The sequence below is a fragment of the Takifugu flavidus genome, chromosome 21, assembly GCF_003711565.1.
Source record: "Takifugu flavidus isolate HTHZ2018 chromosome 21, ASM371156v2, whole genome shotgun sequence".
NCBI classification, from domain to species: Eukaryota; Metazoa; Chordata; class Actinopteri; order Tetraodontiformes; family Tetraodontidae; genus Takifugu; species Takifugu flavidus.
The window spans coordinates 595,023-1,053,292 of record NC_079540.1 but is presented as its reverse complement, the minus strand read 5'-3'; the positions used below and the strand labels follow the sequence as shown (position 1 = coordinate 1,053,292).

The window sequence follows — 458,270 nt, the reverse complement described above, 5'->3', positions numbered from 1 at the left end:
TAGCAGAGGTCAAAACAATCTTTTAATGCAGCTTTAATGATGTGATTTATTCAACCTTCTTCCGCCCATCCGATCTCAGGACCCGGCCTCATCTTTTCATCTCCCTGTCTCTGAGTCATCACACACGCGCGTGGAGAGGAGGAGGAGGGTGGTGGGGGGGGGGGGAGGAGGAAAAACAAGCTGCCAAACTTGGACATGCCTTAACAATGCAGCACCTGTCAGGATGCGTGTGCCTGTGCGTGTACCTGTGCGTATAGAGGAGCAGGCAGCTGTCTCCCGGCGTCTGTCATCGGGAGGTGGGGAGGGTGGGGGGGGGGGGGGGGGGACATTTCCAAGTGTTACTGTAAATACAAAGGCACCGTGTGCGGTCACCGCGCCGGAGCGCGCCCGCGCAAGCTGCGCCGCCGTTTAATTGATCGCTTGTCACACTCTGTGGCAGGAAGTAAGATGGCAGGTCTCAGCACCTGTGTGACCTCCACCCCGACCCCCACCACACACACACACACACACACACACACACACCACACACACACACACACACACACACACACACACACACAGCTGCGGAGGAGCTACTTTAATGATCTGCCCGGGACTGGTGCTGCAGACGACTCGGACCAGATCAATCGCGCCCCAATCACAGCCTCCCGCGGGGATTGGGGGGGGAGATGCAGCTCCTGATCACGCAAAAAGCTTCCGCGTGTTTGAAACGCCGTCAGTTACCAAAATAAAATAAAAACACCCACCCCAGCTCATGTGGTATTTTAATGGGGGGCTATTTGATGCTGCCCGTTGACCGGTGAAACGGTGATTTTGGCGCTGCGATGACGTCATCTTGTCTGTAATTTAGGGGTATGTCTGCGCCATTTGCAACAGGGAGGGCGATCATTCTGAATTAATTAGGCTACGGTACACAGGAGGAAGGCGCAGCCCATAATAAGACATTTAAAGCAGGATGAGATCTGGTATCCAAGTGGGGTATCCATAGAGACTGTTGCTATGGCGGAAAGAAAATCTCACCTCATTAGGAACAAATATAAATAGCCTCGCGACTCAACTTATGGTCATGATGCCCACGGCTGAGAGAACAGGCTCAAAGGCTCCCGGGTCAGTGATAACGGCGTCCGAGAGCGGAGAAAGACGCAAATGACAAATGGTGCGAAATGGTGAAGAGGATTAGATGGAGGGAAGGTTTAAGGAGGAAGAAAAGAAACACTGTGTTCCTGAGGATGCGAGAATCATGCGGAGGAAGCAGACAGAGGAGGGAGAAATAGCCAGAAAGTCCACCAAGAAAGTAACAACTGAAATCAGAGTTGTTGTTTTTTTTTAAAAAGATAATTTTACTGAAGACAAACAGAAATGTGGTTCAAATAAGACAATGGAGACCCAGTGAATAAAGACATGTCCGTTTGGGTCTCAAGTCGGGTTCGTAAGGAATACTGACCGTATTCTTGGAGGGAAAACATCAACATTTTGATGGGAAAGAGAAATTTTAACAATTCTCTCCATCTTTTTAAAACAGCAGACAAACAATGGACCACGACAGACAACAGAGGAATCTGTGTCTAGTTCGGAAAACAAAGCTGCATGGGTGTTCTAAAAATGACACCGTTGTCTCGTGCTAATCGTGCAGATCCATTGTTTTGCAGTGCATCTAATGTGTTGGTAAACTGAAGTTACCACTGGGACCCAATGTCGCCGCGACGGGGCTGCGCGTCCGTGGAGGACGGTGGGCACCGCCGTGAGCACATGCGGGGCAGCTGCGAGAGAGGTTGCGGGGAGAAGGAAGGGAGGAAAGTGGAGAGATACGACACTGATTGCATCAACAGGTCCCCTCCGCCCCCGCATGCTGCAGTGCACCACTGTTACTACAGTATTGACTCATTCCATCGGTGGACGTCTGAAGGTCCTGTTTGTGTCTCGCCCTTTGCTTCCCGCGGTTCACTTTCTCCTTGTGTCGTGACGTCTCTCTGTGCGTGCGTGTGCGCCGCACCTCTACTTTATTAATCCATCAATCAGCAAGCCCTGAAGGGTTGCATTCGCGCGTTTCTTTGTTTATTGCCAGTTCCGGTAAAGTTAACATGAGTCTGGAAGGCGAGGAGAAGTTCTTCTGGCCGGGACCCCTCGTTAGGATGACTGCGGTCAGCTCCTATAATAAAATCTTGATTTGTCTGCATTGGAAATGCCCTCACATCACATGCGCGCAGGCTTTCTGCAAATTTCAGGCGAACCGGTGGGTCAATTAAAGCGGGAGAAGCCGAGACTCCCTCCTCTCGATGCAAATATACCTTAAAAGCTCGTCGCGCTTTTCTGTTCTTCAAAGCTAAATGGGCTTTTTTCCACCTCCCTATTTCTCCTCCACCTTTGTTGCAAACGGAATGTTTTCAACTTCGGAACAAAGGTTTCCGCGACGGAAGGTGGGGGAAAAATGGAAAAAGCGCGACAGCTGATGAAGATGGTATAGAGTTCAGACGCGCGTTTGTGTGGGCTGTCTAATTGAAGGGATTGTTTGATTCCTCTCCCTCTACGTTTCTCTCTCTCTGAAGACCTGTCAAGCTCGCAAATCGCAGAGTGGCGATGGAAAAACGGCGTTTAGGAAGAGAGGGGGGGGGGCGTTTACGCCCACCGCCCGAAGAGATGAGAAGACAGGCAGAAAGGATGGGAGAGCGTGTGGAGGAAGCAGCGTGTGAATGCCAGAGCTCGTGAGTTTGTCAAACATCCGTTAAAGACCACAAACCCACACTGCCACCTCTCCGCTGAGCTCCGTCGCCCTGCAGGTGCGCGCTCTTTCACCTTTACGCGTAAAACACACTCATCGACGATCGTGGCCACGCTGACGCACACCGCGGCTGAGCCCCTCACCAGCTGATTCACTGGTGGTGATTAGGAAAATCGAGCCATGTTTAAAGTTGCTGTTTTAGCTCCGTCCTGATCCCCGGGGGCGCGTTCTCGGCCCAGCCTACGTTTGAACCCGCGTTTGGGTTTTTTTCTCCCCCCCGAAATGCGCTCGGTTCTGTAACACTCACCGCTGACGCACGCTGTCTAAATTCAACATCCACTTTCCCTAAGGGGTTACATCAGGGCTGTTACCTCAGACGCCCGGTGATAACTGCACCGTTTAGCCCAGAGGACACTGGGCTGGATGCTGGGATGGGTCGCGATGGGGCGCTTGACACGTGATATCACTCAACGTCGGCGCTGGAATCTGCTTAGGGTCCCTCCTGTATTCCGGTCCCTGCATTTCCTTACACCACACCCCTCCTCCTGCTCGACAATGACTTGGTAATCAGATTTAACAGTTTCAGACTCATTGGCGAGCGAGTTCTTTATTTATGACATAAAAACGGAGCCTGCACGCACCCAGTGAGAACAGCGACGCCTGCGCTGCAAATGTAAACGCTGTTGTGATGCAGAAAAATGGGAGTACACTATTTTAAGCTCTTTTCAGATGATGGTTCAGGAGCTCCTTATCACACAACAACAACCAAAGAAATGTGCCAGACGAGGAGAAGTTGATGAGGGTGATATAGAAAATGTGACTGGTGCAGCAGGGATATTGGTAATGCACCTGTGCATTCATTATTAATAACAACATACCTAATAATAGCATGGAATTCTGCACAAGCAGGGTATGTATGTTAAAGAAAATCAGTTTTCAAGCCAGTGGACCTCATCCCAGCAGCAGCACGTTTCATTTTGTTTAGATATTTGCATGTTTTCTCATTATGAATACATTTTCTACAGTAATTCTTCAACAGTGTGAGCCTCTCCACTCAGCAGGTTCGCCTCATTTGAATAGGAATCATTTTAAAATCCTCATGAAGCCAATTCTTAGAGCTCACAAAAACCAACCAAAACACACACCAAAAAGCATATATTTTTAATTAGAATTAATGCAGCATATGAGAAAAGCTGCACTGCTGCCTGCAGAGGTTGCGAAGCAAAGGAGGTCTATTTGTCTGTTTCCTGTCTGTGGCTGTCTGGTCACCCAGCCGCATGCTCCATCATAGTTTAAATATTCATGCCCCTTTCTCTGAATATTCATGAGGACCTCATTAATATTTATAGTCCTCACTTGTTGAGGTGTCACTCGATCTCTGTACTCGCACGCACGCACAAGCACTTACACACTTTGATGATCAGACAGCCCGGCTATGTCGCACCAGCCGATGATTCAAAGGCGATGGTGTAAGTGATTGCTGTGATATCATGGTGAAAAAACCTACTTTGGCTTTCTGTTGGCAAGCAGGCGACATTCATGCGCTGTAAGTCATCAGTGATTATCCAGGGGATCTAATCTGACATGTCGGCCTGGTCACGTCTGGCAAAATCTGCTCCCAGCGCGGCGAAAAAGACACACACAAGCACTGACATCCGCCCAACAGGTCAACACATGTTGACTCTCTCTTCACATATTGATCGAACAAAAGCTTTAGAGCTGCTTTTTTTTATTGCCTTTTCAGCTTTGTGCCCCCCCCCCTCCTCGTCAGCCTCCAGCTTCAGATTTACCGTGCAGATTATGGTGGCGTTCTAGTTAATTTGTGGCACACGATAGCGCACTGAAGGTTGGGCTGTGGTTGAAATGGGGTAACAATTACACAGGTGTCATATTTCTGACCGGGTTTTAACGTGTAAGCATGACAACAAAAATGTATTAGTGCTACTGCAGCAGTGCAACACAAATGGTTATGCAGATAAATATTTGATGGAGTATAGATTATAAAGACAGCTGCATGGAATTAATGGACATGTCTACCAGAAGAGATGAGCGGCTTTATACCTTTCCTAGGAGGGGGCCGCTCTCAGCTCAGTTCCAGTAAGGTCGAGAGGTTCCCTCACCAAGGCACTGGAACTGACGTAACAGCGAGGCATGCACGGGCGTACAAACACACAGTCAGCTGTGCACTTCCTAACCAAGTGTGTTTTATATAACACGCCACAGCCGCGGTGGTATTTTTGTGCACAGGCGAGCGCCATTGAGTCTCAGTCCTGTGCGCGCACATGCCAGCCATACTTCCCCAATCAGCAGAGAGCAGTTGTCTGTGTGTGTTGTCTCAGGTCAAAGTTAAGATCAAATACACACACCAGTCGCCTGTGGATAACTTCCTTTTAGAGAAACAAAAAGTCCCCCCCCCATGTTGCTTTGAGAACAAATGTTCCTTGTAGACCAATAAAGTTTCATTAAAAAGTGATAAACTGTGTGGAGCTGGAGAGCATGCACACACACACACACACACACCCCCACACACACACACACAGACACACACACACCCTATTTGCTGCTTTTTTTTTAATGACGCACATCTGAAGACTTGTGCTGAGCCACCTCTGTCATCTGTGGTTACAGCGCTTTAGTTTATGTAGAAACTGTTGCCCTTTGCACGCTGTGCACACAAAAGTGAAACTGATACACTCAAGTCAATTTTTAATTTCTCTTTAAATACAGTTCAATTTGCTTTGGTGTCGGTCTGTGCACGAAGCCTTCTGTTGGCCAGTCGCACAAATCTTGACAAGAGATCTCAAGTGTGTGAGTGTTTGTTGTGACCATAAAGGATGAGCCCCCTCGCACCTGCAGCACATCCTGTTCAATGCCGATATTGGTGCCTTGTCTTTGCAGTAACTCTCCACCTTGAGACCGAGGCAAAGTATACTTCCATTCCCCAGGCTACATTTATCGGTGGAGGTTCTGAGGTTATATGTGTAATTTTTCCGCCCCTTGCCTATCAATAATGTATTCTATGAATGACTTTGAGCTGAATGAGACTACGAAATTAATGGAACACGAATAAAAATAGATTTATCGGTCTGTTTCTTCCAGATCTACTAGCAGTATTCATTCTGCTTCAGAAAGGGCGGCGGTAAAGGAACATTTCGGTCGGAAAAGTGCAGAAGCTCTTTCAAACGTAACCTCGTGGGTGCAAAAGCAGTTTCAGAATTGCAGAAAGCTGTGTTGCATTGATGAGAGGGCTTTTATTTCCTCTGCTTCTCCTGTGAAGGAGTGCAGTGTACAATCACATTAGAATAACCTCTCAGCCCTCTATAAAGAGGCAATGTGGCCTCAGGGCTCATCATCATCACCACATAAAATATAGATCTATCATGAGCATCTTAACATTTTCACCACCAACCGACAGTTTGTTTCAGTCCCGTACAGATACTGACGCGCAGCAACTTGCGTGTAAGACCATAACCACTAAATCAGGTGAGTTAATTGGCTAATTATGGTTTCATCGAGGCCGGTCATGTTTATTTAAAAGGGTAAATAAAGTTCCAAATATCTGTCGGGACACGTGACAGCTACTGTAGCGCCATCCGAGCGCGTGCCGCAACATTCATTTTAATTAAACTGCCTGGAGCGGATTAAACAAGTCCCGCACGAGACACGGATCCACGTTACAACGACTCGCGTAAATTCCTGGGCGCGTGTGGGCGCGTGGCCCCTGCGTTCAGAGCCGGCGCCCCCCCCTTCTCCTCCCCTCGCCCCCCCTCTTCTCCTCCCCCTTCCCCTCCCTCCCTGCTCCGCCAGGCTCAGGCAAAAGGCGGAGGAGGAGCGGAGGAGCCCTCAGTCAACCGGCAGTGTTCGGCGGCGGGTCTTCGGCAGGGTGCACCGGCAGAAAGAGCCCCCGGAAGGAGGACGAGACCTGCGGCATCTTCCGGTAAGAACACGGAGCTCCCGAGCTTCCTTGACGGCTGATCTTGGTTCCCCCTGGGCGGGTGTCACGCTGTTGCTTAAATCGATTTGGAGCGATCAGAATAAAAACAACCGATTTTAGCATCAACGTCGCCGCAGGTTGAATGACAGCGGCCGAATCTCGCCTGTGGGCTTTTACGCGTAAATTTGATTTGATTTAATTCTCTATTTTTGTGAGGGTGGGGGGGGGGGGGTGAAGCCGGTGTGCCGTTGAGCCGTATTTAATTGGTCCGTGGTTTGGTTCCCTCTGCTGCCTCCTGGATCCTGCGGTTCATGCAGCTGACAGCACATTGAAGTCCGAGAGCAGGAGGTCCACTCCCTGTCTCGGTGTAAAAATAGCACGGTGTGTCAGCTTAGCCTGGGTCAGGGTAATGCGACACACACACACGCACACACAGAAAGTGGATCTTTCAAACCTGACCGTGCTCTGTTATTGCTCCTGTCCCGTTATGTGGGTCATCAGGGCTGCCACAAAGTTGAGTCTGAAGATGATACCTGTTTATTTTCCTCCGTCTGAACCCGAGACCAGCGTGCTGTAAACGGCCCTAATGGTGTCCTCAGCCCTGTCTGTCTGCTGTTGTTACACGAAGGCATTCGGTCTCAGTTTGATGTCAGCTGCAGAGGGACACAGCTGTCTACCCACTAAGACACCGGGGGCAGCGGGGTTGCTGTGGCCGCCCAGGTGGCGATGACTCAAAGGACGGTGTAACCTAAATTTCACAGCCTACTTTCCTGCTTTGAGTGCACTGGGAAATAATTGTGGGTTTCAGTGACGTGGAGGTGCAGGTTGAGTCAGCGGCGCATCAGGTGCATGATGCACAAGGGGGACAAAAGCCTTCACGATTTCTGCGAAATTCCACCTTCTTCTTCTAAGAGCTGCCCAGATCCCCCCCGAATCCTTTCCTAATGAGCCCAGAGCTCAAGGAGAAAACATGAAATCCCTCCTTCATTCTGGTGAAAGCGCGACTGTTTACACTGTGGCGGCTTCTCTGTCGTTCCTTTAGATTTCCAAGACACTGGAGTTTGCACATGGTGGAGAAATCAGAGCAGAATTTCTTTCTGGACAGCCAAACCCGAGACCACCGCAGAGGAAATGCGAGCCTCTGAGGATTTTAGCCCCGCAATTCAAAGATGTCTCAATGGTCTTAATTACAAGCACTTAAAATAACTCGGTTTAACTGACAATGGCGAGCTAAAGTAGCGTTTGGATCTTTTCCCTCTGGCCTGCCTGTGAGCCCGTGTGGATGAGCCAGGCAGCATTTGGCTGCTGAATAAAGGTGTCCTGGTGTGTAGGTGGCTTCGAGGCTGCGGGCTTCGGCGAGAGCAGCAGATGGATGGAGATGTAGCGGGTACTGGCGCTCCCTGCCTCCCCACTGCCATCCGTCACGCACTAATGATCATGTCACACCTTCTCCCCGGGCGGCGGGCCGCTTCTGCAGCGCTCAGCTCAAAAACTGGTGGCGCCGCTCAAATCCCCCTTTTCACGGCCGTCTCCCAAAACGCCTGTGGACAGGCTGTGCCGCAATCCTTTCACCCACCCATTCTTCACTCCCCTCTTTCCCCGGAGCCTTCCTTCACCCCGCTTCACCTCTAAAGTTCCCTTCGGACCGTTTCCTGGTCCCTCTTCATCCTCCGCTTGCATTCATCTTGTATTCCCTCTCACGCCTCTTGCTTCACGCCATTCTTTTGCCTCGATGTGCACTTGTCTTCCCATGACCCGGTTTGATGGGCTCTGCTATTTCACAGTCACACACATTTATTCCTCCAAATTGTCAGGGCTAAAACCTGCTACGCCACGCTTTGTTGAAAGCCAATCGTGAGCCTGTCAAGTAATTATGTCCAGGCATTAGGCAGAAGTCCATTAAGCTCAGGCGCTCGTGAGCATAAGCTGCAGTAGCCAGTAAACTGCAGCGTTTCTGCTCTAATAAACTGCTGATTATTTTCTTGATTAATCAATTATTCATCACCTATCAATAAAAAAACATTGCTGTTTAATGCAGCGCTGCAGAGATGCTTCACATCCAGCGTGTAATCCGTTGTGGAGGTATCACAATTTAAAAAACAACAAACCAAAATCAAAAATCAAAATTTCGCAGCGTTTGTAATATTGTAACAACGCCTGCATTCATGTCTTTGCCTTACTAAGAATATCTCGTCTCTGTGGAACTGCTCTTGTCATGTAGTGGAATTCACCACCATGGGAAGAAACACCATTTTGATCGCTGTCAGGGTGACAGAAAAAAAACTGCTGTTATCTCCAGTCGGGTGTTAAATAACCATGTTTTGGGACCCCCGCATCCTCTGAGCTAATTATTGTGGCCCAGTGTTACAGGAATAAGTGTCCCCTTGAGCTTTGCGAGGAGCAGAACGCGTCCCCACTGAACACTTTTGGCCCTTTTGGTGAAATATGGCACAATGCCACTTCCTCGCACGTTTGTGTGTGCGTGGGTTTGTGCGTGCATGCATGTCTCTTTGGTACCGCAATATTCCCACTGCTGGGATCAGTGGTTGGGCTCGGCATTCTGGGAATATCAATGCCAGCTGAGTAGATAATACTCTCTCTGCAGCTGCTGTTTCTAAGAAAAGATTGAGAAGTGCATACACACCAACACACCCACGCATGCATACACACATGCACACGCACATGCTCTAGACATGTGTTGACATGAGCTGCAGAGATGTAAAGTGAACCCGTCCTGTATGTTGCTGTCACACAAGCACAGCCACAGTTTCAGTAATAAGCTTTAAGCAGCAATTAACTGTCAAGCCTGGACATAGTGTGAGATGCCTGGACATAGGTTAACACACACACACACACACACACACACACACACACACACACACACATGCGGATTAGCTTCTTGATGTCAATTCTAGCAGCTATGCTTTTATGTTTTGGCTACTATTTGATAAGAGTGTGTGTGTGTGTGTGTGTGTGTGTGTGTGTGTGTGTGTGTGTGTGTGTGTGTTGCACAACGGCCACTGACGCTGTTTTTCTTCCCTGGCGCTCAGTCACTTCAGGCTGCTTTCCATCGGCCAGTAAAGAGGAAGCAACGAGAGGGACCGCGGGGAAGGAGAGCACAGGCAAAGAGGATAATTGTGTTTCTTGTTGCCCCACGGGATCATGGGATATATATGACCTCATCATTCACCTGTGAGGCTCTTCAGTAAACAACTCCAGAAAGGTAGGGGCTGCGTCCTCCGTTCCCAACGCACACGTGCAAGAGAAGTGCAGTTATTCCACGTGACAGACGTCGTTTCACCTCCTTTAGAAGGATGAACGAAGCGGCTGCAGAAAGTGCAGACGCCCCCTCAACGCCCTGTGACGCGACAGCGTGCGATCTAATCATCTGCCCCTCCCCATCGCCACCTCCGTCCTTTTGCAAACAGAAGGATGAGTGTAGCAACAACAATAAGAAGCTGGAGCAGCAGGTAAACCTCCCCCATGCATGGCGTCAGCGATAAACCATTGTTGAAACTATGCCTCCCAATTAATCCTGTTAATGATTCATTGCGCCCTCTCCTGCAGCAACCCTGTAACCAGGCGCAACCAAAGAAAAAAGTTAAGGTATGCTAAAATGACCACGCTTCTCATTACTCATTCCGGCTGGAGTCATTGATTGCAACGCACATTATGAATTTGTAATATTGTTTACTTGTCTCGCAGGCCAAAGGAAAGTTAGTACGGAGCATGGCCGTGTGTGAGGAGTCCTCGCCATTTGAAGAACCCCAGGTAAGGCACGGGCTTACATCATCGCCGCTTCATCCTCGTCATCACGCCTCTTATGCTCTCAAATGGTCGCCCCCCCTCAGGCGGCTCCAGGCCCCGACGTCTCCTCCAGTTGCAATGTCAATGAAAGAACCTCGTGTAAGGAGGAGGAAGGGGACGGGAGTGCCGATCCAAAGAAGCATCCACTCTCCAAAGGTGTGTGTGCGTGTGTGTGAGTGTGTATGATCAATGTCTTATAAATGAAAGGCAACCTGAAGTGCAAGAAAATGGATACAGAAGTGTTTGGGTGCAGTTTTTTGGGAGTTGTCTATACCGTACAGTATTGTACGAGCTTATTTTGGTTGTGATTGCCAGAGTCCAGCCTGGAGTACACCGACTCCACCGGCATAGACCTGCACCAGTTTATGGTCGACACCCTCAACAGCAACCCCAGGGACCGCATGACGCTGCTAAAACTGGAGCAGGACATGATCGACTTCATCACAAGCAATAGGTGCGTGAGCTTTAGGTGCACAATAAAGACACATTCGTTTTGCCACCCAGCCCAGGCTCACACGCTTCCTTCTTCTCAGTCCCTTTAAGAAGTTCCCACAAATGTCGTCCTACCACCGCATGCTGGTCCACCGGGTGGCGGCCTACTTCGGCATGGAGCACAATGTAGATCAGACGGGGAAGTCCGTCATCATCAACCGGACCAGCAGCACACGCATGTATGTCAGCATGACACGCCCCCGTCTGCGCCTCTTTCCCGTCTGTCATCTGGATTAACAGCAGGTGTCTTTCAGACCAGAGCAGCGTTTCTTAGATGAGGTGCACAAGGATAAGACGGAAGAAATCACACACTGGAAAAGTATTCTGAAGAGGGACAACAGCTCCGATGACCAGGTCTGTCTGTCCTCTGTGTCCTCGCCGCGCGTCTCCCTGGGGTTTTCTCTGTAATTAAAATTGATCGGAATTCTGTCAGCATTTTTGACCCGTTAATTCCCCGCAGTCCCGACTTCACCCCTTGCGGGAGAAGCAGAGCAAGTCAGTGGAGGAGAGGGAGGAGGAGTATAAACGGGCGCGAGACCGAATCTTCAGCCAAGAGGTGAGACGGGGAGGAAGGGACAGGCAGATAAAGAGAAAGATCCGCCGTTTTAACAGTTCTCCGGTGTTTTTCCAGCCTCAGGATGGCGCCCATGCAGAGACCAGGTAATCCGACTTCTTTTCTCCGCCCCATGTGACTTCCCCCCCAGTGTATTCTATTTAAAGGGGAACATTAATAAATGTGTGCGTGTGTGTGCGTGACATTTCTAGGGCTGAGGAATACAATCCATATGCTGAGACCCAGAGGAGAAGGCAGCTGTTCAGGTAGAGTTCTGTCACCAGGGATATGTAGTAATTTATCATCTTAATCCGCTTACCAAGGCGCGGCAGAAGAAACAGAATGTGGAGCTAGATATTTTCCATCGGGCTTTATGATTTTCATCAAGCCATTCCTATGTTCTTGCAACAATCCCTCCATCTGTTAATTATGTGGCGCTCACCGGCATAAACTGCGTGACGCTCACGCGCTGAAGAACAAGTCCAAGGGACAGAAATAAGTCGACGCCGCGAGAATAATTGTGGCTGCGTCTCACAGGGGCAGCCGCGACAGCTCGGGCTCCAGCTGGACAGGCAGCAGCAGGCAGAGCAGCACTGAAGTGGACTGTCGCTATAGCAACGACCCCCAACCTTGGAGCAGCACGGACTCGGATTCCTCCTACCAGTGGGCGAGTCCCGCGCCCAAACCCCGCCAGCCTGCCACCCACAGCTGGGACGCGCGCGCGCACAGGTGCGTCTTTGCGGAATAACACTCGGCAGCGGCGCCGCTGTTCGTCGCACCTTCAAAAAGGTGCCGCTCCGCTCTCTAACGCACCCATTTCTTCAGCACACAGTGGAAATCTCGCCGCTTTCTGACGCATCTAATTAACTTAATAATCGGTGGAAGTTCTTGGTGTGAAAACTCAACTCGCTGCTCAAATCTTCACACCAGAGCTGTAAATTTTCTCACGACACCTCCAGTTTTTTCTCACACGATCAGGCAGCAAAATCCAGCGATGGGGGGGCCCAGCGATGGGGGGGCCCAGCGATGGGGGGGCCCCGCGCTCGGGGACGGCTCTCACTTTGTCTTCGCTTCAGGCGGACCTGACGTGTATTTGGATGTTGAAACGTGATCATTTGCCGCGTCCATAATGTCCTTGTCGTCTCCCGCCCGTCTTCCAGCATCCATCTCGCTCTTCAGACTGCCCCCCACCTGCCCTCTCCCGTCTTCTCCTGCCATCGCGGACGAGCCCGGTTCATCCTACATCATGGAGAACGGGATCCCGCCGGGAAGCATATTAGTGAACCCGCATACAGGTAGCGAAACTACATTTGATAGGAAATGTCTCGTTATATCCATTCATCAACCGTTTACCCTCTTAGGGAAGCCTTTCCTTAACCCTGATGGAACCCCCGCGGTGTACAACCCCCCGGACACACAGCAGCCAATCAGGAGCCAGGCGCCGCAGCACGGCTCTTCCTCGCAGCACCAACAGCAGCAACAGCAGCAGGTACTCACCCCCCTACACACACACACACACAGGAAGAGGTTTTCAACACAATGTGCATTCTGTCCCACGTTTGTGTCTTTATCTGTGTATCCGTGTGTGTGTGTGTGTGTGTGTCTCAGGTGGTTCAGTACTCGTCTGTATCTTACACTGCCCCACAGATGCCCGTTGCCCCCTCGCAGCCGTACGCCCCAGTAGGTATCGCTCTGATAAATTCCGCCCCAGCGTGTGTGTGCGGCTTACGTGCACCCGTTTGTGTCTGCGTGTGTGACGTGGTTTTTTTTTTTTTCTTCTTTTTTATTGAAAACCGCCAGATTGAAGAGCTCTCTGCACAGTTCGCGCACGTGAGCTGTCAGCCGACAGGCGAGGCCACACCTGTTTACCCTCCCAGTCAGGGCTTCATCTATGCAGCTCCTCCTCCCCCCCCACAACCCCAGAGCTACTGCCAACCCTCGCCTCAGGTGCACACGCCGTCCTTCAGATTCACCAGGCCAACGTGCACTCTTGCGATGCTTTTTTATGATGCTATATGTGTAGGAAAATATCAAGAATGAATACAAATGTGATCCTTCTATAGGTGCCTCTATATTACTACAGCCAGTACCCTACCTCAGCCCAGCACCCCTGTAGACCCGTCTCACCAAGCCAGCACATCCACAGCCAAGCGGTGCAACCAGCCGGTAAAGCTCACCCACGTGCGCGTGTGTGTCGTGTGTGTGTGTGAGATGAGGGAGGGGTCGGATGAAGATTAGGGCTGGACGACAAGCGAAAGTCAGCGATCTGCAAGCGGCTGAGACGGAAGCTGTGGCGGTAGAAGAGGGGGCCGTTACACTGTCAGAGATGTAGTCTGAGGGTCTCACAGTGAACCGGTCTCTTTTCCTGCTGCTTCTGCTCAACGCACTTGTCAGTGTTTCCTCAAGCCCGTCGTTCATCTGCGTATAGTTTCTCCCCACGCACCTGTAGTAGCTGACCTACATTGGCTGTCTGATAGAAACGCGGTCATAAAATCCCCCTAACGGTGTACACGTGCTGTGTTTGCAGCTGGTTACAGCCCAGCTTTGGGTGTGCAGCAGCCGCCTTCACACGCCCAGGCCCAGACTGTCCTCGGGACCTACTCCCATATGGCCTCCCATCAGTGCGGCCTGGTTCAGGTAAAGCAGCGCAGCCGAACATCTGGAGACTGAGTCTTCTCTCAAACTTCACTTTTCTTTTTGGCTTTTTTTATAGGGAGGTGTTTCGGTATCCTATCCCCAGAATAAAGGTGTGAACCAGATAGGTGGCGAGGGAGGATACTGCTGCGTGGTCGCTCCGCCCTCCCACCACGGCAGCTGCCACCCGCCCAGCTGTGCCAACCTCAGCGGCCCAGCCTGGAACTCGCAGTATTGATGATGCCTCGACAGATGGAGTGATAATACTGAAGTTCCTGTGTGAACACACGTAGTTAACAGCAACGCCATTCTTCACACTCCCTCACCACCTCACCGACACTCGACTTCCTCTCCATGATGCCAACAGGGCACATCAAGCATGTGCACACATGTACACCCATGCACTCACATGCATACAGTAAATGTACTGCTGTACCAAAGCTTAATAGTATATATATATAGATATCGCCTATCAGAGCTGCTGTATTGAATGCATAATTTATATACACAAATCGAGTTTTATATTGATAGTAAATTATACATTGTTTTAAGGAAATGCACTGTGTGAATAGAATAAATTGCTGTGACTGAATTGATGTGTCACATTTGACTGAATGCAGCAGAAAAATACACACACCAGGAAATGAAGCGCGTTACATGAATGTGTTATTATTGTTTGTTCCCACAATCTTTTCACTGTGGGTGAGCAACTGAATAAGCTGGGTGTGTGCGAGGCGAGAGGAATAACAAGCATATTTCATGCAACGACTTGATCATTGTCCCTATAGTCTATACAAACCAGACCCATATAGCGTTTACCTTATTTAATCTGCGCGCCTATACTGCCCCCTTGTGTTCGAGTACGCTCATCACACCGTCTTGACGTTCAAACAGGCCATTTAAATCAGATTATTAATTTTTTTTCCGGTTTGTAGCAATCTTTATATCTATAGATGCGAATTCTATTTTTAACTTTTGTATTTATTTAATCATATCGATTATTATTTTACAACTATATTTCTATGACTAAGAAGTTAAGACAAATACAGATTTTCTTTTTTTTGTTTTAGATCCACAGCCGGCAATTTCCCTGCACTATTGAATTTCCTGCAGACATGATAAAATAGCTGCTGTGACCTGAAGCCAAAGCACTGAAACATTTGTAATACTATTAATCAAGCAGTAGAATGTGATTAATAGATGTTGTTGCATACCAACATCTAGAACAGTGATCAGTGGCCAAAAAGACTCAGTTTGTATTTGCACACGGTCGAGTGCATCTGCACTCTTTCTTTCTTTTTGATAAGTGGTTGGTTGATGTGCATCATTACGTTCACAAGAAAATGTATCAATTACCACTTTAAATTAAATCTGGCTTTTACAACTGTGGTACTCGTCTTTTACCGATTTGGTTGCATTTCTGTATTTCCATATACACCGCAGACCCTCCAACCCCCAACACACACACACACACACACACCACACACACACACAGCAGTTCCACGATCTTTAATAAAAGGCACATGTACAGCCGTAGTGAGATGAGTGAGTCCACTGGCATAGAGACAAAGCATTAAAACACAGAAATACAGGAAGTAGAGGTCAGGAGGAGAGAGATCTATCTGCCTTCCAGCAGAATCTACATAAGTAACATCTCGTCGTTCAAGTAAGTCTAATGCTAGAATCTCACTGTGGTAAACACACACGGCCCCGCCCTCGCCACACACTTACACTTTCTTTTAAAAACCTAAATGATGTATTTTTTTAGATCAGGCAGCAAAATCATTCTCTGTGGGGCTGTTAAAAATGAAGTGGTGGCTCTGGATTCTCTGACAACCTCATTTGAGTGGCTGACTGGGAGATTTGGAGACCCCTGAAGGTCTGGAGGAATTTGATTTAAATGTCTAAGATTGTAGTTTTTTTACACAGACACACACACATACACACGCAATCCCCCCCCCCAAAAAAGTTCACAGGTACTTAAATATTTAAGGATAAAAGAAATAAAAATCGCATATGTTAAAGGTTAAATATAGGAAGTAAATCAAACTAAAATATACATGCAGCCGGGCCATCTCGCCTTGTCGGGAGGCAAACGAGGGTCACCGGGTGAGGGTGGTGCCTTGTTATTCATCTGTTCTGGATTCACAACTTTACCACTGCCTTGCTCCCATGAATTCAGTCAATAACAGAAAAAGAACCGGCTGATTAGACGAAGCAAAAAGAAGGAGAACACACACGCGCGCACGCACGCACACACACGCACATTCACATGTCCAAAGAACAGCTCAGTAGAGTCAAACATTTCACACTGTTGTATCTTTGGACATTTCAACATTAAAGAATTAAGGCTGCCCTCTAAAAGCCTGTCCAATAACCTTCTTTGTTGTTCAGTCTCTCTCTTACACACACACACACAGACGTGGGTACCAGGTGTGAAAGGTCAGACCTGACCTCCTGAGTGTCTCCGCAGATACACTTTAACCTGACCAGAACATACACACACACTGACATGTGCGCACACACACACACACACACACACACTAACGACCCCATCCCTGTGTCACCCTATAACTCCATCCCATAAGCATGTCCACCCATCTCAATAGTAACTCACAGCTCCCCATGAAAAGGGGTGTCATATCTTGAAAAAGGAGGTAAGTGTGATTAGTGGTGTATTATCTGTGTGTGTGTGTTAATGTGTGCACTGTGTGTCGAAGAGTGTGTGTGTGTGCATCCTTGTGAGTGGAGACGTGTGTATGTGTACAGAGGTATCAGTGGTTCAGTGGTGTCTCTTTAATTCCACCATTTCTCTCTCTGCCCTTCACCCTCCATCACTCCTTTCCTTCCACCTCTTTCCTGTTTCTCCTCTTCCTCATTGTTAACATCGTTCTCTTCCTCCGGTTCCTCTCCTCCCGATCTCTATTTTTGGACTTGGAAGATAAACAGGCGCAGGTTGATGTTCTTGGCGGCCAAGAGTTTGTTGCACTCCACCGAATCGGAGATGGGTAAAGGGACGTAGTCGGTCTCGTTGGTGTCGTTGCTGAAGAAGTGGTGGTAGATGACCGGCGTGATCCGCACGTCTTCGTACGGCCCCTTCAGCAGCAGGAAGGAGCACTCCAGAGTAGAGTTCACCTGCACACACACACGCATGCACGTGTTGCACGTGCTGGATTAGTTCAGGTTTTGATCCGAGGCGCGATCGATCTTTGGAGAGACGATCTGGTGAATGTGGCTCACAAACAGGGATGAACGCCATCCAAATCTGTGTGAGCGTGCATTTTATTACCGAGGACCTGAACATCCACGAGTGAGGACGTCAAACACACGTTTCTTGGTTAAAATGTGCTTTTCTGGTTAAGGTTAGGGTTAGCCTTCGTTGTGATGGCTCAATACTGAGCTGTGTAATGCATTATGTCAGAGGTGTGTGTGTGTGTGTGTGTACCTTGCTTTTGAGTATGAGCTGGAAGGAAAGGGTGCGCTTGCATGAGAGGTTTGGGTTGCGTTCAGAGTCGTTGACGCGGGCCTTCAGCACCCAGGTCTGGTTGAGAACAGTAAAGCGCGGCGTCTCGTAGTAAAGGCGAGTGATGAAGTCGTCGGTGCGGTACGGCCGGAACTGCACCTCTGCGAGGAGGCGGAGGGAGGAGAAGGTGCTCGGGAACCGTGGAAACCTTCACACATCAATGGGGATGACGCAAGTTCCACTCACCTGTAAAGCCAATCTTTTCGTAACAAAGCAGGCTGAAGATGCTGTTGTAGAGCTGCATGTCCCTGCGGTGGTCCTGATCCATCTCTCCCAGCATCCCCATCAGCTCTGTCCCAGTCTTGGTGGGATGGCAGCACTCCAACTCATGCGCTGGCAGCTCATGGAATGGACCTTGCCAGGGGCAACCGATTCTCTTGTACTTGCACTGGGTCACCCTGGCAACCAGACGTCAGATGTGAGTTAAATGACATAAGCGGGGACACAAAGACCTGGTTTAACAGGTAATAATTAATCAGATCATTTTGTGTGTGTGCCATCGCTAATTACACATGTGCTAATTACACGTGTGCTGACATCCAGTCTTTTTCTACTGACAATCTGAAAGCTGCCCCAGACTGACCAGGGGTAATTAAATCCTCATGGCAACTTTAGATAAATGACGTGGATTTAACGTTAGCCCGGTTATCACCTTTAGATAGCACACGCCGCTTGACCGGCCTGACACTTTACCATGGCGGTTGTCATGGAGACAATGACCTCTGTCCCACCTTGGGCCAGCCATTACTATGGCAACAACCTCATAGGATTTCAGACATGCAAATTCAATAAAACTGAGGATCTCTCCATTACACACACATTCTTGTAGTTCTATCTTTGTGAGGACTTTAATGGGCATAAGGGGTTATCCAGCTCCTTAAGAAGCCATCCCTACCTATACCCTAACCTATACCCTACCTATACCCTAACCTATACTCTACCTATACCCTAACCTATACCCAAAAGACATGTCTTAACCCTCAGACAGCCAAAATGTCCCTGCTTTGCTAGTAAAAGGAGTATTTTGGTAATGTGCTGCAAGAACAAGTAACACCCCCACCCTCAGTGACCACATCAGCTGATCTCCTCAGATCACATGCTGGTGTGTCCTCAGTAGAAAAAGCCTCATGTAAAACCTTTGCTTCTAACACACACGCACACACCGACACCCATGACCCTCATTTATTACATTTTTCAGTTCCGCTTAATTAGTGTTCCGGTTCTTTATATTCCATTACTCCTCTCGGAACATTCAACATGCGACACACAGGCAGAAGGAAGCGACCTTTCCGTGGTGAATACCTGTCTTGACACTCCTCTGTTTGGTGTCTTTCTAAGCTGGAGCGGGGGAACTGTTTTAGGCAGAACGTACATTCTGTCGGCAGCTCGCTGACAGCCTTCTCCACCGCGAGGTTCCTACAGCACAGGTTCTTGCTGATTTCACACCTACACACACACAAAGCGCAGACGCACGAGTGACAATTGTCGGGCCTGTCGAAAGAATGTTAAAGGCCACAAAACACCATCTCGTTAAGAAAAGGTTTGATACGTTTGTTCAATTGACGAGGGGCATTTTAACATACAGTGTCCATTAATTGGAGACATCATTATCATCCAGGCTCTCTGGCACCTGAAAACTCGAGGTTCAATGAAAAACAGGAAACTGGATGCAACTTCCCATCGCCCTCGTGGTGACTAGCCAGTGAGTCTCATTTTGATTTGGGGAGGTTGCTCATGGTGGTTTTTCAGAAATAAAGACAGAGTACATAAGGATGCTGCGTATTGCTGGTGTACCTGCAGGTTGGACATGTGGCCTGTTCCTCCTTTAGACGAGAATCAGCCAGCAGATGGATAAAACAGCCAGCACACATCAAATGTCCATTGGTACACTATGGTTAAAAAGGGCAACTATTAACCAGAGAGCATGTGGAAAGTGACAGACACATGCAATTAATATTCATGTAGATGCAGAAGAAATGTGTTCTACTAAGAATAACTGAATTCATTTTGTTTTAAATCTCTAAAAACAGATTTCAAGGGTTTAGACGTGCTTCCACAACATTAATTTGGCATTTTGACAGGGATTATTTAGTAATATATTTTGTGCTATTATTGAACTTTCTGGGTTTGGAGATGATCTGAGAGACACATTAACTGGGTTAATGCAATTAACATGAAATGCATATTTTAATCAAGATGGGTTTTTTTTAAACAATTGTATCATCAGGGCGGTGGAAAGTGAGGAGATTTAACAGTTAAATGTGGTTTAAACCATGTGTGTTGCACTTTGTAGGAAATCCTGCCAATATTTAAGATTCTTCTCCTGAAACTAAAATAGAGCATTTTAGGCCATTGAAACAGTTACAGAAGGGAAGGACAAAGGAAGGAAACATTAAAATTAAAGGTGTTGACTGATTTCATATGTTGAATGTCGTGCGGTGGGCTTGGGGGTGGAGGGGGGGCTTTTTTGTAGAATTCCCAGTATAAATCGGCGTCTATTCTAGGTGTCACTGTTCAAATGGTACGTAAGTGGACGGTGAGGAGGCTTGTCGCATGTAGAATAAATAAGAACATCTGTAAAAGTGCAGTATTCACCACAATGATGGTGGGGGTGGGGGGGTTGGGACACACGATGGGCTTTTAGTTGGAGGCCCAGCAGATCTGCTGAGTTTGTTCTATGGAGGGGAGGCTGACACCGTGTTTACCTGGTACACAGACGCCTTGGGCAAGTCTAGGCATACGGTACAGCAGAGCACTGAGTACAGTCTTTCCTCCAGCTTTCCTGACTCTCCCTCAGGAATTTTCAACCTCTTCTTTGGTGGTTCGTCTGTGTCAGACTCGGGCCCTTCTCGTCGTATCCCGACCTCGTCCTGCATGGCTGCGACCCCAGCGACAGCCTCCGCCGCTGCCCCCACGGCTCCGACCCCCAGGCCGGCCGAGGAGGAGCCAGGGGCGGCCGCAACGCCCACGTCTCTCTCTTCCAGTGAAGACATGGCGATGACTGCCCGGAGATTTATGTGATATACCTGACGCGACCAGGCTGAGGCTGAAATATTAGCAGATTAGCTCACAGCTAGCTTTCAAACTGTCAAGCTAATGGTCAGTTGAGAGCTACCGTTTGCTAATAGGCTAAGCTAACGCTGAAGCGGCAGACTGTCAGACTAAAGGAAATCAGGCTAACTTATATCTACAAACGCCACCCCCACTTATCAACTCCAAATATCACAAGCTAATAACTGTGTAATAGCGAGATCATGAGTACAACACAATATCATCGTGACTTAAATAAACGTCGGCTAGTTTTGTGACTTACAGTTAGGCTAGCACCCTATGCGGCTAGCTACGTTGACAAAAACACAGCAGTCCGCTCCCTTTGCCCAGGCAGAACAAAAACAACTGGCGTCTCTCAGCTGTTCTTGTGCTCTCGACGCCGTTATTCGCAATGACAGCAGATTGCAGCGGGGTGCACCAGCTGCCCAGCTCGACTGCTCGTCTAAGGTCTCTGCTCCGGTACCGTCTGACTGTGTCCACGGGGCAAACGGAAACTGTCGCTGGCTTAAAACAGCGTTTAGAGACAGTTCTCGTCTCTTTGGCTACACAGCCATCTTTGTTTTCTTTTTTTTCCCCTCGTCCGTCTCCTCCGACCGCACTCAGCCAGTACGACTCCGGCTCAAATTCGGTATGACACAGACAAGTCCTGGAGTTTGGCTGAAAACACCAATTGCGTTCTCAGCCGTATATATTTTGCGTGTATCTGTGTACCAGGAAGTTCTTGAACGCACCACCGACCTGTCTGACAGTGGAATGTTTATTGTGGTAGGTGACCTGGGGTATTTAAAGACTCTGGCTCCGCGCATGCGCACTTGCTGCTCAGCGTATGGCACAACTTGGAAGGGTAGCTAAAACATGTATTGAGTCGCCACGCATATCTTTAAGATAGTTACAACATTCACAACGATGTGTGGCGAATCCAAACAAATAAACTGCTTTGGTGTGGTGGTAAAGGGGCAAAAAGGTGGCCCTAAAGTTGCTGATGTTTGTGGATGTTAAAGACCCATTACTCCGCCGGAAAAAACAGGGTGTTCACCGAGAGCTTCAACTGCCCTTGACTGCAGACCTTGCAAGGCTATTCTTCCCTTTACTCACCCAGATCTGTAGTATTCGAGAGCGGGACTGGGGGGGGCAGCAAGTTATGGATTATGATTCTGGTCAGAGAATCAAGGGCACTTCTGAAGGAAGGCGCATATGGAGCCATCAGGGTTTTATTTCTTTTATTCCGAGTTGAGATCGGGAAGGAAGCTTCAGCGTTGCAGGTTACAAAGATGATGAACTTATAGCTGCTAAGGTTGCTCACATACAGGCGTGTACACGAGTTCCCTCGTAGGCTGATATTGTAAGTATCTGCATCTGCAGGTTAAGCATAGGGCCCCTGGCTTTCATGCTTTGATCCTCCTAAAATAAGAATATCTGTGAACGTGCAGATATTCTGCCCAGCTGTCTGCAACCAGCAGCTATAGAAGGCTGGTGTTATCTGGCCCTCCTTCATTAGGACGTTCATGACCAAAACCTTCGTTTATTTTGTCCACTTTAGTTGTTCTTGTGCAACCGTTTGCTAATTTCAAATAAAAAGTGTGTGGGATTATTAGGTTACAGTGAGGGCAACACCATAAATAACATAAAATTACGTAATTAACATGAAAACCACAACTAACAAGGTTTAATATTTTAGCACATTGGATGGGAAACACACATTTTAATAAGTGATCCAAAATGAGCTGTCAAGTGGTTTTGAGGCATCATTAAATCAAGTAAGGCAACGTAAAATAGCGACCACTAGCCTGCAAGTACTCATCTAACCACAAGTACCATAAGACAAAAATAAGTACAATAAATTAGCCAGCAACGCATGGACTTTACATAGTATGCAGTTCTTTATTTGTCTTCCTCTTTGTCTTGTGCACGCCTCTATTATTACACGTATCATGATGCATTTGTGGTGTCATTTAAAATGCATTCAATAACATCATTTGCAGGTCGTTCAAGGACTAAACCAGCAGTTATTATCTGGGACAATCACAGTGACTGGCATGAGACGTGGTTAGGGAGCAGGTTCACAGTGAGGCGATTGTGTATTGGCGCCGTGAGCGACATGCTCCATGCAGTCCTGCGACGAGGGGTTTGGAGAGGTGGATGAGTTCCCGTTATAATGGGAGCAACTGGAATTCTGCTGATGGAGAGACTGGGATGAAGAAGCTGTTGCTGGGTTGGAGGACGGCCGTGTTGACGCTATGTGACCCAACACAGTTTGTCTCTGATTGGTTGAAGCTGACGTGTGTTGTAGAGTCGAGCACTGTTGGCTGTTTTGTTGTGACTGCGACTTAATCTGCGGTAGGGGGTGCATCTGGGTGACGGGGCCACTAAAATAATTGCGCAAGCTCATTCGGTTCTCAGGACTACAGTGTGTGTTTGACAATTCGGGAGCCAGATCCTGTATTTCTTGCAAGTTGACCTCCCTGCTGGATGAGCAGGTTAGGCGGCAGTTAGTAGTGTGGACCTCAGGCATGCCAAAAGGACTGATGGGCTCCTTCTTTGTGAATTCAGATTTTTCGGAAGTTAGTTCTGAGGCATTGTTTTGGTGCCGTTGCTGGGCTTGGTCTTGTTCTGCTTTCATTTTTACCGTGTTTCTTTTAGCCTTGTCGTTGGGCGCCCCCTGCCGGCAGTCCGCAGCCATAGCCTTCACCCATGGGTGTAGTAAGGTCTGGCCTGCGGTCAGCCTCACTGTGGGCTCAGGCTGCAGCAGAGCTCTAACAAGGCCTCTGGCCTCTGCGTGCAAACACACAAACAAGAAGAATATTGCTTATTTCCAGTTTATGCAAAAAACACTGTAAAAAATGTATTGTTTTGGAAGTTACCTTCTGAGATATGATCCCAAAACGGGGACAGGAAGTGGAGGTGCCCCTGTTTTATTAACTTGAATAGCTCCTCTTGGTTCCGATCCCGACTGCGAAATGGGGGGAATCCACACAGCAGAATGTATAGAATAACACCCAGTGCCCATACGTCCACTGCAACGCCATATCCTGTCAGATCAATGAATGCAATTTTAAATAATCAGACCAGTCTCTTATTACAAATACCAAGTATTGATCAGACAGCAGAGTTTAATTGTCATTAGACAGGAATAACTAGTAATGCTAAATAGGTTTCAGTCTTAAGAGTCAACAGCATTAACCTGTCTCGTTGAGAATCTCTGGGGCTACATATGTGGGTGTGCCACAAATGGTGAAGACCGGTTCAGTCACGACCATAGCAAGTCCAAAGTCACCCAATTTCAGTCGACTCACTCCAGCAGTGACACGTTCTATCTGAGAGACATGAAAAAAGAAGCCATGAAAGCAATTATACTGTGCAATTTAACTGCAGGAACTGTTACTTTCTATGGGAGACCTAGTTTGGAACCCTGCTCAGCACTCACCAGCAGGTTTTCTGGTTTGATGTCTCGGTGCACTATACTTTTGCAGTGGATGTAGTTCAGGGCTTCGCCCACATCTGACACCATCAGTCCTGCCTCCAGCTCTGAAAAAGTTCCCCTTTCGCTGATGGCCTCAAACAGGTCCCCTCCGGTCACCAGCTCCATCACCAGGTAGGAATGGGTCCGAGTGTGGCGGTGTGCGAACAGCCTCACTATGCGGGGGTGGCAGAGGCTGCCGAGGAGGCTCAGCTCGTTCTGCATCATGTGCTCTCGACCAGCTAGCTTGGATCGTTCCACGATTTTGACCGCCAGGGTCTGTCCGTTGTCGCGGCGGCGGCATTCTCGGACCACAGCAAAGTTTCCATCTCCAACAACGCGGCCGATGTCATAGCAACGCTCAATGTCCTCCTCGGTGACGTCGCTGTGGTCTGAAGGAACATCAGAGGTGTTTTTCTCTTGTCGGATTTGCTCATCACCCTGAGCTTGTGACTTTCCATTCCTTTTTTCCTCTCTGCTGATGAGCTGAGATGATGGGGGGCCAGTCGGAACATACGATTTCTTCACTTCCTGTTCAGCGTAGGCACTTCCTTTCTGTTTTCTTGACACAGGCGGAAGGGGGGTCTTCCCTGGTAACTGATTGATACGCTCTGGCCTCTGTTTAGATCTTGCTAAGCACTTTTCACAGAGTGCGGGAGAAACCACCTCGGCCTCTCTAAATATTTCACCACTTCTAAATGGAACAATGAGCGAGGGCTGTCGCTCTCTGACCCCGCCCCTCGCCCGCAGCCTCTGCAGGTGGTTGGGTAGTTGAGCAGGTCTCCTGTATGAGTTCTTTTTCTGACAGTTCTGAGCTTCGGATTTATTCTCACCTCGTGCGTCCATGTGGTGATGCTGTTGTGCATTTGTGTGATGTTTCAGGGTCTTGGTGTTGTCAGGGTCAGGGGGTGTGTTGTTGCTGTCCATCCCTTCACTGTAGCCACTGTCCGCTTTTGCCGTTTTATCTGGCGCCGGTCGGAGCTTTCTCTCCCAGGCCCGCAGTGCGGCATCCCGGTAATGGGAATGTTCTGGAAACAGCTCCTCCAGAGCTTCCTGCACGTTGCTCAGGACAGGGCGAGACTTCCCCAGAGCCAGAAAGGCCGGCTCGCCTCGGAAGAAATCGCAAACACCTTTAATCTGATTAAAAAGAAGAATTTAATATTTAATGCCTTGTGTTTTTGTATCTATGATCATAAACTGTCTGCTGGTTTGTTTTGTTCTTAAATTAGCCAAGTCAGGCACAGTGGTGGATTGCTGAATACGCAAACAAGGATAAAATGGAAACAAACCTCCAGAGCTTTTTAATTTCAGCTCAGGTGTTTCAGTTCTACCGTATGTTAATTTGATTGAGCCCCGCTCATGAAGAACCCCATCAGCTGTAACTGATGTGAAAAGTAGCGTATTATATCGAAGCTTGCAGCCCAGAGGACTACCCTTTTTACAAAAACCTGTCCCTAATTATTTTACACCGTAGCTACCATGAGGCATTTCAGAGCATAAAATCACACAGGGCAGATAAAAAAGAGCCCGGAAAGCAACTTGGAAGGTTAAAGGCTTCACCTCTTGTGCGTGGGTTGTGAACAAGCGTGTGACGCGGGCTCTGTGCCAGCGCGGAAAGCCCAAGGCCTCTGAAATATCCAAGAGCAGCTGCTCAAAGGACACCACACCCCTGCGGTTCAACAGCACTGTTATCTTGAAAAATAGAAATATGACAATGTAACACTGAATTATTACGAGTTCTCTGTAATGGGATAAAGGAGGCGCGTAGGGGGATTAGCATGTTTAACTATTGTTAAAACTGATTGCTGTGCAAAAAAAGAAAAAGTAATTAAAATAACATTTTACACAACCTTGAAACATCTATCAGAATTCACCAGGGCTGCAAGGGTCATTAGAGTAAAGCTATTCATTCTCCCGTGGTCACATGGGTGGGACATTAAGGCCAACAATTTACATGTTAATGTAGTTATGAAAAAACTTTCTATAACTACATTAGGAAAGTTTTGTTCAGAACCAAAATAGGAGCTATTCAAACTTAAAACCAAGTAATAATAGCTTAAAAGGTAGAGATGCTGGTTTCCTAATAAAAAAATACAATAGTTGCTGACCAATTTAAGACATTAATGGTTGCAATTATTAAGAGTGACTGTTGGATGTTTTATAAATATATAGTACTACCATAAAAAGCTCACCTTGCGTAGCATGTTTTGACCAGAGGGGTAGACTACTGTGACCAGATGGGGTCTTTCTGCACTCTCCTCTGCATACCGGGTATGTAAGAGAGGAAGGTGAGGAAGAGGGGGAGGGAAGTGGGAGCTCTGGATCGGGTCTTTTGCGTAGGGGTGCCTGGGCCATGTCTGATATGCTCCACCAGCATTCTTCAGGTGCTTCAACAAAGGAGCTGGAGGAGCTGAAGCAGGACAAATTAATCCAGGAGACAGAGATGAGAGACAGAAAGTGATAGCGGCGTTACTGGAAGTGCGCTGTGCTGAGGCCACAGCCTCATTGTGTTCTTCAGGAATCACATACAAAGGAAACCTTACAAGTAACTGTACACCATTCTGTGTGTGTGTGTGTGTGTGTGTGTGTGTGTGTGTGTGTGTGTGTGTGTGTGTGTGTGTGTGTGTGTGTGTGTGAAAACAAATCCGACTGATCAGATTTGAGTGTTTTCCATCGCAGGGAGTGCAAGAGCCATTCGAGATTCTTCAAGCACCTTGCCACTGTGGTTGAATTATTTAGGATTGCTTAGAAGTCTCATGAGTTTCTTGAGTTTCTAGGATGCATCTGGACCCGCATGATTGGTGACTGGCCGCATGACATCTTTGACGTTTCACTTTCTGGCACCAGGGGAGACACAAAGATACTCTCTCCAGTCGCGGGGGGGGGGGGGGGTGTTTGTGGTTTTGTTTCCACATGCAGAACAACTCAAAGAAACAGGTTTGTGGATAAGAACCGGGCCCCCAATCACTTAACAGGACACCTCTGCCCCCTAGAGAGTGGCTCACACACGCACAACAATCTTTTTACTTCTATACATTAATACATTCTCTGGAAACAGTTCAAGCAGGAATGTCTCACTTTGTGGCTGTGATTGCCATTTCATAAATATTCACTTTTTAAAGATCTTGCTGTTTGATGGGATTTCAGGTAAAATCTCATGTTTTGATCATGTTTTATGCCATGATCGGATTTTCATGTCTGGTCTCTCACATTCAACATGCAGGGAATTAATGCAACGTTTATTTTATACATTTAGTGGCTTGTTTCTGGGGGTTCTTTATATCCGTTTTGGCTGCAATTTAAAAAAAATGGCTATAATATATAGGAATTTAGAAAGAAAGTAAATTAAACTTTTTAAAAAATGGAATCACCATTGCACCAGTCTTTTCTGGTTTGTTTGTTTTTAAAATACATATGTACATATATGAATATGTTTGTGTTTGTTTTGAATGTAATTTGAATCGCTCACCTGCCGCTCGCCGTTTAGCCTCACGTGCCGCCTCGCGTCCCTGCCGGGCTCTTTGTGCTGGCGTCATCACCAGATGAGGTATAACATCAAAAGAGGCAACAGAGCTGAGCCATCGTAGACTTTTATTCCTCTTTAAAGACCCGCTGTCGTAGCTTGTGTTCACCAAGAAAGTAACGGGATGCGCTGCGAGACCGGCACTGACGTAACTACATTTGTCGCCATGGTTACGCGTCACGCAGCAACACCGGAAGCTGGATGATTTTATTTTTGTATTTAAGACCACAAACCAAAATAACAAGCTCAATTATGTCTGTTGCTGGCTTCACTTAAAAAGTAGAATACTTTATACATTTAATATGTGGATGATAAACGGTTGAGACGTGAACTAAAATGTTATCTTTTGGTTGTTTTTTTTTTAACTTTTGTGTAATAATTAACAACACGATTGGCGTCAAGTAGTTGACAATCTGCCGAACACATGTTATAATTAATGGGGCTTTTTGTACTCGTTGAGAAGTATACTGACATTATTCAAATAAAACAAATATCTACTTTTAATGACAAATTAGTTCATGAAGCCTAAATGTCTGCTAGACTATCTCAACAGACATAATCGATAGAATATTGTCTATGAGGCTAAAACGATGAGTAACAGGCAATGTCAAGATTTAGGCTTGGCATGATCTAGAAAATCAGGCTGTTCAATGACAGTAGAGCAGAAGGTTTCAGGGCTTGCATGTTCTCACACGCCAACCTTTCCTGTTTTCATGACTGAATGAATGCTGGATGTTAAGAGTAAAATCACACAGGCGACAGGGACTCCTAATCTTAAAAACAGTTACCATAGTTTTACTCGTGGAATTCAACACTCTCTACCCCCCCCCCCCCCCTCTCTCTCACACACACACGCACACACACACACACACACACACACACACACACACACACACACACACACACACACACACTTGTATGAATCCAGGATTAAAAGCCGGAATAGTAATTCTTACATCCTGATCTCATGTTAACAGTATCCATGGTGATAAAGCGTGCTCGAACGGCATTTAAATGTGTGTTTACATTCCTTTTGGTATTTAAGAACACTCATTGTTGCGGTATAATATGAATACGGTGTACTCTGTTTTTAACTTTCTCCATGTCCGTAATTTTGGTTTTTGAGTGGTTTCAATCGTGCACGGAATTTGCAGTACTGGTGTCTAACCAGCGGGTGGCGCAGCTCTACCCAAAGTAAATCCAAGCCACAGAATAGAAAACAAACAAAGAGAGAAGAAGCGTGACGGGGGGTTCTAGATAAATGAGCAATCCAGCTGGCAATTAATCAAGTTTTCATGGATTTGAGCTTAGAAATCCCTTGGAGGCATACATAGCAATTATGCTGTACGTTTGATCTGTGAACTGAAAATATAAAATAGTGGGAAAACACCTCAGGTCTTTTAGTTCCACCAAGGAATTCAATGGAATGCAGGAATTTTATCTGAGGGTCTCTTTCATCTAGTTAATTTGGCCACTCTTCTGGGCTCAGTAATTTGAACACTTTTTTGTTTAACATCTGCAAATCATCTTGACTATTTAACACTGGGTACTTAAGGACAAGCTTTATCTGCTTGCTAACATTTTAATCTGCCATTTCAGTGAGTTGACTTAATGGTTGCTTCGACAATTGTTTGTTTGTTTGTTTGTTTGTTGGTTTAAAAAACAGTGTCAGAATAGATGCATCAAGTTTATCTTTGTTGCCAAACCCAAGCTTCTGTGATAACTTCAAAGCTCGATGAGGGAGATTATTCACTCATCAAGCTTATTCCAGAGAAGCAGATGAGCAGTTGCGCTGCAGAACAGGGAGTGGCCGTTCACACATGTTTTCACCATTTTCCCCAAAGCCTTTGGGATGAGAGTCTTAAAGAATGCCAAAAGAAAAAGCAGCTTTCCCTGGTTCACAGTGTTCTTTTTTTAGCTACACTGGAATTGATCCACATTCATACCTCCTCAGAACAACAGACAACTTGAATAAGGTTGCATGTTAAGGTGCAACACAGGTTGTGCGGTGTATTTAAAAGATTGAAGTGTCAAAAGCAGGTTATGAAGAAAGAGAAACACCAGCCTGAATATTTATTATTATTTACAAAATCCAGCAATCTCCACTCAGGATCTCCACTCAGGAGACCACCTGCAGGACGTTCACATTATATTATTTAGAACACTGAATTTATCCCAGCCTTAAGGGTGTGTGCATTACAGTAAATAGCCTGACATTCAGTTTTATGGTTAACCTCAGTGACATCTCACAGCACTATGTCAGAAGGTTGCGCAAGACTAAACAAATAAATGGTATTGGGAACAGATTGCCAACACATTCAGAGTTCAATCCCTATGACCTTTCACCTCCTCTTTCCTCATCCCACCTCTGTTATTTTCCATGTCTCCCACTCACACCTGTTTATGTCAAATGTCAGAGATTTACAAACCACAAATGTGTTCCGTCTGACACACACACGTGTGAGAGTTTAGACACACTCCCTGAACAAATGGTGGTCAAGGGCAGTGGGACAGGGTGTCTGACCTGCTGCACAACAGCACCGTCCGGTGCAGTAACGTGCTGTTATGTAGATTACAAAACTCTCCCATAGATGCAGACTAGATGATATCATTAAATCATTAGGCAGAAAGGTTGATTCTGAGAATAACGAATGCCACTTCTTGTGTGGGTGTGTCGGTGCACAGGTTTGCGTGTGTGTGTGTGTGTGGGCCTGTCCACCCCCAAGCTAGATGAACCACATGATTATTTTTTTCAAGTAAAGACATGTTTGCGCTTAAAGTTCGACAAAAGTCTGTTTCTCACAAATACAACGTTCACATCGTTGTCCCACAACACAGGAGGAATCGGCTCCCTCCTCCCATTAGTACGACATTTTAGTCATTTAGCAGCAATCCAAAGCAACTTACAGTGTTAAAATGGGTTTGTTTACAGGGTTTTTTAGCTGTAGGCTAATGCTAATCTCTATCAGGTTAACCAAAGGACTTGAAGGGACTTGAAAATGGGTGGGTGGGTGGTTGGATGGACGGACGGACGGATGACTGGATACACTAATTATCAATTCCTGGTGAAGACACTAGATGCTGCAATTAGCATAAGAACAAAAAATGCAATCATCACACTTCAGAAAACAATCTAAAGACTTGCAAACTCATTGTGGAAATATTGAAGTACTAAACAATTCATGAAAAATCTTTTTTTAAATGATCATTTGTAAATTGTATGGGGCTAAATGCAACGACCTCGCCACAGGTGATATACAAACTTTTAAGCTAAATGCAATTGAGATTTTTGGGACAACTGTGCACAGAGTGTGCGTGCATGTGTATGTGCAAAACACTCCTGGAGTAACACACTAACCATGCAATGCCCTGATCAGTAGATGTGCAATATACACACAATATTTTCCACATTGTGAGCTGGAAAAGACTAAGGTCAGGAACACTGGTTGATTAGGACACAGCACCAGACGCTTAAAAAAAGATCAATCAGTCACACCAGCACCCTCACCATCCCCCCAGGCTCAATCTTTTCTGTCACTGACTCCGTGACCCTCCCTCCTTCACCTCTGTACCTCATTTCAACGCATCGCACAGTTTTAGATGTCTTTTCAAATCTGTGATCATGCTAAAAGGCTTTTTTTTTTAAAAAAAAAATCCATTAGCCAGTCATGCAGGCTGCAGATTCTCAATTGCCCCCAAATCAAAAGTAGACTTGGAGTATCAAATCTGAAATTCCCCTTCATCTGTCCCTAAAGTCTCTCATCTAAATCCCCCTTAATAGCTACTTCTCCTTCCTCTGTGCTGCTATTCTTGCACACCAAACTGTCCACCATTCGGAAAGCCTGTGAACGCAGTGGGAGTGATTGTGCAACAAAAACCCCCCAACTCTGGAACTCAAAAGGCTAAATGTGATAACCTTGGTCAAGGGGGGAGAGAGGGGCGGGCGGAGAGATTTCATTGGACTAGCCCGCTGTCCTTCAGGAAAATCAACCAATGGGCTGTGTTTATGTCACGCATTTATGATATATTTATGATTTAAATGATGACCGCCTTAAATGTAAAGTGAAAACACAATTTGTCTTTGTAGTCATCTCCTCATTTGCAACATGCAAATGAAAGTGATAACATTTTGGCACCAAAGCCCAACCGGAGAGATTGATTTGAAATACTATAACCGAGGGAAAGAAGCTAGTTTCTGCAGCCAGGGATCAGACCACCAAGGTCCCTGCCTTCAGCCGCCACCCAACACACAATGCAACCGACCCCCTTGGCCCCACCTGCAGGTGGTGAGCCCACGGGAAGGGGGTCCCATGTTGAACACACAATCAGTAAACTCAATCGGTCGTTGTAATCATGTCCTCATCTGCAACATGCAAACGAAGGTGATAACATTTTTGCACCAAAGCCCAACCGGGGTTTAAATATTATCACCGAGAGGAAAGAAGTTGCTCGGATTTATGCAGAACATTTTCCTGCAACTGCATTTGCTTCATGTTTCGATGATGAACTCGGAATAAAAATGCAGAGACTAAACAAATCGCAAGCAAATCCTTCGAAAAACACGATTTTCGTTCGTTTTAACTGCACGCGCTCGGTCGGGCTAACGCTGGCCCCGCCCACTGTTCTGTAGGTGACGTCACGAACAGCCGGTATAAATCAGCCAGTGGGCGCGCGGCATCGTTCTGAGGCGCTGGTTCACCGACTCGTCAGTCCTGTTCATTCCTCGTTTTGTTGCCGCTCACTGCAGATATGGCCGAAGCTTTTGTCGGAACATGGAACCTCATTTCAAGCGAGAAATTCGACGACTACATGAAGGAGCTGGGTGAGTGTGCAGTCTTCGGTGTCCACTTAGGGGAGCATGCGTGCGCGCGTGTCAAAGGGAGGTGGATGCTGCCGACGCTGCACGCAGCCGCATGTGGAAATGGAGCAAAGGGGAGCTTCTAGGTGTGTTTAAAATGCACAGCAGTGGGGAGGAAGAGGGCCGAGATGCTGAATTGAGGTGAAAGAGCAACGTGGACCGAATGCACGGGGGAAGGGAGGGATGGGGGTGGACGAGGGTAGAGCGGTTGACCACATGGCAGAAATGCTGGAGAGGAGGGAGGGGCCCGCTTAGAGTGGGGATATAAAAGCAGCAACCCAGTGTGGGTTAAGCATGAATGGCCCCCTTTTACACTCGCATTGGAGATGACCTCTTGTGAAGGCTGCTCTTTGTCTGAAGTCATGGGAGGAATTGAAGACGGGCCCATGTGAAACGGTAAACGGGACAAGAATTTGATTTACTGATTTCTGTCCGTGACCTTGAGTGGTATTAAATTGGACTCGAATGTCATAGTCGATATAGAAACTGTAGAATCATTAACCAACCTCAATCCTTCTGCCCAATGAGGCAACACACACACCTCCGATGACTGATGTGGTTCTCTAGCCCTGTTGAAGTTGGGGTACATCCAAAATGTCCCCACTAAAATGAAGTTATTTCTGATTCTTGTGCAGCAAGCAGGACAAACAGAACCTGTGTGTGCAGGAGCTAAAGGTGAAGCAACAATGTGCAGACCCACACACTTAATCATGTATAAACATGAACCTGCCCAGACAGGCCTTCAGGTCAGGGACCCTGCAGTGTTTAAAGAACATGCTGCAGGCAAAGATAAGGGTGTAAAGGTTAAATGAGGTGGGCCAATTGATCCCAGCCTCCTAAAGTTGTCAATTTCAATCAAATCCTGTACTTTGATTGGCCAAGGTTCGCACTGGTGAATGGACAGCCATAATCTTTGCTCCATGTCCTCTTGACTTCCAAAGTTTGTCACTGTGGGGTTTTCTCCTTTTCCTGAATATCCTGAAGTTTTCTTGAAATGAAATCCCCATTATCCAAATTCCTGAGTGGCTCATTGGCTCTTCAAGGTCGAATGCAAACCATTCGTTCATGTATTGCACCTTTTCTGCTGCCTCGGCACGCTCGGAGGTTCATGTGTCGTGGTCTCTACAGGTGTGGGCATGGGTCTGCGCAAGATGGGGGGCCTGGCCAAACCGAGCACCATTATCTCCATAGACGGCGACAAGGTGGTGCTGAAGACCTCAAGCACCTTCAAGAACACAGAAATCTCCTTCAAGCTGGGAGAGGAGTTTGATGAGTCCACCGCAGATGGCAGGAATGTTAAGGTGAGAGGTTTTATTATAACAATGGCTTTCTAGATTTATTGTTGCAAGCGTAAACTGTAAACAGTTTTCCAGTTGGCTACTTTAATTATTTGGAATTCCAGGTGGAAACATCTGTTTTACTCGTAACATTTTTAGTTATGAAGTATAATGGTGTTTCCAGATGTCTGACATGTCCCCATTGTTTTCCTTTGCTTCCTGCAGTCCACCGTTAATATCGTAGATGGAAAGATGGTGCACGTACAGAAGTGGAATGATAAAGAGACCACTCTGGTCAGGGAGGTCAACGACAAGAGCCTCACTCTGGTCAGTGCCCCTGTCTGATGTTTCACCATCTGCAGGCATGTCCCCGGTTGTATAGTCTCTCACTCTAACTCTCTCTGCAGACACTCACACTTGGAAAAGTCGTTTGCACGCGCCATTATGAAAAGGCAGAGTAAAAACCCAAACCTCTGGCCAGCGCCTACCTGAGTCCGCCGATGGTCTTGACCCTACAAAGACCTCGCATCAAGACAAACTGTCCATTGATTGCTGCTCATTCACTGTCATGACCACTATTGACATCGCCGTTGACTGTAAAACCCCTTTCTAATGTTTCTGTCACTGAAGAACCCTCCCCTTCAAATTCTTGGCCTTTGTATTTTTGTTTAAAGATTATGTTGTGCAAGGTGCCTCCAAACTGGAAAATAAATGCATTTGTTTGAAGTTTGCCTGCTGATTGAATAAAATCTTTTGGACAAAGTAGTTAAATTGTCTTGGAAAGTTTATGATCATTTGACTTTAAAGGGGTCAAGGAACAAGAAAAGGCAACTGTTCCTTTAAGATCTAACGTTAAGAGTTGCTGTGATCAAATTCAAGTTATGTTAATGTTTCCATCACAGCTGGTCATCTTAAAGTCTGGGAAGTTCTGTCCATGACTGAGGCGACGGTGTTGTACCAGCCTGCTTGGTGCGAGGGGGGGCTTTAGAAGTGCTAAAGGCGACAGGGACGTTTGCATGCTTTCTAAATTGGGATCATTCCCTCACACGGAAGATTGATGTCATGTTACTGTCAGACTGCCAACTATGGAAAAAGTGAAGAGGTGAAAGGGTGCTGGATTATCCCACATCTAATCATGAGCCAACAACGATTCACATCATTCCGACCTGAAATAAAAGCTGCTCACTTAGTTTTGATTGAAAACCTGATCTTAGGATGAATAATGACCTTGGTGAGCAAGGTAGCTCCTTCTGGCAACAAGTTTAAAGTCAATGTTTTTAAGGCAAACAGACCTGGACAAGTCTGCTTTATCCTTTCGGTTCACTGGAACAGGTGTGGGTGTGCAATGTTCGCGCTAAAATCCCCTATTCATCTCACAATTTAGAGTCTCCAGGCAACGCAGTGGGACTGTTTTTGGACTAAGGGGGCGACACCGGACGATCCACTGAGCAATTTCACATTGTCCAAACTGTCAGAAAACAAGGGATATTTACTAGGAATAAACTTTGTCAAAGGAAATGTTTACATGTATTTGGCAAAGGTGTGTGTAAACGTTCAACTGTACGTTATTTACTTGCTTGTTCTATTTAAATGACATGGATCTGGTTGCACATTGAAGAACAAGTTGACATAAATACAGATGCACCAACTTGCTAATCCTGCATGTTTATCAATGATTAAATGAGCCATAATGAATCTTAAGAACCCCCTCAATAAAGTTAAACTCTGTATCTCAGTATAGCAGCTATTTGTGATGCACGATACATATTAGGACATACTGTTTTTTTTAACCATACCATAAAATAAGGTAGTACTCTTAAGAAATGTTCTGGTTGTCATTTACCAGCCATTGCACTAACAAGACATGATTTGTGCAGCTCAGAATTCTTATCTTGCAATACTACCTCTCACTGCACGAGAGCCACTTATCTAACCCACTTACGACACATCTGATCACTTTGATCACATGGGACAGATGATGCAAGTCTGAGGTGAGACCTTTTATTCAAAAATGAGGGTCTAAATAAAATTGTCAATCAGGTTCTTTCATGTGATTTAGAACAAAAGCATCAAAACGCATGTATTTGAAAAAACATATTTAATGAAGGCCAAGAGTCACCATGCCGGATGGGGATTGTGTGTACTGTGAGCAGTTCACCAGAGGATAAGTACACAAACACACCTTTGTGGCGTCTAACACACAATAAGCAGTGGACCACCTCAGGATATCATGAAAGCTGGAGGTTCCTGTCACACTCATTTAGGATGTGTTAAACATCCTGTTTGTGTTTTACTACTTCTTGTGTGCTCTTGTTCTTGTACTGCGGATTATTTAAATGTTTTGTATGTTAAACCCCTCACATTCATTTAACAGACACCCTAGAATAAAATAAACTGAGAGATGTAAACTAATATGTGAGTTTCTGGAGGGAGAGCAACCAGCTGCCATATTGGTTACACTTATCTGGTTACATACATAAAAACTGGGGGCGGGTCTGAGGCTACTGCAGGGCACTCAATGTCATTTTATTTGATTATTAAAGGATTGGAGCTTTATGTGCGCTTTAAATAAATAAAGGCAGGATCATTTAAACCTTTCCTTAAATTAACCTGGATGGTGAATTCATTCTAATACAAGCGTTTCTTGATTAAATACCGCTAGAAACTGGTTTTTGCCCCAACCACATCCTCTCTGTCTCACAGCAGCAGTGGAACATGCGCGTCAGCTCCCTCAGCTGTGCTTGTGTGATTTATGTTTCTTGTGCTTCTTCTTCTTTTTGTCCTGTCTGTCGGCAGAGTGGTCACGGTGCCTCCTCTTCGACTGGCACTCACTACTGCTGCCGTCACTCTCTGAATCCTTCCTGTTCCTCTTTCTCTTCTTTTTCTTCTCCTGCAAGATTAAGCACGTGATTGAAGTGATGACGCAGCAATATGGTAATGCTGTCAGCAGTCTCAATCACAAGTTACATTGCAGAATGCAGCTGGCAGGAAAAATGAATTACTCATCAAGAAAGAAAAATGAAGTGGAGCTAAATCTAGCCTGACATCAACAGTGACATGGTCACCTTCTTTTTCTTCTTCTTTTTGTCCGAGTCTGGCTGTGGTTTTACTGTGGAGGTCTGCTGTTCTGGCACTTCATCGCCCCCTTCAGGTAAAAGAGCGTACTGCAGGCCCGGAGCTGAGAAACAGTCTTTTGTAAAGTGACCTGGAAAAAAGTCTTAGTTTATTAAAACAGCTCCAAAACTCTCTGTAACGAGGAGCCATAAAGAAATTCCAAGCCTCTTTTATGGCATCTCACCTTTGCAGCCACACTTGGAGCACGTCGTGTTGAGTACGGCTTCCAGTGTGATCCTGTTGCCTGTGTGATCTCGAAACTGCTGACGTCTTCTCGCGTCCTGCCTGCAATGAAGCAGAGAAGATTTCTACTTCAAAATAAAACCATAGATTAAAATCAAATTCTCCAATCGCCTTTTCATGCTAGCAAGATTATAAAGGGCTTGAAGCAAGGTCATATTTGCCACTTTGTTGCATCAGCTCTTCATTACATCCCCAAACAGACTTAAAAACATTATTTTATCTATTTAATGTAACACTCACAGTCTCACCAGTAGGAAACCATTAGTGGAATCAACGTTACCTTTTGGATGTATTTTGCATTCTGTAACAGTCTGTTAACCTTTTCACAATATTACACAATGTAGATAATGAAATCCCAAAAGTGCTACATCAAATGTTTCACTCCTTACCAAAGCGGAAGTAAGTCTCTGCATGTCTGGGATGCTTTACTTCTCGTTTTTTTTCCATTAGGCTGTTGCAAAACTGCTATTAAAGACTTTTATTTCCACTGTTTCAGCTTCTATTTAATGTGTTTAACCAACTAAAATAAGATAATATTCTGTGAGGGTTTGCTGTTTTTGACGTCTGTAGAGTTCAAGTGTTTTGATTTTACAAGCACACATGAAGATGGATTACTTACTCTGCCATAACATTGTTTGGGTCTAAGTCACGCCCTGTTCCCTGATTGACAGCTTTCATTGAAAAGGACAATTTCACCTTGTCACCACGAATCTGTGAACAGAAACACAGTCAACCAACCTGCAGACTTCTAAGACAAAAGCTTTCTGTAGGGGAATGTGCGTGTTTACCTCCCTTCCAATGACTTTAATCCACACTTTTTCTCCCACATCAACAATCTCAGAGGCACTCTCAACTCGTGAGGCTGACATCTCACTCACATGCACTAGACCTGTTATGTGTCATGAAAATTAAAAAATAAAATAAAAATCACACAAAGGAATTCAGCAGAATTGTGTGGACAGATGTATACTGTGCATGACTGAATATTAAATGTTTTTGTTTCCTTTACTTTTACTATAAAAGGACTTTTTTTTAAAAAAATCACATAATTTGCAAAAATTAAAATTACTACTTGTTGTCAAAGTTATTTTAGGACATAGAGCCAGAATTTAAACTCACACATATAATAGGATGTGTAAGTTCACCATCTAGTGGTAGAAACTAACAATTACAAGCCACTTACGGTTCTATTCAAATGGCTATTGATTTAATTATTTTACAAACTCTTCATCTCAATATTATGTTAAATAATGTTATTGAGTACTGTAGATAATCCACATAGATAGGCTTCAGGGTTTCTAACCTTCCTTCTTGTATCCAGGTAAACGAACAAATGCTCCATAGGTCTGCACGGAGACCACTTCACCCTTAGCGATGCTGTACATGGGTGGAAGACCTTCCAGCCCAGCAGGCTCTTGTCCTTGGCCATCGCTGTCAGACATGGCCACAATGCAAGTGCTCCACTGGTATTACAACGAAAATCTACAAGATTCAAAATGAAGCATATTTTGTGTTTGATCTCTAAGCAGAGTCACCATGTCGCTGTCAAATGTAAATGTTGCTTCTGTTCAAAATCAAAAATTGTGGTACGAGAAAAGAAACAACTTTCGTTTTACACAAATCTTGTCAACAGTTTTCACTTACTGCAAGTGCCATTACCTTTGGTATAAAAGTAAATCGAGACACCGTGCAGCGACTTTGTTATTTCTCAAATAACGGTGAATATTAGCTATTGTAATTGTTTTTAATGTATGTGCCATATATTTATCTATTTTAATATAATTAACAAAAATTCTCTCCAGTGTACATTTGAATTAAGCATTAACCGATTAGCTTTTAGCAGTTAGCCGTTACGGTACATGAATGATTGGCGTCAAGCTAACGTTAGCTACCTTTCTTAAACCATCTTAAAGACTCACCCAATTAAATAGTCTCTGCGATTAAATGTTAGAAATGATGAATGCGTGGTTATTCAATCCCACACGAGCAGATATCGCGCAAATAAACGCGTGAAAATCTAAATTATAGTTCAGATATCTGACGCAGAATTCGCTCTTCATTTTTACTTCCGGTTCACGTTTCTTTGACAACAAGTGAAGTAACCAATCGTCGTCGTCCGTGAGCGCATCCACCAATCATACGCCTCCTCGCTAGCGGAAGTACTTCTTTTTCTTCTTTTTTGGTGTTTCATCGGTCGACGTCCCTACACGATAAGCGTCCATTGATTTTCTAGGTTTCAACAATTATACCTCAACTACTCCTTCGTTATCGCCGGTAGCTCGAAATGATTGAACCTATTAAGAGGGTAGCGGACATGGCGGTGGTTCCTACTGCCGTGAAGCGGCCTCGGATGGAGCTGGTGGCGGCGGCTCAGTCTCAACAACTCGTGGCCACGGTACGGTGTCTACTTTATAATACATTATCGAAAATGTGTCTGCTCTAACTACAAATAAACCAAGTATCCGCCATAGTCTCATCTAAATAGACTGTGAATCATTTTAGATGATTAAGCAGCTCTATATTGCCACCCAAAGGAACAACAACAAATACAGGAAATCATTTTAATCGAGTTTTACGCTACGGGTTTTAGGAAAACGAGGTTTCAATAAAACTGATAAATGAAATTCGTCAGTCAGTTATGAAAGTTTTCTTTTCACTGTTTATTTTCAAGTAGATCCTAAAGTTACAACCATGTATTACTTCATAGAAAACCCCGTTCTTGTTGTAATACACCCTCATATCTAAAGCAATGTTATGGAATAGTAGTAATACCCAATGCTTGCTCTAAAGTGGCTTGTATTAGAAATCAGTAGGTAATAAGCTGTATATACTATTGTATTTCACAATGGCATTTTATCCTGTTATTGTTTATCCAAGAACAAGCATTGTAATGCTGGCACATTTGTAAACAAACTAAACTATATATAGAAAGTGATCCAGACACTATATTTTGTCCATTTATATGTTGTGTACAGGGTCCTCCACGCACTTCCAGCTTGCAGGCTCCCATTATGCTGATGTCCGGTCATGAGGGAGAGGTTTACTGCTGCAAGTTCCACCCCAATGGAGCCACACTGGCCTCATCAGGATTTGACAGGCTGATTTGTAAGATATTAATCACTGCACTGGTGAAAGTAATGTGGACAATGTAGCTGTCCAGTATCATTGTTTATGATGTCTTCCATTTTTGTTTGCGGCAGTGCTGTGGAATGTTTATGGAGATTGTGAAAACTATGCCACTCTGAAGGGCCACAGCGGAGCAGTGATGGAGCTGCACTACAACACTGACGGCAGGTGAGAGCGACTGCTTTGTTAAATGCTTAATTCTGTCTTAAATGTTTTCAGGATTTCTATAACCCACTTTTTATCTTGGCTTTGTCCTTCAGCCTGCTTTTTTCAGCGAGCACAGACAAGACTGTGGGTGTGTGGGACAGTGAAACGGGTGAGAGGATCAAGCGTCTGAAGGGACACACTTCCTTTGTTAACACCTGCTACCCGGCCCGCCGTGGTCCCCAGCTAATCTGCACAGGCAGTGATGATGGTACAGTGAAGGTAAGATCTTTATTTACTGTGGAATCTTTAATTGCGCTGTTTCGCTAGTGGATGTTGGAGTTTAGTTTTGCAATAAATGTTTGGAAAATACTCCATTGCAGTTCTCTGATTAAATTAATGTTGTCTTTCTTTACCTGTGAATGACAGCTGTGGGACATTCGTAAGAAAGGTGCCATCCACACGTTCCAGAACACCTACCAAGTTCTGGCTGTCACGTTCAATGACACCAGTGACCAGATTATGTCTGGAGGGATTGACAACGACATCAAGGTACTCATTCTGGGATTACATGGAACAATAACCATCAGAATGTCTCAGGTTTTAGGAGTAGTTGATAAGGTATAATTAGTGATATATTTTTTTAAACATTAAAAAAGTGAAAAAAAAGTGTTTGCAAGTGTCAAGGTTGTAAAATTGCATCAATGTTTCTAATATGGATAATCCATTTTAGTCCAATGCATTTTAACTTAAAAGCAGTACTTTTTTTTTAAATTGATGAATATAGATGAATATAAAAAAACAGCAGACGTAATAGCAGCAGCTCTCATGATAGTTTGTGTATGCGTAATATAATAAAACATCACATTTATCTGTTGAGCTACTTAAATTACAAGCTTTAAGTAAAATGATCAGGACCATGTAGTTCATGTATTTTGTTTAAATTAATTGTTATCAAGGTACAATTTCTTTGTGTAGGAAAAAAATTGTAATGTTTTTATATGCTTTGTTATGTTTTTATTGCTCTTTATGACAATTTTTGTAAATTAATCTTTGCCTGTTAGTGTCACTGCATATTTGTCTTTGCCTCCAAATAAACCCAGTCTTTGGTTTATGATAAACACCTTTGTATTGCAGGTGTGGGACTTGAGGCAGAACAAGCTGATTTACAACATGCAAGGCCACGGTGACTCAGTAACTGGCCTCAGCTTGAGCTCTGAAGGATCGTACCTTCTCTCAAACTCCATGGACAACACAGGTAAGGGTTCTTTTTAGGTATGTTGACGGCTTTTGAATGTTTTTTCCTTAACACTATGACTTTCTTGCCTGTGAATAGTGCGTATTTGGGATGTTCGGCCATTTGCACCAAAGGAGAGATGTGTGAAGATTTTCCAGGGTAACGTTCATAACTTTGAAAAGGTAACAATTCTATCTTGTGTATGAACAGTTATATATTTTTTATACTGTAGCAGTAAGACTATTGTCTACTGTTGCCACTATAGACTAGCTGCACTTCTGCTGGTGATATTTATGCCATTTGATCCTGTATTTTAGAATTTGCTGAGGTGCTCCTGGTCTACTGACGGCAGTAAGATTGCTGCAGGATCTGCTGACAGGTGAGAAACAGGAAAGCACACACATGAATATGTTCTGTGTTTTTATTTATGTAGTTTTTGGTTGAAATTAGAAATAGAATATAAAAATAATGCAACTGAATTGGGGAAAATGACTTGGATTGACGTCATCCAAAAGACCATACGAATACAAGACATTTCCAGTTCAGATACATGTTTTCTATTTTGCTGAGTTCCCTCAGGACCATTTACCAGTTGTCTTTCTAAACCATTTCTGGCTGTGTGCTTTGGGTCATTTCCTGTAGGATAAATGAGGCTTTTTCTGCCTTCACGATCCTGCAAATTTTGCATCCAACAAACACATCAAATCTAATAGTTTAAAAAAAATCCCCATTTTAGTCTTTTTAATCTTGGAATTTCCCATTTGTTTGAGTGAACTCTGGTTCTGAAGTCTTCCATCTTCCACATTTGACATTGTGCAAATCCATGTAGTGTTAACTAACGATAAATTGTGTTATAAAAGAGGAAATAGATGATACATTACTGTTAAATAAAAATACTCAATGTCTGACAACAGGCATCACCTACATTGTTGCCCTGATCTGTTTTGATAGATTCGTATATATCTGGGACACCACATCACGTCGGATCCTCTACAAGCTGCCCGGCCACGCCGGCTCCGTCAATGAAGTTGCCTTTCATCCAGAGGAGCCTGTAGGTGAGTCATATAGCTGCTTTAGTTTCCAAAGCGTTGAAGAGGTTAGTATAATTTTAGAGTTTTAGTTAGGAAAAAAGAGAGATTCAATGAGCTACACAATACAAAAATAAGAATAATCTATTTCTCATTGTCCCTCTGCGCAGTGCTGTCTGGTTCCAGTGATAAACGACTCTACATGGGAGAGATTCAGTAGGGTGTGTGTTTGAACGTGTGTGTCCTGCTTTAGAAGTAAGTGGGTGGCGTTTAATGGTTGAGAGTCTCTGTAATTTTCAAATGTACAGCTTGTCAGAGCACAACCTCAGGATGTATGTTTGAAGTATATAATGTTCAGTCACCACCTCCTCAGCAATTTTTTTTTTTTTAATTTTGATTTGTTTCTTTTTAATAAACGTCATTTTACAAATAAGTTGGATTGTTTTATTATACGTCCTTGAATTTGCTAACATTTATCTATGAACAGATAAGAGATTCATTTACTTCCATTTTCTGTTGCTCTGAATATTAAATAATAATGTGAAAAATTGGGTTATGAAAGAAAGAAATCGATTGTAACTATGTTGATTATTTCAACTTATTCAAATTATTACAAGAATTGACCTTGTGAAGATTTTTTTAACAACTTCCGCATAATGCTTGCGGGTTGTAAAATTTCGCCCGATGCGTAAATTCAGTTTAAAAGCTTAAAAAATGTGTCTTAATACCTTTACACAAGAACACATGTAAAAAATAAAAACCCTAGCGGCTCTGAAGACTGGATCCACTTGAATTGTCGGTATAAATAAGCAGTGATTATTTCCCAGTGGGCGCTCGTCTGCGCGCTCTTAAACCAACGCGTCTCACTTTATCAAGCTTCGACTTCATTAGCAGGTCATTAGCTGACATTAGACACGGATGTTAATTGTGTTGGTTTCCGCAATAACCGCGGGTGAAGAGCGGAGCCGCGTGCCCGCGCTGCCTGCTCGCGGAGGCGCTTCCACAATTGATTATTCTCGGCTGTCTGAATCACCAGCGCGAGCCCCCGCCGGTTCTTTTGTGCTCCTCCAGACCACCTCGCGCCCGCGCACGCGGGGCTGCAGAATCCACGCGGCTCCTCCTCGAGGGGAACACGGTGAGAGCCCCCACCCCCCGTCTCTCTCTCTCTCTCGCTGCCTCCCTACCTCCCTCTCTCTTTTCTCCGCGGCTCCTTCTGCGACTGCCCCACCACCGACTGTTGACAAAGACGGCGGGAGACGGAGCGAAGGAGCCCAAAACCCAGACTGAGGAGGACAGAACGGGTGAGCCAGCCCACTCCCGGGCCGATTATTTAAAGGGGAATAAGATTCGGGCGCGGAGAGAAGGGGAACTCTCTTGTGTTCCTCAAAATTGGTGAGTCACAACGGTCTGCTTTGTCCATAACAGAGTGCATGTAGCCCTACATTAGTCGTAGTAACACTGCGGGCTCGCTCCTCCGCCCTTTCTCCACCGTGTGATTAGGCATCATATGATACTCATTTTGGTTCATAGCCGGAGGCTCTTCGTGACAGCTTTCTGTCTTTCTTTGTGCCTTTGTGTGCCCCCTCTCTGGAAGGTGTGGCCGAGGTGGTCGGGTCTTCGGTGTTGGTTGGACCGCAGCAGGCCCGTGAGAAGTGGACCCCCCCCTCCCAATAAAACGCACGGGAATTCACCAATAACCCCCAGCGGCCACGATGGGTTCGACGCTGTAACTGAGACGCCAGAGCGACAGGGTGTCAGGAGGCCTTGGTCGGGTCATTTCTGAAGGGAATGGTGTGAACCGAGACGTTTCGCCAGTCTGGATCTAAACGGGGACTCGTCTTTCCCCCGGAGCCTGCGCGGCTCCAAGCCGCGTCCAGAGCCCTCCAAGATGGGAAAGTGTGACGGAAGATGCACGCTGTTAGTGATATGTTCACTGCAGTTGGTAAGTATGCACATGCAAAGATCATGTTTGTTTTTGTATGTTTCCGAGCCCCCCCTGCTTACTAATCACATGTATATAATTACGTGCGATGTATAGTTGAAATCAGACGTTTTGTTCCGCCCCCCCATTTGCAGTCAAACCAAAAAAATGCTTTGAGCTGCAGCTGCTGGGGTGCCATACCACATTACAGACCAGGGTGTGTGCCTGTCCCTTTGAAGCACAGGGAACAAGCCAGTGGAGGCACATGGAGGCTGGGGTGGTCTGTGAGGCAGGGAGAGGGGTGATCGCCCCTTCTGGCAAATCTATGTGAATGTTAAGCAGGACGAGGAGGCCCTGCTCACCATCTGGTCTCCATTCTGGAGTTAAAGTTAGCTATTCCCTGAGTCCACAAATAGCTTTAGAGTATCTGTCTAAAATGTAATAAGAGTGTAATATGAGACAGTATCTGTTACAGTCGTGAGTGTGATGCGGGCCGCGGGGAGGGCTTGTTGTCCTGGCTTTTGTTCACCGGGCTGATGAGTTGTTTTGTCAGGGGGATCCAGGCCGTAGGATTCTCATTAGTTTGGGGAGCTTTTAGGGGGTGCTCCTTTTTTCCAGTCACTGGACTGGCTGGTGCTCCAGGCGGTTACCATGGAAACAACTGCGGCAGACCTATGTGTGTGTCCCTGTCAAGAGATTTTATGTGTGTGTGTGTGTAGAAAGATGTATATATCTTTGTGTGTGTGTGTGTGTTTGCCTCCTATAACGCTAAAATAAAGCTTCAGCCAGTCTATCCAGATGCTCAAAGAAAACAGTATATAATATACATAGTGCACATGCACAAGAATGCTGTAAATATATAAATAGTAAGCCCAATTAAGATTTCATTGACTAGTTTAGAGCTCTGCAAAATGTCGAACGCAGCTGTGAACACGTGTCCGTGTGCTTATACACACACGCGGTGCCTAACATTCGCTTGAAGTTATGTAGCGCACGAGTTAAATGCCAATTTATTGCGCTCCTTACAGATGCCAGGGTTTGGAGCACACACAGCCAAACATGCTTAAAGAGTCAAAAATCTACTTACTGCAGCTGTTGACAGCAGGTGGCCCCTGAGATCCTTTGCCTCATGTTTATGAGGACTGTTGTCGCCCATCTTTTTCACACACTGACGGATGACATGTGACCTTTTCCTCCTGTCCTCTAGGTGGCAGCCCTTCAAAGACAGGTCTTTGACTTTCTAGGCTACCAGTGGGCCCCCATCTTAGCCAACTTCCTGCACATTATGGCTGTCATCCTGGGCATGTTTGGCACGGTACAGTTTCGTTTCAGATACCTCATATTTGTAAGTACATCATCAGTTCCTCCTTGATTTCAACAGCCAGCAGTTGAGATGGTGGCTACGGAATCTGATGACCATCTGTGTTTTTCAGTATGCAGTATGGTTGGTCCTCTGGGTGGGCTGGAACGCATTTATTATCTGCTTCTATCTGGAGGTTGGAAACCTGTCACAGGTAGTGTGTATTTTTAGATTTGTTGCACACAATCCTCAATGTGCACATACACTCTTGTTTTTCGGCTCATGTTAAATCGTTACTTCCGTAATAAGGCATTTCATATTCTGGCATTAATACTTTATTTATACTTTACTTGATTTAGAATACAGATTTAGAGCATGTTGTGTGCATGTTCTGCTTTAGAATAAGTTAACATTTAGCATTCTGACCTGATTTTACTGGGTTTGAGCCCCATAAATCTGCGAATTATCCTTATTGAATTGTGTCCCAGTTTTAGATCATGGATTTCAACTCATCCCTGTGAAGTCAACTGAGGACTTTGTGATGTGGTTTATTCTTCTTTTTTTTCTCTCCAGGAGAGGGACTTTCTCATGACATTCAACACATCCCTCCATCGCTCATGGTGGATGGAGCATGGCCCTGGTTGCCTAGTAACACCAGTGCGAGACTCGCTCATTGCCCCTGATGGCCACCATGTCATCACTGTCTCTAGTTGTCTTCTGGACTACCAGTACATAGAGGTGTTGAGTTCAGCTGTGCAGATCCTGCTGGCTGTACGTATCATAACACACACAGAATCTGTCCTGTGCATGCTGATCTTCAATCTTCTGCTAACACACGCCTCAAACAATAAACAGGCACTCACCATCAGCAGTTACTCAGCCTACAGCAACAGTAACTTTGTTATTTCTGTCCAACAGCTCTTTGGCTTCGTGTACGCCTGCTACGTGAGCAAAGTCTTCCAGGATGACGAGGACAGCTGTGAGTGCTTCTGTCTCCTCTTAAGAGCTTGTCCATCCTCCTCGACTGCTTTGTTGATGCTTTCAGTTTTGCCTGTGTCATAATGACATGCACCTTTTGCATAAGCGGGTTTGGATTCGGGGTGTAAACACTCATGCTCATTGGTTTTTCCGCGTCGGTCCAGATGGATCCCATCTGTGGGACGCCTGAAGTGTATCTGCTTCCTACCAGAGTGTCAGTCTGTCACCTACAGTGTTGCTGTGACTGTTTCGCTCGCACCAGTCGGGCTTGTTAAGTCCTGTGGTTAGAATATGACGCATATATAACTTAATTCCTGTCTTGGTGTTTTAATGATCCTTCAGTTTGTATGTTGCACAAACGTCTATGTTGTAGCATGATGGTGGAAAAATGCCTAAATGTAAAGCAGTTATTTTCCATCGTTGCGTATCAGCCTGAATGGTGCATAGCACATTTAACAGGCAGCCAGTTTGGATGATATTTCAACGTGAGATCTATAGTATGCATCTTTACTGATGTAACTGGGTTTCGTTCCTTGACTGGCACCACGAGTTTGGATCAAGGGGGAAAGATAATACAGTCCGTATCAGTGACATATGGAAACACCGAGAAAGATGATGCATCTGCGCATCTTCTACAAATTCTGCACACGGCGATAACATCTGATCCTTTAATAGGTTGAAAATTAGATCTAAAATTAGAATACGAGCTTTTTATAACACTCTTCGAAGTGCATTTAAGAATAGGGTAATGTTGCCTCCTCCTTTCTGTCTCCCACAGTTGATTTTATTGGTGGCTTTGACTCCTATGGCTACCAGCCCCCACAGAAGTCTTCTCACCTGCAACTGCAGCCTCTTTACACGTGAGTCACAAAGTTATCAAGCATTTCTCCCTGCTTTTGAACCTGCGTTTCAGAGAGTAATGCGTCAACGATCAAAAAAGTTCCTGATTTAATAGTACCACTGTCTTACAAACCCTTATAATACTAAATACAAAATGTATTTTGCATGGAAATACGCAAAGCCATGCATGTTAACTGTAATATTGGTGAGTAATTTGTCTTTACTTGTATCTAAAATATTATCCTAGCAGCTAGCAAGGATATAATCTCAAAAATACACTAGTTTTCCTTTATCAGAAATGTGAGGTTAAACCTGTTTAGGTATGTAACATTGTGTAATATGTAACCTTTCCCACAGTGCAACTTGTCTAATTATAATTCTTCTTCTATCATGCCTTAAAATCTCAAGTCATTGTCTGCCTCTTTTCTCTGGCCCAAAATAGCACAGATGATGTCATTAGGTTGATCTCAGCTCTCAGTTGTTGTTTTATTTTATTTTTTTCAAATGTTTTTGTGTGAATACATCAGAGTGCAGTACACAGTAAATTGATTTCTTCTGTGAAGTTCACTGATATGGATCCTATCTGATTCACAGGGCTGGTTAACTCTCGCTAGCACCCCCTACAGGTCAAGTCTTGATAGTGTCACTGTGGATGGAAAGCAGTGGTTGCCTTGATTACGCTCACTGTGTGTGTCAGTTTACCCGAAGAATGGACTCACTCTCCCAGAGGGAGGTGTGCGTGCGTGTGTTTGAGTGCGTGTGTGCTCTGGTGTGCTTCGATCTGACAGAGATGCATCCCTGAAGAGAATGTAACAAGCTCAGGGAAGAACCAGCACGCCAGATGGTGCGAGCAAATGGTGAAGGAAGATGAGGAGGAAAGGTACGAAGAAGCTGGGGAATCCTTTATCAACTCACCGAAGACACAGAACTGCCAGCCCTCAACACTCTTACAAGCGTGTGTGCATCGTGTGCTCGAGATGTAACTCCTTGGGGACATTCAGAGTGACTGGTGGTCTGTGGTCGCACCCTGGACTCTTACCATTTGGTGTCCTTGTGATTTTTTAACATTTTTTTTATGTTGGGGGTATGTTTATCTCGGGTCGTGGGTGGGAACGCATAAAAAAGGCGTAGCTCGTACCTGTTGTTGTTTTAGAATGTGGTGACGTCAAACTAGAGCAGTCTTTTGATTCCTTTTCCCTCAGCCATCTTTTCCCATTCAAAGTTCCTATTCAGCCTGTTTACAACCACAATCTGAACTATTTAAAGGATGAGGTTGGATATATTTTGTAGATTTAAATATTAGCCAAAAGCGGCAATTATGTGGACCACAACAGTTTAGTTTCTGGACATATGAATATTGAATGAATCCAGAAATTAGGATGAAAAAGAAAAACAGCTAAAACATGTTTTCTCATACAACTGCAAACATATTAAAGTGCCACTTGAGGGGGTAAATTTGCATTTGCTTGAGAGTTAGCATTGGATGAGAGCACAGTGCATCAAGAAGGAGCATCTCAACCGGTGCTGCAGTTAAAGCACAATTTACTATTTACTGATGTTTGTTGATGCCAAAAAAATACATCTCTAGTTTTCATAACCGTAAATTCTATTGGGCATGTGATGTGGTAGAACTGGGGAATCAGATGGCTTTGGGTTCAGGTAATAGTGCACTCTATAGGGGAGGGCAGTGGGCATACTCTGCATGTAAATAACCAGGCAATGATTATTTTGTTGGTTCCACTTAGTAAAGGGAAGATGTTTTGGGGGTGCTGACCTATATGGAGAAGGGTAAAAATCCCACTTTTTATTTCTACCTGTTCTTCTTGTTCTCCATTTGGTAGCAAACTCCCCCCCAAATCTTTTCTTGCAGCTCATCAGCTAATCTCCACATGGAGCACAGCAATATAGAACACCTAAAGTGATGAAGACACAAGCGCTGAGTTGTTTTTGTAGTTTAACACCTGAAGAAATGAGGGCGGCAGGTATGAGATGAAGTCCTTGAAGTGAAGTTTGAAATAACAATAAAAAAAATACACTTTCTACATTAAAATGGCTTCTGTTGTCATATCCAGCTAGTTCTGATTGCTTTTTATTCATTTCTGGATAACAGAACGTGTCATAGATGCATTTGGACCCAGTGTCCTTCACGTCCTCAAGGGTGAACTGAACAGACAAATTATCATTGTTCAATGAAATTGAATGTAACAAACTAATTGGTGCATAAATGAATAATAAAAAATAGAGTAAATGATAAAATTAAATAGGTACTGGACTAAATTTGAACAGAGGGTGACTGGGATCAGATGAGTCCCTACTATCTTCCTGGCTTTTGTGGGGCAGAGGGAACTTTACATTTTTTAACTGAGGCCAGAGGACACCCAATGGTCTTCTGAGCGGCGGTGATGTCTCCCTGGAACACTCTCCTATCTGCGGCTGTGCAGCTGGCAAACCCATCACACATTTTTCTTTATAGAGCACCAGCAGCTTCCCCAAGAGTTGGTTTCTGAGTTAAATACAGTGTCTGCTGGGCCTTAGTCACAAGCGCGATGGTCTTTGCACTCCATGCAGGGAAGGTCCTCTTCGATTGTGAGACCCAGGAACTTGAAGTCAGCCGCCATCTCCCCAACGATGAACAGGCGCTGGGCATGTTTTCTTCCTCCTGTAGTCCACTACTGTCAGACTGATGCTTCAATTTGAAAGCATTCATGGATTTTTCTAGTCATTTATTTTTATTAATGGTTCAGACATCTGCTTTAATTCCAGATTTACATTGGATTATTTATTATATTTTATTTACAACCTTATATCTCAAAAAGAGTTGGTTTTTATCAGTTAACAGGGCCTGCTATCTGTTGGGCAATAATAAAAAAAATACAAGCACAAAAACATCTAACTCTAAATTCTTGGGGCAAAAACTCACCAGGTGATAGAAGCTAAAATGATTTTTACACAACATCCATTTGGCAGTGATCATGATCATTTATGAGTAGGATTTAATTTGATTTTAAAAAAAAGCAACTCATGTAATTTATAATGCTGCCTTGTCTCCACTATTCATCATATTGTTTATTTTTTTCTGTGAATGAATGAGTTACAATGTATAAAAACTAAGAATATTAAAAACAGAAGTTATATTTGGATATATAGCTGGATATCCTTAACATTTGGTAAAGATCTCAGAACCATCGGGGGCATCATTTCCTCTGAATTGCTTCCCTCCATTATATTTTTTGTTGTAATTACCGAGAATATCAACAACACGTTGGTTTCTTATTTGTAAGGACGCTTTATGACTGGGTTGTTTTTGCATCTATGAGGTCGCGATAAAAAGACATAAACGGACATTTTAAAAAAGGCTTTTCAACAAACGACCTGAATAACACGCCGTTTTTGAAAACGCACCCAACGGTCGCGTCACGACAAAGGGACCGCTCCGGTGCGGCCCTCCCTCCCTCCTCTCCCGGTTGGCGCAATGAACCGCACGCTCTCTCTCATCCCTTCCCGTCATGCAGCGCGCCCGCCTGCTCCTCCACCGAGCCGCCATGTTGTCGGAGTGAAATCCTGGGGTGTCGGAGAGAAATTGGGGCTGAAATCCGCGACCATCCATCCTCTCCGCCGGTGAGTATTGCCTCCTTCCCCGTCGCGACAGTACAGGGGAGCCTTAACTCGCGCACCGGCTCATTATTGTTCTCATGGCGGGCCCAAAAGGGTAAAGATGGGTGTTTTATGTGGCTTGAGCGACTGGCTCTCGTTCTCGCCTCCTTCCTCCCGTTGTGTCGGTCTTCCGCTCCAGACAGCGTACGGGCCTTTGTTAGCATCCGCATCACGGGACCTGTGGGGTTGCGAGGTCGGGAGACAGGTAGGCACCCGCAGGTATGTCATAAATTGTAAATTTACCGTTATAGAAGCCGCTAGCGTTGGTAAAGCTGAACTGGGGAGCTTCGTTTTAGCCACCGGCTCGCCCGGGCTAAGCTTGTGTCAGGAGGCCGTGTTATTGTTGGTAGATACGGGCAGTGAACGCACCACAGCAGATCCGAGACTGGAGCGAGTTGCATGGATGCATGGAAATGAACCTTGTCCCAACATAACGGCGACTACTTGTGTCAGGAAGCTTCTACACCCCACAGCCCTCTTCGTTTTGATGTGTCATGTCTGTTTGGATAAAAATGTTTGGTCGGTCTCCGAGACACCTAACGTTATCTCATGCTAGCTGTAGATTTCTGGACGTATTGTCACACCCCGGTTTGTGCCCGATGTGCACCGTACATATCCCCGGTGCTGAATAATGATTAACCCCGTTCGATTATGGAACCCAGATCGCGTTTCCGTGCGCAATAAGGGAAACTTATAGCATAACAAGTCGTGTGCGCGTCGCCTGGGGGATCGGCCACCGTTGTGGATTTCCGGGTCGTGCAGCAACTGATCTCAGAGCTGCAGAGAGCGCACGAAGAGCCAAAATATGGTGTAGAGCGTCAAGTGAAGGAAAACAAGCATGAGAAAAATGTGAGTGATCACTTGGCAGGCTGCTTTGTTTGTACCTTTTGGGATTGTTTGGCTAGTCGGCTGTTGGTTTTTGCCTTTATGGAGGTGGTGTTGCACAATGGTTCCAGCAGACTTGAGATTAAGCTGAATGTGTTGATTTCACAGTGTCAGCCAGACAGTGACAAAGTTAATTACTTTATAGAGCTCAGTGTAGGATGGTGTGTGTGCAATTTCCTCCGAGCCTGTAGGGACACTAATGTGAAACTGGTAATTTTGAGAGAGATTACAGCTTGTGGTAAGGACAGGTTGTGAAATACAAATTATATCCCTTTGTAGTTGAAAAGTACTGGGGGCTGTTGTGTTGATGATCGGGACAACCAAACAGATTTAGTCACCGACACATAACAGTAATTTTTACATTATCCTTTTAACATGGATAAACAGGGACTCTGGTCTTTCAATTTCTTCACAGAGGAATATGCAGCCAAAATATTCGACAATGTTCAGTTATTTAAGCAACAGCTCTGTGATTTAGCTTTAAAGTGACGCAGAAGGTTTCTAAAACAGAAACCTGAGATCAAGGCCTTTTTTAACAAACCTGCATTTGCCTGGGCTTCCTTTACCTGTTGTGGTGAGAAATGAATGAAAGCTCTAGCCAGACAGCAGGCTGTTGACTTTGTTGCATTGTGGTTTAACATACATCTCTATGCAATAATTGCAGTCTGTAGTAGGTCAGAATGTATTATGTTTTATTTCAATTTGAGGCAAAACATGACCGTTTTCTTTCAAAGCAGTCGGAACAGTAACCCTGCTGATTTCATGAATCATTATGGAAGTTTTTGATTTACTTAGGTCGAAATATTGCAGGAATTCTGTACCAACATAACTAACTAGATGTCAAAGTAAGTTCCAGGCTAAAGGTGTACTGTAGTCCAGAAATAAGTGGAAAATTAAATGTTTTTAGAAGTTCAGCCATGTTGTTATGTCTAAAAAGCCAGTGTATCATTTCTGATAGATTGTGTCACCAAGGTTAAAAAAACTACACGTACAACTTTCTAGTTTCCCGAAACTTTATTAAAACACTGTGGGTGGATTACAAAACTTCGCAGGAAAATTTCTTGAGAGGAAAATGACGTTTGTTAGGTTCTGCTTACATTTAAAAAAGCTAACTTTTGGGAGCCACCGTGTGAGCAGAGTAAATGCCACCTTCTCCATCGTAAACCAGTTTCTCTAACCCGTCCGACGAGCTTTGCTCCTGGGTTTATGAGCAGCTGCTGCCAGAACAGGTAGTTGTCAGACGCATCAGTAAAGTTGTCAGTTAACATATTACATTTGAAAAGAATTGCAGAGACTTAAATGTTAGCATTGGGTCACATCAGTGTCACGTGACCTCTGCGCCATAATTCCTGTAATTCTGTTAACTAATTACAGCAGGATGATTGTGAAGCCTTAATCTTGGCACGGTATAACAAATGTTGTAAAACTACTGATGTGACACAATAATATCCTTCAAAGTGCGAGCACGCTAATTTCTTGAATACAGTAATTGTGATTATTGTCTATTGTTTTTGGTCCTGATTATTGTTCACTGGTAAAGAATGTTGTAAAGGAAGTCGGTGAGGTGCAGTTACAAAACATTTTAACGAGTAGTTTGATAAGCTGCTGTTAAACCTTTTTTTCCAATTACTTGGAGCCCAGGGGGAAAATGTTTGATTTTCTTCATTTGTCTAATCAAGATACCGAAACACAAAGATTTTGGTAACTATCAAAAATGGCACAGAAAACGCAGATGCTTTTAACTACAAGATAGAGCAAATTCATGCATTTAAGAAGCTTCCCTTAACACATACTGTCTGATCCAAGTCATTAAACTTTGTACCTGTTTAAAAATTGGCCAGCAAGAGTTTCAGGATGGTGAAGTGAAACTTGCCACCGTAGCCCAGTTTCACACTCTTTTATTTTTTTTTTCTATTAACACTTGTGTGTGTCTTTGTATTTTTCTCTTTAAAAAGGCTGTGGTGGAATGAGCAGTGTGTGTGTGTTGAAGAGGAAAGCAGTGCTCTGGCAGGATTCATTCAGCCCCCACCATAGAACTACATCTCCCAGCATGCCGGTGGTGCTCAGCAGCGGAGGGCATGCCCCTCCAACCGGGCAGACCTCTCAGGCCACGCCACCTAGTCAACAGGTAAATCTGATAACTTTGACACTTTAAAATATAGTCCCTTCATTTATACACAGGTGGATGTAAATATTGTGTTTATCACTGCAGACCAAAGTTTCAGTAATGCCACAACTTTCATTTTCTGTGACTATTGGGAAATGTGCTTTTTACAGAATAACTGAAACTTGCATCTGTGAATCTACTCGGGGATTTCTGAAATATAGGACATTTGCTTCCTCTGGATGTGTGTAAATCAATCTAGATGATCTACAATAGTGCTATAGAACAATAACTCTGAAGAAGGGTTGCCTAAAAGCAGGTCACTCCAAGTTCATCTGACACGCCTCTGATACACAAACACTACAGTGGGGGGAGGCTGGAGCGCTGGTGCCAAGAGAAAATCAGTGCTGGTCATCAAGATTTAAATAAAGTACCCAGTTAAATGGAAGCTGCTAAAATTAAGTTCAGTATGTTTAGTCTAGCCTGGACCCACGGGGTTCCTTGGAGAAGAAGGTTCTGGGACCACAGCCAAAACTGTGGGAGATTGAGGTTATTGATGATTGGAATATATGGTTTACATTGTTCTTAACAGAGCTAAAATAAGGTGCTGCTTGGTGTTCATGGTTTGTCAGTATTGAGTTTATTAATAATCTGTCATTAATTATCACGTGTGTGTGTGTGGGCGGGGGGGGTGGGGGGGGGGGGTAAACTAACTATAAGCATTAAAACAGACTGTAGTTTAACAGTTACCAGACTTTATGATGTCAGCCTTTAGAGATATAATATTTTATGACGTGATAAATGTTATCTTCAGTTTGGACATATGTGCAGTTCTCACCTGTTCATATAATTTACAATAGTCATTATTGTCCAATTGAATGCCATTTTGTCAATATATTATCCCATTTAGTTCTTTCTTCAGTTGGCTCGTTGTTGTTGACACAACTATTTACAAGATAATATGTATATTTGTGTTTTGTTTTTTCAAGGGTGTGGCGGGTGCTGGACGTTCTCAAGATGATGCCATGGTAGATTATTTCTTTCAGCGACAGCATGGTGAACAGCCTGGGAAGCATCGTTGGCCAACTGGAGATAATATTCATGACAGTCAGGTGTGTGCAAACAGGTTTTTATAGAGGATTTATATCAAAAATGTCATGCTGTAAATCTGTTGTTTAACTTGATACTGGTTGGCTGGTATATTTTCAGTCATGCCTGACTTGTCTATCCACAGGTGAGGTCAATGGATGAACTGAACCATGATTTTCAGGCCCTGGCTCTAGAGGGCCGTGCCATGGGAGAGGTAAGAGTTCAGGCTCTTGTCTAGCTCCAGAAAATGTGTCTTGTGTGACCACACACTAAATATGTATGTATTAAGTTAAGGGCAATAAGCCCAGAGTTCATTAGATTACAAGAAAACATGTTGGAAAACTCGACTTAACTCAATGTCCGTGTGTTACACGTTATTTGAATTTTCATTGTCACAGTTTGGGGAGAGCATCACAATCTCAGATCTGTGTAACTCTTTTTGACTCCCTTCTGCTCAGGTTCAAGAAGTTTTATAGTGTGAAACGTTGTTCCTAGATCAACGATAGTCTGTGGGGCAATGACATTAAATCCATTCATGCACCAGCAGGCCTTGAAGGTGGCTAACTTAAACGTGCGCTATGCAACCTTGCAGGATGTTACTACCATTGACGTTCTAAGTAACTACAAAAAAAGGAGCAAGCTCTCCCCACCCACAATTATTCCATAACTGGCATTAGTGCGCATCAAAATTGGAATTGGGGCTGTGCTACACTAATGTTGCTATAATGGCAGAGCCAAATCCAAATTATACCTGCAAACGCACCCCCCCCCCCCCCCCCAACCCTCTTGTTGGTGATTGACTGGAGGGTTGTTGTGTATTTTGGTGCACAGCCTGTCCCTTTAGTGTTTTCTGACCATTACGTCCCCTGTGTTGTCTCTAGAGAGCGTGTTTTTTCAGGCGGCAGGAAAGCAACCATTCAGAATCACAGCGTGCACCTTACTTTACTTTACACCTTACTGCTATTTAAGTGTTTCCCATTTGTTAACACTTGTGTAAACGTGCATTGCAGTTGTTAACTTTGTCCCACATTTCTTCATTAAATTCTTTGGCAAGCTGCATTGTTGTGTTTGTTTATTTGTTTGTTTTAAACACAACTATTCACCACCACATGGGAATGTATCTTTATAAATCTTTTTGAGTAAATGCAGGAGCTCAGCTTGGACTTGAAGACCAAATCTAAATATCACTTTCTTTGGGTTTAAACTGCTCCTCTTTGTTCTGTCCCTTATGTAGCAGCTACTAACTGGTAAGAAATTCTGGGAGACGGATGACTCTGGGAAGGATGGACCAAAAGGAATCTTTTTGGACCAGTGGAGGGACAGTGCATGGGGTGCCTCTGGTAATAACAGAATACAATTTCTTATATAGAAATGGAATTCATAGGATTTTTCAATTGAATGATTCCAATGTCATTGTAAACAGTGTCTAATATCTCTTTAAAACTGTCCTTTTAGATCACTCAGTGTCTCAGCCCATTATGGTGTCCCGTCGGCCAGGGCAGGGTTTCCATGGTGGTGAGGTTGGGGTGGGCTCTGTGATGTCGCCACGTTCTGAGAGTGGAGGGCTGGGAGTCAGCATGGTCGAGTATGTCCTCTCCTCCTCACCAGCGGATAAACTGGATTCCTGCCTCCGAAAAGGACCCTACGTAAGTTTGGGAGGTTTGATTTAAACCTTTAAAGATCTTATCGATCTGTTTCTTCAGATAGTCCTCATTCAGTCACTTGAAAAGTAATTACACATGACTTTTGTCCTTAACGATTATCTTAAGTGGTTATCAATATCCGACAGGTAATGCCTGCTTCATTCTATTCTTTTACTCATTTTTCCCTGTTCTCTACATTTCCTAGGGGCAGAGAGATGGAGAGGTGGAGGAGGAGAAGAGGGAGAAGCCAAAAGCAACTTTTGAAGGAGAAAAACTGAAAGAACTTACAGAAAGTGAAGTCGATGTCATAGTTGACGCCATTAATCCCAACGGGCTGCCTGTACAGAATGGTCTTGATGTTGATGTCAAAGATTTTGGGTAGGACACCGTCTCAATAGGCGTAATGTTTGTAACATACACATATACTTTAACTCTTCATCCTTTGTCAATTTCAGTCGTCCTCAAGGCAGCATTCCACCCTCTGGCCCTGAGAGTGACTTGCTTGGTGGTCCCGGGGGTGTAGGGGCAGAAGGCCTGACGCCCCTGGGAGGTGGTGGAGGTCCAAAACCCCCTGAGGACTTCTCTGGTGTAGAACAAGGTGGTGTCACAATGGATCACATGGAGTCTGTAATGGAACCACTGCAGTTCGACTACAATTCTCAGATGCAGATGGACTCGGCGCCCACAGTGGGCTTGTTCGATTACACCAACCAGCAGCAGGTAAGAGTAACATCAAATTCTTGGTCTTTTGCCATTAGCTGCCTCTAAGAAGTTGTCTTCAAAATGCAGTTTATCCATGAATGTGCTTTGTGCAGCTGTTTCAGAGAAACAATGCCCTCGCAGTGCAGCAGTTAACAGCCGCCCAGCAACAACAGTATGCTCTGGCAGCAGCACAGCAGCCTCACATTGGTAGGAAAAAGATTTCAATGTATTCATGCATGGCTAGTCATCAAATATTTCAACCATTTTGGCCTTTCATTTAACCAGTTTTGTCCCTGCCATGGTGATTTCATATTTTTTTGATATTTCTATTTTGACATTGGTAAACTTGGTTCGTTAATTACAATACATTTATAAATGGCAATGAAATATAATGCTGTGGGAGAGTGGCTGCTCATAACTCAGGCATATTTAAAAAAAAATCCAGTCACATGCCTATATTTTTAATTGAAGAACTAGTATTTGTTGTGCCCTATACAACTGTATCGTAGTTAATTTCCATCCTGTTGCTGTACTTGTGTTTGTGGGCTTTCCATTGTTAGATTTCAGCACGTATAAGGAATGTTTAGTAAGCTGACAGGTTGCTAAAGTAGTAGCAGGCTGTGGTATTTTACCTAATGTATATTCTATGCATTTCAATGAGCCTGTCAATGGTTCTGTTGCTTTTAGGTCAGTAATTACTCGGTGGGTTTATAATCATTCTTTTAAGACTGAGGATTAAATGTTTTTTAAGGTAGTTCTAACGTTAATCTGAGTTGTTTCGTCACTGGCTCCCCTTTAGGTCTGGCCCCAGCATTTGTGCCCAATCCTTACATCATAAGTGCTGCGCCACCCGGGACAGACCCCTATGCTGCTGGACTCGCTGCAGCCGCCACATTAGGTGAGACATGATTTGAGCTTGGACCCATTTCAGAAAGTAGGTTACCAAAACTTTGAGCCACAATCTGAACTCTAGCTTGAGCAAATCAGACCTGTCAAGTTTTCAGTTTCAGAACAGGTGTTAAGATGGGTTAATTCAATCAACTCTGAGTTAAAGCGATGAGGATCTAACAAGCCTTATAAATGGAAGGTAGATGACATGATTCACCACGGCTACAGGTGTAAACAAGCCTTGATCCTCCCACTTCTTCCCAGTAAGGTTGGAAGTATTGATGACCAAAAGCAGTAAGGAAGCATATGGGGGGGGGAAGCAAAGCCGCAGCAGAAGTGCGAGAGCTTGTGTGGCAGAAAATTGCTGATTGAATCATTTAATTGAGGAAATGAGTATTGGATTTTCATTATGAGAGGGGGCAGTTCTGACTGCCATCTCTGACTGGAACGAGCCTCTCGCTGTGAGACACCGTTATGTTGCTATGATGCACCAGCGACGCTACGCAAAAGCGATCGCAGGAGTGTAGAAAAGAAAGAAGATCAACAGGAATAGCAGGAAAATGTGAGATAATTCATACAAAGCCAGCTGCACATCTGCCAAAGAATCACTGTCCACTGAATCATTGAGGTTTAGCAGCCTGGGTCTGGGGACAACCACAGAGGGAATGAGAACCTTCAGAGGAGTCGGAGTTCTACAGTTTGTTGTCCCCCAGGTGTCGCCACAGGAATATGATGCACCATATATTAGTAATCAAGTTAATTTGCTTAAACTCGGATCTGGTCGATAGGCTATCAGTGACAGTGGAAACAATCCCCAATCATAAACTTATTGTATGTAGGCTGCTATAGAAATAAAGGTTTATCACATTGAAGGTTTACTGTGACAGCAATGTCCTAAAATACCAAAACCATAACTCTTTATCTTGAGCTAGAATAAAATAATAATCGAGGTCTGATAATCTTTTTCTGATGGAGATTTCTGTGGCGTATCCGCGGTTCAACATCTGCTGGCTCGATAAAAAGGTCAGGTCACATCTGTCACTGCCTTCAGTCGGTTGGCTGCAGCTTAAGAGCAGAGGGCAGGTTAGTTTCACGGAGAAATGTTGCCCCGGGTGATTGACTCCGAGTTGAGCTGAGCTGGCTTTGTGAAACCAAAAAAACACTTTCCCTCATCTCAGGGCTGACTAACTCAGGATTTTCACCAAACCTGCCTTCTGAAATCGGCCCCTGGGATCTTACTTGCAAAACAAGACAGGAAGAAAATGTATTGGCACAACCAGTTGTTTGATCACACCTGTATTATTTCTGTCTTTGTTTGCATCTAGGTCCGGCAGTGATGCCTCCCCAGTACTATGGTGTGACCCCCTGGGGTGTTTACCCAGCCAATCTCTTCCAGCAACAGGCGGCTGCAGCCAACAACTCGGCTAACCAGCAGGCTGCAAATCAGGGCCAGCAGAACCAACAGCAGGTCAGAAAACTGACAGTTGATCATTCTCCTCTCCTCTCCTCTCCTCTCCTCTCCTCTCCTCTCCTCTCCTCTCCTCTCCTCTCCTCTCCTCCTCCTCCCTCTCCTCTCCTCTCCTGTTAAAGGGGAGTTTTTTCTGCTTGTCTGGGGTCAGGCCCTGGGATTCTGGAAAGCGCCTTGAAACAATTTTGATTGTAAAAGATGCTATATAAATAAAGATTGATTTGATTTTGATACATTCAACTTGGGTTTTTTTCTACGTGCTACTATGTGTGTAAGAACCTACAAGAGCATTATAGGATCTGCAGGTGCACCACAGGGTTTCTGAATTGAAATGCAGACATTAGCATGTTAAGAGTGGAAGGAAAATTAAATCTTCTTTGTTGTGCAGGTGATGCGTGCTGGTGGCAACCAGCGGCCTTTAACACCAAGCCAAGGTCAGCAGGGGCAACAGAATGACCAGCTGGTTGCAGCAGCAGCAGTTAACTCAGCCCTTGCCTTTGGACAGGGGCTGGCAGCAGGAGTCCCTGGTGAGTGGGGCTTTGCATTTTTATTTGCTTTAAAGCAAAATCTCTATTCAGAACTCGAGTTGATTAGCTTATTGTTGTTATTTTTTTACAGGCTACCCAGTTTTGGCCCCAGCAGCCTACTATGATCAAACAGGGGCCCTGGTGGTCAACACTGGAGCCAGAAGTGGCCCTGTCCGCCTCATGGCCCCGGCGTCTGTCATCATATCCCCTTCTGCAGCGCAAGCAGGTAAGGTGGTACTCGCCTACACGTTTAGACTAATAGCTGAATATCTTCTGGTCTTTGTGTAAACAAAACCAGCTCTACTTACACAAGAGTTAAGACACTGCAAACTTTATTTTTGTAACCACTTGTATTTGATTTTTACTTATTACGTGTCTCTCTTTCATCAGTTGCAGCAGCAGCTGCATCTGCTGGTGGTGCCAATGGTGGTTTGGGTGGTGGGGCAAATGGTCCATTTCGTGCCATGACATCCCAGCAGCCTCAGCAACAGGGTGGGCCAGGAGGTGCTCTGGGAGGAAGCTCTTTCTATGGATCATCTTCCCTCAACAGCTCTTCCCAGAGTTCCTCACTTTTTTCACAAGGATCTGGCCAGCCTGGACCAGGTTCTGCCTCCTTGGGTTTCAGCCAACCCACATCCTCCTCCCTTGGTGCCACACTGGGAGCCACATTGGGAGGATTTGGAACTGCAGGTGAAATTTATTAATCCTCACACTTGCATGAAACCCAAAAGCAGCATTCTTTTGTCCTGTCTCCAGTTGGTTCATTACTGGCGTGTGTCTCCCTCTAGTGGCGAATTCGAGTGGTGGCAGCGGTTCCAGACGAGACTCTCTGACCGGCAACAATGAGCTATACAAACGCACACCGTCTAGCCTCACCCCTATCGGCCACGGAGGCTTCTATAATGGCACATTAGGCTTCAGTCCTTCCCCAGGCCCTGTGGGAATGCCCTTGCCTAATCAGGGCCCCTCTCATTCTCTCACGCCCCCACCTTCCTTGTCCAATCACAGTTCTTCATCCAACCTCAATCTTGGTGTGTATTTCACATCTTCAATGGGTTTAGTTGTAGAGCATTGACTTTTTTAAAGCCCATATTTATTTAGCTTTATTTAGAACAATCCTTGTTTGGTAAATTTTACAATAGACGTCTCACATTGAAACTGGATAGTTTCATGAAGGTTTAATGAATTTAATGGACTGAAATGCAGGATGGGGTCAAATACTCTACTTCATGACAATGCACATTTCTGGATAAACTAGCTCTTGCCTTTAAAAAAAAAAGTTCTTCGTTAGGCTGCAGAACTTAATGTTTTGTATGCTAGCACTAGTGTCATTAATCATAATTGCTGTTTCTCACCCTGCAGGAGGTCTGACCAACGGCAGCGGACGGTTCATCTCTGCAGCCCCAGGAGCAGAGGCGAAATACCGCAGCGCTGCTAGCTCAGGCTCGTCCCTATTTTCCCCCAGCAGCCAACTTTTCCCTTCATCGCGGCTACGCTATGGAATGTCAGATGTGATGCCATCAGGACGAAGCCGCCTTCTGGAGGACTTCAGAAATAATCGCTACCCCAACCTGCAGCTCAGAGACATTGCTGGACACATTATGGAGTTCAGCCAGGATCAGCATGGCAGCAGGTATGCAAAGATCTCCTGGGTTATTCATGTCACGCAGTGCAGCACCCTTGATGAGTGTGTCAACTTCTTTTTAAATGTGCAGTGTTGTTGACTCCAAATCAAAAGCCATGAGACATTCACTTGTTGTAATGACAGTCACATTTTGAGAACTAACTGGATTTGGATGTAGTTAGTGGCAGTAACTTGCATGGTGTTTTCTGGCCAAATGCTGTAGCAAATCATCTCACTGTATAACTTTCTATTATTGGCTCAAACTTCACAGAGATCCAAGAACAAATGTTCTGTGCAAACAGAACATTTGGTCCCTCCCCTGTTTTTACTTGAGGTCGTTGTGAATCTCTGTGTTTGGATCTCGAGGCAGTGCTAGAAAAACAGGTGGTCAAGTTCATAGGTTGGTGCTGGATCAAAGTTCAGCACCGACTGTGGGAAGGCAAATGTTTTTCCATTATTGAAGTGTTAAATCCCTGCATGTGCTCCTTATTCATACTTGGAGGTATTGTTAAACAATTATCCATTAGATTCTATTTCAGTATTTTGTCTTTTCCCCTTAATTGGATAGAAATTGGCAGCCCTCCATAGGATAATTTCCCCAGTAAAATCTTATAACCTTGTCTTTGCTGAAGAACGTTAGTCACTTTGTCCCTTTACCTTTGTTACACTCATTCATGCACAATCACTTTTGGAGCACACTGAATAGCAGAACCCCCTTATTTAGTAGAAATCTAAGGCACATTTTTCTAGGATCTGTGTTTTTACAGCCTGTCGCTGTCTTTGAGTTACTTTCAGATGGTCAAGGCTTTAATCATTTTGTAGTGACTAACGCGAGAAGAAAAAAACAATGGCAAATGCCCACCGGGAAGGGTATTTTTAAACTTGGGGAAAAAATAACCTCACCGCTAAAACATTTATTTGGGTTTGTGTTTGAGGGGGAGCCTGGGTGGAAGAATTGCTGGTCTAGGTGACAGATAATGGACGATGACTGTTAGATGTTAGAGAAGTGAGGTGGTTAGAGAGATGTCCCAGTTTGATTAACAGGATCTGGAAACGAAACGGATTACAGCAAGAGATGTAGAGGAGCGAGAACAGACCCTGGTTGTGCTCCATGATATTGTTCTGTTGTTGGATGTAATTGATGGCCAAGTTCCCTTTGGGAAGCATTCAGCATAAGCTGCCTCACACCTGTGTAGCAACTCATCTGGTAATGAATATGGATCTTGCTTTCTCATGTATACTGTACAGCCCTAATGTCCTGGATACGAATTCCAGACATTCTGTCCTTACTCTGTAAGCTTCGCTGTTCTTCGTCTGGGTTTGTCCTGGCATTCGCCACCTCACTTCACAGGCTATGCAGTTTGTTCTTGTCTTTACTCTGCTTGGAATTTAATCTCATTTGGTCTGTGTTCCCTCGGGTCAGGAAAAGAGTTTTCACTCATTCTTTGAACATCTTTTTCTGTTTTACTCTGTCACTGTCGGATATTGTAAAATCCCCTCAGTATATGAAATTAGTTTTAGACGAGCAGACTATATACAGTTCTTTCTCCTAGGACCTTGATATATATATATATTGTAGAATTTAATAAAAGCGATCAAATAAAGCAGAAAAACAGCAATTGAGCTTGATAGAGTTTGTGGTTAATATGTTTGTTTTGTCTCTGTCAAAGGTTTATTCAGCTGAAATTGGAGCGAGCCAGTTCAGCAGAGCGCCAGCTTGTCTTCAGTGAGATACTGCAGGCCGCATACCAGCTCATGGTCGATGTGTTTGGAAATTACGTTATTCAGAAGTTCTTTGAGGTATGTCCTCATTCATTAATATAGAAATAAATATTGATTTTTGCAGATTGATCATTCATGGTAAAATCCTGTTTGTGGATGTGAGTGTTCACGGGCTGTTTTATGTGCTTCAGTTTGGCAGCCTGGACCAGAAGCTGGCTCTGGCGGAGAGGATCAGAGGACATGTTTTGTCCCTTGCCCTGCAGATGTATGGCTGCAGGGTCATACAGAAGGCTCTGGAGTTCATTCCCTCGGATCAGCAGGTCATTGTAAGTGCACCAGATTCATTGCATCCATGCTAATCCAGTTACTTGCTGAGGTCCATATGATGGGTTCAAAGTGGTTAAAAAAATAAAGTGGCTGAGATGGTTATGGTGAAGAAGGAGCTGAGCTGGAAGGCGAAGCTCTCGATTTACCGGTCGATCTACGTCCCAGTCCTCACCTATGGCCATCGACGTTGGGTGATGACCGAAAGAACGAGCTCGCGGATACAAGCGGCCGAAATGAGTTTCCTCCGCAGGGTGGCCAAACTCAGCCTTAGAGATGGGGAGAGAAGCTCAGATATCCGGGAGGGGCTCGGAGTAGAGCCGCTGCTTCTCCACATCGAGAGGAGTCAGCTGGGGAGGCTCGGGCATCTGGCTAGGACATGTCCCACCGGGAGGCGGCCTCGTGGTCGGCCCAGGACTAGGTGGAGAGATTACATCTCTCGCCTGGCTTGGGAGCGGCTGGGGGTTCCCCCGGAAGAGCTGATGGAAGTGGCCGGGGAGAGGGCTGCCTGGGCACCCCTCCCGAAGCTGCTGCCTCCGCGACCCGGATCTGGATAAGCGGCAGAAAACGAGACAAGACGAGAAAATGGCTGAGATATCAGCACTGCAGTAATAGGTTTGGTTTAAAAGTCACATAAGAACTTTAAAAGCTCATTCTAGTTTATTAAATAGTCTAAATCAAAATATCAATTTCTTCCTGATTAAACTGCAGAATAACAGAAACTGTTGTCTGGTAACATTTTCCAACTTGCCATTGAAGTAAATCATTATGATCATTAATTTGACACCATTTTATTTATGTTTTCAATATTTTTAGCACCCGTTTTAGCACTTAAATGAGTCATAGATTTCAGTGAATAATTAGCGGTTATTTAAATGCCCGCAGTGTCGAACTAATGCGATCCTGTTTTAATCTCTAAATTGAAGTGAAGGAGAACAGAAGAGACTTATTCATTGTTTAATTTCTAGGTTTTAACAGACCCTCAACATGGGGGCCAATTCCCTTTGTAGCAACAGTGTGGTATAAAAACGCTCTGGACACACCTTTCTCCCGTTGAGTCAAGTTTTGAAGTAATTATCGAGCATAACGGGAACTTTATCAACCCCGTCTCTCACACACACACACACTCGCCCACTCCCTCCACAGTCTCTCACTAACACACACACTGTGCAGAGCCCTATTCACAGAAGGGATACGCCACTCACAGCTGTACCTTTTTCTCACAGTTTCCCTAACCCCCAGTCCTCTGCTGTCTGTTGCCTGCACAGACCATGCACAAATAAGAATTGCTCGTTTACATTAGCTCACTATTGCTCTTTTGACCCCATCTCTAAGAAATGGGAAGAGTGCTAAATGCTACTCTGTCAACTTGTTTAGACTTAAACAAACTGCTTGACTCAATTGCTGTGTTGCACATATTGGCCCAACATTGTCGTAATTCAGATCCCCATTTTTAAGGCACAAATATTTTCTTCCAGCCCAGGATGGGAAATGCGTTGCTCTGGTTCAGTAATTTCTGTTTACCAGGAAGCATCATCCATAAAGTACTTCCCTGAAATATTTTCATCTGCATATTAGCTTTGTGTATGCAGCTGCCTCTTCTCGCAGCAGGGTCCTCACAGGCACTCTGTCATCAGCCTTGAATGAAGCTAATGGTACCACTGTTTATATGCAAATGCTGCACTGCAGGTAGTAAGAAGAAAAATCTAGCTGAACATCCACAGGAAATGGTCTTGGGGGGGAGGGTAAAGAGTGAGCGAGTCTGTGAAAGAAAAGAATTCATCTCCCTGTAATGGACTTCAGCAGATTTCTCCAGGGCAGCTGTTCAAAGACGGCTCCTGTTTGTTGGGCCTGGAGCCATTGTGAAAAACGTGGGAGAGGTTTGAAAATGCTTTCAAGCAGGGTCCTACCACAAACGGTCACGTGAGCCTCTGTTGTCCAACTGTCGTCCAGAGCGAGATGGTGAGGGAGCTGGACGGCCACGTGTTGAAGTGTGTGAAGGACCAAAACGGGAACCATGTGGTACAGAAGTGTATCGAGTGCGTCCAGCCCCACGCGTTGCACTTCATCATAGACGCCTTCAAGGGACAGGTGGGTCTGCACGTGGACACACATGACAACCACAAACAGGCAAACAGATTTGTTATTGTTCTTTAGGGATAGTTCAGATTTGCACTCTCCTTTCTAGAGGCTCGTTTGTTACCATGAGAGCAGTAGCCATCTTGTAATCACCAGCTAAATGTTACATTAGCATAAAGTATTCATTAAAATTGAAGGATTTCCGCATCCTTTAAAGGCATCTCCCTGGCAGAAGAGCTCACGGACACGTGACTGTTTTTTATCCTAGTCGTGTGTTAGGTATTACAAGCTTTCCTGCTGTCATTGTGCCAGAAATGTGTCGTCTCTGAAAAAGAATGTGAATGCGCAACATCTGCGAGGGTGTCGCTCATCTTACCTCTCGGGCAACTTTTAAGGGTGTACATTCTGTGCTTCTCAGGTCTTTGCCCTCTCCACTCACCCTTACGGCTGCAGAGTCATCCAACGCATTCTCGAACACTGCCTTCCTGAACAGACGCTGCCTATACTGGAAGAGCTCCATCAACACACAGAGCAGCTTGTGCAGGTAAGCAGCCACACACACACACAACCACCTCTTTTTGTCTCCCGCCAGTTGTTTTGCAGGATAAAGACACCTCACATTGGCCTAGATAAAGCCTCTCTCATTCCAGGTTTTTTAACTTGGCTGCATGTTTGATGTGACTTGAGAAGCACCAGCTGGTGTTTTAACATTTTAATTGATACCAGTGTGGTTTTATTTAGGACCAGTATGGCAACTACGTCATCCAGCACGTTTTGGAGCACGGGCGAGCTGAAGATAAGAGCAAGATAGTGGCTGAAATCAGAGGAAACGTGCTAGGCCTGAGCCAGCACAAGTTTGCAAGGTTAATGCCAAAAAAGTACATTCTTACATCGACATGCGTCATATGCGTCTTCATGAATTTCCCATCTTTGCCTGTGCAGTAATGTGGTGGAGAAGTGTGTGACCCATGCATCCCGGGCAGAACGAGCGCTGCTGATAGATGAGGTGTGCAGCCTGACTGAGGGTCCCCACAGTGCCTTATACACCATGATGAAGGACCAGTACGCCAACTACGTGGTGCAGAAAATGATCGACGTGGCAGAGCCCACCCAGCGGAAGATCGTAATGCACAAGGTAAGTGGAGAGGGAAGGGTGGTAATTTTGGAGCACCAGCGGATAGTTTCCAACCTATTTTAATTACTTTTAAACTGGTTTGCATGGAAAACCTGCCCGCGGCAACACAGGCATCAAATGAAGCCCGTTCATATGAACCACAAGTATTTTTCTATTCAGAGAAGTGGCTAATTACATAGAAGTTAAGAAAATAAAGTCAGGGGGGCTTTATTCTCTCTGTTCTGTCTCTCTTTCTCTCTGTAAAACAAGTTTCCGCATTATACCGTATTGGCCCGAATATAAGACGGTGTTTTTTGCGTTGAAATAAGACTGAAAAAGAGGGGGTCGTCTTATAATCAGGGTCGTCTTATATTCGGGCCAATACGGTAGTTAATTTAAATGGTGAAGGCTGCACCCATGTAAATGACTGTTGTAAAATGTATTGGGGGAAAAAATCTATGAGGAAAGTTTTTTCAGGATGTGGACCATTTAGTGCAGAGTTGTCCAAACCCAGTCCTGGAGGGCTACACAATCTGGGTTTTCTGCCCTACTGGGTAGAGCACGCTTCCTCTGGTTTCCTGCCTATTTCTGCCTGGGAGGACAGAAAACCCGGCTGGCCTGAGACCTTTGAGGACTGGGTCCGATTCTAGTGCACCCTGTTCACATCTGTTGGTGTCCGTACAGATCCGGCCTCACATTTCCACCCTGAGGAAGTACACGTATGGAAAACACATCCTGGCCAAGCTGGAAAAGTACTATATGAAGAATGGTGTTGACCTGGGTCCCCTCTGCGGCCCTCCGAATGGCATCATGTAAACGACCAACCCCCACGCCTGGATATTGTCGACAACCTGTCCCACCCCTCCCCCTCCCAATCCCCATGTCTCCCAGGCTTACCCTCATGCCCCATCTGACCCCAGAGCAGGTCTTGTGCCCACTGTCCTTTAAATCCTCCTCTGGGAGGAAATCGTGTTTCCTTGCTTCAATGGTGGCTGTTGGAGAGGAGCCTTTTGCAGTCAGCCTTAGATTTTTGTTTTTCCTCCTTCAATTTGTTCCCCTCCCCCCATTTGACCCCTCACCTTTTAAACCGGGGAGGAAGGGAATAGTGGGCAGGAATGAAGAGAGTAAACTCATGCCTCTCCATCCCGTATTTGTCTTTTTTCTTTTTTTTTTTTCTTTTTTTTTACTGGATTCAGAAAATATTTTACTTTTTTGCTACTGCTGAACACACAATCCTCTTGTCCCCGACCCAATACTAGTTACTATTATGAGATGAACAAGTATTTAATTTTTTTTCTTACACAACAGAATCGTAGATGAAAACACGCCATCAGCTAACCAGCAGACAGATCATTTAGCATGGGAGAATCGTTTTTTCTGGTCTTGCTTCTATAAATATAACGTGTATACTTGGTGTAGACCTTTGCATATATATATAAATATATATATAAAACTTTGTAGTTTTTCTGGGTTTTGATGTTGAATCTGTATCTATAATGTATCCTAGTAGTGACCACATACTTCTGACTGTATAATTGTACATTTGTAAACCCTTGTAATGTAAAAGTGCTTTACCACCCTTTTTGGTATGAGAAGAAAAAAAGAAAAAAATCTCACTGAAAAAAATCCTAGGAAAAAAAAAAACTGTGCATTTCAGTGTATATTCTCACCTCCTTGGTTGTGACATATGAGTTGTTGTATATTGTAAATTGTAATATCAAAATTTTTTTTGTTTTGGAAAGCCCTTTCTATACAGCGTAGTACTTGTACAAAGATTCACCACGCTCGGTTTTATCTCGTCACTGCTTAACTTAAGACGTCGATCTCCCACTGATCCCCAATTGGACACGTTATGTTAGATTTAGTGGTGTCTTCTGGGTTATATTGAATGTTGTTTTGTTTTTTGCTTCTTTTTTTTTGGGACTTTTTTTCTTAAAGATCTTTTTATATGAATGCTTTACCTGCTGAAATGTGTCATGTGTATGGGTATTGGATGGAACATTTGACTCATTTGGCCCTCCCTTGTTACCATGACTATTTTCACAGTGGTAAACAGATGGATTGTACAGAGGAGAATCTTGTGTTGTTTGGCATTTTCTCTAGTGCTGTAAGTGCTGTATCATACTATCAATGTCCTTTTGGGTGAGAGAGGCAGTCCGCCCCTGCGCGGTGTATATTTGGAGCAGCCTTGTGTATATTTACTACGAGCACACCTGTAACCATATGTGTATAGTTAACAGAACCTGTGTATGCTTATTGCCTGGGCAACTATTTTTTGTAACTCCTGTTGTAGATTGTCTCTAAACAATTGTGTGATCTTTATTTTGAAAACCAAACAGAACAAAAAAAGTTCGAAAATTTAACCGTCTTGTGTGCTTTATTGCGTGAGAAACCCGACTCCTAACTGTTGCAGGTCAGAACCTGCTAATCCGCTTAATTTGAATACGGCCGCACAACAATCTGTTAGTTTGAAAAAACAATTGACGGCTAAAATATATTCATTTCCTGTTAATAAAATTTAATTTTGTGGTGTAACTTTTTTTTAAAAGTACATTAAGTTTGAACATCAGTTCTAAGATTAAGATCGTTTGGGTTAAGGTCAAAGTCCAGCGAGACACATGGGGACAGTTTGAAACTGTTCCGGCTCACATTTATTCCCGAATTAATGACACCCACGGACCCGTTTGTCATCCGGGATATTGTTTTAAACCACTCCCACGCAGGTGTGGCCCGCAAACAAACGGAACCACCTGAGCACCGAACGACCCGTTCCTCCATGGGCGTGTCTTGTGCGCATGCGTGGCTCCGTATTAAAACCCTTTCAAGGGTGGTGGGTGTCCAAGCGAGCTGCAGGGGGCATTCTCGGCCTCTATCGCAGAGACCTTCGCTCTCTCTCCCAGACACGCACCACTACGCGGCTCCTCTCGCCAGACTCGCAGGCCGAGTCGCGTCGCCATACGGAACATCCAACTCTCGACGGAGGGGGGAGGAGAGAGAGAGAGGGTGGTAGAGAGAGGATCTCTGAGACTTGGGAGAGGGAACGAGAAAGAGACGAGCGGTGGCGTCTCGCGGTGGTAAAGCTATCAGATCTCTCGCGCAAAAACTCAACCGGTCTCGAGGCAGACCGGACGTTTACTGGTGGTCGGAAAGGGCAGCAGCGCGTGAAGCGTTGGATTTATTTAAAAAAAAAAAAAAAAAAAAAAGCCCCACGAGAAGGACGGATGGTCGCGCGGACGGGCGGCGCGCTCTGAAGTTGGACACACTATCCGAGGGAAGACGGAGCAGACGCGGCGGCAGCAGCTTTTTTTAACCATTCTCCCCACCTCTACCTCCCGACCCCCCCGTGAAGGCAGCGGCGGCGGCGCCAGGAGACCGTGTCCGCGCTCCATGACCATGAAGCTGCCTCGTCTACTGGCGCTCGCGGCGCTGCTTGCGCACGCAGCCACGGTAAGCACGAGCGTCTTTGTTACCGGTGAGCTCTTGGGCAAACAGGGCCAAGGGTATTTGTGACCGCGGCGTGCGGGACGTGTATGCGGTACCGTAGCTGTGACACTCCGCGGTGGCTTTAGGGAATTCTTTACTCGACCCACTTATCGACCCTTAGTTCCCCGACCATGACTCCCAGTGGGGGGCTGGCGACTCCTGTGCACCCCCTTCATCTCCTTTAAACACACGCGCGCACGCGGGCGCGCACTGGAGCCTTTTGTGTCTAGTCTCAGGTTTATTGTGGCCCCTCTCTCCCCAAGACAGGGATTTATGTGCGTGAATTGACAAGTGTCGGTAATTAGCGGGTTATCTCTAATTGAGCTTAATTACCGGTCTTTGTACTGTGAATCGGTATGTGGTTTCCGCGACCCGGCTCGCATCCTGCCGTCAATTTGATAGGACACCACTAATGCTGCGGTTTTAATCACTTTATCGCGCTGCGGGACGTGCGTGCACGTGTATTAAAGGAAGGGGGGGTGGTCTCCAACCTGTGAGATGCGCGACTTATTTCATTCCCAGAGGTCTCGCAGCAAGGATGCCAGTCTAGTGAGGGCATCCCCCTGTTATAACCGCCGTGCGTGTGTCTGCGTGTGGATGTGTGGCAAAAAGTGGGTGGGGTAAAAGAGGGGAAGTTAACGGCGATGCGGTGCGGGACTGCTCGGATAGATGGGATGATGTCATCGCGGCGAAGGGAGAAGCTGGTTTGGAATGCTCGACCACCTCCCTCCCCTCATCTCTCGCACCTCACACGCACATGCACACATACGCACGCTGGCACGCACCGAAGCCTCTGTCTCCACACACCTCCGCTCCGGAAGCATCCGCGCCGAGCTTCACGCGCCCCCTTATAAACACGCCCACATCTTCCGATGAATCCAGATTTGTCCTGTTAGGAGGAGGAAGCTGATTGAATCATTGATAGGGAAGGAAACGCGCACCAAAAATAGTCAAAATGGAGATGGATTCAAGCAAAGCCAAAGCTTGGCCTACATCCTGTAGAAACTTTGTTCTAAATTTGCACTTTTAGTTACCGAAAGTGCTCTGAGTATGGGCTGGTATGGAGCATTCTAGGATGCTGCTTTCACGGGGAAGAAAGATGGTTTTCTCTGTAAGTGTTCCTCTCATCCTCCCAGAATCATGCTCAGACCTGCAGATAAATGTATAAATGGACTTCAGCGTCAGGATACACATCATTAACACATCAGCACACAAAATGCACTAAAAGTCTCAATTCCCCTGCAATTATGGAAAGGAAGTGGCAGGGTTATTATGCTGTCAGAACCAGTTGACCCTTGGTCACGCTCACTGCTTGAGTCCTACAGCCTGGAGACTCTTTATCTGTTATGCCTTGCCGAGTTCAGCCTCGAGTTCAGTCGCGTTTCTATTGTAAACTTCATTTGGCCGCCTGTGGCCACAAGAGTTTTGACATTAGTTTTCAGCACCTCGCGCAGACACACTGAGTCGGTGATAAAGGTCGTTCAGAGATCCTTCACCTGCATCTCATCAGTGCACAGATAGTGACGTGTATATATTTGTGTGTGTGCGCACGTGTACACACGCCTAAATATACACCCTGTCATGGATGGACGAACCAAGAAGTAACACACGGACACACACAGGGAGCTGAATAATTGCAAGGCTCACCTCAAACAACCCAGGCCCACACAGCCCCCGTGCAGTCTCATGACTTTGCTGACCAGATCTTTCTTTAAATGTCATCTGGCCTGAAACCAACTGGCTCTTCTTTGTGAGTAGGATCCCTGTTTCTGTTGCCGGAGTTCTGACATAATATCCGGGTTACTATATTTTACACAGGAGACCAATTTTCCCACAGACATCTGTTGTGTCCCACAGATTGCCAGCATGTGTGTGTGTGTGCATCCGTCATCCGTTCATGAGAGCGCTCGCTGTCCATCTGCCTGTGTGTGGGCTCAAAAATAGGGATTCGTCACTGCCAAAATCTTGCTCTCACCAGGCACGGGCCTTCGCAACGCACGTGTGTGTGGAGGAAAGGCGTTGTGTTCTTGAGGGTCACGTTTAACTCCTCAAATGAATCGGGGTTTTGTACCTCGGATCGCTGACAAAGCCCCTCACAGTGAGGAGAAAAAGAGTAGGGGCAAGAATTTGTTTAAAAAAATAGGTCCAAAGCAGACGGATTGAGGGAGAGTGTGAAATGTGAGAGGTGGTTTGACGCAGACAGTGGGTCTCTGTCATACACACACACACTCGGAGTCAAAGAACACTTCTGATTTCAGATTAGTGCGTGAAACGGTGGGTGGGGGTAGGGGGGTCACCTTGCAGTGCATGGAGGAATTGAAACACACCCACAACTACAGAAGGCCGGCGCCTGGATTTGAGCACACGCAGCGGGAGAGAATAATAAGCACCTTCAATGAGAAAAACACCCCCACCCACCACCACCACCACCTCATCTCCCCCCTTTGGCTGTTTGTTTGTGTGCTAGATGTGCACTGGTGCCGCTCGCTCATATCAGAAAGCAATTTCTTATCACATGGGAGGGATGGGTTTGGCAGATGTGCCACATTTGACTAAAATGACTTTTACTGTCTCATGGAACGAGTTGCAGATTCGATTCTGCTTCTCTGGGATGGAATTTCCCCTTTTGCCATAAGAGGGCTAACAACTGAGAGAAACATGTCAACACAAAGTCTGCTGGTTTGTGGTCCGTTGGAAAGAATTGTTAGGCTCTCAATACAAAACTGGCTATTTACTAATGCCGAAAACACAATGTCACATTTATGTCTAGAAAATTGCCTTTGGCTACAAGTGTAGATGCATTCTAATCCAAGGAATTGATCCAAATGGAAGAGCGCAGTATGGGAGTGTTTGTTCTTAACTCCACCATGCATCTCTCACCAATATTGGAATAGAACAAAAACAACGAAGCAAGTTTGCTTGGTATTGCTTTTTAGTCTTTTCTGGGTATAGATGAGAAACAAATTTCCTCTTTCATCAAAAAACAGCCATTTATCTTTTGTAAAATAGATATCTTTTTGGCTGTCGATGGACATCAATGGATCCCTTGCAAAAACTAGTGATAGCAGTTGTTTAGTTGCATTACTCTGGAAGGGAATCTAGATATTTATGCACTGTGGTGTCCAGGCGTCACGTTTTTACTATATTTGTGTTGATCACTTCCTCTTTCGTGTCTAAACGAGCAGTAAAATGCTAGGAATCATTAACAGTTTATATCACGCGACGCCCTTCCTGAAACCCAGGGCCAAGCGGCCATGCTGTTACTTTTTGAGCATCTCTGAGTCACTTTTAGAAGCGTGTTCTTCAGCTGGCAGCTGCCAAAAAGGTTGTGAAAGAGGCAGCTTCACCTGCAGAATGCGGCCGCCTCACCCAGCCATCGGGAAGAATGCAGCCGTAGCCTGAAGTCCTTCAGCTGCAATGTTCCTCATCGAGGCCAACCACAGACACGCAAGCGTCGGCTTGTTTGCCTGCATGCTCGGATGTGCATTAACACTGAATTCCTGATTATACATGGAGGCCACACAGCCACAGACTTTGGTTATTAAGCAGCTATGGTGGTGTTCATCTGTGTTGTTTCAGAGCGAGAAGGAGAAAGCTCGAGGTGGTTTAGGTAGGTCAAAATGGGCTGGAAACACAGCATCTGTACATAAGCACAGTCAGTAATTGGGCAGCACTGCACAGACATACGTACATAGTCCCAAGGGAGGTTAGATGAATATCGAGAAGAAAAGGAGGAGTGGAAAAAGGGGAAGCACACAAACCACAGCGTAATGAGATAGAGGGATGGAGCGAGTAAAATGGACAGCGTTGGAAGAAAAGTGCAAAAATAAGGCAAAGAGAAGCAGGAACAGGGAAACTTAGCAGGGGAGGAAGGATGGAAAAAAGGATGGACCCCTGAAGCACGTAGAGGACTGAAGGCCGTGCAGGGGACAAAAGCAGGATGTGAGGAGGGGGTTAAAAAGGAGACCTGGATTAAGGGGAGACGTGCTGACGGGGTGGAGGGAGGCAAGAAGGATGCAGGCTGTGTCGGTCGGGATGGAGGGAGCAACTGAGAGAGGACCAGAGTGGGGGTGGGGGAGGGAGGCATGCACTGCTCATTCCCAGGAGACCGCGCTCTACCTGCTCTCCCCGGCCGTCGCCATGACAACTAGCATGGCTGCTGCTGTCACAGCTTTATCGCCCTGCTCTCCATGACTTCCTTCCCCCTTCTTTTCTGCGACGTTCTCTCTGTTCTTTTTCTCATTATTTGGTAGATTTTTGCTGCTCGTTTGTGTTCTGCATTTTATTATCTTTCCATGTCTTTATACCCTTTTTTTTCCAGGGTTCTTTTCGCCCATCTGTCCCATCAAGGGAGTGCATTCAAGTTAGAGCGCGCGCGTGTGTGTGTGTGTCCACTTTCATGTGCTTATGGGTTCTAAATTAGAGAGAGCAGATTTAGCAGCAGCCCCCAAACCCACCAAAAATCTTTTTTTTTTTTGCCACATGAATTTGCACGTGCATGAACATGCACATGAAATGGCTCTCATCATTCGCCAGCATATGTATGTATATATATATCTGTCTAGTACATCTCTTTTTCCCCATCTCATTTCCGTAGTGATGGGGTAATTGGGTTAATGAGGGGCTGAAAGCATAGGATGGGCGGGGCCACACAGAACTGAAACTCAATATGGTCCAATGGGATGGTTGGAATGTATATTTCCTGGCAGGAGCTGATAAGAGTGTCTCAGCGTGGCCGTGATAAGTCGCCAGCCCCACCCATCCCTGGCCTTGATCTGACCCCACACTTCACTGCCTCCATCCCTGGGCAGTTTGGTTTGTCTGCTGTTGGTTTGCTTGATTCACATTGTTTCCTTACAAGTTGTGGGGCCCGGTTACCAGGATTTTCAGCATCATTTATTCTGCTGCCTTTTTATTTTATTGTCTGCGCTATCGGATCCAGTATCTTGTTCCTTTCACCTTACACCAGAGGAGGAGGGTGTCGCACAACAACCAGCCTCCAATTGATTATGCTGTCAACGGAGCCCTTATTCAGACACATTTATTTTATAATGGGATCACGGTATCAGTTGTCGCTCCTTCCTCTATGCTAGTTTACTCATTATGATATCGTTTAGGCTGGATTAAGATTTGTACAAGTGTGCCGGAGCCTCTTATGTTTAAAACTGATATACATTTTTCCCAGGAACACAAATCAACACAAATGGCAGAATTAAAAATGTCCCAGCCATGCTGTGATCTCCATGTGTCGTCACTTTAAAGCTTTGATCAAATGGTCAACAAAGACTTCAGAAACGCCTCTTGCCTGTTGGAAAATTGTGGACTTTTTTGCTGAAAATCTCTCTTGTCAGAATCGCTTTCGCTCTCTGGGAGAACAAATTTAGGCGAGGGTTGCTTTTACACCTCACAACGTGGTCGCTCTGAGCTGTGGCGGGGAGTGTTGGTAGATAAAGACACAGTGGGATTGAGAGTGATCATCTATAGAAGACCCGAGGCTAAAGAGCTACAGATCAAGTATTTTAAGTGCACATTTTGGATGGCTTGATGTGCAGTGATGCAGTGAGTTACACATATTTTGCTTCTCCCAGGCCAACGCCCGAAGCACAAATTGCCAACGTTTACCGTAGATGATGCATGTACATGACTGGACTCCTCCGTTCCCTTGTCATCCGGTTCCCGCTCGTTCCGCTTCTTCTGGTCTTTGATCTGCCGGCGTGACTGGTTTCTGTTTTCAACTGACTTTCATGGAAGTGCTTCGTCTGATAAGACAGATCTTATCGCGTCGGCTTTTACGCATTTTTCTTGAATTTATGAGACACATGTTTCATCACAGCAGGCTGTGTTTTTAACACTGAGTTCATTTTCAGTAACATTGAGTCAGGATTTCATTAAAATTCACATCGTGAGAGGGATCTGATTATCCAAACGCCAATCTGTGCCCTGTGTCTTTGCTTAATGGCTCCTCGTGCAGTTCCTTCCAAGTCCACGTTTCAAGATCTGGGCCTTCATGCTTCAAAACAGGTTTGAGGGGTCAGAGACTTCCTGCTGTGCAAAGACAGGGTTTTATATCGTTGTGTGTTTTTGCACGACCCTGTTTACATGTGAAACAGTGGCACGGGAGGCGACGGAGGTGCACACTACTGTGTGCAGCGGGCACGTGACTGTAAGTGTGTGTTTGAATTATTTAGCCCAGCGTCCCGACAGAGGAGTGAACCAGGTCAGAAGCTCATTGCTGCAATGTTTTTCTTCACTTCAACCACACATCTCTACATCCACCCGTTGTGCTCTGATGTTCCGGAGCTCCTCCGATAGTCTGTCTGTCTTAATAAACAGGAAGTTAGTAACAAAAGGCTCCCCACATGTTACGGATGTCCTCTCAATTATGGGCAGGCTAAGAAAAGAAAAACATCAATCCAATTAAATACAGACGTTGAAGCCCCCCTTCTGTGTGTGTGTGTGTGTGTGTGCGCGCGCGTGTTCTTTCACATGCTACATAGTGAGGACCAGAATACAAATTTAATCTGTAGGGCCATTTTAGGGAAGCATGTTGGCAGGTCTTCACAACTTCAAAGAACTGTTTGAGGGTTAAGACTCGGTTTTACGCTCCAGGTTAGAACTGGGTTTGGGTTAGAGAGGGGTATGGAGAGGCATCTAATTGGGATGGTTAGGGTTAGGTTAGGGACTAAACCTATGAAAGCCCTTCACAGAGAGAGAAGTTCAATCGTTGGACAATTAAACCTTTGAACCCTTAAAGCACACTTTTCAAAGGCGTTTGTTTCTGCAAGAGCCACTGATGCTAATGAGTTCTGTGTGGGTGTGTTGATGGGGTGGGTGTATTGATATTACTCTGTGGTTGCAGCGCTGCTTTCTCCCTTCCTTCAGGCCTTATAAACACCCACATACCACTACGCAACACGCACGCTCGCGCGCACATACAGGTTTGTGGCAGCAGGAGGTTCATTCTTAATCTTTCATTCCAACAGTTGTGGATTAGCCCTAATCTTTACAAACAGAGGCCCAGGTCTGAAAGACTGACTGACAATGACTGTGTGCGTGTCTGTGTGTGTGAGCATCCTTGAAGGTGTCCCCGCATCAGATGTGTGACATGATAATTGTTCCCCTCGTTGTGATCATTTGAACAGCTGAGACACGTAATGACAGGTTACTGAATCTGGAAGCAGGAAAAAACACGTATTATCACAATAATGCCTTATGTAATGTTATTTTTTTAGATGTATTTAATTACAGTCCATGTGTAGGTTATTTGCTTCCACTTTAGTACTCATATAATATCCTGTGACCAAAGGAAAGCCCGATAATGTAATCTTTCCAAGTCCAATTTTTGGATTTCTTTCTGGAATTCAGGCACCGGTTTGTGATTGTTTGTTTCTCATTTTGGTACCTTTGTTCTCCAGAAGGCTGCACCATACCTTGAAAATTAAAAACAGCTGGTCCAAGATGAATGTGCCGTGTCATGGCTGAATGTGAGTTAAACACGCTGCAGTTCTTGTGGACACATTCCTCAAACAATGAACAAAGGAGAAAGGTGGCTAAGTAATTAGATATTGTATGGAGAGGAGAGGGGGGATTTGAAGGGAATGAAAGGGGGAATGAGGTCAGAGGCAATCACAGACCAAAGTGATATTAAAACAGGGGTGGCGGCTGTAGCGCCACCAGAGGAGGAGGAAGCGGATTGGGAGATGAGAATTCTGCAACTTCAATAAGGAGGGCAAAAAGGGGGGAAGTAGACAGAAAAAAATGTGTTAATATATAAAAACTAGCTAAAGGAAATGCGGCTCATTGCCTGAGATGGACGGGAAGGGATCGGCTTTGGGAGGAGTGAGCCCATGAAAGAGCAGAGGAGGAAGAATGAAAAGAGAAAATGAAAAGGGAGATGATGGGCTGGACGGGTGATCTGGCAGCGGCGGAGCCTGGTGGTTAGCACGGAGTTCTGTAAAGAGCTTAGAGCAGCTGAGGCGGATTGAATGGAGGGAACAACCTGGACGGGATTACACTGAGACAGAGGGACGAGGACGGTTGTAGAGCAAGATGCTATCGCAGTCCCAGTATGATCTACGCTATCAGGATATTAACCACCAGTACCTGGACTCGTTGCAGTTTCCCCCAAATCAAAGCGGATTGCGTTGGTTTTACGTCTTTCCCTTGAAGGGCGATGTCGTGTAAATGCGGAAAAAACTGTCCGCTAAAAGCCTTTGAGCAATATGTGAGAAGTTTTTCGAGATTCACGTGTTTCCATTACCAGTTTTTTATTGCGCTATTTAGGTTTTGCTCATTTCTAAGGGGAATGGAAACCCAGCTATTGATCGTTAAGCCAAATACTCTGGAGATAAACTATGAGCCAAACATCCCTCTCCAAACACCACCGTCTCATATATTAATCACAGCAGTCGGGGGACGAATCTGCCCTTATCGAGAGAACGGACGGAATAGACGTTTACACCTGAGACATCCTCTAAATATGAGGTGAAGATAACCGTGTACTCATGTGATGTTCCGTTAACAGTGACCCTTTATTACTGACGTGTGTGTGAGGGGACACACCCTGGGGTCGGGAGATATCGTCGGTTATCATCTAATTATTACAGCCACGTCAAATGATTTACCCACGAGATGTTTGTCGGAAGAAAATCTGAACGAATCAACCCCCCCGCAGTCATCTGACATTCATTTATCGCAGCTTACCAGTGTCATGTGACTTATTACATAGATCTGTCAGCTGATATTGCGATCATATACACACATCACGCAGTTTCAACCTGCGCAATTAGCACGTCTCGTCAAATATATCAAATCTGGCAGCCGGGAGTCGCTTGGCCTTCAGGCTGGGAACGGCAGCCAGTTGGCCGACGCCGTTGAGCCGAAGAAGAGAGAAGAAGCCACGAGAGAGTAGCAAGGCCGGCGACTCGCAACGGCCCTGCGGCGGTGCATTTCTTTACCTTGACTGTGCTTCTGAGAGTCAAAAAAAGGGGCATGGCATGATAATGAGTACACACACACACACACACACACACACACACACACACACACACACACACACACACAAGCAGGCAAAGGTGCATTTTTCCATTTCAGATTGAATTACTAAGACCTGATTGGATTTTTCTCCTCTGCATCAGAGACAAAAAGGCTCATTCTCCGCCCCTCCCACCAGCCCTTTCTTTCCTTCCTTCTGTTTCCATCCATCATCCACTCCTTGATTTCTGTTTCCTCTCCACATCTCCGTACGCTGATGTGTCGCCTCCTGGTCATTCGTTCCTCGGGGTCTGCGCGGCCGCATGACGAGCATTAGCCTGATTACAGGAGTGGTAATTATACACAGACACAGCAGACAACTTGTGATTCACATCAGCGGAAATGTGATTTCCATCATCGTCTCTGATATTTTGGAGTTTTTATTGCTCGTCTGTTCGGGGTTTTATTTCCCGACCTGAAAAGATTGCATTGATTAGCATGTCGGAGCCTATGCTGAGTGCCCCTCTCTCTCGCTCTCTGCAGCACAAAGGCATCACGGTCCGCGGGGCACTTGCTCTCACACGCACCCGCATTTCTGAGCCCTTCAGAAAAGTTCCTTAGAAACACGAGAAAAGTTCCAGCCACAGGCGCCACGCCCTCCCACCGGCCTTGCTGAATCGGGCCCATTGAGCCAGGCTGTAATCACACACACGAGCGTGCACAAATCCGCATTCAGCCCCGCTTCTTCTCCTCTGTCTCCGTCACTTCATGGAAGCAATCGCTATAAAAACCAAACATTGACCCGTCAGCCAACCAGCAGCTTTCACCATTTCCCCAACCGAACGTCGACGCACCCACCAACACGCACGGGCACTCCCAGCACGCCACAGACAAACCGTCGAACACACAGCCTCCCCGGTAAACTCGCAGATACACGGTGGCGTATTGTGTAGTGTGGGAGCCGCAGTCGTGAAGGAATCTCAAGACGTTTCTGGCAGCAGGACAGTCTCCCTCACACACACACACACACATGCTCACTCAGGGATGCATGTTTCATAAGGTCATGTATAATAGAGGAGAATTTCTTGCAGTGGGGCCTTGTGTCTGTGTGTTTGTCTGTGTGTTTGAGTGTGCAGAGCTGGCTTTGAAATGTGGTCTTAATCCTGTTGGATTGTCAGATTAATGTAACAGCTGGGCCCTACATACGTGTCTACACATTTGGGTATCTGTAAACCCCCCCTCCCGTCATACTCTCATTTATATTCTACCAGCAGAGGAATTAATCTATGCATTAGTGTTTCTTTGTGTGTGTGTGTGTGTGTGTGTGCGTAGGGGGGGTCACAGCTCCTTTACTCAGTTGCAGATCAGCTGATGTGTCAGAGCAGGGTCACATGACCCGCGCTGTTTCCGTGACCATCAGCTGCTCCTTTTTTCCTCCTTTTTACATACTGACACTTTTTAAACACTTTCTCTCCCTCTGACCGTCCAACTCGAGTGTTTCCTGTAGAATCTTCGTCATCGCCCACTCATTGATGCTTGGGAAGATGTTAGAAATTATCGAGTAAATAGTTCATTTGGTCAACTATAGCATGCACGATACTTTAAATATGGACTCCGGCTTAACGTATGGTTTAGTGTCTGTACATTTAACCTAACTGCGTACTGGTCTGGTAGAAAGTTGAAATGAGAACGCGACTCTATCACAGTTCTAAACTGCAGAAAACGATGTCATCTTTTGAATGTCGGCCGCAGCGGCGTTAGCGCTATAACATGATTTACCTCAGCGTCTCCGTTTAAAGCTACGCGCTGACCTCAAGGAGTGGGAGAGCGTCTGCAGGCAGCCTTCATTTGATGGGGATTAATGTCCCGGCTAACAACAAAGCCAGTGTTAGCAGTCCACTGATATGAATTCACCCTGCGCGCTGATGCCTTAAATGGATTTGGATCTGTTTTTCGCAACCGATAAGATAGATGTTAAAAGAAGTTCTGCATGAAAATGGACTCAGACGTGAACTGGATGCTCCATCCTCGCCCGTGTATCTCTAATGTCCCCATAACCCTTCGATTATTTACACAAATCCATCACTCAGATTAGATTTGCCCTTGTAGCATAATGGAGAAACATAATATTGGTGGTTTTTTTCCAGCTGCCTCAGATGGCTTTAGGTTCCAGACGAGCAGGAACAACACGGTGAAACCATCCTCCCACAGGTTCTGTACGCGAGGTGCGTGGCTGTGGTCCGGACCAGCCTTCAGCAGCGTATCGCTCATCTGCTGGCTGCTCTTCACAAGCATGTTTGCAGCTTTTTGCTCGGCGGTTCACATTCATCAGCCACAGAGTGCGCTCGGGTGTGAAAAAACCAAAACAAACAAGCAAAAACTATAAAAAATGCAGCGCACAAACACATTCTGGGCTCTCTCGGTACTAGATTCCATATGAGAGAATTTATACACGCATGTCCACATACATATCTGTTTTATAACTTGTAAATTGTATATAATTAGAAAGAATCCCAATTGTGCTAAGTGAGTGTAGCTGAGACTGTTTAATCTCCCAAAAGCACCAAGTCATGACGGCCCCTGACCTTCTGCTGCAGCTGCTAAAGCTGCAATCCCCTGACACAAAATGATAATTTCTCTCTAAAATTGGGGATTTTACTCAACTAACGCCTCCAAAGAAGGCCCAGTGTGATGGGGGGGGGCATTCTTTGCATATATTAAAGACGGTAAATGTGAGCGGCGCTTTGAGGCTCATAGTGATGGCTTTTATGAACCCTTTGTTGTGTCACAAATGTTGCCATGGAGTTTATTTAGAATATTCCTAGTACATTTGGCTTCAGATTTAACGTTTGTGTTATTGTTATTGGACCCTCAGGAACAGTTTCTCATTAGTGAGTTTCACCAGTAGATTTAATAAAACAACAGCCTTTTTAAAAAAATCAATTTTCTTATGTTTATTTCACGCGTCACCAACAAGGTAAACATTCCTTTCAATGCAGCCTTTTCCTCAGAAGGAGATTAAAATGGTTGCGACCTAGTGAGGCCATTCTCCAGTCCGGTGTCCTTCCCCGGCAGACTGAGGCAGGATCTCAATGACCCCCTTGGCTGCAGCGTTCGGATCTTGTAAAGTTCACACGAGCCGACCTGACATCACCGCAATAAGATACTGTCTGGAGGTCTGAGGTGTCGGTCAGCGTGTGAGCAGCGGGAGCGCTTTCTGTGCTAATCTCAGCTGAAGGTGGCAGGTGTCTGGAGCAGGCTGTCACCTGGTAACCTACTCACACACAAGCGCGCGCCTGGCCTGCGCACGAGCTGGCCGCTGCCCTCCTTCTTCTGTCCCCGCATCTGATTCTTAGCAACTGGGCTGGCTGCCATCAAACCTGGTAAGAGGAGGATGAGTGAGGCGAGATGAGATGAGTGGAGTTAGAAGTCGCTGCTCTGCAGACAAAGACGGGCGTGGGACCCTTTCTATGCTGCCAGTGTGCGATGAGTGGGAGGCCGTGTGCCGAGTGCGCTGACCCTTTCCAGCCGGCGCTATCAACCGTCTGCTCCTGTCATCGTCCAACTGTGTGCCCAACTCTTATCACTCCGGGTCAGGATCTTTGGGCGCTGGGGATGAGGCTCTTCACCTGCAGTGAAGGGGAGAGACAAATGTGGTCAATAACAGCCTATTTACCTCATTTTGAGTTTGATCATGGCTGTCAGGTTGAATTGAAGCTCCCGACTGACGCCGTCGTCTGTCTGTCTGCAGGTCCGCACACGGCCAATCTGAAATAAAAGCCATTCATTACAGCAATAATATATAATAAAGTTGAGGGAGCGGCTTTGCGCACAAAAAGCCTTGGAAGAAATTTGACTCACTATTTGTCTTTGAGTTCAGGGTCAGACGCTGTTTTCTTCTCTCCACTAAAATCATCGAGCCTCTATCTTTCTGTCGTTTAGTCTGCGTTCTGTAATTGGTTTATTTTAGAATATACATACACCCCTTGAGGTCAGAAAGTGTATTCTGTCTATTTTTTTGTCTCCCTCCACCATGTAGGCAGTGGAAGGAGCGCCAGAGGAGTGGGACTCACAGATGGCGCCCGACACAGTGTTCAAATTATTCTTCACAGTTTGAGAACATTCGCTCTGATAATATCTTCCATATTAAAGAGCACAATTAACAGTTTTTTTTGTTCCCCGAGCAGAGCAACATTGCGCGTGCGTGTGGTTGTGGGTGCATGCTCGTGCGTGCGCTGCAGCCTCTCGGGTTACTGAGGAATCTATTTGAAGTCAACCACAATGAAGCTTTCTATCCAGCCTAAAGGCAAATTTTCAAACTCAAGAAGCCAGAAAATCAACCCCCCAAAATATATTTCCACCATTTAACCTTTAATATGTTGTGTGTACGTGTGTGTGTGTGAGAGAGTGGTGTTTCGGTGTGTTTGTATCTGCTTCGGGCTCCTATCATTATATCTGACTTGCTGTATCTTGATCTTTTCCCTCTCCCACTAACGCTGCTACATGAATGTCATTTATAGTCATGCATCGATTTTACCCCAGTTTAAAAATTGGAATTCAACAGATTTGCTGTGAAACTGCAGTCTTACAGCTCTCTGTCATGCACACACGTTTGTCATGTAACTGTAAATGGAAGTGATTGGCAATACTGCTTCATAACAGCGTCTCCCTGAGTACCAAATGTTGCAGCACTCATTCACTTTGTCAGGACTTGAACTTTCTGGTACACGCACACTGTTTCTTTGTCTGCCTCATTTATTTTGCTCTCCAGTTTTATGTTTCCTCCTTCTCTTATAACCCAAGTATATATAATTGCATATTCCACGCTCCCAGACTGCCTCAAAAGGTCTCCAACTGGCACTCTGTTTCTTGCAATAGCACCGCTTCACAGACTGCCAAAAACCAGGATTGCATTGGGTTTGTTGTGTTACAGTTTCCTTTTATAAGAAACGGGAGTGAAATGCAGCGGCGGAAGGGAAATGGAGGGCAACATAAAGCTGATTTTGGCCCTGGGACATGCATGCGGTGGAGTGAAGCTCATTGCGTCACTTTGCGGTTAGCTAGCTTTGTGGCACAGGCAGAAATCACAGCTGTTTATAGCTTCTGAACCAGGCAAAATGCAGAGCTGGCCATATTTGACTCCGCCAAAATCACATAAAAACACACACCCACAACAGTTCTGTAGGTCTGAAGGGCATTCGGGAGCCCGTGTACACAGACGCCACAAGCCAAACTGGTGATTACAGCCTTTCAGATGGTCTTACTCACTTGTAATTACATACAGTGACGCACCGCTTGCCACCATACACTCAGTTCACACTTATAATATGGGCCCCAAAAATGAAACATTTGCAGGCACAGCAGGTCTGGGATAAACATAGATGATGCCGTTTTAAACACATACTGCCAGAAAAACTGGAAATGGACAGGGAGAAGACCAGCCTCTGCGGAGGATCTGTGTCCTGGAAGCTGCTGCGTGTACAGGGGGAAGTCTCCCTGAGACCCTGGTGCCGCCCTAGGGTGGGGTATGTGTTTAGTTAACTATGTATACATGTGTGGGGGGTTTTTGAGCCGCGCCAAATTTGGGGGACCTGCTCTGAGATAAGAAATGGAGTTTAAGATGAAAGGAAAATGGGGCGAGGACATTGTTACACTGGCACAGAGCGTGTGAAGAGGGGGTGGTGGGTAAAGGTACGCGCGAAAGGAGGGGGCAGATGGAAATGAGGGCTTGAGGAGCGGGGTGTTTTGATGTTGTTTATTTGCCGTTGCATAACAGCGTCACTCATGGAGTTCGTTTGTGTGTGTGTCTGCTAGTGTCTCACTGGGAGACAGGAATGTCTGTGAAAGCAGGAGTTTGCCCTTAGCAACGGTCTTCATTGTAAAACACAGAATATAGCCCAGAAACACACACATTTGGGTGCACCCAAAGCCTCATCCTTCCTCTGTGTGAGGCCTCCAGCCTCGGCACCATCTGTGTGTTGAGGCCGTGAACTACTTGACGACGGGTTTGTGTCCGGGAGAGTACGTATAGCGTTTCAGCTCCCCCTCATGCTGAGTTGTGATGGACCGAGATGCTAGGGTTTCTAGATTCCATTATGCTTTTATTGGCTTTTAAAGGCATCGGGTTTCCTCTGTCTGGAGCCGGGGAGGGGCCTTAACTGTTTGTGCGTGTGTGTGTGCACAATTAGTAGAACAGCAGGGCCGCAAAGGACCTTAGGATGGGCTTAAGATTGCAGAGGAGATAAGGTAGTTTTGGGTACAGCTTCAGCAGCGGACTGTTCTTAGCCGTTTGTTTCTGGCAACACCACAGTGGTCTATTTAGCACATTCTGAGCTGTCTTTGGTTTCAGGCAGTGGCTTTGTTTCCTAAATAGACAGAAGAAGAAGTAGTGTGCTTGCCAGATTTTACTCCCGTTGTTGTCTCTAATCAATACTGCTAGACGAACGGTTGATGATTTGGGCCCGAGCTGTGTCAACTGCTGTCAGCCCACAGAAAAACTCCCAACTGAACCAAACCTACAATTCTGTTGTGTTTCCAGCCATGGGAGGCGAATGGTTTCACTGGAAACACTCTGAAAATCCATCGTGCCCGACCTCGTCAGCAGCAAACTGCTCATAACATAATCAAAGTCAAATCAATCCCTCGGGAGCTGTTGAGTCCAGAAACAAAGAGTTTCAGATGAACTCTACCAGCTTTCCAGAAATCAAGCGTTGAAGGTATTCGTAGTCAGCCATTGTCTGTATGTCAGGACTAGGATGGCCCCCTTTGATGGTTGAGCCCTTGAGTGTGAGGTTAAACATCACAGGGACGTGGCATTGAGGTTGAGAGCGCCGAGATGAATGAAGAGAGGAGGGCTTAGCCTCAAAGCGGCGGACGCTGATGTCATTCGCTTCAGAGGTTTAACCCCCACGCAACTAATCTCCAAGCTGACCCCGACAGAGGTCACCGGGCAAGATCACGCGTTTCCATTCGCAGGGGGCGTAGGAATCGTCTGGAAGTGAGTGATGGGCTGCAGCGAAATGTTGCCCGAGAGACACTTAGTCCCCACGATGCAGCTGTAAAACTCTAATACACAGATTATCAGCAAGATGTCTGAATTGCACACGCAGATCTCTGAACGCCATCTATTTTCTTACCCCGGTCAATGAGAAATAAAGGTATTAAACTCAAGGATTTTACGAGCATTGAATTGAACAGTGATTCTGCCATGAGCGAGAGGATGCTGTGCAGTTGACTGATGAATAATAAATAGATTTTTAATCACAGGAACACTTTCTTCCCCTTGTTTCCATGTATTTTGGCCAGTAACTCAGACTACGTTACTCATGAAACTGAGACGTCAGCTTAGGCTGAATGAAAACCCATTTGCTGATTCTCTGCCAAAAAAAATCCCAGCTTTAGATCGACTCATTTTCAAGGCTCCTCCTCAGACTCGGGTGGACAGATGTTCCCCCGCCCACCCTAATGTGTGTGTGTTTGTAATCTGACAACATGATGCCTCCTCTGTTGAGGGAATATCATCCCTGGTGGTTAACGCTCATCTCGGTGTCTTTCAGGGACAGACTTGGTCTGTTGACGACGAAGGCTCTACGAGAGACGACTTCTATGACGACGAGGACCTCTACTCGGGCTCCGGCTCTGGCTGTAAGTGTGTGGCGGTCGGCGCGGAGGTTACGCACGCATGCCCTGATTCTTTTAAATGCGACAGCTGCTGGATTTCAATCTCTTGACCCCCAAGACCCCCTCCACCTTATCCTCCCCCCTGTCCTCGAGATATGGCTGCTTTGTTCACCAGAAAGGCCGTGCACACGCTGGCCCACATCACAGACGCACACATTAACCCCCAGGCTTTTTTTTCTCTCCGAAAGCGAAAAAAAAAAAAAAAAAAACGCGTTAAACTAACACCACAAGCTGCAAACAGGTCTCGATTCCCGCAGATCTTATTTGCTCTAATCAGATTACAGCACACACAGATTAGGCGATTGCACGCGCGGCACCTCTCCGCAATGGCCGGTCTGCGTTTGAGGGAACAGTGTGTTTGCGTCTGTAAGAATTACCTACTTAACGTAATTCGCACGGCTGTAATTCAGGCTGATTTCCTCATCTGGCTGTCGAAGCTCAAGGTCTCCACATTGAGTGTGACTCACGGAGGGGCGCCCTGGTGGAGTGCGCACTCAAAATAAATTACAATTCCGAGCAGGGGACGGCGGCTGGGGCACCCCCTGTTGTTGCGACGGCACCCCGGCACACTGCTGTATCTCAGCCCGTTGATACGGAGCCGCCTGATGCCAAAGGAGCAGGGCAGACGTGGATTTTGCGCCCGCTGCCGCCGTAACTGAATTTATTCTGTCCACGCTACGATTGCCTCTCCAGCGCCTCCGCCCGTACTCGTGGCTGTAATTTCAATCTGTTCCTCTCTCAGCCGAGCAAGATTCAGCAGAAAGAAAATGAAAATGAAAGGTGAAACAACAAAACAATGTTCTCTTCTCATTACCTGCCCGGGTATGTGTGGGTTCCAGAGTGGCTCCGACCTGTCAGTCAATAGACAAGGGACCTTTGGGGGGATGGGGGGGGCATGTGTGTATGTGTGGGGGGGTACCAGGTACCAGCACATTGTCAGTGGATCCTTCAAACCTGTGAGGATTAGAGACTCTGTCCGGTCCACAGTTGTATTGCATCTCACAAATGCTCAATTGGATTGGGACCTGGGGAGTTTTGGGGGGCAAGTCAAAGCCTTTGTTAGGGTTTTTCAGTTCATGAATAGTATTTATAGTGTGTCGAAGTGCATTATCCTGCTGTGGAGGATTGCTGTTGCATTGCTTTGAGGAAAAGAAGTGCTTCTGCGTCAATTCCATCCCATACCTGCAACATGGCAGAGTTTCAGGCTGCAGCTGCAGTGATGGGTCCATCCATTAGATGCAGGTTTCCTCTCGCCTCTCTTCACTTCCTGCTACTTCTGGGCGTGATTGTTCTAATACGTCTGCAGATATGGACATTTGTATGACGGAGATAGCGGCAAACATTGATCGGGTGTCACCCGATGCTGGGAGTGAATGAAGGGCGGCAAATATACACCAGAGTAAAAGTATAATTCACCACCAGCCGGGGGGCTGCACATCTCATTTCATATTTAAACTTTTAAAGCCGTCATTAAAACAAAGGCAAATTTTGGTCTCGTTTTTTTTAAACCTTCTGTCTCATCCTCCTGCCGAGCTCATCGTTTATTGTAATTTCCCCTCATTTACATATTTCTTCTGTTTTTGTATTCAAGTGAACTGATGAAATACGATCTGCATTACCGCTGTGGCTAACGAGCTTTGTTGACATCAAAATCTTTAAATCAAAGCAATTTGACTAAACAAACGTAGCTGTAACACAATCAGCCTTTGGGGCATAAAGACTATGTGATCATGGAGAATGAGCTTGGTGAGAGAGGAGGAGAAAATGAAGGCGGTATTTATAAACCGGGGCTATTGTCAAGCAATCATCGACTTTTTTCTGAATGTTTATCATTTCTCACTGCCAAATAAAAGCGAATGTGCTCAACAACCTTCGGTTGAGTAAAAAACCTCCTTTCCTGTTCAGTTCCAGACGTCAGAATAAAGCCAACATCAGTGGGCGTGGCCTTTGCCACAGAGGAGCCCCTCCTCCTCTCTACCACCCAGGCAACTAGCCCCGCCCCTTCTGCCTCACCTGCCGCTGAACCGAGCCCCAGCCCCGGCGAACCCCTGTTCACCCCCCTGCCCACCGAGGCCGACGGAGAGAGCGGTGTGTTCTGGGAAAGAGACCGAGAGCTGGAGAGAGAGAGGGAGGAGGAGAGAGAGAGGGAGCAAGAAAGGCTAAGAGAACTGGAGAGAGAGAGGGAGGAGGAGAGAGAGCGGGAGCAAGAAAGGCTAAGAGAACTGGAGAGAGAGCGGGAGAGACAGTTGGAGAGAGAGCGGGAGAGGGAACGAGAGAGGGAGAGGGTCCGAGAGCTGGAGAGAGAGAGGGAAAGGGAGAAAGAGCGAGAGAAGGAACGTGAGAGAGAGCGAGAGAGGCAGCGAGAGCTTGAAAGGGAGAGAGAGCTGGAGCGGATCAGAGCGGCGGCCAGAACCACCGCTGCCCCTCCGTCTCCCACCACCGTTGCCGTGGCCACCTCCAACCCCGCATTCAGCACAGCGGAAAGCGCAGCACCCTCTGGTGGCGCGGATGACTCGATCACCAACGAAGAAGAGGACGTCTACCTGTCGACCAAACCCACATCCATCTTCCCGGGATTTGACGTGGAAACCACCACAGAGGAAGAGGAAGAGGCCGCCGCCACAGCTGAGACCACCCCCGGGGCTACGACAGCTGTTCAGACCACCACCACTCAGAGGACCCGCGTCCCTTTCAAGCCCAGGGTTCCCGTGACAACAGGCACCAAGGCAGCGCCGACAGAGAAGACGACCCGTGCGCAGACGCCCGCGTCCACACAGGTGAGTTTGGAGCCTTAGTCTAGTTCTTACAAGTGTTTTTGACCCTTTAAAAGCTCAGAATCCCGCCTCACATTTCCTCCCGCGTTTCAGGAGGCGAACAACGATGTGGGAGCTGCAGGGCCGAGCGGCGATTTTGAGATCCGCGAGGATCGAAGGAACGACCTGGGCCACGGTGTGGCGCCCGGGGAGCCCGACCTGACCGGCAACACGGTGGAAGGAGGAAGTTCTGCTGCACAGCTGCCACAGAAGAACATCCTGGAAAGAAAAGAGGTCTTGATAGGTGCGTCCCTGCTCTTAACGCGGCGTTCCCAAGGTGCCTCTCATGTAGGCCCCTCCCACCTCAGTAGACGCGGTCTTCCTGTTGCCTCCTGTGATCTTTCCCTGCTTATTTGAAACCAGCCTCCCGTGTAGTTCAAATTCATCGCGATAAGAAAACCCACTGCTCTGCCTTTTTGACCCGCAGAACAAGCAATCCCCTTCTCAGAGTTATGCAATCCCTGCTTTCAGTCCCTATTTTAATATTTTCCCTCTCGGCAAATCCAATTTCCTTTCACCCCCCCTCCCCCATTCCCATCCCAAAAGCTACTGTTGTAGTAAAAGCGAGCGGCCGACCTGTCTAATCTCACTGGCTCTCTGTGTCTCCTTCAGCTGTTCTGATTGGCGGACTGCTGGCGGTGGTTTTCGCCGATTTCCTGGTCATTGGTAAAGAGCAGGAGGCAACAGAATTTAGAGTTTAGCCGTAGATGCCAGCAGTGACCGATTTATTGCCGTTTCATGGTTTTGTGTGTGCAGCAAAAGTTAAAACCTTTAAGACAAATGTTAGCGCCTCTTTCCCATAGTAACAATGCTAACTTGCCGGCGTTTGTATGTGGCGATTTAGCCCCGCCCAAAGGTGCATCGCTGGCCATGCTGGTGAATTAGAGCTCGTCCGTACGCGTTCTTTGATGTGCCGCTGTTTAAGCCCCGCCCTCTTCTCCCCGTCTGTCCTCAGCGGTGATCGTCGGAGGAGTGGTGGGCGCCTTGTTCGCTGCCTTCCTCGTGATGCTGCTGGTCTACAGGATGAAGAAAAAGGACGAGGGCAGCTACACGCTGGAGGAGCCCAAACAGGCCACCGTCACCTACCAGAAACCAGACAAGCAGGAGGAGTTTTACGCATAACGCTCCCGTGACAGAGACGCATCACGCCGAGGGAGCGAGAAAGAGCGAGAGCGGGAGACGAGAGAAAGATACTCTGAACCCCGTCCCTCCTCTTCCTCCCTACACTCATCTGCTCGCTTCTCCGTGTCCCTCTCTCCTCTCCCAACACGAGAGCGCCGTTCTCTCTGCGGACCTGCAGACTTTCTTTTCAATAAAAACAAACAAAAAAAAGAGGACAAAAAAGAAAAAAAATCCAAATATATTCAAAAAAAATTACACATACACATAAGATGTTTTTAAAGTAAATGTTGTTATTAATATTCTACAGATTCTCTTGTTCTGTATGTAACGATATAATTATTTTGTAAAAAAAAGAAAAAAAGGAAAACAAAACAAGGCGGCGACGAAAAGGCACAAAAAGGTTCCTCCTCTGTTTTATAGAGCAAACAAAAAGGCCTAAGAGAAAGAGGAGAAAGGTGGAGCTGAAGGAGGCCCAAAAGAATAAAGAGTGGGGGGTTCCAGTCCCCCCCCCCCTTCAAAAACCACACAGGACATTCTGGTTGGCCGCCCAGAGCCCAGGGTCAAAGGTGAGAGGAAAGGTCTCTTCCGTGCCTTCCGTCCTTTCGGTGCTCAAATGCGCATCCAGACAGCCACATAGACACATGGATGCACGTACGCACGCACGCTAGTACACACGGACTGGTTTTCCTGAAGGTGGCTCTGACCTCTGGCTCTGCTCGGCCAACCAGAGAACGGCGAGGAGCCTCGGGAGAACTGCTGCGGAACCCGGGGCTGGTCCGACCCTCCTCAAAGCTGTACAAAGACTAGTTACGGATAGTCGTAATAACCAATAATATATCAATGTTTTTGGGTTGGATGGTGATAATAACAGTACCATGGTAATAATAATAATAGTAATAACACTTCTTGAACAGGATGGTGTGTATTTAGCGGTTTTGAAAAGTGTTTTATGTAAATATCAGCGTATTCTTTCTGGCGTCACTAATCATCTGCATGACCATGAATTTTTATTGCTCACCTACGTCATGACTTCAGACGAGCTGTGCTCCCATCACGCGCACGTTCCACGCCACACACACACACACTGCGACCATAGCGTCCTGCCCCCACCGCCACGCCTCTCATCACTGTGATGGTCATCAGGTCGTTCTATATGTCATTGCTTAGTTACGGCTCGGTTGCCGGCTGGTTTCCACTTTGCTCTGTTGACAGCACAACCGTGCGTCTCATCATTACTTCATCCGATGTCTGCCCTTCGACCCTCCGAGCAGGCACGTTTTGCACGCCTTTCTTTTCACATCAACAACCCGGTTGTGGGTGGGCTTAAAGAAGTGGGCGGGGCTTCGTTTAAACATTATGAATTCATCTTTTATTTCGCAGAAGTTCATGAGAAAACTTTAACTCTGCGCCATGGGAGCCTAACTTGAGCCTGCCGACGAGCTCTCTTTTTGTGCGGTGGGTGGGATTGGGGGTGGGGGTGGGGGGCAAAGAGGTCAGATTTTGGTTTCGGAACAGGAATGTGAGGAGACGGAAGTGCTGTGCTTCTATCTAAGAGATTGTAACAATAACCACACCAGTGCGACTGGGCTAGTAGCTTCTGTAATACTCAGTACTGTAGAACAAAAAAATGCATGGGAGTCAAGAAATATACTAGTCTGGAAGTGTGTGTGAGCCGGACTGCGTGTGTGTGTGAGTGATATCGTATGGTTCAAACATAAGGGGGGTGAATCAAGCCGGAATGTACCGTGGCTGAGTGTGTGTTTACCTTCTCCAGCAGTTCTCACGCTCTTCCACAGACAGGTAACACACCTCCTCCACCCGTGTGTGTGTGTATGTCGCCTGGCCCCTCAGAATATGTTTGCATGCACGCTTCCTGTCCGTATGAGTGTGTGTGTGTGTCTGAGAGCTTCACCTTGGTATTTCACAGCAGACTTGTGTACACTGACCAGCCTGTGTGTGTCTGTGTTTGGTCTGTCCGCTGCTGGTCCCTCGCAGCAGCTTTCACACACACACACACAGTCTTTTCACCCTCTGTCTGTCTGTCTGTCTGTCTGTCTGTCTGTCTGTCTGAGGGCAGTCAGACAGGCTGTGCACCACCTTCTCACAGGCAGGAATGATCTAAGCATGGTACTGTCTTTTCTACAGTGTCAGAAGTGTAAATGTGTTTGTACCCATTTAAGCCTGTGTAGCCAAATAAGTGTGTGTGTGAGTGTGAGTACATGCGTCTGTGCGTGTATAAGAGAGGTTAAATTTGTGTGTGCGTGTGTGTATGAGGCCCGATTGAGGCAATCTTCTACGTTTGCTGTTCCCATTCCTGTTTTTATACATTTGCATTTTTTAAGGCTGAGTTTCTGTCATTGGCTGAGTGTGCGCGGGGGGGCGGACCCCCTGCACCACTGCCCTGTCACTAATCTGCCACTCTGTTCAAAAAAATAAAAACCTGACTGGGTAAATGTCTTGGTTTGGCTGTTTTTCTTTGATCGGTGCTACTGTTCGTTTGAGCACATGCTGTTGTCTCATCGTCAACCTCAGCGACCGCTTAGCTTAGCATATCTTAGCATAGTTTAGGACAATCACTGGGAACACGTTTACATGTTAATGAGCTAAGATGAAACTAACTCAAGTGTTTTATTTAGGAAAATATTACACTCAGAGTCCTTTTCAACCTCCATCCATTCATTCCAAACGCATATATTCCGTTTTCTTGCTAATAGCATCAGCACAGACCTTTCTAAAATGACATCTCAGGCATAACGTGACAACAAAGCACCTGGATGAATAACTCTTTAATAGAGCTGTGAAATGCACAGTCTGCTCAGCTGAACAGTTTAATAAACTAGTGATGCGTCTTTTCATATATTAAAATCGTTTGTGGTGTTAATTTAACAGCTGCTGTGCGTTCATTAATGCAGAGCCCAGACTGTTGTTCACAGCACCCCAAATATTCTGGACATTGTTGGCGGAAAGACAACAACTGTTGAATTATTTCAATTTGCTTCTTTTGTTTCTGTTTTTATAAACCAAGACAAAAACAGTCTTGCACCAGCAGACACCCTGGGCGTTAGTGACGTGTGTATGATAGCGTATATTTAAAAAATCCTCAAGCGGACTTGAAATCTCGCCCTGGTGGTATCACACCCCAGCTTTAGCTTGGCCTTCATACCATTTCTGACCCAGTGACATTATGCTGAACCTTGCATGCTCAGCCTCTGTATATCTATAATCGCAGATCCTTTACAAACTATTTAAATCACACCCTCCAGGGAAAGAGCTAAGATTATTCTCAAGCTATCAAGTAAAAAATGCACTTGTGAAGTGATTAGATAAACTGTCCCCGAGGATATGTGAGCAGGGAGGGTGGGAAACTCTGTGAAATGGGATGTCAGCTTACATTCTTAGCATCAAAACAGACGAATTCAAGGTCACCTGACTTTGAGTTTGGAGAACACGTTGAGCTTGTCCACAGCTTTGAAGAGGAGAATGTTGCTTCCTAAATTGGTGGGGTTGATATTCTATACATGATCTATATGTGGTCAGTGATGCAAACCTTCCTCAGCTCAGTCTCAGCGGGCTGAGGTCTAACTAGTGCTCCCCCTGGTGTTTACCAGAGGAACAACAACCACAAAACAGCTAACGAGTGATAATCTGGATTAGTTTAATGAGCACAAAGATAGGTGTTTGCTCTGTTTATGTATTTGTAGGATAACTTTTTTCACGTTCCTGGTTACACCACGCACTAGTTAGACCTCCATTTATACAAACAATATAGTGCCTGTTCCTATAGTTTACTGTCTGCCTGAGATAGAACTAGATATGACCAGACAGACATAAAAAAGAACATTATTATTCAACTAAATGGATGTATACACACAGCAATTATGAATTCGCTTACACACACACGCACAAACACATACGCACGCGCGCCCCCCGTATTGATCCACACCTGCTCTGGACGCTGATTGGCTGCACCCGTTTTACCTTCACGTGATATTTTCTCCCTCACCTAGAGGTTGGGTAATCAATCAATCAATCTACCTCATTAGGCCCCAAACAACGAGAGCAATTCTCCACGACCCTACGGCGACTTAATTGATTATTAGTGGAGGTTTATTGGCTTCGACTGATGAGAGTCGCCATGGATGAGTGTTGTGACTTAACCGAAGAGTTTGGTAAGGACGTTTAATTGTTTCATTGGCCCGCACCGGGAATATTCCAGCACGGGCGGCCTGAGTCAGGTGTGTGAACTCTGGGAGACTTTTTAAAAACTTTGGACGTATTTAAAGCTCATAATCCTGCGCTGCGAGCCGCAGCTCCCCGGGGTCACATTAAGATTTTAAAGTTGTTATTAACATCGACGACCCGTGTTTGTAGATGGCGACGGGTTAGCTAGTTTAGCTGCTGCTAGCCGGTGACAGTTAATTAATGGTCAGGTGAGGTGGCACGAGGAGCCACGCGGCTGGGATACTAATTAAGTCACTGCAGACAGAAGTCCTCGTGAGGATGACGTTAAACCCAGCCATGGGTCCACGCGACTGATTAAATTGGCCAGAAAATCTACATCTGCATAATATTTTATTGCTTTCAGGAGAGGTTTTAAACGCGAAATGATCCATATTCATAAGTGAAATTCACTTAAAATGTCAAGAGGAGCCCGAATATTTTTTTTTAATTATTATTATTATTGTGGGTGTAAATTATGAATAATGAGTCAGTACCAATGAATTCGTTAACAGGAAATAAATGTGCAAAGAAGAGATGAAGTCAGTGTAAAATCGGAAATGTATTCCTCTGTAATGTAAAGGTAGTGACAGTGGTGTGACCTGAATGACAGATTGTATAAGCCTATATATTGTTTCATTTGGTTTAATGACGGTTGCTCTAATCGACTGCTTGCTTTCCTTCATCCTGCAGTTAGTCATCCTTTTAAAACTACGATTTGTGCATTGGGGAAAATCTTATTCACTATATTATTCAAATCTTATTCAATTCTTATTCATTTAGTAGCTTTGCATACTTACAACAAAGGTAGTAGAGTTGTTATTCTGGACTGTCACGTATGTAACATTCATGAGCTCATGTCATTCAAAACATATACAAGCAAAGTCAGCTGTGTAGGAGGTGAAATCTGCACACAAGAAAAAACCAAAATAAATTCTTAGCAGGCTTTTCACGCTGTGCACTCTCTATTTTCCATATTAATGCGTTTGCATTTAATGTTCTCCATGGGGGTTGAATGTTGCTTTCAGTAAAACGTACAGCAAGATTAAATTACCATTATTGGTGAATAATGCTTATGAGCACCTTTTTTAATGTATCCACCCCAAAAAGCTGATAAACTAGCTCTTGCAGTACCATTTCCCACCACAAGATGGTGCTAAACCTCACTTTTAGTATAGTTATCGCGCGAAGAATCTGAGAACATCAGGGACAGAAAACATGATTGTTCACTTTAATCCGTCCTAATATCAAAAACCTAAAAGTCTATTCTAGTCTCAGGAGTTCCACAAGATAATTTGAAGTAATTCTCAGAAGAAAATAAAAACAGGAATATTTTGGCAGGCTTGTTTTTGCAGAAGATGACTAGATGTCAGGTTACCGACCCTGGACAGAAAACTTTCACTCTATTCTGTTACAGATTGTCCAAGTCTTCTTTGTGAGGAGCTGGAGGCTGTGGAATCCAAGAATGACCAGAGTCAAAGAAATAGGAGGATGGAAGAAGAGGTGCAGGTATTACAACAGAGGGATGGTGAAGAGGCAGCGCACGAGGTGGTTCGAGAAGAGGAGCAGGAGGTGAAAGGAATGAAAGCTGAGTCAAACATGCCGGCACCTGAGGCAGAAGACACGGTGGTGAGGCAGGAAGTGGGGGAGGCGCAGGTAGACGAGGGGTTTGAAAACAACCAGGGAACAGAAACCCGTGAAGAAGAAAAGGACAGGAAGAGTTCGGATGAGAGGGATGAGAAAAAAAGGAGCAGAAAGAGGAAAGGAAGGAAGCTGAGTGAACGAGGGAGAAACAGAAAATGTTTCAAAAGGGTTAGTGAGCAACAGGAGGAGAAAAACACCGTTCAAACACGGGAGATGTTGGCAGTGAGCTCCGAGGACAGCCCGGCTTTGTCAGAGCCTCCAGTTGGAGTGCTGAACAGCTGTGACCTTTCTGATCCTCTCGACATGGGCTCGGGGGTCACAGGCCCTCCTGTTCCCACGTTGTGCTCCTCACAACCGCCGGTCTCCATCCAGCCTGCGCTTCCTCAGCTCCATGGGACCAAAAGGCCTCTGAGCCCTCTGCTGCCCCACACCCTCCCACAGCCACGCCCTCAGCCTCTTGAGGTGGGAACAGTCTGTTTGCTCACATTTAGAACCATAATTACATTAAACACAAGGACTGTTCGTCATCCTTAAGCACTCTTCTACAGTAAAATATACCGCAGTAGAAAAGCATGCAAACTCTGCTCCTGTGTCAAGGAAACACACTAAATATTTGACTCTTATTAATTTTTGTGCAGATGGAGATAACCCAGGTTTACTCCACTCGCCGCTCCATCCGCTACAGCACTCGGGGCCGGGGCCGGGCCCTCAACTTCTCTTTATTACCTGGATTGGATGTGATGGACTGCCTACAGCCTCTTGCACCAAAGAAGAAGTCGCGAACACTCTACAGCACCGGTAACAGGAACTGTCAGCCCCTTCACGTTGTTCTCAGGGTTATTCTGGAATAATCTGGATGTCTGTGTCCGTGTGTTTGTTCCTGCAGATCAGCTGGAACATTTAGAGGGCCTGTTCCAGGAGGATCATTATCCCGATGCAGAGAAGAGGAAAGCAATCGCTGCTTCAGTCGGTGTCACGCCTCAAAGAATCATGGTTAGACCACCATCATCAGATGTTTGCAACAGAGAGAGAGAGGGACAGTTCCTCCTGTGACTATTTCAATTTACTTTATGGGGCTCCGTGTCCCAGGTCTGGTTCCAGAATCGTAGGGCCAAGTGGAGGAAAGCGGAGCGCTCCCAAACAGCGAAGGCTGACGTCAAACAGACCCAAGTTGGCTGCAGCAGCGGCTCCCCGCACCAACAGCGCGGTAAATCGCTGCCCAAAGTGAGGTACCCCAGCAGTGTCGTCCCAGATTATCCAGCCAAAGCTGTATCTTAGTGTAATTTGAGGTGTTGCCTAACGATCCTTTTGGTTTTCAGTAAGGCAGTGCCCTCATTTTCTGGGCATTATGGCAACAAGCCGCCTCAGCTGTCCTCCGCAGTGCCTTCATTCCCGACTCTGTCCAGCCAGACTTTTCCTTCATATAGTAATTTGCTGCCAACCATCACCAGTCCAGGTGTCCACATTCACACACAGCTCTTTTTTAAGACAGACCTTCACAGTCTGCACACCAGCAAGGGCAGGTTTCAGTGCTTAACCTCTATTTGTCATCCCTCAGCCCAATCCCAAGTGCGAGATGGGGGCCAGAACCAGATTTCCTCTCAGGGGGTGTTAGCGGAATACCAGCCGCGCCCCATGCACAGCCCCCCACCCCTTCGCCGAGCCAGTCTCCCACTTTTCCAGACGAATTACAATCCCGCTAACCCCACGCCGCCTCTCCACAACGCCCTGGCTCACACCCCACCTTTGTTTCTGGACGCTTCGGAGGGCGGTTCGTCGCTGCACCACCGCGACAGCCTGCTGTCTCTGCAGACAGACACCAGGTCAGAGCCGCTCCCAGCCAGCAGTGACACAAATACCGGTACTAGACGATGATTTGAACAGAGACAACGAGTACAAGCGCTGACAGGAGGACAGGGGGCTGGCGGGACGGAGACACGAGCACGACATCCTGTGAAATACTGATATAATGATGCCTCAGATGGCGCCTGTAATGGCGGGGAGTCGGCTTCTGCCGGCACTCGGGGATATTTCTGAAAACATGGCTGGAGATGACTCACATGCTGTACTAAACTCCATCTGCCTGTTGGGCAGTCGCTACGATCCACATGACTAAAGTTCCATTAGTTTGTCTTTGGATGGGGACCATTTTAATTGTTGAGCAAATGTTAAGAGTTGACAAAATAACCGCCTGCTTCATGTGTCCAGAACCTGCCTGAGTGTCTTTATGTTCTGTCCTCAGTTCACTATTTGATTTTGGGGAGAAGTTCGACTATCTGACCTCCAGCCAGCAGAACAACAGCCTCCAGTACCAGTTCCAGTCTGCTTACCCCACCAGCCAGCCCCAGCCCCAGCACCAACCTCAGCCGTCCATCTCCCGAATGACTTACCTCACCCCGTCTCCATATCTCACCCCCAACGCTCCAGAATCCAACCCGACATCTTATCTGACCTTTGGACCCGGCGGGAACTCAGCCAGCCTGATGACCTACTCCACCGGAGGCCACGCCTACTTCCAGTCCCAGAACACGGGACAAATCCTGCTGCAGTCAGCTGGTCATCACGGTGAGTCTCTGAAATCAGAATGATGATGAGGAGGGGGGAGGTTGAGGAGGAGGTGGTCTGAAACTGATTTTATAAGTTAGAATCAGTTCCAGCTGAAGACAGAGGAACATTTTTTTAAAGATATGGTGCCAGCGGAATGTCCTGTGAGCCGGCGTTGTGTTCACATCAAGGTTTGTCTAAAAATCACAAAATAAATGTTAAAATTCCTTCCATAAATCTTCATAAACCGGGGCCCCTCTGGGGCTTTTCAGGACGAAAATAAAGAACACCTGGCTGCGTTATTTATTGAGGCAGCATGAATGACCATGGACTGGCCTCGCCTCGTGGGGGGCACGATGGAGCAAGATTAATGATTTAGCAAGCTATGTCTGACTGGGTCACCATGGTAACATGTTGGACACAGTGCAGTTGCAGTTGATGCTCGTTTCTAAAGTAACTTTATGATCCCCATGTTGATGCGCACGCTAGGTTGTGAACAGCTAATGCAGCTTACGAGGTTTAAATAAAACAGTATATAAATATTTATATAGAACAGCCATGCATTTAATTATTGGTGAAGGGGATAAAAATGTACGTTGATTCACTCACTGATGTGACAGATGTATTCAAATGTGTGTTTAAGGTGGAATGGCAGCGTACCAGTCATATCCCTGGGGCAACATGTACAGTCAGACAGCCATCCAGCAGCATGCTCCGTGCCCCCCCACTTTCACGGCCAATTTAGGAGGTGCCCGAGAACACCAGCCACCTGCCTCCACCACCCTGCCTCCCCTTTCATTCTTCCCGCTGGGCGACCCTGTGCCGTCACTCGCCAACCCTCAGGGTCCATCACACGCTCAGACTCACACCAGTAGTTGCACCACCACCACTTCTAGTGCCGCCCTCCCTCCTGTGTCAACGCTGCGGCCCCCTCGCCTCCGTGCGGAGATCACCCCCACCACAGCTGCTTCTCTGCTGCCTTCCCAGACCAGCCCCGCTTCTCCAGAAAGCCCTCCAGTTCCCCCTTGTGTCAAGATCGAGTATGACAGCCCTCAAGAGATTCATAGCCACTTCCACTGCGATTTCTCCTCTATTCATTTTTGACTGCACATGTGTCTACGTGACCGTGTCTTTAATATGGCTGTAAATACAAGGATATTTCCCATTTATGTCAGTGAAGATGTTCTCAGTCAGCAGGTGTGGCAGGATGCCGGTCGCTTGGCAGCAGTAAATACTGCCGTTAATCCATTATTTAAGTTGATTTGCACCACTTGAAATCAGCAGTTGAACATATTGTTGCTTCAGGGACTGTTTTTATTGAAGCAGCTTGACTTTGGAGCATCTAATTGCTGTGTAATTCTCCATCTACCTTTGAGTGAAAAATTAGAAAATAACACGGAGGAAAAGGAATTGGGGAAATGTATAATTTTCCCACGGCCATTAAGAATTTTGTTTATGAACATTTAATAAATGGCGTGTAATACACTAGTATAAATGTAAGCCGATGCGAGTGTTAATTTATTTGTAAATATCTGTAACTATTCCATAAGTGAAAATTGTGATGATTCTGCCTGGTTTGACGTTTATAGGCCCGAAATTAGAAATGCATAAACACACAAGCACCTCACACAGAGCTCCATGTGTTGTTTAAAAGCGTCGTGTTACAAATAAAAGACTCATAGACTCTGTGTGTTTAGGCCACAGGGGGGCGCTGTTTCGTCGTTCCTGAAGCCCTTTCATGCCGGGATTTTATTTTTTAGCCGGATTTTCAGACAAAAGTACGATGTCTAAACAGTCAGTGCAGAAAAAGTTGTAGTTGTGAAGTGGAAGAATCTGATATAATCACTGAAACGTCAGAAATCCTTAATCTGCATTGCCATCTGTTGTGTTCACACACTGCACTTTCTGCACTGTTTGGTCTTTGGAAGTCTGTTTGAACCTAAATCCCACCTCTGAAAGAGCTCCAGGCATTTCCTAAGACTCTGGGACTAGCATGATAATTTTTGTTGCCCCCTCACTAAAATAAATGCAAAAGTTTTCTGGCTCTGACTCTAGTTGGTATTCCGGGATCGCACTCCTGCCACACGAGAAGTCTGAGGCGAAGCTCGGCTGATGACGTGGGAGTTTTGATGAGAGCGGAGAGGAGGCGGCGGGGACCAGGGGAGCACATAAAGAAGTGTGTGTGGGGGGTGGGGGGTGGGGGGGGTGGAGATATGAAGCAGAATGTTGGCCTGGGAACAAGGGAGGAGAGCTGAGATGAGCTGTTGCTATGGGAGGAGAAGAGGATGATGGGTGGGCTCTGCCAGCAGGCGTGGGAGGGGGAAGAAGATGGGGATGAGGGTTCTGGGACGAACAGAACTGTTGGTTATGTAACGGCTATGTTTGGGTTTTTTAATGAACCTCTTTCTTCCTGCTCACTGGCTACTGAGCTGTTACTGTTGGCAAGAGAAGTGCAGCATAAACACATACAAATGACTCTCCCGCTGCAGAATATCTCCCCTATTCACGGACAGAGGCATGAGATCTAGAGCCTCTTTTTCTGAGTTGCGTTAATTTTTCCTGGACATTGCTGCAGTGAACAGAGGGCGTCTCAGAACACAGCTGCAGGACGCTCTGCGTGTGCGTGCGTGCGTGTTTCTGTGAGTATATCTCTATGTGTGAGCACAAGGATGGGATGTTTCGGTTCAGTCCGATTCCACCGTGTCAATATTTGCACAGTATTCCAAGACTTAAAGAAAGAGAACTTGTTTGAATATTTATGGATGTGGTCAAACACAAATTTTCAGTCTTTCTAAAACATGTGACTGCTCTCTCTCTCTCTCTCTCTCTCCTCTCTCTCTCTCTCTCCTCTCTCTCTCTCTCTCACACACGCACGCACACGCACGCACGCACATGCACGGAGACTGGACTGCTGAGACCCTCCATTGATATCAGTTGATAAAGTTTATTGATATAGCCAAAGGGATCCAAGCAGAAACATGGTTTGGACATCCTCCAGTCTTTTGGGTTTTCTGGTTCTGGACTCTTTCGGTTGTTGGTTTTTGGTTTGATACAACAAATAGATCAGCGGGCTCAGGGGAGTTAGGGTGAATGTCGGTGGAAACCAAATGATTTGATAAAAATTAATAGGTGGTTAACCTTCAAAATGTGAAAATAAAAACAGAGCCGATCTGAGCAAATATATCTGGCCTAAGCATGTTGATAGTAAATACACTTTTCCATAAGTAGCATCACCGAATATGGAACACTACCACAGATCCAGGACTTGGTTTCCATTTCTATCTTGGTTCTGGGAATATCGTTGCCAAGGCGATGTGCAAGCGGTGAAACAGTATTTACGGGAAGATTTCCTTTTTCTGGTAAAAACAAACATTCTGTGTTGTTTTCTTCTGTCTCATTTTCTGCTGAATGAGAAAACAGACTAAGAAGGAAATAAATACTGTTCATAAACAAACCTATTGTTTCACAACTTTACCTGCACGTTTAGTTACAGTAACAGGAATTAGGAAAAAACTAGGATTTAAATTAAACCTCAAACATTGGTGTAAACTGATCATTTAAAAGATAAATGTGAAATAAATGCGATGAGATCGATGATGAATGACAGATGGAAATGCCTTCATGTTGTGGAGTTAAAAATGTTACAAAATGTTACATAACTTGTTTGTTTGTGAAGAATCTTTGTGTATGCCTGTTGATACTAGTGTGTGTGTGTGTGTGACATACATACACACACACAGAGTCATCAGTAGGAAATGTGTCCAGCTAGTTACCGTACAGCCTTCGTGCAGCTCCTCTTTCATTCTTGACAACCTCCTCAATTGCGGCTTGTTCGGATCGTAAGTGTGTGTGGATGTGGAAGAGGAGGAAGGGGGTGTTTGCAGGAATGTGGGGTTGGGTTGGGCGGAACAGGCCGCCAGAGGATAAAGACGGCCCTCTATGCTGGTCTCTGGAGAGATTAAAGCTGTATATGAGCGCATTGATGAAAGTGTGTTTTCCTACTGTGTTTACTCCTCTGGGGCCCTCTGCCTACCAGACGCTGAAGACGAGAGTGATGGAAACGAGACGCAAGCGTCCGCAATGAATTTTTGCCTGTTTGTGCCGCTGCATTCAGAATCTCTGTTGAAATTTATGCGTCAAATCAAGCTTGCAGCTTTAGAATTGTACATTGACTCAAAGTGTGCGGACAGAGGCAGACGGATCGATCTGGAATATTCAGATGGAAAAAACAAACCTTGGAATATGCTCACATTATCAAGTTGTACAAAAACACACACACACACACACACGTACATCCCAGAATGCATTGCGGGAACAGTGCTGGCTGTGTGTGACGGCTCTCCTTCACTTCCGCACCGTAAATGTGTGTTTGCTATACGATGGAACACGCAGAGAAAAGAGGAATTCATGTCGGTGTTTATTTGAGCTTTGGCCAAATCCGACCTCGAGTGGTCATGTTGGCGCACCCTCTGCACCAAACCCCAGCAGCTCCTGTACCCCCAGCCAGACACACACACGCACACACACACGTACTGTACACCCTCACATATTTGAGCACCACTCTCCCTCACACACACAACTACCTGTCCATCTTAGCCATATCAAGGTGTGTTTGTGTTTCCACCATTTTAGGTCCTCCCAGGGCAGGTATTTCCCTCTCTTTCCCACACACACACACCTTCGGGAGGGGCGGGGGGGCGTCTGTGAGACTGCGTGAACCACTTGCATTGATAACCTGCAGCTCAGAGTCCCTCAGTCTCACTTTGTGACTGTCCCCCTCGCCTGGCGCTCCCTTCACCCTGCTCCGTCTGCTTTCTGCCCTCCTGCGCTCCGGGCTGAGACCGCCGCCGCCGCCTGTATCCCTCGCTCCTCTGTCACCATGACGCTTAACACACCGTTGTTTCTTCTGCTGCTCGGCCTTTTAGGGGCTCAAGCCGCCACCACTGCCATGGACCTCCGCACTGCTGCAGCCATGGGTGAGTGATGACCTTTAACCCTTAAACATTCCCAATTACATTTTTTTATTCATGTAAACTTTTGTTGTAAACACACAACAAAATAGAATTTACACATGAACAAATCCTCTAAATGAGCATTTATTTCAATGATAATCTGAGGTCACATGAGTAAAGTTTCAGCAGCAAATTGTTTTAATACTGTGGTTTATGCAGAGAGGGAAAATATTCTTACCCATATTTTTAAATTTTATTATCTACTCATTTGTATTTTGGGGGATTCTTTCATGCAGTTACAAATGACAGAAGGGATAGAGAGAGAGGTGAAGGGTCAGAAGGGAGAAACTGGACATCAACTAAACAAGGACACTAATTATGGCCCCCAAAACTTCAACCCTTTTTTAAAACAAACCTTGAACACACACAGTTATGGAGCTAAAAAGCAGCTTGTATATTCAAAATAACCATCCAACTTTTCACCTCACGTACCCTCCACGATCTCCACCCTGTCACCTCGCTGCGTCCTGTTTTTCCTCCATCCCCTCCACCCTCTGCTCCTCTCTCAATACCCCCTTTCTCCTCCTGCTCCTCACAAACACATATTCACATTAATACATTTTTAAATAATATTCTACTCAGGCTGTGGCTCTATAAAGTCCCTTCTGTGTGGCTCCAGGATTGTGTAAAACCCGTCCCACGGACATCGTCTTCATCATTGACAGCAGTCGGAGTGTCCGTCCTTCAGAGTTTGAGCAGGTCAAAGTCTTCCTGGCAAAGGTCATCGAGGGGCTGGATGTTGGACCCAATGCCACTCGCGTCGGTGTCGTCAATTACGCCAGTCGTGTCAAAAACGAGGTATGGTTGAGATCTTTTTGCATCTTTTCACTCATACATTCTCAGCTAATTTGCCATCATACGACTTTAGGTGTCGCTCAAGACGCACCGCACTAAGACCGGACTGATCAAGGCTGTGACCAAAATTGAGCCACTGTCCACTGGGACAATGACCGGGCTCGCCATACAGTTCGCCCTGAACGTGGCCTTCAGTGAGGCGGAGGGCGCCCGCGTCAGATCTCCTGATATCAGCAAGGTCAGCTGGATTTTCCCTGCATTCACGCATTCCCGTTTTTTGCATCTGACTGCTCCCTTTTTTTTGGTCTTCACAGGTTGCCATCATTGTCACAGACGGGCGTCCTCAGGACAACGTTAAGGAAGTGGCCCAGCGAGCGCGGGATGCCGGCATCGAGATTTTCGCCATCGGTGTGGGACGCGTGGACATGAGCACCCTGAGGCAGATGGCCAGCGATCCCCTGGATGACCACGTGGACTACGTGGAGAGCTACAGCGTGATCGAGAAGCTCACCAAGAAGTTCCAGGAGGCCTTCTGCGGTAAGCAGGGGAGGGGGGACATGGCGTGTGAGAGAGCAAAGATGCAGGATTATGATATAGACGAAAGAAAATTACTGTCAGGGTGAGAAAACAGGCAAATACCCCCCAATCCTCATGAGGCTGGTAGCCCATCCCCATGTTGAGGGTAAGATGTCAGAAGGCATCGTCATCTTCTTGTTCCAACTTGTTGCTCCGTCCGTTTTGCCCTCTCCTCCCCCTCAATAACCCTACACTCTTTAGCCAAAGAAGAGGGCATTAGGAGCGGAACAACAGCTGCTAAATTCACCTGTTCTTCACTCATGCCTCGCACCCCTGAGAGGCAGGACTGATCTCTGTTGCCAATCGTTGCACTTCTAATCAGAAGCGACCTTTGGCCCCTCCGCTCTGCAGCGGTTTTCGGCCCCTCGGTCTGATCTTGCTGCAGAGGCAGAGCCGCATGGTAGCGGTGTTGGATTGTTTCTGGACGAGCCTCACGCGTCAAAACAGACTTGTTTTTGAGGCTTCTGCAATCTTTCCCACCCGCACGTTTTAAGGATCCACTGGATTTATGCCCCATCCACACCGTTCAGATCAGCTGCAGGTCACAGTGGATCATTTAAAACAGCGGTGGGGGCTAGATTTTTTTTTTTTTTTAAACTGACATAGTTTTGTTCTCTCCTCCTAACCCCAACCACACACCCCTCCCTCTACTGTGTGCGTGCGTGTGTTCCGCACGCACACAGTGTCGGACCTGTGTGCTACCGGGGATCACGACTGCGAACAGGTATGCGTCAGCAGTCCTGGATCATACAAGTGTGCCTGCAAAGCGGGCTTTACCCTCATGGACGATGGTCGCAGCTGCAGGGGTGAGTGTGCGCGTGTGTGAATATGTCCAGGTCTCACTCTGTTCCCACAGTAACAAACGGGTGTCTCTGACATCACCAGGTTGCAGCAACGCGCCGACCGATGTGGTGTTTTTGATTGATGGCTCTAAAAGCGTCCGTCCTGAGAACTTTGAGCTGGTCAAGAAGTGGATCAACCAGATCATTGATAAATTGGATGTCTCTGACAACAAGGCTCATGTCGGACTGGTCCAGTACTCCAGCTCGGTCAAACAGGTGTGGCTCCGCAGGTGACATCTTAAACTTCAGCTCTGTTCCATGTATCACAGAGTTGGTTCTCTTTTGCCGTAGGAGTTCCCTCTGGGCCGTTACAACAACAAAAAAGATCTGAAGGACGCAGTAAAGAAGATGGCCTACATGGAGAGGGGGACCATGACAGGTCAGGCTCTCCGCTATCTCACAGACAACAGCTTCGGCCCTGGCCAGGGTGCCCGGCCTGGGGTCACCAAGGTGGGCATCGTGTTCACTGATGGACGCAGTCAAGACTACATCGGAGACGCTGCCAAAAAGGCCAAGGATCAAGGTAGGAAGGGGAGATAACATCAGAACCAGGTTCTACGAAATCATTCACTGCATTCTTATGCCGCAGGCTTTAAGATGTACGCTGTGGGAGTGGGCAACGCCGTGGAGGAGGAGCTGAAAGAGATCGCATCCGAGCCGACGGCGGAGCATTACTTCTACACCGCTGACTTCAAGACTATCACCCAGATCGCCAAGAAGCTGCAAATTAACATTTGCAATGGTCAACCAGTGTTACTGGCACTGCACACCAGAAATTATTCCTGTGATTATTCTTTTTCATGAACTCATTTGTTCTGTTCCCACAGACGAGGACCCTTGTGAATGCGACACCCTTGTAAAGTTCCAAAAGAAAGTAGAAGATGCCATCCAGGCACTGACCAAAAAACATATCCTTTACAATGTTGTTGATCATATGTGCTGTCCCAGTGCTCTCCCATTTGTAGTTATGCCGTCCTTAACTCGGTTTTACTAGAGAGCATGTCAAAGAGGATCGCCTTGCTGGAGAACAAAATCGTCTGAGGACGCAGCCCCACAATCCACCCCCCCCATCCACACACAGTTTTTGCTCCCTGGAAAGTACTGAAGTGGAACATGTGTGTGATCTCCCACCTCTGTGGTCCCGACCTCTCTCCCAACCATCTCTGCACCCTCCACTCTCTTCCACCTTTGCGCTGGTTGCCACGGGGACCTGACCTTCGTGTCTGCGGGCGTGCGCTCCGAAGGTCGTCCTCTGCAGGCACCCTGTGTGTTTGTTAATAAAAGTCTTCCCTCATAGGGAAACGCTTGACTGAAAATGCTTTCTTTGTCATTTCAACAGTGTTGAACTTCCTTATGTTTAGATGCTTGATTTTTCTCTTCTTTGCACCAAACAAAGGTGACTAATAATATTGTTCTGATGATAAAAAAGAAAAAAACACCAGTGATTTTATTTTCCAAAATAAATGTAATAGAGAATATATAAATTCTATAACAATAAAATTGGACTGTTTTTCTTTGGCTCCATGTAGATTCTGCAGTCCAGGTAAATTGGATAAAATTATTTCCAGGTTTAAGTAATCCTTAACTAAGTTTTTATCCATGTAAAAAAAGCCAGGTCCTGGCAGTAATGATTATATTTTAGATTCTATAACTGTTAACTTTAATAATAAGTAAAACCTTTGTTTTTAAGAAATCCTTGATACAATGGAATATACAGAAGTTTAGAAACGATAAATAAGAGGCATAGAAACTGCAGAATTAAAGAATGTTTCTGACAGTTTCATACTAAAACCGATTTTTAAAAAGTAAACTATTACCGCTTCCTGGTTGGGTAACGTCACTGTGACGTCACGCATAAGAGGAAAACATACGCAGTTGAAGCGGCACCAGAATGACATGTCTCTGCCTGTCCTGCGCCACTAAATAAAAGTCTCTTGAAATTAATTCCGACTCTTCCGCTCCAGTCAACACACATCAGACTGTAATTCGAGTCCAGCCAACAGAGAAATTAGTGACTCGCTGCACTTTACCGGTGCGTTTTTCTTTTCTTACAAGGCGCAGTTAAGAAGTAGTTTGCATCATCTGCTTCCAGCTGCTAGGCTAGCTTGGAGAGCTAACCGGTAGTCGGGTCCGGCCGCCGCCAAAAACCTTTTAAATTTGGCCCCGGTGTTGTTAATGATTTGCGCGACAGGTTATTGCAGAGTGGACGAGGATAGGCGACACATATCTTTGAAAACTTGCGTCAAGTTAACTCGAACAGCGGGGCTGATAGTTTAGCTAGCCAATCAGTGACGTTGCGTTTGCCGCTTTATGTTATAGCTCGAGGTGCTCGGAAGCTGCAGCGACACAAGAGATGGGGAGTAATCCCGCGACAGGCCTCACCTGCCGGCCTAAAGGGCCACCGGAGAGAGTTTCCGGGTCTGAACGCTTTCGTTACCAGTCCGAATCGGATATCGGCCCTACGATGAAAAGCTTATCACGGCTGTGCAGCAGGAACGAGGACGAGCGAGCGGCGGCTCTGGAGGAGCTGAGCCAAGGGGTTCAGCTGCGTCTCGGACTGGACGGCACCAGTTCAGCCCGACTGGGTAAAGAAACGCTTCTGCATCTGCTCCGGTTGTCCTGCTCGTGTCCGCTGCAGGAGGTGCGGGAGAGAGCAGCCGAGTTGCTGCGAACTGCGCAGGTGAGGCGAGGCTTGAAAAACACGCGAATCTGGTACTTTTGATGACTTTGATGGATTATTAGATCCATACAAACTGTTCGGCCTTGATAACCACATTCGTGATCGGCTTGCATCAGCCGATGAGCACTTTAAACACCGATTTCTAGATGTTTCATCAGACGTCCGGCCGCAAGAGGTGACGCAAGACCCGCGGAGGACACGCCCCCTCTCGGTCTCCTGAAAAACAACCCAGACACACCCCCCTTCCCGCTGTATCCGTCCGCTGCCTGCTATAGTTTCAGAAAATCGCTCTGCCTTTGAGGAGAATAGTCCTTTTATGCTCGGCGTCCGTCGGGAAAAAGCAATTCAGGCGTTTTGGTGGCCGCCCCCCGGTGATGAGTGTAAGTTGGATGCATGGTTTGGTGGCTCTCATCAGAGGGCAGCTGCCCCAGCTGGATTATGTCTGGTCCGTTTCTGGGGGAGGAAAGAAGCATATCTTTATATTCAAGTCCTTTTTATTTTTATTCAAGTCAGGAATGCTTCTGTGAAATATTGACGAGAGACATGGTGAAATGACCGATGATGTAATCCTTTAATGTTTCGTGTAAACAAGTGTTTAAATGTCACTCCAGAAAGAGTTTTGTGTTATATTTAAAGCCTTACTCTAAAACCGAAACTTCCTTTTTGTCCTTTATTAGAATTCCCCACTTTTAATTAATATGAATGTGTGTGCTTAATTATGAGCTTCACGATTATAAAAATGATTAATTTTGGGCAGCATGCTATTAAGAAAAACTCGTCAAACAATTAAATATTAACATAATTGCAAGAATTAACCACTATTGACATTTACTGGAACTTTTGTTTGCCCAGGTTTGTTAAGGTTTTTCTTTTTAATGACAGATTAAGCCCCACTTAATGTAAAAATATACAGAAGAGAAAGTGGATATGGCACAATTAAGAGGATAAAGCAGAGCAAAATGAAAGAAAAACTAGGAAATGGCAGATTACAGCCAGAATGGCTGATGTAGGTCAGTGGGGTAAAATGGGATACCCGGTTAATATGAGCCTAAATTATGTTCCTAAATGGAGAGAGAGCCAACAAAAAGAGGCCCGAGCTGGAGTGACTTCTGCTGGTTTTATGCTGCTGGTTCTGGACCGTGTTTGATAGGACGGGGCGACGCCAGAGAAAACCCAATAAGACGAATTGAAAGCATCGGATGATTAACTCATGCTGCTCCTGAAAGTCTTATCTCAGTGTGCCATTTCTCTTCCTATTTATAGGAGCGAGGCATCGAGGTTCCTCAAGCTCTGGCGTCCGGTCCGAGTGCCTTCATCCATGTAGAAGAGGTTTGTTTCACTTCTGTGTAAAAGTGCTCCCCTCTCAGATCGTCTGGTTCAGCTTGATTTGACTTTTGTTCTCTTTCCAGATGTTGAAAGAAGGGCCAGATCAGGACATCCTGATTGAATCTTTTCTTTCGCTGGGTCGTGTGGACCACCTCACCATGGTGATGGCCCTGCACCCTTCTTACCTCAGCTGTTTTCTGAAAGCCCAGCATGCCTTGTTAGAGCTGGACGGCCCTTTGCCGCGCCACTGGAGGCATTACATTGGTGTTATGGTGAGTGGCCCTGAAGTCAGATGATTGGGCAATCTAGACAGGATTACTGGCTGTACTGAATCTGATTCTTGGTAGTTTTTTTTTTTAATCCGCTGGTGAATTTTATTTCGCTTATTTAATGTTGATCCTCTTGTGACAAAGTCCACACTTTAGGCAAGATGTTGGTTGATGAGTAAACAGGACAGGAGCCATATTTATTTTCTTTTATTTGCTTTGTTATGATAGGACACATGCCTCTTGTGCCTGGACTTGCATTTTGCATGCAGTGCATTTGCATCCCTGCAATGGTGTTGCCACATTTACAAAAACATTTGAAACTGTTGGAAAGTGTGCTGACTGGCTGAACTGGCTCTCAGAGTAACCTGATACCACCTCCGCTCTTCCTGTGGATATGAAATATGACCATTAACGAGGTGGCATTTGATCAATTGCAATCAAATGAGGAATTGACTTTGATGTTATTGTTAATTTACCGGGAGGAGACAAATCCAGTTCCGGGTTTTCGGCCCTGCTCGGGTTTTAATCATCGCGTCCTACAGTCGATGGACTTAGGTGTGACCTTTCCGTTTGTCCCCTTTTTTACAGGCGGCGGCTCGACATCAGTGCCTGTACCTGGTGCAGCAGCACAGCGCAGGATTCCTGGAGGCTGGAGGGGAGGAGAGCTGGCTAAGCGGCCTCGAACACGCGCCCACCAAACTCCGCAGCCTGCAGACGCTCAACAAGCTGCTGGCACACAGGCCCTGGCTCATCACACAGCAGCACATCCAGGTCAGCCGTGTGCTCGGACTCCTTCATCACGGGATAAGATTGCAGCAGATGGAAATAACCGGATTGAATAATAATGTTGGTCTGGCATATTTATAGGAAATACACGCTTGATAATAAATGCAGGCTGTATTGCACTATATTTTGACATAGTCGTTTAGATCTAGCCTCGGTAGAGCTGCTGCTCCTCGGGGGGGGGGGGGGGTGCATTTGTGGTGGTTCTGACATCTGGTTACATGCATCTTAAATGGCTCTCTAGTGAGCTCCTCGCCCAGCTTGGAGAACCTGGGCCAGACCCAGGGCACTCTGGGAATTTGAGTCTCCCTCTGTAGATGAGGAATCCCCCAGATAGTCTGATTGTCCTGGTGAGACTGCTGCATCCTGGGAACATTGTCTCTTCACATTTAGCATGCTAGCCAGCTGATATATGCTGGGATACAGACGCATCTATCGCCGCTCAATTAAAGGAGAATTTCGGTGAAATCTGACACCCGAGTCTCAAACACTATGCGAACCACTTAGCTCTTTCTCACTACTTCCTACAGGAGCTGGTGTTTCCTGGAGCAGACCCACGCTGGTCACTGGCTGAACTCATCCACGCCGTCATCCTAATGGCCCATGCTCACTCTCTCTGCTCCTTTGTGTGGGGCTGTGGCTTAAACCCTGAACCTGATCACACCGGAGGCTACACATTCCAGCCTCCATCTCCCAGTCACTTCACTCATAGCCCTGCCCACGAAGACGGCAGACAAGAGGTGAGTCGGTTTTTACTTCCCAGGTGTGAATGTAGACACTGAACATCCAACTTGAGAATGACAAAACGTAAGAACTGGGTTCATTCTCCTTTCAGTGGTCACACCTGTTTAGTTTGGGGTAGAAGATACTTCACATTGTTCTTTTTAGAGTTAAGCATCCTGGAATTTGTTCTTAAGCAGCCCTGTGGAATCTTCTCTAGTTGGTGGATGGTGCAATGGAGGTGGAGGTTCTGATGAAGAGGATGGTGGAACTTCAGCAGCAGGAGGAAGAGGAGTGCACGCAAGAAGAGATGGTCACTCGTTTTGAGAGGCAGAGGAGCGAGAGCATCCCAACAGGTACGACCATGGACATGGTTGTGAGCTAATTGCATATCATATTAATGACCTTCCAGCCGTCTGACTAGCTCACACGGTGAGGTGCTCTTGTTTCTTTTTTAGGGGGAAAAAGTGAGCCAAGTCTCATCTTTTCTTTAAACAAAGACATCTAAAAAATATAGAACTTATCTGCCAATCCAAACGTTTATAGGTTACTTTTGTCATTTGCCTGTTTTGTTTTTTCCCTGCCAGCGGTGGTGCGGGCGGTACCCCCGGACATGGTGTTGCATCTGGTGGAGGATCCAGACTTCAGATACGAGGACTTTGCCCCCAGAGGAGAGCAGGCACCCCCCACCATGAGGGCCCAAGTATGGAGAAAATGTGTTCAAATTCACATTGATGTTTATAATGGTTAATTCCCTCGTGGTTTCGTTGTACTCTTTACAGGCTACAACGCCTGTAGTTGAGCCAAGTGTTCCAGTTTCCTTTATTGATGCTGTTGCCTGATGTGTGCAGGACTATTCCTGGGAGGACCATGGCTTCTCTCTGGTCAACAGACTACTGCCAGACATGGGCCAGTTCCTGGATGAAAAATTCCAGGTATAGACTTATTTTAACCAATATAATCTAACAGAAACCTTGGAGACAACTGTACGAAACTGGTTTAGGGTGGGTAGCTTAGGTTTCAGCCAGTGATAACCCTCTATTTGCCAAACATAGTATTTTATAAATGGCAAATCTTTAAAAGTACAAAACTTGTCATAGTAAGTGGATTTCCTGGGGCTTTAAAATCATTAAGAACAATGTTAAAATGCCAGAAACAATTTAGTCGTTTTTATCTCTGGATGGGGTAAAATTACTAGCTTTAGAAGTACTTGACATTGGTCTGGATAGTGAGATTTTAGGTTGAATGCAGTTACCTTGACAACCAGGTGATTAGGTGACATTTTTAAACTGTGAAGAATTAAACCAGCCCCCCTAAATACTGATGAAAATGGGTTTTATTATAGGTGGTGAGCAACTTGACCTACCACAGGATGGCCATGCACGAAGGTGTGGATACACACACGTTAAGAAAAGCTCTGTGGAACTACATCCACTGTCTGTACGGCATACGGTCAGTCTCACACACACACACACACACACACACACGCACCAGAGATCGTATTGAATACTTTTGTACTTTGCTTTAGTTCCCGTTCGGCCACTAATGCTCTGTCCCCTCCACATTTGCAGCTATGACGATTACGACTACGGCAGCGTCAACGTGCTGCTGGAACGTTCTCTGAAGGTGTTTGTCAAAACCATGGCCTGCCATCCTGAGCAGACCACTGCTCGCATCTACGGTGCCTTCTGGAGGCACTTCAGACACTCTGAAAAGGTACTTCCGCCTTTTAGCTGAGTGGCTTGTGGTATATCAGCAGAACCTGTTTATGTGACCCGCTAACCTGAAAGTATTGACCTGTTGTTGTTTTGCACCATTTTGCAGGTTCATGCCAATCTGATAGTGATGGAGTCTCGACTGCAAGCAGCCCTTCTTTATACCTTGCGAGCCATTACTCATTACATGAGATGACTCCTTTCTGACTCTTTCATGCGTTTTTGCTGATGCTGAGCCAGCTGTACCGCAGCTAACACACACTACGATGAATGTATATTATCTTGTTACAGTGTTAATAGTTTGATGCTACCTTGTTGATGCAATGTTTAGTATTTAAATGTTACTCATTTTGCACTGAGGTCTTTTGCTGTTTACACACTTGAGCATCAGGTGTTGTTCTTGATTAAATTGCACACATTTGTCTGTCTCTCGCATCAATATACTGCTATCATTCATATCTGACTCAAATTATTGTGTCTCCGACGTCTTACGGTTCAGTGGTCGGGTCATCAACTCATTAAACTATGAAATATTAACATAACTTGCAATAATTAACAAATGCTGACATTCATGAACACTTGCTTACACAGGAATGCAGAAGTTCAGTTACTTTTCTTTGAAGTTTATGACAGATTAAGCAGCAATTTGCAAGTGTAAGAAATAAAACGTAACAATATACAAAAGAGGTTGTGTAGACACCAAAATTAAGAGGATAAAGCAGAGCATTAAAAAACAAAATGACACCAGATGAACCCTTTTGGACAGTTGGTCCACATCCTGCTTGTGTACGGTGTGGCAACAGAAGCCGCAATGAAGCTCAAAGGACCAATATATTTGAGAGTGCGACTCCACTGAAGGATTGCTGGTTGAGGCAGTCGTTTATGGACTGATTCTGGATGGATCTGGCTGATGGGATACGTTCAGGACGGATCGATGACGCAAAAAAAAAATAAATAAAAAAATATATATACAGTATATATATATATATATATATATATATATATATATATATATATTTGTTCACAATTTGAGGTTGGACAGGAAGCTTAAAGTGTTACAGGATACAGAGGTTTGAGGTTAATATTTTGATGCTACCTTGTTGATGCAATGTTTAGTATTTAAATGTTACTCATTTTGCACTGAGGTCTTTCGCTGTTTACACACTTGAGCATCAGGTGTTGTTCTTGATTAAATTGCACACATTTGTCTGTCTCTCGCATCAATATACTGCTATCATTCATATCTGACTCAAATTATTGTGTCTCCGACGTCTTACGGTTCAGTGGTCGGGCCATCAACTCATTAAACTATGAAATATTAACATAACTTGCAATAATTAACAAATGCTGACATTTATGAACACTTGCTTACACAGGAATGCAGCAAGTTCGGTTACTTTTCTTTGAAGTTTATGACAGATTAAGATCACATTTACAGGATACAGAGGTTTGCGGTTAATATTTTGATGCTACCTTGTTGGTGCAATTTTTAGTATTTAAATGTTACTCATTTGGCACTGGCATTGACCTTTTGCTGTTTACACACTTGAGCATCAGGTGTTGTTCTTGCTTTAACAGAACCCATTTGTCTGGCACCAGTTCAAGGGTTTTACAGGGTTTCACATCCATTTTTACTATTGACATGACTCAATCATCCGGGGGCAGGACCCTATAGATATTTGCTTCTTCTTTTTCAACATGTATATTACGTACAAACATGGAAAAAGTTGTTATTATCTGTCACTTTTATTTAATTTTCTTTGTCTGCACTTGCATTTTCAAAATGCAATCAATACTGCTATCATTTGTATATGGCTTAAATGATCATGTCTTTGATGTCTTCAGCTGGATAAAACCCAATAAAGCCAAAAGTTTTGTATTTTGAATACAATAAAAATATTTTCTTTACAAAATAATTTTTTGTTAGAGTTTATTCAAATATCATTTAAAGAAAACCTTGAAGAATATCCTGACACCCCTTGAATAGTTGCGCCTCTTGGCCGTTAGGTGGCGACAGAGTTACAGGGAAGTGTAAAACGGGCTCAAAATGCCTCACACTGCTCCTCGTTGAGCATCCTGGCAGCGTCCTTTGATGTTAATTATTGTCACGAAGGGAGACGCCGTCAGGGAGTAGTAAAAAGTAAAGCCTTTTCCCTACTTGTATGGAAAAGGAAACCATGCCACGCATCTCAGTGTCTCTTATTCCTGTGACATGACGGTTGCGTTTCCCCGCCATATAAAAAGATTAGATCATCCTTTATTCGTCTCACAATCGCGACAGTGTGCAGCAGCCAAGCATAGTTACAGGTTAAACGGAAAGCAAAGCAAAGCAATATTTTTAAAAAATGATACACATTAGTAAAAAAGAAAGTGTTTCTCGCGTGACAGTTTCAAAACGGTCAACAACCTCGGAGCTTCCTGGTATTTCACTTGATCGACGCGCATTATTAAAGGAAATGCGCTCTTTTTCAAGCGCCTGCTTCGCGCGCACCCCTGCTGTCGCGCGCCCGTCAGGTTAGGTCGCTGGTCTTCCGGGCGAGGCGCGCGCGCTTCATCTTGCCCGGCGCGGCCCCGCGCGCGGTCTTTCTCTCTGCGCCCCAAAGTGACCGGTTACCGTGACATTCGACCTCCGTCCATCTGCGGGATTCTGCGGGACAACGGCGCGTTTCGTGTCAGGTATTTGTCCGTTTTCGCCGCGATACGTCACAGATGCTCATTAATTCACATTTGAGTCTTTAAAAAACGAACTCCGAATGTCAATGAAGTTAAGTTTAAAACCAAAAGACAGGCTTTAGATGACAAACTCTCACTAAAAATCTCAAAAGCTTACTTGGATGTGGCTTGTTTTTAGAGTTTGTGAAATTCAACAAGCGTTGATCAGCTAATAATTACACAAAAAAGGAGGTTTGTGGAGTATTGAAGTATACAAGTATTGGCAATATCCTTGTTAAAAAAACAAAAGCACGCTGTTTAGAAATCAGCCATCTCTTCTCTGTTGAAACACGAAGTTGAAGTTTAGTCAAAACACTTTCTCAGTTTCTGAGATTAACTTGTATAGATACCCCCCAAACCCCAATTTCAAAATGTTAAGTAGTTGCACTCCTGTCAGATATTCGATCTTTTTACACCATATGTATCAGATTCTCTGTATGTTCTGGTGATCTTCTGTTCCATTAATGTGTGTTCCTGCAGTCAAATGTGATCAATCTGGTAATGCTGACATGGCCTTGAGGAAAAGGCAGAACTGGATGTTTCCTCCCCTAAGGGTATATGCGTTAATTCCTGTATCATGTGGGGAAGTTGTAGATTCACACCTCCCCTTTCCTTTGTATAATCAACATTAATAATGTTTGAGGTTTTAAGAAGGATTAGAAGTTGTGTGTCCTGGAATTTTGGGGTGTCCAATGTGGGGTCACTTGACTGGGCTGTTCAAGGCCGCGCTTCATCACTTCCTGTTACTCTGCGAGGTCAGTTCCTGTCCTTAGCCTGAGGGCTACGTGCAGGAAGGAAGGGGGTGTGGAGACATTTTCTGAGCTGGAAGTTTGGCAGGTTGGAAATGGTGGTTACCTCCAGCACAACTTTAACAGGAATCTTTGAATGCTGTACGTGTACGGGATGAGCTCTAAAACTCTCCTGAGTTCTACCTTGTCATTGATTAGCAATTGTGTTTTAGGCCGCATTATTATGTTAGCAATCACATGTGAATTAATCACAGTGCAGAAACAGCACTTGCTAAGTTTATTAATGACCCACTCACAGCTCCAGACTTATTTCTGTACTAGTTCTGTCAGACCTCGGTGTTGCCGATTATTTATTTATGAAATAAATTCTAGGCTCCGTTTACGCAACATTTTTAGAATCTGTAGCAAAATGACCGATACAAGGTAGTGCACGTGCCAGACCATTGGTGGTGATAATGAACCAGGCATGCGTACGACGGAGAACTTGATCACAGTGATTTCATGTCAACAACAAAGTCTTCCAGTGGACCGATGACAAGCTGGCTTTAAAAAACTTAAAAAACTCGTGGCTCTACGACAACTCGCACAAACTCAGTCGCCTGCAGCTGTAGCGCGCATGACGCTGGGAAGGGCTCCATTTCGCATTGACACCACAACTGAAGTGGTGGCGTTTTTGAACGCGCTCTGCTGAGGGCCCCCTTTAAAGTGCTGGGACAGGCCTCCCTGCATGGACCAAAAAGTTCTTCTGTCTTTCTGTCTCCTCTCCTCTCCTCTCCTCTCCTCTCTCCTCTCCTCTCTCCTCTCCTCTCCTCTCCTCTCCTCTCTCTCCTCCTCCTCTCCTCTCCTCTCCTCCTCTCCTCTCCTCCCCTCTCCCTCCTCTCCTCTCTCCTCTCCTCTCCTCTCCTCTCCTCCTCTCCTCTCCTCTCTCTCCTCTCCTCTCTCCTCTCCTCCCCTCTCCTCTCCTCCCCTCTCCCTCTCCCTCTCCTCTCCTCTCCTCTCCTCTCCTCTCCTCTCCTCTCCTCTCCTCCCCTCTCCTCTCCCCTCCCCTCCCCTCCCCTCCCCTCTCCCTCTCCTCTCCTCTCCTCTTCTCTCCTCTCCTCTCCTCTCCTCTCCTCTCCTCTCCTCTCCTCTCCTCCTCTCCTCCTCTCTCTCCTCCTCTCCTCTCCTCTCCTCTCCTCTCCTCTCCCCTGAAAATGGTCGCTGTGTCTTCCACACTCCTCTATGAATAGGATGTGATGACTTAATGTGAAAACAGGACGTCCCGGTGACCAATACGCCTCACTTTTCCATGGCCCCTTCCCCCTCCAACTCCTTTTCTGTGGGTGTGCGTGTGCATTGTATGTGTGTATGTGTAAGTTCTGGTGACAGCCCGCTTCCCATTGTCCTATCATTCCCGCTCCACGCACACTCTCCATCCTGTGGGGCTTCCTGCCAGGGAGGGAGAGAGAGAAAAAATGAGTGCAAAGATGAAGGAATGTGGAAAATATAAGGAACAAACCAAGGGAGATTTTGTAAAAGTAGAGGAATCTCATATGTGTGTTTGAGTGTGTGTTTGCTGATCCCACAGTCAATTCCCTGTTGGGAGCAGCTTATCGGCAGTCCTCTGTGCAGGAAAGGGTGTGTCATTTAAATGTTTAGGAATCCAAGATTTTTCTCATTTTTGTTTCTCTTTAAACATGTCTGACAACACTCTCCACACTGGATTGTTATGTCTTTTTATCAATTAGAACTTTTCACAGACGTTTCTCCTTTCTGTCACCCCCATGTCTCTAACTTTGTTTCACTACCCATAAACACTTTGCATGTGCTCCAAAAGTGTGAATGTTTTTTTTCTGGTTTCCTCCTACAGTCCAAAATCAAACAAATAAATTGCCCCTCATTGTGTGTGTGTGTGTGTGTGTGTGTGTGTGTGTGTGTTTGACCTAGGTATACTTTTCTCTCCTCAAAGGTGCAGATATTTTTGCCCAGCGATGTGGCATTTAAGATCAAACGACACCGAATAACTCGCTTTTTTACTTCTGTCTGAGAGGAAATGCTATATCTGTAAATGGCCGTGCAAGTGTAATGCTGCAAGTGTAAAATATTTTTAAACGTGCGCTTCTCTTGACACGAGCAGATGCAGCTAATTGAACAGGGATCAACTGCTGCAAATGCTGGGCGAGCGTTTATTGCATTACAGAGTTTTGGGAGTCAAAGAGGAACTCAGTCTGCATGAAGTGCTCTTGTGCGAGCAGTTCTTTAGCAAGTCTTTTTAACGAGCTCACAAAAGGCAAAAACAAGTATAATGTGAGCCAATTATGAACAAATCATAAACAGTGGCAGCAAAGATTCCCGTTTGCGATGAGACGGGGAGGAGAGGGCTTTTGGAAATACACAAATATATGAATTTGTTCCCTGCAAAAGGATTATTGCTGCATTCACGTGTGCTTTTGACTGTGCAGACCTTACCTGTTGCCATTTATACACTTTAACGATTCTGCTCTGCTCATCAGCCGGGTTTGATGAATTATGGCGACCGGCAGGAAGACAGGGAACGTTTGGTCAACAGGAACCTGGTGGAACAATGATTGGTGTGGATGATCGCATATCCACGTTCCCGGGCCGATCCCGTCTGCCGCGGCCTGCCTCTCTGAGAGAAGCAGAATGAAGGATGTGAGGAAAAGGGTCCAACAGAGATAAACTGCGAAGCCCCTCCGTCATGTCTCCTCTGTGGTGTTTACCAGAGGGAGAAGGTTACTGTTGGAGGGGTGTTGCCCAGCAGGCAGCTTGGTGTGTGTGGACTCTGTCCTCCATTTCCAGGAAAAGGGGGGAGCCATCAGAGGGCTGCAACGGGAAACTCTAACAGGGCTAACTTCCTGTAGCTCTCCTGATGGCCGGCCTGATAGCGAGTGAGCGTGTGTGCACATGCTGGATTTTGCACCCGTGAAGTTTTTCGCATATTTGTTCCTGGACGCCCCGAGACGTTTCCTACTATAGCTCGTGATGCTTTCGACTGGAATGTCGGGGAATTTCTGACAATTTGCGTGATTTCCGTCGATGTTGGCCGCTGCTTCAGCTTTGTCAGCTCAAGATCTGCTCAAGCGCTGTGTTTCGCTCCAAAGTGGCAGAAATGAAACTTTTTCTTTCGGTTCATTGACCATAAACTTCTACCACAAGCGTGCCACTAACTTTCTACGCCCTTCACAGTGACTCCCATTTATTTATTTATATATTCTACCCCCTAACCTTCTACAGGGTAGAAACCCAGTCCCCAAGGGCTGGAATCCAGCCGGGTTTTCTGACCTGCCCTGTAGAGAACTCCCTGAAAGCTGTTTTCTGCCTGAGAAACCATCTAGAAAAAGGAAGGAAATGCGTGTTGCTTTACCTAACTGTTGACATCGTTCTAAATGAGGACCCCCTCAATGCTCAGGACCGCAGAAGCCAATGATGTGGTCCCCATAAGAATTGCTAGTTCTGACAGGCTCCATATGAACAGTAAGTGCCTCCCCAACAGAGCCACAGCTGGTGTCCGGAGAGTTTTTGAACGCTCTCACAACAAACAGCCAAGTACAAAAAAGGAAGTGGGTAACCTCACATATATCTTCCCCTCCCTGTCTCAATTGGTCTTCTTCTCTGTCTGTTGTTTTTTTCTCTCACACCTCTTTAGTCACACATCAGTGTGTCCTTCTTTGTCATTCTTCATCACGCTGTAGCCTCCCTTACTTCCTTCTTTCTTCTCTTTACAGCGGCCGATTGACAGATGATCTGACACAAGAAGACCTCAGGTGAAGAAATGTAAACTTCTCCACTTCTCTGCCTCTTCTCCTATTCCTCTTGCCCCAACTTCCACTTCCTTGTAAAGTGATGTTATGTGTAATGAGTGAAAGGTTCTTGCCTTTCACTTCGCTGCAGCATGTTTCAGACTGTGGTCTTCTTTAGGTTACAGGACACGATTAGTTTCTCTCTCTTTCTCTCAATACAGCAGAAACGCACTTACCTGATTACCAAATAAAATGTTCACTTTGAATTTATATTCCTTGTGTTATTTTCATGCATCTTTCTTATTGCTTGTGTACTGACCGCATATGAACGTATGTACACCTTGGAAACATCTTCGATTATTAGTGTAAAACAGTCAAAATGAAGGGAAACTGAGTTTGCTGAACAAGTGCTGTGTCATTAGCTCTCTTTGCTTTCACAGACGCCGTCTCTGTGCTGGTATTATGGGGTGTGCCTGTTGCAAGCAGAAAAAGCCTGCCAAAGCAGCAGCAGCAACATCAGCAACAGTAGACATTACAGATCTGTCTCCTAGCAACCCAGACGGAGGATTGTCTGCGGCCTTGACTCAGGGCCGTTATTGTCCCGACCCCATTCAAACCATCCCAGACTTTAACAAGGGCTTCTCATCCAGCATCGTCTTCCCCAGCATCAACACACACCAGAGGCCTGGATGCTTAACAAGTACGACTGTGTGTGTGTGTGTGGGTGGGTGGGTGTGCATCTACAGGATATGCACGTGATTTTTCCTTTTACATGTGAACTTTTTCCAGTGCTTTTGATGTTGTTTGACTGATATGCACTAAAGAATAGTAATCATAAAAGTTTACATTTACGCACTCTGTTAAACAATATGAGCTAAAGTCTAAACCAACACCCTTTGTGTATTTGTGCCTGTGTACGTGTGTGTGCGCGTCCGGTGTGAACATGAATGCAGGTGGAGGAGTGACTCTCTTCATCGCTCTGTATGAGTACGACGCACGCACTGAAGATGATCTCTCTTTCAAGAAAGGAGAGAAATTCCACATCATCAACAACACGTAAGCACACAGGAACATTTAGCTGTGTGATGAAATATAAGCGTTAAAAAAGAAGTTCATCGCAAGTAAAACGAGCCACATCATCACTGGCTAAATGTGATCCAGTGACTGCATAAATCAAATGTCATTCAATTGAGAAATCCGCTCAGTGCTATATAAACATAATGCCTTTGAAAGCTGTGGATCGTGACCATGTTCAAACTGAATTATGCACTTGATACCACCGAGCATGGATTTAAAAACTTTACGCCTCCAAAGTTAAAAGAACTTCTCTCTTTTTTTGTTTTGCAGGGAGGGTGACTGGTGGGAGGCTCGCTCTCTGGACACAGGCAACTCAGGTTACATCCCCTCCAATTACGTAGCCCCCGTCGACTCAATACAGGCGGAGGAGTGAGTATAAATACCCACGGACGCAGCACAGAAGCCTTTCTGATTATATATAAGCACGGAGAGAGATTTTACCAGTGATTAACATGCGGTCTGAGGGCAAAGGTCACATGATGCGTGATGCTGTTGAGTTGACCTGTGTGCTGTTGTCATGGTGACAGGTGGTATTTTGGGAAGATGGGGAGGAAGGATGCGGAGCGACAGCTGCTGGCCGATAGCAACCAGAGAGGAACTTTCCTCATCCGAGAGAGCGAGACCACCAAGGGTGAACACAAACACACACACGTTCACAGCTGTCTTCGCGGGGCCTTCACGCCAGCCTCCATTTGTTTTCTAGTCACGTGTGCATCCTATGATACGCCATCATTTTAAACAGTTACTGCATTATTGTCCAATTGTGGGTTCAAAGGCTCCAAAAAGATGTTTGGGTCCCTCAAGATCAGCAAATTACCCAAATTAGGACACCTATAGGTGTAGGAACTCACTTGGCGGCACCAACAGGACCACGTCACTCTCTTCTCCCAGGTGCCTACTCTCTGTCCATCCGTGACTGGGACGACAACAAAGGGGACCACGTCAAGCATTATAAAGTCCGCAAGCTCGACAACGGTGGCTACTACATCACCACGAGGTCTCAGTTTGACACCGTACAGGAGCTGGTGGAGCACTATACAGGTACCGGCACCGACACACACAAAACTAATCTGCGGGCTTCCCATCTGCTTCTGCTTCGATGCACACCTTCTGTCAAAGACATTTAGTGCTTCATTTTATTTGACTTCTTTCAGCAAATGACCACTGTTTGTGTTTCGGTACGCCTGAGCTGCTGTGAGTGGCGTCGGCACCAGCGTTCCACCCTGAGCCTGCCCTGTTATTTCAGTGTTAATCTGCCCTCTGGTGACCAGAATGGCAAAAGCAGACACTCTGCAGGCCTTCGCAGATGTTCTGATTTTCTTGGTTTTGCATAATGTCGCTGCCTGCTGTGACTGTTTTTTTTTGGGGGGGGATTTTTCTTTATTTTTAACTCCTTTGCTCCGTGCTGTATTTTAAAGTTGTAAGCATTTAAGCAACGTTTTTCTTTATCTTTGCTGTTGCTCCTCTCCTTTACTCCTCACCTGTCTGCGTACCACCGCTCTCTGTCAGAGAGAGCAGCGGGGCTGTGTTGCCGCTTGATTGGCAGCTGTAAGCGGGGCATGCCTAAGCTGGCCGACTTATCAGTGAAGACCAAGGATATGTGGGAGATTCCACGTGAATCCCTCCAGCTGATTAAGAAACTGGGCAACGGCCAGTTTGGAGAAGTCTGGATGGGTAGGAACAGTTGGACTGTGTTGCAGGGGCAGGGAGGGGGACAACTGGAGCACACCTGAATACAAAATCAAGTTTCCAGCAAGCATCAACTCCAGCTTGTGCTTACTCCTCCTGACTATGAGCCCTGCGTGCGGGTCTTACATTCAGGCGTGCCGAGGTGCTCCCCTCCTCCTCTGCTTTTACACGTGCATGTTTCATCATCTCACCATACCTCTTTGTCACCCCTCACCCCTATTTCCACCCACCACTACATCCCTTCCTCTCATTCTTCCTCACCCACTCCTTCCCCTTTTCCACGTGAACTCGTCACCTCCCACCTCCTCCCACTAACAGGCAGCAATGACGGACTGTGTTATTACCTGACCAAGCCCTGTCCCAACTCTACTCCCCTCACCATGGGCCTTGGGCGGGATGCTTGGGAAGTGTCCAGGGAAACTCTCTTTCTGCAAAGGAAGCTGGGACAGGGCTGCTTTGGGGACGTTTGGATGGGTGAGAACATCAGCGCCACCTTCTGGCACGCTCCCGAGAGGAGCGCATCCGTTCAGTGTTGTCCTCCGCAGCGTCTGTTGCTGTACATGTTTGTGTACACTCTTGTTTCCTATTGCCTTCACCAAAGGACAAGTTCATTCTAAGAATTGTCATACAGGTTATTTTAAACGTTCTATTGGATTTTCGTGAGATTTTTGTGAATCCAGTTGGAGTTGATGTAAGGCCGATCAAAACTGCCCCACCTCTCCACTAACATCCACCCTGTCACGCATGCTCTCTAAAGAAATAATTACTTGCATGCATGAGAGGTTTAATGTGTGTTTGTGTGCAATTCTCTTTGTGTTTTATGTGTGTTTTTGATGTTATACCTTTATGTGTAGGCGTTTGTGCCCCTATGCATGACATCTGCACGTGTATCCTGCCTCCCGTGTTAGCTTCCCCATAAGTTGGTGTGCCTGTGCAGGAAGTGTGTGTGCATGAACAGCTTCTCTTTTTGTAATGCTAGTTTTTGTAATGCTAGGCATGTGGAACGGCACCACCAAGGTGGCGGTGAAGACTCTAAAGCCAGGGACCATGTCCCCTGAGGCTTTCCTGGAGGAGGCTCAGATCATGAAAAGGCTGCGGCATGACAAGCTGGTGCAGCTCTACGCCGTTGTGTCCGAAGAGCCCATCTACATCATCACTGAGTTCATGAGCCAAGGTAACACATTTGCATTAGCCAGCTGTTTTTTTAACGCCCACGATGAACAGTATGAATGGCTACAGGTTTGACTCAGAAAACTGTGATTTTCATTTTTCAAACCTTTTGAAATTCCATTTAAAGTAATTGTGCAGTGAATTATGAATAACCCAGAAGAATACTTAGAATCTAAGAATAATTCTGGAAAAGGCTAATTTAGCATTGATCTTTCTCTGCCAGCTGCACATTTAACTAAATGCATCTCTGCATAATTGTCCTGGTCTAGACATTGAATGTACCTATTTTATACCTGTCTGAACTGGTGAAATAACCGAGCGCAACAGACACTTTTAGAGTTTAAGAGAGGTGAACCAAACTTCAGCCACATATAATCTAGTTTGCAGCTTGCAAAATTTAGATTTTCCTTGAAGCTACATCTGGTTTGAGTATAAAAATGCAGTGCTTGCTTCAGCTTGCTGACCCAGCCTGTTTACTGCTGAAAACGGAAGCAGTAAAATACACAGCAAAAAGCGATACAGAATGAACAAATTATATTTTTTGAGGTTATTAATTCTTAACTGTCTGTTCCAGGAAGTTTATTGGACTTCTTAAAAGATGGTGAAGGCCAGAATCTGAAGCTGCCTCAGCTGGTCGATATAGCAGCACAGGTGGGGCGACCACAACATTGGTGGACCTGAACGCCGTCACCATCCTGATGAGCTCTTTCTGTCTCTGGGTGCAGATTGCGTCTGGAATGGCATACATTGAGAGGATGAACTACATCCACCGTGACCTGCGAGCAGCTAACATTCTGGTCGGAGACAATCTGGTGTGCAAGATCGCTGACTTCGGCCTGGCTCGGCTCATCGAGGATAACGAGTACACAGCCAGACAAGGTCAGCACTCAAACGTGCGCGGATGCATGTGAGAGGACAAACACAAAGGAATGGAGTTGTGCTTTCAGACAGTAAAAAGCATGCATTACTTTACATATAACCTATAATAAGTCTATGATCATGAATCGTCACTCTGTTGCCATGGTTTAAGGAGCAAAGTTCCCCATCAAGTGGACGGCTCCAGAAGCTGCATTGTATGGACGCTTTACCATTAAGTCTGATGTCTGGAGTTTTGGCATCATGCTTACCGAACTCATCACTAAAGGACGGGTGCCGTACCCAGGTACCGGATCACACCTCACTAGGTGTTTCTTTCCTAATCGGGAATACGGAAATAAAAAAAACAGCTTATTTCAGAGTTTATTTTCATTTATATGCTAGCTGATTTCAGTGACAGCTTATTTTTATTTATACTGGAATAAATTAAGGCGTTTAAACTACAATGTGTGATTTTCCAGAACGTAGGAGTGGCAAGAAGTTGGATTGTTCATTAAACACAGATATTTAAATGACTAATATGAATTTGTTCTCTAGCACTATGTTTTCGATTTATTATCTGTTTCGAGGATTCCTATTTTCATATTTCATGTATTTTTAAAATAAAATATCCTGTCCCGCTCCTGTTCAAACACCCCTGCCTGTCTCCTCCACCCCTTTAGGCATGAACAACCGTGAAGTGCTGGAGCAGGTGGAGAGGGGCTACAGGATGCCCTGCGCTCCAGGCTGCCCTAGCTCGCTCCATGAACTGATGCTGCAGTGCTGGAGGCGGGAGCCCGATGAAAGGCACACTTTTGAGTACCTTCAGTCCTTCCTGGAGGATTACTTCACCGCCACAGAGCCGCAGTACCAGCCCGGAGAAAACCTGTGACCTCACATGTGTAGGACAGAGAGAGCGCTACCAATAAACAAAACATAAGCAAAATAAGTTAAAAAAAAGGTAAAAAGATACTTAGACGTTTATTGGATATATACATGTGGGTTCACTGATCAGCATGTCATAGCACATTTATATGCTTTGTTTCTAATTGTCCTACATACATATCAATACATATCATTACTTTGTTAAGCGGTTTAAAGGTTTAAAATTTCCTCCTTAATTATTGATCACTGCAGCCTGGTTAAGACAGATCATTCAACCATGTTGAAGAGCAGTCTGAGCACTGCTGGTCAGTCCTTGTAGTAATGTTGCTTCACTCTGTCACCATGACAACAAGGAACTAAGAGAACATGGAGCTGGTTGTGTTAGGGTGGTGTGACGACTATGAGTTGGTACATGATTTGCTCAGCTGACGTATATGGTTAGGCTGAGTATGTACGTATAAAGTCTGGGATGAAAGAAAAGGTGGATTGAAGGATGACGACAGGTCTCAGACAACAGAAAAACGCTGTGCAACAGCGTCTACGTGAACCTGTGTGACAGCTGAGTACATGACGTGTGCGGACCTCACACACTCCTGAGAAACATGCCTGTTCTTACAGTGATCTTACAGTTATGATGGACAATGCTGCTGCACGGGGCATCACCTGACAGGAGGAATTTCATTTCCACTATGCACCAATTTGTGCCTTTAAATGATCAGTGAAGGGCATTAGATTTATTTAATGCATGTGATAATTTTCTATGAGCTTTTGTTCTAATTTAACTTTGGCATATCTGATGCTTCACAAACGACTCGTGTATGTAGTTAACATGAATACGGTTGTCATTAATTGGGAGGTCAGGGTGAAATGTCGCGCATAAATGAAAAAGAGAGGTGTGATTTTATCTGACAAATGCCACATTTATGTTGGGATTACCCTGTCATGTTACTGTAATAAATATCAACCGTCTTTGTTTAGGAATATTTTATATTTTGTTCTGAATTGTTTGTTATCACAGATATGCAACATGCACCATTTCCAGTTCTGCTTATGGTTTCTTTTGAAAATGTGCAAACAGGGGTATTGAGATCAGAATGCATATGTATTGTTATCTGCAATATCTATTATAGCCTATAAATAAAGGTTGGAGCACTGAACCATTTCACAAGTGTATATTATTGTGGTATTTCAGCAGAAACAGGATGCAAAAATAACCAAAAAAAAAAGTTTCAGGTCATCATTTCAGCTGAAAAAGAAGTGTTCTTAATAAGTGTTTATAATATGTTGCTGTGTTGATATTTTAGTGCGTGTCCCCAAAGTCCATTAAAGAAAAGCTTCATTCATCCTTTTTAAAAAAAACAGAATTAAAGTGGTTCCAGATCGAGATAAACTTCGAAGCTAAATTATGTTACTATCGATGCGAATGGTCCCACATTATAGGAATGTATTGTTCGTTCTTGTCAGAATATGCGCACGTCGTCCTTAAGTCTAGTGTAAACTACTGTTCCCATAGTTCCAGAGGTGCGGCAAAAGGCCAGCTACGGATACCCGGATGGTTTTGACAGTCAGGCACGTTGGAGACAGGGGCGCACGAGAGACAGAGCGCTGGAATTGCAGAGGCAGAGACGCACGGACGGTTTTCGCCTCCCGCATACCGGGGAGTCCCAAACCTGTCACCGAAGCAACGCACGGGGCGCGAGCGCGCTCGTGACAGCGACGTAATTGGAGCCCAAACTGTGAAACAACATCGCCTCTTGTCATTTTCCGATTTTCCGTGCTGCTTTAGCGCTGTGGCGTTCACATCCTTGTGGGTGCGGAGAATGATGTGAGCCAGAGGAGCGGTTTTTCTGAGACGGTGGCACGCGACGGCGGGAGGAGACAACGTTAAATTCACGCGGAATGACCGTCTCCTTCCGACGCGGGGAGCCCAGATGAAGGGGAACGGCTGCCTGCTGATGGCTGCAGCAGTCCTGGCTACAGCTCCTTGACCCGGGCGGGGAGAGTGAGTGAAACACCGCCAACGACAGTCGCGAACCCCGCCAGGCACCGCGAGCAGCAGCCCCCCCCCCCCTCTCAACTCCACACAGACTCTCTTCCACGGTAAGTGCGTGTGTGTCCACAACGGCGAATAATGTTCTTTAATTTTGTGCTGCGCACCACTGGATGCGTCCGTCTGAGTTTTTACTCGAGCCCCGCATTCCTGCTGCGGGGTCACCAGGGCTTTACCGCCGCGGGTCCGCAGCGTGTGTGGCGAGGAATTAAATTCTGATCTGCAAACACAAACACGCGTGATGTGGCTGAATGTGCAGGCGCTGGACCATGTGTAGTCCGTTGCCCACCTTATCCCTGTATATTGTGGGCAGTGCTACACTATAATATCTCCCCAGGTACCGCCACACTACTGGCACGCGCACTCTTATTATTTATTTAGTTTCCCTACCGAGTTTTTTTTTAATGTTAGTTTTCCGACACAGGGTCCGCCTAAATCACATACCAGAGGTTTGGCTGCGAGCCCACGTTGATGGACAGATGTTTGATTTCCACGTAAACAGGAGCCACATGAGAGTTGAAGTGAGCATCAGCCCAGCTCCAGGGGTTTCCATCCCAGTGAGCCCCCTCCCTCCCCCCCGAGTTGTCAGGGCAGTGAGGCAGGACACAGCAGCAGCAGAACATCCTGCAGTGGCAAGAGAACCGGCGTGCTGGAGAGACACAGCGTACTGATGGTTGTGATTATCAGTTCTTGTCTCCTAGTGCTTAGGGGAGAAAAAAAGGGGGGGGGGGGGGTGCAGGCAAAATGGGAAAAAAAGTGCACGAGAAACTGAGGCGGAGGAGGAGAGAGAAGTCAATGTCAATGTCTGGGCAGTGACAGTTCGTTATTTAAGGGTCCCTCAGAGACGTGCACAGTCTGCCCTAGTGCAGGTTCTCTTAGTATTCACAGTGATGCTCTGACTGTCTGTCTGCTTGTCCGTCTGTCTGACAGTCTCACTCTCGGTCGCTGCTTGACGAGTGAGTTCTCTTATTGGTGGGCCCACTTGGACACAATGAATAATTTCAGCCGTCTGAATGGTGGAATGAAAAGGAAATGGCCTTACCTTGGCACGCAGCCGCTGTCTGTCAGACTTTTCTTGAGTGCATGGCCCACTGTGTGCGCGTGTGTGTGCATGTGTGTGTCTGCGCGAGACAGGGAATGTATAACAGGTTAGGCCTATTGTGCTTTCTACCTATGTGAGTGGGGCTAGTTGTCATAGCAACGGCCTTGTAGCTCCGTTGATGTTCCTCCTGTCCTCATTGACAGGGTCAATGCACCTAACACACATTGTCTCGTTTTTAAGGCTTCGCGAGTGCGTATTTGTGCACACGTATACATCGAAATGTTTTTCTACTAGCTTCCAGATTGTGCTAGCAAAGTGAGAACATTTTTGGAAAATGAGGACATTTTGGCTGATCCTCACAATTAAAGGACCGTTTGAGGGCTAAGACGTGGTTTTAGGGTTGGGGTTAGAATGTGCGTGCGTGTGTGTTGAAAGACATGAGACCGGCCCAGTGGTGGACCTTTTGTTTATGCTGTGCATAGTCACAGGCAAGTGCGAGCGTGCGAGTGGGTTACACCTGTCCGATATGACAGCTAACAGCTCCACCAGTCAGGCCTTCCCCCACTTTCTCCCTGTCAGCACAGAGGGTGCCTTAGTCCAGATGTGAAGCTCATCATGCAGCCGGCGAAGGCCTGCAAGACTGATCATTACGTCATTGCCTTCTTTTCTTTGTTTACTTGCGCTTTTAGAAGTTTAAGACGGCCCAACCTGTTGAATAATTGAATAGAGGTTTACCAGAGTGACGTTTTGTCAAGTCTAAACTGGAACTGCGCACACACAAAATTCAAATTTCATGGAGCCACCAGGCAGTGTTTCACTATCTCCATATGCATCCAGACAGTGACCCTGGTGAAACCTGAAGGCCACAAAGCTTTTGATGGCTTCTAGATGTGCAGTTTACACAACACAGAGTCGTGGGAAAGTCAGCTGAAGATCACCATGGACGCACGCTGTACGTATGTTCAGAAGAAGGGGATTTACAGCAGTGTTGGGAATGAATCAGCTTACATTACTCAGCACTTGGGATTCCTCCAGAATATGAACTGATTGATTTTATTGCGCGCATTTGAAATTACTTTTTTATTATTTAGTATTTTTGCTATCTGTAATCTGCCTCTGCCACATGCAGGTAAATGTAGTTCAGTTCCCACACACAAGCAGGTGTGCCCAAACATGCGCACACACACACACCCACACACAGAAACCATTTAGCATTAGTATAAGCAGTGTTTGTAGGTTTCCATCCATCACCTCCCACACTATACATTCATAAAATGCTGCTCCACGCAGCAGACACTGACTCAAATACTTTCCTCTTTTAACCCCTCTGCCCCCCATCACGGGGGTATCTGTTGTTCTTTCGCACCCTTTCTTCATCTCTCTTGTGTCTTTTCCTGACCAATCTCCCCAACTGCCTTGTCTCCTTCAAAATACCCCCCCAACACTTCCCAACAGGGCTGGTTGCAGCCGGTTTTAGTCTGACAGTGGAGAGGAAGCTTCGACCTCTCACCTCTGGAGGATAGAGGGAGGGAGGAGAGGGATGATGGAGGGCAGAGGGAGGTGGAGGTGGTGGGGGTGAAACTCTGAGAGGCGAGGGAGGTGGGGGGGGGTCAAAGAACAGGAGGGATTTGCAAAGAAAGTGGGAGAGGAGTGCTGGGGGAAGGGACAGACGAAAGAGCGAGAGATAGAGAGAACGGACAGAGGGGTCAGAATGGAAGGAGAGTGATAAATGAAGGTAGAGTGCAAGATGGATGGATGAGGGGGGAGAGAGAAAGAGAGCGAGAAGGAGTGTGAAGCTGCTGTGTACCTCCCTAACAAGCTGGACAGAATCAGCTCAATTATTAAAGAGAGAGATGGGGAAAACACAGATACACACACACACACACACACACACAGATGCACAAAACAACAACACACACCCATCTTCTCTCACACACCTGCAAATCAACATGCTTACATACGATTCTGAGGTTCTGAACCCGCGTCTGTCACGCGTCAGGTATCACCGCGCTCTGCGAGCTGGCGACGTGTGTTAAGGCACCAAATCGCCGCGTAGATCTGCGACTTGTTAGCGATTCTCCTCAACCTCTCGGGCGCGCACGCCACCTAATTTGACTTCACTGCCATCTCAAATATTTACCGGCGCGACTTCAGCATTATCCCATCGCCATGAGCAGAAACTCAACACCCCGGAGGCTGTGTGGGTACGGACCTGCCGCTTTCCCCTCTTTTCGGACCCCTCCGCCTTCTCATCCCTTCTTCCCATTCCCATTTCTTCATTCCCCCCGTTCCCTCATTCTCTGAGGAAGTGTAACACCCCCAAGGGAGGATGAGATTCACTACCTTCCAAGACAGAAAGTGTGCACCTCCCTCTCAGTGTGAATGTCTGTGCTCCGTGATTGTTTGTACCAGGATGATTTTGTGTGCGCCTGTGTTTTTGTGAGACAGAAGACACATTTCCGGAGACAGAAAAGGAGAGGGGGCGAGGCAGGGATAAGCAAGTGAGGAATGGGTGAGAAAGTAGAATGGGGGGGGGTGAGGAAGGAGAAAGAAATAATAGAGAAAAAGAGTAGTGAGAGAGGTGGTGAGATGGAGACAAAGACACGATGGTTTTGTTTCCTATTAATGGAAATCCTAATTCCATTGTGTTTCTCGTATGTGTGTGACCGTCACCTCCGGACCACAGCTCAGGTTGTTTGGCTTCGGCGGACGCTCCGGGCAGCTTGTGTGGCTGCCCGCGCTTGTTGAGCGGCCTGTTGAAACTGCGGCTGAAGAGCTGTCAGTATACCTACAGTTCCAACGCTCACAAGGCGGCCATTGTTGCTCAAACAGCCAGCAGCCTTCTCCTTGGCAACGGGTGCTGCGGCAGCGTCTCCCACAGCAACTGTGCAGCAGGAGTGTGGAGGGAGAAGTCAGAAAGTCAGGGCTGCAGCGCAGAGGCCCCCGCTCTCCAAATCACAGGCCTGAAGGTCTGAGTGTGTGTCCCGGTCCAAGCATCTGGTTTGTGTGTGCCTGTGGTTTTTGAGTGCCCCTGAGTCTAAAGCCGTCTGACTTTTTAGAGTGATTAAATACCAAAAAAAGAAAATCTGAAATGCTCATTATTTGTGCTTTATTAAGTCGGCAAATAACTGATTAACCAATCATCAAATGGGTCAAATTACTCATTTTATTAATTATTTCACAATTAAGATTTAAAGGCTATAATTGTCCTTGAAAACTTTTAACTTTTAACAAAATGGTTGTTTGGGCTAAAAACGAAAATGTCAGAAAATATACTGAGAAAACATCTGCCAGTGTCTTATTTTATCCACTCAACTAAAGACACATTATTGAGATATTGTGTGTGTGTGTGTGTGTGTGTCTTAAGTGGCAGTATTTTTTTGCCATACCTACAATGGTAAGTGGTGGGTTTAATCTTCCCATGTTCCTGTGTTTAATCCCGTTTGTGCTTGTGTGTCTACACAGAAGTGCACGCTGTCTTGCTGTTCCCAGCTGGCATGGTTGGTCACATGACTTGACTAAGGGGCGGCCGTCAACACCGCCAGGAAGCTGCCTGCAGGAGAGGGAGAGGGAGAGGGAGAGAGAAGAGTCAGGCGAAGTTGAAGATGAGGGAGGGTTGTTGGGGACTGGGAGAAAAAAATCAGGGTGGGATGTGTGTGTGTGTGTGTGTGGGGGGGGGGGTGTTAGAGAGATGAGAAAGGGAATAGTGAGGGAAATAAATGAGGAAGGGGGAGGAATGGGGTAATAGAGTCCTCCATGTCTTAAAAATAACTCCAGCATATACAGGTTTGTGGAGAAACAGACACAGACAGTGAGACAGACACAGAGACAGTCGGATGGTGTGTGTGTGTGTGTGTGTGCGTGTGTGTCTTTTCCACAGTTTGAAGATAGTTCTCTGCTCTCCTGTGTGCATCCTTGGCTGCCCACTGCTCTGGACTGTGTGAAGTCTGTACGTTAGACGCGTCGGTCTGTCCGTCCGCCTGTCTTTTCGGTTGTCTGAACATATGGTTTACGTGCCGTTTACTTACGCACTTTGTGCGCAGTGTTTGCTGTGCGCGCGCTTGGACGCGCTGACTCTCTTGGCAAGAGACGGAGCCCGGCACGCTGATGATGGAGATCATTAGGAATTTCCTGAAGCTGGGGGGGTTCGTTCAGGAGGAAGGGATCAGGATGGGTGGGATATGAGTGGGTGAAAGAGAAGAGGTCAGTGTGAGGGGAGTGTGAGTGGGTGGTGGTGGGTTTGAGGGTCCGCGTTGTTCGACTGCTGTGGAACGCGCTAAGCTACAGCCCATCAAAGGCCAACATCGGTCACTGTTGTGGAGAGTCGCTGCGGTTTTGTGGAAGCGGCAACACTGACGCATTAGTCCTGAGCGCCTGTGGCACCTGGAACTTCCTAAAAGCCCAGCCTATAAGGACTGTGCTGAAATTGGACTTGTTGTTTTTGCGCCTGTTGGGCGACACTGCAGACGTTTCGCCTTTTAATTTGCACAGTTTGACTGTCTTAGTGAATATTAAACAGGACGCCTCTCTCCATCTTATTTCTCTACCCAGCATGTTTGTCAAGTGCATAACATCAAACTTTTAAGCATTTAAGTTGAATATTATGACTCTTATTTCCACTTTCCCCCCGGTAATTGATTGGACTCATAAATCATAGAATCTTAATTTCCTTAATTTCTTAGGTTATCCTCTCAGTGTGATGTGGACTGATGTTTGTAGGACATCATAGATGCAGTAACACGCTTCATGCGTGGCGAAAACAGCACAGTCATCATGTGGCCTTGTAGTGTTTTAGGATGGGTGTTTTTGTAAGGGATGTTTTATTGTGTACGTGTGGATTGGACATGTTACAGCAGCAGTCTGAAGTTGTATCTGGGTTAAGGTGCTGTGGAGGTAGGAGAGGCCAGTGGTCGTTGAGCTCCCGTCTTTCAGTCTCTGCAGACCCCCCTCCCCCACCCCCTCATGGCCTCAGATACACTTTCTCCATCTCTCTATCTCTTTTTTTCACTCTGTTCCCCCCCCTCTTCTTATCTGTCTAAACCTCTCTATGGAGCATCCCCCGCCTCCCCTCACCACCTCACTCTCTCACTACAGTACCTCCCTCTCCCCTCCATGTCCCCTACATTACACCCCCCCCCCCCCCCACCACCACCACCACCACCACCATGCTGTTTCAGTGCTGCTGCCTGTCTCTTAGCAACAACTGCACACCCGCTAGAGCTCAGTGAGTGCTTTTACAAACACACCCAGGAAGACACACTTCTATTCATGCACACGCGCAGGCACACATTCACACGCATACTAACGCATCCACCCTCTTACATGCACAGGGTCTAGTTCCTCATAGAGGGTTGCTGTTGGTAGCCCTCTGAGAGATGGATGGGGACAGAAGAGATATAGTCCACAGTTGCCAGAATAATTGTTCCTATGCACATCTGTCCAAACTAAAAAAAAAAAAGACACGTTCCTCTGTCTCATTTGCTACCGGCATGCGGGCATGTTGTATTGTTGCCTTTCCTGTGAGCACACAGACGGCAGCCCCGAAAACTTGTCTAGATTCAACAGATCATCCCGTCGGACCGGCGATCACCACGGGCTGTTTTCACAAAGACAATACGACGCCCCTCTTTCAAAGCCTCTGGGCCATTCATAGTAAAATGCACCAAAATGCATTTTGACTCCAGCTATATTGGAATGGCAGCTGATGGATGGGCTGTTTGCTTAGACAATGAATCTTAGCGGAAGCATTTGATTGGCTGGCATGTAAGCCTTGTCAGAATGCCCCCCCACAGAGCACAGTAGCAGGATATTTGCACATGTGTCTTTGTTTTGTGCATGGCTGTATGTGTGCGTGTGTCACATGCATGTCTTTAAGTCCAAATCAGTGTGTGAGTGTGTGGGAGGATAAAGCTGTAAGGGTATGTTTGAATGTGCTGTTGTGTACTGGTATGTGTTGATGTGTTGCTCTGCGCATGTGTCTGCGTGCATGAGAGAGAAAGGATAGAAATTTGTGTGTTTGTGTGTGTACTGTGCATAAATGTGCGTTCACATGCGCACATGTTTAATTAAAGCATGTGTTATTCTCCTTCTCTCACATGCCGGTCAGACACAGCTTTAATTAATGAATGCTGTTAATTAAAGGAAAAGGGAAAGTGAGAAGGAGTGAGAGAGGCAGAGGCAGAGGGAGGGCAGCTAACAGCTAAGGAAAGCATGTACTGTGCACGTTTGTGTGTGTCTGTGTGTATCTCTATAGATGTTGAGCTTTGTCTGCTTCTTGTCAAGCTAAAGCTACAACAAAAATCCTACCGCTCTTTTCCTTCTTTTACGATTTCCCTTTTTTAATCCGCCCATCTTTCCACTTGCCTTACTAAATTATTTTGCCCATTTTCTCGACTTCTGACTACCCTTTCCTCATACTTTCTCACCCTCAATCTCGTGCGTTTCACTTCCTCCCTCCGCTGTCCTTTTCCCTCCCTCTTAATCATAGCCATATGTTTGGAAGTACAGCAGGGAAGTTTGCAAATGGAGAGGGTTATGCATTTGCAGACTTGTGCGAGGTTGGAGCGAGTCTTGAATATGCATGCTTGTAGTTTGTTTGACGGTGCACACATGGAGTTTAAGAGCACATTATCCACTTCTTAACAGACTGCTCTGACTCTTCAGTGCTGGGGCTGTTCTAATCCCTCCATCATACTTGTCTTTCTCTCAGATTCTCTCCATCCTCTTATCATCTTTGCTAATAATCACCTCTCTGCTTCCCCCTGGTGGCTGCGATTATTTAGGCATCATCATTATCGTTGCACCCTTCCAGAGCTTTCTAATTTATTTCAGTATGGTAGTTAGTTTCAGTGTATGTGTAGTGTCTAGACATGAGTTTTATTTGCCTGCTATGATTTATAATTCATCCACTCTCACATCTTGGTAGACATATCATTATGAAAATCCGGTTGAATGGATCGGTTAACACTTTTTGGCATCTCCTAAAATCTACATTCCTCTTTTCCATTAGTTGGATTTCGGAAATCAGTTATATTTCAAAATTAATTGCAATTTGGTATGAAATGGTGCGACCATCTCCAGAATACTAATTCAAGTCTGGTCTGGCGTGCGCTGTGACATAATGTACTAATCATTTATTATCTTTTGCTTTCTACTCCACCCTTCTCCATGCTCCTATCTCTGTCTCGTACCTCCTACAACTCTCAAATCCCTTCCTGTCTATATGTCTGTCTCTCTATCGCTCCCTCTAGCAACCATGGGCAAAAGACAGAAGCAGAGGCGAGGGAGAGAGAAGTATGCAAGCGCTCCACTGCAGTATTGATGACCCAATGAGCCCCTGCAGAACAGAGTCAGTCAGGCAGACAGAGTGAAGATCAACTTGGAATCAAAATCAAAACCAACCCGTATACCATTCGGTAAGTAACAGCCCATTGAGAAGGATATGAATAGCAAATCTAATCTGAATATTGTAATTCTGTTGCGGTGTTGTTAGCAGACTGGACTGAAATGCTTAAGTACATGGCTTAATGCCAAATAGGTTGACAACGCAACAAAACGGCTGCAATTTTATAACAGTTTACAAAGTAAGAATTGTATATTGTAAATCTCAAACAAGATTTGTATATTGTGATCAGAATTACTTTTTATGTCTGTCTCCAGGTCCTGGATTTTGTTTCTCTTGCCTGCTGTTAAAGGAAGAGAGCAGCCGGGAGGTTTTTCATCCATACAGCGCAAAGCATCACCCTCATTTCCTTGTGTAGCACCATCTATAATATCCACTGAATGAGTGGCTTTTCAGAACACATACATTCAGGCCAAACTGGGGCCCCAGTGGGCTGTGGGGGGAATCAGGCAAACAGAAATGCATGTGTTGCAGGGTTGGAGGGACTAACGGCGGCTGACCTCTGGACCACGGAGCTCAGGCTCCAGGAAGGGTCGCAGGAGCCTTCTAAGGACATTCTTGCACTGGTTACTTCTGACCACTTTCCCCCCTCCTCTAATTCTCCCCTGGCTAATGGCCTCCATTTACAGAGGAGGCTGGTGCCCAGTAACTGCCGCCGCAGGCAAACAGAGACTCATGGTGCTGCCGATGGGCATAAATTTTTACAGACAATTAGAAACATGCAAACACATCCAGAATCAGAGTCTCGTGCACAGGCTATTTCACAATTAGGGACAGATAATTGTGGACACATCGATATCAATCCACAAGCAGCTTCTGTAACACCAGGCAGCTCCAATTCAATCTTCACAGAGGCCATACACGGAAATTCACCTCAACACTCGCCTTTGGCCCCTGGCAGTCATCAGATGGCAGCTCCACGCTCAGAAACAGACTTGCCCTCAACCTTCTGTTCGCTCACTGTTGATCAGACCCCCAACCCAGCCTCCCCTCCTCTTCCTGTGGAAGCAGAGAAGAAATATGCACTGCGCAGCTCTGGGCGTCCCCGCTTTCCCTGTCACGTGCGCAAGTCATCCCGTCTGCGACGAGGTCTGGACAATGGAGAGAAGAGGTTGGAGAAGGACAGGGGAGGAGAGGAGGAAGACAAAGTATTGGAGGAGAAGATCTGGGGGGTTAAGGAAGAGGAGGTGGCTTTTGTCAGTAAGAAAGAACAGCCGTCATCTATCGAAGCTGTTCTTCCCATCGCCCCTTCTCCGACTGAAATCACTCTTGCTCTCACTGTACCCAAACCTGTTCCAAAAGCTGTGACTAAAACCGGGCCCAGAATTGGACATAGACCTGGGCCTAAATCTAGATCTAGGCCCGCGCTGAAATCTGTCCACAAAGCAGCACCTAAAAGTGTCATGAGGAAGCGTCAGGCAGCCCAGGCCTTGGCTCACCGCGCTGCCCCTCAACTTTCTTTTTCGAACACATCTACCATCACTGCAGCTCTACTAAATGTGAGGCAAGAACCTTTTGCAGAATTAGAGACACCGTCGTCTAGCAGTCAGAGGCGTGGACGATTTGTGGGTGTAAGTTGACGCGATTAAAAAGAACTATACTTGTACTTTGCATACCACACAATAGGGGCTTTGGTTTCATGTCTGTCTCTCTGGTCCACAGGTGAGGAAGATTGTTGTCAAGGTGGCCCGCATACCAGTTAGTCTAAGCCGCCGTCAGAAGAGCTACAAGATTTCTAATTTGGAAACAATTACAGGACAAGAGAGAGGCCCTGATGGTGGGCTTGAGGGTGCAGAGGGAGTTAAAGAGCCGACCGCACTTCTCCGCATGAAGAACAATGGAAAGAGTGTCATGGTCATGTTCCCTCCTGGGGAACTACCAGTTATTCTTAAACGCAGGCGTGGACGACCACCTAAACAGCCTCTGCCTGGAATACCGGGGGAGCCTCAGAATGCTGGTAATGTTGGTGGGAATGGGGACGCTGCCAAGAAGCCCCAGAGGCGACGTCGGACTAAACTCCCCTCCCCTTATCCATCCTATGTGAATGATACGAATGATGTAAAAACAGAGTATGGGGATGTTCTGTCCAAACTGGCCTTTTTAAATCGCCAGCCTCTGGCTACTGGACGCTGCTCCCCACCGCGCTGCTGGACTCCCAGTGAACCAGACAGCTTTCATACGGAGTTGGAAAATCCCGGAATATCCACGCTGCTTCATCGGCTCACTGGTTTTAGACGCCCACGGGGTGGCAGAGGAGGCGGCGCTGGAAGAGGTGGAGGAATATCAAGGGGGATTGGTGATATGCGCAACCGGAGCACCTTCAGTGACTTCTTTGAATCAATTGGAAAAAAGCGCAAACCAAGTCTCCTTTCTGAGCACGGACTACCCAGGAAAAGGGGAAAGGGTGTAGGTGGGGTTGGCAGAGGAGGAGGAATCATAGGAACAGAGCCTGGGGAAAAAGTCAGAAAGAAGCGTGTCAGAAAAAATGGTGCCTATAAAGGGGACGGAATGCCCATTGGACAAGACTGGCCCAATGGGGCAGGCAGCTGGGGCGAGGAGATGGAAATAAGTAAAGAGAAATGTTTTAGTGGATATCAACTCTGTGGGTCTCCAAGGGGGAGCTTTTCCTCATGTGAACTTGGACGAGGAGGTGCCTACAGTAACCCTGGCGCCATCAGACTGGTTGGACCTGGCGGGGAGGACGCACAGGGATTGTTTGCTGGATATTTCCGGTCACTCCTTGATTCAGACGATTCATCTGACCTATTGGACATGTCTTCTACGCGGTCAGATCCACGCAAACCTCCTTCAACCATTGGTTATGAGCCATCAAGTCCAGCTGCCAGGCACAGCTGGTCACCTGCATTCCCAAAATGGAGCAACAAGGTTGCGAGTGCTAGTCTGGATTGTTCTGGCCAGCTGGATGGCTCTTCAGCAAGGCCTTCATTCAGCTACGGGAACCCTCCTCAATCATCACCTACTACTTCATCTTATCCCAAAACTACTCCTCCAACACTTTCACATTCTCCTAGTTCCTCCCACCCAACGTCCTACGGTCCCTATTGCTCCTCTTATTCCTCCTCTTCTCCTGCAGTACCGCAGAGATCCTCTGATTGCAGCTTTGCCTATGGATCAGGACCCAGCAGCGGCAAGGGCGCCGCCGTTGGTCATATGGGTTTCTCTAGTTATCAGACAGCATTCAAGCGAGGCTACAGTGGATTTGCTGCAGTTGGTCATTCCTCTATGGCGAGGGGAGAGTCTCCAGGAGCGACATCAGCAGGAGGAGGGTTCATGTCTGTAACTAAAAGTAACCCCTTCATCTCTTCAACTTCAGATGCTTATAAACACTATAACGCCAGTCAGTGGAGCTGCAGGTAAATCCTATTTTTGGCAGCATTTTACTGAAAATGTATTCAATATTTTCTTAAGCATCAAAAGGGTAAAGCTACAAATCACTGACTGTTCATTTCTTTGCAACAGTAACCACTTTGAATGTGTCCATTTTGTTTGTCAGTGTCACACATAATTCATCCACTATTTATGTGTGAAAAACATTCATACATTGTATTTCTTTTGGAAAAGCAAGGGTAAAAACATGGTATTACAACTTTCTCCATTTTCTGCCATTATTATTATTATTATTTAATTAATATGATGCTGAGCATTATTTGTGTATTTAAGTTTTAATGTTGGTTATTTCCTCCATTTCTTTTTTAGACAAGGATTTGGTGGGTGGCCCACAGATAGCTTTGGGCACCAGTACCACGGCTACGGTGAACATGGCTCTAATGAGTCAAAAGATATCTTGGACATCTCTAACTACACCCCCCAGAAGGCCAAACGACAACCTTTTCCTGAAAGTCTATCAGAATCCTCTTCTGATTCTATACATCTTGGCTCTACTGCCACCACTGGTGGACCTAGTTCGACAGGAGGTACCTACAAGCAGAATGAGGACATACCTGTCGGAGGAGAAGGTGGCCAGTCAAGTCTGTCTAGCTTGGAGAAGTTGATGATGGATTGGCACGACAGTGCTTCGGCACCCTCTTATAACTGGAGCCAAAATGTCTTGTTCCAGAGTGGGGGATCCGCAAAACCTGGCCGTGGTCGCAGGAAACGGATTGAACCACAATCTGAAAAGGAAGGGAGCTCCAACTTACTGTCTGATTCCCCATCCAGTCCTTCCCCAACACCTACTCCTGGAGCTAAGCGTGGAGGGATGGGAGGTAGGGGCCGTGGGTCCAGGGGAGGGAGGGGAGGTTTGTCTCCATGTCAGAGAGAGCGACTGTCCGCCGCCAAAGGCAGGGGCAAGGCTGTCTCTGCATCTGGACTAGGAGGAGCAGCATCTGCTGGAGGTCCAGAAGGGTCTGGGCCATTCCAGGATGGGTTGGACTATTTCAGCGGAGACAGTAGTAGCCTCTCTCCCCTGGCCACTCCCAACCCTGCACCACCATCTAACTACCTCCAGGAGCCCTGTGAGTACCTTTCCCCTTATTCCGCCCACCCGTCCACCCCTTCATCTGAAGAGCGATATCCAGCCTTATATCCTGGCGAGTCCTCCTCTTCCCTCTCTCCCAGTGTCTCTTCACCCCCTTACCCTCCCAAGCCCACTCCTCCTCCACCCCAGTCCTACCATCCAGTCCCGTCCAAGGCTTTCTCCCCTTCCTGTTCTCCCTCGCCACGGTTAACACCCCACTGTGGGACTTCCCTGAGTCCTCCGCATCGCCCCCCTCCAAAAGACCAACAGTTCCTTCAGTATGATTCTCCCAACTACTGCAGCTCCCCCTACTGGTATGGACAGACATCCCATAGCAGCAGTCCCAGCCCCCATTCACACAGCACTCACGCAAACACGGTCTTGCAGCCGCAGAATAACCCACACGCCAGTCCTCATGGAACTACACATGGCAATCCTCTCAATAGCCCAAATGCAAACGCACACAGCCATATGACCCCGAGCCTTCATGATACTCATCAGCAAAACACACATCCCAACCTGAGCTCTCACAACAACACGCTTTCCATCTCACAACTCCAGAGCAACCCACTCTCCCACTCGACCCCTCACACCAGCAGCCAGCCTCACCACAACACACACCCCAACCCTCACCTCTCCTCCCATACGCAGTCACACCCAAGCCCCGGCCTCCACTCCCACTCGACGCCTGTGCTTTACGAGGAGTGCACCCCGTCGTCAACCTTGCTCCAACACAAGCGGGAATTAACACCGCACGCTATGACCACAGGCCATCGCCAGGGCGCCTTGCCTCACTCGCCATACCCCAAACCTTCCCTGGACTCCTCGCCCCATCAGGAGGACACTAGCAGTTACTCCCACCAAACCTATCAGGGTATAGGACACCGCTACCCTTCACAATCATCTCAGGGAGTTGGTGTATTGTGCCAGCTCCTGGACCCAGCCAGTGATGACAGCTTCAGCGTTACCAGCCTGTAACAGCAGGTGAGCTTGTTGAACTTTGACACAGGCAGGAAGCTGCAGCAGCATTAGTCTGAATGTAAATTTTAAAAGGGGTGTTTGGTTAAATTGTATAATTCAAGCTTAAAGTCCTTCTCATTTGACTTTTAAAAGGATGCTGCATGGACAATGTTAGGGTTTTGCAATATTGGCAAATGAAAAGTTCACATTAATGATCAGGTTTCTGTGTCATTTAGCCAAAAGAGTCTCCACGTAATTAGTGACGGAAGATGTGATTACTAATTATATAGCTCTTTTAGGGGTCTCCAGGTCAAGTTGGGCATATTCATTAGCCAACTGGGTGTGTTACTTTTGTCTCAAACCCATTAGAACCCCTCAAAATCTCCTTCGTACAAATGTGAATCCATAAATTCAGACTACAGCAGTGATTACGCTAAGTAGTTAAGGTGTCACTCACTGTGCAGTCCAATTTGTATCAGTCCCACATTACAGTATCTCTCTTCTTCTTGCTCCTTCTGTTTTCTTTCAGGTGCATTCAATTCAAGCTTTTGCAAATTTGCAGACATTTTTTGGTAAGAAGACTTTTTGTGAGACTGTGAAACGAAGGGTGAGAATTTAGCTGCCGGTTTTGGACAGTAAAGCTTTAATTCTCCAGCACTGACAATCAAGATCAAATGCAGTTTTACGCCCAAGCATGCATGCAAGCACGCACGCACAGACACACACTAACACAGGCATGTGCAGATTATTGTACTACCTACACATGAATGCAAACTCATACACGTGTACCCTCTGACATCCTGTGCTGGAAAGAGGGAACAGTCAAGAGGAGCTGACATCTAAATACCAGACACTGAAGGACAGAGGCAACCCTTTTTCTGACTATTTTAGGTCGTACTCAGACTTCTAGTTTCTCAGAAGTCAGCTTCTAAACGCACCCAGTCTTGTACATCTGCAATGTGGAAAAGCTAAAATCACTCTGCTCTCTCTCTCTCTCTCTCTCTCTTTCGGTGTTGTTTCTCTGTTCTCTCTTCTGCTAAACCAGCAACTCTGGTCTGCACTTGACTAATACAAACCCCGCATTTTTGTTTTGTGTCCTAAACGCATCTGAGCCTAAGTCAACTTTTTAAATGCTATGAGCCTAGCGAGCGCCCTGTGCTGTGCACTCCACACATTGTGTACCATAAGAGAAATGCCGACTAAAACCAGTTTCAGCTCTTGAAACACCAGCATCTGTACATATGAGTCCAGCTCAAAGCTAGGAACCCCCCCCACTCCGAAAAGTCTGACATCAACATGCTCTCCAGCGTTGCTGCTGTGGTGTCTCTGCTCTGGGGGGAGATAACTGCAGCATGGAGACCCAACATCCTGTGTTTTGCTGTTTTAACTACAAGGGAAAGAGACATCACACAACTGCCCCAAAGTGAACATCGTTTTCTGTGTGTGAGTGTGAGAACATTCTGATCGCGTGACTTCTGGAACACAGCAACATATTTTTATGTCTGCATTTATGTACGACTGTGTGTCTGTGTGTGTGCGTGCCTGTGGGGTCAAACGGAGTGAATCCCCAGATACCAGTGTATTGGTGGGGCCTCATTCTTTCTTTCACTCTCTCCCTTTTTTCTGTGGTTTCTGTGTTGTTTAGTGGTTTTGTGATGACAAAAATGTATATCTGTCTGTTACATATCATGTATGTATCTGAGGTGCAAAATATTTAAATACACATTCTGTTCTTGCCATTGGTAAACTTGTATGTAGCATACTGGTTTTTTTTAAGGAGTGTGTGTGCAAGAGCGTGCGCGTCTGTGTGTTTAAGAGCCTCCAAGAGTATTGGGCTTTGCCCAGGCTGTCTGGGACTGTGAGCACGAGTTCAGTCAAGGACACAATTCGACAGGGAGTGAAAGGGAGGGGAGGAGAGGAATGGATGGTTGGGAGTGGAGGATTGTGTTGGAGGGGAAGGAAAGCGACCAGACTGAGGAAATCAGAAAAGAGTGCCATGGAGGTTTTAGATACTGAAACAAAAAGCACAGAAATGCATTGGATCCAGAAATTCCTCTTCTAAATAAGGAAATGGGCTGAAGGGTGATGATGGAACCAGTGGCAGAGAGGGCTCACTCTCATTTCATATCCTCGCTTGCACATATGGAGCTTAAACACAGATGTGTGCTTGTCAGGGAGTTAAAAAAAAAGAAAAGAAAAGAAAACAGATGGGGGGAGTTTACTGGCTGTCTACTGCGTGCAGTTTGTCAACAGGCTGACTAAATAGACTGCAACATGTCTGGAGGAATTGTGTTTGCGCTGACATTCCGCTGTATTGTGGAACAGGACACACACACACTGTCAACACCACTACAAGGGGGGGGGGGGGGGGGGGCGTACGACATCTCTGTCTTCAGACATTTATTTTTATATTTATCCAACAATGTCTTTTTATTAGACTATTTCTCTTCCCATCATGCACCAGTGTACAACAGTTACATTCATTGGTTCAGGACAGCGTAGATTATAAAATCTGCTGTGCACCTGAAAATCTCCGTCAGTTTCTTTACATTAATACATCAAGAACCATTTTGATGTAAAAACAAACAAACCAGCAACCACTAAATGCACAATAGGCTTTAAATGTTCAAGAAAAATATTCAAAAGTGAGAGTAATATCAAAGCAAAGGAAAATTCAGGACAGGCTAGAATGATAATGGGTTTTAATTCATTATAATTGTTACTTTTAATAGTGGCCTATGTTGATGTAGGGTAGACTAGTGTGTTTTCCTTTAGCAAGTCACCATATTATCAGGTTAGTATTTAAGTTTCATTTTCGGTGTATTTGGTGCAGTATCAGAACAACACTTATATTGATATACTTATATACGTATATTGATCTAATAACTGATAAATCTAAAACAAAAGGTTATATTTATGGCTTCCTGACGTACACATTTGATGTGTTACGCGTTTCTATTAACATAAAAAAGAGATCATATAAGGCCACCATCGGACAGAGGAATGTGCTTCGTCATCACTGAATTCTCCCCGGGGGTAGAAAGAAACACTCAAGGGGTCAGAGAGGAAAGGGGAGGAGGGCTTTTCTCAGCTGGACTTTCTTCCGTGCCAAGCAACAAAAGTTCGGTCTCGGCGGGTTTTAGGAGATGTAGGCGACACGGGTGCCCCCACGGAGGAGGCATGCGTACCTGTGCGCGGTGGTGGCGCCGCGATGCTCTCCCGCTCCGCTCCTTGGTGCTCCTGGTCCCGCCGTTTCTCCTCACGCTCCAGCTCCTTGTCATCGGGCCGCGCTTACCTCGGACTTCAAGGCCGGGTTCGGAAGGACGGGAGGGCGCCATCGCCTTTTCCGTTATTAACATCGACCCGGGGAGAAACGTACGCCATTGGAAACCAACGAGCCGCCGACCTCTTATAGAGGCGGTGGAGGGGCACGCGGTGGCACGAGCCTACGAGGACGAGAACGAGATGCTCTCGCGCAAGGTAAACCGGAACATGAAAAAACTTGTTTTTGAGTTTTTCTTTAACCTTAGAAGTGATATTTAACATTATCCAAAGGATTTTTATGCTGTTCTACTGGTTAAAAAAAGCCACAACAAACACTTCCTCTATACCCTCACATGTTTATTTATCAGACTGTTTCTCTGGATTGTGGGGAGCCTAGATTTTAAACTTGTTTCCTCTTGGGTAACACTTTAACAAGTGCCCTCTAAAGTTAAGTCAAAACTTACTAAATCTACAGTGGAAAGTCTGATAAAGAATGTATAAATCCTGTTTTTATGCTGTCCAGTGTATCAATGTATTTACTATAGGATTTGTTCCGAATCTAAGTGTATCTATACAGTACTTTCCCAATACAACCTTAAATTTGGTGTGGCTGAATCTTTAAGGTGTATAATCAAATCTAACCTTTCAGCTTTGTTCATTGTGCTGGCTCAGTGTTGAGCTGCTCTGTAAATTATTACAGACATGGAACAGGTGAGGTCAGGAGAGGAGCGCTGCACAGAACCCACATCAGAGACAGGTGACAGCTGTTCTGTCTTTGCTCTTCAGTTCCAGAAAGCTTCACCCTTCACCTGTGCTCATGGCGTGGGCGCATTGTTTCTCTCCTTACCCTCCCCACCGCTCACTCTTTTTTCCCCATTCTTTTTCTCACACTGTCTCTCTTTCGGCCCAAGGCTAAATTCTCTGACTCATTTTTGTGAATCATCACCCCCACTTCGACAGGGTTGCCATGGTGACCATAGTGTTCAGAGCTGGGTGGGGGTTTGCTTTGAGAGAGCATGTGTTGGTTACAGTGCCTTGGGCAAATTAGGACTGAGGTCAGTGCCTGTGACCTCACTCCTTATCACTCATACCTGGGGCAGGAGATGGACAGTACCCCACATACGTCTCATTCCTATATATGATTCAGACGCCACAGAATTATCCATAGATCGGTGTTTGTTCTTTATACTTTTGGTATTCTTACATTAATACGTATGCTCTCAGACAGTTAAGGCATTGAAGGTGATGCCATGGGCTGCGGACAAGCCGTCTTTCTCAGCAGAGCTCTCTCGTATCCTCGCCTACATCACCAGACCACAGGTATGATGACCCAAGACACCACTCAAAACTATCATTTAAGAACAAACTGTTGTGATTCTGTCAACATAAAAACAAATTATTGTCTACATTTTTGGTGTAATATCTGAATCTATCACTGTGCAATTTTAAACAATACCTTATATATGTGGTACGTTATTGTCGTAAGTCTGACTATATATGACCTGTGCAAAATAATACAGACGTATAGTGACAAAAAGATAAACAATTACAAACTCTGCAAAGTTCTAAAATGCAAGAATCCGTACACTGCCGCTACAAGGAAACACAGGGTTAAAGTTTAAATTAAAGTTTCCTCTTTCCAACAAAAGCAAATAACTTGAAGAAAAGAATTAAATGTAAGAGGAAATTGTAACAGCAACTGAGATCAGGACAGGGATGTTTTGCCATTTCCTAACAACACAAGTGTAACACCACGTTTCACAATTGGGCATGGGAAATAGTCTCTTCCTAGACCCAAAGGATCTTGTGTGATCACTCCTGTCATATTCTCTCTACCTCCAGCTAAACTGCTCCAGGGTTTTGTCTCCAGGTCAGGCTCAGGCGTCACAGCCCCCTTCCAACCCTCCCCACTGGCTGTTGTGTGCCGAGGACTGGCTCTTTCTAGTTGAAAATAGGCCGTGTGTTGCATACTCCTTTAGGTGTGTCTCTGATATTGTCCCTGCCTCTCATTGTCTTATTACCACTGACGGAAACAATGCAATGCATATTTAATCATGTGTGCAATAATCTGTAAACCCCTTCTCTCTATTAATAGCATGGATAGAGGAGATGCCGAGTTTCTCAGGACAGTGTCCTTGCTGGAATGCGAAGTCCACAGGTTTGATCCCAGCAACTCCAATGCATCTGGTGGTCACCCTGGCAACAGTTTGGCCAGTAACCATGGTGATGGAGGCGCGGTCAGCAGGCACAAGACGTGGTTAGAGTGGCGTGCTCCAAAGAATCGCAGGCACAGGAAGCGAAGCACCATGGACGGCATTTCTCAAACGCTGGCAGACATCATAGCAGCTCTGGGACATCGCACAGTAAGACACACAGACATTTGGAGAAACGGCGCCAAGCTAACATACCTTTGAGTCTTTTTGACCCAACATACCCGGGAAGCTCTCCTACTTGTATGTTCCCATAGCAACAGGGCTCTGCGCCATCCCTGGCTGCCATGGCAACAGTTTAAGTGTGTGAATCACACATGGGCTGAGTTGCATCCTGCAACCACAAGAGGGAACTACTGTGCATTCCAAAAGTTTGTGATGCTTATAGAAAGTATATTGAACCTCTGGTGATGAGGAGTTATTGTTTATATAGTGATCCTCACTCCTGTTGGAGGCAGGAGGATGGTGCGTAGAAGGTACTGTCACCTGAGAGTAGCCAGGGCTCTGTATGTGGAGATTTCTCTATATGTTATTACTGTAGAAAAAGAGCCAGTGTCTCGCTCATTTATGCTCGGTATTCAGATTCAGATGAGTAATGGAGTTGGTATGAATGAATGTTAATGAACAACAGTGAGGCCACTATGGACAAACAGATTTGTGTTTTCTTATCGTTTCAGGTTGACTTCCTATACGTAGACTTGCTCAGTGCCGAATGGCGGGTTTTCCAGAACTGGATAGAATCTGGAACTCTGCAGAGCGTTCATCATCTGGTTGCCACGATCCACCTGCAGTGGGCAGGATTTGAGGTGGGCGGAACCGATGAGGAAGTGCTCCGCTATTGGTTTAGTGTTTTACAGGGTCTCCAAGCTTCTGGACTCAAGCTGGTCCACAGCTCAGCAGGAGAGGGTCACAACGTCCTAAAACGGACAACAGCGACTGCTCACAGCTCCTACACGCTCAGCTGGGTCAACACAAGGCGCTGAGCGGAAGCAGGTGCATGTATAGAACACACCATTGTGGATGACCTCAAAGAAGTTCGGCTGGGTTCAACCTCACAAGCCTTCCAGTGATTTGGTGGGCTTTTCTTTTATTTCGGGCAGGTTCCTTTTATAACAAGGCGTCTCCCTCTAGTGGAGATGAGAGGATCTGTCTTTTTATGACTTAAAACTGAGCTCATTCATTTATACAATCTGCCCTGAAGCTTGGAAAACTCACAGAAAGGCAGCGAGAATTATTTTGCTACTCTTTAGGGACTGCAAAGACGGCTATAGGAAGAATGCATTGCATAAGTTAGCCGTTCCTTTTTACCTTTAAAACCCTTTACCTTTTCAGTGTTTTACCACTCCTGCTGTGTTGTTGTTTCCAGTCAATTAGCATCTTATTTATTGTATGTTTAGTCATATTTACAGGCCTTTGACTGCTTCTATGTGCAATCATTTTTTATAATAAAGTGAAGCAAATTCTGTTAAGGCCACTGCCGTCTGCCTGCTGTAATAAAACATGTTTTCATCCAATTGATGCTTTAAAACCTTTAAACATTTCGTCTTGAAGTTTCAGTTGATATTCTAAAATAATGTTTTGCATATACGTCTCATCTCATCGCGTCTTCTTGATGAGATGAGATTAGATTTGTCCCTTCCGGGGCCACAGGGAGGGCGCACATATGGGCGAAGGCAGGGAACATCCTTAGATGGGCTGTCAGTCCATCGCAAGTTCCTATGTGAGCAATTGTGGGTTTGGTACATTGCTCAAGGGCACCTCGGCAGTCCTCTGAAGGTGTTCTGACACCATCCCCTACTACCAGAGCACCTTCCGTGTTTTGTCTGCACTGGGGCCCAAGCCATACAGCATATGTACTTTTGTTGTTGCATTTTTTGGATTTTGTTTAGAGTTACTTGGCAATAAATGTGATTCTGATTAAGGAGCTGAACAAGCCAACAAAAACAATCAGTTTTAAAATACAATGATGGAAGTGAGGAGATTCAGAGACTGACTGGGCTCTACTTGAACAAAGCATTAAATGAAAATGGTTCTACCTCTTAATAGGAGCTGTTAAAGTAAGAAATTGCCAAACATCTTAAAAAGTAGAAGCAGAATAATGTAATTTTATTCTGTAATTTTATTTCCCCACAAAATTTAAAATCTTTCTCTTAACATTCAGGGCCTCCTTCGGGCCTCCTTTTACAATGCTCTATTTGCAAAGAGCTGTTGGCGAATGGCCCTTTTAGACGCTGAAAACTGGGCGTCATAACTCTAAGCCCCCAGTCCGGGGGCCCAGCCTGTTGAGGCTTTCCTATGGGAACTGCAGTCAAAGAAAAAAAATCATATAGAGAGCAATGATGGGAGAAAGTCTTATAGGAGTGGCAATATGTTCCAAAACTACGGAAAAATACGTTAACAGGTCATGCTGAATTCATGGAATTCACAATTTCCATGTTTTTGTATTGATGTTAGTGCAGGATTACATTACAAACAACATGCAAACCGCTGATTAGCGGTATAATGACGTTAGAAGCAGTTACGACTGTAGATAATACATTTTTTGGTGCCAGTTTGCCAGTATTTATATGCATAAGTGCTTCTCTCCACTTTGACGCATAATTCTAGTCATTCCTCGGACGCGTTGCAACTCGCTGGAGCCTATGTTGGAATGCGCCTCTGCCTCCACCCTGTCATACGCTAATTGCGCAGAGATGTTCGTTGCCGCTCAGGGCGGAGTTGCGCAGTTTACGTAGGAATTTTCATATCCTGTTCTCAGAAAACAGCAAGTGACAGGCCAAACAGCCAATCATCTTCGACCGAGCCAATCGACCAACCAATCAGAAGTTCACAATTCCGGGACCTCGGCGATCTACGCGACTAGCCCGTAAACTGAACTGGTCAACATTTCTTGTGTAAATCTTGAGAGGGTTACGACCATATTCACTGAGAAAGACTACAACTGCCAGTTTTGACGGTGAGTAAAAGGTTGTTATCACGCATATCGTGTATATGAAGTGGAGGGCACAAATATACCTTTGTTTGGCTGTTTCTTCGCGATAAGAGACGCCTTCAAGTCACTTCCTGCTCTGACAAGGCCGAAATCCCAAGTTACATTTTAGCTTGTTTCGCTAATATTTTGTGTAAAAGAAGTTTAAAATGTAATTATTCAGCAGTTATTCCGGTTTTCCAAAAAGGGTAATAGATTTACAACCATATTTAAGTTGTTTCGCTAACTTAATTTCCATCAGTCCTTTACTGTCGAACTAATCACACAACGCTGCATGGTGACTACACAACTACAGTCCTTTTCCACCCTTTTCTTGTCAATATTTAACGGAAAGTTCACAGTCATGACCCACTAGAACCGATTTTTAAAAACATGCCCCAGACGGTTCATTTTTCTCATGCCCCATCGTCAACTTGGAAAAGCCTGTAATTAGGCAACCCCTGTGGGGAATCAGCCGCTTCTCCAGTGCACTAAACTAAATTCTGCAAGATTACAGCCACTACAGATGTGTGATCTTCTATAGAAGATGGTATTTATTGAATAAATAACATGGCGAGAGCTGCAGACTCTTGTGTAGACGTTTTACTGAACTCTGACAGACTAAAGCAAAGCTTTGACTTTTGCTTCTGCTTTAGCTGGTGTATTTATACTTGCACGTCTGGGTGTCACATGATCATGTGACCGATTTAAGAATGCAGTGAAATAATCTATTTTCAATAATATTTTCAATGGCAAAGAGACTTGATTTAGTTTAAAATGTAGCTGATTATATCTGTTTAATTCCCTTAGTTTAATGACAAATCTCGACATATGATATTACAGCTTTATGTACACAGCTTCGCAACAGCGTATGTTTCATTCTTGTATTTCACAGATTGTTCTATATATGTATTTTCTATGATTGACTCATATCACTCTTTCCTCCTCAGGGTTGGGCCCCCCTGCCCACAGTACCCCATCATGCCGTTGGTAACAAGAAATATCGAACCGCGGCACGTGTGTCGCCAGACCGTCCCTTCCAATATCCGCAGTGAGCTGGAATGTGTGACCAACATCAGCCTTGCAAATGTTATCCGTCAGCTCGGCAGCCTCAGTGAGTGTTAGCGCCTTGATTTGATAGAGATCATCATTAATGTGTTCTTATTATTATTAATAATGATGTTGATGTATAATCATTGCCTCTTAAATGTTAGACAGTGTAAATTGCAACTTTGCTAGTAGTTGCAGTTGTGATTGTGTGTGTGTGGGGGCTTTTATTACCAGTGTGTGATACATTCTTAAAGTCATGAATCCCTTCTTTTTGTTCAGGCAAGTATGCAGAGGATGTGTTCGGGGAGCTGTTTGTTCAGGCTGGAGCATTTGCGGTCCGAGTTAACACGCTGGGTGAGCGGGTGGATCGTCTGCAGGTGAAAGTCACCCAGCTGGACCCAAAAGAAGAGGAGGGTAGGTGACACGTTGCAGCAGGCATGAGCTTGAATATGGCTCCATTTGACAAAATCTTAGAGCACCCATTACAGTTGCCTTCCTGAAAAATATCTTCTCTTTCCTTTTCAATGCAGTTCCTAAGCAAATGTTTGTTCTTCAGTCTCTCTTCAGGGCATCACGACCCGTAAAGCTTTCCGTAGCAGTCTGACTCAGGACCAGCAGTTGTTCACCAGGCCGTCTCTGCCAATGCCCGTTCAGGATACCTATTCAACATGCAACCCACCCCCACCTCTCAACCAACTCAGCCAATACCGGTAGAGTTTGCTTTTGAAAAAAACCCACATTTTGAACCCAAAATGGAGCTAAGAGCAATAAAATAGATCTTTCTGCACAGGGTAACTGTATATTATCAAGAATGTACATTCTTCTGAGTCTTCTCTAAATGGCTTTGGCCATGACTCAGTAGTGTTTGAAGCTGTTTACCACTTCCCCTTTTTCTGTGTTCTGCATTCATTAAAAGACAGATTGTCATCTAAAATGTGACCCACCCTTGAAACACTAACAGTCTGCAGTATTGCGGCCCTTCTCTCAAGGCAATGACTATTTATAATTTACTATTTGGGTGGAAAAGAACCAGAAAAATGAAATGTCAAAACACTTGAGAACACAATTGAGATAAGGCAAAGACATTTAAAAAAAACACAAAAACAAAACAAATGAAAAAGGTTACACTGGAATGTGTCTTCAGTAGTTTTCAAAGCTGCCACAAGGTGTCGCTCACGACTTAGCCTTTCCTGCCTTCCTTTCTCAAACTACCTTGAATGTTCAACATAAAATAAATAAGGCTAGAAAGACCTTTCTTATGAGCGGGGTAGTATTACCCAGTATGTGCAGCCTACTGCAGGAATGCAAAAAATCAAAATAGTTTAACTCTAGTTAGCATCCTGTAGCGCTGAGACTCATTATCTTCTGGTTTTCTTGCCAGCACACTGCAAAGCATCTTGTCTTTTATACAACTGATACTGAGATGCAATGATAATATTTTGAATAACTGTCTAAAGGGATGATGGGAGGGAAGCCCTGAAGTTTTACACCGATCCCTCCTACTTCTTTGACTTGTGGAAGGAGAAGATGTTGCAGGACACGAAGGACATCATGAAGGAGAAACGCAAGCACCGAGTGAGACACAACTCAAACTGCACTAAATTACATCCACGAGAGGTTTAATGTCCCGCAATAAAACCTGTTTGATTTCTTTCCATGAGCAGAAGGAGAAGAAAGACCATCTGAACCCACGGACACTCAATCCTCGCAAGGTCAAGACCAGGAAAGAGGAATGGGAACGCCTTAAAATGGGAAAGGAATTTGTGGTGCCAAAGAACGATTTGATGTAGGTTGAGAGAACGTACAAACCTTCATTTTTGTAAATTCTAGTCTCCCACATTGTATTGACCAATCGGTACACACTTTGCTGTGAGTGGTACATCCTGTCTGGAGTGTTCTCCGGGGATGTGTGTAGCACTGGCTGTTCTTTGGCAAACTGCACCAACACATTTGTGAGTCAAAAAGCCCCAGTTATTCAGTTCCTTCAAAGCTTTACTGTGTCGTGAGAGAGGTAAAATCGGCTAATTGGTGCAACAAGTGTTGTTGCATTGGAGTAAGCAAACTGGGGTCATATACAGTATATGTTTTCTAACATGTAATTTAGATGCTATTTATTATTGATTTTAATGATTCTCTTGGCCTCAAGGGAAACCTTACACGTTTTATTTCCTACTTCTGTGGGCGCCATTCTAATGTGAGGTTCAGAAACGTGCTCTAGTTGGCCCAAACCAACATGCCTCTATAACTGCATTCCACTAACGGAGCTATGTCTTCTTCTAGGAATTCTTCTGAGGCTTTAAATGGTAGCATTGGATCTGGAGACGGTTTCAGTTCAGAAGGTTTTGATCAGAGCACCAGCTCCTATGCATATGAGCCCGGCACCCCTATGTCTCCTCCTGGTACCGATGACTTCCTGCCTCCTCCACCTCCAGACATGACGTAAGTGGCATCATTCCTGGGAGCCCCCCCCGTACAGGTTTAGTTTAATCTGAGCACTTGTCCCACATGATGGGGAGAATATGACCGTGAGGGGTTTTATCTGCGTAGGGGTTGTTGTTTGATGGTGGTGGGGGTGTTGGAACCCTCACCTCTCTAACATCCGCTCTTTCCCCCACAGATACAGCGATGGACAGTACGGAGCTCCGACTCAAAAGCGCGTCAGTGTGCTGAGTCCAAACCACCCACCCCCTGCTCCCCCCATGTCCTCACCCCCGCCCATCTCTCGTCCCCACCTGTCGCCTCCCCCTGCACCTCCTCCACCTCCCCCGCCCTCTGGCATGGGAGTCCTTCCACCTCCCCCTGACTTTGAAGGCCCCCCGCCTCCTCCGCCACTTTCCAACTCTGGTGCCTCCTACCCCTCCCCACCCGCTCCTCCGTCTCCCCCCTCGATGTCCGCTGTTTCTCCTCCTCCACCTCCTCCAATGTTTGGAGGCGGTGGCCCACCACCACCTCCTCCCCCTCCTCCTCCGCCTGGCCCTCCTCCTGCCGCTCACGCTTCTGTTCCCCCGCCTCCCCCCGGTGGTTTGGCACCCAGTTCTGCTCCCAAACCTCCACCTGAGCCTGTTAGTGATGCCCGCAGCGATCTATTGCAGGCTATTCGACAAGGTAACAGGAATTTCTGACGTTTGTGACACATATTTAATTCGTTATATACATCAATATTGTTACTACAGTGGATTTCTAATGCAAAGATCCCTTTTTAAGTTTTGGATGGATTTGAATTTTGATGCTGTGCAGAAATCTCACTATAACTGTCGCCTCAGGATTCAACCTGCGTAAGGTCGAGGCCCAGCGTGAGCAGGAAAAGAGGGATCTCTTTGGCAACGACGTGGCCGCCATCTTGTCCCGCCGCATCGCCGTGGAGTGCAGCGACAGCGAGGACGATTCTTCGGAGTTTGACGACGACGAGTGGTCTGAATAATTCCCATCACTTTCATTTCCACTTGTTAGTTGTCCTTTCCGGAGGCTGCGTCACATGATATGGTAGTTAATTGCTAAGTCTTAGTTCCAGGCTGTCAAAAACGGACGCTGGAATCGACACGGCCTAGTAAGGAGGGTTAAAAATGACTCATTCAAATGTAGGCATAATGTTCTGTGTACACTCACATAGTCCAGTATGTGCAGATCACCTGTTATGAATAACATTCCTGGTAGTTCGGTTCAAACTCATGGTTGACGTGCCTGTTTCAGTCCCACCCATTCCTCCGCTGGATAATAGTGTTACATCAAAGCTCTAAATAAGGTGCACATCTCTATTCGAGATAGAATTTCTTTGTCTTTAATGTTCTAATATTTCCAAGATTCCCACCTTTGGATTTAACCAGAGAGCTCACAAACACGGTGGCAACGAGTGTGTGACCTCACATCCTCTCCTGCGTTTGTACGCGCTCTCTGGAATGAGGGAAGATGCCGACATCAGGAGGTTTTTGGTGATTCTGATGTATATGTTTATGTTATGTATAGTAAATATCTGCTAAATTAATGAATATTCCCTTAATTATTTTTTCCTAAATTTTGTGGGTGTGGTGGATTCAGTCGGCATGAAGGGGTGATTGCAGCTTATAAACATTCGTGAAAGATTTGCTATGTCCAGTGTGACAGGTCACCAAGTGAAATCTTCACATCACAATCATGATTTTGTAATGCTTTTCAGCTCTCTTAAGTCTTTCCTCCTGCTCTTTTTATGCTCGATGCTCAGGCAAACACTTGTTTTCCCATGGTGCCCTTTTGTAAAGGCTGAATTTGTGTCGGTGCAGGTTGTTTTTGGGTTTATACACCGATCACTCACTTCCAAAAGCTACAACACGTCACCTTTGTGTTACAGGTAGAACTGACTAATATTGTGGACCGCATATTCTCACTCAAGTGCCTTTTTATTTGTATGTTTTTAAGCACAACTGTACGAGATGCACAGCGACAGCTTTGCTTATTTTGCCTTAATTTCCAAAGTGATTATAGTCATTCCAATAAAGATATCTAAAATTGCATTATGGTGTTGGCCATCTTTTCTTGGCGAGTGAATAATGTCCGTTTTTGTGCATTGAATAACAATTTCCTGGGAGGATAGTGTAGGAGAACACGGCGTTATTTATGACTCATCCTGTAGGTTGGTGTAGGGGACTCCTGAGGCCGAGGGTTTAAGAAATGTGGAAATAAATCCAAAGTTGTAAAGGTCAGAAAATGAGTAGGAAGAGAGAGCGACCTATTGCACAAGCGCTTCTGCTTGTGCAATAGGATGCATGTAAAATGAAAAGGCTTCTCAGACCGTCGAATAACTCCAGCCTCGTTAGCTTAAAAAGTGAAAGATAACTCTGTAAAAGCTCTGGCAGAAGAAAAGGCGAGTTCCGACATCACACGGTAGAAAAAAAGCAGATTTATTATTCATCCGTATAAAATATTCATTGATTTCAAAAAAAGACTGTGCGGCACCAACATATGGTCAGTACCTCTCAAAGTGCCTTGGAAAGCATGTGCAAAATAGAATCTCAGAGAACTGGAACTATGTGTGTGTTTGTGTGTGTGTGTGTTTTTTAGAACTTCAAGTAAGAAACAAATACAAGCTTTGGATCACACATGTCAAAACACTGTGAAAGGCTTACATTAAACAAACCATTATGTCCCGCTCGTCTTTAAAGTGCCAAGGAGTCAAATTTTTAATGGAGTCTCTGATTGTATCAGTCTGCAGATTCAGTCGACAAAGTACTGAGAAAGAGGCACAAGTACAAACAAGACGGTACGTTCAGTCTTGAATCATCCACCGGCGGCTCCCCATCTCGGCAGTGTTCTAAGAACACTCTGTTTTGCAGAAGAACATCATCTCTCGTGCCGCTTGGATACGTGGGAGTGTGTATGTGTCCAACATGTGAGTCTGCGGCTATGTGTTTGTCTTGGCACACAACAGTGATATGTTTGGCACGCACACACACGTGCGGTCAGCTTGGCCGTTTACACGTCGACGGGGTAGTGTATGTGTGTGTTTGGTGTGTGTCTGTGGGGACAGCATGCTTGGAGCAGCACCTTCCGGATGTCTTTGTTTCTGAGACTGTAGAGGATCGGGTTCAGCAGGGAGCTGCCGGCTGCCGGAACCAAGGTGGCATAGGTGTAGAGGGGAGGACTGGACGCGTCTCCCAGCAGCCCCCAGAGAGAGAACGGCATCCAGCAGCCCACGAAGACGCTGAGCACCAGGATCAACCGAGAGAAGCCCCTCCCACTTCCGTTTTTGCTTGCATATGATTGGTCAGCGGGGAGGAAGTGTCTCTGGGTTGCGATGGCATGAGCGTGGCGACGTGCCACTCGGCAGATTCCAGCGTACAGCTGCAAGGTTACCATAACGACCAACAGAAAGCCGCCGCACAACAGTGACAAATAAGTCCGGGTCAGAGGTCGCGCTACAGAACAAGATTTTGGCTGGTTCAGACAGTGCCATCCCATTGCAGGCCCCGCCCCGATGATACTCGCACCGATCCAGACAAGCAGCAGGAGGACGGCCGCCCTGTGGCGAGACTCGCTGGAACCGTAGGTGAGGGCGTGGCTTAGAGACAGGTAACGATCCAGAGCCACGCCCATCAGGCTACAGAGCGAGGCGATGAGGGACGTCACCAGAAGTCCAGAGGTCAACAGTTGGGACCAGTCACTGGGTTCCATGCAGAACACGAAGAGGAAGTGCAGGACCAAAGCAACACCTGCCAGGAGATCAGCCAGTCCCAGACTCGCCAGCAGCAGGAACACGGGTGCCCGAAAGGACGGGGTGGCCAAAATGGCGGTGACCACTATTGCATTTTCGGTCGCGATGACGGTCCCCGATACACAGAGAGCGATGCCCCACACTGTGAGGGGTGGCACTTTGTGCGGAGGTGCGCTGTCTGCCTGGTCCATGGGGAAAAAGGGTTCTGCACCTGAGGACTCATCCCAGCCCAGGTCAGAGGCATTGAGGATCATGGCCATTCAGCAGCCTCACAGCCTGAAACAGACAGAAGAAAACATGTTAAATCAGGCCTGAGCAGCTGATCGAGACCGGAGGTGGCACCTAAATGACTCTATGATATTTTATACCCATTTTTTAAGAAATGTGTTGTATTTTAAAGTCTCATCTGGCTTTAACATAACAATTTGAGACTTCTAGAACTAAAAATTATGGAAATACATGGAAATTTCAATGCTGCATTAATAAAAAACATTCATTTTCAGCCCATAAATCGGTTCACATTTTTCCGCCATTTAGCTTCCAAAAATAATTCAGCTTTTTACAGGATCTGTGACATCAGAAATTGTCTCAGCAGCACGCAGGCTACCGTGACAGTTACAAACCTATGAATGGATCACGGGGTAACGACTAAACCATAATTACTTTTTGCAGCAATCAGTCTTTCGCTATAGTTTTATAGACATCTTGAATATAACTGCTCGTGCGTCTTTTGACGAGCATAAACGCAGAACTCTGGGATGTAGTTCAGAAATAATTGTAACGAGAGTCTGTGCACAGTAGGGAGGATTCGCTGAACGTTCTTTCATCCTGGTCACGTCTCAGTGTGGAGGTATATCCCACCCCCACGGTGTGGAGCTCCCTGTTGTGTAACTCAGCTGCGGCTCCATTGCACCATGCAGAGGACGCGCCCCCGAACACACACGCACGCACATTGCATCCATGCACACATCACACAGTCGCACCAATCTTACCTTTAAAACGTTTTTGGGGAATTTGTCGCTGCAGCCTTGTCGCCTCTTCTCCGTAATCCAGCTGATGGAGATAGTCGTGTCCGGCGTGGTGCTGCTAAATTCCTGGTCAGACGAGCAGAAAAGTCCTGGCTGTCCAACATCAAAGCTGCACCGGACTCGAACTTGGCACCGCGCACATTTCTTCTCCTCCTGTGTGTCTTCGAGCCGCCTAAGGGAGGCAGAATGGATGCTCTCGCGCGCGGACTCGTCCACAAGAGCGCTCGTCTGACGTCAGCGATGGCACGGCTCGACCAATCAGGAGTCAGAACGGAGTGAAGGTGTGTGTGTGTGTGTGTGTGTGTGTGTGTTGGTGGTGGGGATGGTGGGGGAGTATATGGAGTAATTCCATTCAGAAAAATGCGGCATATCTGTCGCCCCTCCCACTGCGGCTCATTCTTTCTTCTCATTTCTGGTAAATAAGAACCACCTCAGGCAGACCGACAATGCAGCCTATAAACACTTTAATACTCAATGACATCCTGGACACGTAGGTCCTTCTGGGTGGGGGGTGGGGGGGTTGGAGGGGGAAATCTGCGTGATGGTGCTGTCCAAGGTGCTGAAACGCACCAGGATGACTCATGGGGGCTCCGTAATGCAGACAAACTGTTCACTTCTACTCGCTTGGAATACTAATGCTGATAAACATACTAATACTAGACAAACACAATACTAATCTTATTACTAATACAGAGTAATACTAACGATAATAGTAATAAGGACAGTACTACTAACAGTAGTAGTAATAATGATAAAAGAAAATTAAGAGAAGCATATAAGAAACAATAAGAAAAATAATAGAAAAAACACCAGACATGATTCTATTTGCTGTGCATGTTTGTTGTCTTTGCTTACATTTGAAATTATTATTATATTTGTTACGCAACACTTATTTCTACAGCACCATAACAGCAGCAGGGATTTCATGGCTTCCCCGGTTTGATAGTATGCGTGGGTGCTGCAGGACACCGCGGAGGACGTGGTCGCGCATATCGATGCGTGTGAAGGGGGGGGCTGGGGGTCTCGTCTGGCTCTGGCCATATTAGGAGATGCTTCCTGCCAATGCTCTATACGTCACTTCGAGCATCTGAATCACAGTTCTTGTCAAATTCAAATTACAGCTGTTTTGTGGCTCCAACTGGAGAACTACAGCTCCAATATCCTGATATTTACAGTATTACCTTTCTCTGTGTCAAGAGTAAATTTATTTTTTAGCTGATATTTAGCATTTTACAGGAAGTGGCATTCTTGTAAAATAGACAGCTATCATGTAGCCTGGAAAGACTGTCTATTGGTTTACAAAAAGGCCCTCCGTAAGGCTTTCTTTTCAGCACTGTGGCCAAATTAACTAAGAGTCACAGTGTTTTAGATCCACGTATCCCTTCTTCCCTTAGAGGTGAAGACTTCATGAGCTTCTTCACTGATAAAGTTCTGGCTATCAGAGAAAAAGCTAACCAGGCCATCCCAACAACTGGACCATCACCAGATGTGCTGACTGTGGGAACATACAGGTTCTCCAACGAGCCCTTAAACTCCTTCACCCCTATATATTTTTTCTGAGGCGTCATCGCTAATTCAGAATCCAAGACCACCACGTGTCTTTTAGATCCCATCCCAACACACCTGTTGAAGGATGTTTTACCAGTGATAGGCAGTTCTATCCTGGAGCAGATCAATGGTTCTTTAGTGTCAGGTTATGTACCCTGGTCCTACAAGGTGACAGTGATTAAGCCGTTGCTTAAAAAAACATCACTGGGTCCTGACGTATTAGCAAATTATAGGCCAATATCCAACCTTCCTTTTATCTCTAAAGTTCTTGAGAAGGTTGTGGTGACTCAGTTACTGCAGCACCTGCAGAGGAACAGCCTGTTTGAGATGTTTCAGTCAGGCTTTAGAGCTCATCACAGCACAGAAACAGCACTTCTTAAAGTTACTAATGATCTTCTCATAGCTTCCGATCATGGACTGGTCTCTATGCTGGTTCTGCTGGACCTCAGTGCTGCTTTTGATACAGTTGATCACAGCATCCTGTTACAGAGACTGGAACATGTGATTGGGATTAAAGGGACAGCACTAGACTGGATTAGATCATATTTATCTGATAGATACCAGTTTGCTCATGTCCATGGCGTTCCCTCTTCATACGGTAGGGTTAGTCATGGGGTTCCTCAAGGTTCTGTACTTGGACCAGTCCTCTTCACCTTGTACATGCTTCCCTTGGGGAACATTATTCGGCAGCATGGGATAAATTTTCATTGTTATGCTGATGACACTCAGCTATATTTATCCATGAAACCAGAGGAGGCAGAGCAGTTAGTGAAGCTTCAGACCTGTCTTAAAGACATAAAGTCCTGGATGTCTTCAAATTTCCTCCTCCTTAACTCAGGAAAAACTGAGGTCATGGTGTTTGGTCCTGAACCTCTCAGGGATAGATTAGATCACATGATCACTCTAGATGGTATCTCATTAACATCTAGTCTCTCTGTGAGGAATCTAGGAGTAACTTTTGACCAAACACATTAAAACAGTCTCTAGAAGTGCCTGTTTTCACCTGAGGAACATCTCAAAGATCAGGAAGCTACTGACGCGGCATAATGCTGAAAAGTTAGTCCAGTATTTGTTACTTCCAGGCTGGACTATTGTAATTCTTTATTATCAGGGTGTCCAAACAACTCTTTAAGAGGCCTCCAGTTGATCCAAAATGCTGCAGCCAGAGTTCTGACAGGTATTGACAAAAGAGATCACATAACTCCTGTAATGGCATCTCTTCATTGGCTGCCCGTTAAATTTAGAATAATTTTTAAAACCCTTCTTTTGACCTACAAGGTCCTCAGAGGCCTAGCTCCATCCTACCTGGAGGAGCTAGTGATACCTTATCAGCCCAATAGACTGCTCTGCTCTCAGAATGCTGGTCTACTTGTGGTCCCCAGAGTCTCTAGGAGTGGAATGGGGGGCCGAGCATTTAGCTACCAGGCCCCCCTGCTATGGAACCAGCTCCCTGTCCAGGTACGGGAGGCTGACTCCATCTCTACTTTTAAGATCAAACTTAAAACCTACCTCTTTGAAAAAGCTTATTGTTACTAATTCTGTAGTTCCAGTTATTATCATAGATGGACAAATTATCATTCTTAGGGGGTCGTCTAATTATTAGGTTAACATCTTAGCTGTGCTGCTATAGGCCGAGGCTGCCGGGGTCCAGAAACATGATCACCTGACAGGCCTCTGTCACCCCACTGGGTCATGGTTTCCTCTCCTCTCCTCTCCTCTCCTCTCCTCTCCTCTCCTCTCCTCTCCTCTCCTCTCCTCTCCTCCCCTTCCTTTCCCCAGTCGCCCCCCCCTAGATGAGCCTGGTCCTGCTCAAGGTTTCTTCCTGTTAAAGTGGAGTTTTTCCTTGCCACTGTTGCTTGTCTGGGGTTAGACCCTGGGATTCTGAAAAGTGCCTTGAAACAATTTTGATTGTAAAAGACGCTATATAAATAAAGATTGATTTGATTTGATTTGATTTGCAAACAGGAGAGGACAATCCCTCCAGTCCAAGCATCAATATTTTATATATTGCTGTGCATGTGACCTAGTTTTAGTGTAGCAGTGGCAATAAATTGTGGCATTAATGGCAGATCTTGTGTCTCTTCATTGATTTTGGAAGCGTTGATTAAGGAAGAAATTGGATTGGAGAAGTCTAAAAATATAACTTTGTATAGCTACAAATCAGGGCGACCTGCTGAGAGATGTACCGTGTGTGTTTGTGTGTGTGAAGAAGAGGAAGGCTGAGAACATGTGAGATGTAGGAGTGTTTCAGTCAGGTCGGTGTGAGTGTGGGAGGTGTTGGTGGGACAGAAGGATGAATCGTGAGTCGTGATTCCGGGGTCGCTGTGAATTTCAGGGCTTTGCCCGGAGCCAGTCTGTGACGCAGCTTCATTAGTAAGCAACACTTTGAAGGTCGAAGCTCGTGTGCTGCTGCTGCTGAATGGCACGGAGGAAATCTAAAGGACGTGGAGGTTTCCTCACATCTTTTGGATTACGGATCAAAAACTGGAGGCAATTTGGCAGCGTTTGGTGACATATAACCCCCCTGTGTGCTGTCACATGGCTCCTGACACATTTTGGTATCGACATCAGTGTCACACCTACGATATTCTCCTGATCTCTCCGTCTCTGGACACGACTCAGAGGTTTTTGATGGATGAATCCCTCCAACAAAACAGCTGCTTTTAACACCAGAGTGACACTGTTCAGTAACCGGGCACTCAAAGACAAAGTTATTTTGTTAAAATGAGTTGTTGTTACAACCAGAGGACAAAATTTCCAAAATACTGTTGCCGAATCTCCAGATTGTACCTTCTGCATGATGGAACGTGCACCATCCTGGGGTCGCAGGAAGTACCTGCTCCCTACAGCCGCCTGTGTATCGCCTGTGTATCGGCCGATGGTGAACACTCAGGGTTCACGCACCGTTCTCTAAACTGTTGTTCTTACCACAGAGGGAACGCGTCAACACGTCCCATCCCAACGGGTGTAAATTTCAGGAGGGTTGAGCTGGACCAGCTGGTTGCCAGGTAACCAAGTTTGGGTTTCGCTCATGTTACACACTTCTTCTCTCTGTGTTTCTGTCACTCTGTGTCCCAGCCAGGAGCAACATTGCTGTCTGCCCCAGCCGGATACTTTAATACAGGCAGTTTTGGCTGTTGCGGTATATTTTTCTCTGATTGTTAGGATGCAGCAGCTGGTGTTGAACCTCGTCTTCTCAGCCCTTCTGCTTTTTGCAGCGATGCCATCTGTGTATTTGCAGTCAGGTATGAGTCCGGCGTCATCTCCTTTGCTTGATTCCTTTTTCAACGTTTAACATTTGGACAATGTTTTTCTCTGTATTTTGGCATATCCTAATATATGTGAGACATAATGTCTCTTTCCTTGACAGCTTCAACCCTCTGCTGTCATGAGGACATGTCCTCAAGCTGTCCCCTTGATTGACACACACCTATGTCATGACCTGATATCATATGTCCACAAATACAATAAATATGTTTTTATGAGCGAGGCTTTATGTTGACTGCCACTGTAATCCCTCCCCAAGATTGTTCTCAGGCCGAGTCATGTGACCTTTGTGTCGGAGATTCTATGCTCAACCTGACAGGCTGCGTCTGGAGGCTTTGCCCTGATGGTACACACACACACACACACACACACACACACACACACACACACACACACCACTGACCACTCATAGTAATTCTACCCTCATAGCTGCGGTAACACAATCTTGCCTATGTGGTTTTTACAAGATAACTAATTATTCAGTGTGCCGGGAATGCACGTAATACAAGCACGCTAAAAGAGCCTTCGGTCTGACACAGGAAATGACGCAGGTGCATGTGTGACGGATGATGGTGACCCTATAGACAAATCCAGGAACTGCAGCTGGACCAGAGTGTCTGAACTGTGCACTGGTAGGAAGCAAAAGACGGTGACTTGACCACAAAGGATGTGGAGAATTAAAACGTGCATGTTTTATTTCCCAGTTGTGGAGACTGTAGCTGTGGGAGGAGCTGAAGGAGAAGCAGGTACAGCTTAGTGCCAGCAGCCCCTTCTGATTTCCTCTCCTGTAAAGTTTATGCCTAACCGCAACCCTAACCCTCTCTAGGTGATGGAGGTAAAACCAACTCATCCCCTGAGTTCTCCCAGGCCAAGTTTGACATGTCCAGCTTCATTGGAGGCATCATTCTGGTGCTGTGTGTGCAGGCGGGAGGACTCCTTGCCATGCGGTTTCTTAAATCCAAAGAGCAAAGCAACTATGACCCCATGTGAGTGTGTACACGAAGGGTTTTTGATGCAATAGCACCCCCTGTTGGCAGGTGGTATCAACAGCACCCTGCGAGGCATACTGTCTGTTGGCTCGCTTCCTTCTTGCTTGTTTGACTTTTACTGCACAATACCCTGTCGATCCCCATCAGCCCCACCAACCAAAAAAGATGAATAACGTGGGCATTTTACTTCCAAACAAAGATTTATTGTAGTGCTGATATAATGATCACTGGGCCTTCATTAGCACACGAAAGCTTTCCTTTTTAGCGGCTGATCTGCTCTAAAATCCTGTTTATCTCTATGCAGAGACCAGCCTCAGTGAAGAGAGGATGTTAAAGGACAAACAGACGAAGTGCAGCAGAACTGTGACTCATCGAGCTGTGACAACAAGAGTTTGTTTTCCTCTTATCCTTTGACAACGTTTGGATTGTTCCCCCTGTGTTATCCCTGCAGCATGGGTGTGTTTTCAAGAGCACTTCTGGTTTAGAATACAGAAAACACTGTGTGACTATGAACATTTCTATGTAATATCTGCCTGTATTTTTCAAACAACCAATGCGTCATGTGAACAGTTTTTTACAGAGCAGTGCAGACTGTGTAATTCTGGTGTTGAACTCAAATTGCGGATTGAAGTATTTTTCAAAATACTTAAAGTAACGATGATTTGTAGTTTTTCATGGAGGCCTGTTCTAAAAAATGTGAATTATATAAGTTGGGTTTTTTTGCAGTTTGCATGTGTTTGGTCATTTATCAGTGGCACAATTCTTTATAGAAATATATAGTGATGCCTTTTGAGAATAAAAACAGCCTGGATAGAAATAAAAAAAACAATTGTGGTGATTTCTCGCTTTACATAGATATTATACGGAGACACATTTCCAGCTTCTGTAAATAGCACACATATCATTGCTGACATTTATGGGCGTCGACCTGGATTTCCTGCGTGCAGCGGCAGTGCGGGCGAGTGCTGGCGGAGGCCTTCGGGGGAGCAGCGGGACGGCTGGTTGGACGCAGTTGCCGCTGTCCGAGCCAGAATCCTGCAGGCTTGAATGAGCCCACACATAAATGTTCCCAAGAGTGCAGACTGAGGCTGTCATCCAAGGTTTGGGACAAAGGACGGGGCTGAATAGCATCTCTTTGACCCAGATTACCCCCCCACACACACACACACCAATGGCCCAGCATGTTCTATGTTGGGACATAAACCTTGTTTTGTAATTAGCAATAAATAACTGTTTGTGGGAAAGTGCGTTTGTATATGGAAAACATGGATTGTTTTAAATTGTGGAAAATCAATTAATGTGAGCTAATCACGTAATGTGACTCAACAAAATGAAATTGATTAGTGTCTCCCTTCCTGTCACATCTATATCTGTCTGTCTGTCTGTCTGTCTGTCTGTCTGTCTGTCTGTCTGTCTGTCTGTCTGTCCACCCCACCAGTCAAGGCAGGCGAGGACCTGGATTTCTGCAGAAATTATGCCACTGTGTCGCTCTTGCTAAAGCTTTGCATATATAGCCATAATTGTGGGTTCTGCATGCCTGACTCTTATACATTACAGTAACTATACATTTTATACAATTGTGTAAGATGCAGTGACACCACAGAGGTGAGAATTGCAAACTGTGTCCATCCCCAGCCTCCTACAGGGACGTTTTAGTTGTCACTGGGAAACAAAATGGATGGATTTCAGTCAAAATGTTTGTTATTGTTGGTATATTAAGAAATGTTATTAGTGTTAGTATAAATTTAATGTAGTTTTCATACCATAAAACTGGTTAGAGTGACAAAAAAGTACTGCAAAATACAGTCTTGATTATAGTTGATATAACGTGATAAATGTGAGTAAAATAAATGAATGCATGATGTTAAAATTCTTACACAGTGACACTTTAGGTACAGTAATTGATAAAAACTTAAGACACCTAAAACCGTAACACGATTTAAATCATCACCTGGAACTGCATTCTTAAAGTTCGAGGGCCACATTTTTGGACCCCGCAGCACGAGTGAAAAGCCCACGTTAGTATATAGAAACACGCATACTATCACGCAAGTGTTTCTTCTGTGTGCGGGTGTGTGCACATCATCCCAGTATCAGAGCAGGTGTGTGTTTAGCAGGTGTGGACGGAGCGAAAAGGAAAGTTACATCCCCTCTTGCTAAATGGTAAAACATCCGTGTGTGTGTTTGAGTCATGTTATATCACTCACAGACACACACACCTCCTCGGCGCGCGGCCCCCGTGCGGTCTGGAGGGCGTGGCCACTGCGCCGCACCAGCACACTACACACAACTTTCACACACACAACTTGTCACAGAACCAACGGAAGCAGAAAAGTAAGGTAACTCACTTTAACGGATTTATTATCCCCTTTTATATTGTTTTTATTGAGGTTTTTTTTAACCTTTGCTCCAGTTGCTGGAAAAGTGGCGACAGGTGTCAGTTCTCTCGCGGAGTTCATAATGAAGAAAAGCGCAGCGCTGCAGCCTTCAATCGGATTCATTTCGTACCACACTGCAAAGTGACAGTTAGACAAAATCCACGATTACAATCACCACCGCTATCATTGGTCGTGCATGAGAAAATATTGTTTTTAGTGTTTTTAGTTGGTGTCTCGGGCGGTAAAAGTTGCGGTATTCTGATCGTATTACATCCTGTTTGTTCCGAAGTACTCGGAGTCGGTTTGCGCATGCGATAATTACTCCAAGGTAAGTAGCCTCTGGGCAGTGCGCACACATGCAAGCACACGTATGCACGCGCACACACGTGCATGTAAGCACGCATTTAATTGAAGCATTATCTGTAATTATTAAGAAAGGCAGCTTTTAATGAAAACCATTAATCCGTTCGTTCATAAAACCGAATTCAATGGATAATAATCATAGAAAGGGACCGAAATAAAAACGTGGCTCAGGGATTAAGGGACGCACAACACAAGCTCTACAGAAAACACGCATTTTAGAGGGTTTTAAGGTATTCCGGTTAAACACTTTTGACAGGCAAATTTATGCAAAATAACCTGCAGCACACGGGCAGGTTTGAGTGGACTTTTTGAAGGGTTGACGACAAAAAAGAATTGACAGTTGATCAATGCCGAAAGGTTTATTTAGCTGTGCTGCATGGGATTTTAAGACTTACCAGCTGGATTTTAAATCATATATTGTTATGGTTTGCTTCAAATCTGCCATTTTCTATATACTGGCCAGCTTTGGCCCCCCTCAGCTGACCTGCAACATTCTTTAGGCATGCTCTAAGCCGCTCTTAACGTGCACAAAAATTAACGCGTCGGTTCTAGACTATAGCAGAGGAGCGTTGTTTTCTTTGCGCTGCCAAAGGGCCCAAGTGCTTCTGTTTAGAATGGAAATGATCCCTACAAATTGTAAAATAATCTGGTCAACAAACTGCGACAGAGAATTTGTCAATTTGATGTTGATGGTGTTTATGTATCATGTGACAGCCAAACACCATCTTTCTGTATTTGTATCTCCAGTATTTGAGCATTTCAAGGGATTTTCTTCAGATTTGGTTTCATTTGACTAGATTTTGCTTCTGAAAGGTCAAAGGTCATGTTGTCCCTTGGCTTTGGACTGTAGTAGCTTAGACATGCTTTGAGACCTTTTTAGAATTTTCTTTTGTTATAAACCTTAACTGCGTTCTGAGTGGTCTCTGCAACCTACACGTCTCAGGACTTTTCCAGCTAACAGCACTGTAAGCCAGAGAGAACAGAAACATGCATTAAAACCTTAATATAAAATACATGTCCAGGAATCCCACTTCTCTTTGATTGTCGTTTATGACGCCGTTAATTGGTATGCCTCTCATCATCTTTTACTTTTTCACAATCCTGTTATCTGAGTTTTCTTACAGGTGGTGTTTATAACGCTCATCCATTTACCTTATGTAAACACGGAGCCATAGTCTCTCTGTGAGAGGAGTCACCATAGGTGTTTGTTCATCTGTGAGACTGGTCTGGGGGAGGGATTATCAGTTTCCATCACATGGGATAGCAGGAAAAAGTCAAATTCCTGGTCAGAAATCATTCAATTCTGATTTCAAGGCACCTGTTCTTACTTAAATGGAGGATGAAAACTTGTTTACTGAGCTGTTATTTGGATCATATACCGGTAAATAAAGCTCTCTGCTAAAATGTCTTGGTTTTGTGCTCCAGTGAGGGATGGAGGGAGAGCCAGGGGATTCTCCTCTTGACCTGAGCCATCTGACGGAGGCAGAGCAGTCCAAAATCCTGCAGGTCCTGCAGCGCGACCTGGATTTGCGTCTACGCGACGAAGGACGTGTGAGGTCAGAGGTGACGGCTAATGGTGCCGGTTGTGCGTGCACATCAGATCCTCCATGATCCTCCATCAGATCCGCCAGAGGGTTTGATCATTTCTGGACAATGTGCAGGGTCCTCCAGGAGACAGAGGCGGATCAGAGACGTTTGCGCTCCATGTCGGGGGCGTGGTTTATGGAAGAGCGCAACAAACGCCATCACACCTGGTCGAGCAGCGCCCTCGTGCATGCCACCATACGCCACAAGCGAACAAAGAATAGAGGTCTGTGAGTGCGTGTTCCTGCTGGAATAAGGGTATCAAGCTGACACGTTTCTGTGGTTGTTGCTATAGTAACCGACTTACCCCTGATCGAGCTGTTCAACAGTGAGGGAGAGAAAGTCTCGCACGGTGGCTGCTCCTCTTCCGAGGCAGAGAGGAGGCTGAAGGACACTAAGGAGGGGTTAGTGCACCACACAGGTCATAGGGAAATAATTTCGCTGCGTTTAACGTCGTAACCTTCTTTATTTCCAGGAGCCAGGTGGGCTTGAAAGCTTCACCCATACTCAGAACAAAAAGCCCCACTGCCCAGGTCGGTAGCTGCCCCTGAACCAGTGGTCAAAATTTTAAAAATGAGTAGTAATAATAATAATAACAAAAACTTTCATTTCAGGGTCTCCAACATAAACATAGTTCCGCCTCATCATCAAAAGGTAAGAAAGCCACACCTCCACCTCTGGATGTCATCCTGTAGGGTTGCAGGTGCATCTTCTTTTCTCCTGTCTCTCTTTCTCCTTCTCCTGAATCCCCATCAAGGAAGAGGGGGCCCCTATTTGAGCCTGGGGCTGCTCGAGGTTTCTTCCTGTTACATGGCAGTTTTCAACAGTCACTTTAACCTCTGGCTTTGGGTTACACCTCGAAAGAAATCTTGATTGTAAAAGATGCTATATGAATAAAATTGAATTGGAAATCGTGATCAGATCATTTGTTCACCTTTTCTTCTCATAGGATCTGACTGCAGAAGTAATGGCTACTCAGATGACCTTGAGGTAACACACACAGACCCCACCACACACATTTGCAGGTTACTACAGTTTGTATTGGCTATCAGCCACATTTTGTCAGAATCATTGAAAAGCTGGAGTGACGCAGGTCCTCCAAACTCTGTCTTTAGGAGGACATGGACGCTCACAAATGGGACAGCGACTCTATGAGCAGCAACCTGACAGAGCCAGATCCATCTTTATTGAGAACAAGCTCCATCGGCAGCCTGCATTCAAGCACCTCGGTACACACACACACACACACACATGCAGACACAACTGACAACCCATAGTCATTCTCATAGCTGCGGTAACACAATCTTGCCAACGTCATTTTTACAAGATAAAAAAAAATCATTAATTTGTGGGGAATATCATAGACGTATTGCTTTACATTACATAAACCTCTCCTTACCCTGACCTAAACCCAACCCGAACAGCCCTTTTAAGTTGTAGAGACCACTTTGCAGTCATGTCCCCACTTTGCTAGGAGAATGAGGATTTTGCTACCCAACATGTATTGTGAGGACATATACACACACACACACACAAACTCACTCATTATCCAATGACGCAAGATGACTCAACGTCCAGACAATGACGCAGGAGCTGATCTGTGTGATGCCTGTGTGTGGTACAGCTTGGTGGAAGCATGATGAGCCTGTTCAGCTCGGGGGATTTTGGCACCGTGGAGGTGAGAGGCCGCATCCAGTTCTCATTGGGTTACGACACCAGGAGGGAGGAGCTGATCGTCAAAGTGTGCTGCTGCGAGGATATCGCTCCGGCACGCAAGAGCCATTCATATCCGTGAGTGACGATGCAGGATGGCGCTGGTGCTGCCGCTGCAGGGTGTCGCGTCAAATTGGTCCAAGAATGCCTGCGTTTTTCCACAGATACGTGAAAACGTACCTCCTGCCAGACAAATCAACGCAGAGTAAGAGGAAAACGACAGTGAAGAAGAAGACTCTAAACCCAGTCTATGATGAGACGTTCAGAGTGAGACATGCTCTCGGTTACACATTTACATGCTTGATTCATTTGGCCTTGAAATCTGCAAATGATTAAGCAAATCTGGAGGTTCTGATCGATCCTGCTTTGGCCTCCTCCTCCTTCAGTATCAGGTCCCAATGGGAGACCTGCAGAGCCGCACATTAAACCTGTCTGTATGGCATGCTGAGGCCATGCGGAGGAATGTGTTTCTGGGTGAAGTGGAGGTCTCTCTGGGCCTCTGGGACTGGACCAACACTCAGTCGGTGTGGCAGGCCCTGCAACCAAGGGTAGGGGAATAATTCAGTCTCATTAAATAATCCCCCATGTCTGTGTCTATATTTGTATGGTGACTGCAGGCAGAGAGGAGGATCTCCCGTGTCTGGGAGAGCCGAAAGGAAAGGAAGACATGCTCAGCATTTCAACTAATGGCTTATATAACCATCTTTCCTCACTCCTCTGCTGCTGTCTCTCCTTCCTTTTCATTCTCCTTCCCTTTGTCTGTCCCCCCCACCCCCTCTTTTTCTTTTCCTCCATCTTGTTACCCTCTCTCTCAGGTCAATTTGAATCCAGAGTCCATAACCAATCGCGGAACCCTCACGCTCTCTATTAAATTCATCCCGGACGGATCTGAAGGTTAGCTGAGTACCCACATCATAAATGCACGTCATGGCCCACCTTACTCATATGCACCCTGTGTGTGTTTGAAGGTGGCGGTCTGCCTCTAACGGGAGAGCTTCACATCTGGCTTCGAGAGGCACACGGTCTCTTGTCCTATAAAGAAGGCTCAGTGGACTCTTTTGTCAAAAGGTGCAATTTTACGGACTTATTTACGGTCATCTTCAGCTTCATACAGGCTGCCACCAGGCCAAGACATTAGCCCGCTGCCACTGTAGTGGCTCGTTCTGTGTTTGACTATGTTTAAAAAAACAGTGCAGCCACGTCTGCTTGTTAACTTATTTGAAGTGGTGTTTGTGTGCCTCACCTCAGGCAGTGTTTTTGCATAACAAGTTAAGTCACTCGATTTACCGGTCGATCTTCGTTCTTACCCTCACTTATGGTCATGAGCTTTGGGTAATGACCGAAAGAACAAGATCACGGGTACAAGCGGCCGAAATGAGCTTCCTCCGTAGGGTGGCTGGGCTCTCCCTTAGAGATAGGGTGAGAAGCTCTGCCATCCGGGAGGAGCTCGGAGTAGAGCCACTGCTCCTCCGCGTTGAGAGGAGCCAGATGAGGTGGCTTGGGCATCTAGTTAGGATGCCCCCTGGACGCCTCCCTGGTGAGGTGTTCAGGGCATGTCCCTCTGGTAGGAGGCCCCCGGGAAGACCCAGGACACGTTGGAGAGACTATGTCTCTCGACTGGTCTGGGAACGCCTGGGGATCCCCCCGGATGAGCTGGAAGAGGTAGCTGGGGAGAGGGAAGTCTGGGCTTCTCTTCTTAGGCTGCTGCCCCCGCGACCCGACCCCGGATAAGCGGTAGAGGATAGATGGATGGATGGATGGAAGTTAAGTCACTGTTATTTTGGCATGCGTGGAGAGAATTGAATTGATCGAATGTGGTCTTGACCTACCAACATACAGGATGCAGAACAAAACATACACTGTAATTTATTGTAAATTCCATCCTATAAGCCGCTACTTCCAAGTGAATGGATATTTACGGCAGAGCGGCCACCAGAGGGCGCTCAGGCAGCGCGATAACAGGACAGGTTGAAAAGATACGGTAAAGCGCTGAGGATGACGCTTGTTTAATGGTGTTTTATATAGTGTTTTTGCACTTCGTGCATGCATGAATAACACACGAAGAAATGCTGACGATGCAGTTTTTAAGTTAAAGGCTAACGATTCATAATCCCCTAGCTACATCCTCCCAGATGCTAGTCACGAGAGTGGTCAAAAGACGCGGCTGGTCAAGCACTCCATCAGCCCGACCTACAACCACACCATGGTGTACGATGGCTTCCACACCAGTGACCTGAGGGAGGCCTGCGCCGAGCTGACGGTCTGGCAGAGAGACGGGATGAAAACCCACATCCTGGGAGGGGTTCGTCTGAGCAGTGGAACTGGTGAGGGTGCCTCTTCCCATAATCGGGTGTCTTCACAAGTCTTCAGAAGGCAGAGGGCTTCTGTTGCTTGTCTGGGGTCAGGCCCTGGGATTCTGGAAAGCGCCTTGAAACAATTCTGATTGTAAAAGACGCTATATAAATAAAGATTGATTGATTGTTATTATATTCACTTTGGATTTCCATTATGTTATAATCAGGTATCTCAGGTGTCTTTGCATACTGACGATACATAAAGTCTAAGCGGTGCCTTTTGGGACGCCCCTTCAACTGTAACTGTAATAGTGATTGATTACACAGGCGGTACTGCTTTTGATTGCAGGTCAGAGTTATGGAGAGAGTGTCAGCTGGATGGACTCCACAGAGGAGGAGGTCGCTGTGTGGGCCTCCATGATCAAAAATCCCAACTGCTGGATTGACACAACCCTACCAGTCAGAAGCAACCTCGCACGCCGGTGACACTTTAATTCACATGCACATATTATGTGTGGAGCAAAGGGTCACGCTCAGGACTTTTAACCTCTGTCACAATAACTCAAGAATGACTTGTTTATTTCTTTATGACACATGCACATAGAAATCTAATATGACTCAATCACAGATTAAAAAATGTAAGATGTCTTTCATTTCATATAATTGTATTATAATGCACATGGAATCCATTGTTGATGATCAATGATCCCCTCCCCTCCCCTCCCCTCCCCTCTCCTCTCCTCTCCTCTCCTCTCCTCTCCTCTCCTCTCCTCTCCTCTCCTCTCCTCTCCTCTCCTCTCCTCTCTCTCCTCTCTCTCCTCTCCTCTCTCTCTCTCCTCTCCTCTCCTCCTCTCCTCTCCTCCCCTCCCCTCCCTTTCCCCAGCCGCCCCCCCTACATGAGCCTGGTCCTGCTCAAGGTTTCTTCCTGTTAAAAGGGAGTTTTTCCTTGCCACTGTTGTTTGTCTGGGGTCAGGCCCTGGGATTCTGGAAAGCGCCTTGAAACAATTTTGATCGTAAAAGACGCTATATAAATAAAGATTGATTTGATTTGATATTATTCCTTGTTGCGTTGTTGGATATTTATCCATATTTTGTGTCAGTAAACCCAACTGTATTAAGAGAACATGAGTTGTGGGGTCTTTTTTATGAATTCCTTGACTACCATCTGGTGGCCAGATTTTTCAACTTGTTACTATTTCGAAATTGCATTGGGACAGTTGAGAATGTTATCAATTTTCTGTGGCATCAGTCTAAATCAGCTGAAATATACGGCTGCATAACAAAATCAACTGGTGACAAGTTACTCATCAGGGTGGGAAAGTTTTAACAAGCCAACAGCTGATCACATAGAACAGCTTTTTCCTTCTGCCATGGTGGGAACGCAACAGAAATCCAACACATGTATTTTGAGCAATAAATGAAGATAATCTTGATGATGATGTGTAAGTTACAGTATATGAAAATGCTTAGATGCCGTGAATTCAATCGGATTTCTTGGAAGATTTAAAAACATAAAATGTAATATACAATAGAGAATTCTATTGTATATTACATTACTACATTCTTGACCTGTAGAAGCAACGTGTCAGATTGTTAATTATTCTATACACACTAAAAAACACAAAAACAAACGTTTTTCCGCGTAATTATACCGCGCTGACGCTGAACGCTAAACAAACTGGTTGCCAGGACGACCGCGTACCGCGAGACTGTCGCGAGTCTGTGTGGCCTTTGAATAGTTAACGATGTCGGAAATTTCAGCTGTAAACAGAAAAGCGATTCAAACACAGGTTGAATTAATCTCCAAACACGCGGATCACTGTAAGTATTGATTTTATTCTGACAAGTAATCCAATTTTAAATCAGTATCTGAGTAAATAAATTAAAATTAAAAAAACAAAAACAAGATTCCCAACACCGGAAACGTGACTTCTTTTTTCGGACAAAAATGTCTCACGGCTAATACACCGATATGAAACGTCCCCAGTCAATAAGACGGAAATTTGGTGCCTCATTCGGGAGTTCAACGTTCTTCTGGAGGAGCAGACCAGCCGTGGAAAAGCAGCTACGGGCTTGGATAGAGCAAAGTTCCGCAGCATTCTGCACAACTTCGGGGTGACCAGCGACGTGTTAATGCACGGAGGTACTCAAAGTTCAGCCTCCATAAGCTTTAAAAAGGAAACACTGCATATTTTAAGGGGTGGCTTTTTCAGGTCATCGCTACTGTGAATGCAGAATACTTTAGTTATCAGGGACGTTGCCTAAAAATGCTACATTTGTATCCACCAGTCTTCCGGACCTTTGACAAAGACAACGATGGTTTCGTCAGCGTTAAAGAATGGATCGAAGGTCTTTCTGTTTTTCTTCGAGGGACACTGGATGAACAGATAAAATGTACATTCACCTGACATCCAGAGTGAACACTTATCAGTTTCCAATAACCCTCCCTTTGCATTGCTCAGACTGTTTTCAAGTGTACGATTTGAATGGCGATGGCTACATCTCAGCAGAGGAGATGCTCTACCTTCTAAAAGACTGCCTCAAGGAGCAGCCCACAGAGGAGGACCCTGATGAAGGAATCAGGGACCTGGTGGAGATCACACTCAGCAACATGGTGAGGAGATGGCTGATGCATTTCCCAGCTGTTTGAATGTCAAACACTGATTCACTGTCTGTCTGTAACACCTCCTCCAATGTTGAAGATTGTCTATTTCAGAATATGCAAAGAAGGTTGTTTGCTTTTGCAGGATCACGACCACGATGGCAGAATATCTTTTGCCGACTTTAAAAAGTCAGTGATGGGGGAGAATCTGCTACTGAATGCTTTTGGAGTCTGCCTACCAGACACCATGGTAATTACCAAACAGCAGCTGTTAAACACAACAATTTCTGAGAACAGAAGTATGTAATTTTGTATTCTTCTCTCTTCAGAACATCAAGGTATTTGAACAGCACGTGTTCCGGGAACAACAGTGAAGATGTTGTTTTCATCTACATTTTCTGAATTTAGAATAAATGTTCTTTAACACACAAGAAGGAGTTTTTTTTACATCCCAATAAAATGCATCATCTGAATAAAATCCACATCCATTCAAATCCGTCTACGTGGTTTGACCTTTTTCTCCACTGGTTTGGGACAAGAGACAGATTCCACCTGCAGGAAAACCAAACTTTTTTATTCACAAAGGAATTAAAATATTAGATATAGCTATTACACACACGTGTAATTATGTTACCTTTTTCATAGTGTTCCTAATCATGTTCATCGTTGTGTTCAGTGACTCGTCCTCCATGTCGATTTTAGGTGGTTCCGGAAGCTTTGGTCCAATAAGGGGCTCATTGTTACTTTGAGGATCAGCCGACAAATGTTCCACATCTTCCTCCATCTTGCGTTTCCTGTTCTCCAGCTGTGTGGTCCGAGGGACAAATCTGACTGCAGCAGACTGTTCTGAGTTCACCTTTTGTCTGGTGCTTCTGTCCCTGTCTGAAGAAGGTTGGCTGGAGCCTGAAATTGGCTGTGGGTTTGTCTCTGTAACAGCAGTGTATAATGTCCCCATTTTGTCCTCTTTTGGCATGCCTCTGTGTGGGTTGTAAGGACTTTCTTGTGGAGGTAATGGCAGCAGAGGAAAGCCATAATAATGGCCAATGTTTGACGTCTCCGGCTTTTCTGTGTCGGGCCTGGTAATAATGGTCTCCGATGTGGTGGCAAGGTCTGCTGACACTGTGTCCTCCTTTAAAATCCTCCTCTTTTCCTCTTCCCTAGCTATACAAGCATAATAGAAAAGAAAAAAAATCAGCCTATCAGTGGCTTGATTAGTCATGATCTTCTTATTATAATTTGAAGTATAAAAACTTCAAGAAAGTTAAATCCAAAAGACATCTGACTGGGGAAAAAAGCAAACATAGCACACAGTTGTTCAAAGGATACTTTAATTTACCGTAGTATGGGTAAGTGTCTAGGGAACCCCTGTATTGGATGTTAGGGAAGTATACCTTTGTTTTGAACAGTTCTGACCACATATCTCTTCCTGTCTTGCAGCTTTAGTCTGGTGTCTTCCACAGTCTCATATTCTGGGACGTAGCACACATGCAGCACTCCACCATAGAAACTCTTCTCATCCATGTAGCGTTTGGCTGCTCTGAAACAACAAATGAATCCAAAAATCCTCACTGAGCGGCTTCTTTCTCTCAATGCAGTAAAAAGCCTAAACAAGATGAGTGTGATCATGAACCTGGCACTGGTGAGTTTCTGGAACTTGACAAGATAGACCTCTGTGAACTCCTCGGCTGGATACTCATCCAGGGGCCTGTACTCCTCTACAACCCCATAAAGGGCACACAGCTGGATTAACTCTGACATCACTCCAATGGCTGGAACCCCCTGGATCATAACGTACCGAGATTCTAGGTTGATGGTGTAAACCTGATAAAACATAAAACAAAAGTGATTTAAGACCAGCGATGTTTACATTTTCGCATACAGAAATGTCCTCTACCTTGAAGTTGGCTGTGTTTCTGACTTTAAATCAAAATATTCATACCTTCACCGCTTTTGCTTTTCTGCCTTCCCTATATTTTGGTCGAGAAATGCAAACTCGGCGCTGTTCGTGGTGTCTATAAACCTCCGGAGCGCTCCAGCAGCCCGAACTATTACCGACGGGCGCCGCCATGTTTTTGGAAATGTTGCCCAACTGATGCCCTTCAAAATAAGAGTCTTCTCCTTATAGAACAAACCAGAATCCTTTGCAGTTTGACGTGTGATGTTTTATTTTGAAAAAAGTATCCGTTTATCTATAATCGGTTAGTTTGGTCTAGCCGAGTAGACCATCGCACCCTCAGATCACATCGATCGAGTATTAACATTAGCAGGAGAGTTTACTTTGCACTAGCAGAGCTAAGTTAGATAATGTAAAAAAATGTTTAGTAATCAGGGCATTCAACCTGTCACTCTTGTTTTTAACAACAAGAAAAACTGCTTTCTTAGGCTTCCTTCGAAATTGGTGACACATCTTTCTCTGACTGAGGTAACAACATAGCTAGCTCTTCTGCTATCCATAGGACTGATTGGGTTTGCGCATCGTGTGTCTTTTTGTATATGGAATAAATTTTAATATTATTTAAAGAATGGCAAGGTAGAGTCATCGTTACCTTGTTCTATATAAATATATACTTAAGGCTCGAGTTGTGTCGGTCTTAACACTGTCATAGGAACAGTTTTAAAAAAAATAAATATGCCAGTGGGAATGATGCACAACTCTTTTAATGGCTGTATTTTAGCAGTCATTAAACATCCTTTCTTGAAATGTGATCTAAGACTAGTTCTATCTTTTCCTCCTGTCAGGTTTGGCGTGCTTTAAGGATATGCCAGTTAAATTCGGCATGTTTCTGTCTAACTGCTATAAATAATTGCATCAATCTTTATTCATTTGCCTGAAAACATTTTTCCTTCTGTTGAGTCGGTTTAACCTGTGATAGTTACTTTATAATTATTTTAATAAAGGTTATTAGCAATAACTGGTAATTCCTAAATACTGAGCAAAGTTACTTGTTGTTTCACAAGCCAAGAGGATAGTTAATCAAAGAGTAAAACAACTATAATATCGGTTGCTTATTTTAGAACCAGGCTCTGGAGTTGTCCTGGGGTGCTGGATCTACAGTTTTCCTCAGTTGGACTTTTGGTAGAACATCCTCCAGCCAGGACAGCCATGAAGTGGAGTTGTGTCAACAGTTAGGGGAGAAGCTGGGCCTGAAAGATGGACAGCAGGTACAGTGAGATGTTTGCTTTATGCCTTGAATCTGAATGAAACAAAATATTCAGAAATGATTAATTTGGAATGTAAATTATTCAGCAGGCTGATTAGATCTTTGTATTGCATGTATGCTTTCCCTCAGGGATTTTTGAGACCATGTCAACGGGTTTCATCAGTGCACCAAGTGTTTGTGGAACCATTAGCCAGTGATGACTGGGAAATTTTGGTAGGTGGGCCTCGTGACTAGTGTGGAATACTTTCTCTGCTTAGGATCTCAATCATCCAGGTTATTGCTGTTAAAACATATAGATTCAAACCACATCACTGTTTTACCTTTTGTTTTCTGTGTGTTTTTCCATCAGGAGCTTCACAGCGCAACGCTGGAAGAGAAGCTCCTGGATCAAATCCGAGTGGTTTTCAAAGATGCTGTATTTCCTGTGTGGGTGGACAACCACACAGTCATCTACATACTAATAGGTCTGAGTTAATATGATTTTTAATATAATTTGTCTATTGTTAAACTACTGTCTGCTTGTGTGTTTTTATTGAAGGACAATATTCCTTCATTCATTCATATCTTCTTAATTTCATGCAGCGTCACTTTCACCATCTGTGCCCTACGGTCGCCTGGAGCAGTCCACTGAACTAATTGTCTCCCCAAAGAACCGGGATGGAATTGGCAACTTTGAAAGTTCTCTGCAGAAAAAAAGCAAGAAAAAGCATTTTACAGAAAACCAAGCTGTGGAACCCTCATCTTCCTCCTCCTCCTCCTTAGGACCATCATTAGAAAGCACACACCCCACTTCTCACCAGTGGGGAGCATTAGGTGACTTGAAGAGCCTGTTACGTTATATGATAAAGGGACCTGAATCAGTTAAAGAACTCCCACCTGTACCCGATATTCCCGCTCTCTTCACTGACTCCCTGCACAGAGTCTGTGGTAAACCTCCAGGCTCTCTTTGCACGATCAGCCAAATTGTACCTGGTGTTATTCACTTATTTCCTGTAACCCATGAGTCAACATTTATGCTAGCTGGTAGTCAACCCTCATTGACTTACGGCCTGCTGTCCAGAGTTTTCTCACCTAAAGAAGCGAGAGACAAAGCCAAGCAGGTCACAGAGAAAAAGAAGAACTCAGACAGTCTTGGAGCCGCTTCTGTTGAAGACAGAAATGAGAAGAAAGGCCAGGAGGTGGTGGTGGTCAGGGTGGTGTGTCATGATATGGATAGCTATTGGAATGGACGGAAAATCAAAAGTGGACAAGTGTGGGTAAGTATGGTGCAGAAACAAATTAGTTTAAGTTAACTTCTCAGTTCTGTTCAATGCAATTTTTGTAAAAAAAATAAATAAATGTGGCTTTCAGATCCCTTCACCTCTGGCCGTTGGGTGGAATGTCGCTCCACATTCAAAAGTTAGAATCAAACCAGTAAAGTCAGCTGTAAAGGTGGCCTCCTTTGTTCGCCTCCAACCAATAAACCCACTGGTGAGTGCTGGAATAGCTGGACGTGGTGAGAGAGTGTGTGCAGGCATAATGACAATTATTTTCCAATTTCAATCTAATCATATTTGTACATTTGTATCGAAATCCCTAAATGCTCAAGTCCAGTTCCTCTCCTCAGCCTTTGCAGAGTGAAGAGGAAATCCAGGCAGCCTTCCTTGATTGGTTACACACTCAGAGTCACGAACCGCTGGCCTGTCTGACTCCACGGTCTGGAAAAATCCTCTTTCACGCAGATGACGGTGATCCTTCCTCTCATTTTACACTTCGTCCCATGGCTGTATGTTTTTAGAGCGCTCTGAAGCACCAAAGTGGTGATGCACAAACTGTCCTCTCTATTTCCTCTGTAGCCAAATTAGAGTTTGTTTTAAGTGTGTTGAAACCAGAAGCTGAGAACGACCCTCCAGACCAGCTTTTTTTACTCTCGCCTGCTGTCATCCAGAAGAACATACAGGTAAATAACCAGCCTCTGTTAAGATTCAGCCTCGTCATTCAGCGTATTATTGCAGGTCCAAACAATAATGACTGAGTCTGCGTGTCACTGATAGTTAGAGAGAGAAACAGCGGCCCCGTCGGCAACCAACTCAGCCACTGAAGCCCCCAAACCGGACCTGCCCTCACTCAGTGTTTTAGGGTGAGTCTCTTCTTTTGACTCTGTGAAGACCCTGTTCCAGCATTTCTTTGACATTAAAGTCCTCTCCCCTTTCTTCCCAGGGGGATCAAGGACCTTAGTGAGACTGGTTACGAATTCATCTCCAACAGCCTTCTGGGTAGTCCCCTCTCACAGGTTCTCTGTCAGAATGGGCGTGGTCTCAAAGGAGGCGCTTTGCTAATCACGGGCGCTAAGGTATCTGGATAAAACCCACAGTAACAATTGCGAATTATCATGATTTTATCCTCTAATATAAGGCTTGCGTGTTCTTGCATCCATGGGCTTCCTTATGATCGTAGGGAAGTGGGAAGAGTTCACTTTCTAAAGCTCTTTGTGGAGAAGCGAGAGAACAGCTGGATGCACACGTGGAGATAGTGGACTGCAAAAATCTGCAAGGTCAACAGATATGCATGGGAGGTGTTTGTCAAAATAAAAAACATGGTTCGACTTATCATAGAAAACCTTTTTAGGCAAAAGATTGGAAGCAGTGAGGCAGATTTTCCAGGATGTTTTTGAAGAGGCAGAGTGGAGGCAGCCCTCGGTGGTTCTTCTGGATGACTTGGACCAGATTGCTGGGTCGCCAACCTCGCCGGAGCACGAGCACAGCCCGGAGGCAGTGCAACAGCTCCACGTTGCCCAGAGTAAATCTGCTTTCACCTGTGCTAAACGTCGTATGTCTGGATGCTGATTCCTCCCGTCTGTGGCTCCAGGCCTGATGGACGTGGTGGACGAGATGGTGCTGCGCTCCAGTCTAGTGTGCTTGATCATCACCAGCTTGAGCGAGCGTTCCCTCCACCCCTCCCTGACCGAGGCTCGGGGATCCCACGTGATCCAGGGCTTCGTTCGACTTCAGTTACCGGACCAGGTCATGTTTACAACCGTGTGCCGGTTTGAGGAGCCCAACAGTGGAATGCTAACAGCGGATTTGTTTTCCTTGGTTTTGTTTGTAGGCTCAAAGAGCCGAAATGCTACGATGTCTGATCCTCAGAAAAAACTGCATATCAGAGGAAACCTTACAGGTGTTAGACCTGGCAGCTCTGGCGAAGGAGACGGAGGGATATACACCCCAAGATTTGGCGGTGCTGTTAGAGCGCGCTGTGCACGCAAACGTTGTACGGAGAGGCAGCAGTGACGACGGTAGAGCGCACAGTAGTTATTAAAGGTTAGACAACAGAATCCCATGATGATTGTAATGGCATTGCTTTGGTGTGTGCCCACCCCCCAGGCTTGTGTCTGTCACAGAGGGACTTTATGCAGGCTCTCAAGGGGTTCACACCACCATCGCTCTGGGGTGTTGACCTCTGCACACCGAGTGGAGTCGGGCTGGACAGGGTGGGGGGACTGAAGGAGGTGCGGCAGCAGCTGATGGACACTATTCTGCTCCCTGCAAAGGTGAGTGTGGGTGCAGCGAATGGCAGCGAAGCAACAGGAACAAAAGAATCAACGCACATTTAAAAAAATATATTTTTGACCTTATGGCAGTGTTTCCATCGCTGGAATGCAGGTTCATGAGAACCTTTACCACTTCTTTGAAGCAGGCATTTCTGCTGTTTTACAGTATCCTGTCTTGTTCTCCAAACTGCCGATCCGCCTCCCTTCTGGAATACTGCTTTTCGGAGCTCCCGGGACAGGAAAGACCCTGCTGGCCAGAGCCGTGGCCAAGGAAAGTGGTATGAACTTCATTAGCATCAAGGTAGGCTCTGACATTTGACAGGCACCATTTTACTTTATCCAGGCATCAGTGATGCATGTTATTTATCTCTTTAGGGACCTGAGCTTCTTAGTAAGTACATCGGTGCAAGCGAGCAGGCAGTCCGTGATGTCTTCCAGAGGTTAGGGGGCCGTTGCCTGTAGTCGTGGCTCAAGCTAGTAGCAGACTGCGGAGGGTAATGTGCTCTTCTCGGATCGCTTCAGGGCTCAAGCTGCCAAGCCGTGCATCCTGTTCTTTGATGAGTTTGACTCTCTGGCGCCCAGGAGGGGTCACGACAGCACGGGTGTCACGGATCGCGTGGTCAATCAGCTTCTCACCCAGATGGATGGAGTGGAGGGACTGCAAGGTCGGTCTCACAGCGCTGTACAACTTATCCTGCAGCCATAAGTTTGATTATTTACTACATTTTTTGGGGTGTAGTCTAAGTTGGGAAGTCCTGGGATGGTCTATTGGTACATAGTCGATATGAATCTGTCCACACTTATTTCCAAACGTGTGTTGTTGTAGGCGTGTACGTCATCGCTGCCACCAGCCGCCCTGATCTGATCGACCCCGCTCTGTTGAGACCTGGACGACTGGACAAGTCTCTCCACTGTCCCCCTCCTGACCTGGTGTGTCCAGCTGAGCTCACTTCTGTTTTAAGTTACATCCTGAGATATTTTCAAGCGGCTGCAGTCAAAATGGGCCCTTGTGGTTAAATCCGTCGTCCCGTCGGGCGCCTGTAGGAGGCTCGTGTGGAGATCCTGAAGGCTCTGAGTGCTGGTGTTCCCATGGCGACTGACGTGGAGCTAGAAAAGCTGGCAGCTGCGACGGAGCAGTTCACCGGCGCGGATCTGAAGGCCCTCCTCTACAACGCCCAGCTGGAGGCCATGCACAGCAGCATGTGCGCCAACTCACCACACGTAAGTCTGCTATAGAAAAAGTCAAATTACCTCCCGGCAGGGGTTTTTAACTCTAAATTGTTGGTATATTGTAGCAGAAGCTGAAAGAATTCATCTTAACCTCTACATAGCAGTTGTGTTTTTATTTCTGTGTCTGGGTGACAACCAGGAGCTGAGCTCTGGTTCTGAAGGCGACATGAGCCTGTCCTCAATGATCTTCCCGAACAACAGCAGCGGCTCCGATGATTCGGTAGGGGAGGGAGATCCAGGCGCGGGGCTTGACCCATCAACGGCACTCATGGAACCTCACGAGCTGCAAGTGGAGGAGCACCGTGAGAATGTCTGGAGGCTCTACTATGGAAGCTCCTGTGCATCGGAGCTGGGGAATTCACCAGTATCTGGAATGGTGAGCTGCCATTTTTTCTAATTCAGTGCTGTCAGAATTCCTTGATTTGTTACTTGGAGAAACATACCCAGTGTCTGTGCATATTCTAACAGAACTCCCCGTGCCTCGTGCAAGCTTCGGGCTGCCATCCCAGCAGCTCCATCCCACCCGTCTGCGTGCCCTTCCTCCAGAGCGGGTTTGCAGAATTGAATGCAGAGCAGCTGGAGCTACAGCAAGACATCGCCACCATTAAGAAGAACTACAGGAGAGCCACCAACCATCAGAACAATGTACCAGAAAACATCAGAATGCTGTTTTCCAAACTATCAGTGCTGTCATATGTCTACATTCTCTTTCATGTTAATGCTTGTCTAATCGTGCAGATACGCCAGTGTTGCATGAATCATTGTTAGCTCTGTGTGTGTGTGTGTGTGTGTGTGTGTGTGTAGGAGGACTGCCTCCAGGTGCCATCCAGCCGGCCGGGGCTGTTGCTGAGTGCAGCTCATTTAAATGCTGCCCTGGCAGTGACCAGACCATCGCTCAGCAGAGACGACTGGAACCGATACACAAACCTGTGAGTACGAGGAAACATCTGAAGCCTCTCACATTTTGTTTTTGAGGCATTTGTAGTACAGAATGCACCCGTATAGATTTTTATTCAAAAGATGAGCTGAGGCTGACAGAACTGTGCAGTCATCTGTATAAAGCTACTGACTCAGCTTGTGCTTCAAATGTTGTCAATACTGTGGAAAAGAAGACGCTGCCTTTGACTCGGTTCAGTCTAATTGTCTGTTTGAACTCTGATATTAATATGCTGTTTAAATCTGTTTTGTTTTAGATATGAAGCTTTTGGCACCAAAAGAGTTGGAAAATCGAATTCATTCGCTTTAAAACCCGGACAACGTGTGAGCTTAGCCTGATGCTTCATGTTGGCATGAGACACCAGGGGATAATTTAAAAAAATAATCAAGTTCAGACTTTGGAAAATGATGTAAATCAATGTTTATATGTTTACTAGAGACTTAATTTTTGCAGAAATAATTTATATGGTTTAAATATAATTGCTTTATGTGCAGTTGTTAATGATCAAATGCATTTAAATAAAAAAACCAAATCTTTTAAATCTCCGACTTTCATTTCCGGTTCGCCACCACCAGGGGGAGCCAGATTTATTTGAATATTTTGACCTGTCGAACCGCAGGAATGACAGAGCAGCAGACTCTGTCGATGTCGCTTATAAATGATCCAAACTTTAGTGCTCAGAAACTCTGAAAACACAAGTTTGATCACAGCTCAGGGATTTCTGCCGCAAAGAGTCCGAATGACAGCTCAGTCCTCTGGTGCAGCCTTTGACAGAAAGCTTGTCAGTTTGATGATGACGCCTCAGGAAAAGCACAGCTCTGCGACACCACGACAGTCCTCACACAGCCGCCCTTTTCATTTCGTGAAGCTGCGGCTCGGGCTGAAATCTGAAAGATTTATTGGGATGTCAGACAGACGTTCCTCCACGGTCCACATCTCATCCCTCCCCACGTCGCTCTAAACATATGGTGACACACGAAAACTCAATTATTGGAGGAAAATGTGTTGCCACGCGCTGAAAAGCTCCCTGCATCTCCTCAGAGGTGCAGATGCTCTTCAAAGTCATCCAGAGTGAGTCACGTCTGCCGCTTTATTAGAAAGAAAGAGGAGTCAGCCATCACCAGAATCGGATGATAACAGCAGAACAGAAGGCTCACTTGCTGAAATTGCTTCTTCCCAATGGTTTGGGGACATAAAGGGAATGTTTAAAATGAGAAAAAAGCACTGGGAGCTCAAGGTTTCCAATAAATAAAGGAGGAAGATGTTGATGACAGATGATTGCGAGGCCATTTTAGCTCTGTGAGGTGTTTTTCTTCTTGACAGAACTCCCCTAGTGTGGAAGAATATGATGTAAGAGGCATGAAAGAGCAGAGAAGTGCAGATATTAGGTCTGGGAAAAGAACAAGCCGCGAATTCTGGAGATCTGGAGAAACAATATATACAAGCTACAAACTCTTAATAAATATTAATATTATCATGTAACACAGCAGGGAGTTACAGCCAGACCTACAGAGGGTAACAACACTGGCCTCTGATGAGGTCAAAGGTCAGCTTTTGAAACGGGAGAGAAACCCCCCCAAAAAACCACAAGGCTAAGCCGATATTATCGACAGAGAGAAATGTTTGTAGCAGCTTACATCATCTCGCACTCTTAAGCTTCTCGTTTGCCGCCGTTAGATTTACTTGTGTCGGACAACGTTTCGTCAATAAAACCCCCGAAGAGCAACTCGGCTCTGGTGTCAGGATGTGGTCTCTGCTCTCGCTTTCTCGCTTAGTTGTGGCATAAAACCTTTAAATGCTCGCAAGATTCTTCTTTATTCTTGATTATAGATCTGATGCTGCTGCAACACACACACACACACACACACACACACACACACACACACACACACGCACACACACAGTATAAATAACCTGTTGACACTGACCTAAACCTAGTTCTAACCTCAAGCTTGTGTCAAACAGCCCTTTGAAATTGTGATGACCATCAAGATGTCCTCACTTCCCAAAAATGTCCTGACTTTACTAGTAGAATGCAGATTTTGCTACTCAGTAGCTACTATATAGCAAGTACAAGAACACACATGAATACACTCACCAAAAGAATCAAAGCAACCCAAACCAAACCAAAACCAGAAGGGATTAACGATTTTTCCTCGTTCCTCCTCACCTTGACAACACAGACTTTAAACCATCAGGTGTGGAATGCAAAAACTCATGAGCTGTTCAGTCCCATTTTAGAACTTTTTAGGTGATTAATGTAAATAGTAGAATTGTGTATCAAATCCAAGAGAATCTTTGTCTGATGGGCCTGAAGAACTCACCCTGTACCGTGACAAAAAGAAATAATTTATTTAAAAAACGACCCTGTCAATCAGAGCAAGACAGCAAGAAAAAACAACCTAGAAAAATACGAAATAGAGAACAGAAGAAGAAAAATAAAGGTAGTGAGAAAAGTCATTCGTACAGATCAACAATACATATTTCCACATCCAAATACTGTATAAGCTCATACACACGTATAGCTATGCCCCTCTGGAGCTATAATCACGTGTCTTCACACTCCTGATACACTGATACTTGAGAACATAGTTCAACAGCACGCGATGGTGATAATGAACAGATCCAAACCACAGCAACAGTGAAAACGAGCAGACACAATCAGCAAACTCTGCCTTCTCTCCACCCAGGGAGCTTTCACAAGTGAGACACGGCAGCCAAAGTTTGCCACTTGTGTTAAAAGCAGATCTGTAGCTATAGATCTGATGTGTTAAGAATGTGTGTCTGTGTAATGTGTGTATGTTTAAGCCACTGTAGCCCCCCCCCCCCTCATGTTGAACACGGCAACAGGCCACAAGCAGCACAGACAGAACACCCCTGCTGGGTAGAACAGACGTCAGGGCCAGTCGGTGAGAGGCAGCACGCTCCCCTTGCCCCCAGAAGCCCAACACCCCAGGGGCTCAATTCCTGATCCAAGCGTAGACTTCCAGCTTCTGTTTAGTCAAATCAAATCAAATCAAATTAAATCAATCTTTATTTATATAGCATCTTTTACAATCAAAGCTTTCCAGAATCCCAGGGTCTAACCCCAGACAAGCAACAGTGGCAAGGAAAAACTCCCCTTTAACAGGAAGAAACCTTGAGCAGGACCAGGCTCATGTAGGGGGACCCTCCTGCTGATGGGGGGGTGGGTAGAGAGAGAGGAGAGGAGAGAAAACCATGACCCAGTGGGGTGACAGAGGCCTGTCAGCCTCCCGTACCTGGACAGGGAGCTGGTTCCATAGCAGGGGGGCCTGGTAGCTAAATGCTCGGCCCCCCAGTCCTCAGCTTCATGATCAGGTGACAAAAAAACAGAGAAAACGCTGGACAAATGTTGCAAATCGATCCAATTCAGGAGATCAAAATTGATTTTAGTGTTAAAACCTGCACATAAACTGTTGGTATTACCTTACTGAAAGTTTTGCCTGGTATTTATCCACACTTGTATCTTCCCCCAGCGCTGTCTCAGAGCGCCGTGAGGGATCCTGTGAGACAGGACAGACTGGATGGGAGACAGACCCCGTTAGACCGGCAGACGGGTCTCAGCCACGGAGGACTGGAAAGCGTCACACGTGGAGGATTAAGGTCTCTCAGCAGAGAAACAGACTCTGTTACAGTCAGACGTGTAACAAAACCTCCTCCTTCTCCTCCGTTCTGTGGAAATTCAACATGTTTCCGTGCGTCCACGTCCCAACCTGGATGCATTAATTATTCATTGTTGCAGCAGCGGTTGTTTAGACCTTAAAGTTTGGGTTGGCAGAACGTGCACAAACACATTCACCAAATCTTCTACAGACCCAGATTTAGATGAATTCTGATTTATTTTTTCAAATATGTTCATTTTTTAACCTTCAAAATACTGATCTGTGTGTAGAGAGGGAAAGAAAACAAGACGAGGACGTGGTTCTTGTATCTTTAATGTAAACAGCAGTTTTGAGGGGTTCGAAAAATCCTACAAAACCAAAATAATAACAACAATCTGGAGTTATTAAATAGGAAGGGCAAAATATATAAATCATGTGAAAAATAACAGCTGCGATTTGCTTTTTTAAATAATTAAAAAAAAAGACAATCTCTGAATTTGTGGCCGCAAAATCTCGCACGAGAGACAAATTTACCAACATCCTGCAGCTGAGAAGCTGAATTCTGGATTTTCAACTCGCTCAAATATGATCCGCTCACAAATGACCAACAAAGAAGCTCAAATATTGCTTTGGAATGTCATGTACAGCAGAGTAAGGGACTGAAACCCGTGAGGAAGTTTCACAATGGCATTTGTTTTCGGCAAAGCCACCGTTGTTCCTATAATTTAGCATTTTTTAACGCCTTAAAAAATACTCAGATTTTTGAGGATCCACCTGCTCCAACAGTGATCAGGGTGTGTCATAGGGAATATAATTCAACTATTTCATCCAGTATTGAGTTAAAACTTTCCTTTTTACACTGGAATTTGCAAGGAAACTGACAACAAACCCAAAGTTTCTCTGCCCCTCCGCTCATTGAAAAGCCCTGAGGAAAACAAAACACCATCTACGGAAGGTAAACGTAAGAAAAGGAGGAGGAAGCAGAATCAAACAGCGTTCAGAAGCATCAGGCTGCCACCGCCGGCACCTTGGGCCAAGAAGGTGGCGTGGAATAAGCAGAGACCGCCACAAGGACCAGGACAGGATTCCAGGATCCTCCAAAAGGCGGCGTGACGTCCACGGCGGCGTCGGTACTGATATGCATCGTTTACTCCCGAACGAAGGTCTACGAGGAAAATATTTGACTAAATCGTTTTTCCCTTTTAAACTGTTCATCTTTTTTAAACATCATATGGTTTATTCCAGTCTGTAAGAAAAGTAGGTGGGAGGGGTGAAGGGGCTGGGTGGGGGTGGGGGGTCCAGTGAGCATGGGTGGGTTCTAGTTACAGTCATAAACAAAGTCATAGTTGCTGGGTTCTTTGGGAATCGGGGGCGGGGCCTCGGGAATCTGGATGTTTTCTAGATCCAAGAGGCGGAGCTTCATCTCCATGGAGAGGAGGGTGTCCATGTCAGATTTGGTGTAGTCGCTGGTCATCTCCTTCCCCAGGAGGGCGTTTAGACCGTCCGTCCACACGCAGTACTGCAGGGACACACGCAGGAGACGTCCGCCTTTACAATCTTAAAACGGTTTTCACATTAAAACAACTCGTCTGTCTTCTCCGGTTACCTCGTGCTTGTCCGGAGCGATGAAGTTTAAGTACTCATCGGACTCGTAGAGGACCGAGAAGGCCAGCTCCAGCACCTCCTGGAGGAAGAGGAAGGAGGAGGAGACGAGAAAGCAGCCACATCAATAGAGTCATTTTCATCAAGTAATGGCTGATTTCTTAAGATGGCCTAATTATAATTCCATACAAGGCCTTTCAAATGGGCCAGACAAACCTCCTGAGATGCTTGTAAATCAACAACGTGAGTGGTTAAACTGTCAAGGACTGTTTATTTAGAGAAAGTCGCCGCTTTAAAGACTTTCTTTATGCATTTTTTATTCTGTTAGAATTTAGATTTACTTTATGACGGATCAGGATGGACCCCGCCTGGAGAAGTGAATGGTATGACCCAAATCTTGATCAATACATACAAGGAATGTGAGAATTATATATAAAAAATGATAAATAAGCACTCAATACACGAGTGAAAAATGGCAACCAGAATTTAAAATAAGATGGTTTTGGAAAATATTATAGGATACCTTGTTGAAAATACTCATCTTGTATTTGAGAAGAAAAGGTTTTACCAAGAGTGTCTAAAAAAGCAACTAGGAGGGAGCGGGGGAAGGAAGACATCCCAACACAGCTCAGTGGACACACATCGTAGAGGAAATCTGGGGGCTTCGGCCCGACTCTGAGCAGCCTGAGTAATGAAATGTGTTCTTCCACCCCCCCGCGTTATTGACAAGGCAATAAGGCAGCCAGAGCAGGGGGAGGTGTGCTTCTTTGTCTTCTTTGAGGCTATTTATCCAAGATCCAATATGGCTGGTGTGTACACAGCTGTAGCAGAGATCGGGGCACCGGTGCTGGGTAAGGGCGGCGGCGGAGGGCGCGCCCGTGCCTGGCTCTCAAACTAAATGAGCAGAGGGAGGACGTTGGCCCGTTTTTGGTGCCTGTGTTGCTACCTGGCTGCGGCTAAAGGGCCATTCTGTGGTTTAGCTCTGCCCAACGGAGGTTGTTGTTGCCGTTGTTTCCCGAAGCAAATTTATGTAACCTCAGATTACGCAACAGTCGTGCATAGAAAAACATCCTCCCGCCTGTTTACACACCCACTGTTACATCCACGCACGCAAACGCACCTTGTTCTGCTTCAGGGCTCCTTTCTCCTTCATGTGAGGGCAGTCTTTGCCCGTGATAACAGCTTTGATATCAGCCACAGGCACTGCAGGACACACAGGAGTGAGAACAACAACAACAACAACAAGGTTCACGCATTTAAATGTTTTAATCACTCACGTTTGTCCTGCAGGGAGTCGTGGGGCACCTCCCCCTGGGGGCTCTCCTCCAGATCTCCATAGTGCAGGACTTTATGGTTGGGAGACAGGCGGCAGTACCAGAACTTGTCTTCAAGAAAGGAAACACATCGAGAGTCAGAGCAGATCTGAAGAAGCCACGACGCCAGTAATGAGGGAGAAACACTGACAAGACAATCTAGGAAAACAGCCGCAAGGAAAATCTACAGATGGTCCGCGATGCTCGGCATTAGGGGGGGGATCTCGACGGGCAACAAAACAGGCTGTTGGCCTGCATCCTTTTCCTACTTTTTCCTTTCGCAGCAACAACAGATGCCGTCAGTGAAGTTCATGAGAAGAATTCCGGTTTTTTTTCTCCCGTAAATGCATTTTGGGGGCTTGAAACCTGCTCTGTTTTCCTCAAACGCCGGCGAGCGTCCAGGAAATGTGAAATACAGCAGCTAATTCAATCACTCGGCCGTTGGTTTTGAGCCCCCAATTCTGCCTTTGTGACATTTAACTGGAAAAGCTGATCCGAGAGGACCCGACGGCTCATAAAGCCGAGCCATTCTTCTCTTGGCTGATACGGAACACTCGGTTCACCTGCGGCGTAGGCGTACGCGGAGCGTCCCGCTGCCAGCCTTTGGCAGAGAGCGCGCTCAGACCGGGGAGGCCGGTGCGGCGCCGTCCAAATCCTAATTGCTGAAAATAGACATCTGGTCGTACCTGGCGTGCAGGAAGCAGTCAGGTCCACGGGGGAGGCTGTGACAGGAGACTTTTCCGAGACGCCACCAGCCTCACGGCTCAACTGAGCGAGGCTGATTCACGTGGACGTGTGCGGGCGCATATGTTCTTCAGCTGGCATTTAATAGATGCGTGCATCTCCCTCTAGGATCAGACTCTTCAGCTATAATTATCTAAATAAGAATCTGTAGCCAGGACGTGGGCAGTGGAGTGAGATCCAAGAGGATGGGGCCAAATTTGACAAATTTGGGCTCCTGCTTTTTCTTCGGAACACGTCCGATGTGAGGGGAAGGCGGGGGGAAGAGCCCAGTCATCCGGGCTGAAGTCGGCGAAATGAATCTTTGATGCAGGTACTAAAATGGGAGGGTGGAGGAGGGGGGTAACAAGACAATGGAGGGGGGCAGTTAAACGACGTTTGAGAACGTTTGCCACGGCCTCTTAAACCAGGAGGGAATTTAACTCGCGCCCTTTTATTCTTGCAGTTTCTGCCTGACAGAAGAGCCTTTCAGGGGAGGAGGGAGGAGAAGATGAGGAGCAAAGACCCCCAGCGGAGGAGATGAGAGCATCTCCATGAGTGTAGAAGGAAAAGTGGAAACTGGTGTAACCCTGCGGGCCTTCACTCTGTGCACGGGAGCGCGCACGCGTCACAATTTCTTAAAAGCCAGCCCAGCATAAATCAGCCCGTCCGCCCCTTCGCTCTCCTTAGGCTCTCTCTATTTCCATCAGGCAGCTCTGGCAACATCTGGGCGACAGCTGTCAAGACGAATCCTTGTCAGACATTTAAAATCTATCGATGAACCTGGGGGGGTAAAGAGGAGTAGAGCGACGTCCGGTTCTCTTCGGTCTGACTGAAGCTTCAGGGAAACCAACAGTGGCCGTTTGATTTTGTGTGTGTTGTTGGGACGGACGGACAGACGGACCTCAGCTCCTGTTCTTATCTTGGATGTGAAACATCTGGCTGAGCTGCTCCCAAATCTGCCCGTCTTTGACTGCTGATCCTTTGCACCTGTTGTTGGGATCGGACCCCGACCGCGTTCTCTTCTGCTGCCCACAGCTGCTCCTCCTGCACGCTTTTAATGTCACCTTACTCTTGCCAGCATTTTACCGCAATGACCGTATTAAAATATGCCGCTTGCTGCTACCGGATCGTTGTCATGGATACAATCAGACATCCAGCAAGAGGATGGGGAAAATTAATATTTGCTGATTCGCTTAAAAAACAAAGCATGTTCTGGTGTGATCTTTATCAGCACATGTGATAAATCAGACAAATTTAATGACCCTAATCATTTCCCCTGGATACAATGAGTTGCTTTATCATGCCAGATTGTAGATTTCAAAAAGATGCGAGTTGTGTTGAGCGAGGTGCTGTGCTGCAGGACATCCTGGCCTCAAAGGCTGATGGGAAATATTGGCGGGAGCCGCCATGACGGCAGCTCTGCAGCTTGTCCAAAGGCCTCATCTTCAGTGGGGTTTTAATGCCGTGAAAGCAGGAGTGAACGGACGCTCAGAGTGAGACGTCGTGGTTTCTCTCTACCATCTTCCTGCCATTAAAGCTCAGCCAAAGACCAAAACGTGCAGAAAGACGTTTGGGTCGTGCGGGGGAGGCTGGATCATGCCGTGACCGCGGGCCTCACCTTGCCGTCTGCGACTGCTGATCTTCCTGAAGCAGGTGCCCTCGCACAGACGGTTGAGCCGCTGCTGTTTGATCAGCTCCATGATCTCCGGCTGGATCTTCTCTCTCAGCTCTCTTCAGAAAAACAAGACAACACACCAGAGAATTATGTCAGTCACATCTGATGCACCATGTAGGTGGTTTTTTCCCCCTTATAGGCGGAGTTCCAACAGCATCACTGTTGCAATGATGTGCTGCCAGACACGACCATGTTGTTGACGTTCCCCGATGAGTCTCAAGCACCTGCATGCATTCGTGTTGCTGTTGGATGTGTGAGGTCAGAGTGAATAATACATGTGATGCTGCCCCCCCCCAAACCATGTTGCATTCTAGAATAACGCCGCCCTTCTGATGGGATTTCAGGTCCCTTCCTCGGGGCTCATCTGTCTCCTCGCTCACACTCGGCGTGTACGTGTTTACCTTATCAGAGTCTCGTTATATCGATCCGTCCGGGGGGGCTCGGCCCGTGAGGGGACGGCCGCTGACTCATCTTGGAAACCTCGAACGCAAACGGATTCTTTTCCAGCTCAGGTGTGTTAACAGAACCCCACTTTGCAGCTTTATAGAAACGTAACAAAGGCCGGCTGAGCCACAAAGGGAATTATTGATGAGTAAAGTTTTTGCTTTTGCGTTAAAAAAGCGCGCATTTACCGATGGGTCCAAACATTTTCCCACCTCAGCGAATCTCTGCTGTGGCGCTCCATGAATTATGCACCACACGTCGGCTTTATATTTCGACACGGGCAGCATTCACGGGGAAAATAAAAACACGAGTTAAAACTCCTCAGATATTGCAAAAAACGAAATTTCCATTGCAAAACACTTTTAAGTTTTGTGTGGGAGGACGGAAACTCGGCAGGAAATAAACCTTTTAAAGTGACGCCGTCACGATTTTTGATGCCTAAAGTCACTTGGAGAACGTGAGAGCAGAAGAATGATGGATGATAATGAGGTGCTTTAAATCTGCTCTGGGGATGACGTTTACAGGGCGGCACGGATGGACCCGAGGACAGTGGAGGACGGTGGAGGACGGTGGAGGACAGTTCAACCTTCAGGCTCCAGACGTTCGCTGAAATAACCCTGAAACATTCAGCCGTCTGTCCTTCGTTAAAAACCACATTTTGTGACTAATTTTCTATTTTTACCCGAACCTGAGGGGTCGGTTGTTCGGCTACATGCTAAAGTCCATGAACGTGCCTTCAAAATAAAAGCATCAGGTTCTGAGGGAACCTTCAGCTCCAGACTACAGATTATTCCTTCTTAATGGGAACCTTCTGCAGGTCAGCATTTTCCACCCAACCCTGCAGTAAAAATGAGAACAAAACAAAAACCTTAAGTTTTCATGGCAATTTATTTGCCTTTGTTCTATTTTCCAACTATAATTGGCTGCTAAACTTTGGTCTCTGCCCTACCAATACTGATCCAATAAGCCCCCGGCTCAGCATTGATTACTGTTCAGAGGGACACGCGGTCACGGTGAAAATGATTTCCAATACTGCCGGCCACTTCATAAAAAATAGCCCTGACAAAACAATGTTCTCCATTACGGGCCCGCACCCATGATCAGTCAGCGAATGATCTATTACTGACGAGCTCTCCGCCTCGTGAGCCGCAGGGTCGTTAACGGCGACTTCTCTGCGAATGATTTGCACACAATTTTAATTCGGTGCGTATTTTCAATCATGATGAGTAACAGGGTGCAGCCCGCCTTAATCCGGCTGACTAATGAAGAGAAGAAGAAAGACGCAATTATGAGTTTATTAACGACAACGCCTCTTTTTTTTATGGCTGGGGAAGAGCAGCGACCAGCCGTTTGGGCCTGGTTCAGATATGATCCAGGCATTAAATGTATTTCTCCACAGATCCCAAAGGACTCCTCTCAGTCCTTAACAGCAACACAGAATGTCACATGTGCTTGTTCTAAATCGAAAAGTGTTGTAATCTGGTTGAAAGGATCAGATTCAAGATGGGATTTTTGTGCGTTTGGCCAAACCACAATGTCTCAAATCCTTTTACTTCCCCACACGGAAGAGTCTTTGATCTGGTTGAAAATTGGACTTGTGTCTTCAGGATGAGCGTCGCGTTTGTATGGACGTCCTGAACGGGACCTTTGGAAGTTATTCAAATCAAATCAATCTTTATAGCATCTTATACAATCAAAATTGTTTCTAGGCGCTTTCCAGAATCCCAGGGCCTGACCCCAGACAAGCAATAGTGGCAAGGAAAAACTCCCCTTTAACAGGAAGAAACCTTGAGCAGGACCAGGCTCATGTAGGGGGACCCTCCTGCTGATGGCCATACGTGGAGCACAGAAGGGAAACAGCAGCTGCTAACAAACCTGCGAAATAAAATCTAACTCCAGGTTCCTATCGATCGAGGGCACGTCCGATCACAGTGAACACGTGACCGGATGTTGAGGACATCTCCGGGCGGGAAACACCCACCCCTGAATGTGTTTTTACACCAGCAACGAAAACCACCAGCGGGTTGACTCACAGGATAGGGCGGGACTGGAAATCTTCCTGATTCATCCTTTCAGACTGGCGTATTTTCAGGATCTCCGTGTAACTCAGGTTCTGTAGGCGACTCTTGAACTGATCCAGAGAATTAGGCTTGAGAGTCAGCGCTCGCATGATCTGCTCCCTCACCACCTGCATTACCTGCAGAGGACAGGAACAACAGCGTTAATTCACCGTGGATGCATGTGGAGGGTGTTATCAAAAACATGTGTTCACTTCCCAACAGGATTAAAGAAACTGGAGCCGCTAATCCAGTCTGGTGTGGCGCGCACAGAGAGTGAAGAAGCTGAGCGTTAGCCCCCAGTGTCACACTAGAGAAATGCGTGACGGCATTAGTCTGGCTGCGGCTCCAGAGGCGAGACACGAGCGGCGTTCCAAACCATCAATCCGCCTGGAGGAGGCGTTTTGATCAGCTGAGGTAACGGCGCAAAATGAAAGCGCCGCGCAGCAACAAAGGCGAGACATCACGCGCGTCTCCGTCAATTAGCGCGGCGGCTCTGTTCCACTGTCAGGAGGTAATCAGGCCGCATGCAGGAGCCGCGCACGCTCTCTTACAAGTCACGTTCTGACAGTCAGGAGCACTTTGTTGAATTGGTTATGAAAAATCTTTCTGTAATACACATGGAAGACTTTTTTGGGGGGTCTGTTACTAAATGGATCAATTCATTTTCAGACTGGAAGAAGCTAATAAAACGAATGCCAGTTGGAAATCATTTCATTAAAAGCACTCCGCCGGATTCAGAACACAGTTAATAAAGTGCTGCTTCTTAAATACATCTCCTCAGTCTTCGGCACATATGCTCAAACACCAGGAAAAATAGAGGCTTCAAATGTCATTTTCACTCTCGGTGGCTGAAAACTCCCATTAATTGTTCAAACACGATGCCTGAAAACCTGCAAAAAGCTTTGCCCTGACAGAGCAGAGCTGGCAAAGCCCGCCAGTTTGAGTTTTTCAGGCCAAAAATGCAAAGTTCTTCCATCAGCTTTGTTCCCTGGGTTGCAAATGCGACGACAGACGTGACGAGTAGCGCTAATTATGTATCAGCCTCGTTATCGGCCACCTCAGAGCCTGCAGATGCCGCTTCACTGGATCAGATCGTACAGAGTTGACGGCAAGAAACAGGCTGTTTTTGCGCCTGTTATGGTCGACTAGGCTCTGATCACTGCTCATTCTGCAGAAGCAGCGCGTCAGGATTTAAAGTCTCATTTCAACATTCTTCACTGATATTTCAACCAGCCAGGAGACAAAAACTCTTCTTCTGAAAGGAAATGCAGTGAAGCATTACAATTTTGAATGCATCAGTGTTTGACAAGGGCACCACAAATCCCACCACAAAAGGGCATTTTTGGAATTAATTGGTTTATCCAGGATATAATCGCTCCTGGAGGAAATTCAGGGGAGGCAACAGTGGATAAAAAAAAAGGAAAAAAAGGCAATTTGAACCATAAACTGCAATGGAAAAGGTAAAAAAAATAAAGCAGAGGCCAGCTGAGCTTAAATTTAGGTAAGAATTGTCCCTTCAGTCATCCCACTGCATATCAATAACCAACCACTAGAGGGCGAGGGTCAGCATTGCCTCCAGGCCCAAGTCACCATCAATGGAAACATTCTGCTTTTATCTTTAATTGTTGCCGTTGTCGCTTTTCTCTTCCGCTATTCCTCATCCGAATAATAAAATATTCATGTTCACTTCGCCTACATTCAGTCCCTGATGCTCTAACGATCGCAAAATGCACCACAGTCCCTTTCTTCTGTGCTCACGTGAGGCCTGCACGGATTCAGCTGCCTGTTTACAGTTAACCACAACTTTCCAGAGAACTGGATCCCCACCACCGACCCCATCCCGGTCTCTGCAGACTCCCAGCCGGCCCCGCTGCTCGTGCAGAAGCGTCCCAGGCGGGTGGGCGCTCATATGGCGCGCTTGCAGAAATGTCTCTGGCAGGGAGAAAAGTGCCGGTGGCCAACGTGGCTGCAGCCGCACTAATTAATGCTGCGGATATTCATCAGCTTTAGCACTGACACATGGTCCTTTCACTACCGGGCAGACGGCGGGTATGAATATTTAATCTTCATTCCACCTCTTCAGCGCGTCAGAGCTGGAACTTTGCACGCGAACTCGCTCCGCAGGCAGTTTCAACTGCAGCCTCTGCGCCCATGTTGGCCCCTGAGTCATGTGGCCCTTGCACGGTGACTCATCTGTCACACGCCTCCATCCACATTGTCTCGGGACAGGAAGTTGCTGGTTACTGGAGTTGCTGACAAAATGTTCGCTGCAAATGCCCCAAAAGATAAAAACGGATCTATTCCAGAGTTTGGTCCGGCTGGCCAATGAGAGGCAGGCAAGGGGGCGTGGTCAATGATGTCATTTGTGCTCTCCATGACTGATGAAGATGAAACCTCCACCCTGGTCCCTCGGACCAATGGACTAGTGGCGCAGCTATAACCGGATGCTAATGACATCATTTACCAGCTGTCCGTCAAACACGCACCCCGAAATCTGGTGATTGCGCAAGAAAGGCCTTTTTGTGGGCAAATTATAATGAGGTAATCACAGAATAAAGGCTTTGCTGATGGCAATCACAGCGTCAATCTCACGTGGTGATAACGGGAGCGCCAGTGTGTGTGTGTGTGTGTGTGTGTGGGGGGGGGGGGCTCTGGACTTAAAGCCCGGGGGAAGACAAAAAGCCGCACGTTGGTGCGCAATGGACTCATTCAACGAGCGCGAGAAAAGGTGCGGCGCCGCTTCAGTCAGTCATTTTTCTTTCATAACGAGCAGCAGAAACAAATGAAATCCATTTCCCCCTCCGCCAAAATGGTAATTGCCTTCTTCCTCCCAGCAACTCTGCCCTATGTTCAATTAATAATTATCATTCACAATAAAACAATGTCTGCGAGGAGAACGTGAGCGAGGGGCGACGCTGCCACGCAGGCCCGCTTCTGGATTCGCATCCATCGCTCATCTGGCACATCTGGGCCTCCCTTTATCCAGGCAGCAGCATCAATCAACTCATTTACAATCCCCAAATTTATTTTGATACCAGGCAAGAAAGGGGAATTTTCTTACTCCACAATGTGCAAAGAAAAAGAGGAAGACTATTTGGGTCTGGTCGGGGCCGTCACGGCTCAGCGTGGAGCATCTAAGTGGAAGGTCGGCGCTTTTCTCCATTAAAATTTCAATTATGCATCCCTGGCCGGCGGCTTGAGTGTGAGGACTGGCTCGATGGGGATCTCAATAAAATAACGCAGAGTGGTGGTGGTGTGTGGGGCTGAATGAAACGCTACAGCGCAGTGAAGAGCAGCTCTTCTCGCTCTCGGTAGAAGCCTCAGGGGCCCTTCTGACAGCGTGAGCGAGCCACAGGGAGCGCCCTGCTCCGACACCTCCCCGCTCACTGCAGACAAAATCAGCCTAGAAGAACTGAACTAAACACCAACAGGCCGACGTTCCCGACGTTCTCAGCGAGAGACATGCAGGGACCTTCTGGGCTCCTCCTCCCAGCACAGGGGCGCAAACCATCAATCCCGTTATTTGGAAACGGGAAATGACACTAAACTAGAATTTATAATCATTTGATCTTTTTTTTGCTGCATTAAGAAAAGGAAACCCCTCTGAGAAATGTTGAGCTACGACACGACGCATAAACTGTTAGCGCTGTACAGGGATGGCCCCAGGGGCCAGGGTGGGGTGGGTCATTAATTAGATATCTATTCATGGACACAGGAATCAGCATTATTTAGAGAAAATGCTATTAATGGATGCATTGCCTTCCAAGAATCTACCCATAATGCATCAGTGCTGAGGAGAATATTTGGAAAAAAGGGTTCCAACCACCTGGAGGTTCGAATTCCAATAACAAACTGCAAGAGAGCACCAATTTAGGCCGACTCCAGACTGCAGAGACTTCCTGCTGTCTTCAAGGACCAGTGAAGTTGACTGAACGCCACCGCCGTGTCTCATGGCCTTTGATGCGCACGGCTGATATTTGCTTTGGTCTCATTTGTGAGTCGCGGGCCAGCGATCGCGGAACATCCCAGAATCCCCTGAGGCAGGTGCACGCAGGAGAGCGGTTCGTATTCAGATCGAGTAGGAGGACTTTGATTTCAGCGCTGGCTACACCTAAAGTCACTCAATTCCTGCTGTATCATCTATTTAAAGCCTCAAGCCCCCTCCCGAAAAAACGCACGATGCAGCATTGCATTCACACACACACACACACACACACACACACACACACACACACACACACACACACACACACACACACACACACACACACACACACACGCCAAAACAATAAAGCCAACCTTCTCAGGGGAGTGGGAGGTGAGGAAGCCAAGCAGAAGGATATAAATAGCCTGGCTGCATCTGACAATAGAGGTGGGGGCGGGGGGTCAAGAATAAAGGGGGGAAGGTGCGAGGGAGGGCTATAAAGGGAGAGAGAAGGAAAGAGGCATCGACGAACGCAGCTTGAGAGGCTAATAAAGCCATATTTATTACAAACGAGCCGTCGGGAGGAAGGAGGTGTGGTCGCTGTCTGGAGTACAAACATGTCCCACGCTGGCGCAGAGCCGCACGGTTCTGCCTTCTGTCACGGGACACGAGTCACGTGCACTCGTTTGCCTCCCCGGTTGTTTGCGAGCGAGCGGACGGGCCTGCGATGGCCGACGGAGGGGTGTCCGTCCCACTGCTTCTTTGGAGGGCCGCCACGTGCATAATCCAACGGTGGGCAGGGTCGGCCCTCCGGCGTGGTCGAACAAAGCGGATTAGCTCCTCTCCACCGTGTCCCCCCCGCCGACACAAGAGACACGTCAAACACCAGTGAGGGTTCAGCTGGTCAGAGTGCTCCCACGGATTAGATCAAGAATACAGGAGCAGAGCTCCGTCTTCTTTAACAGGCTTCTGATCTGGCTAACTACGATGCTAATTAAAGTCATCGTGCAAACACACATTTTAAAGGTGTCTGGTGTAATCCAGGATGGGGGGGGGGCTTCTTCCAGGGGGTGTGGATGATGTGGAGCAATCCCATTCACAATACACCCCCCCCAAAAAACTGCACAGCCCTTCCACTGGAATTCAGATGATGCCCGGAAGCGTAAAGAAGCAGGGTTTGGGAATGTGTGTGTGTGTGTGTGTGTGTGTGTGTGTGGGGGGGGGGGGGGGTATCTGAAGTGCAAATGTACATCCGCACGCTTGTGTAAATGATAATCTAGCAGATTATATTTGTGTGTGTAGCTGCCATCTGGGACCTTCTCTTTACTGAGTTCACCCCCCCCCACCTGCTCGTTATCTTCCGCCGAGTCCCCGTCCCGGCTTCTACGTCTCTCCTGCCCCCCCCTTCTCCCCATGCAGCCAGGCAACAGCACAAACAGTCGCTCCTCCTGCTCCACCACCACCTCCCAGCGCTCCATCCATCCGCGCTAATTGAGACCTCTGCTCTCGCCCTCCCGTCCGTCCCTACTTACATGTCACCTCCATTTTCCCCCCCTGAGCACGGCGCGATCCTCTCCGCAGCGACCGTTGAATCCTCGCACTTCTGGCGTGGAGGGAGGGCGGGGGGGGCTGTCGGAAGCGGTCAGCGGACCCCGGCGGGAAACAAAGGGGGGCAGATGGAAGGATGGAGGACTGCTGCTCGGAAGAACGGGTGTGGAGAATTGAGGAGCGCCGGATCTGTCAGCACGGGAAGACTCCTCCGGATCTCCTGCGCCGCCTCCTCCAGTCTCTCCTTTCCAGTCGGGACTCCTGCTTTCTTCTTTTGCAGCCGATTCCGAGAAAATCAAAGACAGCAACCTCTTCCTGGGGGCTCTTTAATTCCTATATTTCCGTACACCTGCCTCCCTCCTCCTGTGCCACTAAGAGCATCAACCAGGCTGCACTGCTTCGCTTATGTTGATCTCTGGGCTTATGCCCTGATTGGACACACGCCACGATCACAGGCACCAATGGCAGAGTAGCAAGTGGATCACATGACGCGTGTGTGTGATGGGGGGGCAAAAAGAGGGTGGTGGCAGGGAGAGATGAGAGGAGAAGGCGAGGGAGGAGGAGGGGTATCGTGAGTGGATGCAAGCCTCTACATCAGTGAGAGCTTTTTTTTCATCCTCAAGCCTGAGCAGAAAGAGACAGAGATGTGTTTCTCCTGTGTGTGTGTGTGTGTGTGTGTGTGTGTGTGGCTCAGACGGTCGGGGGGAGACAGGCAAGGCTGGGAGCTGAAGCCTCTGATAGCTGCACAAAAGCGGCGACGTGGGCAAACACGCGCACCGGAGAAGTGGCTCCATCTTACCGATACAGAGCAGCGGCGGTAATTGGACGAGGTTGCTATGGAAACAGGAAACGGCTGTCTGATGGTCGCGGCTGTGCCCTCGGAGCATCAGACTCGTCTCCGCGGCATTCAGGCAGCGCACGTTCAAGCGTTACTATCATATATATATATATGTATAGTTTTAATTACTGTAAAATTTGGCCTCAAATTGACCGATTTTGATGGGATTTGAAGTGAAATTAAGTGAAATTATTCAGTCAAACCCAAACGGGCAATGGCTGACGGAGCCCTGAGCATTTGAGAGGCGCTCGCACGCGCACGGGCAGCACAGATTAGAGCAAGTGTCTTGGTTTTGCACACATCAGAGGAGGTGCGCTGATGCTCTGCATTTGTGTTCTGAAGTTAACAACCTCAGAAGTCCCCCGAAATGCATCATTACCCCCCCGACACACACACACACACACACACACACACACACACACACACACACACACACCACACACACACACACACAGTAGTTTCTTTCAGTATCGCTGAGAAACTTTAAGTCATCTTTGGTTGTCGTTTAAATGGTGTAAACGCGAAGGATGGGGGGGGGGTGGTGTCAAGGGGGTCAAGGTCGGATCGGGAGGGTTGCGAGGGAAGTGTCAGCTGGCCCGGCTGAATCAGAACAGACATCTTGCTTCGAGGTGAAGGCACGGAGGATCGGACTGGTCGATGGTTTCCCTTCCTCGGGGGGTGGGGGGGCAATACGTGCAGTGAATTTTCCACCAGGATAAACGCAGGTGATGATCATTTGTAACTAGAGGCTGTGTTTGTGTTTGCTTCTCTCTCTGCCCCGAGTCTTCCCAGCTTTACGACACCGGCGCCGCTGCCTCCCCCCCTCCCTTAGGATTCCGTGATGCGCAGCAGGGCTCCGACGCTCAGGCAAGCTGTCGGTTCAAATCCCACATGGACGTGGTGCGGTCCGGCTTCTGTCCATCTATTTGTCTCCGATTTAATCCCAATTTGTCGCGCAAACGAAAGAACGGAGCTGCGGCGGCGTCGCTGGACGGACCGGACCTTCTGTCTGTCATCGATGGCGTATTTACTACCGTCGTCTGGCGGCACACGTGCGAATGCATTTCCTGTGTGAGCTGATTCAGCACTGGCCCGCCGACAGGAAGTGTTTTCATTAGCCTCCGAATGCTGATGAGCTCCAAACGGAGTCGTAGACGCTGGAGTTTAATAGGGAGGAAATTGGGAGTATTTCAAGCCTCTTCATATCTGATGGATCAGCGGTGTCGTTTCCAGGCCGAAGCATAAGCAGGAAGTGCCACATGTATCCTAACGAGCCCTGACGTTCTGATGGGAATCACGTCAGTCCGGCTAACAGGGGTTTGACATTTTGGCAACCGGATCTGGGAATTGCCTTTCTGCCTGTCCCGCCGATGTTCTCATCCATATTCTGGCTAACATACGTCATTCCGTAACGTCTGCTGCATCCCGAGTGGCACCAACTCAGGACTGTCCTCTGGACGGACCGTTTGTCCACATGGACGTTAGCAACAGCTACGCAGCTGCTCGCGTCTAGTCAGACTCAAAAAATAGTGGATTTTGATGCTTCCAATACTCATTACTGTTACCTACATCCAGGATTTAGACCATTTTGGTGTCGAAACCAGTTGCCACAGTCAGAACCGCACCGAGACCTACACGCCCGTCTCAACGGAACCTCCTGTCGCGCGCGTACCTTGTTGAAGTCTTCGCTTGTGGCTCTCATCTCCTTCCAGGTTTTGTTCAGCAGCTGGATGCAGATGCAGAAGAATTCCTCGAAGGAGCGATCGTGCGTGAAGAACATGGGATGGAAGTCGTGGCAGTTTTCACTGGCTGTGGGAAGAGGAAGGAGCGTCATGTTATTATGTTATTATGTGTAAAAAGGCTCCTGCTTATGCTACGGATCGCCGACCCCTCGGGGCAGATTCTGACTTCCGTCCACCCGGCGTTCACGTAGGGAGGCGTTGGTTAAAGGACCCCCCCGTTCGGTCCATTTACTTTTTGCTTTTCTCCCTCCTGAAGGCCTCACACCATTTAACAGCCTTCAATTTTCCTATAATTGAGCTCCGTGCAGGCCCGCATGCCTGAGTAATGCACGGCGACAGCCTGGCGGTCGGCGACGGCGGGTGCACCCCAGAAAAGCTCCAGAGACGCTCGCCGCTTCATAAATAATCTCAGCGTACAGAGGAACACTGCATGTGACAGCTTGTTCTAACTGGCAGAAAGCTGATTAATTCATGACTTCAGTGACGGTGGCAACGCTAAGCTAGTTAACGTTCATCCCTGCAGTCAGCCGCAGTTTCAACTGGTTGAAGTTATGGTTTTTCACTTTCCGCAGCCAGAGGTGGCTCATTTCCTCTATTAGCCGAGCACCGACGTGTGTCGGCAACGCCACCGCCTCCAACACGAGACGTGAGCGGAGAACGAACAAGCCTGGACATTCATTCCCACCACATTCCTCGGCCTTGTGACGGGCGGCACCCTCGAGCCAGACGCGTGTGGAATTGAGCGCGAGAGGTCGGCCGCTATTGAAACTTCACGGCGTAATGAGTGATGCCCACGCGCCCCGAGCGCAGCGACCTGGGCTTTGATTGGGAGCGATGGATAGAAGATTAAAGGGAGGGGAGACCAGGGGCGGCGCGGCGACGTCGGTGCCAGTAGTCGATTGGGACGCTAATGGAGGCTAATCAAAACAGATGGCGACTTGCTGCTCAAAAATATAAACGAGTCAACTCTGACCTGAGCCAATATCCAGTCTGGCTGGCAAAACGGCGTTTTTCATGCGGCGCTTGTATACACTCGTACTGGCTCTCTCATGGAGCAGAAAGGCCAAAATCAACACCGTAGCGCCCGGATGCTGGAAGTAGCACGCTAACGGTGCGCTAAATATATTTAAAAAAAAACAAAACACAATTTATAGGTGGTTTGGAGGGGGGATGGGCGGTCTGGATGCAGCCGGTCTGAATTTTAGATACAAGACTAAAGACGGTGGAGCAGAGCAGATCAGGCTTTGATTTTAAAGGAAGTTCACGACCTCTGCAGTGGATAATCAAGCAGCCATTTACATTAAATGGAAAAGTCAGCGGTTTAAAGTCTTTTTATGCTCTGTGCGGCGTGCTGAGCCTCCACAACTGCTGATTTTGTTAATATTTTTATAACCAGTCCTCGGGACGTAAAGCTAATCCCTTAAGTGATATCGGCATTTAAATATTTCCCTTTTTTCTTAGAGTAAAAAGTCAAGTAGCCCTCATTTATGGGGTTTTTCCTGCTGGCCTCTTATTGAATTAGTGCCGCCGCTGCGTGCACAGATGGAAACAACACCGAGCAAGTGCAAAGTCATGTTACTGTGATAAGACTACTGCTGCTTCGGGCCTCTCCGGCCTAAAGATGGCAAAGCTTTATGTTTTCCTCTGACTCACGGCGATGCTGGTGTGATTAAAAGGTGGAGTCGGCTTCACCGAGGACCTGCAGGCTGTTTGCTGTGCTGAAAGTAGCCTCAATCTGAGTCAGGAATAAAACCGGCAGCTCACCCCTGTACCTAAAAATATCTAAAAAATCCGGAGAATTAAGCCCAATGATGGTTGGGCCTCTTTAAATCTGTGATAAACAGGTTACATAAAGGCTCTTGTTTCTTCCCCCTCTCCCACGGGCTGCTAACGCGGCCACAGAGACGCGGTGGGCGACTGGACACGCCGAGCCGGGTGACACATTCTGATGGATGAGTCACGCAACCAAGGGGACAGACATGAACACGCAGCACTCCGCACACAGCTGGATGGATGGCTGCTTCATTGTGTCCTCCGTCCTGCATGCATTCCAGCCAGATGTGTGGCCAGATGTTGAGCGGACCAGGGGAGGTTCAGGCCGCACCACACGCTCACAGGCTGCTGCAGAAATCAACTCTTTGGGGTTGCTTGAAACAGGTCAGTCTATAGGAGTGATGTCTCTGTTGTTAAATAACATCTTTGATACTTGATTAAACATTAACTTAATTTTCTCCAGCAGCTGTCGAAAATTCAACTTTAATGTTGATTAAATGGACACAAAGGGAAGGATTTAAGTGTGGCCGGTTAAGACGGAATATTTCGGTCGGGAACTGATCACAAGGATCATGTAGGGAAGTAGATTAAAGCTGTGAGCTAACAGCCGCCGCGTTGGTCACGACACACCGATGAAAGGAGATTCTACAGGGAGGCGGCATTTCAAAGTCGGAGAAAACAAACTGAATTAAACATAAAGTGGAGATGAAGAAGGGCTCGCAACGAAGCATGGAGTATTTTCCTTCACAGGAACCATGCCACAGTTCCAAGTAGTAACCTCCTCTCATGAAGCGTGCGTGCACGCTAGGAACGACGACGACTGCAGATTCTCCTCTCGGGGCTACTTTAGGTTGGCCGATTGTTTTTAGAAGGGAAGAAAAGTCACGCAAACAAGGTGGAAACGGAGAGAAGTCAAGCGGACCCTTTTACTTTAGATCGTTTGTGCGAGATGCCACTCTGAGATCTGCCAAGGTCACGTGTGCACATGCTTGACGTCACAACGAAGTGAAAAATAAAACTCTCCAAATGTCACCTTGTAGCTCAGACACGCTAAAAGTATCACCCCCGCTTTAATTACAATAGCAGCATGCCCCTGTGTCCCACTGTGACAACGGGACTCTGTGTGTGTGTGTGTGTGTGTGTGTGTGTATGTGTGTGTGTGTGGGATGCCGAGGCAGCAGATAAACAGAGACACAGATCCATTAGAATGACTTTACATCTACCTTACTTATCAGCTATTTTGTGAGAAAAGGCTGTCATGTTTTGAACATTATGACTCATCCGAGATGCTAAAACTAGCATGAAATACGCCGTTTTCTGCAGATAATGAGCGAAAACCTCTGAGCGACTCTCCCTTGAATGCGAGAGTTCTGACTCCTCATCAGCGGTATGCTAATGTCTGTTGCGCGATGGCCTTTTAATGCTGGGAAGGATTTTTTCCCGGAAGGACGACATCACCTGCTAAAGCTAAAACATCATCTGTTAAGTTGCGGCTGATCAGAAATCGTCATTAAATCGTTAAAAGGAGACGTGGAACAAACACGCAGCTTCTCTGGGGTTGCAGAGAAAGCTCAGGCTTCTCCCTCTGCCGTCTCCCAGAGCTTCTGCTAATGCATCCCCGTGATTAAAGGATAATGTGACGACGCCTACGTGCGACAAAAATCTCTGGAAGTGGGTCAAAAATGCAGCTAATCCAATTAAAGTGATATTGGCACTATCCATTATCCTGTTTATGCTCGGAAGACAGATGCATTTAGATATTAGCTTGCGCAGCCACACGTGCGTGTCCTATTCAATGTTAAATTCTTTGTCACCTCTTTTGTTTTGTGGCTTTTATTTCATATTTTAAGGCTAGTAGTTTAGAGCAAATACTCGGACCACCACTGCTTGTGTATTTGAAGTGCATGGCTGTGTCCGAAAACACCCCTATACCCTACATAGTGCACTCAATGTATCCCACAATGCACTGTGAAAAGTAGTGTACAAGCGAGCACCCCAACTCGGAAAATGTATCCCATCAGCCTTTATGGTATTTTTAACAGAATTTCTACTGTGCGGTTTGATATATGACATTTTTGGAAATAAGAATTTTTTTTTTCAGTAGGGGTCCAATATGATCATCTTAAAATATTGCAACATAAATGTGTTAAAAAAAAAAGCAATCAGTCTTCACTGATCCCCCGCCCCTCACTTAAAATTGTTCTTCAGAATCGTCTGTTCCTCCCCAGGCGACAGAATCTCAGTAAAAGAATATTTACAAAGATGAAAAGTAGCTCTGGATCCATTTGTTGATGAAAAATTGCTTTATTAAATGTTTTCACTACAGCGGAATCTGACTTGAGGATGTGTCATCACGTCTTGGCTTGAAAATGTCAAGGGACACTAATTATTTTAGGTAATAAGTAATTATTATTGTATTATTATTGATTATATTAATATTTCGTTTTATTATATAAAGTTATTATAGGGTAAAATATTGCATTTTCATAAAATGACCGCTGAATGTAGTTCTGATGGGTTAAAATAATTAAATGGACCTGGCCACTTTTCCCGGCGACCGGTTCGTAATTATTATGCGACACCATGACGTCACTTTACGTGCGCCGTAAATGACGCCGTTGTCCAAATACTAACTTTAAATTGAGTGCAGTACGTAGTTCACTAAATCCAAGTCCCCCGTGTAGTGAGTAGTGAATAGGGAACGAGTGTGTGGTTTCGGAAACAGCCCATGTCTTAGCAACGGGCTAGCAGCTAGCCTCCTCAGACACATCTATTCAGCGTTCTTGATGTCAAAGATGACAGACGGACCAAAAATAATTCAGATTGGATCATTGCAACGAGACTCTTAATGGCAGGAACCCGGTCTTAAAGGGAATTTGGTTTGATTTTATGAAACAGGCAGAGTTTATTACAGGCAGCCCCCCGAGGCTAAACTGGAGCGTCTGATATTGGGTTACACAAATAATATAATAACACTGGCACCAGATTTTCCATCTCAGCCACTTTGTGAGACCTTCAAATGCAAATGTGAGACCAACCGTCCCTAAACAACTTTATAAAATATTCCACCCAGGTCTCTCTACGCAGGGCGACGTCTGAAATGTCACAGGTTGGCACCCGGCGTCCATTAAGAGCCGCGCCACAGCGGAAACGAGGGACAATTAATTTTTTAGGACGTGAAGCACAGTGGCGTCAGAACGGGGGGTGAGCTTAGAGGAGGGCGAGAGCGCGCGAGGGAGTGCGAGAGCCCCCCCGAGAGCCCCCCGGCCCAGGAACGGTGCCACGGTGAGCACAAGGATGGAGGATGGGGAGGCGGAGCTTCAGAAGAGCCCGGAAGGGAGATTTACCACTTTATCCTTACGGGAAAACAAAAGAGCACCTGGCATTTCACGGGGAAAGACCAGACGGGCCTCCGTGACCTTACCGTCATTGGCGGACGGTTATTTGTTCCGGCTGATCCAGGAGGGGGCGAAATTAAAACGGGAGGGGTGCGACGTTTGCAGGTATCTGGGTCGCAACCCGGTGAGCGTGTGTTCGCAGCTCAATAAAAGTCATCCATCTTCATTTTGATTACTTTCATATTTTCATTTCTGGGGCAAAACCTCGGGATATTTGCTCCTTTGGGGGCCTGACCCGTTTGAGTTCCACGGAGACGCAGAGAAAACACTTTTGTTAGCTAGCTAAAGGCATATTAGCCTTAGAGAGGAAATGAGGTACCGGGATTTTTGTCATTCATTAGAAATATTTGAGACAGTTACGCTAAAAACAAGTGCCATGAAGAACCAAAAAAAGAAGAGAAGAATCACTGTTGTCTGGCGAAAAAACGCGACGCTAAGAAAGATGGCAGCACAGACCGCGTCCTGACGTTGTCATTAGCGTCAGCTCTCTGTTGAAAGGTCAAGCGGATGAGTCATTTTAGGCTCATTTCTCTCAAGGATTTCCTCACTCACGCACGGAGGGAACATTTGTCACCCGGCTTTTGCAACACCTTCGCCGACCGTGTGACATTTCGCCTAATTATTCCTTAGCATGTTAACACACGAGGCTAATGAGGCGTGTTAACGGCAAACGCTGACAAAGACGGAGTGGGCCATTAGGACTTTAGCAGAACTACAGCTCAATCCCGGCTATCCTCAGCTGAGAGATTCCTATTTTAGGCCATTTGCATCTTCTCAAAGAGGCGATCCCTCAGGTTTGCGTTGGCGGCCGACAGGAGCTCGCGCGGATAACTCATTCTTAGCAGCTCGTGAATTTGCCACGCTGATTCTTATCCCTCCCCTGCACATATAAAGTTGCCACGCAGTTTACAGCCTCATAAATATTAATGGTGGCTTCATTCTCCCGGGCGAAAGCCGACTATAAGTCAAGGTCACTGCTGGGATTTAACGCCAGCATTCGGGGGAACTTTGCATCAAAGGAATCGCGACGATCCTGCGCAGAAAAGCTGCAAAAACACCAGAAAAGCAGCTCGGAAAACGACCGCGGACTGTTATTCAGCGCTCTGATTCATCAGAAAGGCCTCCGAGGTAAATACAGGTCCTGTTTTGGGACAAATCTGGCGATTTAACCTTTATTATGACGCCAACGGTCAACGGCGCAGCGGGTGCAGCGAGGCCAAAACCTGACGGGATAAAAACGAAGCAGGAAGGAGGCTGAAAGGGTGCGGATGGAGAAATAAAACTTAGAAAGCTACTTAAGATGTTGGTCAAGACGTTTCCTTTTTAAAAAAAGCAGTGATGAAAAGGGCACTTCAGCCCTCCCACAGGGAGCAGCAGTCGCCGGCTCACCCAGACCACCGAGGAACGACAAGTGAAAAGAGCACGTCGGTGTTCACGCGTCCCGTCTCCCCCACGGGCGCTACAGGGAAAGAAGGTCTGCGTGAGGGCGGAGCTAATCAGCAGCATTACCGACCAAATGGACGCTTCCAGACGGGGAAGGGGGGAGCGTGTAGGAGTGGGCACATCTCGGAGGCGAGGGCGGGGGCGGCGGCGGCGGGCGGGGAGGCGTGTGTGCACTTACGGAGCTCGCCCACTTTGAGAATCTCGCACAGCATCTTGGTCAGCTCGATGCTGCTGCGGCCAAACGGACACTCGTGTTTGTCCTCCCGGCTGCTGTTCTCCAGGACGATCTGGACACACAGACACTCAGATCAGCCGAGGGGGCGGCGTCGCCGTCTGGGTCGCCTCCCACATCTAATGGCATTTGTGGTTCTGGAGTCGAGCCTCAGATTTAAAGTCGACCTACATCAGATTTGTGCCTCGTTTGGGCGCCGCTAAAATGCTAACCAGCTGAATTTAGAGCAACACTTTTTGTCAGTGATGTCATTTCCTGCACCAAAAACAAGCCAAGAAATTGCTTATTTACACCGACTCCCCCTAGTGGACACAGGTGACATGCAAATGTGTAAACTGTAGTCATTTATTTATTTATTAAAACGCACTTCTACGTCTCAATAACACCAATCCACAAATCGCTAACGGGGGAAGAAATATTAATCGGGGAAGAAACGTAAATGATTTCAACAGTTTCGGCGGAGAAAACGCAGTTTCAGACGCCGCCTCGTTGGGGCAAAGCAAAGGCTTACTCTGATGTAGGCGTCCTGGTGGTGCCGGGCGAAATACAACATGTTATCCAGAGCCAGCATGCCTGGGGGGATCTGGGTGAAGTCCACAGCCGGGTTGACGTGGTTCTGAGAGACAGAGGAAGACGTGGGCTTCATATTTAGAGCAAATCTGATTGTGCTTGTTTTTATGCCGACTCATGGCGCGCTGTTAGCGCCGCCGCCCAAAATGGACCCCACTCACGATGAATCCCAGCTTCTTGTAGTCGCGGGTGTACATGGACTTGCGCTTCTCGATGCTGCCGCTGTTGTTGGGCTCGCACTCCACGTCGAAGGCGATCCTCCGCAGCTCGAAGATGATGTCCCTCTGAGCCTGCGCGTCCGAGAAGACAGCACGTCTGAAAGCCGCCACTTCGCTAATCTCCTCAGGATTCAACAACGATGCGGCCTCGCTTCTGACACGCGGCGGCGCCTGAGGACGTTTGGCCCGCCGCCACGCTTTTATCACTCCAGCCAGAACAACAGCGGCCATTTTGCCTTAAATATGGTCGGACTGGGAGCAAACAAGCTGCTAATGAAAGATTAATTGGTGGTTTGCATCCACCGCTTTAGGGGAGGGTTTCTCTGCTCCCCCAGCTCCCCCAAGAGTGAAAATAACTCGGTCTGAGCGGACGGCGGCTACGCGTTCCACCGTCTCTTTAACCTGCTCTGGTTCCGACGCTGCTAGTTTGTCTGTTTAGTCCCCACCTGGTCCTGGGGGTCCATCTTGGTCATCATGCGGTCCTCCAGAAGGTTAAAGGTCAGCACCTGCAGCACATACAGCTGGTGGGCCATCTCGTCGTTGACGGTTGTGGTGGCCCGGATCACGTTCTGTGCGTGGGGAGGAGGGGGGGAGGGGGGTATTGGAGTTTGAAGAGAGAGGCAACGAAGAATAAGAGGATTCGGGAGGGATTGAGGAGGATTAGAGAGCATAAGTCAAAATAGAGGAAAGGGAGACAAACTCAAAGGAACGACCTGGAGATAACGAGACAAGGAGGAGAGAACGGTTGGACTCACACTGAGGATGATGGAGCGCAGCTGTTTCTGGGCCAGAATGTGGGACATCTCCTGCAGAAGGGGGGGGGGGGAGACGGGCAGAAAGAATGAGCGGACGTTCTAATCGAATCAGTTCTTCTGGTGAACTGTGGCGGGGGATCAAAGCCGGGAAAAGAAATCAAAGGTGGAGGGAGTGAGCGTTGACGGGAGGGGGTTATGGAAAGAAAGAACGGAATCTTAAAATGGGACGCTAAATGCGCCCATTACCGTCTGCTAGGGTGCAAAATACAAAGTGCTAAGCAAGGGTGCACTTACTGTCAGGGGACAATTTAGGATGTCCACAATGTGCTCATCAAACTAGCATACGGTGAGCAGCGAGGAAACAGAGTCAGAGACAGAGAGAGAGTGAATGAGCTGAGAAAAGAAAAGAAAAGAACTGGGACAAAATGCATTTTGAGTCAGGGGGCAGCAGCTTGTGGAGGGACTGATGAGTGACTGGATGGAGGGTCGAACGCGCGGCCATCTGTGCAGGAAACACACAACTCAGGAAGCGCCAGCGTCATTAGCCAGCCGCTAGCTAACTGAGTCACCGATTCACCCCTGCGGAAAAGGACCGAGCGTTTTTGTGCGAGTGCAGGCTGCACACGTGCACTGGAGCCTCGCGCTGCGCAACTATTTTAAGGTTTGTGCGCCGAAATACGAGAAATTCATTGACTGTTAATGAGGCGGCACATCTGCGGACGCTACGATGGTGACTGGAGGAATGGTGAGACTGGCTAGAGGGTAAAGGGGAGAAATGAGAGCTTACTGGGCACAGAGACGTGAGTTGGTGACAAATAAGTCATGGAATTCTCACTGAGAAAGTGTGGCCTCACCTGTCGCTTCTCCTCCGGAGCTTTAAGGAAGAGAGCGTTGATGACAGCGATGGTGTACGTTTGGATGTCCTGATCAGTCCTAGGATTGAATGAAAAAGCAGATTATTCACCAAATGCCTGCGACTCGGCAGCTTTGTGGCTGAACGGCGATCCACGCACCCCTGAAGATGAGGGATGAGCTGGCCGATGGTGATCTCTTGCGCCACCTTGTAGTAGAGGTCCTGGCTGTTGAGCACCATGGACTCCAGGATGGCCAAGGAGCGCTGCAGCACGGCTGTGTCCATGGCCGACTTGTTCACGTAACTGGCGATCTGCAACAGCGCCGGGGGCGTTAAGCAAACCGCCCGGGTTTTTGTGACACAGTGCGACTTATTTTCACCCGCTTGGATCCGGAGACATTTTCTGGGCTGACCTTTTTGATGAAGGCCACAGAGAAAGTGTCCCAGGACACGATGCCATGGTCCATCAGCTCCACGAAGGCCGTCAGAGTGAAGGACAGTAGGTCGCCGAAGCTACAGGACAACACACACACACACACACCACAGGAAAATTGTCTCCAGCAGATGGCATGGATATGGTATAGCTGCAAAGCCCAGATGGCTGGAAACATAACGAGGACGGAGCGGTCAGAGGGAACAAAGAGCGGCTGCAGGGAGCAGGAGAGGACACAGGAGGAGATTGTGAGTCCAATGCTGCTACCAGAGGAGCTGCAGAGGAGACAGGGAGAGAGGAACTAATGTGACAGAGCGAGCAGACGCTCCCCAGGAACAGCAGAGACGTCCGGAGGTCAGCTGCAGCCGGGCAACGCGGGGTGGCTTTCACCCAGAGCCAGGGAGGGTGAAATTCATGCATTTACATAAATATTAGGAGGGGGGAAAAAATCAGATGCAAGGAAGCCAAAGCAGATAAAGAACACGTGTTAGGTCCACATATTGCCGCTGAAAGATGGTAAATCGTATGAAATCTTTAAATTAGTACACACGTCTATCATCACACAACTCATGATAGAACAGCGTTATTATCTCAGTAATGGGGGATTTAATGTCTTTTACAACATTGTTCCCTGGTGGCGGAAACCGGTACTTCATGTTACAGCACCAGCGATAGACAACATGCAGACGGATAATTTGCACTTTTGGGTTTTGCTGGAATTATCTCCACCTGGGGTTATCCAACATCAACAAGATGTCCAAAATTATCTTGGAGCCATATGCTAAACCCAACAGGAAGTGAGATATTTTCATATAAATACGAGCGGTTTGCCATAGTTTCAGCCATCTACAGGTCTTGGATTTTAATAGATCACCTCCAGGCCACATTGGATCGGTACGTTCTAGAAAACCTTGCAGAACTAAATCGGCAAATTCTTATATTGGCCCCAGAGGGGATTTCTGCTGACATTTCCAGGTCTCGCAGGTTAATGAACTCCTCCGAAAGCTTTGATGAGCTTGTCTTCATATTTTTACTGCTCTGTCTGTACACGTGGGCGGCGCTAAGCTGCAAAGATTTACTTTTACTCACACATATTCAAATTAGGCTCAGAGGTCGCGTTTGTGATGGTTGTTTCAGTCCAAACGCAACACAACACATTATTAGATTGCGTCACAGCGCCACCTGCCGGTCACAGGAAGCAGCCCTGCGTGATATGTGTTGCTTGAATCGCTTAAAAAATTTCAGCTCTAATTATTTACCCTTCTGGCGTAAACCCGTCACGCCCGACTCGTCAAGCGTGGAGGGGTGCAAGGACTGTTTGCGGCTTTAATTTAATATTAACTCTACAAAAAATGATATCACGAGCAGTTTCGTGTTCCAGAATAAATATCAAGGTTAGTTTAGAGAGGATAGGAGTGTTGTTAGGAATCAGAGGGAAGAATAAGCTTTAGTAAATCCAACATGGATAAGTGCTGCTGCAGGCAAAGTCTGATTATTCAACCAGAGCAAGAAAAAGAAGCCTTTTTTTGGAGAGTATACGAGGAGTCTTGTTAGACTGTGAAATTAGGATAAAGTAGATGCTTTTTCTGCTTAAATAACCCCCATGCATTAAAGAGCACCGCTGTGTTCACGAGCCTGTGGCGCTAAACACTGGTGTGTGCATGAATCCAAGGCTAGAGGCTTAAACATGCAGGTTAGAGAGAGTACAGGTCCAGTGACGATTCCCGGCCAGGAGGAAGAGGAGGAGCTTACCAGGGTTTCATTATCTTCTGTAGTTTCTGATAGCGCCTGGAAAGATGTGAGAGACTTTGGCATCAAAGGAATCGAGGAATTCAGGCATCATTAAGAGATCTAAACCCAACATGAGGGACAAACATTTCGCTGGAAACTTACTGTCACACAGTGAGCGTGAGAAGAGGGGAAAGTGGACAGAAAAGGATCAACTTTGGTTGACTGAGAAAAGAAACTCATCTTAAATCGGTGTGTATCACTGCACAAGTACAACAGCGGGTCTATTTTTCCTTTTTGAGCTGTTTGGAGTTGCACTGTCGGTCAGAGTCATCTGGACTCTATTCTGCTGTCCCACATTCGTCCAGTAGGGGGCGGTGTCTGACTAGACTGGCACCCATCGGCAAGTCAGCCGATTTCCCCTTTTTCCTGAGCATCTGCGACAGGAGCATTAGATCACTTATGTCGCCTGCTCTACAATCTCCAGCACTGATACACTTCCATAATTACAGCTCACCGCGGTAACCAGAGGCGTCGCCGCGCCCTCGGGCGAACGTGGCGGTGCTGAGGGTGTTTAAACCCTCCAGTAATGAATCGCAGACCCCAGAGATGGTTGCACATTCCAGCCCTTTGTTTGAATTCTGAATTCTGTTTAAACTCAGGGAAAAACAACCAGCAACCTCAACCAGCACGGCGTGCACGAGCATGTTTGTGGTCCATCGTCTCTCATTGGGCAATAAGGGCGAATTAATAAGCGTCGCACGGGGCAGAAACCTGGATTCCTTGCAGTTTGCGAGTGCAGGCCTGTGCGCATGTTTGTAGGAGTGCGGGAGCTTTCCTCTAGATGTTATTTCCCCCCTCTTCTGGTTCTCTCACTACACACACACACACACACACACACACACTCTCTCTCTCTCTCCCTAAGGCACCACAGCTGAGCAATTTCACCCAGCAAAAAATGTCCTTGTTTCAACCTTCAGTCGAGGCCTCGGCACTCAGGCTCCGGAGCTGCCAGACGCGTGCACACGGTGAGGCCAATCTGACAGGCACGGTGCACAAAGAGGAGCAACGGCCTTCGGGCGCCACTCATTTGAATGCGTGTGCCACTGACTGCATGTACGGTTACATCAAAGCCCGTGTGTAGTTCAGGTGTGCGGAGGATCCACACGAGCATCCTTGACATGCTGTCTTCACAGCAGCCGCTCTTTTGTAGAGAGTAAAGGACTTAGAACTGACTTGATGACTGTTTCTGGATCACAATACACACATTCATGTCTCGTCTGGGATGTTGGAATCTTATTTCCCGGCCCAGTTTGACACTCAACTTCCACGTTGACCAGTGCGACGGTTGTTTACACAGTGACGTTGCGTTAGCTAGCTGAAGGCTACGTGAGTTAATGATTGAGAGGCGTACACGTTTGTCAGCCTCCCTCAGACTCTTTCTGAAGTTTAGACAGAACAACATCTCTCTGGGAGACGTGGAACCGGCTCGACGATCGTTTATCCCGTTTGATTTTCAGCACAAAACAGCGCCAGCAGCAGCATGATCACCAAGAACCTGCCTGATAACCTCTGACCTCCAGCCGTCGATGATTGAAAGACGTTAATAAACAGTTAATTAACCACTGTAACCGTATCAGTGGGTCCCTACAGTGCAACTCCAGAGCCCGCGGGACTCTTACTGATCTCAGAGCTGTTGGGTGACGGACAGTGAAAGACAGGAGGACAGGGACAGAGGAGACACAGCACCAACATCACTTACTCGGTCCCGCTCTCCACCATCTGCGTGAGCAGCGAGATGCCGTCTAGGTTGATGAACTCTTGGGCGAAGGTGATGTCCCGAGACGCGTTAGCCAGGTCTTTCAGGGCCTCCAGCTTAGCGTCCATGCTGGACGACTGGATCCGCTCATGGAGCTGGACCGCGGTCTGGTACTGGGAGAGGAAGTGTGTGTCAGCTCTGGTCCACAGGGGGGTTGAGAGCATTTTTACCTGCTGGCTTACTCACAGGAGAGGTGGTCAAACGCAGGATGGAGCCATTCTTGATGTGGTTGCGATTCTGCGGAGGATTGAACGAGACACGGGAGGACGTTAGCGAACACGTGGACCTATTTTTAGCTTTCGCCCCTCAGCCTGGAATTCACCAAACCTTCTCTGTGATGTAGAAATTTGTTGGATCAGCGATCTGCAGAGCAAAGTTTTCAGGGTTCCCCAAGGACCACCTGAAAGCCGACGGACACACACATACAGAGAAACACAGCATAATTAGTGCATCTAAAGTCGGAGCTAATGGGACTTCTGCAGAGACACTGCAGGACAAACTCACCCTTCACACACTTCTTTAATGATGGCCGACAGGGGCTTTTTCTGCGGAGAGAGAAGCAGAACCTGGTTTAGCCCACAGCACAGACGGCAGTCAATCACCCGGACAATGGGAGCGATACTAGGGCAGGTTGTGGGATTTGGCACCATCTAGTGGTCAGGATGGATTAGCAGGAATGCTCAGTTCCAGGCTGACTTTCCTTTGTTTTTTTTAAATTACAAAAGTAAAACAAGCGTTTAAGGCTTGTCTGTCCGTTCTGGGCTACTGTAGAAACATGGCAGAACAACAGTAGCAGCCACGGAGGGGGACCCGCTCCAATATTTATGTATTATATACTGTATAAATCCTGACGCTAGATGACTAAAAAGCTCACGGACGGCAACAGTTATCAGCTTCTCGTCACATATAATTAAATAAAATCCTTTGATCCCATTTAACTGCTCCGTTTTTGCCACTTTGGTTTATCCCTGCACTTCATGCCGAACTTATTTAAGATAATTTGACTTTTATTTTCTGAGTAAACACACACACAAATGCACAAAATCCATCATTCGCACAACCACAGGCACACACGTGCGGCGCCTTTGCATCCACAAAGAGTCCCACTGCTGCATGCAGCGTTGTGGATGATAAGACTGAACTGGGATTTTCCCCGAGCAGCCGGAGCGGCGGCTTCAAAGAGCGGAGGCTGACGTGATGGAGGACTTAGAGGGAGAGAGATGCTGACGCTGGTGGGAAGGTGGGCACATACGACAGAGGAAAGAGAGGTGGCAGAAGAAGAGTGTGGGCTGCCGAGTGAACAAAAGAGGGAAGGGAAGACAACAAAAGGGAGAAATAAGTAAGTTACATACGAGGGAGGGGGGAGGGATGATGGCAACGCAGAGGAGGGGAGTGGATGATGACAGCCAGAGAACAGAGGGAGAGAGAGGGGATGGAGGAATGTGAAGAGCCAGCACATCATTTATGGGATGAGGTGAGAAATGGGGGGGGTGTATGTGTATGTGTGTGTGTGTGTGTGCTCACATTTACTATTTATTGTGAACCAAACTCCTCATTCTACTATCAAAGTGAGGTCATGTTTGCAGGCCTCCACAACAGGGATGGTTAAGGTGAAGCTGGGCAATGGTTTATGTCCATCAAAGTGTATGTGTGTGTGTGTGTGTGTGTGTGTGTGTGTGTGTGTGGTGTGTGTGTGTGTGTGTGTGTGTGTGTCCAGCTCCTCAGTGCTCGACTCCATGAGAAATAAAGAAATTGAAATACACGCAAAATACGGTCAATAACATCTAAATGTTTTAAACAATGGGTTTGAAGAACCGAAGGATTTTTGTAGTTTTCCTGGTCCAACCATGAGTCCTGCGCTGACCAACAATATTCTCCAGGTTTTTACTCTTCGTTAACAAAGAACTAATGATCGTTAACCATTCCACCTTCGTTACCAGAGCTGAGACATGATCACACACTCGTCTTCTCAGATTTGGACGACACATTTGCATTTTCTTTTTAATCAAAATCCCTCAAATGTTGGATGAATTCAGACAGACTTGGGGAACATAACTTGGAATAAATCTAAAATATCTTTTTCTCAATATGGAATTTGGGAGGAATTCAGGACAACACACACACACACACACACACACACACACACACACACACACACACACACACACACACACACCTGGAGTTCAGCAACTACATGTGTGAAGTGTAACCAATGTGTTACTGTGTTATCACATAAACACCCACATGTTACGAAGAGTTTTATCAACAAAATAAACCCCAACCACACACAAACATACACACACACACACACACACACACACACACACTCCCGTGCTCATGACTCACAGCCGCGCGCCGCTGCAGGGTCTTTTGTACTGAAGAGATGCAGAGGGAAGAGGAAGAGGTGGGGGTTGATAGTGGAGGACAAGAGAGGAGGAGGAAGAGGAGGAGGAGGGAACGCACAAGTTTTCACACTTACGACAAAAGACGGGGAGGAGGCGTGAGAGGGGGGAGCGCCACGGGAAAAAGTGAAGACAAAAGAGGAGGAGGGAGGCGACAGGCAGAGATGAGAGAAGGGGGTGACAAACGGGGACGGGAGGAGGACGAGGACAAAAAGTCAGAAGAAAGAGGTGAAAATGATTTCCTGTTCTGGGCTCAGCAGCCACACAAGCGATGGGGGGGGGCACTGGAGCCCAGACACTGGACACAAACCCCAAACGTGGGTGACCACAGCACCTCCGGGCGGGCCCTCCAGAACCTGGTTCAGTATTTCACTCAGTGTTCCGTCCAGAACGACCTCCTCATTCTTCCTTGCTCTGACTCACGGTCTTGTACAATCCATCCGTGAGTCACATCACCAGCGGGCCAAAATAAGGCCATTTGAGACGCCGCGTGTGCGACGAGTGTGTGCGGAGTTCACACCGGAAAATGCAAAATGCAACTCCATTCAGATAAATCAATATCCCAGATTTAAAAGGCTTCAGAGATAGCAAAGAACTGTGGTTTTAGCCCGTAAACATGGAGGACTCTCCAGTTTTGGCGCCATTAGTGGGCTGTGAGACTCGTACCTGGTCTATTTCCATGAGTTTGGGGAAGGCGTTCGGCCACTCAATGGCCACCTTGACGATGTCAGATGGCGGCGGCATGGTTGGTGTCGGGGGACGGCTGCCTCACCCCTGCCTCTTCGTCGCGCGCTCGCCCCTGGATGTTATCTCATTCAAGTCTGCGGGAGAAAAAGAGGCGGGATTAGTCCGGAACTAAAGGTCTAGTGACATCAGAGTCCATCTCTCTGCACCACGATGGAACAGGAAGCTCCGAGACCCGCCGGTCATCAACCCGGACCAACTGCGCAAACCAAAACCAGGACGGCGTCCTTTGGGGTTCCCGTCCCCACAGTGGAACCAGTGGGCGGCCTCAGGAGCTTCAGAACTCAGCTCAGCTGCTAACGAGGTCACAGAAGCTGAAGCCAAAAGTTGATTCCGCCCCAAATTAGTTCACCTTCTATCACCCAAAAAGCAAGGGAAACCAAAGTGCCGGAATCCAAACTCCAAACTTCATCCGCCTTTCCGGCAGCCTCTGATGTGGCTCCTCCCTAGATTCTGTCCCCAAAATGTCTGACATGAAAACGACCAGCTTGGGCGACCTGAAACCCAGCAGTGTTCTATAATAACTGCAAAAAAACCTCAAAACACAGCTGGGCTGAGCCTCGCCGGGAGATTTTGGGTTAAGCCACTTTTATGTTCATCCAAATGCTCCGAAAAACCCCAGAGACACAAATGTAGCATGTGTATCCCCAAAAGTGGAGAGAGGCATCAATAATTCTGTCTAGAAAGCTTGGCTGATCCTGGTACCTGCTAAAAACAAACCTGTTTACATAATTCTCTAGATCTAGAATGTATGGAGAGGCGCCAGATCAGGTCCCTTGAGGACAACGCTGGGGCGGAGCATGTGCACGCTTGTGCACGCTTGTGCACGCTTGTGCAGCAGGGTGAAACGGTTGTGTGGCACAGTTCTGGTAAAGCCCGGGACTGATGAGCAAGCATTTGGTTTACAGATAGTTGGGTGTAAGTAATAAGACTGGCCCGGCGTTGTGTGTGAGTCACCCCATAATGAGCCACATAGCCTTTATTCAAGAGGCCTGTTGCCATGGTAGCCAGTGCATCAATAGCGAGAGATGTAGATGTATCTTTCTTTCACAGGCTCCTGTCACTCTGGAGTCATGTTAGTCACAACTCTGTGGAATCGGGCTCACTTGACCCCGTATTTTGGAATTAACGGCTAATCGTAGCTGAAGTACGCTAATCCCCGCAAACGTGCGTCGCTCTGCTCCAAGCTAGCAGATGGAATCTGACTTCCAGCAAAGTGCAGTGAAGGAGGGATGCAACCGGAGGCAGAGACACACCCGAACATCAGGCTTCACGAGCTAACTGTTTGGAGAAAAAACAGCAGCAAACAAACAAAGCCTGAAAATCTGCAGCCTTCCTTTATGCAAAGATGAGTGAACTCTGCATATACGTAGAATCATTTTGTGACTCACGGGCAACGTGAGAGTAGTATTACTCATCTCTGCACATTCTCATTCGTGTCCACGCTAAAAAAAACAAAAACAGGAGAGATTTCAAAAATGATGCAGCTCACTGTTGGATTAAAAATCTCACCATTGCTGGAAAAGTTCAGCTAGTACTTAATATGTCAATACCACATTATCTACGTCTTTCAAATTCACCTTTGTAGCGCTAATTAGCAGGTATTGGCAAGAAAAACAAATGCGACCATCTATCAGCCATCCCATGGTACCATAACGTGCACTTATCTGTCTGATTAAGTGTAGCAGTGGTAGAATATTCAGCGCCGCCCTGATCAGACCAGCGGGAACCCAGATTTAGCTGCGGGTCGTTGAAATGTGGAAACATCAGTATGACATCGGCTCAATATTTCAGCTTTCCGCTCTGACCTCGCGGGAAAATGACCGACGACCCTGCTGCCTGGCCTCTGCTCTCTGCTGCTGCTGCTAGATGGCAAACGCTGCTGCGCTAACACAAAACCGTAGCTTTGCTCGCCGTCATCTTCTGATAACGATGGATGAATCAGCAAGACAGCCTTGAGGCCTATCGATTGACCCAATGCACACACAGACACACACACACAGACACACTCGTGCCTATCTCATTGCTGTCAACCTCAGTAAATCCCATTGAATCACGCTCAGGTGTAATTGAGAGGCGCAGCAGTCCGGCACCCCCGCCGCCGACCCGGCACTCATTAGCTTAAGGTATTCTTCCAGCAGCCGGGTCACACTCCTCCACGGAAACAGCTCCTCCTGATCAACAAGCCGGCAGAGCTGCGTGTGTTTATGTCAACGCGTCGGGAGCACTTTCAGGGTGCTTTCGGGTTAAAAGAAAAAAAAAAGCTAACATGACATTTCCCTTTAGCTTCTTTCTTTCGCAAACAAAGCATCCATTGGCGTTAATTTATCTCTTATTTCCAGGTAATCGCTCCGCGCAGTCTCACAGTCTTTGGTAAAATATACCCCCCTCAAAAAAAAAGCTGCCATAAATCTGGCAATGGAAAATATTAAGCATAATCCATTCCCATTTATCTGACACACATTCAGATCCCTTTCATCAGCTTAATTGCACTAATGTACTGTATGCAATAACATGCTGCCAGACCCATCAAACCATTACCAGGACTGGGCTTCGCTCCAGTAAAGCTAATACGTGCGCCTGTGTGCACCCGCTCACCTGCTGCAGTCAGAGGTGTTTACTGTTGGATTACAGGGAGTATAAATACTCCATTTTATCTGCTAAAGGAAGGGGGGGGTCTCAAGTTACCCTGTGATCTGATCTCCAACCAGAGGCCAAAACTGAGGAAGCAAAATCATCAATAGAGTGGAGAGAGGAGGGAAAAAGGGAGCAAGAAGAGGAGGAGACGAGGTCAGTGATTTGTTGGGCAGCAGCAGAGGGCTCGGTTTCACCTCAATAATTCATGGCCCGTAATGTGAGTGGTCGCATTAGCGAGGGGGGGGGGCAGCGATGAAGGTCATGAGAACATGACAGGAAATGGATGGAAGGAAGAGATGCAAAGTCAACGAGAAAGGCTTCAAGATGAAGCCGCGCCGAGGAAAAGTTGGGGAAAGTCAAGGGAACAAAACACGGATGCAGTTTAAAAGCAGAGAATGGACACGGTGGTCCCCCCATGGAAAATACTCCCCCCCCTCGGCAGGTCTGCACCAATCACAGCTCTGCTCGACCTCTGGTGACATGGAAGCAAGAAAATTCCCAGTATGAGGAAATTTTTTGCTTTTGTTTTGAAGTTATTGAGGTGGGATCGATTAAATCCATCGGGGGGGAGCATGAGCTGCAAAACAGGCCTTTCCCAAGCAGCACTTGCGAGACCCAAACTCTGCATGTTTTTACACAGTCGCCGTGGTAACGCAGCTCTGACCTCAAACTATCCTCCTTTTGCAAATGCTCATCCTGCCACACACAGACTTACACACACACACACACACACACACACACACACACACACACACACACACACACACACGCATTCCCCTGTGGCCAGAGTGGTCCTTCGTGGTACCGTCTGATGTGGAGCTTCGTTGTAATCTATCCGACACACAGACTGGGATGTATGTCTGGTGTGTGTGTGTGTGTTTGTGTGTGTGTGTTTCTGTGTGTGAGAGAGAAACACTCCAAAAAATCCCCATCTTTCATCTGAGAGATGAAACAACAGGCTTCCCAGAGCCCTGCAGAGGACTTCACACACCTGAACGTGACGCTCGTGTTACACCCTGAGGTGTGTGCGTGTGTGTGTGTGTGTGACAAACTGCCCGTGCTTTTAACAGCCGTTTTATCTCTGACACTGATCGGTGGGGTGTAGCGAGATCAGAATCCCACCCAACAGTGATATTGTGTTACGCTGTCAGGCCCCAGGGCGTGTGAGCCGACACGGATCAGAGAGAACTGGGTTTACGAGGATATCGGGTTCCCCTCAGTGTGGCGGAAACAACATTATTGTAACCTGTGTTCTACAGGCCCGGGTGGGGTCGTCTAATGAAGACCACCCTGTTAACGGGCTACATAGCAGCATGCTAGGGCCGTCCCGATCCAGGTTCTGTGCTCCTGATCCGATCCAGATGCGAAATAAACACAGTCTTGTCGATGCCGATCCGATCCGATCCACTTTGCCGATCCACAGTTGCAGTGCTGACTTCAAGCAGGCCTACATTAAAGCTATTAATACCGAAGCAGCTATGATTCACAGGCGAATTACAGGAAAGAAAGCCCACATCCAAGCTGCTCCTCGGTACATTTTTATTCAAGAACCAGGCTCAAAAAGCAAATAACTGCAGCCATTAGGAGGGAGTTGCCAGATCTTAGCAGCGAGCGTTTCTGGTCGCTGGCCAGGCAAAAACAAAAGCAAAACAAAAGCATCAGGCTTCTTTTAAAATAATTCCAGCACCGAGCAGCGCCGAGACCCATTTGCAGCCACGTCATCTGGAAGAGGGGCGCGGAACGAGGCAGAGGAACTACCGACCCGGATGGTGAACCCTCACCTTACAGACGAGAACCAGAACCAAATCCAACGCTGAACAAGAGTAGTTGGACAAGCCTCCGCTAGCCAGCCTGCGTCCGTTGCCGGGCACAACCGTCGTTGTTTACAAACAGTATCGGGCGCATTTCCTCTTCCGTGGGATCCGATTCCGGACCATTAAAAAGAGGGTATCGGGAATTTAAAGTGTCAGATCGGAACAACATTGGTGACTCCTCAAAGACAACGAAGAGCGTTCAACTAGCAGCACCGGAGGGTACCACTGGGTCCAGTGCAGGTGCAGGAGCTTCCCAGATGATGACGTCTTCGGCGGCGAGGGACGCCTTAAAATCTGCGTATCGGTTGAGTGGAGAGTGAGCGAGTCAAACCTTTATGATGCAAAAGTCTGTCGGATTTGCCCTCGCGGGTCACAGGCCTGAACAGTAAAAGAGGAAGAACAAAAACACTCTAATGAGCGTAGCTCTTCACTTGGAAGCACCAGCTAATGGAGCAGGAAACACTAAAGTGCTGCTGCGTTTATTACATCATAAACAAGAGAAGACCCGACGCGTCAGGAACGCAGAGCCTGGATTCCAACTCTGTGCTGCTGCGTTTCTCCAGTCCCAGCCGCAGAAAACAGGAAAAGCTGCTGGCTGTGAAGACAAAGGCCTGACAGAGCAGCCACGCAGAGAGGAAGGAGGAAGGAAGAGGGGGGTTCTGGGTCGGTGTTGAGAAACAGCTTCTACATTCGACTAAAGGAGGAAACAGGAAGTGCTGCTCTCCAAGAGATTCGGCAGGTCGGCGTGAAGTTGACTTGCAAACCACGAATGTGCGGCGAAACATCGAGTAAAACGTGTCGAATCGGGCTGGATAAACTGGTTTCTCCAAGTCTGGCCCCCTTGAAAGTTGAAATTCGGACCAACGGCCCAGTACGGGTTCGCCTGGCAACTCGGCCTCAAGCCCCTTGCGCAATCACCGCAACCAGGATATCCTGTCAGCACACGTTGCTCACGACAACCACGAGCACGAGCCAGCAAGGCCCCCGTTGGGAGCGCGGGCCCCACGCCGCGTGCCCTCGCACCCTGGACACTCCACCTCCTGAAACGGGGGCGAGCCAGACGGGCAGCTAGGGCCGAGCAAGGTGCAGGCGCAGCCTCAATGGTGCTTCGGTGACCTCAGAAACCCAGAGATTTAAGGAAAACAAGTGAGTCAGAGACAATTAGAGGGACTTGGACAGCGTCCTGCAACAGATAATCAAAACAATGGTGCGCAAAAAAAAAGGAGATTTGCAAGAGGACGAGGCTAAACGACACAAACAAGAGCGCGTGCAGCTCATGAAGGGTATTTTTAAGCAACCAAGTGATATCAAGTAATTAGTTACCACCACAGCACATTTCAGAGCTGCTTTGGATTCTATTTTTGAAAAGGTAACATTTCCACGCCATGAGACTGCAGTGACCTCAGCTGTGGGGTCTTAAGAGCTGCTTGTGGCCCCTGGGGCCACACAGAACCACACCCTGAGGCCCACTACATCCTGTGGGTGCCACAAACATAAACGAATCAATGACTACGTTAAAAAACAACTGCCCAGATGATGTAAAGACTCACCGGCCTGGGACGGACAGCCTGGAGACTCAGTGCAATCGAGCCGCGCCAGCAAATACCTGATGTGGAGACGGGGGACGGTTCTAACTGCCGGCCCGCCAGCAGAGCGCTGGAACCATCGCGAGCCGCAAAGACTGCAGCGGTTCATGCGTCGCCCGGGGCGAAAGAGCGGCAAAGAGAGACAAACAGAAGGAGGAAGTAGGCGTCTGTTGAGCAAAGAGGAAACGGGTTCGTCAGAGAAAACAGAAAAAAAAAGAAAAGAAAAAGGGCAGGAGGTGAGCGCAGGAGTCTCGGGAGGAGAGCAGCCCTGCAGGACACGCTTAAAAACACGCTTATTTGCATGAATTAAAGGCAATTATATCTGATGAGTGCCCCCCCTCCTCCTGGAGCAACAGCAGAGCTGACTGGAGCTCCTCCAGCTTTCGTGCAGTCGGTGCACCACAGTTGTGAAACAAGGGGGCACATCCAGGATCCAGGATCCTCAGAGGTTGCTAATCGTGAGCTAAGAGGGTAAAACCTCAATGAAACGCAGGAAGAAGGCCCTTTTTTATGTTTTCAGACTGCCAGCTGGACCATCTGGCCCAGGTGTGGCACAAAACCAGATGTTTACCCCGCCCGACGTGAGGTCACCTCGGTTTGTCCGAGGGACACGAAGGAAACAGAATTTCCACCGCTGGCACGAATCCCCAGAGCTGGACGGAGGCCCGGAGAGGGAGAGGCTTCAACGTGGCGAAAACAAGACAAACAGAAACGGATGGAGGATCCCGTCGAGATGCTGCGGCCGCGTTGACGAAACCCGACTGAGTCGTGGTCGGGTCACGACCGAGGCGGCGGGAACCCTCAAAGTCCACGCACCAAGTCACGTTTCACAGCTCAGCACATAAATATTGACGCTGAGGAATAATCCCAAGCAGATGCCGATGCGGATCAATTCTTCGGCGTTGCACATTCCCGCAGCACGCTTGCACAAGAGGTCAGGGCTCCTTCTGCGGCGCCTCGGGGGGGGGGGGGGGGGGGGGGGGATTAACCGTCATCCGGAGCCGATCCAAGCGCGGCTCCGCACGTAGGGGGAGAAACGCTCCGCTGTCAAAACTGTTGGGACGGCCATCCGCAGAAAACAGGGCGGCGTTCAGCTGTAATTTGGTCACTGCAGACCAGTAATAACAGGAGACCAGTCCTCCAAATCGCAGCGTGGACTCGGGATGCGATGATGACCAGGTTGCACCGAGTAGCGCACGATTTCATGGCGGAGACGTCATTTAATAACAGAGGAAGCGCATTTTCCCTGTGGACAGAGGAAGGGCCGCACGTCCAGGGTGCGTTTGATTCAAACGCCTGGCGCCACAGAGTAAACACAGCTTTACGCAGCAACCGGCCGCTCGCCGCTGAATCATCGCCACCCGGCGCAAGAGCGCAGGATGATGCTCACAAAGGGAAAGGTGGCTGATGTCAGGGTCTTCTGCCGCAGCTGTTTCATGCCAGACTTTCAGCAGGGAAATGAAAGCTGCAGGGTTGCAGCAAGATTTCCCTGTCCGGGCCATAAATACAGCGCTTGCGCAATACACGTCTCGTTGGACGCGGGTTTATGTAAAGTTTAGGAACAATTCAGTTGGCAGAGCATCAAAACTGCAAAGTAAACTTACTCAACACCAAAACTGAGCTTCCCAGTCAGTCGCGTTTAATCAAGGCCGTTCAAGTGGCAAAAAAGGAGCCTATTTTAGCTTCTTATGGGGCTTTAAAACGAACTGGCTGCTCTCTTATTAGCACCCAAAATGATGACCCAGCACGTCTGAGGGTAAAAATAAGGGTTGATGTTACCAGTGAGGGTGGAGGCAGCGTGAAGCGCTGCTACAAACGGATGGTATTGGGCCACAAACCCAAACCCAAAGCAGGAGCGGCAGGCCCTGGCGTGGTAAACATCTGTCTGGGTCGTGTTAGACGGACGCGGAAAAATGGAAAAAATGGGGGGAAAGCCCTGTGTGGTGTGACTAAACAGGGTAATCTGAGTCAAAACTGGGTCGGATGCCAATAACACCCCGGCAAACGAGGATCGGGACGGTTTCAGAAGCTTCCAAATGGCTTTAATCGGAGGCTAACGGCATCCGTCACCCAGGAGCACCGCCACACGTTTTATTTTTGGGACTTCCGAGCCATTACGGGACACGACGTGCGCTGGTAAAATCGCGGATCCGGTGTGTGTCTGGCGGGAGAGTGTTGTGTAAGCGGACTGCACGCTTTCACCCCCCCTCCCCCTCCCCCGCCAGCTGAAACACAACAGGTTACGTGGTTTGTTCAGAAACTGGTGAAAAATAACATATCATCCTCCCCGTTATTACATAACTGAATATAATCCGCCGTCAAGGTCAGCGGTGAGAGCTGGAAAACAGAAAAGAGAAAAGAACAGCACAATTAGGTGTTTACCCTAAAAGCCGTTTTAATGCCTGTTAGGAGGAGTGTGTGTGCTAGCATGAGTGTCAGTGTGTGAGAGGGCCTACGGGCGTCACCAGTCACTGACAGAGTGACCTTATGGTCTCCGAGCTCCTCGCTGCTGTTGGAAGCTGCCCAACCGGGTCAAAACGCCCACTCTCAGAGCGTACGGCGGGTCCGAACGGACAAATATAGACGGAGCGAGCGGTGGAGACGGGGCCCGACCCAACGCCGTCCTCCAAAAACCAATGGACCCTTTAATCAATCGGGAAACGTGAATTAGCCCCCGCGGCGAGCGAGCCAGCGACAGCGCCAGCACGTTCCTACTTATCGGGTTAAGAGTCAAAGCTTCCAGGAGAACTGCGGGTTCAGGGAGACGGGAAAGCCGCGTTGGGTCGTTGGCGTAATTAACTAATGAGGCCGGGCCATTAGAGCGGGGCTGGGAAAAGGGAACAAATGGGAATCTGCAGTGTGTCATAATCCCACAGACACGGGTGCGACTGGAGCAGACCGGAACAAATGGCCGGTGCAGTGCAGACGCTGGTGTTGAAGAAGTTTTTCCACTGGACTGAAATAGTTTCATTTAGAGAAGGAGAGCAGAAAAAAGCCAACCTTGCCAAGTGGAGAGAATACTGCGGATTTTAGAGCACAATAACGCTCCAGACAGCGTTGCACAACCGCATGTGTGGAAGGAAAGAGGATTAGGACCTTTAAATCCACAGGTTGGAGAAAAATAAGGCCGAGAGGCAAGAAGAACAGCTGGTCCGGGCTAAATTCAATCAAACACAAGCAAAGAGCCATCTCAGGACCAAAGAGCCATCTCAGGACCAAAGAGCCATCTCAGGACCAAAGAGCCATCTCAGGACCAAAGAGTCATCTCAGGACCAAAGAGTCATCTCAGGACCAAAGAGCCATCTCAGACCAAAGAGCCATCTCAGGACCAAAGAGCCATCTCAGGACCATAGAGTCATCTCAGAACCATAGAGTCATCTCAGGACCAAAGAGCCATCTCAGGACCAAAGAGCCATCTCAGAACCAAAGAATCATCTCAGAACCAAAGAGTCATCTCAGAACCAAAGAGCCATCTCAGGACCAAAGAGCCATCTCAGAACCAAAGAGCCATCTCAGGACCAAAGAGCCATCTCAGAACCAAAGAATCATCTCAGAACCAAAGAGTCATCTCAGGACCAAAGAGTCATCTCAGAACCAAAGAGCCATCTCAGGACCAAAGAGCCATCTCAGAACCAAAGAGCCATCTCAGAACCAAAGATCCATCTCAGAACCAAAGAATCATCTCAGAACCAAAGAGCCATCTCAGGACCAAAGAGCCATCTCAGAACCAAAGAGTCATCTCAGACCAAAGAGTCATCTCAGGACCAAAGAGTCATCTCAGAACCAAAGAGCCATCTCAGAACCAAAGAGCCATCTCAGAACCAAAGAATCATCTCAGAACCAAAGCAGCATCTCGGCGTTTATACAGTAGCTTTGGAGTGGAATACCTTTTATTAACCAGTAAAAGTGCAGCAGAAGGCCCCAAATCCACCATTGCAGCATGTTCAGGGCAAAAAGGCAAATGACTGCAAAGTGTGTGTGTGTGTGTGTGTGTGTGTGTGGGAAAGATGATGAGGATGGCACCAGGAGGGACCGGCCCAGCGTTCTTCATTCATAAAGGGAAAAACGCCTCCATCCTAACGTGACCTTGACTACTCCAGCAGAACAGCAGCACCTCGCCCACTCAGACGCTCTCAGTCCCACCGAGTGCAGATCGCCCGAACACAAACGCTATAAATACCGCCGCACTTCTGCTTATGAAACTCCGCCTTCACAGGAATAAAGAAAAGGACCTAAGTTGGGACCGCTTCCTCTCCCGCTCTTGCGTAACCCAGGCAAAACCAGTCGCTGCGGGGGCCAATCGGATGGACGCCGTGGGCATGTTTCACACACCACAAGGATCTGAGGCTAAAACCTGCACGCGGCAGGAAAAATAACCCCCACAAAAGCAGAAGTGGGGAATTCTGATTCATTTATGAAATCTATCCTCAAAGTGTTGAACTCACGGCGCCGGCAGCGCACGACGAAGGTGCCAGATACAAAAAAGATATAAAAAGGCGTAAAGACGCCTTTAAAATGCCCATCGGCGGCGCTTCCCATTCATAAAACACGGTGTTCCACGTCCCAGCGAAACATGCGCAGCTCTCGAGGCCACTTTTAAATGGAGCAGATCCTCTTCCTGACTACACACACTCGTTTTTACAGCTAAAAGCTGACTTCCTGTCGCCGTGGAGGCGACAATCTGGAAAAAAACCCCAACAAAACACGATCCATTTCAGAGAAATGCATCTTGGGCATCTGTCCGTTTAAGGCCTGCAGCAGAAATGCTGCACAACTCTTAAGGGTAGCAGGAGGTGTGACACACGTAGCGTTAGCATTGTTGGCTGTGATAGAAGGAGAAAACAGCCGTTACACAACAGGGAAAGAACAACTCAGAAGGCATTTTCATTTGCAAAGCTAGCACCTTTACCGCGCATCCTGAATTAGGAATTAGCATTTATATTAGCATTTTTATGTGCATTCAACAATAAACAATGGGGTGGTGGGGGTGGAAATCAGCAGTGTTTTAACCTCTCACCTCACAAACAAAACCATTTAAATAAATCCCCAGGAACAAATCAAGCCGATGTCTATTCTAGAGACATTTCTTCATCCGCGTTAGCTTAATAGTTAAACTAGCATATTTCATGTTACAATCGTCATGGCGACCCTACCCTCCGGGCTAAGTTAAGGCTGACGTTTGTGCCGAAACGTGATCCTGGAGCGTGGCGCTCCCACGAGGCCGACGCAACAGAGACGCGCAGGCGACCTGATGCGCGGCGCCCCGGGCCACAGCCGTCCCCGCTGCAGAGACACGGGAGCATAATCCGTCTTTGCGGAACGCCTGGAGGTCCAGACCTCGCTGACGCTTCCTGCGGAGGCTGCAGCATCGCTGCCTGGCTCTGGGTAGTTATGCTGCTCTGCATCACCGGCAAGGCCGCTGTTGCCATCTGTTTCTGCTGTGTTTGTGTGGCGAAATAATGAGATTTAAGGTATTTGTAGGCTTGGTTTTGCACAAAATATTGTGATCAGTCGTCCTACGAAACAGGTAAAACAGACAGAGATCAAAAGTCTGAGGAAGCTTAACGTCTGCTGGTGAGATGCGGAGCTGGAGGGTGCCCCGCTGAGTTAAATGGGATGTGGAGAACGGAGCGGCCCGGGCCAGAGAGCTCCTAATGCCAGCGAGGACCGGGCCAGCGAGGACCGGGTCAGCGAGGACCGGGCCAGCGAGGACCGGCCAGCGAGGACCGGGCCAGCGAGGACCGGGTCAGCGAGTCTCCTTTTCCACTTTGTTCAGCGCTCAGGCAAACGCACGCTTAATGCAGCTTCCTGCCAGAGAGCCTTGTCGCCTTTGCTCCATCACATTTCCTTCTGATACGCGACACGTGATACTTTTCACGGCTCTTCACGCCACATTCCTCACCCCCCCCCTGGAAAATGTTGCCAGTTATGGTTGTGACTGGCTCCTCTGCTCTGCTGCACAAATGCCACAATTTTGCATAAACGTATGGATTAACCACCGCCGCGCAATTTAATTGCTAATATCGAGGCTGAGGCAACATCAAACACACACACACACACACACACACACACACCACACACACGGTTGAGCAGAATCACACACTTCCTTTAACAGCTTGTGGCATGTCTGTGCTAGCAACATATACATCTCCTAATGGAAACATGGCCTCCACTACGCTAAAGCCAGTAGCTCAGAGGATTAGCATCTCTGCTGAAGCATGTAATAACCAAAAGGTCATATCAGCATCATCCCAACTCAACAAACCATAATCTGTCGCCGCCTCTTTTAATGGCTTTTAAAGCGTGTCAAGGCCTGAATGGTCGCCACCAGTCAGTTCTGGCCTCTTTGGGTTGTTTTTTTTTAGCTTCTATTAAATGAACAGCCACTTTGGTGCCAGGCTGTGGATCCTCCCGCCCAGTTCAGGACGCCGTTCGGCCCCCCCCCCCCCCCCCCCCCCCCGCTGGGTTGCGCCAGCCTAGATTAAGATATGCGCCCCGGAACATTGGGGATTGAACTGTGGTTATTTTTACTCGTCCTACTTGAAATAAAATGGTTCAGATACTCGGAGGAAGAAGTCAGACAGCAAAAATTGGATTCTGAAAAAATAAATAATAACTGTGCGGCAAAGTTAAATGGAACTAAAAGAGAGGACACTCCACTGGAGAGCTGTTTGCCACGAGGAGGACCGTCATAAACAGGCCACCCCGCATCCACCTTCCTGTTTCCAGGCTCTAGTGGCAGGAGGATAGATTTCATCAAACAAACCTGGAAAAACCCTGGCAGTGACCCTGAACCTGCACGTGAGGCTACAACAGACTGCAGAGGTCCAAACATCCTCTTTAACGAACATTCTCCGAACCACAGAGGAAGCGGCCGGCGGTCACCGACCCTGGCGAGCACCATCGGGCGCGCCGCGGGGGCGCTGGCGGGGACGTTAGCGTGCCCTCTGGAATCTCGCGCACACACTGCGAGGGCTGGTGTGAAGCCACTCTGTGTAGGTGCTGTGAAAGGGTTCAGTCTCTCCGCGGATCGGCCATCGGCTCGCTGTGACTGGCACAAGTATGCGGGAACAAAGGAGCCAGTGTGGCCGTCACGCTCGCGCTCGTAACCCTCAGCCTTTGCTCCGCCAGCTGTCCTCCCGACCCCTCCCACAGCTGCGGCTATACATCAAGCTAGCCTTAATTCGCGCCCCGTGCAGAGCGACCCTCACCAGGCTCTCTATCCGAGGGGCTCTGGCTCAGGGCGAAGCTTGGGTGCCCGTCCGCCGCCCCGCCTGGCTGCCCCGTTGGAGGCAGCGCCGCCGGCAGCTCGGCATCATCACGCCGCTGCACACAGCCACAGCCTCACACCTGCTCCCCGTGACATGGGAGAGAGTTTTAAAGCATTTACCCCCCCCCACGCCCCTCCCCAGTTTGACTTTGGCTCTTGACTCCTGCCCCGCAGATGTCAGCTCATTGTTCCGCCGGTATTGTCCCGCTTCAGCCGCTACGCCCTTTCACCACGGCGCCCTGCCCTCCTGTGACGAATGCCCGGCTCAAAACTCCTCCACTGGGGCTTCCACTTCTCAAGGCCTTTGTTATTTATTTCCCAAAGTTCTTTTTAAAAAAAACCCTATTCTCCCCCCCGAACACTTTCAGTGACTCCCAGCTGGTCCGGCGGGTGCCAGTGACAGCTCGGCCCCCTCCCCAGTAATGAAGCGGTGGAATGCTTTCCTGCCTCCATGTGGGTGTTAACGGAGTGTGAAACGGCTCATTGAGGCTTCGCCACTGGCCGCTTCATTAGTGTGGAGACAGTGAGAGGGTGGGCGGAGCCTCACGGGGGGGCAGGGCTCCAGAAAGGGGCAGAGTTTTCATATTTTATATGAATGGAGGGCACTTTAGAGCAAAAAAGGAAGCAAAACAGGCTTTAATTGCTTTGAGATGTCACTGGATGATGTCATCCTCATATCCCGATGCGCCGCACCCCCCCTCCTCCCCCCATATTTGTGCAAAGCAGGTCACAACACGCTCGTGAAACTTTAACCAGAATGACCACGGCGCATCCTGTTCCTCCACAGTCATCATAAAAATGCCATTGGCATTTCCTGTGCCGCTCTTCAGGGCATCGGCGGGACCGAAAAAATGTAGCCACACAAGTCGCCGACGCACAAAGATGCGACCGCAGACAACAGAACAGAGGAAGAAGACGAGACACAGCAACGGGGGCCCCGAAGGCGACGTTTAACCCGGCTAAAATGTCCCTCTCCCTTTGGTTTTTCCATAATGACGGGGGGGGCGCAGTGACATGAATCACTAACAGGAAGTGATACAGACGCGCGTGGCCGACTCACAACAGCCACTTGCACTTTGACACCGTCAACAGCATTTTGGGCTGAACTGGTCCGACGGGCGCATATTTAAACCCTTCAGTGTTTCTACACGGTGAAAAGGCTCAACAGAGAACACACCAGCTTCGGCCTCGCCGGTAGATCTTACACCCCGACACACACACACACACACACACCCGCGAGACTCTGGCGACTCCTAAAATACACCGAGAAATTAACAAGCCGCAGCAGGCGCGCAGGTCGCCACCGGAGGATGAAAGGCGTCATCACTGGCGGGCGAGCGCCAACAGAAACACCGGGTAGGCCGCCGCAGAGCTGAAAATGTAACAAGAGCAGCGGCGGCCTGCTGGAGGCTTGTTCGGGTCAATCTATTCCAGATGCCCTTTGGAAGGCTGCAGCATCTGGGCAACGAGTGGGCGGCGAGGGCCAGAAGCCGAAAGTAAATGCCACTGTTCGGAGATGGAAGGGAGAACCAAACCAGAGAGAAATAGCACAGAAGCTAACTGTGAGGGCCGCGCCACGCCACGCCGCGCCTGCTGCGGCCGCAGTCTCCCGTCTCTGAATGGAACCTCGACTTCTGTGATCTGCTCTGATGTGACGGCTTCATATGGCGTGGGGCTCCGCGCCGTGACAGAATGGGTTCAGATCTCCCATCTCACCTCCCGCATTAATTATGCAACATGTTTAGCTACGTGTCATTGTAGCGTGACAGAACTCCCCCCCTCTTCCTCAATGACCGTCAACAAAACAGAGAAAACTACTGAAATGGGATGTTTCGGTCCCGTTGAACATGCGGGGCCACTTTATCCAGCAACAGGCAGATGCTTATGACCAAAAGGCACCTCCGTTAGAGCATCCAGAGCCTTCAGCGCACATCAGAGGGAGCTCAAACACTGGCAAAGTCCTGCAGGAGTTAGCAAGACTTCATTAAACTACCCTCACTTCCATCATTAGAGCCACTCTGACTCCAGGAAGTTAACGGCTGCGGAGCTACGGGGACCCTCTGATTCAGTTTGAATACTTTAAAGCAGCAAAAACAGATACTGTGATGATAAGATGCCGCTACAGAGCTGGTAAGTCGTACACCCCCAGGCATGTAACCGATTCACTCTTATGGCTCCGCCTGTTGTTCCCTGTTTAGTTATTTTCATGAGCATGGCGGCAAATCTGACAGCTTTTTACGATTTAACAGCAGAGAAAACAGGGAACGTGGAAACACAACCTAACCTTTTGCCTGCTTTTAAAGGCCGACTGGGTTCAACCGAAAAGGTCCTAAGCTTCCTCTGCGAGGCCTCAGAAGTGGACGCGCACGGGCGCAGGTTTGCAGAGCGATCCCTACGCAGGCAGGGCTGACATCAAACGTGAAACTCATTACCACATCAGACAAAAACCAGCAGGAACTAATGGGCAAATGTTGCTATATATACCAAGAGTCAACTGCGCTATTCGGGACGAGCGGCGCAGGAAACGAGGGCAACTCCGCTGGCTCACGCTCAGCTCTCGCCACTTCTGTCTGGGCCTAAAGTTTTCACCGATGATGGATGGCGGGCGTGCGCAACACATCGCTACACAACCGGTGAATCACAGCTAAAATTAGCTACCTGTTGTATAAAATGCATTTAGCGCCTGAGTCAGACTGTAAGAGAAGAAAGGTTAAATAATGCAAGAAAAAGAGGAAAGAGCTAAAAGTTCAATTAAACACACACACACACACACACCAGCTAAAAAGCTCACACAGAATAAAGGAGCTTGCAGAGCTCACGGCTGTAGCAGGAGCAGGGAGCTGCTGGTTCCACTGAGAGACTCTTTGGTTTCTCCTACAGGGTCAGTAAGCTAGGAGACTGAGAGGCTCTTAGCTGAGATGCTAAGTAGCATCAGCACTCGTATGCAGAACGAAAGCCAGCCAACTGTTCACCTGATACAGGAGAGTTCTGCTGCCGCTGGAATGCAGAAACACACGGAGGGATCTGGGTCATTTAGGGCTGCGTCGCTCAGCAGGGGGTCTAGAGTTGGGCTAAACAAAAGGCCAGTAGACGCTGTTAGCTGAAAATGATGCAGCTGTACATGAAATCCATTCCTTTATGCCGACGGGGGCATTTTAAAATGTTTTGTCCTGAGGAGACCTGCAGGAACGCTCGGCGCTCTAAATGTGAAGTAAAACAAGGCAGCAGATCTGTGCAGCTCTGCCGGTGTGACACCTTCCCACCGCTACCTACCTGCAGTTTTAATTAACTTATACAACAGGGAGCAATTATGCAAGGCAACATCCAGCTCATTTAGAGCTGCAAATTAATGCTGCCGGAGGACAGGCGCACAAGCGTGCGGAGAGGGCGGGGGCACAAAGACGATTTGGCACTTTTGGTGAGTCGGTCACGCTGCATTCGTGAGCTTTTAGGGGAGAATAAGGGAGATGTGACACGGCAGACAACAGGCTGGCTGCTAACCAAGCAGGCAAACGTTTGCATACGCCGTCACCTCCGACGGCAGCCGGCAAGCGGATTCGGAAAGGAGTTGGTGCGAGGCGAGAGAGGAGGTTGAGGAACAGAGCAGAGCTGAAACGAGCAGAAACGCTAGAATAGCAAGTGTGAGCGGCGAGCTAATGAGAAAGATAACGAGCAGGGGGGGGGGGGGGCGCAGCTCGGGCACCTCGGGAGGTGGCGAGGAGGCAGCTAAGCAGTCAGACAGCTACAGGAAGGTCACCGAGCGAGGTCACTGCGCGTCCATCTGAGCTGACAATCCGAGTTCCGCTAGTTCAGATGAATCCGGTCAGCTCAGGCTAAAGTGGCGTCCTCCCCGTTGTGCTCACCTCCACAGCGCAGCGAGCCGAGTCAGCAAACACGCCCGAGGTTTAAAGAACCCAATAAAACTCCCTTTCAGGCACATTCTGGATATGGGTCCCAGAGGTCGACCCCGACACGCCTCACGTCTGAGCCGGACACCTACTGGCGGGAGCGACCACGTGCACCCCGAACGGGCGACCGCGCGGCGTTCTGCAGAAGAACCCCAGCCCACGGCCAAAAACACCAGACATGAATCGTCTTCCCTCCGTCAACCGTGCCGTCTTGGACCCAAAATCTCCCATTCCGAGCGGGATTTCAGCGTCGGTGCGCTAGATTTCCCTCTGCAACAGAGGACACTTGAACGCCTCACTGCAGCACCTCCTCAGGCTCCGTTGGGGGAAACTAAAGGCAGAGAGCAGAGCTAGAGGGCGAGATGATTCAGTGGGGTCTGGCGTCTGCATGGGGGGTGGGGGGGGTCACTGTGGCTTCCAGAGGCATCAGGGGCAATTTGGTTCCTCTGTAGCGTTCGTATCAAAGCCACTGGAGACCCCGTTTGAGGGATCCTGCTCGAGGAGCCGTCATCGAGGCCTCGCAGGTACTTCAGCGCTCACTCTCCATCCTCTGACCTTTAAACAGGCAACATTTGGCAACTTCTCCCAGGATTTATTCTAATTACTGGAGCCCCCCCTCCCCTCCCATAAAGCCCTCTGGTGATGATATCTCGCAATGCTGATGTCATTTGCAGCAACCGCACATCAGAACACTGAGCTCAGCTGTCGGCCCCAGTGATTCCACCATTTCAAAACTAAACCCAAACAGGAAGCGCAGCTTTAAACACGTACCAGTGATCATTAAGTGCTCGTTTCTTTATCAAACGAAGGCTTCCTATCCGTTAGTACAGACTGCAGATGCTGGAGCCGAGGCCGAGGGGCCAACCTTTAAACCTCTCCACACTCCGAGGGACAAATTTAAAGGTTTGCATTACAGAATAGCGGTACTACTAAACCCCCCATGCAGCGGCTCTCACACTGCACAAATCCATATCATTATGCTGCTCCAATGTGTTCGTGCACTTTACAGCAGCAGGAGCTGCTGTGGTGATGCTGGTCAACAGCCAGGAAGCACAGACCACATTTCCCCGCACACGTTCCGGTGCAGACTCGGAAACTCGGAATGAAAGGCTTCTGACTGGCAGGGGAACGCATCGCGGTGGTTTATCGGGTCCGAGCGAGAGCGGAACGTCCTCCCCATCTTTGTCCATCATCTGAACTCACCGAAGCACATCTGGGGGGCTCATCCCGGGTCCCCCGGTCACATATCACCCGGATCCACGCACGGCCGTCCACGCAAACACCGGGATCAGAAGTTAATCTCCTGATTCCACAGGTCAAATACCAATTAAATCACCGCGAAATGACCATAAAATCGCGACTGAACGCACGAGAAACCACAGTGAAACCTGAATGGAGCCCACAAAGAGTTAAAGCGACTCTTTGATGCGATGATATCGATTCTCGTCATCTTATAGAGGCGAGCAAAGCGCTCGCGGCTGTCCCCAAACGCAGATCAACGCGGTGGCCCGCACGCCGGGCTCGGTTCCACGCAATTAACGCAGCTCTTTCATTAGCAGCGGGCGGAGGCTCCTATAAACGCACCCGTTTTTCGGTTTGAAGCCAACAGAGACTCGACCGCAGCGCAGCGCAGAGCCGCCACACGCCAAACTTACACGTCTGCAGCGCATCCAGCCGCTTTTCCGGACCGGAACCGAAGACTCGGGTCGACCCACCGGGGTGTGATTTACCTCCCAGCGTGCGCGCGAACGCGGTGCCTCCACGAGACGCGCACGTCAATATAATTCAAGAGAAAAAGGAGAGAAGACGGTGCGTAAAAACCGCGGAACCGGGGCGGGTAGTTCCCAAAAGTAAGACAAGAGAACCGTAAAATAAGACGCCGCAATCATGAAACCGGCCCGAAGCGGCGGATGAGGCGCAGCTGCGCGTCAAACACCGCAACATCACGCGTAAATAACAACAGGAAGAGCCCCCGAAGGCGCAAAGCGACGGTAGAAGAGAACAGAGGCTTGACCAACCTGCCGGAGAGACGGTACTTGTTCCACTACTGCGCTGATGTCTGGAGTGTGCGTGCGTGCGTGCGTGAGCGCGAGTATCTGCCGCGATAGCGCCGCTGCTTCCACTTCCTCTTTTCTTCTGCCGTCTGCTGGCTGCTGCGATCGTGGCGCACGCAGGACGCGGACACGGCGATGCAATAAATCGGTTTTATCCGGAGCCGCTGGCCCCCTTCTGTCTTCTGGTGCTGAAAAAGTGGCCAGAAAATGTCGAAACAAATCCCATAGATTCGGTTGCATCTACTTTAGTTCGGATTCTGCAGGTCGCAGCTGCGTATTGAGGTTTGAACCACTTTGGCTCCACGTTGAATGACTCGAGTTGGAATTTGGAAAAAAACAAACCCAAAACGCGCTCTAACGTTCTTTTTCAGGACTAATGACCATAACTTTAAAGAAATAAATATTAATTGAAGTTACTGGATGGACCAGACACTTTGACCAGGCCTAAAGCCAAGAAATGAAAATAACTCATTTACTTTGGATTTGTGACTCGTTCTGTCGGTGTGTTTGATATTAGAGACGCACTTCCTGTAGTTCTGGCCATTAAACTGCTTTTCACCACAGAATTTACCCAACTTTCGTCTCAGTGTTTGTGTTTTGGGTCCTTTTCACAACAGAAGTTGAATTCCTATCAACATATTAACATTATTTAAAGGAACATCCCATCGTCGCCAGGACAACAGGAGCGAACAGTGAACTTCGAATATTTTGACCTCCTGCGCCCCTTTCTGTCATCACATGACCTCATATGTGTGCAGGTTCACCTCTCTCTCGCGCGTTGCCGATGACGTCACACTCGAGGGGCGCTGCGTTAAACAAAGCAAGTATTTACCCCCCACCTTTACCCCTGCCGAGTCATCCTCTATGATGAAGATGTGACGGAAATAAGCCTTTAGCTTTCCTGTGACGTTGATTAGGTGCGTTTGAAACGAACTTGGCCTGGTCAGCTGCCTTCAGCCTGCAGATTCTGCGACAGCCCAGACGGATCTGTCCCTGGTCCGGGAAGACAGAGTGTTTCAATAAAGTGTCTCTGCTGACCAGATTATCTCTACGTGGCACAGCAGCCCCCCCCATACACACACACACCTCATCTGGGGAGACTCATTGTTCTGCTGAGACGGACAGAGAGGGAACAGTCGACGTGGAACCGGCCCTTTCAATGGAACCCATTTCTCCTCACTGCAGCTGCCGGCGGAACGTGGAACAAAAGAAAAAGCAACTCCAGCCCTCAAAAATTCTTTTTGGTTTTTGGTGGGGAGGTCGTTTCCACGCCGTCTCTCCCCGAGCCTGGACGGATCTAAATGAAAATCTGTCCTGCCTGTTCCCTGCAGTTCTGCTGAAATTGTCCCTCTGCCGGGGTCATTAGGAAGAGGGAATGTTTCCAGGTTATTTCCACAGGGATACCCCCCCCCGCCCCCGCCCAAAAAACCCAACTTCCTGGTTTTAAAGGACATATCAGACTTCCTCTGCCTTGGGGGCCCGTTCCTTTAATCTCCAACATGAAGTATCCTGTAATGTGTTCCGTACCCTCCCCGGAACATGCGACACTAATAAACGGCTTCATTTTCGCCGCCAGGAGCTGAGCGATTATCAGAGGAGGAAAAAGAGTCAACTTTATTCTCAGAGTCAAAAAACAGATTTGCATACATTCCTTCCTGGAATCAGTGGCTCTTTTCCCAAAGCAAACAGTCCAAATGCTTCAGTCAACAAGTGTTCAAACATTCATGCTTTCGGGGCAGCGAAACCTCGTTGGGTTGCAGATTTTAACCAGAAGGACGTGAAACGCGCTACAGTCCCGGTATTCCGAACAAACGCGGCGGGATTTACAATCTCTGCCTGCTGATATCGACTCTTCACACTCCAGGTTCGTCCCGCGTGACACGTTTGCACACATCTGCACGCGTGTGTCTGCGGCCGCTCCGTATGTCGCTGTGGGCTGATGGAGAGGGTGGGAACGCCATTCATCTCCCTGGAGAGAGAGGGGAATCATGGTCATTGGAGTTCTAAATTTTAGGGTCTCTGCTGTCGGAGGGAAGGCTTCTGAGGGGAAAGGTCATGCCGCGACTCCGCCTTTCCTGTGGTGAACACGCGTACGAGCCTACCAGCCCATCAGAGAGGTCCAGAAGCTCAGTCTGAATCTGAGCTGCTGCTGGTTTTGGAGGACTTGTGCTTCTGCTTCTTTTTCTTCTTCTTCTTGTCTTTCTTCTTGTGCTCCTTCCTCTTCTTCCTTTTCTTCTTGCGGCGGCGGTCGGAGGAGGAGGAGGAGGAGGAGTCGGAGCTGTCTGAGTCGGACGACGTGCTGTCCTGAAGCAGCTGCTGCAGCTGCTGGATCCTACACACAAGTGGATAGAGACGTGGATGTAGGTGGGCGTGTGAGACGGGGAAACAGAGCGAGACAGTTACTGCTGGTTGGCAAGCATCTGAAGGCCTTTGTGCTCAAATTATGGGTTGGCTGAGTGCAGATTCTGAATGAACAGGAGCAGAGCGAGTTCCTTTTAAAAACTCAGGTGTGTTTTCCTTTCTCATACTTTAATGGCTCCAAAATCCACACCGACTACAACCGTCATCTAGCTATCTAGTATCCTACCACCAGGGGGCGGTAGGTTCACCTTCAACCATTTTGCTAATTGTGACAAATGTTGCGAGGACTATTGTATTTTTCTCTTTAACGGAAGAATATTCAGCGCTTTTCAGAGAAAACGGTGAGTCGAGTGTCCGTCGGGGCTCGTTATGAGGTGTGAGTGTTTCTTCCACAGGCACTCAAAACACTGAGCAGCAACTAACTCACCGAACCATCGACGTTCCATCTGTGTGTGTGTGCGTGTGTGAAGTGGCTGCCTGTGTTTTTCTGCTTCCTCTACTTGAAATACCAAGACCAACCTTGTCTTCCAAGCAGCACTGGCCTCAGAAGAACCTTTCGGTAACTAATAGGAACACACAATCATGTGTGCAGCAGCTCGTGTGTGTGTCTGCGTACGTGTGCGCGCACCTCAAATTCAAACATTCCGATGTCAAAGGCTGTTTTGCTAGATGGCACAGACGGCGAAAAGGGGCAAATTCTTCACCTCAGGGTTAAAAAACAAACCTGCCACAACCTTTAAAGTCAAACTCTGAATCAGCGTACCTGGTTTCTTTTTCATTCCGTTTGTTCTCCCGGATCAAGTCATACATTGGGTCTTCGTGGGCCTGGAGGAAAACAGAAACGTCGGCATCGGGAATTTAGCTTTCTCACAAAAACCTGTGATGCTTACAATAAACCCACATCTCCACTCTGATCAGCACAATCGCTGCACCCATTTTTATCGCTGTCAGCGTTTTTAATACCCTCTAGGTAGGTATGAAAATACAACACAGCTGCTTTTATGGTAATGATTGCAGGGGCGGGGAAGCCCTGCGGTAGATTGGGTTCCATTGTATTCAGTCTGAGAAGAAGAATCCACTTAAACCTCAGTGTAAACTGAAGACGGTCCGACTCCTTCCTAACGTCAATAGAAGGTCGCAGACATAAATCTGTCCCTGCCACAGATCCTGAATATTACACACGCTACATACAACTGTAGGTCTCTACACTATGATCTCAAATCTAAATAAACAGGGGTGGGCACTTCAAACACTCACCACCCTGAACTGTTCCAGTTTCTGGTTGCCTTTAATGAAGAAAGGGCACTCTTTGTCTCCCGTCCTGTGGCCGTAGCGTTTACATCTCCAACCTGTAGGAACACAAACATCAGCGTACGTGTATTCACACTCAGACAAAGTGCCCCATCTGGATTAAAATGCGCTGTTGTGGGAGTTAACAGGGAGTTCAATTTGATTTTGATCCATTTCATAGCCACACATTCTAATGCTATCTTTGAAGCGGACCGACGCCACACATCTGCAGCACAGGCGGCGGCTTGTGGACACGTTTGGATCTGTGCGCGTGACTGTCGCTGCCTTCACCAAAAAGGAGTGGGATGAAGTAATAAATGGGCACAGAAAATAATAACAGTCTTTGGGCAAAAACAGACAGGAGTTAGCCTCTGTAAACGCCAATCTGTACGCCTCAGAGGAAAGTCAGACAGTCAACACAAACAACACCTGGACAGGCCGCCACCCACACGCGCCGGAGGTCGTCTCCAAACGACTTTAACACCTGCTGGCGAACGTTCACAGCTTTAATAGCGAGGGCAGAATCACCGCCAGGATTAACAGACTGTCTCATTAAAACGACGCTTGCCTATCTTTTCTGATTAGATGAACTACTTTTATACCTGCTCATCTATCTCTTGATGGGAATGGGGGGAGTTTTTGCTCCGTCCTTGCAGATGCTACTCACACTGCATCACCTTCACCTCCTTGCCCAGGGGCATCCAGAGCCCTCTGGTGGGGGCCTGTGCCAGGAACTTCCTGGCGTCTTCATTTCCCGGTTCAGCAGGAATACAGTCCTCTGGCTTCTCCTCATGCTCCTGCAACGGAACCAACAACAGTCCAACGTTAGCATCTCAGCTTTCTGAAGCAATCCGGCCCTCGTTGAGCCTTATTGACTTGTTAAACTTTACCTTTATGAGTCCTGGAGGCGGTTTCTCGTAGCTGCATCACAAGAGACAATATGACGTTTGATTCTGTCATGCTGTAAAATAAACTACTTCTGGAGTCAGATGCTATTTTTAAATGTAGCCGACAGATGAAGAGACCAACACGAACGTTTCAAACTGCGCGTAGAATTCGTGTGTAAGCTATTAAGGGTGTTATTACTTACAATGTCTCCACGTGTTTTATCTTCTGCACTTCTAGGTTGCGCTTTTCTGTCTCTACGTGATGTTTGTCCAGATCGTGTTTGGATGTCTTGTGTCTTTTGTAGTCGTCTTTGTCCTCCCTTTCTCTTGTTCTTTTTCTGTCCGACATTGTCTTAATTCTGTAACCGGTGAGCTTCTTCACCAATATATCTTATTTATTTAACCACTGCTATAAAAGAGAGGCGCTATGCTAACCGACCGCTAACTTAGCAAACATTTCGGTGGTGTCGCTCTACTTCCTTATCCTCCCATCGGTTAAAGTCCAGCGCCATCTTCAGGGCGTATGTGGTATTACACCAAGTCCCGTCTGATGTGTTTTGTCATTGTTTTTGCGATTTTTTAAATCTACAGAATTCATAAAAACGACTATTTTAAACATGACAATTCAATAAAGACTTCGGGCATGTTTGTTTAAATATCAACTGATAATGTCCCTAAAATGATGACATTTGTTATTTTGTATACTTGGAGGATGAGCAAAACCTTACATGTGATTGCTTAGAAACAACTTATGACAACTTTATTCAGTTATTGGTTACAAAGTTAACACAAATGAGGTATTTCAAATTTATTACGACGATGAGCTAGTGGAAAACTAGCCGGTAAATAGGTAAAAAGAAAAAAAAAGTAAAAATGCATATATATATATAGTTTTGTTTCTCAAGAAAAAAGAGACAAAGAAATTTCCGCAAAGAAGATGCAAAATGTCGACAACAGGCACATTTGCCCATTCACTGTAAACAACAGCTGACAAGCCCAAGCAGAAGCTAAGTACTGTTAACTGCATACTAAAACAATCTGTATGCATATACAAAATACTAATTAAGTATATTTCATTTAGCCAATAAAATTGGATGTATTCATACAACTACATCTACATACTGGAGGGTGTAAATGCAAAAGCTTGACAACAAATTGTATACCAATACATCTTAAGAAAGAAATATTTTTTTGAAAATGGAGATGTCGCTATGTAAACCGGCATGTTGTGGCAGTGTAACGTTCCTCTTATGAACATTACAGGTGGAGAGTGGACAGGAGCCCTGGATTAAACTGGTCAGGAGCAGCCCTGTCTGCATTCTGGCTCAGCAGAAGCACCATTTCAAGCAGCTCAGTAACAACTGTGTTGCCAGGAAAACTGTAACCCTTCTCCCTCTGCTGTGGAGACCGGGGACAGTTCCTCAAATTCCCTCTAACGGCGGCGTCCACAGGTTACGGCACAGCTCTGACGCCTTGTTTGTTCGGCGTGAACACAGAGAAAAGGTAAATCTGCGAGTTCTCAAAGTGAGGAAAGGAAGTCTTTTAAGCCCCCCTTCTTGCTTCCTTGAGTATCATCTCGCGTGAGTATCTTACTGAGACGCTGGACGACCCAATTTTTAGACTTGGAGGGGGGCTTGGTGGAAGATGAGCCGGAGCCTGGGGTGGAGGAAGTGGAGGAGCTGGAGGGCGAGTGAAAGAGAGAGAGAAATAAGTTTTTACTGTCGTGTAACTTCTTGTTTACTAAAATAGGCAAGAACACAGAGTCCAGCTGGAGCTCTGTTGATGCAGAATATCTGCAATCGAAGCAAACATGTCCGCCAAGTTGTCGTGGACACCTGCTCGGGACACTTACATCTTGAATTGTGGCTCAGATATTTATACCACCTGCCTTAAAATAACTCACCGTGGCGTTTGAACAGGAGTCTTGTCTCTTCCGGGGGTCCTAGGGGTGTTCATGCTGGCTCTGCCGGTAGATTGAGGGGTCTTTGGGCGTTTGCCAGCGCTCCCCGGTGTGCTGAGAGAAGCTATAAAGGCCCTGTTTGCTCCTTTGTGTCTGAATGTTGTGTTGCAAGTGTGACAGGTGGCCATCTGGGAAGCAAAAAGAAACACGTGCATTAATATTACATTCTTTCCCTGGTACCTCCACAGAGCCGCCGACGGCAGAATCAGCGGAGCTGAGATGACAACTGCTCATATGGCTCCCGGTGACAGACACGTCAGATGCGTCAGCCTCGTGGCTGAGGTGGACCTTAGTTTACAATGAGGTCAGGGAGGCCGTTTCACAAAAGCGGACAAATTAATTAACAGCTGATGTTCTTCCCATCACGTCTGCCAAACATCCCAGAGATTTACGCTACGGATAGGAAAATAACTGGATTAGTTAAAGCGGGACAGGAAACAGTGACCTGGTCTATTAGAAGGTGAAGGGAGGGGCTGTTGCTATGCAGTGTCGCCTATTCATGGTTTAGATTCTATAAGAGTCGACAGCCAACTTTCAGTTAGGCTCTATGGACGTGTCCTGAACGGCGTCCTGGTGCAGAATACACGAGATGCTCTGAAAAGGTTTCCAAACGCAGGCGAGAGCTACAACATCCAGATGCTGAGTCACGGGATCCTCGGGGTCCGTGCAACGGCTGCTGTGGACGCGTTGGGAAGTCACAACCTCTCACCAGAATTCCATTCCCAACCTTGCAGATAATATTCCCAACTGTGTTACAGATCTCACATTAAATGGCATCAACAAGGCCACCAGTGCATCTTAAACTCTGCGGGCTGTTGCTGTAAACGAGCTCAAAGCAGCCGATGCAAACCCGCCCACGCCATGTGCAGCGCTGGGTCCGCTCAGAACGGACCGCCGCTGCAGAGGTCAGCGCGTCTGCGCCCGAGCCGCTGGCAGCCCCGACTGCTGAACTCACCGACACGAACGCGGCCATTTCGGATTTTGACAGGTGTCTTCTGGAGGCTCCGGTTTCCAAAGATCGCCAGCACCCTTACGCCGCTGCGCTTGAAGTGTTTACTTTGTGAGCCCAGCGCGTCCAGCTTTATGCACACACAGGCATCATGACACGGGGGCGTGGCTGGAACCGGACTGACCAATGCACCGTGACGGGGGTCGAGCCAGGAGTGGGACGGCGGGCAATCTGCTAATGGGTCAGCTTTGAAAACAAACACACAAGAGATCGTAATCAATTGTGGGTTTTTTGATGTATAAGTCGTAAGTCTTAATGAGTATTAGCCAGTAATTCTCCTCTATTTAAATAAAACATCGGCCTCAAAGTCAAGGCACCTCAGGAACATTTGCAGGAAATGAAATCTTTTTTTAAATGCTATAATCACTGGTTGTTTGGGGTTTTTGTCATCCAGAAATAAATAGGAGACTGAAGAGGTCATAAACTCCATTCAAGAAATGTAAAATAAGGCTTCCAAAGAGAAATGGTCTCCTGGAGGACCTGGAGAAAACCCACATCATCTCTGGTGTCTCCCCTAACCACAGCGCCGCCGCCTGCATGCCAGCCACTGTAAGCATTCTGGGATGGGCACATTTTAGACGACAGTGTTGATTTTCCAGGCATCCACTCAAACGAGAATCAAGTGTTTTGGAAAATGCGGCAAAAAAAAAATTAGATTGCTACTTAGAGCTGCGCTGATGTGACGCAGTGACATAAAAACACCAAGAAACTGGCACTTTTCTAAGACGTCCGTCACGGCGATGGAGGAGAAGTCGGGCTAACCTGAAACGAAATCCCACCCGTCACGTGTAACCGTCCAATTTGACCTAATCCCCAGGCGTGTAGCGTCTGCACGTGATCGGCTGCCACAGGGAGATTTGATTCCCCCAATGTTGAGCTGTTGATCTTGGCGGCAGACCTGCGCCGTGGCCGCCCGGGCATATGGCGAGGGCAACACTTAAAAATAAGGAAAGGATAAACAGCCACGACGCGCAGATGGCGGGGAGTTATTAAAGGATACTGAGATTTTAATCATGGAATTCCAATCCGATACCCCGGCGCCAGCCCTCACCTCCATCCCATCGGATAGAGGAGCCGCTCGCTGGCCGTCTCATCTCCAGCGCAAGTGTTCAACCCGGCCCGAGAAGGCCGCCGCCCGCCGCGCACGCTTAACCTCGATCCCGCCACATAAATCACGGCCGTTTAGCGTCGGCACCAGCGTGTGCGGAATGTCAGCACCTGCTGCTCATCCTCGAGGTCGTAAAAACAGGCAATGCGTCTGCGAACACCATGTGGCAGAGCGTTACGCTCAGAAACCTCCCACGTACGTATGTGATGTCGTAGCATGAGACCACTCATCTGTGCAACGTCGTTTGTGGGAATTTAGGGCATAAATTTCATGTGGCACACGGAAGCCCAATCAATTATGTCTATTAATAGCTCTCGGCTCAATAAATACCTCCTCCCGTCTTTCTTGTCTCAGCCAGAGGTCGACTTGGGTTCATTAATTCGACCTAAGGAGCGCGATGCCACCCGGGGGGGAGAGCGAACGGGGTTCTTTCTTGCTGCTCTGAATGGAGTATCGGCTTCCAAGTGCACCATTTCAAGCGGGTGCAGAGTTTTTAGAACCGTGCGTGCGCTCTTGAGCATAAATTTCAGCGCTTAATGTGCGTGAAAGTCATTTGAGAGCACATCAATAGAGCACAATAAAGCTGAAAGCAAAGGCAGTTGGAGGGATCAATATGAGGCACCGACGCCGGCTGCCGCTTCGTCGCACTGTTGGAAGGCAGACTGTCGGGTAAATACATGCCCGCCTGGTCTTAATGATGAGCTGCTGCACGCAGCTGTCATGAAAAAGTTGGGTGTTTTTCGCCATTCATCTCCGTCTCCATTGATGGTGATAAAGGCGGCGAACCAGCCCACATCAAGCTCTTCGAATGAATCCAGAGAAAAGGCTGCCTCAAAAGGTATTCAGGCTTTAAATGATGTTTTTCCCCACAGATCTAACAATGTAACAATAGAAAAGATGAGCAATATGCATTTTGAAGTCATCCTAAAGGGTTTTCAACAGCTCCTCTGCACAACACAAGGCTAAAAACGGGTTAAAAGCCCGTGTTTAACACCTTCAACATAAATCTGTACTGAAAAAAATAGCACGGGTCACACAGTCTGAGGTCTGAGTTGAGATCCACACATCCAACACATTTAACAAATTACCGGCACTGTACCGGCACAATTCAACCCTTTATATTTTTGAATAAGCGATTGTTGACAGGCGGCGCGGATCATCATATCTCAAACTATTGATGCGCTGGCAGGCAGTCGGCAAACAGAGAGTAAAGATCCATTACGAAAACAATAGGATATAAATGGAAGTCAGAGAGGCGCGTTTAATCCCGCTGTAGAGATGCAGAGTAGGCTTTAAATAGACACGGATGATAACCGATCACCGTGAAAAACCGACGCCGATGACTCACACTCGTCAGACGGGCGACGTCATCATTGTGCGATGGGCTGATGATGACCAGGGAACGTTTGCCAGTAAATTCCCTTTTAGTTTTCCTGTATGTAAAGGATCATCCAAGGTTTCCTGTCAGTGCTGGTCATTACCCCAGCTGGTGTATGGCCACCACACCTGTCGATCTCTCTTCATGTGTTTACATTCCTGGAATGCTTGGGTGCGTACCTAGTTAAATCCCCACGCACGTGAAACGTGAGTGGCTTCGGGGGTGTCTTCAAAGCCCAAGGCCGCCTCTGCTGCTGCAAATTCCCACACTGCCTTTCTCTTCCAATGAATTCCCTCCCAGTCACACACCCCCCCCCCACAACCTTGAGGCTTGACCGGACGCCCTCCGTCCAGTCATCGCCTCCGATTGGGACCCCGGCGATGTCGCTCCAGGCAGGATCAAATACGAGATGAAAGAGGCCGAGATGGACGTAGGAGTGAAAAACGATGGAAATAATGGCAGGGGAAGTGGTGACTTAGATGAGTTTGAGGTATAATACGGGGGGGGGGTCCTCAAAGATGAGCTAATTACTAAGAAAGGTTGGCCTCAACGCTCTGGTGTTTTCCCACCACTTAGGCTTTAGTGCCGTGATGAAGTGCAAACCGTCTCTTCATCTAGAAGATAAGCAATATCTCCTCTTCCAGATCAGATCTCCACTCCAACTCTTCCTTTTAGGGCCTCTGGTGCCTGCTTTACGCCGCTCTGAGCCGACCCATTTCTCTGTTAGGCAACGTTTAAAAAGCTGCCAACCACAATTTTTGCTGATGAGCAGAATAAATATGCCGGCACGCTCCTGAAGGCAGCACGGACGTCCACGACAGGCAGAGCAACATGGTGTGGAATGAGAACACCAAAGGAATCAGGAAGAAAACCAGGGAAACAAAACTACTCAGGAAATTTAAATCAGACAACAAAACACTGTAAACTGTCCCTGGGGCAAAATCATGATGACAGACTCTTTGGATTATTTCCATGATTCTGGTGCCTCTTTCCACAGCATGAGTAAAACAAACAAGACCAGAATATCACGTACGCAGCCATAACGCTCATATGAAATGCTAACAAAATAAGAAATGGGGACACGGCCGATGCACAAAGAGAAACTGCACACCAGCTCTCATGCTCCAGTATAAAGTTAATTAGCCTGATGTCCCATGTGTCCTAGAGGTCATCGAACATACTGCAGAGTGTATTTTACGTCTGAATTTCCATTAGAGCTAGCAGAAACACTGCAGTTTAGCCCGAGGAGCTAATTAACAGCGAACAATGTAAACCAGGAGTTTATTTCAGATACTTATTATCTAAATCCTGGCGACCCTGGCTCGGAATTGGCAGTGATAAACAGAAGATTATCTTGCCACCAAACCCTGATTAATTAAAGATCAATAACATATTGCGAGCGCTGAAGCGCAAATGAGTTAGAGCTTATCTCGCCCTTTTGCTGAGCTTGGCGCTCTCTCAGCGTGTTAGCTCTGCTCAGCATCGTAGCATCAGGATAAAACGCAACGCAATTCAAACTCCCCTCCTTATCTCGCGTCTTCACCCCTCTGTGGAGGAAAGGGGTCACCACGCGCTCACCCTGCTATCTGGCATCTGTGGCTGGTTGCATTCCTCCTTGAAACTCCAGAAGGTGGCGTGTGGTGAAAACGGGGTAAAAATATCTCGGACGGCGAGCTCAGATTTACAAATCATGAGGAGATTCTATAACTTGGACTATAAACACATAGTAGTTTGTAGTTTTCATGCCGGACCACTAGGTGGCGGTGTGTTTGGTGCGTGGCATCGAAACATGTTTAAGTACGAGCAGGCGTAAACAGATTTGAACTGCGCCTCAACAGTGACAAACATTCAACGTTTTTACCGTTCTAATGGAAACGTGGCCACATAACAAAAGGAAAGAAGCACTGTCTGTTTCTGGATCATGTACGCTGAGCTGCCCGTCTGTTTGAAACTTGAGCAATGCCTTGACCTCTTGACCTCTCCTGTATGGCACTCGCGCCCAAACAGCCAATCAGGTTCTGTTCAGAAAAGGGGTGATGTTGGCCACTGTTGTCTGTGGGATGTATGGTCTAAAACAAAGTGGGCGGGGCTTCTTTTGGACTCTATGTACCTACGCTGCCCTGTCGCACTCTCCTATCAAGGACTCTTCTGTCCCTTTATATTTTATTTGCTATTATTATTCAGACTATAGCTATCATTTCAAAGATAAACATCCCTTAAAACGATCTTGCACGTTCCTTCCAGCATGCAGCTCCTCTTTTCATCCTGCTCTCTTGCACCCCTGTTTTGCTCTCCTCTGTTCCCTTTTGTTAGCTCGGCTCCCCATCTCAGCAAAATGTGAATACTAGCACACGGCACGAATTCCACCAAACTGCAGCATTTTTGCATTTAAATAACCTAATCAGCTAAAATAAGCTTGTTAATTAATTTCTCCTTGCTTTTTGCTGGAGTACAGAAGAAAAGGGCCGATTTGAAGAGGAACCAACCGACAAGCTGTTATATTTGAGCCTGGCGGGTCGGAAAGATGTCATTTAGCAAAAAGGGAGAGAAACATGGAAAAAGACACTTTAAACTGATATATTTACACACCTATGATCCCCAATGTCACTGTACATGCTGAGTGACAGTTAAAATACAAGGATGGTGAATGTGTCTGCAGGGCAGGCGGCTGCACTGCAGACACATCAATACTTTGATGGCGTTGTCTCACCAGTGCTGATGAAGCCTTTTGGAAGCGGTGCAACAGATTTTTCTGCGCCAGGCTGAGGCGTTTGCTGTGGGCCTTCCTGCGAAGGATGCGCTGCACGCGCAGCGAGGGGCGTGGCTTGGGCCTCAGCCGTACACGGTGGTTGTCGGGCTGCAGCCACTGATAGCAGTTTGGGCAGACCGGAGCGGCGCCGAGCGAGGAACTGGACCGTGTGGGGTTTGGTGTTTCTGAAGAAACAAAAACCCCTGATGTTGAGTTCCTATTTCTTAGCACTCACACCCACGTGGGTTATGAATTGTTTCCAACAACATGACAAACCATTCACAAGAAAACACGAAATACACGGTTACATATCGAATGTCAGGTTTTGGTTTTCAAAACAAAAGCATTCTTCTCCTTCGGGAAACCACTCTTATTCTGAAGAAAACCCAGCAAATTCTTAATAAATTGTAGCAGTAATTATCATTGTAGGTTAAGCTGGCATGGATCTATGTGTGTGTGTGTGTGTGTGTGTGTTTAATCCCACGAGGCAGTCCACTGAATAACTCACTCTGAGGCTTTAGAGAGGTTAATCAACCTTGAAAATGCAGTTTCCCCTGCTTAATAATGTATTTCATTCTTTTCAGGGCTATTAAACAACTGATAAACAAAAGGGAAATGGAACACAAATTGGTGCAGATAAAAAGATAACAGATTTCTTTACCTTTCGATGTTTCCGACCATTGCCTGTAGAGGAAAAGAGACAAGGTAAAGAGACAAGGTTAGTCCAATATATTGACTTGTATAAAAAATGACCCTCACTTATGACAGGAAATGTGGGAAATCTGAATTATTTTCAAGCCTATTTTCAATTTAAGGACGCTAAAGCATCCGTTAGAATGGCTCTCTCAAGATGTAATAAACTGACTAAATGCATTATAAAGTCTTTATTCCAAATGTTTACCTGACTGGGAGGGAAATAAGTGTGCCAATTAATATGCTACGAGCTCTAAGAAGCTGTGCAACCAGATCCCAAACAACATCCTCATCATTTACCTCCACAGGGGAGTTAAGAGCGCAAACATTTTATCAAAGCCACTGCTGATTCCCACTAAAATTAGCCCGAGGAGGTAATCAATGAAGGGAAATTTCCTGTCCTGCTGCAGCAACCGTTTGACCCCCTCTTTTCTTTCATCGTCGGCCTGTTGAGAGACGATTGTAAGGCCTTTGGCACGGACGGATCCGGCGGCTGCTGCCGCGACACATTCTCCACATTCGCGGACGCTCTGACACTGAAACAGATCGATTCTCTGACGAGCGCAGACCCTGAGGCCCACCGCCGATGACTCGAGGCTTCCCGCTACACTCCCCGCTCTCTGAGGAGTGCGCGCCACAAAGACCACAGCGCTAATCTTATTAACATACTTGTCATGCATCTCCTTTTAAGTGCACACTTAGGTCTGTTGATGGACGGGGCAGATATGAGCTGGGAGACATGTGGATACTGGGTCTTTTTAAGAAGGTAAAAAAAAGACGCCAACTGTGAAGAAGCAGCTTCTCCTGCTGACCTGACCGTAGCTATTGGATACCAGGTATACTATATTAGAAATCATGGAAACTAGGTTTTCTAATGTGTTATTAATCTTAGACAATCTGACATTTGGCCACCAAGATGAGACTTTTCCACTTTTAAAAAGGGGAAGGGGTTTGAGGCCAGATAGTTCCTTCTCATGTCATTTCTCACCACTAGGTGTCGCCACATATCACACATTGATTACGGGCTTACGCTACAATTTATTAGCCGTTTCTCGACATTTAGTACTCAGGTCCGGACTCATGAACTTCTGGAGTACACACTTTGAAGTACACACTTTACGCCATTGCTGCTGCAATTGTTGGTCCCGGTGAAATGCATTGTGGGATATCTAGCTGTCACATGTCATGACTGATGCATACTTGATAAAAATGGGCAGGGCAAGTGCCCAGTGGGGAGACTTGGACCGTACTTGGCGGTTCGCATAGTTTTTGGAAGACTACTATTAGCTCAGAGGTCTTGACTGAGCTTTTCTGCTACTTCGTTTGCTTCCAATAGTGATTTTTAGTGCCCTCTGCAGGTAGGGCATATGTGAATATCATTGATTTGAGTTTTTTTCAACATGCAAAATAAATGCGACAGATTGGTGCCAGTAAAGGCTGTTTGGGTCTGTCATTTGGGTGATGGATGGAATAAACAGATACCGAATTATCACTGATGCCTAAATGAAACACAATGTTTAACGAAAAAAATATGTTGATTATAAGGAACCAAACTGCCTGCAGCTGTGTTTGTGGGACACTGTGTAGAAACATCCTGCATACTTTGGTTATCACAACACTCACACACCAGTTAGTCAACATGGGACTGGGACAAACTGGAACACGCCAAAAGCAGCCTGGTAACATGAGCCATCAGAAGATGACATCAGAAACAAGACCAAAAACAATGTGTGGCAGGGTCTGGGTTACACATCCTATAGGAACTGATGATACAATTTATTGGAATTGATACAAATCTGTGTACTTGCAAACATAAGTGATTAGAGAACCCATCACCTTAACGTAAGGGTCAGAAGACAGTAACACAATACCAGACAAATGTGCTGTTGCTTTCGCGAGTCCTCACACGCACCCCCACGAAACCAACACCAGTGACGCAGGAGGAAAAACCATAACTGGAGAAAGAGAAGCCATCGGAAACCCCCAGAAGAACAGAGAGTGACAGTTGTGGTCGACTGTTCCTGAAAACAATATGGACACATGTTCCCCAGGCACACATTACCTATTTCAAGCGACAGTCTGCCTTTTTCGTGTCTCATCTTTGTCTTCCCTGCCTCCCTCCTAAGCTGCCTTTAGTCCTTGTCTGTATGTTTTCCATATCACTGGTCTCGCCGAGGATCAAATTCTGCAATCAAACCGGCTATTCACATTTTTTTCTGTGGCTGCTAATTGGGTCTTCTCTGCCAGGCTCCTTGGCTCCAAACCTTCCACGTCTTATGGCCAAACATTTCCTGCTGAAGAGTTGGTCATTGTGGTCAAAACGTTTCCCTGTAACTACAACCCAATGGAGCCAAAGAATCTGGGGAACAGCTCAAAATAATAAAGTGGTAGTGGTCCCTCACACACGCGGACTCATACATCTGTAAACTGACCCTGATTTCGGGCTTTGCTATTAAATTTTATGTTATTATGTCTGTTCCCACAAATTTCCTGGCTCAGGTGAAAGTGAAAACAAGCTAAAGGATGCAGGGACATGGATGAATCCCAACTAAAACATGAGCAAAATTACCCTAACCGTAACCACGACGTACCTAATCTTAACCTTGCACGATCCCTTACAGACAAGATGCTCTAATGAAAAAAGATGTGTCCCAAAATAAAACTCAGACTCAAAGTCTACATAGGTCTAAATCTAAAGAGAATCTCTCTTTATCTCCGAGTCTGCTAGACTAACACTACCACAAATATGGGGAGCTCTATCTGTCGCTGTCATCACCATCACAGCATACTTTTAAAAAAATGCATTCGCTATATATACATAAATTGATTTTCAATTCCCTTCCTAAGATTCTCTTATGTTCTGTGGGTGCTTTGGAGATAGAATTTGTTTTTCTTATATATTCTTTAGTCTGGATTATTGGAAGCAAGTTGTCACAAAACTAAGGCAACAAATAACACTGACGCATCAGCGCCATCTAGCGCCAGCAGTATAGAATTACACCAATAACTAAATGACCTGGCGGGGAAAAGTACCAGTTAATGGTAGAATAATGGAAGGTTTTCTTACAGGAGGTACCGTGATAGTTCCGGACACGTATCCTTATAAAGCAACGAGGCGTCTAGGAGAAACGTCTTCGATTTATCTTGCTGGGGAGATTTCATTTTCAAACAGGGACCACAAATCTTACGTCGCGCCGATTAAAAGGTCCTCTGGGAAATTCGTAATGTCAGACAAAATTCAAACAAGTTCACACACACTGACACAAACTAGACAATATATAAATATTCGAAATCTTATCGAGGTAACGATATCGCGGTTCTGCCATATGCTAGCTAACAACAATCTCATGTGGATCGCGATATGGTCGCGATAGTCTGACGTCACGCGCAATGCACCATGGGAGGTTGAGTAAATTCAACCAAAACGAACGGTTCGACTTTTGTTTGTCTTCGAGTTTTTCTTAATTTTCTATTGCGTACTATTAATAAGTATTATCATAGCATTTAAAAAAACATATAAAAAGGCAAAGATGGCACATTAATTCATATTTTTAAAATAACATAAATACAAATAAAATAAATAAACAAATAAATATAAATAAAAACGTATGATTTTAAACTTTGCAGCAAAGGTGACATTACAATGTTGTCTTCCGTCAAATATGAATGTATTATTGGAAATAGAAGAGTTTAATAACATGATCTCTAATAAAGAGTAATATATTTTTTAATACTGTTCTGAGCCATCGCGGTGGGTATGTGTCCTGCGCACACAGAGAACCAGATTTCACCACTCCTCATTAATCCATGCCAGACAATGACTCAACCCACAATGACTCAACTCTCCGCATCCATTGATTAGGCAGCTAGAGGTTACAGGTAATGCAGCCTGGCGACAAAAAGCATTTTTTTTAAAAATTGGATATTTATAATCAGAAGCGAAGAGGGGGAGGAGACGCGCATGGATGCGTCGGCTAACCTTTGGACTGATACAAAGGAGCACCCAGTATCGGCGGTATTCAGACGAACGATAACAGGACACAGGTTACACTGAGCTTTTGGAAACGTGAGATTCTATTTTCTTCGTTACAGCGACCGTAAAGCTCCTGCCGATTGTCTCCAAGGACGGATCGTCCGTCGCGGCGCGTTTTACGCGCGTCCGTTCTTCAAATTCCCGACGGTTAGTCGCTTTTATTTATGGATGATGAACGCTACAATTGATCGCGAGAGACGATTCTATGTTTATAACACCACAAATTCGAAATAGATACCGAACGCAATGGTCTCCGACGCCACCCTTTAGTTGGCACATCGATATTTTGCTGTTACTTTTTGAAGTTTGGCGCACTGAAGTACAATTCACGAAGACAAGATGCGGTGCTGCCCTTTTGGTTGACTAAATGATGCTATATTTGCAGTCTGTTTGCATCCCTTACGATTAAATTAATTGTACTGAAAATTGTATATAGAGAAACTTTCTGCATCTTTGGAGCCTGAAATGACATTTTGTTATTCATGAAGTCTGCCCTGCATATATGCGTGCGTGTATGAAGGAAGGACTGGGGGGTGTGACCACACACAGGGATATTAAATCACCAGGGCTGTACAGAGACTGATGGAGTAAGCTAAAGTGAGAAGGATTGCTCCTCACTTGGTCCAAGAGTAAATCTTTACTTTATCAGGTGCTGCCAGGCAGGCACTTTCTCACAGGACAGAAATAGGCAGCACCGCTGGTTTAATATGGTCGAAAGATGACTGAGGACTACAGGCAGAAATGCACGGGCGGGCGGGGGAAGAGATGACCATGGAACTTCATCACATCCCTTCTGCTGGGCTGCTGAATTACAGAAGCTCCTGGAGGAAGATGGGAGACGGTAGGTGGAGACGATCTCATGCAGGCTGCATCGTTGCGTTTCTAAGCCTTTGAAGGCCACGTGAAAACGCGAGAGGTCGTGCTGTAAATATTCAGCGAATGCTTTCGCCTTTCAGCTCTCACCTCATTTCTACCATCACTTTCACTAATGACAATTTACCTGCAAGTGCTTAAGACGCGTGCGCTGCATTAATGTTGACAACTGAGCCAGAACTTTGGCCTGAGGCCAGCAGGAACCTCTGGGGGGGCTGCAGAAAATGTCTAATCAACGCGGAGGTGCAGCAGCCGTTCAATGGGGTTGATGCACCACTGCTTGTGAGCGTAGCCAGTTCTGTGCATGTTTGTTCCGAATAATCGCCGTCGTGTAGCGACACGACTTGAGGGTCTACTTCAATTATCCTACCCCTTCTTGCTGACGGATGTTTGCGGCTGTATTCTGAGTGCGTTCCCCTGCAGAAACTTCAGCCCGAGCCTTATGCGTCGAAAATTGCACCCGGAACGATTCACTAGGTTGAAGAATTCATCATAATAGGGCCACTCATAGCCAGTTTTTGTGTCAGGTCCTTGCATTTAATATTTGGTTTGCCATACTTTCAGTTGTATCTGTCTTTTGACGGCATCTTTTACAACAACCTTCTCCGGGCCTTTCAGAGCGAAAGAACAATCGTGAAGGTCACCGCGCACATCTCTCCGTGGCTTCTTTGCGAGTTCTCTGTGCACATCCGCTTATACACTTTTCTGTAAGGATACTGCTTCATTCGCAGGGAGTAGCCTTGATAAAGAGTTTTCTCCTTTCCTTCCCAGCATTGAAGTCACTTTTTGCTCTGTGGAGTCCATTTGAGAGGAGAGCTGAGTCTCTGGAGTGTGACTGGAAGCCGAGCATCTTCGTCTTCATGACTCTTCGCCGCATCAGCGGGGTAATCTGGTTACCTGACCTTGTCACATATCCCTCCTTTATCACTCTGCGAATCCAAACAGCACAGATACTGTATGTCGCAGATCACGATCGTTAACATCCACATTGTGGAGGGTTTTGTCTTATCTGAGCACGATTTTGCCAGGGCGTGCATAATCAGGCGGAGGAGAACAAAGACACCGGTTCTGTTTCGTTTGGATTGGGATCCCAGCATGTGCACAAAACTGAGAGAACAGTGGCTCTTTCAGGGAAGGGCTGTCGCAGACGAACCAGGTCAAGGCTCTTTGAAAGGCCTTCTGAGGAGAACGAGGCCAGCCGGAGAATAGCAGAACCTTCTCCTCTTGTTTTTGTTGTTGTTGGAAACCAACCAAGGTGCGTGCTTTGCGCTTTTTTCCCCGCCGCCTATGAGCACTGAAGCTTTTTCTAGGTGCGTTTTGAATTGGTATGCAGGGGAGTGCATAAATATCCTGCCCGCGATCGTATCGCTTCCATCGCACTGCTGCAGAGCAGGAAATGTCATCTTTAAGAGTCTTAAGATGGTGTGAAATTATATAATGATGCCAAATCTCTTAAATCGCTCTCAGGGCAACCTGGAGATTATTCCAGGGCTAATTTGCAGACCGTAACACCCCAGTGAGCGTCTGCGCGCATAAAGTTTTGCTCAGCCGTCTCAATTATTGAGGGATGACTCAGTGGAGTCTGTCGCCTTGTGGGATATCATGATCTGCTTGATTTGCATTTTGAATGCCGGCTAATATTTTCTGTAACAAATGAAGGTACAGCTGAACCTGGATTATGGAAATGGGTGGATGCAGGAAGGATTCCTCCATTTCTTCATCCCTTTTATGGGAATCTGGGTCTCATGTGTATTGTAGTTTCTCTCACCGATGAGAGCCTTCCAGTGATCACACTCTCTTTATGTGATAGTGATAATGAACAATAAATAACTTGTCACGCAGCATCAGCACTTTAATTACACGTCCCTTTAATTGTATCCTGCGTGTGCTTTGTATTCGCCTGCCAAAGTTGTTTTAGGTCAGGTCAAACTCACTTCCTGCTGCTCTAAGAAGTTCAATTTGGGACAATTAAACAGCCAAATAAACTAGTTTCCATTTTCAAACCCCAGTTTTTTTTTTTACACTATACTTAAACACTGGCACCAGCATGTGTTTTTTTCAACTACAAACATCATAAAAAGGGTTAAATGAAAAGAAATTTCCCCTCGGTGCTCCTCTACTTTCTTCCCGTGCCTCCTTCAGCTCCTTTCATCTGTCCTCCGAGTTCACATCCCTGTAGTCTCAAATCTGGGTTGGACTCATTTTCATAAAAAGGAAGCGGCAGAGCGCAGCGTGTAATTGCCTCGCCACAGAAACCCATCATGAGAAGGGCGCGCGCTGTTTAACCAGCGAGGGTTATTTCAGAGATCGATCCTGTGTGTGAAAACACCTCGTTGGGGAGGTTCTGGAGCAAATTCACGCCCCCCCCCCCAATAAAATGGCAGGTTCTTCTTTTAGCTTCTGCTGCCTGTTGAGGCTCCTATGAGGGCCCATCTGTGAAACTGTGGCATTTTCAGGCCGTTGTGGATAAGACACGTGGCTTAGAGTTCACTCAGCGCCGACCTTTTAACGCCTGCTATAGGGCGGAACTCCTGGACTAGAAAATTAGAGTGTGACAGCGACACTTGAAAATCGATGCATCCTGCCCTCTGATAATCAACTGCTTTCCTGTGAGACCCGCCGACCGCACTAGTGCTACTTTGCTTGCGCACTCCCCTCAAACCACTCCCCCGTTCGCTGTGAAATGAAAGGGACATGTTTAACAGCAATTACGTGGAGTTTATGCTCAGCGGCGTGCTCCACTTCTAGCAGTGGGCTTTTTATGTGGAAACCATTTACCTTCCTACTGGTTCAGAAAAGCATTTCCCTTCCCATGTTGCGCGTGGCTAAAGACGCTGCCCTGCACTCTGCAAGGTGAAAATGGCTATTTTCATCAGGCCGTTGATGAATATGGTGTCTGCCAAGGTGCTTCTTCCTTTTGGCGTTCTCCGTCACACTCGCTTACACACCCCATTTACATTTACACCCCCATTCTATTAAAATTTTCCTCTCCTCTTTTTCTATATTTTTCCCCTGGCTCCTCTCGGACGTGCTCTATAGTAGTAGTAGGATCCATTGCAAATGACCCTCCCCACCCCCCCACCCCTCCTCCTATCCTCTCTCCCTCACTGTCTTCTTGTCTCCCACAGTGTGGTGCCGTCGTCATGAGCTGAAGGTGGCCATTTGGCCGGGCCAGGGGCTGCAACACAGGACATGGGTCATGCCTCTGCCCACCGCTCGTGTCTTGTGTTGCAGCCAGTGGAGCTGCCTGTCTTCCCCTCGTCTGCTGTCCGACTTCTGGTTTCCATGGTTGAAAGGTAACAGAGTAGGTTGCTTGCTTATTTAATGCAAGTTTGCTCTATAATTGCTTTGCACCTTAATATTTATTTCCGCTCTGGTTGCGCTTGAAACTTGACATTTAAATGCATGGCGTGCACCTCTGAGGGGGACTGTTAGGAATAGGAACACAGGGGAGACCAGATCTGCCCTTAATGAGCCTCACCTCATGGAATGGAGTAGCACTTCTGACTCTCCCAGGGAGCAAACCTTCCTGAGCAGCGACTGCTCCTGACAAGGTCACCGCTGATATACCTCGGCATTAGACAACAAGGCACATCCGTGCCCCCCTTCCAGACGGGGATGAGGGGAGGGGTGTAACATTTGCCTTTGTTCCAATATTGATAGCAATAAAGGATGTGAGGGATTTAGAGGGAGGAGGATGGATGCAGTCCTCTGTCTCTGGAGGTACACCCACCTTGCTCTGGGAGAAAAGGAGGGGATGCGAGACGTCTGCAGGCAGCGTGCTTGCATCTTTGCAATCATTTATGTGTACCCCGGAGTCAAGAAAAGGACTGAATTTCATGACAGGGTTGTGACTTGATTGGAATGACAGTGGCGCAAACACACATACACACGCACACACGCATGCGAGAGAGAAATTGAACTGAATGCCGGGAGCCGATATTGCCCATCGCTGCTCACGCTGTGTTGTTCCAGGTGTCTCAGATGCGATATTATCTATTTGTCAGCGCCTGTCGTCGTGCCTTGACACATATTTTACGTGTCATGGCTCACAGTGGTCCAACACCCCTGGAAAATATCTGCCATGCTGTGTCGTGATTGACAGCTTTTTTTGCTTTCTCTAAAAAGCTGACTTCCTTTGTCATCAAGGTTTGGTTTTCCAGTCTACTCATCTTTTTTCGCATTGTCATCGTTTAAAAACAGATTTCTATCAAATGCAGCAATTTACATTAATGTCTTTTGGCTTTGTTTTGTTTAATTGACAACTGGCTCATATCCCATTGTCAATTGCCCCCTGGAGACGAGATATTTGTTATAAATGTCTATAAATTAAAGCCCCCATGGATCCATCCAAGTCAACGCGATGCTCACAACCGTGTAAAACACATTGTGTTCCAGTGCAGCTAGATTAGCATTTTCCACACAATAAAGTTGTTTTGTGAATGTGGGTTGGTCCGTTTTTGTTAGCTTTGGCACATACATCGTTTCCAGGCTTTATACTCGACGGTATCAATTATTTCATCCAGTTCTTGGCAGTAAAGTCATCATCTAGAATTCCCCTATCATCAAATTAATACTTCATTATAATCGTGCCGCTTCACAGGCCTCTGTACCGTGATGCTGCATCTTCCCTCACGACGCTTCTGCCCCTTTTGCTGAAAACAAAGGTACCTTATTATTAGAGCTAAATGAAACATTTGCATCCTACAGATCTACAGATTGCCCGGTCTGAACAAGGATTAGCCATGCTGCTAGTTTTTTCCACACGAGTCCCCTTTGTGACTGCAATTGGCAGTTAAAGACTGAAAGAAAAGGGAGATCTTTTTTGCTTCTGCAGCCAACAGCCCTGTTGGCATGGCAATGCCATAGTAATGATTTCGAATTTGCACATTTTAAAGTGGAAGGCTGGAGTTGTTGTCAGAGAGTCTTTTTGACATGTTTTGTTGTTTTGTGTTGAATTAATTACGTGAGATGACAAAAGAGAGACTAGCCTTAGATAAAGTCAGGTGAACAAAATCAGCACACATTTGGTATCAACGGCTGCAGATGATAATACAAAAAATACATCAAGAGTGCAGAAAGTATTTAATATCCATAATGCCTTTATTTCAAACTCTTAATGAGCCAGGAAACATACATTTTCTATTCATTACTGCGTAAGTCTGCAGTACAATTTTACTCAGAGTAGAGTGTTCAATCCAGCGATGCCAATGTAGCACAACTCTCAGAGGAGATGAGAGAGGACGTGGATCTTCAGTGAAACTTTTAAAGTGATAAGCGTTTTCAAAGAGAGACCAGAGAAAAAGAGAGGAAGAAGAGGAAGCTGCTAAACTGGGAGAAGACTAAGGGATTGGCAGCTGGGAGAGATAAAGATGGGTGCAGCTGTGGGATGGAAGGACTGTGGAGAACATAACCAGGGGAAAAAGGCTGATAGTGAATCAGCTGACGATGAAAAACAAAACTCAAAGAGGCGCACGGGCTGCGGATATTCACAGGATGTATGCAAATGTGCACAAGGGAAAGCGCTTCTAATGTCTTCATGCATGAGTTTCAAAAGAGACACAAAAGGGCTCATCTAAAAGCTCTTATTTTGACAGCACTCTGAATCGTTTTGTGTTGGAAGTTAATTGTGTGGATTCTTGCTGCTGTTGTTGCTCGCTAACTAGCACTGCCACGAGGAATGATGTGAACGATTATACCACAAATTCGAACATATTTCAAGTGTTGTGTTGAAAAACAACTTTTATTTAACAAAAAGGCTGTATTGAACCACATAATTTAAACATTTTAACCAGTGGACACACTCGTGCACTGCATTTCTGCAAATGTGCAAGCTGTATTTGCGCTGAAGAGTTCTCCAAAAACAAGCGCTCGGATGTTTTGTTATGGCCCTGTAGTTTGAGGGTAATCTGGCGTGATTTTAATGTGAAATGGTATGTATATGGTTTTGGTTCTGAAACTGAGTCTCTTTAGTTGAAGTGCACAAACACCCCCCCCTCCAAAGCCAAATCTTGAAGTGGGGAGGAGTTAACTTGAGCCTCTTTTAACAAGCTCAAGCAGTTTATGCAAAGTAAATAACAAACCGAGCTTTAGGCCTCTTGCCTTCACTCGCTGACAGGATAAAACTGATTCGCAGGTCGTTCTTCACCATCTGCTCATCTCCTGTTCCGCTGGATTATTGCCATTTCTCCCTATGTCAGTTCTCATGAGGGCTGTTCCATCTTAAGGGCTCAGGACGAGTGGTGTAGAGAGGTGTGTGCATGTTTTTAGATCTGCGTGTCAGAGTGTGCGTGCATCAAGATAAGCAGGGGAAGGTGCAGAAAGTAAAGGCTCCCAATCTGCTGAGAGGTCCAGGACAACAAGCCAGACAGGGGTTAGTCGTAAAAGCAGAAGAGAAAGTGAAGCATTAGAAGGCCGTCGCTGGCTGGGCTCAACAGCAAACTGAGCCTTAAAAGATGAGAATCTCCAGTGTCCTGCAGAAGCGGGTCAGTTATAATGAGACCACCCAATCCTCCCTAGGAGTATAGTGCAGTGCGGAGTTATCAGCTGCCAACCCGCCAGTCAGATCATATACAGATGCAATGTGACCCCCCCACAGTCTGCTGACAGTGACAGGGATTCACTTTCCGTTTCTGCATTGATTCTGAAGTCACACTGCACTTTCTTCTGCTGGATTTGCCAAACACTGCAGAAATGTCATGGGGGAAGGTGCAGAGGAAGCCATTTCACACGCAAAGCCAGTGCTTTTTAAAGCAGGTGACTTTAAATCATGTCAAAAAAGGGCTGCTTATTATAAGTGTGGGGGCCACTGTTTATGCGTTGACGTACCGGCCGTGGCACATGAACTGATGGTTGCTGACCCTTGTTTGAAAGAGTAAAAAATAGGAGCATAAATCACTACATGTACAGTTTGCTTGAGTTTACAATAATTAAGGTATAAATGCATTCTCAGATCTGCAATTATTTCCTTCCTGACCCGGTTTGAGGATATAAGGACAGAAGATGTCACAACTGTGTAGCTTGTAAAGCCCTCTGAGGCAACCACATTTGTGCTCTAAATACAATAAACTTAAACTTCCTGTGCCCCAATGTTTTGGATAATGCTTGCAGGTTTCTGCCAACTGATAATCAATTTTACACTCGAATAAATGATTTAGTGCCTTAAAACGTAACTAGACAGCTGAAGTGCGGCTTTGTGCTACCGCTGTTTATTTCTAGTTGTGCTGACATCTATTCGCACTAATGTTACCCCATAAAAAATAATCTTGTGTGGTTTTCTTCTATGTTTTGATCAATAATTTTGCGGGAGCATATACAGCATCCCATCAAATGCTCCCAGTCATCAATGCATTCATATAAAATCAATATTTACCTCACTGCCCCATATGATCAATGCCAGCATGTTTTGATGTGCCTTAATGAATATTTTAGAGGGAGCATAGTTTGATATTCCAACAGGACCCCATCAAATAATGCTACACAATTAATTATTTAAATATCCAGTTTTTATATTCAAAGGCAAAGCCAATATGAAACATTAGGTATATAATAACTCCTATCTCATGTGTTTTTTGCTTCCTTTGGTCATGTACATGTGTAGAACGGCAAAGTAGCCATTTTCGGTAGGTAGTGAAATTTGAGCGAATGCCGGACCGCCACCCGTGTCCATTATGTGATGTAATATGTCAGCTGGAAAGGAGGTTGCATCAACCCGTCTTAAAGACGCATATCGTCACCTGAAGAGGAGGACACGTATGTAACCTGGGACAAGGACGCCTCAGTCCGATTCCGTACCTACTGTGTCATATTGTGATTTATGGTAAATGTCTTTTATGCAGTAAACAACCAAATAAAATGAATGATATTCAAATCGAGCTTCTTTATTTATTTATTTCTTTGCCGTGAAGCTTTTATTAATTAAACACATTGGTCCGGTTCCCGCCCCATGGTGGCCTCGACTACGTCCATTTGAACAATACTGGTTGGAAATACATTTTTCGGAAAGCTTAAACAGCCAAAAGATCGGATTAAAACTCCACCATACATGTCAGTTTGTGGCTAGTTTTCCAACTCCAGCAGAGTTATCAGGGTCACAGGGTCCCAAAGCTCAGAAGGTGCCCAGCACTGGCTGTCGGGCTGGATTGATAGCCTCTCACATGAGGTAGGAGTGTTTGTGCACCTGTGAGAGAAAGCCAGTTCTAATGCAGGGGATTGTATTCCTGTGTTTACCCTCTGATTGAAAATCCCTCTTCCGCTGCGCTAAAACCGCCGATTGATTTGACCTTCCTGACTGCCTCCACTGCCTTATAAAACGCCGTGTGTGTAATTAACGGCCACGGCTGGCGATCAATGTCAAAGTGATGTGGTTCCACAAAGCCCAGAAATGCGGCTTAAGCCTCCGCAGCTGTGTGAAGGCTCCCCTCCGTCCATGATCAGACTTCCGCTCCATTAGAAATACGGCGCCTCCCCTCCAAATGAGGCGATATGAACAAATTGTTGTTGGAGCCTCCGCATCTGCAGGCTGCTACCGAAATGACATCCCCAAGGAGTGAAAAGAAAGCCGCCCTGGAAGTGAGGAAAACCATCAGCAGCTGTCACACACGTTAAAAAAGGAGGCCATTATAGCAGTTTAATCATTGCGCTGATTTCTGTTTCAAAGGAGTAGCCCTGGCTCCTCGCCTGGCACAGACCTTTTTTTCCCCTCACCCTCTCCTCTCTCTGCATCTATTAGAACCACTCTCAGTGGTTCCCCTCAGTTGGCGAAGACTGACCCGCTGAGTGCGCTGACTGGCACACCGACAACAAGCTCCCTCTCCTCCAACTTCCCCCTACAATCCCCTCCTTCTTGTCCTTCTCCCCGACTCTGAGCTCCCAGTCTACATCAGCAGCATGATCAAGTGGCTGCTGCTTTGTCTGGCTACCTCTACAACTAGAAGACAAACACAGCGGGGGGCACACACCTGTCCCCCGTGCACCACCCACACTCAGGCAGAGTGCAGGTCTATCCATCATTGACCTTAACAAGTTGCTTCTACTGCAACGGCGACGATCACACAAGCAGCAAGCACCTCATATGAATGTCCTAAAAAGGACAGTGCTGATTTACATGCAGGGCAGGTTTTCAGACCCTTTTCACTTCCAAGGGCTAATACTGAGAATATGGAGACCCTAAGCCTCTAGTAGACAATGGAAAACAATTTGGGGGTGTTAGTTTCTCGCCACTGAGCCTTTTTTCTCTTCCATTCCATTTACTTCTGTGTTGAGGTCATAATGGAGCATAGATTTTATTTTATTTTTCAGTTTCCTCCCACAACCATTGTGCAAGTGAATACTGTGTCTGTCCTGTCCTGGACTGGTGACCTAGCCAGGGGGTGTTCCTTCTTAAATGCCCCCCCCTACCCCCCAAGACCTTAAATCAACATCAGGAAAACGTCTGACAGAACCCTGTTGGAAAATCATGACATCATTCAGCCATCATTGTGGCTCTGTTTACTGTCACCCTTCATGTATCACACATCCTTTTCCGCACTCTGTTTGGTTTTTTCTCAAAGGATTTCCTGTGGTAAAATGTAAGAACTTGATCAATTTGTGAACTTAATCATGTGCATTATTGAATTCAAAGTGCCCCAACTTTTAGCATTAGCGTCATTCATTGACAACCTGGCTCATGACTGAATGTCATTGTGTTGCGTTAGCAAGATACAGGGGGACATGATTCATCTCCATTAAATTAAAGAAGCAAAGTCACATGGTGTAACACGGGTTCAACTCCATTTCTTGTAGGAAGAAGCATCAAACAAAGGACGCCTGAGAAAATCATCAGCAATTCAATGGAGTTGTTGGGAAGTAATTGCAGAAGCTTCAGTCAGGACCTTTGAAGTCAGAATTTAGGGATTTCCTTCATTCACTGCAGGGTGTAGGAAACCCAAACTCTTGAAATCTTTGCAGGGAAAAATACGCCTCCGTACGGCCTCAAGATGGCGCTATTTGCCTGAACTCTCCTGATCTGAGTTTCCAGCAAGAGGCAGGAGGTCAAACACTGACCTGTTCTACAAATCCAGCCCGATTTATGTGCTTCAAATCCGTCAAATGAGAGAGATCTCCATCATAAGCTCTCTGGCCACTGAACCGCAGATTATCATGCTCCTAAAGGCACCGAGGCTTACTCAGCTGCTGACCATGAAATGAAGAGCCTCTACAGATCTGTTTAAATCTGAATTTAATTTAAAACCACTTCAGATATAGGAGACTTTAAAGGAAGTACAACTGAATAGCTTCCCTCTTATTTAGGCTGGAAATTTCTATCATATTTTTGAATGGTTCTGTACAAGAGGCCCTCTTGTCATGATGGAAGCCAAAGATCCCCAGCAGAGAGATGTGGGCCCTTTTCACTCCTGGGGAAGGGTGAGCGGCCTCACTGAGAGAAGTGTCAGTCGATTTCAACAGGGGAGAAGAAAAGGAGAAGGAAAGGGGTGGAGGAATAGAAGATGCTGGCAAGTTACCAAGCAATGCAGGTGTCTGCCAACAACAGGCAGCACCAGTGCACACTGTAGGCAAGTGTGGTCCGGCCTGAGCAGGACCTGGCCTATGGGAAAACAAACCAAGCCTATAATGGCAAATACACAGACAGAAGAGAGAGAGACAGAGAGAGAGAGAGAGAGAGAGTGTGTGTGTGAGAGATTGTGCATTCATGCAGACTACAAATGCATCCTGTCTTGCAAACATGGAGATGAGTTTTAAGACGTTTTGTAACTTCAAATGCACCATCACTTACTGAACACAGAAATAGTGTTCAGTTATCTAAAATAAAACTTTTTTTTTTTACCAATGATATGTAATTATTATTTTCTTTACAATTACTGCGTAAATAAAAACTAGGATTATTTCGATGAATGTGGACAGTCGATCAATTATTAATTAGTCCAGGGAAAAAAGCATTTCACACATTCTTTATAGCTGTCATTTATTGTCAGATGACATGAAATACGCTTTAGAAGCTCCATTGTTGCTTCTATTGAAACAAAATGAAACAAAAACTCTCATATTCGCTATCTTCATAATTTATTAAAAATAAATTGCGCCTGTTAATTCTATACACAAGTCTGGTCTGAAAGTTTACAGCCTGCGTCGCTGTAGTTTAATGTTGTTTATGGTAACTAACGCGAAAAACAGTCAGAAGTTATCGACGTACTGATTATATCGTCGTCGGAACAAATCGCTCACGAATGACAGCTAACTGGTTAGCATTCAGCGATGTGTTAAGTCGACGGAAAACGAACCTACTACTACCGGAAGTGTATTTAAAAATGTGATATTTGAACATTTTTTTTCAGGTTCTGAAAGAAAATCATATCGCTAAATGAAAATTTAGTTTTTACTGATTTATCATAAACAACGTTAGAGCATTATTGTGACCTGCTTATATTCCATAAAAGATATAACAGGTGTGTGAGTCCATAAGCGTTTTTACTTTGAAAGGCTTTACAGGAAGCTGTAATAACCGACCGCCTAACTCGACGCAGGGGTTGATACGCTGGACGTGGAGGAGAGGGTTTGGCTATGCTGACATCTGCGAGGTTCAACTTTAAAAAGATGTCGCACTTTATTAGGAAGAAACCCCAAGACATGTAACTTCTTGGCAAGGTAAATCCGATAACCACACCTCTCGCTTGTATAAGACTAGATTTGTATAAGTCGGTGCTGTGTGAGGGCTCAAAGTACGCGTTGCCCGTTGTAAACTTTATGTGACTTGACTTCCTCACCAGTTTGTTTCTAATATTTGTCGGCGCAGTGTCTATTAAAGCAACAGAGAAGAGTAGAAGACGAATTACCACCAGCGTTTTAATGTTTTAAAGTACATTTACAATCAAGATGGTAATAACAGAGTCACACTTTCATCTTATTAACTATTATTTGAAGATTCATTCATTGCATTGGAGTAGTTTTATTGTGATGTCATAACCAGTGGCAAGATGCCTTTAAATTAGTGAAAGTCAAAGTAGTTTTTTATTATTTCTTTAACATTCCACAGCTGTAAAAAGGGGTTACGTCGGGGTAACAGGCTAATACAGTGCCAAAGAATGTGTTTTGGAAGAAAATGTAGTATATCCCTGTAGTTTGCGATGGTATCCATGCAGGACAAGGTTGAGGCTGCATCTTAGGGCCCTTTCTCCCCTCCTGCTTCTTCCAGTTGGCTTCACTGCAAGGCTATCGGATTCAGAAAGGGATAGAGCTGTGATGGACAGCTAATAAAGGGGGGGTTTGTCTGCAGCCAGCTCTGTTTTGTAACCCTGAGTCTTCTGGCCAGTGCCCACATGGAGTGCAGGGGCAGCTATGGGCTGTAAAGGTGCTGCATGTCAGTCACTGGTGTTCGTCTGCTGGCAAGAAAACCCAAAACAATTTCCCAGAGTTTTGGCAAGATCAAGAAAGGGGGAAAAAAATCAGCCCGTCGATGTGGGGGTGTTGTGTAACCTCTGTGATTTACTTAATCTGAGGGCTCGAATCACAGCAATCGTAAATTGTGACTGTTTGTAGTTTTTGCCTTAGAAACACGCAATTCTGCTCTGTTTGTAGTTTTTGCCTTAGAAACACGCAATTCTGCTCTTCTTCCTCTTCTCCAGAGGCTTGCAGGGCTCCTCGACGCTCAGCCCGTCCTAGCGAACTCTCGGATCCCCCTGTCATGAGGTTCCGTATCTCCCGAAAACTGCCCGTGCTGGCCAAGGCGGGCTGTCTGCTCTGGCTACTCTGGCTGGGTTATCTGCTGTTAGAACGCTCCTCTTTTCCTCCCGAGTCCTCCATTGAGGAAGATGAGAAGGCACGCCACGTTGTGGTGCAACGCATGTCCCTGGAGGAGATGGGCTCTGAGGGACAGCTGGCTCGGCCCCTCTACGTCAAGCCGCCGCCCGACACCAACGCTCCCGGGGAGTTGGGTCGGGCCGCACACCTCAACCTCAGCCCCGATGAGAAGAAACAGGAAGAGGACAGCATCGAGCGCTACGCCATCAACATCTTTGTCAGCGACAAGATTTCCCTCCACCGACACATCCAGGACCACAGGATGAAGGAGTGAGTGAAGCTAACAGGAAGCAACCTGTCAGAAAGGGACAGAAACTAATTTGGGCCATGTCCTTAAATGAAGCATATGGCCCCGACTGCTGATAGCAATGCTAAAATGGTGTCAGGAATAAGGAGATTAGGATCATCCTGAATCACTGGCAGTTGTGTGCAGAGATAAAGGCCTTTGTGATGCGGGCTGCTGTTAGCATAGCCCCTGCTGAATGATTGAGCCATGACACAGCCTATCTGATGCTGCTCCTCTCGGTCTCCTAAGATCTCTAAACATACAACAGGCAGGCCTGGTTGAGAGGACTTTGACATTTACTGACGCTAAATGGAACTCCAGACTAGTTTTAAGTGCCGTTGCCTTTAATTTGGTGTGGTATGTTGCTCGGTGCGATGCGCTGCCCCACTTTGCCAGGATTCTCTGCCTCTTGTTATCATTACTGGAAGAGAACATTTGTTTCTAAATATTTGACTCTTTCTTCCCCGTCTCGAACAACCGCATGCCTCAGATGCCGGAGCAAGACGTTTAACTACCGGCGCCTACCCACCACGTCTGTGATCATCGCTTTCTACAACGAGGCCTGGTCCACCCTGCTGAGGACCATACACAGCGTTCTGGAGACCACACCTGCCATTTTGCTGAAAGAGATCATCCTCATCGATGACTTCAGCGACAGAGGTCGGACTTTTGCCGTTGACGCATGGGGTGCACCAGTTAGTCGTGTTGAACACTACCGGGGTGTGTGTGGTATGCGTTTCTAGACAATATGAAGGCGGTTAAACGCTTTGTCAAACTGAGTTGTTATCTTAAAGCTGACAACCGTCAGCCGTGCAAGTTCTAAAGCAAGTATGTTATTTATGGAACAGTGATTCGATGCTGTCCATTCATAAACTGGTTTAGAAACAGGTCCAGGGACTTTTCTGTCCATGAATGGCTAAAGGGAGGCTTTACAAATACACAAATACATCAGTAACACCATATTTGACACCCAATCCTCAACTTTACAGTTTGCCTGAAACCCAATTAATTCTGGTCTAACTGGTATTGGTACACCATGATTACTTCAGTGTGTGCACCGCGCCGCCATGATGTCATGAACTCTCCAAATGGAATACTGTACCTGCCCCTCCCATTCTAACCGGTTCCAGCCCCATGAGCGACTTTTTCCCTCCTCTCTCGCCACGTTTTAAACCTCTCATTCTCGTGAGGAAGGGTTCACGATGCCACAGCAACCCTGGGCGGCGTTGACGCTGCTGATGTTCCAGCTCATAAATGGCGTGGCTTCTCAGTCCTCACCGCATAGCTAGTTGTAGCTCCCAACGCTTGCTGTTACCATCGTGTAGAGCATAAATGTGTTTTCCGCTCCAGTGGCCGGTGTAAGCTCGGATAAGCTCGGGTAATTCTACCTGCCCACCACCATCTGGCAAACAGGCAGAAACTTGTTAACTTTTTCAAGCCTGAAACTGAGAGGAAACAAAACTGAACCGTTGGGTCGGCTTCCGGTTGTTCCATGTATTGAATCTCAGCTGCCCAGCTTGTTTTTTTGCGTGTCTCGACCGTAACTCCACGATATACTGACTGTTTATTTTTAAATTCCAGCCTACCTAAAGTCCCAGCTTGCTGACTACATCAGTAATCTGGAACGCGTGCGTCTCATCCGCACCAAAAAAAGAGAAGGTCTGGTGCGGGCACGTCTGATCGGTGCCACCTATGCTACCGGCGAGGTGCTGACCTTCCTCGACTGCCACTGTGAGTGCGTGCCCGGGTGGATAGAGCCTCTTCTGGAAAGGTGCCGATGAGCAGCTTCTCTGTTTCAACAGAAACTCCACAGAGCAAAATCTGAAGTGAACTTTCCTCCTTTTCTGGTTGGGTTTCAGGATTGGAGAAAACTCCAGTACCATCGTGTGCCCAGTCATCGACACCATTGACTGGAACACCTTTGAATTCTACATGCAGACCGAAGAGCCCATGATCGGAGGTTTTGATTGGAGACTCACCTTCCAGTGGCACTCTGTGCCCGAAAGGGAACGCAAGAGGCGCAAGTCTCCCGTCGACCCAATAAGGTGACGGCAGGCTCTTTGTCAGAGCAGAAGTGCCTTTAGTTGTGTCCTTTTGCCAACTACAATGTTGCAACAATGGGTTGATTATTAGCTTAAGGTGTGGTTATTCTTGCCACACGCCGTTGCAATTCCTAAGAAATCATCTGCGCAGGGAGGGGTAAGAATATGAGACTGAAGATTGCGACACTAACGTCGTCACTCTTTCTTTCAGGTCTCCTACCATGGCAGGCGGCTTGTTTGCTGTAAATAAGAACTTTTTTGAGTACCTTGGCACATATGACATGGGCATGGAGGTGTGGGGGGGAGAAAATCTGGAGCTCTCCTTCAGAGTAAGTTCAGTTGCCACCCGCACTGCGCTTGTCACTCACAATTATATTATAGTCTTCTCAAAAAGAAAATTTAAGTTTCTCCTCAAAAAGCAGACCTATGTGTGTCCCACAACAGGGCTTGAGCTCTAATTACACAGGGTTAGTTTAACCTTTGAAATGAGTGGGTAATTATGCAACAATGATTTTGTAACCTGGGAGGTTCTTGGTGCCTCTCACTGGTATTTTCCCAATTATCTGTCTGAAAGATAGAGCCTCAGCCTCATCTTTGGGTGTTTGGACCTACTATGACCACCCTCTGAGGCTCCAGAGGACTTGTTGCTGGGTTGCACTAGCTATGTCATTTTTCACCAGTGTTTCAAGAGATTTGTGGTCAAGTTTTTCTTCCACACTTTACATTTGATAGTAACTCAACAATCATCTGTCTTCTCTGCTAAATATAAAGCACCAGTCCTTTTATTTCAACTAATTGAGAGCATTTCTATCTGCTAAGGCTATGCTATATTTTCTCCAAGCTAGCTGTGAGCGGTTCCTGTGGCAGTGCTACATACAGAACTCATAATTTCACTTTGGAATAACTTTAATATTATCCTGCAAATTCTGTTATTAAGTAGTCATATTTCTCAGGACTAGAAATCTTACTTTAATATTTATGATTAACAAACTCACCAAACTCGCCTTTCATCACCATGCATAACGTTCATTGTGTGAAGCTTTAGTATTAAGAATTGGCCAGTTTCCCTAAGGGGAGTGTTATAGGTGGAAATAAAACTACTCCTCAGCAGGACTCACTCATGCATAATTTATGTGAAGAGAATTGGTTTTCAAAACAGTTTTTGAACTCATAAAACGATAACTTGGATGATAAAGGAGCTTGTGTATTAAAATGAGAGCTCATTTCATGGCTCGTTATGATATGCGATCCTCCCCCCTTCATCTTGGATCAACAAGAAATGCAAGACTACAGATTCAACAAATTAAACACACCCTCGTGAATCCAAAGTAAAAGATACCACTTTGTTTTTGAAAGAGGGATTTAAGGCTGCGCCAGTTTCTATTACAGCATAAATGTGTGGTTTGTTTACCCTGACTCATGTCAATCTATCAAAATATACAATGAGAATACAAAACAGATTCCTGTTGTCAAGGATCGTCTTTAGGGGTAATTGGAGCTTTAGCATGAGGTTATTCCTGTTATGCTGCAATGATTGGGGATGCTTTTTAAGTGTTTATTGTTCAACAGGTGTGGCAGTGTGGGGGCAGCCTGGAGATTCATCCCTGCTCTCATGTGGGCCACGTTTTTCCTAAAAAGGCCCCTTACGCACGGCCAAACTTCCTCCAAAATACCGTGCGGGCTGCAGAGGTTTGGATGGACTCCTATAAACAGCATTTCTACAACAGGAACCCTCCAGCCAGAAAGGTAGAAGACTCTTCAGCTGTGACGTCACCACGCACGCGCGCTATCTATAACAGCGCTACGTGTGCGATGAAACTCCGTCGGTCTGTCTGTCTGGGCTGGGCTCACGTCTGGGAGGGCAAGCAGCGACGTGCACGCTTGCCTCTCGGGTTCATTAGAAATTCAAGCATCTGCGTTTCGCCTCTCTGGAAAGGGTGCATTATTTATGGAGGGGATCTTTGATCAAACAATAAATTATCAGGTCCAGGCAGATTGAACACAGATGACCGACCGCCTCAAAAGTCTGCGGCGGCATTCAGACGTCCATTAGTGTTGTGATATGGTTAATCTGCTTCCTGTCTCCGTTTGATTACCACAATTGAGGTTCTGTTGACTCACATGGGCGGCTGCACCTCTGGCCCCAGATGTGGCAGAGGATCGTCTGCCTCTTCAGTCAGCACGGACACATTATCTCAAATTTCATGGTAGTAGAACTCAGTTCCTCCCTCCCATTATCGGTTATTAAGCCAACAAAGCGTATTTGTTGGCTGTAATAGATCACAGTTGTGCTCATGGACTTTGCTTAAGGTGTAGCTCCATACTTCAGCAAACAGCCACTGAGAGCTACTCATTCACCTGCGTTTGCTCGCGTTCAAGACCCGGCCTTCAACCCCGGATGCCAGTAATCATTTGTTGTTCAACCATAAAGTCCCTCGTGGTGACAGCCGTCGCCGTGGCTCACGGCAACACAAGCTGGTGCTGGTGACGTGTGACGTTAATTGATGGCCTTCTCCCGCCTTTGCAGGAAACCTACGGGGACATCAGCGGGCGGCTGCTCCTGAGAGACAAGCTGAAATGTCAGAGTTTTAACTGGTATCTAAAGAATATCTACCCTGACCTGCACATACCAGAGGACAGAGCAGGCTGGCATGGCGCAGTGAGTGTCTGATATACATCCATGCAGCTCCGTTTTTATGGTGTGAGATGGACTGGAGTTCATTTCTCCATAAAGGAAGCTTTGCAGTTTAGCCATGTGTCACATTATTATATAACTGGTACTTGAGGGTGTTTTTTTAGTAGTGTTTATTTGTCTTTATACAGGTGCGGAGCTTGGGGATCAACTCTGAATGCCTGGATTACAACGCTCCCGAGCACAGTGTCACAGGCGCCCAGCTTTCTCTCTTTGGCTGCCACGGCCAAGGAGGCAACCAGGTACTTCATGTCCCCAGACTTCCTCCGCGCCGTCACGGCTGCTCTCAGAACAGTCGGAGATGTTTGATATTTTCAAATAGGATGGGGAAAGACTGGAGGTCGATGTTCCAATGGATGAAAAAAAGTTGGATCGTGGAAGTAAATAATCGTGGGTGGAGGTTTCCACCGTCTGCTTCCATGTTTTAACTGCGCTCAGCCTGCCAAATCTTTACCGATGCGATCTGTGCAGCCGTCGCTTAATCAGGCCTTAATCCCAGGACAGAGCCTAACACCCTGTAATCCCAGCAGAAACAGGCTGCCAAACTGCTGCCCTGTGCTCGTTTAGATGGGTTTTTATACACCAAAGAGAGGAAATGAAGACAAATGGCTCGGACGCTCCCGCAGTGGTGTTCTCCTTCATCCCATTCTTTCCAGGCTTTCTGAACGAAGTCGTTTTCTTTGTGCGTAACGTTTTCACACCGCATCTTCTCTCCTGCCTCAGTACTTTGAATACACGTCTCAGAAGGAGATCCGGTTCAACACGGTGACCGAGCTGTGCGCCGAAGTCGTGGAGGGGAGGGCCTCCATTGGAATGAAGCACTGCCCTGGCGACGGCGAGACCCGAATTCCCAGCATCCTCTGGGAGTTCAGACAGGTACAGGTGCCCTTCAGGCTGAAGAAACAGTCGGATACATTCGCAACCATTAAAATGAAAGCGCTTGAGCTTGTGATTTTCGTAGTTTCAGTAGTTTAGCTGACATCTGTGGAATAATCTGACCCCAACAGGACGGGAGCATCTACCACCCCCACACAGACATGTGCATCACCGCCTACCGCACATCGGCGGGCCGCACGGACGTCAAAATGATGCGCTGTAACCCTGGAGACAAAAACCAGCAATGGAAGTTCGATTAACAGGACGGACTCGGAAGGAAGAAGCAGCAGGCGACCTCAAGTGACCTTAAAACGCTTTTGCACGTTCACTTTTCTGCCCGGCTCGGCTCGCCGTTGCAGCGCCGAAGCTCGGGAACATTTGCGTGTTTGCATTACCATTCCAACGGGGCTCCCCATCTGATGATGCACTCGACTGGAGGGGATGATCCGGCGCAGTTGAACTGGGAATGGGAATGCAAATCGGTGCGCGTGGCTCGCTAAGCGTTTACTAGCAAATTCCACTTTTCATCAGGCGTGAATTGCGACTGAAATTGGAATGAAGTGGGAAAACCACTCCAAGGTCCGCGTACGGCCGCATAAATTCATGCGCTGCCAGAGAGGAGGATGATTGCAATAAGAGGTTAATTCGGGTCTTCTTTTGGCAAATCTTCCAGTCCTCATTGTCATATGCAGCACTAACCCTCCAGCACACACGTAAAAGTGCCTTAAAGAAAAGCCCCGACAAAGCATTTATTTAAAAACAACACTGACTGCTGCCATACAAAGCTCTCCCCCTAATGTGCACCTAGCATTCATTACAAGTAATTACTCTTGACTTTAAAAAGAAAAAGAAAAGATTTAAGGGTGGTTTTGGCTCAAAAAGACCTGCCAGGAATGTGAGGTCAGCAGCATTTCTGCCCTAATCCAGCCTCTTCCCAACATGCTGCGTCATGTGAGAGGGAGCGCTGTGATTGTGCTCGGCTCTGGTAAAACGCTGTCTGAACAAGACTTGAAGGACTCATTAAGCATTTGTATCAAGTGCAATTTGTCTCATAGAGCTGAAAATATTAGACAGGTATGTTGTATTCTTTCCATTCGCTGTGCCTTTGAGGAAGCGGGGGGGGGGTAATTTGTCAGTGGAACACAAGAGATGTGTTCGGGTATTTAAAATGATGTGATATTGATTTGATGCACTAAGTTGAGTTTGTTAAAGAAAAAAAAAAGCCTTAAAGGTAGCAGTGCCTGTTTAATTTAATCCCTTTCCTTGGCTGTGCCAGTCCGTTTTGTGTGTAAACTGTACTTGAAAGGACATCAAGTCTGTATGGGAGGACCAAAATATATATTGTAATTCTTGGATTGTTATATAGCAGCTATAAACGCCTGTTTGTCATCATTAGTGCAAACAACAGCTTGGACACAGTGGGAAAATGTCAAGTAGCTCCTGAAGTGTGTGTGTGTGTGTGTGTGTTCAGTTTGTCTGAAGGGATCAGAGTGTGAAGCAAGCACCTCTTAAACTACTGATAATGGAAAAGGGACAATGATGATAATGATGATGATAATTACTTGATATGAAGGACGGGGGTGATTAAAAGAAAATGGATACAACCAACAATGCAGTAGCAGATTTTATTTGACCAGGTTGCATTATGCAGTAGCTCACATGCTTCTGGAAGCCGTGCACGCTGTATTCATTTATCTCTGCTGCACGCTGTCATAAGCACTCACACAGCAGAACTGAGTTATGATGCTTCAGAATTGTGGTATCCATTGGAAACCTGCCACCGCGTCTCAGGGATTGGATTGGAGTATTTCTTGTCATATGGCGACGCCTACCGGCAGGAGGCGCAATGACATCAGTGACTGGATTAATAAACCAAAAAATATATTTATATAATACTTTATACAGTATAATGCAAAGTAAGCAATTCTTTATGTGAATTCATGCAGAATGGCTAAATACCACTTTATAACTTATATTTATGCTCTAAAGATTTGAGTTTTGAGTTGACGTTCATTCAGTTTTGTGAATCAACATTTATAGTAGTCGTATGTTCACATTTAACAGGAATGTAACACCAGGTTTCCACCAATAAAGGAAGGCCTGTACAACAGGCAAATACTTGTCTTATATTGGATTTATTTGCCTCCTGTGAATATTTGTATCATGCAAAGTCTGATCTGTCATCCAGCCATAAATGAAAAGACCTTGATACAACAAATTGCATTTAGTCTCTCTGAATGAAAAAAAACAAAATAGCAGGAAGTGCTTTTCAAACCATGGCTGTCTCACCTCCTTCCTTTGTACTTTTGGCAATATGTGCGCCACTCAAATTACCTTCTGACCCTTGAATGGAAACCTGAATTATTTAACACTTTAATTTGCTTATACACACATTTTGTGTCGGATTTTTATATCACCTTGTGACGAGACGCTGCCCTGCTGCTGCAGAGCCAAAGAGCAACCGCCCATCAAACGGTGATATGAATTATCACACGAGTGAATTTGTAGCAAACAGCAGAACGTCAACAGGGTTCACAAAATTGCAGAAGCTTTGAAGCGGAAGCTCTGGCTGGCGTGAATGAATGCAATTTATTTCCCCTATCAATATTGGGTCAAAGTCTGCATCACGACCTGTCGTTAATCGTTGCGTAAAGTCCTCGAAGACAGGAACAACTACTTGTGACAGGAAAAGGAGCGGCCTTCCTTGAAACGCACTCTGAAAGTGTGGGGTGTTGTGCATGTTTCAGAAAAACAACCCCCATCTTAGAGCCATCATGGGTGTGTAGGTCAGCAGCACAACCGCACTGCTAGTAAAAACTATACAAAGCAAACGCTGTGTTTATATATTAAACTATTATATGACAAATGCAAAGCGAGACAGTAGTAGAACTGAATAAACTGCCAATCAAGTTTGGGACTGGTAATTCCCTAGAAACTGGCTAGCATTGCACAATTGTGTGGATCGGTGAGTTCTTTGATCTTGAACCTGCACCAGTTTGTTCCCTTTGACCTTCCCAGACAACCCACTCAATAGTGTGATTATGGCATGACAACCATTTATTTTTCGATGAATTTGAAATAATACTCGAAAACACATATTTCTTTGGTCAAACACTCAGTTTTAATGGTTTATTAATAACGATCTGAAGTTGCATTTTATTTCGAAAAGGAGTCAAGTCCTCTTCCTCCAGTCTTTTATTGTGACAGACTCAGACCGGAAGCGCAGCTGCGGGCTCCACTGATGGGAGTTCTTTTTAAACTTCTCTCACCGTTCCGTTCAGCGGCACAAACTTCTCCTTTTTATCTCTTTATTTTAAACGTCCCGGTTTTTCCATCTTCCATTTCTTCCACCGCGGCCTCCGCCGATGACGCAGCTGTATTTTGATATCCCCGAGACTTTTAAACGCGTCACTGGAAGGAGAAAAAGCCCCGAAACGCGACTTTTGATTTGACCTACTTGGTTTCCAGGGGTTCTTTACAGATTAGCCAGCTAATCCAGAATCCGAGAGGTAACTAATCCGGGGCAGGTAACTAATCCTTTCACACTTACCTTCTGTTGAAGAGGAGGAGGAGGAGGACGGGGAGGAAGAGAGGGAGGAGGAGGAGGAGGGGGAGGGGGAGGGGGGTGGCAGATGACAAATAACGTCACAGTTCATTTCAACTAGTAGTGTGAATCAACCGAGGCTAATTGGAGGGTTAGCCGTTTCTCGGTCCGGCTCTAAGTTCGTTTGGGCCCAGCGGAATGACCAGGAATCCCCACGGTGTTCAGTGGAAACTTGCCGAGGTTTGGTGAGAGGGTCAGCGGCAGGAGGCGCCCACCTCCCCCCCCCACCGCCGGGCAGCCCGCACCGGAGCGACACCATGGCCGTCTGCGGGAGAAGAAACCGGCCCAAGTTACTTTTTTGCCTCCTCGGCGTCACTTTGGTGGGCTACCTGATGTTCTCCGGAAACCACTCAGCGGACGTGGGCGCCACCGACCGACGGGGAGCTCCCGCGGAGCCACCGACCGACGACGGAGACCTCAAGAGACCCGTCTACGAGAAGCCCCCCCTGGACTGGAACGCTCCGGGGGAGATGGGCAGGGCAGTCCGGCTGACCCTGAGCGAAGAGGAGAAGAGGAAGGAGGAAGAAAGCCTCCAGAAGCACCAGATTAATATTTATATCAGTGATAAAGTGTCGCTCCACCGCAGGCTTCCAGAGAGATGGAACCCTCTGTGAGTAAACAGCAGAAAACACGACACCGTAAATATAAAACCCGCTTTTAAAGAGAGCTGGGAGTGAACTGATCTTGGACTACATCACCTGCAAGTGAATATTTTCACCCTGCTAAATGGTGAATGTGTACAAAAATCAGTTTCATGGTTCAGCTCTACTTTTTACAGCAAGTCCCATAAAGAACAGTCATTTCACGGCATATATGAGCAGTTTTTACTTCTTTCTCTGCAAAGAAGTGAGTTATTGTGTTTGCAGATGTTAATCTCAGTGCATCCAGACACTGCGTGGTTGTCCACCTGCAGCCTGACCCCCAACCCCCCCCCCTTAACCAAGCATGTCTCCCGTTGTAGCTGCAAACAGCTCAAGTACGACTACAGGTCCCTGCCGACGACCTCGGTGATCATCGCCTTCTACAACGAGGGGTGGTCCACCCTGCTGAGGACGGTTCACAGCGTGCTGGAGACGTCGCCGGACATCCTGCTGAAGGAGGTGGTGCTGGTGGATGACTACAGTGACAGAGGTGTGTGTGTGTGGGGGTGTGAAGGCCCCAGGGACAGGGAGGGACATGTTTGCTTTTAGAATGTTAAACAGCAGCAGCAGAACAGATTCACCACTACCAAATGCATCTCTGTCAGCCTTAAGTCAACGCCGAGACGCGGTACAGGATTATGGGCGGGTCCTTGGCATTAAGCCTTAGGGCATTATCACACCAGAATCAAGCCAAACTTGTTGTTCATTCCTTTTTTTATTGAGTGGCAACTTGCTGAGCAGGCCCTCCAGGATTTAGCTAGCTGGTCTTTTTGTTTTCTTCATATTTATGGTTGACATCACTGTTGTGTCAATGCCAGCAAAAGTGCTGTGATTCTCATACAATAAATCAAGTAAAAGAAAGCAGTCGATCCAGGAAGTGGTGATTATGAGTCCAGGAAGGTCTAATGTGTCCATGTGGAGTCCCCTGTTCCTCATGTTGGCTTGTTTTTAATCCCACGCAGCGCATTTGAAGGAGCCGCTGGAAAATTACATCTCAGGTTTGAAGAAGGTCCGGCTGATCCGAGCCACCAAGAGGGAGGGCTTGGTCCGCGCACGTTTGCTGGGGGCTTCCATTACCACGGGGGACGTGCTGACCTTCTTGGACTGCCACTGCGAGTGCCACGAAGGCTGGTTGGAGCCCCTGCTCCACAGGTCAGAACCCCTATTTTAGACCTCTGCCTGAAGAGGCCCCGGTGTGTCCAGTAAGGTGGCCCACGAGGCGGCCTGTCCGGCTCAGATGATTCCGTTTGCTCCTCATCAGAATCAAAGAGGAGCCGTCTGCTGTGGTGTGTCCCGTCATTGATGTCATCGACTGGAACAACTTCCAGTATATGGGGCACGCCGGCGAGCCTCAAATTGGGGGGTTTGATTGGCGTTTGGTGTTTACCTGGCACTCCATCCCGGAGTATGAACAGAAACGCCGCAAGTCACCCACCGATGTCATCAGGTACGAGAATGCGAAGCGTTATAGGTTAGGACTGGAAGCGAAGCATCTCTGTCTGCTATGATGTCATCTCCGCTCGCCTCAGGTCTCCTACGATGGCCGGAGGTCTGTTCGCCGTGAGCAAGAACTACTTCCACTACCTGGGGACCTACGATACGGGGATGGAGGTGTGGGGAGGAGAGAACCTGGAGTTCTCCTTCAGGGTGAGAAATGATGCCCAATGGTTATCGTATGTTATCCCAGTAGCAAATCATGAGCAGACACGAACATATGCCGACTACATTTGATTCTCCTTTCTCAGATTTGGCAGTGTGGGGGCAGCCTGGAGGTCCACCCTTGCTCCCACGTGGGCCACGTGTTCCCTAAAAAGGCACCTTACTCGCGGAACAAAGCTCTGGCGAACAGCGTGAGAGCGGCTGAGGTCTGGATGGACGAGTACAAAGACATTTACTACCACCGCAATCCACACGCGCGGCTGGTGAGTTAGCATAGCTCAACTCTACTGTTCTGATCTCGCTAAATCTCTCTGGAACACATGATTAGCGTGGATGTCAGCCTCTGAGAGGACGCAGGCACCTCTGTAGCCGCACCTGCATACGCATGCTACCTTAGGTAATTTTTCATCAGATGTGCTATTTTGGCTCGTAGGAGGCCTATGGAGACGTGACAGAGCGGCGGAAGCTGCGAGAGAAGCTGGGCTGTAAAGGCTTCAGGTGGTTCCTGGATAATGTTTACCCAGATCTCCACATCCCAGAAGACAAACCGGGCAGGTTTGGAATGGTGAGATCACGCCGCCTCACTGCCAGTTAGCAATTTCCTGGTTAGCGATTTCCTGCTTCAGCAAAACCTAAACTGTTGATTTGAAGTGAAGGAGCGCACCTACATGGGAAGTGTGTTAACCACAGTTTGTCCTTCAGCTGAAGAATCGAGGAAAGACCAACCACTGCTTCGACTACAACCCCACTGATGAGAACGCGGTGGTGGGCGAAAGGGTCATCCTCTACCCGTGTCACGGCATGGGCCAGAACCAGGTGACGTCGCCACTCTGTGATGCCATCAGTATAAAATATTCATAGAAATGTAATCAGTTGAGGTTTTATTCCTTAATGTTTTTATGCCTGGATGCGGGTTGCCAAGTCAACACACAGACACGCACACACACAGACGCGCTCACTTGTGCAAAACCGCTGACTTTCTCTGGAATGAATCTAATCGCCGCTCGCGAATCACACGTTAGTGGTGATCTTCCCGTCACAATCAGTGACCAAGGCCGTCTCAGAGCGGGAAATGACTTGATGGCCTAGGTGATATAAAATAGAGTGTGTTCCCCATCATGTTTACGCTCTTTTCTTGACAGCTCTCTGGAAAGCTCGATGAAAAGTGACTGCTGTTATTCCAGCAGCACTCTGTGGAAAACACAGATTTTTGTAGTTCGCGTAGTCTGCCACACGGGGCGCTGTACCGCATATTTGGGGTAGAGGATTAAGAATAATCCCAGCTGTTTTCGCGTCTTCCTGCAGTTTTTTGAATACTCCATGGAAGGTGAGCTCCGCTACAACACCAGGTCACCTGCTGGATGCATCGTGGGCGACGCCATCAGCACCTACCTCACCGTCCAGCTGTGCGCAGGTCGAGGGAAACCCGTCCCTGAAGACCAGAAGTTTGTCTTCCGAGAAGTAAGGAAATTTGTGCGGCTGGTAAATCCAGTGTTCGAGTGGCCGGATTTGCGGGATTATTTGGAGATGAATTTTACATTTTTTTTCTTCACGTTTCAGGGATTTAGCGACACATTTCTGCCGTTCTTCGGGAAAGGATGAATTCATCTTGGTTCTTTCATATTCTGCCTTTTCAGGATGGAACGCTGTACCACTCTCTGAGCCAAAAGTGCATCCAGGCCTTGGACCGTACCGATAACGGCGTGCCGGCACCCTCGCTCCAACCCTGCACCGCCAGCCTCGACCAACAGTGGTTCTTTGTGGAGAGAAAATAATGTCATCCGCGAGTTCCACAGAATGCCACAGGTTGTTTTTCATCCAGTCCGCTGGGGAAGTCTTAGAGGGGGGATTCCCCAGAATCTACATTCCTGAAAACTGCAGCGACACAAACCTGCGCGAGCGTTGCAGCGTTCAAAACATGTCAGTTCCCATCTTCATCCGCTAGAGGGGGACAGTGTTCCTCTCTGGTTTCCTAAAAAAGTGATTTTTGCTGGGAATCTTTTCTTTCCACCAGTTTTTTCCCCTTTCCTCCAATACCAGACTCACTCCTCAAATTAGGGACCTTGTCACCTCCATCACTGGACCACTCCTAATAGGACAGATTTACTTCGTTGCCTTTGGAGTATAAAATCACGCTACTGATTATATTTCACAGCTTCTGCCTTCCTTTTACCCACGCGGGATCCATAAATTGTGCCTGGTGCTGATGGAAGCGGTTCAGTTTCGCGGTCACGCCGCGTTGAGGGTGTTTTTCTGCCGCACAAGAGAAAGCGAGGCAACGCATGCGAGCGTCCTGCTCATTCCCAGGGAATGCTGGGAATGAGCAAAGGAAGAAGTGCCCTGCGTGCCCGGACCATCCATCAGAATCACCTGTAGAAACACTCCAGAGCCGAGGTCACGCGCGTCTCGTCCCTCAGGCGGCTCTGCAGTTTCCCCGAGTGTTTACATGACAGATGGAGTCCTCATTGGTTTATTTTTCCCCCACCGTTGTCCGCTCTGCTCCCAGTTGCCGGGGGCACAACAGGACCCGGCGTCCGAGGTTTGACTCCCATCAGAACGGACAATGTTGGATCTGGTTTGGCGTCGGGGGCTGATTCAGCTTCCTCACTGTGGATTCCATCGCTGATTGTAGTTAAGTCACTTTATTGCCAAAATGGTTTCAAATAAAGTAAAAGGTTGTGCGGAGAAGCTCCCCGGAGTTGTGTGCGATTACTTTTGTCTTCTGTCAGGATGTCTCTGTTTTCTGTCCAAGATATATTCCATGTCAGCCTGATCAGTGCAGCTGCGCCGGACTGTGTTTTGCTGCTGTAAAGGGCTTTTCTAGCAACCAAATCTGCATCACAAGAGCACATTTAGAAGCAGTCGAAGCTGGGTGAGAGGACGGATGGATGGATGGATGAGTTTCTGATGTAGAGATGTTCTAAGAAGCCCCCGTGGGCTCAGTTCTGTGACGTAGGACGTGATCGGTAATGCACTTTTGCAGTAAATGGATCAAATCAAAAATCCAAGTCTTGACTTTTTTCCCCATCCTCTATCCATTTAATCACAACTGAGGCGTGAAACACGTGACGAAGGTGAATAGGAGATCGCGGAGAGTTCCTCAACCGTGCGTGAGCTGTCATGTCACCGTGTCCCCCCCGGTGTTCTCGGCAGAGGTGCGCAGCGCTGCAGAACCCTGCTGCCGCAGCCGCCATCTCATCCTAACAAGTAGAAGGAGGTAATCCTTGAATTCTGCGCGCATGCAAACCCGGCCCCCCACAGCGGCTCTGGCGCTCAGCTGCGCACGTCACGTGATACATTTACGCCTTCACGTGTCGCCTAGAAGCAGAGATTCGACTCCTATAAAACTGTGGACTTTTCCTCCTTTTCCATAGATCTTTCCTGAATTCTGCTTGTGCGTTGTGGACGCGGCCATACCCGCCCCCCCCCGTGTTGTGGGCTGCAGCCAATAGTTTGGTCGCCGGTGGAGGCAGCAGCTCGTGAGTCACTCGGCACCTGCTCCGATTCCCCGCGCGCGATCGCGAGGACGACAGGTGGCCCGCGCTCGCATCTTGAGCCATCAAAGTGGCGCAGATGGCGCGCATTCAAATGAGCGGCGTTAGCTTAGCTTGTGGTCGCGACTGAAAAAAAGGGATAACTGTTGGCGGCAGCCGTCTAATATGTTGAGGCCAAATAAATGAGCTTGTCTTTTTAAATTTTTCTTTTTCTGTTGGCAGATGATTGGCCACCTGCGTTGCCGCCGTGCTTGATTTCCTGTCCGCCGGCCTCTTTCGAAGCAAATGTGTTCCCCTAAACCGCTTCCGCAGGCGATCAACCATCCCAACATTGCTGTCTCGCCCATTTCGCTTACTTCATTGCTCGCTAAATGGACTGTTTCCTCCTTGAAAGGGGGGACACTCAGCATTTCCTTTCAATTTTCCTCGCTCCCATGTTCTAATCTCCACAGTGACCTTGATTAACACCCCGAAGTTCTGACTGTGTCCAGAATATCCATCGTTTAGTGCCTCCAGTGCTGATATACGAGAGCCGATCACACGAGGGCGTGTAAACCGTGTCTGACAGAGGAGGAAACACCCTCAAATCACTCCACGACCGTTCCCACATATTGGGGATTTGCTCACATGCATCTCAAGCTTCCCACACATTGGCTGATGGGGAGTTCTCGCTCTCACCGCTCTCCAAAGTCTGACACCCCGACCTGCTCCCCCCGATTTGAGGTTCCGAAGACGCCAAGGTCGCCTCTCGGGCTGGGATTCAATTAAATGCTCCTCATCTTCATAGGAGGTGTCTCCATATAAGCTGAAGGGGTTAATGTTCTTTTCAGAGAGATGGGAGCACTTAGAGTTCCAGCAGTCGCCAAGTCTGGGGGGGTGGAGGTGGGGGGGTGGGGAACTATCTCTGGCACTTCATAATTCATTACCTGCGACGATGACGATGATGTGCTCGGTCAGAGCAGCAAGCCCCTGCAACGGAACTTTCCCTCGGACCGATGCATCAAATGCATTTTAATCGTGTCGCAGTGTTTGCCAGCACATAATTAGAGGAGAAACATGTTTGAAAGATAAATCTTTTCATTCAGTCCTCAGATTTAATTTCTGAGATGAATCTGTGTTGACACCAGAGGTGCTAAATGATGTAGACGAAACTAGAATTAAATGAGCTGAGTCAAGAGGCTGGAGCCGTTTGAGCCTAAAGTTTATGTGGGATTTTCAGATTCAGGGCAACATAAACAGTAAACATAAATCTGGTGAAGTTAGCATAGCTAAATTGCTGTAAATGGGGGCCTTTTTGCAGGTCAGGTTGTCCCAGAATGATGCCTTAGCTGTTCTACTCCCAATATCTACAACAACAAATATCAATTAAATTAAAGTTGTTTAATAGAAACAGATTCTTTTGACCTAATTTTAAGCTTTAAAAGTAATAACCACTAGCTTATAAGTTAGAGAAGCTCTTGTTCATGCTGGCCTGGTCAGTAGGGGGCGCTAATGGAAGCAACAGCTTGAACAAACAACCTATTTCCGTATGAACGTTAGAACAAGCCAATGACTTTCTTATCTAACGGGTAAACGGGGGGTACAAAAGATTTTCAATGTTTTGGTCACAATTGTTAGAACTCTTGCACGTGAGCAAAAGTGTAACAGTTTTATTTAACGGTTTTCGGACCCAGCGTGGGTCTGTATGTTCCCCTACAGAAGCAGCAGGATATTCCTGCGCTCCACACAGTGCCAGCCTAGTGAGGCAGTGGAGATTTATGGGCTCGGAGTCCCAGTGAATGCCAGAGCTTTGGGAGGAGGGGCGCTGGTGGTGGGGTCCCGGCAGTGTGCCAGCTCCCTGACCTTTCTGGCATACTGATCGATAAGGCTCAACATCACAGGACTCCGGAAAATCTCTCAGCAGAGAGACAAGCAGCAGAAGGCTCTGCGCTGTCGGATGATGGGCTAATTGCTTGTGGTTGCTAATCTGGTCTACCCCTGCTGGGCCCATCTCGGTGGTACCATCTCACCCCAGGTCGCAAGAGTGGAAAAAGGAATTAAGGCTCCCAATTGTCCTTTTTTACAACTTCCTTTGTCTACCCTTTTTCCTTCGACGGGGTGGAAAACCTTCCCCTAAGAAACGCAACACCACTTGACTACCACTACGTCATCTCCCCTTTTTTCGATCCTGAATCTTCTAAGATTTTTTTCTCCCCTGGTGCCCGCTTGACATCGGTTATTATGTTTTCCAGGCGGCTATGATGCTGTGTAAGTAGCTATTAGCGAACGCAGCTTCTGAGTAACATGACTTTTAATGTTGTTTACTGTCTAACTCTTCATGAACTCAAGCCCCCCTTTTGTTGAATCAGTGTAGCTATTATTAATATAATAACGAACATTTTTTTAAATACAGCTCACAATTGAATGAACTAAGGATTTATTAACTGATGAGATCCCAGTGACGAGGTGTACTGGGGAACATTTTCCTACCTCATCGTTTCGAGGTCTTTGGCCATTTTCAGTTCAAGGGCCCTGTATCCACTCCCCTCAGCCCCGCCCATAAACCTTATGGAGAACTGGGACAGCCCTTCCCTCATCACGAGTGTGCAAAACCAAGAGCGAAAGGGTAGAATTAGGACAACTTCTAAATCATTTAAAGGGACAGTTTGCAAATAATTGGATTACTTGCATGCACGCTGGTTGTGCACGTTTTGGGGGGAGCTATAGGACCTGGAGAACCTCAAAGAATAGGAGGGAAATAACAAGGCTCTGAGCTAACCCCCCCCCGAATATCTCCCTACAAGGTGACTGTTCCCTAGCAAAGGATTACGCTAAAGAAAGTGCCTCAATGCACAAAAATCTCACCTAGCAGTCCTGTTTTTATCACCACAGCCCACCCCCCCCACAATGGGAAGCTGAACCGCTGGTGCCCACACCTTTTGCGGTAAATAACTTGTTCTCTGACTAACGGTGCTCTGAGGTGACAGGTGAGAGCTGCTCGGCAGGTAATGGTATGAAAATAATGGCTGGGGCTGGCCAGCTGGGACGGATCTGGCAGGCGTGTGGAGAGGTGGCGGTGAGCGGGGCCTGCTCCTCTTACCACCTAACCCTGCTTTCAGGGGCTCACTTTCATCAGGCTCAAGTGGCACTGCTATTAGTCCTTTGTTGAAGTGTGTGTGTATTTGTGGGCGTGTGTTTCAGCAGCCAGCGCTCTTGGCTGGGTTTCCTCCAGATTGCTCATCGGCCATTTCTCTGCATTTCGCAGCAACCGTCGCCTTCTTGGGGGTGCAATTGAAGGCGTCATGGAGTCGATCGAACGGAGGCAACCAAAGTTTCGGCAGGGAGGAAGCGGTGAGTGGCAGGTGGCCTGGCCCCGGGGACTCCTAATGAAGAGAGTCAGCTTGACTGTGCATCGATCCTGCTGCATCAGTTGATTTGAAGGCTGCCTGTGTGGCAACTTGGTGGTGGGGGGGTAGCACACACACCTAGAGGCCCAACAATTGTGCACATTCCTGCCTGTGTTAATTTGTCGATTCAAAGAACATGTTAGAGGCCAGCTTGCGTAACTGGATAAATAATGAATCCCCGTTGGCTGCCAAGGAAACCCAACTTGTGCGTCGTCTTTTGGAACACACGAAAGGATGAGACGGCGAGAACAACAGCTGTCCACCTGTCTCACTGTGACCCGGAGTTTCTGAGCCACTGTCCGGCATAATCTGCTCACAACACGCACGCGCTCGCACATGCACTCCTCTGCCATCCCAGATGCGCCTTCGAGCTTATTATTCCCGCCGATACCAGCGGGCGCTGCGTTGGTTGTGTAATGCATCTTAAGCCCAGCAATCAAATATGCATAAAGCACCGAGTTCCTCATCAATCTTTCATTCTCATAGTTTGTTAAGCCGTTTCAGAATCCAAAAATATTTTTGCATGTTCCTTTACTGGTCGTGGATAATGCGCCGGATTGCAGCGGCCCTCGGCCTACAATGGGAATAAGCGTACTGGTCTGGATTCTGCGGATGTTGTTATTCAGATGGGATTTGGTGCAACATGTTTGTATGAATGCAGCTTTAAATTGTAACTGATGTAACAAGCATACGCGCAGAATGTCCTAAAATGTAATTTCATGGTATGTCTGGCATCATTATTGAGTCAGGATACAAAGCTGAACGACTGTTTATTTTGTATTTTCAGCGCGCGCGCATCAGCCTGCATTGATTAGGCTACATATGTTCTCACTGAATCTATCTCAGAGGTCATTGTAGTGTAGCTTTACATTACTTCTAACATAAAGACTGAATTTAAACAGATAATTGAGTGCGTGAAGCAAAAACTCTGGTAATGATAGCTTTTTCCGAGCTAAACGGAGCAAATCCACCAGTATCATGAATAAATAAATAAATAAATAATAAATAAATAAATAAACCGGTATGTCATCATAAAAATAATATTATGCATGTAAAGTTCAAGTTCTAACATGAACCATTAATCTACTGTATTTGTCTGGTTTTATCAGTGCACTTGCACGTTCATAGCCTCTAATTAGAGTGACAGTTGATATTAATAGTTTGGAGTGAATGTATGCTAGCATGACTCTGGCCTTGATGCTAGCTTGTTTACCCCGGGCCCTAATTATCAGGCAGACGAGCTGACATCCAACTGCAGATACAGATACGACACACATTGACGTATTATCACTTCTGACTTCAGACCGAAGCTCTTTGCGCCCGAGGTTAAAGATTTTTCAATCTCATCCATCACAGAACGCCAATTACCCCAATTTGACAACAACACAAGATGGTACCCATGATGTAATTTCTTTGGTTTAATTATGCATGAAACAAATCAAACTGAAATGCTAATATTTCATTAAAACTTGACATCAACTCTTTATGCATGCTGTTGATGCCCTGTGTTGCCATGGTTATGGTACGCCGAAGACTTTTTGTAATTACTGCTTTTTTGCGACGCATTCTTAAGAACATCAGAGCATCTGTTTATAGTGTGATGGAGGAATGAAAAATGTGTTTAAAATTAGTTTTGTGACAATAGAAGAAGATTCTTTGGGCTCGTCCTGAATTATTGGTATCTTTGACAGCTTATAGAAGAATTCCTGCTCGTCTAATACTAACAATTCTAAAAAAATGAACGTTTATCCATCCCATTATGCTAATTTGGATTGGGCTCCCTGGCTGCCATTCAGAAGCTGTTCCTCGAACCGACTTTGTGTTCTTATGTACCTAAAAACTGTTATCAGTCAGCGCCCAACTACTGTTCCAATTCTAAGAGTCCAAGTACAACCAAGTACACTCCAAGTACCCAGATGTGTACTTGTTGCTCTTCTTATTTTATCAAGTATGCAGAACATGCAACCTGTGTGGAATTGGGACGGTTAGGTATCCCACAATGCCTTTTGCCTGTGAGAGCAGCAGCAATGGCTGAAACTTAGACCAGTTTGCAAATCCACACCTGCCTACTCAGAAATGGCGCTTTTGTTGCTAACCAACCACATCTGTCTGTTCTGACCATGTCCTCAGCTCAGAAAAAGACCTCCACCCCAGGAGGATCGGCTTCTGAATCTCTGGCGCAGTCCGGTCTTGGAGAGGACACGTTTGACAAAGTGGGTTTAAGGACAAGTGGTCATTGCCATGAAGTTGATAAGGGAAATGAGGACGTACCACATCCAGGCCAACTAACCTCTGAAGTAGTCTGTGGGGGGATAACCTAGACTGCCACCAAGATGTAACTGTGATGTTAGCAGAACACAAATTACAGCCCTACAGGTTCAAGCTAATCCACTCCTGACTGGACAATCAGGTGCCAGAGGTACCCTAGGGCACGACTATCCAGGCCAAGTAACCGACCCACCGAACAGATGGATCAGTGAATGACCACCCGACCACGATCGCATGTCACCCTCCACCCAGTGCGGAGCCACGGCCCAGTACACAGTCCCAGTCTGCGACAACATCAACTACGAGAAGAAAAAGGACGGCGCTGACAGGAAGGCATTGGTGCAAACGCTCCTGTTGGGAAATCTGCTTGACGTTCCGATGTGTCTCAGTCTGGAAACTGGCTTTCCCAATGGTGACACGTGGTCCGAAGACAGAAGTAAAATGTTCTGCGTAAATCCTCTTATGCATCACTCATTCCATCCAAACTAGCGGATGTGCACCGCTCTGCTGAACAAACCAGCGTCAGGATTTATTCGCACAAGCATTTATATTTACATCTACGTGCGCACAGGCTGTATGGCTATGCCCAATCAGCAGGCATGAGAAATTGCGGCTAAATCGGCAGCCTTGTTCTAGAAAAGCTCTGCCATGGACGGCGCTGGAAACATTTTGTTTAAGTGCGATTACGTAAGACGCGTTTCTTCTTGCTCTTACTTAGACTTGACAGTAATCAAAATAGTGTCCTCCCACGGCACGAGCGCAGCCGAAGCTCCTCTGAAGGCAGTGGCCTACTTAACACGGTCTCTTCTCATACTCTTGATGCAATTTCATAATGAAACAAGGAGATGCCTCCGATAACCTCATCTGAACGGACGCTAGCAGTGATCCTACCATCTCCTGTGACCCATGGGGGGGGGGTGTCTGGACTGGAAAAGCTAGTGAAGACTGTCTCGGTCTAAAACACACAACATAAATGTCATGTGAGTCAGCGCAGGCCAAAAGATGTTGAACAGTGCACCAGGGCTTGGATCATATGCAACACACTCATTTAGCCTGCTGGCTAATATCTGTTTTAGCAGTGGAGCTAACTCGACTAATGTATGTAAGGGAGCTACCCTTTTGAAGACACCCAAAGTTTTTTCCTCCAAGATATTTCTTTGCACTATCCTAAGTGGCATAAGCTCCATGGAGTCATTTTCAAAAGGTCAAAATCAAGAAATCAATCTTTATTTATATAGCGTCTTTTACAATCAAAATAGTTTCTAGGTGCTTTCCAGAATCCCAGGGCCTGACCCCCAACAAGCAACAGTGGCAAAGAAAAACTCCCCTTTAACAGGAAGAAACCTTGAGCAGGACCAGGCTCATGTAGGGGGACCCTCCTGCTGATGGGGGGGCTGGGTAGCTCCGCGCTCAGAATGCTGGTCTATTTGTGGTCCCCAGAGTTTCTAGGAGTAGAATGGGGGGCCGAGCATTTAGCTACTAGGCCCCCCCTGCTATGGAACCAGCTCCCTGTCCAGGTACGGGAGGCTTATGTGATTATGATCTCTTTTGTCAATACCTGTCAGAACTCCAGCAGCATTTTGGATCAGCTGGAGGCCTCTTAAAGAGGAGTTTGGACACCCTGATAATAAAGAATTACAATAGTCCAGCCTGGAAGTAACAAAAGCATGGACTAACTTTTCAGCATCATGCCGCGTTAGTAGCTTCCTGATCTTTGTGATGTTCCTCAGGTGAAAAAAGGCACTTCTAGAGACTGTTTTAATGTGTGAGTAGAAGGACAGATTTTGGTCAAAAGTTACTCCTAGATTCCTCACAGAGAAGCTAGATGTTAATGAGATACCATCTAGAGTAATAATGTGATCTAATCTATCCCTGAGATGGTCAAGCATGTTGCTGCCTCCTCTTCCTGTTCACCCTTCAGTCCAGCGCCGATGGAAGTCAAGCATTTTTCCAGCTTGTAGCCGCATGCTAATGCACCATCCATTCAGAGGCAATAAATGTACAATATATACAATAAATACATAACTTATGTGCAGTCAATGTCAAGTTAATGTGAGTTGTATATTTTTCTTCACGAGCTCATAAAGATCCCACTTGGGGGGGGTTAGACAGCCAATCGTGTCGGGCCTCTATCTCAAGGTGCAACATTGTAGCTAACAGTCTGTGGCCTTATCGTGTTTTCCAAGCTCATAAAACATGCATCCCCCATCAGCAGGAACCAAACACGCCCCCGCTGAAAAATGGCTCCGCAGCTTGTTTGTATGCATGGGATTCACAGGAGTGTGACTTCAGATTCTGAAACCAATTATTCAAATAGTCGCCACTGTGACTAGCAGGGCAAGCATGTCAAGAACAAGGGGAGGAGGCCCCGCAGACTCGTAATAAAGTGCTGTCTGCTTTCTGGAAGCGACGCTCACCAACAACCATCTGCAGATGTTGTCATGGGGGCTCCTGTACTTCTGATTCAAGTCACACTAAAACTAGCATATACAGTATGGTTGGATAGGGTCAGCGATGGAACCGTCCGAGCTGCGTCAACATGTTTCTTAAAAATGCATCTCATTTGGAAAGCCTGGCATTTAAAATTCATAGAGCAATTTGTTTTTGCTGTCAGATGCTGGTGCGGTGCAATTAATGTCTCTTTAACGAGACCATGCCAGTAGCCGAAGGTGTTAATCTCTCCAGGGACTAAATATGTAGTCATTGAGGAATACCGGCTAGCATAGCATTGTTATTGAATCTACAATCATAATGTCAGGGAAAGAAAAAAGAAATCACCTCTGATTGCTCAAGGACCCCCCCTCCCCTTGCTTCTGCATAATTATTCCAGTGCCTGTCCTTCATACCACACCAGTATGTCCCAATTAGCGGATTGACAACCCATTTAGCCGCGGACAGCGGATTGCAGAGCCGTGATTGAAGGACTAATGAATGATTTATCATTTTAAAAGAAATGTCGATTTTTATTTGGGAGCTGGCAACAGACGGTAAAGGGACACCTGGTGATGCTGCCGAACTCATCCAAAACATGTTAGCTTGGAGGTTAGCGGTGACTGTCGCTGTAAAGGTGCCGGTTCAGGACAAACCATATGTGCTCGTTAGCTTCATGCTGTTTTGCTCGGTAGTGTGCGTTGCTAACGTTGTGCTAGCTGGGTGTCAATTATCTGACAGGTGCTGTTGTCTCATTTACACAAACAGATGGTGAGAGGAGTTGTCCTACTTCCTCATCTGGACCAGAGTGGGGAGGAAAGAAGAAAGACTGCTGAGATCAGACCTTGTTTCTGACACTTTTACCGTTCTGCGCTGATAATAACAAACCCCCCCAAACCGGTTTTTGCCATCGCCTGATGGAGATGAAACAACATTTCTGATTCAAACACAAAAACCACATTATGTGGTGATAATGTGGCTATTTTGGAAGCAAATATTTCAGATTACACTTATATTCTTTTCTGATTTGGGGTTAGCTTTTCGATGTTTTAGCTCCTTCAACTTTCACTTTCCTACAAGTGTTTCTGGTCATAATGGTTGTCAGAAAGTGTCCTTGAATTAGAATTTGCATTTCCCGTGACAAAAATCCCATCCCCCATCCCAGGGTTTCACACGGCAGGAGAAAATAATGTTACTGCATTCCAGGGACGTCGATATCCAGGTGAGAGTGCTCCCCCTGGTACGTTATGGCAACTACTTACAGTTTCCATCATCTTTGGAGAACACAACCTGACTTCTAAACAAACACACACTGTAAACATCCCATTTGTGCCGATGTAATTTGCCAATGTGGAGGAAAATACATCGTCAAATGTCCTTGGTGAGGGCAAATCTTCATTTATAACAAAAGCACATACAATTTTGGAATATGATGACTGCCCACGAGGTAACATTACAGCATTTCAAGTTTTTTTTTACTGTTCAGTACCTTGAAAGTCATGGCAAACCCTCATAAACTCCTTGTGCACATTAGACACGCATCAGTACAGGATGCGTTGCCTTCAGGGAAAGGGCGGGAAGCGGGCTAATGTTGTCATGTCAACCGGAAGTGAGCTGCTGCGTGCACGCTGCTGCAGAGTCTTTAGAGCGGAGCTGTACTCGGTGCTGGAAATCTACCCCGGGTCCTTGACTTCCTGTTCCTCAAACATTCCGCAAAATCTCGTTACGTCACAATGTCCGGTTCATGCGCGGATGAAGTTTTCCCGCGACTTCCTCACGCCCCCCCCGCCCCCCCTTCCCTCCCCGAGCTGTACCTCTAAGTCTGAAGCATTTAGTTTCCAGAGCTGTTTATCAGACCAAAAAGATGGGGAAAACCCCGATTCTCGTCGCCTTGAGCACGTCCATGTGCTTCCTAGTGAGAATTCTCCTTTCGGAGGATTAGACGCACCGTCCAGCAGTGTCTCATCACGCTCAAGGGCACGTCGGCAGGTGCCGATGCGCGACGCTTCAAAGCAGCAGCCCCAAGAGAAGCGCGTCCGACATGGCCGTTGTATGGAAACACATCTGCACGCATGCAGCTTACACAACCTCGCGTGCTCCGTGCGCGTCTTCATCATCTGATATAAAAGCCCTGTAAATCACCCTCGGCTGTCAAGCTGCTGATGAGTCTGTCCTGCATAAAGCCGATAGAGCCTTTACACCATGATGCACCCCCCCCCCCCTCTCCTCCTCCTCCTCCTCCTCCCCACCCCTCCTCTTCCTCTCCTCCTCCACATCCAGTGCTCCCTCTTGCGCGCACAGCGTGAAGCGGCAGCGGCTCCGGCGCTTCTCTGACGCACCGCCGTTGACCAGCATCCCGCTCCCAGAGGCAGCCAGGACACACGTTCTCCCGACATCCCCAACCTCGGATCACCGACTTCACTTCTGTTTTGTTGCTTTGTTGTTGTGCTGTTTTTTTTCCCCCTCCTTCTTTTTCCTAAAACAAAAAATCTGTTTTCCCGCATCGCTCGTCGGTGGTGGCGCTGGGATGTCCACCGTCGCCGCCTCTCTTACCTGGGATTTTACTTCGGAGGTGATTTTCTCCGTCCGGGAAAGTGATTTCATCCGCTCTGCGCTTCAGCGGCGCCCTGCGGGTCATTTTTTGATGATGTTTTAAGTGATTGAATCAAACTAAAGCTGAGGAGAGGGCTCGAATGACAGCGGCCGCTGTGGCATAGAGAGGCAGCAGCTCTCCTGCAAGGCGAACCTCTGCGCCCTTGGAGTATTCTCTCAGATGCGCCGTTACAGTTTATTTACCCCGTCTTGCCGTCTTCAGCTAGACTAACAGTTTGCCCACTGCGGGGCTGCTGCGGCTCTCCCGTCTGCTGTGTTTTAAAATCAGATTTCCCTGACGGGCGGGCGTCAGAGCATCCTGGACGAGCACGATTTTGCGATGCCCAAACATTGAGGGGGCTCTCCTTCGGTCACCCCTGCACGGTCGCATGGCTCCAGCCCGGAGGGAGTGCGGCGGCTGGGAGATGATCCTCCCGGCGGGATGGCTGCTCCTCTCCGCTCTGCTGATGCACCCGACACTGGCCAAGGTGTGCAACGACCGCACCAAGCACGGACAGGACAACAGCTGGTTCGCCAGGGACGGGGAGAACTTGCCCATCATGGTCCTCATGCCCATGAACGAGTCGGCCCTGATGAGCAGCATCAGCCAGGGCATCGAGCCGGCGGTCCAGCTGGCCATCAAGCACATACGGGAGACCAGGAAGTACTCGTTCTCACTCATCACCAAGATCTACGACACCGAGGTAACGCATCGCTTCAGTGCACATTTGGTGCGGGTTGGCAGAAGCCCTCTTGCGGGTATATGGCGCGCGCGTTGCCAGACTTGGGGGTGGGGGGGGGGGGGGGGGGGGGACCGGCTATATGTTTGATTTGGATGATGTGCGGCGGCCTCAAGTCAATCCGACGCACCGTCCCGCGTCTCCAAACGCGCAGAGCTTCTCTTCCTGCTGCCCCGCTGGTTACTGGTGGCTACTGGTTTAAGATGGAGCAGACCAACAGGCACTGCTCCATCCATCCATCCATCCATCCATCCATCCATCCATCCATCCATCCATCCATCCGCGCGGGTCGATTGTAACGCGTCGGTGCGCAATCGGCGTCTTGCAGGACGCATTGAGGTGGCTTCGGAACATCAGAGTCACGAATTGGTTAAAACATTGATGGGATTGCTGGTGGTCGCGCCTGCAGGTGGCGCTAGTTGGATGTAGGAGGTTGTTGGGGTTTTATTTGCCCCCCTAATAGGGAACCACGTTAATCACAAGAATCCACCTGAGTCTCAGATCAGAGATTTCAGCTGATTTACATTTAAATCAAAAGAGCCCCCAAACACACACACACACACACACACACACACACACACACACACACACACACACACACACACCACACACACACACATGCACACACACACGCAGCAACAAAAATAAATTAATGACAGACTGATCCCATTTTGTGCCACATTTGCTGCAACCGTCCTCATAGACAACAGCGAACGTTCTATGTTTCACACTTAATTACACAGGTGTCTATGTGTGCCCGTGCGTGCCCGTGCGTGTGCGTGCGCGCGTGTGCGCGCGTGTGGAAGAGCACACGCAGCTCTGTTTACAGAGGTAAGCCCTCGCAGGCAGCATTCGCTCAGTCCGCGGGATTAATCTGCTCTTATGGGAGTTATGGTTTTTTCGCCTCCTATTGCCCGCGAGACAAAGATGAGCTGAAAGCGGGAGGTCAGTGGGCCAGCCTGACATCCCCTCGCTGAGAGCGCCTGATAGTGATGCCCGCTCCCTAATACAGGCAATCAATGGAAACTCATGAGAACGCTGTCATTTGATAACTCGCTGGTCAAAGGCTAAAGCCGACACCACTTCCAGTCCTCCGGCACGCCACGATTCTGCGCAGGGTCGGCCGGAAGCGCTAGCTCCTTCGGCATGAAAGCTAGCATCGTCGGTCTGATTTCCAAGGAGCTGCGGCAGAATGTTATCATTAAGGATTATAAAAACGCACCCCTCAGTGAAGAATGATGTTTTCAATAAGTGCTGTTGTTATATTAGCCGATGCGTTCTGAAAACGGCGGCACGCTGCCGTTTGTCCTGCGGCGGCTACGTTGCTATTAGGCGATGTGGCAGGTTTATAGGAGCAATAATGTAAACCAAGCCGTTTAAACGCTGTCCTGTATATGTGTTTATTGACCTCTGTTATACTCACACATAAACACACACATGCGCGCGTTAAGGCGTGCAGCGCTCCCTCACACACCACATGCTTGTGTCAGAACGCAATACATGCATCAGTGCCTCTCCAGCGGCTCGCAGCAGGCCGGGAGTGTGTCCGAGTGGTGTTTGTACATGTGCAAGTGTGTGTTTTGTGGGCACTGGGATTTAGCCGGGCAGATGTAAGTAATCAGTCCCTGAGCAGAGGCTCTTTATCCCTTTATCCCTTTGTTGGTGGAGCCATGGGTAGATGGGGCAAGACCAGGCCTTCCCCCTCGCTGCCACGGGGACGGGTGGCGGTCTGGATGACGTGGATGACAGGACGCTGAGGGGAGGGCGGCCCGGTCCAGATGACCGGCACCAAGCTAGAGCAACAATCTGTGGTTCAAGTGTAAAGGAGGTAAAGAAAAGGGGTGCATTAGAGTGAATGGGGGGCTTAGCGTTGGAGTTGGAGGCTCCGCCACGGCTTCAGACATGTGAGCGAGGTTCTTAACGTAACCGAGAAGGGATACAGCAACCCTGCCGGCTTAGCCGATCAAAGCTTTGGAGAGGAAGGGAGCGGATAGGAGACTCGGAGCATCTGAAGCGTTCCAGGCTATGCTCGCTCACCAGCTTGAAGCGTGCGTGTCATAATCAATATGTCAATGCGGTGATTTATTAAGGATAAGACGTTGGGGAAGGAGAACGCGCTTTTAAAAAGGCGCCCACTGACTCCAACTCCTGCTGGTTTAGAGCCGGAGGCAGCGACGTTTCAGACTGCTGCTAGCTTGCAGACCAAAGCCGTCTGTGTGTCAGACCCGTCCGAGTCGTTAGCGGTCTTGCCGTCACTCACTTCAACCTGTTGAGGTGTGATCCCTGCCAGGATCGCTTCGCATCAGCTGCACGCCGGCGACTGTTGCGTTTATGCCTCGCTGGTGAGGTTTTATGTATGGTAGCGATAGCATGTACGCGTATTTCTAAAAGAAAATCAATACACCCACAATCAACACGATGCAGATGGGTATTTATAGGCCAGCCACGCTACACGATGAGACCAGAGACCACAGTTAGCGATGGCCTGTGCCGAGCGCTAACGCTCACAGATTTGAATTTCTTCTTCTGCTCCCCGCTGTGAACGAGACGCAACATGTCACATTGGTGCACATGTTCGCAGGCCCGAGACCGCAGCGGCCAACGCTTGTTCACAGGAGGCCAAACAGCCCTTCTGAGTGCATAAAAGGTGTTCTGTCATTTTGTCAGGGGACGTTAGGCATGTGGTGAAAAGGTATTATAATAATGGAGGTCAGGCTGCTGCTGAAGCGGAGGTCTCCAGTCAACGGCAGTCGCTTCACTTGGTCGAAACCTTGCATCACGGAGGCGTTTTTCTTTTTTTCTTTATAAATCAGGCATATTTGTGGAACCTCAAGTGTGATTCCAACCTTTGAAAGCCTGGATAGAACCTGACGGGGGTCAAATGTGTGTTGCTTGCTTGGTGCTACCTGACAACAGATCAGACCGTGACCCAGTGAGGGTCAGCAACGATTGCCCGCCGTCGCCTCCACCGCTCCCGGGCATCATATTTAGAGATAGGAGGGGAGAGCGGCGCGTGGCGAGCCAGCTCTCGAGGCACAAAGTGCTGAGCGTGGACGTATCCGCTGACCCGACACAGATAGTGGGGATCAATGTTGTGCAGCCCTCCTCGAAGAGCGATCAGCATCTCCGGGGAGAAGCGGACAGAGAGAAAGAGCAGCGTCGGCCTGCGAGACGGAGATCCCGAAATTAAATCTCTGGTGCGGCGAGAGGAAATGACCAACCACTTCATTGCATCGGAGGATGATGTAACGCTGTTCTCTGTGGCCGCACGTTGCATCAGAGCAGCTCGGTAAAGGCATTTTCACAGGTTCAGTAGATTTCCACGTGTGATTATGTCTTATTCATTCAAGTTAACGGGACAAAGAATGTTAATTAGCATTTAGCACCAATTGCTGACCTTTGTTGGATTCAAATTGCAGGTGACCTAAAGGGTTCATGCGGGACGATTATTAACTGAAAATGTTCTTTCCTGACTGTGTCCCGTGGCTGCCAATTAAGGTGCTGTGATGGTAAAACACACATGTTTGGGATTCTGGGGTGGTTGAATTGTTTTTCCTTTTTACTACATGCATTGCAGGAGCAATCGGGCAAACACACACACACACACACACACACACACAGACAGACACACGCACACACACACACACACACACACACACACACACACACCCATATGCTCCTGACTGGTTTCAAACTGTAGCCCTCTAGCTCTGCCCTTTAGCTCTGCCTTCTCATTTTATGCTTGCGTTAGCAAACGGTCATTAAAAATCAAGATTTTTTTTTGCATGTTTAATAGGGAAAATCAGTCTAAAAGTGGTTGAAATGTTCTGTCCATGAGGAGGAGGTTTATCCAGCAGATGCTAACATGCTAACTCTCTAGGGAGACCTTCCCCTCATCGTAAATGGTCAGAATGAGGCACAGTCACTCCAGAAGGTGACGAAGCTCCATTCTGTCAACAAAAACTGCTCTTCTTCATCTCTTATGGCCGCACTATTGAGGGTGGGAGGCCACGGAGAGAATCCTCCTGGAGACGAAACTCTGGGCAAAGAGACGGGGATGAAGATGCTGGGTGGAACAAGATCTTCTATTCAGAGTTGGTGTAAATGCTCGCAAGATGGCCACACGGAGTACCACAGCGAATCCGTCTGGCTGCTGCTGCTGCTGCTGCGTTTATAAAAGCTGCCATTGATCCCCGGCCAAGCCATTTGCACAGACAATTAACACAGCGCACGTTTATCTAGAGTGCTCCACTCCAAACTACTGCGGAGCGAAATCTAACTTCCTCCAGAGTGTGTCGGGAGGGTTCGGAGTCTTCTGCCGCTTCTCCTTCAGCATGAAAACGATCTGGCGTTATCGTTAGCAACCTCGGGAGAGGCGCCCCTGCTGCTGCGCATCTGCTGAATTTTCCATCACTAAAAGGCTGTGTCTGTGCACGTGAGGGGGGGGGACTCTAACAATGCTGCTGACTCTAATATTGTTTGACCCTAAAGCTCTCGCAAAGCAGCCCTCAACCTTTTTGGAAAGGTTTCCCCTCCGTATAATCATTGTCACCCACTGTTATTCCATAATCCTTAAAAATCCCCCCCCCCCCCCCCTCTTAATTTTATCATTGCCTGGTCTTTCTACTGCTCTGGAAATGTGCTCTGCCGTTCACCTCTCTTCCTGCGGTCATAAATGAAAGGATTAGAACAGAAAGGGTGTGCTGTTGTCATTACAGATTGAACAAGTACTCTGTGAATGCTCCTGACGGTCGGGTTGGGGGGGTGGGGTGGGGGGTAGTAATAAGCAGAGAGAGTCTGTCCTTGTTGGTCCTGTAATTACATTAAAGCTCGTGTAATTCTAACCCAAAAAGAGGAAGAGGAGGAAGAAGAAGACAAAGGATCACTAGTTTCATGGAAAGGGATGCTGTTGATTCAGTGTGTGTGTCCTTTCTCACATTAACTACATACTAAGCACCACAATTCCTCATGCTTCTAGTTAAAAAGGGCCGTATCAGCCAAGTTGGAACATTTTCCTGTTCCCCGCAACTTCTGAGGTCTGAGGACTGAGACATGGTTTAATGGCTGAGGTTGGTATTGTTCTTATGTTAAGGTTAGAGTTTAGGAGTTAAAGTTAGGAATACTTCAAAGTCCCCACACAGATAGGAATGCGAGTATGTGTGTGTGTGTTGCATGTAATTTCTGACTCACACAAACACGGCTCTGGCAGCACGCCTCCTGCCTGACCCTGGCGTGTGCACCGCCTGCTCCCAGGAGTCGCCAGCGCTTACCACTCTCCCAGCGGGCCGACTGGTTGTCATGGCCTCAGCTGGGAGCTGCTGTGGGAGTTTGTTGGCGACCGCTGAACAATAACGGCACATCTGCACCTCCGGTCCTCCCTTCATCAATCTCTCTTACACCGTCGGGCCTTTGTTTTCTTTCTAAATGACAAAAGTCAGATCCCACTTTCTCTGTTGGACAAAACAGATGGTGATTTCCAAAGTTAGTTCTCTCTTTAGTGCTTGACTGTTGGTTGAGATCTACTACAGAACTGGGGGATATAAATCTACCTCCAGCAAGGTGGCGCGCTTGCATCTCTGTGGACGCTAATTGGGTCACATCAGACCCAACGTGTCTACGCAGGAGTTTACCCTGTTTGGTGGCTGTTTACTGCTTCTGCATCCCAGCGTCAGTGGGGGGGGTCAGTATGCGCTGATCACGCTAGCAGCGGGCAACCGTACACACATGTACGCGGCATGGGCGACGACAAAAGGCTGAGCGGCGGCGATAAGAGCTGGTGCGTCGTGGTTGGGTCCTAATCTCTGAACGCCTACGTATGTCAGTGTGAGTGTGTGTTCACTGACGGACCGATGAAACGGCACCAAAACGGATTTTCACACGCCACTCTGACAGGAATGTGCTGTCCAGGAGTGGGAAGAATTGAAGAACTCCAATCCCACTCAGTAAAAAGAAAAAAGGCCCCTCCCATTTCCAGCCCGGCGTAAATTTCCCGTGACGATGAGATCAGCCGCGACACGCCTCTCCATCGACCGGCTCAGATTGCGACACTGCGTGCTTGGCGAAGCTAAACTGTTAGCTGACGCTCTCAGGCGTCGGCAGCTTTTAGGCCCGACCCCCCCCCCCCCCACACTCATCCATCAACAGCCTGAATCCATGTCATTGGGCCACTTGTCAGCCCTGGACCGCCTCATTAAACCTGTAGGACGCATGCTACTAATTAGCATTGAACACTCAAAGATGCAATGTTTCGGGCAAATAAAACTGCGTAGTGATTGGAAATAATTCTCCAATATGAATTAAATCACGGCCAAAACAGTCTTGGATTACCAGTATTTATGAGGTCTGATTATCTTGCTGCTCGCTTCCGTGTTGCTCAACTGTGACTATTGATCTGACGACTGAAACAGGAGTGGAGACGCTTCTTCAGATTGTAATAGCATGCATTTTCTGGGTGGGTTGTATCTTCCTTGGTCACAGAGGGCGTCTGGTGGATGTCACCTCTGGGATTGTCACCATGGCGACCACAAACAGACAGGAAAATGGACAGATTCCATTAAACATTTGCATTATCCGTGAAATTCCCTCTCTAAAGACCAGCAGGGGAATTGAAGGCAACATTCTTGCATCTCCAGGTAAAGCATTGGATCCACCGGTAGGATGTATTGATATAAACATCTATTGAGCCCTGCTGGGGATGGGCAGCTAATCTATAAAATGGTTAGAACAAGAACCCATTTTTCAGTTCATCCCCGTTCCCGTCCGTGTGGCGTTCCTTCCTACTGTACCCCAATGCCTATTTTACTTCCTGTAGGAGTTTTATTGCCTCAGTTGTGAGTGATGGATGCGAGCTAGCAGCGGACTCGCCCGCTAAGCTGTGAAAAGTAACGATACCTATCTGGGCGATTCGATAAAAGGCAGTTGGCTCACGTGGGAATTTCATTATCCCGCATAAAGCAGATGATTCTGCCAGCCATCTGGAGAGGTTCGGATATCAATCTTGCACTACATTTGTATCAGCATTCGTATTCAGACATAGAGAACCGCCATAAATACGTCCTGATCCTGTCGTGCTGGGTGGAGGATGTTTATTTGGGCCGTATGAAATATCTGACGACTATTGTTTATGATGGTTTTGGTTCCAATAAATCCACGCTGGTTACTGGAGCTACAGCCCAACATTGCTAATTATCTTAGGGAAACAATGTCAGCTAGCTTGTTAAAAGTAGATCTTCAGGGGAGACGGACGCAATGCGGCAAATGTTTGTCTTAATCAATGTTCAGGTGTTAGTTTTAGTGCAACTGCGACGCCATCTCCAGACCTCCGGGTTCCTCTGGCTTTTTGTAACGCATGTAAATGACGTGGCCATCAATTACAGTTGATGGCGCGCATGTGGCGCGCATTTATTCATGAAGCTGGTAAAACCTGCTAATTGTATCGACCGGAGGCATCCATCATTGATGCTGTTTACTGGATTAATGTAAATCCGAGCGGTGACACGCGCGCTTGTGTTCCGTCGCCAGCGATCGCTAAAGCACGCGAACAATCGAGGGAATGCGCGCATGAATATTTAAAAGCATTGCACTGCAACAGTTCTCCATTTCTGACCTGCTGCAGGATGTTTTCTTCCTGAATATGTGAACATGCCTCATATTTACTAGATCACTGCTTTTCTGATGTATGAATCGGAATTAAACATGGTCTCTGGCGCTTTTTTGGCAGCACTCTGCTACATAAATATTATCTCTGCGCCCCGACTTCATGCTGCTTCCTGCTCTGTCCGCTTGCTCCTGTACATTGGGGAGCTTCTATTGATTTCTCAAAGACCGTCCTGCTGTTTCTTCAGCTCAATGGAATCACAATTTCAAGGACTGAGCCTTGTGTCTTATGGTATGGATGACGACCTCCGCGTTTGTTGCCATTCATCAGTGGCCCCGAATTACTGAACATCTGATATCTGGAGTGTTGTGAGTCGTGCCAGTCACACTTTTAATTAGATTTATTTCTCAAAAATTGTATTATTTGGTCTACATGGACAAAATGAAATGCTGGGTGAGCATCTTGAAAGAGCTGTTTGGAGGCAAAACTTAAAATGAGCAACATCTTTAATGGAAATTGTCATCAGAATTGAGATAAACTTCCTGTCTGGTCCCTAAGTAAAAGGGTTCTGCACAGTAAATGAGCACATCTGTCTCAGTCTGTCAGAAGGACTTCTGGAATATTTCTTCATTCACAATATACAGGATCCAGGCAGAAATTTGCTAAAAAAACCCATCCATCTGCACACACACACACACACACACACACAGACGATCGATCTTTTTGAACATACTCGTGATACAAGGCTACTTGCTGCGACATCCTCGACATCAAAATAAACCCAAACGTCTGTTTGATCTGCTGAATTATGCCATCTTGGTCAAATTCTCCCACTCAGTCTGTTGCGGGGGGGGAGGGCATTACGTGGCGAATCAGCGTTTACGGGCATTTCTGGAGGCGTGCATGCCGGTCGTCGTGAAGGGGTGGCCGGGTCATGACCGCTCCTCTTCCATTGATAGAGGGCAAATATAAATGTCAGCAATGTCTGAAAGAGAAAAGCGTTCCAGGCCAGGAACAAGCTGTGGCAGATGGAAAAAAGGGGTTTCAAGCTGCATTTAGGACGCTCCAAAGGAGGTGGTGGGGGGGGGGGGGGGGGGGGGGGTGTTGTTTATTCTGCTGATTGAAAATTCCCCTTTTTCAAAATTGTTGATTTTCAATGCATTTCATCCACAGACTAACCTCGTGGTGCACCCCCAGGTGGTAAATATAACATCAACAGACCCTTGGCGTGCAAAGAAAATGTGTAAAAAAAAAATTATGAATAAAAATCAATGACGTACAAAAGATTCTGATCATCAGAGGCCCTGAAAAGGCATCAATTTATCATGCAGCGCAGTGCGGGTGATGCGTATTATCTCGGGATCATCTGGGCTTTGCAGGAATCTCAATTTGTTTTCGTACAGTACACAGTGAATTCCCATTCTGTGTCTGTGGAAACACCAGGCTGAATATATTAAACAGAAGGCTCCGGCAGTGGTGTCACGTCGTAGAGTCCTCCCACCACAACAAAGGCAGCCCGAGAATAATGTTTCTGCCAATCCACTTCTTTTATTTAGGGGGTTAATTGAAATATTAACGCAGGCGGCTGCACGCTGGAGATGGAAGGTTCTAGATCTTTTATTTACACAGGGCTGTCATCCGTGTCGCCGGTTCCCGTGTTCGAGCAACTGGGCCGCAGATGTCCCTGGGCGGTTTGTAATGCGGAGGGGATGCAAGGAATTTGTGTGAATTAATGAGAGTCATATAGAGAAGACATGTTGTTTTTATGGGAGCGCCTCTAAATAATTCAGGGACTGAAGAGGAGAGCGAGATTGAGGTGACAAAGCTGTTGGGGATGGAAGGAAATGATGAATGGGATGGAGCAATCAGCAGATAAACAGGCAGTGAAGAGGGAAGGAGGGCTCGTGGGTGGACGCGAGCGGATGCTTCCACTGGAACAACCTGGACTCACGTCGACCCGCCTCCAAAAGTTCCAACTTTCCTACATCTGACCCGTTTGCTCTTTTGCACCGTCGGCTGACAAGATGCGAGATGAATCGCGCTGATGTGCGTCCGCGTGGATCGCATTTGCGGCTGTGCGTGCCTCTGAGACAGTTGTTTGGGTCTGCTGGCTGCGGAGTCAAAAGGAACACGACAAGCGCGCCGAGAACGCTCAGGCGTCCTCCGACGGTCGCGGAGGTAGGGGCCTGCGGAGGATGGGGGGGTTGGGGAAAAGGGGCGCGGGCGCCGGGAGGCCATGTGCCGCTCCTGTCACATGTCTATTTGGCACGGTAGCAGGCGCGTGGCAGGCGGGCGAGAGAAACACCACCCAGCGGGAACTGTGGGGGTTGGGTGAGCGGGAAAGCTGGCGCTTCCTCCCCAGGCTTTGTCAGACGAAGAAGAAAATGAAACTGAGGGATAGATCTGCCACCAACAATTAGGGTAGTAACACGCTCGGTGGGAAATACCTACATCTGAGCCACAAACCGGGCTTGCATCTATAGTATCGTCCCCATACGACAGTGTTTTTAAACACATGGCGAAAAGGATGTGTAGAAAATCCAAACTTTGTGGCTATGGTGGAGTAAATTAGTCCTCGGGGCTGCGTCACACTTTGCAGCAGTAGGTGATTATACGGAGGTCCAGTATAATCTGTGCGCCATTATTTTTGGACTTGATTATTCACTCAATCATAACCCGATCTGAGTCACCGCCGCTCAAAGTCCTGCATCCAGGGCGACACCGTAATCACCGCCGCAGTGTTCTCCCTCCACAATGGAACGTGCAAATGTGTCAAAACCATTCAAAGGTCCATTGTTCGCTACAATTTCACAACGCATTACATCCTGTAATTGTAGCTGGCAGAACCCTGGCGCTAACTAAACCACCTAGCCTACTCACTCCCTCACGCTTAAAAACATGTCAGAAATGCCACTGATGTTTATTAAAGTGTCCTTTATGTGGGAAAATCATGCGTGAGGGCTACCTGTTAGCATCTGTCAACACCAAACACCATGTTGAAAGATGCTGTTCAGCATTTAGTGATGAAGCAGTTAAGTTGCTCTTAAAGAGCTGAAATAGTGCTAAAATGCTCTAATATTGGTGGTTTTACCTGAGGAGAGGCAGGAGCTTTGAGAGCAACCCCTGTGCACACATTTACCATTTTCCCCCAACATTTCCAGGAACCTATTTTAAACCAAGTCAATACACTCGTGTGTGACTTTTGCCAAATCTCAATGTTCCAGGTAATTTATTTAAGTGACCTGGAAGAGTATTAATAACTGGACACAAACTGCACTCGCACCGACCCGATACCAGCCCTGGACCAGTCACTCACTGCAGCTGACACACGAGCGACTGAACCCGACATCGCCACCCAGTGACCATGCTGCAGAACCACCACGTGCTGAAACGACCCAATTCTCCATGTCTTTGAACCAAAACCTCACACGAAACTATTTCAACGATGAATGATTACGTTAGGATGGTGGTGAATGATGGAATGGTGAACGATTTTTGTCGGTGTTGTGTTTGGAGTCCTGCTCATGCTGCACATATGCTCAAATATGCTGAACTAAGTCGATATCCGCATCACCTGCATCAATGCAGCCACCTGATGCAAAATCTGGGGACTTTTTCATGTTCGTACTTTTACAGACGATGCTGCTGTGTTTCCTAATGGTCAGCTAACACAGAGTAAACAGCCGCTCTGCTTCGATATCTTAGTCCGATCTGTCCCGTGCCCCTGTCCCTCATTAAAAACAGCTGGTGTCGTTTCGGTCAAGAAACGGCCGCGACTCAGATTCGGCAGAGTTACACCGAAAAAAGAGCAGGAAAAGCAGGAAACACAAAAACTCAGGACGAGATTTTATTTCTGATCAGCGGAGGCACTTCCCTTTTCTTACCCATCAGCCTCTCCACCACATCCCTCCATGCCTGCTGTTTGATCCCCAGGGCAAACAACAGTTCACACTCATAATACAACCCCCCCTCCCCATTCCCTCGTTTATTTCTCCCTCCCCATCAGTACCTCTGCCCAACAAAAGCATGGAGACGGCTTCTGTCATGCATGGTTATTGTGCGCCGGAGGACGTTTGTGTTTAAGCCGGGGACCCTGGCGCTGTCAGGTCCCCTGATCTTTGTGTAACAGATTGATAAACCTCAAGAGGAAGCCGCCCGTTTCGGCGCCGCCATCCGAGGGCACTGACACATTTGTCACCCGCTCGTGTGCCGGACTTGTTGCGCTGCTGTTTAATACGCTCGGAACCTATTTAAAGCAAACACTCGCTCAGACAAAAACCCTTCAAAGTGGAAACAATTTGCCGTCCCTCACTCGTCGGTCGGAGCCTGTGAAAAGAGATTTCTTGGGCTTAATCCGACGGAGGCATTAAACCGCAGGGAGTGGGGGGTGGTTGGGAGACGTGTGAGAGTTGGGGCCATCTAATCTGTCGATTTGGCTCAGAGAGATTAAGGGTTATGGTTCAGAGTGAAAACGAGAGCAGCCGGACCAACGAGAGGACGGGGGACAGTGAACGGAGACCAGACACCGGAGGGGGAGGAGGGGGCCCGAGTGTTGCCAGGCTTGGTCTCAAATTTTCCTCTTTTTCGTGGCTCCTGACTTCCTGCTTGATTTAAACCCTCTGAGTGACCGATGTCAGCCGTCTCTTGTCCATGAATGACTCCGGAGCGGGGCGGAATTCCTTTGCGTGAACCTACTATGGAAGGATATTCCCAGGATTCTCTCCCCGTTGGATCCGGAGGAACCTGCAGTCGAAGGTCTCCCCCCTCTTCCTTTGACAGCCCTATTTGTCTTGCCTGGTCAAGCCTTTTCATTTGGCTCTCAGCGGCTCATGCTAGCAGCAGCTGTGAGGTTTATTTATAGCAGGGATTCAGAGCTCGTTGCTCGGCCCGGTAAACGCAGCCTCTCCGGCGTTCAGCCCTCACCTCTTTACATCATCCCCCTAATTCTCTTTCTTTGCTTTTCTCTCGACACTCTAATAGGCGTACACAAACACACGAGCACATCTGTACACATGTGTACACACTCTTGCCTGTACCCTGTAGCAATATCTAATTGGGCTTCCCTTCTGTAGGACCTCCTTCACAATACACGCGATGTCAATGGTTCTTCTTGCCTTCACTTGACTCCCCCTTTCATCTAAACCCATGAGTGTGTTTAAAGAACACAGTCGGGCGGCGCACGCGGCTCGCTGGACGGGCAAATCACAGGATGCACGTGGACATGAATAATGGAAATGTGTAATTTTTAAAAAAAAATCTTCTATCTCTCCGTGCCTTTTTGAAGACTGGATAATGAGATGTGTATTTTAACCTGCGGGGCGAAGACAGAGGAAGGCTCTAATGAGCCGGGAATGCTACTAAATTGTGTACTTTGTGAGGGTTGTCTCTGTGTGTACATGGGTGGGGCCGGGGAGGGCGGGGGGTGTCGACGATGTTATGTGTGAAATTTGTAGCGGGGCCCCCGCGCTGCACGATGAGGTGTGATCCCAAGTTTGTGCAAGACTCAAGCAATAAATCAAGGAAGAGGACGAGAGATGGGGGAAGCACCTGAACCCAACCGAAGGGACGCACGCACAAACACAAGCAGGGTGCCGTTCCACACCAGTGGCTAAAAAGACAGGGAGCGCAGCTGACACTGGCGAAGAGGACGAGCCGTAGCAGCCAAGCCCGTCCCGGCGCTGCCGCTGGTTTCCTAATTCGCGACTCATTCTGCGAGGCATTTAACATTTAATAGCAGTAATGCATGGCCTCCCACTGGGCCCGGAGACACAGCAGCAGTGGTTTATTCATCAGACCGGAGCGTTAGCTGGGAGAGTCCAAGTTTAGGCCCAGAGCGGGGGGCGCTGGGAAGGCCTTTGAGTGTGCGTTGTCATGGCATGTTTTAAACAGACGCCGTGAGACTGTCCTGACGGCGTTTGGGTAAATCGCTCTAAAGGCGCATTCCGTTTGGGCTTTTGCCGGCTGACTTCATCATGGAGGGCGAAGTAATTCCTCATTAGTGCGATTCTGCAGTGACAACAGCGCGGTATTTACCAGATGTCCATTACTCCGGCTGACGGGAGCACAGATCGGTGGGTGGCCAGTTTGCCCTTGCCACCGGCTCTGCCCGTTCAAACATCCGCGAGCGGAGCCATAAATTAGTTGCGATAAAGCCAAAAAAAGTTCACAAACCAACATGCTGGAATGGTCGTCAGTGTTCACGGTCTGTTTGGTAATAAAGTTTGACACCTGTCTGGTGCCTCGGCTTTAGATCTCCACAGTGTTTTAATGGATTTATATTTTTGTGACACCAGAGAGATGGAAGGGATGTCAGATGAGTGGGAGTCAGCCCCCAGAACGGGCTGATTCACCACCAGACTCCCATATGTACACGTGCAAGTCAATGCATGGGCATTGAGTCACCTCGCCGTCTCCTCTGCAAATAGGAAGAAGAGCGCCAAGCTGAAGGATGGATAGTGGGATTTTCCTGTCACTTCTGTGACAATGCATGTAAAGGGGGTTCACTTTTGAAAGTGAGTCATTCAGGTTCTTTCAGATCCCATTACAAGGAGGCGGTTCTGCATGCGGCTAACGCTAGGCAGCTTTTTTCGCGTGCGTTGGTGAAAATCCCGAAGAAGCAGTTTCCTCATTATTGACAACTCCCCAACTGAATTGTGGGACCTTAAATCATTTCGGCGAAGCTGCGATTAGATGGCTTTGGTGTGTTGTTGCGGCACCAAAGGAAACTGAACGGACCGTTTATTTTGGCTAGTTTTGTCATAGCGTAAATGCTCAGGAGGCAGGCTGCACTAATCCGACATTGAGGAAAAAAACGTGATTGATTATTCCCCATGCAGGAGGGAGCCTCGTGTAGGCCTACTGACTAATACATGCTCATTACAGATCCCTTTTAAGCTCATTCTCTTGATTTTTAGATGTTACATGTGAAGAAAAACATTTATGGACAAATTTGTCTACCTGATCTTTAGTAGAGAGTTGAGCAAAGATTAGCCAGATTAGCTCTGTAATATCTCTGGTCAGCTAAACTGTACAGATGTGCCCAAGGCGAGCTCTGCTCTGCACTGCAACCAGCAATGACGACGGTGTGAGAGGGGGAGAAGAGCCAAGAAAACATAATCACCAGTGAACCAGAAATGGAGCTGTTGTGCTGCGTTAGCAGTCATCTGATTGTCTCGCGCTAATGAAATGAATCACATTAGCATAGCAAGCAGGAGCCATTTAAGCACGTACACAAAAAAGCGAGCGTCCTCAGAGTTTATTAAAACTTGGATTTATGCAAAACGGCTAACACGCAATACAAAGTTGGGGCGGAGACAATTACACCGGAGGGCACGAGGGTCTTGCACTGATGTGTAATGGGCAACTTATGAACTAAAACTCAATTTACATCCTCTTATGTGCGTTCATTAGACATGACATCATCAGAACTACACAGAAAGTCAATATTTTTTAATGTCACTCATTAAAAAAAAAAATCCAATATTATTATACACACTATGGGGATGTGTGTTTATATATGATCTGGTTTAGCACAGCATGCCAGCATTAAACTTATCCCACAAACCTCCGAATGGATGACTTACCCTCCACAAAACTACCAGCATCTGCAGTTTCCAACATGTTTGGCCCCAAAACAATCTGCTGCCCTCTGCTGAAAATGAAGCATGTTTAATAAAAAGGTTCATCTTGTAGAGGAATGCAACTTTTCTGAATTCTTCAGTAGCCAAAATAGAGTTGTAACAACTTTGCATTTCTTAAATATTTCTGCAGTTTTGCTTTGGTTCGTCAAACAAATCCGACATAACAACATGCGATTTTCTTCCTAAAACTATAAATTCATCATTATAATCAGTTTTTCTTCAAGTCCAAGAGCAGCAGGAGTTTCAATGAATCACGGATAACAAACTGGGTTAAATTTAAACCCCTAATATCAACCCAGAAGAAGAGTCAAACACCCGACAGCTGGTGAATATCGGGCAGACGGTGGCAGAGGCAGAGCGCACAGGTTTAGGAAGAACATTTTGCTTGAGACATACTGAACTTCCTGTTACAGCCACAGGAAGTTCTCAATCTCGCCCGTATTCCTCGCACAGAGGCAGCGACAGAACGCGATGAGAATAGAAACGGCTTCAAGTTGGTGGCGGCGGCTTATTTTAAATATAAGAAAGAAAGAAAGGAAAAAAATCCCAACAGCGACGGCATCATGCACGAATATCCTCTCCCGAAACGAGGGAGGCAGCGGCTCTCCTGTTGCCATGGCAACGGGCTGCTGCAGGCTGACTGAGCGGGACGTGAGCATCTATGCCATTTCCTCGGTGACCGGCGGCGACGAGCCCCAAAACCACACAGTGGCTTTTTTTCCCCACACGCATGTGTGGAAAGCGGGTGAACGGATGGGCGGCTGGAGGTCGTCCCAGCTCTTACTGGTTTCCAGGACAGTCAGGGGCGCGAACGCTCCTGGGCGACTGACGCACCGTCTCAGGAGCGGTTGCCCTCAATTCTAATCACTGCAGCTGTCTGTAGCGCACATAACAGGGGGGACTTTGGGAACACGGGGAGGGGGGACGGCCTGGTGCTGGTTCGCCATCCTCCTGGCGAGATTCATGGAGAGGAGCCAGAGAAAAATGGAGAGTCATGATCCAGTTCTCTCTGCATTCTTCTCTCCCATGAATCTGCCCACGCGCTGCTTTCCGCCCACATCACCACAGCAGTGATGGAACTTCTCTACCTCCTCCCGTCTTGGTCGCCTTCCCACCCTCTCTTCCCTCTCTTCCCTTCATATGCACCCGTTAGCTTTTCCTTTTGTCATCGAGAAAAGTGTCTCCCTACTCTCACTTCCAGGGAAGGACATTTGAAACGAGCCAACTTCTGATCCGCAGCCGTGGAAATGGGTTTCCACTGGCGTCCTTCTCTCTCTCTCTCTGTTTTCTATATAATGCTTAATGCTGGAGATGGAATAAAACAGTGTGGAATGGCTGCGCGGTTCAGTAAATCCCTGTAATCATCAGGGGCAGGTGAAGAGCGGAGCAGTTCTTATCCAGTCAGGGCCACGCTCGGGCCCTCATTAAAGGCCTTCTGGACTGACCTGCTTCCCTGGGGCATTGCCTTTCTACAAGAGACAGATCAAACACATAAAAGAAAACCCTACACACACACATGCACGCACGGACACACACACACACAACACACACACACACAACACACACACACACACACTAAAGCTAAAGCATATTTTACTACAGGGTATCACTTGAGCTTTTATTTAACTTCAGCAAGTTCAGCATGTTGAAACATTTGACTTGTGTTTAGATCAGATTCAACAGTTTGGACACACGGTTGGACCGCATAGGGGGGCGGGCCTTTGGATGGCGTACGTCGCTCTTGTTGTGACGCCACTCACCTGCGCACTCTCTCTAGTTTTTGAGCGGTGCACATGTCTTGCTGCAGAGATATGCAAATGTTGATGACTCTTTTTTCTCCTTTTATTCAAGTTAATTAGTGACAGTTTCCATATTGTCCCTCGTACGTTTTCTAGTTATTCTCATTAAACGGAACATAAGAAGACCCCAGTGCAACTGTGGGTGTGTTTTTGGATCTTTCTTCGACCTGCACACAACCAAGAACTGTTACAACTTAAGAGGTGTTTTTTATGTCATGTTGTTACTTTTGGAAACAAGGTAAATGTGATAGTTGTTACATATGCGCTCCATTTTGAACCATAATGCTGGAATGAGATGTTTAAAGGCTTTTTTAGTGAATTCCCATGAACGTCCTTTTGAACTGTATAAGTCTTTCTCTTGTGTGTTTGGAATATCACCTGCAAAGAAAGCTAAAGGTGGGCATGCTGGGTCCACAGACGGTCCTCATTTTTGTTAAAATTCAGAATTAATTTAACTTTGATTATATCAATCAATCAATCAGTCAGTCAGTCAGTCAGTCAGTCAGTCAGTCAGTCAGTCAGTCAGTCAGTCAGTCAGTCAGTCAATCAATCAATCAATCTTTATCTATATAGCGTCTGTTACAATCAAAATTGTTTCCAGGTGCTTTCCAGAATCCCAGGGCCTGACCCCCAACAAGCAACAGTGGCAAGGAAAAACTCCCCTTTAACAGGAAGAAACCTCGAGCAGGACCAGGCTCTAAATGAGGGGGAACTTTCTGCTGATGGCCGGCTGGATAGAGAGAGAGGAGAAGGAGGGGGGGCAGGTAGAGGAGAGACTAGGTAGAGATCATAGAGATACATTAATTATAATAAACTGCTGGTATAAGAGTAGAGTAGAGTAAAGTAGAGTAGAGTAGAGTAGAGTAGAGTAGAGTAGAGTAGAGTAGAGTAGAGTAGAGTAGATAGCCTCTACTATGATCAAGATGAGGTCTAAATGCTTTCCAGAAATCCAGGGTGTGGCCTCCCCAAGCAAGCAATGCTGCTCAGGAAATCCTCCCTTTTAACAGGAGGAAACCTTGAGCAGGACCAGGATTATATGGGAGGACCGTCCTGTGATGGCTGGCTGGGTACTGGGGAGAAGGGGGGCATAGGGAGAAGAGCAGACACATAGAGCATACATACAAATAATGTGTCGATTTTGCCTTAAGGGAACACAAGAGAGGCAAACTTCCAAAAACAAAGCTCCTTGTATCATTAATGCGCTTTGAGGTCCCCGCCACGGCGCCACGACTCGAAGGAGTCTTTTCCTCATGGTTCTTTGGGCCCACTCTTTCTGTGCCATGTCATTGAGGCTGAATTCAGCTGCCCCAAGCTTCCGAACGCATGTTTAAATAGCCACTCTGAAGTCTTCTTAGGAATGAGCGAAGACAGAAGAACCACGACTGTCGGCGGTGGAGCACTGCTGCATCCTGTTGGTCTTTTAGTTTAGTCAATTTGACACAAACTGGATCGACCTAGTTGCAGTGGGGGCAACGAGGTGAAAACCCCCGGGTGGTTGCTGCGCGGGGGTTTACGGTTTTTGCACCGCTGCAAATCGCAAAGGCTCCAGCACGTGCATACATTGTCTCAAGAGTCAGGAAGCAACACAGGGGCAGCAGAACAGCGCGTTCAGGCCCTCAAGGTCTACTTACTTTTGTACTGTTTCTCGCTTTGTGTGGCGTGTTGCATGTGAAAGGTTGTCGGTTAGCCGAGAAAATAAGGAGCCACTGGGCATTGTGTAGTCAAGAGGTAAGCAGATGTGCGGTTGCCTGACCGCCTGGTAGCTCAGCCGTGAAAGTTTTGGAGAATCCAACCCAATACGACTACATCAACATCCCCGCAGGTCCGAAACAACACCCAAATTAGACCTTCTCTTGCAAATATGCGGTAGATGGAAACACTTTTTGATTTGTCCCTGCTGTAAACTGTAGGAGTGAGAAGAGGCTGCAGCCAGGGTTGGGGTAATGTTTGTAACTTTTAGGGGGAAAATCACAAGTGTATATGTTATATCCTATAAAAAATAAGCTACCAGTGCACATTGTTACAGAGCAAAATACACTTTATATATATTTCCACACACAAATGCACCCATTTTCTTGTTCTTGGCTATATCATCCAGCAGACAAACCGTATCGGTTGATTTATTCATGAGCTTAGGCTCAATACTGGCTTTAAGGCTGTCTTTAAGGTGAGTCTTTTATAGCTTTTCACTCTGACCACATTTGTGGTCTTCATTAATATTACATCTTGACATCCTGACAGACATGCAGCTCCAGAGGACAGTGGCCAAACTAAGTTTTATACAGCTCCAGAAGTTTCTCGTACGCCTTCTCCTTGACATGGACTGATGGGTAAAAAACCAAAACCAAAAAAAGGCTACCTGTCTAGGGCCAACTATTCCAACTGAGTCGTGAACAGTATTGCCTTTAGATGCTGATCTTGACTTCAGGGACATTATGTATGTTAATTGTGAGCAAACCAGGAAACACTCAGGAAACCCAAACCAGACCTGGCTTGATGTCCCACACCCACCCGGACGTCTAACTCTAGCCATTCCAAATAAATAACAAATAAACAAACTAGCTAGACCAGACATCCCTTTGCAGATGAAACTTGTATTCTGGTAGTTGTACTTGTACTTGTACTTGCACGTACACACACACACACACACACACAATGTGTTAGATGATGCAGTCACAAAGTCACTGTCGATGACTGTCACCTGCAGTCCCAGGGGCAGCTCAGTGGTCAGAGATTGGAATGTAGCAGAGGAAGACTATTATTGCGATCTACTTAATCAATAATTTACACAGGAACTCAAAAACCAGCGAGAGAGGGAGAAGAAGAAGGAGAATGAGGACACGGAGTTGATGGTATGGCTAACAGATGCCTAAAAGCAGCCAAAGTCTATACCTAAGAAGTGTTAAAAGCATTTTCTTTTTAAATTTCACATATGCAGTAAGCAAAAAAACCTACATGGTATCAAGCGACAGATGGCCATAGTAAAGAACTGCCAGCGGTAACGTTCCCGCAACCGTGTCAGCCGGAGTCTCGACTGTCTCCCTATTGTCCAGAGGTGCACCACAGCTTATCGCACCTGCGTTTGCTGTGTACCTCCCCTTTCAACCCCTCCGACAGCGAGGTCTACCTTCACAGATACCATCGGGAACACGACAATCCAGTTGATTTCAACCAAACACAGCACACGTGTGGCAGATCCCTGCATTTGAACCTCCCCGGCTGATGGAGAAGTCACGAGCGCAGCTGCCAGAGAGGGAATTTCTACCCTATGTTGTGTTTACGTCCCAGCAGAACCACCTTTGATGGGATTAGAATCACTAAAGATGCGCTTTAGCTGGCCTGGGAAGCTGCTAGCAGGGAGAAATGTGCAGGGATTTATGCATTTTTGATGCGGCACGGGGAGGAGTCAAACTCTGAAAAGGCTACATGACCTACTTAGAGAAGCGTATTCAGACGAGTCGTCTTGTCACAAAAAGAGAAATCTTGCACTTTGTTTGTGCGTGTGTGTGTGTGTGTGTGCCTTTATTCTGTGTGCAAGAGTTGTTTTTCTGTCACTTCTGCACCTGATACCAATATTTGAATTCGAGCTGTGGCGTTGAAAGAACCACGTGATATTTTTTTTATATTTTTCCATCCGAAGTTAAGAGGTACTCTGGATGACTATGGACAGGCATGACACACACACACACACACACACACACACACACACACACACACACACACACACACACACACACACTGGGAATAATAACATCTTCTCCCTCCGTCCTCTTCTGGGGGAAAAAAATGCAATTTTCTTTGTGATATGTCCTTGTAGACAAATTAATTTTCTTTTGCAGTTTACCTTCTTTCTCTTCCTCTCTTTCGCTCACTCCCCCTCTCTCTTCCCCTCGCCATCACTATGGCAACACACTTTTCTACGTCAGCTCCTTAAATGAGGAGGAATCGTTCGATTGCCGGACCTGTCGCATTCCTGCGCCTCCGTCACCCCGCAGCGTTTTTTTTTCTACATCCTCGTCTTTCCGGTCACCTCAATGCAGGGAAGTCAATGAGCGATTCATTAGAACCGACAGGCTCACAGTCAATGCCTTCAACGGGAGTGTTTATTTGGCCCGGAAATTAGCTATTGTGAGACAAAACGCCGACCACCTGGTCGGGCTCTGGTGTGTGCGCATGTCCCCGTGTGTGGTGCACTTGTAGCCCGGTGATTGATGATTGTTTACGGACACCACTGCTGGCATGGCCCCAGCCTATTTGCATATGCATGGCTTGATGAATCCAATGCAGGATGTGCTGGTGTTTGTGTGCGTGTGTTTGTATTTAATACTTATTGAGTATTTTTGTGAAGTGGGGACATTTTGGCTGGTCCTCACAAGTTTGAAGGCCTGTTAGAGGGTTAAGACGTGGGTGTAGGCTAGGGGTAGGGGTAGGGCGCTTGTTGTGATGGATAGGGTTATTATAGGGAGATGGGTAGTTTATTATGTCCCTGAATGTCCCTACAAAGACAGATATAAAAAGATGTACATGTGTGTGTATTGGTCAAATTGGACCTCTCAATATGGAGACTAGTTTTATTTTTTATAAGCAAAAAGTAGGTAGTGAAATGAATATTCCGAATGTGAGCGAAAAAAGGAGACATGCCTCTGTTTTTAATTCCACTTGAATGTCATTTTCATTTATCCTCCACCGCTGTTCCGTACTCCTCTGCGCTCTCCTGTCAGTGACTATTTAATCAGTTTGCAGTTAATGATTGATAAGCACACTTGCTCGGCCTGTAAAGGCAAGCCACCCTTTCAGACCCTACTTTGAAAGGGAAGGGAGTCTGTGATTAGGACGGTAATTGAATTCAACAGAAAACCAAAATGATAACACAGAGAGGATCTGTTCTGATGCGACGCTCGCAGCCATGACCTGTAATAACCCCCAGGGGAGGGGGAGGTTGGACAGAGGGGATCCTTGTATCGCAGATTGAGAGAATGAGAGTGAGAGAATATCAAGAAAGGTGCAGAGCCGGAGAGGTGCTAGGTTGTAAAATCAGAGCCAGAATTAAGTAGGATTCCTTTGATGTTGTTCTTTGGTGTTTGTGGACAGAAGAACGCAGGGTGTCTGCTCGTTTTTGACCTTTCAGACAAGAATCATTGTCAAGATCAGCATCTTTTATAAGTGTCCAGATGATCATTTATCTATCAGGAGGTCGCAAAAACTCCGTTTGGAGGTCGTCACACTGGTGATCCGAAGGTCCAGTAGAGACAATGGCATTGTCACGGCATCCTCACAATTAAAAAGGCTGCAGCACCTCAGTGGTGCAAATACCGGTGCTTAATATGAGCTTTTGCTTCAGAAATCAGGGTGTGGTAGCTCAGTCTGTAGGGGGCTGGGTTGAGAAGTGGAGCTTGGGAGGTGTTCTGGTCATAGGGGTACGGTACCAGGACACATTCAGAGCACCGGTATCGAACCCCCAAATGTTCACAAATGGCCCTGCGATGAGCTGCCAACTCATTCAGTGGTGGACCCCGCCTTCGCCCTTACGCAGTGGTGATAGAATGAAAATAAAAATGTTTGGGTTGTAGAGATGTCACTCATCATTTAATGGTTTCATGATGTTCAGATCTTCCATAGCATCACATTCAAATGTCTCTGATCACCTTTAAGACCAGGTGTGCTGACACTTGCGGCACAATGACAGAATCACCATAGTTCCCACTGTGATTACACTTTGGTCTACCTGACCCTGTCTCTAGTTTGTTCCGGCCGCTGTCGGACCTCGTCAAAAGCACCACAACCTGTAATAGGCTTAATGCACCGTCTGCCCGCCACAGATTGCTAATATATGCTCAATGTGTTCACTGCGATTTTCAAGCCGCCGGCCAATTCTGGCTAATCTCCGCTACGTGAGGGATGCGAAGCGCGTGTTAACTCGTGGGCTTTTGCGCGTGAGCATTTGGGGGGAGATTTACGTGTGTGTAAACAGAGCGAACAGGGCTTGTCACTGCCGCAGAGACATCCAGCGTGATTTATTCCAGCGGCCATCTGAGCTGTGAACGTGATGGATGAATAACAAGAGCCACCATCCAGGGCGAGAGGGAGACAGAGGACAGTCATTGTGACATTGTGGGGGTTTAAAGGCCAATCTGACCCACGAGGAGTCCCTGGGTCCTGCATTTTATTTTATTTTTCTTGTTGTTTCGTGTTGCAGGTTTAGATTAGGAAGGTACAACAGGGGATGGAGGAAAAACAGAACTTCATTATTCTTTTCTACTCTCGATTGTACTTCAGCCGCTCTCAATCAGTGCACACTCCTCTGTATACACCAGGGCCCTCTGTCTAAATGTTACCACAGAGAAAATACTGCTGCATGCTCCAGCCTCGCTCTTCTCTTCCACACTTCCCTCCAACCTGACGCATCTTTTTGGGCATTCTGGAGGTTAACCAGGAGGGCAGTGGGCAACATCCATCCCCAGCAGAGCTCTCCCCTAGCAAGTGCCTTCTGGAAGAGTTCTCACTTTTTAAAGAATACGGTTTATTTATGGTCCGTTTGACCTTAACTGACAGGCAAAACCAACCAAATGAACCCAAGAGAGTTCTCCTTATTAAGCTGATATAGCGTAGCCCAGGACCCCCTAATGAAGATAAATAACATTGGTCTCAAGTTTCCCTTGCCCGGATGCAGGTCACCGGGGCCCCCTCCTGGAGCCAGGCCTGGGAGTGGGGCACTTTGGCGAGCGCCTGGTGGCCGGACCTCTGCCCATGGAGTCCGGCCGAGTCACAGCCCGAAGAGGCAACATGGGACCCCCTTCCCGTGGGCTCACCACCTGCAGGAGGGGCCAAGGGGGTCGGGTGCATTGTGTTTTGGGTAGCGGCCGAAGGCAGGGACCTTGGCGGTCTGATCCCCGACTGCATAAACTGGCTCTAGGGACATGGAATGTCACCTCTCTGGTGGGAAAGGAGCCCGAGTTGGTGTGCGAGGTTGAGAAGTTCTGACTAGATATAGTTGGCCTCACCTCGACGCACAGCAAGAGCTCTGGAAACAGTCTTCTCAAGAGGGTTTGGACCAATGTTCCCTCTAATTTTTCATGTGTCTGAGCAGACACACAAGCTCCCTGAGCACACTGAGGACCACTGTGAGCAACATCAGATGGGTACGCTGTGGCCACACACCAGTATCACGCTTGTTCAAAACCTTGGATCATAGCAAGTTACATGGCTTATTAAAAGAATCAAATGACAGCAGCACATAAAATGAAAAAGACAAAAATCTTGTTGTTCATGAGATGTGTACTATGTTATATGTGAGAGTCCTGCTTTAACCATAAGAAGAGTCACTCAGTTTCACCGCTTGTTCTTCTATTTGCACATAGTCCGACAACCATTCCATCTTAAAAGAACCGCATTTCTTTTTTACTTTGGCTTGATGAGTGGATGTGCCTCTGTTTGTTCGTTTCGCCATGATAAGGGATTAGCATTTGCGTCTCTTAACTCCGCTGCACTGTTGTTAGCTAGCTAATGTGCACGGCGAGTAAAGGCAGGGCACATATGCAAACATTGTCAATGCTGATTGGCTGCGTAGCGTAAGCGAACTGTATCGGATTATTGGCTGGACACCTGTCGCTCATTGAGTGCGAAATGGTACAGAAAACAATATTACTGGTCTAATTAACTAGATTATATCAGTTCTAAAATTAGATATTAATTAATACGTTTCTGTTGAATTTTATTTTGTGCGCTGCATAGATTTTCTTGTGCGCTGAGTATGTGCAAGCAGTGCGCGATTGCGCAAGCGCACAGCTTAGAGGGAACATTGGGTTGGACTCTCTACCACTCTGGAGTTGCCGATGGTGAGAGGCGGTGGGCAGGGGTGGCAATTCTTGTTGCTCCCCAGCTCAGTGCCTGTACAGTGGGACCTCTACTTAAGAACGTCTCTACATGTGAATTTTTCAGGTTACGAATCGTCTCAACGGGAAAATATTTCCTCTTGTTACGAAGGAAATTTCAGGATACGAAGGTCAAAAATATGCTACCGCTGCTACTCGCAGCTCGCAGAGTTTAGCGAACACAAACTTGCTTGTAGCTGCTCTGCCATTGGCTATCGCCTAGCATTTTTCTGTCATCCTATTGACTAGGAGGGACGTCAATCTGTACAAGTTTATGTGTATCCCAACGTCGCCTTCGTTTCACTTTTATTTATTGTGGGTGTTTGTATGTTTGTCCATTAGATGGCGGTGTTACCACAAGTGTTAACGTTCAGTGCTAGTAATGATGGCTAATGTAAGATTAGCCTGTAATAAAGTTCATTTTGTTCCTTCAATGCTCACATTGGCAATAACAGTGTGACCTGGAGAGGTGTGATTGGGAAGAGAGGCCCCCCTGATCTGAACTTGAGTGGTGTTTTGTTATTGGACTTCTGTGCTTGTCTCAGATTGTCCATAACAAATACCTTGTTCAGGCATAAAGGTGTCCACATGTGCACTTGGCACCAGGACGCCTTAGGCCGCAGATCGATGATCGACTTTGTGGTTGTGTCATCGGATTGAAGCGGCTGACCAGTGCTGTGGCCGCAAGGTGAGGGATGCCGTCAGACTGAAGAAAGAGTCGTATCGGGCCTTACTGGCCCGTGGGACTCCTGAGGCAGCAGATAGGTACCGGCAGGCCAAGTGGAGTGCAGCTACGGCTGTTGCCGAGGCAAAGACCCAGGCATTGGAAGAGTTCGGTGAGGCCATGGAGAACGACCTTCGGACGGCCTCGAAAAGGTTCTGGACCACCATCAGGCGTCTGAGGAGAGGAAAGCAATGCACTGTCAGCACTGTGTATAGTGGTGATGGTGTGCTGCTGACCTCAACTCGGGATGTTGTGGATCGGTGGAAGGAATACTTCAAGGACCTCCTCAATCCCACCAACGCACCTTCCAGTGAGGAAGTAGGGCCTGGGGACCTGGGGATAGGCTCTCATATCTCCGGGGCTGAAGTTGCCGAGGTAGTCAGAAAATTCCTCGGTGGCAAGGCCCCGGGGGTGGATAAGATCCGCCCAGAGTTCCTTAAGGCTCTGGATGTTGTAGGGCTGTCGTGGTTGACTCAACTCTGCAACATCGCGTAGACATCGGGGGCGGTGCCGCTGGATTGGCAGACCGGGGTGGTAGTCCCTCTATTTAAGAAGGGGGACCGGAGGGTGTGTTCCAACTTTAGAGGGATCACACTCCTCAGCCTCCCTGGTAAGGTCTATTCAGGGGTACTGGAGAGGAGGGTCCGCCGGATAGTCGAACCTCGGATTCAGGAGGAGCAATGTGGTTTTTGTCCTGGGTGTGAAACAGTGGACCAGCTCTACACCCTCAGCAGGGTCTTCGAGGGTGCATGGGAGTTTGCCCAACTAGTCCACATGTGTTTTGTGGACTTGAAGAAGGCATTCGACCGTGTCCTTTGGGGGGTCCTGTGGGGGGTCCTCCGAGAGTATGGGGTGTCGGGCCCGCTAATACTGGCCGTCCGCTCCCTGTATGATTGGTGTCAGAGTTTGGTCCGCATTGCTGGCAGTAAGTCGAACTCGTTTCTGGTGAGGGTTGGTCTCCGCCAGGGCTGCCCTTTGTCACCGATTCTGTTCATAATTTTTATGGACAGAATTTCTAGGTGCCGTCATGGTGTTGAGGGGCTCCGGTTTGGTGACCTCAGGATTGGGTCTCTGCTTTTTGCAGATGATGTGGTCCTGTTGGCGTCATTGGCCCGTGACCTCCAACTATCACTGGATCGGTTCGCCGCCGCATGTGAAGCGGCTGGGATGAAAATCAGCACCTCCAAATCCGAGGCCATGGTTCCCAACCGGAAAAAGGTGGAGTGCCTTCTCCGGTCAAGGAGGAGATCCTGCCCCAAGTGGAGGAGTTCAAGTACCTCGGGGTCTTGTTCACGAGTGAGGGGAGAATGCAGCAGGAGATCGACAGGCAGATTGGTGTGGCGTCCGCAGTAATGTGGACTCTGCACCGGTCCGTAGTGGTGAAGAGAGAGCCGAGTCAAAAGGCGAAGCTCTCGATTTACCGGTCGATTTTCGTTGCTACCCTCACCTATGGTCATGAGCTTTGGGTAATGACAGAAAGAACAAGATCACGGGTACAAGCGGCCAAAATGAGCTTCCTCCGTAGGGTGGCTGGGCTCTCCCTTAGAGATAGGGTGAGAAGCTCTGCCATCTGGAAGGAGCTCGGAGTAGAGCCGCTGCTCCTCCGTGTTGAGAGGAGCCAGATGAGGTGGCTTGGGCATCTAGTTAGGATGCCCCCTGGACGCCTCCCTGGTGAGGTGTTAGGGCATGTCCCTCCGGTAGGAGATCCCTGGGAAGACCCAGGACACGTTGGAGAGACTGTGTCTCTCGACTGGTCTGGAAACGCCTGGGGATCCCTCTGGATGAGCTGGAAGAGGTAGCTGGGGAGAGGGAAGTCTGGGCTTCTCTTCTTAGGCTGCTGCCCCCGTGACCCGACCCCGGATAAGCGGTAGAGGATAGATGGTATGGGAAAAAAATACATGGATCTCTGGATCCGACCTATTGGCCATTCTGTCATTGCTACATTTTGCTGCTTCTGGCTCATGTTTTTCTTTCCTGGTGCAGAGTCAGAGAAGTTATTTGATATTGAGAGGATGGACGCGTCTCCCCTTTAAATGCTAAATGACGACGGGGTCATAGATGTACGGCATGAGGGGGAGGCAGGGAGAGGTCGGGGGCTTCTGTGCACGGGATGGATGGAGGGGGACTGTGTCAGCGGTGCGAGGCCACTTCACAGCACCCTACGAATGAACCCAGCAACCCTAACCCTTTGCTCCAGCTTTATACGGAGCAACACATCATCTCATAGAGAATCCGCACGCACTCTGAAGAGATAGCTGTGTGTGTGTGTGTGTGTGTGTGTGTGTGTGTGTGTGTGTGTGTATGTGTGAGGTGGGGAGGTGCAGTAATTTACCATTATATGAGGGACAGGTGCAGCCGCCTCTGTTTACAGCGTTAACAAGGTATTTCATCATGGTTACCTGTAGCCCGGCGCTGTGATCACCTCTTGTTACAGTCACACACATGCACACACAGCACTGGCCTGGACACACAGACAAACCACCCCCCTCCAAAAAAAAAACCTTAACAGTTTTCACGCAGGCAGGCTTATGTGATAAAATTATAGACTTATTCATTTACTATCACATTCTGCCTTTGTTTGTATAAAAAAAGGACCTTAACGGACATTTATTGCCAAAATAGGTGTTCATATTATGCCCCCAGGAAAAGGGACCAACGCTGCATGGGGACAGTCACAGTATTTATGTAAGGAATGCAGATAATGTCACGGCCACAGTCTCCTCAGATTTAGCATCATGCGTGATACAACAGAGTACAATAAGAACAGGCTAATGTCTGAGAGTGATTACATAGTAAACAGAAGATCCATCCCAGGCGCTTTGTGTGAAGGTCAGGCCACAGGTTGAGAGGGACGCATTGAGAAGCTCCAGAGATAAGTTCTTCCTTGTCCAGCTGTCCCATAAGTAATATCTGCTGAATGGTGACAGTGAATCCATGCTCCGAAATGTCAAGATTATTAAGGGAGATATATGTTTTTACCAAGTGTCTGTAAATATACTGCCATGAGGACCGGCCAACATTTCCTAATTTTCCCCAAAAGTCCTCTCTTGGCAGGTGAAATGTGCATACTGGTCCTCGCTAGCATCTACAAGAGCACACACACGCACGCCTCGCTTGGCTAAATAGATTACTGCCATTGATCTGATCCGAATGGCTTCCAAATGCCTTGAATTAGATTTAAGACAGAGAAACTGTAGTATTTCTTTTGAGTGAAGTCCAAGCTAAGTGCTACTGGACTTTGTAGCCCTTTCAGAAAAAGCTCTGAAATTTCTTGAAAAAGTATATTTTAAATGATGGAGCATTGTGGAGCTGTGGGGCACTATAATGGAGCTGTGGTGTGCTCCACTGTGGCCATTATGTACGTGTGACTTTGTTGCTGCACATATTCAGAGCTGAAATAGTTCAGTTGGGAGAGCGTTAGACTGAAGGTCTAGAGGTTCAATCTCAGGTTTTGGCAGCATGTTTGGGTGCCACAGTGGCTCAGTCTGTATCAGAATGAGCTGGGGACGTTTGAGTCCTGGTTACGGACAAAACATGATATTTTCAGCGCTTTGCCGAGATGCCCATGGATTTCACATTCGGAAATTAGCACAATTGCTCCATCTGGGGCCTTTCTGTGAGCAAAATGAATGTTCTGAGTAATTTTCGGGACAGGAAATGAGGTGAGAGGTTTGTCTGTCCTGTAACATGTCCAAGATGTCTCCGTAACTGCTGGGATAGCCAGCAAATGTATGGATGGGTAGGGCGGGAACATTTGAATCATTTTATCAATAGGAGTGTCCTTATAAGCCTTTAACTTTGGATCCTAGATGTTCAGCTTCAACCCAGAAGGGAGCTCAGATCAGGCCAGAATGGGGGCTGATCAAATCCAATCACACACAATCCCCAGAGAGACAAAGAAGCGTTTATTTAACCACCTTGGCTATCGTCATTGCTGCTATTATCGGAGGTGATTATTAAAGATGACAATAGAGTTGATTATACTCACCACGACTCGGTTACCAAGTAACAGCCCAACCAAGCACCTTGTTATAGGATCGTCTCTTACACCTGCTGAAGTGGGGACCCCCAATGTGCCTAATCACATCTTTCTCCACAAACCTTATCTGTCTGACACCAGCCAGCCCCCCCCCCCCCCGACCCCCACTGATACCAGCTAGGGTTAAATTATTGTTGATGGCCTTCAGTCAAATATGACTTACGTGCTTAAAATAACGGAGCAGACATAACAAAGAGCGCAGGTGTGTGCAGCTCCACCCTGCAACCATGACACAGGCAGAGCTCTTAAGGGGGTTACTGGCCGATCTCAACCTACAGTCATACACGTCCACTTAGAGGTCTTGTTCCTGCCCGATTCGATTTTCAGTTTTTCAATCCGCGCAGCCGTTTGGCAGCAGATCTCAGTACGCCGCCGGCTTACGGCTAACAAGGTCAAGTAATTCCGCAGCAGAGATGGACTGTGTAAGAAGACACACACTCACACACTCAATCCTACCTGCCATTCAGTCGGGACCAGTGGACCAGTGTTTGATGGTGTTGCTGGGGGGGAGAATCGGTGATTCAGGGGAGAATCGGTGATTCATGAAAAAACCAAAAACAAATCAACAGGAAACATGCAGCGATCAATTTGACCCAAATCGGAGATTTCTTTTTCTTTTTTTCCCCATCTCTCATTTCTCTGTCCAACGGTTGCTATGGCGATGTGAAATAGCTGCACCATCGTTGGATGAGGGAGGGAGAGAGGGAGGGTTCTGTGAGTTCTGCAGCATGTCAGATACGGTTCACACCTGGCACCGCAATTTCAATAAATAACGGAGAAATGAATGAACTGGTGATTACTGAGAGATTGTTTCTGTCAGGGCATCGGTGAACAAAATCAAAGTAATCTTTAATGTAGTAAATGAATTAAAGGGATCAGACATAAACAATTCTTAATAATTTGGCAATAGCAGATCAACATACACGCAACGTAGCTACTGCAGTGGTTCAGAAAAAATGCTCTTCTCTTCCTCCCGGCAATTCTGATTGAAAACTGCTGCGGACTTTCCATGATTTCAGCCACCTGTTGGACTCAGAAAGCGGTGGCGCCTCAATGAGGGACTGCAGAGATCTCGGCATTGATCTGGAAAACTGTGTTAGCGGTTTGACTGAGTCGGGAAAATCACTCAGAGCCCCTCTGACACAGCTACAGGCCCTGAGATCAATGGTGTAAACGGCCCGGAGTCGATGGCCTCCCGCCTCGGACGGAACACCTCAGATCTTTACCGAGGGGGCGGAGCCTGCTGGAAGGTCACCTGACACAGAAAGACAGGGACTGACAGAGGGAGGGAGTGCTGAACCGACAAATGCTCACATGGGATGGACTATCAACCCATCCAGGGGTATACCCTGCCTTTGTCCACACGTGCGCCTTACCAATGACGCCAAAAAGGGGTAAAGCAGGAGGCAAGAGACAAACGAAGAGCAACTGCAAGGCCAACAGAAACACGAAGTTCCAGAAGGACTGAATCTCCACCGTGCCATATTATTAACTGCAAAAGCAGTTAATAATAAGACGGTGACCTGAAGAAGGCGATCAAGGCTGAAACATCCAAGAGACACCAAACCTTTGTATTCATGCACGCAGCAAATATGAGGATATTTTGAGAAAACCAGAAATAACCTCCCCAAAGAGACCAAAATAAAATCTTCCGCGATTAGAACTCAGGATTAGTGTCCTAAAACTGAACTTTGCGAGTGTTTAAGTGCCGCTCTGTTCTTGTGCCTGTCTCTCTGATCCCGGCTCTCTTCTCATCTACAGTGTGACAACGCCAAGGGGCTGAGGGCCTTCTTCGACGCCATATGCTACGGTCCCAAACACCTGATGATCTTTGGTGGCGTCTGCCCCTCCGTGACCTCCATCATCGCAGAGTCCCTGGAGGGCTGGAATCTGGTGCAGGTAGGATTAAGGCTGGCTGTGGGTTGTGAGGCATTTCTAATGGTCACAGGGGTTCTTTAATAATCTATGTAATAGTCTCCCAGTTGGACATTAACATGCAAGAAAAATGCATTTCAATCAAGCTCTTTTGGTTATGCATGAGGAAACACATGTTGTGTCAAAGGTTATGATGTCTAAGGTCTTTTTAAAAGGACGTTTTTCATGTAGCCACGGCTGAACTGTGGGTTTGATCGCTAATTATCTACATGAGTTATGCTGAATTATTCTCCTGCATATCTTGATTCAGCTGCCGTGTTTCTACTGAGCAGCTGTCGGTGTTGCCGCCGAACTACTGGTGGTCTGAGTCACCACTGCTCGCCATTTCTTTCACTGAAATGCCTCCCTCCAAAACGATACGCTTCCATTTTCCAACAGCACAGCAAAAGTCGGTCAGAACAGATAGCGAGCGATGCTTTTACTCGGAAGAGATGAGACAATTCGGGGGGGGTGTCGGTTTTGAATGCAATGCCACGTTGTCCCTGCTGTCAGTTTGCGTCGCTTTGTGCTGCCGTTTTGGCTCGACGTATTCGGTCGTAAATGAAGTGTCTGGTGGGGTGACGGGTAAGAAGAATAGCTGCGTGTTTGTGGTTTAGCAGCGTGTTTTTGTGCATGGGCTTTCCTCCGTGTATCAGAGTGTTTGGCTTTGATTGCCCGAGAGAAGAGCAAAGGCAAACTTGGGCTCTTCAGAACACTCATCATGGTACAGCGTGTTCCCAAGAGCACTTGAACACCCTTGTCTTTTGCTTCAAAGGCTGATACCAACAAATCCTTTCCTGATATCAAATATTACGCTGTACACACACACACACACACACACATCCTCATAATCCTACCATTGTGGTAGCATACCTCAACCATGTCTCAACCATCAAACGGTCCTTTGAAGTTGTGGGGACCAGCTATAATGGCCCCAGTTTGCAAAAATGTCCTCACTTTGCTGGTAGAATGAATATTTTGGTCCTCAATATGTAGCAAACACATGGACACACACTGACACAGACACAACAGACCAGACAAGAAGATTTAATCAGGAATTCGTAGCTCTTTGTGGTAACTAGAATAAGGTCACCTGTGCATCCAAACAAATGTCTGAAAGGTGCCCAAAGTAACAAGCTCCCGATGAACTAATATAGCATTTCCGTCTAAATTGGCAGACTTAATTGTTTGCCACCTTATTGGTGTTTCCCTCCATGGAAGTTAATATTTAATATAAAGTTAATACTGCTGTATTCAAACACAGGGGAGCAAGAGGTCTTTTACAGTGTTGCCATGGAAACAGTGCACTCCTGCAGTCATCACTTGAACTCCAGCCCTTTGGCTTTATTAAATAGAACTTTAAAAGTTCCGTTTTGAAGGGACTGACCACACTGTGCATGTCTTGTTTCCGCTCTATAGTTGCAGTTTTACAACAGATCATGTGCACCTAAAGGATCTTTTAGGATGAGTCGTGAATCATGACACACAACCTAAAACAATTGCCCTTGCTTGGAACCAGAGGGATCATAAATCTCTGTCCCCCACCATGACAGATCTGCAGACCCGAATTGCTTCTAGCATTGACAACAAAATCCTTTAATCCATATTACATTGATTTTGTCCCGAGTCTGACAGAATTTGCCATACAGCACAAGCATCTACAGGAAAGGACATCAAATTCCAAAGACATCCATGTATTTCCTCTGTGAATGTGTGTGAGGTTGTACAGTAACGCAGCGTCCTCAACAGATGGTTTAAAGAGAGTGTTCACACATGCTGACAGGTTTCCAGTAAAACTGGCATATTCATGCTTCTGTAAGAATATCATAGAACAGTGGTTCCCAAACTTTTTTTCTCAAGCCCCCTTTTGATGTTATAAGAACATTGTAAGCCCCCCACCCATCACTGCACCCGATCCCACCCACCCCAAATCAATCGCACCTCCTTTCTTTTGAATAAATTAAATAATAAAAAAAGATATTTTCTTTCTAAAATATGTACATATCACTTCACATTTCAATTTTACAGTTTTTATTGTTTGTTATGCTGAAAAATAGCAATACTAACAAACTTTCAAACTTTCTGGAGTGTATAGCAGGAAATTCTTTGATGCCCCTCCTGCAGTTTGACTGCGCCCCCCCCCCCAGGGCGCGCCCCCCCCAGTTTGGGAACCACTGTCATAGAAGCACTGAAACAATATTTTAAAAGTTATTTTTTACAAATTTTTGGCAGAGCTTCGCGCTACCAGTCGAGTGCACATGTCAAAACGACCGCCCGAGTAAATTACAGTGGTGGCAAAGAATAGTCGCGCGTGGACAGATGGCGAGGAAGGGATTTGGGGAATAACGGAGGAATGGGCAGGCCACGGCAGGCTGCAATAGCATCAAATTGAAATTCACAGAAACGAGGGAAGACACAGCTGCGCTCGCGAGCTGCCATTAGCCACAAATGACGCTGATTGCTGTGGTTTTAATCCAACATGACAATGAAGCGCCGAGATCCCCTCGTCCAGAACCGATACACCAGCTTTTTTTCCCGCACGCCCCTGCAGCGCTCGCTTTACCAATATTCCCTAACCTACTCGAGGTCCGTTTCCCTCTCCACAGCACTTGAGTCTATTTTCTGTAAATGGCTCGTTGAGTGCCAGGAAATAGGCCCGACCGGCTTCTGCCAGTTGCTGGCTCCTTCTCACTCACCAATTAGGCCCATCAGCGGCAGCAGGGTTCATTCTCAGCCACATCGAGAGCGTAATGAAAAACGATGCTTCCAGAATATTAGTAAAGGATAAGAAGTTGATGCTCGTCTGATTAATATTTAAAAACGACAGATACGCAGTCCGGTGTCCAACTATTTCTTGTTCGGTTTGAGTCCTCAGGTTTTATTTGTCCTTAAGATTTCAATACAAGAGAGGCTTGAGTTTTTTGGTTTTTTTTAATTTTATAGTTTAACTTGCGCGGCTGCATCTTTTCTGTGCAGCATTCTTGCCTGTTCGGAGTCCTTAGCTGACTTCTCAGCCTTTTTCTTTCATTTCTTTCCTCGACTCCAGCTGCTTCAATAAAACATGGCGTGCCCTTGTTACAGTTTTGGTGAAGAAGGATCCACAAGCAGGCACGCAGCGAGACTGGAATATTTAGTGATTAAGCAGGTCTTCAGCAACATCCACTGATCGGCAGGAAATCAAGGTGGGCCGAACCTTCGGTAATGCCGACAGATCTTGCGTCTCTTCTTTAATTCACACAAGCAGAAGACAAAAATCCCTTAAGAAAAAACAAAGCCTGCTTACTCCCAACGGCTCTGGCAAGACATACGCAACATACCGACACGATCTGGCGTGGGCTATCCACCAACTAATCACCGCAAAACAGGAAGCAGGTGTGTTGACAAAGTGGAGGGAAAATAGAACAAAAAGTTCTAGATGGGTTGAGCACAAGACAAAAACATAAACAAACCCAGATGTTCAACACAAAGTTCCAAATTACTAACAGCACTGCGCTGCAGTGTTCCGCTTTACTCGCCTCGCATCCTCCTCTGAACCCTTTTCAATAACTCATGGCCCTCAAAGCTTTACAGAAAATCTTGGGCCAGGGCAGCGCTAGCGTCACGACGCCGATTGACGTAGATACGTGACGTGACTTTTCCCCGTTATCGATAAGCTTACGCCCTGTCTGGAATCCTGAGTGGGGTGAAGGAGGAATTCTTTCTGAGTTAGGAATCAAGCCGATATGAAACAGACGTCGCACAAACCACCAATACTATGATATGCTCCAATTTTAGGCCTTGAGATGTTTCCCAACACGTGGTGCAGGAGCTGTGTTGTGCGATTTGACAGGAAACACAGTAATTAGCTAATTAGCGACATTTGTTAAAAGTGAGCTGCTAGGAGCTCGCGACTGTCAGTGTCACATATTGACAAAACACGCTGGTTCATAAGTATTCAGTGAAAACAAGAGCTTTGATTGAACGCTTCGGATCCTCTCGAAGATCGAGAGGCCACGCTTGGAAACAGAAGGTCGTGCTTTTGGAACCACCGACACGTGTTGGCTCTCACACCAAAAGGAATCCAGGATGAATTCTGCACCCACTCGGGTACAAGTTGTTTCTTTGAGAGTTCAAAGGGAATTCGGCATCGTACGTGCTGCATTAATCGCGGCGCAGAAGCTGCCAGCCGGCAGCAACAATAAACAAACTGTACATATTAGCAGTGCAGGCTTGTTTTTGATGTTTCACACAGGGACTCTTCTTTTGGTTTTTTTTACCCCATATCCTAAATCTCTTGTGCAGTTTTGCTTTTTTGCTATTTCTTTGGGGTTTTCAGGCTTTGATATTCTGTGTTTGGTCCATGGAGTCAACACCGCTTTGATGGGCTACCGAAGCAAGGTGTAGAGACTTTTCCTTTAAGATAATAAATCTATACGTCCTCCTTTTCTGGACCACATCGCCAGTCATTCTTAGGACACACACCCCACACACATTCAGGATGACGCAGTACTTTCTCTCAATATTCACCAGTAAGCTTCCACAATCCCAGAAAGACCACCACCAGCAGCCCTGCTGCTTCAGTCAACTCCACTCTCCTCTAATTGTTAAATGGATAATTTCATATCCAAATGGTGTTCTCTGTGGCCGGCATTAGGAGGATATTTTGAAGCAAAGGGGAAAAACAAAGGGTGGACGGCGATGGTGGAGCAACCGGTTCCATTACGGGCCATTAAAACCATAACGGCTGCTTGAAAAGGGTGAAATTCAGAGGATCGATAAAGAGCAGTTTAACTGTCTGCCACAGCTCACTAATATATGGAACATCAACTCAACTTAGAGGGATGAAGAAAGAGGCAGACAGGAAAGGGTGGGGGGTTTGACTGAGAGGGAGAGACACTTGATGGGATTAGAAGAGTGCTTCCCGTCCTTTGCTGTGCTGCTCCATGTCTTCCTCCTCACTACCCACGAATCCTGATGATCAGTTGATTCTTACAGGAGATTGACGCAACCAATATCGCTACGTTAGCAAATTCCACCATTAGCATCGTGTTTGAACCGAGCTTATAGGACACCCAGGTGTAAACACGCCCTCCATTCCAGGAACCTAAATCCCCCTTTTTTTCTTTTCCCACTCTATCCTCTTTGCTTCACCACCAAAGTGTGGAAGCGTTAAGCCTCCTTTAGGTTGACAGTGAGCCTCATATTCACTCCTGATTGGTGCCCTCCTTCAATGTGTCTCCTCATCTGTGGCTGCAAACACGCTCCAAGACGATTAACGACGATCGCTGGGCACGCTTACGTGACCATAAAAATCCGAACATCGTCCGATTTCTCAAGGATTATTGAGGCCATCGTGCAGGCAACATGTGATCTGATTAGATTCAGATGTCTTAAGGCATGTAGCCCTGTTAAACGGATTTATTTAGTTATTTTACATCTGCGTCATAGACAACAGACTGTTTTTGGAACAATTAGCTCCCACATTAGGCGGCCTAACGCTGAGACCGCACTCGTCCTCATGTTTAAGATGAGGCTGGATGTTTTGAAAAGAACATGAAACCTATAATGCAAATCCAATAAATGGGCTGAAATATCCAAAATCAGGACTATTTTCACTTCAACTTGTGCTACGCTTGCCCCCAGTAATCCAGCCTGGTTCAGATTGATGCCTCAGAAGTGATAGCCTCTCCAAAATAAAAAGAAAACGTTTGCTGAACTGATTGTTATTGCTCGAGCTTCCTCTTTTTACTCTCCGTGCCGAATGTCTCGCCCTCATTCTTTTTCCTAACAACACTCTTCCCCTCTGCAATCACTTCTGTAACAAAAGGGGTTTTCCTGTTCAAAGGGTCCCAGGAACCCTCGGGCACACTGAGTGCAAAACTGTATAATTGGTGAAGCTCCGACTGGTTCCGTTTGCAGGAGGACGCGGGGTTCAAAACCGGCTTTCATGAATGCTAATAAAAAGTTTCTCTGTGTTTGTGCACTGCAGCCTCAGTCCTGTAACCAAACCGGAGCTTTGGAAACATAAATGACCTTTTTACATTTTGTTTTCTTCAACCTTTGGCATTTGGGCTCCCACTGGCTCGCGAGTGCGATATGTTTACCGTCATCAATCACTAGCCGTTGCTACCATCATTGCTAACAGCTATATTTGTCCTATGATTGCTTAGGGGAAGTATTGTTTATGTGTTTACGCTGTTAGGAGGTAGAAGAGCTGTTTGGAAGTCTTATTGAACACATTAATGCATCTATTTTTAATTTATTTTTTTTAATCTCAGCTTTATTGATGAGAACTAATAGCTGATAAGAGCTGTTATGCTCCTGAACAGTTAAAACATTAATGAATCAAAGTCAAAGTTTTAGACAACAAAAGATTTTTATATTATTGTGGAATTATTACAATGTTGCGTCCTGCGAGGTATTGTAGACATGATAAAAAACACGCTGCCTCCGTTTGTTCGGTGAAGCACGCTAATGTTATTATAGCTGAATGCTAACAGTTGAGCTCGTTTTTGTCTGAATAGCAATGAGGACATGCCAGACACCATGTGACTCAGGGTGCTCTGGGTTTTGTCGAGGGTATTTTTATATAGAAATGTTCCGAGATGCAGCTTGCGCAGCTCTGTTTGAAATTTTAATTCAAACCTTTTAGTGGTGGGAGAGCAGGAGGGCCTGGGAGACAGAGCAGGGGGAGGAGCAGCGACACAGCTAGCTCATTAGCACAGAGTGGAGTCTGTCTGTTCTTCGCTGAGTTCTTGCAGTTGGATGCACAATCATTCTTGCAGCTGCACTGACCAGCACCTTCACATCAGCACAACCTGAATAAGATGTTTGTTTGACAGTTTTCGCAAATCAAAAAACATGAAATCCTAAACAAGCTAACAAAGGTGAATCAAGGCATCGAACCTTTTCGGTTGAGGAGATCTTCTGGACTGCTTTATCCCTTTCACGGGGTGGGCGCACATATGGGCGAAGGCAGGATCCACCCCTGGATGACCCAGTTCATCGCACGGCCCTATATGAGAGTTTGTGGCTTCGGTACCTTGCTCAAGGGTACCCCAGCAGTGCTCTGAAGTTGTTCTGGCCTTACTACCAGAATACCTTCCATGTTTTCTCTACACTGGGGCAAGAACCGAGAACCCTCTGCTCCCCAGCCCCAACAGATCGAGCTGCCACCTGAGCTAAATTTTAGCAGAAATATCATTTTGCTTGAATTTGCTAATGTGTATGACACAGATCCATCTGCTGTCACCACACTCTTCTGGTTTGGTTTGGTTTGGGCTGCCTGAATCACTCTCTCCTCCAGATTTGTCTGGTGAACAGCTCACACGGCGTTTGAGTGCTTCCCATTTGTCCAGATGAAGCGCACGTAGAGTCATCCCTCTTTGGTCTGCCTGCACGGTCGCTCCGTTTGTGAGGACGAGCTCAGAGTAGAATTTTCATTTCACTTAAATATTTCCAACATGTTTCATTTAATGAATTGAACCGTGAAACTCATAGTGACTCAAAAATGATTTAATTGGGCCGCATTCAAGTGGCTGATTAACTATTGTCAATATATTAATTTATATCGTAATGACATATTCGTCATTTTTCCACATTCACAACCTCTTTCCACAACCTTTTATCAGGCTGACCGGACAAATTTACATCGGTTTCTCCTCCTTTTCCCCCAGATTTAAATCTCCAACAGCAAAACCGAGTCCGTCCCTTAGAAGTGTCTTTAACAATCTGCGATGCCGTTTGAAATGCATTCAGCGCGATCTCTTCAACGATGAACAATCATCCCCATCTGTTCACTTTGTGATTCAGACAAGACAAAAGGGAGCCGATGCACGTTGGAAATAAAACTAAACCCCTGGATGCATAAATGAGCCTAAACGTTTATTAGCATCAGTTGCTGTATGAAGTTTTGAAGCAAGCGGGGTCGTGTTTCACTTCAAAGATGGCCCGTGCTTGTCAGAGCCTAAACGTTGTCGTCTTTGCAGGAACTAACAGCTGTGAAATCTAAATTGCATCGGAATGTTCCGGTATTTGTCCTTTAACCAGCCTCTTTTTCCTCCATAATTGTCTGCGACAGGCAGCAGATGTACAATCACTGAGCCCAAAGACCTGGAGATTTGAAACTTCTTGGCTTCTCCGTGTCACCTCAAATGCACCGCGACATAGGGCAACTGGTGGGCACTGGGGGGGGGGGCAACATTGTGCATTTTTAAAAAGGCAGCACCAGCTCCTCAGCGGGGCGCCTGCCGCCTCCCTCGGTGTTGGGAAACACACAAACACACCAGCGTTGACCTTAAGCGCCAATAAACAGCATTAAATATGAATGTGGACATAATTGAAAGCAAGCACTGGCACTTCTTCATCCCTTTCTTGTCTTGCTTTGGTGGAACTGGCCGCACACTATCTGGGTCCCAGCTTGACCGGTAATGATCTTGACATTCCGCGTGCCTGCAGACAGCACGGGCGAGCCTTTTTGATGCAGGCAGCGAGTTGATGTGCACGGCTGACACGGAGACATTTACACGTGCGCTGCGTCCAGACCTGTTTTTACAGCACCCAGAAGGGCGCGAGACCCATTACAGAGCAGATGATGGACACATTTCATACCGGTTACTTAAAAAAGAGAGAATTAGGTCACATTTGAACCCCCCCCCCCCTCCCAATCGTAGCATCAGCAGGTCCTTCCTGCTTTTTGCCGAGCTGAGGAAGAGATAGATGTTTTACTTGGACTGGGTGTTTATCCTGCAGAGGTAAACCTTGATTCAGGCTCTGCTCTGGCATTATTTCCTGCCCCCCCACTGGCACAGAGCAGTGGGAGTAATCAGCTTAATTGATATAATTATGGGGTAAGCAGGCAGTGAACCCTTGAACACATGCCTCAGCTCTTCTAAATGGATGTTGCGAATAATGGGAGTAAGGTGCTCCTTTGTCTTTAAAGAGAAACTAGGATTTTCTTATAGATCAGCAGTGATCAGCGATAATCAGCGATTATTTTTCTGGTCTTAATCACTCCAAATCTCGATGTGGGGAAAGATAAATGTGGAAGTTCACCAATAGTGTCGGGGAAGGAGAACACACCCATGGAAGAGCCATAAGCTGTCCATAAGCTGTCGGACCCGGCAGGATGTTTTTTCCTGCCCTCTTTTCTCTCTAGTCCTGGTTAAATCCATGCACATTTGTGAGTTTGGGACACAGACCGTCTGCTTAACAGCCCTTGAGCATCAATATGCAATTAATGTAATAATTGCTATAATTAAATCTGGTCCTACTGAATAAAAATGTCAGATGTTCATAAAAGATGTTCTTCAACCTAAGATAAATGCTCAGGATTCTTATCTTTATTGGAAAAAGCCTATCAAGAATTCCTGAATTACTTCTTTAGCATGTTAATTTGGCTGCTTGCTAACGATTTCCCCCCCCTTTTTGGCGCAGTGACTCGTGCGTACAAACAGTAATATTTACCTCTGTTCCATCACCCGGGTGACATTGGGGGGATTGTGGGTCATCATGTAAAGAGTTTAGAGAACATGTTGCACTCACACAGGTGTTGAGGTGTTTTAGGCCATTTAGTCGTTTGTTGCGTTGTCCACCTAAGACCCTGATTATTCCTCTCCTCGGCCCAGAAGATGGAATTTAAAAAAATTCAGCCTTCTTTGAGCCTTTCAGCCCCTGCAGGTCTCTGGAAATCGAAAAAGTCAAAGAGAGTATGTTAAGATAGAGGGAGGGAGGCTTGAAAGAGAGGGGTTTTTTATAGCTTTTTTGCATTACCCCTGTGGCAAATTCAGAGAAATTTCTTGTTTTTCTCTCACTTTCTTCATTCAATGGAGTACCAAGCACAGACAGGATTGAAAAAGTCTGCCAGTGTCGAGAACAAACCATTGAAATGAATCCATGGGGTGATTTCGAGTATTTTCTGAGCCATCCACAGCATATTTCACAGCTGATACTGTTTCCTGGCCACCGTTGGAGGTGTAATTGAAAATCCATGGCTGATTGACCCGCACATGTAATTAATTTCCTTCACTTGCAGAGCTGGTCCTGGTGGATTGGTGCAGCTCAGATACAGTACTGACAGTTTGGGACTTCCTGACTGACATCATTTATTTGTCCTGTAAGAATTAAATGTGCATTAAAGGCTGCAACATCAACCTGACCTGGCTAGCTGCTCCCAAAGTCTTGGTCATGTATTCCCGGTTTAATGTTACTTAGAAACATGGAACATGAAAAAACCATCACATTGAGGTCAGAGGCTACATCATACATCACAATGATCACATCCTCCATGTAGCTTCACGTTTCTGAAAAGTGCTAATGCATTTAGCTTCACTGGGATGTGTTTTCCCTAACTTCTAAAAACATTTTCCCTAACTTCTAAAAACGTTTTCCCTAACTTCTAAAAACGGTCCCTTCTAAAAAAGGGACTCACGGTACAAAAACAGCATACTTTAGCTTTATTCCACTGCTCTTTTAGACCTACCAACTCGCATCTTTTCTTTTCTTAATACCGCAGCGACTGATTAGCTTTTCAAGGTGCCTTCTGCTCTCCTTCAGGCAGCTGAACATGTTGATTAAAGGGGTGATACCTTCACGGAGGGTTGGCACTCGTCCACTTGTTTAGATTCCAACAACAAGTGCAGCTGAAGGACAGACGCACTGGCGTATTGGATACATTTCACAGATGTTTCTTCCCTGAGTACCAAGAAAAGTGTTGCCGTGCATGGTCTCAAAGGTGCCGCAATTTCCAGCCCGAAACAGGGAGCCACGATGGCTGGATCCAGCCCGTCTGTGCTCTAAAGCTAATGACATCGAGCTAATCCGAGCTCCAGACACATCCCTGAAGCGGCAGCAAAGAGGAAGAAGAGAAGAAGACAGTGGAAAATAATAGCAAGATTCACATTGAAGGACCTTGAAGCCTGTGTGTACATACGCGCGCTTGTGTGTGCGAGCCCCGTGCGTTTAACGTGAACATGTGTGCGCTAGAGATGAGGCACTGATATATACCCAGCGATTGATGCCCGGGTCACGTTTGCAGCGGGGCGTTTTATGGCAGCGTAATCATTGTCAGAGTATAGGAGAGGGAGGGCGAAAGGGTGTGTGTGGCACAGTGCTGCTGAACGCCTGCTTCAAAACATTCCTCGCTTTTCTGATCAGCGCCGCATCGTAATTGTAGTTCGCTTGATGGCAGCTCTGTTTTTAACCGCCTATAAAGCGCTTGCGTCAGATCATTGACGAATGAACGGCAGCTGGATCCGAAGTTTCAGAGGATACCAAGTAGGAGCTGGAGCAGGAGATGATCTACAGGTGCACCCCATAGTGAGCGTGTAGGTCAAAGGTCACCAGTTTAATCCCCTGGACGGAAACAAGAATCTGGGACTTTTTCAGTCCAATTTTTATTTTAAACTTCCTGAATTAATTCGAGTTCAAAGAAAGTGTCTGCCGGACCTGCACATGCTGGGGCCTCCCAGCAGTCCTTCAAATGCAGTAGAGTAACTTTGGAAAGACTTCAAGGAAAAAATGACATTAGATGCTGGTTCCTCTCCTCAGCGTAGTGTAGGCTGACTGTAGCAGGGCACACCAGAACTGCCTCTGTGATAAGGCAGATCAGTGGAAAACCTGGTACTTTCCTGTGTGCCCATGTGCGCAGCAGAGTGGGGGGTGCTACCCACCCTCCAGCTACACCCCAGGGGAGCCAGGGCTGCTTCCACTTCCTTCAAAGCACCATCAATCACGAATCCACACAGAATAGAAGTTAGCTCCATGTGGAGTGGAGTTAAAGAGAATAAAGCAGTATAGTGAGATGAAACCCTGCTCGGGGTGTGTGTGTGTGTGTGTGTGTGTGTGTGCGTGCGTGTGTGTGTGTGTGTATGTGTGTGTGTGTGCGCACCTTATCTTTGTTACATATTGAGTACCAAAATACCCATTCTACCAGAAAAATTAGGAGACTTCTGCGAAGGGAGGACATCTTGGATGGTCCGCACTACTTCAAAAGGCTGTTTGAGTGTAAAGACATGGTTTTAAGGTTGAGGCTGGAATTGGGGTTAGTATAGTAATGTGAATATTTTGGTGTGTGTGTGTGTGGGAGAGAACGAGAGAGAGAGAGAGAAAGAGAGCCTGAATCTTGATGCAACAGTAACCTTTTTTCCTCTAAATTCCATCATTGGTTTTCCAGTTCTATTGTGCTGCCCCACCAAGCATCAACGGGCCCTCAGGAACACGACTGCTCAATCTTATGATCACCGCCAACTAAAACTTGACCCCACACTCATAAAACATCTGGTGAGGGTTGGGCATAAGCACAAATTACAGCTGAATAATGACTGGGCGATTTTCTGGAGAGCCATGAAGCAGCTATAGAGGAGACAAGGAGGAGCGTCGAGTTTTGGAGCTTTCAGAAGGTTTTTGTTCAATCCAAGACAGGAACGAAGTGATTCGAAACGAGGCCTTGTTACGCGCCTGTTGGCTCGGGCGATCAGGAGAAGCTAATGAGGGTCCCTGCAGGCTCCTCTGCTGTTGCAAACCAATGCAGGGCCTTTATCTCAAGAGCAATGTGTCATTGAAACCCAAAGATGTGGTCAGAGGGCAGTTTGGGTGGGTAGGTGGGTGGGGGGGCATCATGCGATTCTGGAACAATCTCCCTAAATTATTCCTGGACATTATTTCCTGTTCTTCTTTTGGGGATGACACAGGAGGTTAACTGCAGTTGAGACAGAAGCAATCAGCTGATGGGCTGCTGGGAAACCTTATTTTTGTAATTGCCTTTATCCTAATGCCATCAGCACTTTGGCAGCATCTTCCGTGTCACTGCGTCCGGGCCCAAAACATTCTCATTGACTTTGTAAAAGAAAGAAAAAAACTTGTTTAGGATGCTGTTTTCCCTCCATTGTTTACAACAATGCTAATTTTATCCCTTTAAACCAAAGAGGAGATAAGAAAGAGGAGCTGTGAGGTTTGAGAAGAAAAGAGAAAAACAGGCTGGTTATTCCCTCCAGACGCGCCCAAAATGTATTACTTGAATAAAGTACAGACTCGCTCATCTGTTGTGGCCGCATCGATCCCCGTCTGCGTGAGGCAATGTGTCGTTCTTTAGGTGAACAGGCGGTAACAGACAGGACCCAAGCGTAGGAAGATGAGCTGCTATGAAACGTGGGATATCCCACCAGGAGACTGTAGTCATGTATATTTAACCCGGGGTCGTGTGCGACACACCCCAGGGAAGTCATTCATTTTTGAACAGCGGAGGGATCACACACCGAATCATGGAACATCCATTTGTGCTGCTTCCTGTCCATCTAAAAGCGGTCCTTCCTCTTCCCCCAATAACCAGAGAGCGTGTTATGTAAGATGGTATCAGCCCATAATGAATGTAATGGACTGGCTGTTTTCAAATCCCAGCAAACATCTCTCCATCACAGATGTGTTGGTAAATTTAGCCTCTATTTGTGCTCTATTGCACCACTATTGCCTGGTATTGCATTTAGGAAATGATTTCTCTGAAGCCGGTCCAGGGTTTCGAACCGCCGACTTTGCGTGTTTGCGGGGCATAACGCGAGGAATAATCTGAGCAGGGATTACTCCCTTCCTTCACCCTGCGCCACGTCCTCTCCACCTCCGCAGACGTCTCCGCTGCTCCGGACACAGTTTAAATATCAATCAAGTCTCGATGAAATGAGTGTTCAGGTTTCAGCACAGCCCCCCCCCCCCCTTCACGTCAGGAGCATTTGCTGCATGAACCGTAATTCATCTCATTTAAACACGCGTCAGCACACGCATGGAGGTATCTGTGGATGGGAATGCTGGCGCTCTGCAAGATTCCCTCTAATGCGTACTGCATTGCAGCGCTTGCTGAGATCCGGATCAATGGAGTGATGCTCCGCTCTTCCCAAACTACGATCATGTGCTAACATGCTAACGTCAGTCGGATATCTACCAGTTAGCTGAGAAATGAATACAAATATCTGATGTATGGCAGTTTTTGCAGTGTTTAACCCCTTAGTGGAACACAGCAGAGAGGAGGATGCGTCATTCTCTCATTTCTAACTTTTTTCTGTTCCTGTTGGGAAGAAATGCTCTCCCTGCAACCTCCTGACTTTCACTCGTATAAGCATCCGCAGGTGATTGTGGGGACCTCACGTTAAGACTCGTGGCGTTAAAAAAAGGCTCTGAATGATAATAGAGTGAATTCTCTGGGTTAAGTGTTTGTCTTCAGGCTTTCTCAGGAAAATGAGTCACTTTTGCCTGCTCACACACTTACAAGGTGAAAATAAAGGCCCTGTAAATCTGAAATCCTTCGAGATGATGGCCAAGAACTCTTGACGGCTGCACGCGTGTAACGAGGAAACACCGGAATGCGAAAGGATGTTGTCATCCTTCGAATGATATCTGCAGGCCATCTATTCTCTTGCTGAAAGCGGAGAAGAGCCTGCAAATCAAATTAGCCGTCTAATGGAGAGGAATGAAGAGAGAGAGGGAGACGTTGGGAGGGAGCGGAGGTGGAGACGCTGCAACCGATCTGAAGGCTTGGGTGTCTGTTTTTTTTGTGAATGAGAAGGGAGAGAATCTGAGAGGGGATCGGCGCTGGGTGGTCCGCACTTTTCAGGCACCTCCATCTGCACGATTCCCATCAGAGCTGGAGCTGGTACACTTCCTGATGCCAGTAATAGGATCCCTTACACCAGCACTGCTGCTGAGTAATAATCATCATGATAAAAAGGGTTGGGTGCCTTGCAAAGCATTTGGAGCCTTGCTCAAGGGTTGCTTGGCAGCGCTCTGATGGTGTTCTGGCACTGATGCCACCTTCCAATTTTTTTGTCTTGAACAACCTCTCAGCTCAGTTCCCTAGAGACTGAACTGCCACTGCCACAATATAATAATAATAACAATAATAATAATAATAATAATAATAATAATAATAATAATAATAATAAGAAGAACAACAACAACAACAACAACAATAACAATAATAATATAGTACATACGGACTTGTCAGCGCTCGACCCATCGTAGCTTCATCAGACTTGCGCTAACCGTTAGCAAAAACAACATAACTTTTAAAACATTTCGGGAAGAACAGTGAAGTTAGTGGTGGCAACCTGGCCTGGTTAGAAGCAAGATTCTTCTCTCCTCTGTTTCCAGAAAGAAAAATGCCAGAGAAATACAGGAGCAAAAACCAAGAGAGTGCCTGCTCACGAAGCCATCTGGGTCCTCCCAGCGTCCTCCTCTTGTTCTGGCACAGACGGTGTTTTTCCATTTTTCCCCTCTGTTCTACTTGCCACGTCTGTTCTGCGCACCCATACTTTATTTATCGTTGCCTTCATTAACAATTAAATCGAAAAGCGGGGGCCAAAATGGGGCTGAGAGGGAGACCAAGAATTATGAGCTATAAATACCATGAAAATGAGCGAGGGAGAGAGAGAGAGAAGAAGAGAGAACGAAAGAGATTCTACGTCTGCCAACTTAAAAGATAGTAATTTGCAAATGCTGGCTCTCTCCAGTGGTGTGTTTGCCCACTCACAACATGAACTGCTCGTGTGTGGGCTTCCCCTGCACTGCCTATACATAACCTATTATAGCGCAGATTTACACCACAATGTGCCAAATGTATTAATACTGGAGCGAGTGTCAGCAAACACCCGTAGGTGCGTTGCACCCCAGGAGAAAGACCAAGAATCTGAATGTGAAAGGGCTAAAAACATTGTTTGTTGACTATGTTTCAGCCCTTTTTACTATCCAGCACGTGTGCAGGGTGCATTTGCCAGCCCGCCTGCTGTTATCTGTCCGTCCATGCATCCCAACAGACACTGGGGGGGACGCAAGGCTCGAGGTCGGAAACAGAACTGCAATTTGACGGAGCGAGCTGTTGAAAAACAGCAACTTGTCCGATGTAATCTTTAGCATCCCCCAGGAGCTGGTGAATGGAGGGATGGAGCTGCAGGAAGGAGGGGGGGGGTGCAATAATGGTCTCTACAGTTCAGCATCTGCTCATTAATCATTCATAGACAGCCAAGTGGCAGCAGCGGGGAGCACAGTGATATTTCAGGTTACGCTATCAAGTCTCATATTATAAATAGAATAGTTATGGAGATGGAGCCGGTGGAACGCCATCGCTCACGCCGCCTCTCTCCTGACACCTCCTGACGCGTTATGATGTCTCCATCTGGTCTAACCCTGAGAATGCACCAGCAGGACCCCGAGAAGTGGTCAGCCATGCACAAAAAAAGGGGGCAGGGTGAAGGGGTGAGAGCATCTGTCACACTCACACCCCCTCCTCCTCACCTCGCTTCCAATCCGACCTGGATTTTTCGGAGGTGCGTTTGGACGCTTGGGGTGGCGGCACGTCGCTGCCAGTGTTCTCAAGGACAAGATGCTGACAGGCAGACAGAGAATGGTCCCGTCCTACATGCTTGTGTGTGCTTTTGTGAGTGTGTGTCCTCACTTCCACGCAGGTATACCGCGTTGACAGGTGATGCATTCCATTGATTTCCTGTCTATTCTGTAGATCTGCCAGCGCTAATGCGGCGAGTGCATACTATACTGCTCAGCAAACAAGCACTTATGAATTATTCCGACATGTGAGATGGAGCAAGAGGGAGGGGCCACCGCTTCCTGCATGAGGTGTTCACCCATCTCATCGTATTCACAGCTGCAGTTAATGTACCGGCATCCAAGAACATTCCCATGTCCACGTAGTCCCATATGTCTTGATCTATTACGCTTTGCTAATCCATCAACCTCAGAACTATAGTAATCTCTGGATAACCTGGAGAATTAGGGCCCAATCCCAATTTTATGTCTTAGCCCGACCGCTTCGTATACCCTTTCCCCTTAAAACAGACCCCTAAGAAATGAGACACCACTTGATTCCTGCTGCATCATCATCATCCCTTTTTTTAAACCTGAATCTTATTAGGTTTGTTCTCTTCTGGTGTCCCTGCAGAGGCAAATGTGGCCGATAGATGTTGGATGATACGTTGGCCTCTGGTGTTTTTCCAGGCAGCTACAATGCTATGTAGGCAGCTGAATTAGCTAATGTAGCCTTTGAATTACGATTACAAATAAGGTTTTAAAATACAACTAACAATTCAAAACATGGATAAATATTTCTGTATAGTAGCTAATGATGAGTGTCGTTGCTGTAAAAGTACGTAACACCCAAACAAAGGGCTAAGGGGTATATTTGTAACCTTATCCAAATTGAAACCCCGTTGCTGCTATAGAATGATGGATGATTTTTACAAAGCTCTCACGTTGGCATGATGTCTATTTGCTGTGATATTTTCGATGTTCTACATCCCCGGGTTGAGCAGAATATCGTACTCTTACACGTTTTGCTGAATTTGAAGTCTCACCTGCTTTGCTATCTTCTCCTTGCTTTCTCTTTGAACATCTTGTTCTTGCCAGCTGTCCCTGATGTGCGGACCAAACCAAACAAGCAGAACCTCAGCAAAGGAGGCGTTTGCATGAGTGGGTGAGACATCCGCACATGCAGCTGCTGCGAGCGGAAGGAAGCCTCGCACAGCAGCGAGGGCGCGTGTAAGCACGTAAGATGCAGCACGAAAAGGGTGTGAAGCTAGCACAGACTTAGCGGTGCACGCAGGGTCGTGGTCATGTGAGGGTTAAAGCACAGGGATGGAAATTATTTCCAGTGCAGGACCAAGATTGACACCACATTTGAAGGCAATTACCGCCTGGTATTTCTCCAGAGTGTCTGGCCTTTAAACAAAACGAGATATGATGATGCAAGAAAATCGGCGTAATTGCTGACAACAAGGGTATAAATGCCACGTCATCATTTTAGGCGGTGTGCACATTTGACCAAAAACACGGCCCACGTAACGACGACCTAGTAATGAATAAACTATACTGTCCTCCCTAGTACAGCAGCATTTGCACCAACAGAGGGGTTTTGTTTTTTGGCGGAATCAAGAAACCCAACTGACAAATTTGAAGAATGAAACATGGCTGGGTCAGAGGCAATTATTTCTAAATGTCTTATACCTGAAATAAATGGCAACTCTTTCCAAAACATCTATTCATGAATCATTTTCCACTTATCTGATGTCAGGACGCAGGGGCGGGAGCTTAAGCAGAGAGGTCAAGACTTCCCTGTCCTGGCCTCTTCGGGCTGTGCACGCTCACCAGGAACTTGCGGTCGTACCCCTGCCCCCAGGGCTGACTTCAGAGGGCAGCCCTGTTGACCCGAGCAAGGAAAATGGAGCCTAATATTCTTATTCATCATAAGGGACGTGATCTAGGCCCTTTTTGACTTGGATGGCCCTTCCAAGAAAGTAAAGCCCAAGAAAACCCAGCTACTCGGATCACTGCTCCACATAAAACACAATATTCCACCACAATAAGGTGAAAGCTGGAGGCAGGGATTTTATTAATTTTATTCTATTCAAAATCTAATGTGTGTCGTTGGTGTTAGCATCAGTGCTACACACTACTGTGTAAGGCTCACATGCATTCCTCACTGTAATAGGAGTCAAAACACCTTATTACTGTATTCTCATCATGTCAAATCACATCACACACACCCACACACATACATGCACACGCACACAGTTAATGCATCTCATCTCAAATAGCTCCTAGCCATTAGAGGGAAAAAAGAAAAACCAATACCTTGTAAAATTGATTTTGATGGCGGCTTTGAAGTGTGCATTCCTGCACTGTCCAATCAAGACTCTCACGCTGGTATCATACAATATTCCTTAGATTCATTTGTACAGCAGGCCCCGGTTTCATTTTAAATTATCTGTTTTTATAGCTTGCAAATTCCACCCATTTGTTTTGCATAACATGCTAATTCTTGGCCAAATCTGCACAGAACACTCTAAAGTCTCCATCCCGCTGTACGTTGTGTGGACTTAAAGCCTCTTTTGTTCTAGTGCACCCAATCTCTTCGAGCAGTCAATCCCTGCAGTAATAGACTATCTCTGTTTCTCACACCGTTGAGCTAACCAGCGGTGAATTTGAGATTCACTCCTCTCCATTTAACTCCCAATTTAACCTGCTAGGCCCTAACTCTCAAACATGGATTAAACACTTTAAATAACACGCCAAGCTGTAATGGCTGAAGCTGAAAATCCTAGTTTAAAAAAAGAAAAAAGAAGCCCTTGCACTTATCTACTCTGTCAGTGTACAGACACTGTCATAGACCGATGTTTATAGCCACAGTGGTTGGGACTCTTTTGTTAGGCTAAGGGTTGAAATTGCACCCTGTTGCACACCTGGAACTGATGTGTTGGTAGAAAATCACATGTCCGGTGATGACCTCATATTACCTACTGCTTGACCTCTCTTGTGTTTTTTTTCCTCCTCCACTAATGAGTTCTTGATATGGTTGGCATGGGGTCCAAATCTTCTCCTTTACTGCCACCTTTCCAGCTGGGTGCTCCCATGGCGCTCCAAATGCCTCTCTTCAATATTGAATGAACCTCAGGACCACCTCCATGCTTCCTGATCAACAGCGATCCCGTCACCTAGCTATTGCTCTGCAGGTGGTCTCCTGGCTCCATCAGGATGGATGGGCTTTGAATCTGCCAAGTTGTGGGTGCAGGCAGAAATTCTAGCGTGGGTGGGTGTTTGAAGTTGGTTTGATGGTGTCCCATGTGCTTATCAAACCATTGCCTTCAGTCTTCGTAGCTGCGAAAGTTGCCTTAAAGCTCCAAACTCTGCCGTCATCTAAGATTGCCCAGTGATAGTACGTGTCCTAATTATGAAAAAACGGAATGAACTGAAAACGGCTTATTTGTCAAGCTTTAAAGAGAACCTGCATTTAACATTCTGCATCAAAACGGAAAGGCTCACATTGGTAGCTCACAGGCACTAACACGTTTAAGGCCAATTGTCCATCCTGGTTGAGTAACACTCTAGAAGTCGTGGAGTGGACCTGCTTCAATAGTTATGTGAACGTCTCTTGCTTGCGAAGGGTTCTGATCGTTCTGATATTTGATTTGGGATATTACCTGTCCTATGTAGAGGGAAATTAGCCGAAATCATTATAATCTGAGCTGTGTTGAGCTGATACTCACCCCGATATTCTTGCTTTTTAAACATATCAAACCCCTCCATAATAGTCACTTCATTATTCTCAAGGTTTTTTCCCTGTTGCTCAAGGTTTCTTCCTTCCAAAGGGGAGATTTTCCTTGCCACTGTTGCTTGTTGGGGGTTAGGCTCTTGTGAAGTGCCTAGAGACAAATTTGATTGTAACAGAGGCTGTATAAATAAAGATGAATTGAACTGAATTATTCAAAGCCAAACCGGCTGTTAAACACACTTTGCATTCTCCCCCGATTCTCCTTCAGATGCAAAGAGGAGGAGAAGTCGCAAGGCTCGCTGGCTGTAATTTATACTCCATCGATTAGCCATTCCAAACTAAGGTAGGCAGGTATATTGCAAAAGATGCAGAGACATCCTGCAGCAGAGGCCAGTAATAAGTGCTTGAATGACTAAATCTAAGCATCTACTCACTGTCTGATGGCGCCTAAAGCCTTCAAATAGCCTGAAAACAGCATCTTAGAAAGAACCAGTTCACGTCTCTGTCAGGTAGAAACGGTTTTGGTTCAAACAGCGTGGCTTTTTGTCGACATTTGTCGACAAGAGTTCTGTAGATTGAGCCTTTTTGTAGCCCATGGAGTTGGTTAAAAAATGAAAGTAACCAACTGCGGCCCTAAACAAATGGTGTTGAGCTGAAGAAGCTCATTCTCTCTGGAGCATTTGCATATTCTTCCATTGCTCGAGGGCCTTCTATTATTTTCCCCACAACCCAAAAGGAGCGCTAAAGCTCATTTCCGCTCTGCACCCTTGACCGAGGCGGCTGGTCCCAGCCGGCGCATTGCGGCCGCCCACTCCTCCTCAGGGGTAAGTTCAATGCAGAGGTCAAACTTCATTTAACAATTATGTATGCAACCAACGACGTGGCATATTAGTTAAAACCCTAAACATCCCGTCGTCTCATCTGTAGTCCACGCAGATTTCAGTCATATGAGAATGCCCCCCTCCTGACCTTGCGGGGAGATAAGAAGTCCAGTGTCACCGATTTAATTACTGCTGGCAAGGAGCGCTGGATTTTACACAGAAGAATCGATCTTTCAAGAGGGTGTGAAAGCATGTGCCTTAACCTGTGTGTGACCTTGCACAGGAAATGTGTAGATTTGCACATGTGATTATAAGGGGGGGTGTTTCACTAAGACCATCCTATTTGAGCTCTTTTTTAAAAAATCCCTTACGTAAGTCTCTACCCTCAGATGTGTCGATACCGCGGACCTATTTTGGGCTTCTTCTCTAGAGTGTTTGATAAAAAGAACAGCAAGTTATTTAAATAAAGTGGGCTCTAGCTCATCCGGCGGGCTCAATAAAGTGGCATATTTGTCAGAAATCAGGCCACTTAGTAAACTTACAGACAGAGGAAATGTGTCATGTGATGTGTCATGAGACGTTCGTGGTCAAATGTGGTTTTGTTTATCTTGAATGGGTTGTGTGGAGATCCTATCTGGTGACCTCACAGGCAGTGAACCCAACTGTTGCTGCTTGACTGACTGATGAGAAGTGGAAAAACAAGTGATTTGCTAAATTGAGTTATTTTTGATTGGGTTTCCAGTGTATAGATTTTAGAAGATGATTCCAAACCTTTCTTTCTCCAGTGAAAGTGGTTCCCTTATTGTTAGGTACATTTATTTTTTCAAATCAATTGTTAACATATTTTAAAATGGTATAACTGGAGTTTGGGTTTCACAAGTATTCATATGCTGTGCCCTCCTGACTGGACTCATCGTTCTGGTTTGAGAGTTCCTCTAAGCATCTTTTATCGTGGGTGTAGCTAACAGTCTTAGCGACACAGGAGATTAAAGCAGTGGCATAAAGACCCCTTGAAAGCCCTGAAAGACTTGTAGGAGATTCTGGATTTAGCAGTTATGGAAACAAAATGGCCTTTCTTTCTGCTTAATTGATAGCTGTAATCTAGCTGTTGAACCCATAAGAATGATCTGACCCCCTCCCTCAACATGTTTATAGGCAGTGTAGCTAATTTTGACTGCTAGCCCACAGAAGTCACATCTAACACCTGTATTTAAGAAATTATAATGGATTTGATTTTCTTTCATGAATAATTCATCCATCCTGATATTTCTGTCATATGGCCAATTCAAGCTGCACCGTCAGGCTCCAACAAGTGTTAATCCAGGCTGCTATGATTAATGACTGGAGGAGACAACTGGAAGTGGAGGCTCATGGGAAGATCAGTCATTGCTAAAGTCAGGAAGCGTTTCGCCCAGGGGCTTTAGCCACACTTTTAGGAAATGTCTCAGTCTCAGGAAGACGCGTAATATCCTGTGTTGTTGATCACTATCATGAATCACACTTTCTGCTTAATCTCCGCAAAGTATGTAATTAACCCCGCGCAGATTCACATCACTTATTATATTACTAAAGATAGGACGCTAAAAAAAATGAGCATAGCGTCTCAATTCAGCTGTGGGTGTCTTGATCTTTTTGATGAAAATGTCACCATTTTATGGTATTTGATGGAACGAGGTGAACAAAACCTTGTACAGGCAAAATCCATTGTTTGTCATCTTATTTGGTTGTTTCTCCTGATTGCAATAATTTGACCTTTTGTTTTCAGAGACCTTGTGGTTGCCATGACATTTTTGGACCGTTAGGGTGACAGTAAGCTGGAAATTGTTTGAATTCTAAGGTGTGGTTTCTTACTTTTTACTACTCAGTGCTGTCATGTTACAGATGCTGGACTTCTTAGGAGGTCCCGTGGTTCCAGGACCAATTGACTCCTGAGAAAATGGGATTAGCACATCGAGCAAGGGTTCCTTTAAAATGAATATATGTTATTTTGGGTTGCGCTTCGACAGGGTAGTGGTACAGCACTTCCAACTGATCCAGTTGTTTTTTAAATGAGGTGTCTTCACCAGGCTGTGTTTCATTTCCTTTGTTTCATCCCAGTTGTCCTTTGCTGCAACCACCCCAGTACTGGCAGACAAGAAGAAGTACCCCAACTTCTTCCGCACCGTCCCATCAGACAACGCGGTGAACCCAGCCGTCGTGAAGTTCCTCAACTACTACAACTGGAGCCGCGTAGGGACGCTCACGCAGGACGTGCAGAGGTTCTCGGAGGTCAGTGACTTCATGCTACCGTTGAGGCAAATGTGCACTAGTTTCTTACACTTGGATATTCAGTTTAGTCAATTAATAAAGGTGTGAACAAAGATGTTGAAATCATGTTATACCAGATTAGATGGTAATGAGAGATGGTAGCACCTCGCATTTGTGGTGTCAAACATGCCTTTTGCACGACAGCACATCTGGGACACGGAAACACTTGGTTAAAAAAAAGAAAAGACATATTATGGCTCTTGCTTGGAGGCCTGGTTCAGAACAATCTGCTCAGCGGCTGGGGGGTGGGATACGCAGGAGGTGTGTGTGTAAGAAGTCTCACTGCAAATCTCAGGGAGCACAAATCCCTTTATCTCTTTCCTCCTGAAAGCACCACGGGACTTAGGACGGGGAGAAGATGGGCGGCCCGATTCAATCAACCTGCCATGAGATTGGCCTCTAATCCTGATTTACAAATATGCAAGTGTCTCTTCCGGGCTACTTGATTTTTGGGCAATTCTCTGCATTCGCTGGAATTCATGGGAGAGTGTATTTCTTAGGGTTAGATTGTATGTACAGTAATTAATTTATAAAAATATACAGAATAATCTGCCAGTCGAATGGACTGTATTATTTTATACAGATGACGCTGTTGTGAACGTGGAAGGGCCAGTCATGTTTAAAGGAAACGTGCAAGTGGTAATCAATGAAGGAATCATTTTTGGAGGTGAACTCATCATATTGTGCCTTTTAACTAGCTCACTCTGTCCACAAGCCGCCTGCTACTTGATTGGCTGCGGTACTTTTGTTGGTCCACATTTTCCTCTGCCTTGGTCCCAAAGATGGTCCCGAATCCCCGCTGGTTTTCAGTCTTGGTGATGTCCAGGAGCCACATTTCCAGGTTGATCAAAGGAGCACATTAAAGATAAAAATGACAGATCTATTATGCATCCCAAGCATATTTTCTTAACAAACCTTGAACCCAAACACTCAATCAACCTTCTCTCCATACTCTAAATAAGAGGAGTAGGAAAAGAGACATTTTTGAGCTTCTGCTTCTACTTGGGGCTTAGCTCCATTTCCCAACTAAAACTGCCTGCAACCATCATGTTATGTAATGTTTGTCAAGGATTCAGTCAGAGCAGCATCACCCCCCCACACTGAACATCCCCCCTCCCATCATAACCCAGCACCATTTAACAAAGGCACATGTATGTGTGTGGTGTCCTCTGGGACTCTAACCTGTGAGCTAAAGCCAACTCTTCACTTCTATTTATAGGCACCATTGACACACGCATGCACACACACGCTCACACACACACACATAGAGTGAGCGGGTGAGAGAGAGAGAGAGAGAGAGAGAACGCGCATAGTAGCCTATACCAGTGTTAGTGCAGTGAGGAAGGGTGAGAAGGAATAAATATTTTTGCTTCACACACACACAGACACACACACACACAGACACACACACACACACACACACACACTTACAGCAATCAACCTTATTGAGATTTTCAGACAAAAGGGGCTCACCCAGTGACAGCCATGGTGAGTTGGTCAGATGAGCAGCCTGACTAAGGACAGGATTAGGCCTCTGTCCTCTGCTGGGAACAGCCCTCTCAAAGTTTAATTACACCACAATTGCTGATGTGTAGCGCACGTGTCACTCTCACAATCACGGCTTATTTAAAAAAACAACAACCACAAAAACTAGTTTTCGTGACAGTGAAGTACTTCAGCATCTAGTAGGAAACTAATGCTGTAGCATTCCCATCTTTTCCATCACCTTGCTTGAGTTGGACGTCTCTCTTCCTACCTGAGCATCATGCTACTGAAGGATCCTTGGAAAAAGAACTTTCCATTTGAAATTCACTTTCTGACGAGGATAATTTGGGGATTAATATAGTATTTTAATTACGTCCTTTTGAATTATCCTCCGCTTTCAAGGTTTCCCGTCTTATTTGGAAGCATTAAAATGAATATGAATTCTCCAGGGTATTTTTTGGAAGCCATTCATCTTAAAGTATTTAATATTCATTCTATGTAACTACATTTAACCCAAATTGCATTTTAATAAAGAAATCTTGAATTTCCTGAAGTTAATATACTTGCAAATACAAGTCCATTGTCTTACAAGTACCAGCTGACTAGTTTATTAGCTAAATTTAGGGTTTTTTCGCAGTTTCTTCTTATTTTTTTTTTAGCAATACAGCCTTTCAGATCGGTGCTTAGAACAACATCAAGTTGTACCATGTCTGGATCTTCACACCAGTTTTGTTCCTCGAGAGCAAAAACACTGCTTATATTGATCCGCACAGGCCTCCCTGTTGTTTCAGTTCAGCGAGCAGTACATTGGAGGAAATGTTTGAACAGGAGTGAGTGATGTACGGAGTGATTTCGTGCTCCCTCCAGAGCAACTGAGACAGGAAGCGATTATGACAGCAAACATTTAGACCCACGTGGGAAATAAAGTTAAGGTTGCTTGGGTTCATTGATTTTTATGTTGCAGCGGCCCCAGAAAATAATCACGTAAGAGTGGAAACTAATTTTAACAACATTAGCAGCTGTAATATTAGCCTCAGGTGGTAGTTGTTGATGCTGGACTTCTAAGATCCATCGTGGATGGTAAAGAAGGTTCTTCTCCGCGAAAACGTAACCTCCCACCTTCCAGTGCAGAGTTGCAGATAAATATAGAGCAAACATGAGGTCTTCATCTGCTCGATGTTAAATGTCTCTGCCAAATGAGCTTGCTCAACCCCCCTTGAGATCACTGCCTCTCTGTTGTTTCCACATGGACCCCGATTCCAAGCTGTCAGGATTTTGAAGGGGCAAATGGCTGCAGGGCTTAGCCTGAGGACATGAATCACATCAGCCAAAGGGAGAAAGGAGAGAACAGAAAACTGTAAACTGGTACCTACTCTTCTAGACCCTAAACTGGGGCACATTTCCACTATGAAAAGCACCAGGTACCAAAAACCAGGTGCTTTTCATCGTGTTTCCTAATGAAACACTGGTGCTAAATGGTGAAGTAACACACTGTAGGCCACTGATTGGTCAAAAATACATGAGATCGTCAGGCCGTCATCAATGGGCTGTTAGCTGAACTGAGCGGCAAAACCCAACTAAACCTGTGTTGCCGTCAAAGTTTGTCCAAAGAAGAAAAAAGTTATACCGTGGTCGTATGAGGCAGTGAAAACTTTCCCCATCTTGTTGGCGACTGAAATCCTCAAGGGAAAGGATTTAAAAAGAAACAGGTTTTTGCATCGCTATGACGACCAGCTACGTTGAGGTGGGGCTAGCTTTGCCACTAGCTTGTAAAAAAGCCAGCAAAAGCAATAGTGAAAGGCAGAGTGACAGAGCATCTCCAGGCCAACAACACGGTGGGTCTTTGCTCCATCCTCCTCCTCCCCTGATCCCATTACCCTCCATTTAAGTGAATCGATACATCAACTCAGACATGTAGCTGCTGCAGATACATTTACAGTCATTTCCACATGTGGCTCTTTTCAGGCCCTAATAAAGAGTGTACCTCATCTGAAGCATGTTTATGTGGCTTGCTGTGGGTGTGTGTGTGTGTGTGTGTGTGTGAAAAGAATGCCGTTTCTACAGCATTTCGGTGTAACACCTCCCTTGAGTACCATTAAATACCGTGGCAGGATGCCAGGATGGCCTCGCCCTGATGCAGCATGCATTATCTCATGCATGTCTGCAGTTCATCTTGAATGTGTGACGAGCAGCGGTTGATTCATATTCCCAAAGTGTCGCGGTCCAACTTTACAAGAGGCAGCAGGGGTGTCACGCTTCATCCCTCCACCTGCCGTCATGGCCCGCAAGCACGTGTCCCTACATTAATTCATGGGTTGCAGCTCGGTTAGCATATTCTTTGTGCCTGTGTGCATGCCAGGTGGCTACTTATGGATGCTAATTATATGAGTTCCTCTCCTGAAAGATGTGGTTCCCCTATTTTTTCAGTCCCACGTGTGTTCGTGCTATACCTTAGCAGGAATGATAAGAGGTTCCCCCTACGGCTTTGCATCCAGAGCACCTCCCCCTCTGCTAGGTCTTGACAGAGGTCAAAATAAGAACATGTAAAATGAGGAATTCTAACTCTTTACCTGCACTTCTCTTCTTCTCTGCTTCTCCCCAAGGTGAGGAATGATCTGACTAATGAACTGGAGAAAGCCGACATCCAGATCGCAGACACGGAAAGTTTCTCCAACGATCCCTGTGTCAATGTCAAAAAGCTCAAGGTGAGTCACGCCGCCTGCGTGATTGGAAATCGTTGTTGCGAGAACTAAAACTAGAATCGACGGTCGCCTCCGTCCGGATCGTTCTTCCATCCAAATACCAAACTTGACTTTTAGTGCCTTAACTTAAAAATATGCTTTCTTTATTACCATATTTATGCACAAAATGATGCCATCAGAAGTGATGAATAATTTACGTGGCTCTAATTGAGCCTAGTGGAGCCATAATTAGGACACCGCTATGGCTAACGGGTCTGTAAAGTAACCCCCGGTGACCTGCTCTTTGAAGCAGGCAACACCACACAACACGTACACACAAGCGTGCACATCCTCATCATCTGTAATACCACAGTACATACATGCCATTGCAGTAAGGTTTAGGTGATGTCCTCTCTCGTGGGATGCCTTTTAATCCATAAAACCTGTGGGAACTTCCATTCTTAGATTGGCTGATAATGACAAGAGTGAATCTCTATAAATCATACATGTGTGTGAGGTGAAAACATACCAAAGCGTGTGTGCAGTAGCTGCCCCAGTTATACCCTGTGTGCCTGACAGGGTGATCATGTTCATTAAAAAGCTTTAAACGCTGTACATCTGAAGTTATACCTGTTCCCAAGGTGCACAGTGTCACTTCCTGTTCTCTAAGTCCTTAATGCTATTAATGTTATCTTAGAATTCTGCTCTGGCTGATAGTTTAATCTGTCAGTTTTCAAGCAGTGCACATCTGTTACGCACTGCACTACTTCTGAAACATCCTCTGAATAAATTCAATTCGACTTGATTTATATAGCATCTGTTACAATCGACGTCTCTAGATGATCTACAGATATCCAGAGTCTGACCCCGAAACAGGCAGCAGCTTAACAGGAAGAAACCTTGAACAGGCTCATATTTGGGACCCTCCTGCTGATATGTAAAGGACGATGGGTTGAGTCTGTTATTCTAAATCGCCATGGAAGCGTTGAAGAGAGCGCGGTTTCAAGTTTAGAGGCTGACGTGTGAGGCCGACACCATACTTGCTTAATCAACCCTAAATTAGTGCTTAAAAGAGTCAAAGAATATGGGGAATTTTTCATGTCATGAACTACCATTTGACTTTTAAGCTTTCTGTGTTTGCGTCCTCGTGTTACCATCGATTACTAAAATACTCATCCTACTAGCAAAGTGGGGCCATGTTTGTGAACTGGGGCCATTTTGCTGGGCCCCACACCTTTAAAGCACTGTTTGAGGGTTAAGACATGGTTTTATGCTGTAGGTTAAAAGTAAGGAGTCAGTTGGGATGCTAAGGTTAGGGTACCAAGCTGGGTAATATACATATTATATCTATGAAAGTCCCCACAACTGTAGAAAAGTGAGGATGTGTGTATGGGGAGTGGAAAAGCATTGCCATCACCTCCTGATTCACAAATAGACTACTCACATATTTCATCCACCTGGATGTTTCACAAATCAGACAGTTCTCTCTGCTCTAAAGGAGCTTTCTGTGCTCCATCTCTTTGTATCTACTTTAGTTCTGGCACAAGTTCCTGGACAGGCTGACAAAATAGAATCAGAAACAAAGGCGTTCACACGCACCCAGTTACCTTCAAATCTCAGAAATGGTCAACTTTGTTCCCCCGTAGCTCAAACACAGAGAACACTCTTTGTTGTTCATCAGGATTCCATCATTTATCAGACATTAAGGACTTTGGTTCTTCAGATAGAACTTCAACAAACACCTGACTCTTGTGCAGCAAATGTACATGGTCCATTTTTAATCAGAACTGCTGCTGCTGTAAACCTGAGTCCAATTAAACCCGTTTTGCAAGCACGTGATGGCAAAAATCTACTGTGTAGCTTTGTGTATTAGGTGCACACAAAATCTCTCTCTCTCGCTCTCTCTCTGGCACACATGTACACACACACACACACACACACTTGAGCTAGCCTGTGAGTGTACTTGATTACCTGCCCACAGAACAAAAAAAACATTAGTCAAACAGTGTTTACGTTCAGTAGCTGGAATCAACTGATTGCCCAGTCAACCCCCTAAAGGAGCATTAGTATGGTGTGGCCGTGCACATGTGTGCTTAATAGGCCTCGACAGGGACTGACCGGAATTATGAGCTATAATTTTGCTTCAACCATTATTACATATAAATCACCAATGCAAAGTTCTGGAATAAACCAGACCATTATGGGTAAATGCGTTCAAGGCTGACCTTAAAAGGTCCCCCTTTGAGGACTGTTACAAATGCTTCAGCTAAAAGAGTCATTTGTGATTCTCTCTTTCCTGCACAGCCTGTTGCTCAGTGGTGGTGTAATTATCTCAATAATTATTGGATCTCGGTGACCTAAAAATACAGGCGGTAAAGTGACATTTGTGTCTTCGGCGCAGGCTTGTGCAGATTAACACAATATTAAGCAACATGCGTGAGTAGATGGAGACGCTAATGGCTATCAGTGACAAATGCAACTCTCAGTACTTCTTTTTTTTTAACTTAAAACTGTCCCAGGAAATGTCTGCAGGAGATGATGGCCTGTCGCTCCAGGACCAGCTCCTTTCCCCCCCTCCACAGTGAAACGTACTACACTTCCGCACGGGCACCCAGAATTATTTACCGAGTCAATCACCGACTCCCCATGTAAACTTGTGCTCCCCTCCCGCCTGCAAATGCTAATGTCATTATTATACATGACGTGTTAGTTGATGTTGTCTGGGCCTTCCAGGGACTGTTGCCCTCCAAATTTTGTTATTAATGGCGTAATATGCAATCTACATCAGCTGAACGTGTCTTCTTCCCATTGTCATTATGGTTTCTTTTCTTTCCCAGGATAACGATGTGAGAATAATCATTGGCCAGTTTGATGAGAACCTGGCCTCCAAAGTCTTCTGCTGTGTAAGTGTTCACACCTTACCCTTTGAGTCATAAACACAGTTCACATAAAATGATAATATCTGTAGCTAAATGTGCCGTAACGTTCCTGTGTGCCTTGGCTGAGCCTTTCTTCTCCTTCCGGGCTTGTTCCTCCCTTCTTTTGTGTCCTACGGAACCATTTGTGGAAACAACTTTGTACAATTATGTCGCCATTTGGCCAGCTCGGTGATGCCAAAGAGTCGTGCAGATGCTCATGTTTGCAGAAGGGTTTAATAAATCCCTCCAAATTTATACTAGCGAGAAATGATATGAAGGAATGGGTGACGTGTAGAGGAGGAATGAGTGATCAAGAGGACCAATCACAGCTTCACTGGGGATTTACCTGCGTCAGGGTGTGATTAAGTGTGTAGAGAAGGTTTAAAGCGCAGCCATAAGTTGGCCTTTTGAGTTTGGCCCCAGTTCAAAGCGATTAAATGTCACGCACCAGACGACAGATGGCACACGGGTATGGATGGAGCTAACATGTATGAACTGCTACAGCCTGTCGCGTTTGCTGCTCCTGGTAAAGAGTGGCGCAATTCTGAATTGTTATCTTAGCATTTTATGGCGCTGCTGCCCGCAAGCCTACGTTTTCAGGCCCGGTCTTGACACACAGCACCTCCCTACTGCGCTATTCCTTTACTCTCCTTTTCTTGTGACTCTCGTAGGCGTATAACCTGAACATGTTTGGCAGTAAATACCAGTGGATTATCCCTGGCTGGTACCAGGGAAACTGGTGGGAACAGGCCAACACCACCAACTGCACCACAAAGAAGCTGCTCACGGCCATGGAGGGGTACATCAGTGTGGACTTTGAGCCGCTCAGCGCCCGACAAATCAAGGGCATCTCCGGGAGAGTGAGTGATGCCGACTTCCGTACCTGAAGACAATGACTGGACTCAAGCAAATATTTGAAAGTTTCTTTTTTCCATATTCCATTTGATTTCCAGACCCCTAAAGAGTACGAGAGGGAGTACAGCCGGGAGCTCCAGCAGAAGGGCGTGGAGGCCAGCAAGTTCCACGGGTTCGCTTACGACGGGATCTGGGTCATCGCTAAAACCTTTACCCGCGTGATGGAGCTTCTCCGCATCAAACAAAGGCAGAACAGTTACCACAACTTCACCGTGGACGACCGGGAAGTGGGGAAACTGGTGCTGGACGTCATGAACGAGACCAACTTCTTTGGTGTGACGGTAAGTTGCAGAAGCATTTTCACTTGATGAGATGACACGCGAGCATGTGACTGTTGCTGATGAATGTTTTTGATGATTCTTGGGGGGGCGGAGCATCACAGCGGAGCTTTTAGTACTGCTCTGTAAAGCTTATTCACAGGGAAGGTTCCTTAAACAGTCTTTATGAAGCCCTGAGTACTGACTCTGATGGCTGTTCTATCTACAAACCTTGCCCATGTGTGTGTGTGTGTGTGTGTGTTTGTTTTTGGGCCACTGTATTATTACAGCCATGCTGCTCTTGCATTATAATAGCAGCCATATGCTGCATATAAATAAAGGGATTGAAAATGCAAACTAGAGGAGAGAGAAAGGCTGCGCTGGGTTATTACAGAGGTCTGATCGTCAGCACCGGTGCACACTAAACTCTGATGATGGTGGGAGAGAATATCTGATGGGAGTGATTAAGTGGAGCCTATCGGACAGAAACTGTCAGCGACGAAGGAAGCGGAAAGAAACGATGAAGCGAAAAGACGCTGAGCCCAAGACGCGAGGTTATTGTGAAAGCGCTTTAGGCTTATTTCCCCAGAAGTATTAAGGTGTTGGAGTGTTGCAAATCTGCATCCATATTTCTCAACGGAGCCACTGAGGAATACTTAAATTCAAACTTAATTTTTTAATCCATTCTTTAACATAAAAATCGAGAAGCTGAAATTGTCCCCTGAGCCCAACTCCAACTCCACAGCAGTGGAACGCATCTGTGCCGTCTCTCCAGGTGCCAATAGGGGGCGCTAAAATGGGAAACCTTCCTTTGGGGGGGAACAGCTCATTAACCTGGTTGGGTGACGTGTTGTTTAAACAATAGAGGGGGAGTCAGGTCAGCATTGGTTCATTATTCTATGGATTAATGTAAAAAAAAAACATATGGCAACAAACCCCAGCCTCGTATGTTTGCTGTTATCACAATTTTTACACTGTGTTTCTGACACCAGCACACGTGGGTCCCCCGGGACCAACTGGTATCTGAGATCTGAAAGGCCCCGCTGCTCAATCCGGAGCGGAGGCAGGAGAGTGATTGTGGAGGGCTCCACGGTATCGATCTGGCTGCCGTCAAGGCCAAAGACAGGAAGGTTGATGTCAGCCGAGAGAGACTTTAGGGGGTAAGAGAGTGCCGATAGCAGCTGGGACTCCGGGATGACGTACAGCTGGAGTTCGGTGGGAGACGGGGATGACAAGTGTGCGGTTACAGGGCCTGTTTGTTTTTGGTTTGTTTTTCTTGTGGTCAAACGGGTTTTTTTTTTTCCCTTTTGGATAATCACGAGCACCGCGGCTGACTGACAGACGCTGAGGTGAAACAAGGAAGGTGTGGTGTCATCTGTTGATCTGAGTACACCGCCTTTCCATTCACGGCGACGGTATTCCCACCGCAACTCCCCCAAGAGGATGTCACACCTACGGTCCGCCGAGAGATATCTCATTTAACCCCAACACCGCCATCGCTCAGTGTGTTCTCACTTCCTCCCTCAAAGTAATACCTAGCTACCTCCACACCTCTCGCCTCTGACAGACATGTTTACACACACACACACACACACACACACACACACACACACACACACACACATTGCAATTGCTCCATCTGCCGCCTGTTGTGAGTCAGGTGTAGAACGTTCTTCGAATACCAAGAGACAACTGTCTGGGCCCATTTTGTCTGAGACGCTGAGGAGAAAATAACCTCACAATAAGAGGATCTAGTAGAGATGCTGAAATTTTGGTAAATTGAGGTTTGTTTAAACGTTTGAGTGCCGGAGTCGACGCCCCTGCATGCGCTTGACAGACTTTGAATGCGCTGCAACTGGTGAGGGTGCAAAAGGAGTTAGTGAAGTAGATTCATGTCAGTTGAGAAGCGTAATTAAGACGGCGACGTTAATGCGAGGCCAGCTCGCGGCGGCGCAGCTAGCGGGACACGTTCCCCCCGCAATCATCCCCGGTTCACGTTTTGACGTTTCCCTGACCCTGTTTATGGAGCGCAGTTATCTAAACATCGTGTCTAATGAGCTGCACTGAGGTGCATCCGCGTCCTACTTACACTTCAGGCGTAATTACTTAGCACTTTGTAGGAGCAACATGCAACAAAAGCAACTTGACTAAGTCAGACTGATGCTTTTGTGCAGCCGGCGCCTCGCCTGGCACCGCGGGGGTCGCTCGTCCTGCCCCATCTGGGACCCGTGCGCGTGCACAAGCATAATGCAGCTACATATTAGATGCATACACCGGCGCTAGCATGCGCACTCTCCAAACATCAAAGATGCCACACAGAGACGAGGATTCAAACAGAGGGGTGGGATCCTGATCCGCCACTTCAAAGCCTGCCATCTTTTTGAGGCGAAATTGGCTCCGCGGTTTCCATACCCATATTTCCCTTTCAGCTTTCTTTTAATCAGCCAATGCAAATGCAGCCGCTCCCAGCCTATCTATCATCCATCTCTCTGGTTCTTTGCTCTCACCTTTGTCAGCCAGCCAGTAATCCCAGTTAAATGCGTAATTCAGCAGCTTTGTAAGCAGATGGCCGGCTGAATTAATTGAGCCGTCTTGGGCGAAATGGAGAAGCAATGGAAGGGAGGGGACAATAAAAATAGAGCGTTGACATTATAGAAGTTTGAGGGGAGTTCTTATGGGCCCAAATAAGAATGATTTTTAGATTGACGCTAAAGACGTCCGGTAGAAAGCTGCTCAAGTTCAGAAAACCCACATCCGACCTGATGAGGATGAATATTGGCCAAGGAATTGGCCTGAACATTATTGCGTTTGCCGCTGAAAATAGATCAGTTTTGTCCACATCTAATCAATGAAGATGCAGAATGCGCAAGAGCCGAGACGCTGCAGCGTCAGGGGAAACACTCTGCATCAGTTTAGATGAACTAAGCTGTTTCTATTTCACTGGAATCCGCCGCGCTGCTTGTGCCGCGCTTGCCTCTGCAGATTAGGATGTTTATGGAACTTTAATTATGTATGGTATGTGTTATTTAAACAACTTGTTTCTCTCTCTCTCTCCCCCCTCCCCCTCCCCTTTTCCAGGGTCAAGTCATGTTTCGCAATGGAGAGAGGATGGGAACGATAAAATTCAACCAGTTTCAAGGTATTTGAGGCACCACTAGTCCTCCTTTTCCAGAGCTCTCATTAGTGTTTGAAGTGAAACAGGCCTTGTCATCGTCTGTGCTGGTTCTGCGAGTCTCTTCTCAGGCGATATGAAGCAGTTTGTCTGGACAGCTAATACCCCGCATAAGAAAACACCTCATTGCATAATCTAAAGGTCAATTTAAAGCCAGCAGGGCGTGCTGAGTGCAACAATTACCCAGAGATTGCATCTTGATGCGCGGCATTCCCGGCTCCTGGGCTCCCCCGACTGCATGTTAACATTCTGACTGACTGTTCAGACCTCTCTGTCTGGCCGTCTTATCTCCTCTGCCGCAGAGGGGCTTGGATCCCTCTGGCTGCCTGGATCGCAGCTGTACGTGGGAAAAGTCAACATTTACAGGCACGTCTTGGCACGCGCGTGCGTCAAAGGCTTCGTTCTTCCAATGTTTGGCGAGAAATCAGCGAAGTTTATTACAGCAGACGTCAATTTACATTAGCGGCTAATGAACATGTCGTTAACCTCATCTTTCAAACGCAGCCTGTTTTTACTCTTTTACTGTTTACTGTTTAATCTTCCAAAACACAAATGAAAGAAAAGGCGTTTGTGCAGCTTGGGCCCGGTCAATATGTTGCACAGTACACAAAAAAACCAATAATGTATGGAATTATGCACAACACACATCAGGAGGGGACTAATTATTACTATATTATTACTATTTTTCTCGGCTGTTGCAACAACTGCTCCTCCACCACTGTTATATATGTTATCCTCCTCCTTCACTCCTCCAGCCTCTTCGTCACGCCTTTCCCACTTGTCAGGGATCTCAAATTTTTTGGCCTTTTGACCCAGCAAGAGCCTGAGCTGGGTGCAGAGGAGATGATGGGTCTCTCCAGCTTGAATATTTAAACAGGCACTGATCCTCAACATGACCCCCATCATCCGCCGCCCTCCTCCGATCCTCCATTTTACCCCCGTCAGGTCCTCTCAGTCAGCGACCTCAATGGCAGAGAGGAGATATAATCCCTCCTATTATTAAGGTCTAACAGGATTCCTTGAATAACAATAATAACATTCATTTGTAATTTCAAGTTTACCTCGAGGCAACTTCCCCCTCACACATCTTTACCCTTGAACTGTCAAAAATGATCCAGTGTGACAGATGGAACGGCTACAAGTTGTAAATCCAAAATTGTTCCCATCAGAGAAAACTGTGCTTTAAAGTAATCGGGAGGAAATGGGAAAAAGCAACAAAATTCAGAGGCCAGCATCTTACATTTGTAAGACAAAGCTCGGAAATCCACACTTGTTTAACGCCGCGAGGCGTCATCCTACGGGCCAGCGACGGTCCCAGCGGGGGTGCAGCGCTGGGATGGCGTTACAGCACCTGAAAGGAAGAGTGCTGATATGCAATCGCGTCTGGTGTCTCCACCCTAACAAAGGACGGGGTGAAGGTAAATCTATCAGCAGGGGAGAGTGTGAGGAGCGCCACTCTTTATTGCATATGCGTTCCATCCCCAGCATTTGCCATTGCTTTGGTTCGAGCGTTGGAGATCAAACGAGGCAATTTCTCCGAGAGGAAAGGGAATCGCAGTGCCCTGTCAAGGACAATGCGGCTGAAGAGTTCAATGGAGCTCTGAGAGTGATAACGGGGAGGAGTTGGGGGGGGGAGATTTGCGTGTGCTCACCAGAAGAAATTGCAGGTTACTTGCGGCGCTTACAAAAATAAGATGGAGTGTAATCTGGCCCTCTTTTCCCTTGTGTACCCCCTTAAGTGAGTTATTTCTACTGGTGGAGGAGAGTGAGGACTCACGTTTGTTGGACAAGGCCGTGCTTCCTCTCAATCTTACACCTGGGGGACTCTTTGAGGCTTCTAATAGAGAAAAAGCAATAATAAAATCACTGGTGTGATTTGAGACAACAGTAGTTTGGGCTAACCAAGACAAAATACAAGCAGGTTTCTTAAGTTCGGCTGACAATTTAAGGTAAAATTGAGACGCAGAGTCGCTAAGCCGCCGCTCTGGCAGCTGTGATAATCTCGCCAGTTGCACTGCTGTACAAGCTAATGTCAATTCAGCAGTGAGAGCTGGCAAAGGACACACTCCAACATGCTGCCTAAAGCTGCAGCCGGGGCCGTTCAACACTTTCACTCAGGCTCAAACACCTTCAAAGCTACAGGATGGATTGCCGTGATATGCTGTGCAAGCATGTCTTCCTATCTGGTCCAGAAAGGTTGTTGCTGTTGTTGAAGAAGTTCATGCTTTCGCCCCAGAGTGTGTTATTTAGCTCTCTTGAAATGATGATTCACCATTGGAATTGGAATTTTAGACGTGTGGTTGGATTTAGGAGGGAATATCCCACATAATATGCAATTTCTTTGAGATGCTAATGTTAGCATGGTAACCTGCTAAACCTCCTCTACCAGCAGTGCCATTTGCTGATGTCATTGTGGTAAAGTCAATGTGTGTTTTTTTATTTTATTTTAATCTAACAGACGGTCAGGAAGTGAAGGTGGGCGAGTACAACGCAATCGCCGATGTGTTGGACCTCATTAACAACTCTATAAGGTTCCAAGGTATGAAAACACCACATATGTTTGTACGTTGAGTTGTGTAAGATTAGCCCATTGCTACTAACTCACTGAGACACTGACAAAATTAAGAAAGTGCAGTGGTTTTTTTGTTTTGTGAGGCTGAGAGGTGGATCGTGTCCAAATGAGCACCTGAGTTTCAGAGCGTCCTCTTCTGTGTGTTTGGCTGTTTCTCAGGGGTGGAGCCTCCTAAGGATCGCACGTTTGTGCGTTTACAGCGGCGCCACATCAACGTGCCCCTCTACAGCATCCTCTCCACCATCACCATCCTGGGCATGTTCATGGCAGGGGCGTTCCTGTTCTTCAACATCAAGAACCGCAATCACAGGTCAGCGAAGAGCAGGGAGGGAGAGGAGGATGAATAAGGCTGAGTGAAAGCACCTGGAATGTGTGCAGTAATGCATTCCCACTGTTTCCTCAAATATTATGACCTCTTCCAGGCTAATCAAGATGTCCAGTCCATATATGAACAACCTAATCATCCTGGGGGGCTTGCTGTCCTATGCCTCCATCTTCCTTTTTGGTCTGGATGGAGGTTTCGTCTCTGATAAAGAGTTCGAGACTCTGTGCACGGTGAGTTCCCCAGCTCCTCCACATCCACAGTTCATACTGGTGTCGTCCCCAAATGCATCAATATTCCTCCTTTGAGACAAGTTAGCTCTTATGTGGCTAATCAGAGGGCCGCAGGGTCTCTAGCTCCACCTATTTGATGCGTGCATCACCTCTGTCCACTGAAAACAGGACACATGGACCCGTACTGAACTAATCCCAGCGCTGGTGGAGATGCAGCTTTAGTGTTTCACCTCATTAGAGCGTGATTACGCTGATTGCACAGTAATGAGATGCTGGGCAGATTGTGCTGCAGAGACCTGTCAAAGGTCAAAGGTCAACCTATCAGTATGTGCTCTTTTTTCCTGCAAATGGATTGTGCAACACAGATATGGACTTAAGATTTGGGTCTCATGCAGAACCCCAGTTTATACAGAAGCGCTTTATTAGCAAGTAGCTATTTTAAGATTTCCTGGGCTATATTCACATCCAAGCAGTGTCCTTTGTGTCAGTGCAGAAAGAAAGGACTGCCTTTTGAATCCTCGTTCTGAGACAAGACACAAGCTGACAGTTTTTTTTTATTATTATTTTTAGAATTCTTCACAATGCTGTTTGGAATTAAATTAAAGGGGGAAACGTGCAAATCCACATCACATCCGATGTCTCTGCATTGACATAATTGCCGTGTTAAACCTCGATCGCTGTTTTAAGACGTTGCGCTGGTTTGTGCACGTTGTTCTGACAGGTCCGGACCTGGATCCTCATTGTCGGATACACGACTGCTTTCGGTGCCATGTTTGCCAAGACTTGGAGGGTGCACGCCATCTTTAAAAACGTGAAGATGAAGAAGAAGGTACTAGCAACTATGGGAATTCTTTTTTCACCCCACACTGCAAAACATCTCAGAACACTTTCGCTCCAGAGGTTTTCAGTCCACGTTAAACAGACCAGAGTTTGTTTCCTCAGATAGTCCACTTCAACGCCCAAAACGAGCATACTCAGAACCAAACCCCGACCCTGGTCCACGCATCACCAGCCATAAGATTCAGATTTCAGGGGGCGAACATGGGCATGGTACGATTGACTAGTGTGAGTGGGCCTTAAATTGCCCCAGGGATGGCGTGAGCGATGGATTGTCAAGGGTTGAACTCCTTCCTCCTGCCTAATGGCTGCTGTTCTAGGCTCCAGCTCCCCTGTGAGACTGGTTAGGAATAAATGACGGTTACCAGAAGATGAATGGATAAGACAGCAGGGAGTGCGTTGGCGCTGTGTAGCCCCACAGCCAGAAGGTTCTGGGTTTGATTTTGCTCACTGGATGAATGGATGATACCTCAATATGACAGCACAATTGCCTGTCATTTATATATCGCCCTGCTTATAAAAAACTCAAGTCATAACTAGCCTATCTTTGAATGCTACATAATAACCCTGCCTGGCTGAATAAGGTTTTGATCCTTTTCTTCAATCCCTTTGTATAAGAGCGTTGGCCGATCCACAGCATCTTTTCCCATATGTCTTATAGAGGAAGCTTTTTATAGCTATGTGAAGCCCAATTCTCCTGTGGGTGCTTGCATTTAGATGAAAAAATGGAAGATTGGCAGCCTTGAGCACCTGCTTTTAGACTGTTTTCTATGAAATAAAGGTTCAAAAACACAAATGGCTCTCTGACACAATCTGTTTGACTGGCCTAGTTACATAAAGAGGTGCCGGGCGCATTGAGGGTTGTAACTGTGCTCGGCCTTTTTGTATTCATACTTCCAGCTCATTTTGTCTTTGTCTTTTTCCTCTCTGCCTTTTTTTCTCTTGTGCATATCGGAGGAAGTGTGGGTGGTCTGCTGGTACGAGAGAGAGAGAGAGAGAGAGAGAGAGAGAGAGCGGGAGCTGGAGAAAAATAGAGAAGAGAGTGACAGATCAAAGAGGTTGGAGGGTTTGGGGGAGAGAAGGAAGCCAAAAACAGGGCAGAGGAAGTGACAACACAGCGTGGCATGAATGGCAAAGGAACTAGGCGGGACGCAGAAAATGAATGAGAACGCTGCGAAAAGAGGATGAAGAGGTGACAGAATACAGCTTGAAAGCGCGCATCGCCACAACGTGTCTGGATGAAAGTTTGCGTTCTGCTCCGTTTGCTAGGCTCGCGCTGACGGAGCTCTGCTGCGTTTGTTTCAGTAGATTGACTCGCCGCCGGTGCCCCGAAATCTGTCACTCGCTATCAGGGAGAGAACAAGTCGGCGTACCCTTTTTTCCATTTAACGGTCGGGCTGGAACTGCGTCCCTCACTGCTCCCAACCAGCCATCCCTCTGTCGAGAGTCACCGGGGAGGGCGCGCGTCTTAAATCAAGAAATCAAGGGTTGTTTGTTCAATGAGCTGTGTGTGTGTGTGTGTGTGTGTGTGCGTGCGCGTGTTGAGGTCAGTCAATCAGTGTCGTCTCCGAACACACTAACAGAACCTCAGATTCGCTCAGGGTCCACCTTTGTGGGGCCAGCCTTTGCCTCTGGTCGTCAGGTTTCAACCTTTTCAGTGTGTGATCCCTCTCCATCTCCCCCTCCGCTGCTCTCCAGCAGGCCTGGTAGTGTTTGGTTTAACTTGTTTTTTTAAAACTTCATTGCACTGGTGCCAGATAGTAAATGTGCCAAGCCAGTGCCTTTATTCCGCCCACACCTCAGAGCTCCAGCCCAGAGGCACGCTGAGGCGCAGGTGGATGTGTTATCTCGCAGGTGTGAAACATTTATTTAGCGCTGGTGTACGATAGTGATGCGACCTGCGTCATCGGCTCACCGTATTTGGGGAAGCTGAGCATAAGAGAGGACGGTTTCAGACCTAGAGAGGCACAAAATAGCCGTCCGTGACGCTGCCTGGAACCGCATCCTCGGAGCTTTATGCTGGCTGTCAGGGTTGTCTCAGCAGATGGGAGAACTTGTTCACACAGTTTACTTAAGGAGAGCAAAAATGAGAAAACGTAACCCCAACTGATACATTACGAAGAAAATGGTAATTATAACACCCATTTAGAGTCATTATATAGTTTGTCTAACGGACCCTGTTGGCATGGTAACGCATAACAGCTGAGCAGATGGTGTAGAGATTGTTCTGTACTCCCCTACAAATCAAACATGTCATCTTTATTACAACACTGTCTTGCTTATATTACTCTTATCAGCCAGATTTCTTTATTTTACGTGCCGTACAACCTTGGTTGCGCCCCCTCTCCTGGAAAACGTTCCATTTACTTGGCCCTGCCGGCTTTGTTCCGTGCCAGCACCTTCAAAAGGACACCGGATCAAACATCAGTCCCCCACGTGCGCCTCGTATGGGCGGACGTATCTGCGCCACGTGATACTCTAAACGCAGTCGGGTCCTCGTGCTCTGACCTTTCCTTTGAACTCCACTTCCACACAGTTAAATGCTGCCGTAAATATAGATCACAAACAAGCTGGCGGCTTTCATCCCGCTAAAGTTCATCATATAGTCAGTGGAGTTTCTTGGGTTCTGGCTTGGGTGGGACTGTTCCATCACAGAAGATGGTGATGAAGTCGTGAACCTGGCCTTTGGGTTGCAGCCTCCGCGTTTAGCTTGTCTTCTCCTCCCTCAGTGGGGGAGGGGTTGGTTGCTGCTTAATGCATTATAACGGTGTCATGATTCCATGCTAAAAATGAAACCAGCAGGACTCTGGAACCTCAGATGGGAGGACAATTGTGTAATTACAGTGGACAGCGAGGAATGTCTGAAAGCGTTCTACACAATTAGCAATTGTGTTCTGTGGTTATTGCAAGTGTCTTTTCTTCTTCCTCCCCCCTCCAGATCATAAAGGACCAAAAGTTGCTGATCATCGTCGGAGGGATGCTCTTAATCGACTTGTGCATCCTCATTTGTTGGCAGATTGTGGATCCGCTGAAAAGGACCGTGGAAGAGTACAGCCTGGAGGTCAGTCTGCAGTGTTATCTCTTGGTCTTCCCCTTTTTTCCCCCTCTCTAAATGTGCGCCCGATGGTGTTTATGTTAATGCAACTTGATTGGGCTCAGCTGACGGCCACACGAGAGTCTCGCCCGCGCGTTGGGAGTTTAGGCGGACATTTTCTCCGGCTCAGGCTGCAGCACGAGCATCTTTGTTGCCGCTCGTTGTGTTTTGAGTCAGGAGGAGAGGTGTTGTGGCCACCTGCGCTCATCCCGTGGCTGGATGTCTGCCAGCTTGGACGTTTGTGACACACTGGCGAGGCCTGTTGGAAAGGCGCTTGGCGTCGAGGTGGCGTGTGGGAGGAAGCAAAAGGGATCTGGGCTGCGATGCCATTGGTTAAACCCAATTTGGCTTGGTCTAAATTGGACAGCGAGTCCAGTCGGTTGTTGTCTTCGAGGATTTACATTTTCTGCCTCTTTATCTGGAGTGGGATCAAACTGGGCAGTCGTATAGGTGCTAGCGTTTACCACAGTCAGCACGTATGTGCGACCTTTTGAACTGCAGCTATGATTCCTCAAATCTCTGCAATTTCAACCTTGCTCTCCTTATTTCCCTTACCGTATTGCCGTCAATTGTGTGTGTTCAAGCAACATGGCCATTAATGAAAAATCCATTTTAGTTTGCCGTATGTTTCAGCGCCGACAAAGAAATCAATGGAACAGGAGACCTTATGTTTACTTCACTGGGACCGCTGCTAATAACAGACAGACAGGAGCAATTATTCCACTGCAGCGCACATTGAATTATCTGTCTTTGAGGAAGATCCTGGATACTGCTAAGTGGAGTGTTTTGGGGGTTTTTCTTGGTAATGAATTGTCTTTCAAACTCTCCACGGACTTTGTTGTAGACCACAGAGCTCTTAACTGGCTCCCAAGTTCCCAATATCTGCTGTACTGGTTGGATGCTCATTAACCCCTCTGCTTAACAGACAAGGTTATTGGAGGGTCACGGCGGCAAAGCTATAACGATGGAAACTTAGGAGGCGCTGAATGAATTTTTCATGTGGCGTTCCTCCTTTTCGCCAAAGTCCCTCGGGGGGGATGGAAGGGTGGCTGACACCGTCCGCTTTTTAAAAAAATTTCCCATGTCTTGATTTAAACGAAACTCGGTGAAGGTTTATCTGAGAACCGCGAGAGTGGCTCCGTTCTTTCAGCCTCGGCTTTTTGATCAACCAATTTAAGTGGGCGGTAAATGTGAGACTAATGTGTACAAGTGTGCGATGTCTGAACGTGGTCTCGTTTACGTTCTGCTTCTGAAGGTGTACATAGCACATTTGTACAACTCCAAACAAAGCGTTATTTCCTTTGTGATCATAGCCACTTATATATTTAAGCCTGCCTAAAGGGTGTAGCAAAGCCGTGCTTAACATATTCATTTGAGAAGGTTGTCAGCATAGTCGGGTCCTCGTGGAGTCTGTAAGCTCCCAGCTGGGGAGTTTTGTGAATACATTAACCATTCAGTGGTGAGGCCCTCGTTCCCCCTGGGCTGCATCTGCGTTCCTGGACTCAGGCATGCCTCCCCAACCTGCCAGGTTTCCAACGACAGCAGCGGTGGACCCTTGGGGACGGCCTGGGGCTTGGGGCTGCTTTGAGCTGAGGGGCCCCTCCAGGCTTCTCAGGTGGGACCAGAAACCAGAAGGTAATCCCCCCAAATGGCAGAGAAACCAGCAGGGGAAGTGGAAAACGCAGTATCTCTCTACTCCCTGACTCGTTTTAATGAGGCGGCTACAGTAAAAAAAAAAAAGGACAAAAACAGAAACACCCGCTATTGATAGAAATTAGCCTAATTGTTGCAGTTGAGTCCTATTAGCTACCTTGTTTTACCCCTATGTGACTCTTTTTTGCCTCCAGGGGAATAACGCTCTTGATTCACAGAGCATCACCTCCCTGCCGTCCCCACGAGGACGCGGTGTAAACGGTCGTGATATCAAACGCGCTGTTGCTCATCTGCCGCATTCGCCGTTTGGACAGCCACAAACACGTGAAAGCCTTTTCGTTGCCGTGAAACGGAATCCGCAAGATTGTCGACTGGCCTCAGACAGTCAGTAAACTTGCTGATGGACTTGTGAACGTCAGAATTGGGAATTATGGCGTTCTTGATGATGTCAATATCTCGGCCTGATGCATACTTGATAAATTAGGTGAGTATTTAGAATCGGAACAGCATTAGGACACGACAGGCACACAAGAAGTGTGGACAAGCAGGCATATTGGGAATCTGTGAAGCAGATAATATTGCTGATAAGTCAGGAAAAAGAGGGAGAATAAAGACTTGAGTTGACTGATCTCTGCATTTTGGCGTTCATGGTGGGCTTTTTGTCGAGAACAGAACCCGGTGACGCGTGGAAAGAACGAAACCAAAAGGAACTCAACGGACACATTAGGCTGAACTGACTGATGAGAGCAACAACTTGTGCACGGAATCACTGAGCCTCAGAGCAGCAAAGCCGGATACTTGCCGCAAGGAAGGAGCGGCGCCACTGGGACGACACTGTGAAAAGTTCTTTTTAAAAAAACTGGAGCGACTTGTTTCACAAGCGTAATGAAGGAATCCTTTATTAGCGTTATCAAGGAGAATGAGCTGCCGAGAGGTTACAAATAGATCCTTGTAGAATGCTCGTGAACACGAGTACTTTAATACCCTCCATGCTAAAAACAAAGAAGAGTCAGGGATTGTGGGAGTCTTTAAGTCTCTAAAATGGGAGAGGATTGACCCCCTGAGTCGTATTATAATTACAGCAAAGATGATATGCCTCAGTAACCTTGACACGTCCGCTGCTTCTTATACTCAGGGCTGACCTATTATCGGCACTTCCTATACATAAAAATGCAGCTTTATGCTAAATGCCAGAGGAAAAAAAAATAGTTCTAAAGGTGAATTGTTGAAGATTCATTAATCTTGGTGGATTATTTTTATTGCTTTGACTCTTAAGTGGTAAAACAGGGATTATTCTGCATTTAAGCCCCCCCCCCCCAAAAAAACAAAAAACAAAAGCAAAACTGGAAAAGCTGACGGAGGCTTTCGGAAACGGTGGGCGATCACATGCATTTGGTGGCTTGTTAGTTATTGAGCACTTGTTAGGTGAGGATGTCTGCACAGCGGAGCGGACCTGCCGGCCACGCTTTCGTTAAGCGGTGCTGTCAGCTTCCAGCATGGACGTATATATTAAAGCAGGCGAGTGTGTGCACGCCTGGATTGTTAATTTCCTGCTGCAGTATGTATAAAGGCGCCTACTGGGGAAAATGACCTTAAAGCTGTGCTCCAACTTCCATATGGTACGTGTTTGTGGCTGGTCATGCATGGATGTACTTTAGCACATATGTCTGTTGTGGTTCTATGGACACATAAACAACCCCCCTCCCCTTGTCCCGGGGCATTGTCTCCTGCATAATGAAGGACAAATCGTGGTGAGGGGGTGATTAGCATTCCAGAGGATCCTGTCACAGCCCCCCGTCCTCTCCCTTCCCTCCTCTCACCGGCTTTTCCTCGGCTTAGAAGCTGCTGCGAGCGTCAGCGGGCGCGCCGCAAAGAGAATATTGCAGTGTGGCATCGCCATGGCAACGGCCACGGTTTTCTGACATCCGTAGCAGAGCGAGCGCCACTGTTGATCCGGGAGACAGAAATAGCAGGTTAGGGGACCCGCATCCAGATGGCAACACACGTAGAGAATATTTAAAACATCCGGGGACGTGCATGCGCAGAGCTGATTACAAATGACTGATGGGTGTGATGCACGTGCAAAGTTCTATGCAGATGTTTTATGTTTTTTTAGGATCCTCTCTTTCACTTGGACCCAGTGTTTTAGCTATCCCTCCACCAGTACCACTAACCCTAACCCAAACCAGTTCAATGTTTCTTTTTTATTCATGTGATTTTTTTCTTAGATTTGATTTTCTTAGATTTCTTAGCTTTGACGTTTCTACACTCTCATTTAAATTGCTGGAAAATTTGGGACAACTTGTAATTGCTCTTGCCGGCACCTCACAAGGTTTCATTTGGATTCGTTTCTTACACCCTGTATTGTTCGCCAGAACTGAAGCAAAACCAGATCTTTACGTCAGGCTTTTTGCAAACTTTAGCGGGAGGCTGAGAATCTGCTTTGACTCGGAGCTCCTCTCTTTCTGAAAGCAGCTAAAACTCTCCCAGCGAGAGTGATTCCTCTTATATTTCCACCCATATATATTTATTTTGGTTTCTCTTCCCCACAGTGTTGATTCGGTTGCCTCGGATCTCTCAATGTATGTTTTTTTGTTTGTTTTTTTACCTCTGGCATCGGCTTGGGGGGGATTTTGCCATCAGCGGCGTGTCACCGGCACCTTTTCTATTTGCAGAACTCCTCTCATTCTATATCGTTCGCTCCCGTCTTGCTCTGTCTCTCACACTTCTCCCCTTTTGGCCTACTTGCACTCCAGGGAGCACCCTAGAAAAGCAGAGAAAATTGAAAATACGCTTGTACCAGTGGATGAGACCGAGGCGGCCCCCGAACATTCCCTTATTTTTTCCTGCCGCTTCACGTCCACCACTTGCTTCATTCATTCTCTTTAGCAGCAATTCGTAATTTCTGCTGCTTCTATGAATTTTCATTTCTTCGCCGCTTGTACAGAGGACAAAAGCGTCTTCTACAGCTTCACTCGAAGGCAGCAAAAATGCTAATTGACGGCACCGCTTTACACTATTTCACCCTGCTGCAGCAGCAGGCCATATAGTTTCGATTTTCCTGTGTCATTTGAGATGAAACGATAAGATAAACGTCACTGGTCAGTTGCACAGTTATACACAGTACAATGCACAGGAAAATGTATGCTTGGTACCTGCAGCCAATAACATATAAGCAGTTCTAACTCACTTCTAACTGCGGATGAGGCGCAGGCCTACTGGACAGACTGCAGAAATCGGCAATGGTGAGCTAGCACGTTAGCAGGAAGTGTGCTTCCTTCTCTGGTTTTCGCCACCTTCAGCTGGCTCCTCCTGGTGAAGCTGGTCTGCTTACTGTCAGGAATCGTCTCAGGGTTCCAGTTGCAGCCCACTTAGTCTGTATTCGGACATGAGGGGCTCGACTCGACGAGCTGAACTGAGCTAAAGTGTGTACGTGTACTTTTCAAGTCCAATTTTAGTCGGACTTACAGGAGGAGAGATGTTTCTATCATATTCCAGAGGATTGAGGGAGGTGTGTGATAGGTAGTCTTCCGTATCTGAGATGAACAAAGGGCGAGGACGAGGGATCTTCTCTTGGTTCCCCTTTATGGACATCGCTGAGAGAAGGCAAAGCGTGCTCGTGTTCTCGCCATCCAACTGTGGCTCCCGTGTATTTATTCAGCTCTTCAGTGGCTGAGCCCTGACCTCAGCTCCATATGCTTTTCCTCTCCCACCGGATTTCCCTCCATTCCCGACACTCTTGGTAAGCATTTATCTCCCCTACACTGACTAACCTAAATATATCCATATTCTCGAATATCTCGTCTCCCACAGTCGGGCCTCTTTACCCCGTCAGGCTGTCATGTCACGTTTATCTGTTCCCACATCTGTTACTAATATCACCTTACATTGTTGAGAGATCTAAACAGAGCTTCGTGTATTTCCTGATGAGCGGAATATTTGTGATAAACCAAGAGCAGTGTCCTCTGCAGCATTATGAAAGCAGCACAAGCACGTGCAAAGAGGGTGTTTTGAGGCTTCTGAGATAAACCAAGGGCTCGGATCAATTCCTTTTCAAAGTAAACTGGGTCATTAAGGGATAACCACCACCCACCTAGGCCCGTTTCATCGACCACCTCTGGAGGGAAGAGGAACAGAGAGGAGAGAACAAAAGGGGAAAAGTGCACGGATCGCTCGCATTCTTGCGATATGTGTGGCTGCATGAGTAGCGCATGCATCATCTCTTCTCAGAGGTTTTGTTAGGGCTGCAGCGAGGTATTATGGGTCACATTATGACATCGCAGAAGGTTAGGCCCAGACTTGAAACCACATTTAGCAATATTAGCCCTAATAAACGCCTAAAAATGACTTCATGGCTAGCTCTGTGGTCACTTTTAGACAACCTGTACGATTCTGTAGGCTTTGTTAAGGTAAATGTACCAGGATTTGACACAAACTTCAGCCGAAGAGAAGCACAGTATGAAACAAGAGTCATCAAAATTCTCGGGAATCATAACGCTGTGATTGACAACGTTATCTGAGAGGAAGACAATTACACCAGTAAACACCCTCAGAGGCAGACGCTGGGACCAGCTAAGAGCTACCGGCATACAGAAAGGTTCAAAAGAATGGATTCTGTTGGGGGTGGGGCAGTTAAGGATCACCTGGTTGAAGCAGGTCCCAGTTTACCCAGGATTTCCTCGCTGCGGCGGAGAGTATTGACCCAGAGTGCGCTGCCGTGTTTTCTGGCAACACGTCCGTATTTGTCTTGGGAGTCTGCGACATGTCAGGGTTGACTCTCAACATCGGCGAGTCGAGCAGTAAATTACTGGAAGGACGTCTTCGGAGGTGCAGCACTTGTTGACGCTCCAGCTGGTAAATTGGACCTGTGGTTTGTGCGTGGCCGGCCGAGCCGGTCCAGTTGAGATAGGCTGGCCATGTTTACTTCTGTGTTGCATTTCTTCTCGGCGTCTCTGTGTGCCGTCTGTAGCCAAACAAGCGCCAGCACGCTTGGAATTACCCAATCACCTGCACCTTCCATCGGTGTGCGTTCACTTTCACTTTTCCTCCCCCCTACACCTCTTCACATGTTCCCCTTGACTGCAGTTGCTAGGCAACAGTTGATTGAACATGAGGGGTATGCGACTGACCAATTAGAACGCTCTCAAATGTGCAGTTTTACTTCTAACTCCAGCTTTTGATACGTTATTCTGGAAAGCTCCTGACTATGAACAAGAATATGTTTTGTGTAATGTGTGTGTTTTCTGTACTTTAATCAATGCAGGTCAGACTCCCCCTGTTTTTCTTTCCCTGCACTTCTCGGGTTTCTTTCTGCCATCCGTGGCTTCTACAACCTTTACATCGACTTCCATTCAGTTTTCATTTATTTGTGCATCTGACCCTTGACCTTTCCCAATCTATACCCAACCCTGACCTTCACCCCGACCTCGGTTTGTAACCATAAGGTGAGAAATTCTTGGGGATGCATGTTTTTGCTGTGGAATTCCTACAAAATGAGTGAAATCTACAAGTTGGGACCCCACATGTGGAGAAAGCAAGTGCACGTGCACACACACACACATGCGTGCACACATACACAGAGCTAAACATTTTTATTTCCCCTTGCTTAGGCTCAGGCTTGATTTGAGACTGACTCTAGTGATGTTGCTAATAGAGGCAGATGTTATTGAGGACGTGACGATCATCATAACGATGATGAAGAGCGTGGTGATGATGGTGATGGCGGTGGTCCAGGACTCAGTGTCCAGGACTCAGCGTCCAGGACTCAGCGTCCAGGACTCAGTGTCCAGCTTTATTCATATAGCGTGTGTTGTAGTTCACATTGTCTGTCAGACAGTTGCTCACATGTTTAACTTTCAATCAATCAAATAGCATCAATCAAATAGCATCTCCTTTTCAATAACATTACTGAAAATAATCCATGAATTTCGTGTTGCCTTTGCCTCCGAGATCCACTCCATGTTGCTTGAAGCCATCCGGTGGCTCCTGTCCCCCTCCATAGATGCTGGTGTTGCTTTGTTGCTCTATCATCCAGCTAAAAATGAAAGAGTGAGAAGTAATTCTAAAGATGTTGTCTCGATGACCCCCCCCCCCCCCCCCCCCCCCCAACACCACCGCGACTCTGTTGAAGGGGCCGCAGGTGGGGACAAGTAGAAAAAGGAAAGCAACTACATCAGCAGCTACTGGTGGGGGGGTTAAAGGTGTGTAGGAATCCTAGAGAGAAGGTTGGAGGAGGGAAAAAAAGGTGTCACGGCAACTTATCATCACACCGCCGAGGGTGACATTGATTAGCACTTGCTGCCGGCGGGGAGCCTATGAGCCAGTCAACAGGAAGGTCAGGTAATTAAACCCAATGTTTGCTGTAACGTGGCGGCCCGTCGCCAGTCTGTTTAAAATAGCTTCAGCTATTATTAATCATACTCTTTAGGTAAAAAAAAAAGAATGGTGTAGGTAAGAGGGTGTAGGTTGGTGTAGGTAAGAGGGTGTAGGGTGGTGTAGGGTGGTGTAAGTAAGAGGGTGTAGGGTGGTGTAGGTAAGAGGGTGTAAGGTGGTGTAGGGTGGTGTAAGTAAGAGGGTGTAGGGTGGTGTAGGGTGGTGTAGGTAAGAGGGTGTAGGGTGGTGTAGGGTGGTGTAGGGTGGTGTAGGTAAGAGGGTGTAGGGTGGTGTAGGGTGGTGTAGGTAAGAGGGTGTAGGGTGGTGTAGGTAAGAGGTGTAGGGTGGTGTAGGGTGGTGTAGGTAAGAGGAGGCAAATGCAGGTGTGCCTTTGTTTAAGTGGTTTTCTCATGCCAGGCATGCTAAGTGGATAATTACTGTTTGGAGACGATCTCTGTCTGTAGTCTCTAGAGAACTGTACCACGATCCATTTGCAGGTCTGATGGTAAGCGTTTTTCCATTTAAAGGGTCTTCTTTGCCTCTCGGGGGGTGGTCCTTAATGAGGTTAGGAAGTCTTTAGCTTCTAAGTTAACATTACGGCCATGTCCAAGGGAAAAGAAAGTAGAAGCACATGACCCGGGTCCTTCCTGCTTCACTGAACTTTGCATAATAGCTAATGGAGAAGGTGCCTGCTGGTGGCGTGTAAAAGGGCCGGCTCAGCGGCCTCGGCTGACAACTGTCAATGGCGTCACACCTGTCTGGTGCAAACTGTGTGGAGAAATCTGAGCGGCGAGATGTGTGACGGGATGCAGAATAGTTGCAGGAGCCAAAGAGAGCATGCGAATGGTGGGGGGGTTGCTGACTGCAGTGTGGGCCTCTGTGTTGATTTGACTTTCACCTTCCTGTGTCAATGCCTCAAATAGTGTACGTATGTATGTTTACAGGGGGGTTGTTATCTTCACAGGCATGCCAGGCCCTGCCTCTCCACCAACACCTTCAGCCATCTGTCTGGATATTAACCCGACTGCCTCCTCTTGCACGCATGGCCGCACCGCATGCCTCGGTTCTTCGCTTGTTCCGTTTTGCCGTCCGCCCGCCAAGCGAGATCTTGACGGACGGGTCCGTCGTCTCTGCACGACCATGTCGCCGCCGAGCGTTCTGACGGAGCGTCACAGAGTTTAACATTCTGCACGCGGAGGGCAGAACATCTCTACTGTAACGTGATATCTCACTGTAAAACCAACCGAGACCCACACTGTATAATTACTGGGGGGGGTTACGGGGTCAGAACTTGTGAACAAGTTCTGATGATGCTAGCACAGTCTGAAAGAGCAGTCTGGGAGGCATGTCGAATATGTCATTTGTCATCAAAGCTGCCGTTTTTTGTGCATAGGGATGCCCTAAAAATACATTGTGTTAATATAAAAATACATTTAGGCATAGCATTCCTCTACAGGACATGCCGTTATTGATTTGTGCTCAGATTAAATGTGCTGCTGTGTCCTCAGAATGAGATTCACGTAGGCTCCTGATTGGATTGGCCGATCGATTGGGTGGCAGAGAAATGGAGAGATGAGAGAGGAGAGAGAGAGGAGAGAGAGATGTATTCACTGTTCTTCATTACACCTATAAAGGGAAAGGAAGTGGCGGCGAGGGACTAGTAGTTTTTCGTTACAGGCCTGAGCTAACCCCGGAGTGCTTTGCGCTTTTATGCTAAAGGCGTCAAACGTGCTCGTAAATTCAGCAGAAAATTTGTGTGACCGACGTTGAAATGTTGAGCAGGAAGCTTTATATGATGACGTCCGCCAGGGAGGTCATGTGACAGTTCATCGTTTTGTGAGCAGAACAACTCCAAAAGTTCCCGACGGATTTTACTGAAATTTTTGGGAAGTGTTGCGAATGAGCAGCTGAATACACTTTGGTGATCTCCTGAAGATCATAAGCCAAGACGCTGATCATAGATCAACCCACTATGTAACGTACGTAACGTACATACAGTATACTGTATATACTATATGTACAGTAAATATACTGTATATATACTGTATGGACGGGTGTAGGTCACAATATGTGGGCAAATGACCTGCTTGGTAGAGGTCGGTGCTCTTTTTCCAGTTTCAGCTGCAGCAGGCCACAGATTATATAAATAGAGCAAAAACAGGGAATGTGCACCGATATCAGAGAGAGGACGAGACGGCACATCAGAGAGAGCATCTCTGAGCTGGCTGGGTGTAATTAACAAGGCCTGGCTCTTAATTAATCTGCCTCAGTCCAAGTGGAAATTCTATTCTTACTTTTTGGACCAAATTAATTCAAGGACACACACTCAAACAGCGAGGTCCTTCCATGGGTGTGTGTGAGTCTGTGCGTGTGTGTGTATATGTGTGTGTGTGTGTGTGGGTGTGTGCTCCTCCATGCTCCTCTCCTTTTTGAACATCTTCTCAGTTGTATTTTCCTTCCTCCGTTTCCGTTTGATTCATCTTTATTCCAATATAACCCGGTGGCTTCCCATCATCCACCTTGGATATCAGGGAATGTTACGCCCCTGCAGTGCCCTCCGTTGGTGACTCAGTGTCTGGGGAGAATACTGCCAGCTCTCGCCCTGAGAGGCGCTCGGAAGCGGCAGATCCCGATGCAGTAGCCAGCGAATAATCATCGCTCTCACTGACATGAAGGAGTTTTTCAGCCCCTGCCTGTATTTCTTTTTTTAAACTATCCTTCCTGGACACGCCGACCCGTGGAACTGGAATTAATCAAGACTGTGAACGCTGACTTGTCAGAAATACAGTTGTTCTACTCGGAAAACTCGGGTTGCCCGGTGTCCTCTGTGGTTTCGGAAGGGCAATTCTATTGCTTAAAAAAGTCAAAATAAAAAATGTCGGTGCCTTCTAGGTTGTGATTTAATTACATTTGGGGGAAGGTGGTGCTGTGAATTTCAAGCCAGACCCTCAGTAGCCTACAGATTCCTGTCTTTGCTTCTCTTTTCTATGTCTGGTGCATTTTATGTGCGGCACCAGAGAGCAGGAGCATTGTTTGAGCCACTAGCTTGTAAACAGTGCTAAAAATAATAAAATCCTGATTGCAGGCTCACATTTTCTGCTATTTAAAACCCACAAATTCGCATCATGACCATCATTAACCAGCATTTCCTCACACAAACACATATTTCACAAGCCAAGTCTTCACTTTTAACTGGTTGAGGTGAGAGCTCCAAGTAATTACAGCAGCCTGATCAGATGCCGAGTGCCCATTTTGCCGATTTTTAATGGTCTTTACAATTTTATTTTTTTTTACGGTTGCGAGAAACACAAAGTACAAAGCAAAGTCTGTCTTAAATGCTGTTTTTTTTCTGGAATCAGGGAAAAACAGGAGAACATGGCATGGCAACATACCTGTGTATTACCACCTTATGTAAACAGTAGCTACAGGTTCTACTAATTGATCATGTAGAACTTGTTGATCGGGTTAATTAACCACTCAGATGGATGTCAACGGACCGATACCACAGATTTCATCATCTTGGATCGCCTGGCTCTGCCCTCAGCGCCCTCAGCCGTGCCTCACTTCCACGGCTCAGGGGGGAGCCTCTGCCACTACGATTGGCGGAGGTCTGTTGCCCACGAGCAATGAGCCGCCGTCCTCGGGGAGGCGGGCGAGCGACAGCTGAAGTAATTGACTGTTAAGCTCATGATTTTCCAGCCAGCTGCTAAAGTAGCAGGCGACCAATCGGCACGCACCGGGCCGGTGTTCAGATGCTCAAACCGGCACGCTGGGCCTCGTGACAAAGATGTGGATTTTTATTAGGTCCTGCCCTACCTCGTCGCTGTTCCTTGCGTTTGCGCACTTTGTTTACTGCTGTGTGGCGACGGAATTAGGATGATGGTGCTGTCTCTCCTCCGGCACCGGTAGTCAACCCTAGGTGTTGTGTTTGTCAGAGCAAGGCATTAGCTAGGTGCAGAGATGCCCTCAGGATTGTGTGTGTGTGTGTGTGTGTGTGTGTGTGTGTGCTGAAGCTGCGAGGTGTTGGCAGGGATCTGATATCAGGCCAGTGGCGCTGAACTCATTGTGTCAGCTCTCACAGGGTAACATTGCTGCTCCTATACCGCTGTTCGTTGCCCTCATAGTGGCGCACTGGCCGCTTTTTAAAAAATTTCATTTTATTTTTTTTGCCGTTCAACCCCGACCCGTGCGCGCGGACATGTGGAGCACATTAGCGGTTGGAGTGTTTGGGTTTTTTTTCATACCTATGCGTCTGCTTCCTCCCGTCCTCGTGGAGCTCCTGCGGAGAGCTGCTGCGTTTCTACATCATTAGGCCTCTCCCAAAGGTGGACCGGGAGGCTGAGCTCTGCAGGCAGCGGACTGGGAACTGTGGGGGGCGGGGGGTGAAATGCAGGGACGGGTTGAAATATGAGGCTAACGGAGAAGATAAAGGAGAGGGGAAACATTTGGGGAGACAGACAGATGGTGACGAGGGCGCTAAAGAAGAAAAGGAGATGAAGCATGATGGGAAAATAAAGCAGAGGGTGAGAGAGGAAAAGGTGAAAACACTAGGAAATGTAAACAGTTCCTCCGTTGTATCACGATCAGTACTCTTGCTGACTCCCTGAGGACTTCACCGACGCTCTCTGCCTTGCGTTCCGATTTCGGCAGCTTGGCCCATTCACACGTGTCCTCCTCTGGATTCTGATGCTTGAAGAGGACTTGTTAGACCAGCTGCTTTAAGGTTGGACCCCTCTGCTACACTGTAGTCATACTGGTCCCATGTTAGCCTTCACACACTTAAGCCAGAAAAAGAGTTTAAAGAAACTCAAAACTAGATTCTGTAACTACAATCATGACCTCTGTGCCTAGTCATGGAAACGCTGCTTTAATCGGGACACATTAAGGTGTAAAATTAAATGCAAAATGCAACAAATGTTGCTCAATGTTCTCTTTACCACAGACAAACAAAACTATATGGCCATTACTGATAACATTACAGTTCTGTGTGGCTTCCATGTGAATAAAAGCGCCAATTAAGGAACCACAACACAGGACTCATGGCAACTTAGGGCCTCAAAGGACACAATTACTGCTCGCTGTTTGCGGGGACGGAGCCAGAGGTAGACGGATTCCTCAAAAGACGGCTGCACGTCCTGTCTATTAGCGCGGATTTTCTTATACCGTCGTTAGCAACACGGGTGATCAAATATCACGATGGCAGCGTGATAAGAGAAAAGAATGGCTTCTTCTCGGGGAAATACCTTGCGGGACTCTGCGGAGCCAATTTCCTTCCTGCTTCATGAAGGATAAAGGGGTGGATCTTTGCAGGGATGAATTAGGTCGTTTATAATCTGCATTCTTATTGTGTTGAGCCACTGTTGCATTTGATGCTATTAGGTACTGGAGCAGGAAGTACATGCCAGCAAATTAATTTTTGCCTGTGAACACACTGCACCCGCTGGTGGTGCATTTAGATGCAGCAGGCCCGCCCGCTCAATTAGCATTTAACATGGCCAATCATTTCTGGCAATTTGCTCAGGAAGATATTCCATGATACCATAGTGGAGGGGTTATTGTATCAGGCAGTGTAACAACGCAGAAGGAAATGATGGAAATCCTGCTTCTGGTTGTATGCAGCGGTGCCGGTGATATGAAAGAGGTTTATAAGAGACACAATGGTTCTTTATGTCGGTGCCTTGTCCCCAATTACTGCCGCTGGTTTCGTAGCTGCGAAGAGGAAGCTGAGGAAAAGGAAAAGCGGGGATTCGACAGAGGAAGGCTCACGAATTGATGTCCTTTTTAAGGATTTTGAAGCACTGCCACAAAATAGAGATTAAAGTCAGAGGGAGCCCATGAAATGGACACGCTGGAATGTATGAGAGGAGATGGGAGCGGCTGGAATAAACAGACTTTAAAAGGAGGATCACGTGTGTGATTGAATGTGTGAGAGTAACTTATCATATGCGATGGCTTAGCCTGGCTTCTGTCCATTCGTCAGTGAGGCCACCAGGATTTACGAGCTGCTCCGCAGCTACAAATCCTGACGATGCTCCTTCAGATAAAAGCTGGGGGGGGGGGGGGGGGGGGGGGTTGTTGGAGGTGGCAAAAGCTAGAGCCAGTACTCCTTTTGAGAAAAACACGCCCCCTATGCCATAACCTGATGTGTGCCTGCCCTCAAATTCACAGTGGCGAAGGCCCCCGGAGCTCCGGTGGGTCCCGGATGATCCACTTTTTTGCTACTAGTTATTAACAGTCCAATAATTGCAGCAGTACACAGCACTAAATGCTCCGTACGCTGCAGGCAGGTAACAGGTGCTTCGCTCTGTGGGTAGCCTGTGTGCAGCAGGACCCACATCTCAGCAATATTTCCTAGCTTTAAAAAAAAATACACAAAAATGTTGGTCTAATCAATAATTTATTCCTCAATGATGGATCTTCTGCCAGCTGAGAGCAGGGGCATAAACTAATTCTAATCCCACCCTCAGCCCTGCAGATGCTATCTTTTATTTGCGTGTGCTGAGGTGGAGTCGTGTTAAATAATAGTGTCCATAAAAGCAGCCGGAGCCAATGATAACAAAAGCCTGAGCAGGCAATCCTGCAGACTGCTGGGCTGCATCGCCACATTTGCATATTCTAATGAGCCCGACGTTCAGGGTTAGCCGCTTACACTAATGACGCGTTTAGCTAGTAATAAATCAGGCAGCTCCCTGCTGGATTCCGCCCAGCAGCCGCATGTGTGAATGTGTTGATCTCGGTAGCTCTGTGCTCCGTTTCTCTGATGCATTTTCTCCGGACTTCTCATTGATCCCCCTCTCTTGTATCCTGTTGGTGATTCCGTGATATTTTGACGCCGAGCACATGGCGCGACCCGCTAACAGCACAAGGCTTTATCGCTGAACTGCGATTTAGCTTTTCCTTTGACGCCGCGTCGATTCCCTTCACATCACGGGCATCAGGCGCCGGCGAAGATACCGAAATGTCATTCTCGGTTCCCGTGTGAGACTTGACACGTAGGCTTGACACGTCAGGATCTATTTAATGGTTGAGGATAAAGCGGGCTGAGCGGTCGCTACAGGAGGCTGGAGAGGAAATAAAAATTGGCTGCCTCGGTCACAGCTAGTCATTGATGAATGAAACGAGATGCAGGAAGCTTATTTTCTTCACTTTTGGTTCAGCTCCTGTAGCCGAACATAAGATGGGTCCTCACTGTTGTTAAGAGGGGAGGGGCAACCTTCCTTCCCAGTTTGGCACTGGAGGATTCTTCAAATGGAATTGAGTCATAAAATGGGGAAAATATAGACGATAAAGCAAACCTGATGGGAGTCATATTTAAATGCAGACAACAGTCCCTTTATCATCATTAGTAGGGAAATAGGAAAGAGAAGGAAGGAGGGGATGAGGATGGATGGAACATCTCTATGGTGAATTAGGAATTCAGTGTCATAATGAAGATAAACTATTGAATGGTGTGTGTGTTTGTGTGTGTGTGAGTGTGTGCGTGTTTGTGTGTGTGAGTGTGCACAGAAGTGGCAACTATTTAATTATGTTTCATGTGTTTCTTTTATTCTTGGAGGCTTTCTGCCTCACCCCCCCCACCCCCCTTAGTGAGCCAGAATGGTATCTGTGGAGGCGCACTGGAGCGGAATAGCCACGGTCACCCATCCGGTGCGACCGGAACGATAAAACACACGCGGGCTCCCTCGCATGAGCGTGCGCGAGCACTCGGACAGTTAGCACACGCACACGCACACACATACTCTCACACACTCTTTCGTGAGGACGGATGGGATCCACATGGTTTTGACTGCCGGTGGCGTCTTGCTTCCCTGCCATCATGGCCCCGCTGCATGTAGGTCATCCTCGGCCATGGGCACGCCACCCTCCCCCCCACTTCCTCTTCCCCTCCATTTTTTTTCTCTTCGCCCCTAAGGAAAAGGACTTCCAAAGAATTTGCGCACACGTAGTTATTTAATCCCGTTTGTTATCGCTGGCATGGGTCCAGAGTTAAAGGGTTGATGTATTAAAGTGTTCATCACATTTTGATGGGTTTGATTAGATCTCATATTAGCTGACTAGACTTTCCTATGAAGATAAATGAGAAAATGAGGAGAGACGTGTCATGAAAAACAGAGAAACTCCATTCGGAATTGAAAATCGCAGCTCATTTGATAGTCTGGAAGGTCGGCAGTTGTTTATCCTCACTGTCCGGACTCATTAACGGTTGACACCGGCAGAGACGACCTCATCACCTCAGTGGAAGACATGGAAGGTTTTCAAGCACAAACGTCATTCTACTCTATTTATTACAGCGGGTGAGAGGCGGGTGACAAAACACACTGTGGGAGAGTGACGCAACTCGTTCATTCAGACATAATCAGGCGCCGCGGCGAAGGGCACAGGAATGTGGGAGGACGCAAATCGGAGCTGATCAGTGTTTGGTCTATGAACTCCTCAGGAATCATCACCATTTCCTGGCTGCAGAGCCGCTAGAACAATCCAAGAATCCTAGCAGAAAATGTTGTAAAAGGCTCTGGGCGCGCTGGTGAGGAGTTCTGCTCCCTGGCTTCACTTCGATGCTAGCATGCTAAAGATGGAGACTTAAAATTACCATCATGTTTCACAACCATAGAGTTTGTTACAAATATTGTCACCAGGCAAAAGGGACAAAATGCATTCATTTAAAGGACTATTAAAGGGTATGCTTTGTTGTTAATGTCCCAGGCTGCAGAATTGAAGCTTCCGTCAAGCTAATGCAACTGTTGATGTTAAAAACGGTACTATATTGGTGGTTAGGAGAGCTCTCTGCTTGGTACTAATTCTGCCATTTTCCCAGTTAAACTAACTGAGCTAATCACCTGTAATGTAGTATCTGCTTATCTAAAGGCCACTGCTGCAGGCCTCGTGAAGATGGTGCCTGCGCTGCTTTGCAAATTATTTCCTAGAAATTACCGCGGCACCCAGAAGCCTTTGATCTCCCCGTCTTTTTGTGCCCCGTGTGCTCGTGGTATGTGTTCATCCTCCCCCTGCCACTCTCTAATCCTTCAATCAGGCTTTTTCTTAGTCCCAGTATTCCTTCTTCACTGTAAATATTCATGAACCATGCCTCGCTGTTCAACTGCAGATGCTTCCTTTTCCCCAACATGTCAAAAACCATATCGCACTTTTGGAATTTTGAAAGTCGCTCTCTCTTCATGTGGCCTATTTCAGCGCCGTAAGAGCATCTTGGAATCGTTCAAAGCCTTAAAAGAACCTTTATTGCTTTCATGTGCCCTCAAACTCTGCATAGATGGTGTTGTGCCTGTTTTAGGCCTCCCAGAGTGATCCCTTTAGAGAGTAATGCTGCGAAAAAATGACAGTGAACCTGCACTTTTACTGCCATCACCAGCACTTTGGGGCCCTCCTGCTGCAGTCAGCTCTTGTTGCCTGGCAACTCCCCAGACAGCTTCCCTCCAAAAATCCGGGAGCTCCTGCGTGTTCCACTGTGATAGAGATGCTGCCCTAATGAGCATTTTTATCTCCTTTTTCCTAATCATTTTGTTGTTGGCGACACAAGTTTGCTTGAAGCCGCGGCCGTGTAGAGAGCGTCGATGCGGAACACGTCTGTCACGGCGCATGAACAGCTGTAGAATCCTTACAATGCAAAGTTGCTGGACCAAACAAATTATGACTTCAATAAATACAGATATGATATATTTACGATGAAGTGGTGCTGAAAAATAGCTCCTGTCCTTTTGCACAACAGCTATACAAACCCTAACTATAAAGGCGTGTGTTAAAATTACAAGATATAATCATAAAAATTAGTCCTTGTTTAAATGTTATATAAAAAATCTGACAGTGATGTCGTCACTGGTGGCCAAGACCTTAAAAATAAACAGGTTATTAAAGCTCTGGAACTGTTAATTGAATTTAGCTCTGGTCTTTAAAAAAACAGCTTGTATTTAGGCAATGCCAGCATCTTAGAAGGTCACTTCCTGTCCCAGTCACGTGATCACCACACCAGGAAGTTCAGTAAATGTCGCTACGGGAAGTTACGGTCAACCATGAAGCTCGAGGAGGTCCAGTTTTGAGCTGGCGAAACATTTGTGATGCTCTTTCACTCTGACATTTCCATGAAGTTTAAACTGCCGCCCGCGTGTGACCAGAGAGGAGGCCTGTGATTGGCTGCTGCCTGCAGACTTGACCAAACCAGGTCACCACATGCATAAGTCATACCCTTCCCCTGCTCGATCCCAGCACAACACATGGGTCCAAAATAGAAGAAAATATTTTAAGTCATGAAGTATTTACCTGGAGCTGCGCAGGGTCACTCCACCACCGTGTGTCGTCTAATTGTCAGTGCCTCGTCCCCGTTCCGCCCTCCTCTCCTTCCCACCTCCTTGATGGTTTTTAAAAGCAGGAATGTGGCCCGGGCTCGCCGATATTCACAGTAGAGCGACATGAGTCACCATGGGAATTCTCAGGATGGGACCAGAAGAAAAACGTGTGAACTCGCTTTCTGTCTCTAATGGGCCTCTCAGTTCAGAGCTCTGAGGGAAGCTTTAATGGTTTATGCTTCTGCCAACGCTTTCAGGATATTCGGAAATGACACCGCGTCCGTTTCGCTTCTGCGCCAGTTTCTCATTTTAACTGGTGGCATTATTGTAATTCCAAAGCCTGGGGAAAGTAAGATTAGCTGCAACTTCCATTAATTGGAGTTAAAGTGACTGGTATTAATGGTATTTCCCTGCACCTGAGGGATGCTTATGTGGAGGTATATATTTATGAACGATGGATGCAGTCAAAGTGATGCGTTCAGGGTAGTTTGTACTATGGAAAGACCGGCTAACACGACAGCATTCTCTCTTTATCTCACCTTACAAGGAATGAAGGAAGGAAGATGGCTGTGACCTAAGAACATCAGTGAATGGGAATTGTGAATGCTTACGCATGCACATGCTGGCCGCCGAGCCATTAAAGATGCCCCCCGTAAATACGCCTGAAGTAAGGTCGGACACACACCGATTAAGCCGCGTGACATCATGCCCAGCCCTGCCCGTTCTGTTGGTATATTGCCGTGGCCTCAGATGAATCCACGCAGGCCAGATGAACACTCTTATTAAGAGCTTTCAATGGCGGGGGAGGCGAGGAGAGGTGGCGCACTTCGGCGTATTAATATCCAGCTCACATGCTAATTGGCCCTGAGTTACCAGCGGCAGTGAAAAGGTGAGGTGGAGAGAGAGAAAGAGAGGGTGAGTGAGAGGCTGAGTGGGAAACAGGAGAGGGAAATAGGCGCACCGTCCGTGGTGCCTGTTAGCATCCAACACGTGGTCTGAATTAACTTTAGCCAATCGAGCCCAGCAGCCCCGGTGAGCCTGGGTCAGCTCACCCGCCTGACAGCCGTCACTCGCTCTCCTTTCTTTCAGTTTCATCTTACTTACCTGCTGTTTTTTTCCTCCTCCCTTTGTTTGTTTGTCTCAACAGGCGGACCCCCAAGGTCGAGACATAGCCATCCGGCCCTTTCTGGAACACTGCGAGAACACCCACATGACCATTTGGTTGGGCATCGTCTATGCCTACAAGGGATTATTAATGGTACGAGAGAAAGCCTCATCTAGAGCTCTCTGGATGTGTGGACGTACTGTCACGTCAAATGTAACAATCAGCTCTCGTCCATTATTCATGAGAAAGAAAAGCAATAGGTTGGAGCTATCAAAAGTTTAATCATCTATAAAAGTTGGCAGCTAATTTAGCCAATCAGGCCTCCAGCGCGCTGCTCCAGTCAGTGTAATTCAGGGTTGGATGTTTGTTTTAGACCTTTAACTCTCATCGGTTTCCAACTATTATTCACATTTTATGCGTTCCCTGATTACATTTGAATATTGCTGTTTGTCTGGGATTGATCCGGTGACGACCCGTAAGCTTCCGACTAAACATCGATGAAGGAAAAGGACAGAAGTAGAGAAGTGAAGCAGACTGGGGGTTCATTAAAATACAGGAAATGCTCAAATCTTTAAGGCAATGCCGAGCAAATGTGACAAACACATCACCATCGTCTGCATATAAACACAGAGCAGACTATGAAAACTCGCTGTTTTCTAACCCGGATGTCTTTCTGTCGGTCAAACGGAAGACATTTTAAGCTTTAGTTTCTCTTCGCTCACACCTCCAAGTATAGTTTCAGTTGATGAGACGTCACTGCTTCCTTCGCCACTCCAGCTTTTTGGCTGTTTCCTGGCATGGGAGACCCGGAACGTGAGCATCCCCGCGCTCAACGACAGCAAGTACATCGGGATGAGCGTTTACAACGTGGGCATCATGTGCATCATCGGCGCCGCCGTCTCTTTCCTAACGAGGGACCAGCCCAACGTGCAGTTCTGCATCGTGGCCCTTGTGATCATCTTTTGCAGCACCATCACGCTCTGCCTGGTCTTCGTTCCCAAGGTCAGTTTCCGCGAGCGCCAGCGTCTCATTTGGCTTTTCCAGAAATTAGAGGACTTAATTAGCGTAAACAGCCGTGTGTAGCTTCTTCAGCTTCTGTGATTTTAGCCTGGGGGGCAGCTCTGATGAACACCAGTCTAACCCTTTCTTCCAGTTCATCACCATGAGAACTAACCCTGATGCAGCTACCCAGAACCGAAGGTTAAAGTTTACCCAGAACCAGAAAAAGGAAGACTCCAAGACCTCTACCTCGGTCACCAGTGTCAACCAGGCCAATACTTCACGACTGGACGGGCTTCAAACCGATAACCACCGTCTCCGCATGAGGATAACAGAGGTGTGAACTTATGAATGTTCTTCTCATGAAAGAGCTCGTGAAGCCCAGAGCAGCAACGAAAGCTACATTGTTTAAGTGTTACTGGTACCTCCCATACACACTGGTCCCATCTTTGATTTTAGCTGGACAAGGAACTGGAGGAAGTGACCATGCAGCTGCAGGACACCCCGGAGAAAACCCCCTACATCAAACAGAACCATTACCCAGACGCCAACAACATCCTCAGCATACGCAACTTCACAGATGGAAAAGGTGAGGAGGTTTCATCCGCGCCAGGACAAAGGTGAGGGACCTTTGTCCCCCAACCCAGCTCGAACCAGAACAGGTGGGCAGGTGGGAACTGTGCCCCCTCCCCCTGTCCAGTGTAATCCAAAGCATAGGTGATCACAAATAACTCATCACACTCTTCACACACAGCTCTAGGAACTACTGGGGGTTAGGTATCAAGGTCAAGGGCACCTAAAGGCAGCAGGGGCTCAACTAAAGACCTTGAATCCATCCCACACTACACTTGAGCCCCAGAAAATCCCAAATTATCTCTCAATTCTAAAGCAAGGTTATAGGTTCGTATTGATCTTTAGTACTGGCCCAACATATTTGGACTGTACCACATGATTATTTATGAATTTATTATTAATTATAGAAATACGAGATGGTGCAAATCTTTAAAAAAAAAGAGTTTTGATGAATGAAAAGAGGGTGTCTTCTTAACTGTGTTTGCGGGAGGCGAACATATGGAAATGCGAGAAGGAATCTGCGTGCGAACGAGGCGACGCATCCATCTATTCCGGCAGGGAGGGCCCGTGTGAGTTTATGTTCCCAACTTCTGCACAATACAAGCTGTTTAAGCGGAAGCAGCCGTAACTCACAGTAGATATTATGGAGGCAGGTTCCCCTCAAATCGAATCAGCGAGCGGTTACACGCCAGCAGCGCCGCTTTGTAATGGGTTCCATTTTTATAGACTGTGATGACGCACAGCAGCCACATTCGGCAGCATGTCTGATGTGCGCGCCGGCACAGTGCGACTCTCGGGGGTGGGTGGGTGGAGGGGTGGGGGGCTGATCTGTCTGAGTTTAGGAAGGTAAAAGACTGAAACAGCTGAGGCGGCTCTGCAGATTTGGACCAGAGCGTCGGTCGCTCATCTGTGAAAGTTTATAGTCAAGCAATTAAACACAGGCAGTTTGTGAGATCATGAAAGTGCCTGATGGTTAAAGTTTGTGAACCACTTTGCTCCTTTTCCCACTCTTTTCCCTTTATTTTTTACAATCAGCCCGCATGGATCCTTCACGTATTTTGAGTCAAAATCAAAATAAATTTCGGGATTTGATAATATCTGCGCAAAAACAGCATCACCTAGCATACGTAGCTGTGGTTTTGTGACGGTTTTCCGGGGTTTTGAGGGTCTAAGTTGAATATTGTGATGAAAACTGACAGATGGACTTAGTGACAACATCAAGTAAATCACTTGTGACACCTAAATGTTAAATGAACGGCGATTTGAATAAATATATTCTCACATTTCCACTGGTCAATAATAACCTGCCGGCTCTTCGTATTTGATCTCTGTGGTGATCTAATTGTGTGGGCTCATGGAAATGTGAAATAATCAGGGAGCGGCTTCTGTTACTATAAAAAGTAACAGATACTTTTTTTTTAAATGTATAATTAAAACATCAGCAGGGTAGCGGATTTACTTTTAATCGTGCACGCAATGTATGTGTTTTCATGCTAAGTGCTAAATTAGATGTTGGAATGATTGTGAAAATCCTAATCAACAATTTACGGAAACACAATCAAATTACTGGAATTATTGGTGCATTTTTTTCTTGCTGCGATCCCTTGATGATCACCACCACCACCACCATCATCATCATCATCATCATCATCGCTCTAACGGCTCTAATTCCAGCGTAACTCTTCAGAAGAGAGCCGGTCCTAATGTATTGCAGAGCGTGAATGAGCAGCTGTTATAAGAGCGGAACATCATGTCAACAACAATTACGCTGCCTTGCCAAAGGTGAGAAGCAGCACGCCACCTTCTCCTCCATCCGTCTGTGCATCTCCAGCTGCCTTCATAAATATGTACTAGCACATGGCGACGCTGTGGCGCTACCGCAAGGGGAAGCCAGTGTGTGATGTTGCGTTAACCCCTAGATCACGGAAATCACGATTTAAAAAACTTTATTGCTCTCCGTGGGTGCTAATCGGGTCATGTTGATCCCATTAGAATAGATTTTTTTTAATTTAAAAATGTGTTGTGAATACTGAGAAAGCTGAACAAATGCAAGAATATTGGGTAAATGCTGATACAGCCGAATAAAAGACACAAATTTTGGGAATCAGTGATATTTGGAGTTACTTTACAGATCTTAATAATTCCTAGAACATTCCACACATTCCTGCTGGCATAACTCATATTCCGAATGCATGGTGGAAGGTAAAAATATCCGAGTCTGCGCTTTTGACATAGCTGAAAGAGCTACATAAGGCTTTTTCCTGTCTAAAATGGTCCGCTCCAAAATAGTTTTCAAGCTCGGCCGTCCAACCAGAGCAGAGATTGCAGCGTGCTGTAAATCAGGTCAGCAAGTGCTGGGAAATCTAGGACAACTGGAAAGAAAACTTAACTTGGGAGTAAAAGTATCCATCACTCTGTGGGTATAATTGTGGAAAGCCAATAACGTTGTTAGTCCTCTCTGCGGTCAGCAGGACAGGACAACAGGCCCCTCCTATGCTGATATATGCTCATTTCATGTAAAAACAAACAGGGAGTAAAACATCAGCAGTATTCACCATCCCATTAGGCACAAAACAACCCAGAAGAAGATGCTCTGGCACTCGATGCTCTGGAAACAGGTAGAAAAAGAAATGTTTTCTAAGAGAAAGCAGTTTGACAAAGCCTGATAGGACACAGGTGCAGCACATTATAGCGGGACGCGGAATTATACAGGCAGCTTGACAGGACGCAGCAAATGACATTAGCCTCACCTGAGAGATGACGGGCAACGCCACAATTAACCGAACACCTGAATACCAGAGCCGGATGCACCCTGATGTAAAAATAGATAAATATCCTCTGAGGAACAAAAGAAGTCATTAGCATTGCACCTGCAAGAACATTTAAAACTTTGGTTTAGCTTGCAGCTTCTCCCTACAACTGGGAGTACTGTTGCCACCTGGGTGTGACTGAAAGGCCTGATGTCTCATGATGGGGTGCATTTAGCAGCCAGTGCAGATGAGGATTGACTAAATGTCACAACGGATTACTATCATAAATCACACCCTTAAAACAAGTTTGACGCTCGATTGGGTCTTTTTAACATCACAACACCCCACATTAATAGCACTCTCCCGTCATACTACAAATCCCATGATGCACTGCAACAGCAAAGCACTAGAGACCTGTTTGTGTTTTGGCTCGATCTTTGCACGAAATCTAAGCCAAAGAAACTTAAAAGCGCCTTCATTCATGAAGAGACCCTGACTCCGCCCACAGGGGGTCCTGAAGGTGCGGCTTTGGTGATGAGGGATCCAGCTTTGGTCCGGGCAGCACCGGGTCAGATGGTGTGAGCGCGCCACTCAAGATGCCTGCGTGTGTTTTACAGATGGAGAAAAGTCCATACTGAAGAACCACCTGGAGCAGAAGCCACAGGCGCAGTGGGGGTCCATGGATCCGTCCAGGATAAACAGAGGTCCCCTGGATGACATCAACTCACCGGAACAGTAAGACCCCCCCCAACTCCCCACCACCACCACCACCCCCCTGTCAGCATTCTCATCACAACAGGCGTCGCACGTATCACAACTACCAGCAGTTCTCAGGCGGTTGCTCCGGCAACGGAGCCCTGTGAAAGCACGGACGGGCCCTCTGCCTCTCCCCTCCTCCGCACATCGACGTGCACATAACCACACAGAGCGCGCGTGCGCTCCCATCACGCCGGACTCGCTGCAGCTCGTGCACACGCGTGCAGACGTGCAGCAGGCTGAGTTTTAATCTCAACTTGTAAAACAGGTCGGAGCGGGAGAACATTCCAGCAATGTATGCATGATCTAAATTCATGTACTAAATATAAAGAAGGGAGACTATGGGATGTCTACGTCATCAATGGGGGGATACCTCATGCATCATTGAGAAGTCTCCTTCGCACTCTTACTTAACCAGAGCGGGGAGGAAAATGCACAGTTTAAAGGGACAGATGAAGAGAGAAGGGTGTGACGAAGGACGACAGCAGTTGGGGGGGTGAGAAAAGGTGATGGATTAGATGGAGGGAATGATGTTCAGACAGGAATGATAAGGAGAAGGAGAGAAAGAAAGCGGTACAGATTCGCACGGGCTTACGTAACCAGTGATTTACAGCAGTGCACTGGAAGCAGCTCTGAAAATAGACGGGAAGGAGAAGAGAAGTAAAGGAACACTCGGAGCTACTCCCAAGTCGCATGAATGTTTGATCACATGGAGGGAAGAGAGCTGAAGAGGCAGGGAGGAGACAAAGAAGTGACAAATGCAAAGAAAGGGAGGAAGGCGACAGAGATAGGGGCAAGTAGCTGTGACATTCCCAGTCACCCAGCAGTTGGGTGGAAATAACCTTAGTGAGTTTGACGCGGGACGCTAAGAAACATGTTTTCCACATAAATGGCATTTACTTATGTCATTTCAAATGACTACAACTAGCAGCGGAGGCGCTAGCGCGGGCAAGCTAGGGCGCAGAAGGTGACAGAAGCGTCTCTTTTGCTTGTGGTTTGGCGGATGCTGATTGGCTGAGCGGTTGAGTGAGGTGAGGCTTGATGAGGATCACATGACACAGGATGTGAACATTCTGCACCAGTTCGGCAAAAGTTTTGATTGGTGGCAGCCGTTTGATATGTAGCCGTGTTGTTCAAAAAGGGCAAAATCTGCGATTAATTAATGAAACAATCACCAACATTGGACAAATAATAAGGCGGCCTGTCAATGCAATCCTTGCTAGGCTAAAGCGAGGCTAGGCTGACTGTTTCTGTCTTGTCCTTTATCTGCAGCATACAGCGACGACTGTCTTTACAGCTGCCCATCCTCCACCATGCCTACTTGCCATCCATAGGAGGAGTGGATGCCAGCTGTACCAGCCCCAATGGGAGCCCTGGTTCCAGTCCGCGGCACAGACACATGCCTCCCTCCTACCGGGTAATGGTCTCTGGCCTGTGAGCCTCATTCACGCCCCACCTGTCTCTTTACAACAGAGGCATAGGATTCCTTTTTTCTACAACAAACAGACTGATGTCATCAGCGTACCTGCGTACTTTACCGCAGCACAAGGAAGACCTGGGGAGGAATACAGGACGGAGGTGGAATTTTACTGTTTGTCTGACTTCACCCCAGCCTCTCTGGAAAATTCTAGCCCCCTCAGTCAAGACGGGTCGGGAGGAGGCGCTGGGTGACCCTTGCAAACTCCCATGACTCACAGCAACGTCCCCTTGGTCATCTAGGCATATGCACACATGCACAGTCAAATAACAGCGTACAAATACACACACACACACACACACACACACACGCACACACACACGCACATACACAAACAACCGGGGACCAGCTGTGACTGGACCTGTAGCCTTATCTGCTTCAGAGGGAGTGGGTGGGGGTGTGTGTGGTCTGTTTCCCGTTCGTAATCCGTTGTACGTTTGTGCGCACCGCTGCTTGTAAACTTGTCATCTAACTTGAGTATTTCACTGTTTCGGTGACCCGATACAAGTGCGGAGACATGAAATTTACAATATCCGAAGCATCGGTTTAGTCCCCCGTCCCTTTCTTATCCTCGTGGACACATGTAAATATCATCTGGTCCAATTTTGATGTTCTGTACGCTTTGTATATGCCGTGAACGGACAATTAAATGGGCTCCTAGCCGACATCTTGCCACCGAGGCCGAAATGAGGCTCGTTAAAAACGTGGCCCCTGTGGACCGGACGTGTTTGGAAGAAGCACTGGAGCAGTTTTGTGTAACTGTTGATACATTACGTATGTGCTGCCGAGTAAGACGCATCAAAACTCGTGAGCCACAGAATATAAGCAGACACAGGGAGCCGTTCCTTAAAGTGGAATAGATGCACACGGCTATTTTTTTTCCCCCTCCACTTTGCTAAATTTGCACCACTTGTCCGCAGAGACACCACATAAGATTCTGCATAAGCCTTTCGTGTTTTCCAAACCTGCTAAATATATCGTCAGAAAGCATGTTATACAGAATATGGATGCGTCGCCTTTTAACAGGTCCAATACAGCATATGTTAGAAAATAGAGCAAAATGGCACCACAAGAGTGTTTCACTGTTATTTATCATGTGGTAGATAGCACCTCGACAACTCCGGTGCTGTCCGGACAGAGCCGTAGCCTTGTCCTACTCACAGAGAGGCCAAGATGACAAAAGCTAAGATGTCTTTCAAAAATACAGCTAACTGCTGCTGATGTGTAAAGATGGCAGTGAATTTAAACCACTGGAAAAGGAAGACTCCACGAGCCATCCTGGAAAGGGTGTAGGTCCGCCAGTTCCAAGCTGCTTTGGGGGACCTGAATTTCCACGATTGGCAGCAAAGGCGACGAGCGCACGCGAGCTGCAACCGGCTGCGGCGTTCAGGTCCCGAAACGGTGACGACGCCACTGTGGGAAACAGTGGAAGAGCATAAAGCACAGACACAGGGCTTTCTTCCATATTGTGTTAAGGGATGAAAAAAATAATCACTCCACACTACAACAGTGAACACACCTCGGTTGCTATGGAAATGCAGTGCTGTGAGCCGAGCACTGTCGACACGGTGTCGTTTTTTGGGGGGGGTTTCCTTTTTTTTGTTGCTTTTCCCCCTGTAAAACTGTCTTGATGCGGGAGAAAAAAGAGACTTTCTAAAGAGTGTGAGGGGAGCAGTTGTTCTCAGCATATGTTTCACCATTGGTGTCTTGGTTTTTAGTTTTAAAGGGTTGTTAAGCGCCGTGCCTGTTGTCTTATATTGTAGCCTCCAGGATCCACAGTAGATAAATGGGAGGGGAGAAAAAAAATGGCACTGACTCGGCAAAAAGCAGCCATCCAAATGGAAACCATATGGACCGCCATAGATTTATTTAAATTCAATAACCACCACCGCCCTCCCCGGATGCCTGGGACAGGATGGGAGCTGACGTATGCATCCTTCACGTGCAGCTTCACCGTCAGTCGTTCTCAGGGTGAAAGTCGAGGATCCAGAGGAGGATTTGGGAGGAAACCCAACCTCCGGTGAACACGCAGGGGTGAGTTCCCGGGTGGGTTCCTCCTGTTCCGGCCCCTGCTGGGTACAGGAGCAGAGACACCCTGAGCGCTGTCCTCCAAGGAGTCACAGCCTCTCCCGCACCTTTGCCGAGGAGATTGACCGGCCGTGAGAGATGAAGACGTGGGCAGAGGGTCGGTCGGTTCTCCAGGGGGAGACAAGCCACCTGCACAGTTTCTATATTACATTACCTGTGATTGTGTACCAGTTGCTGAGACCCTGATGACGGTGTCCATGTATGACGGTGTATGACCTTTTTTTCTTTCGTATTTGGCTTTCCGGAGGCGGCATGAGATGAAATGTAAAGCTTTTTGCTGTTTGTTGGTTTTTTAACAGTTGCAAATCCACTATGTCACCCCCCCCACCCCCATACACCCCCGAATTTGGCTTCACATCACTTTGTCAATGCCAAGAGCCTCAGCGAGCAACCCTCATATCACCTGTGCTACTCATTCAGCGGTTTTCCACTAACGGCAATAAAGATTAGTAGCAAATGATCGATCGAAAAAGAAAACAAACAAACACACACACAAAACACCCCTAAATGCCAAATACAGATCATCAGGTATGTTGTTTTTGTCAGTTGTTTGTTGGTCTTCTTTAGGTGCCCTGGTTCTTTCTTTTTTTTCTATTTATTATGGTCATTTTTCAAAAAAGAAAAAAAAAAGAATGCAATCGCCGCAGGTCAAGGGCTCACAATTGTTGGTAATAACTGTCCCGCTGATGGTTCGTATTCGCCACGCGTCTTTTTACCGTTTTCTTTTCGAAGATCAAAGGGACATATACATATATAATTACATCTTTGTATGTGTCGTCGTCAGGGTTTTCCGGAGAGCACGAACCATACGTGTCCAAAAATAAGACAATATGACGTATATATTTGTGAAAAGTTAAAAAAAAAACAAGAAAACAAACAAAAAAATACCCACACAGGTCCATACTGTTACTGTTTCGTCGGTTTGCTATGTGGTACCACATGGAGTCCAGTTGAGTTGAGAGTGAACAGAACCTTTGTTGAATGCGACATGTTCAAGAGGGGCAATAACTTGTTTTCTTATTACAGGAAGAATAGAGAATTATATATATGTATATGTAAAAGATCTTTATGTACATTATCATTTTTAAATAGGAAATATTTCACAAAGGCGCCACAAGGAAACGGCAGATACTCGTTCTTTTTCATTTGATTTTACTTTATTTACAGTATCTGTAACTATGTTATGTACAGATGAGGTATAGAAATTAAATAGTTGTATGATATAAGTATCACACTTGGAACACCTGACCATTTTTGGAGCCATTAGTTGTTCTGGGAGGGGGGAGGGGGGCTGAATAACATCCTTCTTTCGTTGTCTGAATGTTATGGAAAGCCTTTACTTTTCACATCATCGTTGAATAAAGTGAGACTGAAAAATAATGTTTCGCCGAGCTGCGTCGTAATTCTGTTTTTAAGCCGGAAGGAGGGGGGGGGGTCCTTAGGCGCCACTGTGGGCTGTGATGTGGGAAGACCGGAGACCCTGGAGGGAGGCCAAACTAACTCAGCACAGGCCTTTCCTGGGATTAAACCTCTGACCTTCCTGTGCTAAACACAATATCTACTGAAGTAGCACCATCAAGCAGTGGAACAATTTGTGTATCATCACGTGCAAAGCATTTCATGTCATTCGATTGGACCAGTAGCGAGCTAAGCGACAGTCTCCAATATTGGAGGCACTTTATGGAATATCTGTGCTATTTCAGTCTGTTAATAAAGACAGAGGCTCTCCAGCGGTCCTGGGGACCAGCTGTCTCCAGTGCCGTCCCAGGAGCCGCAGTTGCACCAGACTGCAGAACCACGGCCTGCGTACCCATACGATCCTCCAGGTCCCGGGAGAATGCAGGCGTTGGTCCTCGAGGGTGGTGCATCTGACCTGCTGCACCACCTCCGCTGTGGCGAAACACCCGTTCAGGACATCCAAGGTGCAGCCACTGCAGCAGCAGATGGTTACGGAATCATAGAGGAACACGTAAAAAGAAACGTTTTTTAGTTGACTTTGCGGAGAAAGTCGCTCCGATGGGGGAGGGGGGGCATTTGTAATGAAAAACCTTGTATGCCGACGGCTGCTAAATAATTGAAGTGGAGGAACTCTGTGGCAAACAGGATGGAGGGGATGAGTGTTTGAGTGTGTTCCTGGCGCCGCGAGTCCAATACGTGCGGCTCTGCCCTGCTCTGAGAGCGTTCTCTTTCTTTTTTCAAATATTTAGAGGCGGAACAGCTGGCCGGGGCCCTGCGCAACAGGATCATGCTGAGCAAATGGAAGCCGGGCTGATTAACTCGACCCCGGCATCGCTGGAGAGGAAACATCTACGTGTTCTTTTAATTTGAAGGTTCTAGCGGGGAGATCAAGGCCATCTGATTCACAGCCTCGCACGTTTAATTGCATTATTAAATTAGCTGCGTTGCTACAATGAATCAGTGGGCGACACGTGCGCATCTTGATAATAGAAAGTGGAAAACACCATTTAACACCAATTATAAAGAAATAAAAAAGTCACCGTCAGTTCACAGCTGAACTCCTTTGAGAGGAAAACTGCTTTTGTGCGTGTTCCACGGGGAGTTTGAGGTCTCTCTGGATGAACCAGGGACACCTCAAGAGACTCTGGATCAGGCTGCACCTCCTGGCCTCTTTAACAAAAGTGCATTTTAACACCGAATACGGGTCATTATGAAAATGGGCCGTCTCTCTTAGGTCTTCTTAACCTTTATCAGTGGTTTATTACCTGCGCAGCGCTTCACAGTTTTCCCCATTTATCCGCAGCAAGGGGGGGATATTCAGGAAAGACTCCCTCGGCGCCATGTTACGGCAATCTAACCTCATCAAGCTGAGCGCTCAAAGGAGCAGAGAGAACGGAGCATACGATGCGTCCATGAGCGCGCCGACAAATATCAGTAAAACGCAATGACTATTCATCTTGAGACTAAAGCAGCCATGAAAAACGTTCAGTTCCAGGATAAGCGCGCGTGTGTGTGTGTGTGCACGTGCGATGCAAAGCAAAGTGTGACTGGAGTGAGAGTTACGGCCTCTGCTCACGCTGCTCTGCAGATTAATTTATGTCTGGAATATAAAGGTGGTACATTCTGCGGAAGCTCGCAGTAAATCTGAAACGCTTTCTTTGTCCTTGGAATTTAAGTGAACCCCATCATTCTCACTAGAATATATAAATTCCAATACCTGCAATGCTGATTTACTGGGCGCCGCAAAAAGAGAATATCTGATTATTGTTAAACTCACACACATGCATGAATAAACACTCGTGGGACAATTTATTAAGAAGCCAAATCAAAGTGTTCCGGGAGAATATTTACATGGAAATATGGAACCTGCAGCCCGGCAGCACTTCATCTATGAGTGTAAAACACTTTGAAAGGTCTGCAGAAAAAGAAAATATGACCTTGGGTCACAATGTTTTCATCATTCTGCTCCCAAACATCAACTCTGTTGAGCTGACAGACTGGCAGCCGTCTGTGTGTGTGTGTGTCCTGCGACTGACCCGAGACTTAACTGGCTGTCACGGGGAGTGAACGGCCTGCCAGCGAGCAGCTGTGGCCGCGGTGCCACAGACCGGCCCGTGGCCTTTAGTCCGAGAGTGCGTCGGCACGAGAGAGACATAATAGTGTCAGTGTTGGCGGTGTTAAAGAGCCCGCTTGTTGATGTTGAAGATTTTGACAGAGTGGTCGGCACTGGCGCTGGCCAGCTGGAGCCAGGAGCTCTCCCGCTCAATTTCACTCCCCGCGTCGGGCTGTCCGTCTTCCTCGCCGCGGTCTCGACCTGCCCGACCGGCCCTGGGCCTCCAGCGGAGTCTCTTGACCGCCAGAGAGTGGCTTTGTCTGTCGGAGGGTGTGTGATGAAAGGAGACAACAGCGGTGCAGCTCTGGATAACAGCACAGACGACACAATAACAACAACACAATAAAAATACCAGCTCTAATCTGCCCGAGTGGTTTCTTGTGGTTGATAAGGATACGAGACGTCGGTCTCTCCACACCCGTTCCAGTCGTGCCCGTCACCACCCTGCCGCCCGGGGCACCACGTGTACAGCAGGATCCTGCCGCACTCCAGGCCTACAGCGAGCAGGTAGCTGTGGAGACCAGGAACAAACAAACACATTGTCGTTATAGAAGAAGATGCCACCTTTGAGGGGGTCAACTCAGCTGATAAAAGCACCGTGGGGGATTTGGGAGTGAGGAGATTCATGAGTGTTTGAGTGCAACACACTTATTTCTCAGAAAGCTCTGCCCTCTGTCATCCCTCAGTAGAGCAACAGCAGTAAACAGCAGGAAAATGTATACGAAGCCTTTTGAATGCATGGATTTCTGCATAAATGGGCAATGAAATGTGTTTTGATCCTCCTCTAGTTCACCACAATTGACAAACACAGTCTGTTTAGATGAATACCGCACAAAAAACATGTAAACATTCAAGTGCAGGGTGGAGAGCGCGTGTGAACCGCTAGACCAGGGGTCACCAACACAGTGCCCGTACCACGTGAGTCGCCCGTAAGCCTGTTCTAAAAATAGCGCCTAAGAACATTTTTTCTACCGCTATTTTTTTTAAATCACACCTGTATTTTCATAGATTTTAAAATGACAATGTCTTAAAAATAAATAAAAATATAAATAAAGTGAAGGTGAACTCTGACCTAGTTCAAAGGTCAGTATTGTGCACATGAAAGAACCTTTGCGCTTGTGGAGAATAAACTAGCGGGCAGTGAAGATGGTGAGTGGAGGGCAATTTTCCACCCCAAGAACATGGCAGAAAGAAGACAGTAAATTTATCATTTTCAAAGTGAATGGGAGGAAGAGTCATTTTTTACTACTGTGAAAGGAAGGTGTGTATGTTGCATTTGTGGGGCAACTGTGATGACAGTGAAGCAGCACAATGTGGAGCCACACACACACACACACACACACACACACACCACACACACACACACACACACACACACAACACACACACACACAGAGGAGTGTGTCAAGCAGTAGCCCTTCAGTGTGAGGAGATCAGAGGTGTTTAAAGTATCAAAGTATCTCTACAAGCCTTCACGCTCATGTGTCCACGGTAAGACAGACAGATTGTCTGCTAACGTTCTACGGAAATCCCCGCTGCATGCTAACACTTTAAAAATCTACAATAGTTAAAACAAGGATGGCGTTCATGGGAGGACAACAAGGAGGAAGACACAGCTGTCCCAAAAAACTGCGTCATGGTTTGGGGCTGCCTCAGGGCCTGGATTGCTGTCAGACGGGAAAATTAATATTCCCAAATTGAGATTTTGCGGGAATACTTGTGATCATGTGAGAGGTGGTAGCTCTGTCTGCGGGGAACTGGGCTGAGCAGTGGAGGGTTCTTGGTTCAAGCCCCAGGGCAGACTAAACATGGCAGGTGTTCTGGTAGTAGGGGGAGGTCCCAGAACACCTTCAGAGCATTGCCCAGGTACCCTTGAGCAAGGTACCGAAGCCACAAATGCCCATATAGGGCCCTGTGAACTGGTGACTCACCCAGGGGGGACCTGCCTTCGCCCTCACTGTGACCCCGAAAGGGACAAAGAGGTTAAGAAGGCGAGACAAAAGACTTGAGGTCATCTGTCCGCCAGAGGATGGGCAACGCAACATGACAACCAAAAGTAAAGAGAAGGAAACACTCCTTTTGGAGGGGCCTAGTCAGTGAGAACCCAATTGCAGTGTTGTGGCATGACCTAAAAAGAGGGATTCACACCAGACACCCCGAGGATATTGCTTAACCAAAACAGTTTTAACAGTAAATATATTTATCCTTGCAAATATACATCTAATTTAATAATAAAAGACAGCTACATTGAAAAAAATGAATTTGATTTCATCTCCATTCTATGCAGACAATGCCAACACTGATTCAATATGACCGATTTGGATGTGAGGGCACAACAAAAACACTTGTTTGTGTTTACCTGTTATCAGTGCAGAACACGGGGCAGAAAGCCACAGCTGTGGCAGAATCGCCGACATCTAATACGGAAGAACATGGCTTAATCTCAGGAGGACTCGAGGCATCTGTGGCGTCTGAGGCGTCTAATCCACACGGACCCCACACTATTACCTGGGCAAACACACAAACACAAATGGGGACAATCTCTTTCTTACAATGACAGTTTAAATAAATAAATTCCCAAGTAGCGATCTTAGAAATACGGAACTGAGATTCATGTTAGATCCGGAAAATTACCTTCTTATCCCGACTGGATGTCGCAAAATATTTGCTGTCTGGGCTCCAGTCACATGACCAGATGATTCTTGTGTGCACGGCCGTGTCCTTCCCTGTGTGGGCGTGCAGGGAGAACAGGGGCTCTGCGTGGATAAGACAACCAAAATGATTAGATGGAGGCGCCAGCAGCAATCCCAAAACCAAACATGTCACACTAAATGAACCGCGTGTACGAGTTCCTCACTGCTGCGCGAAGGAAAAGCCTGGCCAGAGCGGCGGCTGCAGCGGAAAACAGGAAATAGATTCTCACGCCAGCCTCGTGTGAGAGATTTCGGTCTACAAAGCGCTGCTGTTTATTTGCCCACCAAATCTTTTCAGACCTCAGATTGGTTTTTCTCCCAGAGAGCTCCTTTGTATGCTGCTGGCAGCTGCTTCGCTACGTTTGCAGCGGCGAAACCACAGCCACAGTTGGCCGCCCTGTTATGTCTGCGTGTTAGAGCACACGCTACGGAGACCACGCATGCTTGCTGCAACGACGTGGGTGCTGGACGTCCTTCCGGCTCAGATTACGCAGGCAACATGAGTAAGAATCGAAACGGCTGCCCGACCCTTGAGGACAATAAAAGCGGGACGATGCCACGACGCCACAGAGGTGGGCGAAAGCACAGGCCGTTATTTTGATCGCCTCTGACTTCATTTAACCTCGTCTGCCTCTGGCTCTCCTGTGTCAGTCATCAATTGCAGTGATTCAGAGCGAGTGAACCGGGATAGACGGCGAGCACCCTCAACTCTTGGAGGCCCCCGCCAAGCCTCTGACCAAACAGCTGCCCGCGTGGCGCCTTCTTCTGGGTTTTAATATCAGTATCAGGCTGTTTGTCCAAGGTTGCCGAGATTCCTCCATTTACCGAACGCTCATTTGAAAACTTGAGTTTAGGTCGGGGCGCAAACGAACACAGGACGGCTGCCAACCGTGTGTTTACGCACCACATTGAGGCTCAGGCAGTTTAGAATTGTGTCCATACGATGAGACAGGGCAGAGCTTAACTGGTGCTGTATGGACATTGAAATAAGGGGGGAAAATGACTAGATGATTAAATAGTCAGTGCAGGGATGAGAGAAGATACATCCAATAATATACTTATTATTCATGGATCAGTTAGTGGTACGGAGCGCTGCAGAGTAACGCAGTCTTTAGTTGCACCTTCATTTGAACCGAGGATTACTAATCAGTCCAGCCTTCTCACCGGTATCATCAGGCCCGGGCAGGTTCCGTTTCCATAGCGACCAGGTACGATCACGGGAAACAGCCAACAGGAGCCGTGCGTCAGGAGAGAAGGCCATCTGAGTGACGGTGAGCGTGTGATATGAAAGCATCTGCAGCTGACGCCACGTAGACGCACTCCACAGTATGACGGCAGCGTGCTCGGTTTTAGAAGCCTGAAAACAGCCGGAGGAGACAGGATTACACAAACACGTTAAAGGGACCGTTCAGCCAACAATTAGTTCAATCAGTGGTGGAGGGGTGGACGCGTTTGAAGCCAAAAAGCACTTTTGGAGTTTGATTTGCAGACCAATTTAAGCTGCAACATTAAGTAAACTGGCATTCTTGGCATTGTGAGCACTTTGATTTCAGTTTAAAAAATGGGGATTTATGAAGCTCCCCATGTCTGAAGAGCAGAGATTATTCAAAATTGCATTAGCTCACATAAAGAAATTCTTCTATTCAAACCTGTTGAGCAGAAAACTATCAGACAAGGTGGAGAACATTGAAAACTGAGCGCTGATTTGCTGCCATATTTGCAAAATGGTGACAGTGACGGCCATGCCGGTGGACCCGGACGCCGCTGTCTAATCACTCTGACCTTGCAGGCAGAGGCCACCACTGACCCGGCGCTGTCTGAAGCCAGACAGAACATCTCAAATCCATGGCCGTACCTGGAAATAAAAACCGTATTATATGCGAGCACGACTGATGAGTCACGGAATGTGCAGATGGATAACCACGAGACAGCAAAACAAAAGCTGGCCCTCCTCCTCCGACAGTAAATGAACGATTCCGTTATTCCACTAAACAAGCTTTCAGACTGGAGCCAGTGTTGCTTCCTGACAGGTAAATGAGCTTCCCCATCTGCCGTGACTGCTCCTCCCCTCTACTGACACAGATGAACAATGACGGTGCTCCGGTTAATCACTCGCAGCCTAATTAGTTTTCAGCTCGCCGACTGTCCTCTTGTTGGTTTAAAATGTCAAGGCGGCAAAGTAAAGATGCAACTCAATGGAAATAAAAATCAGCCCGTGAACCAGGAAGCTGCAGCAGACCGGCAGACAAAGCACTCCAGTGAGTTGGCCGCAACAATAGGAGCATTATTTACGCAGTGAAAATGATTTGGCTACTTAGTCATGCTAATGTTCCGTGGAGGTGAAAAAAATGCTTCTCCGTTCAAACAATGTCCACACCTGGAACGCACGGAGAGGCCGTGTGTCATGGTTATGCCTGAGTGACAGGCTAAATGGATGCAGAAAACTGAGGGCCAGCAGAGGTTTATGGATGCTAGGAAGCAGCAAGCTGACGAGAATACAAATGTCCGAGTTGGGTGGCAAAAGTAAAAGGAACAGTTGGATGCTCACAGTTTCTGGACTTCGGGCCAAAGGGTGTTCTGAAGCAAATGATCCTCTGGTGGGGGCTCTACACACACACACACCACACACAGACACACACACAGAGAAAATACTTACATAAGGGTCTAAAAGATTCAACCACTTTGCAATTTACTAAATGAGGATTACACTCAAGTGCCAATTATAGATTCCCTCTTTTAAAACCATGTCTGTTAACCTACGGGGCAACAGACACTGGCAGTGTACATGCGCACACGGGCACACAAGCTAAATGAGGTGCAGGACAGACTGATTCCATCCATTTCTTTAGCATAAAACCATTGGCAGTGAAAATTCCCAATTCCCCCCAAACGCCCCACAACTGCAGCTGTATCTGCGACTCGGATCAGCTGCTGGTTTTAAGTGGGATCAAAGCTGGGCAGGCACCAATCCTGTCGTCCACCTCGGGCTCCGCGCTGGCACTCCGCCTTCAGATTTCATGTAATCAAAAGACCACGCCGCTCGCATCGGGCCTCGGCTTCCTGGTTTCTGTACTCATTCGTTTGCCTCTCCTGCCTGCGGAGGCTGAACCGCCGAGCGGGGGGGGGGGGGGGGGCGCGCTGTTCACAGCGGCCTCCGCGCCTGGCTGCTCTGCAGATAGCCCAGGGTCACTGACACTCTGTAATCATGTAAGCTTGCGTTCCAATTAGCATTAGAGATTAGGGAGTGGCTTCAATCAAGCTGAAGACACCCTCTCATCCTGGGCTTTAAAGCCCCGCTCCTCCTTTTATTTAAAAAAAAAAAAAAATTAATTCTGAAATATTTTTGGAGAGTTGTTACTTTAAAATCTCAGCGTCTCCTCTGCAGCCTGCTGCAGGCCTCCGGCACTGTGGGGGTACAGATGTAATAACCAAATGCCTGCATATGATTGTCTCTTAGAAGAACATCTAGTGGCAGGCTGAAGCTCTTTAAATGTGGGCTGAGGGGGGTCAAACTGGAAATTTTTGTGCCAGAGGTTTAAATGAAATGAGGGTCGGTAGAGTTTCAAAGATTGGCGGATTCTCGGGTACCAGTCATGATCAGTGGGTGGAAATAAGACTCCTGGTATTGATCTGAAATACTGCTGAACTGCTCCTCCTCTCCCTTGGTCTTTGAGACGAGGTCGCCTGGCAATAAAATGACATTTCCATAAATATTTGATATTAAATGAACAAACATCCTAAACTGAGCTTTTGTTCTGTGCGTCACCTTGAAATACAGCCTTGTTGGACAGCCCCAGGGCGGGCGTGCTGGCTCCCTCTGGAAGGCTGGCGGCGTCCTTCAAGCAAGACGATAAATAATCGGACACATAAACAGCGGCGGTTCTGAGTTAGAGCCGTCTGCTCGGCGCATTCCGGAACAAAAAAAAAAGCAGGCACTCACGCTGGAGGTCAACAGCTTTTCACTTGAAGTCCCGAAGACGTTGGCAAAGTTCTCCACGAAATTCCGAGGGGCCTGGAAGACTCGCAGGACCTTCTCGTCGGCTCCCGATACGAAGCGGAACCTCCCGACCGTCGCCAGGCACTGCATGTCGTAGCCGTGGATCTGCGGCCGGGAGATTTCGTGCCACGTCTCCTGCCGGATGATACGTTCTGATAAGTAATGCTGATATCAGCTGGCTGCTGCGAGCTCTCCGCGAGATAAAGGGATGATGGCAGTCACCAGATATCGTTGGACTGCACGAGCTTTACACCCTCCGTCAAATATACCTTATTTTCTGCATCATCTGATAAGAGAGCTGCGACATATTTAGATCTCCTAAAGTTCTTTTTCTTTCGATTGAGAGAATGTGATTAATTACCTTGGTTTAAAGATTTTAAAGAGCATTTTCACCTCATTTCCCCCTTACCTGTCTGCCATCTTGCTTCCTCCATGGAGTGAAGAGTCGAGTCGTCTGATCCGCTCCTACGCTGAGGATGAAGTCTCCCTCAGGATCCCAGCTCAAGTCCAGGACTGCATTGAAGTGACCCGATATCACGACCCCGGGCCTCCACTGTCCCTGCTCAGAAAGCAGGGCGCGGATTTGCTGATTGATTACGTTACAGTGATGAGTGATGGAGCTTTAAAAACTGAAAATACTGACCGCAAAAAATTACCTCTTTGTCTTGGTCTTTGCACCAGAGGTGTAACGCTCCGTGGAACGCGTGAGCCACGATCATTGATCCATCCGGGCTCATCTGGCAACCATAGAAGCCCAACGTGTTGCCACCGACCTCGCCCACACGCACCTGGTGCAATATCAGAGCTCAGCTGGCCGAAGAACATTTGGATTCTGGTTCACTGAACACGTTGGTCCTTTCATCATATACCCCCCATAGATATGTGCTATATAACCTAGTTTGTGATGGCAAACATCTGGGTTTTGTGTTAGGATTTCTCACTTTAACAGGGCAGAAGTTAAGCAGGGGGAGGGCGGGGGGGGGGTCAGGGTCGTTGGCAAATTTGTTCTCACCCTCCTCACAAGAATCCTTAAGCAGCTTCCATTATAGTGGGAGGAAGCAGACAAAGAAGCAAATTAAGCTGACAAGCCAGATGAGAAATTATGCAAAATGGGACTTATTACAGCTGAATAAATGTTGTGTTTTTCTTCTGACAAAGTACCTTTGTCTGACACAAAATGAAACCAATTTTACTGCAGCATATCAAACTCAACAAAACAAAAAGAAAGAAAGGCAAAGCTTGAGAAAACAGAAGGATTTACATAAATTGGATTTGGGTGAGAGCCTGCTGTGACCTCTGTGTCGCCTTCAAAGGCTCATTATACAGACAGTAAATGGTCCAGTGGGTCTAAGCTTCCAATAAAAACCCATTTAAATAAAAAAATAAAAAAAGAATTCTGATCAACAGTCTGATGTCAAGTCCTTCAATTTGGGGTGTCAAAACAATTCTATAGTCGCTGCCTTGGGCTGACTTTAGAACACATTTAACGACTACATGAAAGTGTATTTATCCCCACCTGAGGCGATGCTAACGACACTCCAATTTAACAGAGAGAATCAATGCATTTGCAGAATAAATGCATTTAAAACAAAAAAGGAAGGGCCAGAGAAGAAGGTTCTGATTAAAGGACAACTAGATGAAGCTTAGAGTTCTTATGTTTTATGAGTAATTATGAACTCTTGAGTGAAATAACAATTTTAACAGAAATTTTCACCTGTGACAGTGGTTTATATGACTGCATCTGTAACTTGTATCAGGAATACACTCAAAGGCCTTGAAGACCTGAAGGAATGCAATGCTAAGAGGGCAGATCCTTAATCTATACTAGTTAACCTACAAAATTTTAACAGCTTTTCTGAATGTGGCTTGGATTTGTGGAGCCTGTGGAGTCCTACAGTAAGGGAAGTGAGCCTGAACGTGAACGCCTGGTTTAAAACCTCATCAGGTTAAGTATGAGCTCACGCTGTTGGTCTCATGATGCTCTAAAAAACCCAGATTAAAAAAGAAAACGCCTTTCGATGCTTTGAGTCTGGAGACAAAACAATGGTAGAGGCTAAAAGAACTGCTTCAAAACAGCCACTAATAGAAAGCAGAAAAGAAAAAGAGTGGCAAATTCAATGCAAATGAAAACCGAAGCACAAGAACAGCACACCAACATTATCAGTATTCCACATTTATCATATTCAGATTTGACATCACTCATGTTCTACAGACTGTAGAAGAAGCTTAAACTAGGTTTTAAAAATGAAAGGAAGATGCAGCAATCAGAAGAGAGAGATTTAATACTGCTGGTGGACCAACAAAAATAGCGAGACTGATGAATTGTGTGACTTTCTGTCTGGAATTATGGCACAGCAGCAACCTCTGGGTGATACACCAGACAACGAGCATTTGTTAGTTCAGATGAATAACTGAGAACAAACGGTAAAAGTAAACTGATTACTTCCTGTAAAAAATATATGACACTGACTGTGCCAGTCTTTATTATTTCTTCATCCTACGGAGAATATGAGATTTTTTTTTTCCAGAGGAAAAGTGTCTGCAGGGCACAGCACCGTCTACATCTGCTATAACATCCCTGAAAGACGCCGCCACCCCTCAACAGAGAACAAAGAGACGAAAGGTTAGCCAGAGAGTTTCATGGGCATAAAATGAAATATCCAAAGGCATAAAATGAAAAGAAAATGAGAGTTCTACAGGTTGAATTGGACAGGAAGTTGGAAGAGAGATCTATAAGATAAGATACAGCAATGATCTGTAACGAGACGGTTGTGATCACCCGTCATGAATAGTATATGCAAAACTAAATGTTTTAACATTTCAACACTCACGTTTGTGCATTTCAATCTTAATCACGAGCCAAGCCAAAACAGGCCAAATCAATCAATCTTTATCTATATAGCGTCTGTTACAATCAAAATTGTTTCAAGGCGTTCCAGAATCCCAGGGCCTGACCCCCAACAAGCAACAGGGCAAGGAAAAAAACTCCCCTTTAACAGGAAGAAACCTTGAGCAGGACCAGGCTCATGTAGGGGGACGCTCCTGCTGATGGGGGGCTGGGTAGAGAGGGAGGAGAGGAGAGGAGAGGAGAGGAGAGGAGAGGAGAGGAGAGAATAGGCATAGACCAAAAGGAACAAAAGTTCACATTTAAAGGCATCTCATCTAACCCACATCCTCATTGGATGTTCCCTACTTCAGCCATGGGCACCGCTGCTTATGAAGCCTATAGTGCTCAGATGAGCTCAGACATTATGGGATTTATGGCTGGATGGAATAAAAAGTCACTCTGACCACACTGTCACCAAGATTTAGCCCACGAGGAGCGCAGAATGAAGAGTTGAGAAAAAAAATTTGAATTACGAGTTGCATCTTTTCACAATATTTTAGAAACTAGGAGCACACACCATGAACATTGATGGAAAACCAGATCTTGCTGTTCCGGTAGTGATGGACACCTGATGGGACCATGACGTCCATCTATATAGCCAATCACTCCTGGAAGTTGTCAATATTCATACTGACTTGCCGAACTATTCTACACACTCAGAGTGGGAGTACCAATACCAAGCATCAGTAGTGGGCTGAACCCAGATTATTTCAAAGTATGGCTCCTTGTGATGGCCATAAATTCCAGCCACTTAAACTTAAGATAACCATAGTGTGTTGTCGACACAAAGATGGCTAATGTCCTCACAAAATCATCAAGAAATAAAGTTCAGAAATAAAATCCGGCTCTTTGACCAATCAAATTAAGCTTCCATTTACTCCTGGAGTAACTCTAAAACTCCTTCTTGCAGCCAGGTTAGTTCAGTCCAGAACAGGTGAAATCTAGTTTCATCTTTGTCTGGGATTAGTCTCAAGCCTCGTGTGTGAAACTGGCCCCATAAGGGATTTGGACACTGGCTCTAAACATTCAGGAAAAGGCTGGAATACGTGTCACACGTGCCAATTCTGCAAGTTGCTGGAACGGAGCTCACGTGGGTCATCGACGACCTTCACCATGGCGGCTGAAACACGGCGGAACGAACGACGGCGATAAAGATCCACCTTCACTTTCGGCTGACGCGATCCCACAGCCGCCCAGGTATAGAGCAAAGGAAGATGGGCACAGACCGTCAGATTGAAGGAGAAGGAGATGCAACATTAAGCGCGTTAAATTTTCAAATTCGGCACTCGAAAGCTGATCGCAAATCACGCGAAAACTCACCGAGACCGCCATCTATCTAGTTTACGAGAGGGGAAACGATAAGGATAGATAGTGTGTCTCATCGCAGGGCGGCAGGGGAGCAAGAGAAGAAGAGAGCAAGGACAGCAGAGAATGAGTGGTTTATGTCCTCGGTGGAAAAGGAAAAAATAGACGGTGAGCTGAATGAGGAAAGCCATAAAACCTGAAGGCACAAATTGATGATCACCCCGTTTGGGTATCCTGATCGGATGAATGCTGCTTTTACTGACCTCAGTTTATTACACTTGCATTTTACTGTTCAAAAGTCCAACAAATATCCACATCTGTAGAGTCACAACTTCATTTTGGAAGGCATAATCAGCTCTATGTACTGCCTCCACACAAAATTGGTCATAATGGATGGATGATTGTGCCAATAAGTCCAGGAAACAGATAAAACTATTTAACCATTTGATTTGTAAAAAAAAAAAAAATGTCTGCAAAAGTCTGCAAAAAAGGCCACCAACACCACAGGTGTTGTGTAATAACCCACTGTGGTCAATGTAAGATGTTAATGACCAAAGTGACTCATTAGTAAGATGTGCTTTACACAGCGGTGGGCCCCCTGCCGGCCCACTGTTACCCCCCAATCATGATTAAATCCCACCAATTACTCTAATCACATTGAAGAACTGCTTCACTTCTTTGCGAGTACAATATCTGCTGATTGAAACACACTTGGCCGGTCACATGACTTCCAAAAAACTTCCACAGAAAACCTTTGCAAGGACTTTTAAGAATATAACTAAACATTCAAAGCGTAACATTCTCGCCTTTCAAATTAAGGAAGGAGCCAACCAAACCCGTTTAATTCGCTGACATTTCAGGACTGCACGTCAGCCATGTGCCCGCGTGTGTGTGAGAGAGCTTCAGAGGTTAAGTTTCCTTTGTAGGCAAGGAACTCGTCAGTTCAAAAGGATCAGCTGATGTTTAAATAAAACAGGTCAGAATATCACAAATAGAGAAATGGAGAAGAGAACTTGCAGGGAGGGAGGAAAAGGTTATTTCAGAAGTGTGTGTGCTTATGCGTGCGTGTGTGTGTGTGTGTGTGTGGGGGGGGTTCCATTTCAATTTAGGCATCAAAAAGAAAATCCTGAGCCGTGGAAGCTGATTGACCGTACCAGATTTTGCCGGATTTTAAAACACCTGATTTCTTCTACGGCCTTGTCTATGAAAAAGTGAAGGGATGTGGGACATTTGCACCGGCCTCGGGCCTCAATCAGATTTCCCTTTGTCAAAGAGAATCGGAAGTTTCACCACTGCTGCTTCCTGTAATCTCTCTTGGTCCTCACGGCAGATGTGAACGAGGAGTTCAAAGGAGCATGAATGTCGTGCAAAAAGAGCAGAGTCTTGCTAATCAGCCCTCTCGTGGTGTCGTAAGAAGACGAGACACTTCTGCGTGAACTGGGGGACAAGATTGAGTGATATTTAGAAAAATAAATAAATAAATAATAATAAAAGGCAATGAGCTGCTTCTTGTGTGCCATCCACGCTTGTGTTAAATTTAGCCCCATTCTGGCACGGCGAAAGCTGTTGGGAGCGAGGAAACAGGAGGGAGGAGGCAAGAAAGGGATACTGCTTAAGAGATGGAAAAGAGGGAAGCAGGTGACCTGACAGGCCTCTGTCACCCCACTGGGTCATGGTTTCCTCTCCTCTCCTCTTCCTCCTCATCAAGTAGACTATTTATGCTGATTCTTGTGTTGTTTTTCTGCCCCCCCCCTTCTGTATTCATTTACAGGTATCGCCGCCTTCGGAGCTGCATGATGACCTCCGGCCCCATGATGATCTCCTCTCCTCTACCTCTCCTCTCCTCTCCCTTTACCCAGCCCCCCCATCAGCAGGAGCGTCCCCCTACATGAGCCTGGTCCTGCTCAAGGTTTCTTCCTGTTAAAAGGGGAGTTTTTCCTTGCCACTGTTGCTTATTGGGGGTCAGGCCCTGGGATTCTGGAAAGCGCCTTGAAACAATTTTGATTGTAACAGACGCTATATAAATAAAGATTGATTTGATTTGAGGTGAAAAAATCTGGTGTGTGTCTAAAAAGTGAAAAACTTTTTTTTTTTTTTTAAAAAGAAGAACGAAGGCAGGAAGGGTGCCGGGGTTTACGGCATGTCCTCCTCCAGCCTCTCTGTTTGCTGTCAGATGTGTTGGGGAGGGAGCCATTAAAGAGGAGTTTTGGCGTGAGTGATAGGAGGGGGAGGACAAGTCCGGCGTGTCTCAACACAGTGTTATGTCAGGCTCTGCACATCTTCACCGTCTCTCACTGCTATTTCTGAAGCCGCGGTGTTAGGCAGAGAGGAGACAGAGGCAGGGGGAGGGAGGGAGAACACCAAGGGGGAACCCGAGCTGTCAACACTCACAGAGAAGGAAGGTAGGAGTAAGAAGTGAGAAATGGGTGTCTGCAATTGTTGTTTTGACCACTACTGCATGATGTGTACGACCCTCGACACTGACCTGCTCCACCCAGACCCCAGACCCCTCCTCGGGAGCCCAGATGATCATGGTTTTGTCCATGGAGGCTGAGAGCAAACTGAGAGGCTGTTGCAGCTCTCCGCCTGCAGGGGGAGACAGAGGAATGAGCAAACCTCAAAAAGAAGCAATTTTCAGTATCTTTTACTAAATATGCAGAAACAATTGGAGGATCAGTCTAAGAAGTGACCTTTGTAAGTCGGAGGTTGCCAGTGGAGTCCATAAACCCAGTTCTCATGACCTGCCAGGACTGTCTCGAGGGACACGGCAAACTCTGAGGACGCAAAGACAGATGAAAAATGAAATCAAGATGTTACGTTTGTCCAAGTATACAAAACATAATTCATCAATAAGGCTAAACTGTTGGGATGCAGAAAATGTGTGTCCCTGATGAGGTGATATCATTTTTATGTATTTGTCTGAACTGCTTATTGACACCATCAAAAGGGGGGGGGGGGGGGGTCAATAATTTCCCACAAACCCCTTTCGAATAAAAACAATACGTTTTATAAATTCATGTTTCTAAATATACAATACACACGGATCTTTGTGGTTTTGTTGCTGGTTGCTATGGAGATTGGACATGTTCCATCTCGAAACCTAAAAAGCATTTGGCTTGAGAAATAGCTACGATTGTAACACATTTTATTGACTCCTGTTATAAAACTATACACAGATACCTCACAAGCTGTTGTTTTTAGCTACAGGGTCAATGTGCGATGCAGATCGAGGCATCTTTTTTTGTCCTGTGCACAACACATGTACACGGCACGTGTTAATATCGATGCGTGTAGTCCTGGTAGCTGCTAAGTCGATATAAAAAATTCAGCTTTGCTGCACTGGCTCTCTGATTGTGACCTATAATGTCTCATTAGCTGATTTTTATTGGTCCAGCAAATATTGAGCAGCTCTAATAAATGAGCAAGGATGCTTTAAATGTCTTTACAGGGGTCATTATAAGCCTATAGGGCTCTCTTCATTTGACTAATTGGCACCTTTTATAACATCCCTTATCCAGTGCAGCATGCAGGGGCTGCTCACCTCTCTCCATCACTTCAAAAATATCCTCTTTCATTCTGATGGCGTCGTGGTCGTCCTCTGCGCGGGCATCCATCCGAGACTTGGCACGCAGCTTCCACACTCTGATGAGACAGTCCTGCGAACAGCTGGCTAATAACAGCTCCCCACCTGAACGGGTCATTGAGAGAACGTGGAAACCTTCCAGAAACCTCATCCAATGCTGCGCTTTTGATTCAAATCTGTTATTATCGTATATGTTATTAAGTCTTTTTCTGGCTTCGTCACAGTTGTATAGTGCCGACTGTGAGGTGTGCCTGGGCCAAATACAGCCAGTCAGGAGGTAAATAAAGCACACGCTGCTGTGTCTGGGTGGCCACCCATCTGTTGTATGATGCATTTCAAGCTTGATTTAATGGCCTAAGGCCCAGACTTAGCCAAGATAAACACAATGAAAAATCTCTCTTGTATGGGAAGAGGAAGAGGTGTAATAGCAGTCTGTCCTTCATTGTGTTGGGATGACAGTTATTATTCATTAATTGCATTAACCTGAAACTCAAACTGCGTCGAGGTCGGTAGGCTCACTTGCAGCCTTCCTAAATCAAGCTTAATGTCTACCGATATTGATAACGGATCACACAAGCAGCGCTGCATGTTAATCGTCAACAGCAACCACTTAGCACAAGCAGCTATTCCAATACTATCACCAACAACCTAAACTAGAAGGATGCAGGAGACAGACGTCTATCCAGGAGCAAAAGAAAAGAAGCATTTATCTAATTAGGGAGGGCTTTGGCATTCTAACAGGAAGATTTTACATAAATAAACGTCCCTCTGTCTCTTAGCGTGGTAGTGTGGAGTAGGTCATGGACTGTGAGTGGGATGGAGACACGGGCAGAGAGGGCCGGTTAAGCAGTTGAAATAGGTTCAACACACAGAACTGTGCACGCTTGAAGAGGTTTACATAATTGGCAGAAGCTGAGATGGAGCCACACACAACTACGAGCACACAAGCATCCTGACAATCAGTGTTTTTCAAGCTGCTTAAATAGCTGTTTTGGTGCATATGAAATTGATCATTCCTGAACACAGCGTTTAGAGTGTTATGGGCACTTCTGCCAGAATTTGACTTATGTGAGATGCACGAGCGTTGGCTTCACTCACTTCGGGATGCCCACGCCACCCCTCGAACCCAGTCCTCGTGTCCTTGCAGAGACATGGCTTTTTGCATCTGCTGTGGATCAGTACAATACAAGCTCAAAGGTTCTACTAAAACTGTAACAGTTGAAGGTGACACAGCACACGTGTGAGCCACATAAAAGAACCGAACCATCCCAGCATACCTGCCCACTGGACTGCACGTACAGATGCACTTGAGAGTTATCGCCCCCACAGGCCAAAATGGGAACTGTTGCAAAAGAAAAGTGTGTTTGTACACTACCAGCACATAGATGTGACAGAAGTTATCATTTTTACATGTGCGATCTAGATTAACAATAAAAATCATTTAAAAAATGACATACTAAAGTAAGGAGACTAAACCGAGAAATCAGGATCAACAATAGACGTTTTAAAAAAGGCACTTAAGCTGAGATGCGCATACAGATTGATAACAGAAGTAGAAGAATGTCTGTGTGCATGCTGCTTGTGATTTCGAATATGTCTATCCAGAGAGAGCTTAGGCTTACCTCTGCTGCCTGGCAACAGAGCCAGAGAAACATCCATCATGAAACTGCTGCCGAATGATAAGGTATGGAGGCACTCGGCTGAGAAACGTACATGCACAGAGAATTAAACCTCCTGACAGCGTAAGAACAACACTGTTCCTGTCCAAAAACTAAAAAACACATTACACAAACAAAATAGTCATTTAATTTCTCCACTGGAGTGTTTAAACCATACATTTTCTCTGTATTTATTATTAATTGCAGAGGCAAGCCTTGCTGCATCAAAGCTGATGCAACACACTTCACAGCAGTGTGTTGCAGCTCTTTACCCACCAAAATAATGTGTGGTCAAATCCAAGCACCACTACACTGAAAGTGAGGAACACACATCAGCCCATTTGGTTTTGTTGGGAATCAATGAGCCAAGTCACCTTTCTGTGTGGTGGGCAGGAGAACACACCCTGAGTGGTCTGTTGAGCTTTAGGAAATCTATATATATATATATTATTTATCAAGGTCTACTTTATAAATAATATACGCGTATTACCGCCACCTACTGGCAGGGAGGTTGCACACATACAGTTACATGTGGCTGTGTTCTTCTGAGCATGTTCCTACTCAACGCTGTGATATTCCCTCACTCTCTCCACATGAAATTGGTTATCTGGGGCGAGGAGACCTGCAATCATCTATATATTCATACTGATTAGTTCATTAGAAAATTATCTGGGATGTCCTGATACAAGGCATGGTGTATCAGTGATGTCCTATAGATGTCCAATACTGGACAAAATATAATTTTGTAATGTCCTTTATTACTTTGTTCCTGCAATGTAAATATCAGGAAAAATGTGGAATGATTATGAACAAATAACATAAATGACTGGGAAAAAAAACTGAAAAATCACATCATTCTACCAAACTGCTCCTTTATTATTATGATATAGTCCTAAACAGAAATGCCCTTTTAAGTAGCCCTAACTAACTCAACATATTGAAACATTAAATTTGTAAACAGATTGAAAATAAAGCTACTTATTTCTTAGTTCCTGCTCTTTTTCTTACCTCCCTTAGCTTCACTGCAGAGCCACAGCCTGACAGTGGAATCAGAGGCTGCAGTGGCCACCAAAATATTTGAGCCCTCCACATAGATGCCATCCACTGCACAAACGGAGCCTGTGTGGCCTTTACACACCAACGACTGGACATACTAGAAACAGCAGAAGACCAAAATCCAGATTATGTCTACGAGTCCAGTGAGGAAACCATAAATTGGGAGCTTTTGTGTGAATGTTACCTTCCCAACCTGAGCTTCCCAGAGGATTACGCAATTGTCAGAACCTCCTGAGAGAAGATGACTCTCTGGGGCTATGGCATTAATAACAGATAAATTGTTAGAGGAGTATCGCTTATTAGCCATTACTGTGCCATATCATTAGACTTAAAGCACCTGGATAACTACTCAAGATTACACACATTAATAAATGAATGAGAATGAGGTTGTTCACTGTGGCTCCAGGACATCCATAACACACTACTACTTAACTAAACGTTATTTCACATTTCCCCCCCTTCCTCACCACAGTCCGGTTTGTGAATCCACTTGACGGCATTCACCCTGCCTGTGTGTCCATTCAGCAAAGTTAAAACTCTTTTCTCCTGAAACAGAACACAGCGTCTAAAACATTGGTTTGTTTTCAAACTCAGGGTTCCTGGGCTTCATTAGCAGGTCCATCGAGCAACTGCCGACAACCCATTTCACAAAATAAACAAAGAAATTCTACTACCAGCGGGTCATAGAGGGCCACGGAATGACATGTCCCAAATGCTACGGTACCTCCACGACCCCAAGACACAACATTTGGTGTTCTGTTTGCGCAGCAGGCTACATGGCATGTTTCAATTATGGGCGCCGCCATCTTGAAATCCGGAGTCCTGGTGTTGCAAAAAATATAGTTGTGGCAAAATTGACCGCACTTAACGTTCCGCATCCAAGATAGTTCCACACATATCCGGTTTCTACTTTTTTTTCCCTATTAAAAGTTCCCTTAATATGTGCAAGATTATTTGGAGAACTCGCTTCGAATAAAAATAATTTCCGTTAACATAAGCAGACAAAAATATCTAATCTTGCAAGCTCTGTTGGATTAATAAATAATCTTTCATCCTTCTTTTTGATAGAATAGTTTTTTCATGATACAAAAATAGAAATGAACCTTGCTTAACTACACTCAATAAAATCAAGCTTTCGACCTATTTATATTTATAATACGAGTATATAAACCGATATTTTGATGAACAGAGTTCGCTTATAATGGAACATGGGACATGAACACACTACCCTTTAGCTCTGTTCGAGTCTAGAAGATTTTTAAAAATAAATAGTTGAGCCTTTTGAGCCTAAAATTGCACTAATAAACAGTGGCCGCGTGGTGGCAGAAGAGAGTCATTAAACGCTTAAATCGTCCACAACAGATGTAAAAATTCTAAATCATTTTTTTGTGGTATTACAGGAAGTCTGGTATTTGAAGAACCGGCTGCCTATTTTACAGTGAATAATAGCAATAGTTAAGGATTGCTCTGCTATTATATTCCCCCTACATTTCTATTTAAATGTGCTTCTGCTTCTGTACATTTCAAAAGCCGTGCTGGCACAGTGGGTCTGGAAAAACCACTTGACGTGATCACAGGTAGCTATTTGAAGACATTTGTCGATATGATACAAAAGCAACATCTCAAAAGCCAAGAGAAATGAGAAAGGCTATTTTTCTTCTCTGACTGTGCTGACTCGGGGTATTCTTGCGTGACTAAAGACAATGCAGAGACACTGTCAACAGCACTTGAGTGGAAAATAGAGTGCGTCCTCCTGCAGTCGCTTAAAAAAGTGACAGAGTGAGACGACCCCAAGGTTCCCCTGACTCATCTCAGATCTGGCAGCTATGGAAAGCTGGGATGCGTTCCAAGCAGCTGTATGTGCTCCACATCTCCGTTGTGCAGCATATTGTGTGTCATGGTAACATCACACGCCTGTTACCATAAAGCAGCTTTAGTTTGATGAGAGGCAATCACAGATCATTGCTAGGGACGGGTTTTTTTCTTCTGTGGAGCCGTTGCCTTTGCCGCAGAGTGCTGCTTCTCTTGTGTCATTCAAGGAGAGGCGCATTCATTTGGCCCGCCTGTGCACACACTCAGTATCAGTCTGGATGCGCTCAACATCAGTTTAACATCTGCAGGCTGCTATTTTCTGACAGTAAATCCTCTCCGATGAGCCCATGTCACTTTGGACCATGTTTGGCGTGTGTTGGGTTGCAGTGGCTGGTTCTTTATCGCGGTTCAGCGCATTCCGCCGTGTACAGACACCATCTGTGATAAATGAGTCGGCCATCAAACAGAGGAATGCTGGAAGAGCGCATGTGAGGTGCACGAGATGCAAAAGAGGCGAGATCACGCCTCTCTTCAGCACTCCGCTGCAGGTTTTTCTTTTTTTCCTCCGTGCAATTAATTTAGCCCGGTCCCTGGGGGTGCGCGCTTGGCAAAAAGGGATGATCATTTTGACGTGAAATGCTGGATTTTCTGAGGCGCGCATTGACAGCGAAGATTACTGCATCCTCAGACACTTTAGGAAGAACTATAAAAGTGTCATTCTGGTGCGGAAAGAGTCTCAGTCGAAGACAAAGCTGCTCCACAGACAGTATTTGAGGGGAGATTTTTCCATCATTCTCACATCTCAGGAAACGTCTGTTTTTGGGCCACGCAGGTGAAAAAGCCTGATTCAGACTGCTGATGTGAGGAAAAATAAACAGCTGCATCACGGATTTTTCTAGTTTACTGTATATGTAAACACTAAACTTACACCAAAGGTCACCAAAATGATCCTTAAAAAGGAATAATATATAAAAATGGAATGTTTCAGCATATATTCTCGAACCATATGAGCATTTTCATTTGATTGATTCATTTTTGTGCCAGAATTTGAGCTGATGTGGACATTACTCACACATTTATGTGTAATAGCACTGGGAGAAGAGTTACAGGACCAGTGTGGGTCACAAAAGATGAATGTAGAACATCATTTCACTCTCATTTTACTGTCAGGGTTGAATCTCAGCTTTAGCAAACATATTTTTAGTGCTTTTATGGGGGAGGACAACTGCCTGCTGAAATGATTCCCCCTTAACAGATCTGTGCATCTCTAACAAGCGCTGCTGCTTTTGGTAACAAGGTTTTGGGTGGCTTGAGGATCTCGCCCTGCCTTTGCACTTTTAAAGGTTCCGATTGGGGGCAGCTATCCCACATGGCTCGGTCAGTCGGGCTTGACTGGCATATCTGCGCGTTTTTGGAGGGGATGATAAGGGATTCTCAGCCTGCAGGGGATAATGTGAGATTCTGTCTCAAGGATGGCACCAAAGATATGTTCCTCTCCCTCCGTTTCCCTCTCTCTGCAGGCCGCTCTGAAATCAGCATGGACAGATGGGTTATGAATTTTTAAAAAGACAACACTGATTGAACATCACCCAGTGTGAAATTAGCATCAAATCAATTCATAAATTCATCCGTCGCATCCAAGCAGATGCTCAAATCCGACTTCAAATGCATTTAAGGTTGTTATATTCTATGGATATTAAATGTTGGCGTGACGGCATTATTATAGGAGTAAAAAGAAAATGGACAGCTCTCCAAACTCTCCCTCACACGCCCCCTGGTAACAGGTTGCAGTAGGGAAAATACCCTGCATTATTTCTGAGAGGAAAACTTCATTTGGTGACACCTTCGTGTCATCACTGCTTAAAATGGAGGCGGATTGACGAATGAACTGTTGTTGGATCCTCCAAGAATCATAAATTTTGTTCACAGGTGGATGATGCATCACCCCTGCTTCTATTTATCACACTGCCTTTAGGTGCTTGCATGGGGAGTTCACGCAGTATAAAGTTAATACGAATGTAACAGGACAGCATATTTGGTTTCTCAACACTTTTCCCCCCGTTGCAGTAATTTCTTGCAAACGAAGCGGAAACTTTTTTCCACCAAGCACGTTTAAACAATGAAAAAGAGAAGTAAAAAGCGCGTGGGAGCCAAACACAAAGCTCGGCCTCACGCAGTGCACTTGTAGACCTGATTCCTTTATATAATCTATAACCCTTTTCTACTCAGAATGGAGCAATGTGATGGAGCTGAACAGCAAAGAGTCTGAGTAATAAGCACTAAAGTGAAAAAAAGACCAAGGGTTGAGCCAGCGTGCGTGCGGGTGTGCGTGCGTGCGCGTGTGCGCGCTGCAGTCCGCTTCCCCGCCGCTCTTCGCTCAGCTACATGGACATTAGCGGGCGCCGCGGCGGCAGCAGCACCGAAGCCACAGCGGATCCGGTCGGCGTGCGCGTACAGCGGGCGGCCGCTCCACGAACCACCGCGCCAGCAGCTCCCTGAACCGCAGCAGCCCGCGTCCGCGCCGGCGGCGGCACAAACAAGCCGAGGAGGAGCGCTCGGTGGACCGAGAGACGCCTTTGTGTGCCGGGCCAGGCTGAACTCAGCTCGGCGGGAATGGCTTCACCTCCGTGCGGCAACAGCAACTTCGACTCCGGGCTGGAAATCAAAACTCGCTCGGTGGAGCAGACGCTGATCCCCCTGGTGACGCAGGTGAGCGGAAAACAAGTTGCTCGGCGACATTTGATACTTTTCTTTAGACCCCAAAAAGCTGCTTTGGCTCCGGAACATCAGCCATGTTAGCAGGCATGAGCCCAACTTTGAGGCTCGTGTTAACCTGCTGGTGCTGGGGGGGGCTTGATTTGAGTCGCATGGTGGGGAAGTTACTTTATTACGCTGTAACTACACACTTTGCTGTTGTGAGCGCTGGTTAAAAGCCCCTCAACACACACACACACACACACACACACACACACACCACCTCTGAGACTCGTCACAAGTTGCACACGTGAAGGGATTAATCTCACTTTTGTCATGCAAAACGGAGTAAAAGCAGAAAAGCAGACGCAAACATTTGGCTTTGGTTGGTGAGAGACAGGCTAAAACGAGGTTAACCCTCTGGTGTTGAAGAGGGTGCAAAAGTTTTGTCTGGGGGGGTCTTGTGTGTGTCTTTGTGCAAAGGTGCTCCGAAGTACGTTTTGGTTTTCAATCACACAAGAAGATGAAACACCTACTTAAGGCCCCCGAGTGCTCTCAACAACCCCTTGCTTGCACACTTGAAACAGCAGCTGAGGCTTTAAAAGTCGGGGGAGCAGGTCAACAAGATAATGAACGATTTTAGCTGCAAAGCAGCCCTGTAAATTGAAGGATAGTCGGGGTCTTTTGGGGGGGCCGCATGTGTGTTACAGCGGGATGCATCTGTTGAATACCTGTCGATCAAAAGCAAACCTCTTCCTGCACGGGGGGGGGGTAAAGGGTCAGTGAGGGTTGCACCTTGCTGGTGAGTTAAAGTCTGGACGCTCCCGAGCTGGAACCTCTCTGACACTGTCCCCCCCCCCCCCCGCAACACTGGGAGCCTGCTTCCTGTCTCTCGCCACGCTGCCTAATCTGAGGGACATTAGTCCAGCCGGCACTGACAGGTTGTACCTCCGAGAGAACGGTGAGTTTAAGCGGGAATGGAAACTGAACTTTGTGGAAGTGCCAACATATACAAAGCAGGCATTCAATCTGCTGTGCTTTGCATTATCCTTACATTTAAGTTCCAGCAACCGCTAGCTGAGTTCCCCTCTATAAGAATGTGCCCTATACTCAAGTAACATTTACAATATTACACTTCTCGCTTGAATTGTGGGCCTCAAGGACAATCTTTACTGAATTTTTCTTTTTTTTCTCCCGCTCTCGGTGACGCATATCCCCATAGCAACATCTTTGCTGAAGTGAAAGAGTCAACATTTCCAAGGACTGTTATCTCCGTATGTTACATCTGTCGCTTGTTGCCGTCAGGAGGTCAGTCACTCGGGCAGCGCTGACCGTTGCCTTCACCTTTCAGCCGGTGCGTCTGCAGGAGCATTAACCGCTACAAACTCCTGTAAACATGATCTAAAAGCTCCCTGTTGCTCTGCTGTTGCGCACCAACGTGTTTCTGCCATTGGAAATGTGGATCTTTGGCTTCTCAAAATGTCAGTTTTTGATTTGTTTGTCAGACCAAAGGAAGCCTTTTGCAATGTTTTCGGACATTTTCCCGCAACGTGCCGCCTCCTGACCTATTTTCCCTTCCATGTCATTTTACACGCATTAATTCTCGAGGAGGGTTTTGGCGTTCTCGTGAGGCGCGCAGTTATCCTTCAGAGACAGATTATCTCCTTAACGTGAACAAAATAATCCAGTAATGGGGTTTATGTGGTCAGGAGAGTCGGCGATGACACGGGCTTCTAATTGAATTATTGTGGTCAGTTTAGATGCGCCGTGGGCTGCGTTGCTTGGATGTTCCCTAATGGAGCTCTGAGATGTGTTGGAGGGGCTCGTACGATAACACCGAAGGAGGGGAGAATATAGTAATAAATCCCAGCGGTGTTATTGAGAAACCCGGTGTTTGATAAGGGGGGGCATTATCTGCTTTTACAGTGCATCGCGCCTCTCCGCGCTCTCCTCAGCCTGCTTTTATCAGCTTTACTCCTACAAAGGTATAATTACAGGCCTGGGAGTCTCCTGGCGTTGGGTTATGTACACACACACACACACACACACACCGTACTTTTAGGCTACATAAGAGTTTTGCAGCGTTTTTGAAAATGCTGGATTTTTTTTCTTTATAAATGCCTCCCCCCAACATTCACAGTCTTACCAGTTTGTGCCCCAGCTGGAAGTTCTCCTGCATGCCGTTCTTCTTCTTCTACTACTTTTCTAGCGCAACCATTTCCATATGAATGGCCCTGCAGTGTGAGGGTAATGAATTGAGCCAGTGGTGGTCAAGAAATGTAATGGGCGTCACGCGGGGAGAAGGAAAGCCGAGTGAATGCTTCCACCTTTGATGGTGCCACCAGTGATGGCGACCAGGACGCGCTGGTGGGCAATTAGCAACAATCAATCACTTTTTCCTCCTTGCTCAAGGGGGGGAGTTTGTTTGAGGTGAAAACACCTCCAGAGCAGCCGGGGTGGTCCCGGGTCTGACGAGCCGTGAGGGTGTTTTTGTGTAAAGGGGATGAGGATAATATCTGAGGCTTTGATCAGACCGCTGAATGCTTTAAAAGTTGTGACATTGTGGTCATGTGATTACTTTTTTAATCCGTAAAGAAAGGTCTTAAAAGAAGACTATTATAAAATCACTCTTTTTGTGTCATAATTTCAGAAGCTCTGTGTGGTAGAGGCTTTTTAAAAAATCTAGGTTGGGGGGGGCTGCTTTGCACAGCACTGTTTCCCACGTCTCTTGTCCCGTGCTCCATGACAGGCGTGCTGGGACTGCAGTTGCTTTGTGTTTTTATGAGACAGAGAGGCATCGGCGCTTCCGTGAGCTCCAACAGATCTGCTTCCTGCAGCTGTATGATGTTAATGAAGACTAATGGTTCTGTGGGATGGAGGTGAAACCACACGAGGATTACGGCGCCCAGTCGCCGTGCTTGCGCGTGCGTACAGCGCAAAAATGAATCATCTCTGGGGAATGAGACAAAATAGGCCTTTGTTGTGCATGAGTCCAGGTGGGGGGGTGTTGTCATGTGTTGTCATGCTCTGGTATTTGCAGTCTTTTCCCTGCAGAATCGTAACAAATCTGTGGCGAAACTGCCTGACATTTTATTACCGGGTGAACCTTTGTAAACACGAGAGCTTGATTGAAGGCGCAGTGGACTTGAGTTTAAATGCAGGCCAGTCAGACCCTGCGTATATTTCCTACGTAACCAGCAACAGTGAGGTCACTGAACGCAGCGCGTCGAATGCTCACCCTCGCTCCCTTCTCCTATACAGTATTCATCTTTGTTCTCCGAGAATCCGAGCCTGGCGGGGCGCCTGGTTTAGTGTTTCTGCAAATTCCCTGCGGGTTTGCGCAAGCTATATGGATAAAACTGAGTCTGACTCATGTCATTGGTTTTGCTCGATGTGTAGCAGGTGGTCAACCAGTCGGCTTTGTCGACGTTTTGTGTGTTCCGCGTGTGCGTCTGCGTCGCTGGAGAGTTAAGATCAGACTGCACAATATATCAGATATTTCATCTTATGAGGTCGTGATGACGTACGTGTTACCTCACACACACAACAGCGTGTTTGTGATACAGCAGACAGTGGTTAGCACAATTATCTTAGGGGAAGAAGTCCCCCCAGTCCAAAAGCATGCTCATAGGCTGGGGGCTTTTAATTGCCCCAAGGGGTGTGGTTGTGTCCTGTAATGAACTGGTGACCTGTCCCGTCACTCCCTAAACCAACCAACTGCACTTTCTATCATCTCTCTCTGTCTCCCTAAACACACACTCTACCGGTTCAGCCCTGCACCCCCTCTCACAACTCTTCCCACTATTACTATCAGGGGAGTCGTTAGTGGAGGCCGTTCACTTTAAGTGCAGTCGGTCGTACGTCGCTCCCATCACCTCTCCCTGCTTAATATCCTCCCAGATAAGAAAGTCGCACCTTTTATTGTGCGTGTGTTATTGAGCTGTAAAAGTGGGTCCCTGGAAGCTTAAAAAAACTGGTCTTATGTGGCCACCAGCGTATTAAAGAAATCACAAAATGCTTTAAATTGTATGGTTTGGGTTGTTTGGTTGATGTGAATTGATTAAGGTTCCCTCCAGTTTTCAGACAACTGGACCCTGGTTGTTATAATGGCTTCACCATTGAATGCATGTGCAAAACAACCTATTGTCCACGCCAGGGTTTGGTTCTTCGGTTGTGTTCTCGCAGATTTGTGTTCTCGCACAGCTTCAGAAATTAAATAAATAACTAGATGCTCTGCCTGCAAAGGATATTAGAGGTTTACAGGGATTAGTTTGTCTCGATGCCTTAAGCGCACATCCAGAACCCAGACTGTCGTGTTGATGTGCTAGAACACTCAGTACCTTCACACGACACTCGAAAAAACAAATTATTGCCTCAGAACCGGACACATTAGTCCAACTAATAATCGGAGTTAAACTAGAGGATGCATGTGCAACAACGCACAACCCCAGGCGTGTGACATTGGAACAAACATCCATTAAGAGTCGTGGAATAAAAAGGCAACAAGGGATAGTGTGCATCTTATCTGTAAGTTACCTAGGAAGTAAACAAGGCTTTACGATTATCCATTCTCTACATCGTAATGTGATGATGCAGCTCAACCAGAAAGGGGGCCGCATTAACCCAGCAAATGCTTATCGCCACCTAGTGTTGAGGAGGAGGAAACATCAGTTATTCGACTCTCCGCTGCATTTAAGGACCAACTTCCGACGTCACGCCAATTGTTAGCAAAGCTCAGTTAAACTGTGCACATCCCAGATGACATCGGTATTCGTCATGTTTGTTCTCTTGCAGCAACATTGTCGAACGCACCACGGAGTCTGGCTCCGCGCGCGCTAATTGCTTTCTTCCAGCATCTTTGAACTCTTCCCCTCTCTATAATGAGTTATTTTAAAGAGATGAGTTTTGACGTGGCAGCAGGGGAAGAATGCAGATCTGTTCATAATTTTGAGTAGCAAGTCATTTCAAAATGTCCCATTTATTTCCTATTTTGTTGTTGAATTTATATATATATATTTATCTACTAAAATCATAGTAAATAGTCAGTTGTATTCTCAGTAAAGCACCTGTAATTACAAGCCTACATCATCTCATTCTTACTGAGAGGAACCGAGGTTCTGGACATGAGAGGTTGTCAGTACTAGGAAATCGGCACCGTATTTGTATGCCTTCCACTCTTCCTTTCATTGCTCCATCCAATTTCATGAATTTGTTTCCCAATCACACACCTTACTCTCTTGCTCCTTGCCTAGGTGCTTCATTTCAGCCCGTCTCTCCCTCCTCCCCATTTTCTTCCTTTAATCTCCATCTCTCCAGAGAGGCCAGTGTCCCCGCATCACCTCATTAGTTTGGGCGCCCACTGAAAATCCAGCCAGTGGCTACAGTCGGTCTGCAGAGCCGAAAAGTTCAGCTTCACCGTTTCTCAGAGGATAATTTACCCTTTTTTTCCTTCTTTGTTTTGTATTGTGAGACTTAATCCCCAAGTTAGGTAATTGGAACAGCATGTAACCAGCTTAGCGAGATCTGGTTGTCCCGTTTGTGATAAACTATACTTGAGAGTCAACAAGATATCTTGGGGGGGGGGGAGTAACAGTATTGAAAGCACAATTGTAAGCTAATAGGATGTAAAACATTAGAATGTAATCATGTTAACCTGATACTGAGGAGATTATAGGTGGAATGTTGTTTCAGGATAAATAGGAGGTGCCTTTTTATAAAGGGAATGATGCTATTGCATGAAACACATCACTTACGATGGCCAGGAAAAAATATTTTGCATTTAGATAGATAAATACCTTATTTAGATACCAATATACCTGTGCAATCCCACCCATTGACCAATCAGCTCTTACCTTCCTAATGGCTCGGCAGTACTGGGCGGAGGTACTAACACCACAACGACCACACAGGAAGTGCTGATATATGGAGACTTTGATGTGATATCAGGAGCGACTTCTCGTCTCCGATTCAAGAGCAGCGGCTGAGAATCCGCTAGCGTGTCAAATATAACGCTGCCAATCTACTGTATATAAATAACTCCAAGCTGCTCACCTTTTATTGGATGGTCAAGTAAGTGCTGTGTTTTTCTGTTGCTTATATGCACATCACAGCAAGAGCCTACCAGAGTGAGACCTTTGCACTCCCTTTAATGGCTGGTATGCATGGACGGCCTTTCCCACCTCTGGCTTCCCGCTCTCACCACCTTCATCAATGAGTGATTCGGCTCAGCCCCCGCCGCTCTGCGCTCAGCTGTTTGCTCCGACGCACTCCGATTATTTATTAATGGAGTCACTCACTTTCTGAGGTCTCATTCAGATGTCAAGCCTTCAAAAATACGTTCTTGGAAATTCTTTTTTACTTGCCGTTTTGAGGAGAATTCGCAGTCACGGCTCTTTATTTCTCGACACCCGTCGCTTCCCCCCTCTCGACTTTCATCAGGCTGCTTTTTTTTTGAAGAGGCTTGCTATATAGCTGCAGCCATTTTCGCTCGATTTGTTCCGCCAGAGACAACTCAACGCGCATCCCCATTCTTGCTCGCTTTTTATCTTTATTAAAGGAGAAACAACAGCATTTTATGGAAGGTGTATCAGGTCAGCAGCCTCCAGACGGGCGCTGTTTCCGAACGGGCTTTTGCTGCCTCAAAACTCCGTCATATCACTTTCACACACTGTTCACCCCGCATGATTATTTGTCCATTACTTGTAATTACCCATCATGATGACTGATGGAATGTTTGCCAGGCTGGTTTGGCGAGCAGTTTGGGATTAACCCCAAGGATTTGGGGTAATTACCCAATCATTAAACACGGCTCCGTGTGAAGGCAGCCCAAAGGGGGGCCTGACTTGCCAATGTCTGGCTTTTGTTTTGTACCTCTGGGATTTGAAAGCAGACAGTTGTCATCACGCCATGCTGTGTCCAAGAACGCGACCCCAGGCAGATGTTGCCTGATGCTGCTTCATTCAGAGCATCTCCCCATTTGTCTTGGATTAGTACGAGATTCTTTATTACTTGCTTAATTGACTTCAGGAGGATCAGAATGAAGAATAAACAGAACCTAATCAGAAAATACTTCGGATTTTATTGCTTTCATATCAGATTTTAACCAAAACAAACAGGACGCAGGATGGTTACCATCAGAGGGCCAAAGTGCTCAAGGCTTCGCGGTTACTTTGGAGACGTTTGGTGTCAAAGGTGTGATTTATGTTACACCTTCGGAGGGATGCAAACATTTCCCACATGCAATAATCCGATTCTGCAGATTTCATTCAGTGAAATATCCAAAGCATGTTCCTCTAAAGGGTTTCTCTAAGGAGGCCAGGGAAGCTCCTGCATCCTCTTCAAATCAAATCAAATCAATCTTTATTTATATAGCGTCTGTTACAATGAAAATTGTCTCTAGATGCTTTCCAGAATCCCAGGGCCTGACCCCCAACAAGCAACAGTGGCAAGGAAAAACTCCCCTTTAACAGGAAGAAACCTTGAGCAGGACCAGGCTCATGTACGCTTGTGTAGGCTTTTATCTGCGTCTGCTTTGGGTTTGGTACTTTTGCACGAGCCTCTGTGTGGCCTTTCACATTATTCCAAATCTGTTGGAAAGGATAAGAAGATGCATGTTCTGGCTGCTCGCTGTCTGAAATATTTAGAGATTCAGCTGCTGGCAAACTGCCGCCGTTTCAGCTACACTGTTTAATCATTACGCGCACGCCGGAATGAAAAATTTGAGACTTGTCTCAGCACCTAGGCTGGCGGACTTCTAATGAAAACACAGGGGGAAAAGTGGATTCGCTGTTTTACTTTTTATTTGACAGCAGAAGTTATTAAAATCTGGTTAAAAAAAACAACTGCTTTGAGAAAGAGCATATATCTCATTAGCAGAAGCAATAATTTGTTTTCGTGCATATGTAAAACTCTCCTGTGCACCATCAGACGAAATCATTCCGCCCCAACTGCAGAAGTCTCCTAAGCATACTCCTTATCCAGACGATGACATATTCTTAGCCTACGACTAATAGAAGGCTGCGTTTCTTCTTAGTTTCTTCAACACTAAACCAACACAACCACATCTTTGAAGAAGGTGGCCAACAGTTGAGGGAGTTTAGGATTAGAGTAACTGTTCACTGATGGGCAGGTTGGGATGAAATTCCGCACAGTCATATCAGGAGCTATTTGACTGGGTTGGAGTTGAATACCTCCCTACATAATGATGAGGAAGCAGGTAAGAAGCAGGTAATCCTGCAGCCTCCAGCTGTGGCTTGTGTTTTCTTTTTGAGTCTATTTCTCGGATGAATATTGACTGTATTCACACATGGTTTAAACACAGCAGGTGGTGGAATACAAGGATTTGGTAGTTGGTGTGCTATAGGGTGGAATTCCGGGACACTCTCACACACTAAAGTCCAATAACCAAATGCTTGTGTATTTGTGCCAGTAGGCCCCTTGTTCTCTCCTCATCCGTCCCCATTCCTGACCCAACAGCTAAATATTATCCAGCTGATCCTACACCAGGGTCATTTTGGGTTCTGTCCCCCTACAGCACCGCTCCACTCCATCTATTCTTTTAGCCTCTCTTAGCTGTCCACCCCTTTCCTTATTTAGCAAACGCGGCGCGTCCCTCCGTCGTCCATTTTCCCGTCACAGCTGCCCGTCTGATTTTCTTCCAGGTTTATCATGCTGTTATCAGCTGCTGGTGCTGCTGCTCCCTCTAGACTTCCTGCCTCATATCAGCCCAACTGATCCCACTGCAGATTACATATTACTGTCAAACCAGCACCAGCAAACCAGGTCAGCAAGGTCCCATAATGATTTTTCCCAATTGTTCGCTACGTCCGATATCAGTTACAGTTTTTATGGACCAAGCATTTAAAGTGTGTACTTTACACAGTCCTAATATATAAATAATATCAACTGTTTTAATTAAGGCTGATTGGATTCTGTCAAACTATAAAGCACTGGGAGCTGTGATCAGAGGTATTCCAGAGGAGCTTTTTGCTTAGCACCCTCAGTAGCCCACTTAGACTTGATAGATTTCCCATTAGTCTCCGACAGCTGTGATTGAAAGCCAGGTAGCTCACAGCCCGTTCTGCCTGCCCGCTAACTTTGGGGCTTAGCAACAGCCGTGGATGTGAAACAATCGCAAATGTGTATATTGGAAAACCACCGGCTTCCCTGCCATTCCTGTGATTTAGAATCCCTTTTCAAGATGTCTGTGAGAGGCTATGAACACTTGATTTGTGGCCAAACTTCAAGGACTGGTGCCAAACTGCAACCGTGGGCAAATAAGCAGGATTATATTTGTGTTTTATTTGACAGTGAGTGGCCTCTTGGAAAAATATGAACAGATTTTATTGCTTTTTGTATACCATAGTACCCGATTTCATTATAATGTAAGTGTGCCCATTTCGCTGTGCCATAACAGGGATGTCGCACCGCATTGTGGGATTTAAAGACTATTATTTCCAAACATGGCATTTTGCAATAATATTGTAGGGGATAAAACATTTAAATAAAAGTTTTCCCCAACCATCCATCCATTAAATCACTCCATAGTGTTTCAAATTAGGTTTAGGTAGTAACTCCTCTTAAAAAGGAAGCTAATTAAACCAATGACAAAATCAGAGTAATTATATTAACAGCACCTGCTGTAAAAGTTGTTAAATTTACTGTATGTGTACCACCGTTGGCCGAGAACCTGAGGGCACGGGTTGGTTCAACCTTTCTTGTTGTTATCATATTCCGCCTGCTTCCTGGTGAGTCAGCGGGCCGCGTGCACAAAAACAACATGCCTCTCTCTGGAGCGCCACTTGCAGTCGCATCATGTTTTGACAAACGCCGGAGAAGTGAGGAAACTTCTCGCCGCTCGGCTCAGACGGCGCCACCGGAAAAATCGCAGCCACCCGTCACAGTTCTGCGGCGCGCAGGGAAATGCGACTTCTTCTCTGCTTCATCTTCTCTTTTTTTCACGGCCAAAATACACAGAGGAAGCAACTTCAAATTCAGGCCCACGAGGTCGGTCCGAGGAAAGATTAGGTCACGGGACGCAGTCATGGTCGGTACATAAAGGTCTAAAGGCCCGGTTAATCCGCCTCCTCGGGGTGCTTATCTGAATCCGACCCAACAGCCGGTTCCAACATGCATTCCCAGGTACACCGAAGACGGGGCATGTGCGCCGCTGAGGCAGCCAGAGGGAGTTTGACCCGGCAGTCACGTTCCTTTCCTGACACATCTCTCCTTTCCTCGGTGACCTCCGCTGCGACGTTCTCTGTCCCTCCCTCCCACCTACTATCCAGAGAATTACGTGAGCGGGCAAGAATGAAAAGCAGCATTGTGCTCTGCTCGGTTGACTGTCGACGGCTGGCTGCTCTGCAGCCATTAGACACGTTTAATTTACTGCTAAAAAGGTTGTTTTTCCCTCCTTAGGAGAGACGTTTGTTGTCCACAGAGTGTCGAGTGTTCTGATCACTCTTACTGCAGCGCCGCAAACTAACTGTGCATAAATAATGTGATACAATGGCTCAGCATCCTGCTATTGAACGGATTCAAGGACCGCGGCGAGGAGTTTACTACTCAATCACCTTGACAACCAACTCCATGTGGGGATTGTTTCTGGCATCTTTGATGTAATTGTTCACCAAAGAATAAAACCAATAAAACCATTTAATCACACGGCAAATTAAACCCTTAAAAGTGGGACTTGTTTGTTAGCCCAGCATTGTAATCATGCATCTTTCCTCCGCCCAATCAGCTGCATGTGATGCGCCTGAGGTCATTGGTTAAATCCCAGGTCCTTGGGTCTATTTACAGTGTCAGCGTGCCCATGAGCAGGACAGTGAACGCCACGTTGCTCTCTACTGTCCTAATTGTGTTAATGTGTGATTGATTATTGATTATTTGTCCCTCACTCGGTGAGGTCATCCAGGACCACAGATTATGAACGCCATTGTGACTTTGCCACTCCGGGGAGCTTCGTAAGTGCACTCTAGCATGCTGTCGCACCTCCTGCGCGTGTTCATTGCAATTTATATTTTGATTTTTGAGTTAAAAAACAAGCTTGACCTTCCCGGGGAGTGAAGTGGTTTCAGCAGCTGTATAAACTGGGATGCAGCCCTTTATAATTAATCAGTTTTAACCTTTTAGCTGTTGTTGTTTGGGGAGTCAATCTGCCCGTCCGCGTATTCAAATGTCAGTTGTGATTACGGAGCCCGCGCTTCAGAGCCAAGCGGTGCCTTTTCCTTATTCACCTCCGACGGGGTACAGTCTGATAAACGTCAAACTCCCTCAGCCGCTGTCCCGTGTGGCATTCAGGTGGTCTTTGCCGTCCATCAGGCGGCGTATGTGTCCGCGGGCCCCGTCCGCCCCCACTTCTCCCCGTCTATTTCCATCAGCGTCCGCCTGCGTGCGGGAGCCATGTTGGCTACGGTCCATGTCACACGCTTGTTTTGGAATATGTAGCCTTTGTCACGTGTTGCTTTCCCACCCGCCGTGTTTGCTGTCTCCATGACGCGAACTGTCTCCTTCCTGTCAGCTGGAAGAGATGGGAAATCTTTACACAGTGACATTGACATCAGGGCTCGCTTGAGTGACACTTGCTTATGGATATGAATCCTTTGTTTGCACATACATGTGTGTTTGCACATGCTTGTTATGCAGCCCCGCTGTCTGTGTAAAAGAGGCGCTTCTCCCTTTCCACTGGGCTCCACCGCTCAAGTGTCAGAGAGGATCTTCACGCCTGGCTGATTTTGACATCTTGTATTTGCACATGTGATTTCTTTTTCTCTTGAGTTTTGCACATTTATCAAGGTTGAGCAGCGGCTTTATCTGCTCGTCAGCAAGGCGACCCCCCCCCCCCTTCCTTCCCCGCCGGCACAGGATGCAGTTTTGGGGAATTTCATACCTGAATTCTTAGCAGATTCCCGATTCTGCCTCACTTAACCTGTAGTTGCAGGATTCGACCTGTAGAAAAATCCGCTCCCCGGATGCTGATCGGTGTTTGGAAGTAATGTGTGGAATCTGTGGCCTGCCTCGTGGTGTGGCAGCAGTCAGTCCTGGGGTATCTGCTCGTGTGCACGTGTGCGTCGCTGCACGAGGGCGTGTCAAATGAAAACTGACGCAGCCTTGATTCTGAAAGATTCTGTGACCACTCAGGGCTACATATGGATGCAGTTCGGCTCAGGTTTGTCACGGGATTGAACCGGAGCCTTGTCGTTTCAATTTAGTAGAAAAGTTGTAGCCAGCTGCTGACTTTTTAACTGTTTTCACTCTGCCTGAGCAGATTGAAGCCATCTAAAATAAGTGTAAGACACATTTCTGTACATATTCTTTGTATATTCACTGCTGGCTTCTTTCCTGCCTTGTAATAGTATATTTATAATCTATGACGATTAGTCTCACAATAATCCCTTCACGTACTTAATATCATGCCAGGAGTTCTTTCTGCAGCAGAGTCTTTCACTGCAGGGCTGTTGGTCTGTTCCTCGTGACCTTTTCTTTTCAAAAACCTGTCCACTTCTGCATTAGTTAGCTAGATGCTAGTTTGAGGATCCGATCAGCTGTTTTGACAGGCAGGAGATTAGGTAAGATAAATAAGATTTCTGGGGTCTCTCTAGCGCCCCCTGGCGGGATCCACTATGGAACCCACTGCCTTAAACTACTGCACGCTATCAGGCTGCAGCAGCTGGGCTCCAGGATGAAATTATTACACACAGATGATAAGGGCGAGGAAGCAAATCGCTTTAAAAGAAGTTTTGGGGGCCAAGAGACAAGACACGATGTAGAATAGATGCACCAAGTCCTGCTCTTTCTTCCTCACTCCTTTCACCTCTTCTTGTGTATCTGCACCTTCGCTCCTTCCTACTCGCTCGTCTCTCCTTTCATCTCATCTGGATGCTGTCCAGGACCGTATCGAACTCCTGTCTGCTCGCAGCCAATTTGGACGGTATTTGCTCACCCATTAAAGCCCACGGACAGAACGACTTCCCTCCCTTTCCTCTCGTGTTTTCTTTCTTCCCTCTCGGTCCCCAGCGAGTAGTTCGAGCTGCAGAACTCTTTGAATATGGAGACGGAGCAGGATGGATAGGACGAACATTAATTTAGACGCAGATGTCCTTGCAGCAATGACATTTCGCCGCTAACTAACTGATGCATACGTCCATTTGATCATAAAGTAAACACCCAAAAGTCAGGACTCACTTAGCTCCCCTCCTCCCTTTTGTACAAACTGCAGTCTAATCACTTCCCGAGCGTGCGCGCCGCCGCTGTTCCAACACAAAAACACGACAGGAAGGCAGTACTGCGTGAATGCAATTGGAAGTGTGTCCTGATGGATAATCTGCCACAGGAAAAGTTCTATTTGTGTTTTTTTTACATTTGTCATCAGCTTAAAGGAATCTGATATATATATATATAAAAGATTTAGACAATTAACACGCCAGTACAGCAGTTGCAATTCAAGCAATTACTGTGATGAATGCCTCGTGTGTGTTTGTGCCTGTGCTTAAATGCCTTTAGGACGAGCTTTTTACTTTTTTACATTCTCGTTTTCATGAAACGACACAATGATGCAAATGTGCCGCTACAGAAGAGGGTTTGAGTGGATTTGTTTTGATTAAACTGCATTTAAACTGCACAGACTCCACAAATAATAGCACAACCTTCCTGGACACACACACACACACACACACACACACACACACACACACACACACACTCTGCACAATCAGAGGAGAAGTGAGGGAGAAACACTTTCGCTCTGCACACTCTCAGCCAGGGTGGGAGGCAGCCACAAATACTTCCAGCTTTTGTTACCCTCTGATTTATGCTCTGTGTCCTTGAGGTGTTAGCCCAGATTTCCTGGTAACCGCTGGGTGGGCCCCATTTCTACATTCTGTCGCTCACAGTAAGCTGCTAATGTTGTTTTTATGATCTTGTAATCGTCTTCCTAATTATGGACAACAAAGAGATGAGAGGTGGATGCCTGGGAGTTGACTGGTTCCGTTCCAAAGTAGGAGGTTAAAGAAAGTCACAGACAGGCCCCGCTGTGTGGAGTAAGGAGAGGGGGAGGAGGGGGGCTCTGCCTTTTCTTTTTCTTTTCTGTGTCACGTGCACAGTCATGCTAAAGAAATCAAGATCCGGCCGGCACGTCTCAAACAAAGCTGCTTTCATAACATCACTTTCCGAATAAATTCGGGATTAGCGCAGATGGAATTTCAGCAACACATCAGTGTTGCCCCCCCCCCAGAATTCAATGTGAGAAAGTTGTGCAAGTGCTCACTCAGCCACGCTTATAAAGAAATCTGCCTTTGCATCTTAAAGTGCTACGTTTGTGCTTATCGCACAGATTTCGTATCTTGTAAATCCTCGGTGGGATTGGGGAGGCATCGGGCCGGATGCTGCTTTGTTGGGTGTGCACTCTGGCATTCAGGCGCTGCTGGGGAGCTTCAAAGCTATGCCTGCGTGTGCATGTGTGAGGGAAAGCAAATAAAGATGAACCAGAAGTTCACATTCCTGCGTTTAATGGAGCTTAGCAAATCTTTAATCTGGTACTAACGAACATGCGAGCTTAAATTAGCGGCTGGGCTCAGTCCCAGTATTGGTGGTGACTCCAAACGGACCAAAACAAGTAGCATCAGTCAGTGTTTCAGCTGTGTTTCGCTAACAAATGCAGGATCTGTCGCGCTCTCCTCCGCAGTAGCGCTGGATCGCCATCACGTCCTCTTCATCTTGCTACTGTCCTGTTGGCACAGCCCAGTTGTGCACCCACCAACCGGTCCCTTATGAGCAGGATCCCCGACAGCGCTTGTCCTCTGCTCTCTCTCCCCATCTGTCTCTTCTGTGTTTGACTTTCCCAGACACATGGCGTCAGATTTACTTCACCCTTCGCTTATCACTCACCCCGCAAATAAATGAGGACTTTTGTTGCGCCACTGTGAGCCGGCGTTCTGGCGGCCCGGGACTTTCAGATCTGACGTGTTCACACCTCCGTTCCGGTTCACCGAGGGGTTTAAATGTCACCTTTTGTTAGCAGGCGCTAACCTCGTCCGAAGCTGCTTTAAAGTGTCGCGGGGTTCCTCTCGTGTTTTTATCATTGTGTAAATGCAGCCTAAAACTAAAATGTGGCCGTTCCCTTCATCCAAAAACAGACACGTTATCCCTTCCCTTATCTCTTAAGCCGCTTTAGACCTCATTGTAGATATAGTAACAAACAACTGGAAAATGGCGTTGTCAGGGCGGCGATGCACTTTGGAGGTTTAAATTCACCAAAACCCTGCGGACAATGAGCTATAACGCCGCGTCCAGCAGCTATTAATGTTTGTTAATTCAGGCAAATTGAAATTCAGTAGCTTTTTACGACACTGGACATTTGTAATAGTGACCTTTTAGAAATGCCAATATTCTTTAATAAATGTGTGTATTAATCGATCTGGTGTAGTGTGCCCTATAGTAGCAACGGCTAATCTAAAGAATCAGGGAAGTACCATGTAAAAAAGACTCACAGGTCAGTTATATATTTGCAGGTCTGTGTGCACGTTTCTCACCCCAGAGACTCTCGAGTCCTTCAGACTGGCCGGAGCTCCTCGGGTGTTCACCATGCTCACAACCCAGGAAAGAACACCTGAATGCATCAGTAGCATTAAGAGCTGTTGTAAGATCGAGCTTCTGGTCCTCTCTTGGATTGTTATGCTAATTGTTTTTTGAACTGGATCATTTAACTAAGGGTCTTTTTTTTATTTTGTTTACTCTCATGAAGCGGCAGGGGCTCTGTGGCCCCACTCAAAACACGCGCAGCCCTTGGACCAATTAAAACAAGCACCCACTGACCCAAACGACTCGCTGAACACGCCCAGAACGACAGCAGCTGGAGAAAGGGGAAGCGATGAATAAATAATTAATTGTGATCTGCTTTACCCGTTCATAATTGGTGTCCTCGTTCAGCAAAGCCCATCGTCCGTTTTTGCCGCCTGCTCTCGCTCTCGCACACGCACAGCAGGTCGCCTGTGCTCCAAAGCCTCTCTCTTATCTGAGCGGGCCGGAAAAACTCCTCCACGCTGATGGGGTAAATGGAGTGTGCGCTCCAGATGTAGCGTGCTCCTTTGTCAACAGCGTTGTCAGGATGTAATCACAGCACACTCTCCCCAGTAGAGGAGAGCTCATGAGTCCAGCTCGTCGGTGTGCAGCAGAGAGCCTGGATTGCACCCAAGCGTCTGTGGAACAGCACATTTAAAGCGTCCAACCGGCCGGAGCCGCACTTACGCTGTTTTTTTTAATGAGAGTGAGGCTTCAGCGTTTCACAAATTAGCATTTTAAACAGTACATTAATTGCTCTCTTTAAAAACGTCTGCTTCTCCACACTTGCCCCGCAGAACCTTTAACACGAATATATCCTTTAGCTCGTGACATTTGCTCCTCATTGGTTATGCTAATAAATCTACATTTGGCAACATTCTTGTTTTCACATTTCCATGTTAGCGCACTGGTAGAAATCTTTGGGGGGTTTGCTGGTTCTTCAGAGCAGTACAATATAACTTTTAAAAAAAAATCAAATCATTTCTGATGAACACAATGAAAATATGAGCAGCTGAACTGTTTCGCTAGTAGTTTAACTCCTGTGTTGGTTTCCATTTGTTCCTGTAGATAACTACGTTGATCAACCATAAAGACAAGCCAAAGAAGTCAGAGCGCACCCTGGCTGCCATACACAGGGTGGGCCAGGCGGTGAATGTGGCCGTGGGACGCTTCGTCGCCGTCGGCGAGGCCATCGCGGCAGAGAACCAAGAGCTGAAGGACGAGATGGGACAAGCCTGCTTCGAGGCACGCAGAGCAGGTCGGCCTCCACTCCTGTCCGTTGGTGCTTCGCGCCATCTGAAACACGCGGCGGGGTTCTTTTTGGTGCGTCGCCGCATGCTATAGCACGAGTCGGCCCAAAAGACTTGAGTTATTGAGCTCCCATCAGCGTTGATTTGCTAACAGGGATTGTGACAGTCTCATAAAGCAGCAGACATCAGCTCCAGGCTTCACGGTGTAATCAGATTTAAACAAAGTTCGATTTGTCCTCTTTACAGCCCGGCTGTCTAATATTATTATAGCAGAGGACCTCCAGAGAGCTCTAAATACGTTGTTTTTATGGCGTAAGGTGGGGGGAAAAGCGTCGTTGCCCAAGAGTTAACGTGGCAATGTATGGATCAGCCTTTAAATGGATAGGTGGGAACACAGCCAAGAGAATGGAGGACAGGGCGCGAGCTGCTTTTTCTGTGGGATTATTGCAGCAGCACCGATGGGCTTCGTGCTCAGGATGTAGACATACTAATAAAGGTAATGGGATATCTCAGTCCTGTGCTGACATTTAATGGTGATTATTAGTGTTTGGGCTTTTATTAATGCACAGGCTAACTGCCTGGCAGCTAACATCAGTCATGCTAAGAGCACAAACAAGACACAAACGGGTGCCCAGTTGTAACAGGAGACCACGAAGAGCCCAAAATGAGTGACTCGTAGCTTTTATTATTATTGTTAGTATTATTATTAACTATAAAATAACAGGTTAGTTTAGCAGTGACCTTTGGTTTAGTGTCTACCTATGAGGAACTTTCTTTTACTTTGTTCCCCATATTGACACCAATAGTTGCTTAGTAGAACATTTATTTAAGGAAGCTCTCCTCTTATCACGGAGAGCAAAAACCTTATTTAACCTCTGTCAGGCCAGATCAGAAACAGAATCCCACTAGATAAGAATTTCGACACAAGGTTGTGATAATAGGTTTATTTACAGAGAGCCAGCTCGTGCAGCAAAGAGTTTAATCCTCGCACAGTATCAGTTTGGAAAGGACGGCTGAAACTCAGACAAAGAGAGCACTGACAGCAGGAAGTAAGCTTGGAAAAAGCTACCGGTAGGGTCAGCTGTGCACGCTGGGTAGGGTCAAAGTGTGGGTCCCTGTGCAAAGCAGTTCAGAAATACTAACTAGAATAATTGAGCCATGCTGGGCCAGAACAAGAGTTTTGCTGCTTTCAAATCGTCGTGAGAGAAAGAGGATAGTTAGTGAAGGATTGGCATTTCTCTAATACCTAGCTGCAGGGAGAGTTTAATCAGGCAGGCCTCAGCTTTGTGTGCTTTAATGAATGAAAAAAGGCAGGCTGAAAGCACTAGTTTAATTAGATGCTACCCATCATAGCATGGAAAAGAGATCCAATGAGGCAGGTCAGTGAAGGCCATCTTCGCTGGGCGTCACTTTCACTCAGTCTCTCCGTGTCACTCTCACGTTTGCATGCTTGTCTTCTTGGAAAGGATTCAACATTCCCAAACGGGGAAAACAACAATATAATTGAGGAAAAGCTCATGAATGAGCAACGTCAACACCTCTGCAAGGTCGGGCTGCTGTTACATGCGAAATACGTATTGTTTTGGCATTTACTGCTGAGATCTCACGCACAGAGGACGGCAATGGGCACAAAGTACATTTTTGGAAAAGCCAAGATGCTAAGCGACGGCGGCACTGGACCAAAATCCTCCCGCACTTGCGTTACTGTTTCCCAGGTTCTTTTCTCTCACTGCACACCAGCTCTCTCTGGAACTCCTCGACCTCCCACCCTGCCCCTGTCACAAGGGTTGAGCGGCCATCTTTGCATGGCAGGCCTAGATGTTTTAACCAGTTTAGCAGAGCTGGCGTGGAAAAGCAGCCTGTCGGAAGCAATTGGCCCATCTGTGTTGCTTCTTTTAAGACCAGCCAAGCCAAACAGACAGCCAAGCTGCATGACCCAATGGAGCCCCGCTGTTCACCGAGCTATTTCCCCCCTCTCGCTCTTGCTCTTTATTCTGGGCATTTCCATCTTGATAAGTACTTTTACTGACAGATACCCAAGCTCTGTATTCTTCCTCTCCAAACAGGTCTGATAAGGATTCAAGGGACAAGTTGGAGTCTGCACAGCGATTTTTGCCTTTGCATATTGTGTGTGCATGGGAATTAGCTCTGGTATGTTTGCCAATTGTGTTTGAAGGCCTCATTTGTCTGCTCAAAAATAGCTTATATAATCAAAAGAAAGCATGCCAGAAGTGTTTGGGTCGGCCTGGCATAGCTGTCGTGACGCTGCGCTGAATATAGTACTGTTGTGTTTCATCCTGTCCAGGACGATATGTTCTGCCCGAGGTAGTGAGGGGCAGATTGGAAGAACGCTGCGCCCAACTAACTTGGAGGGTGCTGCAAAGTCTCAACTGACCCTCTGTCTGTCCATTTTCTGTTTTTTAATTGGGTCAAGACTTCGGTGGCAGCGGGAGCGGGAGAGTACCCTAAAGGTTTATGTGGTCACTCGCTCCAGCTCTTCTTTGGGAATGCCTGGGTGCACCGGAGCAACATGGGAAATGGGCAAGATCCAGCATGATCTTCCTCTGAAATGGCTTAATAGCAAGTGGCACCCCTTGGTGACGCTACACCCGTAGGTTTGTGACGTTTCAGGAGTTTGGCTTACAGGATGTCACCGTCTTGAGTTTTTGGAAACACAAATAACCATATTTGGACAAGAGGATGGAGCTGGAGGAGGATCAAGGGGCGGGTGTAACCTTTGACATCAGTCTATGCAGCCCGGCCTGATTGGCATCAATGGGATGGACACGCCCCCAGACGTAAAGGATTACTATATTAATAATTAGAGAATTCATTATAGATGGACCACCAGATCATATTTTTGATGGTAAAATGTAGCTGTTAGCACTGTTATGAGTTGAGAAAAAATGTTTTAGAAGGAGTATTTTCGATTGCCACTTGGAGACAGCCCCTAGCGGATCGCGGTGGTATTGCAGGGGAACTCACTGAGGCGTTAGCTGTTTATCCCCAGTCTTTACTTAATGCGCTACAAAACACCCAAAACATGTCAAATAAAAAATAAACGCAGGAGTGAATGAGCACTCTGCTGCATCCCATATGCAGGAGATCTCACACCATCCTTGGATCTACTCTGCTTGCTTCCTGGCAGGTGATGCCATAGCCCAGCTCACAGATGTGGGAGCGGCGTTGCCATCTCAGCAGGACGGGGGAGTCACGGTGTTCAGTGACAGGACGGGGATGGTGAAGGCTGCCCGTTTGCTGCTCTCTTCAGTCACCAAAGTCCTGGTTCTAGCCGACCGCATTGTCATCAAGCAGATTGTTACATCACGCAACAAGGTTAGATGCACCATTTTTAAAGGCACGGAAAAAATCTCAGTCGTGTGTGTGTGTGTGTGTGCGTAGGTCCCCGTGGATAAGCACAGGCCATGTGAAAGAGCCCTAGAGTCTGTCTCCTGTGTAGCGGCGATGCTCTTACTGTGATAACTGCAGCCTGAGCCAAGAATGGAAATGAGGACCCTAATAATGACTGGTTAGCTTCATTTGGAGAGAGAATTGACAGACCGTTGTCCTCCATTACTGGCAAATACAATTACAGCCCTTCCTGCTTTTTTGTCTGCCGTGGATGAAAGCTTCTACGATAGCACTACCTACTCTTAGCAACTGCTAAATTAGCAGGAGCGCAGACTACTATTAGCCAAAGTGCAGGTTTGGAAGCGCTCGTTTCTGGGTTTATTCTAGCAGATGACTGATATTGCTGCATCACTTTGGGTCATTAATACAGTTGAGGAGGGTGATGTCCTTTCAGTGTGTCGTGTAAAGTGACCTGTTTCTTTAGGAATACAAGCAAAAGTCCTGCTAGATTGGAAATGTCCCCCCCCCCCCCCCCTTCCCTTTCCTTTGATCTGATCGTTTCACTCCTGTCAGGTCCTGGTTACCCTGGACCATCTGGAAAGAGTCAGCACCTTCCAGGAATTCGTCCAGATTTTCAGCCAATTTGGCAACGAGATGGTGGAGTTTGCCCATCTCACCGGAGACAGGCAGAACGTGAGTGGCCTGCCAATGCACGCACCTCTGTTTTCAGAGTCTTTAGATGTTGTTCCATCATCACTGAAAAGCAGGTCTGGCCATGTCGATGCAATCTTCCAAGAAGCAGTGATTTTCTAAATGTTGCTGTTCTGAATATGCAAATGCGGGGATAGATTTAGACTGTGGAGCCTGCTATGTTTACACTATGAATGCGCACGCAAACTCGGAACAAATCAATAATTCAAGCCTCAAGTGTTTACATAAGAAAACAAATACGGCATCTTTGGGTAATTCCCGTCATTTTTAATGTGGTTTTAACATCCCTGTCTCACACAGATTGGCAAACCAAAACTTAATTCGCGCTTAAAACCTCAGCAAAACAGCCGACTTTGAGTGTCTGTGGGGTTTGTTTAAAAACTTTTCTAGCTGCTAATCTGTCTTTGATGCGTACGTTCAGCCTCTGCGAGGAAAGAAGCTGATGAAGAGCGCAGCGGCTGTGACGTGCAGACAGCCAGAGAGGAGCGGCCCTCCTGTCTGGATTACCATGGGCTCACGTTCTCAAACGCTCCTCACAGGAGCCACAATCCCCCCACCCCCCACTTGGCACCCCATTTTGAGATATTTACTCCCACCCACGTGCTCTCGTGCACGTGTACGAACCCCTTATAAAAAGGGACCTGCATAATGGTGGATAATTCCATCATCTCTGTATCTTTAGTGAAGGGAGGGACGAGCTGTTCATTCAGCAGGCTTCTTCCTCGTGCATCATCTCCATCATCTACCCAATGTGTCAGGTGACATTAACCTCGGAAGTGTCAGGTGTTCGGAAACATAGCAGAGGCCTCGTGGGTGTGTCTATGACGGCATGAACGACCACACTCTGTATCGTCCTTTTGACGGCCCACGTTGAAGCCGATATCATACATTTTGTGCACGCAGGACTTGAAAGATGAGAAGAAGAAAGCACGAATGGCAGCGGCGAGAGCAGTGCTGGAGAAATGCACCATGATGCTCCTCACAGCCTCCAAGGTAAACAGCTGGCCGGCTTAAACAGCCAGGTTCTTTCAGTTTTAAACTTTGACACGTCGCACGATCGCAAAAAAGAAAACAAAACAGTAAATAATCGTAGGTGAAATGTCAAGTTTGTTGCAAAGAGTAAAGGAGGATGTGCGCTTTGACATTGCACTTTGAATTCTTCTGCGGAGACCTGCCTGAGGCACCCGGATTGTGAGTCAGCCCGGATCAACAAAGACGCCGTGTTCCACCGAATGCGCTGTGCCCTGGAGCAGGTCATCGAGATTGTTACCGAGTCGCGGAGCTGCGGGGAGAACAAGATCCTACCTGCCAGCATCTACGATGGCATTAAAGACTTCAAGGTAAGCTGAGAAATGAGACCTTAGGAAGGGGTCGTAGTGGAAGCTTAGTGAGCCTGGGGCTTGAGAGGTGTGGTCCATGGATTCGATCATTGTTGCGCAGCGTCATTAGAGGAACGATTCAGTTCATTTAGGGTAAAACTAAATGGGGCAGTGATATAACAAAGACCGAGCAAATATGAGAAAATGGCAACGCACTTCAGACAACAACCCAGGCTGTGGAGACAAATGAAAGATGTCAAAAATGGTGTTTTCTGCTTTGATGAGAAGGAACAAAGTACTTTAATGAAAGGACGAGTGTGCTTAAAGCTTCAAATAAATGGCTGCCAGGCTGTAAATGGCAGAGCTGATCAAGAAAAGCTAATGTGCAACGTGTCATTTTAGGGTACATTAGCGAAGCTCTGACTGTCCTATTAATAAACCTCTTGAAAGAAGATGAAACACTTTTTTGTGCAAGCGAGGCTCTTTGTGTAGTTTCTTTCACAGATATGTCAACCAACAGCAACACAAAAAAGGTACCGTAGCTGCATTTAAAAGCGCAAACCGCTTCCTCCATTGCGTCTCCTGCAGTCCGGCGTGGAGTGCCTGCGGGAGAACTTGTACGCCCTGCCGCTGCAGAGCGTGAGCGGCCAGATGGAGGCGCTGGTGGAACGGACGGAGGACTTCACCGACTCGCCCTACACCAGCCACGAGCAGCGGCAGGCCATCCTAGGTGTGTGCCAGCTGGTGCGCCAGGACACGGAGCAGCTGGCGCACGCCTGGGTTGAAGCGGTATGTCGGCACGAACGGGCACACGCGGCCTCAGGGATATTCACTTAAAGAAGCATCTGCTATAATAAGCATAAAAATACGGCAGGGAGACACCCGTTATGACGTTAATGCCTGAGCTGTCCATGCAATAGAAGAGCTGCTGGGAGTAATGATGGCGCGTCCAGAACCGCCCCTCTCGGAATATTTGTGGCCAATTCTACCCACGCAGAGACCCCAACGCAGTCCACTTTGAACCCTGTCTAGATTCTTTCTTCAAAAATAGCTCCCGGAACCTTCCCCAAAAGAAAGAAACACCCCCTTGTCCAGCCACTCACCACAGGCCCCCTGTCCTTAAGACGTGATAGACTTCTGAAAGTCGTCGTGCTGCTGTTTCTCCTCCCACGACCTCCAGCATGCCTGGAGTAGACCGAGAGGCCGCTGCGGCATAGCTGCACCATCGCTTCTTCTCAGTTAAAGGTTATCTGGGGGAGGGGCAGATGTGCCGCGGCGACTGTCTCTGAAGTCGCCAGTTTCGTTCCTGGATTTGACCATTGACTTCTTTCTCTTTTCAGTTTGCACTGTCAGACTTGGCGTTGACGCAGCAAGCCTGGCGTGGGCCTCATGTTTTATTTCTTTCCCCTGCAGCAGTCTGCTCACGCCAAAGAGGCCACGGAACAGGTGGAGGTCGCCATCCTGAAGACATGCCAGAGCATCAGTGAGCTCAGACGCGAGGTGAGCACCAGGCTGCGTCCCCCGCGCCCGCCCGCTCGCTCAGTGTAAATAATTGTACTCAGTTATAGACAGAACTTTTTTCACATCATTCTTCAACTCTCCCGTCACCTGAGCGTCATTCTTCCACCTTTGCTCCCTCACTCATCTCCATTCCTCTTGGGTTTTCTCCACGCTCCGTCTCTCTCTCTCGCTCTCTCTCGGTCTAATCTCTCCTTTTCCTGCAGCTCCATAAGGTGGCAGTCGGTCGCGCCTCAGATTTGCTCAAAGTTCACGGAGAGCAGCTGCCTCTACGGGCCCTGAAAGCTGCCGGCGCCGAGGGCAACCTGGAGGCGGTGGCTGAATTCTCACGTACGCTCACTGAGCAGAAAGAGCAGCTGGTGGAGGTGAGGGCCAGGGGGCGGCGGGGGCGGCGGGGGCACGGTCACCGATGATAATGACACCTTTTAGAGGGAAAAAAGAAACGTAATGAGGTTTTTAATTGAATTTTTTTTGTCTGTCCTTATCGGTCAAAAATAGGTGTTTTAGCAACGGGAATAAATACGGCATAATTGAAATAATACTATTATCCTGAAACCAATCACATGAACATCTTCGATTTGCTTCTGGCTTCAGACGTGTCGGCTGTTGTATCACGTGTCGGGCTCAGAGCCTCTGGAAATCACCTGTATACATGCTGAGGAAACCTTCCACGTCATTGGGCCGCAGGTAACCTCAACTTAAAGTCAATAAAGTCTCAGACTAGACCAGGAGTGCTGTGGACCCTCACTTATAGTCTGCTTAAATGTGTCAGGAAGGGTAAATAGACAAATTGCCTCACGCCTCCAACACCTGTCAACTATTGAAAATGGCTGTGAACACCTCCCCCCCCCCCCGACACCATCTCAGATCTCATTATATTTGCTCTTGGAACCCGTCCATGCCAGTAATTATCCAGCATGTTCCCTTCCTGGGGTGCTAATGTCAGACCCCGCATGACTCTGCAGTAATGACTCCACTTCTAGGTTCAAAGGTCGGCTAATCAATAACCTCGTGGTTTGAGATGACATTGGCAAAATGTCTGTGTGCGTTCAAGGTAATAGAGTGGTGGCCCTGGGGGTAATTGCCTATTAAATACAACACTGTAGGGGACGGGCAACGGGTGCTTGTGGGTGTCAAAGCCTGTGTCGTAAAATCTATATATGAAAGTAAAAACACTCAAATGCCCTGTTAGCCGTTATATTTGAAGGGTTTTTAATGACCCCTCTGTACGGCTCCATCATTTCTTCTCCCATCAACAACAGAGGAGACACTAATTAAACTCGAGGCTGTTCTCACATGATGGCGGGGTGCGAGCGCATCATGTGACCCTTCTAGAACACCCACCCCTCCTTCCTCTCTGGAACACTCTACTTTTCTGAGTTTCCCAGTCATTTTTCAGCCGTCACAATAGCGCGCCATTTTCGAGGATGACCACAAAAGCCAGCTGAAGGTCATCTGAGCTGCGTTGTGCCACATGAGCAAGCAATCGGCACACTGAGGAACCTGCAGCGGCGTAACAGCGGCCCTCTTTTTTTCTCACGGGAACTTATTCCGGCAGAAGATGAGCGATTACAGACCCCAGCAACGCGGCTCCTAGAGCCACAAGAGACAGATAAACCCTTAACCCTAATGGCTGTTATGAGTGGAGTAAACTAAATACCAAAATTCCTAAAAGTTGCTGATCAGAAAAGAGCAATCTCCCACCACAGAAGTGGTCCAGTCATTCCTCCAGATAAGAAAGCTTCAGACCAAAGAGACACCAAAAATGACACCTTGTTTTCTTCCCGTCAATCATTAACTCTGATGGCGGTGGTTAAAAATAGTTCTTCATCTTCCTCCTCAGATCATCTCTGCAGTCCAGACCCTCGCCCTCCACCCGTCCAGTAAGATCGCAAAGGAGAACCTTGAGGTGTTCTGCGAGGCGTGGGAGTCGCAGCTCTGCGACATGGCCCTGCTGCTGAGGGAGATCAATGACGTCTTTGAAGGCAGGCGAGGTGCGTCTTTATCCAGTCAGCTGACACTCTGAAGGTGTTATTGTGAGGAGCAACAATGCCTTTCACAGGGACCGAAATAAAAGCCAGTCCAGAACTCTCACATTTCTCTTGGTGGCTCGGTGCTTTTGCGTGCGTGTAAATTTGGGTGCCTACTCGAGTTGGACGTTGTCACAATGTCCCCTGTCAATTTGAATAACTTTAAAGATGGGCTTTAAAAAATATGTCGACACCTTTCCAGGACATGATGTCCCTCAAGAATGTGACCTTCACAATAGGACCCAGTAAATATTGGGAAGTCCATCTCCGAAAAGGGTGAACGGATCACGTTGTCAGATGCTTATTTTTTCACTAAATCTACAGAAATATGAGCTCAAATAAGAAAAAAGCCTGCCTCCAACATCGTGAAAGTAAAAAAAAAAGCAACCACCGATTGTGATAGTGTTTTTTTTGTAACTTTGTATTCAGATAATAACCATAACTCTTTGACCCTAGGAGACAAAAGACCCTATTTGTCTCTTCCGAGACCCGGGGTGAGTATCCCACCAACCACCCTCATGAATATTCCATCGCTCCGGCGGTTTGTAATCCTCTAAACAACGCTACTCCGGTTCCCACAGAAACACCCGCTCACTAACATGAAGCCTGCCAAAGCTGTCAAGTTGGATGCAGAGGTACCAGAAGCCCCCTGACTTTCAGCACAATGCACCACATCTCATCCTGTAGCTCCCTCCGACAGCAGAAAATTAATCTCTGGGAAGCTGCGTGTCGCGTAGAAACAGAACTGATGTCGTTTGTATCATAATAAGCCTCATTTTTCCCAGCTGGGAGTTTTGTTTGAGGTGTCACCACAGGAAGGAGGATTATGTCAAATGTGGCTCGAGTGAGAGAGTTGCTAGCATACAGTACATTCACATTTGTTTTGTTAGCTTAACCATTTGTGGGTGTGAGCAGGAGCAGACCAGCATAGCCAAACTGGGTCTGGAGCTGCGACTGCTGTCGTCAGACGTGGACACGGAGGTGGAGAAATGGGAGGAGCAGGAGCACGACGTGGTCCGACAGAGCCAGAGCCTGGCCAGCATGGCCTACAACATGCACCTGTTCACCAGGTAACGGCGCGCATCTGCACGCGTGGGCGCGAATGAGTCCGCGGGCATCGGACAGTGTGATCCGTCTGGGAGTTCTTGTCGTCCGTGTGTCCCTTCCTCATTCTCTCTTTCTGCCATGGGTTCTTCAGAGGGGAGGGTCTGTTGAAAACAACGCTGGATCTGTTTCATCAGGCAGAGGTACGTCCACTTATCAACCCGAAAGGCAGCCGACCGTTAGGTCACAGTAGTGATTGACAGCTCCACAGAGCTGATAGTACAGCTAGTACAGCTGTTTGATGAAAATATAGTTCCACCTCACGCACACAAGATAAAACCAAACAAGGTGTGTATCCTGGTAAATTGGTGTCATTGTCAATAATGCACAGTAATTTGTAGAGCAAATGACTCAAAATGTCAGCAGAGATTTATTCCATTTTGGCTGAGCGAGGGAGATAAGAGGAGAGGGACGAGCGAGGGAAAAAGGGAATGGGTAGTGATAAGAAGAAAAACAGCACATTTTGGAGTGTGCTTTGTTAAGGTCGAGCCGGCTTCCTGTTGAAAGGGGAACAGAAGTGTGTATTTTTCATCTTTTCTTCTGGGCACTTTTTTTTAAGGTTCTCTCTGAAGAGGGACTCCAGCTGTGCTCGTCGCTCCGCACTTTTTCCACCCAGGTAAAAAAAACACACTCCTCACTGTTGTGCCTCTGACACACACACACAGACCCGTAGAATCCAGTTTGGCACGCCTCAGCGCCAGACCTGCCTTATAAATCACACAGCCAGAGCAGGAAATTAAGGCTGTCACACACACACACACACACACACACACACACCTTTTCCCCTCTGTGTTGAGCCCCAGCAAACAAACAGACCCTCGGTGGCTTCCTTCCTCCTGCCCTCCACCAACTTCTGCCTCCAAGTTTAATTAAATGGGCTTTTTCTGACGGCCAGTAATGACTGCCATTTGTCAACACCGTTTCTGACGCCACGTAGGTTTAGTTGGGGGGGGGGGTCAGTTGACCGACCATCCATAATCGGGAGGTCGAGCTCTTCAGCGTGAGTCACGCTTTCTCATTAATTACATCAAACAAACCGGCGCTAATGTATTCCGGCCGCCTCACCGTCCCCGCACACCTGTTTTACACCGCCATTCATGTCAATTAGCTTGAGCGGTTTTGATTTATGCGTTTTTGTCAGCGCGGCTCTGTCGTCAGTGGCACCAAATAGGTTGACATCCGGCGGGGTTGAGAGCGAGAGGATTAGCTCTCGGTATAACAGACTTAAGCGGCAGATCATGACCGGGCTTTTGCTGATGGATTACAGCGAACAACACTAAATCGGAATTTATTTCATCCCTCCTTTACCCTTTTCATAAATAATATCTGAACAAGAGCGTTATAAATCCAGTCCGGTAAACCTGTCTGCGTCTGAGCACACCACCCCCTCCACACACACACACACACACACACGGATAGCTCCTTCCCTCTTATCCTGAAAGGCATCACCTGCTCTACTTTTTTCTCTGTTCCAGCTGGTTGATGAGGAAAAGTCTTCAGTGGTGACAGAGATAGAGAAGCTGGCGGTGCTGTGCCAACAACTGCAGACGGGGGCCAAGACTCCGGCACAGGGAAAGACTGCCACCTTCCAGAAGGTACACGCACTGCACGAGCGGATGGCTTGTTTACGCAGGACGGGGTGACACAAGTGGCGTGACACGGGTGATCTTATCTGCGCCATTCATCAGGGCCAATCCGATCCCACGGCTCCAGATGAATAAATCATAATGAATAATCTTGTAATAAAGGCAAAGATTGGCATCAGACGGGTGGAGGCTTAATGTGTGATTATCCTTCTGACACGTATTAACTCCTTTTTCCGGCCCCACCTTGGGGTCCATGTCAGCAGCGACAGCTGATAGTAGAAGTGAGAGAACTGATCAGAACTGCTGGCACCATCCCGTCTCACGCTCACAAAAACACTATTATGAATCTGTTCTATTTCTGCTGATAGAACGCCTTCAATCCTAATCCTCACATGGATTTTTTTTTGTCTTTCTGTAGGTGGATTTGTGCATTCAGACAACCAGAAATATCTTGACTGTGGTTCTCTCCCTCCTCCCATTCTGCAACAAGCTCAACAGACAGGTGACAGCACAGCATCGGCTTCACGGAATTGCATGCACAGCCTTAACGGCCATTTACTTAAGACATTTTGACCCCCACTGGACCTAAGTCTGCAGGCTAAACATAGATCTCTCTGTTTTCCAAATGGTAAAACTATCCTCCTGGCTTCTCTTCGGGGTCACGGGGCCTATCTCAGCTGCATATGGGTGAAGGCAAGCTCCACCCCTGAGGTTTTCTCTGTTTTTTCTGTGATTGTAGTACAAGTCAGAGAGGAGTAGCTTGGGTTCCCCGCAGGACTGGAAGGAGAAGCAGGAAGCCTCTGCAGCCGACAGAGAGGAGGGGGCTCTCAACAGCAAGAACGGCAACGGTTTTGGTGTCAGGTCCTTGGAGCAGCACATGGCCGGTCTCAACCTGCTGGAGAGCAAGTAGATCCCAGAGGCCATCTTCTTCCCTGGCGCCGGGTTCCACGCGGAGCTGCCCCCAGCCCAAAATTTTCCAGAGGACACGTGGTGTGAGAACCACTCAAGCCCCTCATCTCCATGCACCCACCAGTGCGAGCTGAAACGGCGGGTTAGCGGTGGCTGTCAGAGGGAGTTTGCGTTTGCTGTCTGCGTGATTAGAAGAGATTTCAGCCGAGGACGGCGCCCACTGCACCGACCAGCGTCCACAAGATGGAGACAATCACAGTTAGAGGGAGTTGGGGGGTCGACACAAACCCGAATTCAGTTATTTTCATCACTTCTTTCAACGTGAAGTCAATAAAGTAGACAGGTATCAAGAGCAAACCTTCCTGTCGCTCAGCTCAGCCATACACGTCTTCACCACGTGCCTCGATAATATAAACTTGCTTTGTGGTGTAATGCTAAACGAGAAAAAAAAGATGTGATGCAGCTAAATAAAACAGCCATGCATGATGCCATCACCACCAAATCCTTGTGTTTGTTGGGTCAGTGCCTCATCGTTTTGTCACGCAAGCAGGTGTTGTGTAAAATATCAACCACGATCCTACAGCCGTTCCTCCATTTCTGGCATGACCGAACCATCGCCACAAATATGCTTAAAAACACAGTTCAACGCCAAATAAGAAGTCCACTTGTTACTCATTACAGTGATAAAGCTTTTGGTCCTCCAGTGTACATGAATGGGGGGAAACGTCTGATTTCTTCAGAATCTTAATGTCCGAGTAGTTGTAGTAAATCATTCTGTGTCTTATCGTTTTGGCTCACAAAACTAATGACAGATAAATACAAACTAGCACAAATGTACAACAAAGCCTTGAGGTGTTCTTGTTATGAAGACTATCATTGTGAAACTTCCCGGTTGGTCACTGTGTATTCATATTATGGTATATAAAATGGTACTTGAAGCGCATATATTATTAAAAAGGAAGATGTATTTATATGGAAACACAGACATATATACACTGAAAGGAAAATGTAATGAATGGTACTATAGTTGTCATAATGACGGAACTAAATGAATCACAAGCATTATGCTGTGGTGAGCAGCAAGGTCTGCTGGGTAATGTAGTGGTACAGCAGATGTGAATGAATCAGATCTAGTTTTGGGCCATCTATTCTTTTGAAAATTGTATGGTTAATAAAAGTGAGGAAAAAAATAAACATATTTTTCTTAAATGATGATTGTGTTTATTTACATTTCAGAAAATAAGAGTTGATGGTTTTAATGGCATTAAAGCATTCTTAATACTGCGTGCTGGTTCAGAGGCACTGGTTTGTTCTGCTCCAGGCAAGAGTCTTTATAGTTATTAAAAAAAGAAATATTTCTTTGCTCGATGTCTTCAGTTTTCTTCCATCCAGGCGAGAGAACTAAAGTCTTTGGTCCTCCGTCAAGAAAGCTGCGACAAAGCAGCACGTTTGGCGAGAACTTTTTCAAACTCTTCCCTGCTCAGAAGGTTCTCTGTGATGCTCTTACTCTCCTCAAACTTTGGAAGGATGACAGCGATGTATCCATCGGTGGATGGCTATGCACAATTCACAGACAAAACCATGTTAAAATGCTTCACGAAACCATTAGATCATTCGTGTTTCAGTTAAGAGGTGAGCAGGCTTTAACAGGCTTGAAACATGAATGCAGGATATTAGAAAATAAATATTCATGGACAGGAAAATTTCATACATGTTTAGTTGTGAATACCGGGACAATAAGAATGTTGAGTAGATGCTTTTACCTTTTGCAGCAAGAGCGAAGGCGTTTCTAAAATAGCCTCGTTGACTTCAAGAAGACGTCCTCTGATGCAGCTCGAGAGACATATTTTTCAATAATTTGACTGGACTAAATAGGTTTGAAGACACAAACAAATGTCCATTTGAGGAATGCACTCACCTGTAGATTGTGTACTCATTTTCATCTGTACATGTTATCCTACACAGAGGGGCAAAATCAGTGAGGAATTGACCCCCCTGCAAATAAAGAAGAGAAATAGAAATCAAGAGCTTTGCTTTTTAACACGCAGACGTTCACATTTCTGCAGGCACAGTATAAAGGTCAATTCTAGCCTCATCATTCGTAATGTATTTACCCTCTTGGACTTGCCAGATACTTTGTTATTCAGGCGACTGCAGCCGTTACTGATTTGATAGTTTATGCTTTTGATTTGTCTTCCATTCTGGAGGATTGGGTGAGATTCTGCTAATGTGACGACACAAATTCTGTGGAGAAATCAAATAAAGCGTAAAACTCAAAATGTACCTATGAAAGCAATACGACCAAGGCCACGTGAAAGTAAAGGATTTGGTAGTAAATCACACGATAATTTCCATGGCACTCAAGGGCAACAGTGCCATTTACTTCAAATGTGATCTCCAAAACAAATAGTCATAATATAGAATTCATTTGATTTTACAATTTCGAGCCTTTTATGATCATTAATTACCATCACCTGGTGTTCATTGAATTACCTGTTTGAATGTTGCAGGATACAGTGGTCCTCACACGGTTTTCCCTTCATATCTGAATAAACAAAATGTAATAAAGTAAAGGATTTTGAAAAATTCGACTCTCTTTATTAACTAGCATTTTATACCTCCTATGGTCTTAATTGTTAGCTTGATTAGCCACCAAGAAGCTAACCGCGGAAGAGATTTAAATGCGATATTTACCGGCTCTGTACCATCGTGTGTAATATCGGTCAACAACCGACGGAGCTTTGTCTTGCGTGTCTTTGTACTCTTCATTGTCCATCAAAAGTATTTATAACACAACTACAAAAATAAAACGAAACTATATCAATCTCGACGAGTGCGCACTACGGCAGCGTTTCTTGTCGGACAGAAAACAAGTTGACGCTTCGGTGGTCCGTCCTTAAATCATTCCGTAGAATCAAAAGGAGTTTTTTTAAAGGCCCGTGTTCATGTGTGCTTTAAAAATGAGCACAAGAACCTGGTGCTACAGTTACTCTCACTTTTTAGAAGCATTACAAGTTAGTTGGCTGTCTTCAATATTCCTTCACCCGTCGTAACTATTTAGTATGCTTTGTTAACTACATACGTTTGAGCTGATTTGAGTTTACAGATTGTGAATTTTTACTTTTACTTCTCAAATTGAGTGTCTCTACATTCCTCAACAGACTAATCTAATGAACCCTTGTCATTGTGTTGTAACAACATTTAAATGAACAGGTTGAGATTCCAATAATCCCAATAGACGCTAATATTATTCTAATAATAATTAACAGTCCTGTGCAAATAATCCTGCAAGGGTGGGAGCAATGTATCATCCCAAAAGAAGTTGTTGCTGCATAGTAGACTAAGTTACATATGAATTAGAATAACAATTGACAAAAGTGAACAGTTTGCTATAAGGTCTATTTATGAGACAATGCTCAAACTTCTTCAAGTGAATCTAAAAAATATGAGCTGTTGCTTAAAAAAACATCACTGGTTCCTGATGTGGTAGCAAATTATAAGCCAATATCCAACCTTCCTTTTATCTCTA

General features: G+C 46.7%; 31 protein-coding genes and 5 long non-coding RNA genes across 69 annotated transcripts; 21 read left to right on the top strand and 15 right to left on the bottom strand.

Moving 5' to 3' along the window:
* The first annotated feature begins 6,496 nt into the window (after positions 1 to 6,496).
* Positions 6,497 to 15,523, top strand: arpp21 (cAMP-regulated phosphoprotein, 21). The gene is made up of 20 exons (XM_057020063.1): positions 6,497 to 6,656; positions 9,704 to 9,876; positions 9,964 to 10,123; positions 10,221 to 10,259; positions 10,359 to 10,424; positions 10,505 to 10,616; positions 10,776 to 10,914; positions 10,994 to 11,131; positions 11,207 to 11,306; positions 11,413 to 11,508; positions 11,584 to 11,612; positions 11,718 to 11,771; positions 12,043 to 12,236; positions 12,666 to 12,800; positions 12,867 to 12,994; positions 13,114 to 13,185; positions 13,306 to 13,452; positions 13,569 to 13,671; positions 14,033 to 14,142; positions 14,219 to 15,523. Exons 3-20 carry the CDS (start codon positions 9,968 to 9,970, stop codon positions 14,375 to 14,377), a joined length of 1,977 nt encoding a protein of 658 aa, XP_056876043.1. The 5' UTR covers positions 6,497 to 6,656; positions 9,704 to 9,876; positions 9,964 to 9,967; the 3' UTR covers positions 14,378 to 15,523.
* A 110-nt stretch (positions 15,524 to 15,633) lies between these two features.
* On the bottom strand, positions 15,634 to 21,480 carry zftraf1 (zinc finger TRAF-type containing 1). Of its 2 annotated transcripts, XM_057020061.1 has the most exons (7): positions 20,976 to 21,480; positions 20,368 to 20,708; positions 19,457 to 19,551; positions 18,965 to 19,108; positions 17,849 to 18,060; positions 17,585 to 17,763; positions 15,634 to 17,274 (listed from the first exon to the last, which is right to left on the bottom strand). In XM_057020061.1, exons 2-7 carry the CDS (start codon positions 20,653 to 20,655, stop codon positions 17,062 to 17,064), a joined length of 1,131 nt encoding a protein of 376 aa, XP_056876041.1. In that variant the 5' UTR covers positions 20,656 to 20,708; positions 20,976 to 21,480; the 3' UTR covers positions 15,634 to 17,061. The 2 variants fall into 2 exon arrangements, with proteins under 2 accessions (XP_056876041.1, XP_056876042.1); XM_057020062.1 differs by having other exon boundaries at positions 20,368 to 21,480.
* Positions 21,481 to 21,916: 436 nt separating this feature from the next.
* dclk3 (doublecortin-like kinase 3) lies at positions 21,917 to 27,869 on the bottom strand. The gene is made up of 7 exons (XM_057020060.1): positions 27,640 to 27,869; positions 26,363 to 26,580; positions 25,731 to 25,862; positions 24,138 to 25,307; positions 23,895 to 24,027; positions 23,575 to 23,742; positions 21,917 to 23,485 (listed from the first exon to the last, which is right to left on the bottom strand). The coding sequence occupies exons 1-7, from the start codon at positions 27,704 to 27,706 to the stop codon at positions 22,761 to 22,763; spliced, it is 2,613 nt and encodes an 870-aa protein (XP_056876040.1). The 5' UTR covers positions 27,707 to 27,869; the 3' UTR covers positions 21,917 to 22,760.
* Positions 27,870 to 32,357: 4,488 nt separating this feature from the next.
* fabp3 (fatty acid binding protein 3, muscle and heart) lies at positions 32,358 to 34,593 on the top strand. Its single transcript, XM_057021560.1, has 4 exons — positions 32,358 to 32,515; positions 33,680 to 33,852; positions 34,054 to 34,155; positions 34,236 to 34,593. Exons 1-4 carry the CDS (start codon positions 32,443 to 32,445, stop codon positions 34,287 to 34,289), a joined length of 402 nt encoding a protein of 133 aa, XP_056877540.1. The 5' UTR covers positions 32,358 to 32,442; the 3' UTR covers positions 34,290 to 34,593.
* Positions 34,594 to 35,815: 1,222 nt separating this feature from the next.
* Positions 35,816 to 39,289, bottom strand: zcchc17 (zinc finger, CCHC domain containing 17). Its single transcript, XM_057021558.1, has 7 exons — positions 39,105 to 39,289; positions 38,489 to 38,667; positions 37,974 to 38,074; positions 37,805 to 37,896; positions 37,127 to 37,227; positions 36,894 to 37,033; positions 35,816 to 36,718 (listed from the first exon to the last, which is right to left on the bottom strand). Exons 2-7 carry the CDS (start codon positions 38,625 to 38,627, stop codon positions 36,560 to 36,562), a joined length of 732 nt encoding a protein of 243 aa, XP_056877538.1. The 5' UTR covers positions 38,628 to 38,667; positions 39,105 to 39,289; the 3' UTR covers positions 35,816 to 36,559.
* A 61-nt stretch (positions 39,290 to 39,350) lies between these two features.
* snrnp40 (small nuclear ribonucleoprotein 40 (U5)) lies at positions 39,351 to 43,153 on the top strand. Its single transcript, XM_057021557.1, has 10 exons — positions 39,351 to 39,580; positions 40,161 to 40,290; positions 40,386 to 40,479; positions 40,572 to 40,737; positions 40,885 to 41,007; positions 41,593 to 41,713; positions 41,792 to 41,874; positions 42,010 to 42,071; positions 42,644 to 42,747; positions 42,891 to 43,153. Exons 1-10 carry the CDS (start codon positions 39,470 to 39,472, stop codon positions 42,938 to 42,940), a joined length of 1,044 nt encoding a protein of 347 aa, XP_056877537.1. The 5' UTR covers positions 39,351 to 39,469; the 3' UTR covers positions 42,941 to 43,153.
* Positions 43,154 to 43,695: 542 nt separating this feature from the next.
* nkain1 (sodium/potassium transporting ATPase interacting 1) lies at positions 43,696 to 49,809 on the top strand. The gene is made up of 8 exons (XM_057021559.1): positions 43,696 to 44,112; positions 44,315 to 44,662; positions 45,849 to 45,986; positions 46,075 to 46,155; positions 46,515 to 46,712; positions 46,860 to 46,920; positions 47,698 to 47,779; positions 48,354 to 49,809. Exons 2-8 carry the CDS (start codon positions 44,609 to 44,611, stop codon positions 48,361 to 48,363), a joined length of 624 nt encoding a protein of 207 aa, XP_056877539.1. The 5' UTR covers positions 43,696 to 44,112; positions 44,315 to 44,608; the 3' UTR covers positions 48,364 to 49,809.
* A 656-nt stretch (positions 49,810 to 50,465) lies between these two features.
* LOC130518729 (uncharacterized) lies at positions 50,466 to 52,140 on the bottom strand. The gene is made up of 2 exons (XR_008948127.1): positions 51,657 to 52,140; positions 50,466 to 51,591 (listed from the first exon to the last, which is right to left on the bottom strand). It is a non-coding gene; the product is annotated as an uncharacterized LOC130518729 (long non-coding RNA).
* On the top strand, positions 51,227 to 69,945 carry pum1 (pumilio RNA-binding family member 1). The gene is made up of 23 exons (XM_057021555.1): positions 51,227 to 51,377; positions 54,254 to 54,426; positions 55,392 to 55,514; positions 55,637 to 55,705; positions 56,726 to 56,831; positions 56,947 to 57,137; positions 57,340 to 57,512; positions 57,590 to 57,854; positions 57,950 to 58,043; positions 58,636 to 58,734; positions 60,050 to 60,192; positions 60,581 to 60,719; positions 60,811 to 60,945; positions 61,110 to 61,409; positions 61,508 to 61,750; positions 62,082 to 62,352; positions 64,014 to 64,143; positions 64,257 to 64,391; positions 66,343 to 66,480; positions 66,887 to 67,012; positions 67,210 to 67,331; positions 67,411 to 67,603; positions 68,267 to 69,945. The coding sequence occupies exons 2-23, from the start codon at positions 54,265 to 54,267 to the stop codon at positions 68,396 to 68,398; spliced, it is 3,489 nt and encodes a 1,162-aa protein (XP_056877535.1). The 5' UTR covers positions 51,227 to 51,377; positions 54,254 to 54,264; the 3' UTR covers positions 68,399 to 69,945.
* A 468-nt stretch (positions 69,946 to 70,413) lies between these two features.
* Positions 70,414 to 94,106, top strand: sdc3 (syndecan 3). The gene is made up of 5 exons (XM_057021556.1): positions 70,414 to 71,029; positions 87,595 to 87,682; positions 89,624 to 90,495; positions 90,586 to 90,775; positions 91,487 to 94,106. The coding sequence occupies exons 1-5, from the start codon at positions 70,970 to 70,972 to the stop codon at positions 91,651 to 91,653; spliced, it is 1,377 nt and encodes a 458-aa protein (XP_056877536.1). The 5' UTR covers positions 70,414 to 70,969; the 3' UTR covers positions 91,654 to 94,106.
* Positions 94,107 to 95,589: 1,483 nt separating this feature from the next.
* LOC130518658 (uncharacterized) lies at positions 95,590 to 102,103 on the top strand. Of its 2 annotated transcripts, none has more exons than XM_057021415.1 (9): positions 95,590 to 95,888; positions 97,289 to 97,977; positions 98,154 to 98,313; positions 98,402 to 98,508; positions 98,605 to 98,744; positions 98,835 to 98,971; positions 99,074 to 99,338; positions 99,758 to 100,080; positions 100,703 to 102,103. In XM_057021415.1, exons 2-9 carry the CDS (start codon positions 97,363 to 97,365, stop codon positions 101,161 to 101,163), a joined length of 2,208 nt encoding a protein of 735 aa, XP_056877395.1. In that variant the 5' UTR covers positions 95,590 to 95,888; positions 97,289 to 97,362; the 3' UTR covers positions 101,164 to 102,103. The 2 variants fall into 2 exon arrangements, with proteins under 2 accessions (XP_056877395.1, XP_056877394.1); XM_057021414.1 differs by having other exon boundaries at positions 95,591 to 95,822.
* A 391-nt stretch (positions 102,104 to 102,494) lies between these two features.
* On the top strand, positions 102,495 to 108,600 carry matn1 (matrilin 1). 3 transcript variants are annotated; one of them, XM_057020934.1, is made up of 11 exons: positions 102,495 to 102,702; positions 104,985 to 105,035; positions 105,691 to 105,869; positions 105,940 to 106,104; positions 106,181 to 106,403; positions 107,126 to 107,248; positions 107,328 to 107,500; positions 107,576 to 107,807; positions 107,874 to 108,026; positions 108,112 to 108,192; positions 108,276 to 108,600. In XM_057020934.1, exons 2-11 carry the CDS (start codon positions 105,008 to 105,010, stop codon positions 108,323 to 108,325), a joined length of 1,407 nt encoding a protein of 468 aa, XP_056876914.1. In that variant the 5' UTR covers positions 102,495 to 102,702; positions 104,985 to 105,007; the 3' UTR covers positions 108,326 to 108,600. The 3 variants fall into 3 exon arrangements, with proteins under 3 accessions (XP_056876914.1, XP_056876913.1, XP_056876915.1); XM_057020933.1 differs by lacking the exon at positions 102,495 to 102,702 and having other exon boundaries at positions 104,800 to 105,035; XM_057020935.1 differs by lacking the exons at positions 102,495 to 102,702; positions 107,126 to 107,248 and having other exon boundaries at positions 104,800 to 105,035.
* A 575-nt stretch (positions 108,601 to 109,175) lies between these two features.
* sesn2 (sestrin 2) lies at positions 109,176 to 115,233 on the top strand. 3 transcript variants are annotated; one of them, XM_057020921.1, is made up of 12 exons: positions 109,176 to 109,316; positions 109,604 to 109,964; positions 111,228 to 111,293; positions 111,374 to 111,562; positions 112,148 to 112,330; positions 112,873 to 113,082; positions 113,283 to 113,418; positions 113,650 to 113,765; positions 113,914 to 113,997; positions 114,408 to 114,514; positions 114,634 to 114,778; positions 114,887 to 115,233. In XM_057020921.1, exons 2-12 carry the CDS (start codon positions 109,638 to 109,640, stop codon positions 114,971 to 114,973), a joined length of 1,650 nt encoding a protein of 549 aa, XP_056876901.1. In that variant the 5' UTR covers positions 109,176 to 109,316; positions 109,604 to 109,637; the 3' UTR covers positions 114,974 to 115,233. The 3 variants fall into 3 exon arrangements, with proteins under 3 accessions (XP_056876901.1, XP_056876904.1, XP_056876903.1); XM_057020924.1 differs by lacking the exon at positions 109,604 to 109,964 and having other exon boundaries at positions 109,178 to 109,316; XM_057020923.1 differs by lacking the exons at positions 109,176 to 109,316; positions 109,604 to 109,964 and adding an exon at positions 110,133 to 110,344.
* Positions 115,234 to 117,297: 2,064 nt separating this feature from the next.
* Positions 117,298 to 128,816, top strand: yrk (Yes-related kinase). Of its 4 annotated transcripts, none has more exons than XM_057020925.1 (13): positions 117,298 to 117,453; positions 121,964 to 122,002; positions 122,419 to 122,678; positions 122,932 to 123,034; positions 123,326 to 123,424; positions 123,583 to 123,686; positions 123,947 to 124,096; positions 124,565 to 124,729; positions 125,739 to 125,918; positions 126,489 to 126,565; positions 126,640 to 126,793; positions 126,945 to 127,076; positions 127,453 to 128,816. In XM_057020925.1, the coding sequence occupies exons 3-13, from the start codon at positions 122,441 to 122,443 to the stop codon at positions 127,659 to 127,661; spliced, it is 1,611 nt and encodes a 536-aa protein (XP_056876905.1). In that variant the 5' UTR covers positions 117,298 to 117,453; positions 121,964 to 122,002; positions 122,419 to 122,440; the 3' UTR covers positions 127,662 to 128,816. The 4 variants fall into 4 exon arrangements, with proteins under 4 accessions (XP_056876905.1, XP_056876906.1, XP_056876907.1 ...); XM_057020926.1 differs by having other exon boundaries at positions 121,964 to 122,012; XM_057020927.1 differs by lacking the exon at positions 124,565 to 124,729 and adding an exon at positions 125,063 to 125,218 and having other exon boundaries at positions 117,299 to 117,453.
* A 392-nt stretch (positions 128,817 to 129,208) lies between these two features.
* Positions 129,209 to 145,332, top strand: ahdc1 (AT hook, DNA binding motif, containing 1). Its single transcript, XM_057020920.1, has 6 exons — positions 129,209 to 129,754; positions 137,997 to 138,161; positions 138,406 to 139,719; positions 139,811 to 141,522; positions 141,866 to 143,609; positions 144,115 to 145,332. The coding sequence occupies exons 3-5, from the start codon at positions 138,529 to 138,531 to the stop codon at positions 143,601 to 143,603; spliced, it is 4,641 nt and encodes a 1,546-aa protein (XP_056876900.1). The 5' UTR covers positions 129,209 to 129,754; positions 137,997 to 138,161; positions 138,406 to 138,528; the 3' UTR covers positions 143,604 to 143,609; positions 144,115 to 145,332.
* Positions 133,895 to 147,008, bottom strand: LOC130518387 (uncharacterized). The gene is made up of 2 exons (XR_008948011.1): positions 146,774 to 147,008; positions 133,895 to 134,299 (listed from the first exon to the last, which is right to left on the bottom strand). It is a non-coding gene; the product is annotated as an uncharacterized LOC130518387 (long non-coding RNA).
* On the top strand, positions 145,473 to 150,573 carry LOC130518383 (probable methyltransferase-like protein 24). Its single transcript, XM_057020938.1, has 5 exons — positions 145,473 to 147,065; positions 148,074 to 148,169; positions 148,692 to 148,828; positions 148,945 to 149,212; positions 149,737 to 150,573. The coding sequence occupies exons 1-5, from the start codon at positions 146,589 to 146,591 to the stop codon at positions 150,040 to 150,042; spliced, it is 1,284 nt and encodes a 427-aa protein (XP_056876918.1). The 5' UTR covers positions 145,473 to 146,588; the 3' UTR covers positions 150,043 to 150,573.
* A 1,285-nt stretch (positions 150,574 to 151,858) lies between these two features.
* wasf2 (WASP family member 2) lies at positions 151,859 to 157,564 on the top strand. The gene is made up of 9 exons (XM_057020936.1): positions 151,859 to 152,015; positions 152,978 to 153,141; positions 153,357 to 153,491; positions 153,634 to 153,787; positions 154,535 to 154,652; positions 154,742 to 154,863; positions 155,358 to 155,516; positions 155,695 to 156,182; positions 156,341 to 157,564. The coding sequence occupies exons 2-9, from the start codon at positions 153,009 to 153,011 to the stop codon at positions 156,496 to 156,498; spliced, it is 1,467 nt and encodes a 488-aa protein (XP_056876916.1). The 5' UTR covers positions 151,859 to 152,015; positions 152,978 to 153,008; the 3' UTR covers positions 156,499 to 157,564.
* Positions 157,565 to 157,930: 366 nt separating this feature from the next.
* gpr3 (G protein-coupled receptor 3) lies at positions 157,931 to 160,437 on the bottom strand. The gene is made up of 2 exons (XM_057020939.1): positions 160,254 to 160,437; positions 157,931 to 159,537 (listed from the first exon to the last, which is right to left on the bottom strand). The coding sequence occupies exon 2, from the start codon at positions 159,519 to 159,521 to the stop codon at positions 158,523 to 158,525; it is 999 nt and encodes a 332-aa protein (XP_056876919.1). The 5' UTR covers positions 159,522 to 159,537; positions 160,254 to 160,437; the 3' UTR covers positions 157,931 to 158,522.
* On the top strand, positions 160,430 to 166,922 carry cd164l2 (CD164 sialomucin-like 2). 5 transcript variants are annotated; one of them, XM_057020944.1, is made up of 8 exons: positions 160,430 to 160,570; positions 164,771 to 164,845; positions 165,003 to 165,082; positions 165,364 to 165,450; positions 165,644 to 165,736; positions 165,809 to 165,850; positions 165,931 to 166,090; positions 166,398 to 166,922. In XM_057020944.1, the coding sequence occupies exons 3-8, from the start codon at positions 165,004 to 165,006 to the stop codon at positions 166,411 to 166,413; spliced, it is 477 nt and encodes a 158-aa protein (XP_056876924.1). In that variant the 5' UTR covers positions 160,430 to 160,570; positions 164,771 to 164,845; position 165,003; the 3' UTR covers positions 166,414 to 166,922. The 5 variants fall into 5 exon arrangements, with proteins under 5 accessions (XP_056876924.1, XP_056876922.1, XP_056876923.1 ...); XM_057020942.1 differs by having other exon boundaries at positions 164,916 to 165,082; XM_057020943.1 differs by having other exon boundaries at positions 160,463 to 160,553; positions 164,916 to 165,082.
* Positions 166,275 to 168,681, bottom strand: LOC130518389 (uncharacterized). Its single transcript, XR_008948013.1, has 2 exons — positions 168,442 to 168,681; positions 166,275 to 167,755 (listed from the first exon to the last, which is right to left on the bottom strand). It is a non-coding gene; the product is annotated as an uncharacterized LOC130518389 (long non-coding RNA).
* Positions 168,310 to 175,229, top strand: sytl1 (synaptotagmin-like 1). 3 transcript variants are annotated; one of them, XM_057020930.1, is made up of 15 exons: positions 168,310 to 168,432; positions 170,260 to 170,390; positions 170,496 to 170,644; positions 170,714 to 170,822; positions 170,894 to 170,951; positions 171,033 to 171,072; positions 171,368 to 171,408; positions 171,534 to 171,647; positions 172,043 to 172,209; positions 172,296 to 172,398; positions 172,518 to 172,679; positions 172,947 to 173,025; positions 173,100 to 173,199; positions 174,250 to 174,455; positions 174,775 to 175,229. In XM_057020930.1, exons 2-15 carry the CDS (start codon positions 170,266 to 170,268, stop codon positions 174,909 to 174,911), a joined length of 1,590 nt encoding a protein of 529 aa, XP_056876910.1. In that variant the 5' UTR covers positions 168,310 to 168,432; positions 170,260 to 170,265; the 3' UTR covers positions 174,912 to 175,229. The 3 variants fall into 3 exon arrangements, with proteins under 3 accessions (XP_056876910.1, XP_056876909.1, XP_056876911.1); XM_057020929.1 differs by having other exon boundaries at positions 168,315 to 168,427; XM_057020931.1 differs by lacking the exon at positions 168,310 to 168,432 and adding an exon at positions 168,543 to 168,799.
* LOC130518388 (uncharacterized) lies at positions 169,898 to 172,082 on the bottom strand. Its single transcript, XR_008948012.1, has 2 exons — positions 171,961 to 172,082; positions 169,898 to 171,221 (listed from the first exon to the last, which is right to left on the bottom strand). It is a non-coding gene; the product is annotated as an uncharacterized LOC130518388 (long non-coding RNA).
* An 862-nt stretch (positions 175,230 to 176,091) lies between the features above and the next one.
* Positions 176,092 to 177,461, top strand: clxn (calaxin). 2 transcript variants are annotated; one of them, XM_057020919.1, is made up of 6 exons: positions 176,092 to 176,246; positions 176,413 to 176,568; positions 176,715 to 176,819; positions 176,888 to 177,039; positions 177,173 to 177,277; positions 177,357 to 177,461. In XM_057020919.1, exons 1-6 carry the CDS (start codon positions 176,171 to 176,173, stop codon positions 177,399 to 177,401), a joined length of 639 nt encoding a protein of 212 aa, XP_056876899.1. In that variant the 5' UTR covers positions 176,092 to 176,170; the 3' UTR covers positions 177,402 to 177,461. The 2 variants fall into 2 exon arrangements, with proteins under 2 accessions (XP_056876899.1, XP_056876898.1); XM_057020918.1 differs by having other exon boundaries at positions 177,173 to 177,461.
* Positions 176,242 to 179,122, bottom strand: rbm48 (RNA binding motif protein 48). The gene is made up of 5 exons (XM_057020917.1): positions 178,967 to 179,122; positions 178,658 to 178,848; positions 178,419 to 178,564; positions 177,662 to 178,188; positions 176,242 to 177,579 (listed from the first exon to the last, which is right to left on the bottom strand). The coding sequence occupies exons 1-5, from the start codon at positions 179,093 to 179,095 to the stop codon at positions 177,517 to 177,519; spliced, it is 1,056 nt and encodes a 351-aa protein (XP_056876897.1). The 5' UTR covers positions 179,096 to 179,122; the 3' UTR covers positions 176,242 to 177,516.
* Positions 179,123 to 179,239: 117 nt separating this feature from the next.
* On the top strand, positions 179,240 to 186,425 carry pex1 (peroxisomal biogenesis factor 1). The gene is made up of 24 exons (XM_057020916.1): positions 179,240 to 179,449; positions 180,043 to 180,189; positions 180,318 to 180,401; positions 180,538 to 180,652; positions 180,771 to 181,444; positions 181,539 to 181,658; positions 181,795 to 181,915; positions 182,024 to 182,127; positions 182,222 to 182,307; positions 182,388 to 182,520; positions 182,625 to 182,721; positions 182,796 to 182,966; positions 183,036 to 183,190; positions 183,276 to 183,462; positions 183,551 to 183,717; positions 183,884 to 184,018; positions 184,093 to 184,157; positions 184,240 to 184,382; positions 184,544 to 184,647; positions 184,762 to 184,938; positions 185,087 to 185,323; positions 185,416 to 185,592; positions 185,752 to 185,876; positions 186,141 to 186,425. Exons 1-24 carry the CDS (start codon positions 179,342 to 179,344, stop codon positions 186,220 to 186,222), a joined length of 3,714 nt encoding a protein of 1,237 aa, XP_056876896.1. The 5' UTR covers positions 179,240 to 179,341; the 3' UTR covers positions 186,223 to 186,425.
* A 3,399-nt stretch (positions 186,426 to 189,824) lies between these two features.
* On the bottom strand, positions 189,825 to 241,136 carry elmo1 (engulfment and cell motility 1 (ced-12 homolog, C. elegans)). 7 transcript variants are annotated; one of them, XM_057020139.1, is made up of 24 exons: positions 240,979 to 241,086; positions 227,747 to 227,949; positions 221,668 to 221,822; positions 219,104 to 219,144; positions 218,927 to 218,999; positions 218,786 to 218,836; positions 218,543 to 218,712; positions 216,805 to 216,840; positions 215,033 to 215,132; positions 214,780 to 214,931; positions 214,621 to 214,699; positions 214,061 to 214,102; positions 213,767 to 213,817; positions 213,458 to 213,580; positions 212,955 to 213,083; positions 212,735 to 212,839; positions 212,170 to 212,278; positions 205,308 to 205,444; positions 197,298 to 197,461; positions 194,764 to 194,876; positions 192,387 to 192,494; positions 192,230 to 192,312; positions 191,114 to 191,191; positions 189,825 to 191,026 (listed from the first exon to the last, which is right to left on the bottom strand). In XM_057020139.1, the coding sequence occupies exons 3-24, from the start codon at positions 221,743 to 221,745 to the stop codon at positions 190,826 to 190,828; spliced, it is 2,223 nt and encodes a 740-aa protein (XP_056876119.1). In that variant the 5' UTR covers positions 221,746 to 221,822; positions 227,747 to 227,949; positions 240,979 to 241,086; the 3' UTR covers positions 189,825 to 190,825. The 7 variants fall into 7 exon arrangements, with proteins under 7 accessions (XP_056876119.1, XP_056876122.1, XP_056876120.1 ...); XM_057020142.1 differs by having other exon boundaries at positions 227,803 to 227,949; XM_057020140.1 differs by lacking the exon at positions 227,747 to 227,949 and having other exon boundaries at positions 240,979 to 241,136.
* A 1,465-nt stretch (positions 241,137 to 242,601) lies between these two features.
* Positions 242,602 to 246,051, bottom strand: rp9 (RP9 pre-mRNA splicing factor). 2 transcript variants are annotated; one of them, XM_057020759.1, is made up of 7 exons: positions 245,756 to 246,051; positions 245,556 to 245,586; positions 245,333 to 245,462; positions 244,633 to 244,724; positions 244,139 to 244,200; positions 243,109 to 243,346; positions 242,602 to 242,979 (listed from the first exon to the last, which is right to left on the bottom strand). In XM_057020759.1, the coding sequence occupies exons 1-6, from the start codon at positions 245,899 to 245,901 to the stop codon at positions 243,142 to 243,144; spliced, it is 666 nt and encodes a 221-aa protein (XP_056876739.1). In that variant the 5' UTR covers positions 245,902 to 246,051; the 3' UTR covers positions 242,602 to 242,979; positions 243,109 to 243,141. The 2 variants fall into 2 exon arrangements, with proteins under 2 accessions (XP_056876739.1, XP_056876738.1); XM_057020758.1 differs by having other exon boundaries at positions 242,602 to 242,983; positions 243,117 to 243,346; positions 245,756 to 246,050.
* Positions 246,052 to 246,286: 235 nt separating this feature from the next.
* c21h18orf21 (chromosome 21 C18orf21 homolog) lies at positions 246,287 to 257,823 on the bottom strand. The gene is made up of 5 exons (XM_057020757.1): positions 257,517 to 257,823; positions 254,418 to 254,440; positions 253,718 to 253,941; positions 247,456 to 247,640; positions 246,287 to 247,231 (listed from the first exon to the last, which is right to left on the bottom strand). The coding sequence occupies exons 1-5, from the start codon at positions 257,609 to 257,611 to the stop codon at positions 247,072 to 247,074; spliced, it is 687 nt and encodes a 228-aa protein (XP_056876737.1). The 5' UTR covers positions 257,612 to 257,823; the 3' UTR covers positions 246,287 to 247,071.
* A 13,020-nt stretch (positions 257,824 to 270,843) lies between these two features.
* poc1bl (POC1 centriolar protein homolog B (Chlamydomonas), like) lies at positions 270,844 to 279,657 on the top strand. The gene is made up of 11 exons (XM_057020137.1): positions 270,844 to 270,998; positions 271,976 to 272,420; positions 272,927 to 273,096; positions 274,018 to 274,207; positions 274,296 to 274,481; positions 274,690 to 274,807; positions 276,048 to 276,224; positions 277,006 to 277,137; positions 277,302 to 277,412; positions 277,894 to 278,046; positions 278,178 to 279,657. Exons 2-11 carry the CDS (start codon positions 272,035 to 272,037, stop codon positions 278,304 to 278,306), a joined length of 1,752 nt encoding a protein of 583 aa, XP_056876117.1. The 5' UTR covers positions 270,844 to 270,998; positions 271,976 to 272,034; the 3' UTR covers positions 278,307 to 279,657.
* A 1,206-nt stretch (positions 279,658 to 280,863) lies between these two features.
* On the top strand, positions 280,864 to 286,638 carry galnt12 (UDP-N-acetyl-alpha-D-galactosamine:polypeptide N-acetylgalactosaminyltransferase 12). The gene is made up of 10 exons (XM_057020138.1): positions 280,864 to 282,260; positions 282,612 to 282,781; positions 283,254 to 283,443; positions 283,553 to 283,738; positions 283,821 to 283,938; positions 284,037 to 284,213; positions 284,384 to 284,515; positions 284,653 to 284,766; positions 285,256 to 285,411; positions 285,588 to 286,638. Exons 1-10 carry the CDS (start codon positions 281,908 to 281,910, stop codon positions 285,723 to 285,725), a joined length of 1,734 nt encoding a protein of 577 aa, XP_056876118.1. The 5' UTR covers positions 280,864 to 281,907; the 3' UTR covers positions 285,726 to 286,638.
* Positions 286,639 to 297,799: 11,161 nt separating this feature from the next.
* On the top strand, positions 297,800 to 401,529 carry gabbr2 (gamma-aminobutyric acid (GABA) B receptor, 2). The gene is made up of 19 exons (XM_057021561.1): positions 297,800 to 298,824; positions 330,292 to 330,429; positions 353,383 to 353,553; positions 357,681 to 357,782; positions 360,596 to 360,661; positions 361,348 to 361,536; positions 361,630 to 361,872; positions 364,927 to 364,987; positions 367,479 to 367,559; positions 367,752 to 367,902; positions 368,015 to 368,147; positions 368,869 to 368,976; positions 371,923 to 372,045; positions 391,549 to 391,659; positions 392,284 to 392,508; positions 392,660 to 392,842; positions 392,965 to 393,094; positions 396,446 to 396,563; positions 397,857 to 401,529. The coding sequence occupies exons 1-19, from the start codon at positions 298,510 to 298,512 to the stop codon at positions 398,020 to 398,022; spliced, it is 2,814 nt and encodes a 937-aa protein (XP_056877541.1). The 5' UTR covers positions 297,800 to 298,509; the 3' UTR covers positions 398,023 to 401,529.
* On the bottom strand, positions 374,524 to 378,756 carry LOC130518735 (uncharacterized). Its single transcript, XR_008948129.1, has 3 exons — positions 376,922 to 378,756; positions 376,340 to 376,495; positions 374,524 to 375,676 (listed from the first exon to the last, which is right to left on the bottom strand). It is a non-coding gene; the product is annotated as an uncharacterized LOC130518735 (long non-coding RNA).
* Positions 401,530 to 403,397: 1,868 nt separating the features above from the next.
* On the bottom strand, positions 403,398 to 421,736 carry elp2 (elongator acetyltransferase complex subunit 2). 6 transcript variants are annotated; one of them, XM_057021562.1, is made up of 22 exons: positions 421,574 to 421,736; positions 421,367 to 421,445; positions 421,084 to 421,154; positions 420,852 to 420,996; positions 419,808 to 419,885; positions 419,463 to 419,527; positions 419,284 to 419,353; positions 418,144 to 418,290; positions 417,293 to 417,376; positions 417,088 to 417,188; positions 411,067 to 411,198; positions 410,820 to 410,996; positions 410,354 to 410,545; positions 410,180 to 410,249; positions 410,002 to 410,097; positions 408,962 to 409,019; positions 408,196 to 408,268; positions 407,578 to 407,770; positions 406,355 to 406,476; positions 406,080 to 406,228; positions 404,118 to 404,231; positions 403,398 to 403,980 (listed from the first exon to the last, which is right to left on the bottom strand). In XM_057021562.1, exons 1-22 carry the CDS (start codon positions 421,703 to 421,705, stop codon positions 403,785 to 403,787), a joined length of 2,544 nt encoding a protein of 847 aa, XP_056877542.1. In that variant the 5' UTR covers positions 421,706 to 421,736; the 3' UTR covers positions 403,398 to 403,784. The 6 variants fall into 6 exon arrangements, with proteins under 6 accessions (XP_056877542.1, XP_056877545.1, XP_056877543.1 ...); XM_057021565.1 differs by having other exon boundaries at positions 410,820 to 410,972; XM_057021563.1 differs by having other exon boundaries at positions 419,284 to 419,350.
* Positions 421,737 to 425,034: 3,298 nt separating this feature from the next.
* ctnnal1 (catenin (cadherin-associated protein), alpha-like 1) lies at positions 425,035 to 455,950 on the top strand. Of its 6 annotated transcripts, XM_057021573.1 has the most exons (22): positions 435,314 to 435,450; positions 435,546 to 435,699; positions 442,032 to 442,221; positions 444,280 to 444,364; positions 444,648 to 445,011; positions 445,362 to 445,549; positions 446,138 to 446,257; positions 447,179 to 447,268; positions 447,445 to 447,615; positions 448,183 to 448,383; positions 449,008 to 449,094; positions 449,319 to 449,477; positions 449,707 to 449,799; positions 450,956 to 451,106; positions 451,599 to 451,636; positions 451,724 to 451,777; positions 452,058 to 452,212; positions 452,341 to 452,389; positions 452,806 to 452,862; positions 453,722 to 453,841; positions 454,251 to 454,334; positions 454,572 to 455,950. In XM_057021573.1, the coding sequence occupies exons 6-22, from the start codon at positions 445,451 to 445,453 to the stop codon at positions 454,740 to 454,742; spliced, it is 1,899 nt and encodes a 632-aa protein (XP_056877553.1). In that variant the 5' UTR covers positions 435,314 to 435,450; positions 435,546 to 435,699; positions 442,032 to 442,221; positions 444,280 to 444,364; positions 444,648 to 445,011; positions 445,362 to 445,450; the 3' UTR covers positions 454,743 to 455,950. The 6 variants fall into 6 exon arrangements, with proteins under 6 accessions (XP_056877552.1, XP_056877550.1, XP_056877549.1 ...); XM_057021572.1 differs by lacking the exons at positions 435,314 to 435,450; positions 435,546 to 435,699; positions 444,280 to 444,364; positions 444,648 to 445,011 and adding exons at positions 425,035 to 425,420; positions 426,628 to 426,713; XM_057021571.1 differs by lacking the exons at positions 444,280 to 444,364; positions 444,648 to 445,011.
* abitram (actin binding transcription modulator) lies at positions 455,940 to 457,648 on the bottom strand. The gene is made up of 6 exons (XM_057021579.1): positions 457,436 to 457,648; positions 457,235 to 457,286; positions 456,856 to 456,985; positions 456,660 to 456,736; positions 456,505 to 456,574; positions 455,940 to 456,297 (listed from the first exon to the last, which is right to left on the bottom strand). Exons 1-6 carry the CDS (start codon positions 457,515 to 457,517, stop codon positions 456,163 to 456,165), a joined length of 546 nt encoding a protein of 181 aa, XP_056877559.1. The 5' UTR covers positions 457,518 to 457,648; the 3' UTR covers positions 455,940 to 456,162.
* Between the last annotated feature and the right edge of the window lie 622 nt (positions 457,649 to 458,270).

Coding starts and splice junctions, on each gene's coding strand:
- arpp21 (XM_057020063.1), top strand. CDS start 9,968: ATGAACGAAGCGGCTGCAGAAAGTGCAGACGCCCCCTCAACGCCCTGT. Junction 11,132..11,206: donor CGGACCAGCAGCACACGCAT/GTATGTCAGCAT, acceptor GGTGTCTTTCAG/ACCAGAGCAGCGTTTCTTAG. Junction 13,186..13,305: donor CCTCGCAGCCGTACGCCCCA/GTAGGTATCGCT, acceptor GAAAACCGCCAG/ATTGAAGAGCTCTCTGCACA.
- zftraf1 (XM_057020062.1), bottom strand. CDS start 20,655: ATGTCTTCACTGGAAGAGAGAGACGTGGGCGTTGCGGCCGCCCCTGGC. Junction 19,552..20,367: donor CCAAGGCGTCTGTGTACCAG/GTAAACACGGTG, acceptor TTTTAACCATAG/TGTACCAATGGACATTTGAT. Junction 17,764..17,848: donor CGAAAAGATTGGCTTTACAG/GTGAGTGGAACT, acceptor GCCTCCTCGCAG/AGGTGCAGTTCCGGCCGTAC.
- dclk3 (XM_057020060.1), bottom strand. CDS start 27,706: ATGACGCCAGCACAAAGAGCCCGGCAGGGACGCGAGGCGGCACGTGAG. Junction 25,863..26,362: donor GTCAAAACATGCTACGCAAG/GTGAGCTTTTTA, acceptor CTATTTTTCAAG/ATAACAGTGCTGTTGAACCG. Junction 25,308..25,730: donor TCACAACCCACGCACAAGAG/GTGAAGCCTTTA, acceptor CTTTTTAATCAG/ATTAAAGGTGTTTGCGATTT.
- fabp3 (XM_057021560.1), top strand. CDS start 32,443: ATGGCCGAAGCTTTTGTCGGAACATGGAACCTCATTTCAAGCGAGAAA. Junction 33,853..34,053: donor CAGATGGCAGGAATGTTAAG/GTGAGAGGTTTT, acceptor TGCTTCCTGCAG/TCCACCGTTAATATCGTAGA. Junction 34,156..34,235: donor ACGACAAGAGCCTCACTCTG/GTCAGTGCCCCT, acceptor CTCTCTCTGCAG/ACACTCACACTTGGAAAAGT.
- zcchc17 (XM_057021558.1), bottom strand. CDS start 38,627: ATGTCTGACAGCGATGGCCAAGGACAAGAGCCTGCTGGGCTGGAAGGT. Junction 37,897..37,973: donor TTAAAGTCATTGGAAGGGAG/GTAAACACGCAC, acceptor TTCTGTTCACAG/ATTCGTGGTGACAAGGTGAA. Junction 37,228..37,804: donor CCAAACAATGTTATGGCAGA/GTAAGTAATCCA, acceptor GCTTCATTGCAG/GCAGGACGCGAGAAGACGTC.
- snrnp40 (XM_057021557.1), top strand. CDS start 39,470: ATGATTGAACCTATTAAGAGGGTAGCGGACATGGCGGTGGTTCCTACT. Junction 40,738..40,884: donor GTGATGATGGTACAGTGAAG/GTAAGATCTTTA, acceptor TGTGAATGACAG/CTGTGGGACATTCGTAAGAA. Junction 41,714..41,791: donor AAACTCCATGGACAACACAG/GTAAGGGTTCTT, acceptor GCCTGTGAATAG/TGCGTATTTGGGATGTTCGG.
- nkain1 (XM_057021559.1), top strand. CDS start 44,609: ATGGGAAAGTGTGACGGAAGATGCACGCTGTTAGTGATATGTTCACTG. Junction 45,987..46,074: donor GTTTCAGATACCTCATATTT/GTAAGTACATCA, acceptor TGTGTTTTTCAG/TATGCAGTATGGTTGGTCCT. Junction 46,156..46,514: donor AGGTTGGAAACCTGTCACAG/GTAGTGTGTATT, acceptor TTTTCTCTCCAG/GAGAGGGACTTTCTCATGAC.
- pum1 (XM_057021555.1), top strand. CDS start 54,265: ATGAGCAGTGTGTGTGTGTTGAAGAGGAAAGCAGTGCTCTGGCAGGAT. Junction 61,751..62,081: donor TTCATCCAACCTCAATCTTG/GTGTGTATTTCA, acceptor CTCACCCTGCAG/GAGGTCTGACCAACGGCAGC. Junction 67,013..67,209: donor ACACAGAGCAGCTTGTGCAG/GTAAGCAGCCAC, acceptor GGTTTTATTTAG/GACCAGTATGGCAACTACGT.
- sdc3 (XM_057021556.1), top strand. CDS start 70,970: ATGACCATGAAGCTGCCTCGTCTACTGGCGCTCGCGGCGCTGCTTGCG. Junction 87,683..89,623: donor CTCGGGCTCCGGCTCTGGCT/GTAAGTGTGTGG, acceptor TTTCCTGTTCAG/TTCCAGACGTCAGAATAAAG. Junction 90,776..91,486: donor AAGAAAAGAGGTCTTGATAG/GTGCGTCCCTGC, acceptor GTCTGTCCTCAG/CGGTGATCGTCGGAGGAGTG.
- LOC130518658 (XM_057021414.1), top strand. CDS start 95,777: ATGAGAGTCGCCATGGATGAGTGTTGTGACTTAACCGAAGAGTTTG. Junction 98,509..98,604: donor TCACGCCTCAAAGAATCATG/GTTAGACCACCA, acceptor TCCGTGTCCCAG/GTCTGGTTCCAGAATCGTAG. Junction 99,339..99,757: donor TCTCTGCAGACAGACACCAG/GTCAGAGCCGCT, acceptor TTCTGTCCTCAG/TTCACTATTTGATTTTGGGG.
- matn1 (XM_057020933.1), top strand. CDS start 104,939: ATGACGCTTAACACACCGTTGTTTCTTCTGCTGCTCGGCCTTTTAGGG. Junction 106,105..106,180: donor GATCTCCTGATATCAGCAAG/GTCAGCTGGATT, acceptor TGGTCTTCACAG/GTTGCCATCATTGTCACAGA. Junction 108,193..108,275: donor CCAGGCACTGACCAAAAAAC/ATATCCTTTACA, acceptor ACTCGGTTTTAC/TAGAGAGCATGTCAAAGAGG.
- sesn2 (XM_057020921.1), top strand. CDS start 109,638: ATGGGGAGTAATCCCGCGACAGGCCTCACCTGCCGGCCTAAAGGGCCA. Junction 113,419..113,649: donor GAGCGAGAGCATCCCAACAG/GTACGACCATGG, acceptor TTTCCCTGCCAG/CGGTGGTGCGGGCGGTACCC. Junction 114,779..114,886: donor ACTTCAGACACTCTGAAAAG/GTACTTCCGCCT, acceptor ACCATTTTGCAG/GTTCATGCCAATCTGATAGT.
- yrk (XM_057020925.1), top strand. CDS start 122,441: ATGGGGTGTGCCTGTTGCAAGCAGAAAAAGCCTGCCAAAGCAGCAGCA. Junction 125,919..126,488: donor CACTGAGTTCATGAGCCAAG/GTAACACATTTG, acceptor TGTCTGTTCCAG/GAAGTTTATTGGACTTCTTA. Junction 126,794..126,944: donor CGAGTACACAGCCAGACAAG/GTCAGCACTCAA, acceptor CCATGGTTTAAG/GAGCAAAGTTCCCCATCAAG.
- ahdc1 (XM_057020920.1), top strand. CDS start 138,529: ATGAGTGGCTTTTCAGAACACATACATTCAGGCCAAACTGGGGCCCCA. Junction 139,720..139,810: donor GGCGTGGACGATTTGTGGGT/GTAAGTTGACGC, acceptor TCTGGTCCACAG/GTGAGGAAGATTGTTGTCAA. Junction 141,523..141,865: donor GCCAGTCAGTGGAGCTGCAG/GTAAATCCTATT, acceptor TTTCTTTTTTAG/ACAAGGATTTGGTGGGTGGC.
- LOC130518383 (XM_057020938.1), top strand. CDS start 146,589: ATGTGCTTCGTCATCACTGAATTCTCCCCGGGGGTAGAAAGAAACACT. Junction 148,170..148,691: donor CCTACATCACCAGACCACAG/GTATGATGACCC, acceptor CTCTACCTCCAG/CTAAACTGCTCCAGGGTTTT. Junction 149,213..149,736: donor CAGCTCTGGGACATCGCACA/GTAAGACACACA, acceptor TTATCGTTTCAG/GTTGACTTCCTATACGTAGA.
- wasf2 (XM_057020936.1), top strand. CDS start 153,009: ATGCCGTTGGTAACAAGAAATATCGAACCGCGGCACGTGTGTCGCCAG. Junction 153,492..153,633: donor GGACCCAAAAGAAGAGGAGG/GTAGGTGACACG, acceptor TTTGTTCTTCAG/TCTCTCTTCAGGGCATCACG. Junction 154,864..155,357: donor GTGCCAAAGAACGATTTGAT/GTAGGTTGAGAG, acceptor GTCTTCTTCTAG/GAATTCTTCTGAGGCTTTAA.
- gpr3 (XM_057020939.1), bottom strand. CDS start 159,521: ATGGCCATGATCCTCAATGCCTCTGACCTGGGCTGGGATGAGTCCTCA.
- cd164l2 (XM_057020940.1), top strand. CDS start 164,562: ATGAGTTGTTGTTACAACCAGAGGACAAAATTTCCAAAATACTGTTGC. Junction 165,451..165,643: donor CTGGAGGCTTTGCCCTGATG/GTACACACACAC, acceptor GGTCTGACACAG/GAAATGACGCAGGTGCATGT. Junction 165,851..165,930: donor AGGAGCTGAAGGAGAAGCAG/GTACAGCTTAGT, acceptor AACCCTCTCTAG/GTGATGGAGGTAAAACCAAC.
- sytl1 (XM_057020930.1), top strand. CDS start 170,266: ATGGAGGGAGAGCCAGGGGATTCTCCTCTTGACCTGAGCCATCTGACG. Junction 172,680..172,946: donor GGCAGGCCCTGCAACCAAGG/GTAGGGGAATAA, acceptor CCTCTCTCTCAG/GTCAATTTGAATCCAGAGTC. Junction 173,200..174,249: donor GTGGACTCTTTTGTCAAAAG/GTGCAATTTTAC, acceptor ATAATCCCCTAG/CTACATCCTCCCAGATGCTA.
- clxn (XM_057020918.1), top strand. CDS start 176,171: ATGTCGGAAATTTCAGCTGTAAACAGAAAAGCGATTCAAACACAGGTT. Junction 176,247..176,412: donor CTCCAAACACGCGGATCACT/GTAAGTATTGAT, acceptor AAACGTCCCCAG/TCAATAAGACGGAAATTTGG. Junction 176,820..176,887: donor ACTGGATGAACAGATAAAAT/GTACATTCACCT, acceptor TGCATTGCTCAG/ACTGTTTTCAAGTGTACGAT.
- rbm48 (XM_057020917.1), bottom strand. CDS start 179,095: ATGGCGGCGCCCGTCGGTAATAGTTCGGGCTGCTGGAGCGCTCCGGAG. Junction 178,849..178,966: donor GAAAAGCAAAAGCGGTGAAG/GTATGAATATTT, acceptor ATGTTTTATCAG/GTTTACACCATCAACCTAGA. Junction 177,580..177,661: donor TTAGGAACACTATGAAAAAG/GTAACATAATTA, acceptor GTTTTCCTGCAG/GTGGAATCTGTCTCTTGTCC.
- pex1 (XM_057020916.1), top strand. CDS start 179,342: ATGTTTAGTAATCAGGGCATTCAACCTGTCACTCTTGTTTTTAACAAC. Junction 180,190..180,317: donor GCCTGAAAGATGGACAGCAG/GTACAGTGAGAT, acceptor GCTTTCCCTCAG/GGATTTTTGAGACCATGTCA. Junction 183,191..183,275: donor GACTTCAGTTACCGGACCAG/GTCATGTTTACA, acceptor TTTTGTTTGTAG/GCTCAAAGAGCCGAAATGCT.
- elmo1 (XM_057020140.1), bottom strand. CDS start 221,745: ATGCCGCCGCCATCTGACATCGTCAAGGTGGCCATTGAGTGGCCGAAC. Junction 214,700..214,779: donor CTCATCCCTCATCTTCAGGG/GTGCGTGGATCG, acceptor ATTCAATCCTAG/GACTGATCAGGACATCCAAA. Junction 212,840..212,954: donor ACAAGAAGCTGGGATTCATC/GTGAGTGGGGTC, acceptor TCTGTCTCTCAG/AACCACGTCAACCCGGCTGT.
- rp9 (XM_057020759.1), bottom strand. CDS start 245,901: ATGTCGGACAGAAAAAGAACAAGAGAAAGGGAGGACAAAGACGACTAC. Junction 245,463..245,555: donor CGCCTCCAGGACTCATAAAG/GTAAAGTTTAAC, acceptor GTTCCGTTGCAG/GAGCATGAGGAGAAGCCAGA. Junction 244,725..245,332: donor GGAGGTGAAGGTGATGCAGT/GTGAGTAGCATC, acceptor GTGTTCCTACAG/GTTGGAGATGTAAACGCTAC.
- c21h18orf21 (XM_057020757.1), bottom strand. CDS start 257,611: ATGAAATCTCCCCAGCAAGATAAATCGAAGACGTTTCTCCTAGACGCC. Junction 253,942..254,417: donor ATGGTCGGAAACATCGAAAG/GTAAAGAAATCT, acceptor TTGTTTCTTCAG/AAACACCAAACCCCACACGG. Junction 247,232..247,455: donor ACTCCTGTTCAAACGCCACG/GTGAGTTATTTT, acceptor CTCGCCCTCCAG/CTCCTCCACTTCCTCCACCC.
- poc1bl (XM_057020137.1), top strand. CDS start 272,035: ATGAGGTTCCGTATCTCCCGAAAACTGCCCGTGCTGGCCAAGGCGGGC. Junction 274,208..274,295: donor ATAGAGCCTCTTCTGGAAAG/GTGCCGATGAGC, acceptor GTTGGGTTTCAG/GATTGGAGAAAACTCCAGTA. Junction 276,225..277,005: donor GGAACCCTCCAGCCAGAAAG/GTAGAAGACTCT, acceptor CCGCCTTTGCAG/GAAACCTACGGGGACATCAG.
- galnt12 (XM_057020138.1), top strand. CDS start 281,908: ATGGCCGTCTGCGGGAGAAGAAACCGGCCCAAGTTACTTTTTTGCCTC. Junction 283,444..283,552: donor TTGGAGCCCCTGCTCCACAG/GTCAGAACCCCT, acceptor GCTCCTCATCAG/AATCAAAGAGGAGCCGTCTG. Junction 284,214..284,383: donor GCAATCCACACGCGCGGCTG/GTGAGTTAGCAT, acceptor TTTGGCTCGTAG/GAGGCCTATGGAGACGTGAC.
- gabbr2 (XM_057021561.1), top strand. CDS start 298,510: ATGGCTCCAGCCCGGAGGGAGTGCGGCGGCTGGGAGATGATCCTCCCG. Junction 357,783..360,595: donor TCAATGTCAAAAAGCTCAAG/GTGAGTCACGCC, acceptor TTTCTTTCCCAG/GATAACGATGTGAGAATAAT. Junction 372,046..391,548: donor TGGAAGAGTACAGCCTGGAG/GTCAGTCTGCAG, acceptor TTGTCTCAACAG/GCGGACCCCCAAGGTCGAGA.
- elp2 (XM_057021562.1), bottom strand. CDS start 421,705: ATGGCGGCGCCCATAATTGAAACATGCCATGTAGCCTGCTGCGCAAAC. Junction 417,377..418,143: donor TTTTGAAGTGATGGAGAGAG/GTGAGCAGCCCC, acceptor TTGCGTCCTCAG/AGTTTGCCGTGTCCCTCGAG. Junction 409,020..410,001: donor CCACCCACTGATCATGACTG/GTACCCGAGAAT, acceptor GTGTGTGTGTAG/AGCCCCCACCAGAGGATCAT.
- ctnnal1 (XM_057021569.1), top strand. CDS start 435,184: ATGCCTCTCTCTGGAGCGCCACTTGCAGTCGCATCATGTTTTGACAAA. Junction 449,478..449,706: donor AGAAAGAGCAGCTGGTGGAG/GTGAGGGCCAGG, acceptor TTCTGGCTTCAG/ACGTGTCGGCTGTTGTATCA. Junction 452,213..452,340: donor AACATGCACCTGTTCACCAG/GTAACGGCGCGC, acceptor TGGGTTCTTCAG/AGGGGAGGGTCTGTTGAAAA.
- abitram (XM_057021579.1), bottom strand. CDS start 457,517: ATGGACAATGAAGAGTACAAAGACACGCAAGACAAAGCTCCGTCGGTT. Junction 457,287..457,435: donor CACACGATGGTACAGAGCCG/GTAAATATCGCA, acceptor TTGTTTATTCAG/ATATGAAGGGAAAACCGTGT. Junction 456,986..457,234: donor ATCCTGCAACATTCAAACAG/GTAATTCAATGA, acceptor ATTTCTCCACAG/AATTTGTGTCGTCACATTAG.